This window comes from Triturus cristatus, chromosome 1_1 (genome assembly GCF_964204655.1).
Source record: "Triturus cristatus chromosome 1_1, aTriCri1.1, whole genome shotgun sequence".
In the NCBI taxonomy this organism is placed as follows: Eukaryota; Metazoa; Chordata; class Amphibia; order Caudata; family Salamandridae; genus Triturus; species Triturus cristatus.
Window position 1 is genome coordinate 681,379,730 of NC_140579.1, and position 576,716 is coordinate 681,956,445.

A 576,716-nucleotide genomic window follows, 5' to 3' on the forward strand; every position below is an offset into this window, starting at 1 on the left:
ATTCCCGAAACCGGTCTGGCTGATTCATTTTCATGATTGCTCCCTCCGCTTTTCACTGCATGCAGCTGCCCTGAAATAAATGTCGGAACATTGATACTTACCTTGTGGCTTCTTCCAGTGGGGCAACCTTTTCTTGTGGATGTTGAGCGGCTATGCCCAGCCGCGGAAGAAGCCCGCTGCAGTGCAGACCCTGATGACGCCACGATGGTGTCATCAATCACGGAAGGTAATTTCCGAAAGGCAGCTGACAAAGACATTGGTGTTTAGACAGGAGTGAACATCAAACCCACGAGGGCTTTTATATTCTTTATTTTCTGGGATTTCAGACGGAATCACTTGAGAATGATAACGGAGCACTACAGGAACCATAAGGCTGTGAATACAGCCACGCCCACTGGGGCAGGCTCTACAAAAATGACAGTGCACGTGAAAATACGTTTGCATCCACAGAACGCCATTGAGGAAGGGAAGGATTCCCGAAACCGGTCTGGCTGATTCATTTTCATGATTGCTCCCTCCGCTTTTCACTGCATGCAGCTGCCCTGAAATAAATGTCGGAACATTGATACTTACCTTGTGGCTTCTTCCAGTGGGGCAACCTTTTCTTGTATATATACATACACATACATATATAAATGCATATGCATATATATGCATATATATATGTGCATATGTGTGCATGTACAGAGAGGAAGAGAGGTAGAGGTGTATAGGTAGAGGTGTAGAGGTAGAGAGGTAGAGGTAGAGAGGTAGAGAGTAGTAGAGAGAGAGGTAGAGAGGTAGAGAGTAGAGAGCGAGCAATAGAGAGTAGAGAGTGAGTAGTAGAGAGTAGTAGAGGGTAGTAGAGAAAGTATCAGAGAGTGAGTAGTAGAGAGTAGTAGAGAGAGTAGTAGAGAGTGAGTAGTAGAGAGTGAGTATTAGAGAGTGAGTAGTAGAGAGTAGTAGAGAGTGAGTAGTAGAGTGAGTAGTAGAAAGTAGTAGAGAGTAGTAGAGAGTGAGTAGGAGAGAGTGAGTAGTAGAGAGTAGTAGAGAGTGAGTAGCAGAGTGAGTAGTAGAGAGTAGTAGAGAGAGAGTAGTAGAGAGTGAGTAGTAGAGAGTAGTAGAGAGTGAGTAGTAGAGAGTGGTAGAGAGAGTAGTAGAGAGTGAGTAGTAGAGAGTAGTAGAGAGTGAGTAGTAGAGAGTAGTAGAGAGTGAGTAGTAGAGAGTGAGTAGTAGAGAGAGAGTAGTAGAGTAGTAGAGCGTGAGTAGTAGAGAGTGAGTAGTAGAGAGTAGTGGAGTAGTAGAGAGTGAGTAGTAGAGAGTAGTAGAGAGTGAGTATTAGAGTGAGTACTAGAGAGTAGTAGAGAGCGAGTAGCAGAGAGCAAGTAGTAGAGAGTGTGTAGTAGAGAGTGAGTAGTAGAGAGTGAGTAGTAGAGAGAGTAGTAGAGAGTGAGAAGTAGATAGAGTAGTAGAGTAGTAGAGAATGAGTAGTAGAGTGAGTAGTAGAGAGTAGTTGAGGGTAGTAGAGAAAGTATCAGAGAGTGAGTAGTAGAGAGTAGTAGAGTGAGTAGTAGAGAGTGAGTAGTAGAGAGTGAGTATTAGAGAGTGAGTAGTAGAGAGTAGGAGAGAGTGAGTAGTAGAGTGAGTAGTAGAAAGTAGTAGAGAGTAGTAGACAGTGAGTAGTAGAGAGTAGTAGAGAGTGAGTAGTGGAGAGTGATTAGTAGAGAGTAGTAGAGAGTGAGTAGCAGAGTGAGTAGTAGAGAGTAGTAGAGAGAGTGTAGTAGAGAGTGAGTAGTAGAGAGTAGTAGAGAGTGAGTAGTAGAGAGTGGTAGAGAGAGTAGTAGAGAGTGAGTAGTAGAGAGTAGTAGAGAGTGAGTAGTAGAGAGTAGTAGAGAGTGAGTAGTAGAGAGTTGTAGAGTAGTAGAGCGTGAGTAGTAGAGAGTGAGTAGTAGAGAGTAGTGGAGTAGTAGAGAGTGAGTAGTAGAGAGTAGTAGAGAGTGAGTATTAGAGTGAGTACTAGAGAGTAGTAGAGAGCGAGTAGCAGAGAGCAAGTAGTAGAGAGTGTGTAGTAGAGAGTGAGTAGTAGAGAGTGAGTAGTAGAGAGAGTAGTAGAGAGTGAGAAGTAGAGAGAGTAGTAGAGTAGTAGAGAGTGAGTAGTAGAGTGAGTAGTAGAGAGTAGTTGAGAGCGAGTAGTAGAGAATCAGTAGTGGAGAGTGAGCAGTAGAGAGTAGTAGAGAGTGAGTAGTAGAGAGTGAGTAGTACAGAGTGAGTAGTAGAGAGTAGTACAGAGTGAGTAGTATAGAGTAGTAGAGTGAGTAGTAGAGAGTGAGTAGTAGAGAGAGAGTAGTAGAGAGTGAGTAGTAGAGTAGTAGAGAGTGAGTGGTAGAGAGTAAGAGAGAGTAGTAGAGTGAGTAGTAGAGAATAGTGGAGAGTGAGTAGTAGAGCGAGTAGTAGAGAGTAGTAGAGTAGTAGAGTGAGTAGTAGAGAGTGAGTAGCAGATAGAGTAGTAGAGAGTGAGTAGTAGAGAGTGAGTAGTAGAGAGTAGTAGAGAGCGAGTAGTAGAGAGTGAGTAGTGGAGAGTGAGTAGTAGAGAGCAAGGAGTAGAGAGTGAGTAGTAGAGAGTGAGTAGTAGAGAGTAGTAGAGAGTGAGTAGTAGAGAGTTGTAGAGTAGTAGAGCGTGAGTAGTAGAGAGTGAGTGGTAGAGAGTAGTGGAGTAGTAGAGAGTGAGTAGTAGAGAGTAGTAGAGAGTGAGTATTAGAGTGAGTACTAGAGAGTAGTAGAGAGCGAGTAGCAGAGAGCAAGTAGTAGAGAGTGTGTAGTAGAGAGTGAGTAGTAGAGAGTGAGTAGTAGAGAGAGTAGTAGAGAGTGAGAAGTAGAGAGAGTAGTAGAGTAGTAGAGAGTGAGTAGTAGAGTGAGTAGTAGAGAGTAGTTGAGAGCGAGTAGTAGAGAATCAGTAGTGGAGAGTGAGCAGTAGAGAGTAGTAGAGAGTGAGTAGTAGAGAGTGAGTAGTACAGAGTGAGTAGTAGAGAGTAGTACAGAGTGAGTAGTATAGAGTAGTAGAGTGAGTAGTAGAGAGTGAGTAGTAGAGAGAGAGTAGTAGAGAGTGAGTAGTAGAGTAGTAGAGAGTGAGTGGTAGAGAGTAAGAGAGAGTAGTAGAGTGAGTAGTAGAGAATAGTGGAGAGTGAGTAGTAGAGCGAGTAGTAGAGAGTAGTAGAGTAGTAGAGAGTGAGTAGTAGAGAGTGAGTAGCAGATAGAGTAGTAGAGAGTGAGTAGTAGCGAGTGAGTAGTAGAGAGTAGTAGAGAGCGAGTAGTAGAGAGTGAGTAGTGGAGAGTGAGTAGTAGAGAGCAAGGAGTAGAGAGTGAGTAGTAGAGAGTGAATAGTAGAGAGTGAGTAGTAGAGAGAGAGTAGTAGAGAGTGAGTAGTAGAGAGTAGTAGAGTGAGAAGTAGAGAGTGAGTAGTAGAGAGTAGTAGAGAAAGAGTAGTAGAGAGTGAGTAGTAGAGAGAGAGTAGTAGAGTAGTAGAGAGTGAGTGCTAGAGAGCAGCAGAGAGTAGTAGAGTGAGTAGTAGAGAGTAGTAGAGAGTGAGTAGTAGAGAGTGAATAGTAGAGAGTAGTAGTAGAGAGTAGTAGAGAGAGAGAGAGTAGTAGAGAGTGTAGTAGAGAGTGAGTAGTAGAGAGTAGTAGCGAGTGAGTAGTAGAGAGTGGTAGAGAGTGAGTAGTAGAGTAGTAGAGAGTGAGTGGTAGAGAGTAGTAGAAAGTAGTAGAGTGAGTAGTAGAGAGTGAGTAGTAGAGAGTGAATAGTAGACAGTAGTAGAGAGTGAGTAGTAGAGAGTAGTAGAGCGTGAGTAGTAGAGAGTGAGTAGTAGAGAGTGAGTAGTAGAGAGTAGTAGCGAGTGAGTAGTAGAGAGTGAGTAGTAGAGTAGTAGAGAGTGAGTAGTTGAGAGTGAGTAGTAGAGAGTGAGTAGTAGAGAGTAGTAGAGAGTGAGTAGTAGAGAGTGAGTAGTAGAGAGAGAGTAGTAGAGAGTAGTAGAGAGTCAGTAGTAGAGTAGTAGAGAATAGTCAGTCAGTGTCAGTCAATGTCAGTCAATGTCAGTCAGTCAGTGTCAGTCAGTCTGTCAGTGTCAGTCAATCAGTGTCAGTCAGTGTCAGTCAATCAGTGTCAGTCATTCAGTGTCAGTCAATCAGTGTCATTCAGTCAGTGTCAGTCAATCAGTGTCAGTCAGTGTCAATCAGTGTCAGTCAGTGTCAGTCAGTCAGTGTCAGTCAGTCAGTGTCAGTCAGTCAGTGTCAGCTAGAGCAGCTCTGCTGATCTGGTTCTCTGGCTCTAAAGCAGCTCTGCTGACCTGGTTCTCTTTCTCTAAAGCAGCTCTGCTGACCTGGTTTCTCTGGCTCTACAGCAGGTCTGCTGACCTGGTTCTCTGGCTCTAGAGCAGCTCTGCTGACCTAGTTCTTATGCTACAGAGCAGCTCTGCTGATCTAGTTCTCTGGCTCTACAACAGCTCTTCAGACCTGGTTCTCTGGCTCTAAAGCAGCTCCGTTGACCCAGTTCTATGGCTCTGAAGCAGTTCTGCTGACATGGTTCTCTGGCTCTATAGAAGCTCTGCTGATCTGGTTCTCTCCCTCTAAAGCAGCTCTACTGACCTGGTTTCTCTGGCTCTGCAGCAGCTCTGCTGACCTGGTTATCTGGCTCTAGAGCAGCTCTGTTGACCTGGTTCTTAGGCTCTAGAGCAGCTCTACTGACCTGGTTCTCTGGCTCTAAAGCAGCTCTGCTGACCTGGTTCTATGGCTCTAAAGCAGCTCTGCTGATTTGGTTCTCTGGCTCTAGAGTAGCTCTGCTGACCTGGTTCTCTGGCTCTAAAGCAGCTCTGCTAACCTGGTTCTCTGGCTCTAAAGCAGCTCTGCTGGCCTGGTTCTCTGGCTCTAAAGCAGCTCTGCTGACCTGGTTCTCTCCCTCTAAAGCAGCTCTGCTGACCTGGTTTCTCTGGCTCTACAGCAGCTCTGCTGACCTGGTTCTCTGACTCTACAGCAGCTCTGCTGACCTGGTTTTCTGCACCCACGACGCACGCACCCGACTTCGCGAAAATATATTTAAAAATAATATAAGTTTCTTATAAGTACAAATATATTATTTTGATGAATATCTTACATAATCTCTTGCCTTCATATGTATATTAAAGACACATACATATCATTTTGGAACATAATTTTTTTTGCGGGAGTCGCGCACCCAGCGCGCCCCAGCTCATATATGATGTCACGCGGGACCCGCAAGCACGCTAACATCTCGTACCGTAATGCGCATGTGTCGCGAATGCGCGGGAGCAGGAGTCGCAGACTGGTCGCATACCAATCGCGCATATCACGTGATATTAAATGTATATGATGTAACTGAAAAACACGCAGCCGTCACACACCATACGCGGATCCTTCATGACTTTTCTAAAATGGCGGCTTGAATGCGCGCACCCACCGTGATGTGTACACTTTAAGTGCGCGACTGCGAAAAAAATCGGAATGTTTTTTTTTAAAGAAAATGATATAAATATATTAAAATAAAAAATGAAAACAAGAAAATTAATCAATATTTCAGTTTTAATTAAAAAATGTTTTTTTGCAATTTTCAGAAAAATATATGTTATTTAATGAATAAAATATTAATAAATAAACAGTTAAAAAACTGTAGAAAATCAGTACAAAAAATAAATATAACTACTATCACACTTAAAAGTTAGCATTTAAAAAACCTTTGAAATTCACTGAAAAAAAACATAGGTTTCAGAGACGTTATAGTTAGAAATTAGCATTTAAAAAACCTTAGAAATTCACAGAAAAAACCATAGGTTTCAGGGGTGTTATAGTTAGCTGCCTATTTCACTCGTACAAAACCATAGAAATTCCTCCGTTATAGTTAGTTCTGCTAACTATAACTCACGCGCCCGCAATGCACTGCTGATGATGTCACATATTGCATCATTCATGACATGGTCAGTGACATCACTGATGACATCACTGATGACATCTCAAATGACATCACTGATGACATCATCCACTTGACAATCCGATACACCACATCATACACTAGTATAACCTTTCATCACTCACTGTAAAATACAGAGTACCATATTTGAAACCATTGACACACCAATACCAGTTACTACATACCCACTCACTGATTCCTAAGTCTACACACACAACTACACATTCAACAACAGAATCATCTATACATGCAGTCATTAATTAATAGAACACTATCAAATGCACTTATACACATATATAGAAATTGACACATCAGCAGTCATCTTAGTCGTTTATGCAGTCATCCTACTCCCTCATGAAAAAAAATGTATTGCACTTAAATTTACTCACTTACACAATTATCCAACGACACCTCATTTATTCAAACACATAGTAACTCATTGTTAATATGTTAAAAAAGCACCATTACAATTATACACTCATTCATATATTTACTCTCACAATCACTGACTCTTACACAAACTTATTTATATACACCAACTCTCACATACAATGCCTTTTATTTTTTTACTTTGTTGAAGATGTACAACTAAAACATATATTCGCTCACCAACACACAAATAAATACACTCAGTCACCCAAACAACTGTTTCCACATGCACTCTTAAACCCATACACCTAGTCAATCAACCATTCACACATCTATGCATAGAGTTACACACACACCATCCAACCACACACAAACTCAGTGTCCCATACAAATACTCACCCAACTAATCAATAACTAATATACACACTCATGTAGTTAGTGACCAACTGAGGCAGCATGTTATACAACAACAGAGACAGTGCTGCACACATTCACATAGTTTAGTTACTAATCCATGTATTAAGTGAGACACTTTTAATTACTCACTGAAAAAGACAGTCAGACAGCTACTAAGTCCTCCATCCAGACAGTTATATATCCTCTCAATCTTCAATACAGATTGGTATATATATAATACATATTTAAATTTCAAACTAAACCACATTCAGTGGATGATGTCATCAGTGATGTCATCAGTGATGTCATTTGAGATGTCATCAGTGATGTCACTGACCATGTCATGAATGATGCAATATGTGACATCATCAGCAGTGCATTGCGGGCGCGTGAGTTATAGTTAGCAGAACTAACTATAACGAAGTAATTTCTATGGTTTTGTACGAGTGAAATAGGCAGCTAACTATAACACCCCTGAAACCTATGGTTTTTTCTGTGAATATATATATATATATATATATATATATATATATATATATATATATATATATTTACGCTCCAAGTACACCTGCTTGGTGCACTCACAGACGGGTGCTTCTTGAATGCGGAGGTGCGTCTGCATAACAATTAACACTCCTACTCTCCTCCAAATCCGGGGCGATCCACAAAGAAGACAGAACTCACGGGGGGCAGGTTCCATGAATTTATTTCATGTCACGGTCCACCAGCATATAAACAGACGCGTTTCGGCAATGGCCTTTATCGATGTTTTTCGTTAACATATATATATATATATATATATATTTTCACTGAAAAAACCATAGGTTTCACACATGTTATAGTTAGCTGTACATTTCACTCGTAAAAAACCAATGAAATTCCCCCGTTATAGTTAGTGCAGGCAACTATAACTCACGCGACCGCAATCTTCTGCTGATGACATATGTGTCTTTATAAAAAAAAAATATTTGTAATATATGTATAGCTAAAATTTAATGGAAGAAGACATGGGCAAATAAGTCTCTAAATACAGTATTAGCATCAGCAGAGGATTGCGGTCGCGTGAGTTATAGTTGCCTGCACTAACTATAACGGGGGAATTTCATTGGTTTTTTACGAGTGAAATGTACAGCTAACTATAACATGTGTGAAACCTATGGTTTTTTCAGTGAATTTGCAAGGTTTTTTAAATGCTAATTCCTAACTATAACGTGTGTGAAACCTATGGTTTTTTCAGTGAATTTGTACGGTTTTTTAAATGCTAAGTTACTTTACGCCATTTGTGGCGTGCGCGCCCACTTAACGCAGTTCGTTCCGTGCGCGGACGGTGCACTTCGCGCACCATGCGCGCACAGTGAGCACGCGGTGCGCTTCGCGCACCGCGTGCCCGCGTTACGCTAGATGGGCCATGGACGCACGATGCGCTTCGCGCACCGTGCGCACATGGAGGTCATATGATGAGCATCGTTGTGACAGGTAAAATATATGTTTTGTTTATCTCTGATGAGCCATGCACAAAAGTTGCCCTTCGGGCACCGTTTGCACACGGGGTGGGGAGAATGTGGATATTTTTTTTTTTTATTATTATTTCTTATTTCTAAGCGTAATCGGCGAAATTTTCGAAAAAATTTAAATTGCCTTTTTTCACTTGGGGGATCGTTGGGGACTCCCTCGACATGGCTAGGTGCTTGGGAGCTGTGTAAACAGCCCCTTTACATGATTTGCACTTTGTTTTTCAACCCCCTGTCAGAGTGCGAGAGAGAAAATGGCGGCCGCCGCTTCCTGGTTTCGACCGATTCGAATGTTTACTAAGATCTAAGGGCCAATTAGAATCGCGCTCGCGCACGCCACCGTACGCGTACGGTAAGCGCACCGTAAGCGCAACCTATAAAAGGCACTTCCTTGACCTGAGGACTACCTCTCTGCCAAATTTCAAGTAATTCAGTTCAGCCGTTCGGGCTGTAGCTCGGACTAAAGGTCCTATGGAAAAATGCATGGGAAAAACGCGTTTTGGGACCACCCTTTTATCTCAGCCCCCGCTTGACGAATCCCCCCGAGACTTTCAGGGTAAGAGCGGAGCGTAGCGCCCCATTAGTTTTGAAAATTTCGCAAGGATTCGTCGACCGGCGCCAAAGTTATTCCAAATAGAATGTTACGGTTTTCCTATGGAAAGAGGGTCCTAACTATAACTACCTACTGGCGACCCCCAGTAGGTAATATATACATATATATATATATATATATATATATATATATATATATATATATATATATATATAGATATATATGCAAAAAAGACAGTCAGACAGCTACTAAGTCCTCCATCCAGACAGTTATATATCCTCTCAATCTTCAATACAGATTGGTATATATATAATACATATTTAAATTTCAAACTAAACCACATTCAGTGGATGATGTCATCAGTGATGTCATCAGTGATGTCATTTGAGATGTCATCAGTGATGTCACTGACCATGTCATGAATGATGCAATATGTGACATCATCAGCAGTGCATTGCGGGCGCGTGAGTTATAGTTAGCAGAACTAACTATAACGAAGTAATTTCTATGGTTTTGTACGAGTGAAATAGGCAGCTAACTATAACACCCCTGAAACCTATGGTTTTTTCTGTGAATATATATATATATATATATATATATATATATATATTTACGCTCCAAGTACACCTGCTTGGTGCACTCACAGACGGGTGCTTCTTGAATGCGGAGGTGCGTCTGCATAACAATTAACACTCCTACTCTCCTCCAAATCCGGGGCGATCCACAAAGAAGACAGAACTCACGGGGGGCAGGTTCCATGAATTTATTTCATGTCACGGTCCACCAGCATATAAACAGACGCGTTTCGGCAATGGCCTTTATCGATGTTTTTCGTTAACATATATATATATATATATATATATATATTTTCACTGAAAAAACCATAGGTTTCACACATGTTATAGTTAGCTGTACATTTCACTCGTAAAAAACCAATGAAATTCCCCCGTTATAGTTAGTGCAGGCAACTATAACTCACGCGACCGCAATCTTCTGCTGATGACATATGTGTCTTTATGAAAAAAAAATATTTGTAATATATGTATAGCTAAAATTTAATGGAAGAAGACATGGGCAAATAAGTCTCTAAATACAGTATTAGCATCAGCAGAGGATTGCGGTCGCGTGAGTTATAGTTGCCTGCACTAACTATAACGGGGGAATTTCATTGGTTTTTTACGAGTGAAATGTACAGCTAACTATAACATGTGTGAAACCTATGGTTTTTTCAGTGAATTTGCAAGGTTTTTTAAATGCTAATTCCTAACTATAACGTGTGTGAAACCTATGGTTTTTTCAGTGAATTTGTACGGTTTTTTAAATGCTAAGTTACTTTACGCCATTTGTGGCGTGCGCGCCCACTTAACGCAGTTCGTTCCGTGCGCGCACGGTGCACTTCGCGCACCATGCGCGCACAGCGCCCGCGTTACGCTAGATGGGCCATGGACGCACGATGCGCTTCGCGCACCGTGCGCACATGGAGGTCATATGATGAGCATCGTTGTGACAGGTAAAATATATGTTTTGTTTATCTCTGATGAGCCATGCACAAAAGTTGCCCTTCGGGCACCGTTTGCACACGGGGTGGGGAGAATGTGGATATTTTTTTTTTTTATTATTATTTCTTATTTCTAAGCGTAATCGGCGAAATTTTCGAAAAAATTTAAATTGCCTTTTTTCACTTGGGGGATCGTTGGGGACTCCCTCGACATGGCTAGGTGCTTGGGAGCTGTGTAAACAGCCCCTTTACATGATTTGCACTTTGTTTTTCAACCCCCTGTCAGAGTGCGAGAGAGAAAATGGCGGCCGCCGCTTCCTGGTTTCGACCGATTCGAATGTTTACTAAGATCTAAGGGCCAATTAGAATCGCGCTCGCGCACGCCACCGTACGCGTACGGTAAGCGCACCGTAAGCGCAACCTATAAAAGGCACTTCCTTGACCTGAGGACTACCTCTCTGCCAAATTTCAAGTAATTCAGTTCAGCCGTTCGGGCTGTAGCTCGGACTAAAGGTCCTATGGAAAAATGCATGGGAAAAACGCGTTTTGGGACCACCCTTTTATCTCAGCCCCCGCTTGACGAATCCCCCCGAGACTTTCAGGGTAAGAGCGGAGCGTAGCGCCCCATTAGTTTTGAAAATTTCGCAAGGATTCGTCGACCGGCGCCAAAGTTATTCCAAATAGAATGTTACGGTTTTCCTATGGAAAGAGGGTCCTAACTATAACTACCTACTGGCGACCCCCAGTAGGTAATATATACATATATATATATATATATATATATATATATTCACTGAAAAAACCATAGGTTTCAGGGGTGTTATAGTTAGCTGGACTTTTCACTTGTACAAAACCATTGAAATTCCCCCGTTATAGTTAGTTCAGCTAACTATAACTCGCGCGCCCGCAATGCACTGCTGATGACGTCACATATTACATCACTCATGACATGGTCAGTGACATCACTCATGACATCACTGATGACATCTCAAATGACATCACTGATGACATCACTGATGACATCATCCTTGTGATAGAGTGGCAGACCTCCTCTCACCCTAATATAACCTTTGATACACACATTCAAAAATAGAGACTAAAATTTTCAAAACAATGGACATACCAATACCAGTTACAACAACCTCTTCAGTAATTCTAAGATCCACATACACATCCACTCATTCACCAACAGTCCTATACAGTCACTCATACATGTACTCACTCATCATATGTACTCATACACCTATACATCCTGTTACACAATGCCACTCATCCATAGAGTTACTCACACACATAGTCACTCATGCTAATAAAGAATCAAACATACATTTACTTGCATATACAGTTATACACACACCACCATACTTACTTCTACGGAAACTTACACATACTTAGTCTTTTAAACAATCACTTATAGAAACACATACTTATTCATACAGGAACTCTTTCAATCTCTCACTCTCACATATACTCACATATATACACCAATAGTCACATATACTAGTTTAAAACATATGTAGTTACTCATAAAGACACTATAGAGACAGTCATTCACTCACTAACACACCCATACACACACTCATCCACCCATACAGTCCTGCACACATGCTGTGTTCAACACATACAGTGAGTCACTCATTCATGCACCTATGCACTACGTAATACCCCCCACCGAACCATGCAGACACTCAGACTGATACTCAAAAAACCAACTAATAACCTATATAGACACCCATGTAGCTTCTCACCAACCCATGCAGCCACTTATACACAAAGTGAGAGACTGATACAGATATTTACATATTTAAACATTACTCACTAAGCCATGTATTCACTATGATACACTTAATCAGTCAGTTACACAATCAATTTTTCAAAAACAAATCATCCATTTAGACACTTATATACCCATTTATTCTTCCATCGACCTTGAGATATACATATATAAAACATATTTAATTTTCAGAAAAACACACATTCACTGGATGATGTCATCAGTGATGTCATCAGTGATGTCATTTGAGATGTCATCAGTGATGTCATGAGTGATGTCACTGACCATGTCATGAGTGATGTAATATGTGACGTCATCAGCAGTGCATTGCGGGCGCGCGAGTTATAGTTAGCTGAACTAACTATAACGGGGGAATTTCAATGGTTTTGTACAAGTGAAAAGTCCAGCTAACTATAACACCCCTGAAACCTATGGTTTTTTCAGTGAATTTCTGAGGTTTTTTAAATGCTAATTCCTAACTATAACGTGCCTGAAACCTATGGTTTTTTCTGTGAATTTCAAAGGTTTTTTAAATGCTAATTTCTAACTATGCCTACAGAGATAGGACATGTGAAGAAAGAAGAAAAAATGCACAGAAAGAAACAAAAGAAGTGCAGAAAGAAGCAACAGAAGTCCTCAAATACGAAGATAAGTGCAGGAAGAAGGATAACGTGCAGAAAGAACAAAAAGAAGAGCAGAAAGAAGCCTTGTTGCAAAATCATCCTGTACCCTCAACTTTTTCAGACGGATACTGGTGGTAACTGAGTCTGACTAACCAGTCCTAGAGCCAGTGCTATGTTAAAAGACACTTAGAATACACCTACATACACTAGAGAACATTATGCGTTGGGGGTCCCCCTGTGATTAGCATGACCTCCTCTGTAAGCCCCTAGTATATAATAGGGCATGGGGATTAAAACTACCTCTTAAAACAGGCCACAGGGCGTTTTTGCACACGTTAACTCAGGCCCCGTCCCCTCCCTTTACCACTGTGTAAACAAGCCCTGTGTCCATTTTTAGTTGGGAGATTAAGTTCATTTGAATCCTGAGGGTCCCTAGGGTCCAACTAGCCCACTAGGTACCTCCAGTAAGTGCCACAGAGCTGCGTTGCAGAGAGGTGTAAAAAGTGGCACGGCCTGGACCACCTCTCTGCAATGCAGCTCAGTGGCGCTTACTGGAAGCACTTGGTGGGCTAGTTAGCCCCCAGGGGCCCTCAGTATTGAAGGGAAATTATATCCCCAATTTAAAACGTGCCATAGTGCGTGTTTGCACACGTCACCTCAGGCCCCGTCCCTCCCTTCACCACTGTGTAAACGCGCCCTGTGGCTGTTCTAAGTTGAGAGATTAAGTCCCCTTGAATCCTAAGGGTCCCTAGGGTCAAACTAGACCACTAGGTACCTCCAGTAAGCGCCACAGAGCTGCGTTGCAGAGAGGTGTAAAAAGGGGCTTGGCCTCAGAACACCTGGCTGCAGCGCAGCTCCCTGGCGCATACTGGAGATGCCTGTTGGGGGCGCGTTTGCAGAGTGCTGCACGGAGGGGGCATGGCCTACGGCACGATGCCAGTCTTTTATTTATTTTAGTTTTTTAAGAAGGGGGGCTGTTTGGTTCCCCTTCTTATTCTAATTTATTGGCCCTGATGACCCCATCCCCCAGGGCCAGTCTCCTAATTATATTTTTTTGACCCCAATCCCCAGGGCCGGCCACTGTTTTTTATTATTTTTAAAAAATATATATTTATAGACACACCTAGGACATGCTGGACAAACCGTACGTACCTATCACCATGACGATTTGCGTGATATTCATTAAAAGGCGACTATGCATGCAATGAATCCACGTGGAATGTATTTACACCACTAGTGAAGCTCTGACATGTCTGATGCCCTACCGTGCCTAATCCCGGTAGACACCCTTGTCGTTTATTTATACAAACATGGGTAGCTATTGACGGGCACATTTAATACACATGCACACCAAGCCATTCAAAGGGGATTCGACAAAAATTCGACCAAAACTATGCAAGAAACCCCCCTCACGGTTAATAAAACACACATCCGGATGTGTAATACTTTTTATTTGACTCTCTGGAAAGGGGACGAACATCACTTGAGAGTCACAGGGCGCTCCTGACAGAGCCCAATGCTGTGTTACACCCACCATTGCCTGACGAGTGCCACACACCTCTGTGTTGTATTCCACTAGCTAGTGCATATGCTATGACACTCTCTAGCCCATGTGCACTGTAACACCACCCCGTGAATATGTCATGCCACACTTGTCTTCGCACGGGTTATATTGCCCCATCTAACGTGCCTTCCTCGATGCCTATGTTATAACGCACAGTGCTATGCCATACATATTACAATCTGGGATCCATATCTTTGTCACAGTGCATATGCAACGTTACACTCCCCAGCACATATTTTATATTACAACTTTAAAGACTAGTTAGGTTACACAACACTGCCCTGTGCATATTACACTCCAAGGCGCATATCGCATAGCACGCGCTAGTGCCTGTGCTATCTCGCACTCTCCAATGAATCTGTCATTGCGCACAATGTATTGCATATTATATTTCACGCCCGGTTCATCTTATATCACACTTTTTGGTGCATAGTTTATACCATACACTATATCTAGTTTTCATTTTCAATCGTGCTCTCAGGACTATGTTCTATATAACACTGTGTTCACCTACCCTTTTCACAGGCATTACATTTTGCGATAGGGGGTGGAGGGTCAGGGGGTGTTTCTGCCAAGTGAGCCTGGAGTCACAGTCACAAACGTCCTCTTCTTCCTGAATAAAAGTGAGATTATGCTGCATACTTGTTCATATTTTAAGTAGTTCGCACAGACACAATGTTTTAAAAACAATAAAGTTCCTAATACCCGCCTTCTCAGAACAGTTAGCTTGCTGCCCCATCCCCTTCCTCCCTATCCTCTGTTGTGTGAATCCATGGACTAGCCTCCTCCCTCCTGCCATGCATGGTCTGATGTGCTGCCACTGCCCTCAATTTAGTATGATGTACCAGTCCACTCCTCCTGCCCTCCATTGCCCAATTCTATGCCCCATCATTGACCTCCTGCTTAAATTCTGTGCTTAGCTTGCTGCCCCTATTCTCCTTCCCCCTGCCCTCCGATGTCTTTGTGCATGCCCCTGCTCCATCCTTTTTGCCCACCATGTCCCATGGACCTGCCACTCCTATCTACTCTGAGTGTTCTGTTGAGCTGCCACTCCCCTCCCACCTGCCTAGCATTGTCAGATGACTGTAACCTGTCCCTGCCACCTCCACCCTGCCTGTCCACATGCCATGCCCCTATCCTCTTCCTCCTGTCCTACATGGTCCATTGTACTGCCACACCCTTCTGCCCTCCCTGGTCTGTTGTGCTGCAACTGCTCCTCCTGCCTGCCCCGTGTGGTCTGTTGTGAGGTCCCTTCCCCTGAACTTTCTTGTCTGTGCACAGGTCCTGACCCTCCCTTCTATCCTCCATCGTCCTTTGTGCATGCCCCTCCACCCTCCTTCTTGCCCATCATAGCCATTGTGCTGCCACTAACCCTCCCACTTGCCATGCATGGTCTTCTGTGCTGCCATGGCCCCTCCCACCTTCCCTGTGTGGTCAGTTAGCTGCCCCTGACCCCCTCCCACCTTCCCTCCATGGTCTGTGTGTATGCCATCACAGTCTCACTGTTGCTCTTCATGGTGTGTCTTGCTTCTAGTGCCCATCCTGCCTGACCTCCATGGCTATCTTGCTGCTCCTGCCCTGCCCCCTTGCCCCCAGCCCTACTCCCTCCCTCCTGGCTTGTCTGTTCCATTGTAATGCCCCTGATCCGTCTCTCCTGCCCTTTATGGTCTGTTATGCTGCAGCTTTCTCTCCTGTCTGTCCATTATGGTCAGCTAGCTACCATTGCCTCTTGCCCCTCTGTTCTCTGTTGTCCATGTGCATGGTCCTGTCCCCTCCCTCTTGCTTTCTATGGATTGTTGTGCTGCACTCCCGTCCTGCATGCCCTGTGTGGTGTATTGTGCTGCTGCAAACCCTGATGCCTGCCCTGCAGGGTCAGTTTGGTGCACCTCTCCATGTGCCTCCTGTCCTCTGTTATCCAAGTCCATGTCCCTATCCCATTTCCTTCCATGATCCAATGTACCATACTTGCGAACATTTTGAACTTGGTAAGAGGGAGATTTTGAAAAAAAACTGGGGTATTGATTTTGCCCTTTGAGTTACATTGAAAAAGAGGATATTGTAGACAGGAGACAGATCAAATAAAGCCCATTTGAGCTTAAAAACATTGGACGTTTCCTGGCTGAATCGGGTCTGTTGGCATGTATGGTTGTACTACCATTGCCTCTTCCTTCTGCCCACAATGGTCTATTACATTGCCACAGCCTTGAAGGAGGGTAGATTTTGTATCACAGGGGCCCCCTGGCCCGTTCTGTCCACACCTGAAGTATGAGACCCTTGTCCTTGCCCTGCCAGCTGCATTTGTAGGCCGTATTAAATTGACCAGCGGGTCCTGTGTTGCTATATATTTATCCTGAGACATCCTTACCACTCAGCCAGCATAAAACCCCTGTGTAGGCCCTTCTGTTCAATATGTAGGCCTCTTTGTTAAATTGACCATAGCTCTGCAATTTTAGTGTATAGCAGTCTGAAGGCAGGTCTGCGAGGCCTTCTGCTCCAAACTAGTAGCCCCCACCCTACCCGAGTGCTCCGTGCTCGGTATCAAAGTTCAACATCCCCCTGAAGCTGTCGACATACAGTAGGCTGCATCCTGGACTGGTACTTGCTTCCTGGGCAGGTTTCCCGCTTTTAAGGAAGTGGCAACCGCAGAGCGTCAAGTTAGGAGAACTGATGAAATTTTATACATGAATATATTGAATTCCCGTACAATACCCATTATTTTCTGCTTGCTCTATGGAACTTACGATAAGCGATTGGCCTGAGAGACTGACCTTTTCACCCAGTCCATTGTCAGCATTAAGTGGGTAAATGACGAAATGTCTGGTAAAATCTGCAGACGAAGCTTTTGGGTAGCATACGTAGGTAGATGTAGCGTGCAAAGGAGCCCACAAAATGATATAAAAAGGGAGCACCCACAGATATCGACGGACTACCTCGCCGTCTGTATGTAGGTTAACAGGCAGTGCAGGTTTTCCCCAAGAGCTGGGAGCTCTTGTCTTCCTTTGCTTAAAATGTCTTGCTCTGCTTTGCGTATCTTATTCTATTTTACCTATATGAAATGTCATGTTCTGTTTAACCATTGTTCTCTTTACTTTTGCATTTAAAAGATTTTGTATTGTAATTGCAGGAATGCTTGCTCTAAGAGTAAACGTGAGTGTTCCTAGGTAACATTTTCCTTGGTGTAACTTGTTTCTCATGATGCATTTATAGATGTGTTTTCTCTCTCTCTCTGTCAGTACATTAATTGAGATACAGAGAATATCATGACAGCTGTATGATTATCTGGATTCTGTATTTTGTACTTTGTCTCTATTCTGCGGTTTCTTTGAAGTTGCATCTTCTCATTAAACTGCCATTGTATTCTGCCTCCAATTCCATGTCTCATATGTCTGTTTTCTTCATTTTTGGAGCAAGCGTTCCTAGGCACCCCGGCTCAAATTAAGGTGCCCCTTTTGTCCCTGACTCACTCTCCTGCTCAGTTCTGTGGTGGCTCCCGGGGATCTGGGGACCGCCCCTAGCTTCCTTGACCCGTAATAGATCTTCCCTCCAACAGCCTCTCTTGCAAGTCCTGTATTGTTGGTTTGTTGCCCCTGCCCCCCTTTCCACTGCCCTCCATAGTCTGTTGTGCTTCCACGGCCCTTCCTGCCTGCTCAGTGTGGTTAAATTGTTGCCTTTGCACCCTCCTACCTGCCTTCAATTTTCAGAGTCCGTGCCCCTGGCCTCTGCCTCTCAACAGTATCCTAATGAACAACTAGATTGCTAACATTCTATATTTATTACAAAAGTGTGGAACGCCTGACATCATCTTGATGTAATCAAAACTGTAATACCTAGAGCATTTCCTTTAGAAATTACATATATGAGAGGGTCTTATTGGCATCAAAATTATGGTTAGTGCTCTAAAAGACTAAAATAAGGACATATTTTCTGAGTTTTCAAATAGCGACAAAGCACTTTTAAATTATTTGTTATCTTTATGTTTTTTATCCAGTTGACCACTTGATTAAATTTTGCACTTAGGGGAGAGGATGTGGTGTTACTTCCAGAACTGCAGACTTTGCAACTGGGGAACCAGGTTGAAGTTTCTGCTTCAGCTCGACATTCTGTGATTCTGGTCAAATCACTTAGTCTCCCCATGTCTACAACCAAAATGAATTTGTTCTTGTGTGATGTAACCAATGCTCATGTAAAGCACTCCAATACCTGACAAGTCTGCACTATATAACACTGCAAAAACACAAAATAATAAGTGTTTTGCACACTTCTGTCATTGGGCTATATTTGGGCTACATCTGGGTGATTTTGGGCTACATTTGGGCTCTTTTGTCTCCGGTGGCCATCTTGGGAGATTTATTTGTTATGAAGTTTCCTAATTTCCTCATGTACTGCAGTCTCCTCAGTAGGAAATGCTTTCAGTTTTTTACTTTGATTCCATCATGAAGGTATTCAGATATGTCACACATTTGCCATAAATTCAGAATGTTAGCACTCTAGTTGCTCATTAGATCACTGTAGTAAAACTACTGCACCATGGAAGTCTGCTCCTGGTATTAAAAGTGCATGTTTCAGTCTGCATGTCAGAATTTTTTAATGAAATAGAAGAGGATTTGAGAAGTCACTCAAAATGTGCCCTCATTTTCTTTCTTCAGCATTAATCATAATTTCTATGGCAAAATGAACCTCCTCATTGTGTTCCTTTTTAAATTAAATGTTTTAAGTGTTACCAGTTTATTCCAATCAAGATGGCTTCAGGTGTGCCATACTTTTGTCATAATGAAGACAGTAAGCGCTCTAGTTGTTTTTAAGAACATTCTGGGACATTCTGTCATTGGGCTATACTTGGGCTACATCTGGGTGATATTTGGGCTTCATTTGGGCTCTTTTGTCTCTGGTGGCCATCTTGGGAGACTTATTTGTTATGAAGTTTCCTAATTTCCTCATTTACTGCAGTCTCCTCAGTAGGAAATACTTTCAGTTTTTTACTTTGATTCCATCAAGAAGGCATTCAGATGTGTCACACATTTGCCATAAATTCAGAATGTTAGCACTCTTTTTGCTCATTAGATCACTGTAGTAAAGCTACTGCTCACCAGGGAAAACTGCTGCTGGTATTGAAAGTGCATGTTTCAGTCTGCATGTCAGAATTTTTTAATGAAATAGAAGAGGATTTGAGAAGTCACTCAAAATGTGCCCTAATTTTTCTTTCTGCAGCACTAATCATACTTTTTATGGAAAAATGAACCCCCTCATTTTGTTCCTTTTTAAATTAAATGTTTTAAGAGTTACCACTTTAATCCAAGCAAGATGGCTTCAGGTGTGCCATACGTTTATCATAAGTAGGACTGTTAGCGCTCTAGTAGTTCTTTGGAACACTCTGGGAAGCTGCAGTAGAACACAAAGGAATCAACTGACAGTCTCTGCCCTTGTTGGATGTACATGTTTTACTGAGAATGTCAGACTTCATTCTCACATGACTGAGAAAGATAATGTGAATTTACAGAAAATATGCTCTCAGTTTAGCCTATAGATCACCTTCCAAACCTCTGTGGTAAAAGCATGAGAAAATATTTTTCTCTCAATCATGATATCCCAGCAGAAGGCTTTTTCACATGGTAAAATCACCTTAGAACATACCACAATTCCTAAAATGAGTATGGTACCATCAACAAATGATTTATAATGTAACTAAAGTCTTAAAACCTTCTATTAACTGCAATGCTTTTTAATGAGGTGCTATCATGTATATTGGTCCCAAGATGGCTGCCAACACTTCTTGGATGAAGTGCTGACAGCCAATCAGATCTCAGGATGAGATGTGTGGTTAGGCTCCGCCCACATATATATATGCTTTTAAATGCTATTTTCTCAGGAAATACTGAACAGATTTACACCAAACCTACAAAAGGCACTTCCTTGACCTTATGGCTACCTCTCTGCCAAATTTCAAGTAATTCTGTTCAGCCGTTCGGGCTGTAGCTGTGTCTAAAGGTCCTATGGAAAAATGCATGGGGAAAACGCGTTTTGGGACCCCCCTTTTTTCTCAGCCCCCGCTTGACGAATCCCCCCGAGACTTTCAGGGTAGGAGCGGAGCGTAGCGCCCCACCTATTTTGAAAAATTCGCGAGGATTCGTCGACCGGCGCCAAAGTTATTCAAAATAGAATGTTGCGGATTTCCTATGGAAACAGGGTCCTAACTATAACTACCTACTGGCGACCGCCAGTAGGTAATATATATATATATATATATATATATATATATAGATATATATGCAAAAAAGAAGTAGAGAACTCTGGATAGTTCTCAAGTTTAGGTGGAAAGCAGCTCCTGTATAGAGCACTCTCAACACCAGCGACACTCTAGATCTGCTCACCTCAAATGTCTGCTTTTCTATCAAAGTTTTTAAGCATAGGATTAGCACACTGCTATCCACGCCGAGATAGAAATGGACAAAGTCTTTTGCCATTTCTACAGCAAAGTCTTTAAGCATAGGACTTGCACATATATAAATATATATATGTCTGCAGCTCCTCCTCTGAAGAAGGCCAAGGTGGCTGAAATGCATAAGGAACAAAGAACATCGGAGCTTAATTAACTATTGCAATAAAATCTACTCTTACCGCGATGTGTGCGGCTCACTCTTTCCCTTGGGAGAGGACTTTGGATATATATATATATATATATATATATATATATATATATATTACCTACTGGCGGTCGCCAGTAGGTAGTTATATTTAGGACCACGTTTCCATAGGAAATCCGCAACATTCTATTTTGAATAACTTTGGCGCCGGTCGACGAATCCTCGCGAATTTTTCAAAATAGGTGGGGCGCTACGCTCCGCTCCTACCCTGAAAGTCTCGGGGGGATTCGTCAAGCGGGGGCTGAGATAAAAGGGGGGTCCCAAAACGTGTTTTTCCCATGCATTTTTCCATAGGACCTTTAGACAGGGCTACAGCCCGAACGGCTGAACAGAATTTAATGAAATTTGGCTGAGAGGTAGTCCCCAAGTCAAGGAAGTGCCTTTTGTAGGTTTGGTGTAAATCTGTTCAGTAGATTCTGAGAAAATAGCCTTTAAATCAATATATATATCTGAGCCAGCTTACGGTGCGCTTACGGTACGCTTACCGTACGCGTACGGTGGCGTGCGCGAGCGCGATTCTGATTGGCTCTTAGATCTTAGTAAACATTCGAATCGGCCGAAACCAGGAAGCGGCGGCCGCCATTTTCTCTCTCGCACTGAGAGTGTGGAATAAAACACAAAGCCCAAAAACATGTAAAGGGGCTGTTTTGGATGCTCCAAAACACCTAGCCATGTTGAGGGAGTCCCCAAAGATCCCCCAAGGCCAAAAACGGAATTTTTCATTTTTCGCTAATCTCGCCGATTACGCTTACCGTACGCGTACGGTAAAAAAATTGAAAAAAAAAAATTTATCCACTCTCTCCCCACCCCGTGTGCAAATGGTGCCCGAAGAGCACCATTTGTGCATGGCTTATAACAGATAAGAAAATGTTAAATATTACCTTTCAAAACGAAGTGCATCATATGTCCTCCATGTGCGCACGGTGCGCGAAGCGCATCATGCGTAAATGGCCCATCTAGCGTAACGTGGGCATGCGGTGCGCGTAGCGCACCGCGTGCCCACCGTGCGTGCACGGCACTAACTGCGTAAAGTGGGCGCGCGGTGCGCGAAGCGCACCGCGTGCTCACTGTGCGCGCACGGTGCGCGAAGCGCACCGTGCGCGCACGGAACGAACTGCGTTAAGTGGGCGCGCACGCCACGAATGGCGTAAAGTAACTTAGCATTTAAAAAACCGTACAAATTCACTGAAAAAACCATAGGTTTCACACACGTTATAGTTAGGAATTAGCATTTAAAAAACCTTGCAAATTCACTGAAAAAACCATAGGTTTCACACATGTTATAGTTAGCGGAAATTTTACTGATAAAAAACCAATGAAATTCCCCCGTTATAGTTAGTGCAGGCAACTATAACTCACGCGACCGCAATCTTCTGCTGATGACATATGTGTCTTTATGAAAAAAAAATATTTGTAATATATGTATAGCTAAAAATTTATGGAAGAAGACATGGGCAAATAAGTGTCTAAAAACAGTATTAGCATCAGCAGAGGATTGCGGTCGCGTGAGTTATAGTTGCCTGCACTAACTATAACGGGGGAATTTCATTGGTTTTTTATCAGTAAAATTTCCGCTAACTATAACATGTGTGAAACCTATGGTTTTTTCAGTGAATATATATATATATATATATATATATATATATATATATATATATATATATATATATATATATATATATATATATATATATATATATATATATATGTGAAGACAGGGTTCTGCTTGCACACATTGCTATGTTAGCATAAGCGTATTAGAAGTTTAAACGCAATTTTGCCACTTTGCCGGTCTAGCACACAACACTACATGTAACTGTTGTTGTAAGTTAAACTGCTTGCTTTTCTGCACATGAGAACGGTCTGTTTTTCACATCCCAAGACTTACACCGCGACCTTAGTCTGTACACTGTGTGCAGAAGTCTTCAAGGTCATAATAACTATGAATGCTCTTGATTCAGGTTGATTGGCCCCTGCTCGAGACACAACATGCACACAGCTGCTACTAACTGAAACTCAAGTGCCTTTAATATTACTTTGCATGCATGATTCGGGCACTTGGATAAAACACCTTTCCAGTGACAGAGAGCTTTGCTGATCCTGAGATGTGATTCACCTCTGCTGATCTTGGAGGTATGGGGTTCCCCGTTTAAACCTAGAGACCTTCTATTATCATTATAAAACCTAGCTCCTAGCCAGGGGAGGGTGGTACAAAAGGCACTATAAGACCTGTTTCCACTACCATTGTAACATGATTTCTCCCTTTGGGTTTTATGGCTTTGTAACAATGCTGATTGGTTTCTTTCTAATAATTTTCCTGCTTGTGTTAGCCAAAACACAGCATCTTAGAGCACGTAGGTAAAACTAAACATTTTAAACTTTTGCATCTCTCTGATTACTCATGTTGTGGACTGTCATGAGAATAAAAATGAAAGAGTGTTCTTGATTCCCACCATTCCTGAGAGTACCCTAACTCACTTGTTCTGGGTTGTCTAATCATTGGTAGCTTTGCTGTAGTACGGAGAATGAATGAGACACTGATGCTAGTCGGCTTCACAGAGGTCCTGGTTTCCTGTGCATATTTCTGTGTATGAGCAGAATCCCAGCAAAATTATGTACATTCTTCCTCGCATCCACACTCCATTGATGGGTGAAACGCCGGCACCAAGCACCACAACAATTCACAGCAGGGGCTAACACACATTTATGGCTGTGCGAAAGAGGAATTTCATAAGGCGTCTCCACAACATGCAGTTGTAGGTGCAAAAAACAAACTATTTTGTGGTTATATCTATATATATCCTCAAACTTTGCCGGGTGCAGTCTCCAGCGGTCGTGAACCGCTACACAGTAATCCACAGGGGTGAACAATTCACGTTCAAACAAAACGAGTGCACTCAAGGGTGAATTATAACAAAAATGCTTTTCATGTGCAAGCCTTCAAGCGCTGACATGCTTGAATGCGTGAATTGTTCGCCCCTGTGGATTTATCTATATATATATATATATATATTTACACTTACTTAAAAATCAGACATACGCCACTATGCTGGTGAATCGGTCCTTGTGTTACTAATATTTAGCTGGAAAAAATGTGCGCTGCTTATTCAATTAAACTTGCCAGATGTCAAGTCATGACTGGAGTTTATGATAGGAATATGTAGCATGACCAACTCACACTGTTTCCATATGAGAATCAATGAAATATTGATGTCTTTTCACCGATTGATCTTGAAGAAGCTGTTATGGATTGTGGATTTAGATTTGTTCAAAGAGTTTGAATTAACACATTTTTAGCTTTTCATACATATAAATGATTACTTATTTGCATTATTGCAAAATATTTTTGAAACTCATATGTATTATATGTATATGATGATGTTGTCACTTTTTTTATACATTTAGTGACCGAAATCTATCAGTTGTAAGTACTTATATAATGTCAGAAATTAACATTGATGTTTTTTAAACTCTCCAACCCCAGCTCCAACGACATCTCACCATCGCAAGCCCTGTGCGACTCCCTCGCCACCTTCTTTCACCGAAAAATCACCGACATCCATGACAGCTTCAGACCCCGGACGACCCCTGCCTACTACACCGCACCGAACCCACCGCACCCCACCGCCAAAAACACCCTGACAACCTGGGCCAACGTAAGCATCGAGGACACAATCAAGACCATGTGAAAAATCCACTCCGGTTCCCCATCCGACCCTCTCCCGCACCACATCTTCAACAAAGCCAGCAAGTCCACCGCTCCCCACCTGCACAAAATCATCAACCTGTCCTTCGAGACCGCCACCTTCCCTGAGATCTGGAAGCATGCAGAGATCGACGCCCTACTGAAGAAACAAGGTGGATCCAAGCGACCTCAAGAACTTCCGACCCATCTCCCTGCTTCAGTTCCCAGCAAAGGTCATCGAGAAGATAGTCAACATCCAGCTCACCCGTCACCTCGAAGACAACAACATCCTGGACCCCTCCCAATCAGGATTCCGCAGCAACCACATCACTGAGACCGCCCTCTTCGCCGCCACAGATGACATCAGGACCCTGATGGACAACGGCGAGACGGTTGCCCTCATCCTCCTGGACCTCTCTGCCGCCTTCGACACTGTCTGCCACCTCACACTACGCATGCGCCTCCATGACGCAGGGACCCTGGACTGGACCACCTCCTTCCTATCCGGCAGAACGCAGAGAGTCCGCCTCCCCCGTTCCGTTACGAGGCCTCCAAGATCATCTGTGGCGTCCCTCAAGGATCCTCCCTCAGCCCGACACTGTTCAACGTCTACATGGCACCTCTAGCATGCACCGCCCGCCAGCACGACCTCAACATCATCTCATATGCCGACGACACTCAGCTGATCCTCTCCCTCACAAAGGACCCCCTCACCGGCAAATCCAACCTCCACCAGGGAATGAATGCCGTCGCCAATTGGATGGAGGACAGCCGCCTCAAACTGAACACAGACAAGACGGAAATCCTCATCCTCGGATCCAACCCCTCCGCATGGGATGACTCTTGGTGGCCCACTTCACAGGGGTCCCCCCGGCTCCCACTGACCACGCACGCAACCTGGGCGTTATCCTCGACTCGAAACTCTCCATGACCAAACAAGTCAACGCAGTCTCCTCCACCTGCTTCAACATCCTCCGCATGCCCCGCAAGATCTACAGATGGATTATGGCCAGCACGAGGAAAACAGTCACCCAGGCCCGAGTCAGCAGCAGACTCGACTATGGAAACACCCTCTACGCCGGAGCCCCGTCCAAGCTCATCAGCAGACTACAGAGAATCCAGAATGCCTCCGCACATGCCTGATCCTCGATGTCCCGTGCCGCGACCACATCACCCCCCACCTGAGGAACCTGCACTGGCTCCCCGTCGACCAAAGAATCTCCTTCAAACTCCTGATCCACGCACACAAAGCACTCCACAAATCCGGCCCAGCCTATCTCAACAGTCGACTCTCCTTCTACGTACCCAACAGGAACCTCTGCTCCGCTGACCACGCCCTGGCCACGGTCCCACGCATCCGGAGAACCACTTCCGGAGGCATGTCCTTCTCCCATCGCGCCGCCAAGACCTGGATCTCCCTCCCCCTCGACCTGCGACAAACCGAAGACCTGCTGTCTTTCAGGAGACAACTCAAGACCTGGCTCTTCGACCAGTAACAGCACCCCACCCTCCCCCCTCCCAGCGCCTTGAAACCCTACCGTGTATGTAGTGCGCTTTACAAATTATGTGATTGATTGATTGATTGATTGATTGATTTAAATGGGAATATTAGACACTACTGAAATTGAATAAAGGTATACGAAAAAAAAACATGTAAAGTTATCAATTGTAATTACATTGTTTCCCAAAAGTGCATATTAAAAAACAAAAGCAATTGCATTAGTGTAAAATTTAAAATTAAAAAATGCTGACACTGGCATATGTTATAAATATTTCCAGAAACACACCAACACAGACTGTTATTTAATTATTATATAACTTTATGCCATGGAAATAAAAAACACACAACTCTCCCATCATTCTATGCGAACACAATTGTTTTATAATACTGAGTTTATATCACATAATTGCAACTTAAATATTTTATTTCTATGTCATACCTCCGGTTTTCTGTAGTTTTGTAAACATCTTAGGGTAAATTTCTTTATAGAGGACAAGCTCTTGAAGCCTGTTTATGAGATCTGATTGTGATCCAATTCCAGAAACACCCAAACTTTGGCACGCATTAATCAGTTCATCATTTGTAGCCTATGAAAATACTGTGTGTTAAGACTAATTATAATAATGAAAATCAACTCCAACTACCATAATATAACAGATAATTGTAATTAAAATATTTTAAGGAGTTCATAGACGTGTGGTTGCTTTTTTTATATGTCCCAAAGACATATTACCTATAACACAATGCACTTACATTTATCCTCTTCAGATTGAAATTTATAAATGCACAACATTTTCATTGGTTCAACATAGAACAAAATCAAAAAGAATCGTTCAATTAAAGAAGATGTATTTCTTGAATTGTAAATTGCTTTTAAAGTTTTAAGCCGTCATACATGCAGTTTGGATAAAAGCAAATTTAGCTTAGAAGTGAAGTCATTTAAAGAACTGCCAATGCCCCAAGGTCAGAAGAAGAACAAGGCAGACAAGTATTGTGGCAGCCACATCTGCTTGTGCACCTTTGCAGAGTAGTGCATACATAGATGTACTCTTTCTCATAGCTCCCCTTCATATAACACACACATGTAATATGGTAAAGGCACAATGCAGAGGATCAACAAAATTCTTCCAAATTAATAATCAGAATTAAAATTCAGAGTAGGGTACACTACATGTACATTTAACATGAAATCCCTAATATTTCTTCATTTGTCAATAAAGCTTCCTTTTATAAACCTGAAAGCCTATTAGCAACAAACATCTTAAGAAAAAGGAGTATAACCAGAAAGTATGTAATATCTCTGAGGACAGCCCGTGGATCCATCATGGAGACAGAAATTACTCTGTCCCTATGGTGGAGAGAACACAACCTAATTCCCACATGACTACCAAGCAGTTGGTCATGTATAGAGGCATTAGCAGGATGCATACTCATGGTGGTTACTGCCAATGCATTTTACAGTTTGCTAGAGGGCTATCTGGCAATGACACAGCCCTGTAGCTAACAATAATAATTTTTTTTTCAAAGCTAAAATTTAAAGTGGGATTTGCTTTTTAAAAATAATAAATCGAACACTCCCCTTATAATGTGTGAGTCTTCTCCCATGGCAGAGGTAAGCATTACAATGGTTTTATTTTCCCTTACCGCCTGGTTTTACCTGCCGATGAACATCAGTAAAAAAAGTCACTCCATGTCTGCCCACCTAAATTGTGCTGGCAGACATGTTGCCTGTTCTCAAATGGCCCTCACTGCACAAGTCAGTTGGAGAAGTTTTGCCTATGGTAGAAACAGAGTAGTCTTTGCCCTGGCCAAACATATGGTCTAACAGCAATTAAACTTGGTGGGCGGACCACTATATTAACAGGGAGGGAACTCTGTCTGCATTGAAACGAAATACCCTTGCAACCAATGTATAACTCAGGCCCTAAGTCTTTAATGGATGTAGATGTTCAATTAGATTTACAATTGTAAACGAAACCCGGTGACTATTACTTACAGTGGTCATCAAATAACAGGTAAAATGGAAAATAACTTTTGTATTGTTGAAATAAAGAATTTGTTTTATTAACTAACACTTTAAACCTCATTCTCACCACTGCATCTTGTAATTGCAGTTCATGTTTTTATTTTTTCATAAGGGGATAGTTTTACATTTAACATTTCTGAGCTGTACCTGCTAGACCCTCAATTGCACTAATTAGCTCATAGTTGAACCTGTGATTAAAACCAGCTTAATAAAATAATTTAAATAGCTATGGAAATCATGTAAGAGATACAATTATCCTGCATTCTTTACAAAAACCATAAAGCAATCTAGACTTCGTTGTGCCAGACACATAGATGAACTTTGAAACAATACATTTGTAAGAACCCCTTGAAACAAAGTTGTTACAATATGTATTACCTACTTTGTAAGTAAATCGGAAAAACAAATGAAAACATACACCGTGGAAATTATGATACCATACAGCATGATCAATGATTTTGATAAAACATTTATACCAACATGTCAAGTCTCTGACTTCTGAAAAGTCTATAACACATTTAAATTGATACCTGTGTTGATTCCAGAAGTAGCAGGATTTTATCTTCATTAATTGTTTTGTCTTCTTCTTTATTAACATTTTCATCTCTGCACCTCAATGGCAACCCTTTCTTCACTTCACTTTTTGGCACCTTAGGGCCCACCCTGGTTGCACTACCGACCCAAGGCACAAAGTTTGAGTAGTCCAGTTGTGTACAATAAGGGTTTTTCTGGTCATTTCCTGAAACATTAGTCGGCAATAACAAATATTTAATATAAAACAAACTATTTTCGATTTATAAGAAATCATTCTAATCAAACATATTGCTTCAAGTTTATTATAACTCCAGTAAGTTATCATCTTGGTATAATATAGAAGATAAAGTCAAAATAGCAATAGTTTTATTCAAAATGATATAGTTTTAATAACAGAACTGAAATGCATCCTACAGAAGACCACAGAAGAGCTAAAAATAAGAATTGTTGTAGTGGTGCTTATTAAAAATCAATTTAAAAATGTGCACAAATCAATCAATCAATCAATCAATTAATTAATAAATCAGTATTTTTAGAGCAAGGTTAATCACCATGAGGGCCTCCAGGCACTAGGATCATGCTGCAATCAGTTGAAGAGCTATTTTTGACTTACTTCTGAATTCCACGAGAAAGAGTGCTGTACGGTGATGGAAGTAAAGTCCATTCTAGGATGTGGCAACAACGTGAGAGAAGGAGCATCCTCTGATGCAGCTTCAGCAGATGCCGGGAGTGCGAGCAAGGGTGATGGAGGCAAAGCGCAGGTGTCTTGATGGCTGGTGGTAGTTCAGTGTGGTTGATAATGCAAACCGGTCCCTGGTCGTGGAGGCCTAATATGCATATATCAGCATCTTGAATTGGTATCTCATTTGGATGGCAGTCAATGGAGGTACCTGAGGTGGTGGATGATATGGGTCCATTTGGGAAGCCTGTGGATAAGTCAGGACACTGAGTTCTGGATCATCTAGAGTATCTTTAGGAGCTGGGTGGCGATTTCTGCGTAGAGTGTGTTGCCGTAGTAAAGCCAGCTGGTGAATAGTGATTGGATGGCCTTTTTCCTGGTATGTAAGTCGAGCCATTGGAAGATCTTTCGGTGCATGTGCATGGTGTTGAAGCTGAGGGAGGAGGAGGCTGTGTTGATCTGGCATTTCATTGTGATTTATCTACCCAGGATTATGGCAAGATTATGGAGGTGGTCTTTTGGTGTAGGTGTGGGTACAAGTTCAACAGGCCACTAGGTTTCATTCCTCTGGGAATTGTTATTTCACAATATCACCAATTCTGTCTTGTCCATGATGAGCTTCAGGCAGTTGGTCGTTATACAGTCGGTGATGCTCGTCAAGCATTTGTGGTAGCTGGTGCTGGTGGAGGCAGGGTTTTTCTGAAAGCGTGATGATGAGCTGGGTGTCATCTGTGTAGGAAATGATGTTGATACCATGGCTTCGAACGGTGGAATGTAGCAATAACTATGATATATTCGCCAACATGTAGTACTAAATTTTTGTTGTAATAGTGGAACTGCTTACAAAGACTACTAAAACTAAAAAAAATGGTCAAATAACTTTCAGCATTACAACTGCCCTTTTTAATCACATTGTCGTTAACACAAAACAAAAATATTAAAAAAGAATTATATATTTCTAAAGGACATATAGCTTTGGACATTAAGGACCCTCATATAAATCTAATTGTAGAAATATAAACACATCAGATGAATCAATTTGAAAATAAAAAAATTATAAAAGAGACACTTCTCCAATGTAAAAGTCCTGATAACCCATTCGAATAGTAATCAAAACGCAAGGTGTGCTAAAACCAATACTTGAACATGGATAGACACTGTTTCTGGTTCCATCGCATTATGCATCACAAAGGGAAGACACAGTAGCCCAAGGTGTGCACTCTTCTTATTTGCTCCAAAATTATTTGTGAGGTGTGCATTTTTTTCATAAGAAAATGCATGTTTACCTAGTTTTACCAATTCATAGTTCTACGTAGAGTAGTTGATAACTCTGCCTATTGTCTGTAGAACTACTGTTTGCATGTTAATGTCCAAAATACACCTGTACAGTGAATTGTAGTAAATGTATGATAAATTTAGAGTTATATGTATCACTTGACCCTTATGTTAGAAGGAATACATTCATAGCAGTATAAAAACATCTCTATCTAGAGTTAACAAATTAAATTTATGGTGAAATTTACATATATGTGACATGCATAGGCACCACTGTATGCGTACAGAGAATCTCACATTGAGATTTGCCTTTGTGAATGTTGCCCAATGCATAGGATGCATGTTCTTGTGCTATGACATGTACAGTAACACTTATTGAAAATAACAGCAGAGATCCAACCTTTATCTTGAAAAAATTATATTCTAAGTAGTTGTTTGAAATATGCATCTTATCAGACTAAAACAACAAAATACTTACCTTCACAAATGCCGCTAGCAATAATTCGGTGCTCTGTTTTTTGCCAAGAATTTTCAATGTCTACTTGCAATTCCTCCTCTTTTTGATCCTGCAGTATGGGTCTTTTGAAAAGATGAACTGGGATATAAATTTAGAACATTATATTCAATGTTTCATGTATTAGTAGTTTTAGCACTGTTCATATACTCCAATAGTGTAGAATTCATTATATTTATGTGAGGTCAATTCACAAAGAATGGATCAGATTTTTATGAGGATCAAAGTGTTCCTTAAAAATTGTAATTTCAGCATAGACAAGAAAAGTTCTGGATAAGTGCAATGTCTTGTAACACCAAATCTTTTTTCTTTCTAGCTTTAAAATCACAGTATAAATATTAACAACAAATGAGTGAACATATTTCAAGGTTCAAAAGTCACACTCCATAAACTGACCATGTATATAGTTTTATTGCCAGGGTGAAACGTGCTTGACATGCAACATAAATTGCAGGCTGGATTTTAATAATAATAGAGAAAACTATGTTAAATGAGCAGAATGAAAAGGTAGCATGAAATTGAATGACCAAGCCATTAATTAAACAATTATCTGTAATGCAAATTCCGTTTGATTGTATTTGTTAACAAATTTTATTGCTTTCATTTTTAAATTGATACACAAATAGACAAATTGATACGGGCAGTCAATATGAGTAGTGCCCAGAAGAGAGCAGAAGAGAGATAACTGACAGTGCTTCTTTCACAGAAAATTGTAGAATAGCAGAAATGAGAATAACTGAGAGTTTATACTATTAACAATGTCTTTTGGGAAAATAAATTATTACTTACTAGGAATATCAAATGAAAGCTTCCAGTTTGCATCACCAACTAAAATTGCTGGATGGTGTCCACATCTAATGCAATAGAAGTCCTAAGAATATTTCCTCATTGCTGAGAAATGAAAGAATGCCTTTCTAAGAGTGTCATGATGAAATTTCATCCCCATGAAATCTTCCATTGTAGTTAAGAAACGTCCAATTGCTGTGTGGTTCTATTGAGTATAAAGCATTGTGAATATTACAAACATAATCTGTTAGTATTTTTCATATTTTTTTAAATGTAACCACAGACTATCACACTTTAATATTAAATAAAACAAAAGTAATGAAATGTATTAATTATCACGCACATGCTCACCAACATATTGAAGGATAATGCAAAGGTTTTTGCCTTTGAATTAAAGATAAAACTATTGCCTCCTAGTAAGAACTTTTTGATCTTTAACGGTTGGTGACACACAACAATCAGCGTCTTGATAAGCATGGTTTGAAGTATTTGCCAAACGCCTTTCTAACTTAATGATTTTGCTTTATTAAAGAGAAAATAAAGTTGAGTACCACAATCAATTTCCCCTAATTTTTTTCATAAAAGAGGGCTCTAAATCTATTTGGCTTGTAATAATATTGCTGGGAATGTTTATAACAAACAAATGATTCTGCAACAAGAGAGAAATTGATTTTTAGAACATTAAACTAAATCAAATTTTAAGTAGTTAAATTGTGTCTAATCATTTTATACCTGTTGAATTACTAATTTTACAGAGGCTAAAATTACTATATTCAGTATTATCATAAAACCTATAAGCAGATGAACTAAACATATGTACATATCTGCCAAATCGAAATTTCAATAGAGTACCAATGTTGAGTCAGAGGATGGGAATCCTGTCCACAGTGAATTAAGTGCACATGTAAACATATTGCAATCACTACAATTGTTATAAAGTTAAATCGTCCATTAATTTTGAAAAATAGTATTACTACTCACAATGTAAAAATTAAATAAATGAGCATGTATTTGTTGAAGCCTTCAAATATTATCAACTAGTGAAAAAACACACACATGCACAGTGGCACATATGCACACACAAGGATACATATACACAAACACACACACAGTACCTGAAATGACGAGGTCATAAGAACACATAGAGGAATCGTCAAAAATGTCTTGTCATTAAAATTGTGAAATCCTGACGTATATTCTTGATACCGGACCGGGCTAGCACAAATTGGACAAATCTTTACATAAACATATATACCTGATTCAAAGGGGAAAAATAAGATATAAATTATTATACACACCCCTATCTTAAAAACCAATTATTCTATTGAAAACTGCAATCATAGATACAAAGATGGAATATGAAAAATAATAGGTCCTAAAAGGTTTTGAACAAGGGCATTTAAGAGCTCAATGAACCCTGATTTGTAACAGAGACAAGAGCTAGTAAGGATAATTAGGCCTGTTTTATTATTCAGAATAAGCAGAATGACATGATTAAATACTGCTCTGCCTATTTCACGTTGGGTATTTTAAAAGAGCTACTTTACAGTGCAGTAAGTCCACACAGTAGAATTGTATGAGGATTTGGCTGTAGCAAATACCATAAAACCACATTCTTGCCATTTTTTGCTGTGTTTGCTGTGGAACCCTGACTGGGAAGGGTCAAGGATATAAGAAATAAATACGTTCAAACTGCTTTTAACACTTTTTTTGTGGCTAAGTATACAAACTATAAGTAAATACATATAAAATACAAATAAAAAGGAGTTACATTATTAGCCCACACAAATGACAAATCAGTAGTGAATGAGTTGATTTTATGATTAGACACGTTTGATTTTATAGCACCATCATAACAAGCAGCCGTGTGAATAAATTAACACATTAACATGAGGATTGCATTGCACCATCATCAGCATTGCCCAAATTGCGTATATTCTTATTTAGTGACAGAAATGTCATAAAAACTATCTAAGAAAACAATATTAATACAATGGGAAGATATTAACGACTGAAATTCAAATTAAGTACTGCAGATAATTACCATCTTTTTTGTGTTTCTCCCAAATGTGTACCCAATGTCTTTTGCTGGATTTCAACCTATGTGCACATTATCGCAACTTTAAAAACTAAATATCCTGTGCTTTAATTTTTAACACATGTATATCAGTTTATCCTTAACTTAAATGACTTATTTAACTTCCATAAAAGGCTCTAGTATAGGGTTAGAAAATGAACCCAGGGCCTGGAAGTAAAATTACACATGTGGAATACTCTAAAGATTGTGTGATCCACGGATGGGCCTTAAAAATATGATTTAGGCCTTCCATATATTGCCAGACTGTAGCAGCTTAAAATGTGTTCCGTTACACATGTCACTATAACCCTTTTGACAGGAAGAAAACCTAGTTTTTAAATATTGATAATTCACTTCTAAGTACATCTTGCTGCCCAAATGGTAGGGTACCGGAATTTAAAAGTAGAATGTGTGCAAAATAATATTGGCATAATCCGCCTGTGAGTGATAGGCATTTGAATCCCACATTGTTTAATTTATACATCTCCCCTTTAAATAGGCTGACATAGAGAGTTGGCCTTTTCATTATGAAATACTCAAACAATTCACAAATTGTAGTCACCTTGATAGCTGAATCTACATCTGGGATCATTACTTTTCATGCATGTATGGTTTATGTGAACCAGGGGCTGTGAAAAAATGCATTGAAATTTAATAGGGCTAAAACACAACTTCTGGCTTAGAACCTTTGTCAATAACTTAAAGTAGAAACTGGTGCACTTCCAAATTGCAAGGGGCTCCTACACCGGCACCTTCTGATAGAACACTATGGTGCCGATTCGGATCCTGGAAAAAATTTCCCCATACGAATTGTATCCGGGATTTTTACCGAACGAATCGTACAAGTAGCGTACAAACTGCCAAGTACGATTCGCATTGGGAAAATATCCCCACAAGTCCTCGGGTCGGAAAATGTGTCCGGCACATCCTAGGACGATTTACCCTACGAATCGGAAAAATGAAGTCCGACCGCGCAAGTACGATCCGTCCCGTCCTTCCAATTTTACAACCGTATGGAAAATACACCGTATGGACCGAACTGCAATAGCAACCATGGAGACATGTGCCCGCATACGCGCCGAACCCCTCCCCCAGACCCGGCAGATGTACGTGCCGTACCCCCACCCGTGTATGTACGAGTCGAACCCCCACCCGTGTATGTACACCCGTGTATGTACGAGTCTAACCCCCACCCGTGTATGTACACCCGTGTATGTATGAGTCGAACCCCCACCTGTGTATGTACACCTGTGTATGTACGAGTCGTACCCCCACCCGTGTATGTATGGTGCGTACCCCCAGCGCGTACATACACGGGTGTACATACACGGGTGGGGGTTCGACTCGTAAATACACGGGTGTACATACACGGGTGGGGGTTCGACTCATACGGGTGTACATACACGGGTGGGGGTTCGACTCGTACATACACGGGTGTACATACATGGGTGGGGGTACGGCACGTACATCCGTGGGGTCTGGGGGGGGGTTTGGCGCGTACCGGGCCCCCAATTCCGCTCGCATCGCGCCGTACTTCGCTTTTCCGGCACTTTTTGGGTGCCGTAAAAATATTGCCGTCCGGACTGGTGTTGGTACGATTCGTACTTCCTGGTTCGTGAAATGCAGCCTGCATGCGTCCCGACGTCACGTCGGCGCTGTCCCGGATCACATTGGTATGTGTTTTTACAGTCGGTCGGTGTTTTTTCCGACTCGTACGGAAATGGTGTTTCCGTACGAATCGTACTTGCAAGTTTGTAGGGTTATTTTACCGGGTACGAGTCGGACGGAGAAAACCCTCCGACCGACGGTTCGTACACGGTTTTTCCAGGATCGGAATCGGCATCTTAGTGTCTTCATTAACATTTAGGTCACTTTCTAAAAGCAAGTAAATGCAAATTTAGTGTCTTGTTTTTTGTTTTTGGGGTGTTAACGTAGGTGTGAAACCTAGTACTACCATTCTTTCCCGGGTAGACTACTGCAATTCACTATATTTTTGGCTTCCCTCTTTAAAAATTTGGCTCTGCTTGCAACATGTTCAGAAAAGGGCAGTTAAGATTCTGCTTGCTGTGAATTGAAACAACACGGTCATCCAGACATAGTCCACAGTTTACACTGTCTGTCATTAAATAAGATACATTCCAAACCGATCTTCAATATCTGCTGATGCCCTTCTACTTGATGTTTATCCACTTATGTGTGCGCGTAAGGGGAGGAGATCATTTGCTTTTCTCACCTATAAGGTATATAATACCATTACACCGGCAGGGTGAGCCCAATCACCTACAAATGTTTAAGTTTCTGAAAACTTGTATCTTCAAAGAAGTATTTGTGTCTATAGTCCCAGGCATTCTTTACTGGGTATATGTTGGCCACAAAACATTTTTTCCACTAACAAGGCACCAGCAGAATCCTAGAAAATGTCAAAGTAAAGATGATATACTTTAATTTGTAACTATTGACAGGTAATTAGTACCAAATTCATGCAAAGATGTTCCATGTTTAAAAAAAAAAAATACATTGATAATACCTAATACTTAGCAAATATTTATTTAAAGTAATCTTTAGAAAGTTACCTGTTCCCTGTCTAAAACTGTGGGATGCTAATTTGCATTTGCTCTACAGCAGATGTCAAGCCACTCCTTGGCCTTTATAAACTGTGAAAACTTCTCCCAGTGCAGTAATAATGGCCTTGCTCTGTGGAGGTGTTTTTCTTCCCCTTACCGGAAGGCTAGTAGGGTTGGACCAAAAATGTACCTAACAAGTAAATGAACGGTGGAGCCTGGAGAAGGCTGGCCTTTGTCAACCAGCCACGTTTTCACAAATACAATGTTGGAGGGAATCTCATCCCTGTAATGGTTTAGAGTGATCACAAATAAGAGTCATGCTGAATTCCCTAACTAGCCCCATGTGTTGGTAAATAGGATCTGCACAAAGGAGGATGAATGAGAACAATCTCAAGCTCAATGCAGATAAGACCAAGATCATGCTGTTTGGTAAAGCCTCTCCCATCTGGGCAGCTGATTGTTGGCCTCATCAACTGGGTGCCACTCCTATGCCCAATCAAGCACTAAAGAATCTTGGGATAAAACTAGACCAATCCTTAATTATGAGAGAGCACATTATAGCCACCACTTGCTCATGTCACCACAACCTACGACTACTGTGCAGAATTTTCCCTTTCCTCCCTATTTACTCCCGGAGTACTTCTGTTCAGTCCATCGTAATAAGCAGACTGGATTATGGCAATGCCCTGCTGTCAAACGTTAGTGAAACGCTGATCTCTAAACTTCAGGTTGTTGAAAATACGGCAGCAAGGTTTGTGATTAACTGCCCTTCTATCACTTCCTTGGAGCCGTTGCTGAAAGAACTATACTGGTTGCCCGTGAAGAGACGCTGTAATTTTAAAATATTGTGTCTCACATATAATGCCTTAAAGGGCAAAGGCCCACTTTATCTTCAGAAAAGAATAAAAGCATATGCTCCCTACTGTATTGCAAGATCTGGCTCGAAAGACCTGTTGTGGGTGCCCCCGCATTCGTTTAACACACAGCAGTGGAAAGGCTTTTTCATATCTCACCCCTGTGTAATGGAAAAAGCTTCCTCTTCTTGTTCATTCATGTCCAAATTACTGTAAATTTAGGAAACAACTCAAAGCCCACTTATTTTAAGCACCCTCATCGACTCTTGTTTTTGTTTCGTAACAGCGCCGAGATGCCCTAGGGTATCAAGTCAAATTAACATAACATCTTGAATTTTATTGTTAATGGGAGACAGAGAATGGCCACTGCAAAAATGGGACTTTGAAAACATTTGGACTTCCAGACCTCTGAAGGACTGGGACCTACCACCATAGCAAAACTCGTGAAAATGTGACCTTCCTGGCATGGAAAGTGTGTCCGATTCGGCCGTAAACAAGGGTTTCCGGATCTGATTCGGCAAACACAAATCCGATTCAGAGCCCTTGTGAACGACTTCAGAATTGGGCCCCTAGGCCCCATTTCCTGTTGGAGTTCTTGATGTCTCTGCCAAGGACTATAATATTTACCTTGCTCAGGATGGCCTATAATAATTTATTGTTGTTGTAGATGTAAAGGGAATTCAATGCCCTTTGCAGGCCTATCGGATACAGGATAATTAGATGAACTATATAATGTGATATTTAAATATGTTGATTGTCTAATTTTGGGGTGAATACTCAGCCCTGAAGTAAGGTTATACCAATGCCACCTTTATAGAGAGAGAATAGACAGCAGCATTGTATCCAACATCTGTTAGTAGGTCCCTGTTTAGAAATTCATGTGCCACCACCTACTTCAATTATGACCCAAATGGTGTTGAGTACAGAAAGGATTTCACTGAGTAACTGTGTTTGGAATTCCTCAATCTTTCAAATTAACCATAAAATCCTTCTTTCAACAACAATAAATGCTACAGTATATTCAATAAAACATACATATAAAAAAATGCATTGCTTGTCAATACAGTGATAGACATCAGAATAAGAGCTATAATATTATCTTCATTGCAGCAATTTTGCCCAAACCATTTTTGATAGAAAGAGATATTCTGTTTCTCATCATACCAGTTTTTAAGATCAGTGAGCGGATTGGATTGAAACCATTGAATCCTAGCCTGGAACTCATTTTAATCCAATATTAAAATGGGCAATTGGGTGCTAATTACATGGATTGGCTCTGTGTTCCGTTTGAGAAAAAACGTTTAAGATAGAGCCTTCCCATGTGTCAGGGACAGAGCTCAATTGAAAGCAGACATTAAGTACTGGGTGTGACCAAAAGACCAAGAATTCTGTATCATATTTACAAACTAAGTTGGATGATGGTGCATCATTGGATGTAATTTTCTGATTGCTTAGATGGATAGTAAACAGGTAAAAAGATAATTTAAAGAAATGGAGGATGTAAGACAAGTAAAAAAAATTGACCTTCGTTGTTGTGTTATAAAAAAGCGGGCATCCCTCGACTTGAGTGTGATTGGTATTTTTATGCGGCATGGAATTCATTGTAATAAAAATCAGTGTTTTTTTTCAGTAATTCATGTTCAATTTTTTCTGTCAGGGCTATTGATATCATTTGGTGGAGTTCTAAAATGACAGAATTTGTTGAGAGTGTAAATTGAGACCAATATTTGATTAAAAAGTACCTCTTTGGAGCCTCTATCTTTTTCTTGTAATTTTATCATTTGTACTAAATTATTTACAAGTGCTTCATACCTGTGGCTTATTTACTATTGTTGTTTATCACTATTAACTGCACTCATTCTTTGTCTTAGTGAATCTGAGAACCAAATATTTCCTACTTGGGGTCTAAGTCATCCTATATGCTGGTCTGTGCTAGCTAGATTCTTTTTCAAGGAATGATGACACTCAGCCATATTTAATAAATGTAGATAAACGTATCCTGGCTATCAGGATGGTTCACAATCTAGGGTCAGGCTGGATTCCTACCAATGTTTACATTTATCAGGGACTAAGGAACCTTTTGATCATATTTAATAATAAAAACATTTGGTATTTCCAATATGTGGCTAATAAGCAAAAAATTGAATTTCACATGACATTGTGCAAGAATATGGAAGTTATCAATGTTGTTACTCTGAACCACAGTACATTGAGAACAGAATTAATATAGTGAACATGAACCAAATATATAATCTTGTGTGGGCCAGCTACAGGGGTGAACAATTAAATGAGGGGCTGCCATTTAAAGGAAAGGGATTCAAGGTGTGAAAGAGACCTACAATTTCCATGCCCTCTGTCTTATAATTTTTACTGGGGGATACCCTATTTAATTATAAGTAGTAGCATGAGTGTAATCATTATAACATTTTCCCTTTATTTTTAAATACATTTAAATTAAAATCCACCGCTGTAATCAATGCTGCTCCAAGACATATGGTTTTCAATCTGTCGATATTACTAAAAACAAATATTTAAATAAAATGTTGTGGACGCTTCCATACATAGTTACATTGACAATTATACTAATAAAATGTGGGATATTTTTCCTAATAAACTACATTTATACCAAAAAACTGCTTTGAAATCAATTCAGAATTATTTTAATGTGTAATAGTGATATGGATAGCTGTAGATATGTAAATTGAAAAACTAGGTGGTGAGGGACCATGTTTACATGCCATTGTATCCAGGAAGAAGGTTTTATGGTAGCCATTTATGGCATGAGGTTTTGTGCTAAAAGTCTAATGCAAACATAAAAGATACCAGTTTATTTAGAAGGAAATTGTAATGGGTTGTTGAGAAAATCTCCTTCGAACCGATGCATTGTAGGAGATTAAGGAATATGATAGTTGACTAGGTATATCTAAGAATTGATAAACGTTAGTAGGAATGTTGTTTAAGCTGATCCCCAAAAATGTTTATAAGCCACAGTCAACTTGTTATCAAAGCCTATGGAAATTAATATTGAATGTCTATGGTATGGGAAAAGGTTTGAGTCTCCTATTGTTCCAATCGATGCTGCAGGGGCCTAAATTAAAGATCTTGGTCTGTGTACAGTATTCCTAATTATGTATGGATATTTTTTTACATTATTTTTACAGCACATCTATGCCATAAGTATGACTGTTTGTGATTAATGGAAACTTTTTCTTATTATGTTTGCAATGGCATAATGAAGTTAAATACTGCTTAAATCAGGCTTCCGCAAACTATTGGATAATGGCAGCTTTAAATGCCACATTGTTAGTAATCATGGTATATTTGTGGCCATTTGTCACATCATTCTGGCTATTCTGGGAATAATAATGTCCATGACTAACATGTTGTGAAGGTTCTTAGGATTATGGTGTACATCCATTGAACAGTTGTGTCCCTGGCAAAACAGTGGGCTTCCTTGCATAAAGTAGTCATCTTTAGCATTATGGTAGGCACATCTGGAATGTGATAAACAAAACCTGGTCAGGCTGAGCAGAATATTCCAATGAGATTCATTTGCATTAGGAAAATCACAAGGGGGCATATAGGGTCTATGCTTGAAAAAAAAATTTGAAGTAAAAATTGATTTTCCTTTTGAGACAGTTTTTTTTTTATTTGAGTGTGTTTACCCATTATAAGAAGTTCATATATAAAAAAATAAAAAGACATGCATTTTTCTTAAAAGGGCTAAAAATGTGGGTTGATGTTTAGCCATCTTCTGTGATGAAGTGGCCAGAGTGAAAACGTGGGCATGTGGTGCAGGAAAATGTGGTTATACACTTGCAGAGGGTATTTGGAAAATTTACATAAAAATAAATAGACACAAATGAGTAAGCCCTTCTCTTTACAACACATACCTTATAATTTGGCATTATTCATAAAACTGCCAATAATTCATTACATATCACCAAATTGAAATTTCAACTAAAACATCTATCGTTGATTAAAAAACTCGAAATTAAAATGTGCTACTTAAAAATGTATGCACATAAACCTGAAAGAATGTAGGGTTTAACACATCAGCGAAAAACTGTGAAACATTGAAAAGCGCAAACACAATAGGCAAACGGATATCCTTGTATGTTTAAATTGGGTAAAATCAGACAACTGGTTTCATGGTCACAAATGTAGGTAGCAAGGGTAATGATAATTATAAAAATGAGGTAAGACAACAAAAGATAAGCCATATTTACAATCTTAAATAGTTGTACATTTAACTGTGTGTTTTAGTATAACATGAAATAAAATTGTTTCCATGGAAAGAATAAAAAGTAAGCAGCTTATCGTAAATAAGTGTACACACTTCACACCTGACAATAAATCCATCTGATAAACGTACACTACTAAAAAATCAAATAACAGAGGACTGTAATTCTTTTTTTTTTTTTTGTCCTCATACTGCCAAAAAAAAAAAGTCTTGATGGGATTCCTCCAATCAGTCCACACCATCCTGTTTCCAGCCCTTAGGAGAGGCAGATGGAGAGAAAAAAAGGAGCTTTCCCTCCAAGATAGTACCATTACCTTCTCCCACAACTGTTCACATCTCATGGGGCTCCAGGATGTTACTTAGGAGGCCAGGACCGACGGTACATTGGCTTAATCATGGGACCCACTCTCAATCTCCCTCCAGTCTAATAGAGCTGCCCAATTCTTGCCTTTGCTTTTTTTATCGCAAGCCATATATGATTCCATAACATAGATAATACTCTTCAAGCATTCAGCAAAGGTCGGGGGGGATTTTTGATTTCCATGCCCTGCAGATTTCACTCCTTGCAAGAATTACCACATAGAACACAAATTTGGAAGCAGATGCATTTATGAAGTCATCGTTCGGTAGACCAAAAAAGATCATACTAGGACTTCTATCTGTTGATGCAGCACAGCTTCCACAAAATCACATACCTCCTTCCAATAATGTTTAATTCTTGAACATTCCATGAACATATGAATATCGTCGGCTGCAGGGTACTTACATCTAGGGCAGCTATATTCATTCCCTGTCACTTTAGATAGCTTTTTTGGGGACCAATATACTCTGTAGGCGGTATACAGATGCAGCTGGTTTGACTATAGCAGGGGTCTCCAACCTTTTCTGTATTGAGAGCTACTTCAGCTCAAGGAAAGTCCTGTTGAGCTCCTCGCAAATTTTATCACTGTAAAATATTGACAGCACATGTAAACATTACACTATGACCACCCTAAGCAGGATTATCATAGTGCTACCCAAGTATTCCAGGTGATAGTACCGGAAGAAATGCTAGGGAAACAATTATCAATATTAAATGCCCCCACCTGACTGATAAAGTAATATTCAAATCTTCACATGGCTTGTGGCACAAAGGACATAACCACAGCAAAATGTCTCCTCGATTCAGCTTGACATATCTTTCAAGTATCAACTTTAAATGTGTTTTGGAATTGAAACCTTTTGTCTTCATCAGCATCTCAATTTCTGAAAATATACAGATTTTTCTATCACCACTTTCCATTTTGGGCAAACAAACTACATTTTCCTGAAGAAATCCCTTGTTTTTTTTCATTTTTAGGAAATACATAGTCAGCAAACATCAGCTAGTCATTTTAATTGAGCACTCACCTGTACAAATGCCTCATATGGACAGACTGCTTCAAATGCTCAGGTATTACAGTCATAATCCATGGCACCATAGCACCGAGGACGACTGTATAGTGCCAATAATGCACACCAGTATAAATTGTGCCTAGTTAGGACACCATAAGGACCAGGATGGCCACCATATTATTAGTCATGGTCCTTATTATGCAAGGGGCAGCTACAATTATATCAGGAACACCTAAATATAGTGCAGTCATGCTCTTAATATGTCACTGATGGCTGCCAGTGTACCATAACTAGACCACGAATACCCAAAATAGTAAAGGATGGCCATAATGATGTCATTGGGACTATTATGCCATGAACTGACACAATTGTGCTACAGACAAAACCCATATAATGGTGGCTAGCGTACCCATTTGGTAGTCCGTGACACCAGGTGTAGCTTACAGGAATCAACAATGTTTATAATGGATGCAAACATAGATGAATGCAGATGAGGCTCTTCATTTTCTCTGCTCAGGATCATAGCTTTCCTCAGCCCTTGGCTGCTCATGCACCCAACTAAAACATTTTCACTCTGACTCCTGAAGTCCCACACTTTAGTGGGTCAGCCCTGATTACTGCTCAGGCTACCACTGGCACTCTTCATTTATGGCCCGCTGTTCACACACATGGTGAAATTGATAAGCCAGTTAACTACCACATGGCTAATCACCGTGTGACTTAGTCTGAGACTGGATAAAGGTGACCATGTGGCAGACTCAATAGGCCGACACAGTGTGTGTTTGATTGTTAATATTAGTCCCTGCCATAGGCTGGTTGGCTAAAGATCTTTAGATGAGAAGTGCTGCCTTTTTAAAAATGCTTAGAGTCTCTGCATAGACTCTCTGAATGAGATACTGGGATTGACTTCACCTCTGAGAGCTACTTTGAGGGTACTGGCGAGTTACCAGTAGCTCCCGAGCTACTTGTTGGAGACCCCTGGACTATAGCCAGCAACATAAGAAAAGAGTCAGACCATGTTTTATACACATCATTTACTCTGTCTCCAAATACTTCGCCCCACAGTCTTATGACTTCAGATTCCCCATTCTCGTCGGCTTCCAGGAGGGCCCAGTACCAAAACGAAACTTCCCTTTTCCATATGCCTGTTCTAGAAACTAGATCAAACTTCCAGTTTGCCTCCTCCTTGCACCAGGTCTGCGTCGCCCACCAGGAGGATAACTGATAAAACTTAAACCTTGTCAGTGACCCTCCATTTAATCTGCTAAGCGCCTCCCAACTTATTAACTTCGAGTCTTCTTGCAGGTCACCCTAGCGTCTTATAGCTCCCATTTTTAGCGGCTGACAAAGTTGATCTTGTAAGCATTCCAGAGTGCCGGGGGAGTCCCAAACTGTAGCCTGAGCTGCATAATATGGAATTTTCATTTTTCTTCTAATATACATCCAATTCTTTAAAGCAGCCCCCAAAATCTTTAGTCTAACTTTTTTATAGAACTCCGGGTCTCCGTACTTATATAGAAATAAATCCTGCCCTTGCGGCTCATCCCTTAACATTGCCTCGAACAATATACCTAATGATGAAGAATCGGTTTTGTTAGCCAACATCCTAAACATTTTTAAATGGAAAGCATAACAATAAGTGAGTAGGTTTGGTAGCGCTAACCCACCCACTGTAAGGCCTCTCCTTAGCTTTTTCCAAGCTATCCTGGGATTTTTCGTAGCCCAAATGAAGGTACCAATTTTACTTTGTAACTTAGCTATATCCTCCGCCCTAAATGGCAATGGGATTGAGTTATATAGGAAGGTAATTTTGGGCAAAATTATCATTTTGACAAGGTTAACCCTCCCATAGATGTTTAAAGGGAGGTTTGCCCATCGTGTTAATAAACTGACAACCTCTTTGGAGAACCTCTTCCAATTAACTTTGGGGACATCGTCTAGATGATGGGGTTAACTGAACCCCTAGGTACCTCATTTGACTTTTTACCCCCTGACTAGCAATGACTTGGTTCCATTCCTTTATTTCAGTTTTTTCCTTATTTATTTTATACCCTGAAACTTCACCATATTTTTCTGCCTTCTCAAATAACCTAGGTATTGCCTCTGCTGGATTTGACGTAAACAGAAGCAAGTCATCTGCATAAAGAGCAAGTTTTAGCTCTAACTCTGCGATCTTGAAAGGGTGAATGATAGGGTCTGTCCTAAGCCAACTGACAAACGGCTCAATGTACAGGTTGAATAAAAGTGGTGACAGGGGGCACCCCTGCCTAGTGCCTCTTGAGATATTAAACCAATCTGTCAGGGCCACATTTACCAAAACCTTTTCTTTGGGGTTTAGATATAGGCACTTCACCGCCTGGACAAAGTTGTTAGAAAAACCAAAGCTTTTTAATGTCTCCCATAGATATACCCAGTTGACCTGGTCGAAAGCCTTTGCGGCATCTATTGCTACGATCGTTAGAGGGACCTTTCCTTGCTTCTGCTACATCTATTGCCCCCATTTCCTGAAAGGTAAGCTCATTTAGCTGGCTCCAAGGTATGAACCCTCTTTGATCCGGATGAACTATAGCCTTAATAACTTTTGTCACCCTTGCTGCCAATATTCCTGCAAAAACCTTATGATCTGAGTTTAATAAATATATTGGTCTATAAGACTCAATCTTCTGTGGGTCTTTGTTTTGTTTTAAGATAAGAGTCACTGTTGCTTCTGCCCATGAACCTGGAGTACATTCCCCCTCTATGTATATTTTGTTAAAAGGAATTTTTAACACTGGGACTACCTTATCTAAAATAGCTAAGTATACCTCAATTGGAAGCCCATCTGGGCCTGCATCCTTACCCCTGGCCATTTTTTTAAATTGTGCTCTGACCTCTTCCTCCGTAATACTGGCTTGCAAGGATGTCTTATATTCTTCTGTCAACTGAGGGAGAGTTATTAACTTTAACTATTCCTGGACTCCCTCTAGTCCTGATGTGGTGTCTTCCTTATACAGGTCATTCATAAAAATTATAGCCTCCTCCCGAATTTTATCATCCTCATATATCAACTCTCCAGACCCTCTTTGGATTAGGTTCTTTATCAGGTTCCTTGCCCTATCCATTTTTGTCTTCCAAGCTAATAGAGAGCTACATTTCTCTCCGTATGCAAAATGCTACAGCTTGCTAGCTTTCCAACTATCCATAAGTTTTTTTGTATCTAAATTGGCTTGAAATTCTGCCTGTAAGCCCTACAGCTCTTTTTCCAGAATGGCTACTATACTCTGCCAATGATGCCTTCTGTAACTCTGTCTCTTTTTCCTTTTTCTTAGTCATCTTATCTGTTTCTTCTTTTTTCAAAGCTTTCCTTTTACTTATCATTATCAAACAAAGTAACCGTCTTATATAAGCTTTGAAGGCCTCCCAGACTATCTGATCTTTAACTGTGCCAATGTTGAACTTAAAATACTCATCCGTTTTGTCTCCTAACTCCAATATCGCTCCTTCATCTAGTAACATGGTCCTATCAAGAGTCCACCTTCTATGAATCTCTTTTTGCTTAAACCCCAATGTCATTGCCACTGCTGAATGATCTGATACGATTGCAGGGATATGAGTTATTGACTCAACCTGACTCAACTTCTGAAAACATCGCCTGATCAACAAGAAAATAATGGATTCTCAAATGATGTTTATATTTCTTACTGTAAAAGGTATAATTCCTAGTTAAAACCATTCTTACATCTCCAAATATCGAGCAGTTTAAAATCTTTAATCCAACTTTTCATCGCATCAGACATTTTTGATGGGCTGTTGTATTTTGCTTTTGAGGTACGATCTATCTCTTTATTTAACACCAGGTTAAAGTCTCCCCCAATTATAATTGGTGCGGTCGTGTTCGGCAAACTAGCCTCTATTTGTAAGAGCGCTCCTGGATTGTCTTCATTAGGCCCGTAATAAGCAACAAAGACTAAAGGGATACCCCAGACTGTCAAGGTGGCTGTTAACCATCTCCCTGACTTATCTGTGTCTTGTTTTACTACTTTTATGCCTACATTACCTCTGATAATTAGAGCGACTCCCCTTGTAATACCTTTTTGGTCTGAGCAAAGCACCTCTTGGATCCATCTAACCTTACTGAAACCCTGTTTGGACTCATGGGCCTCTAAGTGGGTTTCTTATAAAAAACCGATGTGAGCCTCACTGTTCTTCAGGAATTCAATAACCCGGGACAACTTCCTCCTACTTCTCAATCCATTTAGGTTCCAAGTTATTAATTTAAACTTTATTTGGCCTGTTCATTTTCACCGCACCCTAAACTCTTCCCTCGCAACTCTAAAGCTTTAAGATTTGTATGAGGACTACATTTTTTAATTTTTCCCTCTTGCTCCCAACACCCTGTGCTCCCTCCCTTCATCCCACCCATAAGGAACCCTTCTACAATACACTTGGAGATGAAAAACTGCCTCTTCGGGAGCCTCCCTTTGCTACTGAGACACCTACTGTAAAATGAAAGGGCTCACCAATTGAATTATAGCTAGCTATATCAATTTTTACCAAATTTTACTAAACTTTTTGTTTACTCCTCTTTTTCCTTCATTTTTTTTCCCTCTTTTTTCCCTCTTCCTCCTTTTTTTTTTCCCCGACTATAATATACGCCCTTCTTCATTTTTTATTATCTAGTTATCTGACTCGTATTTTGCGATTCGATATGAGTAATAATATAAATCTATGTTACTTCTTCATTTGTGCCAGGAAAACATCTACTTCTTCGGGGGAGCTAGAGTTGTAAATCTTATTTTTCCACATTACCTTTAGTAAGTCCGGGAATTTCATTTGAACCTGGGCCCCCTGGATTCTTAAATCAGGCATTCTGGATCCAAGATCCCATTGCCTTTGCGCCGCTCTCTTGGCAAGGTCCGATCTAATTTGATATTTAACCAATTCATATTGAAGTGCCGTTTATTTTAAGGATCTCCCCAAAACAAATTCCTTAACTGCATAAGTATGGAAATTTATAAAGATTTTTCTAGGGGCTTTCCTGTCAGGGTGCAACTTAAACGGGTCTCTGTGGGCTCTCTGTATGTCTTTGTCCAAGTCTATATCCAGTCTGTCCTTCAGAATTCCCTCTTTTAAAACCTTACATATAAACGCCTTAATATCTCCTCCCTCAGCGCCTTCAGGTATTTTGAGAACTCTCAAATGATTTCTCCTTGCCTGCATCTCCAACCTTTCCAACTCTTCTTGTAAAGTTTTATTTTGGACTTTTAATTTCTTTAGGTCTTTAATATTCCCTAGTACAACTTCCGAGAGGGCCTTAACCTCAGATTCCAGAAATCCAGTTGGTAATACTATATTGTCCAGTTTTCCCCCTAAAGTCTCACATTTTTCATGTATCCCTCTCTGATTGGCCTCAGAGATCTCAAATTTTGAGAGTAGATCCCCTCTTAGGCTTAGGAGCATTGATTCTAATCGAGTCCGGCCAGCCTCTGCTCCTATAGGCATATCTGTATTTCTTCCATCCAGGGCAATGTCGCTAACCAGCACCGGCATTGGTGGTATGTTAGAAAGCTGATCTGTCGTGGGGGCGGTGTTTCCATCTCTAGGTATCTCTATGGGTCCAGCCTCACAAACCCCTTTCTCAGTTCCAGCGTCCAACATTAATGATGCATACCTATTTTCCTGCAGAAGCGGGGGAGAGGTTTGCTGAACTCCTAATAGCGGCCCCTTAGAGGTAGCGACCCGCTCCATTATTTTAAAGTAGGATTTCAGTGAGGGGGTAGTCTTAACTAGTAGGCGTACTGCCTTGGCCTCCCTTTGCTTTTTACTTTCCCCAGATTTTATCACTTTTTTTGGTGGGTGATTGGAAGTACTTTCCCAACAGCCTTCCCCTCCACAACTGGGTCCCCCTTATTTTTTGCCTCGAGATGTGAACGTAGCTGATATCTGCTTCTTGGAGGGGAGGCAGACACTCCTTTCCCAGGTATAGTGTTAAGAGATTTTCCAAACCCAGCAGGAGCACTTCGCACAGGCAGCTCCTGTAAAGATGTGGGCTCGATATCCTCTCCTGTCTTCCAGCCTTGTTCCCTAAAGCTGACTCAAAGGGGCTGTGAGACACACCCTGGCGGGAAAAACAAAGCTCCTTTTCCATGGGCTGAACCTTACCCCCGCCAGACGCCCAACTTATCCCATCAACCAAGGTGCCAGAGAAGTCCTGTGTTGCAAGATCCTCTTGCAGCGTGGCTGCCCGCCGGTGTACTGTGCTGCCTCTGCCCTCGACAACCCTGAAGTCAATCCGGGTGACGGCGGCTTGTATTCTCTGCCACAGCTTGGTTCGGCATCCTCCGAACCCATGGTACACCGCCGCTTCCTGCCCCATACGTTAACACAATGGTGCGGCACGTCATGGTGGCAAGAAAGTACGAAAAATAAGAAAAAAAGAGTTTTAAAATCACGGCGTATCTTTAAAAAGAATCATCGTTCTTATGTACCTGACGGTATCTTCACTAAACGTCGCTGTGAGTCATTTCATTGCCAACTTCGATTTTCTGCCTCACTGCTCCGGGAGCTCCCATGACCGGTGTCAGCCCGCCGCCATGTTCCTTCCCGGGGGAGGAGCCAGTTCTGGCTTCTTGAACAATGGAGGACTGTAATTCTTGTAAGGAATGGTATATGGTATGAACACTTTCCATGTAAGCTTTTAAGCTAAACGTATTTAGATTTAAAAGTTCTTTATTTTCTTATTGCAGATGACAATCAAAATTCTCCAAAAACAGGAAGAGTTAAATAGATATGAAGCAGAACTTGTACTGATGAGAGGATACTTCCTAGACTCCGATGAGGACGAAGTAGATGAAGTGCAAACATTGAAAAAAGGGAAAAGGGACGCACTGAATTAACATTTTTGAAAGATTGCCTTGTTCATTACATTGAAAAATTAAATTGTATGGTTATGTCAAATGGTGTATAGCATTACATGTAACTTTACTAAAAGATTTGTTATGAAAAATATTTATTGATTAAAATATAAAATGTATAAATGTTTACTGTGGTTTAATTAAAAATAAAAGCAAAACAAGGAGGTATTTTTAGTAATGAGATAATAATACAAAGAAGATATTCTTTGGCATGCCTATTTTGATTATGCTTAATTTCAACATAGAATATTATTAAACAATTCAAAAAAATATAATCTTTTAATAAACAATCAGAATCATATTGTACATCATTTTTGGTTTGTGGAACATAGAAATCAAAATGACTACCATACAGTTCAATTTTAAAAGTTGAATTCTACATCAACTACAATTTCATGTTATTACTAATTTAAACTGGTATTAATATAGAATGCACTTAATTGCTGTATAGATTATTGAGAAATGGCAGGAAAATAAACGTCATGTCTGTCAAAATTAAAAAGGACAACAAATTTAGTGGACTTTATGGGAAGAAACAGTTCAGGTAAAAGAAAATAACTATCTGTGATTTATCTTCAGGAAAAGAACATCTTTTGCATTATATGTACCCAATGTCTTGCCATATCTGTTACTGCTGGGTGTAGAACTCTCTATACGTTACACCTGACCTGCCTTTCAATATGATGAAATTGGTATATTGTAAATTGGCATATTTAATCTTACTTCTAAGCCCCTAGTCTTGTGCACAAAGTGTACCCAAGACCTGCAAGTTAAATGTCACTGTTGGACTGTAGGTCCGAGTGTACCATCCACTAAACTGATGGTGTTAAACAAGGATTCGGGACTACCTGTAGAAATATTATGGTTGGGAAGCCTTACCTTGTAATATTAGATTTATACCCCAAAGATGGTCCTTGAATTCACAGTAATACTTCATTTTTTTGGTCCTAGTAAGTAGAGTGGCTAAAAGAAATCAGGCTTTACTAGAGGAACATGTAAATAACACAACTTGTAAGAAATCCAGCATCAATCTATATAAAGTATAGGTAATATTATCTTAATGCAGAGACCAAAATTAACAGAATAGCATACTTATAATTTGAGTTATAGATTTTTAAAGCAATAGTAAATCAGTGCAGAAAAATACATAGACAAAATAACATTGAAGTAAATTGCAAAATCCACTAGTGACAATAGGTCACTTGTAGGTCGAGTCAGCGGCGGCTCCTCCGCTAAAGCGGAACAGAGTCACCCCACTGCTCGTTGAGCCGCGCAAAAAACAAAAAAGAAAATAGTAATAACACAATGTTATTATCAGTTATTTTTCAGTGCAAACTAAGAGCCAGGTTAGGGTGGGGCGGGGCTGGGCTGTCAGAGCCAGTGGGAGGAGAAAATATGTCTAACATTAGTGCACATGTCAGTTTGGCCAGCCAGCCAGGTGGAGAACTGTCCTAGTCTTCCAGGCACTGCCTGAGCAGCCAAACAGGAAGCTCAGACTAATCACGACGCTGATGTCTTGTTGGTGACAGCAGAGTTGTGATTGGCTTAGGGGAGTCTGGGAGCCTGTGTGCTTCTGTTCCGTGATGCCAAGAAGACAAGAAGAGAAGAGGATGGAGGAGAGAGAATGGTTGTACACAGTTAAGTGTTTTTTCTTCCCCCCAACACCCCAGTTCCGCAGCAACCGCCACTGGGTCGAGTTACTTGGAACCATGATAAATGTAAGGTCATGCAGGCCCCAGGACTGGGACCAGGCCACAACAGTCAGCTACATTCTACATAGCCCCAGGTGCATAGTTGTCCTGGCGCTTCCTTGGTGCAGAACAGTACCCACTGTGTTACCCCTGATTTTACCGCTTACACGGAGCAGCAAGAAGCAAAATGCAAAAGCACAACAGGCACACACTGCTGATGTCGGATGTTGTTTGCACACTGGTCTCTGTAGATACAGCGTCATCTGTGGGGGTTGGTTTCCAGATTGGTGACTAACATGTCTTGGCTGCAGTAAACACAATGAAAAGCTTCAGGAACCTCATTGGGTCAGTAACATAGTGGTGTGAAACTTCGGGGCAGGTCAGACTACATCTCCCACAATGCACTGGACCACCTTGATTTGGGCAATCACTCAGAGGGCCCAATAGCAAAGAATTATTCGGAGTCAGTGAGTGTTATTAAATGCAGTTTGTAGGGGAGTAGTTTTTCTAGTCCAGGCTAGACTGAGGGTTCGTCTGGCTTCCACAGGGGCCACCGTTTTGAGGGGTGTTGAGTTCTAGCCAAGGACGGGGGTCGTTCAATAAGTTCCAATTCTGTTGCCATTTGCTTTTGGCTGGTGGGCAAAGTTCTGTTATTGGGAACACGGGTCTCCTCTTGGGCCCTTTTAAAAGAAATTTGTTCAAATCTAAGATTCTGATGTCATTGGGGGTCCCTGAAATCCTAGATTTAGGGAATGTAGGGATGTGTGAGCTAGTAGCCAATGCGTAGCTAGCCTCTGCAGCTAGTCTGCCCTTGAAGTGACCTCATCCGGTGGTGGAGGTCACCATTTCTACCCTGAAAGCACTATTTCTGCCCTCCTAAAGATGAAAGAATTTCATTTGAGGTGTACATACCAGCTTGCCCAAATTAGAGGTATGGCCAGCCTTCATCGATGTGATTGCCTCCTGCATAGCTAATTTCCAAGCTTTCCCCCTTGCAAGTGCGCCTGGGGCAAGGGGAGTGTTCTTTCCTCCCAGATCCATATCAGAGGAGGTGCAGCCTTTGAAGCTCACTGCTCTGATGTGCCAATTCACTAGGCTGCTGTCTTAGCTACATCAGGCACGAGAAAGCGCGGGTTGGTCAGCCGAAGCACAGTAGAGCTGGGGGTAAACTCTAAGGTGCCACATGGGTGCTTGCCACATCACCCAGGGCACAAGAATTGTGTCCGCGGAGAGAAGGCACTTTGTTTGATACCAAACATGACTTATTCTAGGGGCACCAAAAATGGAACAGCCAATCTCGATATGTCCGGTTGGCAGCCCATGTTATCCGATTGACCGCTAACATATATACTAATTTATAATGGGGAATGCTACTATAGGGACATATAGGCTTTCCCTTATTTGTTCACACCTTTAATATAATGCAACCTGATGCCTGGGCTGAGGGGTCCTACATTAAGGAGTGTCTTAGATACAGTAAAGGCTGTGTAGGTGACTGTGCCACACATTGTGAGGGCACAGTAGAGTTTGTGTAGTTTAAACTGCTTCTGCAATGACAGGACTGCTGTCTTTAGTTTACATAGGTCACCCAGGGTGGCAAAAAATGTGCTGAAGCCCTGGTGACTCAATTTGGGATTACCAAGTGGAAGATAGCAGTTTTAGGAGAGAGGACAGGCACTGGTGTATAGGCAGCAGACTCATGTTCACTTGTCATATCCATCAGCCTTTAGAGCAATGAGGGGGGTAACTATACAGAAAGCGGCACTTCCCTACACTACCATTATAGCCTCAGTGTGGCAGTTTAAATATTACAGTTCAACCTATCAAAGTAACCCCTTTTTACCGGTCCGAACTTTCGTTCTAAATATTAACACTTCACGCCTATGAAGGCCATTCTGCCCATAAAGCAGGATACATTGTATTTAAAAGTAGGACATTTCAAAGTGTATTGGCAGATTTTCATAAAAATTGCACACAACATAATGCAGCAAAAGAAGTTGCTGTGCTGTGATACAAGAATGGAAAAGAACAGAACAGTGCCACATTGCAAACATATGGCGCATTTCAGCTCTCTACCCACGCTGGTGAACTTGCACCAACTCAGCCAGACTTGCACCAGGATGCAAAGGTGAATATATTATGGGCAGTTATTGTTTTTCTATTGGAAGGCATACCTCCCAGCAGAAAAACAATACTTAGAGGCATATTCCTTGTAATATGTGTGCTGCAGAATAAAACACAAATGCAAAGAGGAAGTAACAAAGCAAAATTAAGCTTTTTCTCCCTGTTACTGCTCTACCTGGCAGGTGCACGATTGTCACATTAAATCAGGTTTACTACCTTCAGTATTTCAGGAATGCATTAAAATACAAGGGTGGGTGTATGGGAATGATCATGGTCCACCCATAGTAAGGTCAACCCTTCACAGTGTAGCCAATGTGATTTATTTTTTGGTTTTTTACAGAGTCACGCAAGGTGACACAAATTGGCCCTTGAGTGGCTTTCAAATCTCAAATTGCATTTTGAAGTCTGAACAAAAACTTCTAAGTGCTGTCCGTGAGGTCATCAGACACTTGGTTGACTTCTGCTGCAATCTCTGAAAAGTTGGGACAGAAAATGGCTTTGAACTTCCAGCCATAGGAGAACTGAGACCAACCATCTGAGCCAATCCCACAAGAGTGCGGCTTCACTGGGCTGAAGAATAAGGTTTCTCGTGCAAGGAGCTTCTCTGCAGCAGCAAATCTGTTTCAGCTGGTCCTCTATGAGAAGGTATCCAGGCCTCAGGTTTCCAGACTCATCATCAGATAGAACCTTTAGCCTTGTCAGATGGATGATTCTGACCTCTGAGAAAAGAGACTTAGGGATTGATTATGAGTTTGGGAGATTTGTGGCCCACCAAACCCACAGTGGCAGTGCAGTAACCGCCACACCAGTGCTCCGACTGCCGTATTACAAGTATAGCATTCAGCTCACCATAGGACTGCCACAACCACCAGGAATATGCACTCCCTAGGGGTTGAGCATTAGTCTGAGGGCCGCAATAAGCTGAAAGTACCACTGCAGCACCGCCAAGCATGTTACTAGTTTCCTCACATCCAACATTTTCATGGTGGTGAGTCCCCCACAAAAATGGTGGCAGTGAAAAAACCTAGAGGGCCTTACAGGGCCCCCTGTTCCCACTGGGTCATGGGATGCAGACATGGGGGCACATGGCGTGCCCCCATTTCTGCATGCACTCCCTTTCCTGCAAAGCATGGACTTTACAGTATATGTCGTGAATGAATGGCCTTTGGCATTGCCATTGCTACGCCTTTTTTATAGGCACCACCGTGGCAATGGCAAAGGACCACCTGCCAAACTACAAGATAACTCTTAATCTTGCGGGTGGCTGGCGATAATGTATGGCAGTGTGGGAGGGGGCGGTGGTGTGGTGTCCTGCTCTCACACCACCAAACTCATAATCAGGCACTAAGTACAAACTTATAAATCTTGAACTGCCTAACAAAATTACTTGCACACAAAATTCTAACATCTCCCACCTAGTCCTTTTCCCTCTAAAACCAACAACTTCAGCAGGAACTCGTCCTAAAAACTATCTGGCTTCCTAAAAACTTCCTCAGGTATGGTCTGCAACCTTAGCACAGGCAAGGATCTCCACTTTCATTTCTAAGTCCTAAGGTAAAACCTTCAATCTGACTGAACCCATTTGATATATATGACTGCATTTTATCTCAGTTAGCCTCAAATTACACCTAGGTCCAGGTCCCCCATGAACAGTGAATTATTCTTAACACACTTTCTTTTGAAAATAGAATATTTCCGGTTCCCCTTATTGGTATTTCATAATTTTGAAGTAAATCTGTTTATTCAATTTTAAATTATTTTTGCAGATTGGAGTTAGATTACTAGTGTGTTGTGTTTTAAACTTTTAAATGTTTTTAATATTTTAAATGCTTTACACATTTTCTGTAATTTAACAGTGTTTGCTCTGTGCTTTATCTAGCAGGGGCTTAGTTTAGGTTTAAATTACTACAATATAAGCTTGGACCAAAAAGGTTTGTGACTTTCTTACTTTGCTGACCTACTAACCACCCAAAAGTAATAATTGATTTTCTTACAGGTACCCTATGGGGTTCTTTTCTACACTACATTCCCTCACCCTGCTATGCAACTGCTGGATTCTCAGAGATGCATACAATCTCAGAGTTTGTAAAAGTTTAAAATAGACTGTTCTAAATAATGACTAAACACACATGAGTGCATAGCAACTTTAAACTCTTCTGTAAAACAACAAAGAAGATAGAAGCTTCAATACTTAAGCAAGAGCACATTACAAGCTCCTCAGAGTTCAGGGCTTACACCTGGAATGAAGTATTAGTATCCAGTGTAAAAAGATTATATTGAACCCATTTGGTGTATATGTCTTTCAGTGCAGAACAAATTATAAATAAAATGTTGCATGATGTTAGAACAAAACTAGAGTAAGATCCCTAAACTTTAAGGGCGCAATTTATAGTTTGATAGGCAGTAGTCTGTCAGTCAGGGTGGTGGAGGAAATTTCATACGCCACTATGATGTACTACAGCACACCAGATCTAGAGTTACCCTCAAGCCCAGCAATGATATTTCTACCTTCAGGGGAAAAGCTGTAACAATGGGTCCCATGAAGGTAAAAAAAGCTTTGTGAACAGCAGACATCATTTTTGACAGCCAGCTACCAAACTCCAAAAAGCTTTTGGGGCTCATGACGATGTTGGACAGAATCACTTCTGCCCTATACTGACTCAGTCATGGGACCTACCGACGCCACGTCGGCCCTGACCGCCCTATTATGATGCGAAGAGACATTGTTCTGTTGCATTCCTATATTTTACTATGGGAGCATACCTTCCGGCCATAAACCGGCCATAGTAAAATGGGAGTTGCAGTTCATCCCTGCAGCCCGTGGTAGGCAAATAAAGGTGTTTTCGCAACCTCAAACGGGAGGCTGTGCACCAAAGGGGGCCCAGCTGGGGCACCCTAACACGCGTTTCAACATGGTTTCCATCTCGGACAGACCAGCATGGAAACCATGTCGGAAACCATGATCGTAATCTCAAGGGCGGAAAGAGCCACACTTTAGTTTACAGGCCGCATTTCGACTGGCAGACAGGCTCTCCAAGCCAGTCGGAATAAACGGGCAGAGTCCATTCCGACCCCCTCCATCAAAATGAGGTGGTCGGAAAGAAATCCAAACGGACCATTACGATGTGGCTCGCCTTCCGAGCCATATCGTAATGGGCCCCTTAGTGTCATGGCTATGGTGTTGTCGACCCGTCAGACCATATGCTAGTGAATAAAGTGACACAGATTACATTGTGGAACTTGACACAGACTTGTGCACCCAGAACCATTGAATAGCAGTGTCCCCTAACTGGTGATGCATGTGATGGAAGGGTGTGGGTGTCAATAAAGCCGCTAAGGAACGGTAGCTAAGTTCTGTGTTCAGCAGAACACTACAATAGCTAAGTTACTAATATGTGATTTATCCTGTTTAAAGGATAACCTATCTTTCAAAGTCTCCCGTAGCTGTTGGGAACCGTGTGGCAGTGTTTCTGACCCAGAGACAGCCATGACCGGAGAGTTTGCAGTGGCTGCGGTGGTGAGCGGCCTCGGAGGCCTAGTGGGCAAGAATCAGGTGGAGCCTTCTGGGCGGCAGCCGGAGCTCAGAACGACGGGCACGGCAGCGCCAGAGTGCTCCTGATGGAGCAGGGTTTTTACTCTAAAACCAAATATCTGTTTCATTTTCGCATGTTATAACTAAAAGTACTACTGACTAAATTATTAATGATTTAAAAGTTTGTCGAATGTTGACTAATCAACCTTATTAACAAGAGAATTACACGCGGGAATGCTATTGCATGGCTAAATAACAAGTGAACTAAGTTGGTGAGCAGACTTACAGAAAACGATGTTGCTTATGTGATGTTATGGTGTTTTGAGCTTATAATTAATATGCATTAATGGCTTCTGATGTCGCAAATGGCTAGATAAATACATACACATAAGTGTATTAGCTGGGAATTAACACTGTATAATCATTTCTATGCAGTAATTATGTTTTGTGTTTCTTTACTCTTAAGTTGACAGTTGTGGCCTACTGAAAGATGGCCACCTCCTGCAGCCTGCAGTCGAGTAGATGACTGTTGCAAGAAGGCTTCGCGTTGCCTGTGACCTAGCCCTCTTGTCGAACTGAAAAGCCATGAACATGACAACAAACCCAGGCTGTCCGCCAAAAACCCCTGGATGAGAAATTTGTTGCAACTGAATAAATCTGACTACATAATCTTTCGGTGGTCTCATAAGATGATACATTTAATCTGTGAAAAACATCCGTAGAAGTATCGGATAAAATTATGGACATTACATTTTTCTATACATCGTTTAAGACAGACAATATCTGAGAACTTTTGCTCATGTTGCAAGACGACATTATTTCCGCCATTCATCCGTTCTGAATAAAGAAATGATACTTTTTAGAATGTAAATTTTAGTATAAAAGAAAGTAGACTAGAGAGGTCTAGCGCCACTTCTTCCCGAGCTGATGATGCGAGGTCCCTATGCTGACGGAGAGGACGATGACTCCACATGACGGCAGAAAACTTTAATTCTTCTCCAGAGGACCGGTTCTGACTTAGGATCTGACATTTAGACAGAATAGGTCAATATGAGAGAAATGAAATTGCATTTAATTGGCTTTTCTTGAAATATTAGATAAATGAACAATCTGTTTGAATTCCTGTCTCGGGTGATTATTTCTGGTCATGTTTATCTGATTTTATTGTGCATTCTTTGAAATGTATTTCTCTAGATCTTCAGCAAATAGCTGGTCGCATTGACCTCAAAGTATAGGCAGATTAGACAGAGCACATGTGGAAGGTGTTTTCTCCTTTACAGGGCACGGATAGTGTGATTTGAAGAGAATGTTGGTGTAATGGGCCCCACCAGCGTATGATGTGTGTATGCGTGTGTGACTGTGAAATCATTCCGTCCGTGGAAGTAGAGGGAATTTGGAAGCTCTGATCTGCACCACTCCGAGGGTGGAAGGGCTGGCCGAGGGCAGAAATGGCTCCTGGTTGCTGGCCTGGCGTGCGTGTTGTGGCAGCAACAGCGTATATGTGACCGGGAGGTCCCCAGTGGTGACCCGGTAAGTGTTTTTGCTCATCTCCCCTCCACCCACCTTCTACATTGATTCTAGAGGTGGATCGGGCCGTGGGGAGGTGGTGTCCCGCTGACTCACCGGGGGCCCAGAGTCGAGTGAATTGCCTCCTGGGGTCCGGACAGCCTGTGGGGGGTCATTGGGACTGTGCAGGGCCCAATTGGAGGTCCGTGAGCCGGCTCACGTGACCCTGCTTCCCGGCGGCTGTAGCATTGGGGCCTGCAGCATGGGGACTGGCACGGGAGCTGTTGGGCTCCACAAGCCATATATATCCACTCAGTGGAGGGACGCTGTGACACTTTTTATGTACAATTGTGTTACGGCTTGAGCCCTGGGATGTATTGCCCCTGACTGCAGGGGAAGAGCAACATTGGAGGCACTGGGGAGCGGAGCCGAGCGCAGGGCCCTTAGCTGATGGTAGCTAAATGGAGCCCTGTGCAGCAGTGAACAGCCCTGCATGGACATTTGTGGTTCTTCTGACGGCGGCAAATAGTGAACCTGCGGCATGAAGGCTGGCTTGTGATTGCTGGACCCCATATATGCTACTGACTTTTACCAAGCAAGGAGCCAGGTCTAGGCTTCATGCGCAATGTGGAACCCAGTGTGGGTGGTGAGATATACTACCCTGGTCGGCTGGAGGCAGCGCTTGAGTGGACAGGGTGACACCGAGTAGGGGGGACACGACTGTCTGCGGAAGCAGGCGGGTTAGCACTCGGTGCAGCTTGTGGGCAGGAGGTCTCCACCCAAGTCCCGATATTCAAAGCAGCGACAGATATCGACAGCCAAGACCGCAAGGGGAAGATCTATGTGCCACAGGCTGTGCAGGTGTGGTTCGTACGGGAGGCCTGTATGGGTGTTTAAAGAACCGCCATCATGAGGGATAAGCATCAAGATTGCACCATGACAAAAGACAAAACGGCAGGCGGAACTGCTGAGCACAGCATGCTGGACCGCTACACCGGAACATGGGCCTCGACAACCCACCAGGGAGGTACACAGGGAGGCATTCCAGACAATGCCGCATTCATGACAGCCATCACACAGTCCAGGGACACATTGGAAGAGAAGACTGGAGTGGTGGGCTCCGATGTCATGCTCCTAAGACAGGATCAGCGGAATGCGGTGGAGCGCATTACTGAGACCAAGACCAGGGTCCAGGGTGTGGAGGATTCCATCACTACCTTGCAGAAAAAAGTTGCGTCACTGGAGACGATCACCAGGGGTCTGCCCTCGTGGGTGGAAGACGTGGGGGGCAGGGCCAGGAGAAAAAACCTACGCTTTGTGGGATTCCACGAAGAATGTGAATGGGGGGACATGGAACAGTTCCTGACTAAGTGGCTTGCGGGCTGGCTTCCTCCATAGTTGTTGTCCTATTACTTTGTTGTTGAAAGGGCGCACAGGGACATGATGCAGAAGTCACCCCCAGAAGCAAGACCAAGGCCTGTCATTGCAAAGATTTTGAATTAACACGACAGGGACCTGATTTTAAAGCAAGCCAGAATTAAAGAACCCCTGATGTTTGAAAACACTCGCATCCTCAAATTTGATGACTACACAAGACTAGTCCAGCAGAAGCGACAGTCATATATGGCAGCCAAGGCCCACCTTCGTGAGCTGAAACTTCCCTATGCATTGCTGTATCAAGCCAGGATGAGGGTGGTGTACAAATCCTGTATGCTATTCTTTGAGTCGCCAAAAGATATCTTTAACTGGACGGATGAAACAGTGACGATCCGGCCCGCACGCCGATAAGGTTTGAATCAGATTCCTCATCCAGTGAAGTCGTCCACAGCCCACTTAATCACAAAATCAAAGGAACTAGGAGGTTGAGATCTAGACGCCAATCCTGCAGAGATCCCAACCGATCCACTTCAGTGCCCCGGTAGGGGTCTTCAGCCTCATAGGTACGTCAGGACTCTCACGGGTGGGAGACTGTTGGTGAAACTTGCTCAGACCGACGAAGCATGAGCGGGGGCTAGTACCTTTGTTCGACTCTCAATAGTTGAGGGGAATGTCCGTTGACAATGGGCAGGTTCTTGGGGAACCAATTGTGGGGGCGGGCACGGGGCTCCGATTGGGATCCGCAAGCCACCTACGCCGCGACAGATACTTCAGCAGTTTTGAGGTATAGGGGGTGTTTGGAGGAAGTTGGGGTACACATGTTATATGTTTGCACTGCCTCACTGCTACACATGGCATCTATTCGCACACTGGCTTATAGTTGTCCCACACATCAAAGTCACAAGAGTTTCAGATGGTAGTCACTATAGATAGGGCGTGACTCCAGGTGGGGGACCTCCGAATAGTGAGTTGGAACGTCAGAGGAGCACTAGATAAAGTCAAAAGAGAGGCTATACTCCAACAGGCCAAACGGTACCGAGCAGACATCCTGATGCTTCAGGAGACGCATTTAATGGGTACTACAGCATTGTGTCTCCTCCGCTATGGCTATGTTTAAGTGTACCACTCTGGCTTCACCAGGGGGTCCCGTGGGGTTGCGATTTTAATTCATGGTAGTGTCTCATACCAGCATATCAAGACATGGACAGACATCCAGGGGAGATACGTATTTATATGGGGGTACCATGTATGAGGAACAAGTGGTATTGGGCTGTATATATGCCCCCCTGCCGCTGCAATGGGCGTTAGTCGAGCGTCTAACGACCCTGTGGGCGGATATACCGGAAGGATTAGCAATAGTAGGGGGGGAAAGGAATGATGTAATGGACTAGGCCATAGATACATGGGGAAATTCCAATGTGCTCTATGGTACCAAAGTGAACTCCCTGGCGACGGGACTGGGATGGGTGGATCTATGGAGGCGGCTGTATGTTGAGGAGCAGGGATACACTTATTTTTCGTCAACACATGATTCTTACTCCCGTCTGGACTATATATTTATACCGATAGGAGCCGTGGAGATTCTCCCAAGGGGTCTGTTCAATCATTCCCCAGTGGTTCAAACAGTGCAGTTGGGTCCTGATAAACAACTCTTTTGGTGGCGTTTCTCCCCCTGGCATCTGCAGGATGAGAAATATCGGGATCACATAGAGCAGGTAATCAAGCACTACCTGGATATAAATGTGGGAACAGTCACAGAGGCTGAAATCCTATGGGAGGCTATGAAGCACACATAACTGTGGTAGACATTTCATTCTTCACGGCAGCACGTCGAACACAGCGGAAATAGCTTCTGCGATCGGAGGCCCATATAATGGAACTAGAGCGGAGCAGTAGGGGCGAGGGAGGGAATCGGATGCTCTGACAGCTGGTGCTGGTGCGACAGTCCCATGCTGACACTCTGATAGATGAGGACCGTCTTGCGTGGCTGGCGTCCCGTAACAGAATTTACCAATGGGGTGACAACAGACCTTCTCCGAACTTGTCCGTGTGGTTTTTCAACTTCCACACATTCTATTGGCCTTTGCGGGGGGCTTTGAAAAATGAAAGCACGCAATTGGCCAAAGGCGGGTGCATGTCCCACATTTTCTCTAAATATTCACTCCCACGGCATCCAGCTGTCAGGAGCGAGCAGCGGCGCGCAGGGTGCCAGCTGCATTCCTCGTCGTGGGTCATTAAACAGAGCACGGTCGAATTCACTTTGGCGGCGCGCCTTGTCTTGCCTTGCCTCAAAAGCAGAACCAAACAAAGCATCGAGCAGCACACACCGCGCATCTTTATTAATTTATTATCAGCGACTGCATGTTTTTTTTACACACAGCATTGAGCACTGCTTGCTGTGCACCTTTATTTATTAACTGCGGTCCTGGATGGGTGCCTGCAACAAATGCCTCCCTGTTCGCTTTGTGTGCTCTCCACTGTACGCTACTATCCTGATGTTTATTCAAAGCAAGGCGGCAGCACGCGCTCCCAGCGCCTGGATGGTGCTCAATCCTCCACAATCACAGGCCAAGCTCTGTCTGAGCTCCAGTATAATTGTTTTTAACTGCTCTTTGCCTCAAAAGCAGACCCCTCCCACCTAATTTACAACATCGAGCAGCGCTATTGTGCACCTTTATTTTATTAATGACGCCTGTATGTTGAATTATTTTCTTGGATTGCCTCCAAAGTACACCTCTCCCACCTCCAACAGAGCATAGGCGCGCACAGCGGCATTTTCACTGCTTGCAGTGTTGTTTGTTGGATTTCCTCTATAGCAGACCCTTCCCACCTCCCGACACAGCATGACTGCGTGCCTTTATTCACTTATGAACAGCCCGCTTTTACTTTACATTTATATGTAAATAGCTCGACTTGTTTTGACAGGGGGGCATGGGGATAAAAATGATTTTCCCAGAATCACAGGATGTTGAGCCAACGAGGAGGCTCGAACCTGGTCACCTCCGCTCCAAAGTTGGCTGCTTTGGCCGTTATGCCACACCTTCTCCTTTGTCATATTGACTTTAAAAAAAGAAGAAAAAAATACTTGTACGGTTATTCAAAGATGTTAAGAGTGTGTGAGCATGCCAGTGGGGCATTGCTAAACACTTATAAGGTCCCAAAGGCTAGACCTATTGGCTATGCCAATGCTTGTTTTAAAATGGTGTCATTGCCGCGCCTACTCTACCAATTGCAGAACCATCTATATCAGATACTCCCTATGTGGTTTCCGCCAGGTCAACGCGGTGTTGGGTCAATTTCTGTGGACAGGAGGGGCCTCCAGAGTGGTGCTGCGGACTTGCTTTCAGTCGACGTATTGCGAGGGGTTGGCCATGTCGGATGTCCAATCGTACTATATGGCATTGCATCTTTTGGTGCTGAATGAATGGTGGTATGGGGACAGGAAGGAGCCTGCTTATCCAGTGGAGCGAAGGTGTATACGAAAGTCCACATTACATACCATACTGTATTTGGCGCCTCTACGCAATTCTTTATCGCCGACCACTCGGGTGGTATTCGAGGTGTGGAAACAGTCCCTCCGTGGGATGGGGTGGTGGAATAAGTTGACTGGGGAAACCCCACTGTGGCACAACGGTCATTTGCCGCAGCTAGCTGCGTTATCCGGATATCAAGGGTGGGATAAAATACGAGTCTTCACATTAGGAGACGTATTGCGAGGCTTGTTTCTGAAATCATTCCAAGATCTTCAACAAGAGTACCAGATGCCAAAAACTACATTTTATAAAAATATTCAATTTTGACACACAATTTATACTAGTATCTCGGGGTTAGAGGCTCTTCCCAAATTCAGTCCGATAGAAGGCCAGTTGCAGGACCATAAAATCTTGAAGAGCTATCATTCACTGGTGATCAATAGTTCCACTACATTGGATAAACTTAGAGAAGCATGGGCTGGTGATCTTGGACAAATAGACGGAGATGATTGGATGGACAGACTGTCCTTCCCTAGGGGAGCAGCAACAGTAATACCGCTGCATCTTATTCAATTTAAATACCTTCACCAGGTTTACTATACCAGGCTCAGGCTGTGGAGGGCGGGCCTAGAGTCATACCCTATATGCCTGAGGTGTGGTCGGGATGAGGGGTCCCTAATACAGACAATTTGGCATTGTACAGTACTCACAAAATTTTGGAGACTGGTTCTGGCCTGTCTTGCAGAAGTGTTGGGGTGAGAGCTCCCCTCCTCAACAAGATTGGCAATTTTACATATCATGGAGGGTATAGGAGGTAAAGTATAGAAGAGACACTTGTTATTGTTGGGGCTGACATTGGCTAAAAGGAATGTAGCAAGGCTGTGGAAGGCAACGGCCCCATTTTTTCTCTCGGCATGGAAAAATGGGCTGGAATTTTGCATGGGGTTAGAGATTCCAATATTCAAGGCCAGGGGTTGCCCGCAAAAGCACCCCAAAATCTGGAAAAGATGGGCAGACAACCAAGGCCTCAATTTGGACCCGGTGCCTCCAATGGATGCATATGTATCAATGTTGTTATGCGGGCCTCTTCGGTAAGGGACCAGCTATATGGTGATGGTGATGTATTTGTTGGGGTGAACGATGTGGTGGCAAATGAAATGCAGTAGTGGTTCAATGCGTTTATATTATATTCAAATTCAATTATATTCAAATAATCTTTTTTTGGATACTTAATATTCATAAAAACACAGGTCACGTTAAAAACTTTTTCAATAAAATATCAATAAATGACAATCAATAAGAAGGACTTGTATATATAGCATAATCGGAATTATAAATATTCATATTGCAACCGAGCGGCAAATATATAAGACGACCACTCCTTTAAGTGGCTCAGTTAATCTTGACAATAGCAGTATAGAGTAATAAGTGGAAATAACAAATTAAATTAATATGCGGGCAATCAGAAACAGACAAATAACAGCACAGCGTAATATGTTAAAATACAGTAAGAAAATAGCAGCATGAATATATTATATTAAAGTGCATACAGGTATTAGCTATATTTGATAAACCATAATATGCAGGGCAAAGATTTCTACAAGATGCACCAAAACATTAGAAATTATGGTTCACAACAAGTAACAGCTAAATGTAATCATGTGAAATCTGATGTTTTTAAGGAGTGCTCATTGAAACGCGTGAGTGAACTGCCGCCTTCAGAAAAGAGATTATTCTAAAGGTTAAGTCTACACTTTTAAGGTTAAGGATTTCCGTGTAGGCTATTCTGAAGTCAGCAATGGCAGTTGCCTTAAAAAAAGGGATCAAAAATTGATTAGTATATAACAAATAAAAATCACAAAAAATTAAGAAGTGTAGCGTTGATTGGTTGCTCCGATTGCCACAGGGGCAAGGCATTTGCCCAAGGTTGGTATTAAAGCCTATAGGGAAGCACAATAGATATTTTAAGGTGCCTGCCCAGAGGCAAGCTTCTCTCCCAGCGACTTAAATTTAGTAGGAGATAACTGGATGGCAAATGAGATGGAGGGCAGTTAGTAGATGCCAGGGACATATACCTTGTGACTGTTGGCTTAACAAGTTCCATATCGTATCTTAAATTACTATATTGATCATATAGGGCCTCTTGTAGAGTATTTTTAGTAATGCCCTCCATATTGTTTGAGTTCAGGAAAATGTGATCAAGGTTCACGCAGATCAGACTATTTGTGACAGCGGCCAGCCACAGTATGTCTCCTTCCTTGCTGCATTTGAGGCAATCCGTTATAATTTGTCTAGTTAGTGACGCTGCCGAATTTTGCCAAACGTTTAACCAAAATATGGCCGGACGGGACCTGATGTAATCCTCATTATAAGGCAGCTGTAATACCTGATGGCAAATAAAATTTGGAGAAGAAATTGGGATCCCCAAAAGTTTTCGACAAAATAGATTTTCTTCTCCCTGGATAGTGCTACTTTTTGCATAGCCAAAAACTTCAGAGCCATAAGTAGCCATAGGTATGCACTGTGCTTTATACATTTTAATTATTGAGGGCACTACCTCAGTCTTTTTTGGTTGCGGGAGGCATAAAATTGAGTTAATCGCCCTTAGAAATGTATTGCTACTATGGGCCAACCAATGTCTGAAAACATTTGTCCTAAGTATGGGAAAGTGCAAGTGCATAGAAGGCGTTCAGGTCCTGAGGTAATTGAGTGAATAAAGTGCTTTTTGGGACTACAACACATTATAAACGATTTCTTAAAATTAGTGCAAAGATCTAGACCAGCCATAAGATCAACAAAGCCTCTAACTAAAGTGTGAAGTGCATTTGGGGAGTTAGTTCGGATAAAACATTGTGCAAATCATTAATATACAGAATGAACAAGAGAGGGGCCAGTACGCACCCCTGCCTGACCCCTCTGCCAATATTAATGTTCCCTGACACCCCCCCACTCCCCCCCCCACCGGGCCAATCCTCACCCGTGCTTTAAAGTCCCTGTGTTAAAAAGCTAAAAAATGCACTAAAACCTCATCCAACACATACTTTAAAAATACTGACCATAGACGCGACCTATTTGCAAAGTCAGAGGCTGAGGAGAGATCCGGGCTATGGTATATTTAACAACAATCAGGTTAGGATTTAAACATTGTTCAACTGTTCCCAGTTTACTTCTGAACCCTAGCTGGCATTTATTTAAAATCTGTCCCTCCTCAGCCCAAGATCTAATTTTAATAAACAGGATCCTCCCAAGTATCTTAAGGGTGTTATCAATTAGGGAGATTGGTCTATAGCAGCCAGGGTTGGATCGGTCCCCTTTTTTAAAAATCGGGACGATAGTACTATCAGACCATGTGCTTGGTATAAAAGTATTTGGTAAGTTGTTAAAAACATTAAGTAAAAGAGAAGCCCAGAACTCAGGTTTGTATTTAATGAGGTCACTGGGAAGGCCATCGGGCCAGGTGCCTTATTACCCAAGCTTTGGTGATTGCATCCTCGACTTCTGTTATTGATATCTGGATGCGTGCTACATTCGAAAAATCCAAGGGCTCCCCACTCTTGGGGGGGGGCTGCATACATTTTAGAGAAATTAGCTTCCCAGGCCTCACTTGTTATATTACAACAGCTGCCCAAAAGTTGTTTCCATTGTTGAGACTAGCAGCGTAGGCAAGCTTGTCCCAGTGTTCTTTTAAGGCCTCCTCTTTCCGCTGCCTTATCACTTGTTTATAAGGCTCTCAGGGATCCAACAAGGGTTGCATCCATGGGTACCGCTGCTAGTGCTAAACAGAGCTCTCTATTAGCTCGAGAACAGGCGTTATTAAACCATCAGGGATTCTAATTAGTGTTAGATACAGGCTTTGAAATTGATCGTTTGATACCAGCACATAGGTGGCAAAAAGCGTTGGCCACCTCTGAGTTTGGATCATTAGACAACAGACAAATATCAATAGAGGGTAAGTATGAGGTTATTATTTTGGAAAACAGTTTGACATTATCAATGCCCTTCCAGACTATCCTCAAGTTTTCCATCGAGTGTGGTAAATTTCTTGCACCAGGCTCTTTAGTGAAAACAGGTCTGGGGGAAAACCTAATTGTTGTTAAAATAGGGTTGTGGTCGCCAAACACAGTCGGTAAAACCTCGGATTGTACTATGACATCTTCTAACGAGGCAGAGATAAAGATGTAATCTATTGTTGAGGCGCAACCACAACCCCTATAAGTCAGAATGGGACTGTCGTTATGATTTATATACATCCATCACATTCAGTAGATTGTGATTTAACAGATGATCCAGCAATTCTTTCACTCTTTTACATGTGTGTGTGTCTGAAATTGGTGCTGTGACTACAACATTTGCCCTCACCATCTTAGCATTAAAATCACCACTCAGGCAAATTCCTGCAAGCTTACCAGACTCAATTTGATTTTGTTAGGCAGAAACAAAATAAAATAAATAAATATAATTCCTATTTGGTACGTTTGTAAAATCATTATTATAAAAATTACTAAAACAAGTTGAGATCCCTTGTGTGTAAATACAGCTTGAAAATTGTCGTCGTTTGTGGCTAGGATTTTGACACCTTCACCTGAAGAGATATTAACCCATATAGAGAGACCGCCAGATGGGCGGGCTTGTTTGGGAGTGGGTACAATAATGTTAAAGCATTCAAACTCCTCCAAGTAAAAGTCCATTGTTGCCCAAGTTTCCTGAAACATGAGAATGTAGTATTTTCTGACTAAATTTTCCCAGTCTTCAGAACTTATTTTGAAAGCTAAGCCGGCGATGTTCCAGCTTAGAACACTCAAATTTGGGTCATGTGGTTCTATTATGTCATGTTCTATAAAGGTGGTCGTTGGATCATGTAGTTCTAAAGTAGCAAGTACTAGACAATTGGGCATAGGTCTCTGGAGGATGTGTTCAGATGGTGTTCGAGTGGGCGGTAATCAATGCAAGCTATCCAAACCAGGCAGAGCAGAGAATCTGTTAAAATCTGTAGGCAAGACAAAAGTTGGTATGTTTGACCCAGGGGTAGGTTTATAAAAGAAACCCAGGGGTAATGACCAAACAAGAGTGGGAATGATGTTGTTGAGTTCTTGTGTCATTAGTATTGATCTAGCTAAAGCTGGACGACGGAAGTTAATAACAACGTAATCTCCCTCTATGTTCTTTACTGAAGAGCCAACCCACCCTACCCTGCGCACCATTATGATATCACTTACATTTGTCACCTTAAAACCTTTATGTTTAATTGGCCAATCAGCACTTTTATTACGCAGTTCTTCCCATGTCTCGATCTGATTTTTCCTTAAGGGTGGGACGCCTGCTAAGACTAAGACATAAGGACAAGCAGCCGGAGGTAGGCTAAGGTTTTCTTTATTGGCCACCACAGACTCACTGGCATTATTCACTGAGGGGAATTTTGCTCTCTGGGTGTTGCAAACTAGAGTAGTGTTGTTTGCACGGTTCGTGTTGGCAACATGGGTGACTGAGTAAACTGCTTGTTGTGCATTATTAATAGCACTAGACGTTACTGGTTCGTTCTGTGCACCGGTGGGTTCATGTGTCAAACATTCCCTTATTTTATAACAGGTGGCACAAGCACTAGGGGTACTAGTATAGGGGGGTTGTGTGAACGTCGACATTTGCTGTTGGTTATTAGAGCTGGTTACGCTGGGTGCATTAGAAACCTGTGAATTGGGAGTCTCCCCCTATTGTGAGGCCTGCTTATGGATGTTGTTATTCAAGCATGGTTTATTCACTAATGACTCTAAACGATCTAGGCGTTTCCAAAGAGCTGCAAAACTCTTATCAACAAGTGTTTTAATGTGGTCATACACAGAGTCTGCTATAATGTCAATTGCAGTATCGCCAAGTTTGAAGCAAGATGAGGGGCCTATCAAGGGCTCAGTCTGGGTATAGGTAGATTGATTTGATGCTACAAATACTGTTAAGTCAACAGTGGCAGTGGCAGTGGCGTTAGTTGAGCTCAGAGCCGCAGGTACCACTGCGCCTTGGATCCATGAACTCAGGGCCGTCCGTTGTTTATTTGAACGAGGTGGTTGTTTTCTTTTGGAGCTCACAGGTTTAGTTAACTTCCTTTTTCTTTTTGCCCCGATGTCTACTGAATTTGGAGAGACATTCATATCAGGTATGATGTCATTATTGCTTATTGCTCCAAGAAGATCAGCAACAGCGACAGCCCCGTTGGCCTCGTTGGCCCCGTTCCTTTCCTCATTGTGAGCAAATTCCAAAGTTTGAGTGTCCCTGATAAGAGTAGATGGCAAGCTTAGTGTCAGGGGCAGGCTGATACCCTCACTGTCCACAATAAAGGGAGCAATCCGAGGAGTTGTGAGTCCCAGTGACAGACGCCTCTCATTTGGATCTATCTCAGTGGCAACCATATTCACAGCTCTTTCCAGCATACTGTCCATAGCAGTAGAGGTACAAGAACTTGGTATAGTGGTGCGTTTCCCCTTAACGTATTGCGCCTTTGCACGTAGTAATAGTAGGAAAATGGATGACTCACCACAATGGATGGATAAGGGATGGTGCTTGTCAGAGGGGAGGCCCTGCCCGGCCTCCTTCGGGTGCAGACAGGCCCACCCTTGGCGCTGCGGAAGGCCCTGGGAGCTTTTCAAAGTGCCTCCTGGTGCACAGGCAACGCTGGCAGCAGCGCAACGGCACCACAGCCAGCAAAGGATGCTGTGAAATGGAGTCCTTGCTCCCGTCCGTTCTGCTCACCACCACCGCTGTCTCCCGGTCTTTTGCCCCCAACAGAGAGTGAAGCAAACTGCTGCAATTGGGCATCCCACCAGCTAGGAGTCACGTGGCGTCAAATGCCTCCGGTGCACAAAGCCGGCAGAGCACAGCACACCTGCCTTCTCTTTCAGGATGCCAGCACAGGAGTAGAGGGCCCCTCTACACCTCCCCCACATCTCCACGGAGTTGGCCGCAGCACTCCTCAGGCCTTCAAACACAGCTCCTTATACTGGGGCACTCCGGTCTGCCAGGGAGGAGGCGGTTGCCCTGATTTTAGTCCAAAAGCTGCACTTCTGGGGCCTGACACAAGCAGACAGGCACCAGGATCCTCTCCACTCCCCTTGGTGCAGCAGCAGTGGGGGCTCTACACGGCTGGCATCAGGGAACTCACGGTGGTTCCTCCGGTGTGCACGATCCACACAGGGTGCCGCTGCAATAAAGTAAGGTTTAAAGTGGGCACACCTCCCGGGGATGGCGTCCCTCTCCTTCCAACACTCCCGATATCCTCGGTGCTTGCAGGATATTACAGCTGCTGCCAGGGATGCCGCACCGATCACAGGGCACGGCCGTACAACGCAAACCACGTCACCTGAGCTATCTCCGCTGTTTTGTCAGGGGTTGTTGTGGGGGACCACCTCACCGTCTCATCTTCATGTCCCGCAAGCTCGGGTATTCACAAATCGCCCACTTTCCACTACTCAAATGCTTCAGAGAGGGTTCAGCGCTCACTGGCCACCATTGGCTCTTCACTGGAGGACTCCGCCTGCGCAAGATTGGAGAACGGTGCCGCGGCACAATCCAGCGTGTACCAAGGCAGGATCTGAATGCAAAATATTCTTCGGTCCTCTCCCGAAAAGACCACAAACAGCAACACCAGAGGGAGAACACACCGCGTCCGAACCACCTCAGTACGTACAATGGACAGAGAGAAAGAACCTCTTAGGTAAGGGACCAGCTATATGGTGATGGAAGCTATTTGTTGGGGTGGATTATGTGGTGGCAAATGAAATGCAGTAGTGGTTCAATGCATTTATGTTATATTGCTTTACATAACTATGATAATGAAAATGTATAAACTCATTTTCAATGACAATAATTTGCAATGTCTATAATGACAGATGTTTCCTGGGTTAAGGGGCTCTGCACTGTATTTGACATTTGACACAATAAAATATGTTTAAAAACAAAAAGACACTAATATGTGATATATTGTGGCCAAGGTTAACCCATTAAGTTGGAGCCTTTGCTTATTTCTCAAAGTCTTGTATTTCCCATGTGAAAGTGATGCCCTTGGAAATCACCAACTGGCACAGTGTGAGAGGTTTGTTACATGATTAGATACAAGAAAGCATGTCAGAAATATATTACATGTACTCGATTAGTGTGAATGAGATTGCTTTATTGGTGGAATGGTTTATAATGCTAAAGTTTGGTAGAAGTAGACATCTGGGGCTAGTGGTAAAAAAATGAGTATTGGTTAGTTCTCTTTGAAACCTTAAAAAAATTGAGCATTTGTGCCATGTAGGACAAAATCAGAATAGTAGCAAAAGTAGAAATCATGAACTATGGTCTTTGTAGTGTCTTCCCAACCCAGTTACTAGGCAATGAATATGCCACACAGGGAGATTTATTAGTACACGTGCAACTGCAACTCATCATACTGAAACAGCGATCAATGCATTACGCTCTAACACATACGTCACATTTCTAGGGAGACCTTCAGGACCCAAAAGCGTTCCATCACTATTAACTTACAAGATACTGTAGTCTGTTCAAGTACATTTGGCTAGAATGTATGCACTATAAACTGCTTGATTTATGTAAAATTTAATTTATAATACAGCTTTTTGCACAATCCGAGGGAGATCTGAGTTTTGTTTTGTGTAAGAAAACAAAATGCATGGGGCAAGTGCCAGAGTGAAAGACAGGAAGGGCTATTTGTATATAAAGCATGGAAATCAAGAGTGGATTTATGGCATGTAAAATCCAAACACCATGAAAATAGAAGAAGGACCAGCATAATTTTCCCATGACAAAAAGGCCTTGGGCAAATACACAATCCAACAAAACAGGTGCTACAGTGGCAGTTTGCAGGGGCAATGACTGCTTTTTGACCAGGGTTCAAACCCCAGCTGGGGGAAATGGTATTTCCAAATCTTTTTATATTTGTTTTTTACATTCCACAAATGAAAGCTGTGCCTTTGTAAATCACCCCCTAGCAGTGTGTGGGATAATAATGGCCTCCTTAGTCATAGTGCATGTCAGGCATTGAAGCCATGCTGTGGCATGTGGAAGTGGGGGACAGGTTTGATATAAAAGAAATCCCTTATTTAGTGGAATGAGAATTTGGGGATGATTGTGTAAGAATAAGAAATGCACGGGACAAGTTGCAGACTGAAACAAGCATTGGCATAGCCAATAGGTCTCGCCTTTGGGACCTTATAAGTGTTTTGCCATGCAACAGTTGTTGTACCAAAGATATTGTGCTGCATAACTAAATACTTATACGGTCCCAAAAGCGAGACCGATTGGCTATGCCAATGCTTGTTTTTAGTTCTCTTCAGACAGATTGTTTGTGGGTTATATCTGAAGGTCCAGGATTCAGAACGAGTGACGTGAAGATGCCAGAAAGGAAGGGCGGAATGACCAGGCTCCGAAGGCGGGGCAGGAGGACAGCAAACCTGCAAGACCCGCCGGAGGCGTGAGCACTCCAGCGGCGCAGAGCATGAAGGCGAGCCAGTTGTGGGGGGGGCTCACACACCTATGCTGGTGTACACAAAGGAGGCTGCTGGCCTTGTGTTCAAGGGGGCGCAAGGTATGGCAGTGGCAGTGGTGGCTGGTGAGATTTTAAATTGGTGGGCGTAAAATTGTGGTGGAGTGCACTGTGGTGAGCGTGCGTAGCGCGCAAGCCAGAATGATTTAAGGGGATTTGGGGGTCCTACACTGCGATTTTTTTGTAAAAAGAGTAGGCAAATGGTGCATTATTAAGCAAATTTGAGAAAGCAAGAAGATGAATAAATCAACTGTGAAAGTGCCAATCCTGTATCAGGGCCTTCGGCTCCGAAACAGATTGAAGAGAGTTTTTGTACCTACTACACATCTGGTTAACCTGAGTGCTTGTAGAACCCTCTCTGCCCCGTCACTATGATCTTCATGGCTAGTCCACCGTACACCTTTTCTTTATGCTCTAATTCCACAATAGAGCAGGCCTACACCAACTGGAAACAATGTACGTCAAATTCCTTTTCTAATCTCCTTTTACATTGTAAAGCACTCTGCAATCTGACTCATCTTGAAAACTTTGCACTTCTGTTTGCACATGGGAGAAGATGTGACCTAGCTAAAGCTGCTGAATATGCAACTGGGGAACCAAGTATGAATCCAACCCCAGTTCAGCATCTTGTTATTGTGGGCACATTATGTAATCTCCCCCATGCCTGAAAACTTGTAACAGCTGGCATGGAGGATGTATGCTTTTCAGAGGTGCGTGCCAGCAGAGCAGGGCCGAGCTTCAGAAACATAACTTTTCTTGTAGATAGAATTCGATTTCTGTCTACAAGAAGTTATGTTTCTGAAGCTAGGCCCTGCTGGAACGCAGCGTGTATGATTTTCAGCGGTGCGCAGCCTGCCAGCAGAGCAGGGCCTAGCTTCAGAAACATTACTTTCCTTGTAGATAGAAATGTTTCTGAAGCTAGGCGGTGCTGGCACTCACCTCTTGGGTGCGTGCCAGCAGGGCCCAGCTTCAGAAACATTTCTGAGTGTCTGCATCAGTTTCCGTTCCAGCTATATAAACACTAACACTCTTTGAAGTGCAGTCACTCTGCACTTCAAAGAGTGCTAATTTTTATATAGCGGGAACGCGACCCGAACATATTAGTGTGGCTGGCTTTACATGCGCTCGCCAGTCAGTACACACGGAGGACACAGTCAGTCAGTGTCCTCCTCACACAAAAAGTCTTGCAAAGTCAAGCAGTGTGGTGTGCAGGCAATGTGAACTTTGCAAAATCCATGAGGGAACAAACTTACTTTTTGGTTAGGCACAGGGAGATTAAAACATGATCATTCAATTAAGTGATTTTTCGATTAAGTAATTTCCCCAGACTCAAAGGATGTTGAGACGACGACGACGATACTCGAACCTGATTGTCTTCAGCTGAACCAGGTCCGTGACTCGGCGTCCATCATAGCTCATCATTTTATTGTGCAACCACCATGATTGGCGAACACCGTCCTGCGTGCGACGTAGAAGTTGGGCAACAGGGTTCATGGCCGTAATGGCCAGAGGCTGAGCACAGCTTCTGACTTTGGCGAGGGTGCCGGTGTGCGACGTGTACTGTGCACTGACCCATGACTATACCCCCGAATCCTATGAACTACCCACTTTGTAGCCAGCCATTCCTTCATGACAAAATAAATAAAATGTTCACTTTCCTTGTATATGTGTTGAACGTAGAAAGCGCAGCACACAAATAAACAAGTTTCTTTTCTAGTCAGGAGCCTCAGCCTGCCGACTGATGCTTCCCTATCAGGTCTCACAATATAGCTGGGTCTCAATCGTTCAATCAGCTTTATGCTGACTTCTTATTGGGCCTGGGGCAATGTTGCTAAAAACGCATCAGCGCCCGAGCACGCTCCTATGTTTAAACATGCTGCACTGCTTTGAGCATGCGCTGCATGTTTATGGAGTTGTGAATGTGTGAGAAGGCTGAACTGAAATGCGCCCCTCACGCATGCCCAATTGTTAAATAGAGCCCTGCAAATTACCCCTCCCCTTTACTGCTGACATGCGCAATTAGCATGTTAGCAGCAGAGGACAAAGATATGAAAAGAATCAAAGCGGCAATTCAGTCAGTAATGTGGGTTGACTTTTCGGACGATCGAAGCTTCAAAGACCAGATTCTCTTTCTGTCGGTAGTACTTGTGGGGCGCCGCTCTTGCGCCCTCTATGCACCAGCCGCCACTGGGCCAGTGGCACATCCCTAAATACTTTGTTTGGTCACAGCCCACCAGTGACTGTCAGGGGGAGTCAGTTGTTCGTTACTGATATGATGTAACATCTTTGAGGGTGAGTGCACCCAGTATGTGAATAAACTACAGGCAGAAGGGCTTTGAGTCACTCGGGTAAAACAGACTTTGAAGCAGGTCCATATCAGACCCTATATCAACCTTAATTTTACGGACACAATCTGATCGATTTCCGCCTATTGACTTTGATAACTCTCAAGGTAATCTAGATCAGAGATGCAGTCTGTGTTTACACTTCACATTTTTACTACATCTTGCACTCTCATATTGTAAGAGCACTTGGAGTGTTTCTATAGCTGTTTTAATGCCACACAGGCCTCATCCTGTAGGGAACACACTGCAAGGTGTCTTGGGCAGGTGCTGAGGAAATAACAAAACTGAGCGCTCTGGAGCGGAGACCGAAGGCAGCAAGAGTTCTCACAGTGCTTGTAACTTTGTGTTAAACATATCCAGCCTACATGCACATTCAGTCCCTGGCCTCTCTGTAGAGCACCCGATGGATGGGTCACATGCCCCAAATGGAATTGTGGAAAAGTGTATGAAATAGGTACACACCTGTCAGAAAATGGACTGCACGAATAGAAAAGAAATGCAGTGCTTACCGGTGAGTGGGTGGGTTGACTGAAAGGGTGGTGAAAAGCAGGAGATTAAATCAAGTACATGAACGAGAGTGAAAGATGGTGCTGAAGAAGAAAGAGGACATGAGGTATGCAGATGGAAGGTTTCAAAAAGATGTGAGGAGAAGGGCCTAAGTGTCAAACAACAACAAAATCATTGTTAGAACTTACAGGGTGAGCAAAATGTGCATAATTTGATCCAGTGTAATTAATCAAAGTTTTGGAAATATGAAGCTAAATTGTATGCAGTTAGCAAAATTGGTGTTTGGTGCTATATTTTAGCACATAATGTGATCCTTGCGTGCATTCTGCATTGAACACATTTTGTACTACAAATATATTACAAACAAGGAAGTTAACCGCGGGGCCAAAATGAAAGTGATCGCGGGGAAAAAATGCTACCGCCGGCCTCAGCTTACAGTGCATGTGGGCGCGCAGCAGTAATCACGCCATATGGCGCCTCTGCTCAAACGCGCGCCCGCGCACATGCACTGCAAGCTGTGGCCGAGGGTAGCATTTTTTTTAAACCCTTAAAGTCTCGCCAGCCCAGCACAAGCGCTGGGTCAGACGAGACCTAAAAAACAAGCATTGGCATAGCTAACAGGTCTCGATTTTGGGACCGTAGAAGTGCTTAGCCATGCAACAGTTGCATAACTAAATACTTATAAGGTCCCAAAAGCGAGACCTATTGGCTATGCAAAGCAAAAGTGAAAGTAATCGCGGTAAAGCACGGCGCGCGCGCCCGCGCACATGCACTGTAGCTCTAGGCTGGCCTGGTAGCACTTTTTGGAGCCCTCTCAATAAGTCTTTGCCAGAGCAGCGCATGCGCTGGGTCAGGCCAAACCTAAAAAAGGAAGGGCTATTTGTATATAAAGCATGGAAATCAAGAGTGGATTTCTGGCATGTAAAATCCAAACACTGTGAAAACAGAAGTAGGACCAGCACAGTTTTTCCATGACACAAAGGCCTCTGGCTGACCAAATTCTAACAAAACCGATGGTACAGTGGCAGTTCACACGGCTCATGAGTGCATTTTGACCAGCGTTCAAACCCCAGATGGGGAAAATCGATTTTTTTTTTTTTTTATATTTGTTTTCTAAATTCCACAAATGAAAGCTGTGCTTTTGTAAATCACCCCCTAGCAGTGTCTGGGAGAATTATGGCCTCCTTAGTCATAGTGCATGTCAGGCATTGATGGCATGCTGTGGCATGTGGAAGGGGGGACAGGTTTGCTATAAAGGAAATCCCTTATTTAGTGGTATGAGGATTTGGGAATGATTATTTAAGAATAAGAAATGCATGGGGCAAGTGTCAGACTCAAAGAAAGGAAGGGCTATTTGTATATAAAGCATGGAAATCAAGAGTGGATTTCTGGCATGTAAAATCCAAACACTAGGAAAATAAAAGTAGGAGCAGCACACTTTTCCCATGGCAAAAAGGCCTCTGGCTGAGGGAAATTTCAGCAAAACAGATGGTACAGTGGCAGTTCGCAGGGCTTAGCAGTGCTTTTGTGACCAGGGTTCAAACCCCAGATGAGGAAAATCGATTTTTTTTTTTTTTTTATATTTGTTTTCTAAATTCCACAAATGAAAGCTGTGCCTTTGTAAATCACCCCCTAGCAGTGTCTGGGAGAATTATGGCCTCCTTAGTCATAGTGCATGTCAGGCATTGATGGCATGCTGTGGCATGTGCAAGGGGGGACAGGTTTGCTATAAAGGAAATCCCTTATTTAGTGGTATGAGGATTTGGGAATGATTATTTCAGAATAAGAAATGCATGGGGCAAGTGTCAGACTCAAAGAAAGGAAGGGCTATTTGTATATAAAGCATGGAAATCAAGAGTGGATTTCTGGCATGTAAAATCCAAACACTATGAAAACAGAAGTAGGACCAGCACAGTTTTTCCATGACAAAAAGGCCCCTGGCTGACCAAATTTCAACAAAACAGATGGTACAGTGGCAGTTCACAGGGCTCATGAGTGCTTTTTGACCAGGGCTCAAACCCCAGATGAGGAAAATCGATTTTTTTATTTTTTTATTTTTGTTTTCTAAATTCCACAAATGAAAGCTGTGCCTTTGTAAATCACCCCCTAGCAGTGTCTGGGAGAATTATGGCCTCCTTAGTCATAGTGCATGTCAGGCATTGATGGCATGCTGTGGCATGTGGAAGGGGGGACAGGTTTGCTATAAAGGAAATCCCTTATTTAGTGGTATGAGGATTTGGGAATGATTATTTAAGAATAATAAATGCATGGGGCAAGTGTCAGACCCAAAGAAAGGAAGGGCTATTTGTATATAAAGCATGGAAATCAAGAGTGGATTTCTGGCATGTAAAATCCAAACACTATGAAAACAGAAGTAGGACCAACACAGTTTTTCCATGACAAAAAGGCCCCTGGCTGACCAAATTTCAACAAAACAGATGGTACAGTGGCAGTTCACAGGGCTCATGAGTGCTTTTTGACCAGGGTTCAAACCCCAGATGAGGAAAATCGATTTTTTTTTTTTTTATATTTGTTTTCTAAATTCCACAAATGAAAGCTGTGCCTTTGTAAATCACCCCCTAGCAGTGTCTGGGAGAATTATGGCCTCCTTAGTCATAGTGCATGTCAGGCATTGATGGCATGCTGTGGCATGTGGAAGGGGGGACAGGTTTGCTATAAAGGAAATCCCTTATTTAGTGATATGAGGATTTGGGAATGATTATTTAAGAATAAGAAATGCATGGGGCAAGTGTCAGACTCAAAGAAAGGAAGGGCTATTTGTATATAAAGCATGGAAATCAAGAGTGGATTTCTGGCATGTAAAATCCAAACACTATGAAAACAGAAGTAGGACCAGCACAGTTTTTCCATGACAAAAAGGCCTTTGGCAGACCAATATTCCAACCAAACAGATGGTACATTGGCAGTTCACGGGGCTCATGAGTGCTTTTTGACCAGGGTTCAAACCCCAGATGAGGAAAATCGATTTTTTTGTTTTTTTTATTTTTGTTTTCTAAATTCCACAAATGAAAGCTGTGCCTTTGTAAATCACCCCCTAGCAGTGTCTGGGAGAATTATGGCCTCCTTAGTCATAGTGCATGTCAGGCATTGATGGCATGCTGTGGCATGTGGAAGGGGGGACAGGTTTGCTATAAAGGAAATCCCTTATTTAGTGGTATGAGGATTTGGGAATGATTATTTAAGAATAATAAATGCATGGGGCAAGTGTCAGACCCAAAGAAAGGAAGGGCTATTTGTATATAAAGCATGGAAATCAAGAGTGGATTTCTGGCATGTAAAATCCAAACACTATGAAAACAGAAGTAGGACCAGCACAGTTTTTCCATGACAAAAAGGCCTCTGGCTGACCAAAATCCAACAAAATAGATGGTACAGTGGCAGTTCACAGGGCTCATGAGTGATTTTTGACCAGGGTTCAATCCCCAGATGGGGAAAATCTTTTTTTTTTTTTTTTTTTTATATTTGTTTTCTAAATTCCACAAATGAAAGCTGTGCCTGTGTAAATCACCCCCTAGCAGTGTCTGGGAGAATTATGGCCTCCTTAGTCATAGTGCATGTCAGGCATTGATGGCATGCTGTGGCATGTGGAAGGGGGGACAGGTTTGCTATAAAGGAAATCCCTTATTTAGTGGTATGAGGATTTGGGAATGATTATTTAAGAATAAGAAATGCATGGGGCAAGTGTCAGACTCAAAGAAAGGAAGGGCTATTTGTATATAAAGCATGGAAATCAAGAGTGGATTTCTGGCATGTAAAATCCAAACACTATGAAAATAGAAGTAGGAGCAGCACAGTTTTCCCATGGCAAAAAGGCCTCTGGCTGAGGGAAATTTCAGCAAAATAGATGGTACAGTGACAGTTTACAGGGCTCATGAGTGCTTTTAGACCAGGGTTCAAACCCCAGATGGGAAAATCGATTTTTTTTTATTTTTTATATTTGTTTTCTAAATTCCACAAATGAAAGCTGTACCTTTATAAATCACCCCCTAGCAATGTCTGGGAGAATTATGGCCCACTTAGTCATAGTGCATGTCAGGCATTGATGGCATGCTGTAGCACGTGGAAGGGGGGGACTGGTTTGCTATGAAAGAAATTCCTTATTTAGTGGAATGAGAATTTGGGGATGATTGTGTAAGACAAGGAAATGTATGTGGCAAGTGGCATACTGAAAGAAAGGAAGGACTATGTGTATATAAAGCATGGAAATCAAGAGTGAATGTGTCTCATGTAAAAGCAAAAGATAATGGAAATAAAAGGAGGACAGCACCCTTTTTGTATGACAAAAACCCTTTTGGGGAACAATTTCAATAGCAGAGCCCATGGTACAGTGGTAGATAACAGGGGCTATGTGTACCATTTCACACGGGTTGAATTCAAACACCAACTGAGAAATTTTTTTTTTTAAATTTTTTTTTTATTATTATTTATTTATTTATCTTAGTAGAGTGAAAGATAGACCTTTGAAAATCATTAACTGACATTATCTCCAGTTAATCATAAAAGAGAATGTAAAAAATCTGTGGCACATGTAACATGAGCTATGGCATATGCCACATGACAGAGTGACACGTGTCACATGCCAGGAATGGGCTCCAACTCTTACTGAGTAGCTGGGGCAGTCGCCCTCGGGTCTGGGAGGTCGGTTGCGAGTCACGGAAACGACGTGTGGCGTCCGGTGTTTCTGGGCAAATCACTTGATCTCTCTATGCCTGGCGGAAGTGAATGTCTCCTGGTGTAACGCTGGTGGTTCTCATGCAGAGCGCTCTGATGCCCGATGCCTTTCGGAGCAATTTCGCCCACTCCCCTCCCATGAGCCATTAGTGTGATGCTTAACAGTGGGAAAATAACGTCAGGTTTCTCATGCATGCACGCATCTGATCTCTGGTTGCAGATCTGCAGTAATCTCGCGGCACATCAGGGTCAAGAAGTACAACACATCCGGGTCAAGAAATACACGTAGTAATAGTTTATAATATGGCAGGATTGAACCAGGTTGTAACACGACCTGACCTTATGCACTGTACCTCACGCACAAGTCTTTAATTCGTTTTCAAATGTGTTCACTTTAGAGCTTTAACCTCATATGCTTTGGCGGGCAGCTACCATTCTTATGCGAATTTTGAGTTTATCTGTGTCATACCTGTTACGTAATCCATGTCCTCTGAAGTCCTTATGTAATGAAACTGGTTATAATGTAAAGCGCTCTGACACCTTAGGGTAAAGTTTGTGCTGTATAAAAATGGATAAATAGATACATTCTTTATTAATCACAGAAAGTAGTAGAAACAGCCCGTAACTCGAGAAACATCAAAGCTGTCCAAGGTCTTCTTGCTTTCTTCCCAGAGGGAAGCCCGGCACCCGCTCACTAGCGCCTACCTGTGGATTCCGGCCTGCGCAGCGCGCTGCTTCCATTTACTCACACGGACAGAAAGTTCATGCAAGTAGCATGGAAATATATAGATTTTAGCGTTGCATTACTCCAGCTGGCGGGGGAAGCCCGGGCCGGTTTGGCATTTTGCTGTTACCTATTTCGATGCATGCAAGCTATTTTTGCATTAAATGTATTAGACTTCTAGGCGCTATACCGAGTGCCTCTTTTCTTTTAAAAAAACAGTCCCCATACTGCCTACCCCCATTGCTTTCACTAGATGTCAACCCTGGACCCCCGGGGTGATCACTGGTGCTGGAGGCCACTCTACGCTAACCTTATTCTGGGGTCTCACTTCCGGCTTGTGGGGAGACGGTCTGTGCAGCCCCCTCATTAACCCCTGTGACACTTCCGGTTCTTGGGAAGGGGGGAGGGTGCGAGCTGTGAAGCCCTCTCATTACCCCACGTGACACCTGCAGCTCTTGGGGTGTGAGGGAACGATTTGTGCAGCCCCCTCATTACCCTTCGTGACACTTACGGCTCTTGGGTAGGGGGAGGGGTAAGAGCTGTGCAGCCCCTTCATTACCCCTCATGACACTTTTGGCATTTGGGGGGGAGTGGGAGGGGTGCAAGCTGTGCAGCCCCCTTCATTACGCCTCACTAGGTGGGGAGGGGACTTCAGTGTATTTAAGATCACGTGTAAGAAGTTTCTTTTCTAGGTTCTCACTCGTAGGGCATATTTCAAGACTAGCGCCTATAATCGTTTTAAGCATTTGTGCGCTGTACACATACCCTTATCTCACGTGATAAGACACGTAGAGGTTGCACGTGTCTGGCTGCAATGGTAACACTACAAGTCAGTGCACAGGTCAGACTCTGCAGATTCCGCACAGGGCTGAGGTGATCCTGGGACCGCCCTCATCTCTTCGTCCACGACTGGGTCACACTGTAGCAAGGCTTGTTATCTTAGTGCCAAAACCACTCAATAAATAAAGATAGATTTTTTAATTTCTCCAGTCCTGTTTAAAACGAGTGCTCCATCCCTGTTTGTTACACACAAACAACATTCTCTTTACGTCGTACCTTTTCTGTATCAAAATGTAAGGTTTTAGTTTTTGGAAACATTTTAACATGAATAATGTATTTTTAGGAGATCCTCGCCCTGCGTCCATACTACATCTAATCTGTGAGACCAGTGTTCAGTTCAGCGCAGCAAAGGGTTGCCCAAGATCGCACAGTGTGGAGTCCAAACCGGACTTAGTAGAGCATTGTGTATTCTGACTTGAGATTATAAATGTGCAGCTGCCAGTGTCCTCGTGTTTTAAAGGTGACGATGCTTAACTGTCAAAATGTCACTTTCCTACATCTGAATGTACAGCCAACTCGTAAACACATTGTCGCAGGAACAATGTAACGTGATTTCAAACAGCTTTATGGTGGCTTAAGACATAGGGGAAATATAAAATAAATACAGACCCAAATGCGTGATATTTCCAAGCAAAGGACACGTTCCTTTTACCTTTTGGGCCCGTGAATGTGCTTCACGTATGTTCAAAGCGCATTGATACACTAACTTTCAGCCAATAAAAGATATGCCCGATTCCATTTCATGTTTGGGTGGGACTGCCTGTCTCTGACACACTGTTCATTCTGTACACCACATGCCCTGGTTAACACGAGACACACTCCATGGTAGCCTTACCGTCCCTCTGTGACAGACTTCTCGTGACACTGAGACCTCTCGATTTCCACTCTCAAAAAATGTTATTAAAGAAAGGTTTTAGGGAGGCAGAAACCACAATAAAATGTGCCCGAGAGAAGAGGCCAAAAGGAACTGATCTGGCAGCTAAACAACTGCATCCTCAGAAATGAAGGGCACAGGGAAGACGGTAAAAGCGGATTAGGGTGGCAGTAAAGGAAGCTGTTAAGTTTTATATGGGCACTGGGCGTGGTGCATGGCTGAGGAGAGGAAGGGGCGCCTTGTGGTGCACGAATCCCCTCGTCGCTATCTGACTGCCTATCTATTTATGCTTATCTGTGTCTCTAGTTATCCATGTGTTTATCGACCTCCCTACCTCCTACGCTCCACCTCTCACACCCCTTGCTGGCTACACTCATTTCTGAACCTCCACTCTCTTCCTTGCTCTGTACCTCGATTCCATCTGTTTCTGTGTGCCACCGACTCATAATATAAGTATATAAGTCTGGATGCTATTGGTGCCTTTCAGTCTTATAAATGTGTGTTTATGTATCCCCACCTTTACCACTCAATTTCTGTGGTACCCATATCTGTCTGTGTGTCTATCTATCGTCATGCCTGCCTCTATTGATCAGTCTCTGTCTATCTAGCCCTCTTCCTTGTTTTACCTCTATCACTTTAACTATTGATCTGCCACAATCTGGCCCTGAGTAGTGCAGGACTCGCCCTCTCTTTGAATACGCCTGCACGCCCTGCTCTTCGTGCCTTCTCTGCCTGCCATGCACATACAGTCTTTGAACACTGGGCTGTGCTCGGCTGAGACAGCGAGTGGGAGGATGGGTGCAGCATTTCCAGCCCCCCCCGCCCCACCACCTTCATCAACAGTGCTGGATTTAGCAACTGTAGTTCTGTGCCAAGGGCATCACCGTTAGTGGTAATTAATGGGCACCCTGCAACTTAGCTGCCATGTACTGGGCAGTCAGCGGGCATCAAATAACGTGCAGCATTAGCACATCTGTGCCATAGAGGCTATGTGACTCGCATTGTAATGGGCATGGCCATATGAAGGCCACCCATGCCATTTATTGCAAAAGCCAAAACTGTAAAAGGGCGTTAATGACTGATAGAAAACTTATATTTTACCTTAAACTGGGTATTCTTGTCAGTTTGGGGTCTTTAATTACTTTAATAAATGGCAGGAGACCAGTGCCATAGACTCCGCATGCCAACACTGTCAAAGGACTTTAATTAATGGCTGAAAGTAATAGGGCCAGGATATCATGAATAATTTACCATAAACTTTGATGTCAGGAGACTGTGCTGCTTGGCTGAACACTTATAAAGTCCCAAGGGCAAGACCTATTAGCCATGGAAATCAGACCATAGTACATCATGTAAATATAATTCATGTAAATTCTGAAGTACAGTGAATTTACTCGGTTCCCGTGTTAGTTACATTGAATTTACATTCTCAACCTCATTCAAAATAAATCCCTTTAAACGCCCCAGCAATCTGCTGCTCCCGCCCCGCTCCGTTATCTATATATACATCCCCTCCTCGTTACGGTACTCTGCTTCCATACAGATGCTCCTGCTGTAATAACATTTTCTCTGGGAACTAAGTTGAGCTACATCAGCTGCCCAAAACAAGCATTGAAAATGCAATAGGTCTCACCTTTGATTAAGTTAAAGCCATTTGCTTTGCTAATGGTATTGTATAGCAAAGCAAATGGCTTTAACTTAATTAAAGGCGAGACCTATTGCATTTTTAATGCTTTTTAGGTCTCGCCTGACCCAGCGCATGCGCTGGTCTGGCGAGACTTTTTGAGAGGGCTCCAAAAAGTGCTACCAGGCCAGACTAGGGCTACAGAGCATGTGCGCGGGCGCGCGCGCCGTGCTTGACCACAATTACTTTCACTTTCGCGGCCGCTTTGATGTTTGATCGCGATCGCGATCACTTTCGCGGCCGCTTGTTTTACCCTTACAACGATGAAACAAAACAGGAAAGCGATGGGTGCACGTACTGTCTGGTCACTGGCCTATTAACCTCTGGTGCCCTCAAAACAAGTACGTTCTTATTTAGATAGCACCAGACAGAGTATTTAATTCGTTGTGAAAAACATTCGGCGGACAATCTTAGAGGAATCATTCTTCAAATGCTTCAAAAAGGAATGCAAACAAAGAGCGGGACTTCCCCAAAAATAACGAGAAGAAAAGAAGCAAGCTTCTGCTTATATATAGCTCTCATAAATCACAGCTTGAAAGAGAAATTTTTTTTTGCCAATTAGATAAAAATGTGTCCGAGATTACATCAATTCAATAGTCACAAAAAAAGATGCAAATATGAAGCTTCTAGCTATTATAATTCAAGACAAACATTCAGTCAAATTGGCCCAAGGTACAAACTGTAAAACAACCAATCCGTTGGATGTTCACCAGACATGGCTGAACCAACTCAGAAACAAGGCACTACATCTCGAATCGTTATTGCAGCACGATGTACCAACACGTTAGCTTCAGTGCATTTATTTACCTAGGTAGGGCAGTGTCGTAAGCACTCCACACCTGGGGTGTTGTCCTCTCTCCCAGCGGGGTGTTGAGTTCCTGGGTTCCGCACTATTGGGGGAGACACACCCATGAGGATGGGCTGGAGGTGGCACACGGGGTGGACAAAGGCGGATTAAACAGACCTGGCACTTTCCAATCTCCCGCTTCCCTTGAAATGGGCCTTTGATGTAATCAGTCTCTTGAGCTCTGCTAAATAGGTTGAATGGTTATTTGCGTTGAGGATCATGTTGGTGGGCTTGGCACTTATGTGAAAACTGAAAATAAAGAATTACTCAAATTCAAAATGCCATTTTCTGCTCTCCACATATGCTATTGGTTGATGAGGTGATAACCAGGTCATTATAAGTATGGGTCTTTTTAACCTTTATACATTTACATCAACATCAAATGAATAAGCACTACTGCAGCAGTATATGAATTTTAAATGTGCTAAGCGTATAATGAATCATTTGGTTGCACCATCCTGCCCTCCGTTCTGACCTCCATTCAAAATCAAACTAGCAAGGGCACCTGACTGGCCTTGACCATGCCCCACCTCATTATTAACTGTGACCATGCCACAATGGACAATTTTATGCTCCATTGTAGTTGTAGTTGACATCACAAATTAATGATTCTCTCACCTGTGCTTGATCAATTGCCCTAATAATTATCACTTCACACTAACTGACCAGGGGCGTAACGAAACTTGAGGGGGCCCCCTACAAAGTACATTGAGCCCCTTCCCCCGCCCAATCAGGCCAGGAGCCTGCAGCCCTGCACAAACCTAATTCCAAATGAGCTATGTCATGTCAGAAACTTAGAAACAACAAAAACACCTTTCTGAAGCAAGCACCCTGCACCTCCTCCAGCAAGCCCTACATTTTTAAGTTTTCCCCCCACATTTTTAACAATACCTTTAAAAGCACCGACAGTAAACAAAAAATATCCAGAGAAAAATGTGACCTTTCTACATTTAGCCAGAATGTCAACTTTCAAGAAATATACTGCCATCCAACTTACCACAATGTCATGAAAGAAAGACAATGAATGATGTTGCAACAGTGCCAGGTAAAAAAAAAAACACGAGTGTAGGGAAATCTGCAAGAGCCAGGTATTGAGTCTAGTAGTAGACTCAGGGAAACATTGGCAGCCGTTACAATTTTTGTTGGCAATACATTTGAGCAGATTGCAGGAGGACGTTATTGGTGGAGAAGTATATTGTCAGTATTGGTGTTTTTGCAAGTGTGTTCATGACAAAGAGACCTCTGATTTAAATAAATGGTACGGGGTTTTCAGTGTTCAGTGGGTGCATGGATCCAAGCTATGAAAAGGACTAGCATTTACATTAAGAATTTATATCCTGGTACAGATTCCTCACTTGAAGGTACCACAATGCATTTAAAATATTTAGGCCTAATGCTCACCAGGGATGCCAATCTATGCTGGGAAATAAATGTTGTTGATTTGGCTGAGCCATATTGCCAGTCACTATAATGGGCTGCAAAGCCCCATTTATAATGATGGGTATTCAGCAATTTTTATGTTTTACAGAGTTATCCCTATCCCATGCGTTTCTTTCAGTACCTGCATATAATTCTCACTTCTGTGTCTGTGGGTGGGAGGTATTCAAGGGGTTTCATTCGCTAAATGTGCTCGCTAAATGTGCACAGTCACTCTTCGATGGTGACTTGGGGATTCCCAATCTTCAATTTTTTTACTCGGCCTCTCAACTGATACCACTACATGAGGGACTCCTCTATGACAAGGGGGACTCAACGGTGTGCTTGGAGTTGCACATCCTCAACTCCTTTCATCTGCTTTCTATTCTGTATGGCGCCTCAGTGCTGTATGCGTTTCCCTTGGTCACCATGATTCCTCATATCTGATGGAAAGTTGCAGGGAAACCTACTGGGTGGCAGGGTAAGGCCATGGCAGAGACACCGCTATTGCATGGGACACTGCTACAACAGATGGTTGGAAGGATGGGATCCACTCCTGGGATCTTACTGAGATCCCCAAGCTTGGGGATGTTTTGGAACGGAGTCACATCAAGTTCTATGAACAACTGACAGATACTTATGACCTCCACAGAAGTCAGTTATTTTGTTATCTGCAATTTAGGCACGCCATAGATAGTCATGGAGATGCTCTGGTGGACGTGCCTAAGTTCCACCGGCTAGAGGCGCAGGTATTATAGCACAAATTGAAAGGAAGTGTATTTCTCGGGTAGGTAATTTCTTTTAGTTAACTTGCAAGACCCCTTTCAGAGCGTGTGGGGAAAAATGGGAGAGGGACCTTGAAAGTTTGAGGAAGAAAACTGGGTCAAGGCCAAAATAGCATTGCAAGTCATAGCCATATCAACTCTGCTCCATTTGATTCAGTTTAAGTTCTTGAACTGGGTATATTTTCATCCTACCAGGTTGCGGAAGATGGATAGAGCTCCACACCTGGCCTTACCTAGATGTGGAGATACTGGGTAACGTTTCTGACTACTGTCTCAGGTTCTCCTATTTTATCCCCACTACTGGGCCCCAATACACAACTATTTAGTGGTCATGATAGGCCACGCCCTTCCAATAAATCCTATGTTTGCATTATTAGGGGATAATGGAAGGATGGATCGGTGGTCAAAGCTTGTGGACTCTTTTGGGACTTGGTTTGATGCTTACAGGCCAAGCAAAACATGTATAAAGCTTGTGACTGCCCCACTAAACATTTGAAAATATGGTTGAAATGGAAGCAATTGGGGGGAGATGAAGGGTGTCTATGAGTCGGTTCATCTGGGTGCTGAAGGTGCTCGCCTAGGTTCTCAGACTGATGTTGGGGTCTAGTGCTATTAATAACATGAATGTTTCTTAAGAAATATGACTAACAAATGTAGGGGCATATCAGCAACAACCGGCGATAGTTATCGCTAAGCGCACTTAGTGCTAGGATAATTATTGCCGGCTAACGTGGATTTTTATCGCTGAGATAGCATGCTATTAGCAACGCTTATCTCAAAAGCGATAAAAATCCTAGCGCTAACTGCCAAACATGAGATTATCGCTGGAAACCCAGCGATAATCTCACAAAGTTTGACGTTAGCTTGATGATAGGGCATCACATACTTAGCCATGATATCCACCTTCCATAGGATATCATGGCTAAGTCAGTCCTGAAGCAGGCGTATGGAAAGTAGTGATAACAGGGGTTTTCGCTACTTTTCTTGCCGCTATGCTTCATAGCGTGGGGCTTGATGATAGGAGAAATGTCGCTTAGCGACATTTCTCCAGTCATGTCAGGTCAGGAACGCCCACTTTGCATCTCATTAGAGATGCAAAGCTGGGCGTTAAGAATCCGGGCGCTAATGCAAGGTTTCACGCGATAGCGTGATCTTGCTAAATAGGCGATAAAATTATCGCGGCTTTTTGCCCGAAAACAGACGCAAAAGCGGCGATAATTTTATATCGCCTCGTTGCTGATATGCCCCGTAGCTTGGCTTGAACTAAATGCACTTTAAAAACTGCAGGGAATGGAAGTAATGACTATCTGCATGGAAACGCTGTATCAGCATATAGAGAAGCTACGTTTAGAAACTAAACGAAATGTTAAAACTATAACACAAACAAAATGTTACTTATGTGATGTGTTTATGTGGCATCAATGATCCTATAATATTAATGTATTTATTCAAAATTTGTTTACTCAGCGAAATTACTATAGCCACTCCAATTACCTTTTAACCAACCATTTTAAAAGAAATTTATGTTTTTATATACTCCTTGATTGTAATGATGTATTAATTGGACAATAAAGATTACTTCACTTTAAAAAAAAAAAATAACGAATGGGGCTGATCTGCATGCACTTATATTCCATTCAATGAGCTATACCTGCTCCGAGTGAAGATCAGAGGTTGTGTTGTTGTTGCAAACGTGTTTCAGAAATGCAATTACAAATATTTATTGCAAAAAAGAAGCAAAAAAATGTGTTTTGCAAAAATACTTTAATTCCCTGCTTCTACCTGGGGTGATCTCTCCTAAAATCCTTGATCAGTGATATTCCAGAATCTGAGAGAAGCTCAAAGTTTCTCGCTTACTCCACTTATAACCCGAGCACTACCCAAGGAAGGGTCACTAGCCATACACCATGGTAGTAGACTCTAGCCAGGAATTCCTCGCAGATACTGCCAGGCCCAATGAAGGACTCAATGTATCATTAATATTTTTACAAAGGAGAGAAAGAAACATTCCTTTCTACAGATGTGTAAAATAATATATCGGAAATGATACCCAATTTTATGAGCAGCGAGTTTAGTTTTGAGGGTGCCCAGGTTTTATGGAACAATTCTCTGAATTGCTTATCCCCTTAAGAGCAGGGGAGCTCCAAAATGACTGCAGATGGTGAGTGTGACACTGCTCTAAGGTCTATGGGGCATTTATGTCCACGAATTGAGGTTCTTTTATTTAAAGGACCTCAATTCCCTAGGCAGGAACGATGGCATAAAAGAAAGCAGATAATCTCTCTTGTCTTAGGACACAGCATGTGTTTTGGTAAAAAAATATCAACGAGGTTCCTTTTGGTCTGCTTCCAAGGCTAGCCGCCATATTGTAATTTGTGAACTATTTGATTGTGGACTCCTACTGGGGCAATGTAATCCAAGATCCCTTTATCCACAGCACAGGAAGAGACCCTTAAATGATATGGGTAAGGGGGCTGCCCCTGTCAACCAACATTATTCCTGGCATCTATTCAGGACACATATTTTGTACCTCCCATAGCATCTGGACAGAAATAGCAAGATTACTCAAATGACCAGGAAAAAAAATGATTCTGCACCATTTGTGTTTCTCGTTCACCTTTTTCAGAGATCTCCTTTGTGACATTGACTGACTCAGTCCTTACAGGATACAGGCTTCTGGGATTCCATGTCCACATTTGAGAAGGGGACAGTTAATAGATCTTTTAAGTACGGTCTACTGTGGAATATACAGCCTCGCCCTAATCAACATTTTCCAGGTTCCAGGTGGCCCAGATGGCATTTCTCCCAATTAGCGCAGAAGTTTAACACTCATAGATAGTAACAGACCTACAAAAGCACTCGCAGATAATCAACCTAACAACGACCCTTCACATTTCCTCAGCCCTACATCACTAGGAGAAACCTCGACTGTCAACCCCCCCTAATATTTGTTCATATATGTTCTGCTTTAAGCAAGTCTTCAAATGACGAGGAGCTAAACAACACTTTGCAGACACACATCAATCATTTTCTTAAGAAACCTGCGCAAAACCGAGGAAAAGAAACAACGAACGATGAGCCAGAACTATCAAAACAAGCATTGGCATAGCCAATAGGTCTCGCTTTTGGAACATTATAAGTGTTTAGCCATGCAACAGGTGATGTTGTTGCACCAAGGATATTGTGCTGCATAACTAAATACTTATAAGGTCCCAAAAGCGAGACCGATTGGCTATGCCAATGCTTGTTCTCTAATGTAATGGATGCCTTGCTGCTCTATCCTACCTAGGTAAGTCCAAGGTAAGGCAAGGATTCTCTCACAGGTATTTGGTTGCCTTTCAGAGGTCTGCGGAAGTGCAGTCAGACGTCACACCAACACGGAAGCCTCTCCATCCAATTGCTTCAAGATGTGTTCCCTTTTTTTTAATGTAATATTGGTTTTCGATAATTATTTGTATTATCTCTGTTAATTAACTGCGTTTTCACAAATGGTATGAGTACAATTGCGAAAATGTTAAGAATGTATCATTGTAATCTATTATTTTGACTCAGCAATATTAGTTAATTGTTTAAGAATATAAATTGATTGGCTTACACATGACTTAAATTCCACCTCTCCCATACAGGCTCATCTACTTAGTAAGGTGATTCTTCCTGGGGGACTCTACTAACTATCCTTGTGTGTTTTCATGGACATTTGTAGTGCAGATGGAGGAAAGCAGTGTCTTCTCTCTGCCCTCAAAAACAAATGTGTTAGTCTCTAAAGTCACTACCAGAACCCATCTTTGTTCCCTGGTTTGGACTAATAACTAGGGGTGGGCGGAATTTGCGTAATCGCGTCACGCAAATCTCCGCGAAACGGTAAAAAATCTCCGCGAACATGCAGAAATTCCGCGAACACGCGGAATTGCTTGTTCGCGATGCTTTTTTCCTGTTCACAGTTGCTGTTTGCGTGCTCGGGGAGAAATATCTCGCGAACACGCATTTTGAGAACGCGAACAAGAAAAAATTTCGCGAAGTCGCGGAAAGCAGAATTTTGGGCAATTTCGCGTTCTCCGCGGAACGCGAAATTACCGAAATTCCGCAAATTCCGCGAGCGGAACGGAATTTACCGCCCAGGCCTACTAATAACTAAGGCGGTACCTTCCGGAGAAACATAAATAGGTTCATATTTTCCATGGCAAAGCCGCAGCAAATGAGATACCTGTGCCAGCAAAAGAGAGTGAAAGTTCAGGGTAGATGTGGGAAATACCCGCCGTGAGAGAAACAACACAAAACACTGCCGCCTCTCTACCTTCACACACTTACTTCATCTTCTGCCTGATTTCTCTCTAGTTTTATTGCCGTGGTTCCAGTTTCTTATGGTATCCCAGGACAGCCTGGTGTCCCCATTACCCCATTTTCAACAATACTCAGGCCCTCTTTATGAAGTCCTCAGGAAAACCAATGCAGTAATACTAAGCCCAAAATTACTAATACTTTGGGGTACAGTAATTACTGAGTGAGGTGTTGCAACAATATTGTAAGGGTTTACCCTTAGAATGAGGAACTTCTGCAGAAATCAGTGTTTGTGCACTGATTTCCACCAGGATTTTCCCACATTCCGGGCATATTCTACAAGGTTTTCACCGGTGAAAACCAGGTGTAGTTTCTACACGTATCCACATTTGGGCAGAAACTGCCTGAATCAGTATTGCAAAAAATCCTGTAATGAGACCTTCGTTGGTTATAAACCATTTCGATCTAGGCCTCTAGTGATCCATCGTGGGATCATCACTCACACTGACGATCCTCTCCGAAGGTGGGGAATGGAACAACCAATCTAAACTACATATTTTCAAGCAAAGCGGCCCGGTTTGGTTGTGTATTCAACCAATAGAGCCTGATATCCACTTGCGTACACTTGGCGCTACTCCCAGAGACATATCTAATGTATTTGTGTCTTCAAAGACTGCATGTTCCACCCTTCCCTCAGGAATGCACACACAATGAGAATAGATAATGAAGTCAGCAGGAAAGTCCTGGATACACTATTTGTGTCTCTTGCTAAAAATAGAACACCTATTAGTCATTTCAGGTACGTAAAGATAGCAACTAGCCAAGTCCTCCTGATGAAACTCTAAGTGCTCATTGAGGGGAAGGTGGAAGGAATTTAAGGCAAAATAACACCTAGGGTGATCTGGTTACTACTGGAATATGAATTGCTGTCACCGGGATAAAGCTAGCAGGCTTCTATCAAAGAATGAACAGGCCTTTCTAACTGAGTCATATGGCCAAGGGGGGAGCAAGGTTTTTGCATTTTTAGTAAAGGTGCAATATTGATTCCCACAGCCTTTGCGGGTGCCCTAAGGAGCGTCGGCCTCCAGTGCCAGCAAGGCACCAGCCCACCCCCCCTCTTCTTGGTGTGGAGCCCCCCCCTACTCTGGCAGCCGGGGTACTGCGGCGCGCGTCATTTCCGGGGCGCGAGGAACGGGGGGGTATATAGGCCTCCCCCACCCACTGGCCTTCTTCTTTTACGCCCTGGACACGCTGTCTCCCACCCTCTTTAATGCTGCCTTGATGCCGTTTGGAGGTGTCCTTTGGTCGGGTCCGGGAGCTGCAAGATAGTGCGGTGAGTGTGCCCCCTCCCATCTCCGCCCCTCTGGGCGAGACACCAGGTTGACCTCACCTGGCGGGGGCAGCCTTACCCGGACCTGTAGACGGCCTAATTGAACTCCCCCCTCCCGCAGCGGGCTCATCCGGTTTAGCGCTGGAGGAGTGGCAGTGAGTTGACCCAAGACAGGTCTTTTCCCCTGGGTCTTACCCCTAAGAAGCAGTTTTCCCTTGGGCTGAGTCAGCCTGCCTAGCTCAATTACTGCCGACCAGTGACTGCCAGTCAGCATAGCCTGAGCGCGTCAGGCACTACCTCTGCCAGAGGGGCGATTGAGTAGGGTGTTAGCTCCTTGATCATGTGCTTGGTGAATCCTGGGTGGCTGTTTTAAGGAGATTTTGAGGCAGTCAGGGAAGAACTGCGGAGGGCGTATTTGTAGTAACTTTTGAGCGGCATGAAAGGCTTCGTTGGCGGTCGGAGCGGTGAACCCGGGAAGCTACCCAGTCCAGTTCCTGCACCGGTGGCTCCCCAGGATCCGGGGGCCCTGGGCAGTGACGTGGCATCGGAGTGTCTCGAAGGGTCTGCTTCTGTCGGGCCGGCCCGGGTCTGCTGCAGCTGGACTCGGGTTTGCGATCCAGCTTGTGTGCTGTGTATTTATCTTACTTATGCAACTAACAATCATTGACAAAGGCAACTGTCCTAACTTCTTGTAGGTATGATGTTCCTTGTTAAATCATACTTTGAGTTGCAATGAAAGAAACAGCCAGATATATTTCGGGCGGCACATTAGCTATGCACAGTGTCTTAGGTACCTACGTGTTAAAGCCACGTCCTCAACTACATTGGCCACGCCCACTTTTTAGGACCCCCGTATTTTCATCCCTCTTGAGCTGCACACGTAATGACCAGAGTGGGCTTTTGCAACTGATGTTGGCATGGGTGTAAGGGTCCGAATATGTCCGTCCTAGACCCCCTCAGGTGTGAATATGTCGAATTTGCGCCGCCTTGGGAGCCCCAGCCAGACACACCAGACAATTAAGTTCATACACCAACGCGTGGGAGTATGCGAGAAATGCTTAGAGTTTGTTAAGGGGGAATTACAGTGCACCTTGCTGATGATGTGGCCTTAATGACCCGAATGCGACAGCACAGGTTTGGTGCTAATGTACTAATTTTGCCAACCCCTTAACGAGCGTGTCACTGCCCCTAGGTGGGAAGGACTGCCCCTGGCCGCCACGGGTCTCCGCCAGGTGCAGGATTTCCTGTGGTTGCATGCATTGTCGTCTCTAGGTAGTGGGTCTTGCGGGGAGAGCATCACCGCATCTTGCATCCGTGGATCCTGGATCCGTGGGCAGGGTTGCTGCCTCCCGGCTGTCTGCTTACAGCCCGCTTCTCTGCGCTACCGTAGCGGGTGCTCCCGTCGAGTCCATGGTTCCGGCTGGGCGTGTTAGAGGTTGCAGAGGGGTGTGTGCCCCCCCACCCCAGGGGGTAACCCAGGGTGACCGGCGGGTGATGCTAGTGGGTCAGGTCGCAGCAACTTAATATTTATTATATATAAGCCTTAGTTACTGCTTATTTAGCTTTTGTACTAACGACCATTGATGTAGCAAATGGTGCAGACTTTTTGTAGGTATGATGTTACGTGTATCATAATATATAAACTATGACAGAAACAGCAATTCAAATCGGCCCGCACACCAAACTATGCATGGATTCGAGCTTTGTACCACAGGAGGCCTGTCATTCCCGCGGAGGCGAGCCTGGGGTCAGGTGGAGTGAGCTTGCAGTGTTCAGGAATGTGCCTTATTCTCCTTTTCTCCCCACAGCAGGGCCTGGGTGAGTGGAGCGTGAATTTCACCCAGGGCCTAGTTCCTTGGGATTGGATTGAGTTCACTTTATACTGGGATACATATATTCAGCTGATTTGGGGAATGTAAACTGCTGTTCTGTTACTGCTCGTTTGATTGGACTAACGGCTAGGGTGGTAGACTTAATGCTGGGGCGCTGGAGAACCAGGTTTGAGTCTGGTGGGAGGTTGGGACTTCTCGTAATCTCCCGGTACCATCTGTAATGCAGCATGCGGTCATGCAAAGCGCTGTGAAAACCGCGATGAGGCTGTTCAATAACTATCTCTACGCCCCTGCGCTGGTCATTGGTTCGTTATGTGTGGTGTTAATCTGCGGGCGCTGGCATGGAGTGCGAGGTTCTTGTTGTCTTTCCGTCGTGTCTGAAGCAGGAGGGTTGTTAATTAGGCACAGCTGTGGGCTGGGTCTTGCCTCGCAGGATTGGGGTTAGCTTGACCGGAAATCTCCTGGTTCCTTACACATGGTTTTAATGCCGGGGGCATTTCATATTAACACTGCATGCACGGTCCTGTGGTCCTACGGTCTGGCTGAGGCATTGGGCAGCCAGTGTCACGAAGGTGTAACCCTCTCCAATGCACGGCCTTCTTCAGGATACGTGAGGGGCTCTGGCATGTTTAACACAGCATTTTGAAGGTTTGAGGTCAGGAGTGCATACTAGTGCACTACAGCAAATGCGGTTGTTCAGCTGCCCTTGGTAAAAACTTATTTGGGGGCACCTGTTTGGAACAGCTTTGAATTAGTCCAGCCCTTTCATGCCCACTTTAAGAAAACTTACTGACAGTGCACGGACACACTCTTCCAATTCCTAAAGGTGTTTGCATGCAGTTTTCAGGGATGGTGATGTGTTTTCATCACGATAACACAGCAGCAGCTCACTAAGATTACGGTAAATAATATGTGACTCTACCACTTAGCATTTGGTGGGTTCTGCTTAGATTACAATAAAGCTGTTAGTGAAGTGGTAAGTGTGGAACACATGGCCCAAGCGGCGCATGGTGAGGTTTTGCAGGGAGGCATACTGGGGTCAGTAAGCGGAGCGCAGTGGGTCGGTAGTGCGACCGTTGGTGTTAGTGTTGCACTCGCAGGTTGAGAAGAATAACAAGAAACTTGTACTTGGTTGGCGCCAAACCACGGGACCACTCTTAAATGTGGGCAATTCCTAAGCTGGTCAAAGCATCCTTATGCATCATAGGTTTAAATCATTCAGGAAGGCTGCTGTAATCGCCATTGCAGGATGCACTGTTTCTGCAGCTTGCGGCGAAGATTCATTGTCACAGCGGGTAGCGCTGCCCGATCCCCGGCGTGGAGCTGGTTGCCCACGCTCCAGCATGTTTCCTTGTTTTGCTGCCTCTTGCCGGTATGGCCTCCAAGGGATTTCTTTACAGTCCTCCATCTTTGTGGAGGCAGTTTTGAGCTTGTGGCCAGGCAGCGGTGGTTTGGGATGCCGCTAGCGTGGCAAGACTGCCTATGCAGTAGCTGCATTTGTTTGGAGACAGTAGGGGGGCACTGGCGCCATACATGCGACTTGGGAATTCAAGCCAGTTTTGGTTTCCCGGCGACGGCTCTGCACTGAGGGGCCCGGGGCGGGTCTCTTGGTACACCATGCCACTGTATGGTTATATCGGGCGCAGTGCAGCCGTGAATTACCAAGGGGCTCCATTCGGTGGTTCCTGAGATGGAGCACGTTGCGCAGCATCTGTTGAGCTGTGGCAGTTGTGTAAGATTAGTAGGAATGTGCACCCCTGCTCAGTGCCAGCATTGGTGTCTGGGAAGGACACGGCTGTTCAGGGCATGGTCAAGCGCAGTGTCTGGTGAACCACAGCCTACTTTATTCTCAGGGGGCACTCAAGCTTCATGCAGGGGGCGTTGTCCATGGGTGGATCCTTCAGCGGTGCCTCGGTGAGTGACTCGCGCAGGGGTTTGGGTTTGTAGTGCCTTTTCTTTGGAGTTGGGATTTTCGGTGAAAACCTCGGTGTCCTGTTTGGCGCCTGGGTGGCGTGTGCCGTGAGAAGTCTGTTTCATATTATGTTAATGTTAATGTTAATGTTAATGTTAAGGGAGATTTATTAAGCGCACTGTCACCATAAGTTTCCTGGCGCTGATAGACCACGGGGATGTGCAGAGAGGCTTAATGGGGATGTGAAAAAAACAGAGTCTTCAAAGATTTCCTAAAAGGCAGAAGAGAGGACTCAGCCTTAAGGAGGGGTGGGAGAGAGTTCCACAGCTTAGGAGCCAAGTGAGTGAAGCTGCGGCCACCTAGTCTAGAAAGTTTGAAGCGAGGAATGACCAGAAGCTGGAGATTAATGGACCTCAGTGTACGGGAGGGGCAGTAAGGGGTGACCAGAGATTTCACGAAGGCTGGGCAGAGACCTGTCCGAGCTTTAAAAACCAAGCAGCAAACCTTAAAGGCTATTCTTTCGCTGATAGGCAGCCAGTGTAGTTGGTGGAGCAGGGGTCTAGCCGACTGCCATCTTGGGATTTTAAAGGCGAGTCTTGCGGCCTGGTTTTGAATAAGCTGTAGCCTAGATAGCAGGGATTTTGGGAGGCCGTGGTACAGGGAGTTGGAGAAGTCCAGACGGGACATCACCAGTGCTATTATAACCTGTAGCAAGGCTTCCGGGGTCAAGAGGTAGGAGACTTTCAGTATCCGGTAAAGCTGGAACATACAGGCGGAAGTTACAGCACTCACCTGGGCCTTAAGTGTGAGCTGAGAATCAATGATGACCCCGAGACTCTTTACACAATCAGCTGGTGAAGGCGGAGGGCCGAGCTCGGGGGGCCAGAACTGGGGGCCCCAATGGGAGACGCTCCTCCCGGGAAGGAGGAGCTCAGTTTTCCCTGGATTGAGCTTCAGTTGGTTTTGATTCATCCAGTGCTGGATGTGTAACATGACCGTTTGGAAATAAATGATGGCGTCAGGGGAGGTGAGTGGAAAAATAATTTGTAAGTCGTCCGCATAATTGAACACGGTGACGTCCCACCTACCCAAGGAATGAATAAGGGGTTGAAGGTACAAATTAAAAAGGAGGGGGGACAAAGATGATCCTTGGGGGACGCCACAGAGCAACGGGGTGCTGGAAGCTGTGAAAGGGCCCAGTTTGACAGCTTGAGATCTTCCCTCGAGGAAAGACCTGACCCAGGTCAGAGCGAGCCCACGGATTCCCGCTGACTCGACACGGTGGAGTAAGATGGCATGGTCCACCGTGTCGAATGCAGCCGACAAGTCCAATAGGACCAGGGCCTGGGAGAGACCTCTGTCGGCGTTAATTCTGAAGTTGTCCAGCACGGCAAGAATGACAGCCTCGGTGGAATGGGCTGGTCTAAAGCCGGCTTGATTTAATTCTAAAAAGTTGGATTCCTCAATGAATTGCGAGAGGCAGGTAGTGACATGTGCCTCTAGGATTTTAGACAGGTAGGGCAGGAGGGAGATGGGCCGATAATTTGCAAGGATAGCAGGGTCCGCACCAGGCTTTTTCAACAGAGGCACCAAGATGGCCTCCTTGAACGACCTGGGGACTGTTCCAGAGCTGAGAGAGGCATTGAGTAGGGGTAGAACACTGTGTGGAAAAGTGTGGCAGATCTCGCGAAGCACTGAAGGAGGGCAGCAATCTTTGGGGGAGCCAGATTTCACACGTGTGGCCAGTTTTACTAGGGATTCGGGGTCGAGGAAGGGGAAACAGGTCAGAATAGAAGCATTAATGGAGGGGGCCACGACAGTGGCCAGAGAGGGAGAGTGAGGAATAGAATTTTTAATTATCAAGATCTTATCAATAAAGAAAGAGTTCAGAGCATCACAAGACTCAGCGGAAGGCGCCTGATTGGGGAGTGTCCTGGCGTCTGATGTTAATTCAGCAAGAACCTTGAATATCTCCTTGGATTTGTTAGGGGCAGTTAGTATTCTCTTGGAAACGAAGGCAGCCTTAGTGGTGATGATAGCTTTTTTATATTCCTTACGTGCAAGCACGTACGCCTCCCTGTCGGTGCTGAGGTAATTACGCCTCCACCTACGCTCCACTTGGCGTAGCTCAAGATGTTGAGATTTCAAAGCTGAGTTGAACCATTTATGGGATTTACTGTGTCGGGAGCGAGGGAACCGGGAAGTGGGGGCGAATTGGTCGCTGGCTGTCGTGAGCCAGTGGATGATATCAACATCCAAGGCGTTGACGCCTGAGCTGTTACTAGGAGGGGGTAGAGTTTCTGCAAGGAAAGAGAGGAAGGCAGGAAGATCAAGGGCATTCCATTTCCTAGCGACCCCACCCTCCAAAGGCGGAAGTCTGACCGGGCCATTCACCGAGATAGAGGTCTCGATCAGTGAGTGGTCTGACCAGACGCATGGAGAAATGATCGGACAAGAGAGCGATACCCCCAGCGACCAAATGTGATCCAAGATGTGGCCCCCGATGTGAGTGGGAGTAGTGACATGCTGGGTCAAATTTAAGCTGAGGAGTGCCTCAAACAGTTCAGTAGCATGAGGGCCGGCGTCAGCCTGATTATACCAGTAATTAAAGTCGCCGAACATGGCGATACGAGCAGAGGCAGTCATCAGGGCGGCAAGCTGTTCGCAGAGAGCAGCAGAGAACAAAGGCATAGGGGTGGGAGGACGGTACAGAACAATGAGAGTCAGGGCTCCAGCCTCGGAAGCTAGGCTGATGACAAGATTCTCAACCTCTGGAAGGCAGAGCGAAGAGGACGCAATGAATTTGAGATATTTGCGTATGATTGCTGCCACGCCTTCACCGCGACGAGCTGAAGGCCGATTGGCATTCAGCATATAGTAGCTAGGTGGCAGAGCAGCCAGGATATCAGGAAGGGAGAGGTCAGATAGCCAGGTCTCGGTGAGCAGCAGGACATCAGGGTTCTCGGCTGTCAGGAGAAGAAATATATCAGAATGGTGTTGAGGGAGGGAACGTGTATTAAGATAAAATATACGGATTCGGGACTCAGGCTGGGTCAGATATGTGAGTGGGGGTGAAGGTGTGTCAGCCGAGATGCCAAGAGACACTAGGCGATCCCAAGCAGTAAAGGAGAGAGCACAGGGAAAGTGCTGTAGTGCTCTGAGTGTAGCAGCTGAATAAGTGAGGGCAGGAGCAGCGTTCCAGGGCCCTGGACGGGCGCAGACGGGCTTAACTCAGGCGAGACTCCGGCGCGCCTACGACGCGCCCGCTGCGCTCGTCCGCTGCGCTTCCGGGGGGGGAAGGAGGCCATTTTGTAGGGCTGAGGGCGGGAGTGGCCGAGCGCAAGTCCGCTCGCTTCGTCTCCGCTCCAAGCTCCTCACCCAAGATGGCGGCCAAGATCGGGTCCCGGGCGGCGCTACAATCGCCAGCCAGGGGACAGATCAGGGCGAATACACAAATGAGGGCAAGGTAAGCACATACGGTTGACCTGCACAACAAAAGGGGGGTTAGCAAGCAAAGTGCAATTATAGTCACAGAAAATACAGTTCAGTTTCAAAATAAACAGTTCGATTTTAAAATATGCAGTTCGCTTTTAAAATAGCTTTGAGGTATCTGAGCTAAATCACAGGGCCCAGGAGAGCCTCTAACAACGTAAGCGTCTATCAATAGACTGAAACACAAGGAAGGTTTTTGTAGGGCTGAGGGCGGGAGGGGCAGAGCGCTAGTCCGCTCGCCTCGTCTTAGCTCCAAGCTCCTCACCCAAGATGGCGGCCAAGATCGGGTCCCGGGCGGCGCTACAATCGCCAGCCAGGGGACAGATCGGGGCGAATACACAAATGAGGGCAGGGTAAGCACATACGGTTGACCTGCACAACAAAAGGGGGGTTAGCAAGCAAAGTGCAATTATAGTCACAGAAAATACAGTTCAGTTTCAAAATAAACAGTTCGATTTTAAAATATGCAGTTCGCTTTTAAAATAGCTTTGAGGTATCTGAGCTAAATCACAGGGCCCAGGAGAGCCTCTAACAACGTAAGCGTCTATCAATAGACTGAAACACAAGGAAGATTTTTGTAGGGCTGAGGGCGGGAGGGGCCGAGCGCTAGTCCACTCGCCTCGTCTCCGCTCCAAGCTCCTCACCCAAGATGGCGGCCAAGATCGGGTCCCGGGCGGCGCTACAATCGCCAGCCAGGGGACAGATCAGGGCGAATACACAAATGAGGGCAAGGTAAGCACATACGGTTGACCTGCACAACAAAAGGGGGGTTAGCAAGCAAAGTGCAATTATAGTCACAGAAAATACAGTTCAGTTTCAAAATAAACAGTTCGATTTTAAAATATGCAGTTCGCTTTTAAAATAGCTTTGAGGTATCTGAGCTAAATCACAGGGCCCAGGAGAGCCTCTAACAACGTAAGCGTGATTTCGCCGCTTGGCCAGCAAGGTCCTTTTGCCACCAGGAGTTATGCATGTGGCCCTTCTCAATGTCCTATTGATGAATGTGCCTGATGACAAATGGGAAAATGGTTGTCGGTTCTGGACGGGGCTCGGCAAGTAGGGTTTCATCTTCCACACCTAACACTTGTGCATTATCGGCCTAGAACCCAAGTATACTTCACGGGGCTCTGGTCACACCAAAGTGGGCCAAGATCACACAAAGCACAGGCTGAGAGTGCGGTGTCAGTCATATATGGCGAATTATGGAAATATGCCAGAGGTAGGAAGAGGACATCACAGACTTGGTCAGTGATAATATCATGGTTCATCTTTTGTCCCTATTATAGGCAAAAGATACGGACAGGCTCTGTTTTGCTAAGAATAGTTATTTTGGCTCCACATGTACCTCTGTTGCAGTACAACAAGGTCAATTTTGTCTCCAACGTGGGGATTGTGCACCGCTATTCCATTTCCAAAGGGCTCCCCTTTCGGTACCTGGCTTACGTGCAGGTGACCTGTCTGGCTGTTGCGGAAGTTGATTAGTGGAATGGTCCTAATTGCGGGGAAGCTTATTACTCATCGTAGGGAGACAATCCATGCAATGGTCAACAAGTTAAGGCGACAGTCCCACCAGTTCTGAATGGAGGCATGTTCAATATGCTACGCAGCGAAGCCGGAATTGTGACTTCAGTTATCTTATGCAACTAACAAGCATTGTTAAAGCCAATGGTACTGGCGTGTTGTAGGTGTACTGTGGTTTTGTAGTAGTTACCCAGCGGCAATGTCAGATGCCACAAATTAACAGTCTGCCTTTGCCACCGGTTTCCTACCCAATTGTGGGAAAGTATAATTTTACACTTACTCAGGAAATTGCAATGCAAAGAGAGGCACTGCAAAATAATTGCTGCATTGTGCAATTGGCTACGAGGGCCTTCATGGGGAACATCTGGGGGCACCTTATAGAATCGGGTACCATGTTCACAGGGTGGGCATTCATCTGCAGCCAAGGGCAGGCATCAGGTCGCTTCAGTTAAGATATTTTCACCCGCGCTTTAACCAGGGCAGCAGGCGGGTGGTGGTAGTTGTCAGCTAACAAGTGTGCTGTGGGGCAGTGATGCTTGGTTAACACTGCGTTAGTGCCAAAGGGCAAACAGGGTATCATAGACCTTTTGGCGTCCCAATATTCAGGAAAGGGCAGGTTTTTGACACAGTATGTCTACCCTGGTTCCCACAGACTTGTCCGCTCCCTGCTTATCCTTCTAGGGGCTAGAACCTGAGACTAGCAAGGGCAACTTCTGCGACCGGTGTCCCAAATATGTTGATATTCATTGCTGGGGTAGATGTACCTTGAAGGGCGTGATTACTTCTTGGCCTGTCCCAAGTTTTGGGGTCAAACTGGGTGGGAGTATTAAGTCCACAGTCCTTAGGAATCATCCAGCTTTCCTTCAGTCCAAATAAGGGCAGTTAGCGATACATCAGCGAGTGGGTAACATACCCAGTTATCAGCGACTTCATGCCCCGGGGGCACGCGCGTTTCACATAAACACAGAGCTGCAACCAGTAGGGTACCAAGTGGCAGAATCCAGTAAATCGGTTGAATATTGTGTCTCTCTGGCCTACAGCTGAGTGGAGCCGGTCTCATTGAGGGGTACGCCCAGGTGGTAATTGTGTGCTTCTTAAGGTTCTTATTACCAATACGGCTTGCGGCAGCACACCACGCGAATTGTTTAAGGGTCATCCTGGGCCGCATTTACTCAGCCCAGTAGGAGCGTTACAGCTGGGTGGAGCCAGTCCCATTTAGTGGTACGCCCGGGGGAAAATGGTGCGCTCCTTAAGGTTCCCATGACCTAGGCAGTGTGTGGCATCTCCCACATCAAGTGTTAGGCACTGGATTACAGACAGTGCGCCCTGTGTAGAATCAGACAGATTCAGACAGAGCTGAGCGTTCGAAATTCCCATAAGGAATAAGGGATGCAGGGCAAGTGCTGGAGGGCAGCTGTGCTCATTGTCTCATACGCCTGTTTTGGACATTCCTGTGCGCATGGATTTAGCAAGTAAAGGGACCGTGCCAGGGTTAAGCATAATCCCCCTCGCCCGTATAGCCTAAGCTGGCAAGCGGGGGTTGGAACGGGCTTCTAACATGTGAGCTGCTGTCCCAGAGATGGGAGACACATGTGTCCAGTCACACACGGTGCTAGATGGTGGCCGCCAGTGTGATCAGCAAATAGGTGGGGCATTGTGTGCCAGGGTGTCTGAAACTGTCCCGCCCAGAGTGAGACGGGGCTGAGTCATGTGACGCAGTGGAACTTTGCGGCGTGAGGTGAATAGTGCTTGACACAACTTCACAGGCATAAAGGGCGTTTTGTTTCATCAGACACTAGTTGATCCAAGCTAACGTCTAGGGCTATTGGGATATAGTTACAGGGCGATCTGGAAGCAAATGGGTACCGAAGGGTACCTCTGCGCAGCACCATAGGGGGTGCCAGTGATGGAGCAGGGTTTTTACTCCAAAACGGAATATCTGTTTCATTTTCGCATGTTATAACTAAAAGTACTACTGATTAATTATTGAAATATTAAAAGTTTGTTGAATATTGACTAATCAACCTTATTAACAAGAGACTTACACGTGGGAATGCTATTGCATGGCTAAATAATAAGTGAACTAATTTGGTGAGCAAACTGATAGAAAACGATGTTGCTTATGTGATGTTATGGTGTTTTGCACTTATAATTAATATGCATTAATGGCTTCTGATGTCGCAAATGGCTAGATAAATACATACACATAAGGGTATTAGCAGGGGAATAACACTGTATAATCATTTCTATGCAGTAATTCTGTTTTTATGTCTACTTTGCTTTAAGTTGTCCATTGTGGCCTGCCACAAAATGGCCGCCACCTGCAGCCTGCATTGGAGTTGCTGGAAATTTACAGAAAGGCTTCGCTCTGCCTGTGACCTTGCACCTCCGGTGAACTGAAAAGCCATAAGAATGATGACAAGTCTGGGACGACAGCCAAAAGCCCCTGAAAGGCAGAAAAGTTGATACGAACTGAGAGTGAACCCATTTTTTGCAACAAATTCAACTAACAGAGACATCCGTGAATGTTGCGAATTAGTCATGAACATTCAATTTGCTATTCATTAGTTGGGACAATCTATGTGAGAACCCTACTTAAAATATCGAAAAAGTACCGAGATGACATTATTTCCGCCATTCATCCGTTCTGAATAAAGAAATAATACTTTTTAGAATGTAAATTTCAGTATAAAAGTAAGTAGACTAGAGAGGTCTAGCGCCACTTCTTCCCGAGCTGATGATGCGAGGTCCCTATGCTGACGGAGAGGTCGACGACACTACATGACGACAGAAGACTCTAAATTTTCTTCAGAGGACCGGTTCTGACTTAGGATCTGACATTTAGACAGAATAGGTAAATATGAGAAAAATGAATTTGCATTTAATTGGCTTTTTCTTGAAATATTGGATAAATGAACAATCTGTTTGAATTCCTGTCTCGGGTGATTATTTCTGGTCATGTTTATTTGATTTATTGTATATTCTTTGAAATGTATTTCACTAGATCTTCAGCAACTAGCTGGTCGCATTGACCTCAAAGTATAGGCAGATTAGACAGAGCATATGTGAAAGGTGTTTTTCTCCTCTACAGGGCACGGATAGGGTGCATTAGGGTGAATGTTGGTGTAATGGGCCCCACCAGCGTGTGATGTGTGTATGCGTGTGTGACTGTGAAATCATTCCGTCCGTGGAAGTAGAGGGGATTTGGAAGCTCTGATCTGCACCAGTTTCTTGGTAGCAGATTGATGGTTAGCTATTGTCTTGATCTAGCGAAATTGCGTGTATATAGGCTTATTGATTATTGATTGATATTTGTACTAACACTATATGTTGAAGTCGTGTTGAGTTCTATGTATTGTGAATGGCTTCTGGGATGTAGGAAGTCAGTGACAGTTCCGTAGTAGAGCAGAAGGAGTGTTGCTCTCGGAAAAAGGTGGGATTGTTGGCCCTGTATGCAGACAGGGGAAAACGTGTGACAATTGAAGTTGCGCGTCGCATTGTCTGGGTTCGACAAGGTAGCATCGCCGTGTGTTGCCATTAGAAACGTTTTCTGTGTGAGAGTAGTGTATATGATAGCAAAGGTTATCTGTGAAACTCTGGTCTTAAGTCCCAGGGATCCGTAAGGTTTTCCGTTAAAGCTTACCGCTGGAGAAGTAATAGGTATTCTCGGAGCTTGTAACAAGGACAGGGCAGAGGTAAGCGCTGCTTTGTTAACGTATGATATAATTCTGTAGTAGGACAGACTGTTCACTGTTCTCGGGAAAGACAGAATTCTGTGTGAATGTACTACATTTTCTGGTGTCTAAGTGTGTGAATGAGAAGGTATTCTGGTTAATTGTGAAACTCTTAGGAGCATTCCGAAGGGAAACAGTTAATTGATGCTTGTTAGAATGGTAAAGTAGAGGGATGTGCTACTTTATCAACGGAAGTAACGATTCTGTAGTAGAGCAGAGGTAAGCGCTGTTCTCGGGAAAGGCAGAATTCTCGTGGGAAAGGTCTTTTGCTGTTCTGTGGCTAGCGAAGCAGACAATGGAGATGTTTGTATGTTGTAACTAACAAACTCGTAGAAGTTGAAACAAAGTCTACCGAGTAGTCTTGTAAAGGAGGGGTAGACGGAAGAGGAAGAGACAGGAGCAGAAGCGACTGCAGCGGCTGCTGATGTCAGGAAGACCGCGCTGTGATTGGACAGTGGGTTAGAACGGAGGAAGCGCAGAGATTGGTGTGCTAGTGTACGCCGCGCTAGGATTGGGAGACATACAGGGTGACGTAGACGCTCCAGGATTGGTACGTTAGTGTGAGTCGCGCTGGGATTCGCGGACTGAGTCAGTGACGTAGACGCTTCAGGATTGGTGTGTTGGTGTGAGTCGCGCTGCCATTGGACAAAAGATCGTACAGCTGTAGTAAGAGTAAACAGCTAGTAGAAGATAAGAAAGATGTATTACCAGGCTGAGGAAAAGAAGAAAAAGTCCTTGTTCAGTAAGGTTAAAACCTGGTTTGACAAGGATAAAGACATAGTGACAAGGGAAGGACAGTTATTGCCCCCGATAAGAACCCCGGCATCCTTCATGGTTGCGAAGTATGGGTATCATACCTGTATTTGGTTAGATAACTGGGTGAAATACACTAAGGATGACGGAGTGTTAGCATTCCCAGAACATGGTTCATTTAATCTGGCCATACTGAGGAACTTACGAGAGCAGATGATGAACCTAGAGCCTCGACCTAGGCCGACGCAGTTTGAGGCATTAACTGAATGGGAAGACGAAATGCATGAATGAGAAAAGCAGAGGGGTGGGGGTAGCTACCGATATATGTTCGGGCGAAAGTATGATCGCGAAACCCATCATGACCGAATGAGAAGGTGGCGAGATGCCAGTATGACGAGGGGTTATATCCTGTAAGAACAGCAGAGGAATCAGGAGGGAGAAAGTGTACGGAAAAAGAACATAATGTAGAGACCAGAAGATATGGGGCAAATGAGTCTGATGATGATATCTTAGAGGACATGCTCTACAAAAGACCACCCCCGTATAGCAGAGAACCAGAGGTAGGGACAGCAGTCACCCCTTTGAGAAACACCCTGCGGATTATAAAGACAGAGGCTACAGCCCCTGAGCTGAAAAGCGGTTGTTCTCTGGCGGAAAGAGAAAAAGAGAGAGAAAGAGAGATAGAGAGAGAAAAAGAAAGAAAAAGAGAGAGAGAGAGAGAGATAGCAGAAGAGAGAGAGAAAGAGAGAGAGAAAGAGAGTTAGAGAGAGAGAGAGAGAGAGAGAGAGAGAGAGAGAAAGAGAGATAGAGAGAGAGAATGAAATTGAAAATGAAAAGACCAGAGAACTAGCAAGAACTACATCTGAACTAACAGAGAAAATTAGGGAGCTGACTAAGAATCTTGAGGCTGTTACAGTGCCTGTGACAATAGGCCCGGTTATGCCGATTTTTGACAAGCAGAGGACGGATGAAAAAGGTTTGACGGTGCCATATGTGGGAAATAGGTTGATTGTACCTCCGGAACAGGTAGAAATGAGAGCGGGAGAAACACAATGGAGAACAGGAGGAAATCAGTGGAGACATACTGTATGTGGAGGGGAAATGAGTGTGCAGACTAACTCAAGTTTGAATTCTGGATGTATGGAAGGGACCAGTGGATCAATTTTGGAACCGCAGAGGGTGGCAGAACCAGGGGGTGCGGAAAAATCTGTGATAACTGCTGAAGATTTGAATGACTGGCTGAAAACATTACAGAAAAAGGAGAAAGAGTCACAGGGAATGGATGTAGCTAGGCTACGTATGGAAATGGAAGAATTGATAGTAGGAACCATACCTACAGATAGACTGAAGAATTACCAGGAAGGGGAGATTCTCTTTTTATGTAAAAGTATCACATGGAGAGCAAAGAACATACACGACAGGTTGAAAGGAATAGCCAGTGAAGTGGGAATTGACATGGATAAGGTGAAAGCTTTACAAAAAACATACCAAGTGGATTTTTCAGACAAAGATATTGAGAATCTGAACAATGCAGGCCGAACAGGACAGATTAAGGAAATGATTGCCTTGTTAAGGAAATGGGGAGTTGTAGAAAGATGGAAAGACAGATGGTATCGAAAGCGAGAGGATGGAGTGGATAGAACCTACTCAGCATTTCCCCTGACAGAAAAAGAGAAGGCAGTGACAGCTTACCCCATGAGAGAGATTCCAGGAGGAGGGTACGTACATGTCCCATGGACCAGACAGGATATTTTATCATTTACGAATGATTTCCCTCGACTAAGGGAAAAGCCTGTGGAGAGGTACAGACAAGTTGACAGATTTGTAAAGCTGTCAAAAGTACTGTGGATTGACCTGAATAGTCTGTTTGATATAATTGTACCAGCAGACCTGTGGGCCGAATGTAAAATAGTCATAGACTGGCCTACTAAGGAATACCCGAGAGATCCAAAAACAGGAGCTCCAGACTCAGAGGTCATGAAGAAGTATGAGCAGGTTATGGCCTTCTTGAAGAATAAAGTACCCCCCAAGGAGACAGACTGGGTTAAAATAGACCGAACACATCAGGAATTGAAAGAATCAGTTCATGCTTACTATGAAAGACTGATACTAGCTTTTAAGCAGTTCAGTGGAGATGAACACCTGGGTGACAAAGATCTGAGTCATTTTGTGTACAGATTTGTGTACGGTTTGCGGCCTGAAATCAGTGAAATGATACGGCAGCATACCGTGGACTGTCAGAGTAAGAAGATTGATGAGATTTTGAGACATGCAAAATACTTCAGTGATGAGATTGAGGCAAAGCAAAGAAAGCTGAAAGAAAAGGCAATGTGGGCACAGGTGAAAGTTGCAGAAAGACAGGAAGCTCAGTGGTTGAACAGGCAAATAACCCAGGAAATAAACCCAAGTATGGTCCAGGAAAAGGGAAAGGGAACATAGAAGAGGCCAAAAAGAAGTTCCTGTGTCACAACTGTGGAAAATTGGGGCACTGGAAATCCGAGTGTAAGAATCCACCATCCACTAACGATGATAATTCATCATTGAATTTGCAGGTGCAGAGTGAGGGGTGTGGTCAGCATCGACAACAGCAGAAGGCTGATAAGCAGCAGAATCAGGTGCCAAAACCACCCTTGCCACAGAGAAAAGGATCCCAGAAGTACAGCCAAGAATCAGGGTTCTACGATGAAGAGCAGGTAATCAAACCAAAACGCGCAAGCGCTGTATCTCAGTACTGGCTGAAAAATGAGGGAAGTGACTCTGAGGGAGACTTCTGACGGTGCCGAAAAGAGGAGGAGGAGTGCGTACTTGGCGCTACTCTGGAAATAGACCAGGCAGGACCTTTTGTAGATGGGAAAATTAATGGTGAAAGCATCACTTTCCTAGTTGATACTGGGGCTACGAGATCAACTGTCAGGTCAGCTGATATAAAGAATCTTCCTCTCTCGGATGAAGCAATCCAAGTGGTTGGTGTGTCCAACATACAGATCAAAACACTGCTTACTGAACCAGTAAAGGTTAGAATAGGGAAATTTTGAGACATGCACCGATTTGTGGTGTGTGACACCAGTCCAGTGAACCTATTAGGCAGGGATCTGCTGTGCAAAATGAATTGCACTATTTTCTGTACTCCAGATGGAATAACCTTTGAAACACCTGATGAGGATGTGCTATACAGAATGACCATGGATAACAGAGGATGTGAGGCTTTGGGAACATATGCAATATTTAATCCTGATGCATTACCCCTAGAGTTGAAACAGACAGTGAAAGCAGCAGTTTGGGATTTTACTGGAGAAGATGTGGGCCTGATGAGAAATGTAGATCCAGTAAAGATTACTGTAAAAGAGGGAGTGGTTTACCCAAACATACCGCAATACAGATTGACACCTGAAATAATTGAAGGAATAACACCCTTACTTGAGAAGATGATCCAGCAAGGGGTGTTAAGAGAAATATTGAGCAGCCCATGTAACTCACCGATAATGGGACTGAAGAAACCTAATGGAAAGTTCAGAATAGTACAAGATTTGAGAAAGATTAACAAGATTGTTGTGCCATGTTGTCCGATTGTGCCAAATCCATCAGTGATTTTGTATCAGATTCCTCATGATGCAGAATGGTACACAGTGATTGATTTGTGTCATGCTTTCTTTTCAATCCCATTGCATCATGACAGCCAGCCAATATTTTCATTTAGATTTGGAGAGCGGATTTTGGCATGGTGCCGTATCCCACAGGAGTATACAGAGAGCCCCTCAATAATTAATCAATTGCTAAAGAAATCTCTGGAAAGTCTGACAATACCTGAAAATTCAGTCTTGGTCCAATATATTGATGACCTACTTGTGGCATCAAAAACACGTGAAGCTTGTGAAGTAGATACCATTGCATTGCTGAATCACTTGGCAGATGGAGGATTAAAAGTATCTCCAGCCAAATTGCAGTTCTGTAAGAAAGAAGTCCAGTATCTAGGACACAATATTGAGAAGGGCCTGAGGAAAGTGACTATTGACAGAATCAAAATCATTAGGGGAATGAGAGCCCCAATGCCACAAAGAGAAGTGAGAATGTTCCTGGGAATGGTGGGTTACGGTCGTCAGTGGATAAGTAATTTTTCCCTGATTGCCAAACCATTGATTAAATTGACCAAAAGTGAGGTAAAAGACCCATTGGAACTAAACCCAGAAGAAATGGCTGCATTCAGAGAGTTAAAAGACAGACTTTGTGAAGCTCCCGCCCTAGGGATGCCTGATTATGAAAAGGAATTTGAATTGTACTGCAGTGAGAGAAATGGATGTGCACTTTCAGTGTTAATCCAGAAACACGGACGTCTGAGAAGGCCAATCGCCTATTTCTCAGCAACCCTTGACCCAGTAGCTGTGGGTTTGCCAGGTTGCCTGAAAGCAGTAGCTGCTACCTGCAAAAGTTTGGAACAAAGTGAGTCAATCATAATGGGATACCCTGTACGGGTATTTGTACCCCATGATGTGGCAATCCTTTTAACAAGGAGCCGGACACAGTTCATGTCTCATAGTCGGCTGACTAAATATGAGAAAGTCATTCTTGGTGCAACCAATGTAAGTCTGGAGAGATGTGTAAATGTGAATCCAGCGACACTGTTACCTGATGCTGAATGTGTGGGAGTGAGAAATTATGTTGATCATGATTGCCTGCATGTACTTGATTACTGCACAAAACCAAGGCCAGACATAAGAGATCTGCCATTGCCTGAAAGTGATCATGTGTTGTTTGTGGATGGATCTTGTCTGAGAACAGAGGAAGGAGTGTTGAGTGCTGCATATGCTGTGTGCAAAGTCTCGGAAGTTGTGGAAGCATCACCCTTGAAAGGAGTTAAATCCGCTCAAGTGGCAGAACTGGTGGCACTGACAAAGGCATGCAAGATTGGGAGGAGTGTGAGAGTGACTGTGATGACTGACAGCCAGTATGGCTTCGGAGTTGTCCATGATTTTGGCCAGCTATGGCTACAAAGAGGTTTCCTGACCTCAAGTGGAACTCCCATAAAGAATGCTGAAGTGGTTGAAAAACTGCTAGAGGCGATACAGCTGCCTAAAGAACTAGCAGTTGTAAAATGTGCTGCTCATGGTCATGGTGACGATGTTGTAACAGTTGGTAACAAGTTTGCCAATGACATAGCACAATATTGTGCAAGGAACAATCACTCAATTAACAGGAGCAAAGAACGGGAAATGTCTTCTTGTTCATTAATGTTTACTAATGAAGTGGGGACATGGGAGGAAGTAAAACAGCTGCAGGATGAGGCAGAAGATGATGAAATGAGAGATTGGGTGAAGGCAGGTTGTGCACCTAGAGAAAAGGATCATGTGTGGGTTTACAGGGATGGAAGACCAGTCATGCCTAACAGCATGCTATCAACAATGGCAAGGATGTATCATGGCCAGGGACACCTGGGGAGGGATGCTATGATAAGAGCCTTTAAGCAAACCTGGTACAGTCCAAAGTTCAGACTGATAACAGAAAGTCTCTGTCAGAGATGTCTGATATGTCAGCAATTCAATCCTGGAAAGAAAACAGTGGTGAACCTAGGAACAATAGGCAGAGAGGGAGGACCCTTCACAAGAATGCAGATAGATTTCATTGAAATGCCCCCAGTCAACAGGTTGAGGTATGTCCTGGTGGTGGTCTGTTTGTTCTCAAGGTGGGTGGAGGCGTACCCGACAAGAAGAAATGATGGGATAACAGTGGCCAAATTACTGTTAAGAGAGTTCATCCCAAGGTACGGGTTCCCAGTAACCATTGAATCAGACAGAGGAGGACATTTTTATAATGAAATCATGGGTCTAATTTGTGAAGCATTGAGTGTACAGCAGAAGTTGCATTGTGCTTACAGACCAGAGGCTTCTGGGGTTGTTGAGCAGATGAATGGCACTATCAAAAACAGAATTGGCAAAATGTGCTTAGCCACAGGAATGAAATGGCCCGATGTATTGCCTCTAGTCCTGATGACCATTAGGTCTACTCCAGACAGAACAACAGGTTTGAGTCCACATGAAATTATCATGGGACGTGCTATGAGGCATGCATATGTACCAGTGAACAAACTGATGACTAGAACTGATGACATGATTTTGGATTACTGCAAAGGCCTGGCTGACGCAGTTCATTCTGTGTTTCACCAGGTTGGAGAAGACGCCACCACACTTGAAAAGAAACCAGCCCATGATATTGACTAATCAACCTTATTAACAAGAGAATTACACGTGGGAATGCTATTGCATGGCTAAATAATAAGTGAACTAAGTTGGTGAGCAAACTGACAGAAAACGATGTTGCTTATGTGATGTTATGGTGTTTTGCGCTTATAATTAATATGCATTAATGGCTTCTGATGTCGCAAATGGCTAGATAAATACATACACATAAGGGTATTAGCAGGGGAATAACACTGTATAATCATTTCTATGCAGTAATTCTGTTTTTATGTCTACTTTGCTTTAAGTTGTCCATTGTGGCCTGCCACAAAATGGCCGCCACCTGCAGCCTGCATTGGAGTTGCTGGAAATTTACAGAAAGGCTTCGCTCTGCCTGTGACCTTGCACCTCCGGTGAACAGAAAAGCCATAAGAATGATGACAAGTCCAAAAAGTACCGAGATGACATTATTTCCACCATTCATCCGTTCTGAATAAAGAAATTATACTTTTTAGAATGTAAATTTCAGTATAAAAGTAAGTAAACTAGAGAGGTCTAGCGCCACTTCTTCCCGAGCTGATGATGCGAGGTCCCTATGCTGACGGAGAGGACGACGACACTACATGACGACAGAAGACTCTAAATTTTCTTCAGAGGACCGGTTCTGACTTAGGATCTGACATTTAGACAGAATAGGTAAATATGAGAAAAATGAATTTGCATTTAATTGGCTTTTTCTTGAAATATTAGATAAATGAACAATCTGTTTGAATTCCTGTCTCGGGTGATTATTTCTGGTCATGTTTATTTGATTTATTGTATATTCTTTGAAATGTATTTCACTAGATCTTCAGCAACTAGCTGGTCGCATTGACCTCAAAGTATAGGCAGATTAGACAGAGCATATGTGAAAGGTGTTTTTCTCCTCTACAGGGCACGGATAGGGTGCATTAGGGTGAATGTTGGTGTAATGGGCCCCACCAGCGTGTGATGTGTGTATGCGTGTGTGACTGTGAAATCATTCCGTCCGTGGAAGTAGAGGGGATTTGGAAGCTCTGATCTGCACCACCAGAGCCCAGGAGCCTCATGGGAGGTTCCTGGAAAACCGTGTCGGTGCCCCGTTTGTCCTTCGGGCGGTTGTGGGCCTGACCAACTGGGGGCTTGCCTTGCTACGCTCTGCCCTGAAAGGGGCGTGAGTAATAAGGGACCGTGATCCGGGAAGAGGATCACCGAAGGGGCAGCACAGATGGGGTTTGCCCCAGTGCTGCTTGGCTCATCAGGCAGGCAGGCGGCCCAGATGGTTGCCTGCCCTTGGATCGCCCGTAAGATAACACCCCATATTACATAACGGTGTATGTAATAAACCTGCAGCAGTTTTTACCCAAACAAAAATTGTGTAGTGTGTTTTATTTATGCATAGAACATGCATGCTATTGTGGTGGGAAGTGCTGCCTACTGCTGGTGCTATGCGGCTGCCAGAGGCGCCCGCAGGGTGCCCTAAGGAGGGCGGGCCTCTAGTGCCAGCAAGGCACCAGCCCACCCCCCTCTTCTTGGTGTGGGGACCCCTCGGGGAGGAGTCCCCCTACTCTGGCAGCCGGGGTGCTGCGGCACGTGGGGCGCCTCATTTCCGGGGCGCGAGGAACGGGGGGTATATAGGCCTCCCCCACCCACTGGCCTTCCTCTTTTGCGCCCTGGACACACCGTCTCCCCCCCTACCGCTTACCCAGCGTGAAAACAGCGGGGGAGGCATAGAATGTTGTAATGTTGTTCTTTTTCGTTGCAGGCGGAGTTACAGGGCGATCTGGAAGCAAATGGGTACCGAAGGGTATCTCTGCGCGGCACCATAGGGGGTGCCAGAGCCAGAGCCCAGGAGCCTCATGGGAGGTTCCTGGAAAACTGTGTCGGCGCCCCATTAGTCCTTCGGGCGGTTGTGGGCCCGAACAACTGGTGGCTTGCCTTGCTACGCTCCGCCCTGAAAGGGGCGTGAGTAATAAGTGACCGTGATTCGGGAAGAGGATCACCGAAGGGGCAGCACAGATGGGGTTTGCCCCAGTGCTGCTTGGCTCATCAGGCAGGCAGGCGGCCCAGATGGTTGCCTGCCCTTGGATCGCCCGTAAGATAACCCACCATATTACATAACGGTGTATGTAATAAACCTGCAGCAGTTTTTACCCAAACAAAAATTGTGTAGTGTGTTTTATTTATGCGTAGAACATGCATGCTATTGTGGTGGGAAGTGCTGCCTACTGCTGGTGTTATGCGGCTGCCAGAGGCGCCCGCAGGTTGCCCTAAGGAGGGCGGGCCTCTAATGCCAGCAAGGCACCAGCCCACCCCCCCTCTTCTTGGTGTGGGGATCCCTCGGGGAGGAGTCCCCCTACTCTGGCAGCCGGGGTGTTGCGGCGCGCGGGGCGCCTCATTTCCGGGGCGTGAGGAACGGGGGGTATATAGGCCTCCCCCACCCACTGGCCTTCCTCTTTTGCGCCCTGGACACGCCGTTTCCCACCCTACCGCTTACCCAGCGTGGAAGCAGCGGGGGAGGCATAGATAGTTGTAATGTTGTTCTTTTTCGGTGCAGGCTGAGTTACAGGGCGATGTGGAAGCAAATTGGTACCGAAGGGTACCTCTGCGCGGCATCATAGGGGGTGCCAGAGCCTAGGAGCCACATGGGAGGTTCCTGGAAAACCGTGTCGGCCCCCCGTTAGTCCTTCGGGCGGTTGTGGGCCTGAACAACCGGGGTCTTGCCTTGCTACGCTCCGCCCTGAAAGGGGCGTGAGTAATAAGGGACCGTGATCCGTGAAGAGGATCACCGAAGGGGCAACACAGATGGGGTTCGCCCCAGTGCTGCTTGGCTCATCAGGCGGGTAGGCGGCACAGATGGTTGCCTGCCCTTGGATCGCCCGTAAGATAACCCACCATAATACATAACGGTGTATGTAATAAACCTGCAGCGGTTTTTACCCAAACAAAAATTGTGTGGTGTGTTTTATTTATGCATAGAACATGCATGCTATTGTGGTGGAGTAGGGAGTGTTGCCTACTGCTGGTGCTATATTTCTTGCAGGTGTAATCTAGCTTCCCTGCTGATGCACCAGACAAAGCTGGCTAGTTTTGTCGTACGTAAGAAATAGTTTCATATTACTTTTACTCCATCGGAAGCACTTTCTATGCTTTAAAAAGCTATAAAGTTGATTTAATTCTTGCTCCTTTACCAAGGCTTTGATTGGAAGAAAAAAAAACTAAAGGGCCCAACTTGATTTTAAGCAGGGCATCGTCCACCACCGCTGTCCACTTCCACCACTAGTGTTGCCGACTACGAGAGTGGGTGCCACTTCATGTTTTGGTTGCTAGGTGGCATACTATTTAATAACCAGCACCTTGCTGCTACAAATTCCTGCACAAATTACGCCCATAGAATCCTGTACGATTACTTCCACAAATTACTAGCACATGTTTCTGCCCTAAATCACAGCCCTAAATTCCTGCCACATATTCCTTCCAGTTTAGGATACCTAAACTGATTTGTGCCACAAATTCCTTCCGATTACTGTCACAGACTACTGAGGCAGATTACCACTGCAGTGTTCTGCCAAACACTACCGCTTCAGATTCCTAAAGCAGTTTACTGCCACACATAACTGGCACAGAATGCTGCCACAAACTGTTCGCACATACGTGTTGTATCACAAATTTGCTGTCATAAAGCATTTGCTCAGAATCCCTAAATAAATTACTGACAAAATGTTGCCCCAGATTAGTGCTACAAATTATTGCTACAGACTACTGACAGAAATTAAAGCCAAAACACCAGTCAAAGAATACTGCCTTAGAACAATGTGGCAAATCATGACCGTACATTTATGTAATAGCATGTTTTTACCAGATTTCTGCCACTAATTGTTGCCGCAAATATCTGCCACCAATTACTGAAGCACCCTCTAATATAAATCTTAACGTCTAGCCTTGATCAATTTCATTTTAATATTGGTGTCCACCTAAAAATTGTCTTTTTCAACATCCAGGACAGCAGAGAAAGATTACACAATCCCTTCACTACAGTGTAATCAATTTATTCCAGCGCTAGCAAGCAGCTGTGGGCGGAATTTGCAAAATTGCCTTTCGCAAAATTTCGCAAAACGGCAAAAAATCTCTGCGAACACTCGAAATTTTGCGTGCTTGCGGAGATTTTGGGCTGATTAATGCTCTACTGAATTTGAGCTTCAAATCGGGCACCTGCTTTATTTATATCTGTAAGTGCTACCTGTTGAGGTTTAATTTTTGTGACAGGAGCATCCTGCCAGAATGAATCCTTCCCTGCATGTTTATCCAAGAAGTTTCCACCGTTTTGTGCTATACCTCTACTCAACTGGAGTACTTTCTACTGGCTAATCAGTAAGTGCTACCTCGTTGGGTAAATGCATAGTCCGTTTCCTACACTACAGCTGCGTAAAGGGCCAGAAGAGTTGTCTCCAGTGACCATGTGTGCCTGTAACTTTGCCACCGTGCCGATGGGCACCGGGGTCCCTTGAGTGAGCTGTCCATCATAGTGGGGAAAGAGTGGGAAGACGTTGCACACCGCTAGTGTGTGTGGGGCCAAACGGGCGGGCTTCGAGGCCAGTTCACATGCCTCTTGTTCATAAAGGATCAGAGCAGGCTCTCTGAGGCAGACAAGGAGAAGGAACCGCTTTGTCACAGGAAGCACACGAGGATTGCGCTTGAGTAAATTAAGGATGCAAACACCACCGGCAAGGATTACAGCTAACATTTCAGGGTGGAAATGGGGAGAACTGACATCTGCTTAACCACGCTCACGAATTCTACACGAAGATTACACTCAAGAAAATGAAGGATGCAAACACCACCGGCAAGTATTACAGCTAACATTTCAGGGTGGAAATGGGGAGAACTGACATCTGCTTAACCACTCTCACGAATTCTACACGAGGATTGCACTCGAGAAAATGAAGGATGCAAACACCACCGGCAAGTATTACAGCTAACATTTCAGCGTGGAAAGGGGAAGAACTGACATCTGCTTAACCACGCTCACGAATTCTACACGAGGATTGGACTTCAGAAAATGAAGGACGCAAACACCACTGGCAAGTATTACAGCTAACATTTCAGGGTGGAAATGGGGAGAACTGACATCTGCATAACCACGCTCATGAATTCTACACGAGCATTGCGCTCGAGAAAATGAAGGAAGCAAACACCACCGTCAAGGATTACAGCTAACATTTCAGAGTAGAAATGGGGAGAACTAACATCTGCTTAGCCACCATCACACTCACGAATGGCAGATTAATGCGTTCCAGAATTTGAGCTTCAACTCGGGCACCTGCTTTATTTATATCTGTAAGTGCTTCCTGTTGAGGTTTAGTGACAGGAGCATGGTGCCAGAATGAATCCTGCCCTGCATATTTCCGTTCCGCCGCAGATCGCGGAACGCGAAAATGCCGAAATTTCGCAAGTTCCGCGAGCGGAACGGAATTTGTCGCCCCCCATTACTAGCAAGGAGGAAATCCTGTTCCTGGCAGCCCCCTCAGTTGAACCACCTTGGGTCTCATGCACAAGATATGGTGATGTTGCTTTGATACATTTCAAGCATAAGAAACATTTGGGAGAACATCAAAAGGCATGACTCTAACACATGTATAAAGCATGTTTGCGGTCGGAAACGGACGATCGGGCCTTTCTGACTGCAAAAATGCTTTTGCAAATGTACAAATCTCAACTTGCAATTTGGTAACACATTACCTAATCGCAATTTGTGTTGCCGATTCGGTATTTGGATGGGGCAGGTTTAGGGCATCCCTTTCCAAATACAAAATCTGAATGAGATGTATGAATGCTTTGCGACCGAATTACGGTTGCAAAACATTTATATTTTACCGACTTCTTGAAGGAGGTGGTAATCGGTTCACAAACGTGAAGGGTTCAGGACCCCTTCACCTTTGAGAATGGAAAACAAGTATTTTTTAAGAGCAGGCTGTGGTCCCACGGACCACTGTGTACTTTGGAAAAAATTAAACTGCAAAGTTTCTTTTTTCTTTTTAAATGCAGCCCATTTTTCTTTAAGGAAAACAGGGTGCATTTAAAAAAACAAAAAGATTGCTTTATTAAAAAGCAATCACAGACATGGTGGTATGCTGACCTCAGCAGGCCACCATCCCTGTGATGGCTGTGATTCCTAATGGGTCGCAAATTGCGACCTACCTCATTAATATGCATGAGGTAGGTTTATTTGCGACCCACTAGGAATCGATATTGAAATTCAAAAGAGTTTCATACATTAGGAATACCAATTTACGGATGGCAATTTGGAGAGAGTCACCATTTGGAAATCGGTATTCCTAATGTTATTACATCAGGCCCTTGGATACAAGTTGTGTGCAAGCAGTAACAATGTAAATGTATTGTAACACTCCTTGCTACTTGCAGTATTTCTAGGCTGCAGGAGTATGGCCTTTAAATGAGAGGTTGTGATCTCTGAAATAAGGTGTGGCCGTTTGCAGAAATACAATAAAGGGGATTAAGGCAAAAGGATAATTCCATTCGGAAGATAAAAAAAGGCGCATTTGAAACAAGGTCAATTCATGGTATTTTTGTGATTGCAAGAAATCTGTATATGCAAAACTGAAGAGATAAACATTATTTACATGTGATATAGTACTATATTAGGTACTTTTTTATAAGCTCTAAAAGCAGACAAATAGTCCTCCGACAAGCTACCGCTAAACTACTACTTTAGTAAGAACACCTGATCAGCTCAAGTACTGGAAGTGATAGCTAGACGCATATGAAGGAAAAAAATCGAGTGGTTTAGGAAGCTACCAAAGGCAGCAGTAACCTCATGATCATAGCAATGTGAGAGAGTATACAGAATAATTGATGTTTATATTAGTTTTTTAAGCGCACGATTACCAAGAGGTGTCTTGGAACTAGAAAGAGAGTAAGTTATAGAGATCAACCCAAATTATTTAAACAGGTATGCTTTTAGAGCCTTTATAAGATTTTAGATAATGCTGCTCAGGCCATAGTTCAATATGGACTTTGGGCCAGATGTACGATCTGCCAAATAGCGACTCGCAATTTGCGAGGTGCTATTTGGCATGTACAACAGTGTGTTTAACACGGTTTGCGATTCCCAATGGGGTCGCAAATTGCGAGGCTCATGAATATTAATGAGCCTCCCGCAATTTGCGAGCCCATTAAGAATGACGGGCCCTCCCAGGGATGGTTGCCTGCTGGGCTCAGCAGACCACCATGTCTGGGACTGCTTTTAAATAAAGCAGCTTTAAAAAAAAAAAATGCAGCCATTTTCCTTAAAGTAAAACAGGATGCATTTTTTTCCTTTAAATTAAATGTTTTCGTTTCATTTTTTTAAGGGCAGGACCACTGCATGCCCTTAAAAAATAATATTGCATGCATTTGCAAAGGGGAAGGTATCCCCAGGGCCATGCTTCTCCATTCTGAAAACGCAGGGATGCGCTGTATTTACAAGAATGCAGCGCACCCCTGCATTTCCCCTAGCGCTGGCGCGGAGTATAGTGCAAGGGTGTCTGCATTGGGGGAAATGATTGTTTATGTGCAGGAAGGTTCACCTTCCTGGACATAAACAATCATAGGCAATTCGCTGTTTCTATGTGTGCTGCACAAGCCAGCATACATGGAAACAGCAAAAACAAGGAGAAATAAAGCATTTCTTCTCATTTTGCCTGTTTAAGACCAGGTTTTCCCTGTTCTTAATTTTGGCGCTGCCTCCCATTTACGCCACCCTTGGGGGGCAGGGTCAAAATCAATGGGTGTTGCGGTTTAACGCCGACTGCAACACCCATTGCCCTCCCCTTTGACACTAAATACAGTGTGAAAGGGTGCCTTATTTACAAGGCAGCATTAAGCCATGTTAAGTGGCTTAACGCTGCCTTGTAAATAAATTGAAGCCCCTATCGCCCACACAACATCACTTTTAGTGACGTTGTATTGGCGATAGGGGCTTGTAAATATGGTCCTAGACTCAAGTCAGTTTGAGAAGATTTTATAAACTGACTGTTCATATATTGGCTATAATTAGAAAAAGCCTCCGTATTACCGACGGAGGATGCCGAAGTCACACTAAGGCTAATGGTAGGTAGAACACATTCAGGGATTTCTGGGTTTAAAAGTACCGGAGGGAGGACAGTACTGGGGGGATGAAGATCTTACTGATAACAACTTTTCCCTGCTCAAAATAATGTGGCGCTGCTGAGGTGAAAAACGTGCAGCATGCAGGGCCTTGAGCATAAACTTGCTTTCAATGTGACTTTGGTGCGCCACCACACGCAGCCCACTGCACGAACGCGAGGCATCAATCTTTAAATAACCGAAAGTCGGTCTGCACATTCCATTGCCTAAAACACTAGAGCACACACTTAGCAAAATGGCCGCTCAAGGGTGGGAATGCCAAAACAAGGTAAAATTTAGCGCATTCCGTAAAGTTTGTTTCGTACCAAAAATTAGTGCACTTCACAAGACAAAACTCATAAAATTATTTAAAAGCACTATCAATCTATAGCACAGAGAACCCTTAAAAGACTCTTAGAGAAGCCACAATGTTTTTTCACCGTCAAGCCCAACCGGCTTAAGGTATTAAGACTAATAAAGTGCAAAAGTGCAAAATCTATAAGGAAATTGCGATAATGTACAGAAAAATAGAGGAAGTACAATTTTCTTACTGTCTGCACAAATGCATGACAGTCATCTTAAAATAACCGAAAGAGGGTCTGCATATCGCGATGCCAACATTAGAGCACACACTTAGCAACATGGCAACTCTTGTGTGGGAGCTCCAAAAGAAGTAAAAATGGCGGATTCCCTAAACCTCAGTTTGTGCCAAAAATCACCACACTTCTCAAGTAAAAAGCTTGTAAAATGATAAAAATCACCTTCAATCTATAGCACAGAGAACACATGAAAGACCACAAGTTTTCGTGAACATAAGTGCTCTCCCGTTTACAGAATAAACAATGCAAAAACTGAAAAGGAGATTTCTGCACATGATGAAGCCAATGTCTTTTGATCTCCACCTTTTAAGTTTAGCTCATGGTAGTAATTACAAAAGGAAAGGGGGCTCCATTTTGGATGCTTCTGGTTTAGCATGGCACATGAAGGGGGTCAGCAGGGGCGTAACTTAAGGGGGGGGTGGTTGAGGTGTTACAGCCCCCTAATAAATGTGTAGGAGCCGGCTTCCACGTTCTAGACTTACTCTGGGAACCTTAGGCCGATGTCTCTTTTCCTCTGCATTAAAGTGAGGAGGGGCGGAAAATTGTTAGCCAATCAATCATTACTATTCCAATTAACTAAGACTCCGAAGAATCACAGACTCCCGAATAGATTTTGTTAATTTATTACAAAGCCAAGAATAGTTGGACATACAAGCACCTCAAGATGAGGGTGTAATAATGTGGAACTAATACAAAGCCAAACCTATGGGTGAAATTAAGATGGTGCAACATTCACGGAATAATCAGTTCCAGAATCAGAATACAGAAAATGATTACTCCCTCGTCTAGATTCCCCTTCATTGGAGGTTCATAGGTGAAAAGCATCTAGTCTGTCCCTATATTACTCCTAACATGTCATACCTAGTTAGAATTTCCCAAAGGCAAGATCGCTAAAAGGTTTCAGCGCGTGAAGGCTTCCTATAAAATCCACTCACGTTGAATGTGTCAAGTAGCATAAAGCTACAGTGCTCGTTCCAAGATGCTCTTTCTCTCTCAAAGCAAGGCAGAAGTCCCCCGGGGCACTGTCCCTAACTTCAATACATGACTTGCAGGTTGTATCCCAAGATGCATTGCAGCATCACAACATCCAAGCAAGCCACCTCCTCATAGGTAACTTTCCATGTGTCAGCGATGCTCCCAGGCCTTGGCTAGATGACCTTGATTCCCAGGCTCACTCCGATGAGAAAGTACAACAGTTCCTTATTATCATTATTGCCGTTCAATGTATCCTCTCCTCCCTAAGCCTAGCTCCTAAAACAAAGACATTATTCTACTAACAAGGATGAGTTTCTCCACCTGCAACAGAAACGTGAGAAAGAACAAATTCAACATGTACTTGAAATTAACTAGCAAGTCTAATGCAAGAGCTTCCATGGGAAAAATACAATGCAGGCCTACAGAATTTAATCAACATAAGAAATGGCACACAGCCTCATGATATCACCCCGTATAAAATTAACATTATTACTGAGCACATCTAAGTTAACACGTTACATAAGCACATCAATTGTGTGAATACTCATTAGCTGCATGTACAAATTATACATGTTAATGTTTTCATCTAACCACATGTAGTTGCCATGTTAATCTCTTCACATTTACATTGAAATATCCCTAACACTTCACTTTTCACGTTATTAGAGTGCACGTACTAATGACCTAATGTTAACACAGTAAAGGATTATATGTGGGCGCACACTACTCGTGATTATAATGCACCCCTACGAATGAAAGAGCAAAATCTGCGCTCCATGAAGTGTATTCTCTAATAGTTGGGTACCAGACCTTTCAGTCAGGTATGGAGAGATGTCTGTCGGATTTCTTCAGGAATTTTTACATACACATGCAGACAAAAGTACACACACTCTGGTCTCTGTTTTGCAGATCTTAAAACATGCTAGTTGTTTTACAAAATAAAGAGTTTTAAGATCCTTAACAATTCCCACTACTCCTCCTCTCCACTGCCCCCTAAGCCCCCCTCATGCCATGCTTCTCATATAATTTATTTGAACATGATATACCAGCATGATTGTTGTAAAATCTGAAGCTTCCTCACTTGCCCCCATTGCACCGGCCAAGCTACACCCCTGGGGGTCAGGATAGCCTCCCCAAAAAGTAGAAGTACACAACCGGCGCCCTGCAGCTGGAGGATAGAGACTTTTACATTGAAGTAATGAAAATGTAGACAGGGCTAACTTTAGCAACTCCACAAGCTTTGTGCCACTGACTACGTCTTCTCAATAGGGCTGAACTGGGGACCCAAAAGCAGCCATGGGAAAAATGCTAAAACCAGACCCACCCCTTTCGTCTTCTCGTGCTATTGCTCTCTTTCCAGGCATCTGTTCTCTCTCCTCTCCTCTCACCTCTCTCTATCTATGATCACCTTCTCACTACCTTTCCCTTCAACCCTCTCTTTCTCTTCAAGCCTCCCTGTGCCTGCTGCAATTAACAGCTCCACCTCACTAGGGAAATGCTCAGTGAAACACAAAACTTGTCCAGCTCTGCTTTCTGAGCACTGCTACCTGGTAGATGGTAGGGGTGAAAGGCAGGATCACAGTCCCTGCTGTTCAAGGTGAGGAGATTTCCAGACCAGGCCTACCCTTTGTTTGCCCCTAATTGCTGCTTCAGAAAAGTTAATTACAGCCAGGTGCGGAGATACCAAACCCATTTTTTCCCAAATTCACCTTTCCAGTGATAGTTTCTGTTCTCATATTCGAACACATGACTCCTCCAAAAGTGCAGCGAAGAGATACAAATATATACAAAACCTTAACTAGATCTTTGTCTCACCCTTGAATAAAGTCAAAGGACTCAACAGCATAAATAGAACCAGTAATGTCAGCCATTTGCTGAGCCTGCCCATCTGAATGTATCAATCAATGGGAGGCTGTTATGGCGGTGTGGGCGGCCAATACAACACAGCTTATTGAGGACTGAAGGCACACTCTTTCCCTACAGCTGAATGTCCATGATTATACACCAAAGAGTGATGAGCTAGCCTCCAGCTGGCCTTGTGAGTAGTTAAAATCTAAATCAATGATGACCTCAATATTCATTTTTACTTACTAGTGATCCTCACTTACCACTGATACAGAATGTATCATGGCCTTGATAAATGAATCAGTGGTGGCTACTGTGAAGGAAAACTGGGGGGCTGACTGGGGAGCAGTGCAGGGGGCAGCATGGGTAGACAGATAAGGAAAAAAATATTACTTACCTGCTGGATGTTGCCTTGGTGGTCTTCTTCTCCTCTGTTCCTGTCGACTCCCATCAGCCAATGCACAGGCTCCCAGACACCCTATGGCCAATCGAGATGCTGCTTTCATTCTGTTAATGCTATTACCAGCATGAGAGCAGAGCCAAGATTGGTTTGAGTGTCTTGGTTTGGTTCTCAGACAGGTCCCGTTGGAGAAAGGCTAAGTGCGCATGTCGATTTGCCCATCCTAAGATGGCCGGCCAAACTGACATGCGCACTTAAGGGGTGATTATGATGGTGTTGAACCCACCACCGGCAGCCTGCTGATGGCGTGTTCACCGCCATCGTGCAGCCAATTACCGCCCGGCAGATCAGGATGGCAGGCAGTATGCCTGGTGTGTGGAAAGCCCGTCCACCACGAGTCCTACACAAGCAATCGTTACGATTGTGGATGGGCGTTACCACCAATTGGTGTGCTTCAGTGTTTGTGTTGGACATTGTTCTAGGCTGTTCACAGCCCTAGTGGCTTTTTACCCTGGTGGGTGGGTATTGTGACACTATGAGAGCACCCACATACAGTGTGGCTTGAAGTATATTGGTGAGACACATTGAACATTTGTGCTAATAGATGTGCAGATGATCAAACACACCCACAATTTTTGGGAAACTACAAGTAATCGTTACGATTGCCTGTCAGACCCACCCTGCATCCACAAAATGGTGGTGGAGCCTAGCAGGCACCACCCGCCATATTTGGATGCTGCATCCCTGCCAGCCTGTCTATGGCGGTTCAACAGCCATTGAAAGGCTGGCGGGGATATCCTTTGGGGGCCTGTTGCGGGCCCCCCTTGTGCTGAGGCATGTTAATTTTGCACTTAACTTACAGTTCCCTGCACCAGGTGGCATGCACCGCGTGGTGCCTGCCAAGTAGTGCAGGGAAATGCACAACATGCATTTTTACCATTGCGTCCGGTGCTGCAGCCAGTAGCACCCGCCACAATGGTAAACATGCACAATGCAAACCCCACTGTGGTGGTCGCATTGTAATTTCATGTGCAGGACCGCTGCCATATAGACGGATGGTCCCAATTCCTGGGGCGATGGAGGACGAACTGACGTAAGTCCGCCATCATAACCACCCCCTTCGTGCCCACCACTCCTCCTCCCTGCTACCAACTCTCCATCACGATGGCCCCACCCCAAGACACAGCTCAGTGACAGCGAAGAAAAATAAAATGATAATAACATTGTTTTATTATAATTTTCTTTTTCTGTGTGCACTGCTGAGAGAGCAGTGGGGCGACAGTCCTCCGCCTTAACGGAGGAGCCACGCCTGGATTAAATGCCTATGGACACCCCTGAAACCATCATAACAAATTCAACACGTCTCTTAGTCGCCTCCCCCCTCTTCCCACCCCTACACGAGCTGAATTAGTGAAGTGACCAACAGGCATCTTTTATCGAGCTGATAATTTGCACAGATGCATAAATACTTTTGGAAAGGTGAAATCTTTTGAAAAAGAGTGGGTATAAGTCTAGGGGTGTACTACAACTACGATAGGGCTCAATTTATTAGTTCTAAGTAGGCGAATCTATTAAGTGGATTGACCCCTACCAGCCACAATGTAAAAAAGAGAAGATAATTAAGTAGGTTGCACCCTCTTGTAATGATTATAAATTAAAAAAATAGAAATTTTTATTGAACATAAAACATCCATAAATGATCCTGTTTCAGTATGATATTTTATTTCATTATCCATGTTTATCCGGTTTAGTGCACCAAATTCCATATGGTTAACAGCCAACACGTGTTTCGCCCCTTATGGCGGGCACACCTGGGGCATTTTTAAGGTGCACAACTTGTTTCTTGTGCAAAATCTTCAGTGCCAAAAGATTGATAGAGAAAGGTATCCTGCTCCAGTCTCTGCGGTCATCACAATCTTAACAGGATCATTCATGGACGTTTTATGTTAAATTTCAATTTCTATTTTTGAAATGTATAATCATTACATGAAGGCACAACTTATTTCTTAATTATCTTTTTGAAAGATGCCTACTTTTGGCATATCAATGTTATAGTCATACTTTAGCTTGCAAGTCATTATTTGTATGTAAGACTGCAATTCTTTTTAATCAATTAAAATCACTGCAACATTTTGGGTGTTGATTTGTAAAAAGAGTCACAGTTTTGCTTTGAAAAAACCAGTGGCAGCTCCTCTGCAAATGCGGAGGAGCGTTGCCCCACTGCTTTACAGCAGTGAAATGAAGGAAAAATACAATTATAATAACCCAATGCTATTATCCTTATTATTTGTTTCTGCTGTGGCAGCTTTTTGGTGGGAGCAGGACTGCTCTGATGACAGAAGAGCTGGGGGAGGAATGGTGCAGACTGTAAGTGCACATGACTGTTTGGCCACCTGTCTTGGGCCTGCCAAACAGTCATGCGCACTTTGCATGTTCTAAAATCAAAAATAGAAATTGAAATTTAACATAAAACGTCCAGGAATAATCCTGTTAAGATTGAGATGACCGCAGAGACTGGAGCAGGATACCTTTGTCTATCAATCTTTTGGCACTGATGCCCTTATATTCAGGAAGATTACAGACTGGAGAATATGCCGAGGCTCCCACTGCCTGTCTGAGTGCCAAACTATGGCACTTAGACCAATCACAACGCTGCCTTGCAGCATTGTGATTAACTTAGTGGAGCCTGGGTGATTCCTGTACCGGCCTAATGCGGAGGAGAGACTGAAAAGAGAAGTGGCAATGAGGTACGTTTTTTTCTTCTTATTTTACACCCTCTGCTCACCACTCCCGATCTATGTCGGCCGCCACTGGGAATAACACATTTTATTTTCAGCTTGAGACTTGTCGCATTCCTGGTTTCTTTTTACTTTTTCGTGCAGTGGTGCATTCCAGACTTCTGGAAGGTGATATAGAGTGGATTTTGGTTATGAATGCAGCACATATACCACCATCAAAAAATACATTAGGCCGCTCTGGCTATGGGTGCAAAGATCGAGCACTAATGTGCAGATTAACATGCCTTCCTGTGAATGGTTGTATTGTATTGGTAATCTAAGAGCCAGTTTGAAGGGCTTCATTTCCCTAAATAATGTATTATCAACTGTTTATTTACAAGTAAACCAAACTGTTTTAAACGAAAAATATCATCATGTATGTTTATTCATTTTTGTTATACTTTGAGGTTCATTGGAATCCTTGGATTACGTATGGTAATCTTCATTACTCTGATTCTCTTTTCCTCATTTCAGTACTTACGTAGTAAGGTTTAACTCTGCATTCTCAATTCTTCACAAACTCCCAAGCTGTTTTCCTTTTGAATTAAAGTAAACCCAAGCTTCTCCCTTAAATCCCTCACCATTCCCAAGCACTTCCTGAGTCATACTCAAGCAACGTTATGAATGCCTAGATAAGAAGGCAAGGAATATATAGGGAGGGTCATAAGTACTGGAAAAAGGAAGAGAGAATTGGAGTAATGAAGATTACCGGTAAGTAATTCCAGCATTACCTCCACATCCTTTTCCTCATCTCAGTTCCTAAATAGTGAGGATGTACCCAAGCAAGGGCATTCTTATCATAAATCAACTACAAGAATAAAGGCACACAAGCATACAAGAGTGAAACCAAATGTATTGTAAATGAATTACACTCAAATCAATGCCCAAATTCAAGCCTCTAGGACTGTCCTGTTTATAGTGGTATATGGGAAGCAGCCTTAGAAAGGACAGCAGAACCAAAATGAGACTCAGAGCTCTGGGCTACATTAATTCTATAATGGGAAATGAAAGTGGATGTGGATGCACAAATTGCTGCTGCACAAATGTGTGCCACAGAAACCCTAGCCCATACATCCCATGAAGCAGCCATACCTCTTGTTGAATGAGCCTGAACATTCTTAGGAAATTCAGAACCTGTTTGTTTGTAAGGTATAGAACTCACTGTCTTGATCCATCTAGCCAGAGTGGAATTTGAAGGCTTACCTGCTCTGTTAGTATGATGAAAATTAATGAACAATGAATCTGACTTCGGAAGAACAGAAGACATTTTCAGACAAATAGTAAGGGTTCTTACTACATCCAAAGAGGCCACAGAGGGGTAAGAGGAAATCACATTGCTATGAAATGCTGAGTTAACCTTGGGAAGAAAATCAAAGCCCAAAGCCAAAATTACCCTATCCTCAAAATTCTTTCAATAAGGATAGTGTCATTGAAAACCCAATTCTTCTAGTCTTCTGGCTGAAGTTATAGCCACTAGAAAAAACACTTTAAGAGACAAAAATGTCTCTGATGCTTAACGGTTCAAAAGTCAAACCCTGAAGAAAGCAGAAGGCCAAATGTAAATCCCATGGTGGAAAAAATGTTTTTACTTTAGGTCTAATCAGAGAAAAGCCTCTAAAAATCGACCTACCAGGGAATCAATAAATTCCAGTTTACCCCAGGGAGATATAAACGCCCTGATAGCTGACCACTGAAGTCTTAGTGTAGAAACTGATATATCTTTGTTGAAACCATCCCGAAGAAAATCTAGCATCACCTTTGAAGGAAATTTCAGGGATGCAAGTCCTTTCGACATACAGCAGTTATTATATGAAGCCCAATGGATATTGTAAGACTTTCTTGTTGATTCCCTCTTGGTGGCCTGAATAGACAAAGAAACTGACAAGGAAAGACTCTCCTTTAATAGACCCCTCTTTCAACCTGCACGCCAATAGCCGAAGATGGCCCAGAAAAGACAGTATCAGGGCTGGATAAATGATTGGAATGGGAGGCAAGGGGAGAATCCATTCCTTTTCCATTGCCATAGAGCAAAGAAGGGGAAACCACAACCTCCTTGGCCAAAAAGGAACCAGTAGAATGGTAAACGATTTTTTTTTTCCGAACTCTGTGCAGGACATTCCAAATCAGGAGAAAAAAGAGAAAATGCGTACAGGAGACCCCTTGGCATAGTGCTTAATTTGAACCAATGGTTTCCAGTGCTCAGCACCGGCACCAGTGGCAGTTCACCACAAGTTTTCCTGTCTGATTAATTTTGAAAGGAGCACAACCACCATGTTTATTAAGTCAATTTTCATTGAAAATAAATAATACCAGCCTCTCACGCCATTATAATAGCTTTGTGTGGCCTGGAATAGTTTGAATTGACACACTTGTAGGATTGTGATGGTCAGGTATTATGCTGGTAATGTCATTGGAAGCACTTGCAGGGGCAATGGGTGATGCAGGCTGCAGTGGCCTTCCGAGAAGGTCTCTGACATTATTTTTTTTCTAATTAAGCACTGCCTTGGCCAGGGCTGAAGAAGGACATCTATTCCCCGAGACTGATTGTCGTCCTCCCTGGAAAAGAACAGAGGAACCTGAGCATTTGAGAACTCTGCAAACAGAGCTATGAGAGGAAATCTCCATCTGTTGCACAGATCCCAATAAACTAGGGGACTGAGAATAAACTCTTGTGAACTGGGAAATACCCAACTGAGTGTTCAAACTTCCTTGAATTTTAACCTCTCTCATTAACAGAAGATTCATCTTTGCCCAATACATTACTTTTAAAGTCAACTGATGCAGGGACGGACTCTCTGTACCAAACCAACAGTTGATATATGCTTTGGTAATTGAATTGTCTGTCCTGATCACCAAGACTGAATCTTTCAATTGAGGAAGAAAAACAAGCAGCACTTACTGCACTACCTTCAACTCTCTTCAATTTGACGAGTGGTCTGCTTCCTTGGCAGTACAAAAGTCCTGAGCAGACAACTTCCCCAGACTGCTTTCCACCCCCTTTTTCTGGAATTCGTAGTGAGAATCAAAGTGTCTGGGAGGGTAAAAGGAGTTCCCTGATCCAATGCCAGAGATGCTATCCACTAGCCAAGATGCGCTCTGACCCGTGAACTGACTGGAATGAGTCTCTGAATGACTTCCAAGGCTGGGGACGAATGAGGAAGGATATGGACCACCTGCCTCAGATGAAACCAGGTCCAGGGTATGATGAATACAGTTGCAGCCTGGAAAAAAGAAGGAAATAAATCAACCAGATAATCAAACTATGGAGGAATAAAGTTTGAAACAAGAGAACAAAACAACAATATATTTACCATGGCCCCCTGGACTCTATGCCTTTCCCTCACTCGTTCCCATTGCAGTTGTAGAATGAGATCCACATGTGTATGTAACTTCCTTCTCTATGTTACTGGAAGAAATACCTTTCCCACATTTTCCTGAAATTTGACCCAATGTTCTCAAAATCTTGAGAAGGAAACAAGACTGACTTGCTTCTTTTGAGTAGAAAAGCAAAGTTCTCCAGTTCTACGCAGACTTCTGTTGTGTGCTGCATTGTCATAGGAAAACAATGGGACTGAATCAGAAGATCGTCAAGGTAGGGATATATTTATATCCCTTTTGAAAAAACCCAACACTGGAGCTAAGACCTTTGTAAATAGCCAGGGAGCTGTTTTTATCCCAAAGGAAAGGACCTCAGCCTGCCAATATTCCTGGCCTATACAAAACCTGAGGAATTGTTAACTGGGATATGTAAATAATCATCATGTAAATCGCATTTGGTCAGAAGGGATCACATTTTGGAATGAATCTGTTCAAGTCTTTTAAATCTATGATAATTCTGTATTCTCCTGAAAGTTTCCCCAGCTCCTGTTGATTTATCGGAACCTGAATGATTGCCTTCTTTCTAAATGATGTCAATACACTGTTCAGCAAGGCGTCCCTCTTTGAGCTCAGGAGTAGTCAGGAAACGAAGAAGCTGCACGCCACAACAAAAAGGAATCCCACTGACATTCCTTGCAGTACCCATTTGTCAGATATTCTGGGGACCCAATAGTTCTGAAAAAAGAAAACACGCCCTTCAACCGGGCTCCCGGCATAGCCAGGAATGCTGAGAAGGATTGCCTTTGGAACCAGGAGGTTGAAAACAGGATGAAGAATTCTGAGATTTAGGTTGAAATCTTGTCCTATTAAAATAAATGGTAGGCCTCTTATCCTTGTATTTGCCCAGGCCCCTCTTTTTCCTGTCTCTGTCTGAACTTGAAAGCTTGTGATTGCTTCTGGTTTTGGAAGGATTTCTGCAGAATTTCTTCAAGTTCTTCCCCAAATAATTTCCTTCCTGAAAAGGGTATATGAAGGAGGCAAGTCTTTTGAGAAAGATCCATCTTCCATCCCCTCAGATGCAAATGCCGTCTAGTTGCCACAACCCCCACTGCAGCCATAGCAGAGGCCCTAAGACTATCCAAAACAATATTAGATAGACATTTTGCCTGCACTACCATACGAGCAAGCAACTGAGAGCAATCTTCACCCTCATGGATAGCAGAAGATAGGGACTGAGGATCCTTGACCAATGATTAGAAAGTGTATACTGAATTCATTTCCAATCTCATAGATAGACTCAGTCAGCATGTGCCCTTTTAAAAGTACCCTCGTTTTTTTGTACACAGCATGTGAAACCACAACATCTTCGCTTAGAAGGGCATGTTGACTCACCAAATTACCCAGCAGGGTCAATAAAAAGATTCTGGGGAAGTTCCATATCTCCGGACGCCAATGGATACAGCCTTACGAGGACCCTAGGACAATAATCCTATCACAACCTCTCCATTCTCTTTGTAATAAATCCTGAACAGCAGTAAGAACTGGGAGCTAAGGTACCACAGGTTTTTTTAAATTGACGAAACCAATCTTCACTTGTGCAAGCTGTTCAGAATCCGTAGGAAGCTGCACGTTGAAGATAAATAAGCAAGGATGGATTTTATTTCCTCCTTATGAATATACTTTCCCCTTGGAGCCGAAGAATTATCCGGGAAATCCTGATCTTCCTCATCATAATCCGGTGAGGCCCAGGATGAAACCCAGGAGGGAGAAGACACTGAAAATCCAGAAGAACCTGAAACAGGAGAAGAACGATGAGGGGACTGCATTCTACCCCTGTAATGATCATATGCTTCAAAGAGAGATTTTACCATTTCCTGTAATTTCCAGTCTGTCACTAGGGAAGAGCAAGACTTCTTGTGAGAGCTCCTTCTCCCATTATGCAGAATCTCTGCCTCCGAAGAATGAGAGGGAGACATATGTCTTTTCTTATGTGCATGCTTGCCCATCTTGACAGCATAGCAGTCAAGTACACAATGGACCAAAAGGAAAAAGGTCCCTTAATGTATATAGAAAAACAGGACTCCCAACATAGTAGAAACAGAAATGTCTGCAAAAAAAGCAGAGGCATGGAAGGAAACTACATGCTCAAAAACCGTTTTAAGATGCATATCTTATGCAATACCATAGAAGGAAAAATATACAAACATTAAACTGTACCAAGCAGAGCAACAGGCAGACAGAAAGACACCCTACCAAACATATAAGAGGCCATTATCGCTGTCTGTGAACCCTTTTCATGTATGCAGGGCTGGAGGACCACTGGATAAATCATTCCGTAAGTACATGCATGCAGGGCTTACCTTTCACCATTTCATATTTGTGAAAATGCCTAACATCGCGAGCCACCCCACAGCAACAAAACGCTCCACAAGCAGCAATCATAGCTCTGACGCGGCCTCTGTTGCATGCATAATGTCATATGGTTTATACTTTCTTGGTAAAACTGTATGTTTATTGGACAACATAAACTTCAAAACTCTGCAAGACTGATTCCCCGCACACCATCAGGATATGTTGGTCTAAGTCCTGCTAGCTCACAGTGCACCATCTGTACCCCTAACCTGGCAAGGTAAAAGGTGGTAACTCATGCATCCCAAAAGAAATCACAAGAAAAACACAATATGGTATTTCAATATTTATTGAAGCAATATGATTCTTGTATAAAATATGTGTGCTGCAATAGTCAATAGAAGGAAACAAAGCAAATTATTCAGCATCACGATAACGGTAAAGAAAATGAACAATTCAACCATTGCGCTGTTATGTAGATATATGCTTGCATATGAGTGCTGTTATATTTTGAGCACCTTCCACTCCCACATTATCTGTGGATAAGTGTCACCAGAAAGCCTGCCTTGGGGGAGAGCTGGACATCATCCCCTGCAGGAGGTAAACAGGAAGCAACTGGGCTGGAGATCTGGCATGGGGCGACCTCTGCATTGTCAGCGAAATGCTCCTCTGTCTTACAAAGGAGTCATGTTAGGCCCTCAACACATCCATTCATACGGATGGCCTTCACTATCTCTTAAGGATAACTTGTCGCACGTGAGCAGGTAAAACCACTAATAAGTTCCGTGACCTGGCACTAGTCTTGGCCAAGCATAGAATAGCAATGGGCTGGAAATCAGCAGTATCCCCTTCTATTTGATTGTGCTTCTCTGATCTGCGCGCTGGCATTATGGCAGAACAAGAAGCACTACACACTGTAGGGACAGGCCGATCGACCTCTACCACCCCTGACTGGCAAAGATATTTGGAGGTAGTAGAGTCTAGGTACTAAGACAAGCCATCCTGAGAGCGCTTGGGAAACCGACCTCCTCCGGGAAGCAGCTACTTTGTCATATTGGGCCTCCCACTCCTCCATGTCAAGTACACCTCCCTTACAGACAATGTTAAATGATGACAACCAAAGAACATAAGAAATAAACCTCCTTACCCCCTTCATATCCTATCTCACACACTATCGCTCTGTTACCACCGAGCAGAAGATAAGTTATCCACATTTTGAATTGTTCTTATAATGTTTTGTGATGCACTTTTTATCTTGCAACTGTTGTTATTTGTTTCTTGGATCTGAGCAACTACATACTGTAGCATGTGTGTGATTCATGTACAAGTCAAATGTTGAAACACCTTATACAGATAAAGGGATATTCTCTCAGTAATAATGCTTAAATACATGTGTGTATTCCTGAATATTATACAACAAACTTTTGAAATAGGGTCTCAGGGAAAATTGAAAGACCAATACGGAATGTTATCCCCACTCTAAACTAATACAAACACAAGAAAAACCATAGGTCTGACAAAACGAGCACTAACAGAAATAGTAAAGAGGTGGCCCTTACTTGTTAGGGGAGTCCTATTAAAGAGGACGGAATCCCATCACCCACCGAGGTGGCATGCTTCATCATCTGGGATCTCTTCCTGGTTGCAACCCCTAGTGCAACCAAGGGCTACAACCTTCTCTGAGGGTGAAGGGAGCTCACGGATGTTTTAGATAGTCTAAGATGGAATCGACTATGATCCCTTAGAAGTGGAGCATGAGATGTTTAATGGTGATGGCTGCAGTGCATGTGAGTAAACAAAAAATAAACGTGATTTAAAATTGGCTACCAGGACACAAACAAGTTTAATAAGCGCTGTCCTAGTGTCAACTGTAAAAACCAGTGCGTATGCAGTTTTAACCAAATAACTGCATTAGTCCAGAAGGAAAAAGGTCTACATGTTTAAGCCTACTAATCTAATCAGGACCTAGGTGTAGTATCGCTACTGCAAATAGCGTGTAAAAGTGCAGACAATACAAGTGCAGTCTCAATTAAGTGGTTGGTACGACACAACCTACATTCACCCGTGGTTCCAAAATTTGGTCAACTTTCAAAGGAATATTGGACGCAATCTTGTAAAAAAGAAAGATTTCTTAAAAGTGCTCCTAACAAACAAGCGGTCCATACAGTACTGAACTAATGCTGTTATAAGTGCTCTGTATGTGATATCATTATTATATCACCATATACTTTCATATGTATCATATACCAATAGGTGTATATTTAATTATGTTGTAAAAATCTTGAATTTCTTACCCGTCGTTATGCGGGTGCACTACTCACCTCACCTGGCATCAGCTCAGATGTGAGGCACCGCTCTGTATGTAAGGCAAAAGAATAAAAAACACATTCAAAGACCAGCTTACTTTGAAGATGGCTACCTTTGTAAAGTATTATCAACATCAATGCGTGTCCGTGGCTACATTAAAAATCAATCATTTGGGAGAATATATGTATATTTACCTAAACAGATAAAAGCCACCCAATATACAAATGTGCGTGTGTTTTAGCATTGATTCTGGCAAACTGATAGTGGAGAGGCGAGTAGTCATAACATATTTATAAAAGTATTCCACCAAACACCAGTGATGCCATCAAAACGAATCTTGCTAGCATATCGTATGTAGGTAGTCTTGTAAATGCAAGTCAAAACTATTTCATTTGGTCTGATGGTAAACGGATGTTAAACAATTACGCCAACTTATAAGTCTATAGATAGCATCTAGCGTAAAGTAACCTTATGAAGGTTGAATCCGATAGATTAAAAGTTGCGCGGCGAAAACGGGAGAAAAAAGACTCTTCCGTTGCAAAGTCAAATGCACGCAACCCTCTCTGCTTAAACATCACCTCAGTCATGAAAGTAGGGACAGGACCATACCTGTCCGTCGGTACCCCGGGCCGGACACGAGCTGGAACGGGAGGTAACCGGCGGACAGAGCATCTCAGGTTTAAATAAGGCAGGAGAGAGATCCGCTGCCGGTGCCGTCGGTTACCCCTGGCGCTTGAAGATTATATCTTGGAAATTACATCAGACCGCGGACTATAAAAGTGCGCATGACTTCTGGGAAATGTGGTTTTAGAAAGGCCATTAATAATTTTTCATTATCTACTGTGTAAAACTACAGGAACACGAATGGATCATGGGAAATGTAGTTTAAACGATTGCATCGCCCTTTGTATTGTCAGCTCCTCACTTGAACATCGATATTGTAAAGATTCTGAATTGTGGATTTCTGTAGTGTTATAATATATTGCACAGGGGTCATATTGATCACATAATCCTGGCTTCATTCGGGAATTCAACCATTGCGCGTAAATGGCGATCTCATATTTTGTATTCCGTCTTCTTTAATAGGACTCCCCTAACAAGTAAGGGCCACCTCTTTACTATTTCTGTTAGTGCTCGTTTTGTCAGACCTACGGTTTTTCTTGTGTTTGTAATATTCCTGAATGTTAACTATGCTGTTGCTCATATTTTCCAAAAAGAAATATCCTAATAAAAAATGATGTTGTTATATAATAAACTCCACTCATGAGATCATGCCGAAGCCCTAGTCAAGCCCCTATTTTGATTATTTCGTGATAGCTCTGTCGCTGAGCGGACAATAACAAACAACAGCATTTTATGCAGTGAACTTAGCACTTGTACAGAATGTTCAAGGCATTCGATAATTTGCCTACCAAGAAGTGTAAATATAAGTATAGCCATTTCAGAGAATAATATCCTGCACAGGCATGCAAGCAAATGTGTGTCAAATGTCAACGTTTAAGAAACGATGGCAACTTTAACAAGCATTGGCATAGGCAATAGGTCTCGCCTTTGGGACCTTATAAGTGTTTAACCATGCAACAGTTGCATAACTAAATACTTATAAGGTCCCAAAAGCAAGACCTATTGGCTATGCAAAGCGGCTGTGGGGCCGCGAAAGTGAAAGTGATCGCGATCACACATCAAAGCGGCCGTGCGGGCGCGAAAGTGAAAGTAATCGCGGTAAAGCGCGGCGCGCGCGCCCGCGCACATGCACTGTAGCTCTAGGCTGGCCTGGTAGCACTTTTTGGGGGCCTCTCAATAAGTCTCGCCAGACCAGCGCAGGCGCTGGGTCAGGCGATTCCTAAAAAGTGAGCATGTAAAACTGTGGTATACCTACTCGGGCCTAATGTGACCACATGACAGTAATAGCGAGCAATTGGGGATGGGCTAGCATGATCTTGTGTTGGAAATACGCATTTGGCAGACTCGCTGCCCCGCAAGGACACTCCACAACATAGCAACGTTAGTGCTTGCATCCACTAGAGCAAGTGCTCAAAAATAGGACTCTCCCACTGTGCAGGGAAAGGTTGCATCCTGTATTGTGGAATGAACGTACTCTACCGCTCGACGAGGAGAAACTGACTAGACCGAATCGCCGCTCCCCTGCGCTGATCTAGCCCATCCTGCACTCAAATCTGACCTCTGGAGATCCCAGGACTTCTTGGATTAGGCAGGAGAAACATATTAAAGAAATAAATCAATAAAAAGGAAAATAGGAAAAATAAGGAGTGCACAGCAATACCTTAAAAGTTTAAAGATTAGAAGGGGCTAAATACAAGAAAAAACAGTAAGTGCTCTAGAATGGGAAAGGATTTATGGTAGAGGCTTTAATTTACTTTAATGGAAATGGCAAACAGCTTGGGAGTTTGTGAAGAATGGGGAAAGCAGAGGAAAACTTCACTACATAAGGACTGCGACAACAAAGAGGATGAGGAGGTAAGCTCAGTTTAATTGGAATACATTCTGGTACAGAATGTGATTGTTATTAACAAATATAAAAGTATTAGAAGATGATTAGTCAGACTCAACTAAAGACTTTTGAACAACATCTTCTGGGAGAATGCAACATTCATACAAGAGGAAAGGAAAACTTAGCTTAAAAATAAAATGAAGGACAGTATTGGTGCCCCTTTGCAACAGCTTTGCCAAGCGGTTATTCGGGGCAAGAGGGGAACTGGGTTCACTCGGCAGGTAATGGGATTCACCTGACTGCTCTCAACCACTGCACAATGATTTCAAGTTGTCCCACACACACCCCTTTGGCCAAAGGCTGTGTGCCACCCCCACGCAGTTTTTACCATCATTGAGAACTACAGTTGATTGCATGAAGGTGCAGTCTGCACAGACACCTTTTACTTTTTAAGGATGTCCTGCCCACGTTTTGAGTTTCTTGCTTTCAGTTGCATCTTTTGTTCCTCAGATGGTTTTATTCATCCCTGTGTGCCATGCATGTCAGCACGACATGAGGTATAGGTAAGCCACCCCTATGCCAGGCCTTACAGCCCTATGGCAGGGGGCACTATGCCTATGAGTGGGCCTATCTGCAGGAGTGGATATGCCCTAGTGATATCTAAGTTCACTCTTATATATTACTAGTGCACAGGGAAGGCATAAGGAGTACATGAGCTGGACACTCGTCATTACAAGTGCACCAACTACACAATGGCTTCACTGTACCCCAAGGTGTGTGGTGCCAAACATCGCATCTTAACAAGACCACAAAGATGCCAGTGCTGGATTTATTAATAAATGCACCCAGAGGGCACCTTAGAGGTACTGATGAAAACCTACTGACTACTAGGAGGTGCCCACCTGTCCTGACCCTGCATTTTGGTGGCAAGCCAGGAGAGAAAATTAGTAATATTTGGAGGTGGGCCCACATTCAGCCAGCACCACCACTAGGGCGGGTCAGCTGATGTGAACCCCACTTTTCAGATTCCTCCATATTGTTTTGGATGGAATTAGCATTATAGGGACAGGGTTATGCCCACTTCTCACAGGAACTGGTCATATAGTGGGTGTGGACTACCTTTCACTCCCCGTAAACGCCCTGTAAAGAAGTACACCACTCATGAAGGCTTGAAGTAGATTTATTCCACAGAAAGATCTCATCCACATTAGCAGGTCTTGAAGGGATGAAAGCTAGGCTCCAACTGTCTTGCTAGTGATTACATCATAAGAGTACATACAGATGAAAACATTCTTCAATGCCTAGCAACAGGAGTAGCATCTCAGGATGCCACACATCCCCATCCTTTATAAAAGAAACAAGTAAGTTTATACCTAAACAATAATTATCATACATGAAATTGACATAACATCTATTTAACAAAGTCTCTCAAAAATTTAGGTGGAGAGGAAACTCTCGAAGACTTGCGAATGACAACTGGGCTAGAGTTTGAATTATGAGAACTAGAATCACAATGACCAGCCACAAAGTCTTTCCTAACCACCACCACCCTGTTTAAATTCCAAATGCGGTGATCTGCAGTCTTTATAGCATTGTTAAAAATTTTGATTACTTGAATTGGTTTCAAAAACCCTGAACTGGATTTTCTTTTGGACGGATTCTTTATGAGAACCCAATCCCCAATCTTCGCCGTTGTCTTCCTTAACAGACTTTCTTAAATCATGAATTCTTTTCCTGGATTCTACTCTTTTAAAATCATGTAGTTTCCAATTAGTTTTTTCATTTTCAGTAAGTAATCCAGGTTGCATATTGTTCACCCAGGGAGGTGCAATTAAAGTGTTGGGGCATCTAGACCTAAACAATTCAAAGGGGGTCCTATTCGTCACAGAGTGGGGCGACAACCTGTAAGCCTCCACCTTTTTCCAAATTTGTGTACGCCAATCCAGACCATTCGAGCGTGCCATGTTGATGGTTTCTTTTAGTACACGGTTAAATCTCTCGACCATTCCATTTGTTTCTGGGTGGTACAAAGAAGATCTTTTGTGCTTGACACCATGTGCAGACAAGAACAATTGCATTTCCCTAGATACGAGCTGTACACCATTGTCAGTAAGGATACTATCAGGTATCCCTTCTCTAGCAAATATTTTTTCCAAAAAATGTATCACTTGTCTAGCTTCAATCCCTCGGGAGATTCCTATCTCAGGCCATCTCGAGAAGAAGTCCATCAACACAAAAACATACCATTCTGTTCCAGAAGACTGTATTGGGCCAAGAATGTCTAGCCCCACTTCTTTCCAGGGAGCGTCTGGTCTTTCTCTTATAATCATGGGTTGTGTTTTAGGTTTGGCTACCTTCTCACTGAGAGCACATTCTACACAATCTCTTATTATCCGTTCGACCTGTAAATCCATGCCTGGCCACCAATAATTTAATCTTAGTCTTTCCTTAGTCGTAGAAACGTCCTGATGCGTCATATGTGCCAGCGATATAAGCTCTAATCTAACTGAGTTGGGAGGAATAAGCCTTAAACCCCTGAAAAGCAGACCATTGCGTTCAGATAACTGATCTCGCACATGCCAAAATTTCTCCAAGTTTACATCGCTCTTGTGTTTTACCTCCCAACCCTTGTTAACAGCTTCTGAGATCTTGTAGCAAAGCTTCCTCCCATCTATCCTTGTCAATGATTTTCTCCTCAATGACGCAAACCATATCGTCATCCTGTTCAATCTCATCAGAATTAAGGTAATTCTCGACAACAAGTCTAGACAATGCATCAGCCACCTTGTTTTCCACCCCAGGCAAGTATTTCACCTCAAAATTATAATCTTGTAGACCAACAATCCATTTTGTAATTCTGCTTGAAACTGCGTCAATACCTTTATTCTTAAAAATCTCGCACAAAGGTTTATGGTCAGTCCTGACTTCAAACTCACCACCCCATAAGAAGTTCTTTAATTTTCTTATTGACCAATAAACAGCAAGTGCTTCTCTCTCAATCACGGAGTAGCGCAACTCAGCGCCCCTCAAACTCCTTGACAGGAAAAGAATAACTTGTTCCTGAGAACGATCCTTTTGTAATAGAACAACTCCCAACTCCTTTAAACTTGCGTCGGTGACTAAAATAGATTTTTTTTTAGGGTCAAAACTGTATAGTCTGGGAGCAGTTTTTAACTTCTCTTTGATGGCATAAAATTCTTGTTCACAGCTATTATTCCAAACGAATTCACAACCTTTGATGAGCAACGCTCTCATGTGAACACATAATGATGCAAACCCACTTATAAATTTGCTATAATATTCGGCCATACCCAGGAAGCTCATAAGTTCTTCCTTATTCGTTGGGAGAGCTAAATTATGTATAGTAGTAATTAAACTATCCTTTGGTAAGATCCCCCCTTCAGAGATAGTGTGTCCTAAATATTCAATGGAGTTTCTCCTGAATTAATTTTTCAATCTTTACAGTCAGATTCAACTCTTGCAACCTGTTCAAAACCATGTACAGTCTATCATCATGTTCCTTAGTATCCCCTCCAAAGATTAATATATCATCTTGATAAACCCTAACGCCTATAAGACCTTTTAAAACCCTTTCCAGCGCTCTTTGAAAAACTGAGGCTGCTGATACAAGGCCAAAAGGAAGTCTTGCAAAGCGAAATGTGCTGAAGGGAGTGACAAATGCTGTTAAGTCTTTTGAGTCATCATCCAATCTAATTTGGTGGTAAGCTGACCTTTGATCAATGGTGCTGAAGACCGTTGCACCTTTTAGCAACATTAACATATCATTTATCTTAGGCAGCGGATAACGGTCCACAACAACACTCCTGTTTAATTCGCGAAGGTACACACACAAACGGAGAGACCCATCCCCCTTCTTGGCGGCGACTACCGGAGCAACCCACTGTGTAGCTTCTACATCCTCAATTACTCCTTCAGACTTTAGACGTTCTAATTCTAGTTTGACCATTTCTCTAACTGTAACAGGGACATTCCTAACTTTGCAGCATACAGGTTTTGCATTATCAATCATACGAATGTGATGAAGATACCCTTTGAGGCACCCTAACTTATCTGAGAAAACATTTGGAAATTTTATTTTTAAGAGGTCGGAAAATCCTTTGTCTGCGGTGTCATGACTAACAGAGATTGAATTTAAATCATAATCTTTTCTTAAAATAATAGGGGGCGAAGAATTTGGATCCAACATAACACCTAGATCCCTCTGGTGGAACCAGCTCAATATGCTGTCCCCTTTTTGTGATGTATATATTTTTGCGCTTGTTAATCTGTTTTTATAGTCAATCAAACCCCAGAAGTAACCAAACAACTTAATGGGTTCCCCTCCGTATGCAAACGGTTTTATGTCAGGGCGAAAAACTTTTACTTTTCCACAAACTTCTTTGGTAAAGAAGTCTTTTGAGATAATGCTGATCTTTGCACCCGAGTCGAAAAGAACTCTAGTAGGTTTCCCTTCCACTAGAATTTCATCTATTGGGCAACTTTTTCCTTCCCCATTCTGTATGGCTTGTACTTGTATTTGACCACAGTCTACCTCATCTTGACATTCATAACTGTCATCGACATCATAATAAACTTCACTTATTTTCCCTCTGTAGTTCTTCCCCTTGCACATGACAGAGAAATGGCCCTTCTTTTTGCATTTACTGGACGTCACCTTCCATCCTGGACACTGTCTGTCATTGCAAAGTGTTCCATTTTCCCACAACGGAAACACTTCACATTGGAGAAGTCAAATTTCTTGGGTGTTTCTTTTGAATTCTCATTTTTTACATTTTCCTTTTGACTTGTGGTCACTCTAGGAATAGTCTTAACAGCTTGAATAGAGTTTTTTTCTTTGTTTTCACCATTTTTCTTTATGACATCAACACATTTTAGAGAGTGTTCTATTCTTTTTGTGATTACAATTACATCATCCAAAGTCGGCTCATCTTTTTGCCACAACTCTTCTCTGACGCGTTCAATGCTGCAGCCCAGCATGAACTGATCTCTTATTCTTTCATCAAGAGTTGCCGCAGATTTACATGACGAAGCCAACTTCCTAAGGGACGTAACATAATCCTCAATACTCTCATCCTCTAATTGATTCCTCCTTCCAAAATGGTACCTTTCTAGAATGGTACTGACCTTGGGTAGGTAGTGTTTGTCAAGCTTAGCAATGCAAATTTCGTATTCATTAAGGTTACGATCATCAAGTTCAGGAAGGTGATCAAAAACTTCCTGACCCTCTGATCCTAAACAATGAAGAGTAACGCAGTTTTCCTCTCTGTACTTAGAGAGGAACCGCACACTCTTGCATACCTCTCGAAGACTTTTCGCCATTTTTTCCATTTAATAGGGGGATCGCCTGGTGATGACAAAAAGAACGGAGGTGCAGTGACGTTCTGCATTTTGTCGTCAGTAATACAATAATATTATAGATTTATTTAATACTTCTAAATTTACCTACAACATTTAGTACTTAATTAAAACGATTATCAGTTAAAACAACAAAAAAAACATTTTTATTTTCTTTTTTGCATAGGTTATGACACACTAAAGTGTGTGTGTCCCTGTTGTAGAGTTAATGTTTGAAGAAAGTGTGTGTGTTACTGTTATGACACACCTTGAATTTACCTTTGTCTGTCTAAGTGTGTGTATCACTGAACAGATACACAAAATTTCCCCTTTGAAGTCTTGAAGCTAGATGCAGGATGCGCTGTGTCTTTTTCCATCTCTTTACTCTTTTAAAACCATAAAAATTTGTTTAGGGTAAACTCGGTGCATGTTTATTAGCGCGTTTGAAGCCGGAAGAAAGATGTGTTGACGCGCGTTGCTAAGCAACCTTGACAATGGCTGCGTCTCTGAGGAAGTACGTCATGTGCGTGAGACGTCGGCACGTCTATTCACAGGAATGCTGTTCCAGAGGACGGCGTAAGCAGTGTTCCGAAGAAGGAGCAGGGCTCGCGAGGAGATGAATGCTGCTAACCTTCGAAGCTCGATCGCGAGGTGAGTGCGCGCAGACAAATTGAATGATGCCTCTGCACACTGAGACCTCGCAGTCGATCGTGAGGGCATCAAACCGCCAACAAATTAAGTGATGCCTCTGCACCTCAAACACAGTCGGTCGTGGAGGCACCACACTGCCGCAATCACCAGTCTCCCTCGCCACTCCAACACCAGGGGAAATCACGAGTCTTCAATTAAAACTCAACACGCGTCCCCCACCAATACAATTGACGCGCAGTCTAGATGAAGTCTTGACAGGGAAATGTTTTCCTTTCTTTTTTTTTTCCTTTAAGAGATGATAATAGCGGGTAAAAAAAATCCGTAGTCCAGTGAAAAATATCCTTGCATCCAGATCAGTGTTGAACATGGGCAGTAGACAAAGGTGTAGAATAAATATTGGACATCACAATCCAAGGTGAAACAGTCAAGAGGAGCACCCGTGAAGTAGATAACTCAACAGCAGTTGAGCAGCCTTGATGATTTTGGCAATGTTGAGATCTTTCCATTATATTGAAATTAATCCTTTATGGTGTATCCCATCCTCGGTCGCCAAATGTAAAGAAGTACACCACTCATGAAGGCTTGAAGTAGATTTATTCCACAGAAAGATCCCATCCACATTAGCAGGTCTTGTAGGGATGAAAGCTAGGCTCCAACTGTCTTGCTAGTGATTACATCATAAGAGTACATACAGATGAAAACATTCTTCAATGCCTAGCAACAGGAGTAGCATCTCAGGATGCCACACGCCCCTTAATTGAGTATTTAATCCAAGAACTCAGATTCGATGGATCAACAGAAGAAGGATGAAGAAGAGTAACTACCTGACGAGAACTGAAGCAGAACTTTGGAGTGAAAACCTGCCGTCCTCTTTCAACAATCACGACAGAGTGACTTGTCCTGCGAGCTGGAGTACTACCAAAGCCTTGAGTAGCCTGCCAGCACTTCATAAACCACAGACAGTCTCTCTTGGAGTAGAGAAGCTACTCCCTGCAGTCCGCAGGCACAAGCAGAGTCTGGTCCACTGCCTTGCAGCGCCCCGCTTCTACTGATGCAGCAGATGACCAGGCAAAGGTACTTGTGCTCTGGAAGATCATCTCTGTCTCCCCACCGAGTGTGAAGACACCAGGGACAATCACAGCCAAGCATCACCAACTCCTGGGGTACCGGGCACATTGCACTAAACACTAATGAGTGGCCATTCGGTATCCTCACTGCAACAGGACCAAGCAGCCGTTGAGGGACATCAGCATCACCACTTTGAGAGTGGCCCAGCTGCTTCAATTTTGCCCCTGCCACCTGTTTGTCCCTGACCGCGAGGTGAATCTTTGCGCGCCCAGCCCAGTCAACCTAACCACTCTGCACCCGAACCGCCCAGCCTAGGTCCCCACAAACAGGCTGTGCTCCCTTACTTCAAGACCCCTTGTTACCTAAACCCCCATTTGGAAGCCCCCTGACTTGTCCGTAAGTCCCCCTGTGCAAACTATTTTTGGGTGGCCCCCCCTTTACCTCAGCACGCCAACTACATGCTTCACCAGAACCCTGATCCTTGTAGAACCCGGGCAGTTCCTGAAGAACTGCTGGTTGTACTTTGGACCCACTACAACTCCGAACCCTAAAGGTAAACCCCTGAAACCGACTGTACCTACCTTCATGCAGCTTATCTTTGGCTTTTCCTCTTAAGGATTGCATTGTGCATAAAAGGCACAGGTTTGAATGTTGTACTTACCTGCGAATATTGCGATTGAAAATAATACTTACCTTTCAACTAAGTTCTTTGTTCTAAAACATATATAAAAGAAGTGTTATGTTTCTAATTTGGTCTTGGATTTATTCTTCAAGTGTGTGTCTCCTTATTGCCTATGTGAGTACAACAAATGCTTACCACTACCCTCTGATAAGCCTAACTACTCGTCCACACTATCGTAAAAGAATGTGTTAGTATTCTCTACTTTTGCCTCAGTGAACCAATTGGGGACCCACTGTACTCTTTGAATAGTTTACTTTGTTTTAGTACATAGAGAGTCAGCTTCCTACAGTAAGGGAGTGTGCACCATGTGCAGGTAGTGACAAATCAGTTAAAGCATGTGTTATTTTGAATGAGCCTATTGAGTTACCTGAAGGTCCATTGAGGAAGTTAGGGATTGATATAATTGGAACTTTTTGCTGCTCTGCCCAAGAAAAAAGCTTTTGCCCTTTGTTAATAGATTACTTTTCAAAATGCCTGGAGGTAAGAATTGTGGAAAAAGTGGACTCTAGTTGTGTGATTACATTTTTGGATCCAATTTCTAATTGAGAGAGACTACCTGAAGAACTGGTGTCAGACAATGGTCCCCAGTTTATAAGTAGGGAATTTGAATCCGTTGTGTCTAGAAGTGTGATAGTCTACAAAAGAGCATCTAATTATCATCCGCAGGTCAATGGTGAAGCGGAACATTTAATAAAGTGATTAAGGATTTTATTCAATTGGCAGTTAAGAGTAGGATGTCATGGAGCAAGGCATTACAGGCTATGCTTTTAACATATAGGACAGTGTCCAACTCTTTCACAGGAATATTTCCTTTTGAACTATTGCATGGAAGGCAGCTCAGGTGCAAATTGATTCCTTGGTGGCTTGGAGAGAAAAAAAGAAGTGAGGTTGTGGTTGATACCTTTCAGGACGCTGGGGAAGAGTGGATAAAAAGAAAGCCAAAATTGGGAGGATGAGAACACATTTTTGGTGTAGTTCAAGGTCCAAATTTAGAGTAAAAATTCCTAATTTGACAGATGAAGGGATGTCAAAGTGGTCAGAACCTGTGAGAGTGGTGGAGGCATTCATTAAGGTGGTGCATGTGGAAGGTGGTAAGGTTTGGAATTTAAGAAGAATCTCAGTGTACAAAGGCAAATTAGAGAAAGATGGATTACGAGTGGATAATGAAAGTGAGAGTGATGGGTTTGTTGACTTTGGAAGCAATGTTTTTGGGGGCAATACTTCTAGCAACTTTTCGGTTACAGTCCAAGGTTCTATTGTGAATAAAATTGATGATGGAGTAAGTGCACCTCGGAGTTCTGAAAACATGATTGTGGTTTTAAGATTTCGTAAGAAGATCTGATCAAGGTCTTTGAAGAAGCCAAAGAAGCACAAAATACCTTGAAAAGTTTAAGGACAATGTAAGTACTTAGGCATTCATTGGGTTACCTTAGGTATTATTATTACGTGTTGATTCTGCATTATTTTTTTGTGTTACTTTAGTATGGGAGAAAAAAACTTAGAAAGGGAGGGAAGATATGTGGTAGGCATGGAATGTGGAATGTTGGGGCAGGTCTGTATTGTAGAATGCTAGGGTGTCAGTTTATGGCTTTCCAGTTGTCGGTGGTTGTGAAGCTGCCCCGCTTCCTGAATAAATGTCTTACTTGAGACCGACTTGGGGCCATTTTAGCAAGGACTTGCGATAATCATCGCAAAGCGCGCTTAGCTCTATATTTTTTATTGCCGGCTATCGCTGGTTTAGAGCGCGGATATAACGCGTTATTATCAACGTTTATCTCCAAGGCGATAATAAACCAGCGATAGCGGCGATTCTCCATCAATAACGCGTAAATACTAGCGATGAATTCCCATCGCTAAGGAAAAGGTCGCTAATAGGCAGGTGAGGATTCAGCCGTAGAATCCACCTCCCATAGAAAACAATGGCTAAGTCAGGAGTTTAGCAGGTGTTAAAATCCAGCGATAATTGTGGTTAGCGCAAGTTTTTTTATCGCTTCGCGGGCATTGCTAATAGGGAGAAGTTGTGTTAGCGACTTCTTCCTATTACTTTTAGTGAGGAACGCCCACTTTGCATGTCATTAGCGCTAAATATCGCTGACATGCAAAGCGGTAAAAAAACGGCTGCTATCGCCATTAAGCTGTTGCTAACACTTGTTAGCGACAGCTTGCTAATAGGGCGATAAAAATATTGCTGCTTTAGCGGCAAAAAGTGCCGCTGAAGCGGCGATAAAGGCCTTGCTAATATGCCCCTTGGTTTTCTCATTACTCGACTTTCACACTTCTGCTCAAGAAAGTAAAGGATAAAACTAGCTCTCTCCCCAGTGTTCCAGACTACAGCAGTGTGGGGCACCCATATTTGTCCTGGACAGTGGCCTGGAGCCCAGTACTCTGGGCATGCCAAGAATGATATCTGGAAGGCCAGCCAGAGGTGCAAGAAGATGCAGTGGGGTGGTAAACCTCATGCTTTCTGCTTTGTTCACACCTGTGATTACTGGGTAAAAGGGAACGACCATGGCTGCCTCTGTCTCACAGGCACCAGAAAGTGGGGTTGATTTTGTTTAGCTTGAAGAGCTTCCTTGGGTATTAATCTGAGCTAACAGTCATTTCACAGTACAACACAACTTTATATAAATACTCCTTCATGCCCTAAATCCCTAACTGAAAATGTCCATCTGTTGCTCACAGGCTGAACTTTTACTTGCTAAATTATTCTTTCAAACAGCAGTGCTTAATTTGTGTTGGTGGTTTCACTTGTCAGCACCGGCTCTAGTGACAGTTCACCACATGGCGGGGCTGTCTTTTTTTTATTTTGAGATGAGCACAACAACCCTGTTTATTAAGTCAATAAATTGGAAATAAATAATACTGCCCTCTTATGCGATTATTATAGCTGTGTGTGACCTGAAATTGTCTGCATTGTCACACTTGTGGGAGTGCGATGGGTAGGTGTTTTGTTGGTACTGTCATTGGCAGCACTGGCTGGGTATAGCGGGTGCATGCTGCAGTGGCCTGGCACTTCATTTTTTTACAAATTAATGACTGCCAAACAGGCATGCATTTATGATGGTACTGTGTCCAGTAGAAAGTGATCTTGTCACAAGCAGGGGCGTCACATCTGTCTGTTGTGTCCCCACCTCCACAATTGGCCACAATTGGATTTAAACTACAGAAACAAAAAAATCACCTGCAGTTTAAAAAGCTTCCATTTGAATTACACTGAACAATCAAGCCGTTAAAATGAACTTGTTTTTTATAAATTCTAGCTGCAATTGGTGAATGTTGATATACTTTGTCCTGTAGGTCCTGAACTCTCAAGACTGAGGTTTGCTGGCTGGCTATCACATTGCTCATTCGAAGTCCTAATTGTGTTCCATTTGTTATGCAGGGCTTTGGAGGGACAGTCTCGATCCTCTAGTGGGGTACAGGCTCTGCTGGAAGTTAAGGACAGTGTGGTTTTGTGGGAACTGCCATTTGCTACTGTTATTTGTTCTTGGTTCTGCTCCCAATGTCGGCACACAGCCCTTTCTTCTTTTGAATTGACCCGTGAGTGCATCCCAGGTGACAGGGGGAGTGACTTGGGATTGTCTGTTCATTCCCCGCAGTCCTTCTTTCTGTGGTCCGATTCTGTCAAAGGCTGTTTCAAGGATCCCTAAAATATTCGAAATGTCAATTGTTTTAAAATGATTCCGTTAGTTGTGTATGCGTTGTGTCACTCTAAGCTCCTTCAGTTGATCTTGTTCACACAGGCACTTTTATGAGATGTATGGGAGTCATAGCCTAAAAGCTGTGGTTGCTGGCTGTTGTGGGAAGGTTAAAGGTTTGAGTCCCACCACTGTCACTCTGGCCCTACGTCTGCATAATGGTCTGTTTCATTCCATATTGTTTTGATGCTATCTATCTAATGTGGCTGGTTGCCTTTTTGAAACTATCTTCTGCTTCATTTGGATAAATTTTCTTTTCGGACGCAGGCATGTCATTATGGGCACCTTACCATTTATGATCCATTATCCAGTGCAAACCACCCATATTCCAGACCCAACCAGACACTGCACCAACCTCATCTCCCTGATCAACGCCCAACCATCACACCAAGGAAACCCCCCAAAACACAAAAGACCTCAGATTCTTCGACAACGTCTGCATCAACAACTTGAAGCTCACGTATCCATCACCCCACCAACTTCATGGCTGGCATCATCACATTACTTTTTTTTTGGTTAGAATATTTGTATTCATTTTATTTTTATAATAACATGCAACACAACAGTAATGTCAGCGCTCATATCAGAGAGGGCCAATGCAGATTATCAACCAGCAGTGATCTCCACCGTACCCAGATTACAGGCAACATGAATTCACATCCCACATATTAGCAGCTCAGTCAGAAGAGCGCCCTGAAAGGTATACATCACTCAGGGATAGCACCAGAGGCTAGTCAGATTCCTTCTCGAAAGCATGCCTGCCATCATAAACCAATTATGTATGCCCTTAGAGGCTCTTTTAACTGTGTGTACTTTTTTTTTGTTTTTTTAGAGGTATTTCTTATGCCAACATCCATTCCCAGGCATCTTGCACCACAACTTTATCTGAGGGCCTCCAGGGTGGGTCCAATAAATTATTATTTTACGTTTCGCTACCAGCAACACCAGGGATAGAAACTGAAAATTGATTTTTTCTTTTTTGGATTTGGGGTGTAAGCCTTATATACAGTGCTTCAAATAGCAGTCAACCTTCAGTGATGGTATTGCAGACAATGTCTCAGCCATCACCCTTCAGTATTCCCATTGCTTCACCATATCATATGATGGAGGTTCACTGCAGCCTGTCTACATGTGGGACACCACCCGTTTGGGTCAGGTACATTTTACTAACGATGTGTGGTATTAAACAGGATCGATGGCGAAGGTAAAAGTGCACCAAGCAGAACCTGGCATCACTGGACACCCCTTTGTGGTACCCCAAAATCCGTCCCCACTCTGCGCCAATGAGCGGGTCCCGAATGTCATGTTCTCATTTAGAACGTATTGGCAAAGGGATGTGTGTCCTGTCTGTTCTCTTGCCTGATAAATCAAGGAGACACATCTGCCTCCATCCTGGAGCCCCACAATGACATTACGACTGAGGGATTCTGGAGGCAGTCAACTGAGCAAAGATTAAAATTTGTAAATGTTTGATTTGAAATTCAGCAATTTACAGTAGGAGCTAATGTTCCTATAACCTAAACTCACTATTTATGCCCAGCGTTCAAATGCTGATGCAGTTGTTGAAGCGCAGTACTGGTGCCAACATTAGGAGATCAGCTGCTTAGAGCCCTACTCTATCTACCTTAGACAGATGTTCAAAATAATACCATGATAATGTGCAGGTGTAATCTAAGTTAATCATAATTCCATTTAATTTATTATATAATGTAAGTCCATTTATGAATATATATTCAGTCGAGGTGTCACACCAGTTTTAAAAATTATGCTTTAGTCTTTATCTGTTCTAAAAATCTTCAAACTCCATAATGTCATTATTCATTACATAATTGCTTAAACAGCCGTCGAGTTTCATCACAAATGGGGTGTTTAAATCTGGCCTCTTCAATCCTAGGAAGCACCACCTTCTGGTACAGATCTCCCATATCCTGGCAGCCTCCCTCTAGTCAACTCTCCCACTGGTTCATCGGGTTAGGATCTCGAAAGCATGGGTCGGTACATATCGCCACACTGGAAACAAATGGAGTAACTCTCGCCACCTGCTTATAGAAAAGGTTCCAGGCCTGAGACATTAGTTTCACAAGGTATGTCACAGCTTGATATTCAGTCAGGTGTGCCACACTCAGATCCCTCAAGGGATAGCATCCTGCCAAAAGCGACTACTCTCCTTTCCTTCAATGAAAAAATACAGAAAATCGGGCACTGAGGCAAGATGGAGGCTGTGTGAATGCTCTATAGGAGCTGCTCTCCCTGCCGCTGGCAAAATGCTTAGAAAACGGACATTTATATGAAATAACCCCTGGGAAAACGTGCCAAATGCACAAACTCACTGCTGAAAAACTCCTGGGGAGTGGACAAGGTTCGGATGAGGTCGGAGCGTGGGGCCGGAGCTTTAATTGCTTTAACCACTCACGTGGCGAAGGGAGTTCTCCTCGCTGCAGCCAGAGCGAGGTTGAGGATATACCGGTGGGCCTGGAAGACTCTACGGGCTCTGGTATTTACCCGGGGCAATCTGGATACTCCTAAGTGCAGCAGCAGCATGCCGCCGGGGATTGAAATTCCACCTAAAGACTCCAGTGCAGTTGGTGGCGGCAATAAGAGAGCACCGTCAGCCCGACGAGGGACTGACAACGCGAAAGCTCCGAACACTGCTCTCTCTGCCGGCCAGGGTGAGGAGGGGTCAAACGAAAGGACGCCTACGAAGGAGCAGCGTCTTGTTGATATGACAACCAGGCCGAAGCAACAGATGCCTCCTGGAATGTTTGCAGGACGCGCAATTGTGGATTCTTTGGGGATAAAGATAACAAACAAAGGTAAAGGCAAAAATAATTTATCTAAAACGGTAAATAGCCCTGAGACAGTGGAACATACAACTGGCAAAGTTCTCGCCACAAGAGAAACACCCTCTGAGGCAGTGACAGTGTCTAAAGTATCTGTAAATGCAGAAATGGAAGATTTAAGCCTGGATGATTTGAATATTAAGATGCTGAGTGCAAGCACAGAAGCAGAGGAAAGAAGGGATGTCAGTAATGGAATACAAGGAGACACCCCTAAACAAATAGTGCTTGACACGTGCAACTCTCAGGAGTTAAATTCGAAGAATAGGGCTTCTTCCCAGATGGATGGCAAGTACACAGGGACTCCAGAGAGGGACACATTTATTTCGCTGACAGACGAGTCTGAACTTACCAATAATAGTGAGAACGAAGGCACTGATGTTGAGTTCACTGGGGAGGATAGTGGTAGCCCTCCCTTAAAGCTCAAAACTCAAAGGCGACTACCGGTTCGCACTAAAAGGAGAAGTACCAGAGGCAAAGAAAAGGTTCAGAGTCAGATAATAGTCAACTAAAGTGGGATTATTCCACTACTCACTTTGGGATAGAAACTGATAACGAGAATGGATTTCAGTCGGGTCTCCCTAAAATACCCACGGAACTTAAAAACAATCTGGAGCTGCCCCCATCGATGGAATTAATTTATTCAACATTAAAACAAATGCAGACAGAAGCACGTCTGGAACATAAGAGAGCCCATCTGGCCACCCCGAAACTCCAAGGGGCTATACGTAAGGTTAACAAAGCATGCTCTGAAATCAATGAACGGACCACAGCACTAGAGGATCGTATCGTTCAACTTGAGGCAGGGGCTGACAATACAGGACAGCAAAGAGCGTCAAATGAGAGCAGGATGTCCGATGTAATCTGGAAACTGGAGGATTTTGAAAATCGGCAGCGGCGAAATAATCTCCACCTACTGGGGATTGCTGAAAAGGCAGAAGGGGATGACATCCGTGGATTTGTCCTTAGACTACTCAAGGGCGCTTTTCCCGAACTGACTCAGCGGAACTGGGAAGCAGAGGTTCAAAGAGTGCATCGATTCTCTCTGATGCTGAAGAGGAGAGCTGGGCAGGATGAGAAACCCAGAGCCATACTTATATTCTTTGGAAATTTTCTGCTGCATCAGTCCATATTTGAGAAAGCCAGACCGGATGCGAGACGAACAGCTGAGGGGTACTCCTTCTTTGTACGGCCTGACTTCTGTCATACCACGGTAGAAAGGAGATGGAGACTCCGGCAGCTAATAACCGCTTTCCAGAAGTTGGGCTGTGAGGTCTTTTTAATGAATCCCGCTAGACTTAAGGTTATCTTCAAAGACACAAGTAGGGTATTCAGGTCAGAGATACTGACCCAGGAGTATCTGCAAGAACTTTCTCGGAAATAGTGCTTTCTTTACCCCCTTTTTTCCGTTTTTTTATTTATTCTGCTGTATCGTTTTGATTCTTCATTATGTTCTCCTTGGCAGGGAGCAGCAATGGGCACAGCATGACACAGGAGGCATCACAAGGGTTTATGGACCTTTTTTGCCTTTTTGAAGGGGTTGGGGAGGGGCTAGGGGAGGAGGGGTCCGAAAGGGGGAAGGGAGGGTCTTTATCTTTTACACGCACACAAGTCCAGGGTGGGCACTTTTTAGGGTGCTTAAACATAATTTTCAATGAAGAAGCTCAGAATAGCCACAATTAAGATTTGTGGACTGAATAATTCCCAAAAGAGGCAGAGAATCGGTCTGGATATTCAATATCTGCAGGCAGATATTCTCTGCCTGCAGGAAACACACATAGAAGCCAGTAGGAGTGGGAATTTGGAGCTGGCAGGTTATCAGCTGATTTCTAGTACTACACAGGATACAAGGACTAGAGGGGTGGCCGTAATGGCAAGGAAAGGCTTAGCCAGATTCCCACGATCTTATGCTTATAAAATGGGTAGGTGGATAATCATACAATGCTGCTTGGAAAATAGTGCTTTTACATTATGCTCGGTCTACGGATCGGTGCTCGATGACCCAGCATTGTCTGAGTGGCTTAAGATAGAATTTGTGCGCTGGCCTCTTCCACTCATAGTTTGTGGGGATCTTAATATTAATATGAATTGCCAGATTTCCAATCAACCAGGTGCAGTGTATAATGGTCGTAAACCTAAAGTTTATAGAGCTATTTTACAATTGAAACTCCTGCATGGGCTAGTAGATGTTTGGGCTAAACAAGAAGCCAATGATCCAGGCTTTATGTATTTCTCTGCACCACATCAAACACACGCTCGGCTGGATTATTTTTTTGTGTCACAGGAGCTCCTACAAGGAAGTAAAATAAGCAAATATCCCAGAGTTATGTCTGACCATAACGCTTTGGTGTTAGAAGTAAATATTCAGATAAAATCTCCACTGTCACGATGGACATTTAATAGGGCTTTATTAAGCCTGGAAGACTATATACAACATATGGAGAAGTGGATCCCCAGGTTTATTAAAGAAAATTTGGGAAGTGCTAGTATTTGTGTAGTATTGGATACTCTAAAGGCTGGTGTTAGAGGAGAATCCTCTAAGTTTGGGTGGGAATCGCAACGGAAGGAAAAAAAGTTGTTACAGACATTATATGATGATTTGGGAAGAGCTGAAGCTGACCTGATTGAGATTCTTTCTGACGGGAGTGACCCGGTGATAGCTCAGTCAAGGATTATACTCATCAGGTCAACAGTTACAGAGATCTCGATTCAAAAATCGGCTGGCAGGTATATGGCCTGGCGTAGCAGGGTGTATGAAAGCAACGAAAGGGTTTGTACTCGCGAAAAAGTGGTCCAAACCCGGATCAGTGAAATTAGAGATCCTAGTGTTGGCATGGTTTCTGACCCCGAAGATATTCTTTCTGCTTTCCAAAAATGTTATCAGAATTTATACTCAGATGATACCCAGATAGGGGACCAAGAGATCAGGGAATATCTAAATGGACTGAGTCTGTACAAGATTTCCCCAGAGGAGAGAGGAAAACTAGAAGCACCAATAACAATTGACAAGATATTTAAGGCCATTGAATCTATACCGTCCGGCAAAGCAGTCGGTACGGATCTGATACCCGGGGAATTCTACAAAAAGTTTAAAACACAGATTATAGATATTATGTTTGAGCTTTTTTTTAATGCACAAGTAAGTGAGATGGCCCTCGAATCGTGGAAATCCGCCAATATTGCAGTATTTCCAAAGAAAGGCAAACCTTTAAATGAACTGGGGTCATACCGCCCAATCACGCTGGTCAACAGCGATACAAAAACCTATTCAAAAATTTTAGGCAACAGATTTGCCTCAGTCATTCAGAAATTAGTTTCTCCGTGTCAACATGGCTTTGTCCCAGGAAGAGGAACGATAGATCACATTTGGCGTACAATTGCCTTATTTGATTCCACCAAGGTTACGGGAGACCCTATGGCTCTTATACTTTTAGATGCAGAAAACGCCTTTGATAGGGTCTCCTGGCCTTTTTTATGGGCAATTATGGAAAGAAAGGGCTTGGGGAAAGGATTTATTGGGGCTATCAGCTGTATGTACCGGGAACCTGTTGCTAGAATTGCCATGATGGGCTCTACTTCTGAAGTAATCAAAATTAGCCGAGGTACGCAACAAGGGTGCCCTTGTTCTCCTCTATTGTTCATGGTTTACATCGATCCCTTAATAAAGAAAATAGAGGAGAACCAAAAGATTCAGGCTTTACACACTATTGGAGGGGACACCAAGATTTTAGCATATGCGGATGACTTGGCAATAACAACACCAAATCCGCGAGAGGCCCTTCTAGAAATAGAAAGGGAAGCAAACCAATTTGGCAAGATTTCAGGGTATCATCTTGATCAAAGCAAAACACTAATAGTCAAGAATGAGAAAACAGTCATGGACTATGCTAGAGTAGTGGGGAACGCCAGGTATCTAGGGGTCAAAATTGGTGTTAATACAGATGAAATTGTCAATATCAATCTGGAACCTCTGATACAGAAACCTAAGGTAGAGTTTAACAGGATGAATAATCTTCACCTCACACTATTAGGTAGGTGTAATGTAATCAAAATGCTGTTTTTACCTAGAGTCCTATTCGTTTTTAGAGCTATTCCTGTGGAGATAAACAAATCATGGTTTTTGACGATGAATCAAATGAGTACTAGATTTTTGTGGGCTGGGCAACGTCCTCGAAGAGCTTTAAAATATATGACTTTGTCTAGAGATCGCAGGGGCTGGTCAGTTCCAAATGGCCAAATATACTACTGGGCTGTGGCATTACAGCATATCTCTGATTTATTGGGAAGAGACAGTGGGACAATGAGAGAAACAGCCAATGTCTCCATATATGAGTTAATACTTGGGACAGAGGCCCACTGCTGTCTCATGCGACCTATTGATTTTGCCTACTTCAAGAGAGTCAAATTTAAGATACTGATTGGAGCATTTAGGGTGTGGACTGCAGTCCGAAAAAAAATGAACATTAGTTGAATTCATAGATATTCCCCTTTAGATAATAATGATTTGCTCCCAGTAATATTTCACGATGGTTATATGAAAATGTGGGTGGATAGGGGTGTCAGGCACATCGGGGATCTAATGGAAGATAAGGACTATTGAGGACAAATTTGGGATAGAGAACAATAATTTTTTTAAATACCTATAATTAAGGGATTTTTTAACCTAGAAGGTGGTTAACTATAGTAAAATTCCCCTACTGGAAATGTTGCTGGTAGCTTTCCCAACCTTTATCTGCAATATGTAAATTACTTAATAAAGAAATGGGTGACGATCTAAATAAACATATAACCCGTTGGCAGGAGATGCTTCAAGCAGATATCGAGGAATGTGAGGATTCCCTTTTGTTTATCTCGGCCAATCTTCAAGTGCAGTGTTTCAAAACATGGCTTAACTTATATATTACACCAGCACGGCTTTCTAGATGGGGCGGGACAACGGGTATACACTGCTCCCGCTGTGGATTATTAGCTGCCGATAGCGTGCACATGTTTGCCACCTGTCCTAAACTCGATCCCTTGGTAATTGAGATGGGTAATTATCTGAGAAATATGCTGGGATTCGGGGTAGATATTACACCACAAGTGATAGTCTTGGGGGTAAGCAAGCAGGAAATGGCAGAACCAAATCGGACTTTGCTATTTACAGCTACGGCGGTGTACAGGCTATGTTTGGCTAGTGCCTGACTTAACAAAGATCCCCCTTCAATACATGTTTGGCTGGGGAAGTTATTAGCCATATACCGGTGGGAGAGTGCAGTATATAAGCTAAGGGGATACAGAGCGAAAAAGTAAGGGACTGCAATATGGGCGCCAGTAATCAGATGGCTTAACGAGGACTTGGTCCCTTCGACGTTAAAATAGTTTAATTGTTTCAAAATCCTTCAAGGGTATAGGATACAGGATGTATTCTCATTTATCTTTTTTCTCTCTTTGTCGTTTTTTTCTTTTTAATTAAATTAAATGTCTTTCTCTTTTTTTTTTTCTCTTTTTGGTGATTTTAGTGTATAATATCTGTATTATATTAAGTATGTGCATAAGTGTACCTCCTTAGGACCTGAGGGAGGGGGGTGGGATGTGTAGGGTGGGGGTAGGAATCTTGGGAAAACATAAGACATCGAGAGTTTATGCATTGTTTAGCATATGCTTTGTTTGTTGTTCCTCTGTTTGATGTCGAAATAAATATATAAAAAAAAATGAAAAAATACAGAAAATCACCAAGCTTGCTTCTACTCTTAAACTCCTCAGTTCATGTATCATACCGCAATAGCCATTCTTCAATGGCCTATTTCTTGCAGATCTTGTCAACACTCTACACTCCCTCATTGCCACCTCCTTTGATCATAATGTTTTACCCTCACCGTTCATCAAAGTTTTATCTCTCTCAAGAAATTGTTTAACCCTTCTAACCATCACAGGCTCCTTCCTCACTCAAGGCATCTTTTTAGAAGCTTTTAAGACAAAGCTAGATCCTACTACTCCAGAAGAAGCCCACAATAGCCCCTGATGACCACACCAAGTACCGACCCATCAGTAACTACCCTTCATCTTCAAGATCATAAAAAAACAGTCTATCCAAGATCACAACAATGACAACCATCACCTGCATGACTACCAATCTGGCTTTGGATCAAGCTGCTGCATATAGACAGGCACCTTAGACATCTTAGATAATGTATCGCTGATCACAGATGTAGATGACAACTGTCTCCTGATATTGCTGGATCTCTCAGATGACATTCGTACCATTGACTATCCCTCTCTCATTCTCTCACTGTAACATTGAAACATCCTTCATTTGTTCTCCTCCCACACAAACAACAAAAACTGGTATATTCACATGGGCACTTCCAGTTCCCATAAGATCCATACCTCCTGAGAAGTCCCCAGAGGTTCCATCTTGTCCGCAGTCATCTTCAGGCTCAAAATGAAACCTTCTAGGACCTCCCTCACAATATTAATACCAACTTTCACCAATATTCCAATGATGCATAACTTTACTTGACAGTCTTCTCTTCTCTGCTCTAAATATCTAACACCTCAAATAATAAATTCACTGAGATCAGACCTGGGTGTCTAGAACCTACCTGGAGCTTAACTTCATCAATACAGAGATCCTACTATTTGCTAAGAACAACAAGCAACAGCTAGTCAAATCTGGTTCCATGACTTGAACATTGTTGGCTTTGAACTCAAACTTTCATCTAATGTAAAGTGATATGGGTTCACAGTGGACACAAACCTCATAATCAAGGAACTTAATACATAAAAACAAGGATAACATGGTTCCAGCTCTTTTTATTCAAAAAAGTGAAATCATTGTTCCCAGAAAAAAATGTCAGAACTGCTACTCAAGCCCTCATAGTTTTTTCATCTAAACGGTGGCAAGCTCTGCTCCATGGAATACCAGGCTGCACATTGGATTCCTGTAAGGGCATCCTACCCACAGAAAGTCAAATTCATGACCTGAAAAAAAAGATCACATCAAGGCCATCACGCTGAAACTCCACTGGCTCTCCTTGCTGGCCCACAATTTCTTGAAACCAAGCTGCATCCCTTAGAAATTTGTCACGACCAGCACACTTGCTAAGCTGGCTCACAAGCTTACCATCTCTGGGAGCTCTTGACATACCCAAAGTCATTACAGAATCAGACTAGATGTAAAAAAAGCCCCAAAATGAAAAAAATAAATCAGCCTTCGTGTTCTTTATACACAAGATGTGCAACAGCATCCCAGTGTCCATCAGGATTCGCCTTAGCACAGCTCCATATTAGAAAATAGCTGAAGATGCACCTCTGTAAAAAACATCAAATTATGGTGCAAATCTAAAATAATACTAAATTATGCGCAATACTTTATGTGTGTACACAGACTTAACACTGAAACAATGTATAGGAAGCATATGAGTGTTGGAAATGTAATTCAGATACAATAGGGGCATACCATCCACAGGAGCACCAGGGAATTGCACCCCTGCATGCCAGCTGTTGCATACAAAACATATATATTTTTTTGCAGTTTTAAGTAAATTAATTATGGCCCAGCCATGACTTCTATCAGCGTCCGATGACGTACAATGGTGGGCTAGTCCAAGCATAATGATTGGTAGCCACCCTACCCATCGCAGTAAAATGAAGTGTGCAAGTCAGTCTGGCCATTTTGTTTCCCAAGGCAAATCCGACATGCGTACTTCATCTCTTCCCAATCTGTGATGTGCTATGAACCAGGAGAAAACAGATGCAGCCTCGTTGTCTCTACATAAGCGCCATGTCTGCCTGCCCCATCCAATCCGGTTGCTGCTGGTCAAGCCCTTTACATATACAATCAACATGAAAGCAGCATCAGGACTGGTTTAGCTGGCAGGCGGTCGCCGGATGAGATGCAATCTTTACATTGTGTTCCACTTCCGGGACGAGGGGGGGTGAAGGTTGCATGGTGATTGAACATCTCTGGAAGGGGTCATCCTGGTCACCTCAGGGTTGTGTGCTTGGCTCTCTTCCTCACCTTCCCGTTGGCTTCACCGAGGCCAGCAGCGGATGGAGTGGACGAAGAGGATTACCCGTACCAGCAGTTGGAATCGGCGCAAGAGACCAATGTCCGGTCCAAACTACAGTCCGGGGGTCCAAAACCAGCAGCATTCCAGGGGGTTACAGCCGGCAAATTTCAAATAAAACCAGCAGCCTTCCAGGGGGTTACAGCCGGCAAATTTCAAATGGTCGTGGTAAGTGTGGAACTCCAGCCATTTGCAGGATTAAATCTCTAAACATTGTTAATGTGGAAAAGTGTTGCATATGAGTTTAGAAATTTCACAAGCACATGTTTCTGTGCGTAATAAATTCTCAAGGCAAAGCATACCTTGATCCTCACGCTCCCCGCCCCTTGAGATGGTGTTTGTACTGTGTAACTCAAATGCAGTTGTGCTGTACAAGTGCACAGCACTAAAACCATTTTCTCCTGACTTGTTTCCTTTTGAGAGGAGATGACAAGCTTAGCTGGAGCCACTTCTACCCGTACGGTTAGGCTTCCGCATGTAAACGGCTTTGTGAATGGGCCCCATGGTGTGTGGAGCCTGATATACAGGTCGTCCTGCATGGCTATAAAACATTGCCAGCACCTATTACAGCATTTATTAGTAATATCCTGCTCCAAAGACATTATTTATTGCAAAACCCTCTCTAGTGCTTTGAAGCTGGCTCTTTTGAGTGCAATTTGGTTATTCCAGAAAAAGATTTTCAGAAAAAGCTTAAAGCAGTTTGACTGCACATGGCAAGATCATCCTTCAAGATCAAACACGGTTTCAATTCAAGTTTATCTGTTACATTTAAAGACAATAAGTTGTGTCCCAGAGAAATTTGAATTCCATTATTGTAGAAAATAGAAAGCCTGAGGAATCCATGTGGTTGCCACACAGCTCCGTGTCCTGGGGACAAACAAAATATATTTTAGGAGATCACATAAGAAAATGTACAAAAAAACTCCTGATTGGTAGTGGTGGTTTGAACAGCCGCACATCCAAGTCTTATAGTAAGTAGTATGCACTATTAGATCAATTTGTGGTGCCTCTCAGGGTAGATAGACATCCCACTACCAGAGATAAAAAAATAGGCAGAAATTCTCCTAAGAGAGAATCTGTTCTAACATGTTTTAGCGAATATTCGCTAAAACATAAGAAAATGTGTAACACTGGGAGGCCCTAAACTTCCAATCCAATATCTAATGCAATCTCTCGATATTGGCACCTATTGTGGCACTTCAGTTAGCTTGGTGGGTTAATGAATCTGCTGCAGAGAGCTACTTGCCACCTGCTGGCCACACTCTGAATTCCATTGAGCTGACTGAGCCTCTCACAGAGTTAGGTGACAACAATAACTGTGATTTATAGCGACACGAATCCCGCGAGCTGCAATACTGTAGCAGCCATCACCATCTAAACATCAGCCAGGTTCCTCAAAGAATAAAAAATTACTGAAGGCCCCCCGAACCTCCATTAAGTCAGTTGGGCTTACTCGATACGTCAAACTCGCCCTTAACTTTTACGCCTCACCACTTTAGAAAGTCACAAGCAGCCGCTGAGATACCTATTATGAAATTAACACTTTACAATTAAAGGAACCTTTTTTGTGGTCGTGTGTTGATTTGAGCATTATTTCCTCAAAATGTGAAACAGAATGCAGCACTTGTGTGAATATACTTCATGTATTGTATTTTTACTCATCCTCTGCTATGCAAGGAGCATCCTCAGCCAATTTTGTTTGGGAAACTCGTTGTAAATCCACTGCATAATATAAATTACTTCCATGTGCTACATTCCCATCCCAGACAATACATATGAAGTGGATTCCACCTCATTAAAGGACAAAAAACAGGAAATAGGAGTGATATGCAATAGACCCACTCACCCAAAGGGTGGTATGAGGCACATCCTACCCACAATCCTTCCTGTTGTTTCCTGTATCATGACTGAGATTAGGAGGTAGGAGTAAGGGTCCCTCCTTGGATCTTCATAAACCTGGGACCTCTCTGTGCTCCACTTGAAGGGTGGGAGGGGGTAGAGGAGTAGGCTTGAGCAATGTGATAAAAAGACCAGGAATTATGTGCAGATCCCTGAGCATATCTTCGAGTCACAGAAAGCTTTTTTGATTGAAAGTGATTTCGGGAGCAGTAATGCGAGCTCTCATCTGTGAGAGTTCAATGTAATGGCATGGAGGTAACACTTTGCAGGGTGCGCGTTAGTCTGAAGTGCAAGCAATAGTCTATAAATAGTGTCTCAGTGCATGGGTGAGAATGCAGCGCCCTCACTTGGAGCACGCACATGGTTTTTCTGAATGACACGTGTACTTTCATTTGCAGCGTTTTATTTTGCGATCATATTTAGAGAACACACTGACAGCTAAGTTCATCATTTTGTGAGCAGGGTGACTGTCTCTGTTGTCAACTGGGCGAACACTCATGGATATCAAGGGAGTGGAGGAGTCCTCATCCTTCTATTCTGACTCCCATTCAAGGTAATTTTCTCCCCTAGGAAGAGATCCAGAAGATCTAGGGGGCATGGTGATAAAGACTATTTTGAGGAGAAAGCCAGAAAAGTTATTTTTGATAATTTGGTTGGTATGCAGCATAAGGACTTTAAGAAGCCTGACTCTATGAAATCGCAGGAATTTTCTTCTGACAGTGAGGAGGAAGAGAAGGTTGTTCCCTTAACAGGGATGAATGGAAAATACATTGACATTTGATTGCTTCCTGAGATTCTGGCCAGTATATGTCTAAATATGTTATGGAGGTTATGAGCAGGTGTGAGTCTAGCCAAACCTATGAACTAGTGGTGAGAAGTGATGAGTAGCATTCGGTCGTTCCACGCATTAGAAGTGATATAGGGGAAGGCTCAACCACTAGATCTGGTTTTCTGAAAGTGTGGGATGTGTGCTGCTGCCATGTGGAAGATATCATATCTCTCAACTATGAGCCTCTTCTCAAATCAGTGCCAGCTCAATTACGGCAATCTCATCAGCTCCCCTTAGCACAATGGGATGTTGCAATATTTTTAAAATGAAAATACTGCCTAAATTTCTTTATTTATTTTGCTCTATTCCGCTTCGTGTTCCGGATTTTCTTTTTAAACATCTAGAAAGTTTGATTGGCAGCTTCATTTGGGGTTATAGGAAAGCTAGGCATGCTATACGCTTTATTAAACTTACATACAAGAAAGGGGGATTTAAGCTGCTGGACGTTAAATTATACATCGTTTGCTGGACGGATCCAGAGCTTATTGACTGAGCGTTAAGCCGGGCTGCTTTCATTAGTATATATTCTTGCATGTGGCACTGATATTGGATATGTACTTTACAATTCAACAGACACTAAATACTTCAAGAGGATTAGATTTAAGATAGTCAGGGATATAGCACGGATATGGCAGGACATTTGTAATAAGTATACTTTACCTACATTCCACATTTACACTTCTTTATGGTGCAATCCAATTTTTCCGGACATATTTCATGACAATGTGGAGAAAATATGGGGACGTCTGGGTGTTAATAATCTTGGTCACCTATATGACTACCAGGAGTTTGGTACTTTTGTCTCATTACAAGAGGAATATGGACTCCCGCAAACCCTTTTATTAAAGTACCTACATGTAATGGATTACCTATTGTCTGACTGCAAATTAAATAACGACCAAGAAAAATCTGAAATCTTGACTCCCTCAAGAAGTCTGAAAGGATCTGGTTCAGCCTTCACTGGAATTCGCTTTGGGACTTGCAAAATATATAATTTCATCTAATACGGGTCTTTCTTATTCATTACCTTTCAAAATCTTTCTCTCTAGCTTTATGTTTTATTTTCTCCCGTCTTCCGCATTAGTATTTATGGCACTTAAAATATAATGACAGATTTTTTATGCTTTGTATTTACTGTATTGTTTCATTGAATACTGGCTCCAGTAAAAATAAAAAATATATATAAAACAAGCATTAAAAATGCAATAGGTCTCTCCTTTGATTAAGTTAAAGCCATTTGCTTTGCTACACAATACCATTAGCAAAGCAAATAGCTTCAACTTAATCAAAGGCGAGACCTATTGCATTTTCAATGCTTGTATTATTTTGTCCCGAGCTACAAAAATCTTGGTCTTTGTACTCTTTGGGCCGCATACCATAATATATGATTATTATGAATTAGACGTTCATTCTGATGAACAACTCGCCTCTCTGTCATTCCTTTGCTATTTCTGTGTCTGTCCATGTAACTGTCCATTCATCTTTCTGTCTGTCTGTCTTAAACTCTGTCTGCCGGTCCGTCCGCCCGACCATCCATGCTTCTTCTGCTCGCCTGTCTGTCTATTCATCCACCCATTTATTTACCTACAGTTGTTTTGCTAATGATGAAGTCATTCACCAGCAAACTCCCCTCACACCAGCCCCATTCAAACACACTCTACACATACAACATCTTATTAGGTACACAAACATGCACTTGACTCAACATATGAACAGACCCCACCTACATATTCTCTCATACTGCATTAATTGAAGCCATGCTTAAACACACTTCCATGCACCCACGTGCGTGATCACACACAAACACTCCAGTTACAAACACACTACTGTGACACAGCCTTGGCACATACAGAATATGAGGCGTACCCTTGGCTTGTGTACGTAGTGCACTCACACGGTCAGATCACATATGCCTTCAAGCAAGACTTGATTTACTCTCATCTTATTCACAGATGCCCAAGCATTGATTCTGCTTACACACAACCAACTCACACCCACAAACCTTTCTCTAACATTCACACTCACACCACCTAGTCTTCACAAATAGACACTAGAATTATCAACATACACAAACTTAACTCAGAAACAATCCACTTTCTTTCACAGAGTCCACCTACCGTGAAACCTTTTCTAGTCACAAACCCTTGCATTCTACTTCCACAGCAGTAATGCAAAACTCAGACCCAAGCAGCATATCAACTTTCACATAGTGGACGCTCTCAACAATTTCAATTACTAAAGTATTCCACTGGTATGTAGTTCATTAAATAAATTCTGCTTCACACACTCAATGTGGACAGGCTTTAATTTCCACCGGTGGATGAAAACACACAATCCATTCACAAATGCATACACAAGCTCACACACGTACACATACATAAACACACACACACACACACTATACACACACTTTACAAGAGGTCATAGGGGATCACATGAGAAGCTAAACATTAACACAGACATACTTACATACTGAGGTACACACCAATACAGAAAGTCAGTGGTATGGTGATCTTTCAGCCCATTTTAGACTCTGACATGATGTGAATGACTGGCCTTAAGCCCCTAAATGCTTTTCACTTTTGCGGGGTGTGGGAGTTATGCTGGTAAAAGTGGTGAACACAATATTTTTTTCCTGAAGACAGGAAGCTGTCATTCATGGCCCGCACCCATTCAATTTGCTTGCACTTCATCTCTAGACTGTTTTCTGGCGCTCTACTAGCAGTGCTTGTAATGGAAATATACAAGCATTTGCAATGCAATAGGTCTCGCATTACTGAACGTTTGAGCTATTGACGTTGGTAATAGTAATGCAATGCCAATAGCTCAAATATTCAGTAATGCAAGACCTAGTGCCCTGCAAATTGTTGCTTTTCTATTTATTCACTTTTGTTGAAATCGCGACACCCACGCCTTAGCTTAAGATGTTTAAAGCTAAATCAGGGTGTGCTGCATTGTAACAAAAGTAAAAAAAATAGAAAATAAAAGGCGTTTAAATAGAACTTTGTTGAAAATTTTGCACTTGTATTTTGTTCATTTTTTATATTATACCTCAAGAAAGAATGTTAATAAAAGCAATGGAAGATTACATGCTCTTAGAATCTAGTGATTGGTTGCAATGTGCTGTGACATCTTTGCTGCCGATGGCCCATGACGCTGAAGATACAGATCTTCAATCAAGCAAGGGTTTTTTAAAGCGCACTACTCACCCGCGAGGGTCTCAAGGCGCTAGGGGAGGGGCAATTCCGGATCAGTCTCTGCCTCGGATCACTCGAAGAATCAATCAATCAAGGGTTTGTAAACTTGGTCTTGGGTAAGGCCCCAGCCAGGTCAGATATACCCAGAGATGCTTTAAAACAACTAAAAAGTCATCATTGAGCGTATATTTCGCACTACATATCTGCTGTACACTTTCTGTGGGCTGAGAACCAAAGGATATTGAACTAAGGGAAGATAAAGAGGTCCTTATCTTTTTGACGTTTCTGCACCTTTCTGGAGGTTGGCGCCCTGGGCGTGGGCTCCGCTGGCACATGCTAAAGCTGGCCCTGCTTTGGTGTTTTAAGGAAGAGAGACGGATGTGACTCTATGGAGTCTAAACTGCACAAACCTCACATCTATATAGTACCTAAAACATCTTGTTTCACATTTAGCAATATTATTGCTTACGTAGAAAGAGGACATGACAGGTTGGCATTTTGCGTAACTTGCGCCAATGTCACCCGGGCATGGGGGTAATCTTGAATGTTTCAAGTTTAAAAAAGAATTACTTTAAATAAATGTCACTCAAATCAGCGAGACGATTGTATGCACTTTATGGAAACACCAAGACAGGTTGAAAAATATATATTTTATATTTGTGATTCTTTATCGTATTTTTTATGACATTTGTTTTCTGATTTACATCTTTGGTTGGTTCGGCTTGTGCTTTCTAACTTCTCAAGGCTGTCCGTGCCCCCCCCCCAACCCAGAAACGTAGTGCCCCCTCCGCTCACTGACATGCGCCATTCATGCCTACTAGGGGCAGCACAGTCAACACCTCTACAGCCAAATGTGTGAGTGAAACACAGAGTAATGCTGCTTGTAACATTGCCTGCCTGGCACCCCGACACTTACCTGCGTCCTACAGACCCCAGCAGTCAGTGCCCCCCTGTGCCGAGGGCCCCTCTCTTCACCACTGTGTCAGTGCTCAAACACATGCACAAAGGTGATACACACACGCACACGTGCATGCTTACCAGCCTGGTCAAAGCCTTGACAACAGCATATTTATTTATTGAAGAGTTTTATATTTGCCTTTCCCACCTCGAAAACACTCTGAATTCTGGCCTCAGCCTCCTGTCTTGATCAGTTGGACACTGGCTGGAAACACCCACTGCCCCCCAGGAGGAACAGGCCAAGGCTTAGTCAGGGGCAGGCTATCGGGGAGAGTCGTAGATGAATTAACTTCCTGCAGGGTACCTCACCAGAGAAGATGGGGTAAGGTTTATTGGGAAGGATTCGGAGAAGTAAAGCACGTTTTCGATATATTTAATGCACACAGAGGCATGTGACAGTGTGCGCCCACGAGGCGAGAGTTTTCATCTGGTGGCACTGGCTGACTCTGAGATAAATGCCAAGGGAGACCAAGCTGGGTGTACCCTCACGCTGCCACGCACTTGAAGCAGTACCCAGACACATGTCCCACAGTTCTGCATTTTCATGAATATACCATGAGATGAGTCAAGGCATTTCTACCCTCCCACCAAATCACAGCCTAGTCGATATGGGAGCGAGGTTGTGGTCTTACGACCAGAGCTGCCGACCTTGACGCTGGCGAACCAGGTTCGAGCCTCAACGTAGGCTCGGCTTCCTGTGTTCTTGTGTAAGGTAACTGGTGCTCATGTATGGCTCTCCAATACCTTCGGGTCGACTTCGCGCTATATAAACCGGCAGAAAAAAAAATCCTCCTTTATTTACTTATCAACGGAAGGGTCCAGTCATTATTGTATATCACAAACAAATCACTTTACTGAGTTACAGTGTCCAAACAGATGCATTTCCGGGTTCGTTGAACACATTGAAGTTTCCCATCTGGTCCTTCTTCAAGGGGCCCAATCAGAATCGTCTGTGAAATATTTTTTGAGTCCATTAAAAACTGCTACGCACGATCGGGTACAAAACCGATCTAAACTACATTACTACCATACCATAGTTCTATAAGATTGTAAGAAAAAATGAATCAATCAAGACAGTTCCTGTGTCAGAGTGTGCAAATGAGGGCATTTCTGGTTTCAGTGAAGACATCGAAGTTCCAATTTGGTCCATCTAGAAGGGGACCAATCAGAATGGTTCAACATGATCGGTCAACGACATTTAACAATAATTATCGCTCGAAAAACCGCAATAAACTTTATGGCAGCTTGTACTGCTGAGGAGGTATAAGTCAAACTTCGCGTTATGACTAACTTCTTAAGTACAGAAAACTACGGTAATCATTCATTTTTAACCCCTTCAGCGCAGCGCGGATTTCCGCGCCACGCTGAAGGTTCTGAGCGCGGGCGGGGCCATGACGGAACGGTTCCGTCATAAGCACAGCCCAACCGACGTGCATGACGGAACCGTTCCGTCATGCGCGTCGAAGGGGTTAAGTATAGAAAAACAACCATAATCGTTTATTTTTAAGTATAGAAAAACGACCGAAAGCCTGGGTGCTTCCGGTTCCTGCTTCCTACGTCTGTCGACTGAAGGAAAAAAAGGACGGAGTCGCGCGCACGGCACGTCATGGGACGGACAGAAGATGTGCACGCGGGGACTGCCTTTACTGGCGGCGAGAAAAAAAAGTCCCCAGTGAATCACGCCGCAGTAAAGGATCCAATCCCCGTGTGCACATCTTTTGTCCAGCTTGTCTCCCGGCGTGCACGCTGGAATCGTATCGATTCCAAAAGTCCTCTGCATGGCAGAGCAGCGCATGCGCTGCTTTTCGCCAGGCCGCGACCTAAAAAGGGATGTCTGCGAGTGGGAGTTCAGACAAGCTGAGGTGTCCGGTGTTCAGCTTCAGACAGTTGGTCTTCATGCAGTGGTTGATCTCAGTCATGCAGGCATTAAACTTTATTTGGGTACTAGGAGTCTTGTCTGTGAGGGAGATAATGAGCTGTGTTGTCTGCTTAGCAAAGGATGTTGATGTTGTGAGAGCAGATGATACTGGCTAGAGGGATCATATTTGCATAGAAGAGGGCCGGACCCAGGGAGGGTCCTTACATAACTCAGCAGATGAGGTCACAGGCGTCTGAGGTATATGGTATCAGGCTAATTGAGTGGGTCTTACCAGTAGAAAATGACAGATCCCTGGGACTGTGCTTCCTTGGATTCCAATGTTGTGTAGGTGTTGAATGAGGATGGGGTGGGAGACCGTATCAAAAGCTGATGAGAGGTCCTGGAGGATGAGGGCAGCACTGTCTCCTCCATCTGGAGTCATGCAGATGTCATCCATGGCAGTGATGAGTGCAGATCTTGTGCTGTGGTTGGGTCTAAAACTAGACTGAGTGGTGTCGAGGAGTTGGTGGTCATTGAGGTGTTCGGTGAAGGGACTGTTGATGATTTTGCTCTTGGCCAGCAATGGTAGCAGGGAGAACGGTCTGTAATTAGGGAGCGTTGATGTGCCTGTGGAGGGTTTCTTCAGCAATGGGAGAGCAGTTCCATGTTTCCAAGTGTCTAGGAAAGTCGCGGAAGAGGTGAAGACATTCAGAATGCTTATAAGCATGGTGCCTATTGGTTGCATTCCTCTGAAATAGGAGTGGTGGGGGCAGGGATCCAATGGAGGCCCTGACTAGGTGGACTTCATGGTTTTTTCTGGGGTGTTGACGAACCATGTGGTTAGCATTGGTTATTTGGATAAGTGTGGGAGACATTTGGCAAGGTCTGTCAGGTCAGGTTGAAGTTGCTGTAAATGGTGGTGTTTCTGTTGCTGAATAATTGAGAGAGATTGTTGCAGAGGTGTTCCGAAGGGGAGGTCAGTTGGAGACTGCCACTGGGTAGGTGAAAGCCTACACAATGATGAAGATTTCTCTGCTTGTGTTCGTGCTGGCATTTTTGTGGTCCGCCAGAGTGGTGCGTTTGGTGGTCTGGAACATTTGGTGGTAGCATCTCAAGGCGGATTTGAAAGTGCTCCTGTCTGCATTGTCCTGGCTCGTTCTTAATTTGAGCTACAGCTGTTTGCAGTGGCATTTCATCAATTTGAGTTCCTTCGTATACCAACTGGAATGAGGTCTATATCTTGTTGTATTGCTGTGCTTGAGGTGGAGCAGGGAATTAGTGCAAGAGGTGATTCATTTCTTGAAATTTTTATGGCTTTGAGAAGGCTGTTATGTATCGGTCGGTGCATGTTGAGATCAGTGCTCCAGTCCTTGTTAGTCTGGCTGCTCCTGCTTTGGCAGGCTCGTCTGGTGCTGGTACATGCGTACTGGACCAGGACGGGGATGCTGAACATGATGAGGGTGTGGTCTGTTCAGGAGAGTGGTGTGGGCTTTTTGACCCGGATGTTGCAGAAAGTAGGTGTTGGGTGAGGCCCAGGCTTCCAAGGTCTTCAATTAGTGCTTTTGAGTTGGAAGTTCAGGTCTCCAAGTAGGATGTAATTGCTAGTGTCATGGGCAAGTGGTGTGACAAAGTCTATGATGGTGTAGGTAAAACTGGTGCTTGGTCCATGTGGTCTGTAGGTGAGAGTGCCACTTAGGGTGAAGTTGACTGTGATATTGTGCTTGAATGCCAGGTGTTCGATGTTGGAGGATGACATATCCATGGAGGTGGTGCAACTGATGGTGTTCTTGTGGATGATGACAATACCGCCTACAGACTTGTGAAGTTTGTCCTGCCAGTCAATCTTGTAGAAAGTGGGGATTGCTGTGGAGATGCCAGGTGCCGATACAGGTTGAATTCTTGTCAGGCATTTCATTTGACTTTGTGAGAGCAGCCACTACTATTACAGCATAAAGAAATGTCTTTTTGAAGGATTGGCATACAGATTATGCTCAAAACAACACCGACCTTCAAATGTCTTTCGAGGCACAGCGCTCTTTGGCACTAAGTTAGATGAGAAACTTCATAAGAACTTTTAAAGAAAAATAAATACTCTTCTTCATTCAGACATGCCAACGCTTCTTCTTCAGCAATTCTGCATAAAGCAAATAAATATTTATTCAGAGACTCATTTCGAGACATCCCCACCAAGGAGTACACAGAGGGCTTGACTATGACAAAGATGGACAAGAATAGCCAGTTGGAGAAGGGATGGCACATTTTCTGGAAGCATGGGTGCAATCTACTTCTAATTCCTTGGTCTTGAGGATATCTAAGATCCAGAAAACAAGGAGAAGAGGAATGCATTGAAGTCATCAATTCAAGCTGTACTGGAGAAGAGAGCAATAAACGTGGTGACGGAATGGAACACGGCATTGTCACCTACTACAGCATTTTCCTAGTCCTGAAACTGACAGGAGGATTTTGTCTAGTAATAGACTTAAGGAATGTCAACAAGTGGATAAGGAAAATTCGTTTCAAAAGGGAAACATTGCAGAATATTATTGCTCTCACTGTTGGAGCATATATGGTAACTGTTGGAAATGGGATTTCTGGTTGGCTAGGGCATGCGCCTAAGCCAGGCAGAAACCACCACTCTAGTCAGGGCAAGGGAGTTACAAACCGAAGATAGCCCCTCCTAACCGAATTGGTAGCTTGGCACGAGCAGTCAGGCTTATCCCAGAGGCAATGTGTAAAGAGTTTGCGCAACACACATGCACAGCAGCGACACACTAGGCACACCACAAAAGAAACTCCACACAAGGTTATATCAAAATAACCTTTCTATTACTCATAAAATACATTAGAGCATAATCACAAATGTACACTGTGCCACCTCGCACTAGGTATTACTTTACAGGGGATTATATACATTACAGGGCCAATCAGGCCACTGTCATCACCATTAGAATAAAACAACCGGTAAATACTGGTAATTGGCACCTAGCATAAACACATTATGCATACATCATGGCATTACTGAGAGAAGCATATTATGTAAAATATTACAATCCGCCGTAGCGCAGTGCAAATTTTAGAACCATAGCAGACCCCTCTTAGGATCAAACTGCACCTTAGGGATCCTTGCACCATATCCCCTCAGGCCCTCACCTAAACGTAGGGGGCTACCATCAGGCTGACTGGCATGCTCCTCGGGGGCCCATCTTGGGCTTCCCCGTAATGCCTTTTACCCACAAAGTCAGGGCTTTTCTGGCACCGATGCAGCACACAATTTTGGGTACAATCCTCTCTAAGGGAGGAGGGGTGCAACTCACCTTTGTCCTACCCAACCATGTGTGCCCCACATTGCAGCTGCCCCAATCTGGTGGTGCAGCTGTGTAAACACAAATCAGCACCAACAGTGTCCTCTCCCAGCCCCACTCACCGGGGCTTCTCTTGTTGCACTGTGAGTAGAATGCCGCTGCCCACGATCGTGCGGCACAGCGGCGATAAGGCCAGAAATGTGGAGGAACTTCCCCCGGGCCTCCGTCGAGGTTTCCCCTTGGTTCCTCCCTCTGGGGTCTCCCGCAACCATGCTGTGCAGCCGCCCGGTAGCCAACTAGAAAACTAGGGCAGTCGAGCGCAGATTAAGGCCTCTGTTGGCCTCACCCACAACCAGGCATTCGTCACCTGACTTCCTCCCTCTGGTGGTTTCCAGGCAACCCGTGCGGCTCCCCCTTTCCTATCGGAAGCCCCACCCACGGACAGGTGCAGACTTGCATGACTTCTAGTTATCAGGCCGTCTGTATACGGAGCAAAGTCTCCATCGACTTGGCTCCTTCCCCCTTCCTCGAGCAAAGCTCCGCCCACGACCAGGCAGTTCGCCTGACTTTCGGGAGACGCCGGGGTTCCACGGAGCGAAGTCTCCGTTGGGCCCCTCTCTAGCACCACCAACAACTGGGGCAACAGCGCTCACCACGCGCTCCAACTAGGGCCACACTTCGAAGGAAATTGAAGCGCTCAGCATGTACTGAGGCCGATGAGCCCATGTCTAGGGCAAGGGACAGAGCTTGCAATTTTCGGTCAGTCTCACCCCGGCAGACACCACCAGGAAACAGGCAGCACTTCTTTCCCAGGAGAGCACAGGCATGCCAGCACACCGGGTCTCCTGGGAAGACAGCAAATCCTCCAGCTGCCAAGCAGGGCAGCAGGTCAGTCCCCTGGTGGCAGTTCTTCCTGGCAGACCGGCAGCCTGCTGGCCCCAAGTAAGCACCAAGCAGCACACTTTCATGGGGTCACAGCCCCAGTACTTATACTATGTCCATCTTTGTTCTCCCCCTGGCACAGGGCTCTGTGCCCGGTCCAAACCAGTCCTGGGGGGCACTTAATATTTTATTTACAGTGCACAAAACACATCCTTTGTCAGTGTAAGCTCTGGCCCCAGACACACATGGGGGGGAACCAGCATTGTGTAGTGCAGCCACAGTCCTATTCAGGCCCAGGCGCAACTCCTCCCACTACTCCAAATGCAGATCAGGCCCATTCAGCCTAGCGCTGACGCACCCACCCCTCTGGAACCACTGCACCTCCCCTGTCTCTGTCACTCCAGAGCCAGACATGCAATACACAACAGGCAGGCACAAAGACACATAGCACACAGAAATGCCAACTTCTAAAAGTGGCATTTCTAAAATAGTGACAATAAATCTGTGCACACCATTATGCAGCATTAATTACCACTATTCCAAACATACCAAACTTGATCACGTTACTCCTCTCAGATCAGGAATTACCACTGAAACACATATCAGGGAATCCCGAATGCATTCCTATGAGAGGGCAGCCTCACAATAGTGAGCAACCAAAATGGCTGTTTGTCACTATTAGGACATGCCACACAATTAAGGCACATGTCCTACCTTTTACCTACATTTCAACCTGCCCATAGGGCTAGCTAGGGCCTACCTTAGGGGTGACTGATATATAGTAAAAGGGGAGTAACAGACATGGCACCCACTTTATGTGCCACGTCACAGCGGCACTAAACTGCACACCCAGGCCCTGCAATGGCAGAGGCCTGAGAAGGGTTTGAAAGGCTACTTTGGTAGGTGGCGCAAGCAGCGCTGCAAGCCCACCAGTAGCATTTAATTTACTGGCCCCGGGTACATAAGATACCGCATTACTGGGGACTGATAGGTAAATTAAATTAGCCAAACAAGTGTAGACCAATCTTACCACGTTTCACCATAGAGAGCACATGCACTTTACACTGGACAGCAGTGATAAAGTGCCCAGAGTCCTACAACCACCAACCGCAGGTCAGAATAAATACCAGGCGGAAGGTAAAAAGTTCAGGGATGACCCTGCAAAAAGGGCCAAGTCCAACAGTAACACTATACCCAATGGATGCATATTCCCATACTTCAAGTGCGGAGAAGCATCACAAATGTCTGAGCTTTTGCATTTTTGGTATCCATTATTAGTTCCAGGTGTTGTTACAAAGACACTGCCTTTCCTGGTGTTCTGTGACGCTGCATCCTGTTTCAGAGGCTAAAGGAAGTTCATCAAATCTATGTCAACCGCTAAAAGAAAAAACTTTGGCAAACATCATAGTTCTCCCCCTTAACCCAGAGGTGTGGATCCATTGACTTTGCCAATGTTCTGTTTCTTTCCCAGATGGCCACTGTGTGTTCACATGCACATCTGCAATTTTGGAATGTTTTTCTTTCAAAAAGCATGCCTTGATGACTGTCGTGGGTGCGCACGCACATATTTGGTCTGCGATCACATTTAGATGCTTTTTCTTTTGCTTTAAAAACCTTCCAATATGGCAACTTTGCTTGTATGTGGGTCATTTTAGAATGTTTACTTAGGAGCCAAAGATAAAGCATTCATGATGATCGTGGTGCATCCGCCAAAGACCACCCTCTGGTGGTCATCTTGAAATAGATGAAAACAATTCAAAGAAGGCTGCTGCAGCAATGAGTGTTGATCCAAGCTTGAAGCAGGTATGAGGGAGGGGAGTAGTCTTGAAAGAAAGGGATTGGGTGGGAAAGGAGGGAGAGCAGGGACTGGAAGATGAGACAGCAGACAAACACAAGAATAGGGAGAAAATCCATTGTAAAAGGTGAAGGGACTTAAGATAGACAAGCAAGCTATCCAGTTATGAGCAGGATGCCTATTTAAAGCGCATTCTGTGCATACTGTATTGTAGATAAAAGGTCATTGACACCCGACAGCTTAAAAGAGAGACCTAAAATGCTCACAAAACAGAATGAAAATAATAATAGAGAGGGAAAACGACTTAGATGGGGAATTTGGTGGAATGTAAAACAATGACATTAATTAACAAAATGTTTTCATTAGCAAAAATATGCATGTTATCTTTGAATAATGATGTTTGTTCTTGATGTCTGCCAAATAACATTATACACGAGTAGTTAAAATCAAAACCTCAGCCTAAGCAGATCTTATTTAGTCTTGTGTGTGTTTGAAATACTTGCACTGCCATATCTGCATTTTAAGGCGTAATGGACTTGTTGGCATAAATGCACTGCCAACAGAATTTACCGTGGTATTATGAACATATGTAACATACCACTTTATATATTTGCTCTTCAATAAATAGCATTTATATTTCAATATTTCTTGTGCTTGCACAGTCTTTTGATTCTGTGTTTATGCTGCTGCTGTTCATAGAAAGAATTCCGAGCTGTGTTGCTTCTGCGGCTGAATTGCTGTTCTCAGGTTGGAGTTGCGTTGGATTGCCTCGCTCAGTTTTTTGGCCCATGGGGAATGGAGGGATTTACTTGAGCAACAATTACAATTACATCACACAAGGTCAGATTATTTAAAAAATTTTGAGGCGGAGGAGAATACTTTATTTGCCCATAATCAGGGGATGTCGAACCGCCACCTGGATATATTTGAAATGAAAGAAATTGTATGTTCTTCCCTTCATAGAATACTTAGTCATCGCATACACTGTAAATTTGCAGACAACAACTCAATTCATAATTTGCTATTGTCCAAATAAAAAACGCAACTACCAGGTAAGTCGTTTGTAATCATTAAAATCACACACTTACATAAACATATGACATACACAAAGAAACCAGTTTCAATGACGTTGATGTCATGCTGGAGGCCTCGGAATAAACCATTCTCTATTTCACTGCACAGAAGAATCCCTGCAGCCCAACCCAAAGCCCACTCCCACTCCCACGTCCTCAACCTGTTTCCTTACATAAATCTGTTGTGTGACTCTTTGAAGCCTCCCCCCACCCAGCCCAACCTCAACCCACAACCAACAAACACCATCCCTCACGCTTCAATTAAAATATTATTGTTCCTAGAAAACATGACAGTACAAGCTATAGCTGAACAAACGTGCAGTGCCCCAGAAACTGTGAAATGAAACATATTTACCGTATGCTGAAAGTATTTTAGTGTGGGACTTTCCAAACCTCGACACAATTATCTTCCAGTGACCATCGCGTGTTTTTTGAGAAAATATTGCATTCCCTTTTTTCGGATATAAAATATGATGTCACCTACTATTAATGTTTTTCCTCTGCCAGACTTCACCATTTTTCTCTGAAAGGCTGCCTTCCGTTTGTGAACTGCCTTCGATAGCTGAAAGAGGAAATGACATCATAGGCGGACAGGCCGTACAGTCTACACTGCAGAAGAATAAGTGCAAAGCAAAATGTTACATTGTGGGTCATGTGTGTGGGGTGGGGGGGGTGAAAAAACACACAATCTTTTGTATTGCTCTTTTGCTGCTGTAGTAGATCTGTTTACCGTACTTCCTCTACACTTGTAAATAATATTCCTGTTTCACAGGTACTTCACCTACGCATTCTGAGGGAAAATATGCTTCCAAAAAAGTTTAACATAAAAGCGATAGAACCAGGTTTTGACTGGTACATTTTACATAGGGCAAGGCATTAACAGTGTCACTTTAAGTACTGAGGGCTTGGAATCTTTAGTCTGGAGCTATCAGATCAAAGCCCATGAAGCTTGCTCTTGCTGTGAAGGTTCCCAGAATGCTTTCATATATGGCATCACTGCTATCAAACTCAGCTGGCACAGCATTTTTTGCTGAGAAACCCATGATCTTCTACAGGATTCACAGTAAAGAGTAACCTAAAATGGCCACCTCTATGATTCAGAAATTAAGATGTCAATCAATGATGTAACTGAAACTCTTTACATTGTAGATTGTTACAAAATTGTTCCTACGTACTTTAGTAACGTTAGATAGTTAATACGATTTTTTATGAACTTCGTTCCATTATTTCCCCCCTGTTATATTTCTGTGTTAGTTAAACCTTCAGAACGGGGATAAATGTGTAATAACTGGGATGGGCAGATCTCATGGAATTTGACTCAGTGGAGTTACATACAACTCAGTTAGATTCCGCAGAGTTCCACCAATGGGCGGAAATAGGCATGTCCCACTGCTCGCCCTGTGATTTTGCACTGGGAGTGGGTTCCACGCTGAAAAACCAGCGCAAATGGCACTACGTGGTACGCCAGAGTGCAGCTACTCGAGTTGATTTTGCTGGCTATTGAGTAGATTTTCGTCTTCCCTGACAGCCTTCTGACTCTGAACACTTGCAACTGCCCGTGACTGCTAGCATTAGAAACATTTTGCCTGATGTCCTCGTAGACACTGGAGATCGCGATAGGGGCTGCCAAATCTCACTCGTGTTTGCCAACTAACTAGCCTGCAGCCGTACACTGGAAAAAATTCCACCACACAACGATTGGTGGAATTTCACCAAAATTACAACAATTCCGCGGGCAGAACGAAATATTTTGCCCAATCATAGTAATCACCAGTTCACTGCTGTCTATATTAGATACTTATGTGCCTCTTGTATGTACATATACACACATGTATACATATTCTTATATTTTGCACAGTTGGTGATAGCTACTGTGTAGTTAATACTTAGGTCTTCGTGGTCCTTGACAAAGCAATTTTTGTTTTGCTTACAACTTTGTTACTGTTTGGAGAATCAGCAAAAAACTTTAAAAACAAGTAAAAATGGAGCTTACTTTTGGTGTGTCAAGTTTCGTGGAGAGCAGTTGGAGTGGAGAGGTGTGGTGCAGTGGCCAGGACAGCTCACTTTGGAGCAGAGGGTTCACAGTTCGATCCGCGGCTCCGGCGGCAGCTCAGCTCAGCACTGTGTGACTCTGGGCAATAGCTCGCTTAATTTCCTCTACGGTCCCCAGCGCCTTGAGACCCGTAAGGGTGAGTAGCTGCGCTATATAAAAATGGACTTACATTTACATTTTACATATCAGTTCAGGGTGCGAAAAAGGAGAGGGTCAAAAAAGAGCTTTTCACAATTTAACTCCCATAAAAGCTTTGCTTTCCAATACAAAAGAAACTGAATTCAGTAAACCTAGCGTGAAGTTAGAACTTTACTCAGAGGAGTTCTTCTGCTTGTGTTGGTGTGAATTGGTTTAGTAGTTTGAAAAATTAGCATCAGAAAATCACGTGCAGGGGGCTTTGAAAGGTTAAATTATAGAGACATCTTCACTGTCAGTCCAACATAGTTTGGGGCCCAAACGTAAACAAGCATTTACAATGCAATGGTCTCGGCATTCTTAAAGTTAGAGCTATTGGCATTGCTCATGACATTCTTTTTGTTTTTAAAATATTTAACCCCTTCCCCGCTCATGACAGAACCACTCCGTCATGAGCCACGGTTGCGCTGTGCTCATGACGGAGTGGTTCCGTCATGCTACGGCCGTTGGCGGCCGCTCTGCCCACGCGGCGCTAATTCCCCACCTGTGCGGGCGATTAGCACAGTGGGCGGAGTCGTGACGGAACCACTCCGTCATGAGCACAGCTCAACCGTGGCTCGTGACGGAGCGGTTCCGTCACGAGCACAGCGCCACCGCGCTGCCCCCAAACCCCCCCCCCCCCCAGCGCCGCGGCGGAATTCCTGCCGCGGCGAAGGGGTTAAAGAAACGGCATTGTTATTTACAATGTCAATAGCTCAATCACTCTCAAATGCGAGACCTATTGCATTTGCACCCACACACAGAGCCACACACCCAGAGCCACCCACACAGAGCCACTCACATAGAGCAACCCACACACAAATAGAGCCACCCACAGAGCCACCTACACACACACAGAGTTACCCACACACAGACAGACCCACCACACATAGAGCCACCTACAAAAAAAGTCACCCACACACAAAGCCACACACACAGAGCCACCCACACACACACAGACCCTCCCCCACACACACAGAGTCAACCACACACACACACACATAGCCACCCCCCCCCCCCCACACACAGAGCCACCCCCACACACACAGAGCCACCCCCACACAGAGCCACCCCCACACACACAGAGCCACCCCCACACAGAGCCACCCCCACACACACAGAGCCACACAGTAACCTCAAAATTTAACACATATTTACTTTTTGCTGGATCAACTGATAAACCCCTCAACAGGCTCTATGAAGATTAAGATTTCATGAGTAATTATTTTTTTTGCAACAGGAAGTGAAGTATAATTTGAAGGGAGCCAGATCCTAAATCTGAGAGCCAAATATATCCTGTTTTTTATTTGAATAACTGGCAGACGCTGCTCTTAACATGGTTTGGTAAATAGAGGAGACATCCTTGTTTTGTTTCCATGGCAGCTTCTTATGCAGAGGCAAGGCTCACACACGTGACGGAGGGCGGGGTGCAAAGCCGTGTCCATATGAGCCACTTCCAGGCTGCTCCCTCCCATGCTGTCAGTGGAATGTAGAGCAGACCAGCTGTCGGGAATGTGTTGGGCCCATGCGGATTAGTGGAAACCCCGTACCACAGGAGACATCAAGTGTATTTTATATGAAAATGTCGATAAGTGCAAGGCAACGGAAGCCACATTCATCAAATGCTATGCATAGAAATAACCTATGGGTGTTTAAAAATACTTAAGCTCACAGCTGTCTTTTACATAGATGTAGTTGTCAAGGTCCAGGGAAGGGGCGATCACTGCCTGTGAGGTGAAGGTCAGCCCTTCACTCCCCGGTCCATCCTGCCCTTCACTTCCCTGTCCATCCTACCCTCCACATCCAAACGCCGCCTAGGACTCCATTGCACCATTTAATAGTTTGTCTGAACATGCTTTTGAGCCAGCTATTGCATTATGTGGCTGAGCTACTCCCAACCGAATGTGGTACCAACCGCCATAGTGCACTGAGGAGTCAAGGACTTCATTCCTTGGGCACATTCTGGGTGACAACGGCTAACACAACTTCAGTAGTTACGGAGATTTACAATATGCAGTCAAGCTGTGAGTGCCCCCTTCACAACAAGCCTAGCGATGCACAACAGCAGCATTGCGGTAACAGGTATGACCTCACTGAAATAACAGAACAGTAAAGTGGAAAAGCAACAACCAGTAAGAGGGGGCAGACAAAGCAAAACGGAATGAGGTATCCATGTGCATCCCAGTACACGGAGAGTTAAACTGTAAGCCAGCATCCTGAGGCATTATGTTTCCAGACTTTTCTATCCATGGCCATACATTCTTGCGCTACAGCCAACTACATTCAGGAAGTGTAGACACAGGAGGTACACCTTTCAAACATACACAAGGGCTAGGGTGACCAACTGGCATTGGTGCAAATTCAGGACGGTGAGTGTAAAAATTCAGGACAAAGGGTCAAAATTCAAGACACAAATTCAGGACAGGAGGTCAAAATTCAGGACAAAACTTCAGGACAATAGGTAAGTTTTACAGACACATCAGAGGAGGTCACGCAATAGTATATAAGTAAGCCCAGCCATATCCAAACATATTCGACCATTTGCAAACCTATCATGTATCCTTCCATCTATCATTTCACTCATCCATCCCTTCAACCATTCTTTCACTCACTGATCCATTATCCATCCATCCACCCTTTCACCCTATCCATCTCTACACTCATCCATCCACTCTTCTACCCATCCATCCATCCATTCATCCATCCAGCCATTTACCCTTTCACCCATCCAGCCATCCTTTCACTTACTCATCCATCCACCCAGTTACTCATCCTTCCACCCATCCACCCTTTTAGTCATCCATCCATCCTCCCTTTCTCTCTCCATCGACCCTTTCACTTAGCCACCCTTCCTTCCATCCATCCACCCACCCATCCATCTACTCATCCACTCATGAATCCATCCATTGATCCTATCACTCATCCATCCTTTCTCTCATCCATCTATCCTTTCCCTCCTTCACTCATCTATTCATCCTTTTGTCCATCTACCCTTCCTTTCACTCACTCATCCATCCTTACATCCACCCTTTCACACATACCTCCATCCACCCTTGCACTTATCAATTCATCAATCCATCCATCATTTCACTCATCCATCCTTTCACTCATCCATCCACCCTTTTACCCATCCAGCTACCCTTCCACCCATACATTCAGCTATTTACCCTTTCTCACATCCATCCTTCCACTCACTCATCAATCCATCCATCCCCTCTCATTATCCATCTATTCAATCTTTCATTCATCCATTCACCCTTTCAATAATTCATCCAGCCATCCACCCATCCCTTCACTTACTCACTCGCCCAATTTTTCATATTAATTTTGAGCTGAGCCTTTTTGAGAAGAGGCCCATCAAGAACTTCACCCTTGCTGCAGGAGCCACTCCAGGACTGGGACAGAAGCCACCCAGGGCGGAGACAGGATGCACCACAGGGGAGAGAGGAGCCATCACTGGGGGGGCAGGAGCCATCACAGCTGGGGGGGGGGGGGGACAGGAGCCACCACATGAGGGGACAGGATCCATCACTGGGGGGGGGGGGGCAGGAGCCATCACAGGAGGGGAAACAGGATCCACCAGTGTGGGCACTGGGGTGGGCATGCAGTATTCTAGTATCATCTTGGTCTCTTCCAGGGTGGGGTAGGGCTTCTCACCCCCTCCTGGACAGGACAACGAGAAGACAGGCTCTCTTTCCAAAATGTCACCACTGTGATGTACAGTACTTAAAGGAGATACTTCAAGAGAACTGATTTAACTGATTGTTCTCCATACTTTGTTAATCAGTGTGGGGGCGATTGTGCCATTTCTTTATTTTATTACATTATAGACCGCATGTTTGAAGAACCGAGATTTGCTTACAATTTAGTAACCGTAATTAAGCTCTGTGAAGAGAACCACGTGCTTCCCGGTGTAATCAGGGCCGCATCTATGATGTTTGTGGCCCTGGGCAGAAAGGAAATGTGTAAGGCCCCTCTAAATTGCCGAGACATGACACCTTTCAGGGCTGTTTGCATCTGAATAGATGCCCCTGTTCCTGAAGCGTCAGCCCTCCCTCTCAGTAACCTTAAAGCACCTCTTAACAACTCATCAAGGGCAGAAGGTGTAAGGGTTGCCATCCCGCTGTGCCTCTCCAATGCTGCTGGGATCTGAGCTTTGGTGCTACATCGGAGTCTGTTACACCCGACCTCAACAGCATCGGAGTCAAGCAGGGAGGTGGGTGGAAGCTGTGCCGGCTTTAGGGTGGTGCCACGGGTGCCCGGTTAAAATTACAGACAAATGGCGTCCGTTAAAGAATCCTTCACGGACAACGGACAGACGGCCGAAATTACGGACTGTCCGTGAAATTTACGGACGGTTGGTCACCCTAACAAGTGTTACAATTAGCGCTCTAGCGTTTAACGCTAGAGCGCGCTATGTGATTACGCAACGCGTACGCCACGTTCGTGGCGTATGCCTGGTTATAAATAATAAAGGGGCGCGGCCTGAGGGTCAGTCACGCGCCGACACGAGAACCCAGTGTGGTGTCCGTTCCTGCAGCGGCGGCGCGAGCATCAGGGGGTCCACACCAGCGCAAGCGGCCCCCACAACACTGGCGACGAGGGTGGGATAGTACACCACGTGTGCCCCAGCTGATCGACGCGCTCCGCGGCAGTCCCGCGCGCGCGCACGTGCTCCTGACGGGCCGACCAGAAGGATCAAGCTCGATCTCATGCAGGCAGTGCAGCTGGGCCTATTTAATCACCGGTGAGTGCACGTATGCACCAAACACAGCCCATCCTGGCAGATGAACATCCCTGCCATTGAACTGTAGACCTCTGTGTCCCTGCTGCGTCCTGGCTGGGCTTTGAAGCCCTCTGCCCCAGCTGCCTGCTGCACCCGGCCTGAACCCTGACGCCCTCTATCACCACCAAGAGTGGGCATCTCCTGCCACTGCAGCCTCCTCTGCCTGCTGCCGTCCCGCCTGCTGTGCTGTGCCCCAGGGAGCCATGGGGGATGATGAGCGCCCCGCCCAGGCAGTGCCACTGCACCCCGCGTCCGGCGTTCTGCCGCCGTTTAGTGAAGCTGCTGACCCTGCCACAGCCGCCCCACGCTGGCAGACGTGGATTGGCCGGCTCGACAACTACTTTGCGGGCACCAGGGAGACGGATGGCACCGTGAAAAGATCCCTACTACTTCACTACGCAGGGGAAGAAGTCTATCTCCTATTCAAGCACCTCCTCAACACAGGGAACGCGGACGACTACGATGTGGCAGTGAGAGCCCTCAATGCGCATTTCGACCCCCAGCTGAACCCAGACTTTGAACACTTCAAATTGCGCCAAGCGAGACAAAAGGAAGGGGAGTCGGTGGACGCATTCCACGCTCGACTGAGGGTGCTGGCAGACACACACCTCGTGGGTGATAGAGCCAAGGAGGAGATCAGGGCCCAGATAATATGCGGCATACGCAGCAAAAAGCTGCGGACACTCATCCTCCGCCAACCGAACATCCCGATAGCGGACATTCTGGTGCTGGCACGGTCCCATGACCTATCCGACGCCCGCGCGGAGGAGATGGAGATGGCGCTCACAAGAAGCGCCGGATCAGGAGTAACAGTCAAGACAGAGCGGGCCGACGCAATACAGTCGCGTGGAGCTTCCCGCCGGCCGGCGGCAAAGAAGCCTGCAGCCCCGTGCGGGTACTGCGGGTATGATGAGCACGGAGGCAGACCGTGCCCCGCGAAAGGAAAGGTGTGTGACAACTGCGGCGTGATGAACCACTTTGCGTCTGTTTGTCGCAAACGCGCCACGCAACGACACCGGAGAGGAAAGAGGCCGGAGAAGGCCATGGTGAGACAACTATCCCAGCTGTCGCTGTCCTCTCCCACCAACCCAAGGGGCAAGCAAGCACAGGCCCTGCAGGAAAACGCAACGGAGTCCGATGATGACGAAGGGGAGACATACCTGATCTCATTCACCAGAGCCCTCAAGAGTTCGAGGAGACCACAACCGAGGTGCGACATCCTAGTCGCCGGGTCCCGGATAAACGCAGTGATCGACACAGGGGCGTCAGTCACCGTAATGGGAGTGCAACAATACAATCGCCTCCGACCCAAGCCGGAACTCCGACGGTCAAAAGCTCAAATTTATGCCTACGGGAGCGACACACCCCTGCCGTTGGCAGGAAAGATGACGGTGCCGGTGAAGTCAGATGACGCAGAGATAACGATTGACATACACGTGATCAACCAAGAGGCCGACACCCTCCTCAGCGGGCACGCAGCCGAAGACCTAGGGTTGATCGCATTCCTCCGGAAGGTACAAGAATCCCAGACGACTACCCTGCTGGACCAGTTTCCAGAGCTGTTCACTGGTCTGGGGAACATCCGACGACCACCAGTCAAGCTCCACATTGACCGGTCGGTCACCCCCACAGCGCTGAAACACAGGAGGATTCCCTTCCACCTACGCCCGTTGGTAGAGGAGGAGCTGAAGAGGTTGGAAGAGCAAGGGGTCATAGAGACAGTAACCGGACCCACCCCCTGGGTATCACCCATGGTGATAGCGGAAAAGCCCCGGCAACCAGGCAAGATTCGAGTGTGCATCGACATGAGGCTGCCCAACAAGGCCATCAAAAGGGAGAGGCACATCACACCCACGATGGATGACATAATCGCAGACCTTAACGGAGCACGGTGGTTCTCCAAACTAGACCTCAACGCGGGGTACCACCAACTAACGCTGGCCGAAGAGAGCAGGTATATTACCACATTCAGCACGCACCTGGGGCTACGCAGATACCGACGCCTCAACTTTGGCATTTCTTCAGCGGCCGAAATATTTCAGAACACTATTAGAGACATCTTGCAGGGGCTACCGGGAGTGCTAAACGTCAGTGATGACATACTGATACAAGCCACAACCGTGGATGAACACTACCGACGAGTCCGGTCCACATTGATGAGGCTGAGAGAGTTTGGAGTCACGTTGCACAAGGAGAAGTGCCAGTTCTTTCAACAAAGCATCGAGTTCTTCGGATACACGTTTACCAACCATGGCATTCAAGTAGATCCAAGAAAATCCCAGGCCATCAAGAACGCCCCACCACCAACTTCGGCGTCGGAAGTCCGCAGTTTTCTCGGGATGGCCACGTACTGTGGGCGGTTCATCCCGAACTTGGCCACCACGGCGGAACCTCTCCGACGCCTCACGAAAGCAGAGGCCCTATGGCGCTGGGGGCAAGAGGAAGAAGACGCCTTCAATGCGATCAAGACCACGCTCCTGGACCAGGCCACCCTGGTATACTTTGATCCGACCAGGAAAACAGAACTGCTTGTCGACGCCAGCCCGGTGGGACTGGGTGCGGTCCTTACGCAAGAGCAAGAGCCAGGAACGTGGGCCACCCTGGCATACGCCAGCAAGGCGCTCACCCCGACTGAACAGCGGTATTCTCAGATTGAACGCGAGGCACTAGCCATCCGATGGGGTTGCCGGCATTTCCACCTATATGTCTGCGGACACCCGTTTACTGTGGTGACAGACCACCAGCCTTTGGTGCCCCTGTTCAAAGGGACAGCACCCCACCCCCCCCCGAGGATCGAGAGGTGGGCCATTGGCCTACAGCAATACCAGATGGAGGTGACATACCGGCCAGGTGCGAAGAACCCGGCAGACTTTCTGTCACGACACCCGGAAAAGGGGGTGACATCTTCGGGCGGGAAGGAAGAAGAAGAAGAAGAGACCGAGGCACACATCGACCTCTTAGCTGCTCTAACGTGCCCGCGGATACTGACAATCCAAGAAATCATAAGTGCTGGGGAGCACGACGCCGTGCTGGCAAGGACACGGGGAGCTCTTCAAAAAGGGTCCTGGGTTGATTTCCTGCACACCGCCAACTCGTGGGCAGATGAGGACAAGAGAGACCTGCAGCAGATGTGGCGAGTGCGGAATGAACTAAGCATGACCCGTGATGGTGTCGTCCTGCGAGGGTCTAGGATCGTCATGCCCACCGCACTACGCCGTCAGGCCACGGCAATTGCTCACGAGGGCCACCAAGGGACGGAGAAGATGAAGACACGGATGAGGGCGAAGATATGGTTCCCGGGGCTAGACGGCATGGTGGATGAAGTGGTAAGAAGCTGTGCCGCGTGTCAGGTGACGAGCGGCCCGGAACCTCCGGCCCCCATCGTGACAGAGGAACCAGGAAAATACCCGTGGGACAAGATTAGTATAGACTTTGGGAGCCTCCCAAACGGAAAGGTGTCGCTGGTGATCATGGACAACTTCTCGAAGTATCCCCTAGTGGAAGTTCTGCCGTCTACAGCCTTCATGTTCGTGGGACCAGCGCTGGAGAAAATATTTGCCATGTTCGGGCGGCCCTCGGAGGTGAAGAGTGACAATGGGCCACCTTTCCAGGGTCAGGAGTTCCGGGAGTTCCTTCAGCGTCAAGGAGTACAACATCGGCGAATCACTCCCCAGTGGCCACAGGCCAACGGAGAAGTAGAGCGTTTTATGAGGACCCTGAATAAAGTAATCCGAATAGCCGGAGTAGAGCAACTAGACCCCGAGAGGGAAATCCAGCGATTCCTGGGAGAATATCGGAGCACGCCCCACTGCTCCACCAAACAAGCCCCGTGGTCTCTCATGCTCAATGGGCCCCGCCGCGATGGGCTACCCAAAGCCCCAGGGTGGGCGCCCCCACCGTTCGAGACGGAGGAGGTTTTCCAAAGACGAGCACACCGCAACCGACAAGTAAGCCGAGCCAGAGGCAGTCAAGACCGCGACATCAGACCAGGGGACAACGTCCTCGTGAAGGACAGAAGGCCAGGAGGAAAATTCAGACCCCGGTATGAACCAGGCAGTTGGACTGTGGCACAGAGGCGGGGTACAATGGTCACAGCAGAAAGAGGGGCGGAGTCGACCACCAGGAACATCTCGTGGTTCAAACGCATTCCGGAGGCCACCGACCGCGACCCGAGGGGACTGGACGGAGCGGAGGAAGAGATCTCAACCCCAGAGTTGGGACCAGGACTGACGTCCAGTGGGGCCTGCAGCGCCCCAGAGCAGAACCATCATACCCCCACGGAAGGTGAAGCCCCGAACAACCACCCACCCAACTCCGGCACTCGTGCCACTGCCAGGTATGGTCTGAGAGCGAATCCTACACCCAGCAGCCGCCTTAAAGACTTTGCCTGCCACGCAAGTGAGTGACTATTATGGACTTTAGTTTATTTTGTTGTCCAAGTTGGGGAGGGATGTTACAATTAGCGCTCTAGCGTTTAACGCTAGAGCGCGCTATGTGATTACGCAACGCGTACGCCACGTTCGTGGCGTACGCCTGGTTATAAATAATAAAGGGGCACGGCCTGAGGGTCAGTCACGCGCCGACACGAGAACCCAGTGTGGTGTCCGTTCCTGCAGCGGCGGCGCGAGCATCAGGGGGTCCACACCAGCACAAGCGGCCCCCACAACAACAAGGGCGCACCTGCATGTGTGTGGAGTAGAAGAGGGTACTTGAGGGCATATACACAGTGAACGTAATCTAAACAGAACCAAACGATGGTAGTAACATTTGTATTGCAAAGCACCCTTTTATTTGGGGGCAAAGGTATCGATATTCACTTCGTCTCTGCCCCGTAACATGCTTCAGTTTCATTATTATTGCAAGCGGAAATCAAAAGATGTTTAACGGCAGCCCGCGGTGTTTCCTCATACAAGCAGACGCCTACGCAGCAGAGCTCACAGGCACCGTCTAGCGACCCAGCAACCCGAGAGGCTGCCTGCTCCCTGCAGAGACGGAGCAGGCAGCGCTGGGGCCCGATGCGCAGCGAGGCGGGTACCGACCCAGAGCACACCTAGAGGAAGGGAACCAGGAGCGCTGCCAACATGCAAAGCCGACTCCGAAAGGAAGTGCTCTCTCATCCGGGCTGGGGCTGGGCAGCCACTAAAGGACAAGCGGGCAGAATGCCGTTTTATTGACCGAAGATGTTTTAAGCAGCTTGTTGGCTAGCGCTGCGGACCAGATGACATGTGGAGGGGCGGATACTACGAAATTCCACCTCCTCCCCTCCCCAATCCCTATACTTCAAATTACAGAAAAAAGGGCGCAGGGAAAAGATACCTGCAACAGCAAGACCAGCATAATAATAAAGGGGGTTGTTTCAACGTCGGAGGTGTTTTTTTTCCCTCGCACGTATGAAAATGCTGCCAATCCCCGATAAGCCTAACACCACAGGGGTATGTATGTCTGTACTGCATGCAGAGTACACTGCACGTAGGTGCATTGAGATGCGTATTTCCCTCCTGCCTGGTTTCAGATTCGGGGGCGTGTTTTTCTTTTCTCTCCTCTTGCCATTGGCTGGAGGAGAGAAAAACACGCCTAAAAAAGGGTGTGGCAAAAAAGTGGAAAGAAGAGCACGGAACACGCCCCCGAATCTGAAAAAGACGGAGCCTATTTGGAGGGACGGCTCTCTCCTCCAATGGCTGGCCTCCGTTTAGGAAGCCAGCCAATGGAGGAGAAGCAAAAAGAGAGGCGGGCTAAATAGCCACTCTAAGAATCATTAAATCTCCCGACTTCCGGTTCTGCCTTCGGCAGACCGGATGGTCCCTCGACCTAAAAATAAAAGCATCCTGTGCCATGAGGGAGCTTTTTCTGCGGTCATCCATTCAGATCCACAAACTCAAAACTGATACCATGAACCCAGAATCTCTAAGGGTCATATCAGCAACAACCGGCGATAATTATCGCTAAGCGCACTTAGCGCTAGGATAATTATCGCCGGCTATTGCTGGTTGATATCGCCGAGATTGCGTGCTATCAGCAACGCTTATCTCGATTGGCATAAATAAAACAGCGATTAGTTGCAAAAAGGTGCGATTATCTCTGGAAGTACAGCGATAAATGCACAGGGACAGGGGTTACCTTGTTGATAGGGCTGGGTGGTCTCAGCCCTATAATCCACCACCCATTGGCTAACATTGTTTAGTCAAAGGAAAAGCAGGCGTAAAGAAACCTGCGATGAGCGCGGTTAGCGCTCCTTTTATCATCGCTGCACAGGTTAGCGTGCAGGTTGATAATAGGAGTAATGTCGCTTAGCGACATTTTCCTAGAAATATCTCTCTGTTACGCCCACTTTGCATCTCATTAGCGATACAAAGCTGGGTGTTTTTGTAACGGGCGCTAAGTCAGCAAAACACGCGATAGCGTGTCTTTGCTGATAAGGCTATCAAATTATCGCCGCTTTTCGCCCGAAAACGGATGCAAAAGCGGCGATAATTTCATAGCGCCGCCTTGATGATATGCCGCTAATTTCACTTGCCGCAAGAGATACATTTTTGTTGTGGCTGCTTTACAGAAAGCAGATACAGTCCCTAAAAGGTAAAGAGACCTGACAGTGAACTGTTGCAAATCCAAGCTTATGGCAGTAGTTGCAAGTCTACCGCACAGAAAATAAGAAGTAGCAAGAGATAAGCTTGAGCTGGGGAGCAATGTCAAGTACAGCGGTTTTGTTTTTTCCTTAAAATGGAAGCTGTAATGTTTGCACAATTGTAAAGGTCGAAGTGAATACCCAGAATATCAGATCAGCAGCAATCTACTTACTAAAGATGAGGTTGGGGAGGATCCCCCATTATCTGGTGCCCATCATCTCTTGCCTTTAAAAGCATAAACTCAAAAGCATTTCTAATGTACTCAAGATCAAAGAAAGTGGATGGACTCCCATTCTCAGTTTGATCTGTGACGTGGAAGAGGTAAAAAATGTGCACCATATTCTGACGGACTGCTCGACTTGTAAGGTGTTTAAGGCAAGGTGATTGACACCAGCAATCTGTGGAAGATATCTGTGGTACAAGTCCACCCAATCTTGATAAGTATTACAGGGACAGTGCAGCCATTTACAGTGGTGGCTGGTATGGTACAGGGGCGGCATGGGGGGTGGTGGAGGGTGGGGGGAGTTGAAAAAAAAATAACTTGCCTTATCTTGCTGCGCCTCTCCTACGTATCTCCCCTGTCGGGTCACTCCATGAAGCACTCAGGCTCCCCACAGCCAATCACAATGCTGCAATGCAGTGTTGTGATTGGTCTGAGTGCCTTGATTCAGTGCTCAGACAGGGGCTGGGGGCCTGGGCATTTTCTCCACCCAGGCTGTAATGCAGCTTGGGTGAGGAACATGCAAAGTGCGCATGACGCTTTGGCCAGCCCTCGACGGTCGGCCAAATCCCATGCGCACTTCAGAGTGCAACAACCACTCCTCCCCGACGTAAGGGGAGCCAAGCCCCGCCCCACCCATGATGATACTAAAAATAAAATGATAATAACTTCAGTTATTATCATTTTCTTTTTTCTTTTACAGTGCTCCCTGAGCAGTGGGGTGACACTCCTCCACCTTAGCGGAGGAGCTATCACTAGTCATTTATGGAGCAGGTGGTAACATCAGTAGGTGCAGCAGAAAAGGCTTGGAAATGGAATGTGCACCAAACCCTGGAAACGTCTATCTCCTACTAATAATAATGTGAGTTATGTGATTACATTGTAAGCATTCTCTATTTTTGAATGAGGCTTGCAAATATGAGACTCTGTATTTTTATATTGCCAGAATACTTTCTTTTATAACATTCATATAAATACTCTATGTTGTTCAAAACAGTATGCTGGCTATTAGAGACTGAGCATCATGTGCTCTGGAATGATTATATTCCGAGATAAAAGGCTGTAATTCTTTGAATGCATAGTTTTAGATTTTATTTATATCCCTTTTTAGGTAAGCTTTTAAACATTTTTATTTGCAAACCAGTAAAGAAAACTTTCTGCAACATTCTGCTGTAAAATTCATACGAGTACAGAAATACCGCTGTCGTATGTATGAATAATAGCATCCAGATGTGCATAGGTATAAATAGCTTATTTAGTTTTTCTTAGTCGCAGTAGCGGCCCGTGGAGGGAGTGCCGTGGGGCGGGAGTAGTAAACTCCGGCTCACGGCCGACCAGAGTAATGTAAAGAAATAAATAAATAAAACAAATTTCATTGTGCGCGATGAAACGCCGAATGTGTTTCAGCGGGCGCAATGAAATTCGTTGGATGAGAGACCAATCTTAACACTCCTCCTGCCGGTCCGGGTTCGTTTCCCCCATCTCCTCTTCCCCTCTACATTAACTGACCATATAAAAACCCCATGATTCCCCTCTCCACTTGACTTAACGAGAGGGAATAAATCAGCACTCAACCTGCCAGTCCTGGTTTGTCTGCCAAAACAGTATTTGCGGCTGGCTTATGCCGGGATTTCTTTCCCTAAGTCCCACCTCCTGTTCTCCCCTCAATATCCCCCCTTAATATCTGGTTTGATTTTTACCTTTACCCTTCCTCCCTATGGAGACTCTGCACCTTTGAAATTCTGTGGGCCTCCAGATTCCAGGTGTGCATTGGCATTTATCATTTTGCAGACTATAGAGCCTTTCTCCTCAATTGGGAAGATAAGTGGAAATGCCATAGTCCCTTCAGAGGAACCTGGTCAGCACCAAGCCGAATTCATTGCCACCACTGTCCGACCTCATGGAGACGACAATGGCGGAGAATCCTGCGAGGCATTGTGTTCTGTCCTCACTCACATTGTTGGTTTTCTGTGCTTCCCCTGAGCCGGTTTGCACCTAGGACCTGCAACAGCTCCGTGCTCCCTTGTTTTCATTCCTGTAGAGTGTTCCATTATCAAACTGGTCATGTGCTAATAAAAAAAACTTTCCATGTTTCTTTGGAATACTGACATAGACAAAAGTGTAAATACAGAGAAATCCAGAAACATAAAGTCTATATCAATGAAACGTGCGCTAGATCATGTAGTTACTATCACCAATCAGATGCCAAAGAATGGCTTCCTCACGGATCTATTAGATATGGACATTTTACATGTGTCTAGGAGTTAATCTATGAGAAGGAGTGTGGATGCCATAGGTAGAGAAGTGAGTGAGGATGATGATGCCAAATATATATTCAGTATAGTAAGCCAGCAAGATGGGAATGCAATCAAAGACCTCAATCAATAGCAAGGAAATGTGCGTGTTAACAGATTCAGGTGTGAAATAGATGATAGCATCAGAAGAAGAATTTAAAAAAACATGGGCCCAAGAAGTTCTGAAGCTGACTTGTTTCAAAGTTAAGTTTAAAGCTTATGATGGAGTGACTGTTTAGATGATAGATTATTTTATAGTAAATGTAGAATTTTAAAATAGAAAAACCATGGTCACTGTTTCAATCCCAAGAAGCAGGTGCTCATTCTTCACACCAGGTGGGCTTGGAGCTTAGACTTGGATCCAAAGACCACATTTAATTAGTGGAACTGTGTGAAGAATATTATTGTTGAGTGAAGACATTTTCCACACTATTTAGTTAGATGCTGTGTAAGACAGCAGGCTTTTCCCATGAAATTAGTATTAATTGATTAACATTTTTTTTTATGATTTAGAAGCCAATTGATAAAATGGATATGGATGAAAAATGGCAATGGCCCAACTATCCTAGATGAAATTTTAAAGTAGCCATAGAGCCAAGACATTGGGGAGAGAGCTAGATTGAAGTATATTCAAACTATTAAGAACAAGATCAATAACTGGATAAAAGGACTATTTTGATCTGATAAACCTCTCCCACTCCACCGCAGAGCACTCCCACTCCACCACCTGCAGAACAAATGGGAGTGGCACCCTCAATTTAGGCCAGGCCACAGGGCTCCAACGAGGCCTGCCCCACTCATCCTCTGAAGCCGTACTCCATCGGCCATGATGGTGGCGTCACCGGACATTCCAACCGCACACCGGGGCCTGTGATTGAACCTCTCCTTCACTGTCAGCATTAAGCAATACCAGGTCCTACGCGACTGCCTCACGGCGGCCTGTGGGACCGCAGCACAGCCTCAGTACTGGGATGGAAATGTCCTCGGGCCCTTCCTTGCCACTTCCTGTGGCTGAACAGCAGGCACCCTGAGGCGAGTGTGAAGGGTCACCTGCTACCACCCTTCCTCCTTGTCTCCTCTGTTGCCCCTCTTCCTCCCAGGCCCAAGAGAGCATGGAGTTCTTGTGTCCCTTTGGCACCCTGCGAGGAGTAGCTGGTAGTGGTTTGTATGCCCAGGAGCCTGGCCTGGACCTGGCCAGGATGCTGGTAGGGGCCTTTTTCAGATGACGGGTCAAATACACTACCCCCACCACCTTGGAGAGGGCCCCCTTCTCCTACTATGAATTGTGACCCAGTGAGATTGAGTCCTTTCCTGACATGCCCTTGCTCCCTTCCTGGACCACTTGGCCATTGAGCCCACCATTGGCCTCCTGTACTTTTCTGACATACTGGGCCTGTCTGTGCCCATGTCCCTTTACAGCTGCGCTCGATTAGTCCCTGAGCTGCCCTGCAGTTTAAAAGTGCATTGGTAGCCTTCCTGGAGCAGGCTTGGATTAGCCTTCGGTGTGCCATTTAGCATGGACTGCTTGTGCGGCACTTGGTGGTGATGCCCAGCGACAACAGGCTGACCAGTTTGGGGACTGTCCCCCCAAAGCTGGGACCCTCCCATGGCACATCTACCTCCAGGGGCTCCCCCTGGCAGTGGAAGGAGACTGCATACCACCCATCTATGACCCTCACCACCCAGGTGGCTACCTGATGACTTGGTGATGCCCTCCCGCCAGCTGCTCTACATGGAGATCGTCTCCCACCCTCGTTCTGCTGCTGTGCCCTGAAGCAGGTTTCCAGGGCAGAGTGGAGGGGGTGGAGCAACACCTCTTAACAGTGGAAGAGGGCCTCATCTGCCTCCTGCAATGAGAAACAGTGCTTTGGTACCTGCAAAATAAACTCACAGACCTGGAGTATAGCAGCTGCAGGGACAATGTCTGCTTTTTTGGCTTCCCAGAACATGCAGAAGGGTCGGACATTCATAACTTTCTCAAGAGCCTTCTCTCTACACTCACGGGGCTGACCTTCTCTCCCTACTTGGAGAACCAGAGAGTCACCGTTTAGGTCAGCTCTGTCTGATGACATCAGAGAGGGCGTTCCCTCTCATTGCCTGCTTCCTCTGCCATGAACAGGTACAGCAGCTCCTGACTGCGGCCTGCTCTCATTGCCCATATGACTTTGAAGGTCATAAGATCTGCATTGCCGTTGACTGTTCCCGAAAGACTAACGATAAGAGCAAGGGCTTCCTTGCTCTGCGGAATCAAATTCAGACGGTTTGAACCAGCACATATGTGGATAACAAAGGACAGTAGGGACAAGGCCTCTCCGAGCATGGGATGGATATTGTACCATTGTCCTCCCTGGATGTGCTCCACCCATCGGACAACCCCCCCAGCTGGTGGAAACCAGGGATCTGTTTCGGCCCGCTACAGAGATAGGACGAAGGATCACTTAGCTCGATCACAGGATGGTAAGGCTGTGGCTGCCGTTATCAGGTGCGGGGAAATGTCAAATCCCGTTCCCCACTGAAATTCGGCCTGTCTGAGGACTGAGGCACACGTTTCCTTTCCCTGCCTGCTGCTCTCCTCTTCTGGCTGCTACCCTGCAGGACATTCGGCTGAGTATGTCTTTATTACCTGAATGCTTGTCTGCTGCTTTGTATTGATGCTATGTTTCATTCTGCTTTCCCATATTTTATTGTGTATTGCTATGATCTGCTCTGTCTAACTTTGTTGGGCAGCTTGCTATTTTGATTCCCGCCACCACTGCGCCTTCTCCCCTGCCACACGGGTCCTGGTGACTTGAAAGGTGGGGACTCCTGATGCTCTCCCTCCTCTTGTATACCCCAGGCCCTTTGCTCATGCTGAGACATGCCCTCCCACTGCTGACCCCAGCATGCTGCACACCTATGCTACTGCCATTTACCCTCCCTGGACACTTGGATACCTCCACCTGCGGCTCTGTCTCTCTTTTCGGCCCTAAGGCTCTGCTACCGGCCCGGCACGTTATCTCCTGCTCTCTGTGTCCCTCCCCTTGGTACCACCGCAGCACCCAGACTCCCAGGTTTAGACCCACGGTATACAATTTCTGGCTCCCATGGAGGCTTCCGCTTTCTGCTCTGCACCAGTTTATGTTCCTTTTTCCCTTTCTCCTGCCCATCCTCACTCCCTCCGGTCCTATCCCTACCCGTGAGCCTTCGCATGCCTTCCTCACTAATCATGTTTTCATGCCCCACTCTTACCTCCCCCTACTGCCCCTACACATCTCTCTCCCTCCCCCTCCTCCGGGGGTTTTGCTCTTCCTTCCTGTCTTTCTTTCTTTGTCTTCTCCCTCTCTCGCCCTCCCTCTATCTTCTAACCCTCTATTCCTTTGCCTTCCTCCCCGCTTCCCCCATATCTCCCCACCGTTGCGCTATAATGGCTACCAGTGCCCCCAGATCCATTCACCCTGGCAAACCATCTCCTGGAATGTCAATGGTCTCACAAACTTCATTAAATGCAAGAAAGTGCTGTCGTACCTACAATCTAAGCGAGTCAACATAGCCTTACTACAGGAAACCCACCTCCCCAAGGAGGAATTGGAGAAATTGAGTTGTGACTGGTTGGGGAAGGTGGTCCACTGCAGTTGTCTGGCAGCGCCGGCAGATGGGCCTGGGCAACCTCGGACATGTGGAGTGGCGATTCTTTTACACAGGTCCCTGCCATTCATTATCCTTAGGACCTGAACAGACCCTGACAGCCACTATTCTTTTGTCAAATTCCAACTCAGTGAACGGGTGCTTTGTGTTGGGCTGGTGTACGCACCTTCGGGACCCAAGCGCCAGTTTTTCCTCCTGCTCAATCACCTCCTCATGGTAATCAGGGCCACTCACTGGCTCATAGGGGGGACTGGAACCTGGCCCGGGACACGGTCCCTGAATGCACCATCCCCCTGGACATGGGCAATAATGCGGATCGGTGTCTCCTATGGGACATCACATCAGATCACGGCCTCTTAGATCTCTGGTACCTCTTGCACCCTGGGAACCGAGAATACACTTTTTTATTGCCAGTGCATGGCTCCCAGTCTCATTTGGACTACTTTCTGGTCTCCCAGCTGGTGGTCGCCCTCTCCTGAGACTCCCGGATCCTGGAGGGTGTGCTCTTGGACCACTCCCCAACACTCCTGTCCCTGGACTTGAGGCTTTCCTCCACTGGCCGCAAACCATGATGTCTCAACATCTCGCATTATCGCACCCCCAAGACAAGTCCCAGCTGCAGTCTCACATCTCCACTTATTTAGAGGACAGCATGGGGTATGTCACTTCTCCCCGAATCCTGTGGGTGGCCGTCAAAGCACTAATCTGTGGCCAGCTCATCAGAGATGCTGCCCTTGCCAATGCCTAGAGGGGGACGCAACAGAATGCCCTTGAGGGCGATATTGTGTTACTCACCTGCCTCCGCACTGATAGCCCCTTGTCTCCCCTCCATCTCTGCCCGGCAAAGGCCTGCTTGGCCCTTAATGCTTTGTTCAGTTCTAAGGCCGAGTATGCTCTTCAGCCTTTGAAAGGCCGTCATTATGAACACGGCGAGAAGGCAGGGAGGCTATTGGCTGTCAGCAGGAGTTGCCCTGGCCACCCCGGCCATCAAATCCACAGATGGCACTATTCTCAATCACCCACAGGATACTGTAAATTAGTTTGTTACCTTCCTACAGGCCCTCTATATCCCGGAGGTAGCAGACAAACCTTCCCTCCTGGAGGCCTTCTTTGACAGCGGGCGTCTCCCTAGTCTCAACAAGTCAGGTAGAAATCTCCTCAAAAGGCCATAGAAGCCAGACATCACACCCCCAAAAGTGATCCCGCGCCCTGAGGTAGGAAACTACGGGGAGGACTGGAGGGACCAGGGTCTCGCAACCAGGCATTGGTCGAAGCAATGCCCCAGCTGTAGATAATTGCCAGAACTGATGGGGTTTGTGTAGATCTGATTCCTTCTCTTAAATAATAGTCCATGAAAGCTACTTATGCGAGCCACATTCAGTGCTTCTAGTTTTAGCACTGAGAGAAAGGAATTGCGTATAGCTAATATAATCCTTCTGTGTTGGGTTGAACTCAAGGCGAATATGTGCCTGCGTCGTACAGTGCGGTAAAAGGGACAACCATCTATAAAAACAACATTGTGCACGATCCAGCCAGGATAATAATCGATCTTTGAAGACAAATCATCCATATGTCAAAGGGAGGCACCAGTTTGCTTTCAATGACTTTGCAAATGATAGAAAGGGATGGGCAAGAAACGAAGCTGGTAAGGTGCTGGGATGCAAAAGAAAGAGAGTTCTCCACTGATGTCAATAAATCGATAAATGAGGCTAGATGGCCACGGCTTTCCAGCCAAACCCCTAAGTATTTTAAAGAGCTAACTCTTTCGATTTTTTGATCATTTAAAAATCAAGCACCATACTTGATTTTCCTCTTGCCAAAGACCAGAGATCGTTGTAGCCCTATTGCAGTTTGGTCCATAAGAATGGTGTTGTTGGAATACAGTGAGAGATATACACTGCTGCTGTCAAATTTTGGTGGTAATCCCTTAGCTGAGCTGAAGTGATCACTCAAATGTACCAGGTAAACATGTAAAACTAAGTGGGCCAGAATACAGCCTTGCTTTAGGCCTCGGTTTGTGTGGATCTACGCCAATGTCGCCCAGTTTCTGCATACTGGAACCTTTGCCCATGTGTTTGAGTAAAGGCTTATAAAAGCCATCAAAAGGAGTGTGGGGATGTCCACCTTATCAAATGCTGTTAGGCTAACGTTCTCTGGTTTACCATAAGAATCATTATTGTGTGTTGGTACTAAAAGACAGCCCCTCCAAACCTCTGGGACTTAATTCCTGGTTATGCATTTACTGAAGAGCAGAGATAGGATGACCACTCTTTCTTGCTGCCTTAAAAAAACTAGCTAGAAAGCCATTTAGACCTGGTACACCTGCTGGTCACATCTCTAAGGAGCTGTGCTCCCCCATCAGTATGTGCTCCCCCTACATCATAGGGGAGCTGACAAATACAGCATAAATCTAACGAGCTGTGCTCCCCCATCGGTATGTGCTCCCCCTACGTCTTAGGGGAGCTTACAAATACAGCATAAACCTAACTATATGTGCTCCCCCTACGGGGCTTACAAATAGAGCTAATACCTTGCTTGTTGGTGCCTGGCCGTATGTCTATGCCTCCCCTAAAGATCTGCAGCTATTTTACCTACCTGACCGAAAACTGTTATGGCATGAGTAAAGTTGTCAAACAATTACTTTTTTAAGCAATACTTTTGAATATATTTTCATATGTAGCATATGCATAAGGCATTGGAAAAATGTTCTTTTCTCAAAATCTTTGGTATTTAAAGTATTTTTAGATTTTGAAAAAAGGAGTTTATTTTTGTTTGAATAATGCCATAATTTTTTACAAATATGTATATATTTATACCTAAATATAATAGGGCCTTTCCCCACCCTCCTGTGCTCATCCTTCTTTTTTTTATTTTTGTGTTATTTCGCACTTAGGCCCTTGTAACTTTTTGTCCACATAAGGTATCAATGTTAAATTTGTCCCCTTTTTCCCAACAACCTAAGTATTTGAAAGGTACCCAGGGTTTTTTAATTGCCCTGGAAGGGACCCATACATTTTCTAAATATTTTAATGTTTTGCCTTTTTAAATAAAAAACTTCTACATTCGAAAGCGTCTGGTGTGTTTCCTGTAAATGGCATCAACAATGTGTTTGTGGTGATAAAATCACCATCATCTCTGATTTCAGGGGCAAGTAAACTTTTGACAGTAATCAAAATTTTCTTTGAAGGTTTTAAATTTTACTGTATTAGGAATGGGTTTCAAAACAAAAATGGAGCCCCAAAAACTAGACATTTCTGAAAACTTGACAAAATTATGAATTAAGTAATGGGGACATTTGTCTAAATCCTTTAATGATTTCCTATACAAATTTACAATTGATAATAGAAAATATTGCACTAATGTTGAAAACAAAATAGCCAATTGTGTCAACCTTTTCACCTGTAATGTAAAGTATGCCAAATAATACAACATTTTAATCTGCATAACCCTTCTTTTTTTGGGATATGTAGGACTTATAGGTTCACCAAGAACCCGCGGAACACAGATCCAAAAACTGAGCTGCATCTTGTACTTGTTTTTCATTGTGTACTGCGTTTATCGCAATTCATTTGGTAAATATAAACAGATAAATATGGGTACAAAAGAAAGCCAAATATTTCTTAAACAAAATATAGATTTTAGAAGCAGTGTGTTTTGCACATCTCCTGTAAGCTGCACCCGGCGCAAAGCCAAAGTGGCATGTCTTGCATTGCCATACACAACGTGGCAGGCACCTCTTGGTGCCTGCCACCTTGTAGATGACAATGAGGAAGGTACCATAGGTAGCCCCCAAGTGCAGCCCCCCACCCCTCAAACCCCCAGACCCCCAAAGCAATTCCCGCCAGCCTTTCCATGGCGGTGAAGCCGCCATGGAAAGGTCTTCTAATTACACCATCCTAATATGGATGGTGGTGCCTGCTAGGCAACTCCACCCTATTAGGGGCCAATTCTGCCCAGTTGGCATTTGGAATGGTTGCCGGATGGCAGAAAAGCGGCAGACGCACTTTGCATCCGCTGGGAACCCCCCGCCATTGTAATATGACGGGTGGTTTAAGTTGTTACGATGTGGTGGTGGTCGCCACTGCAGGCTCGGCGGTGTCGAACGTTACGACATACTAATAAGCCCCCAAGTGAAATCCAGTATGGGGTCACTTCTGTGGCTCTCTTCAGGTTCTGTGTCCCAGAATCCCTTGCAAACCTCAAACCTCTAAAAAATGTAACACATTTTCCTCTTATTTCTGGGATGGAAAGTTCTTGAATCTGCCTTAACCCACAAAATTCTACCCACCCTGTATTCCACAAGTCTCCTGACAAAAATGGTAGCTGACTTGTGTGTGTCGGCCTAGTGCCTGCAGCAGGAAATGTCCCAAAATGCAATGTAGACACACCACATTTTTAAAGTGAAAACTGACCCTTATTTTTCCAAGTGCCAAGCTTTGGATTTTGAATCCTAGCTCTGCCTGCACCTCGCGAAACCTAGCAAATTTATACATTTTTTAAAACTAAACGTTTCTCCAAACTAGACAGCTGGGCGAGTACAGGGAGGTATGGCTTGCGTGTATCCCCCCAAAAATATTCCTGACCTGAATTCCGTGCAAACCTCAATTTCAGTTTAAAAAATCACATTTTCCACATGTTTTGTGTGTGATCACCATGCTGGCACAAATATCTTACCACACAGCGTCCTCCTCAGTCTTCCGAGTAAAATGATACCTCACTTGGTCGGGTGTCCAATACAGAATTGGCATAATTTTTTTTTTACGCCTCTAAGTTAGCCTGAATGACCGTTTGAATTCCATTACGACCGATATCATGAAAATGAGGCACTCGTAAAGTAATCTTACAGGCATATTACGATGCAGCTTTAAAGGCTCTGATGAAGGGTAGGAGGCTTTTACAGCTGCATGCTAATCATCCCTTAAATAATCTTATATTTTTAAATATTATTTTTTAATTTATATCTTGAACCGAAAATACAGTTTTATACATAATAATCTTTTTTTTCATACATTATATTTTTTTCTATTTACACATTTTTTAATTACTTTTGCAACATTTCTGTATATTTTTTGTTACAAATAATCAACAACAAATTAACCAAACCATTTTGTATATATTTTTAAAAATGTATGTATATTATAATAATAATAATTACTATATATTTCTTCATTTTGTCAAACATTTGTATAACATTTTTTTGAAGTGATATCATTTTTTACATAGATTTTTTCATCTATCCCTGTTTTTGTTTGGACGCATTTGGGGAGAGAAGCTTGCATTTGGTAGCTACGGTTATCGGTTAAGGTTAGTTTTAATTTTAGTTAATTTATTATTAGAGGGGAGGTAGTTAGGTTTTCTATATTGTTTGTATTGTCTTTTTGTGCATTTTAATAGGCCTGGGCGGTAAATTCCGTTCCGTTCGCGGAATTTGCGGAATTTGGGTAATTTCGCGTTCCGCGGAGAACGCGAAATTGCTGAGAAATATGCGTTCCGCGACTTCGCGAAATTTTTTGCTTGTTCGCGTTCTCAATATGCGTGTTCGCGAGATATTTCACCCCGAGCACGCAAACAGCGATCGCGAACAGGAAAAAAGTATCGCGAACAAGCAATTCCGCGTGTTCGCGGAATTTCTGCGTGTTCGCGGAGATTTTTTACCGTTTCGCGGAGATTTGCGTAACGCGATTACGCAAATTCCGCCCACCCCTACATTTTAATATGTTCTGTAATACATATTTACAGTTATATGTCTACTACCATGATAACCTTTAAGGCTTTGCGATATGTAGTATATTATGAGCTCATTATGATAGCCATCACATTAAGATTTACCCACCATAATATTAGGATGGCGGTGGGTATCGTTGCGGACGCAAAGGGCCCCATTAGCAATGGCGGGTGGATAAAGTCCACCCGCCATACCCGCGGGAAACGGTACTGCCCGCTGAGGGTGCGGCAGTCCCGCAATCCCGATTAGCATGCGCCCGCCACACTGGCCGCCTGCCGCAATGCCACAAATGCAGCCTGTGCCTTTCAATGCACAACGTGACAGGCACCTCGCGGTGCCTGCCACGTGGTACCCCCCATGTGCACCCCCCACCCCCGCTACGGGCCCCCAATGTCAAACACCACCTGCCTTTCCGTGGCGGCGTTGCCGCCACAGAAAAGCAGGTCCCCGCCTGCATAGTAATATGGATGGCAGTGTCTACCAGACACTGCCACCATATAAACTGCTTTTCCGCCCGGTAGGCGATCGAACGGATTGCCCACTGGCAGAAAACCGGCAGACGGTCTTCCCGTCCGCCGGGCTCCCCCCTCCATTGTAATGTGGCGAGGGAAATTTGCAGCGGGTGGATGTTTTTAGCGGGCGGATCACCACCACCATACAGGCGGTGGCGATCCACCCGCTATACTAATGACCCCCAAAGTCTGTCATCCGCTTTTCCACCGATGGCAATCGCACCGATTTCCTGGTGTATGGAAAAGGGCCACTAATATGGTGGCGGTGTCTAGCAGGCACCGCCACCATATTTGGTTGAATCCTGTAAGCTGTCTTTCCACATTATGGACGGTGCTGTAGCCCCCAGCACCGCCTGCAATGTTAAAGACCCAGGATTCGCCTGCCATTTTCGTGGGCGCATCCTGATCACACTAGTGGGCCCGCTGCATGTCTGACGGGTGGCCCAATCACTGCTACAGTGGCGGGCAGACAAAGTCCGACCACCATTGTAATCAGACCCTGAGTTATGTTTTGATTAGTATGTATAGAGTTATTTTAGTAGTTTTAAGTGTAATATATATGCCTTCATTATGATCTTACTTTGAAAGTCTTCGATCTTAGGTTGGAGGCTTTCTGACAGAAGCAGTCGGTTGCACTTTTGACCTGCTGATATAATACTGCCGGTCTGAAGTGAAACCGGCCGGTTATTCATGCTGGCCTTTGACGGGCTCCATGAACCTGTTGCCCAATCGGAACTTGCATGTAATTTATATGTACGGCGTTTTACGCCATTTGGGTTACAGTTGCACTGTTTCTGTCAGGGTTTTTTAATATCCGGCTTTCACATATGGGAAGCCTGTTGGAAACTAACTTCACCTTGCGAGCTACGTTTTGTGTTTAAGGGGATACCTAGGATGCCCACTGGCACACGGTGCAGGGATGAACTCCACCTCCTATTTCCCTGTGGGAGCTTGTCCTACGGCCAATGTACGGCCATAGCACATGCACCTATATTGGAATGTGATAATGCAAATGCACCGCACCATGTCTGGTTTTATCTTGTTTGTTCATGTTTCGCGATGGTGTTGTACACCATAATAAGTCCTTTAATTTTATTAATATATTTATGTGGCGGAGGTTTTTTTTCTTTAACTGGTGGAATTGTTCCTGATCTTCTGTTCCAGGGATGATGAGGTTACCATTTTTTAAAGGAAATGCTGATTTTTTTTTTTATAAATTTAGAAATATTTTACATTTTATTTTTTTATTTTTGCTTTCCTTAAAGATTTCTTTCTTTTGATCTATTTTTCATGTATTTTTTCCTTTAGATGCTATCTATGATTATATCTTTAGCTTTAATTTTTTCTCATTTGTATTTCCCATTTTATTTTAATTTTTTCCAAAAAAAAAAAAAAAAGAAGAGCGGAAAGAGTGTCCACACCTGCCTTGTGCTACAAAGGAGGGCAAAAAAGGTGGATGAGAAGCATCCACAGGTCACTCAGGCCATGAAGCACTTTAGATTCACGTTATCAAAGTACAACTCCCTTAGGCCCATGACCTCCATAATCCATAACGGTAAGTCCGCTTTATAAATTTCAACGCCTTCTTGCTTTCAAGAGAGACAACCACCTTCTCATCCTCATTGTTCTGCGTCTCCAACAGTCAATGGGAGTTTGTGCTAATATGATTCACTTAAGTGTGATCATGCATTAACATTACCTGTGGTGGTGAAATATTAATGGAATATAGACCTTGAGTCTATTGGGCAAAACCTTCAACATAATCTTCATATCTGCATTTATGAGTGATATCTGTTTGTATTTTCCTAATTCAAGTGGATCACAACCATGATCTGTAAATTAAGGCGGGTTCAGATCGAACTTAGAGGTCCATTCGGATGTAGGGCGGAAAAACACCCCGACCGCCATGGAAGCGGAAAACAACCGCCCGCCAGCCCCGTGGGAAAACCAGCCGACAAATTAGCATTAACCGCCCAAAAAAAGACCACGGCGGTACTTGTCCCAGAATAACCGCCCGTAGCGGGGGTAGATGGGCAAAATCCATCCGCGGCGGTCGGAATCGCGGCGGAAAAACAACAACCCGCCGCAAGTATAGTGGAGACACCGTTCCGGAAATTAGTATATCCCCGACGGTCCCGCGGTATGTACCGTAGTCACCGACTACCGCGGTCACACAATGGAATGAATGGGAGAGCCAGCAGAAGAGCTGAAGCACAGCCACCGCGGCGGATGAACCGTCAAAAATATGGCAGACGAAGCCAAAACCCCACAAGAAGGCCAAAAAGTGCACACAGAAAACTAGACATGCCTCCCAAATACACAAAACACACCCCAATGACACAACCACATGCCAAAACTAAAAATACAAATCCCAGGACAACACACCTGTCAGCAACACCCCAATTGGACACACCCACATAGCTGTGTATAAAACCAGCTCCTTCACTGACCACAATCCCTTGCAAAACTCCAGGAGAGAAGTGACACATACCCCAGCTGATAGGAAAGGCAAAGGATACAACATCCCCAGCCACACCACACACAGCACCACCACCACCTCCAAATCAGCACAACTAACCCCCTGCACAGCACACACCATACACAGCACAACCACAACCACCACTCACACCCTTGCATCCACAATCAAATCAAACCTAGGACACACACCATCCATCTGCACCCCACATTCACAAAAACATGGCTCACAGATCCAACATACACCCACTCCTATTCACCACAAACATAGCTAACAACATAACCATGGGAGCATGTATACAGGTAGACAGCACTACAACAACCACCACCAGTCCCCCTGGCCCACACCTGAGCAGGATGGATCCCTTCCCCACCCCACCCAGGAGCAGTTGGAAGCCATTGCAGTACAACAAACAAACTTACAGGTAGGTAGACATTTTTACATTGAGGGTGTCTGGGGGTGGAGGGCCTGTACCACTACTCCCACCATGCCCCCTGTCCCACAGCCTAGCAAGATGGATCCCTCCCCCAACCCACCCAGGAGCAGTTGGAAGCCATTGCAGTACAACAAACAAACTCACAGGTAGGTAGCCAGAACGTGCACCCACACATTTTCCCCAAATTAAATGGTGCCATATGACAACACCAGCCCTCACATTGCACAAAGAGCCATACCTACCCATTGCCAAGCACAGTGTGCACACAGGTAAGCCAAGGAAACTGTCACAACCACCAAAGTGTGACACACCAATGCACAAGTAGAAGAAAGCCTGGGCACATTCATGCACACTAACTAGTTACATGTGCATCACTATGGGGCAAGTGCAACAAGGACCATTCTCAAAATATGAATGCATGTGTGGTGGCACAAATCAAGATATGCACATGAAAAGACAAAGGCATGCAGGAGATGACAATGGCCAGTCTATGGCCAGATGTGACGTCTGCTAGGTCAGACAACTAAACCATGTGTCCACAATTAAACACATGTTGTGCCAGGCCCTAGATGGCAACAAGTCCCAGTAAACCTCAATTGGACACGGTTCGCATGGTATGCCCTGACACCTCGCACCATGGACAAGTAATGCTTGTACCACTGTATCATGTCAGGGAGCACAGTACTGCACACAGTCAAAAGTGTGATGATATGTCAATTGTGCAGTGTATAAAATGTGAATGACACACAGCTAACCCAAAGCTTGACGGGTTTACTGCAATGACCATTTACCATCTGACCCACAGGTGACCAAGAACTCACTGCAGAGGACAGCACCAGCAACCTGCAGAGCCGGCCTCCACCCCCGGTACAAGGACTCTCGGATTTTTTACTCCCAGGATTTTGTGGACAATGATCTTGAGGCCGGCCCATCTGGTTTGCCAGGGAGCAAGAGGTCCCAGGACCCCAGCGTCCCCCCACCACATCTGCGGCAACAACAACTCCACAGCAGACCCCTGCTGTCACGGCCTGTGCAGCCACAGCCACCACCACCACCACCAGTGCTGCTGGCAACACCCTCCCTGTCCCAGAGGATGCCCTGCACACACCCACCACCCATGGAGGAGGGCAGGGAGAGGATGCGGGTGCTCACAGTGGTGAGGCAACAGGTCCGTGGCAGCAGGGCAGGTGGGAGTGGCAGGGTCACCCAGTCTCACCAGGAGGCTGGGACCCACTCCCTGGAACACATCTCCAGAGTCCGGGGTGCATACGAACAGGCCCAGGGACGAACGGGCCGGTCGGACGATCTGTTGCACTAGCTCATCCTGCTGATATGGTCCATCGACAGACGCATGGGACAAATCGTGGACCTCTTGGGCCAGCAAGTGGTGGTACTGAGGGACAGGATGTGTCCCAGACAAAACCTCTGCCTCCCTCTGGTGTGCTGCACACTGACAGTTCACCATCCTCCCCTGCGCCCACAGAGAGGGGTGAGTCCTCAGACCCCACTGGCCCTGCAGCAGGACACACCCTGCCAAACAACAAAGGGGCCGTCCCAAGAAGACCCTGTGAGTATCTGGAGGCAAAGCACCTGCCAGACTCAAGTCACGGAGCCAGCCATGATGGCAACCCTCTCCACCACTGCATTGACTCTTTAGACTGTCCTACCCTACACTGCCTTGTGAATGGCATCTGCCTGTTGGACTGGGTCACCACAGCAATGTGGTGACTACTTGACCATCTCATCTACCACGACTGTCAACTCACCCCCCAATGTAAATGTACACCCCCCCTTGCATCTCACCATAGTAAATAAAATATCCTCACAAACATGTTATGTCTGCTCCATCTTTACTGCAGGGTGTACTGTCTTCAACATGATCACAATGTACCCGGACCATGGGCTGTATGTAGGCAAGGAGAAGTTGAAGGCACCTAGGGAAACACAACAGAATAACTGTCACTGGTCTGGGTGTGGCATCACAGACATCACACAAGCTCTAACACCAGGATAACCCAACATGCATATCTCACAATGGCCCCCAAGTGTCAACATACACGTCCCGTTGATGTTCCCAAATGACATGTCCTAGAAACATTTCCAACCACCACTGAGTCTACAACTGGCTGATACTACAATTCTCACATGCCCCTTCACTACAACAGCAATCACATCAGACAATGGGTATTTTGCATATTGCCACCCACCATCAAGTTAAGTTGCGGGTTATGAGCTGTTCACGCAGGTCAACACCTTCCTCCTCTCCACTGTCCTCATCACTGGACACAGCTTGGTTTGCAGGCTGGAGCCTTGGGTCCTCACCATCATCCAGGAGCAGGGGAATCTCCCTGCGAATGGCTAGGTTGTGGAGCATGCAGCATGCAACAACAATCTGACGCACCTTCATGGGCGAGTATGCCCGTGCACCTCCGGTCTTGTCCAGGCACCGGAAACGTGACTTGAGCATGCCAAAAGTGTGCTCCACCACACAACGTGTCCTCCCATGGGCCTCATTGTAGCGGACTTCAGCCGGGGACCTGGGATTCCGCAGTGGGCTCAGCAACCAGGGACGGTTGAGATATTCAGAGTCACCTAGGTATGACAAACACAAATAGACATTGCAATGTTGCAAAGTCTCTGGGGAGCAGGTCACACACACAGCACGCCAAACGACTAGGCATAATCACCCACAATCCATGCACGCTTTGGAAGAAGATTATCCATCAGCTGGTGCACTATGCTGTTCCTCAGGATGTATGAGTCGTGGACCGAGCCTGGGAATTTGGCACACACCTGTGAGATGGTCATATCCGCCAGGCACACCACCTGCACATTGATTGGTGGTAATGCTTGTGATTGCTGTAAATGTGCTCCCTTGCCTGTGGTGGCACAAGAGCGACATGGGTGCAATCAATGGCCACAGCAACATTGGGGATGTGTCCAAGGGGATAGAAGTCTCTTTTCAGAGCTGGCAATTAAGCACCCCTGGGGAAATGGATGTATCTGTCCTTGTATAGCATCATGGCGGACAGTACATCATGCAGCACCATGCTGAACATCGGTTGTAACATCCCACCAGCGCTGGCCACAGTCTCCTGGAAAGATCCAGTTGCAAAAAAATGCAGGGCTGCCATCACCTTATAAGTAGGGGTGAAAGCTGTTGGATAAGTCCTGCGTGAATGCAGGTGGGGATCCAACAGATCACAGAGGGTTTTCAGGGTGGCTCTGTCCAGGAGGCATTTCCGTATGATCGCAACATCCTCCATGTCCTCCAGCACCGTCAAGTGACGAATCAAATTTGGCCTCCTCCTATTGGAGTTGATAGTCGACACGTCAATACAATACACCAAGAGATGTGCACAGCATATCATGTTCAGGATGACACAACGACAACAATGACTGACGTTCTAGAGTGACTAACAGACCAGCTTACATGGAGGGACACCTTCCGCTACACAAAGGGCACACGTTTCAACTTACACAAGACAAGTACCTCAAACACCACCTTTGTTGATGTGAATGCACATGGGGATATGGCCACAGTACACATGTGCACGTCTGGGAGTCTAGCATCCAGCATATGTGTAACTAATCAAAACCACTGTCTCCTACCTAGCTGCTGTACCAGTCACACTTTGATGCGTCATTTCAACCTGGCACACATCCACCACACAATGACCACAGTCGGTGCTGGAATGATGAATGTGTTCATGAGCAGACATGAGAGGCAATGCTAATTAGATCAACATTCATCGAAACGAGCATTGCTGTGATTGTCACTGGATCTCAACACATTGACATGTGTACACATTGTACAGTCCAGGACTACACTGTCCTGCCTACACCAACATCAAATCCTCAAGTGACATGTGAGTGGGTACAGACAAATGTACGTTACACACACACAAACATGGCATGTGTAGCCATCAGTGGAGTAAATTGAAAATTGGCATCGCATGCACAATGATGTGCCATTGAACATGTTGGCACCATGCACTGTTGATGTGTGACAGATGGACATCACCATTGCATGGTACCCATATCACGGTAGCTACCGTCTGGCACCGGCGGTGTGTCCCCAGCATCCCCATTCTCACAAGTGCGGTACTCATCGGCATGTAGACATGCCCATATGGTGGGTGGCATACTCCGCCGCCTGAATGGCGGTGCCTCGTGTCAATGCATGGCACCCATATTGTGGTAGCTACCGCCTGGCACCAGCTGTGTGTCACCAGCACCCCCATTCACACCAGTGCAGTACTCATAGGCATGGAGACATGTGGAAATGGCGGATGGCATGCTCTGCCACCTGAATGGTGGTGCCTTGTGGCAATGCATGGCACCCATATCGCGGTAGCTACCGCCTGGCACTGGCGTTGTGTTACCAGCACCCCCATTCACACCAGTGCAGTACTCATAGGCATGGAGACATATGGAGATGGCGGTTGGCATGCTCCGCCGCCTGAATGGCGGTGCCTCGTGTCAATGCATGGCACCCATGTCGCGGTAGCTACCGCCTGGCACTGACAGTGTGTCACCAGCACCCCCATTCATACCAGTGCGGTACTCATAGTCATGTATACATGCCCATATGGCGGTTGGCATGCTCCGCCACCTGAATGGTGGTGTCTCATGTCAATGCATGGCACCCATATCGATTTAGCTACCGCCAGGCACCAGTGGTGTGTCACCAGCACCCCCATTCACACCAGTGCAGTACTCATAGGCATGGAGAAATGTGGAAATGGCGGTTGGCATGCTCCGCCACTAAAATCGTGGTAGCGCACCCTGGGCCCCAGCAGTGTTACACTGCCCTGGAGCTCGCCCTAGAGCCAATGGGAAGCTCGATAGCGGTGGCATGATGTAATTTTGAAGATCGCAGTAGGTGTGCTCCGCCACCGCGGAGGCGGTCATTGGCTGCATTTGAAAGATGCACCATCGCGGTAGTGCACCCCGGGCCCCAGCGGTGTTACACCGCCATGGAGTTCGCCATAGAGCCAATGGGAAGCTCGATAGCGGTGTCATGATGCAATTTTGAAGATCGCGGTAGGTGTGCTCCGCCACCCCAGAGCCAGTCATTGGCTGCATTTGAGGTAGAGACAGACATGGACCACCAATTGCTGCAGCTTGGCACCTTTTAAACGACCACAGGGGGCTATATATGTGGGAGTGAGCCTCACATTGCCACTGCTCACAGAGCCTGCTGCCTGAGACCCCTCACCTGCTGCTACCTCCAGGGACTGCTGCCTGAGACCCCTCACCTGCTGCTGCCTACAGGGACTTCTGCCTGAGACCCCTCTCCTGCTGCTGTCTCCACGGACTGCTGCCTGCCACAGCTTTCCCTCCCTGCACATGTAAGTATGAGTGACCTGTGTTGTGTTTTGTCAGCCATAAAGTGACACAGAAGGTTTTTCATGCTGTAGTCAGGACAGTGATTGCTTGGCTGGATGGCTGTGTGTGCCCCTGTAGTCCATCTCAGTGTGAACCCAGCTGACCTGCACAGTCCCCGTCTACTAAGACAGGGACACATCACTTCACTACAGAGTATGACATCAGTCTTTTCACATTGCACTCCAGCTGTGGCCCATCTCAGCACTGTAGATTGCACACAACCGCCCTTTTGAAGGGGATTTTGTATTCATGAGATCATGTCCCTCAATGTGACATCCATGACACAGTTATCTATTCACAGGGCAGGGACATTGAGGGCTGCGCAGTCTTGGACACAGCGGGTCACCCCCCCAACACAGGTTGATAAGTGATGTATGTGTTGCTCAACCCAACAATTGACAGGAGATGTGAGCAGGCAGGTTTCAGTGCTGGCATCATGCATGTGTGTGAGATGTGCAGGGACTGTCTTCCCCCTCACACCTGCATGCTTTAACATCAGTTTTTCCCATGCAGGGGTCACATGTGGGCTGTACTATAGTCTCTGATTGATCTATCGTTGGATATGTGATTTGGTTGTATCTTGCTGCTATACTGATAGATGTCGTTACATGGCACTGTATACCAGATAATTTCTCCCTCTTGTCTCCCATGCCTGCAGCTCAAGGTACACCAGCGTAAGGCCGTGTGGAGGGCCATTGCAGCAAAGGTGCGAGCCCTGGGGGGCTCAAACTGATGGCGCACCCACGGCCACAAGAGCTGGGATGACATTAGCCGGCTGGCAACGAATGTGGCAGAGATGACCCTGGGGCTGCTTCCTCACTCTGGGCGTTTGGCACGGCGCAGCATGACACCACTAATGGGGCGCACTTGGCGGTGACACAGCCTGAGCTGGATGCACGTTTGAAGGAGCATCAGCAGCAAGCCAGGGGTGAGCATTTGGGGAGTCTGAATTTGGATGGGAGTGGCTGCATGTATACAGAGCCAGTGCCAGTGCTGGCCTCTGTGATGTTGGTAGTGTGATGCTGTGGCATGTACGTGGCTGCTGGCCTGGGTGCCTGTGACATGCATTTGCCCTACCTGTACTTACAAAGTTGATTTGGAAGCTGTGCCTTCACATTACATTCTGAATTGTGCTCTTCAGGTTTCTTCTGCATTGGTGTAGTCCTGGGAATCCCATGGGAGGGAACGGCAGTGTGCCCCTTCTGACTCTGCGTACATCAGTGCATCCATTGCATGCACCCATATTGGGGAGGGCTAGATATCTTACAGCAATGTGCAGCATTCTATTGTCCCCAAGGTACGACATGGTGGGTGGCATGGGCTAATGTCCATTCTGGACTGTCATGTTGTAGTCTGGGTCTGTGTTGTCCCCTCCTGTTACATCCAGTTCTGTCATTGGCACCAAGTTGTGTGCCCCCATCATGTCCCTACGTGTGTTCAGAACGAGTTGTGTGTCTGTTTGAACAGAGCCACAAGCAGGGTGTTGTGCTGTGTGGTCATCACATGGCTCACTCATGCCTGAGTTTCCAGTTTCCATGCACTGCTTGAGTCTATGTAGTGAGTTGGCACAATGTGATTGCACAGGGTGGTGTGCAACATGTAGATTTGCTCAACTTTTGTCATGCATTGCTTGCATATGTTTGTTCTGTTTTTGCCACTGACCTGACCCTACATCTCTCGCTCCCATGCAGCATCACCTGTGGTTACGGATGGACAGGAGATAGACACCAGTGGGGGGAAATTAGCACCACAGCTGCCCAGGAGCCCAGTGACACAGATGTCACCAGCGCATCAGAGGGGGACAGGAGTTTGCTGGAGGAGTCCCAGCCTGAGACGCAAAGCATCCGATGCCAGCGGGGATGCATCCATGTTGGAGGGTACAGGGAACGGGGACTCTGCATCGACTTCCACCACACAGCGACCATTGCCCACCCTCCCAGCCACTTTCTCTGGTGCTGCCCGTGTCTGCCTCAGTAAGAGGGGAAGAGTGTCCTTCACCCCTGGCACTGCTGCCCCTGCCCCTGTCCCCCCTGCTGCCATCAGTGCTGAGTCAGTGGACCTTTTGCACCAGCTGTGTGTAGGCCAGACAGCTCTCCTAAATGCCTTCATTGACCACGACAAGATATTGGCCCAGGTGGTTGCCTTCATGGAGGGCATACATTCCGACGTGGGTGGGCTGCACCGGACGTCCAGGCTTTCTCATCAACAGTTACGTCTGCCCTGCAACAGGCACATTCTCACAGTCCAGCTCCGGTCCCTTTGTCCACCCCCCTGGCAGTGGCCACGTCTGACGATAGTGATCATGGTCCACATACATCAAAGTCACGATACAGCACACGGAGCACACAGCATCAACAACCCAAGCAGTCCCGTGCGCAGACACCATCCCCACAGAAGACCAAAGGCACCCCAGAGTGCAGGGAGAAAAGCCCCTCAGGTTACACCAGGGGACAATTAGCAAAGCAGCAGACCTCAGGCACACATGCCTCAGTGGCATCCCCATCCAAGGACTCTCCTGCCCCTAAGGCATAGCGCAAAGATAATCGTACAGTGTCTGTGCCCACCAAGGAGGCGGTGCATGCCAAAGGGTACACCTGGGAAGGGCTCAAAGGCAGTATCACCAACCACCTTGACTCCCATTCGAAACATAGTGAAGCAGGGGCCGGAGGGGACTGTAGGGGTGACACCTAGTAAACAGGGGAAGGGGGGGGGCAGAGGCGAAGCAAGGCAAAGCATTCCTCTGGGTCCAGCACATGTCCAAAGGGGCTGCCAGCACCTGCACCTGCTGCAGCAGTGGTGGTGAGTGTGCCTCTTGTGCCCACACCACTTCCCATTGATCCACAGTCAGTCAAGCCATATAGGATCCCTAAGAAGTGGAAGGGCACCCCTCCACAATCTCCCAACCACACCGTGACTCCCATCTGCATGACTCCACCTCCACGTGTCACTACACCACCTGGTCCAAGCAGCCCTCAAGCATGCCAAGACACTGATCGCTCTATCTAGCTGTCCCGCTCTCTCCCCCTTTAAGTGCCCCGACAGTCCCCGAGCCACAGCCAGCTCCCAGTCTGCCTGACAGCCAAGTCTGAGTGGTAGTCACCCTCACACAGCTGTGTCTCACACAGGAGGGCCTGTACTGCACATTGTTGCCCCCTGACTGTGTTGCTGGCCATGGAAAGGTACAGTCGCACACATTCCCTGTGCAGCTTCTCATGGACATACTCTGCACCCTGGACTGGCCACTGGCCTTGCTGTGTGCCCCTTGCCTGTGCAGCTTCTCATGGACATAGTCTGCACTTAGCCCTGGCCACCGGCCTTGTTGTTCACTGCTGTTTTGCCCTCGCCTGTGCAGCTTCTCATGGACATGCTCTGCACCCTGCCCGTGCCACTGGTCTTGTTTTTCACTGCTGTTTTGCCCTTGCCTGTGCAGCTTCTCATGGACATACTCTGCACCCTGCCCTGGCCACTGGCCTTGTTGTTCACTGCTGTTTTGCCCTTGCCTGTGCAGCTTCTCATGGATATGCTCTGCAACCTTCCCTGACCACTGGCCTTGTTGTTCACTGCTGTTTTGCCCTTGCCTGTGCAGCTTCTCACGGGCATGCTCTGCACCCTGCCCTGGCCACTGGCCTTGTTGTTCACTGCTGTTTTGCCCTTGCCTGTGCAGCTTCACACGGGCATGCTCTGCACCCTGCCCTGGCCACTGGCCTTGTTGTTCACTGCTGTTTTGCCCTTGACTGTGCAGCTTCTCATGGACATGCTCTGCATTTTGTGCCTTACTCTTCTCTTCTCATGGTGCCTATCTGTGCAATTTGTGAATAAAAACAGTTGCTCCAGTTGTCTATTTTGTCAGTGTCCTTACTGAATAAAGTTATTTTGCTGTGTGTAAATGGTTTACTGTGCCACATGGTCTGTGTGGCACTTCAACATGGTCAATGTTTGGGCTCACTTGCTCTCTTTTTTTCAGGGGTGACAGGGGCTTCAGTTCTTTTTGATCCAGATACTTGTGGTGGCAATGGTGTCAATTTCTAATGTTTATTAGTAGTCATTTACTTGATTAGTTCATGTTGGCTCTATTGTACACATGTTAGGTTGGGGGGCACTGCCAGCACAGGGTGGGTTTCTGCACACAGTATTTCAGGCAGGCTGTCCAGGGTCATCATGTGTGTGTTCTTCCTATATGTGTGCCCAGTGGTGTATGTGTGTGGTCATCTTGTGATGGCCAGTCATCCTAGTACCATGGCTTACTTTCCATGTGTGCTCTTGGATGACCAGGTATTGTGCAGTGTGAAGGGGGTGAGTTTGTGGGGAGTGTTGATGTGTGCATGCCTCTGCAATGTCAACTACACACATGTGTCACCCAGGAGTTGTGTGCCTGTTGTTTTGATTGTTCATCCCTGTGGATTTGGTTGTATGCCCATGTGTGAGTTGTATGTTGTGCACTGTGCAGTGTGTTGGTGTGTCCTGTGTCCTTGCAGTTGTGTCTGACTACTACTTGTTGTTTTTGTCACTTGTGAGTATGCAGATGGTGTTACTGGCATGTCAGTGTTGTGTTTTGTTGCACATCCCTATGTCTTGTTGCTGTTTGTGGGGACTGTGCAGACCTGCTGCTCCACACTGCCATTGTGGTTGTGTTTTCTCATGCCTTGCTGTCCCATGGTGCCTTCTTGCCTCCAGTGTGGCATGTTGTGTGTGTTGTCATCCCATCCCCTATCTGTGCTTCAGCTGCCTACCCATTGTGGGTCTGCACTCCCTCTCTTTGTGTATGGTACACTCCTGCCATGTCCCCTACTGACATGCAGTATACTTCACTTTGGTGTGAGCTGTCCCCTTGGTTTGTATGTGTGTGTGCCTCCCCATGCCTTCATTTGTGCTACTGTGCTTTGTGGTGCAGTTATTTGTCCAGGGTCAATGTGTCACTCAGTGCATTTCCCCAATGGGTCATGTGTGATGGTCTGGTGCTGTTTGTCAGACATGGTTGATGCTATGCAGTTCAGCTGTGTGTGCTGCCCAGTCCTGTGGTCAAGTTATTTCCACCTTTGTGTCCCAGACTTGTGCATCTATTGGGTGTTGTGTTGGATGTATGTGTGTTGTTTGTGTTAGTGCTTCACTTCCTGGGTGTGCTGTTGTCTTTGTGCTGTGCTGTATTGGGTTGTGTGTGTTGCTGTTCTGTCACTGATTTCTGATTGTGTCTGGTATGCTTGATGTGCACACTCAGCTTGTTGTGCTTGCTGTGCTGTGTGTATGTTGCCTTGTGATTGCCTGTTGTGCATCCCCTGATGTCATGCTATGTTTGCTATGTGATTGTTCTGCCTGTGCATCTGTTGTTTGTTTGCTGTGGCTGTGTTGTTCTGTGATGGTGCACTTCTTGTGTGTGTTGTGGAATGTTGTCTGTGCATTGTTCCTGGGTGATGAGGTTGTGCACTCCTATTGTGTCTGTGCTCCCATTGCCATGCCCCAGTTTAGCTGCACAGGTCATGTTTGTTGTTGTCGTTGTGGCTCTGTGTGTGTTTCAGTTCGGTGATGTGTTTGTCTGTTGTATTTGTTTCCACATTTGTGGTGGCATCCCTGTGTGTCTGTTTGTGATTTTTGTGGCTGAGCCCAGGGTGTGTGGTTGTTTGTGTGTGTATTGCCTGTCAAGTATTGGCAGGCTTCAGTGTGTTTGGCACTGGTGTTGTGTGCTGCTGGTGTGAGGGGGGTATGTGTGTAGATTCTTACTGGTGTTTGTCAGTCCTGAGGTGTGTAAATGTACCCTGCGTGTAGTGATGCTTGTGTACTCCTGTGAAGTAGTTGTATGTATATGTGGCTGTTCCCAGTTTGAGTTCAGGGCCTTCCTTTCATTCTTGTGCCTGTACATGGTTTGCTTTGCTGTCTCCCTGTGGTTTGATTTCACTGACTGTGCCAGCCATATGTGCTTTTATGGTGTGTGGGTGTTGTGCTCTGTTCCTTGTGTTGATGTGATGTACACATGCTTGTTGTGTGTCTCCAAGGCCTTCCATTTGTGTGCATCCCACTTTGGTTTCCCTATTTGTTGTGCTACATTGCTGTTGGCATGTGGGGTGTGTATGTGTGTGTGTGTGTGTGTCAGTCTGTGACATGTATGTGTGACTGTGCAGGCTGTGTGTCCATTTGGATGTTGCTTCCTTGCGTGTGTTCATTTGTTGCTGGTCCTCATTGCTTTTTCCCTGAGTGTGGTGTAGTGTGTGTTTCCCTAGCCCTGTGCTACTGTGTTGTGTGTTGTGTGTTCCTTTGCAGCCACTCCTGCATTGCGTGTCTCCATGATTGTTGGTTGAGTGGTGCATGGTATGGATTACCCTGGCTTGTTGTTGTGAATGGGGTGCACAGGGGGGGCACATGGCATGTGCCTTCATGGGGTGTGCTAGTGTGTGGGTGTTGCCCTGTGGTCTTTGTACCCTGCCCATGCCTGGCACTGGCCCTGCCTTCTGCATTGCGCAGGTATTTGCTTGTGTTCGCTGCTGCGGTGACGTGACCGGGACATTGCTGCATGGTGGCGGTAACTGTGTGTCCAGGATGCTACGTGGTGAATTTGTGGCAGGTGGGTGATGTGTGGGTGCCCTTGCGGATGTGTCCCTATCCCCCCTAGGTTGTCTGATTTGGATTTGGACACTGTGTCAGGCCGTGGGTTGTGTGTTGTGTGTTGTGTTATTGCGTACCTGCGGCGGCGTCCGCGACGGTCCATGAGTTCCTGGTGATGTAGCAGGTACAGCACCGGAAAGACGTGTAGAGCTGGGTCCATTGCGGCCGTGTCCGGGTGGTGTGGACAGGGACTCTGGTTTCGTGCTACGCTGTCGAGTTTCCGCCGTCTCTGGTTGGGCAGTGTCTCCGCTGCGGTGCATCTGCTTGCTTGAGGCATGAAAATTTGTGGACCGGGACGGACGTCATTTCACACGGCGGCGGGTCTCCATTGGCTCCCACCGCCGCGGTGGCGGGCGCACTTTCATTTGTGGTGCGCGTCGCACCACGGCATTCGGGAATTGGCCTATGTTTGACCATAATAATATGGCAGACGTGATGTCCGCTGCTAGCGGGCGGAAAAAGGCCTTATTCCGCACCGCCAGCGCGGCGGTGGTCCCACCGCCCTACATCCTAATGGACCCCCTAGTGTTTAGTAAATGTAGCCCTACAAAAAATCTATTCTTAAATATCATGATTCTGAAATATCTAAAGCAAGAATATTGTGTTTAAGAATATTGGTTATAACTCAAATATCATTTTAAATAATACATTAAATTGTATTAATTTTGTAAAAATCTACTTGTTTAAAAACATTTTTTTTACATTATTCTCATGTATTGTAGTATATATTTTAAAAGTATGTGACTTTATGTATTTCATTAATAATTGTTTATGTAGTTTAATATATGTGTTAGGTTATTAGAAGTTACCAATTTTATTGTAATAAAATTGAAAGTTTTTTACTTCCCTAGCGGTTAGTGGGTTTATCACTTTTGTTGCTAATATAAGTGTGTTAAGAGTCATTTTCTTGCCTGAAATCTGTCAAAATAGAAGCTTCCGAGTAGTTGGCAAAGTCTATAAAAATTGCAATTTTAATCTCTGTCATGGTTTAAAATGAAATAGGTTGTGAATTAATTTAATTTTAACCCCTTCGATGCTCATGACGGAGCGGTTCAGTCATGTGCATCGGTTGGGCTGTGCTTATGACGGAACCGCTCCGTCATGAGCACAGCCCCTGGGGGAAGTGCTGGCGCTCCCCCCCTGGGGCATCGATCCTGCCCCCACAGAGGGGGATGGCAGCGGAAGAATTTCCGCTGCCACCCCCGAGCCCCCCACGCTTCCCCATGAAGTCAGCGCGCACAGCGCACGCCGACGTCATCAGGAAGCGCTGGGACGCATGGAAGCCATTTGCTTCCAGGCGTCCCAGGGAGGAGAAGGTGAGTTTCGCTGGCTGGTGGGGCCGCGGCGGTGATATTCTTTGTGATTGAGCTATCGGGGAGAGGAAAGAGTATTTCCTCTCCCCTGATGTCTCAATACAGTGCATTCCTGCAGCACGATCGCGCACAGCGTCGCGATCGTTCTGCAGGAATGCCACCACTAGGCACCAGGGATGCTTTGTTTTTGAAAAGGAAGCGACCCCTTGGGCAAGGGTCGCTTCCTCGGCCCCCATTTTTTTGGTTAGACTTTTCTGCCCCCTCTTGGGGCAGATCGGTTTCATTTTGATGCCGTATCCGCTCCCAGGGGGGGCAGAAAAGCCCAGTAGACACCAGGGATGTGTGTGTTGTTGTAAGAAGCGACCCCTTGGGCAAGGGTCGCTTCCTGGGCCCCCATTTTTTTGGTGAGATTTTTCTGCCCCGGCAGATCGGTTTCATTTTGATGCCGTATCCGCTCCCAGGGGGGGCAGAAAAGCCCACTAGACACCAGGGATGTGTGTGTTGTTGTAGGAAGCGACCCCTTGGGCAAGGGTCGCTTCCTGGGCCCCCATTTTTTTGGTGAGACTTTTCTGCCCCCTCTGGGGGCAGATCGGTTTCATTTTGATGCCGTATCCGCTCCCAGGGGGGGCAGAAAAGCCCACTAGACACCAGGGATATGTGTGTTGTTGTAGGAAGCGACCCCTTGGGCAAGGGTCGCTTCCTGGGCCCCCATTTTTTTGGTAAGTCTTTTCTGCCCTCTGTGGGGGCAGATCGGTCATTTATGTAGCCGTTTCTGCTCCCAGGGTGGGCAGAAAAGCCCACTAGACACCAGGGATGTTTTTTTTTTAATAAAGAAAGCGGCCCCTTGGGCAAGGGTCGCTTCATGGGGGCCCAAATATTTTTCAAGACTTTTCTGACCCCCCTGGGGGCAGATCGGTCTTTTGTGTACCCGTTTCTGGTCCCAGGGGGGGCAGAAAAGCCCACTAGACACCAGGGAATTAGTGTAAATAAAAATGGAAGTGACCCCTTGGGCAAGGGTCGCTTCCATGGTGCAATTTTTATAATATGTATTTGGCCCACCCGCCCCGGGACAGAGTAGCCTTTTTTTTCCTGCTGTTTTCTGCCCCTCCTGGCACACAACCCGATTGACCATTTGGGTAGTAACATAGCATGTTATAATGTTTATTGTTATATTTTTTGTGAATTGCAATTGCAATGTTTTTTTTTTTACTTTTTTGTTCTAGGTGAAGGCTTTTGCTCTTTCCAGTTTGCCGTTTCGTTACTGGTGGTTCTGCTGTTTGTGTAGTTTGGTAAGAGACTTTTTTTGTGCAATGTAAGTGTGTTTCATTTCTCTGCATGTTTTTTTTGCAAATGGTGTAATAATAGCAGTATGTTTGGTTTTTGAGTGTCAAAAACTGTTTGCATTTGTGCTCGATGTGTATTTCGTTGTCTTGTGAGTACTTTTTTTTTTTTTCTTCTTTCTAGTCGGATATCGTTGGTTTTTGCTGTGTCACTGCAGAGTAGGTTCTGGTGAGTGTAGCTGTCTCTTGTAATTGAATTCTATAGCTTTTGAGTACATTGATCTTTGTGATAAAGGTACACATTTCTTTACTTACTTGGTTTGCACATTGTTGGTTGTTGTTGACTTGTTTGTGCATTCTTCTATCTTAGTAAGTATAATGGCTAGCCGCAGGATTACTGCTCAGCAGGTTGTTGGTTTGCTGTTTGAGTCTTCCTCTGACCATGGTTCAGAGACTGACTCTGCATCTGAGGGAGAGGAGGCAGGGGACGATTCTGGCAGTGAGTTTTCTCTCCATATGGAGTCATCGGATGATGAAGATACTCTTAGTGCAGATGAAGTGCCTGTGTTAGAGGAGGAGACTGATGTGCCGATAGTGCGGCAAGAGGCATCTGGGCTGCAGCCTGGGGCTGCAAGGCTTCCCGTTGGTGTAGTGCGGCAAGAGGCTTCTGGGCTGCAGCCTGCGGCTGCAAGGCTTCCCGTTGGTGTAGTTCGGCAAGAGGCATCTGGGCTGCAGGCTGGGGCTGCAAGGCTTCCCTTTGAAAGTGATGACCTCTGGGTTGCCCCTGGCATGGTGCAGCCGGCATTGCCAGAGTTTACTGGTGTTCCAGGGTGTAGAGTGAATACTGAAAACTTTTTGCCGATACATTTTTTTCAGTTGTTTATGGACGATGTGATTTTGGCAGAGATTGTTGAGCAGACTAATTTATATGCCGAACAGTTTTTGAGGGACAACAGTGCCAGTCTTAAGCCACACTCTAGAGCTACCCGGTGGACTCCCACAAATCTTGAAGAGATGAAGAAGTTCTTGGGTTTAACTTTTTTGATGGGCTTGCTAAGGAAGCCATCAATGTCTTCATATTGGTCTAGCAGTCCCTTGATGGCAACGTCTATTTTTCCGGCAGTCATGAGGCGTGACAGGTATTTGCTTCTGCTTCGGATGATGCATTTTGTTGATAATGGTTTAGCGTTGCCATGAGATCACCCTGAGTGTGACCATCTTTTTAAGATTAGGCCTGTCCTTGATCACTTTGTTGATCGATTTTCTGAGATTTATGCTCCTGTGAAACAAATTGCAGTGGATGAGTCTTTGGTGTTGTTCAAGGGCCGCTTGGTTTTTAGGCAATACATTCCTAGTAAGAGGGCACGCTATGGAATAAAGCTGTATATGGTGTGTGACAGTAGGACTGGATATGTCTCTAATTTCAGGGTGTACACCGGTAAGGAATCCTGGATTAACACCCGTGGTTGTCCGTCCACTTTTGGAGTGACTGAGAAAATTGTTTGGGAACTTGGTAGAGGATTTTTTAACAAAGGCCACCATTTATATGTAGATAACTTCTACACTGGTGTGCGGTTGTTCAGGGAATTGGCCAAAGTGGACACTGTTGCTTGTGGCACAATCCGCTCTAACCGTAAAGGTTTCCCAAAAGAACTTGTTTGTCAAAAGCTTGTGCGGGGACAGTGCAGTGCGTTGCGTTGCGAGGAGCTTCTTGCTGTAAAGTTTTCAGACAGGAGAGATGTCTACATGCTGACTACCATCCATGATGAAAGCACTGCACCTGTGACTGTTTGGGGTCAGGTCGCTGAAGCGCGCAAACCTGTGTGCATTTTAGACTATAAAAGGCACATGGGTGGTGTTGACGGAGTAGATCAGAGGTTGGAACCTTACACTACTCTTCGAAAGGCTTACATTTGGTACCAGAAGTTGGCTATCCATCTTTTCCACTTGGCAATGTTTAATGCTTTTGTTGTGTTCCAGGATTCTTGCCCTGAGTCAAAGATGACTTTTGCTATGTTTCAGGAGTCTGTAATAGGCAGCCTTGTTGTAGTGGAACAGGCAAGTGTTCCTAGCGTTGGAGTGGTGGAGGATGTTGCTAGATTGAAAGATCGCCACTTTCCTGATCACATTCCTCCCACACCCTCAAAAGATTTTCCCAGTAGGAGATGTAGAGTCTGTTGGCGAAGAGGTACGCGGAAGGAGAGTCGTATGTACTGCCCCGACTGTCCTTCTCAACCTGGACTGTGTGTCCCTGCTTGTTTTAGAGCGCACCACACGCAAAATAATTTTTGGGAGCATTCATGAGTGGTAAAGTGAACTGCCTGGTCTGTATTCTTTGGAAAATGTGATTCTGTTTCAAGATTGGTGTTAGTGCAATGTATTTAGTTGCTGATTTTGTGTTTGAAGATTTGTATCTATTTGCGATTTGTTTGTGTTTTAATTTTTTTCTAAAAAAATCCTAAATGTGATGGCGGTGTGTGTATGCTGGCGCTTGGCTGTTGGTGTGTGTGGACTGGCACTTGGTTGGTGGTGTGCGTGGAATGGTGCTTGGCTGGTGGTGTGCGTGGACTGGCGGTGTGCATGGACTGGCGGTGTGCGTGGACTGGTGCTTGGCTGGTGGTGTGCTTGGACTGGAGCTTGGCTGGTGGTGTGCGTGGAATGGTGTTTGGCTGGCGGTGTGCATGGACTGGTACTTGGCTGGCGGTGTGCGTGGACTGGCGGTGTGCGTGGACTGGTGCTTGGCTGGTGGTGTGCGTGGACTGGAGCTTGGCTGGCGGTGTGCGTGGAATGGTGCTTGGCTGGCGGTGTGCGTGGACTGGTACTTGGCTGGCGGTGTGCGTGGACTGGCGGTGTGCGTGGACTGGTGCTTGGCTGGTGGTGTGCGTGGACTGGAGCTTGGCTGGCGGTGTGCATGGATTGGCGATTGGCTGCCGGTGTGCCTGGACTGGCGATTGGCTGGCGGTGTGCCTGGACTGGCGCTTGGCTAGCGGTGTGCGTGGACTGGTGTTTGGCTAGCGGTGTGCGTGGACTGGCGCTCTGCTAGCGGTGTGTGTGGACTGGCGCTCGGCTGGCTGTGTGTGAGTAGTGACTTGCTGCTGGTCAATATACACACTGCTAGCTGAGTGCCACTCCACACAATCCATCAGCTTGTGTAGTTGCTGTGTCAGGAATGTGGGCGTGTGAAAGTGATGGGCCCTTGAATGGCGCTGTGTGCTGGTGTGAGTTTTGTTATGTGATGGGCCCGCGGCTGGCGGTGTGAATGGTTTTATATGTCTCACACGTATGAAAGGTGTATGAATGGCCTGTAAAGAGGTTGGTGCCTTGTCGTGGCTTTACAGCTCACGAGCTGTGAGTCAATGGTTCAGTTTCTCGCACTTTCAATTATTAACAGTGCTTTTCATTTTTGTGAAATCACTTGCTAATACAATTGTATCTACTGAACCATCACTCACCCTCGTGCCAAATCCAACCAGTATGTGTGTGTGCTTGAGGATTAGATGGCTGTGCAGTAATATTTGTCTTTCTGAAGCAGGGTGATCCTTGTCCCTTTTTGTGAATTTTGTAATGTGTTTTGCTTTTGTGCGTGGTGGTGTGAATGGTCTTGTTTGTATCATGTATGAAAGGTGTGTGAATGGCCTGTAAAGTGGTTGGTGCCTTGACGTGGCTTTACAGCTCACGAGCTGCGAGTCATTGGTTTGTTTTTTTGTGAATTTAATTATTGACAGTGCATTTCATTTTTGTGAAATCTCTTGTTAATAACATTTAATACACTGAACCATGACTCGCCCTCGTGCCAAATCCAACCAGTATGTGTGTGTTTGAGGAATAGATGGTTGTGCAGGAATCTTTGTCTTTAGTTTCTCTGCCAATGTGTACTTTCCATGTAAGAATAACCCACCAATATTAGATATGTAGATATTGTTGAAAACCCTTGGGAGTTCATGGTGATGTCTCTTGTGAATTCAAAAAGTTTTTTAATCCCCAATGTCCTGCAAACCTCAAAATGTCTGTCATATTTTCATTGCAATATTGTTCCAAAATTCTCGCGCTGTAGAAACAAACCAATAATTATGTCTAAACTATCTGGTTTTGGAAAGGGGGTCATTTGGGTTTTTGGCCAGGTGCTTGGCGGCCATCTACGGAAACCTACCAAACCCATGCATTTCTGAAAACTAGACACCCGGCGGCTTCCAGGGAGGTATGGCTTGCGTGGATCCCCCACGGTGTGGGAAAGTTGTGGCATCACCGGGCTCACACTAATTTACCACCACCCAGCGTTCCCCCAGGTCTCCCGGTAAAAATGGTGCCTCACTTGTGTGGGAGGCCCAAGTACCCGTGGCAGGCAAGGGCCCAAAACGTAGTGAGGCGACATCAAAGTGGCCTATCGCAAATCCACCTGGTTTTGCAAGGAGGGTCACTTGTGTTTTTGGCCCGGTGCTCGGCGGCCATCTAGGGAAACCTACCAAACCCAAGCATTTCTGAAAACTAGACGCCCAGCGGCTTCCAGGGAGGTATGGCTTGCGTGGATCCCCCAACGTTTCCTTACCCAGAATCCCCTGCAAACCTCAATTTTAGCTGAAAAAATCACTTTTTCACATATTTTGGTGTGGGAAAGTTGTGGCATCACCGGGCTCACACTAATTTACCACCACCCAGCGTTCCCCCAGGTCTCCCGATAAAAATGGTGCCTCACTTGTGTGGGAGGCCCAAGTACCCGCGGCAGGCAAGGGCCCAAAACGTAGTGAGGCGACATCAAAGTGGCCTATCGCAAAACCACCTGGTTTTGCAAGGGGGGTCACTTGTGTTTTTGGCCCGGTGCTCGGCGGCCATCTAGGGAAACCTACCAAACCCACGCATTTCTGAAAACTAGACACCCGGCGGCTTCCAGGGAGGTATGGCTTGCGTGGATCCCCCACCGTTTCCTTACCCAGAATCCCCTGCAAACCTCAATTTTAGCTGAAAAAATCACTTTTTTTCACACATTTTGGTGTGGGAAAGTTGTGGCATCACAGGTCTCACACAAATTTACCACCACCCAGCGTTCCCCCAGGTCTCCCGGTAAAAATGGTGCCTCACTTGTGTGGGTGGCCCAAGTACGCCGGGTGTCTAGTTTTCAGAAATGTGTGGGTTTGGTGGGTTTCCCTATGTGCCGGCAGAACTAGGGTTCAAAAACTACAGCTAGGCACTTTGGCAAAAAAGGGTCATTTTTCACTGAAAAATTGAGGTGTGACCACGTTGCGTTTTGCGCCGTTTCCTGTCGCGGGCACTTGGCCGACCCGCACAAGTGAGGTACCATTTTTCTCGTAGGACTTTGGGGAACGGGGGGTGGGTGGAAATTTGGGGATCTACCCAGATTCCAGAACTTTCCATCACAGAAATGTGGGGAAAATGTGTTTTTTTTGTCAATTTTTTAGGTTTGCAAGGGATTCTGGGTAACAGACCATGGTGTGAGGCACTCAAGTCACCCCATCCTGGATTCCCCTGGGTGTCTAGTTTTCGAAAATATATAGGTTTGCTAGGTTTCCCTAGGTGCCGGCAGGGCTAGGGTTCAAAAACTACAGCTTGTCACTTTGACAAAAAAGGGTCATTTTTCAATGCAAAATTGAGGTGTGACCACGTTGCGTTTTGCGCCGTTTCCTGTCGCGGGCACTTGGCCGACCCGCACAAGTGAGGTACCATTTTTCTCGTAGGACTTTGGGGAACGGGGGGTGGGTGGAAATTTGGGGATCCACCCAGATTCCAGAACTTTCCATCACAGAAATGTGGGGAAAATGTGTTTTTTTGTCAAGTTTTTAGGTTTGCAAGGGATTCTGGGTAACAGACCATGGTGGGAGGCACTCAAGTCACCCCATCCTGGATTCCCCTGGGTGTCTAGTTTTCGAAAATATATAGGTCTGCTAGGTTTCCCCAGGTGCCGGCAGGGCTAGGGTTAAAAAACTACAGCTAGTCACTTTGACAAAAAAGGGTCATTTTTCAATGCAAAATTGAGGTGTGACCACGTTGCGTTTTGCGCCGTTTCCTCTCGCGGGCACTTGTCCGAACTGCACAAGTGATGTACCATTTTTCTCGTAGGACTTTGGGGAACGCGGGGTGGGTGGAAATTTGGGGATCCACCCAGATTTCAGAACTTTCCATCACAGAAATGTGGGGAAAATGTGTTTTTTTTGTCAATTTTTTAGGTTTGCAAGGGATTCTGGGTAACAGACCATGGTGGGAGGCACTCAAGTCACCCCATCCTGGATTCCCCTGGGTGTCTAGTATTCAAAACTATATAGGTTTGCCAGGTTTCTCTAGGTGCCGGCAGGGCTAGGGTTAAAAAACTACAGCTAGTCACTTTGGCAAAAAAGGGTCATTTTTCCCTGCAAAATTGAGGTGTGACCACGTTGCGTTTTGTGCCGTTTCCTGTCGCGGGCACTAGGCCGACCCGCACAAGTGAGGTACCATTTTTCTCGTAGGACTTTGGGGAATGTGGGGTGGGTGGAAATTTGTGGATCCACGCAGATTCCAGAACTTTCCATCACAGAAATGGGGAGAAAATGTGTTTTGTTTGTCAATTTTTTAGGTTTGCAAGGGATTCTGGGTAACAGACCATGGTGGGAGGCACTCAAGTCACCCTATCCTGGATTCCCCTGGGTGTCTAGTTTTCGAAAATATATAGTTTTGCTAGGTTTCCCTAGGTGCCGGCAGGGCTAGGGTTCAAAAACTACAGCTAGTCACTTTGGCAAAAAAGGGTCATTTTTCACTGCAAAATTGAGGTGTGACCACATTGCGTTTTGTGCCGTTTCCTGTCGCGGGCAGTAGGCCGACTTGCACAATTGAGGTACCATTTTTCTCGTAGGACTTCGGGGAACGCGGGGTAGGTGGAAATTTGTGGATCCACGCAGATTCCAGAACTTTCCATCACAGAAATGTGGGGAAAATGTTTTTTTTTTGTCAATTTTTTAGGTTTGCAAGGGATTCTGGGTAACAGACCATGGTGGGAGGCACTCAAGTCACCCCATCCTGGATTCCCCTGGGTGTATAGTTTTCAAAAATATATAGGTTTGCTAGGTTTCCCTAGGTGCCGGCAGGGCTAGGGGTTAAAAACTACAGCTAGTCACTTTGACAAAAAAGGGTCATTTTTCAATGCAAAATTGAGGTGTGACCACGTTGCGTTTTGCACCGTTTCCTGTCGCGGGCACTTGGCCGAACCGCACAAGTGAGGTACCATTTTTCTCGTAGGACTTTGGGGAATGGGGGGTGGGTGGAAATTTGGGGATCCACCCAAATTCCAGAACTTTCCATCACAGAAATGTGGGGAAAATGTGTTTTTTTTGTCAATTTTTTAGGTTTGCAAGGGATTCTGGGTAACAGACCATGGTGGGAGGCACTCAAGTCACCCCATACTGGATTCCCCTGGGTGTCTAGTTTTCGAAAATATATAGGTTTGCTAGGTTTCCCTAGGTGCCGGCAGGGCTAGGGTTAAAAAACTACAGCTAGTCACTTTGACAAAAAAGGGTCATTTTTCCCTGCAAAATTGAGGTGTGACCACGTTGCGTTTTGTGCCGTTTCCTGTCGCGGGCACTAGGCCGACCCGCACAAGTGAGGTACCATTTTTCTCGTAGGACTTTGGGGAACGCGGGGTCGGTGGAAATTTGTGGATCCACGCAGATTCCGGAACTTTCCATCACAGAAATGGGGGGAAAATGTGTTTTGTTTGTCAATTTTTTAGGTTTGCAAGGGATTCTGGGTAACAGACCATGGTGGGAGGCACTCAAGTCACCCTATCCTGGATTCCCCTGGGTGTCTAGTTTTCGAAAATATATAGGTTTGCTAGGTTTCCCTAGGTGCCGGCAGGGCTAGGGTTCAAAAACTACAGCTAGTCACTTTGGCAAAAAAGGGTCATTTTTCACTGCAAAATGGAGGTGTGACCACGTTGCGTTTTGTGCCGTTTCCTGTCGCGGGCACTAGGCCGACCCGCACAAGTGAGGTACCATTTTTCTCGTAGGACTTCGGGGAACGCGGGGTAGGTGGAAATTTGTGGATCCACGCAGATTCCAGAACTTTCCATCACAGAAATGTGGGGAAAATGTTTTTTTTTTGTCAATTTTTTAGGTTTGCAAGGGATTCTGGGTAACAGACCATGGTGGGAGGCACTCAAGTCACCCCATCCTGGATTCCCCTGGGTGTCTAGTTTTCGAAAATATATAGGTTTGCTAGGTTTCCCTAAGTGCTGGCAGGGCTAGGGTTCAAAAACTACAGCTATTCACTTTGGCAAAAAAGGGTCATTTTTCACTGCAAAATTGAGGTGTGACCATGTTGCGTTTTGCACCGTGTCCTGTCGCGGGCACTAGGCTGACCCGCACAAGTGAGGTACCATTTTTTTCGCAGGACTTTGGAGAATGCGGGGTGGGTGGAAATTCGTGGATCCACGCAGATTCCAGAACTTTCCATCACAGAAATGTGGGAAAAATGTGTTTTTTGTGTCAATTTTTTAGGTTTGCAAGGGATTCTGGGTAACAGACCATGGTGGGAGGCACTCAAGTCACCCCATCCTGGATTCCCCTGGGTGTCTAGTTTTCAAAAATATATAGGTTTGCTAGGTTTCCCTAGGTGCCGGCAGGGCTAGGGTTCAAAAACTACAGCTAGTCACTTTGGCAAACAAGGGTCATTTTTCGCTGCAAAATTGAGGTGTGACAACGTTGCGTTTTGCGCCTTTTCCTGTCGCAGGCACTAGGCCAACCCACACAAGTGAGGTACCATTTTTCTCGTAGGACTTTGGGGAATGCGGGGTGGGTGAAAATTTGTGGATCCTCACAGATTCCAGAACTTTCCATCCCAGAAATGTGGGGAAATTGTGTTTTTTTGGTCAATTTTTTAGGTTTGCAAGGGATTCTGGGTAACAGACCTTGGTGGGAGGCACTCAAGTCACCCCATCCTGGATTCCCCTGGTTGTCTAGTTTTCGAAAATATATAGGTTTGCTAGGTTTCCCTAGGTGCCGGCAGGGCTAGGGTTAAAAAACTACAGCTAGTCACTTTGGCAAAAAAGGGTCATTTTTCACTGCAAAATTGAGGTGTGACCACGTTGCGTTTTGCGCCGTTTCCTGTCGCAGGCACTAGGCAGACCCGCACAAGTGAGGTACCATTTTTCTCGTAGGACTTTGGGGAACGCGGGGTGGGTGGAAATTTATGGATCCACGCAGATTCCAGAACTTTCCACCACAGAAATGTGGGGAAAAAGTGTTTTTTTTGTCAATTTTTAGGTTTGCAAGGGATTCTGGGTAACAGATCATGGTGGGAGGCAGTCAAGTCACCCCATCCTGGATTCCCCTGGGTGTCTAGTTTTCACAAATGTATAGGTTTGCTAGGTTTCCTAGATGCCAGCAGAGCTAGGGTTCAAAAACTACAGCTAGACTCTTCGCAAAAAATGTGTAAATTTTCAGTGTGAAAATGTGGTGTGTTCACCTTAGGTTTTGAGCCACTTCCTGTCGTGGGCACTATGCCTACCCACACAAGTGAGGTACCATTTTTATCGGGAAACTTAGGGTAGTTCAGATTTGTAAAGCAACTGTTATTACCTATTGATTTTTGATGCATTTCTCCCTTCCAAATGAAAGACATTGTGTAAAAAAAAAGTCATTTTGAAAAATGACCAATAATTGTCATGCAAGTATGAGTATTCCCAATTTTGAAAATGTGCAAATATGCACTGTTTCTAAACTCTGTAATTTGTTCCCATTTCAGAAATACATAGGTGTCTTTCATACCAATTTTTCCATGTATACATTTTCACACTATAATTGCTATATACCCGGAACAAAACAAAAAAATTACAAAATGCTGCTCAGTTTTTTACTCTGGGTTCGTTGGGCTCTCGGTGAACCTACAAGTCCCACAACCAGGAAGGTCCAGCGGATGTAACGGTACATTTCTTTCTAAGAGATGTCATAATTAGAAGAAGTTACAGGTGAAATCGTTGACACAAAAGGCTGCTTTTTTCAACGAATTTTTAATTTTTCCTATATTTAACTGTTAGTTTCTATAAAGAAACCTTGATGGATCTACACAAATGACCCCTGGCTGAATTCTGAATTTTGGCTACTTTTCAAAAATGTATAGCTTTCCAAGATCCATTATTGCTTTCCTACCCATTTCTACCATTATCTGGAAGGAGGTTGAAAGCACAAAAAATTGCAAAAATAGGGTATGTCCCAGAAAAATGTCAAAACTGTGTAAAAAAAGTTGGATTTCTGACAAAAATCTGTCATTCCCTAAAAGCTGGAGAAATGGTGATTTCAGCCCTACAAACGCTTTTTTGATATCATTTGCAGAAAAAAACCCAGACGCTTTCATTTGCAGCCACTTTTCCCCATTTGTCACAAAAAAAACAAAATTTTGCTGTATTTTGACTAATTTCTGGGAACCCTCTAGGAGAATCCACAAACCCTGGGTACCTTTAGAATCCTCATGATGTTGGAAGAAAAGGACGCAAATTTGGCGTGGATTCCTACTGTGGTCAAAAAGTTACAGGGCCCTAAGCGCGCACTACCCCAAATAGCCCAAAAAAGGCTTAGCACAGCCTAGCAGCGAAGGGGTTAACACAATAATGATTATGTTTTGTTTTTTAATATTTATTTATTTTTGGTTTTATTTTGATAATTGGCGGTAGTAATTTCAAAATTATTATGAATTGTTTGTTTTCAAATAATAATTATTTTCTAACTAATTATTGTAATTTTCTAATTGTTTTCGATGCAGCTTGTGGGGCTTTTATGGGTAAAGTGTTGTGAAGTAATTTTTTTTTACAAAATGTATTAATAATAAGTCCTTAATTAATATTAACTATTTATTAGCAAATTTAAATATCTAAACTGGGAAAGTTATTTTAGGCGTGGCTTTTGGGGTTTATAGGGGCTTAAGGGTTGGGTGGTAAGTAATTTTTTTAATTTTTAACTATTTGATCTATAATATTAATTTCATTAATTTATATTTATTTATGGTTATCGTTTATCATTTTGTTGTGTGCATTTTACTTTTATAGGCGTAAAGGGTGTGAAGTATATTCATTTTAGTAAGTTTATAATTACAAGTTGAACAAAATTATCTTTATAGCTTAAAATATGTTTTAATTGTCTAATTTCTGTTTTTACATTTTAATTTTACCTGTGATGTTTCACAAGTGTATAAATTGTGGGTATTTTCTTAAGTTTTAATATTTTTTTTTAGTTTTTTAATTCTTAATATTCTTCAATTGGTAATTACTAAGTGTATTAGGTAAGTACATATTTTTTTTAATTTAGAGGTGGCTTTTGAATTTTGTGGTGTTATAGGGGAGGTAATAAAAATAAGTACATTTAAGGAAAAATTAATGTTTTTCTATCTTTTTTAATTCAATATAATCTTTAAAGGTATCTTATATGCATTTATCCTTACTATATGTTTTCTTCAATATGTAATATTAAATATATTTTCAATTGGATTTGTATTTATATATATATATATATATATTTTAAATCAGTTTGCTGTTTTTAATATTTGTATTCTTTTTAATTTGGTACTGACTGTAGTGAGAATATGAATTCTATTTATTGATTGCAGTGTGAATATTAAAATTTAGCTTGCTACTATCCAACACTATCCTTACTGTTGCACTCACTGGAGTATGAATAATAATTTTTGCTCCTCTGCTATCCAACACTTTCTCAACTCTTGCACTCATTGCAGTTGGAATATTGTTTTTTACCTGTCCACTATCCAACACTTTCCCTACTGTTGCACTCATTGCATTTCTAGTTGTAAAGTTGGACCCCTCCACTATCCAACACTTTCACTAATGTTACACATTTTAGTGTGAAGTTAATTTTTACCCCTCTGCTATCCAACACTTTCACTACTGTTACAATTATTGGAGTGGGAATACTAAATGTTATCCCTCGCCTATCCAACATTTTCCCTACTGTTGCACTCATTTTGTTGGCAATAGTACATTTTACCCCGTCACTATCCAACACTTTCACCACTGTTGCACCCACTTGGAGTGGGAATAGTACTTTGTACCCCTCCGATACCCAGCACTTTGCCAACTGTTGCACTCATTGGTTTGTGAATATTTTTTTTTGACCCGTACTCTATCCAGGGCTTTCCCTATTGTTACACTAAGGGCCTGATTCTGATGCGGTTAGGAAAGCATTCCCACCTAGGGCCTGATTCTGATGCGGTTAGGAAGGCCTCCTAACAGCATTTGCTCCTTCCAAATCGGATCGGGAACGTGTTTTCCCGACCGAGGGCCCAATTATGATGCGGTTAGGAACATATGCTCCCATTGAAGTCAATGGGAGTCCAACCAAATCGTATCTGGAAGCATCCAGATGCATCGTACTCCGCCGGTTGGACTCTCCCGATCCGAGTGGGTTGGAAACTATTTCCCAAACGATTTGGGGGCCGATTCCGATGGCCGGTCGGACAGCTGTCCGAAGCCTTACCGTGCGACCGACACGTACCCGGAGCCGGTCCGTCCTGTCGAGTAAGTGCGATGTGCATAACTGCCAAAAACACGACCGACACGTAGGCTGTGAATCAAGCCCCATTCTCCGTCTGAGCCGTAACTCATAAAGAGGAACCGACTCGCCCGGAAGCAGTATCCATAGCAGTTTCCGGCATGACAAGTATGATGCGTACTTCCTACGCACCAGACGGGTCGTCACGTACGGCACGTCATAGCATCCGGAAAACAAGCATATCAGCCACGATTCACGCCACAAATCAATACATGGCTACGAGACGGACCAGCTTGCAGCGGGTATGAGACGGAGCAACAAGCAGCGTGTACGACACGAACACATCATGAATCCCATCACGCAGGTCATACCAGTACTCTACATCTATGACCGGATCAGGAACCGACGCCGACGGCGCAGCCGGTAAGTCAGACACCTACAACACAAACAAACGACACGTACCCGCAAAATGGCACTCACACACAGGCGATCCACTTCCTGGCCACAAACAACAGCCCACCATAGAGGTTGCATGGCCAGCACCACTAACACCCCCACCCATAGGGGGCCTGTTGCCCATCACTGCTGCCACCCACACCCATAGGGGACCTGTTGCCCATCACCCCTGCCACCCCCACTCACAGGGCTTATGTTGCCCATCACCCCTGCCACCCCCACTCACAGGGCTTATGTTGCCCATCACCCATGCCACCCCCAGCCATAGGGCTTATGTTGCCCATCACCCCTGCCACCGCCAGCCATAGGATGGGTGATGCGCAACACATCCAGCATACTCAAACATCAGGTATACCCGCAAAATACATCCCCCATGACATCATGGCAACAGTGTGTAGTCTGTGACAAATGCCCACAACAGTGATTATGGCTACGAGCATACAATGTAAGTAACAGCACATGTGTGACCAACACATGAGTGTGACATACACAAGGCAAGCATCACCATAGCACTGTGGCAATGTAAAAAGAACACCCCCTCACTGTGTAGAACAGACGTTAAGTGGGGGCTCACAAAATGCAGCAGATGTGGAGCATTGTGGTGATGGGGACCAAACCCCCCTCATCACAGTGACCAAAAGGTAAGTGTCATCATGGTCAAAGCTGCAAACAACAAACAGCTTGTATGGTCCCTGCTCCCAATACATCAAACACTTCTGGGGCAAACTAGTGGTTGTGTCCCATACACGCAGAGATGTGGTGAGGATTACAGTGCTGTGAAAACATAACACTCTCGGCCATGTGCAGACAAGCACCACACATGGGGGCTGGCAATGCACACAGCATACAATGACACAACAGCAGAAGTGAGCATCATCAAGCATGCACACATCTCGAAAATAGACACACCAATCAAAACAACATGTGTAGACTGTAGGTGTCAGCTCACAAACTCACATTCCATGCCAGCAATGGCACCCAACAACCAGGATGAATGTGCACAATGATGTGAAATGACTCACAGAGTCAGCATGCAAAATCACAGGAACAGCATCCAGACCAAGGCCCACAACGCAATACCAATGCACTGATGCAGATGCACAAACAGTCAAACTCACACTGCACATCGGACACATTTGGGTGCCGATTCCGATCCTGTAAAACCCGGGTACGAACCGTCGGACGGAGCTTTTTCTCCGTCCAACTCGTACCCGGGAAAAACACCTTACAAACCCGCAAGTACGATTCGTACAGAAACACCATTTCCGTACGAATCGTAAAAAACACCGACCGGCTAAAACATACCCACAATTCCGATCCGGGACACCGCGTACGCGACATTCGCACGGAGTCAGGCAGCGTTTTACGGACCAGCAAGTACGATTCGTACCCACAGCACTTCGCACGGCAATATTTTTACGGGACCCAAAAAGTGCCGGAACAGCTAAGTACGCCACAATGCACGGCGAAAAGGGGACCCGGTATGCACCGTACCCCCATCCCTACACGTCCGCGCCATACCCCAGCACCCCCCATGTCCGCACCGTACCCCAGCACCACCCCCATGTCCGCGCCGTACCCCCACCCCATCCCCGTAGGTACGGAGCGTACCCCCACCCTTGTCGGTACGGAGCGTACCACCACCCCCGTAGATACGGAGCGTACCCCCACCCCCGTAGGTACTGAGCGTACCCCCACCCCCATAGGTACAGTGCGTACCACCACCCCATAGGTACGGAGCATACCACCACCCCCATAGGTACGGTGCGGACCCCCAGCGCTATGCGCTGGGGGTCTGCACCGTACCTACGGGGGTGGTGGTACGCTCTGTACCTACGAGGGTGGTGGTACGCTCCGTACCTACGGGGGTGGGGGTGGGGGTACGCTCCGTACCTACAGGGGTGGGGTGGGGGTACGGTGCGTACATGGGGGGGCTGGGGGTACGGCGCATACTTGGGGGTGGGGCTGGGGTATGGCGCGTACATGTGGGGGTGGGCTAGGGGGGTGTTCGGCGCATATGCGGGCACATGTTTGGACGTCTCCATGGTTGCTATGGGAGTTCGCTCCATACGGTGTTTTTTCTATACGGTTGTGCATTCGGACGGACGGGACGGATCGTACTTGCGCGCTCGGACTTCAGTTTACCGATTCGTACGTAAAACTGTCCGGGGACGTGTCGGACACTGTTTCTGACCCGAGGACGTGTCGGGGAATTTTCCCAGTGCGATTCGTATGGATTTTTTAACATACGAATCGTACTTGCCAGTTTGTATGCGACTTGTACGATTCGTACGGAAAAAAATCCGGATACGATTCGTATGGGGAATATTTTTAACGGATCGGAATCGGCCCCTATGTGTGTGTGTGTGTCACAGTATCCCCACGCAACTACACAACACATGAGGGGGGCTGAACCACAGTGGCACAGATGTGTACACAGTGCCATACAAAAGTAAACCATCATTGGGACACCCTCAGTTGGCAATCAGGCGTTGGGAGATGAAAGGAAGCACAACAGACACATGTGACACAAGCTGGAATGAACACCAGCTAACACAGCAAGAGACTGACACACAACACAACTAACCCATTGACCAGACAGTGGGGTGACACAAGCATGCATGACACCTCCACTGTGATGACAAAGGCAGATGTCGTACAAACTGGGAAACCCAGACATGTGTCCTGTGCCACAAACGTACATCACACATACACAAACACAAATCACTCAGCATGGCCCCTCATCCATGGACAAACGGGAGCTAGGGCCCCATCCATGCACATCAGTCCACCCTCTACACCACACACCTGAACTGCAACAATGTGTATCTGTGAAGTCCACATGGACAGGTGACATTGCACATGCACCAATGACAAACACAGGAATGTTGGCAGGAACTAAGGTGCACACACACATCACACAAGGACTGTTTACAACCCTGGGGAATGACAGACACACTGCACAGTATGCGGTACATTGCCATGACCTCAAAGGTCATGTAACCTTCAGAATCCCTGCCACAGTCCCAGGACTATGCAGATGCCAAGGAGAAACACAAGGCACCCATGCTGACACCTGCCAGCATCGCAGCCGCGAACCCGACAAGTGGGAGCAGTCACACACACATACAAATGTATCAATCACTGAAAACTACCACCTAGGGACAACTACATGATATTGTGAAAAAACAAGTGCCTAGAGGAACCCTGACTGTGTCCCATCTGTGTCTGACAACATCATCACCACTCAGAACTGACAAATCCCAATGATGAAACACCAATCAACAGTAGTGTGTCATGCACCCACACATCTGGTAGCCCATTGGAAAAGTAGTGGGATGAACCCAGTACCACTCAGCAAGCATCAACAACAGGAACATATCAAGGGAACACTGTCTGTGTATGTACAGGGATGTGGACACACACACATGCACATACAACACACACCATGGGCCCAGGCCATGTCACTGGACAACACACTAACTTGAGGGGACACAACTCCTGTGGGAGCCCAGCTGTGCCAAACATATTCACCGCAAGTCCCACTCATGTCTGCGGAACGCTTGGTCAGTCAGCCATCAGTTACCACACAATGAAGGCTCTGGTCACAACAGCCTGGGTACGTGAGTCTCCCCTAAGTCATCTGCACATACCCAAAACATATGTCTAGCAAGTTGCACAGAGGCCCCAGTTGCTCCTATTACAATGATGCCCACACCTGTAGGTCCAGTATTGATGAGCACGAAGTATGTGGAAGTGACAATTTGGACAATGGGAAGCACATCATATGTGCAGGGGTGCAAGCCACAGATGTGGCCATGCCAATGAAATGCTCACAGAGAGATGTACACAAATAGTTGATCCTGACACACCCAGGTAGCTGCAAAGGATGACATGGATACCCACCAGAATAGGATACATATCTCATGGACCACAGGGAGTACCTCACATCAACACATCAGTATGCAATATTGTAAACCAAGCATTACAGGTGCAAGGGCATGTAAAACAACATCAACATGATGTACAGCTAAATCAAGTTCACAGGGACAAAAAAAAAAAGCTTTATTCAGCATATTAAAAGTGAAACGTCTGTTCCAACAAAAGGCCAATGGCCAGTCCATGTCCAAATGCCAAGGAGTGAACTAGAGTGACAAATTCAGTATATGAAATTCTAAATGTCTGTGCAACCAAAAGGCCAATGGCCAGTCCATGTCAAAATGCCATGGAGTGAACTAGAGTGACAACTGTCACACCTTGCTTGCCTGCACTGCTAAGGACCGGGGTCATCCCCTCGGAGGGGCATACATGGGGGCAGGCCAGGCACCGCAGGAACAGGATCATGGCGCAGCAGAAGTAGACAGGGAAGAGGTGGGGGATGCAGGCGAGACTCTTGCAACTGCAGTGGAGATGACTGAAGTGGTGGTTGCTGTCACAACTGTGGGGCACAAGTCAGATGGGGTGGGTGCCGGCACAACTCCAGTGGGCAGGTCAGATGGAGGGGATTGGCTCACCATTGCAGTGCCCAAGTCAGACGGGGTGGTCGTGGACTCCAAAGCAGTGCCTACATCCATGGGAGTGGAATGGGGGACAGGTGAGGTCGGCAGGGCAGGGAGGGGAACACGGTCCCCACATAAGTGGCACCAACTGTGTGACCAGGTGTGGAGGAGCAAGTGCTAGGGGGGATGGCCTTAGCATTTTGGGGATGGTGTATCTGTGTGTGGGGGAACCCGAGGCAGGGAGTGGCGGGGGAGCCTCTGGAGTGGTGGCCTGGGGGATGGAGGACGGAGACTTTGCCTTGGAGCTGCGTGGTGGCGGGGGGTCTTGCTCTTCTTGCGCCAGGGGGACTTGCGGTTGGGCGTCTCGGTGTGACTGCGCCTGGGGGAGGGTGTCCGGGTGTGAGGGGCACTCCCTTCTGTGTGTGGGGTCTTCCTCTTCCCCTTGTAATCAGGATCTGCTGGGTCGGTGGGGAAGAGGCCAAGGTCACAGAGGAAGAGCTTCTGGGGGGATGGGGTTGCAGGTGAGGCAAGGGAAGGGGGCTTGGAGGGAGAGGTCTCGGAGGACTGTGGAGTGGTTGTGGATGACTGTGTGTGTGTCAGCAAACCAGCCCCTGTGAGTGTGGAATCAGTCCCCTGCGCTTCTAGCCATTGGTTTGGGGGTTTCTGTGTTTGGGACAGGTAGGGTGCTAGGAATCGTGGGTGGTGCAGGGGTAGGAGGGGTGCGGGACTGTTGGAGGAGGGACACTGCTGCCGTCAGGGAGGAGGCCATGGACTGGTTGGTCCTCTGTAGGGAAGACACCCCTGAGGAAATGCCCTCCATGAATGACACCAGTTGTGTCAACAGACCTGTATGTGCATGGAGGACCTTCAGCATCGACGTCTGCCCTACATGGATCTGTTGACAGACTCCTCACTCAGGGCAGCAGGGGACACAGGGGCAGGGGGTGCGGTGCCTGGCACGAAGGAGACATGCTCACGAACACGGGAGCCCAAGGGACCTCTGGGATGGGAGCCGATGGGAGGAGGGCGGTGGTGGTGGCGGTGGCGGAGACAGCCTCACTAGCTGGGGTTTGGTGGCTGCTGACACCCGCCTCCACAAGGAAGTCATCCTCAGAGCTGCTGTGGCCTTCAGCTGGGGGGGATGGTGCTGACTACTCCTCTGTGTGGCTCAACTCGCCCTCCGTGCCACTGGGTCCACCTGACTCCTCTCCTTCTATCCCTGTAAGGCTCTGTGGCTCCTCCTGGTCCGCGGAGCTGTCCCCTCCTGTGTCCGTGGATGTATCTGGATAGGAATAGGAAGTAACAGAACTACATCAGTCACCTGCACCGACTGCACACGCCACAGTGAGTACATCACATCACAGGGCAAGCCCTGGCATCATCAGCTGAATACAGCTCAAAGTGCCAACACTGTTTAGGATAAGACAATTGTCATTCTCAACATCAACCATTGCACACATATCCCTCCTTGACTTTCACATATATGTCCGTTGCATGTTGGATGCTAACACAACAATGTGCCAACATGCACCACCCACACATTAGTTGTACATGCAAGTGAACATGTAGGAGTATGTCACTATACACACAGCACATCTCTTGCGACTGACTCAGTACAGGTGTACGGATGAAGGGATGGGCAGAGACTCATTTCACATGCTTGGGATGCATGCCAGCAACACACCCTATGATGTACTCATGTCCTGATGGGCAAGGCCACAATGGGGTGCATGGTGCACACTTGAACACAACACAGGCTCACTCATAGCAAGTTAAATGCCATGGCACTGGGATGCCCTGAAAGTCAGTCAACACTGTCTCCTGTCACAGGGGCAGAGCATCCAGACAACAACAATATGCACTGATTCACAATCCTAGCTCAGGGGTAAAGCAGAATCTGCAGATGACCGGCACACTTGACCATCCCATGCAAACAACATATCCAGGACCCAGAAGACTGCACATCATGCAAATCATTCATATGAGTCTCAGCAAACACAAATCCCTGTACATTAACACATCACAGTCTGCCATGCATGTAACGCAGCTGCATGAGGGACACAGTTGCATACACCATTGTGCGCTGTCAGATGATCACACACCTATATGTCACACAGGTCTTGTCTCCCACAGTCACATTGCAGATGTCATGCTGACCCTCTGAATCATGGACACCCCAGTTGTATGTAGCAACAAGCCGCACCCTAATGACACAGAGGCAGACACCTGAGGGCACATGTCACTAAGCACAACCTGCAATTTCATACACAGGATTGGGATTACAGAGTGTTTCTGAATGCCCTTGAGGGGGCATGACTGGGCAGGACTAAGTGAAACAGTGTTTTGCCCCGGACAGTAGTCAGGTAGCTAAGCAAGTGTGACATACTTGATATACATACTCCTGATGCCCAAAAATTGGAGTCTCCTGCTGCATGGTTTTGTTTGGAATACCCCAGACACATGTTGCGAGTCAGACCAGCAATTGGTACACATCTCAAGGGCACACACAGTTCACATGTCAAATCTCAGGCATTGTGTAAACAATTGACCCACCCATGAAACACACAACAGAGTCACGGGAACTGATGCTGACCGGTACCAGAAGCATAGCTGACTGCAGGGACAGAGTGCCCTAGTGACACAAGCAACAGACTGTAGGGGCCACACCTGTGGAACTGATGAGGAGGGTGCATCACACAAATGAGGGACCTGAGTTTGGGACTACAAGACCTACGTAATGTGGAAGTGTGACCAGGACAAAAGACTGCTATTTGCATGTCAGACATAGTACACAGATCAGGCATGGACTTACCCCCTTCCTGCTGCTGTCTGGCCTCCAGCTGCCTATCCAGGTCCGGGAAGACCACCGCCAGTATCCGGAGCATGTGGGGAGTCAGGGCCCGGTGTCTGCCCCTCCTGCGTGTAGGTGACAGCTTCAGCTGGACTCTAGCTATCCTCCTGGTCCAGCCCCGAAGGTCCTGCTACCTCTTCTGGCAGTTGCGGATGCGGAGCTTGTAGACCCCCACAGAACGAACAGCCCGGGCGATGGTCAGCCAGATCTCCTGCTTCTGGTAGGCATCAACATGTGAGGAGGACAAAGTGAAAAGTACATAAACACACATGCCCCATATTTGTGGAGCACACATTTGGATATACATGTCATCATCACAAAGGGAAATAAATTACACAGGTAGTGCAACCATGGGGAATGAAAACTCACATGCATGTCTAACATGTCAACAGTGCCTGGATAGTTTAAGCTTGCAATAATGCACTTTAGCAGCAGGAAAATTATTCATTACATGTACCTACACACTTTGGTGGATGAAAGTAGTCAGTGAGAATGATTGCCACTGCTGTACACACTGCTAGTACTGCTAGTCAGACAACGTGCATAATTAGGAAGGCAGTGGACAGCACACTCACCTGCTCCCCTAGTGTCCCATAGAGCTTTCTGTACTCTGGAAGGAGCCCGTCCAGCAGGGCCTGGTTCTCCTCCTCAGTGAAGGCTGGGGCCCTCTCCAGAGTAGCAGGAGCCAGAGGATGCAGAGACAGCAGCTGTGGTAGCAGGGATGTGGTCCAGTAGCATGTAGTGCAGGCAAGTGAGCTCCCTGGGGGACAGCCAGCCTTATATCTGTTCTGCAGAGGCAGACTCTGTGCCATGTGTCCCAAGTGATAGGTCCAACACGGTTGCATTCTATGAATCTGGCCAATCCATTCAAAAGTACCACTCGTACACGCCTTCCGCATCGTTCAATTCTTCACCTTCATGGAACACTTGAAATTGCAACATTGTTGTAGGAATCCGACTGAATTTGCTGTGCACAACTCGTACTAGTTTTGAATCCGCATCCGTCTCCATGACAGTCCTGAACTAATGAGTGCGCCCGGCTCGTTCAACTGACTGTACAATGTGTATTTTGAATATACACATGCACCCGTCTCCTTACGATTCAATGGGCAAGGCGTACGCCTGTCTCAGACCATGCCTGTCCGACGCGTATGCATGATAGTCACCCGCGTCGGACCTCATTGGATTCAATGACAAGGCGTACGCACGGCTCGGTCATGAACCGTGCAATGCGTACGCATTGTCACCTGCGTCGGGCCTCATTGGATTCAATGACAAGGCGTACGCACGGCTCGGTCATAAACCGTGCAATGCGTACGCATTGTCACCCGCGTCGGACCTCATTGGATTCAATGACAAGGCGTACGCACGGCTCGGTCATGAACCGTGCAATGCGTACGCATTGTCACCCGCGTCGGACCTCATTGGATTCAATGACAAGGCGTACGCACGGCTCGGTCATGAACCGTGCAATGCGTACGCATTGTCACCCGCGTCGGACCTCATTAGTGTGACTATTATACGGATGCAACACACATATACTGGCCATGGACACCTGCACACACCTGCCACACTATAGCATTGGCCGCACAGTGTCCCATGGCATGTAAGGCTGCATTCCCTGGGTGTTTGAGGTGGCCACAGCTGTTTTTTTCTCTTGCTCTTTGTGCAGCCACTCCCAGGCTGTTGTCTTGTACATCGGGGCAGAATCCTTTGTGTGTTGGGCACATTACCACTGTGATGTGCAATTGGACAGTAATGGATATGAGTGAAGGCCACAGTGTCAGGTTGGATATGTTTCAGACATGCCACATACATCCTGAGTCCTGGGGGTGATGGCATGTGCGTCACATTGAGACCTGTAGCCCCAATACTGATGTGCACCCACAGTCTGTGTGCATGTTGTGTCTCAGATGTGTCTGATCACATGTTACCAATGGGTGACTGTCTCCACATCCATGTGGTATATGCATCAACCTTGATGGGGTGTGTGTCTACGTACATGTAGGGCCGGGGGTGTGTACGTGCTACGCCATGTCCATTGCTGTGTTGATGTGGCAATACAGGGAGCCTGGGTTTCTGCATGGCAAAGATCTGTGATGCCTGGGAGACATGAGTCCTCAATTGTCACTGGGGTGGGTTTTTTGAACGTTGCAGCAGCACATAGGTTGGGTGACACAGCCAGATGATTGGCCCATTGCACTACATGGCACTCATGTGGACATGTGGAATTGAGATGTGAGGTGGTGGTCTTGTATGTGACATATGTGTCCATGACCAACAGCACACACCTCAGTACATTGTGTAATGTCATGAACTAGCATGTGATAGTGATCGTGGTCATGGCCACATGGGTCGATTTAATGACAATCTTCCTCTGTGCATCTCTGTACTGCAGGGCACCATCTGTCCATCGTCCGTTCCCAGACCTTGCAACCACGCAGGAACGCGACAGGATCAGACGGTACCGCTTCACCAGGCCACTGATTGAGGAGTTGGCGAAGCAGTTGGCGCCACATCTGCTACCTGGCCGGACATACCCTACAGTACGGACTCCAGAGGTGAAGGTGATGGCAGCCCTGCACTTCTTTGCTACCGGTACCTTCCAGTACACTGTGGCTACTGCTGGTGGTATGTCGCAAACGATGTTTAGTCGGGTGCTACGCGACGTCTTGGAGGGGATGTTGCAATTCCTCGACCTGTATATCAAGTTCCCGAGCCAAGTTGAACTCCCTGAAATTAGGGATGCCTTTTATAAACTGGGGAGGATGCCAAACGTCATTGGATCCATTGATGGGACACATGTTGCCCTGATACCACCACAGGCACATGAGCAGGCATACCGGAACAGGAAGCACTACCATTCGATCAATGCTCTGGTAGTCTGTCTTGCTGACATGTTGATCACACATGTGTGTGCACGGTTCCCTGGTTCTGCACCAGATGCCTACATTATGAGGAGTAGTCGCATTGCAACGCTGATGTCACAGATGCCAGCTCAGCGTGCCTGGCTTGTCGGTGTGTACTGACTGTTTCTCATTGTGTGTGTTTGCCAGTGTTGTATTCCGCACTCCTACGAAACTCAGCTACTTGTTCATTTTTGTGTGTGTAGGTGACTCTGGATACCCCAACATGCCGTGGTTGCTGACACCCCTCAGGAACTCAGTGACACCAGCCGAGGTGCGCTACAATGAGGCACATGGTCGGAGCAGGAGGGTGATTGAGCAGACATTCGGCCTCCTGAAAAGCCGCTTTCGCTGCCTGGACAAGACCGGAGGGGCCCTCCAAAGGTGTGCAAAATAATACTGGTCTGCTGCATGCTACACAACATGGCGGTGCGTTAGGAGGTGCCTCTCATCCAGGATGACGATGACCAACGTCCGGCACCTGTGGAGGATCCCGGCCTGGGCCAAGATGCCAGTGATGATGAAGATGATGGTGACGTCTGCTCCCAGCTCATCAACAACTTCTTCACCTGAATGTGAGTTTCCAGAGTTGTTATGTGAATGTATAGAGGTAGCCTGGAATGTGTTGAGCCAGCTCTGTTGCTGTCTGAGTGTGTCTGTGTGCCACTTGACTGGATGCGTGCTGTGATGTGTCCATTCAGGTGGTGTGTACTCCACAATAGGGTAGTACTGCTAACTAGTGTTTGTGTAGGTGTTTTGCAACATGTTTTGGGCATGTGTATTGCATTTCTCTCCTCTTCTTCTGTGCTTTTGACTGTATCTTGTCTGTCTTTCCCAGGGTCCTTTGCCTGTTGTGTGGTCAACAATGATCCCCAACACCCAGAAGCCAACACCAGTGTGGAAGTTGACAATTGCCATCAACTGATGTACCACACATCCCTGGACTTCCATTCTCCAACCCATTGTGAGCGTGTATCCACTGTTACGTAGAATTACCGTGCAACTAGTGTGGAATAAACGTGTTGCTGATGTGTAATGAACCTGTGCTATGCTTTGTTATGTGCATTGTCTGTCTTCCCACATCTTAGTGACATCTGCTTACCTCACCTGTCGACTTGTTACCACTGACTGTGCTTGGTGTTGTGTCTGTGCATGCCAATGTCTTTCAGGTCAACATCATTGTGTGTGATGAGTAACATGGCCATGGTGAGTATGTTTTGTGTTGCAATAGTGGTGTGTCTTCCTCACATGTGTCACATTCCCACGACTCACCTTACATTGGTCACATTGTTGCAGTATTTGGCATGCACTGTGTTGTGTAGCAGATCGACATCTCCCTGAACATGACAAGTTGGAATCACAACAGAGGCAAGTATGGTGTACTGGTGAGTTTATTTACAAACATGTGTGAGTGAAGTGCACAGGATGGTGGGTGCTGTACAGTGGTTTGGGAATCCAAAGTTCACATTGGAGTTTTGAAGTGCTGATAGATGAAATGTCCAGAGTAAAGTCCACAGTTGTCTGCTACATTGGCCCAACATGAACCCTCCATGTAATGTGGGCGAGTTGTGTGCGATTGGACAAGGTGAACGGGTTGCTCACAAAGAACATTGTCCAGAACAGGTTTGGAGGCCCTGGGGGATGTGCTGGGACATCTGCCTCTCACATGTCCTTCGGATGACCCCTCTTCTTCCGGGGGGGATCCTCATGTGCAGGCCTCTGCGGTGCAGGGGACTCTCCGCCAGAGTCCTCCTCCCTCCCTGTGGTGCTGGCAGATGGTGTTGCGACAGATGTTGTGGGCACACAGGGGGGTGTGGACAGGTTGGTGTTGACCTGGCGGAGGCACTGTAGTATGTCCCGATGCACCACAGTGATGTCATCCCACTTGGCCTCTACGGGCATGGTGGGCGACCTGCTCGTGTTGCATGTCCTTGAAGATCCCCACTACCTGGCCAAATCCTCCGGTGCTATCCTGGTACGCATCTAAGATGCGTGCCAGTTGGGGGTCATCATGCAGTTCAGACCCCTCTGCAAGGCATGCCCTGTGCCTCCCACCCCTCCCAGCACTCCTCTCCAAACGGGCAGGACCAGCGGCGGTATGCACAGGTGACACTGGGACCCCTTGGGTGGTGTTGCTGGTGGTGTTGGCTGTAGCTTCCGGGGGGTCCTGTGTCCCTGTGCTGTGGGTGTTGATTGTCCTTGGTCTGTCCGTGTTGGCAGGGGTGCCCTGTCAGTGTCCAGATGCTGGAGGCATGGGTACAGGGGGGCAGATGTTGCTGCTGCTGGTGCTGCATGTTGGCTCACACCGGAGGGGCCAGGTTGGTCGTCGTCATCCGAAGAGGACAGTGAGAGAGTCAGACCAGAGAGCTCAGTGTCCACCAGAGTCTGGGACTGGGTATCCTCGTCATTTGGTGCTGGGTGCCCAGCACGACCTGTGTTTGGAAGAGACACACAATGTGATTTATGTTTCTACATGCATCGTTGGTTCACAAACATGACATTTTCTACTTTTCAAACAGATGCCTGCCTGTACAGTGCTTTTTCCCAGATTGTCACAGACAGAGTGTGTTGTTGTTGGCCATTTGCCAGCATGGCCTTGTGCTCCCTACAACAGAGCCCAGTGTCAGCCATCTTGTCAGTCCCTTCCCACTCCCTTTGAGGCGAGTATGGTTCAGTTTGATCTTGTTGTGTCATGTGGGTGGGTGTAGGTTGTCTGTGACTGCGAGTCCCATCATACTCTTGGCTACACCCCCCTTCCCAGCATGTCCATGCTTCCTCCCTCTTGACTCTGCTTCCCTGTGAGGGGGTGTGACAGCAATGGCAAGATGGCTGACTGTGAAATCCTGGTGTTTGTTTGGCTACAAGTCCCAAGTGAGCCCCTGTGCTTCACACAGCAGCACCCAGTCCGGGGTATCTTGTGCTGATATTTCAATGAGGTGTGTGTCAATGCATTGTACCCGGTGAGTTGTGTGGAGTTTGTGTTGGGGGGGTGTCTCCCCATGCAGAGTAGTATGGTCAGAGCTGTCAGTCCTCCTTCCCATCAAGAAACGTGCTTCCATTGTAGGGCGTGCAAGTTGTCCATCAGGATGTCAGTCAGTGGTGTCCTGCTTCTGATTTGCACACAAGCCCTAGCAGGGCCTTGTGCTCCCCACAGCAGGACCCAGTGTCAGCCATCTTGTCAGTCATTTTCCACTCCCTGTGATGTGGGCATGTTTGTGAGAGGTCTTGATGGGCCAATCAGGAGGGGGTGCATTATCTGTGATTACAGGCCCCATCATGCTTTTGGCTACACTCACTTCACCTGCATCCCCACTATTCCTTCCTGATAGTCAGCTGCACTGTGAGGTGGTATGTTTGTGGTGTCAAACTGTCTGGCAGGGTGTATTTGGCTTAGTGCCACTGGCTTGCTCTATTTGTTTGTAGGTTGGTGCATGTCATGACACAGTCCCCAGTCACTATGAGGTGGCAGGTATTGTGTTTGTGTGACTGGCATACACATCTTGTGTTGATTATCTATTGGTTAGTGAAGCTTTGCTTGCGGTGCATGGTTTCACTGTCCCCTTGCCACACAATCTTGGGTATGTTGTTTGTGTACTCACCAGGCTCTGGGATGTCTGTTAGGCCATGGACGCTCTCTGGTAGTAGGATGTCCCGCACCTTCTCCTCCCAGGTCCTGAAGTAGACTGGTTTGGCAGGAGGGCCACCGCCAGTGCGCTGACTTAGGCGTGATCTTTCTCGGTGAGTTTCTTGACCCTCCTACGCACGTCATACCACCGGTTCTGGATATCGTCCTTTGTGCGCAACGTTGGTGCTTGTGCGTTCACCTTGTCCACAATCCTCGCCCACATCTTGGTTTTCTGTGAGATGGGGGTCCTTTGAACCAATGTACCAAACAAACGTGGCTCTACTCTGATGATCTCGTCTACTAGCACTTCTAACTCACTATCTGTGAACTTTGGATTCTTCTTTGGAGGCATGGTGATGGGTGGTGGTGGTGGGGGATGTGTGTGAGGGTGCAAGTGATGTTGGGTTGGTGTTGGTTTTGCTGTGTGTATGTGTGTGTGCTTTTGTATGAGGTGCTGATGGTGTGTGAGTTGTGTGATGGGTGAGTTGTGATTGTGTCTGTGGTTGCTGTGTACTGGTGTTTGCTGCTGGTTGTATCTCCTGTTTGCAAGGGATGATGGGTTTGATAGTGATTGTAGTCCTTTATATAGTTGGAGTTGTGGGTGTGTCTTTGTCCCATTTTTCTTTTTATTGGTATTTATTGGCTTAGTCATTGCTTGTTTGGTCCTTTTTTTGTCTTTTTTCCTTTGTTTTGTAGGCATGAAGGAGACGTTCGTGTGTCGGAAACGGACGCTGCTTTTGTATTGTGCGGGCTTGTCTGCCTCGTTCACGCTGCCTGTCTTCTGAGTTTGGTACGCGTCGTTCGCGGCGGTCTCTATTGCTTGTGTGCCGGGTTGTCTGCGCTAATCGTACATCGCGGGTACGGGTCGGTCGGGTTCATTCCGGGTTCGTGACGGTCGGTGAAAATCGTGTCGGTTTTCCGGCTGGATCACTATTTTCCCTCCGGCTTGGTCGTACAGCATGTATTCCGTACGTGTCAGTTGTAATTCACTCGCGTTGCATTGTACTGCACGGGTCGTACAGCGCTGGTCCGTGTCGGTCGGTATGCAGTCCGGGTCCATGTCGGTCAGTTCGTTTTTCGGCCGGAATTGGAATCGACCCCTTGATCGGGAAGCTTTTCCAGCCCGCATCAGAATCGGGCCCTTTCTGGAGTGTGAACAGTAATTTTTACCCCTCCCCTATGTAACACTTTCACCTTCTGATGCACTTACTCGAGTGTGAAAAGTATTTTTAACACCTCCGCTATCCAACACTTTTACTATTGTTGCAGTCACTGGAGCGGGAATAGTAATTTTAACTCCATCGTTATTCAACATTTTCCCTACTATTCCACTGACTGTATTACTATATTAAAGTTAAAAGACTTTTATATAGTGTAATGTTTTGATTTATTATTACATTGAATTTTTTTTTATTTTTTTATTTTATTGATTATATATATATATAGATATATTATCTACTGGCGGTCGCCAGTAGATAGTTATAGTTAGGACCGTGTTTCCATAGGAAATCAGCACCATTCTATTAGGAATAACTTTGGCGCCGGTTGACGAATCCTTGCGAAATTTTCAAAATAGGTGGAGCGCTCCGCTCCGCTCCTATTCTGAAAGTCTCGGGGGGATTCGTCAAGCGGGGGCTGAGAAAAAAGGGGGGTCCCAAAACGCATTTTCCCCATGCAATTTTCCATAGGGACCTTTAGTCCAAGGTACAGCCCGAACGGCTGAACAGAATTACTTGAAATTTGGCAGAGAGGTAGTCCTCAGGTCAGGGAAGTGCCTTTTGCAGGTCTGGTGTCAATCTGTTCAGTAGTTCCTGAGAAAATCAAAAGTAAAATCATATATATATGTGGGCGGAGCCTAACCACACATCTCATCCTGAGATCTGATTGGCTGTCAGCACTTCATTCAAGAAGTGTTGGCAGCCATCTTGGGACCAATATACATGATAGCACCTCATTAAAAAGCATTGCAGTTAATAGAAGGTTTTAAGACTTTAGTTACATTATAAATCATTTGTTGATGGTACCATACTCATTTTAGGAATTGTGGTATGTTCTAAGGTGATTTCACCATGTGAAAAAGCCTTCTGCTGGGATATCATGATTGAGAGAAGAATATTTTCTCATGCTTTTCCCACAGAGGTTTGGAAGGTGATCTATAAGCTAAACTGAGAGCTTATTTTCTGTAAATTCACATTATCTTTCTCAGTCATGTTAGAATGAAGTCTGACATTCTCAGTAAAACATGTACATCCAACAAGGGCAGAGACTGTCAGTTGATTCCTTTGTGTTCTACTGCAGCTTCCCAGTGTGTTCCAAAGAACAACTAGAGCGCTAACAGTCCTACTTATGATAAACATATGGCACACCTGAAGCCATCTTGCTTGGATTAAAGTGGTAACTCTTAAAACATTTAATTTAAAAAGGAACAAAATGAGGGGGTCATATTTCCATAAAAAGTATGATTAGTGCTGCAGAAAGAAAAATTAGGGCACATTTTGAGTGACTTCTCAAATCCTCTTCTATTTCATGAAAACATTCTGACATGCAGACTGAAACATGCACTTTCAATACCAGCAGCAGTTTTCCCTGGTGAGCAGTAGCTTTACTACAGTGATCTAATGAGCAAAAAGAGTGCTAACATTCTGAATTTATGGCAAATGTGTGACACATCTGAATGCCTTCTTGATGGAATCAAAGTAAAAAACTGAAAGTATTTCCTACTGAGGAGACTGCAGTAAATGAGGAAATTAGGAAACTTCATAACAAATAAGTCTCCCAAGATGGCCACCAGAGACAAAAGAGCCCAAATGTAGCCCAAATATCACCCAGATGTAGCCCAAGTATAGCCCAATGACAGAATGTCCCAGAGTGTTCTTAAAAACAACTAGAGGGCTTACTTTCTTCATTATGACAAAAGTATGGCACACCTGAAGCCATCTTGATTGGAATCAACTGGTAACACTTAAAACATTTAATTTAAAAAGGAACATAATGAGGAGGTTCATTTTGCCATGGAAATTATGATTAATGCTGAAGAAAGAAAATGAGGGCACATTTTGAGTGACTTCTCAAATACTCTTCTATTTCATTAAAAAATTCTGACATGCAGACTGAAACATGCACTTTTAATACCAGGAGCAGACTTCCATGGTGAACAGTAGTTTTACTACAGTGATCTAATGAGTAACTAGAGTGCTAACATTCAGAATTTATGGCAAATGTGTGACATATCTGAATACCTTCATGATGGAATCAAAGTAAAAAACTGAAAGCATTTCCTACTGAGGAGACTGCAGTACATGAGGAAATTAGGAAACTTCATAACAAATAAATCTCCCAAGATGACCACCGGAGACAAAAGAGCCCAAATGTAGCCCAAAATCACCCAGATGTAGCCCACATATAGCCCAATGACAGAAGTGTGCAAAACACTTATTATTTCGTGTTTTTGCAGTGTTATATAGTGCAGACTTGTCAGGTATTGGAGTGCTTTACATGAGCATTGGTTACATCACACAAGAACAAATTCATTTTGGTTGTAGACATGGGGAGACTAAGTTATTTGACCAGAATCACAGAATGTCGAGCTGAAGCAGAAACTCCAACCTGGTTCCCCAGTTGCAAAGTCTGCAGTTCTGGAAGTAACACCACATCCTCTCCCCTAAGTGCAACATTTAATCAAGTGGTCAACTGGATAAAAAAACATAAAGATAACAAATAATTTAAAAGTGCTTTGTCGCTATTTGAAAACTCAGAAAATATGTCCTTATTTTAGTCTTTTAGAGCACTAACCATAATTTTGATGCCAATAAGACCCTCTCATATATGTAATTTCTAAAGGAAATGCTCTAGGTATTACAGTTTTGATTACATCAAGATGACGTCAGGCGTTCCACACTTTTGTAATAAATATAGAATGTTAGCAATCTAGTTGTTCATTAGGATACTGTTGAGAGGCAGAGGCCAGGGGCACGGACTCTGAAAATTGAAGGCAGGTAGGAGGGTGCAAAGGCAACAATTTAACCACACTGAGCAGGCAGGAAGGGTCATGGCAGCACAACAGACTATGGAGGGCAGTGGAAAGGGGGGCAGGGGCAACAAACCAACAATACAGGACTTGCAAGAGAGGCTTTGGCAATGTAATAGACCATTGTGGGCAATGGTAGTACAACCATACATGCCAACAGACCCGATTCAGCCAGGAAACGTCCAATGTTTTTAAGCTCAAATGGGCTTTATTTGATCTGTCTCCTGTCTACAATCTCCTCTTTTTCAATGTAACTCAAAGTGGAAAATCAATACCCCAGTTTTTTTTCAAAATCTCCCTCTTACCAAGTTCAAAATGTTCGCAAGTATGGTACATTGGATCATGGATGGAAATGGGGTAGGGACATGGACTTGGATAACAGAGGACAGGAGGGACATGGAGAGGTGCACCAAACTGACCCTGCAGGGCAGGCATCAGTGTTTGCAGCAGCACAATACACCACACAGGGCATGCGGGTCGGGAGTGCAGCACAACAATCCATAGAAAGCAAGAGGGAGGGGACATGCACATGGACAACAGAGAACAGAGGGACAAGAGGCAATGGTAGCTAGCTGACCATAATGGACAGACAGGAGAGAAAGCTGCAGCATAACAGACCATAAAGGGCAGGAGGTGCGGATCAGGGGCATTACAATGGAACAGACAAGCCAGGAGGGAGGGAGTAGGGGTCTGCACATGTAAACAGAGGGCTGGGGGCAGGGGGGCAGGGCAGGAGCAGCATGATAGCCATGGAGGTCAGGCAGGATGGGCACTAGAAGCAAGATACACCATGAAGAGCAACACTGAGACTGTGATGGCATACACACAGACCATGGAGGGAAGGTGGGAGGGGGTCAGGGGCAGCTAACTGACCACAAAGGGAAGGTGGGAGGGGCCATGGCAGCACAGAAGACCATGCATGGCAAGTGGGAGGGTTAGTGGCAGCACAATGGCTATGATGGGCAAGAAGGAGGGTGCAGGGTCATGCACAAAGGACGATGGAGGACCTGTGCACAGACAAGAAAGTTCAGGGGAAGGGGCCTCACAACAGACCGCACGGGGCAGGCAGGAGGAGCAGTTGCAGCACAACAGACCAGGGAGGGCAGAAGGGTGTGGCAGTACAATGGACCTTGTAGGACAGAAGGAAGAGGATAGGGGCATGGCATGTGGACAGGCAGGGTGGAGGTGGCAGGGACAGGTTACAGTCATCTGACAATGCTAGGCATGTGGGAGGGGAGTGACAGCTCAACAGAACACTCAGAGTAGATAGGAGTGGCAGGTCCATGGAACATGGTGCACAAAAAGGATGGAGCAGGGGCATGCACAAAGACCTCGGAGGGCAGGGGGAAGGAGGATAGGGGCAGCAAGCTAAGCACAGAGTTTAAGCAGGAGGTCAATGATGGGGCATAGAATTGGGCAATGGAGTGCAGGAGGAGTGGACTGGTACATCATACCAAATTGAGGGCAGTGGCAGCACATCAGACCATGCATGGCAGGAGGGAGGAGGCTAGTCCATGGATTCACACAACAGAGGATAGGGAGGAGGGGGATGGGGCAGCAAGCTAACTGTTCAGAGAAGGCGGGTATTAGGAACTTTATTGTTTTTAAAACGTGTGTCTTTGCGAACTACTTAAAATATGAACAAGTATGCAGCATAATCTCACTTTTATTCAGGAAGAAGAGGACGTTTGTGACTGTGACTCCGGGCTCACTTGGCAGAAACACCCCCTGACCCTCCACCCCCTATCGCAAAATGTAATGCCCGTGAAAAGGGTAGGTGAACACAGTGTTATATAGAACATAGTCCTGAGAGCACGATTGAAAATGAAAACTAGATATAGTGTATGGTATAAACTATGCACCAAAAAGTGTGATATAAGATGAACCGGGATTGAAATATAATATGCAATACATTGTGCGCAATTACAGATTCATTGGAGAGCGCGAGATAGCACAGGCACTAGCGCGTGCTATGCGATATGTGCCTTGGAGTGTAATATGCACAGGTCAGTGTTGTGTAACCTAACTAGTCTCTAAAGTTGTAATATAAAATATGTGCTGGGGAGTGTAACTTTTCATATGCACTGTGACAAAGATATGGATCCCAGATTGTAGTATGTATGGCATAGCACTGTGCGTTATAACATAGGCATCGAGGAAGGCACGTTAGATGGGGCAATATAACCCGTGCGAAGACAAGTGTGGCATGACATATTCACGGGGTGGTGTTACAGTGCACATGGGCTAGAGAGTGTCATAGCATATGCACTAGCTAGTGGAATACAACACAGAGGTGTGTGGCACTCAGCAGGCAATGGTGGGTGTAACACAGCATTGAGCTCTGCCAGGAGCGCGCTGTGACTCTCAAGTGATGTTCGTCCCCTTTCCAGAGAGTAAAATAAAAAGTATTACACATCCGGCAGTGGATGTGTGTTTTATTAACCGTGAGGGGGGTTTCTTGCATAGTTTGTCGAATTTTTGTCGAATCCCCTTTGAATGGCTTGGTGTGCATGTGTATTAAATGTGCCCGTCAATAGCTACCCATGTTTGTATAAATAAACGACAAGGGTGTCTACCGGGATTATGCACGGTAGGGCATCAGACATGTCAAAGCTTCACTAGTGGTGTAAATACATTCCACGTGGATTCATTGTATGCATAGTCGCCTTTTAATGAATATCACGCAAATCGTCATGGTGATAGGTACGTACGGTTTGTCCAGCATGTCCTAGGTGTGTCTATAAATATATATTTTTTAAAAATAATAAATAATAAAAAACAGTGGCCGGCCCTGGGGATTGGGGTCCAAAAAATATAATTAGGAGACAGGCCCTGGGGGATGGGGTCATCAGGGCCAATACATTAGAATAAGAAGGGGAAACACACAGCCCCCCTTCTTAAAAAATTAAAATAAATAAAAGACTGGCATCGTGCCGGAGGCCACGCCCCCTCCTTGCAGCACTCTGCAAACGCGTCCCCTGGCGAATTGTAAGTTGGGGAATTAATTCCTCTTCAATACTGAGGGTCCCTGAGGGCCAGCTAGCCCAACAGGCATCTCCAGTATGCGCCAGGGAGCTGCGCTGCAGACAGGTGTTCTGAGGCCAAGCCCCTTTTTACACCTCTCTGCAACGCAGCTCTGTGGCGCTTACTGGAGGTACCGAGTGGTCTAGTTTGACCCTAGGGACCCTTAGGATTCAAGGGGACTTAATCTCTCAACTTAGAACAGCCACAGGGCGCGTTTACACAGTGGTGAAGGGAGGGGACGGGGCCTGAGGTGACGTGTGCAAACACGCACTATGGCACGTTTTAAATTGGGGATATAATTTCCCTTCAATACTGAGGGCCCCTGGGGGCTAACTAGCCCACCAAGTGCTTCCAGTAAGCGCCACTGAGCAGCATTGCAGAGATGTGGTCCAGGCCGTGCCACTTTTTACACCTCTCTGCAATGCAGCTCTGTGGCACTTACTGGAGGTACCTAGTGGGCTAGTTGGACCCTAGGAACCCTCAGGATTCAAATGAACTTAATCTCCCAACTAAAAACGGACACAGGGCGTGTTTACACAGTGGTGAAGGGAGGGGACGGGGCCTGAGTTAACGTGTGCAAAAACGCCCTTAGGCCTGTTTTAAGAGGTAGTTTTAATCCCCCTGCCCTATTATATACTAGGGGCTTACAGAGGAGGTCATGCTAATCACAGGGGGACCCCAACGCATAATGTTCCCTAGTGTATGTAGGTGTTTTCACTGTATTCTAAGTGTCTTTTAACATAGCACTGGCTCTAGGACAGGTTAGTCAGACTCAGTTACCACCAGTATCCGTCTGTAAAAGTTGAGGGTACAGGATGATTTTGCAACAAGGCTTCTTTCTGCTCTTCTTTTTGTTCTTTCTGCACGTTATCCTTCTTCCTGCACTTTTCTTCGTCTTTGAGGACTTCTGTTGCTTCTTTCTGCACTTCTTTTTTTTCTTTCTGGGCATTTTTTCTTCTTTCTTCACATGTCCTATCTCTGTAGGCATAGTTAGAAATTAGCATTTAAAAAACCTTTGAAATTCACAGAAAAAACTATAGGTTTCAGGCACTTTATAGTTAGGAATTAGCATTTAAAAAACCTCAGAAATTCACTGAAAAAACCATAGGTTTCAGGGGTGTTATAGTTAGCTGGACTTTTCACTTGTACAAAACCATTGAAATTCCCCCGTTACAGTTAGTTCAGCTAACTATAACTCGCGCGCCCGCAATGCACTGCTGATGACGTCACATATTACATCACTCATGACATGGTCAGTGACATCACTCATGACATCACTGATGACATCTCAAATGACATCACTGATGACATCACTGATGACATCATCCCTTGAGTATGTGTTTCTGAACAATTTTAATATGTTTAATATATATAGGGAAAGGCCTGTTGAAGAATGAGTGGGTGTACAAGTGTGTAAATGGATGATTTTCTGTGGTGCGTAACTGACTCTATAAGTGAGTCATTAAATGTATCTTACTGCAGACTAGTGACTAAACTGTGTAAATGTTTGTATGTGTCTGTATGTTGATGTATAAGTGGCTGCATGGTTTTGTAAATACCTAAATAAGTGTGTATATGAGTTATTGATTGCTTGTCTCAGTATCTGTATGGGTTCCTGAGTGTTTGTGTGGGTAGGGTGTGTGTGACTCTATGCATAAATGTGTGAGTGGGTGATTCTATGGGTGCATGGTTTTAAGAGTTCATCTGTGATGGACTGTATGGTTGAGTGAGTGTATGTATGGGTGTGTTAGGGATTGAATGTATATCTCAGTGGTACATTTGTGACTAACTAGATATGTGAAAGGCAGTATATATGGGTGTAAGAGTATATAAGTGGGTAGATGTGAGAGTGTGTGATTGTGAAAGTGACTGTATGGATGAGTGTGTGCTTGTATGAATGATTCTATAAGAGGGTAAGAATGTGGTACTATTTTTATGACTAAGTGAACTTGAGTGTGTATAACCGCATAGCTGAGTAAATGGGAGTGTGATTATTTGCATGACTGACTAGGTGTGAGAGTACCTCTATGGATGATTGGTGGTGTGTGAGTGTCTATATAGGTGTATAAATGCATAAGATAGTTTTGTATGGAGTGACTGTAAGTATGAGTGACTGTACAGCTGAATGATTGGAGGTGTATGTAGACCTAAGAGTTAATAAGTGGGTATGTAGTTATTGGTATTGCAGTATGTATAGTTTTGACAATTGAACTCTTACATTTTTAGTTGGTTTATCAAAAGTTATATTAGGGTGTGAGAAGATGTGCTAATTTTTCACATGGATGACATCATCAGTGATGTCATCAGTGATGTCATTTGAGATGTCATCAGTGATGTCATGAGTGATGTCACTGACCATGTCATGAGTGATGTAATATGTGACGTCATCAGCAGTGGATTGCGGGCGTGCGAGTTATAGTTAGCTGAACTAACTATAACGGGGGAATTTCATTGGTTTTTTACGAGTAAAATGTCCAGCTAACTATAACATGTGTGAAACCTATGGTTTTTTCAGTGATATATATATATATATATATATATATATATATACACATATATATAATTTGCATAACTATATTTTTAAATTCAATTAGTTTTTTTCTAAAATTTATCGAACTTACCTGTTTAGGTATAGGTAATTAATTTTTTGGCATTTTTTTTTCAACGTTTGTTTTAACAATCTATATTTTGGAATCAATTTTTTGAAGGTCATCCAAATAAGGAAATAAGTCCCCTACTGAATAATGCAAGAGGATTGGGATGCTGGATATACACAGTATCAGTTTGATCTAAAAAATGCATTATAATGTGTTAAGTGATTTTGTTGAATTCAATTGGAAAAATTATTTTTTCCCATGGCCTTCACGGTTGCGTTCTTGTAAATTTAACTGTGCAATTTATTGAAACACTAGTTTTGTTGAAGAATGTTACTGCCTAGTTAAGGAGGCAAGTGCCTTGCTAAGAATTGCATATTTACGGAATTTGTCTTGCTTGCCAGTTACTGGCATATCCCATGTGGATTTAATTGTTTTTATCGTTGCATACGACTGAGCCTGGTAAAACTGCCCAGCAAATCACCATCCAGCCTTTATCCTCTATTTAAATGTCACAGCTTGAAGAAAAAAGGAATTTTCTCTTTTAACTCCTTGCAATAAGTGATTATATTGATCTTGGTGATTAGAAGTTCTAGATGCACTGAGGGGGTTGGTAAAGTGTTATGTGCCATACTCAGGCAAATGATCATGCCAGTCAACCACTTGCATTGTTTCAACCAACGTGGCTTTAAGGCTGTTGAGTTTCTCAACAAATTTCCTCTCACGGATTAATTTCTGTCCTGTGCAGAGCAAATTAATACAGCATTCTAATACCAAATAGAATCTCAGTTAGTGGCACAACCAATGCTTGTCCTCAGAGGCCTTGTACTGTATATTGGTCCTAATCCCGGGCTCCTGGTGGGGTTGCAGGAGACAGAGTTCAAGTTACAGCAACACACAGTCTTTCTCAGATGTATGCTTCACTACAATGGAGGCATTCAATATATTTTGTTTTTGGGATAAAATATGTTACATAAAATACTGCAATGCATAAACATCGAGTATGAAATATTGTCACATAGAAATAATTTGTGCAAGAATATCAGAATCAAAAATATTGATTTTGATGGAATTAATACAGTTGTTAGTTTTATGAAATCATTACTATACTTTACATAAATTTCAAATGTAAGAATATTAAAGATAATTCTTTTTTAATATGTTTTCTTACTTTATCTGTTATAAAATGTTTTTTTTAATTTTTATCTCTATTAGTGTTTTTAAAATGTAATTAATTTTTTTAATTACATTTTTTTATTTTTGTAAAGTTAAATACACAGTGGTTGTGTGGTTCATAACCATTTAGGGTGGTTATTAAATAAATTATAATTCATCAGCAAACAATTATTATCTATTATTTTTAAATATAAAATTTAATTAATTTAAAAATTAATTGTTGCTTCTATAATTACATGTTATTTCTGATTAAAGATTATGTAGCAGCATGTGTTTTTTAGGTGTAGAGATAGTGAAGGAATTCAATGAATTAGAATTAATTATTAGGTTTTGGTTAGTATTAGTATTACTTATTTATTTGAGAAATATGTATGTCAATTGTATAATACAATTTCGCACAATGGGGGTCATTAGGATGAAGGTCGGAAAATCACCCCGACTGCCATGGTAGCGGAAAAAAAAGACCACCCATAAGGACCGCGGCATAACCGACGGTCCAATTAGTATGCTCCGCAGTCCAAATCTGACCTCGGCGGTACAATCCTGGACTTTAACATTGCTGCGGTTGCTGCTGCCAGCAGCACCACTGCAATGTCAAAAGCAGCATGTCCTGATTTCCCTGCACTGTGTGGCAGGCACTGCACAGTACAGGGACATAGTAGCCCCCCAGTGCACCCACAGCCCCCCAACACATTGAGGGCCCGCAATAGGCCCCTGGAAACTGTCTCCGCCATCCTTTCAATGGAGGTTCCAATGCTGGGGAAAGGCTGGCTTCCACTGGCATCATAATAGTGCGGGCAGAGCCAGCCCCTGCACATGCACATGCACCATTTTAGCGGTCCAGCTCTGCCCACCAGGCAAGCTTGAGGACTGATAACGGTGGAAAAGTGGCCTGTGGAATTTATCACCGCCACGGTCAGCACCGCAATGCTAATGAGACCATCCGTTTTCCGGGTTTCGCTCGCAGACGGATGGCCACCGCTGGCTTGGCGGTTGCTACCGCGGGCCCTGAGGCGACCATCTTTCCGCCTTCCTAATAGACCCCTATCTTTTAGCTTAGTGTTTTGTGTTGTGCAGTGGCATATGATGTTTATTAAAATATTTTGAATGTAATTATTATTATTAGTTGATTTTTAATGTTAGCTTGAAAATTTATTGATTTTATTCTGTAATACGTACCCCAAGTGTTCCCCAAGGATCGTCCCTTAGCTCGACACTCTTCAACATCTACATGGCACCTCTCACCAACTTCACCCGATCGCACCACCTCAACATCGTCTCATACGCTGATGACACCTAGCTGATCATCTCCCTCACCAAGGCCACCTCACGAATGAATGAAGGCCACCGCCAAATGGATGATGAACAGACGCCTTAGACTGAACTCGGACAGGACGGAGTTCCTCATCATCGGATCTATCCCCTCTGCCTGGGACGACTCATAGTGGCCATCCGCACTGGGAGCTGCACTGACGCCCTTTAACCACGCACACATCCTGGGAGTCATGCTGTAATTCGCATTGTCAATTACCCAGCAAGTGTATGCCGTCTCCTCCTCTGGCTTTAACACCAGCCGCATGCTCCGCAAGATCTACAGATGGATCCGCACCGGTACCATAAGGACAGTCACCCATGACTTCGTCAGCAGCAGACTGGACTACGGCAATGCTCTCTACGCAGGAACCTCAGCCAAACTCCAGAAATGACTACAACGCATACAGAACGCCTCTGTATGCCTCATCCTCAACATCACCTGCAACAGCCACGTCACAGCTCACCTGAAAGACCTGCACTTGCTGCCTGTCAACAAGAGGATCACCTTCAGTCTCCTCACCCCCCCTTACAAAGCTCTCCACAACACTGGACCAGTGTACCTCAATGAACAACTCACCTTCTACACCCCGAATCGCCAGCTTCGCTATGCTGACCTCGCCCTCGCCACAGTCCCTCGCATCTGTCGAGCGACCGTCGGCGGCAGATCAGTCTCCCACCTCGCCGCAAGAACCTGGAAGACCTTCCACACATGCCTACGACATACCCAGGACCTGCTGACCTTCAGGAGACTCCTTAACACCTGGCTGTTTGTGCAGTAGCAGCAACCCCGCCCCCCCAGCATCTTGAGACCTTCACGGGTAAGTTTTGCACTCTACAAATGTACTGATTGATTGATAGTAATCCAATATGTTATTCCTGTTGTGTAACGCATTTTTATGTTTAAACCCTGTGAATTAATGTAATTTTAATCATTAAATACAATATTAATCCCTAATAATTAATGAAATGTTAAATATTTATGCTTATTCTGTACTTGTGATAATGTTTATTTGATATAATTGGTGGGACTTTTGACATTTGTAGGAACATTTTTGAAATTAAGTTAATTTTATATAACTCATGTTCTATAGTTAATAAATAATAATTTAACTGGCAATCATCAAAAGAGCACAGAATATTATCTTAATTTATATATTGGGGTTTGGCTGAATTTTTATTCTATCCTTTAATGGTATGTATGTTCATAATTATAAATAGTGTGTTATATTATTACTTGTTATTAACATATTCACATATTACAATTTTAATAACGTGGATATTATATTATTTGAATACTTTGTTTAAGATTTTTTTGTGTACTTTGTATAAGTAAAGTGTATACATTTTTTAAACTAATAATAAATGTCTTTATAGTTATTTGATTTATTTTAATTTTTGGTTATTGTATATTTTTATTGTGGTCTTCTTTTTCATGTAAATAACATTAGTTCTGATTATGATTGCATTTGGAAGACTGTCCTACCGCCATTGTTGCAAGAATGTGACGGACCAAAAGGTAGTCATTAGTCCCACCCTACCAAATTTATGATCAGACTGCCTTTCAGTCATTCCTAAACATGTCTATTTTATAAAGGCTTGTGCTGAAGCATGGAAAAGTACTGCATCACAAGGTTCAATCCAAGGAGGCGTGTTTTTAAACATCCCTGTACCACATGGCAGGCACGGCATGCAAGTATGTTTAGGTGGTGCGCCATGGAAGATTTTCACCATTGCGGCGGTCCATAGGTGGCACAGCCCCCGATACGTACACCCAAAAAAATGTTCCACCAGCCTTTTTAAGTCAGCATAAGCTACGCAAAGTGGTTGGCAGAATGTTGCATCATAATCCATTGTGGTGGAATGCAATCGTACCGACCACTGTGGTACTTGAGGAAAATTGGAAGATGTTGCTCGATTGGTCCCTCTGCAATTCTTTCGGACCTACTGCATCCTAATGTTTATCTCTGCCCGTGTGTAGAGATCTCAGTACTACAGATCCTGATGGTCCTACAGATATTATAATCATGCTCAATTTTTTTAGAGTTATAACAAATATATATAATATAGTTCTTGAAATATTTAAAAAGGAATTTTATTAGTTTTTGAGATAAATGCTTATGTTTTTTTTTGTTATTCTAAAACTTTTGTTTGATATTATATCTTTTAAAATTTATTTTTTGTGTGTATTTAGTATTATTTTAAAACTGTTATATTTTGTTTAAGTAAGTTAATCTGTTTCTAATATTCTACTTACTGGAGTAGTAATTAATAATAGTTACCCCTATGCAATACAACTCTTTCCCTATTGTTGCGCTTACTAGAGTATCAATAGTAAATGTTACCCCTTTATCAAATAACACTTTCTCTACTTGTCTGCTTATTGAAATGGAAATACTTAATTTTACCCCTCCACAAATCCAACTTTGTCACTAATGTAGGATTTTCTTTTGTGCGTAGTGTACATTTTACACGTTTAAATTTTAACATTTTGCCTACTTTTTAATACATTTTACTGGGAATATTTTAACTTTCAATTGACAGTTTTTATATTATAATCTACATTTTTAAAATCTTTATTACGTTTATGGTTACATAGAATTTGCAAATCTTAAATTCTTCATTTATTTAATATGTAATATTTTTTTCTTAAAGTGTTTTTGCATATTTAATATACATTTTAATACCAAACATAATTCTCAAAACATGTTACTGTATAATAGTTCTAACATTGAATTTACACCCTGAATTAAATTATTAGTTTATTTGTTTTATGGGGAATAAAAAAAAAAAATATGTATATATATATATATATATATTCACTGAAAAAACCATAGGTTTCACACACGTTATAGTTAGGAATTAGCATTTAAAAAACCTTGCAAATTCACTTAAAAAACCATAGGTTTCACACACGTTATAGTTAGCTGGACATTTCTCTCGTAAAAAACCATTGAAATTCCCCCGTTATAGTTAGTACAGCTAACTATAACTTGCGCGACCGCAATCCACTGCTGATGACGTCACATATTACATCACTCATGACATGGTCAGTGACATCACTGATGACATCACTGATAACTGATAACGTGTGTGAAACCTATGGTTTTTTCAGTGAATTTGTATGGTTTTTTAAATGCTAATTTTGGAATTATTAAATTATATCTATTTAAAAAAAAAAAAAAAATCCTATGTATTCATTTATATATTATCTGTATCCTTTTTTTTTTTTTTTTTTTTTTAACTTTCAATTAGGATAAAGTTGAACAGTATATTTAATTTTTTCTATTAATTTTTCTCCACTTTTTTTTTTTTATATAAATTCTTGGGGTGTGCGCTCAGAGCGCGCACCTAGTACGTGTTCGTAAGTTTTTTATGAATACCGTCGTACGTTATTTACATACGCATACATACGTTTTAGTGCGCGCTGGGAGCGCGCACCCAGTACGCATGCGTACGTACGTATGCGTACGTACGCATGCGTGCGTGTGTCGTACGCGCTCCACGCGGTTCACTTCCGCATATGCTTAAATTACGCGCGTTTACGTTCGCGTATACGCGTGTGCTACGTATGCGCGTTACGAACGCGCATATGACGTATGCGCATGCGCTCCTACGCGTTCGCGCATGCGTAATCACAAGGTGCGCGCTCGGAGCTTGCACAGTGCGCGCACCTCGGGTTATGTGCTTAATAAAACAACACTTCTAATTGGTTTTCATTACTTTCAGTTTCTGATTGTTTCAACACCACACCCAATCCCCTCAATCCAAGTCATGTGATCAAGCATCATCACTTTTGATTGGTTTGAAGTACTTTCAGTTCCAGATTCTTCCCAAACCACACCTACTCCTCTCATTATTAGTTCTGATTCTCTTGGAGAAGGAGCTATTCTGTTGTTGAAAGACAATGGCTGAACAGCAACCATCTTCAGACAGTGACCAGGACACTCTTGAGAGACAGAGGAACAGGAAGCAGAAAGACAGCTTTATATGGCAGATTTTTACTTTCCCAGAGGGACAAAAAAAGGTAAATGCACCGAAAGTTACTTGTACATTGTGTCAAAAAGTCTTATCACGTGGGAATGCTAACAAGAAGTATTCTTTTAGTATTCATACTATGATGAGGCATGTTGAGGCAATGCATCGAGTGACTTTTCGTCGAGCTTCTGGAGCAAACCCTCCACCTGCTCAGCCGACGACATCTGCAGCAGCTCAGCCGAGCACATCTTCGGCAGCTCAGGCGAGCACTTCTTCTGCGATGGTGCCTTCGCCTTCTTCCACACCTCTTGTTGGACCACCTTGTTTGGCGAGGTTGTCCACACGCTGCACTGATTGCGGTCGACCTATTTCTGTGGGTGAGACCAGTCTTGATCTCATTCAGAGAAAATTTGATGCGCATGAGTGCAGTAGGCCATAGATGTTTTTTCTTTTTTTTCGTTTTTCTCTTCCTGTTTCCCTACATTAACTCAAGGGCTCTTTTAAGAGCCACTTAAAAACTAAACCCCCAAAAATTGTTGGGGGATTTATTATTATTTTTTTTTTGGGGTGCGCGCACCCTGTGCGCACCCTAGGATGTTTTTTAAAAATATATATATATTTTTTTTTAATTTAATGTACAAAGAGAGGTGAAGAAATGGAAGCATGAAAAGGGAAGATTGAGAAATACAAATATTTTTCACTTATTTTTTATTTTGAAAAAAAATATTTTTAGTAATTTGCAAGTGAACAGATTTTCTTTTTTTTCTTTTTCTTTCTAGTTCTGCAAAAAAAGAAAAAAACGTATTAATATTCAATCATACATTTTAAAAAGCAGTACATGTTTTTACATATTTAACAAAGCAATTTTTTGCCCTTTTTTTGCTGTTTTCAGAATTTTTTAATTTTCACTTAAAATAGTGAAAACAATTGTATTCATCATTTAACAGCGGGCAAAAAAAAAGATTGTTTAAAAAAAGCCCCAAAACTATCGTCACTAAAATATACCTTGTTAGAAATATTACATATATATTACAAATACTTTTCTAGATGAATAACATTTTTCTAGATAAACCGTCTTTAAACCTTGTTGCAAAAGCAAACATGCCAAAATAATTTCTGTCAAATGAGTCCACAATTGTTTTTATTACTTTTCCTTTAGGCCAAATAGTAATTTCAAAATCCTTTTTAAGTGATATCTTCAATTATAATCCTTTAAAATTACAAAAAATGCTTTCTTCAGATGCAGTTTTTAGTTTTCAAAATTTAGGTTTCAGAAAAATTAAGTAAGAATTGGGTAAATCATAAGGCAAACGTTGCTTGAAAATCAATTGGGAATCATTACACAGTGTCCAGCCTTTTTCACATTTAAGATAAACTGTGTAATGTCCAGAAGTTACAGTAGGTCCTTCATGAAAAATTATTGCAACTGTAACAAAAGTTTTTCCAGAAATTGATAATTGTTGTCCTATAAACTTCTTTATTAAGTATCCAATTTTGAACCATCAGCTCTACAACGTTGCATCATTAAAATTACATACTGACCATATTTCTGTAAAAATAATGTGGAAAACATGTCAGATTTACATTCAGAACATTCCATGTTGTGATTGGCATCTTTAACTAATTTACTAAAAGTCACTGATTTACTTTGTGGTAATGGTAAAAATATGAACCTTTCTGAATCTACATTATTACTGCATGTGTTCATACAGTTTTCACAGCAATGTTCCCATTTGTAAGAGACACCAAATAAGTTTTCTACTTCTACTCCTTCATCTTCAAGTACACTCAGTATATATATTAGGAATTCCTGTGCATTTTGCTGGACATTTTCTTTAAACTGTGTAGATCCAGAACATACATCTAAAAGATTTCTTACATCAGAAGCACTTTCTATTTTAGTTTTATCATTACTTAGCTTCTCATAAAGGAGACTCAGCAGAGAACACAATCTTTTTCCATGATTTACTATTATCTGTTCTTGCAACTTTTCAAGATAAAATACAACATTCAGCACTACATTTGCATAGCAGTTGACACCAGAGCTATTTTCAAAATGGCAACCAACAACCTCTTCAACACTGTCCTTTTTCTTTTTCCTTGCAATCACATCACTGTCCTTTTTTTTTTGTTCTGTTCATCCACATTACAGATATTTTCAATTCTCCTTTTCCGAGAAACAACATGTTTTTCAATCACAGGATACTGACCTAAATGAGGAGCATAGGTTCTTCTTAATCTATTATACTCCTTTACACAGTTTGTATCAGCACTAACTTTTGAGTCATCAAAGTCTATCATAAATAAACCAGATAATGTTTTTACTCATGACAGAGCAACATATGCCATACCTTCTTTGAACACAGTAGAACCAATGTTTACAAAAGCAATATCTACAGTCAATCCTTGAGACTTGTGAATAGTTACAGCATATGCTAGAGAAAATGGAAACTGCTTTCTTCGCACATATAAGTCTTTCACAAGCATGAAACGAACTGACAACGACAAATGTCTTTAACTTCTTCTATCTGATCAAATTTTATTTTTAAACATTCAATTCCATCTTTTTTCTGGTAATTAATAAAACCCACAACTCTTCCCATAGCTCCATTCACTAAACCTTTTTCTACATCCAAATTTCTCCTTAAAATCACTCGACAATTCATGCAAACATATAGATTTTTTTCTAATCCAGCTGTTTTGGAAATGTTCTTCTCTAGTGAATCCAATTTATTTTTCAGTTTGCCTGTTAATGTAATAGTAATTCTTTCATGCTGAATTTTGTCCTCTGCTTCCATTTTCTTAATCTCTTCCTTTTCCAATTTCAAAAGTTCCTCATTGAATATTGAGCACTCACGTAGTGTTGGCATTAAGCAGATTACAGTATTTTTTTCAGCAATGTTCTTGTATATTTTCTCTGCAACTATTTCTTCATTTGGAAATAAATTATGTAGCATCCTACTATGTAATGCTTTTTTGCCAACTTCTGTGAGTAATCCAATTCTGATATCTTTCAGAATACTTGCATAATCTTCATCGTTTGCTTGCCTCATATTGGTAGTGAGTTCTTTGTACTCAAAGAACGACCAAATATTCGCATTACCAATGCTTCCTAATGACTTCTTCGTGTCTTCATGTGTGACAGTATTAAACACGGGTTGTCCTTTAACTGGAGTGAGCTGTAAAAGATCCCCAAAAACTATGACGTGTCTTCCTCCAAATAACACGTCATAGTCTCTCTTAAGAATTTGTTGCATTCTTAAATGCACAAAGGCAAGCATTAAGTTTGATACCATGCTCACCTCATCAATAATGAGAACTTGCATCTTCTTCAACACTCTTGAAACTTCGAAGCATGCTTCTCCAGTTAGCTTGTGGTATTCTATTTTGTTCTCATGCTCCACTGGTAACATTAGCAAGCGATGTAAGGTAATTCCTTTTATGTTATAGGCTGCTAACCCAGTTGGAGCAGTTACCACACAAGACAAATTTGAAGCTGTTTTTTGCTGTAGGTAGCTTCTGATGACTTTTATTAAGAAACTTTTACCAGTTCCAGCTTGTCCACTCACATACATCCTGATTGGTTCAAATGATGTGCATGAGCACTGTTTTATTTCATGTAGTAATCCATGATCAATTTTTTTGGTGACTTCTTCATAAATTTGTTTTTGTTCTTCATTCAGTTGTTGTTCCAGATTTAGTAAGTCTATTGAATCTTCCTGTGCTTGATTCATAGCCGTTTCTACTTCAGTCATGGCTACTGCAGCTTCATTTTCTACGATTGGTTGTCCTAGGGAATCTTGACTGAGTGTTCCAGAACTTTGGCTGTCTTGAGAACTGTCTCTAGCTACTTCAGCTGCAATTTTTGCTTCCTGTTCATTTTCTTCATTTAACATTTGGACATAAGTTGTGAAAGTACTCCATTCTATGCTGTCTTTGCTAGCATTAAAAGAATCTTCATAGCTTTGAAATTCTCCCAGTAGTTCGTCCTCTGAACGCCATGGTTTAAGCAGCTGTAAAAGTGCCTAGTAGTAAAATTCCTTTTTGTCAGTAGTGTCGCAACTCAGCTTCCTGTGATTTATCAAACTTCCTTTTGTTTGCTTCACCAAACATCCTTCCTCACCAATGACTTTATATTTTCCATTGTTGATGTCTTCTGTGTCTTTCCGTGAAAAAATGTAGTTCTGCAGCACTTCATAGAGACACATGTTCTCAAGATGATGACTTCTTTTTGGGTAATATGTGTCCAACATGTTTGTTTTAAAAATATCTGTACTTTCTGGGTCATTCTCGGCCAAATATTCAATTTCTCCAACAGATTTCAGTAACCGATTTCGCATTCCTGCAAGGCCTAAACTGACCCAAATTATTCTTCTTGATTTCGAGTACAGACTTGCAGATGATAACCTATCTGAACATTCGTAGGATCCAATTTCACGATGCGATAACATCTTTAAACTGAAACTGTACAGCTTCTTACTGACAGTCTTCTCGTGAGAAATCTCTTCCCACATTTCCTTCAATTCTGTTTTCTCAGATTTAGTGATGTAAGATGTGACATATCGAGCAACTGCAATAGAATTGTCTGCCACATACTGAATATCCATGTTAGCATTCCACATGGTTAAAATGACTGGGTTGTAGTCATTTATAAATTTTGACTCTTCTTTTCTTCTTAGGTTGTATGTATTTTTGGGAGATTTTCTTGTTATAGCATGTCGCACAGCTGACATAAAACTGTTGACTCTTCCTTTTGAAAGAACAGGTCTAGGAAATCCAAATCGACACTTTGTGTAGAATTTATCTTTGGTCTTGTACTTCCGTCGACAGTATTTTCCACACCGATGACTTTGGAAACGTAAAACTTGCTCTTTTAACTTTTTCTCTTCTGTGCTTTTAGGTATAGCACATGTTGCATATTCTTCAATGAAAGATAAAACTGCATCATCAGCATCTGTTCCAAATTTTGGAGCATCCTTGATCCACAACAGCATATGAATATGAGGAGCACCTCTTGCCTGGTACTCTTTTCTCCAAAAGAAATCCACAACTTCTCCAAGAGGTGGATTTTTTTTATTGCAGATGAAGGACATCATAGCCTCAAATCTATGATTGAAATATCTGCAAACATTAACCGGATCCAATGAGCACAGTTCTCCTGCTGTCTTGTATTCAATGTATTTAATGTTTGAATTTGCCTCTCGTAGAAAATCCAATAAATCATCCTAAGCGTACTCGGCACAGCTTAGGGTTACGAACCATGTAGGAGTTCCTAAATTTCGTAACATACATTTCAATTCTCCATGGCGTCGGTACCAATATTCATTCGTCCCACGCTGACAAGCCATGAGATTGATCAATTGAGATTCCAAATGATCATCTCGCTGTTGCACTTTGTCCATAAAATCCTTAGCAGACACATTATGTAGATGTACTCCACTTTTTAAAATGTGATTTACTGCATAAGATAGTGCTGACAAGTCGCTTTCAAATAAAAGATGGAACAAATAAGGAATACTTTGACGAAATCTCGGATCTTCTGCATATAGTCTTGTAGTCCGATACTCAGAAGCTGGAATCTGTTCTGGACGATCATTGTATCGTCCTCCTTTTCCTGTAGGAAACAGCTGGGGAAAACATCGAGCTTCCAAGCTCTCCTCCCCTACACTCACTGGAGTTCCTTTTGCTTTCTTAATCTGAAACAGATCAATAGCGTTTCCCATAACTTCTTTTGAATGAAGAGGATGTATGCTAAAATGTTCATAAATTTCTTCTTCTTTTGACTTGTCCACTTTTTCAATTTGCCCAGTTGGTGTTTCTGTGTCTTCTTGTAAATCTTCTTCTTCTTCATCTATATAAATTGATTCATACCATTTATTATTCCTTTTCAAATATAAATTTGCTCTTTGTACTTTCCGTACATCTACCAGCTCCTGCCAAATCTTCTTATTCTTTATAGGTACACCATTAACCAGAATAACTAATGGTTCAGTTTCCAAAGTATCTGCATCAATAGTTTCCATATTTTTTTTCAAATCCAATGGCAAATACACCACTCTTCCTTTTAAACCTCTCAGTAAATCTGAAGGAGCTAATTTACCAGTTTTGGGCTCCATACGTACTATGGTCTGGAACGGATGAACACATTGAATGAGTATAGACTCATATGTATTTAAATCAGAAAGTTCGGCAGGAATAGCATCCAATTCTAAATTATTATGTACAGCTCTGGTCGGCATTCTATTTTCTTCTAACTTATTATAACAGTATTTACAAATACGCTGATCTTCACCCAATTCATAACAATTTTCCAGAAATATATATGTTGCAAAATCCTTCCACTTATAATTATCTTCATTTTCACTTTTTTTATACAGATCAACATTCCTTGTTTGAATTTTGTAATGGCTTCTCCGGCAACAAATACAAGTAATATTTGGTCTTTCATTGGAGATGATTGTACATTTTGTCATTTCATCTTCAACATTTTTAGTAACAGTGAGTTCTACATTCTCTTCCACATTTTCCTCATTAACTGTGTCCTTTTCTGCACTTTCTTGTTCTGGACCGAAGTAACAAAACTGAATCTCATCAGTAACCTTCACTACATCTGATACAGATCCACGGAACAGAGCATTATTTAACTCATTTAACTTTACTGCTGGACTTTTAGCAAAATACAATGTTCTCACAAACTTTCTCATTTCAGTATGATGAACAGCCAGCATCCTAAAATGGTGAAAAACACTTTGACACACTTTCCTAGATAGACACGCCAGAGAATGTCCTTGCAAACCAGTATTCTCTCTCACTCTGCATGGATCTAGTCTTTGAAGCACCTTAATCTTCTGTTTTACACTCTTTTTACTAAATTCTCTTAGAAACTCACGTAATTTATCAATAGATTCCTGACGCACAGTACAAATACTACTACAATTCCAGGTGTACACTGGGGCTTTTGGACGTCTCCCCATAGCCTCAGCAGCCATCACTTCTTCCTCATTTCTTGGAACCATTTTCTCCTTTTCCATCACACAACCATCTCTAACTTCATATGCTCTACCATTGGTGTCAACTGCATGCAACAAGCTATTACTTTGAAGATAACTCTCTTCATTAAAAAATGGTTTAGTACTTGATCTGTGCTTCCATTCTCCCAAGAACACTTTACAAAAGTTACTTTTTTCACTTCTCTTTTCCTTTTGCTTTGTGACTTCATTGCATCGACTAATTTATCTAATCTACGCATCCTATTCAAAATTAAAATAAAAAGTTTTCTTTTTATTTCCAAAGCCTTACTTACAATATTTTCTATAAAGTTTTTTTTCTTAATAAATTTTGTTTTTTTCTTATATTTTTTCACATCCTTTAGCAAATTTAACATCACTCTTCTCTGAAACATTTTTCGACGAATGTTTTTAAAATCTAATTTTCGTGTTAAATCACTTTTACTTACTTCTGATTGTACATTAGCTTTTGTTTTTTGCTGTTGACTCTGTTGTTGCTTAGTACCTAAAACATTGTTTGTTTTACATTTATTTTTTCCATTTTTTTGTTTTTTGAAGAGCTTTTTTAAGAAATCTCTACTCTGCTTAGCAGTAGACTTTTTCTTTTTGCGATCACCAGCTTTTCCTCCTATTTTTTTTTCCAGTTTTGTCCAGATATAGTTGTTGTTGCTTTTCTTTCCTCTTTCTTGTCCTTAAAGGCATTTTTTTTATTTTTTCACTGTTGCTCAGCAATACCTACAAGAAACTGTAAGAAAAATACCTTTTTGTAATTATAATTCATTTAAAATTTTTTTTAGCTTTTCAATAATTTAACATTTTTTAGCTTTTGCCTCTCATTTGCGTTTTAGTGTTTTCTGCTGAGTGCTAACCACCACATTTGAAGAAAACAAGCTGTCCCTTTCCTGCAAGTGCATGTTTTACAGAACAACTGCAACACAAATTACATCTCTGGCCACAATTCCTGTGCGCACACAGCCTTATGGTGTGATTCTAAGCAGAAAACAGAATTTGATTGGCAATTTCAAAGCACATTTACTACTGTGGTAGAGCAAGTGACAATTACTGTTACAGCCTGACACATTTTCCTTGTAGATTACAGAGGCAGAAAAAAGCACATGTCCTTACTGCTTTTTCATACCATGAGCATGTGCAACCTGGGTGAGTGACTACACTAGAGCAAAGGAAATGAGCTTTGGTGACGTTGAATGTGTTTGCGTTACACAGTGCTATCTGAAACAGCACACAGAGCTGAGTACTACGCATGGGAGTGTTGGAGAAGCTGCTGCGTGTGTGCCAAGAGTGTGTTTGTGTTGACTGTGTATTGTCTGGTGCAAGACAGATGAGCAAAAAGACTTCCAAAACTGCATGAAGACTGCTGGGATGTATGTAACAGTGCATGTGTGCTAAGGGTTATTTTCACTTTTGAACATATGGCAACTACCTGTGCCTTTGCTATTTTGAAAGGGAAATCTACCCTGTTGGTTTCAAATGTTTTAGCTTTTGCCTCTCATTTGCGTTTTAGTGTTTTCTGCTGAGTGCTAACCACCACATATGAAGAAAACAAGCTTTTCCTTTCCTGCAAGTGCATGTTTTACAGAACAACTGCAACACAAACTACATCTCTGGCCACAATTCCTGTGCGCACACAGCCTTATGGTGTGATTCTAAGCAGAAAACAGAATTTGATTGGCAATTTCAAAGCACATTTCCTACTGTGGTAGAGCAAGTGATAATTACTGTTACAGCCTGACACATTTTCCTTGTAGATTACAGAGGCAGAAAAGAGCACATGTCCTTACTGCTTTTTCATACCATGAGCATGTGCAACCTGGGTGAGTGACTACACTAGAGCAAAGGAAATGAGCCTTGGTGACGTTGAATGTGTTTGCGTTACACAGTGCTATCTGAAATAGCACACAGAGCTGAGCACTACGCATGGGAGTGTTGGAGAAGCTGCTGCGTGTGTGCCAAGAGTGTGTTTGTGTTGACTGTGTATAGTCTGGTGCAAGACAGATGAGCAAAGAGACTTCCAAAAATGCATGAAGACTGCTGGGATGTATGTAACAGTGATTGTGTGCTAAGGGTTATTTTCACGTTTGAACATATGGCAACTACCTGTGCCTTTGCTATTTTGAAAGGGAAATCTACCCTGTTGGTTTCAAATGTTTTAGCTTTTGCCTCTCATTTGAGTTTTAGTGTTTTCTGCTGAGTGCTAACCACCACATTTGAAGAAAACAAGCTGTCCCTTTCCTGCAAGTGCATGTTTTACAGAACAACTGCAACACAAACTACATCTCTGGCCACAATTCCTGTGCGCACACAGCCTTATGGTGTGATTCTAAGCAGAAAACAGAATTTGATTGGCAATTTCAAAGCACATTTTCTACTGTGGTAGAGCAAGTGATAATTACTGTTACAGCCTGACACATTTTCCTTGTAGATTACAGAGGCAGAAAAAAGCACATGTCCTTACTGCTTTTTCATACCATGAGCATGTGCAACCTGGGTGAGTGACTACACTAGAGCAAAGGAAATGAGCCTTGGTGACGTTGAATGTGTTTGCGTTACACAGTGCTATCTGAAACAGCACACAGAGCTGAGTACTTCGCATGGGAGTGTTGGAGAAGCTGCTGCGTGTGTGCCAAGAGTGTGTTTGTGGAGACTGTGTATTGTCTGGTGCAAGACAGATGAGCAAAGAGACTTCCAAAACTGCATGAAGACTGCTGGGATGTATGTAACAGTGCATGTGTGCTAAGGGTTATTTTCACTTTTGAACATATGGCAACTACCTGTGCCTTTGCTATTTTGAAAGGGAAATCTACCCTGTTGGTTTCAAATGTTTTAGCTTTTGCCTCTCATTTGCGTTTTAGTGTTTTCTGCTGAGTGCTAACCACCACATTTGAAGAAAACAAGCTGTCCCTTTCCTGCAAGTGCATGTTTTACAGAACAACTGCAACACAAACTACATCTCTGGCCACAATTCCTGTGCGCACACAGCCTTATGGTGTGATTCTAAGCAGAAAACAGAATTTGATTGGCAATTTCAAAGCACATTTACTACTGTGGTAGAGCAAGTGATAATTACTGTTACAGCCTGACACATTTTCCTTGTAGATTACAAGGCAGAAAAGAGCACATGTCCTTACTGCTTTTTCATACCATGAGCATGTGCAACCTGGGTGAGTGACTACACTAGAGCAAAGGAAATGAGCCTTGGTGACGTTGAATGTGTTTGCGTTACACAGTGCTATCTGAAACAGCACACAGAGATGAGTACTACGCATGGGAGTGTTGGAGAAGCTGCTGCGTGTGTGCCAAGAGTGTGTTTGTATTGACTGTGTATTGTCTGGTGCAAGACAGATGAGCAAAAAGACTTCCAAAACTGCATGAAGACTGCTGGGATGTATGTAACAGTGCATGTGTGCTAAGGGTATTTTCACTTTTGAACATATGGCAACTACCTGTGCCTTTGCTATTTTGAAAGGGAAATCTACCCTGTTGGTTTCAAATGTTTTAGCTTTTACCTCTCATTTGCGTTTTAGTGTTTTCTGCTGAGTGCTAACCACCACATTTGAAGAAAACAAGCTGTCCCTTTCCTGCAAGTGCATGTTTTACAGAACAACTGCAACACAAATTACATCTCAGACAACAATTCCTATATGCACACAGACTCATGCTGTGTTGGTAGGCACAAAACACAGGCTGCCCCTTTCCTGGGTCTGCAATTCTTACAGAACAACAACTTCACAAATTAAATCTCAGACAACAATTCCTATATGCACACAGACTCATGCTGTGTTGGTAGGCACAAAACACAGGCTTCCCCTTTCCTGGGACTGCAATTCTTACAGAACTAATGCTAATTTCAAATGTGTTTCCATTTTCCTCTCTTTTCTTTCAAAGTGATTTCTGCTAAATCCTAACCATCACAATTAAAAAGAAGCTGTCCTTTTCTTTCAACTGCAAGTCTTACTTTTCAACAGCAACACAAATTAAATCTCTGTCATTAACTTATGGTGAAAACATACTCCATAATATCTTACAAGTTCAAAACAGTTAAATATCTCCCAAACCTCAAAATGTAAAACATAACTTTTGAAGAAGATTCACAATTCTAATATTTATCTCAAAACTTTCCCTCTCAAACTCATAACTCACCTTTAAAATTAGTTAGTTGTTTAAGAAATGTGGCACTCAAACAGCAGACTATCAGAGTCAGAATATCAGAGCTCTACACCGCTCTCCTCTCTCCAGAACCAGTAAATGGCAATGTTTCCCTCTCTTTTTTCACACATATACATGTTAATTTCAAATCTCAGTGCTTCCCACTTTTTTTCAAATGAAATCACACATTTCTATTGGTTGAAAACTTCAACCCCTTTCCAAATGTACCCTTCCCCCAACTTGACTTCTGCCTGCTTCCATAGCAACAGCTCATGGAACACTGCTGTGAGGAGAGAGGTCAGAAGTTCAGCACACAATGTTTCTAATCCAAAGAGCAAGAGTGCTTGACTTTTCAAACCTAACAGCAAATCCATAGTAATGTTCTGTGGTAACACATTCTTCTGAACCAATACAAAACATCCTTTTAAAAATTTAAACATACAGCCTAGTTTTAACTGTAAAATGGTTTGAATCTGCCAATGAGTTCTTTTTATAAAAAAAAGTATGTGTGCCTCCATATTTCAACTGTCTTACATTTCATATTGCCTTTCTACTGAAAGACACCTCCTGAGTGCATCCAGATCTCCTTGGAAGATGTTCACAGTGTGGATTGTAGGTCACAGCTATGTCTTCTGGAGTGAAAAGTTTGCAGAAAAAAGAGGTATGGTGAGAGACCTTGCTTTGCCAAATGTAGACATTAAATGGATTGGTCAGAGAGGGTTAAAGTGGCACCAATTAATGCCTTTGGTGAAAACCTTTCTACATCTCCCACAGCCTAACCTTTTTATTGTGCACTGTGGTGGTAATGACCTAGGCACTCTAACTGGGGTAGGTCTGGAAATGCTTATTAAGGACACCTTTGTGCAATTGATGTCGCTTTTTCCACAAACTGCCTTTGTATATTCTAATATATGCCAAAGGCAAAAGTGGAACTGGTCCAACCAATTTTGTCCACAGATTGACAAAGCAAGGAAGCACGTCAACAAATCTATTTCTGCTTTCCTCAGAGACTATGGTATGGGTTCTATATACCACAACAACTTGCGTTACAACATGCAAGACATTTATAGAGGAGATGGTGTACACTTCACTGATGAAGGCAACAGAGTCTTCCTCTTGAACTTTAGACTCTGCATCGGTACTTACTTGTAGGTACCAAAAAACACACAATAAACACAAGGGCTCTTTTTAGAGCCACCTTATATTTAAACACTTAAATGCGATTTTTTATTCTTTTTTTTGAAAAAGTTTTTTTTCGGGTGCGCGCTGGGTGCGCGCACTCGGTGATATTTTTTGTTCAAAATATAAATCTTTTTTTTTGCCCTACAAGGTCCTACTGTGACCCCCTTACAATGCCTAGTGGGCAATATCTCCCCACTTTGCCCCCTTTTCACGTTCTCCCCCTTTGTTTCTCACCCCCTCTTTATGCGAGAGACAAAATGGCGGCCGCCGCTTCCTGATTTCCACCGATTCGAATGTTTACTGACATCTAACAACCAATCAGAAGTGCGCTCGCGCACGGCAGGGTGCGCGCACAGGACTTGCTCAGTGCGCGCACACTGCGCGCGTAAAGATATATATATTGATTTAAATGCTATTTTCTCTGGAAATACTGAACAGATTTACACCAAACCTGCAAAAGTCACTTCATGGACCTTATGGCTACCTCTCTGCCAAATTTCACATAATTCTGTTCAGCCGTTCGGGCTGTAGCTGCGACTAAAGTCCCTATGGAAAAATCCATGGGGAAAACGTGTTTTGGGACCCCCCCCTTTTTCTCAGCCCCCGCTTGACGAATCACCCCGAGACTTTCAGGGTAGGAGCGGAGCGTAGCGCCCCATTAGTTTTGAAAATTTTGTGAGGATTCGTCAACCGGCGCCAAAGTTATTATAAATAGAATTTTAAGATTTCCTATGGACACACGGTCCTAACTATAACTACCTACTTGCGACCGCCAGTAGGTAATATATGCAAAAAAGAAGCAGAGAACTCTGGGTAGTTCTCAAGTTTAGGTGGAAAGCAGCTCCTGTATGGAGCACTCTCAACACCAGCGACACTCTAGATCTGCTCACCTCAAATGTCTGTTTTTCTATCAAAATCTTTAAGCATAGGATTAGCACAGTGCCATCCACGCCGAGATAGAAAAGGACAAAGTCTTTTGCCATTTGTACAGCAAAGTCTTTGAGCATAGGACTAGCACAGTGCTGTCCTTGCCGAGCTGTAAAATGACAAAAGCCAATTACCACTCCAGGCACAGTATTACAGCTTTGAGTTGGTAAAATACCAATCAAGCCAACCTGAAATGAGTAAAAGCAACCCCTGACACAGTGTTTCGCTCTAATTAGAGCTCTTCAGAGAGGTATAGCTTTGTCCAGACACAAGGGAGCACCCAGTATAAGTCAAAGAAATACCCTTTCAGGCATAGAGTGACGAATAAATTATGCAAAAAAGAAGCAGAGAACTTTGGGTAGTTCTCAAGTTTAGGTGGAAAGCAGCTCCTGTATGGAGCACTCTCAACACCAGCGACACTCTAGATCTGCTCACCTCAAATGTCTGTTTTTCTATCAAAATCTTTAAGCATAGGATTAGCACAGTGCCATCCACGCCGAGATAGAAAAGGACAAAGTCTTTTGCCATTTGTACAGCAAAGTCTTTAAGCATAGGACTAGCACAGTGCTGTCCTTGCCGAGCTGTAAAATGACAAAAGCCAATTACCACTCCAGGCACAGTATTACAGCTTTGAGTTGGTAAAATACCAATCAAGCCAACCTGAAATGAGTAAAAGCAACCCCTGACACAGTGTTTCGCTCTAATTAGAGCTCTTCAGAGAGGTATAGCTTTGTCCAGACACAAGGGAGCACCCAGTACAAGTCAAAGAAATACCCTTTCAGGCATAGAGTGACGAATAAATTATGCAAAAAAGAAGCAGAGAACTCTGGGTAGTTCTCAAGTTTAGGTGGAAAGCAGCTCCTGTATGGAGCACTCTCAACACCAGCGACACTCTAGATCTGCTCACCTCAAATGTCTGTTTTTCTATCAAAATCTTTAAGCATAGGATTAGCACAGTGCCATCCACGCCGAGATAGAAAAGGACAAAGTCTTTTGCCATTTGTACAGCAAAGTCTTTGAGCATAGGACTAGCACAGTGCTGTCCTTGCCGAGCTGTAAAATGACAAAAGCCAATTACCACTCCAGGCACAGTATTACAGCTTTGAGTTGGTAAAATACCAATCAAGCCAACCTGAAATGAGTAAAAGCAACCCCTGACACAGTGTTTCGCTCTAATTAGAGCTCTTCAGAGAGGTATAGCTTTGTCCAGACACAAGGGAGCACCCAGTATAAGTCAAAGAAATACCCTTTCAGGCATAGAGTGACGAATAAATTATGCAAAAAAGAAGCAGAGAACTCTGGGTAGTTCTCAAGTTTAGGTGGAAAGCAGCTCCTGTATGGAGCACTCTCAACACCAGCGACACTCTAGATCTGCTCACCTCAAATGTCTGTTTTTCTATCAAAATCTTTAAGCATAGGATTAGCACAGTGCCATCCACGCCGAGATAGAAAAGGACAAAGTCTTTTGCCATTTGTACAGCAAAGTCTTTAAGCATAGGACTAGCACAGTGCTGTCCTTGCCGAGCTATAAAATGACAAAAGCCAATTACCACTCCAGGCACAGTATTACAGCTTTGAGTTGGTAAAATACCAATCAAGCCAACCTGAAATGAGTAAAAGCAACCCCTGACACAGTGTTTCGCTCTAATTAGAGCTCTTCAGAGAGGTATAGCTTTGTCCAGACACAAGGGAGCACCCAGTACAAGTCAAAGAAATACCCTTTCAGGCATAGAGTGACGAATAAATTATGCAAAAAAGAAGCAGAGAACTCTGGGTAGTTCTCAAGTTTAGGTGGAAAGCAGCTCCTGTATGGAGCACTCTCAACACCAGCGACACTCTAGATCTGCTCACCTCAAATGTCTGTTTTTCTATCAAAATCTTTAAGCATAGGATTAGCACAGTGCTATCCACGCCGAGATAGAAAAGGACAAAGTCTTTTGCCATTTGTACAGCAAAGTCTTTAAGCATAGGACTAGCACAGTGCTGTCCTTGCCGAGCTGTAAAATGACAAAAGCCAATTACCACTCCAGGCACAGTATTACAGCTTTGAGTTGGTAAAATACCAATCAAGCCAACCTGAAATGAGTAAAAGCAACCCCTGACACAGTGTTTCGCTCTAATTAGAGCTCTTCAGAGAGGTATAGCTTTGTCCAGACATAAGGGAGCACCCAGTATAAGTCAAAGAAATACCCTTTCAGGCATAGAGTGACGAATAAATTATGCAAAAAAGAAGCAGAGAACTCTGGGTAGTTCTCAAGTTTAGGTGGAAAGCAGCTCCTGTATGGAGCACTCTCAACACCAGCGACACTCTAGATCTGCTCACCTCAAATGTCTGTTTTTCTATCAAAATCTTTAAGCATAGGATTAGCACAGTGCCATCCACGCCGAGATAGAAAAGGACAAAGTCTTTTGCCATTTGTACAGCAAAGTCTTTGAGCATAGGACTAGCACAGTGCTGTCCTTGCCGAGCTGTAAAATGACAAAAGCCAATTACCACTCCAGGCACAGTATTACAGCTTTGAGTTGGTAAAATACCAATCAAGCCAACCTGAAATGAGTAAAAGCAACCCCTGACACAGTGTTTCGCTCTAATTAGAGCTCTTCAGAGAGGTATAGCTTTGTCCAGACACAAGGGAGCACCCAGTATAAGTCAAAGAAATACCCTTTCAGGCATAGAGTGACAAATAAATTATGCAAAAAAGAAGCAGAGAACTCTGGGTAGTTCTCAAGTTTAGGTGGAAAGCAGCTCCTGTATGGAGCACTCTCAACACCAGCGACACTCTAGATCTGCTCACCTCAAATGTCTGTTTTTCTATCAAAATCTTTAAGCATAGGATTAGCACAGTGCCATCCACGCCGAGATAGAAAAGGACAAAGTCTTTTGCCATTTGTACAGCAAAGTCTTTAAGCATAGGACTAGCACAGTGCTGTTCTTGCCGAGCTGTAAAATGACAAAAGCCAATTACCACTCCAGGCACAGTATTACAGCTTTGAGTTGGTAAAATACCAATCAAGCCAACCTGAAATGAGTAAAAGCAACCCCTGACACAGTGTTTCGCTCTAATTAGAGCTCTTCAGAGAGGTATAGCTTTGTCCAGACACAAGGGAGCACCCAGTACAAGTCAAAGAAATACCCTTTCAGGCATAGAGTGACAAATAAATTATGCAAAAAAGAAGCAGAGAACTCTGGGTAGTTCTCAAGTTTAGGTGGAAAGCAGCTCCTGTATGGAGCACTCTCAACACCAGCGACACTCTAGATCTGCTCACCTCAAATGTCTGTTTTTCTATCAAAATCTTTAAGCATAGGATTAGCACAGTGCCATCCACGCCGAGATAGAAAAGGACAAAGTCTTTTGCCATTTGTACAGCAAAGTCTTTAAGCATAGGACTAGCACAGTGCTGTCCTTGCCGAGCTGTAAAATGACAAAAGCCAATTACCACTCCAGGCACAGTATTACAGCTTTGAGTTGGTAAAATACCAATCAAGCCAACTTGAAATGAGTAAAAGCAACCCCTGACACAGTGTTTCGCTCTAATTAGAGCTCTTCAGAGAGGTATAGCTTTGTCCAGACATAAGGGAGCACCCAGTATAAGTCAAAGAAATACCCTTTCAGGCATAGAGTGACGAATAAATTATGCAAAAAAGAAGCAGAGAACTCTGGGTAGTTCTCAAGTTTAGGTGGAAAGCAGCTCCTGTATGGAGCACTCTCAACACCAGCGACACTCTAGATCTGCTCACCTCAAATGTCTGTTTTTCTATCAAAATCTTTAAGCATAGGATTAGCACAGTGCCATCCACGCCGAGATAGAAAAGGACAAAGTCTTTTGCCATTTGTACACAGCGCGTGCACGGTGCGCGAAGCGCACCGTGCGCGCACGGTGAAAAATCAGAAAAAAAATTAAAAAATAAATACATAACTTAGCATTTAAAAAACCGTACAAATTCACTGAAAAAACCATAGGTTTCACACACGTTATAGTTAGGAATTAGCATTTAAAAAACCTTGCAAATTCACTTAAAAAACCATAGGTTTCACACATGTTATAGTTAGCTGTACATTTCACTCGTAAAAAAACAATGAAATTCCACGTTATAGTTAGATCAGGTAACTATAACTTGCGCGACCGCAATCCACAATGTGTCATTTCAGATGTCATCATTGATGTGATGAGTGATGTCACTGACCATGTCATGAGTGATGTAATATGTGACGTCATCAGCAGTTTATTGTGGGCGCGCAAGTTATAGTTACCTGATCTAACTATAACGTGGAATATATATATATATATATATTATCTACTGGCGGTCGCCAGTAGATAGTTATAGTTAGGACCGTGTTTCCATAGGAAATCCGCAACATTCTATTTGGAATAACTTTGGCGCCTGTTGACGAATCCTCGCGAAATTTTCAAAATAGGTGGGGCGCTCCGCTCTGCTTCTACCCTGAATGTCTCGGGGGGATTCGTCAAGCGGGGGCTGAGAAAAAAGGGGGGTCCCAAAACGCATTTTCCCCATGCAATTTTCCATAGGGACCTTTAGTCCAAGGTACAGCCCGAATGGCTGAACAGAATTACTTGAAATTTGGCAGAGAGGTAGTCCTCAGCTCAGGGATGTGCCTTTCGCATATATGGAGTCAATCTGTTCAGTAGTTCCTGAGAAAATCAAAAGTAAAATCATATATATATGTGGGCGGAGCCTAACCACACATCTCATCCTGAGATCTGATTGGCTGTCAGCACTTCATCCAAGAAGTGTTGGCAGCCATCTTGGGACCAATATACATGATAGCACCTCATTAAAAAGCATTGCAGTTAATAGAAGGTTTTAAGACTTTAGTTACATTATAAATCATTTGTTGATGGTACCATACTCATTTTAGGAATTGTGGTATGTTCTAAGGTGATTTCACCATGTGAAAAAGCCTTCTGCTGGTATATCATGATTGAGAGAAAAATATTTTCTCATGCTTTTCCCACAGAGGTTTGGAAGGTGATCTATAAGCTAAACTGAGAGCTTATTTTCTGTAAATTCACATTATCTTTCTCAGTCATGTGAGAATGAAGTCTGACATTCTCAGTAAAACATGTACATCGAACAAGGGCAGAGACTGTCAGTTGATTCCTTTGTGTTCTACTGCAGCTTCCCAGAGTGTTCCAAAGAACAACTAGAGCGCTAACAGTCCTACTTATGATAAACGTATGGCACACCTGAAGCCATCTTGCTTGGATTAAAGTGGTAACTCTTAAAATATTTAATTTAAAAAGGAACAAAATGAGGGGGTTCATTTTTCCATAAAAATTATGATTAGTGCTGCAGAAAGAAAAATTAGGGCACATTTTGAGTGACTTCTCAAATCCTCTTCTATTTCATTAAAAAATTCTGACATGCAGACTGAAACATGCACTTTCAATACCAGCAGCAGTTTTCCCTGGTGAACAATAGCTTTACTACAGTGAGCTAATGAGCAAAAAGAGTGCTAACATTCTGAATTTATGGCAAATGTGTGACACATCTGAATGCCTTCTTGATGGAATCATGGTTGGTTTTTTGAGTATCAGTCTGAGTGTCTGCATGGTTCGGTGGGGGATATTACGTAGTGCATAGGTGCATGAATGAGTGACTCACTGTTTTTATGTGTTGAAGACAGCATGTGTGCAGGACTGTATGGGTGGATGAGTGTGTGCATGGGTGTGTTAGTGAGCGATAGACTGTCTCAATAGTGTCTTCATGAGTAACTGCATATGTTTTAAACTAGTATATGTGACTATTGGTGTATATAAGTGAGTATATGTGAGAGTGAGAGATTGAAAGAGTTCCTGTATGAATAAGTATGTGTTTCTATAAGTGATTGTTTAAAATACTAAGTATGTGTAAGTTTCGGTAGAAGTAAGTGTGGTGGTGTGTGTATAACTGTATATGCAAGTAAATGGATGTTTGATTCTTTATTAGCATGAGTGACTATGTGTGTGAGTAACTCTATGGATGAGTGGCGTTGTGTAACAGGATGTATAGGTGTGTGAGTACATATGATGCATGAGTACATGTATGAGTGACTGTATAGGACTGTTGTTTAATGAGTGGATGTGTATGTGGATCTTAGAATTACTGAATAGGTTGTTGTAACTGGTATTGGTATGTCCATTGTTTTGAACATTGTAGTTTCTATTTTTGAATGTGTGTATCAAAGGTTATATTAGGGGAAGAGGTCTGCCACTCTATCACAAGGATGATGTCATCAGTGATGTCATTAGTGATGTCATTTGAGATGTCATCAGTGATGTCATGAGTGAAGTCACTGACCATGTCATGAGTGATGTAATATGTGATGTCATCAGCAGTGCATTGCAGGCGCGCGAGCTATAGTTAGCTGAACTAACTATAACGGGGGAATTTCAATGGTTTTGTGCAAGTGAAAAGTCCAGCTAACTATAACGCCCCTGAAACCTATGGTTTTTTCAGTGAATTTCTAAGGTTTTTTAAATGCTAATTCCTAACTATAACGTGCCTGAAACCTATGGTTTTTTCAGTGAATTTCAAAGGTTTTTTAAATGCTAATTTCTAACTATGCCTACAGAGATAGGACATGTGAAGAAAGAAATAAAAACGCACAGAAAGAAAAAAAAGAAATGCAGAAAGAAGCAACAGAAGTCCTCAAAGACGAAGAAAAGTGCAGGAAGAAGGATAATATGCAGAAAGAACAAACAGAAGAGCAGAAAGAAGCCTTGTTGCAAAATCATCCTGTACCCTCAACTTTTTCAGACGGATATTGGTGGTAACTGAGTCTGACTAACCAGTCCTAGAGCCAGTGCTATGTTAAAAGACACTCAGAATACAGTGAAAACACCTACATACACTAGGGAACACTATGCGTCGGGGTCCCCCTGTGATCAGCATGACCTCCTCTGTAAGCCCCTAGTATATAATAGGGCAGGGGATTAAAACTACCTCTTAAAACGCGCCACAGGGCGTGTTTGCACACGTCACCTCAGGCCCCGTCCCCTCACTTCCCCACTGTGTAAACACGCCCTGTGGCCGTTTTAAGTTGGGAGATTAAGTCCCCTTGAATCCTGAGGGTCCCTAGAGTCCAACTAGACCACTAGGTACCTCCAGTAAGCGCCACAGACCTGCATTGCAGAAAGATGTAAAAAGGGGCACGGCCTAGACCACCTCTCTGCAACACAGCGGAGTGGTGCTTACTGGAAGCACCTGGTGGGCTAGTTGGCCCCCAGGGTCCCTCAGGATTGAAGGGGAATTATTTCCCCAACTTAAAACGCGCCACAGGGCTTGTTTGCACACGTTAACTCAGGCCCCGTCCCTTCCCTTCACCACTGTGTAAACACGCCCTGTGGCCGTTTTTAGTTGGGAGATTAAGTTCATTTGAATCCTGAGGGTCCCTAGGGTCCAACTAGCCCACTAGGTACCTCCAGTATGCGCCACAGAGCTGCGTTGCAGAGAGGTGTAAAAAGTGGCACGGCCTGGACCACCTCTCTGCAACGCAGCTCAGTGGCGCTTACTGGAAGCACCTGGTGGGCTAGTTAGCCCCCAGGGGCCCTCAGGATTGAAGGGGAATTATTTCCCCAACTTAAAACGCGCCACAGGGCTTGTTTGCACACGTTAACTCAGGCCCCGTCCCCTCCCTTCACCACTGTGTAAACAAGCCCTGTGGCCGTTTTTAGTTGGGAGATTAAGTTAATTTGAATCCTGAGGGTCCCTAGGGTCCAACTAGCCCACTAGGTACCTCCAGTATGCGCCACAGAGCTGCGTTGCAGAGAGGTGTAAAAAGTGGCTCGGCCTGGACCACCTCTCTGCAACGTAGCTCAGTGGCGCTTACTGGAAGCACCTGGTGGGCTAGTTAGCCCCAAGGGGCCCTCAGGATTGAAGGGGAATTATTTCCCCAACTTTTAAAACGCGCCATAGGGTGTGTTTGCACACGTCACCTCAGGTCCTGTCCCCTTCCTTCCCCACTGTGTAAACATGCCCTGTGGCCGTTTATTAAGTTGGGAGATTAAGTCCTCTTGAATCCTGAGGATCCCTAGGGGCAAAATAGCCCACTAGGTACGTCCGGTAAGCGCCATTGCAGAGAGGTGTAAAAAGAGGCACGGCCTGCACCACCTCTCTGCAACGCAGAGCAGTGGCACTTACTGGAAGCACCTGGTGGGCTAGTTGGCCCCCAGGGTCCCTCAGGATTGAAAGGGAATTATTTCCCCAACTTAAAACGCGCCACAGGGTGTGTTTGCACACGTCACCTCAGGCCCTGTCCCCTCCCTTCACCACTGTGTAAACGCGCCCTGTGGGCGTTCTAAGTTGAGAGATTAAGTCCCCGTGAATCCTAAGGGTCCCTAGGGTCAAACTAGCCCACTAGGTACCTCCAGTAAGCGCCACAGAGCTGCGTTGCATAGAGGTGTAAATAGGGGCGTGGCCTCAGAACACCTGTCTGGAACGCAGCTCCCTGGCACACACTGGAGATTCCTGTTGGGCTAGATGGCCCTCAGGGACCCTCAGTATTGAAGGGGAATTAATTCCCCAACTTACAACTGGCCAGGGGGCGCGTTTGCAGAGTGCTGCAAGGAGGGGGCGTGGCCTCCAGCGTGATGCCGGTCTTTTATTATTTTTTTTTTTTAAGAAGGAGGGCTGTGTGGCCCCCCTTCTTTTTCTAATTTACTGGCCCTGGGGACCCCATCCCCCAGGGCCTGCACCCTAATTTTTTTTGTTGAAAAAAATTAATTTGGCCCTCCCAAGGCCTTAATCAGCCCTGGGGACCCCAACCCCCGGGTCATGGCCTTTTTTAAATTTAAATTCTTTAGGAGGGGGCTGCGTTGCCCCCCTCCTCAGGCCACTTATGGCTCCGGGGACCCCATCCCCCGGGGCCGGCCTTTGTTTTTTATTATTTTAAAAATATATATATTTATAGAAACACCTAGGATATGCTGGACAAACCGTATGTACCTATCAACATGACGATTTGCGTGATATTCATTAAAAGGCGACTATGCATAGAATGAATCCCCATGGAATGTATTTACACCGCTAGTGAAGCTCTGACGTGTCTGACGCCCTACCGTACCTAATCCCGGCGCCCCCGCCGGTGGGTACTCTCCAAGTAGACACCCTTGTTGTTTATTTATACAAACATGGGTAGCTATTGACAGGCACATTTAATATACACGCACACCAAGCCATTCAAAGGGGATTTGACAAAAATTTGACCAAACTATGCAAGAAACCCCCCTCATGGTTAATAAAAAACACATCCACCGCCGGATGTGTAATACTTTTTATTTTACTCTCTGGAAAGGAGACGAACCTCACTTGAGAGTCACAGCGTGCTCCTGGCTGAGCCCAATGCTGTGTTACACCCACCAGTGCCCGCTGATTGCCTCACACCTCTGTGTTGTATTCCACCAGCTAGTGCGTATGCTATGACACTCTCTAGCCCATGTGCACTGTAACACCACCCCGTGAATATGTCATGCCACACTTGCCTTCACACGGGTTATATTGCCCCATCTAACGTGCCTTCCTTGATGTGTATGTTATAACGCACAGCGCTATGCCATACATATTACAATCTGGGATCCATATCTTTGTCACAGTGCATATGCAACGTTACACTCCCCAGCACATATTTTATATTACAACTTTAGAGACTAGTTATGTTACACAACACTGCCCTGTGCATATTACACTCCAAGGCGCATATCGCATAGCACGCGCTAGTGCCTGTGCTATCTCGCGCTCTCCAATGAATCTGTCATTGCGCACAATGTATTGCATATTATATTTCACGCCCCGGTTCATCTTATATCACACTTTTTGGTGCATAGTTTATACCATATACTACATCTAGTTTTCATTTTCAATCGTGCTCTCAGGACTATGTTCTATATAACAGTGCGTCCACCTACCCTTTTCACGGGCATTACATTTTGCGATGGGGGTGGAGGGTCAGGGGGTGTTTCTGCCAAGTGAGCCCGGAGTCACAGTCACAAACGTCCTCTTCTTCCTGAATAAAAGTGAGATTATGCTGAATACTTGTTCATATTTTAAGTAGTTCGCACAGACACACATTTTAAAAACAATAAAGTTCCTAATACCCACCTTCTCTGAACAGTTAGCTTGCTGCCCCATCCACCTCCTCCCTATCCTCTGTTGTCTGAATCCATGGACTAGCCTCCTCCCTCCTTCCATGCATGGTCTGATGTGCTGCCACTGCCCTCCATTTAGCATGATGTACCAGTCCACTCCTCCTGCCCTCCATTGCCCAATTCTATGGCCCATCATTGACCTCCTGCTTAGCCTCTGTGCTTAGCTTGCTGCCCCTATTCTCCTTCCCCCTGCCCTCCGATGTCTTTGTGCATGCCCCTGCTCCATCCTTTTTGCCCTCTATATTCCATGGACCCACCACTCCTATCTACTCTGAGTGTTCTGTTGAGCTGCCACTCCCCTCCCACCTGCCTAGCATTGTCAGATGACTGTAACCTGTCCCTGCCACCTCCACCCTGCCTGTCCACATGCCATGCCCCTATCCCCTTCCTCCTGTCCTCCATGGTCCATTTTACTGCCACACCCTTCTGCCCTTCCTGATCTGTTGTGCTGCAGCTGCTCCTCCTGCCTGCCCCGCGCGGTCTGTTGTGAGGCCCCTTCCCCTGAACTCTCTTGTCTGTGCCCAGGTCATGACCCTCCCTTCTATCCTCCATGGTCCTTTGTGCATGCCCCTGCCCCCTCCTTCTTGCCCATCATAGCCATTGTGCTGCCACTAACCCTCCCGCTTGCCATGCATGGTCTTCAGTGCTGCCATGGCCCCTCCTACCTTCCCTGTGTGGTCAGCTAGCTGCCCCTGACCCCCTCCCACCTTCCCTCCATGGTCTTTGTGTATGCCACCATAGTCTCATTGTTGCTCTCCATGGTGTGCCTTGTTTCTAGTGCTCATCCTGCCTGACCTCCATGGTCATCTTGCTGCTCCTGCCCTGCCCCCAGCCCTCTGCTTTCATGTGAAGACCCCTATTCCCTCCCTCCTGGCTTGTCTGTTCCATTGTAATGCCCCTGATCCTTCCCTCCTGCCCTTTATGGTCTGTTATGCTGCAGCTTTCTCTCCTGACTGTCCATTATGGTCAGCTAGCTACCATTGCCTCTTTCCCATCTGTTCTCTGTTGTCCATGTGCATGGTCCTGTCCCCTCCCTATTGCTTTCTATGGATTGTTGTGCTGCACTCCTGTCCCGCATGCGCTGTGTGGTGTATTGTGCTGCTGCAAACCCTGATGCCTGCCCTGTAGGGTCAGTTTGGTGCACCTCTCTATGTCCCTCCTGTCCTCTGTTATCCAAGTCCATGTCCCTACCCCAATTCCTCCTGCCTACCATGATTCAATGTACCATACTTGCGAACATTTTACACTTGGTAAGAGGGAGATTTTGAAAAAAAACTGGGGTATTGATTTTCCCCTTTGAGTTACATTGAAAAAGAGGAGATTGCAGACAGGAGACAGATCAAATAAAGCCCATTTGAGCTTAAAAACATTGGACGTTTCCTGGCTGAAACGGGTCTGTTGGCATGTATGGTTGTACAACCACTGCCTCTTCCTTCTGCCCACAATGGTCTATTATATTGCCACAGCCTCTCTCGCCAGTACTGTATTGTTGGTTTGTTGCCCCTGCCCCCTTTCCACTGCCCTCCATGGTCTGTTGTGCAGCCACTGCCCTTCCTGCCTGCCCAGTGTGGTCAAATTGTTACCTCTGCACTCTCCTACCTGCCTTCAATTTTCAAAGTCCGTGCCCCTGGCCTCTGCCTCTCAACAGTATCTCAATGAACAACTAGATTGCTAACATTCTATATTTATTACAAAAGTGTGGAACGCCTGACGTCATCTTGATGTAATCAAAACTGTAATACCTAGAGTATTTCCTTTAGAAATTACATATATGAGAGGGTCTTATTTGCATCAAAATTATGGTTAGTGCTCTAAAAAACTAAAATGAGGACATATTTTCTGAGTTTTCAAATAGCGACAAAGAACTTTAAAATTATTTGTAATCATTATGTTTTTTTATCCAGTTGACCACTTGATTAAATGTTGCACCTTGGCGAGAGGATGTGGTGTTACTTCCAGAGCTGCAGACTTTGCAACTGGGGAACCAGGTTGGAGTTTCTGCTTCAGCTCAACATTCTGTGATTGTGGTCAAATCACTTAATCTCCCCATGTCTACAACCAAAATGAATTTGATCTTGTGTGATGCAACCAGTGCTTATGTAAAGCATTCCAATACCTGACAAGTCTGCACTATATAAAACTGCAAATACACAAAAAATAAGTGTTTTGCACACTTCTGTCATTGGGCTACATGTGGGCTACATCTGGGTGATATTTGTGCAGCATTTGGGCTCTTTTGTGTCTGGTGGCCATCTTGGGAGATTTATTTGTTATGAAGTTTCCTAATTTCCTCATTTACTGCAGTCTCCTCAGTAGGGAATGCTTTCAGTTTTTTACTTTGATTCCATCAAGAAGGTATTCAGATATGTCACACATTTGCCATAAATTCTGAATGTTAGCACTCTAGTTGCTCATTAGATCACTGTAGTAAAGCTACTGCTCACCACGGAAGTCTGCTGCTGGTATTAAAAGTGCATGTTTCAGTCTGCATATCAGAATTTTTTAATGAAATAGAAGAGGATTTGAGAAGTCACTCAAAATGTGCCCTAATTTTTCTTTCTTCAGCACTAATCATAATTTCTATGGCAAAATGAACCCCCTCATTGTGTTCCTTTTTAAATTAAATGTTTTAAGTGTTACCAGTTTATTCCAATCAAGATGGCTTCAGGTGTGCCATTCTTTTGTCATAAGTAAGACAGTAAGCGCTCTAGTTGTTCTTAAGAACACTCTGGGACATTATGTCATTAGGCTATACTTGGGCTACATCTGGGTGATATTTGGGCTACATATGGGCTCTTTTGTCTCTGGTGGCCATCTTGGGAGACTTATTTGTTATGAAGTTTCCTAATTTCCTCATTTACTGCAGTCTCCTCAGTGGGAATACTTTCAGTTTTTTATTTTGGTTCCATCAAGAAGGCATTAAGATGTGTCACACATTTGCCATAAATTCTGAATGTTAGCACTCTAGTTGCTCATTAGATCACTGTAGTAAAGCTACTGCTCACCAGGGAAGTCTGCTGCTGGTATTCAAAGTGCATGTTTCAGTCTGCATGTCAGAATTTTTTTATGACATAGAAGAGGATTTGAGAAGTCAAAATGTGCCCTAATTTTTCTTTCTGCAGCACTAATCATAATTTCTATGGCAAAATGAACCCCCTCATATTGCTCCTTTGCAAATTAAATATTTTAAGTGTTACCACTTTATTCCATTCAAGATGGCTTCAGGTGTGCCATACTTTTGTCATAAGTAAGACTGTTAGCGCTCTAGTTGTTCGTTAGAACACTCTGGGACATTCTGTCATTGGGCTATACTTGGGCTACATCTGGGTGATATTTGGGCTACATTTTGGCTCTTTTGTCTCTGGTGGCCATCTTGGGAGACTTATTTGTTATGATGTTTCCTAATTTCCTCATTTACTACAGTCTCCTCAGTAGGAAATACTTTCACTTTTTTACTTTGATTCCATCAAGAAGGCATTCAGATGTGTCACAAATTTGCTATAAATTCAGAATGTTAGCACTCTAGTTGCTTATTAGATCACTGTAGTAAAGCTACTGCTCACCAGGGAAGTCTGCTGCTGGTATTGAAAGTGCATGTTTCAGTCTACATGTCAGAAGATTTTTAATAAAATAGAAGAGGATTTGAGAAGTCACTCAAAATGTGCCCTCATTTTTCTTTCTGCAGCACTAATCATACTTTCTATGGCAAAATGAACCCCCTCATTGTGTTCCTTTTTAAATTAAATGTTTTAAGAATTACCACTTTATTCCAACCAAGATGGCTTCAGGTGTGCCATACGTTTGTCATAAGTAGGACTGTTAGCGCTCTAGTTGTTCTTTAGAACACTCTGGGAAGCTGCAGTAGAACACACAGGAATCAACTGACAGTCTCTGCCCTTGTTGGATGTACATGTTTTACTGAGAATGTCAGACTTCATTCTCAATTGACTGAGAAAGATAATGTGAATTTACAGAAAATATGCTCTCAGTTAGCTTATAGATCACCTTCCAATCCTCTGTGGGAAAAGCATGAGAAAATAGTTTTCTCTCAAACATGATTCATGATATCACAGCAGAAGGCTTTTTCACATGGTAATATCACCTTAGAACACACCACAATTCCTAAAATGAGTATGGTACCATCAACAAAGTGACCGCTGAGCCTTCCCCAAGGCGAGGTCGCCCCCACTCCTCTGCTCTTACCTGCTGCCTGCCAGCCTTGCTCCTGCCTGCTGCCTGGAAGCCCCGTTCCTGCCCGCTGCCTGCCTTGTCTTGCTCCGCTGCCTCGTTGCTGCCCTTGGGTCCCCTGCCGTCCACCGGACGACCCAGCCGCCGCAGAGCCGCCCTCAGAGCCCCTTCCCGCCACAGTCCACTGCCGACTCCGCCCCCCCCTGCCCATTGGCCGCCCCGCTCCCGCCACCGAGCTGACCCGCCCTCCCGGCTCCTTTCTTATGACGCCCCCTGAGCGACCGCGCAGCGGACGCGCGCAGCGGGAGCACCGATTGAGCGCCAAAGGTGCGCCAAAGGTAAGCCCGTCTGCGCCCGTCCGCGCTTGGACCGCGCCCAGCGCCAGGACCCCTGGCCCCCGCAGACCCCAGCCCACCCGCCGGACGTACGACGCCGCCACCCTCAACGCTCTCAACGCCGGCCGAATCCCAGGATGCTACCGAGCCACCCCGAGACGCACCCACGGACCCTTCTGCTGCAACGCCTGCAAGTTCACCTGCATCCGGACCAGCACAACTCCAGCACCGACCAAGACGTGCAACAGCAGCAGCCACCTGAAATGCATCCTGCTCAACACCCGCTCCGTCCACAGACACGCCGTCGAGCTCTGGAACCTGCTCGACACCACAGCCCCAGACGTCGCCTTCCTCACGGAAACCTGGATGAACGCCTCCTCAACACCCGACATTGCCATCACCATCCCAGACGGCTACAAGATCATCCGAAGGGACCGCATCAACCACACCGGAGGAGGCATCGCCATCATCCACAGGAACACCATCCGCATCACGACCAACACCGACGACACCCTCGCACCCGCCGAACACCTGCACTTCCAGGTCCACATCAACCCCAAGACCACCCTCAGAGGCACCCTCATCTACAGACCCCCGGGACCTCGCACACAATTCAGCGAAGACATCGCCGACTTCATCAGCCCGCATGCCCTCCCCTCCGCTGACTACATCCTCCTCGGGGACCTCAACTTCCACCTGGAGAACAACAATGACCGCAACACCACCACCCTGCTGGACAACCTCACCAACCTCGGACTCAAGCAGCTGGTCACCACCCCCACCCATTACGCCGGACACACACTCGACCCCGTCTTCTCATCCAGCAAGGACATTGCCTTCAGCCACGCCACCGGACTCCACTGGACGGACCACAGCTGCGTCCACTTCAGCTTCAGAAGGACCACGATCCACCACCACCAGCAACAGGTTGCACGCAGAAGCTGGAACAAGATCACAGCCGACCAGCTCGCGACCGCCCTGAGCAAGAACCCACCCACCAGCGCAACGAACCCCAGCCAAGCGGCCACCAACCTCACGAAGTGGATCAGCGACTGCGCTGACGACCTCGCCCCTCTAAAGACCCCGACTAGCAGACCCGGTAGCAAGAAAGCCCCATGGTTCACCGACGAACTCAAGAGCTCCAAGAAGAACTGCCGAGCCCTCGAGAGAACCTGGCGCAGAGACCCAACACCGGACAACATGACTGCCCTCAAGCTCGCCACCCGAAAACACCACCAACTCATCCACGCCACCAAGAAAACCGCATTCAAGGAACGACTGGACAACAACGCACACAACAGCAAGGAACTCTTCAACATCGTCAAAGAGCTCTCCAACCCCAACGCCGGTAACAACGACATCACCCCTTCACAAGACCTCTGCAACTCCCTCGCCTCCTACTTCCACAACAAGATCGCGGACATACACAACAGCTTCAGCACTCAACCGACGCACGCCACGACCGAACCACCGCCCCCCACCACCACCCTCCGCACCTGGACCCCGATCAGCACCGAAGACACCGTCCGCACGATGAACTCCATCCACTCCGGATCTCCTACCAACCCCTGCCCTCACCACGTCTTCAACAAGGCCGACGCTGTCATCGCACCCCACCTGCGGGACATCATCAACACCTCCTTTGACACCGCTACCTTCCCGGAGAGCTGGAAGCACGCCAAACTCAGCGCTCTACTAAAGAAGCCATCAGCCGACCCCACCGACCTCAAGAACTACCGCCCCATCTCGCTGCTCCCGTTTCCTGCAAAACTCATCGAGAAGACCGTCAACAAGCAGCTGGCCGCCTTCCTCGAGACAAACGGATCCCTCGACCTCTCGCAGTCTGGCTTCCGGGCCAACCACAGCACCGAGACTGCCCTGATCGCAGCCACCGATGACATCCGAGCTCGGCTTCACAACGGAGAAACAGCAGCCCTCATCCTCCTAGACCTCTCCGCGGCCTTCGACACTGTCTGCCACCGTACACTAGTGCAGCGACTCAGCAACGTCGGAATCCAGGAGAAGGCACTGGAGTGGATCATCTCCTTCCTCGCCGGAAGGACACAGAGAGTCCGCCTCCCCCGTTCAGATCTGAAGCCACCGAAGTCATCTGCGGCGTTCCTCAAGGCTCCTCACTCAGTCCAACCCTCTTCAACGTGTACATGAGCCCCCTCGCAGACATCGCACGCCAGCACAACCTCAACATCATCTCCTATGCAGATGACACCCAGCTGATTCTCTCCCTCACCAACGACCCCGCCACCGCCAGAGCCAACCTCCACGAAGGGATGAAAGAGGTAGCCGAATGGATGAAGAACAGCCACCTGAAACTGAACTCGGACAAGACGGAAGTCCTCATCCTGGGTTCCTCACCCTCCGCCTGGGACGACTCCTGGTGGCCCCCCGCCCTAGGCAGCGCACACAAACCAACAGACCACGCACACAACCTGGGCTTCATCCTGGACTCCACCCTCTCCATGACCAGACAAGTCAACGCCGTCTCCTCGTCGTGCTTCAACATCCTGCGCATGCTACGAAAGATCTTCCGGTGGATCCCCACCGAGACCAGGAAGACGGTCACCCAGGCCCTCGTCACCAGCCGTCTGGACTACGGCAACTCCCTCTACGCCGGAACCACCGCCAAACTCCAGAAAAGACTTCAGCGGATCCAGAACGCCTCAGCACGCCTCATCCTGGACATCCCCCGTCGCAGCCACATCTCCGGACACCTGAGAGACCTGCACTGGCTCCCGGTCACCAAGAGAATCACCTTCCGCCTCCTCACCCACGCACACAAAGCCCTACACAACCAAGGCCCAGGATACCTCAACAGCCGCCCCAACTTCTACGCTCCCAAACGCCAGCTCCGATCGACCGGCCACGCCCTCGCCACCGTCTCCCGCATCCGAAGAGCCACCACAGGGGGACGGTCCTTCTCCTTCCTTGCCGCCAGGACGTGGAACTCCCTCCCGACCCACCTCCGCCTGACCCAGGACCACCTCGCCTTCAGGAAGCAACTCAACACCTGGCTGTTCGATCAGTAGCGGACCCCCCTCCCCTAGCGCCTTGAGACCCTCTGGGTGAGTAGTGCACTATACAAATGCTTGATTGATTGATTGAACAAATGATTTATAATGTAACTAAAGTCTTAAAACCTTCTATTAACTGCAATGCTTTTTAATGAGGTGCTATCATGTATATTGGTCCCAAGATGGCTGCCAACACTTCTTGGATGAAGTGCTGACAGCCAATCAGATCTCACGATGAGATGTGTGGTTAGGCTCCGCCCAGATATATATGTGATTTTACTTTTGATTTTCTCAGGAACTACTGAACGGATTTACACCATTTAAGCAAAAGGCACATGCCTGACCTGAGGACTACCTCTTTGCCAAATTTCAAGTAATTCTGTTCAGCCGTTCGGGCTGTAGCTTCCACTAAAGGACCTATGGGAAAATGCATGGGGAAAACGCGTTTTGGGACCCCCCTTTTTTCTCAGCCCCCGCTTGACGAATCACCCCAAGACTTTCAGGGTAGGAGCTGAGCGGAGTGCCCCATTAGTTTTGAAAATTTCACGAAGATAAGTCAACCGGCGCCAAATTAATTCAAAATAGAATTTTCAGATTTCCTATGGGAACTCGGTCCTAACTATAACTATCTACTGGCGACCGCCAGTAGATAATATATACATTATTTATACATTTATATATATATACATAAATATATATATATATATGCTTATATATATATATTTATAGATATGTGTGTGTGTGTTTGACTTTCATAAAATAATGATATTTAATAGATATTTATATAAACCATTATATATTTTGCAGGGTTGTTACATTTGTGTTCTTATTTGACTTATTTAATGCTTACTATTGAGATTTTTATATAATTAAAAATATATATTTGCTCAAATGCTATTAGTAACAACGAAAATATTTCTTCACTGATTCTGTGATTTTCAGCGCTATTATATATATCATGAAAGGTTTCTACCTATCTACATTTCTCTGTCGAAATTTTAAGGGGAGAATATATTGGTTGGTGGTATTTTTTCTGTAAAATCTAGCTTACCAAGCAGCCCGCTAGGGAGCAAAAAGTAGTCGATTTGGGAACCTGGAGGCATACGGTCAAAGGGTAGTCTTGCCTCTCTGATGTGTATTTTTAAAGGGATCTGTCATTTCATTAACAACTGTAATGTCAGATATCAGGAATCTGTTTCTCTGGTTACTGCAGGCCTTCTGAATGGCTGACGGGCTATCGATGCCCGTGGTAAGACATTCTGAAAACCAATTTGGACTCACTTCCAAACTAATTTATTGAAATGGGTCTGTCTGTACAGAATCCAACCGTTCAATATGATGCGGGCTGTAGGTCTTCGCTCGATGTTCGCAGCCCTGACAGGCCGCATCGTAATTGGGCCCTGGGTTAGTCATGGTCTGTGTGGGACAGGTAACCTCTACCAATGCCACATCAAGGAGGTGCACCTGCAGAACAGAGAGTAGTATCCCCAAAGGGCAGGTTAGACCATGTTTTGAGGAGAACGTCTGTAAGGATTCTGTGGGAGGGAAGGGAAAGTTTGCTATTACAAGGGAAGAAGGTACCTGAATTCAGTTACCTGTGGAGAACAACTGACTATTCAAAATTCCTTCTTTAAGTCCCCTGGCAGGGTGTATTATAACTAAACTAGAACACAGTGAAGTGTATCCCTACCACCGTCTCAAACTCTAGTGGTATCAAGAAAGCTATAGACTAGAGACAAAGTAAAGCTGCTGATCTGCGGTTTTTATTCCCTGGTTCATAAATTGACAGTTAACATACGAAAGTGGTTCAACACCAGCATAGTTGCTGTATAGCTAAAGGGGAAAAATAAGTCTAAAACACATGCCACTGTCCACCTCATCCAAAACAAAAGAACTAATGTACATAACTCAGCTTGGAAGCATAGCAAAATAATTTACACTTATGTCACAGTTGAACACATGGATGATTTGATATCATAGTGCTTACGAAGCTGGTTTTCTACAATCAAAGATGAAAACATGGTGGTGCCAGCACCATGTCTTCTGCTTTTGAGTCAGTGGGCATAGTCACACTGGAGACAGCTTCACATAATCAGAGTTGGTGCATGTACTTCGACCTGAGCTTGGACATGTACGACAGTCAAGTCACATCTAGGGGTAACAAGTAGCTCACCTGGTGAATCAGATGTTCATAAATGGAATCTCCACTTCCAAAACAACAGAATTAGGTTTCTGGCCGCACTCCAGGCATGGAACACCAGTGCGCGACTCCAGGGGCAGCAAAGCACTGTGTGAGCAGGGTACAGAAACCACTGTGCTTGCCCACAATCCAAGGAACGAGAGCTTGTATGACAATCCCGTTTCAAGTGAAGAGTGGTTGACATTGACATTTGACTCAGTTTTGATTCTAGCATGGCAGAAGACTATAATATATAAGCTGTTGTTCACCGTCTGTGGACTTTAAACAGTTTCTTCTTGAATTCCCCTGGCATTGTGGCTGCACTGCTCTCGTTATGTGTCAATGACCATCCGCAGCAGCGTACCTGGGGCGATCCTTCCTGTGACAGGCACACTGAAATCCATGCCTAACTGCTAATCAAATCTGCAAGACCTTTATAGTAATGCAACGTGTTGAGGCAGAAGAGAGGAAAACACTATTCCTAAAGTCCACTTACATGTTGTGTGTGAGGGTAATGGGCATCTAACTAGCAGAGCGGCTCCAGCTGCGGTCTGCAACTGTCCTCAGAGGCCCTAGGCGCTCCACATGCTGTTTGGACACAATAGCTGGTGCCCCTAAGCAAAGGCCAATATTTTTTTATGTGCCCCCAAATGCTTTAAAGAATTAGCCACATTGTTAAGTGTGGCATGTCTTAATGTTTAATAAGGCTGCATTATAAAAAACTTTCAAAAACAGATGTTGTGATTTCGATGCTGGGTTGTGTCCACACCGCTCTCATGCATCTAGCACTTATTGTGCTTCTGGCTTTGCTCTTGGCTTACAATCCGTACGCTTTGCCCCTTCCTTTAGGAAGCAGGCTCTTTATATAGTATATCATAAATCGATATTCTGTACAAAGAGTCCTAGTATTCAAAAAGAAATGGGCATGGCTTGCTCTATCAATCCAAAGGTTTCTTTTACATGGTAGTGTCCTAGAGTATTCTTATGCTCATAAGCGAGGAGTGTTAGACAACTGCAAACACACACAATATTCAATAATTGATTCACACGACTCAAGGAGATCTATAAGAATGTATAAAAAACATGTACCTTTATATATATTTTGGCCAAAAAAGAAATAAGATCAGTTAAGTACGGTTAGCAAGATAAACATTTTTACAATGTCGCCAATACAGTTTTCAGAGGCTGCAACGTTGTCCTATGGGAGGAGAAACAGATATGCCATATAATGTCTTTGATGCAACTTACAACAGAACCCACTTTCTGTTAAGTTTAATTTGTGCAAGTTCAATGGCAGCAACATCATTTTACTTCCAGTGGCTGTAGGCCGCAACGAAGAAATTCATCAAATTAAAATTTGATTCTCATTGTAAGTCAATGGGGATTGCTCTTGTCAAATGAGGGTGAAAGTTTTCACTGGTAGGCAAAGCAAGGATTTACAATGATCAGGGATTTTGGCACACCTTTGGTCCTCTTCTCCACAGTCCAGAGGTGACAAGTGCAGAGTTGTCCTAAGGCGTGGGTTTTTTTGTCACTGTGAATTCCCACGGTAGAGGGGGCTGGCATACAGAGGCTAAAGGCTGCGTCGGGAACCCCACAGCGTGGAAACACAATTGGGCCTGAAGTTGATATGTTAACAAACTTCTTTTTTTCCCATCACCTGAGTCATAACCCATCTGCCCGAGTCGGCCTGAATCAAATCCGCCTAACTGATTAAAATGCTCACCGTCGGAAGGGGAACTGTTTGGTCATTCTGAATCAGTCACGGATGGCAATCGAAGATACTGACTTGGTCTGAGGCGATCCGTACAGTTCTGCATATACAGTTTACGACTGACCCATTACGATTTGTTGTTCTGACAGCCATTCTTACTTGGTATGTCCAACACGTAAAAAGGCTGTTTGAAACTGACTTTTGTGGCTCCTATAAGTCCACTTTTCATAGTGGAAGGTTTTCCGCAGATAGTTATTTCCCCCATAGGAGTTTGTGTTATTGGTGCGAACACAGGCTCCCATAGAAGTGAACGGGAGTCCTTCCAAAAAAGTTTTTAAGCATTGTATTCTGTCATGTTCAACCGCCGACCAGTAGTCGGTCAAATCCTTAATATGAGGCGGTGTTGGGCGCAAAATTTCAAACTGACATTGTAATGAGCTCAGTGCTGTTATGTGAAATATGTCTGTTAAAAATAAAGTACAATTAGATTGAGATTTTAAATTTTAAAAATAGTCTTAATTTTGTTATGCTTTCTTATTTATTGGAACTTTATCCAAATATATCTTTTATTTGGTTGCAAATTTATATGTTTCTTACAATTTGAATTGTATATATTTAGGGGCCGATTCCAATCCTGGAAAAAGGCTGTACGAATCCTTGTACGGATCGTTTTCTCCGTACGACTCGTACCCGGTAAACTTTCCTTACAACCTAGGAAGTCCGATTCGTACAGAAAGCCTCTTTCTGTACGATTCGTACAAAAGACCGTACGGGTAAAAAAAAACAACGAATCGGATCCGGAACAGCCTGTACACGACGTCCGGACATATTTAAGCAGCGGTTTCCAGCCCAGCAAGTACGATTCGTCCCTACGGCACTCCGTACGGCTCTTTTCTTACGGGAGCCAAAAACAGCCGTAAAAGCAGAGTCCTACAAACGGAGCCCCGGTACGTGACGTACACGCCATGAACCCCATCATACGTGCCATCCCAGTCCTCTTAGCCTACGACCTGGTGCACCGAACCCGACGCACACGCCACAGAAGGTGAGAACAACACCCATGGGCGAGGGTGGGGGTGAGGGGCAGGAAACATACCCCATACCCAAAGCCAAACCTATAATATGGAGCCCATACATTACCACCAGGGTCTGGTCACTGGGGGGGCGTGTCCAGCAACCCCTGCGTACCGCAACAAAGGAAGTGGACGTGTACGGTGCGTTGCACACATACCCGTACGGCACCAGTACAATAGTGATACAAGCCGTACACATGCGATGAATGCGGGGGTACAGTGCGTTTCACACATACAGGTACGGCACCAGTACAATAGTGATACAGGGCGTACACACGCAATGAATGCGGGGGTACGGTGCGTTTCACACGTACAGGTATGGCATCAGTACAATAGTGATACGGGGCGTACACACGCAATGAATGTGGGGGTACGGTGTGTTTCACACGCTTACAATGGTGATACGAGGCATACACACGCCAGGAATGGAGGGCTGCGAGTCGCACAAGGATGTCCATCAAGTACTTGTCATTGCATACTTTCATGTGCAGGCCCTAGGTGTGGCAGCCAGTGATATTGCACAGGTCATCTCATCTAGTTGCACAATTGATGTGTGATGACCTGTGGACACATGTCATGTGTGATGGGGCACTATGGGGCACACATCACCTTGACACTTGCCACATGTGTGTCTGTAGTCCAACTGTGTCATGCACAGCAGCAGTGGGATGGCACAGTCATCAACACCTGCACCTGTCTCCTGATGCCAGGGACAGGGACACTCTATCAACTGACATGTCACAATCAGCATGCCCCTATGTGACTATGTCAGGTCTGTGTCATGTGTTCCCATGAGCTTGCTGTTAGTGTTCCGTCAACTGCATCTGCTGTTGGTGCATCCAACATGGGTCTGTGTGGAGATGGGCATGGCACACATCTACGCACACCATGCCACATGTGGATTCCCATGGCTGTAGGGTCTGTGTGCATCGGACATCATATTTTCCCAGGCATACATGTCTGCGTCGTCTCAATGGCTGTGTTTTTTTGTTGTCACGTGTACCCCTTCATCGCAATGTGTTTGATATGTACATTTGACATTCCATGTGAACTGTGCGTGTGCCTTGCAGTCAGCTGTCTGGATGAGATGATATCCTTCCAATGCAGCTATATGGATGTGTGTCACTCCGGTGATATCTCTGGCTGTTCACTCAGACTGGCCCCAGCTCATTTCAGGGCATGTCATGTAGACTTGACAATCAAAAGGTGTATCTGGTTTTTCGTAGGAGTGCCAGCAAGCTGGCATATGTGTCCTGGATGTATTGCACACACCAGACTCCATAGTTACCTGATGTTTAGTAGCTGTTTAGCATGTGCTATGTTCATTGACATTGATGTTGGCAGACTGTCAATCTTCATTATTCCAAACAATGTCCTGCAGGGCACCGCCTATCCCAAGACCAATGCCAGACTTGGCTGCCATGAGGGAACGTGCCTGCATCCGACGTTACAGATTCACTCAACAGTTGATTGAGGACGTGACTAACAAGCTGGCACCACACCTCCAACCGCGACACAGGTATCCTACTGCGCTGACCCCCAACGATGAAGGTGATGGCAGCCCTACATTTTTTTGCCACAGGTACGTTTCAATGACCATAGCTGATGTTGGTGGGATGTCACAGACAATGTTCAGCCGTGTCCTGCGTGATGTTTTGGCAGCCATGTTGGAGCACCTTCATGAATTCATCAAATTTCCTACTCCTGAGGAGTTGACAGATGTCAAGGGTGATTTCTATGCCCTGGGAAGGATGCCCCATGTCATTTGGTCCATTGATGGGACACATGTGGCTTTGGTACCACCACAGGCACAGGAGCAAGCCTATCGCAACCGAAAACATTACCATTCAATAAATGCCCTTGTGGTGTGTCTTGCTAACATGCTGATTTCCCATGTCTGTGCACGTTTTCCAGGATCAGCACACGATGCCTACATCATGAGGTGTAGCAGGGTGCCACAAATGATGCTGCGGCTGCACAACTAACAAGCATGTTTTGTTGGTGGGTATACTCTGTTTGTCCTGTGTGTTGCGGTATGTTTGGCTCTTATGGCATCTCCTGACCCACTTATTTACATGAAGTTTCCATGTTGGGGACTCTGGATATCCCAACATGCCATGGCTACTGACACCTCTCCGCAACCCAAGAACAGCTGCAGATCACCGGTACAACAATGCACACGGGCAGACCAGGTGAGTGATTGAGAGGACGTTTGGCCTCCTGAAGAGCGAATTCCGGTGCCTTGACAAGACAGGCGGGTCCCTCCCATATGCACCGGAGAAGGTCTGCAAAATCTTCATCGTGTGCTGCATGCTGCACAACATGGCAGTTGAGAAGGCAGTGCCACTTATCCTGGATCCGGATGAGCAGGAACATCCACCCGTGGAGGATCAAGGGCTTGGTCACGAGGCAAGTGATGAGGAGGATGATATCTGGAGTCAGCTCATACGCAACTTCTTCTCATAATGGTGAGTCACTGGGTATGAGTGTGCAAGCTTGTAGCATTGAGTGGCATGTGTTGCAATGTGTGTGTCTAGCTGACTGAATGCAAAGTGACTTTGATGTGTGTTCTGATGTGTCACTCGAGTGATGATGTCATGCCACACAGTTTTGCGGAGAGACTTTCTTTGAAATTTGCATGTGTCCAACATTGTTCATGTTTCGTAACTGACCATGTTTGCGGCGAGAATTGTTTTAGGTGACTTCTTGTGTGTCTGTCATTCCCAGATTTTTGCGCCTGTTGTCTGCTTGTGTCATCTTTGTCCTCCTGCTATTCCTCATGAGGATTGCAACGTGTGCTGAATCAGCGTTCCATGCACGTACATGTGGAAATGTCAGTTTGGGTAAGGATTGCAGCAAGGCTTTTGGGTGGTGGTATGGGTTGGGAATGTGTGGGGACTGCTTCTGTGCATGTTGTGGTACCATGCATACATGTCTTCTCAACATGGAGCATATAACATGTAGCAGCACTCCCATGAAATGATAGTCACCTTTCTTGACAGTCATCTGTAGTGGAGTGTGGAGTCTGATGAAGGCATCAATGTGTGTAAACCTTGCCTCTGAAACATTGTGGATGCTACGGGTGGACATAGTGTGGGACATCACAACAACAGGCTCTATGGGGAATTGCAGCCTCTCCGTGTGCAGCAGGATGTGTTTGGCTCATCCCCTTAATTTGTGTGCCAGTTCATTGGGATTTACAACATCCGTGTTGTGAAGGGGGGGTACAGCGTATGTCCCACATGTTATGTCAACTGACCTGTGAGTCTGTTCATATGCATGCATTTCCCTTTGTGTGAGTTTGTGTAATAAAGGTGTTCACCACAATCCAAAGTGCCTCATCTCTGTCACTGCAGATCTCTTGCCAGTTTGCATGCGTCATCTATGGCTTAATTGTCAAAGATTGAGCATATGAGTGTATGTGTACTTCGGCAACATGCATGCAGTTCTTCATGGCTAATAATCTCTATTGTGCATGAAGTACCTGGTTGTGTATGTATTTGTGCAGGTTGCTCCCCACAACGGGACGTCAACAACTGCTGACGGTGTGTCTCCTGTGCACAGCTCTGCATTTTGTTGCCTGATCCTGTGGCCGTCATTTTTAGTGATTGTTCATACATTTTCTCGGAGTGACCCATGAGTAACATGACACTCCTTCCTTTACATACACCTGTTGCACTGTGCCTTTCTGACCTCCTTGTCTTTGTGTGCTACTTTTTGCCTAGTTTCTCACCCCTTCCGCCTGCTGCTGGCTCACCTGCGCCACCGCCCCACCGAGTGCCCTGATTCTGCAACCCACACGCCTCCAAAATGCTGCTCCTCCCTTCCACCCTCCACCCATTCTTAATGCAGCCAGCAGCTTGTCTGTGCCACTGTTGCGCCAATGCGTGCCAAATGCAGGACCGTCTGCACCTGCAACGTGCACAGTTCACGACCCTTTGGTCCTTGCATGACCCATGTCACACAACAGGCTCATGCTGCAGCCACCCTCCAAGCAATGTCCACCAGACAATCAACCGCCTGCTATCAGGCAACCCCGAAGCGCACACACGACACCTTCGCATGCTGAGTGTGCAATTCCAACTGCCTACACAGTGCTGCCCCGCCAACCAGACACTGTCAGAACAACCAGGCCATGTGCCTCCTACTCCACACCCGCTCCGTCCACCAGCACGCCATTGGACTCTGTTACTTCCTCAACACAACAGCCCCACACATCACCTTCATGACAGTAACCTGGATAAAAGCATCCTCAGCACACAACTTCTTCATTGCCATCTCTGACGGATACAAGATCACCCGCAGGGACGGCACCAACAATCCCGGAGGATGAAATGCAATTTATTCACAAGTACACCCTCAGAGTCACAAATCCGGTTTCGAACCAACCCCCTGGCAACCCTCAGAGTAACACTCATCTACAGATCTCCAGGCCTACATCCACAATTCCACAAAGCGATCAACATGTACATCTGCACGCACGCCCTCACCTCCACAGGCTACATGTGGCTGGGGGCTAGTAACTTCTTGCTGGAGGAGAACCACACTACCATCCATCATTGGTCCATCAACATTTGCATCCACGTCTCCAACAAGCAACACACTGCCCCACACCCCGCTACCGATCCCCCAAAGATGCTTGATGTAAGTCACCACAGACAAGCTGTGTGGGACACTCGAACCAACACCACTGCCACACCCTGCAACCTCACACACTGGATCAGCAACTGATCCAACAATCTTGCCACATTGACGGACTTTCCTGTGAAGCACAACAACAGTTAAGCCACCTGGGACAAGGCAGACCTACTGGACTTATACAGATCTAGCCGGACTCTTGTGCAAACCTTGCAACACAAAGAACCATCAGTTACCTTACAGCCCTGGAAAACGCCACACACAGCCATCACCGTATCATCAGCAAGGACAAGTGGAGATCCTTCAGATAGGGCCGAGGCACCAAAACACACGACATCAAGGAGCTCATCAGCATTGTGAGTGAACTGACAGCAGCTCTCCATCCAAAAGACACCCCACCCCTGCATGGCAGATCAAGTCCCTTGCAACTTTCTACCACTGCAAGCTCATGGACATACATGACAGCCTTGGCACACAGAGGCAGACAGCACTATTATCCGCGGGACAAACACCCATCAGGTTCTGGACTCCCGTCAGCAGCAAATACACCACCTGGCTCATGTGCACCATCCACTCTGGCTCTCCATCAGGCCCCTTCTCACACAACATCTCAACCACATCACTCCCCATCCTTGAAGCCCACGTCCAGCATGTCATGAATGTCTATGTTGAGTTTACCACGTTCCATGGGAGCTGGAGGCATACAGAGACCCAGGCCCTTCTTAAACAACGGACGGCAGTACCGCAGGATCTCCTGGAACATCACCCTGCTTCCCTACCCAGCAAATGTCACCAGGAAGACACTTAACGAGCAACTGACAAACTTCCTCCACGCAAACAGCTCCAGGCAACCGGCACCAGACCATCTTCCACAGTAATCACACCACTGCAACAGTCATAATTGCCACCACCAACGACAACTTTGCCCTGCTCAACAATGGTGAGACCACCCCCCTTGACCTCTCAACGGCATTCTACACCATGTGCTACCACACTGTCAGCTCACACATCTCCAACACTGTTTTCCAGAGGATGGCCCAGGATTAAACCAACAAGTAGCTCACCAGCAAGGCCCAGGGAGTCGGCCTCCACCCTTCAGCATGTAGTACACTGGGGTCGACTGGCCCATGCCCCAGGGCTCATCTCTCAGCATGAGGATCTTCAATGTCTCCATGACCCCCCTCTCCACCATCACATGCACACACAACCTCATCATCATCTCGTATGCCATTGACACCCAGCTGCTCCTCACCCTCACCAAAGACCCAGCCATTGCCAGATCCAACCTTCAAGAAGGCATGAGATCCGTTGACGAATGGCTGAACATCAGCCACCTGAGGCTGGACTTGGACAGGACTGAGGTCATCATCTGAGGATTGTCCCCTTACGGCTGGGTCAACTCCTTGTGTCCCACCGGCCTGGGCACCGCACCAGCACCCAGTGGCCACACATGCAAGCTGGTGTTCATCATGGACTCCTCGCTCACAATTACCATGCAACTCAACACCATCTGTACCTCATGCTGCAACACCCTCCGCATGCTGCAAATCATCCACAGATATATCCACTCCAAGGCAAGACAGACCGTCCCCCAGGTCCACAACACCAGCCGGGTCAACCACAGCACCGCCCTCTACGGAGGAACAACAGCAAAACTGCAGGAGAACTTGTCCACATCCAGGGTGCATCCGCAAACCTCATCTTCAACATCCCCCGCCCCAGCCACATCACCGTCCACCTGAGGTAGCTACAATGGCTCACTGTCTGATGCAGGATCACCTTCAGACTCCTCAACCACACTCAGGAGGCAGTCCACAACCCCAGACCCAAAACCGACCTTGGACGTCTGTAATCCAACACCCCGTTGGCCCAACTCCGTGCAGCCAACCTTGCCGCGGCCACCATTCATCACATCCACAGAACAACTGCATGCAGGAGATAGTTCTCCCACCTCGCCAAACAGAGCTGGGACTCCCTCCCCGGGCACCTCCACATGACTCATGACCTCTACGCCTTCATGATACTCTTCCAAATTGGTCTATCCGAGCAGTATTGCAAGCGCCCCCTCAGCAGCTTGAGGCCATCACGGGTGAGTATCGGGCTGCATGTCAGTATTTGATGATACATTGTGACCCATGTGTGTCCTCGACCAGACTCAGATCCCAGTGTATGGATGGCTGGAGTTGGTTTCACACTCAGGCATACTTTGACATATCCCCACACGTATGTTGTGGACTCATGCTAAATGACTGCAACATATCATTTCAATTATTCTTTTTTGTATTATAGGTCTGGGGCGTGATTTGTGCAAAGAAAAAGGTGCAATACAGGGACCATAGAATCCAAAGTTCACAGGGGGAGATGGGATCCTTGGCATTTGAAGTCAGCAGAGTCCAGACCACAGTGTTTGGCATCATTGGTCAGACTGTGACCAGCAAGTCCATGTGGCAGATAATGTCAGTTAATGAGGTGATGCTGTCACACATGAAGGCCAGGTGCCAGGCCAGGTGACCTGGGAGATGTGGATGGGCTGCTGCCTCTCACGGTCTTTTCCGTGGACGACCCACCTTCCTCGGGGACCCTCAGATGCAGGCCTTGACGATGCTTGGGACGCTCCGTCGCACGAATCCTCCTCCTCCTCCTTCCCTGTGGCTGGTGGTGGTCTTCGCCTGGTGGCACAGGGAGGGTTGCCCATGTTGTCGGCGATCCGACGGAGTGAATGGCTTATGTCCCTTTGCACCACCAGGAGCTCAACCAGTCTTGCCTCCATCCATCCTTGGTGTTCTTGTTGACTGGCGTGTTGCTCGGCCTGCTGGTTCTTCATCTCTGTGATGGTCCCCTTTATCTCTGTGAGGGTCCCCACTACCTGACTGAACTCCCCGGTGTCACGCCGGTATGCCTCCATGATGTTGTGGATGTGTGACATACCGGTCCCTTCAGCTGGCTGGTCAGGTTCTCGCCTCCGCCGTCCTCCACTCCCACCACCCCTCCCCACACGAGCCTGGCCTGCCGTTGTGGGCACATCGGGTCTAGGGGACCCCTGAGGGATGGCAGTCTCGGTGTTGTCTGCCTCCTCCTGGGTGCCCGGCGCACCTTCTCCCTCCTGGTCAGACTGGCTCAGTTGTTCACTGCGGGCATGGCTCCTCGGTGTCTCCTGGGATGTGGCAGGAATGTGGGTGGTGTTTGGCACAGATTTTCCTGAACCAGGTGCTGCAGGGGCTTGGACACCAGAGGGTCCAGGTCGGTCGGGGTCATCCGCGGAGTGTTGAGAGGCGTCGCTGACGGTGGGATCAGGTTCCTCCCGAGCCTGGGACTGTGATTCTTCACCCCCATTGTTGGGGGGAGATTCATCACGTTGCCCTGTGTGTGAGAGACAGACAATGTTAATGCTGTTTCATGCAACATCCATGTTTCATATGCATTCAAGTTGGCACTGTTCCTCCAGGTAGTTGTATGTGCCTAGCATTCTCCTCAATGTTCACTTGTGGATGGGTATGTTGCGGGGGACAGATTGATATGTTCGCCTGAGTCTTTGACATGTAGATTTTTGGCTTGGCTGCTTCTTCGGCTATGTATTGGTCTTGTTGTGTTACATGTCCATTGTGACAGTGGGTAAATCCATTGCTTGTCCCGGGGGTGTCTGCTTGTGTAAGGGGTGTGTGTGACAGGGCCTGCTGGTGGGTGTAGTGTGGTTTGGCACTGGGGCTCCCAGGTGATGTAGCTGTGCCCCCATGGAGCATGCTGCCATGACAGTGAGTGTGAGTTCCTGTCCTAGATATCTGACCTTGTTGTCTTGGTGTTTGTGTTTGCACTGGTCACAGGAGGGCCTTGTGCTGCCTACACCAGGGCCAAGTGTTAGCTATCTTGTCAGTACTTTCCCAGTCCCTGTGCATTGAACATGGTGCATGGGTATGTACCTGGGCCATATGGGATGAGGGCAATTGTGTCTGATTTGGAGTTCAACAATGCGTTTTGTGACACCCACCCTCCCAGCATACCGGACATCCATTCTTGGGTTAGTGCTTCGTGTAGCATGGAACATAGCATGGCCTTGCTTTCTCAACGGGGCATGCACGTTAGTTGCATTAGCGTTGTTTTTCACTGTGGTTCTGGCCGGTGAGGGCTTGGGGGTAGTTGCGTGCATTTTGTGTAGTTGGGGTGTGGATGCCATTACCCCCATGTTACATAAGTTGTTTGTGTACTCACCAGGCTCTGGGAGTCCTTGAGGTCCATGTACTCCCACCGGCGGAAGCAGGGCCATCACCTTCTCCTCCAAGGGATGGAAATGTACTGGTCTGCGGGGCCCACCACCTCCAGTGATGTTGCTCTGGGCGTAGTCGTCATTCATTTTTCGCTTGACTGACCTCCGCAGATCGTACCACCTGGCTTGGCATTCAGTCCTGGTCCTTCTGATGGGTGCAACAGCATTCACCCTATTGACGATCCTCTGCCACAGGCGTGATTTTACACCTATGCTGGTCTGTCTGACCAATGTTCCAAACAGCTGTGGCTCGACTCTGATGACTTCATTGACAAGGATCTCCAGCTCCTCCCTTGTGAACTTTGGATTCTTGTCTGTGGGCATGGTGTGGGGTGAGGGTGTGGATGGTTGTGGGTGTGTGGGTCTGAATGTGAAGGTGTGGGTCGGAATGTGAAGAGGGGGTATGTGTGAAGGAGGTTGTGTGAAGGTGTATATGTTAAGGTGGATGGGTGCAGTTGTTGGTGTGTGCTCTCTAGCTGCAGTGAGTCTGTTGCAAAGGCTCATGGTTTGTGTGTGTGGGACCTTTTTATTGGTCCAATTATGGGTGGGCCTCAGTTTGAATTTTTGGTGGGTATGTTTTAAGGGATGGTTGTGAGTTTGCCCCTCTGTTTGCCTGTTTGGATGTGGCCAGGTCAGTCATTTCCATGTTTTGTGCACTGTAGACGTGTTTTGTGGTGTTGTGCGAGTCGAATAGACCCTCCTTGTGCTGTTTTACAGTGTCCGTGGTTCATTACGACTCGTTTTGTGGTATTTGCTTCTGTTTTTTTGTGTCTCCGACTCGGTCATACGCGATGTTCTCCGCGGTACGAGTTGTACTCCGACACGTTCCCAGGGGTACGAGTCGTACACCCCCATGCGTTGTGTATGTACGGTGCGTAGCCCAACATTGCGTATGTACGGTGCGTACATACGCGATGTTGTTGTAAGGTGCGTACATACGCGATGTTGGGGTACGTACCGTACATACGTGATGTTGTTGTAAGGTGCGTACATACGCGATGTTGGGGTACGCACTGTACATACGCAATGTTGTTGTAAGGTGCGTACATACGCAATGTTGTTGTAAGGTGTGTACATATGCATGGGGGGGCCTGTACGACTCGTAGCCCTGTACGACTCGCACCCCGGGAACAACTTTTCCCGGTATACGAGTTGTACAAAGTTCGCTTCGTTGCGGGTAAAGTCATTCCCCGTGTACAGGACGTTTTCCGTACGATTCGTAAATTGGAAAGCCGGTCCGGATCGTACTTGTACGGTCGGACTGTATTTTTACGATTCGTACGGAAAAGAGTCCGGGTCCGTCTCGTACAACTTTTCCCGATCCGATTTGTACGGATGTTTTTTTCCCGTACGAATCGTACTTCACGGGTTGGATGGGACTTGTACGATTCGTAAGGAAAGAATTACGGATACGAGTCATACGGAAAAATAAAATACAGGATCGGAATCGACCCCTTAATGATTTTTTTCCCCAACATTGCTGCCGATTCCGATCCGTTAAAAAATACTTTTGTACGACTCGTATCCGTATTTTTTTCCGTACGAATAGTACAAGTCACGTCCAACCCGTGAAGTACGATTCGTACGGGAAAAAGTACGTACGGATCGGCCCGCTCCGTACGAATCGTAGCGGGAAAAGCTGTACGAGACGTACCCGGACACTTTTCCCTACGATTCGTAAAATGACAGTCCGAGCGAACAAGTACGATCTGGACCGGCTATCCGATTTACGAATCGTATGGAAAACGGCCCGTACACGGGGAATGACTCTACCCGCTACAAAGCGAAGTTTGTACGACTCGTCGCCCGGGAAAAGTTGTTCCCGGGGTACGAGTCATACAGGCCCCCCCACCACCCCCCATATGTACGCACCGTACCCCCACCCCGTAGGTACACACCGTACCCCCAGCACGTACGCGCTGGGGGTACGGTGCGTACATACGGGGGTGGGGGTACGGTGCATACATACGGGGTGGGGATCCGGTGCGTACATACGGGGGGTGGGGGTACGGTGCGTACATACGGGGGTGGTGGGGGGGCTTGTACGACTTGTAAACCTGGGGGATCAGCTTTTACAGCTGTTTTTGGCTCCCGTAAAAAAAAGAGCCGTACAAAGTGCCGTGGGAATGGATCGTACTTGATGGGCCGTAAGACGCTTCTTACATACGTACGGACGGCGCGTACAGGCTGTTCCGGATCTGATTCGTACGTTTTTTTTACCCATACGGTCTTTTGTACGATTCGTACGGAAATAGGCTTTCTGTACGAATCGTACTTCCTAGGTTGTACGGACAGTTTACCGGGTACGAGTCGTACAGGGAAAACGCTCCGTACGACGATTCGTAGGGCCTTTTTACCGGATCGGAATCGGCACCATTGTGTTCGGTTATAATGTTATTAATTTTGGAAAATAAAATTCAATACTATAAAAAAAGTGATATATATTTTTTTAAGATTATGAATAGATTTTGAGAACTTTTGAAGGATTTTTTTATTTATGGTGGATAAGCAAGGGAAGTAATTGAATACATTTAAAAAAAAATTGTAATGATGAAAACACATTTCATGTGACATTTTTACATTTATCTACATTTCGTTTATATATCAGAGTGGAATGTTTTTTGTGTGATGTTAATTAAGTTGTTATTTATGTTTTTTTAAATTAACATTTTGAGGTTAATTACATTAAATATTTTTGATTTTATTTTTGTTTTTACAAAAGTTTTTAATTATTTTGCTTAAGATTATTTAGCCTTGAAAACTTCTTTCAAATTATTTATATTCTTTCGAGAATAATTTGAAAATGGTAATTTACTTATTTAATCTATTTTAATTGTAAAAAAATGTAAAAACTTCTTTTTTGTTTGCAGGTGTTATTTTACTAAGTCAGATTAGGTGACATTTTGTTTTTGACAGGTTTTTTACATTTTATATTAAAAAATCTTTGTTTTTACAAATATAAAGCCAAGGTAAATTAATTTTTGATTAGTTTTGCCGAAATATAACTTAAAGATATTTTTTTTTCTATACAAATGACATACTTTTGAAGAGTGATTTTTCTTTTATTTCTTTGTCAACAATATTTTCCATAGAATTATATGGAAATTTTTAGTATACCATCTTAGATTTACTATTTAAATTGTTTTTATGTTTGAATAATTATATGTTACCTATATATTGCCAATAGATGATTACTAGGAATCTTGTTTTGAGACTTAGGGGCTTATTACAATGTCGGGAGGACCATACCCGAAGCTGGGCAGAGCTCTAGTCGGTGGTCCCAACACTGTCATACGGATGCGAGTGCACAGGGTGTAGTCGCAAACTACCATTTCCCTATGGAAACTTGTGCTGCATTTGGAAACAGACCGCAGCACTACCTCCTATATAGAAATAGGAGTTTGTCTAAATCCCTGCACAGCGTTGCATGCACCTCACACATGCATAGGGATATGGGAGAAGACTGTCTTGATAGGTGCCCCCAAAGACGCTCTTCAACACGAAATCCATGCCTGAAAGTCCTACATGCATTTCATGTTGGAAAACGACATCTTAATTACAAAAGTGGAAACGCCTTCTCTAAGGAATCATTAGGTCTTTCCAACTGGACAACATTCTACTTGACACCGTTGGATTCCATTCTGATCTCCATGCCTCTTTAAACTTCCACTGCTAACTTTGTAATGCGGCGGTTGAACTTTAAAACATGCGATGTCCTTCGAAAAGCCTCCCCACCGCCGGGCGGAGACTTTAAGACTGGCATTGTAATCAGTCCCGAAATTTCGAAAATTTGTAATCTAGTCTTGATTTTATTATATTTTTTTATATGTTTACACTTTTAAATTTATAAAATGTCCATGTAATATATATACTAAATTAATCAATATATATTTTAAATAATCATGTTTTTGGAATTCATATACCAATTTTCAATATTCATGAATAGTAACATGGTGTTACATTACTGATTTTGTTTTTCTACAAGTTAAAGTTTCTTTTTAGGGACTACTACTTTATCATACTTTATGTTAATTGAGGGGGAAATACATATTTTGGTTTGCCTCTGTACATTTCCGTGAATTATGTCAGATTTTGGTTGGGAAGATTGAATTATTTTTAAGTTTACTGTTAAACACTTTTTGTAAATATTTTGTCTTTTATATGACTATATTCTTTTTACAAATTACTGCCTGCCCTTTCTGTGGATTTAATATTATTTTTCGTGCGAGTAGTATTTCTTTATGGATGGTACAGCTGCTTCCCACAGTAAGGTTATGCTGGAGAGAGAATAAAAAAAATTGTATTTTGACTGTCCATCACGTTTGTTATATTAATTTATGTATCTATTGCTGATAGTTAATTGTTTATAATTATTTATCCGCAGCCCTCACTAATTATGTTTGTTTAGTAACGGGAATAGTATTTTTTTTTCGACACTTTATCTGTATTAAATTGAGTTTCCATTGAAATTTGGATATTTAGTTTTTATTCTCAAACTCCTTCCATGACTTAACTAAAATATATGATTTGGAATATTGAAATATTTATGCAGACTTACAACTAATTAACCTTATTTAGTTTAGTTGTGCAATGGGGTTAGTTAATTTTTTGGTTTTAAGTGTCCAGTAGCTTAACAGAATTAAGTTACATTGGAATGGAAAGACTATATTCTACATGTTTATTCTGAAGAGTTTTATATATATTAATTTATTTTTGGAATGCAAAAAAATAATTTTAAATGTTTACGGTCACACACCTTCCACGATTTAATTAATATTGTGTTGTAAATAATACATTTTGTATGTTTATTGATCAGCACTTTTAAAGATCTTTTTTTTTCCTAGGGAGGGGAAATATTACGTTACTTAACTATGGGCCTCATTACAATGTGACTTTGTAAGCGTCAGATCGCAGGTCTGAGGCTTTCCGAGTTACATCGTAGGTTTCACTGCCCCATTACAATGCAGGTCATCGAAAGTGAAACTGTCAGGTTATTCACGCAGGATTCCGACCGGGTTAAGTAGACCTTGTGCCAGTCAGAGGCCTTACCGTATTCGCTAAGCTCCATGTTTCTGCTGTTGTTTTTACAATGTTGTTTTCCGTTATGCTTTTTATGGTGGGCTTTACAACGTGTAAAGCCTTTTGGAAAGTAACTCTGGGTGCCACTACCTGGTCCCTCCCTTCTCCATGCGGCCTATGGTGGGGGGTCTGATAATTCCTGCACTGTGTGGCAGGCACCCTGATGTGCCAGGCACAGAATCCACAGGTTTACATAAATTTGCAGTTCACAATGGGGGCTTGCGCTACAGTCTGTTTAATCAAAAATAAAGGGGATGATGGACTTAGTGTTGAACATTGATAACACTCACCTCGAGTCAACTGTTTTGGGTTTAATACTTCACCATTCTTTAGCTCGCTCCACCACCCCAATTCAGACATGGCCATATGCAAATCAGTCTGACCATGTGCCTCATGGGAACAGTCCAGCCTGAACTGACAAAGCATTTCTTCTGTTTACGGCTGCAGCACAAGCTCCCATAGAGAAATGGGACTATTTCAACACACCATTTGTGGTCGCATTGTAATAACAGTGTTGGGACCGCTGAACGGAGGACGGATGGTCATGAGACAGCAACGTTCATCCAACATCGTAATAAGGTCAAAATTTGTACAGCCCCTTCAATTCATTATGTTACATTGGAGTGTTAATGAAAAAAAAATTACGGTCCAACATATACTGTAAATTATTTATTTCAAATTTTCAATGACATTCGTTAATTGTTTCTTTTTATTGTCCAGCACCTTTAATGATTTAAATTATATTCAAATGTGAATAGTAACATTATGACCACAGTACTATGTTGGTCGGTGATGCCTTCAACCAACAAGTTTTGATTGTTTGCCAGTTCAGCACATATTAATACTATCCAAACAAAAACTAAGGTGCCGATTACGATCCGGCAAAAACCGGGTACGAACCGTCGGACGGAGGCTTTTTTCCGTCCGACTCGTACCCGGTCGTAAAACTTTACAAACATGCAAGTACGATTCGCACGGAAACACCATTTCCGTACGAGTCGTACAAAACACCGACCGACGAAAAGATACATACAAATGGGATCCGGGGAATGCGCCGACGTGACGTCGGGACGCTCTCAGGCCGCGTTTCACGACCCAGGAATTACGATTCGAACCGACAGCAGTCCGGACGGCAATATTTTCACGGCACCCAAAAAGTGCCCGAAAAGCGAAGTACGGCGCGAAACGACCAGAGTAGGTGGCCCGGTAAGCGCCGTACCCCCCCCAGCCCCCGCATGTACGCGCCGTACCCCCCCAGCCCCCGCATGTACGCGCCGTACCCCCCCCCAGCCCCCGCATGTACGCGCCGTACCCCCCAGCCCCCGCATGTACGCGCCGTACCCCCCCCAGCCCCCGCATGTACGCGCCGTACCCCCCCAGCCCCTGCATGTACGCGCCGTACCCCCCCAGCCCCTGCATGTACGCGCCGTACCCCCCCCAGCCCCCGCATGGGGGGGCTGGGGGGGGTACGGCGCGTACCGGGCACCTGTTTGGACGTCTCCATGGTTGCTATTGGAGTTCGGTGCGGACGGTCTTTTAACCATACGGTTGTACATTCGGACGCCCGGGACGGATCGTGATACCCCGGTCGGACTTCGCTTTTCACGTTTGTACGGTAAATCGTCCGAGGACGTGTCGGACACATTTTCGACGTGTGGGGAATAATTCCCAAGGCGGTTCGTATGGACTTTTTACCATGCGAATCGTGATTGCCAGTTTGTACGGCACTTGTACGATTCGTACGGTAAAAAGACCGGATACGAGTCGTACGGGAATTTTTTTTACCGGATCGTAATTGGCACCCATGTGTCTGATTATGATGTCTGGCACAAATCATTCTTCATTGACCGTGTTAGAACACTTTAGATGGACTCGTTTGTTTACATTCTGACTGACCAATTATTATGTTTGCGCTCACATTGTAAATTGCACGGTTATTTGGAATCTGTTCCAACAAGCTCTTGGAGTATCCATGTTGGTACGAACTGCAATGCCAACCACTATGGACAGCGATTCTGTCCTCCGTTTTACGATGTTGCTTTACAACATCCTTTTGGTGCAAACTTTCAGACAGATAAATAATGACGGCAAGTGACTTTGGTGTGCACTAGCAGACTCCATTCATGATGGTCCCTACATTTGTGGGGCCTGGGGGGACATAGCGGACACACTAGAAAAGCCCCCTCTGTTCGGTAGGCACATTGTGGCACCCGCAACAGGGTGCATTGTTTTCCAAAAACACATCAAATTTCCACATACCAGGCTGTGTTAAGTCCTGTTGTTGACCACAAACTAAAATAGGAAGCTGGAAATCCAGCAGAGCAGTGTTCGGTTGCATCAATAATATGGTTTTTCAGAACTGCTGACTGCTAGTCCGTTGGTTTGGATTCAGAAAATGTGTTTGGCGTGAGTCATTACAATAAAAAATTGTAATGAACTCTATAGTGTGGTCGGAAACTCACATTTCTCAATTGGGAGTTGTGCGCCAAGTGTTCCTGTAGTCATCCTAGTTCGTATTGTTCATATTCAGTATTTGCAATTTTTGATGTAGTTGGTTCATATTTCTTTGTTTTTGCTTTATATTGTATATTTAAACAGTTGAACATTTTAGATGGGTTGTATTGTTTGACTTATTTATAAAAAATTGGCTGTTATAGTCTATTGAAAAATGTATCAGCTTCATTATATAAAAATGTTTAATTTAAAAAAATGTACAAGTAGCTTTATATGTTTATTTATTACATATTAATTATTTAATAAAAGTGGGGAAAAAACACTAGTTACTTACGTTCGGTCACAATATATCAGTCAGAAACATTAGTTAGTGATAGATTCCTTTGCTTAGAATTACACCAAGGTGTCAGTATGTATACGCAAAGTTTTTGTCAGCAGTACCCCTGGGCGTCAAAAGGTGGTGCTGTGCGGGTCCGTGGTCGTCTTTGGAGTTGTGGTCGTTGTGGTTGTTGAGATGTCGTTGGCACAGCTACCTAGACGCCACACTTGCGCGCTGACGTCAGTTCCGTACCCGACTTTCGGTGCCAGGAATGAAGAACCATGCAAGATACTGACCAGTGTAGCATATAAACTAGGGCCCTTAAAGGGATGACTTTAACCCTAGAAATCAATTCCCAGAACTGGTAGGATGGGTTGGGCGTTAATGAATATATCATTAACTAATGTTTCTTACAGATATATCTTTACCCAAGGTTAGTAACTTGTGCATCTGAAAGAACCGGTTAGTGACAGATTCTTTACTTTTATAAACATACACCAGCAATACCTAGCCCGGTGCTGGGTCTCTGAAACCAAGATCAGACCAGGAAGTCCCGGAGAACTGAATGGCCAAAGAAACTTGTGTGTACACGCAATAATGCTTATTAAAAGTGGGCATCTTGGCCCAAGTAGCTGCCTGACAAATGTCTTGCAGTGGCACACTACGTAACAATGGTGGAATTGTTTCAGTCGCACTGTTTAAATGGGTGCACTGCAATACAGGAGGCTACTTTTTAGGCAAACAATGACAGGCTTTAATAGACAAGACGACCCATCTGGAGATAGTCCGCTTGTGTAAGTTTCAAACTTATTTTGCCTCCACGTAGCCAACCATCAGCTGGTCATCCACCCAGATCTGTTGTGTGTGATTTAGGCTAAATGCGAGCGCACGTTTTGGGTCCAGACGGTAGAGACTTTATTCCACTCTGGAAGGATGCGGAGGTGGAAAGAAGGTGGCCAAAGTGATGGTCTTCCCAATTTAAAAGTCCGTGAAAACCTTTGGCAAAAAGGATACACGTGTCCTGAGCACAACCTAGTCAAGATGGAACAAAAAGAAAGTAAGGTTTGCAAGAAAGAGCCTGGAGCTCAATCTCTCTACTGCCGAGGTGATGGTAACCAGGAAAGCATTCTTCAATGTTAACAGACTAAGAGGATAGTTGTGAAGAGGCTCAAAGGGAGCGCACATCAAATATGTGAGAATCAGGTTCAAAGCCCACTGTGGCATTACGAAGGGAACAAGAGTGAAAACACGATTAATGCCTTTGAGGAATCTATTAACAACAGGGAACCTGAAATTAGAGGGCTGTTCAGGAAGACAGAGAAATGCAGAAATACCAGAAAGGTCGTCCTTGATAGTGCCCATAGCAGAGCCCTGCTGAACCAAAGAAAGAAGGGAAAGTAGTACTTTGAAAAGAGGTGCAGAAAGGAGATCCACAGCATTTGCAGTGCACCATGTCAAAAAATGGTTCCTACCTGCAGGCATATATCAACTTAGAGTTGGGACACCTGGCTGCCAAATTAACATCACAGAAGTTCAGCGAAAAGTCGAATGGAATCAACTGTCGCTGTTCAAGGTCCTCGCGAAGAGGTGGATACTATACATGTACGGCTGGAGAATCGTCCCCTGATGCTGTGACAGAAGATCCTTCAGAAGAGGCAATCTGATCTGGTGATCGATAGTCATACTGAGTAGCTTTGGATACCATACTCTTCAAGCACAGTCAGGAAACACAGAAATGACTTTTGCCCGGTCGCGCCTGATGTTATTCAGCACTCTGGCCAGAAGTGGTATAGGCAGAAAGGCGTTCAACAGACCGCAACTCCACTTTCAACAAAAAGCATCACCTACCTATGGCCGGCTTGGAAATTACAACGTGCAAAACTGCTGACATTGCACGTTGTCTTTAGTGGAGTTTGTCCTCCCTGGCGTTCAGTCAATTTGCCAAGTTTTGAACCACCAGGGAAATGCCCTGGTGTTCCAGCCATGTCCAGAGGCGCAGAGCCTCCTGACTAAGATGCCACGACCCCACCACACCTTGTATTTTTCAGTACCACATGGCGCTGATGTTGTCTGTGAATACCTGCACTACTCTCCCCTTGACAGAGGGAAGGAATGCCTTCAGTGCAAGTCAGCTCTCCCCTGAGCTCCAGAATGTTGATATCCATATCTGCCGGAGACCAGAGGCCTCTGATCTCTGCCTCTCCCCTGTGGACGACCCATCCCAGGAGGGACCCAGCCGTCACCACTGTGTGATCCGTTTGGGGAAGGGAGAGGGATCTTCCATTGACCCAATGCCGGTACATGAGACACCACTGCAATTGTTGTGCAGTGCCCTCCGAGATTTGGACGTAATCTGACAGGTTGCCCTGATGCTGCGCCCACTGGAACTTCAGGTCCCACTGCAGAGCCTGCATATGCCATCTGTCATGATCGACCAGCAGGATGCATGAGGCCACGAGGCCCAGCAGTTTGTCTTAAGTCAAACTTAAGACAAAATCCTAAGTTTAATACTAATAAATGCCTTCTAAGAATACCGAAAGTAGTAGGACAGACTTAAGACAGACTTAAGACAGACTTAAGACAAACTTAGGACAGATTTAAGACAGACTTAACACAGACTTAAGACAAAATCCTAACTTTAGTACTACTAAATGCCTTCTGTGAATACAAAAAGGAGTAACTTTAGGATTTTGTCTTAAGTTAGTTCTGTGAATCGGGCCACCTGTGCCCCGCCAGCTCTGCCAGGGAAAAGCCTGACGTAGGATCAGCAGTCAGATCACGCAATATGCCTTGGCTAAACTGCAAAGGTTACTCCAAGCATATTAAGAGTTTCCTCTCAGTCAGGGTTTACATGGCAGTTGAAGCGCCATGAAAAACATGTTGGAGAGGAAATAAATGGGGCAGTGCAGAGCCCCCCTGTGCCTTCAATGCATGTGCATGCACACAGAGGGGCATAACATGTGCCAAACTGTGTGCATGCACATAGGTTCATTTACGTCATGGACTTTCGAGTTCATGACGTTTATGAACCTTGTAGGGAAGTCCCATTGCAATGACTCTAACAGTGGGGCAGCCTTACAATGAGGCATCGCCATGGTAATGTCACGCCGCCCATGTCTCCGAATACCATAAATTCATAATCTGGTGATAATCAGGCGTTACCTTTAGCAAAGCAGTGGTAATGCTTTTTTCAAAGCATCCACATTGATTTAGTAAAAGCTTTTCATAGGCCCTTATTGGGTATTTAAAACTAGGGCATAGGATGTGGCATTGCATGCCCCACAGCATCGGCGTTTTACAAATGTGTTGATCCAAACAGCAAAGGACAACTGCAACCTATTTGGATCAGCGAACCATCGGACTTGCTGCAACAGTATTGTACGTCAATATGAAGGCAGTCCCAATACAGCAGCGACAAGCATATTATGAGTTTCCAGAATGACCTACTTTTATTGTCAGGAGGCCTCCATGAGAAATGTAGCAGTTAATAAGGTAAGAGCGTCTTACAAGTGACCCTGTTTTGCAAATCTTCTTTGTGGTGCATACAGAGCGGGAATCTGCACAGCCAGTACCAGCAGAGGAAGAAATGCAGTTTGTGTTTGCGTCTCTTCCCAGGCTGGAACGTGGTTTGTTGGTGCAGAAGTACTTCATTAGTAAGGATCTCATTGTAGCCTTATAAGGGAGGACAGTGGGAACACAAACTAAACAAACACGAGAACATGTTTTAATTAATATTAGTGTAGGAGGTGTGACTGCGCTAACGTTGATTGCCACTACAAGAGTGCAAAACCCCTAATCAAGACATAAGTTAAAAGAGTAGAATGGTCATGCCTGCATATTTTTTTATTTTTATTTAAATCAGTTGTAACCACTGCTTGCAGGAGGGCTTAGCACATCTCTGGAAGATGATAGATCAGATTAAGTAGTAAATAACGGAGGGCAACAATGTTGTAGAGAACCTTTTTTAAAAAAAAATATATTGCTGATGATAACATAAACTTTGACAGTTCTCAAGGATATTAAATAAGAAGCATGGGCTTCATTATTAACTGAAACTTTACATTACAATAATCATATTCAATTGATAATTCTAATTAGGCGCACACATATCAGAAACATAACATACATAGAGTGTTAATCGAATTTTGTGTATGTGAAAATTAAAACGTAGAGGGAATTGATGATTATTACTTTATTAAATGTGCCCCTGAACTTCAAAGTAGACCTAAAAAACACTATTTCATCAAATGACTATGTTGGGTAATAACATAAGTTTGTCCAGTCTCCCAATCTTGTAAAGGAAACATAACCGTAAAAATGAAATAAAATATCTCACCTGTAACACAAACTTCTGGCTAAGCGAAAACCAGTGTACTCTGTGAGGTCCATAAGTTACACCATACCAAAAGTAAAGTGTAGAAGAAGTCAGTTTGTGAAAAAATTGGAAGAATACTTTTTGATTATAATAAATCAAAACTACTGCATTGTTATGAGTACCTTCTGAAGCCCTGTCTGCATACAATAGACAAGACACCTGTTTTGAAAAAAGGGTACACTAGAACATAAGTGACTACACATAAGTAGACATTCTCCAGAGGAAAGGTGAGCTGCTTTATGCAGTGCTGTAATGCGAAGCAGGACACATAGTAAATAGAGCAAAACAACAAGAGCAAAGGAGGAGTGAACAAGGGAGAATTGTAGGATGATGCCCTGTTGCAGCAAAATGGACCAAAACATTGTAACATACAAGACAATACATAGAATATTAAATGGTTCACTGACACAAAATCTACCAATAAATATCATCAATAAAAAATAAGATGACATAAATATTGATTTCACGAATCAGTTAATTGTAAAGTTTACAACACTTCATCAAAGTTTTGAAATTACATTTTTGAGATTGTTTTTGCTCTTGCAATTATTTGTTAAAATATATAAGCAAGGAAAATGAATGAACATGAAAAAATTGTAATGGTACCACCAACATATATTTTAAAAATAATATAGTCAATGTATTGATCACTTGCTATATTATATAAATAAAAAAATGTATAAATGGTATATAACACATATATGTAAATCTGTAAATATTTTTAAAATTTCTAAAAATATTAACAGATTTCAAACATATTATTAATTTGTTTTTATTATAAAATTTTATTCAAAATGAAATAATATTGCAAGCAAAAATATATACTCTTAAATACAAAGGTGCCGATTCCGATCCGGTAAAACCCGGGTACGAATGGTCATACGGAGCATTTTTGCTGTCCGACTCGTACCCGGGAAAAACACCTTACTAACTCGCAAGTCCGATTCGCACAGAAATACCATTTCCGTACGAGTCGTAAAAAACACCGACCGGCCAAAAAATACATACAAATCTGATTCTGGACGGCGCATACGTGACGTCCGGACGTCAGGCAGCGTTTTACGGACCAGCAAGTCACTCCGCATGTAGCATTTTTTACGGGAGCCAAAAACTGCCGGGAAATTGAGAACGACGTGAACAAGGAGCACCGGTACGCGACGGACAGCGATGGACCCCAACCTACGTGTCAACCTGGCCCTCATAGCCTATGACCTCGTGTTCAGAAACCGACGCAGACGCCGCAGAAGGTCAGAACAACCCCCAGGGGCCAAGGGGGGGTGCAAGGGGCAGGAAACATCACCCACACCCCATAAAATACTAATACATCCTGCACATTAATTACCTCCATGGTCTGGTCACTTCGGGGGGCATGTCCACCAATCCCACGTCCCGCCACAACGGAAGTGGACGTGGACGCGTACCCGTCACCACCACAATGGTGGTACGGGATGTACCCACGCCCCTCAGAGCGTGGGTACGGACAGTACCCATGCCCCCAGAGCGTGGGTACGGCCCGTACCACCATTGTAGTGGTGATGTAGGGGTACGCGAGGATGCGGACGTACCCACGCCCCCAGAGCGTGGGTACGGGCCGTACCACGTGTACCCCTACGTCACCGCCACTATGGTGGTACGGCCCGTACCCACGCCCCCAGAGCGTGGGTACGGGCCATACCACGCGTACCCCTATGGCACCGCCACAATGGTGGTACGGCCCGTACCCACGCCCCCAGAGCATGGGTATGGGCCGTACCACGCGTACCCCTCCGTCACCGCCACAATGGTGGTACGGCCCGTACCCACGCCCCCAGAGCATGGGTACGGGCCGTACCACCATTGCAGTGGTGATGTAGTGGTACGCGTGTAAGGACCATACCCACGCCCTCAGAGCGTGGGTATGGGCCGTACCACGCGTACCCCTACGTCACCGCCACAATGGTGGTACGGACCGTACCCACGCCCCCAGAGCGTGGGTACTGGCCGTACCACCATTGCAGTGGTGATGTAGGGGTATGCGTGTACGGACCGTACCCACGCCCCCAGAGCGTGGGTACGGGCCGTACCACGCGTACCGCTACATCACCACCAAAATGGTGGTACGGCCCGTACCCACGCCCCCAGAGCGTGGGTACGGGCCGTACCACCATTGCAGTGGTGATGTAGGGGTACGCGTGTACGGACCGTGCTCGCACCCCCAGAGTGTGGGAACGGGCCGTACCACGCGTACCCCTATGTCACCGCCACAATGGTGGTACGGCCCATACCCACGCCCCCAGAGCGTGGGTACGGGCCGTACCACGCATACCCCTACGTCACCGCCACAATGGTGGTATGGCCCGTACCCACGCCCCCAGAGTGTGGGTACAGGCCGTACCACGCATACCCCTCGTCACCGCCACAATGGTGGTACGGCCCGTACCACCATTGCAGTGGTGATGTAGGGGTACGCGTGTACAGACCGTACCCACGCCCCCAGAGCATGTCCATCAATCCCACGTCCCGTCACAACGGAAGTGGACGTGGACGCGTACCCGTCACCACCACAATGGTGGTACGGGACGTACCCACGCCCCTCAGAGCGTGGGTACAGACCGTACCCATGCCCCCCAGAGCGTGGGTACGGCCCGTACCACCATTGTAGTGGTGATGTAGGGGTACGCGAGGATGCGGACCGTTCCCACGCCCCCTGAGCGTGGGTACGGGCCGTACCACGCGTACCCCTACGTCACCGCCACTATGGTGGTACGGCCCGTACCCACGCCCCCAGAGCGTGGGTACGGGCCATACCACGCGTACCCCTACGTTACCGCCATAATGGTGGTACGGCCAGTACCCACGACCCCAGAGCATGGGTATGGGCCATACCACGCGTACCACTATGTCACTGCCACAATGGTGGTACGGCCCGTACCCATGCCCCCAGAGCATGGGTACGGGCCGTACCACCATTGCAGTGGTGATGTAGTGGTACGTGTGTAAGGACCGTACGCACGCCCTCAGAGCGTGGGTATGGGCCGTACCACGCGTACCCCTATTTCACCGCCACAATGGTGGTACGGCCCGTACCCACGCCCCCAGAGTGTGGGTACGGGCCGTACCACCATTGCAGTGGTGATGTAGGGGTATGCGTGTATGGACCGTGCCCACGCCCCCAGAGCGTGGGTACGGGCCGTACCACGCGTACCCCTACATCACCGCCACAATGGTGGTATGGCCCGTACCCATGCCGCCAGAGCGTGGGTACAGGCCATACCACGCATACCCCTCGTCACCGCCACAATGGTGGTACGGCCCGTACCCACGCTCTCCAGAGCGTGGGTATGGCCCGTACCACCATTGCAGTGGTGATGTAGGGGTACGCGTGTACGGACCGTACCCACGCCCCCAGAGCATGGGTACGGTCCGTACACGCGTACCCCTACAGCCCCAATACATGATGGATACAAGGCGTACCCACGCCACGGATGTAGGTGTACGGCTTGGTGCAGCACATCAGCAGTACATTGGTGGTGGTGTATGCCCAGGACAGCAGTGTACCACAGCAAGGGCGCAATTGGGTGGGTGGGTGGTTGCAGAGGATCCCCAGCAGTGCCCAGACATATGAGGGGTGGGTGCCTATCACTCCCAGCAGTGCCCAGACATATGAGGGGTGGGTGCAGAGGACTCCCAGCAGTGCCCAGACATATGAGGGGTGGGTGCCTATCACTCCCAGCAGTGCCCAGACATATGAGGGGTGGGTGCAGAGGACTCCCAGCAGTGCCCAGACATATGAGGGGTGGGTGCAGAGGACTCCCAGCAGTGGACAGACATATGAGGGGTGGGTGCCTATCACTCCCAGCAGTGCCCAGACATATGAGGGGTGGTTGCAGAGGACCCCCAGCAGTGCCCAGACATATGAGGGGTGGGTGCCTATCACTCCCAGCAGTGCCCAGACATATGAGGGGTGGGTGCCTATCACTCCCAGCAGTGGACAGGCATAGGAGGGGTGGGTGCCTATCACTCCCAGCAGTGCCCAGACATATGAGGGGTGGGTAAAGAGGACCCCCAGCAGTGCCCAGACATATGAGCGGTGGGTGCCTATCACTCCCAGCAGTGCCCAGACATATGAGGGGTGGGTGCAGAGGACTCCCAGCAGTGCCCAGACATATGAGGGGTGGGTGCCTATCACTCACAGCAGTGCCCAGACATATTATGGGTGGGTGCCTATCACTCCCAGCAGTGCCCAGACATATGAGGGGTGGGTGCAGAGGACCCCCAGCAGTGCCCAGACATATGAGGGTTGGGAGCCTATCACTCCCAGCAGTGCCCAGACATATGAGGGGTGGGTGCCTATTACTCCCAGCAGTGCCCAGACATATGAGGGGTGGGTGCAGAGGACTCCCAGCAGTGCCCATACATATGAGGGGTGGGTGCCTATCACTCCCATCAGTGCCCAGACATATGAGGGGTGGGTGCCTATCACTCCCAGCAGTGGACAGAGACATGGGGGTGGGTGCAGAGGAATACCAGCCGTGGACAGAGACATATGAGGGGTGGGTGCATATCATTCCCAGCAGTGGACACACATATGAGGGGTGGGTGCCTATCACTCCCAGCAGTGCCCAGACATATGAGGGGTGGGTGCAGAGGACTCCCAGCAGTGCCCAGACATATGAGGGGTGGGTGCAGAGGACCCCCAGCAGTGCCCAGACATATGAGGGGTGGGTGCCTATCCCTCCCAGAAGTGCCCAGACATATGAGGGGTGGGTGCCTATCACTCCCAGCAGTGCCCAGACATATGAGGGGTGGGTGCAGAGGACTCCCAGCAGTGCCCAGACATATGAGGGGTGGGTGCCTATCACTCCCAGCAGTGGACAGACATATGAGGGGTGAGTGCAGAGGACTCCCAGCAGTGGCCAGAGACATGGGGGTGGGTGAAGAGGACTCCCAGCAGTGGACAGAGACATGGGGGGGTGTACATCATTATCAGATGACCACAGCTCCATGGGTGAATGTACGTATCCCTAACTTAGGACAATGATGATAGTGCCATAACAACACATCACTGACAGCAGTGTCCCACTCCCAGGAGGAAGGAGGTCTTACCCCCACTGCATGACACACCACATGTGGGTGTGAGGACAAATAACACATGCATACCCACCCCTGGCAGATGCAGCACAATACACACACTGAGATCATGCCACAAGACTGTATAGTCATGTCACTGCCTAACAAACTAAGAGAGCCAAAGAGAACACACACTGTCACGCACATCCCAGGACTGATAGGAATGTTCAGGTGCTGGGCTAGCCACCAAGATGTTGTCGGTAATGGAAGGAATAGGGTGGAGTTCCCACAGATACAATGGCCACAATTGTGAGTCAGGTGTTCAAATACCCAGCAGAACAAGTACCATATGTGTACTAGGCTGGGATTACACCCATGCATTGTGCGGAAAAGGGACCATTAATCCATGAACGCATGGCAAAATACTCTATACACAAGTACAGTGAGACCCAAGGATGGCACAGACGATGCAGCCGGACACATTGCTGAGCAGGCATGGCCAGAGTTGAAGGGATCCATCACCAACTAAGGACATGTAGACACAGGGCAACACAACAATTGTGCAACTCTCTGCAGGGTAGATGTCAGGTGCCACAGAGGAAGGAACACCCCTTCGGACAATGTCTCCAAACACAAAGAGCATACACGACAAAGAATCTTTGCAGAGACCTTGTGATGGCACGCAGATACCAGGTTCCACCCCATGAGCAGCAGAGTACAACATTTCCCTGAAACATAACACATGCCCACAACCCCAACTCCTGTAGCATCAGCATCAACATCAATACCTGAAATGCAAGACTTTTCTAACGAAAAAGAAAATGCTTTATTCAGCATGAAAATAATAATGTGTAAACGAGACTATTCACAAAGGCCAATGGCCAGTTCATATCATCAGTCCTTGGGGGGGACACATGGCCATGCGTCTCCCCTAGCTTGCCTGCACATCACAAGACTGTGTCGTCGACTGGGGGGGGGGCATCATGTGGGGAAGGACCAGGCACCGCAGGGACAGGAGGGGAAAGGGTAGGTGTTGTGGGTGCAGGGACGGACGACTCCACCACAGGGGGTGGGGCAGCGCCAAAGGTGGAGGCGAGCTCAGCGCTGCACACTTCTGCCAATTCTTCAAGCGTCTCCCCTGCACCCGGAGAAACAACAGGCCCCAGGAGGGGGGGGGGGTCGGAGGGATGGGTTGCAGCGCTACTGGGGGAGGTGGTGGATGGGTTGGGGGACTTAACTCCCCTACCGGTGGAGTGCCGTGACCGTTTGCGTCCAGGTGAACTAGTGGGGCTGAGGCCCAGCCCAGCAAAGTTGGCCTCCTTCTCCGAATCTGGGGCAGGGGAGCCAAGGGGAGTGACATTGGAGGGACTGGGGAGTGAGTCATGTGGATGAGGACTGTGGCTGCGTGCCTGCCTGTGTGCCCCAGACCCAGTGGGTGTGCCTGCTACCCCCTGAGTGTGCCTGTCAGGAGGTGTGCGCTTGCCCTTACGTGGTGGTGTGCTGCTTGTGTCTGGTGGGGTGCGTGTGTGTGGATGTCTGGGTGTGCTTGGGACAGGCATGGGTGTTGGACTTGTGGATGGGCCAGTGGTAGGGGGGGAGGCAGCGCTGCAGGTGACTCGCTACTGCTGTCAGTGACGAGTCCAGGGACCTCAGCAACATCCGTTGGTCAGACATCGCTGATGACATGCCCTCCATGTACGACACCATCTGGGTCAGCAGTCTGGTGTGGCCATGGAGGACAGTCAGGATCGATGTCTGCCCAACTTGCAACTGCCGCTGAATGTCCACAGACTCGGCAGTGAGGGCAGCAGGGGGGACAGGGGCAGGGGGTGTGGTGCCTGGCACGAAAGAGACACAGTGTGGCCCAGCACGGACAGAAGGGACCCGAGCAAGTGGAAGGGCAGTGATGGGAATGGAGGGGACGGCGAGAGATGTACTGCTGCTTTCAGCTGTGGGAGCAGCCTCCGCCCCCTCTGGGAGCTCAGCCTCGGACCCGTCTGCCTCGTAGTCTGTGTTGGTACTGGGCAGGTCCTCCGCCTCACTCCCCTCGCCCTCCGTGCCACTAGATTCCACCAACTCCACAGCAGTGGTGACACCACTGCTCGATCCCTCCTCCACGTCCGTGCCGGTGTCTCCCTCGGTGTCCTCCGATGATGCTGTGGGCAAGGTGAAGAGACAGGAAAAAATCAGTCACCTGTATACATCTGACACATGAGTCCAAACAAAATAGGCAACAGTGCATATCAGGAAAGGCATCAGGAGTAACATATAGGATACTCCCCACATATGTAAGCCCTGTACTCCCCAGTTGGTTGACGCACCATGCCACTTGCAAACAATGAAAATTAGAACACAACAGCAAACAACTTGAAATCACAAGATCATGAGAAGCTAGTGTCTGGGATCAGTTGAGCTCAGCAAGACTATGAAGGCATGCCACCTCTTGTTCACTGTGAAACAAACAGTATTGTCGCACCCAAGGCCAAATACCACATGCCAATGCAGAAGGTGTCCCCACACACAGAGACCTGTGAGTACTTTTGACATCCCAAATAAATATATTGTGACTCCTGGAGAATCACAACCCTTTACAAAATGGACATGTCTAGCATGTGTGAATGTGGCACTCTGTGAACACAACACACATGTGTATGTATAGCAGAAGTCACACAAGGAGGTGCACACCAAACTACATGTACACAGTCATTGTCTAAGCTGCCAGACTCATTCAAATCAACCACTGTTAGGCAGAAATGGCGTAGCAGTAAGTACATATACATGGCACCAGGGTGGCTGGATGACTTGACACTCGTAAGTTGGTATCAGCAACAACCAAGGACTAACCCAAATGCTAGCACACTGTGGGAACATGTATATGTATGAACTCCAAACAAGTGTTGTTCAAACTGTGCCTTACTTTAAAATGTGCCAGCGTGTCCCTGGAAAGTGTAAAGGTGGTGTCTTGTTCACTTCGTTGGGAGACATCTGTCATGCAGGCACATCATTGTCCTTCACAACCAAACAACAAGGTCAAGCATATGAAACATTGAGACATGTTGACAGGTGTAGTGAGTGCCAACGGACATTTTCCCAGAGTAACAACTTGAATAATGTCATTTGTCACATGGCTATCCGTCACCTGATCACACGGTTGGCTACACATATGACCTACTGACTGTCACCTGGAGTGGCACACATGTCCACACCCAGGACAATGCATAAGCTAATGGGCCTGCAATTGTTTAGCAAAAAAGCCTAGCTGTACTGTGGGTTCCCCCTCATGGCAAGGCAGAATGTACCCACAGATGTCAGCACAGAAAGTCACAATTGTGCAGCATCTGAACCACACACAGGTGCCGAGAATGTCCAAGCAGGATACATGATTGTCAAGAACTGACACAGGCAATGAAGCACCAACAGCAAGCACTGGCCAACATCACAGGGGCACTGCATGATGACTTTCTGTAATGCGAATCATCACACACAAGTCAGAACTGGCAATGAAACATCAGGGTTGAACATGTACGACCCTCCCGTGCACACCCACCCATACCTGAGTCAATGTGACTGATACCAATCAAGAAGTGAAAGCTCTTCTTCAGGGTTACAATAACTGTGCTTGAAAACTATCTTCATTAACCCTACATCACCTTTTAGGGCTGGCAAAACATATTGGTCACAAACAAACATCAACAGATTGTTGTGAATAGCCACACAGGCACTGCCCAGTGTGAGTATGCACAAGAAAACTGCTGTATTCCTGTCCAGTGGGCAAATGTATCACACATGTGAAAAATACTACCTAGGCCAGGGAACAATGCCACAGAGGCAGAGCCATTATGAACCCACAGTGAATGTGCACAGTGTTGGATGACACACATGAGTAGGAGGGCAGGCTGTGACAGGGGACTGTAGTGTTCACACTGCTCCATGGTCCTGGAATGAGCTGACTGTTACAGGAGCAACCATCCCGGCACTATGTATATATCCCACTCATGCACATCATGTCTGAGGCCACAACATTGGTAATGCATGCAGCAAGTCTGTTCATTTGAAACCTCACACTCCTATGTTGGGACTCAGCATCAGTGGCAACAAATATGCACCCCCTAATGACTGTACAGGACAGGGCACAGGCAGACCACCCCCACACATGATGCTGAAAGTAGTGTGCACCTTGATAAACTGGCAGCCTAGATGACCATGTGCAATAGTGATAACACACAGACCAGGTAACACATGTCAAGGAGGGGAAGGGAGGAAGAACAGCACAGGTTGACTGTGGGGAACAGGATATGCACTGCACATATATACCCTGGCAGTGTCTCCAGGCGACTGAGCAGCAACAAAAGCTGGCGACACACAACATACACACATGTACCTACCCCCTTCCTGCTGCTGTAACTCCTGTATCTGCCTATCCAGGTCAGGGAAGACCACCGCCAGGACACGCCGCATCTGGTGGGTCAGGCGCCGGCGCCCGCCATGCTTGCAAGGAGCCTCCTCCTTCAGCATGACCCGGGCGATCCTCCGGGTCCAGCACCGGATGTCCTGCCATCTCTTCCTCACTTGTGGCAGGCGCCGACTGCGACCCTCCGCCGATTGCACGGCCTTGACGGCATCCTTCCAGATCTTCCCCTTGTGGTAGGGGGATACCTGTGTGGATGACAAAGTGGGACAACATCACTACACCTGCACCATGTCACAGAGATGCACATTTGAACATCTTAGATTTGTAGAACAGGGCATAGTATGCTGGCAAGTAATAGCACCTTAGTCATAGGGACTTTTTCCACGGGGGACGCACCAATGCACTACATGGCATAGTAAGTACACAGGTGGCATGAGGGGTGCAAACCAACCCCTGATCTTGGCACACACTGTGCATCCCAAGCAACACAAGGCTGATGGACAGCACCGCAAAGCAGTCACATGCCCCAGGCCACTGACGAAACCTCAGCAGAGTACACAGACACACACAGGCACACATCAATCACCTGCCATTGGCAACAGCGGATGCAAACCTCACTCTGCACATGTGCCACTTGCCAGGGGGGGGGTCACAGGTGTGGGGCTAGCTCAGCAAGTCAGACACACAGCACGGCTTACTTCACACATCAGATGGATTGAGCAGTTGCCTCCTCCATGCAGCTGTGGTGCAACACTCCACATAGGCACTCATCCACATGACAAGAAACATTCACACACATCAATGTCCAGGGGGCGTACACATCATTTGGACACTCTCACCACTCTCACCACAGCCCCACTCAACTCTCACACACATCTGTGGGTGCAGTCACCTGTCACACCGGGGTGACCACTGAATCACCGCAGGACAATAGAACAAGAATGCCCAAGAGGATTTGACTGGCGGAATGTGCAATGCACTATGCAGTGAATGTCACAGTAAGCACAATGCAAGTGAGGAGTGCACACATGAACTACATCAAGCCCTGCATGAGAGACATAAGCCATCCCCCCCCCCCGGGACCCACTCCACCCAACATTGCATGTCTGTCACACTTGGCCACAATGCCAGAAGTGACAGACACAATAAAGGTGCACAGGCAAAGGTACTGGTGTCAGCACTCACCTGCTCCCCTGGTCGACCATACAGCATGGGGTACTGTGGGAGGATCACATCCAGCAGGGCCTCGTTCTCCTCCTGGGTGAAAGGCTGGGCCCTCTCCACAGTCCTTGACATGGTGCCAGAGGGAGACAATACAGCAGCAGTGGTATCGACTGACATGTTGTGCAGGCAAGTGCCCTCTCATGGGTTCTGCCTGCCTTATATCTGCCTTTCTGGCCTATTTCATTTACAGGAGTACAGAGTGATTGGTCAGACTCATTTGCATCCTACGTTTCCTCCAATCCCTTTAAACATACACCAGTGACAGCCTTTGCATCTTTCGATTTTGCAGCATCATGTCAAGTCAACAACCACTTTGCAACAATGTATAATGTGGCCAACTGATTTTTCCAGATCACATGATGTAAAATTTTGAACTTGAAACTCGGCATCCATGACAACCACCATGCATTTAGGCCCTAATACTTGTCCCTCATGTGTCCCCATTGTAATTCTTAAATCCCCACACAGGTACAGCACTTTTCACACGTACCCCTAGGGCACCATCACTACAGTGATACGGGCTGTACTCACGCGTGTACGGGCCGTACACGCGTGAGTACGTGCTGTATCAGTAGGCCCTACGGTACCCCCAATGATAGTGATAGGCACATACTCACGCGTGTACGGCCCATACACGCGTGAGTACGTGCCTATTACTATAGACAAAGACACAGACATTGGCAGTTCCATCATTCAAGTATGCAAGAGATCTATTGATGAATGGCTGCACAGGAGCCACCTGAGGCTGGACTTGTACAGGACTGAGGTGAACATCTGAGGATTGTCCCCTTCCAGCTGGGTCAAGTGCCTGTGTCCCACCCGCAAGAGCCCTACACAAGCACCCAGTGACCACACACACAAGATGGTGTGCATCATGTTTGGCTCGCTCACATATGCCATGCTAGTCCACAGCATCTGTACCTCATGCTGCAACGCCCTCTGCATTATGCACATGATCCACAGATAGATCCACTCCAAGAAAGGACAGACCATCCCCCAGGTCCATGACAACATCCGTGTCAAATACTGCCCTGCCCTCTATGGAGCAAGTACATGCAAACTCCCAGGAAACTGGTCCACTTCCAGGGGGCATCTGCACACCTCAGATTCAACACCCTGCGCCCCAGCCACCTCACCGTCCACCATGGATAGCTGCAATGGATCACTGTCTGCTGCAGGGTGACCTCCACACTCCCCACACAAACTCAGGAGGCAGTCCACAACCCCGACCCCAACCAACCTTGTACGTCTGTACCTTGTACGGGCCATCTCCGTGCATCCAACCTTGCCCTGGCCACCGTTCTTCACATCCACCGTACTCCAGCATACAGGACATTGTTCTCCCACCTGGCCACACATACCTGGGACTCCCTCCCCGGGAACCTCCACATGAGCCATGACCTCTACGCCTTGATGATGATCTCCCAAATAGGTCTCTTCGCACAGTTTAGCAAGCCCACCCTCAGCAGCCAGAGGCCATCACAGGTGAGTGTTGTGCTCCATGCCTACATTGAATGATAACTTGTGACCCATGTGTGTCCTGTACCAGACTCTGATCCCAGGGTATGGATGGCTGAAGTTGGTTCAACACTCAGGCATAGTTTGACATTTCCACACACATATGTCGTTGAATAATGCAAAATGACAGGAACGTCTAATGTCCAAAGTGAAATATTTATTTACGGTGGGGTAAGTGGTTTGGTAGATGCAATTAGGTGCTGTACCGGGGGAATAGAATCCAAAGTTCACAGGGGGAGATGGTATCCTTGGCATTGGAAGTCATTAGAGTCCAGACCACAGTGTTGGTCATCATTGGTCAGACTGTGACCAGCAAGTCCATGTGGCAGAGAATGTCATTGGATGAGGTGCTGCTGTTGCACCAGAGGGCCAGGTGCCAGGCCAGGTGACCTGGGAGATGGGGATGGTCCGCTGACTCTCACGGTCTTTTCCGTGGACGACCCACCTTCCTCCGGGGACCCTCAGATGCAGGCCTTGACGATGCTGGGGATGCTCCGTCAGATGAATCCTCCTCCTCCTCCCTCCCTGTGTCTGGTGCTGGTCTACGCCTGGTGGCACAGGGAGGGTTGCCCATGTTGTCGGCGATCCGATGGAATAATGGCTTATGTCCCTTTGCACCGCCAGGAGCTCAACCAGTCTTGCCTCTATCCGTCCTTGGTGTTGTTGTTGACTGGCATGTTGCTCGGCCTGCTGGTTTTTGACCTCTGTGAGGGTCCCCACTACCTGGCTGATCTCCCTGGTGTCATGCCGGTATGCCTCCATGAGGTTGCGGATGTGTGACATACCGGTCCCTTCAGCTGGCTGGTCAGGTTCTCGCCTCAGCCTGCCTCCACTTCTGCCACCCCTGCCCACACGAGCCGGGCCTGCCGTTGTGGGCACATCGGGTCGATAGGAACCCTGAGGGATGGCAGTGGCGGTGTTGTCTGCCTCCTCCTGGGTGCCCGCCGCACCTTGTCCCTCCTGGTCAGACTGGCTCTGTTCAATGCGGGCAGGGCTCCTGGGTGTCTCCTGTGATGTGGCAGGAATGGGGGTGGTGGTTGGCACAGATGTTCCTGAACCAGGTGCTGCAGGGGCTTGGACACCAGAGGGTCCAGGTCGGTCGGGGTCATCCGCGGAGTGTTGAGAGTCATCACTGCTGGTGGGATCCGGTCCCTTCCGAGCCTCTGACTGTGATTCTTCCCCCCATTGTTGGGGGGATGTTCATCACGTTGCCCTGTGTGTGACAGAGAGACAATGTTAAAGCTGTTTAATGCAACATGCATGTTTCATACACATTCAAGTTGGCACAGTTCCTCCAGGTAGTTGTATGTGCCTAGCATTCTCCTCAATGTTCACTTGTGTATGTGTATGTTGCGGGGGACAGATTGATATGTTCGCCTGAGTCTTTGACATGTCCATTTGTGGCTTTGATGCTTCTACGGCTATGTATTGGTGTTGTTGTGTTACATGTCCAGTGTGGCAGTGGGTAAATCCATTGCCTGTCCTGTTGGTGTGTGCTTTTGTAAGGGGTGTGTGTGGCAGCGGGCCATCCACATCTCCCAGGTCACCTGGCAAGGCACCTGGCCTTCATGTGCGACAGCATCACCCCATTGACTGACATCATCTGCCACATGGACTTGCTTGTCACAGTCTGACCAATGATGCCAAACAATGTGGGCTGGACTCTGATGACTTCAAATGTCAAGGATCCCATCTCCCCCTGTGAACTTTGGATTATATGGTCCCTGCATTTCCCCATTTTCTGTGCACAAATCACGCCCCAGAGCTCGAAATAAAAAAATTAATAATTGAAATTTCATGTTGCAGTCATTTAGCATGAGTCCACAACCTAAGTGTGGGAATATGTTAAAGTATGCCTGAGTGTGGAACTAACTCCAGCCATCCATACACTTGGATCTGAGTCCGGTCGAGGACACACATGGCTCACAATGTATCACAAAATACAGACATGGAGCCTAACACTCACCCGTAATGGCCTCAAGCTGCTGAGGGGGGGGCTTGCTATATTGCTCTGACAGACCAATTTGGTAGAGTTACATGAAGGTGTAGAGGTCATGGGTCATGTTGATGTGCCCGGGGAGGGAGTACCAGGTCTGTTTTGCGAGGTGGGAGAACTATCTCCTGCATGCAGAGGTTATGTGGATGTGATGAATGGTGGCCAGGGCAAGGTGGGCTGCATGGAGTAGGGCCAACGGGTGTTGGATGACACATGTCCAAGGTCGGTTTGGGTCTGAGGTTGTGGACTGCCTCCTGAGTGAGGTTGAGGAGTCTGAAGGTGATCCTGCAGCACACAGTGAGCCATTGTACCTCTCTCAGGTGGGCGGTGATGTGGATGGGGCGAGGGATGTTGCAGATGAGGTGTGCGGAGGCACCCTGGATGTGGATAAGTTCTCCTGCATGTTTGCTGTTGTCCTCTGTAGAGGCCGGTGCTGTATTTGAGCCGGCTGGCATCCTGGACCAGGGGGACGGTCTGTCTTGCCTTGGAGTTGATCTATCTGGGGGCCATCAGCAGCATGTGGAGGGGGTTGAAGCATGAGGTACAGATGTTGGTGAGTTGCATGTTAATTGTGAGCGATGGGTCCATGATGAACACCAGCTTGCCTGCGTGGCCACTGGGTGCTGGTGCGGTGCACAGACCAGTGGGATGCAAGGAGTTGACTCAGCCGTAAGGGGACAATCCTCAGATGATGACCTCTGTCCCGTCCACGTCCTGCCTCAGATGGCTGTTGTTCAGCCATTCATCAACGGATCTCATGCCTTCTTGGAGTTTGGATCTGGCAATGGCTGGCTCTTTGGTGAGTTTGAGGAGCAGCTGGGTGTCAATGGCATACCAGACGATGATGAGGTTGTGTGTGCATGAGATGGTGGAGAGGGGGGTCATGGAGACATTGAAGATCGTCACGCTGAGAGAAGAGCCCTGTGGCATGGGCCAGATGACCCCAGTGTACTACATGTTGCAGGGTGGAGGCAGACTCCCTGGGCCTTGCTGGTGAGCTACTTCCTGAGTGAATCCTGGGCCCTCCTCTGGATACCACTGTTGGAGATGTGTGAGCTGACAGTGTGGTAGCACATGGTGTAGAATGGCGTTGAGAGGACAAGGGTGGTGGCCTCACCATTGGTGAGCAGGGTAAAGTAGTCGTTGGTGTTGGCAGTGATGACGGTTGCAGTGGTGTGATTACTGTGTAAAGTGGTCGGGTGCCAGTTGGCTGGAGCTGGTTGTATGTAGGAAATTGGACAGTTGCTAGTTGAGTGTCTTCCTGGTGACATTTGCTGGGTAGGGAATTAGGCTGATATACCAGGAGATCCTGCGGTACTGCCGTCCGTTGTTTAAGAAGGGCCTGGGGCTCTGCATGCCTCCTGCAGCCATGGAATGTGGCTAGCTCAAAGGAGACATTCATGACGCGCAGGACTTAGGCTTCAAGGATGGCGAATGATGTGGTTTAGATTTTGTGTGGGAAGGGGCCTGATGGAGAGCCAGAGTGGATGGTGCACATGATCCCGGTTGTGTTCTTGCTGCTGACGGGAGTCCATGACCTGAGGGGGGTTTGTCCAGCGGAAAATAGTGATGTCTGCCTCTGTGTGCCAAGGCTGTTGTCCATGGCCATGAGCTTGCAGTTGTACAAAGTAGCAAGGGATGGCATCTGCCTGATAGCGTGGGGTGTCTTGGATGGAGATCTGCTGTCAGTTCACTCACAATGCTGAAGAGCTCCTTGATGTCGTGTGTTTGGGTGTCTCGGCACTACCTGAAGGATCTCCACTTGTCCTTGCTGATGATATGGTGATGGCTGTGTGTGGGGTTTTCCAGGGCTGTAAGGAAAATGATGGCTCTTTGTGTTGCAAGGTTTGCACAAGAGTCCGGCTAGGTCTGTAGGAGTCCAGTTGGTCTGCCTTGTCCCAGGTGCCTTAACTGTTGTTGTGCTTCACAGGAAAGTCCGTCAATGTGGCAAGATTGATGGATCAGTTGCTGATCCAGTGTGTGAGTTTGCAGGGTGTGGCGGTGGTGTTGTTTTGAGTGTCCCACACAGCTTGTCTGTGGCGACTTACATCAGGCATCTTTGAGGGATCGGTAGCGGGGTGAGTGGCACTGTGTTGCTTGTTGGAGACATGGATTCAAATGTTGATGGACCAATGAGGGATGGTGGTGTGTGTCCCCTCCAGCAAGAAGTTACTGGCCCCCAGCCACATGTAGCCTGTGGAGGTGAGGGCCTGTGTTCAGATGTACGTGTTGATGGCTTAGCGGAATTGTGGATGTAGGCCTGCAGATCTGTAGATGAGTGTTACTCCGAGGGTTGCTAGGGAGTTGCTGCGAACCCGGACTTGTGATTCTGAGTGTGTACTCGTCAATAATTACCTATTCAGCCCCCGGGAGTGGTGTTGGCGTCCCTGCGGGTGATCTTGGATCCATCTGAGATGGCAATGAAGACTTCATATGCTGAGGATGCTTTTGTCCAGGTTACTGTCATAAAGGTGACGTGTGGGGCTGTAGTGTTGAGGAGGTAACAGAGTCCAATGGAGTGCTGGTGGATGGAGCGGGTGTGGAGTAGGAGGCACATAACCTGGTTGGAATGACAGGGTCTGGGAGGCTGGGCGGCGATGTGTAGGCAGTTGGAGTAGCACACTCAGCATGCGAAGGTGTCGTGTCTGTGCTTAGGGGTTGCCTGATGGCAGGAGGATGATTGTCACGAGGACATTGCTTGGAGAGTGGCTGCAGCATGAGCCTGTTGTGTGATGTGGGTCATGCAAAGACTAGAGGGTCGTGCACTGTGCATGTTGCAGGCGCAGACGGTCCGGCCTTTTGCACGGCGCTGGGGCTCCAGTGGCACAGAAAAGCTGCTGGCTGCTTTAAAAATGGGTGGAGGGGGAAGGGCTGAGTATTTCTGAGGCGTGGGGGTTGCAGAATCAGGGCACTCGGAGTGGCGGGTCCGCAGGCGAGGCAGCAGCAGGCAGGAGGGGTTATAAATCATGCAAAAATCAACACACAAAGACAAGGAGGTCTGAAAGGCACAGTGCAACAGGTGTATGTCAAGGAAGGAGTGTCAGCTCACTCATGGGTCACTCCCAGAAAGTGTATGATCAATCACCATAAATGACAGCCACTGTGTCAGGCAACAAAATGCGGAGATGCGCAAAGGAGACACACCATCAGCAGACATTCACGTCCCGTTGTGGGCAGCAACCTGCACAAATACATACACAACCAGGCACATCATGCACAATAGAGATCATTAGCCGTGAAGCACTGCATGCATGTTGCCAAGGTACACATACACTCATATGCTCAATCTTTGTCAATTCTGCCATAGATGACGCATGCAAACTGGTAAGAGATCTGCAGTGACCGAGATGAGGCACTTTGGATTGTGCTGAACACCTTTATTCCACATACACACACAAAGGGATATGCCTCCATATTAACAGACTCACAGGTCAGTTGACAGAACATGTGGGACATACGCTGGACCCCTCCTTCACAACACGGATGATGTCAATCCCAATGAACTGGCACACAAGGTAAGGGGATGAGCAGAACACATCCTGCTGCACACTGAGAGGCTGCAATTCCCCATTAAGCATGTTGTTGTGATGTCCCCCACTATGTCCACCTGTAGCCTCTGCAATGTTTCAGAGCCAAGGTACACACACATTGAAGCCTTCATCAGACGCCATATTCCACTACAGATGACTGTCAAGAAGGCTGACTATCATGTCATGGGAGTGATGCTACATGTCATATGCTCCATGGTGAGAAGACATGTATGCATGGTACCACAACATGCACAGAAGCAGTCACCACATATTCACAACCTGTACCACCACAAAAAAGCCTTGCTGCAATACTTACCCAAACTGACATTTCCACATGTCCGTGCATGGAACGCTTATTCAGCACACGTTGCAATCCACACGAGGAATAGCAGGAGGACAACGATGACACAACCAGACAACATGTGCCAAATACCTGGGAATGACAGACACACGAGAAGTCACCACAAAAAGATTCTCAACGCACACATGGAAGTGTACAAAACAGCAACAATGTTGGACACATGTAAATTGCCAATCAAGTCTCTCTGCAATACTGTGGTGCATTACATAATCACTCGAGTGACACATCAGAACACACATCCAAGTCACTGTGCATTCAGTCAGCTGGACACACACATTGCAACACATGCCACTCAACGCTACAAGCTTGCACACTCATAGCCAGTGACTTACCATTATGAGAAGAAGTTGCGTATGAGCTGACTCCGGATATCATCCCCCTCCTCCTCATCATCACTAGCCTGTGACCAGGTGGATATTCCTGCTCGTCTGGATCCAGGATGAGTGGCACTGCCTTCTCAACTGCCATGTTGTGCAGCATGCAGCACACAATGAAGATTTTGCAGACCTTCTCCGGGGCATAAGGGATGGACCCGCCTGTCTTGTCCAGGCACCGGAATCGGCTCTTCAGGAGTCCAAACGTCCTCTCAATCACTCGCCTGCTCTGGCCGTGTGCATTGTTGTACCGGTGATCTGCAGCTGTTCTTGGGTTGCGGAGAGGTGTCAGCAGCCATGCATGTTGGGATAGCCAGAGTTCCCTACATGGAAACACCATGTAAATAAGTTGGTCACGAGATGCCGTAAGAGACCAAGATACCACAACACATAGGACAAAAAGACTATACCCACCAACAAGACATGCTCGTTCGTTGTGCAGCCGCAGCATCATTTGTGGCACCCTGCTATGCCTCATGATGTAGGCATCGTGTGCTGATCCTGGAAAACATGCACAGACATGTGAAATCAGCATGTTAGCAAGACACACCACAAGGGCATTTATCGAGTGGTAATGTTTGCGGTTGCGATAGGCTTGTTCCTGTGCCTGTGGTGGTACAAAAGCCACATGTGCACCATCATTGGACCCAATTACATGGGGCATCCCACCCAGGGCATAGAAATCCCCCTTGACATCCCTCAACCCCTCTGGAGTTGGAAATTTGATGAATTCATCAAGGTGCTCCAACATGGCTGCTAAAACATCACGCAGGACACGGCTGGGACATTCCACCCACATCAGCTATGGTCAATTGAAACGTACCTGTTGCAAAAAAATGTAAGGCTGCGATCACCTTCATCTTGGGGGTGAGCGCAGTAGGATACCTGTGTTGCGGTTGGAGGTGTGGTGCCAGCCTGTTTGTCAGGTTCTCAATCAACTGTTGAGAGAATCTGTAATGGCGGATGCAGGCACGTTCCATCATGGCACCCGAGTCTGGCATTATTCTTGGGACAGGGGGTGCCCTGCAAAACATAGTTTAGAGGAATGAAGATTGAGAGTCGGCAAACATCAATGTCAATGAACATAGCACATGCTACACTGCTAATACACATCAGGTAACTATGGAGTCGGGTGTGTGCAAAACATCCAGGACACAGATGGCAGCTTGCTGGCACTCCTACAAAATGCATGACTCACCTGTTGATTGTCAAGTCAACATGACATGCCCTGAAAAGATTTGGGGGCCAGTCTGAGTGAAGAGTCACAGATATCACCGGAGTGACACACAACCACATAGCTACATTTGAAGGATGTCATCTCATCCAGACAGCTGACTACAAGGCACACGCACAGGTCACATGGAATGTCAAATGTACATGTCAAACACAGTGCGATGAAGGGGTACACGTGACAGCACAAAGACACAGCCATTGAGACGACAAACACATGTATGACTGAAAATATATGATGTCCCATGCATACAGACCCTACAGCCTTGGGAATCCACATGTGGCATGGTGTGCGTAGATGTGTTACATGCCCATCTCCACACAGACCCCTGTTGGATGCACCAACAGCAGATGCCGTTGACGGGACACTTACATATAGCTCATGTGAACACAATACACACAGCCGACATAGTCCCAAAGGGGCACGCTGATCATGACAGGTCAGTTCATAAGGTTCCCTGTCCCTGGCATCAGGAGACAGGTGCGGGTGTTGATGACTGTGCCACCCACTGCTGCTATGCATGACACAGTTGGACTACAGACACACATGTGGCACGTGTCAAGGTGATGTGTGCCACATCATGCCCCATCACACATGACATGTGTCCACAGGTCAGAACACATCAATTGTGCAACGAGATGGAAGGACATGTGCAAGATCACTGGCTAACACACCTAGGGCCTGCACCGGAAAGTATGCAATGATAAGTACTTGATGGACATTCATGTGCGACTCGTAGCCCTCCATTCCTGGAATGTGTATGGCTGTATCACCATTGTAAGCATGTGAAATGTGTACACGTACATGTAGGCACTGTTAGTACACGTACACGTACAACTTGTAAATACACATACGTGTACACACCAGTTGTACTCGTACGTGTACGCACCAGTTGTACACGTACGTGTACGCACCCGTTGTACACGTACGTGTACTGACAGTGCCTACAAGTACGTGTACTACCAGTTGTACATGTACGTGTACTACGATGGCGTACACGTACGTGTACAAGTACGTGTACGCCATGGTAGTACACGTACGTGTACAACTGGTGCGTACACGTACGTGTACAGGTACGTGTAGGCACTGGTAGTACACGTACGTGTACAACTGGTGCGTACACGTATGTGTACAAGTACGTGTACGCCATGGTAGTACAGGTACGTGTACTACCATGGCCTACACATACCTGTACACGTACGTGTACGCACCAGTTGTACACGTATGTGTACTACCATGGCATACACATACGTGTGCAAGTATGTGTACGCCATGGTAGTACATGTACGTGTACTAGCATGGCCTACACATACCTGTACACATACGTGTACGCACCAGTTGTACACGTACGTGTACTACCAGTGCCAACACCAGTGGGGATCGCCACAGGAGGGTGATCCCCAAGCAGGGATCCACCCACTAGACCCCAGGGAGGGGGGAGCGGCCCCTTGGGCAAGGGCCTTTGCTCCCCCCAAATAATTTTGGCCAAATTTAGTCTTTTTGCCCCCCCGGGCGGGCAAAAAGCCCACTAGACAACAGGGAATTTAAAACAAAATAAAAATAGGGATGGGGCTGCCCAAAACGGGCATGCCAATGCCCCCACCCACCCGCCACCATTACAGCCTTTCTGCCCCCCCTGGGGGGCAGATGGGGCATCGGCCCCCAATCTGCCCCCCGGGGGGGCAAAAAGCCCACTAGACACCAGGGAATAAAAAAAATAAAAAATAGAGGTGGGGGCTGCCCAAAACGGGCAGGCCCATGCCCGCACCCCACCCCCCAATTACTACAGTCTTTCTGCCCCCCGTGGGGCAGATGGGGCATTGGCCCCTAATCTGCCCCTTCGGTGGGGCAGAAAGCCCTCTAAACACTAGGGATTTATTTTCAGATTTTTTTTAGGGTGGGGCTGCCCGAAACGGGCACCCCAATGCCCCCACCCACCTGCCATCATTACAGCCTTTCTACCCCCCTGGGGGGAAGATGGGGCATTGGCCCCTAATCTGCCCCTTCGGGGGGGGGGGCGGAAAGCCCACTTGACGCCAGGGATTTTTTTCGCCCAATTTTCTTTAGGGTGATGGATTTTATTTAGGGTGGAGGCTGCCCGAAACGGGCACGCCAATGCCCCCATCCCCCACCACCATTACAGCCTTTCTGCCCCCCCATGGGGGGCAGATGGGGCAGTGTCCCCCAATCTGCCCCCCCGAGGGGCAGAAAGCCCACTATCCACCAGGGATTTTTTTTGCGCAATTGTTTTTAGGGTGTGGGCTGCCCAAAACAGGCACGCCAATGCCCCCACCCTCCCCCCCACAAAAATGACAGTCTTTCTGCCCCCCAAGAGGCAGATGGGAGCTGTAGCACCCAATCTGGCCCCCCCTGGGGGGCACAGAAAGCCCACTAGAAACCATGGAATTTTTGTTTTATAGTGTTGGGGTAGGGGCTCCCCAAAATGGGCATGACAATACCACCATCCCACCCCCAGAGTAACTCTAGTCTTTCCGCCCCCCCGGGAGGGTAGTTGGCGGCAGCGGCCCCTGATCTGCCCCCGGGGGGGCAGAAAGCCCACTAGGCACCAAAGAGTACGCAGGCTTTTTTTATGCGTGGGGGTGGGGGCTGCCCAAAATGGTCATACCAATGCCCCCACCCCCACAAAAAATAGCCACAGTCTTTCTGCCCCTTTAGGGGCATATCGGGATGAAACCCCCTTCCCCGATTCCCCCCCAGGGCGGCAGAAAGCCCACTGGGCTCCGGCTTTTTTTTAGCAATGTGCATACCTGTGGATTTTGGGCCCTAGCGCAGTTGGCACGTAGGCAAACCTAGCAAACCTGTACATTTTTAAAAACTAGACACCGAGGGGAAATGGATGGGGTGACTTGACTGACTCTCACCAGGTTCTGTTACCCAGAATCCATTGCAAACCTAAAAATGTGTCCAAAATAACAAATTTTCCTCACATTTCTGTGGTGGAAAGTTCTGGAGTCTGCGCGGGGCCACAAAATTCCACCCACCCCGCGTTCCCCAAAGTCTTCTGAGAAAAATGGTACCTCACTTGCGTGGGTAGGCCTAGTGCCCGCGTCAGGCAAGGGCCCAAAACCAATTGAGGAGACATCAAAATTACCTATCACAAAACAACCTGGTTTTGCAAAGGGGGTCCCATGAGTTTTTGGCCCCGGGCTTGGCGGCTATCTAGGGAAACCTACCAAACCCACACATTTCTGAAAACTAGACACCTGGGGGATTCCAGGGAGGTATGGCTTGCGTGGATCCCCCAACGTTTCCTTACCCAGAATGCCCTGCAAACATCACATTTAGCTGAAAAAATCACCTTTTTCACACATTTTTGTGTGGGAAAGTTGTGGCATCACCGGGCTGACACAAATTTCCTACCATACAGTGTTCCCCTGGGTCTCCCTATAAAAACGGTGCCTCACTCGTGTGGGAGGCCCAAGTACCCGCGACAGGCAAGGGCCCACAACGCAGTGAGACGACATGAAAATTGCCAGGGCTGCCTCCCCAGCAGCAAGGCTGCCTCCCGTACTTGGTGAGTGGACGTAGGAGGGGGTGTGCTGGACTCGACTGCCTGGGCCTGGCAGTGGCGGGCAGCGGACGGTGTGCCTTCGGTGGCGTCTGGGGCCTTTCTCGGCCATCGGATCGGGCAGCGGCGCCCTGCGGGGGGTAGACCAGGCCACTACCAAGCTGGGGCTGCGGGCGGCGTGACCCCACCTAGCGGGTGCGGGCCTGTAGGAGCGCGGTCTCTATCTCCTGCGTGGCCTTGTGGGCTCCTGGCTCCTCCCAACTAACCCGTGCATCCGTGTCTGGGCCCTTGATCAGCTGTCAGGTCGGGCAGCGGTGCTCTGCCTTGGGCAGCCCAGGATTTGGCATTACCGGCGCTGTTGGCGGTGTGAGTCCGCTCTGCAGGTGGGGGCCTGTGGGAGTGTGAGCCCTAGCGTCGTGTGCAGTCTTTTAGGTCCCTGGCTTCTCCCGCCTACATCTGAGGCTGCGGCGGGCCCTCCCCGATTGAGACTGCGGCACTGGGGTGGCCTAGTGCCGGGGGCATTCCACGTGACTGTGGCTTCTTAAGTGCAAAGGGGCCTGGGGCACTGGCTCTCTGCTCCTGCTCAGCCACTAAGTCGGGAGGCGGCGTGCTGCGGGGGTCGGGCCCTGGGCAGGACTTGGGGCTCGGTGCCGGGGCTACCTGCGGCAGGACTTTGAGGGGGCCAATCTGGGGGGGCACTTTCTCCCCTTGCATCAGATCACGGTGGGGGCCCTCCCCCTGGCGGTATAGTGCCTACTAGAGACCTCTCTTGGTGGAGACAGCCATGGTGGGATGGTGCGGCACTGTCATCCTGCTGTGACCGTGCTTTCACCTGTGGCTAGGGTCCAGCCAGGGGTGGGGGCCCACTGGCGGTCGATGGGGACGGTGCCCTCCCTCCTTTCTCCTTTGTGACGGTGGTGGGGGGAACCGGCCATCATGCCGGGTGGCTAGGCACGGTGGTAGCTGGTTGCCCTTGACCCCCCTCCCCCGCTGGCACTGTGGTGTCTTTTGCTGTCATTGGCCCGAGGCTGCCCGGTTGGCTGTGGCTTTTGGTGGTGTATCGGCTGGTTTCCGGACTGGTGGAGCCCCCTCATGAGGCCTGTCCCAGTTGCCGTTGATTGAAGTTGCCTGGCTCCTGCTGGTTGGCCCTGCCTTCGGGTGGCAGCCGGACCTGACATCGCCAGCAGGATGGGATCGGCCATCATTTGGGGCGGCGGTGCTGGTGGTTGGCACCTCTGCTTCTGTTCCCCCTCTGCCTCTCGGTGTACGGGCCACGCTGGAGGGCTCCTACTGTGCTGGGCGCCTTCGCCGCTTCCCCCGCCTAGCTTGGCCCTATCCGTGCGGGCCCGAGTGGCACCGGCCGGGTTGTCGGGGGTTCCCCCTCCCTCTTGCTTCCCCTGCAGTCCCACAGCTACAAATTTACTCCTATTTGAGGCGTTAAGACCCACGCCCCTTCGGCCTCCGTCCCCCTGACTCAAACTAAAATGGATCAGTTCACCACAGTGGAGCGGGATTCAGGCGGGGTGGCTCCTGCTGTGCCGGGGGTTTCAGGCGATGACCTCTCCGCCATTCTCCAGGCGATCAGCACGTCCCAGGCCTCTGTTGAAGGTAAGATCGGTGAGGTGCGGGTGGGCGTGTCCCTCCTCCGCCAGGATCTACACAACGCCACGGCACGCATCTCGGAGGCGGAATCCCGTATTTCTACTGCGGAAGACGATATCAGCCAGCTTAAGTCTCAGGTGGCCCGCCTCCAAACCCAAGCCTCCGAGCTCCACCGGCGGGCGGAGGATGCTGAAAATAGATCACGGAGGAACAATCTGCGCCTTATTGGCTTTCCAGAGGGCGTAGAACAGGGTCCCGTCGACACGTTTGTAGAGACCTGGGTGCGCTTATGGATGCCTAAGGCGGACCTTTTGACCTGGTTCGCCGTAGAGCGGGCCCACCGCTCCCTGGCTCCTAAACCCCCACCCAGAGCCCCTGCCCGCCCCATAATTTTGAGGGTACTGTACTTTCGTGACCGGGATGCCATCCTCAAGGTGGCCAGGGCACACGGTCCCCTCCAGTTCCAAAATCATTTTATCATGGTGTTCCCCGACTATTCCAAAGAGGTGCAGTCCCAACGCCGTTCCTATGAAGATGTCAAACTGAAGCTCCGATCCATGGGAATACGGTATGGCCTCCTCTTCCCCACCCGACTGAAGGTTATCTTTCAAGACAAGACCCTTTTCTTTGACACTCCCCAGGCGGCTTGGAGCTGGCTCACGGAGGAGCGGCCTCTCCGGCAGGGGCTGGGACCCTTCCCGGTGGGGTTCCTCACGGCCCTGCTTTGACAGCCGGGGCCCCGTATGCGCCGGACCAGGTCCCGTAAGAAGACTGATCATTGGGGCGTCGTCCCGATCGCCGGGCGGGGTCTCGCCGCGCCTCCTGTCCCAGGTTCTGCGGGGGGGTCTCCCTCCCCTGGCCCGGCTGATCCTCCGATCAACCTGAGCGGCCTCCCCAGGCCGTCGGACGCGGTGCGGCACCCTTTGTCAGACTCTGACTTGTCCCGGAACCCCGAGATCCACCGATCTGGTACCGATGAGAATGATTGAGGGGGCCACACATGAGGATCCTTGTTCATGCCTTCTGACTGCTTCTATAGTGTCACTGGCCTTAACACCTTGTAGCGAGGAGGTTCTGCTTCATGGTGGGGGGGCCGGGTGGTATATGCCCTAATTGCTGGGTCCTATTGGTGTTTTTCCGGGTTGCAGAAATGCTCTCCTGATATTAGCAGCTGATGACGAATATCCATCCGATTCTATGGGGGGGGGTCCATCTCCGCTTTATCCATGTTCAGCTAACCGTTTTAGCTTAGCATTTAGACTCATTGGTGGGTTGTGTTATATGCTGTTCCTTTTTCAGAACGACAGATGCTTCATCTTTGGAAGTGTAGGGAGGGGGGTGTTGGGGGGCGAGGGAGGGGGGTAGCCTGTTGTCTCCCATTTGTTTGTTGTTTTCCGACGCCTACGGGCCGCTGTTTTTAGTTTTTATGGGCAGAGATCTATGCATGTCCGCTCCTGGCGATGCCCAAGGACTCAATATGTTGCACCGCTTTCACCCATCCACTGACCACTGCCCGCCACCGCCCCTGGGACTCAGGTCCACCCGTGCTCGCGGCCCATTCACCGCATATTTTCCACTCGAATGGCGCCCACACTACATAGAACCCTCCATGTCCTGTCCTGGATCGTCAATGGCCTCCTGGATCGCATAAAACGTACTGCCTTGGTTACGGCTAGATCAATGAGCCCGTTCCACAGTCAGCAGGGCCTCAGAATACTTAACAGACAGTCTTAACGACGTTGGAATTGTGATGGCAATTACACATAGCAGTTCATGTCGGATTTCCGACAGAGAACTGCTCTTAGAAAGTGTATTTGGGGGCCATGGCAGGGCCACCATCTTCTCAAGGTATCCTGATGTGGCTTTTTGGGGTACCTATGGTACAACAGTAAATATGAATGCACTGTGTGGCAGCACCAATAAGGTACCTGGCACACAGTGCAGGGATTTACACAAAATTTTAACTCGATGTGGGAGATTGTGCTGCGGGCGGTTCGGCAACCATAACACAAGCATAAATAGAAAAAATTTAGTTTGCTAGCGCACCATGGGCCCACTTATGATGTAGGGTGAACTTAGGTCTTCACAAACACTGTCGTGGAATCAGTCCCACACATATAGGAGTTTAAGGTACCGCTGCCACATTATATTTCATCTGCTTTCACGACAATCGCAATGTGTATTCTTTATATTGCTGCATGTGCTGTGGCCTGCAGCACACTCTGCAAATTTAGAACGAAATACATCTGACATATACATGTACTATGTGGCAGGCACCACAGTGCAGGAATATGTAGGGGGGCACCATAGATGCACCACATGTCCAATCTTAGAGTGCAAAGGGGAAAGGGGTCGACTACAGGGCCCAAAGACCATATTTGAGTGCATTTTTATGACGGGTTAACTGCCATAAACAGCAAGCAGAAAAGGATATAGTAATTTCTACGGTAATCGCTACGGTGGTGCCTGATCAGGCACTGCCACTGGTGTAGGTATTACAGTCCCTATGACGACCAAATTGATCATGTCAGATACATGGCTGTCAGTGTATCTGCCCTCCCTCTCTCTGCCCACCATGATAATGCGGTGGGCGGTCCAGAAGGGTCAGATGGCGGTGGGCAAGGAACCGACGGGCTTATGTTGGCGGACAAACCGCAATCCTATTGAGTGTCAATTTGCGGTTGCATACTATTCCAGTACGCATAACCAGTGAAGGTGTAATAATGAGGAAACAATAACGTATATCATAATGATGCCCTATGTGAAGTGTTGGATTGCAGAGGGGTAACATTAACTCACACACATACTTTCAGTGAAACAATAGAGAAAGTGTTTGATTTGGAGGGGTAACCCAAAAAATTAATGTAATGCAAGAATATGATAAAGTATTGGGCTGTAAAGGAGTTTAAACTTTGTATTCTCACAAAAGTGCTGCAAAAAGTATAGAATTGTTCTGGCTGCGGTATGTTAATATTTAGTATTCTACACCAAATAAATTGAAATGTACTAAATAAGTAATGCACTACTAATTAATATATGATTTTAAAGTACATAGTAAAAAAAAATATATATAAAAGTGTTAATGACCCTGATATTGACATAAAATGAAAAACGAATTAAAGATGGCTTTCAATGGTTCAGTGACATGATATTGATGTTAAAAATATAGATGTAAAAAAATTAGATTAAAAAATGTTGAATGCAAAAATAATGACTACCTATACTTAAACAGGTAAGTATAAAATGTCGTTGTTATAAGTATATACAAAATCCAAAATGATAATAAATAATCAAAGTATTACATTATTAAAATATATTATTTTTATGTAAATATTGAGTTAATATACATTTTAACAAATATATAAAATAAAATATTTAATAGATACAAACTGATACCTAATTTATCAAGTTATATATATTTAATATAAAACAATAATTAAACTATTTATAAAAAAATGTTTTTAATTAAAAATATATATATATATAAAGATTGACTAATATATATATAGATTAATATATACATACACACACGCGGTCGCCAGTAGATAGTTATAGTTAGGATCGTGTTTCCATAGGAAATCCGCAACATTCTATTTGGAATAACTTTGGCGCCGATTGACGAATCCTGGCAAAATTTTCAAAATACGTGGGGCGCTCTGCTCCGCTCCTTCCCTGAAAGTCTCGGGGGATTCGTCAAGCGGGGGCTGAGAAAAAGGGGGGGTCCCAAAACGCGTTTTCCCCATGCATTTTTCCATAGGACCTTTAGTCCAAGCTACAGCCCGAACGGCTGAACAGAATTACTTGAAATTTGGCAGAGATGTAGTCCTCAGGTCAGGGATGTGTCTTTTGTAGGTCTGGTGTAAATATGTTCAGTATTTGCTGAGAAAATAGCATTTAAATCAATATATATATCTATAAGCGCGCTCCGAGCACGTACGCTAAGCGTACCCTATGCGTACGGTGCCGTGCGCGAGCTTAATTCTGATTGGTGATTACATGACTGTAAACGTTCGAATCGGTCGAAATCAGGAAGTGTTGGCCGTCATTTTGTGTGTCTCACACTGATAAACAAAGGTAGAGAACATGAAAAAGGGGCAACGAAGAGAGTTGCAGACCCCCTAGCGTTTGTCAGGGGGTCCAACAAGGTCACAAAAGTATGAAAAATACATTACATTTTTTTTTTTTTTTAAATCGCGGGGTGCGCGTACGGTAAGCTTACCGTAAGCGTACGGAAAAAAAACCGAAAAAAAATAGAAGAAAAAATGAAATGTAAGTGTTTAGATATTAGGGTGCTCTAAAACGAGCCGTTGTGTTTATGAAGTGTTTTTTTGTGGTACTTAAGAGTAAGTACCGATGCAGAGTCTAAAGTTCAAGAGGAAGACTTTGTTGCCTTCATCAGTGAAGTGTATACCGTCTCCTCTATAAATGCCTTGCATGTTGTAACGCAAGTTGTTGTGGTATATAGAACCCATACCATAGTCTCTGAGGAAAGCAGAAATAGATTTGTTGACGTGCTTTCTTGCTTTGTCAATCTGCGGACAAAATTGGTTGGACCAGTTCCACTTTTGCCTTTGGCATATGTTAGAATATACAAAGGCAGATTGAGGAAAAAGCAACATCAATTGCACAAAGGTGTCCTTAATAAGCATTTCCAGACCTACCCCAGTTAAAGTGCCTAGGTCATTTCCACCACAGTGCACAATAATAAGGGTAGGCTGTGGGAGATGTCGAAAGGTTTTCACCAAAGGCATTAATTGGTGCCACTTTAACCCTCTCTGACCAATCCATTTAAATTCTACATTTGGCAAAGCAAGGTCTCTCACCATTCCTCTTTTTTCTGCATACTTTTCACTCCGGAAGACATAGCTGTGAACTACAATCCACACTGTGAACATCTTTCAAGGAGATGTGGATGCACTCAGAAGGTGTCTTTCAGTAGAATGGCAATATGAAATGAAAGACAGTTGAAAAATGGAGGCATACATACTTTTGTTTAATAAAAAGAACTAATTGGCTGATTCAAAACATTTTACAGTTAAAACTAGGGTGTATGTTTACATTTTTAAAAGCATTTTTAGTATTTGTTCAGAAAAATGTGTACCCACAGAACATTACTTTGGATTTGCTGTTAGGTTTGAAAAGTCAAGCAATCTTGCTCTTTGGATTTGAAACATTGTGTGCTGAACTTCTGACCTCTCTGCTCAGAGCAGTGTTCCATGAGCTGTTGCTATGGTAGCAGGCAGAAGTCAAGTTGGGGGAAGGGTTCATTTAGAAAAGGGTTGAAGTTTTCAACCAATAGAAATGTGTGATTTCATTTGAAAAAATGTGGGAAGCACTGAGATTTGTAATTAACATGTATATGTGTGAAAAAAGAGAGGAAAACATTGCCATTTACTGGTTCTGCAGAGAGGAGAGAGGTGTAGAGCTCTGATGTTCTGACTCTGATAGTCTGCTGTTTGAGTGCCACATTTCTTTCTCAACTAACTAATTTTAAAGGTGAGATATGAGTTTTAGAGAGGATGTATGTGGTGATTTTTGATATAAATATTAGAATTGAGATTCTTCTTTAAAAGTTATGTTTTACATTTTGAGGTTTGGGAGATATTTAACTGTCTTGAACTAGTAAAATATTATGGAGTGTGTTTTCACCATAAGTTAAGGTGTACTGGTATCACTGAGAAATACTGTTTTGTGCCTAGAATCAAACCATGAGTGTGTGTGCAGACAGGAATTGTTGTCAGAGATTTTAATAGTGTTGGTCCGGTTCTGTAAGAATGGCATTTGTAGGAAAGGGGCAGCTTTTTGTAAATATGATGGTTCCCATTCAGCATAAATCAGTAACACACAAATGGGAGGCAAATGCTAACACATTTGAAATAGATATAGTAGACTTTGCTACTAAACATGGAATGGGTGAGGTTGGTCCTACATATACAAAACTCCAGTTAAACCTTGCCACACATGTACTTTTACATACATTACTACAATGTTTATGCTGTTATGGATGCATGCATGCATATGTCTCTTGCAACTGAAAATACACAGTCTGCAGAAGCAGACTCTTCGCACACACCCAGCTGTTTATCCTGTAGAATCATGCTTAGTATTCACAAGTTAGTGGTGTTTCAGGTAGCAGTGAGTAACGCTAATACATTCAACATCACTAAGGCTGATTTCTTTTGCTGGCGTGTAGTCAGTCACCAAGGTTACATTTGTTCATGGTCTCAAAAAGCTGTTTGCACATGTGCTGTTTTCTGTTTCTGAAAACTGTAATGAACATGTATCAGACTGTTAGAGTACTTATCACTTGCAGAAAAAAACAGTAGTAAGTGTGCTTTGAAATTGGCAAGCAAATTTTGTTTTCTGCGTAGAATCACAATATGAGTCTGTAAGCACACAGGAATTGTTGTCAGAGATGTATTTGTGTCCCTCTGATTCTTTTAGAATTGCATTGGTAGGAAAGGGGAGGTTTTGGATGTTGTCAGAGATTTTATTTCTGTTGGCCTGGTTCTGTAAGAATGGCATTTGTAGGAAAGGGGCAGCTTTTTGTAAATATGATGGTTTCCATTCAGCATAAATCAGTAACACACAAATGGGAGGCAAATGCTAACAGATTTGAAATAGATATAGTAGACTTTGCTACTAAACATGGAATGGGTGAGGTTGGTCCTACATATACAAAACTCCAGTTAAACCTTGCCACACATGTACTTTTACATACATTACTACAATGTTTATGCTGTTATGGATGCATACATGCATATGTCTCTTGCAAATGAAAATACACAGTCTGCAGAAGCAGACTCTTAGCACACACCCAGCTGTTTATCCTGTAGAATCATGCTTAGTATTCACAAGTGAGTGGTGTTTCACGTAGCAGTGACTAATGCTAAAACATTCAACATCACTAAGGCTGATTTCTTTTGGTGGAGTGTAGTCAGTCACTAAGGTTACACATGTTCATGGTCTCAAAAAGCTGTTTGCACATGTGCTGTTTTCTGTATCTGAAAACTGTAATGAAAATGTATCAGACTGTTAGAGTACTTAACACTTGCAGAAAAAAAACAGTAGTAAGTGTGCTTTCAAATTGGCAAGCAAATTTCGTTTTCTGCCTAGATTCACACCATGAGTCTGTGAGCACACAGGAATTGTTGTCAGAGATGTATTTTGTGTCACTCTGGTTCTTTTAGAATTGCATTCGTAGGAAAGGGGAAGCTTGTTTTCTGGAAATGTGATGGTTAGCATTCAGCCCGAAACAGTATCTCAAATGAGAGGCAAATGCTAACATATTTGAAATCAACATGGTAGATTTTTCTTCCACTCGTGCAATGGGTCATGTAGTTGCTACATGCTAAAAACTCATATCATCCCATACCACACATGTAGTCTTACATACATGTTTACAGTGTTTATGCAGTTATGTAAGGGTCCATTCAAGTCTCTCTTGCACCTGACAGTAGACAGTCTCCAGAACCACACTCTTAGCAGAGAGCTAGCGTTTTTTCTGTACACTCATGCTTACTAATCAGCACTGTGTGCTGTTTTAGGTAGGAGTGAGTAACGCTAATGCATTGAACATCACCAAGGCTCATTACGTTTGCTGGAGTGTAGTCAGTCAGCCAGGTTACACATGTACATGGTCTGAAAAAGCTGTTTGGACTTGTGCTCTTTTCTGCCTCTCTAAACTATAAGGAAAATGTGTCAGACTAATTATCAGTTGGAAAAAAAACATTAGTAAGTGTTCTTTTGAATTGCAAATCAAATATCGTGTTCTGCCTACAATCACAGCAAGAGTCTGTGTGGACACAGGAATTGTTCTTAGAGATGTAATTCGTGTTGGTTTTATTGTGTTTTTCTCTTGTAGGAAAGGGGTAGATAGTATTATAAGATTTGAAAAGTTCATAAAAAATGTAGTAATATATTTAAATTAAAAAGAGGTATTTATTTTTTTAGTTTCTTTCAGGTATTGCTGCAGAGCAGTGAAGGAAATATAAGATGCCTATAAAATCAAGAAAATGAAAAGAACAGAAAAACATGTATATTTGAAGACAAGTGTAGGACCCAAGTTAGTTGAAGATGCTCATGTTGGAAAAAAGAAAAAGTCTTCTGGTAAGCAGACAAAGGAATTCTTTAAAAATATATTCAAAAAAAGGAACATTCTTAATAATGTCCCCATTGGAAAAACTCTTTCAAGTAGAAAACAGCAGGACAAAAGTGAGAATTTACTAAATGCTAATGTACAAGCAGAAACAATAAAGATTGATTTGAAAACAAAAACAGCATTTAAAGAGATCCGTAGGAAAATGTTTCAGAGAAGAGTGATGTCCAATTTGCTAAAGGATGTGAAAAAATATAAGAAAAAAGCGAAATTTTACAAGAGAAAAAAAGATATTGAAGCCATTGTAGCTAAGGCTTTAGAATTAAAAAGAAAACTATTCATTTTAATTTTGAACAGGATGCGTACATTAGAAAAAATAGTCAATGTAATGAAGTCACAAAGCAAAACGAAAAGAGTAATGAAAAGAAATAACTTTTGTAAAGTGTTTATGGGAGAATGGATGCATAGTTCAAGTACTGAACCATTTTTTAATGAAGAGAGTTATCTTCAAAGTAATAGTTTGCTGCATGCAGTTGACACCACTGGACGAGCTTATGAAGTGAAAGATGGTTGTATAATGGAAAAGGAAAAAATGGTTCCAAGAAATGAGGAAGAAGTGATTGCGGATGAGGTTATGGGGAGACGTCCTAAAGCCCCAGTGTATACTTGGAATTGTAGTAGTATTTGTACTTTGCGACAGGAATCTATTGATAAATTACGTGAGTTTTTAAGAGAATATAGTAAAAAGAGTGTTAAACAGAAGATTAAGGTGCTTCAAGGACTAGATCCATGCAGAGTGAGAGAGAATATTGGTTTGCAAGGACACTCTCTGGCTTGTCTATCTAGGAAAGTTTGTCAAAGTGTTTTTCACCATTTTAGGATGCTGGCAGTTCATCATACTGAAATTAGAAAATTTGTGAGAAGATTGTATTTTGCTAAAAGTCCAGCACTAAAGTTAAATGAGTTGAATAGGGCTCTGTTCCGTGGAACTGTATCAGATGTTGAGAAGGTTACTGATGAAATTCAGTTAAGTTACTTTGGTCCGGAACAAGAAAGTGCAGGGAATGACACAGTTATTGAGGAAAATGTTGAAGAGAATGTAGAACACTCCGTAAATAAGAAATTTGAAGAACAAATATCAAAATTTGCTATCATCTCTAATGAAAGACCAAATATTACTTGTATTTGTTGCCGGAGAAGCCATTATAAAATCAAACAAGGAATGTTGATCTGTATAAAAAAAGTGAAGAAGAAGAATATTATAAGTGGAAGGATTTTGCAACATATATATTTCTTGAAAATTGTTTTGATTTGGGTGAAGATCATCGTATTTGTAAATACTGTTACAACAAGTTAGAAGAAAATAAAATGCCAGCTCGAGCTGTACATAATAATTTAGAATTGGTTGAAATTCCTGCACAACTTTCTGATTTAAATACGTATGAGTCTATACTCATTCAATGTGTTCATCCGTTCCAGACTATAGTACGTATGGAGCCCAAAACTGGTAAATTACCTCCTTCAGATTTACAGAGAGGTTTAAAAGGAAGAGTTGTCTATTTGCCGTTGGATTTGAAAAAAAATATGGAAACTATTGCTACAGATACTTTGGAAACTGAACCATTAGTTATTCTGGTTAATGGTGTACCTACAAAGAGTAAGAAAATTTGGCAGGAGCTGGTAGATGTACGGAAAGTACAAAGAGCAAATTTATATTTGAAAAGGAATAATAAATGGTATGAATCAATTTATATAGATGAAGATGATGAAGATTTACTAGGAGACATAGACACACCAACTGGGCAAATTGAAAAAGTGGACAAGTCAAAAGAAGAAGAAATTTATGAACATTTCAGCATACATCCTCTTCATTCAAAAGAAGTTATGGCAAACACTATTGATCTATTTCAGATGAAAAAAGCCAAAGGAACTCCCGTAAGTGTATGGGAGGAGAGTTTGGAAGCTCGTTGTTTTCCCCAGCTGTTTCCTACAGGAGAAGGTGGACGATATGATGAATGTCCAGTCCAGATTCCTGCTTCTGAGTATCGGACTACAAGATTATATGCAGCAGATCCCAGATTTCGTCAAATTATTCCTTATTTGTTCCATCTGTTATTTGAAAGTGACTTGTCAGCACTATCTTATGCAGTAAATCCCATTTTAAAAAGTGGAGTACATCTACATAATGTGTCTGCTAAGGATTTTATGAACAAGGTGCAGCAGCGTGATGATCATTTGGAATCACAATTGATCAATCTGATGGCTTGTCAGCGTGGGACAAATGAATATTGGTACCGACGCCATGGAGAATTGAAATGCATGTTACGGAATTTAGGAACTCCCACATGGTTCCTTACACTAAGCTGTGCAGAGTACGCTTGGTATGATCTTCTGGATTTTCTTCGAGGGGCAAATTCAAACATTAAAAACATCGAATACAAGACAGCAGGAGAACTGTGCTCATTGGATCCGGTTAATGTTTGCAGATATTTCAATCATAGATTTGAGGCTATGATGTCCTTCATCTGCAATAAAAAAAATCCACCTCTTGGAGAAGTTGTGGATTTCTTTTGGAAAAAAGAGTACCAAGCAAGAGGTGCTCCTCATATTCATATGCTGTTGTGGCTCAAGGATGCTCCAAAATTTGGAACAGATGCTGATGAAGCAGTTTTATCTTTCATTGAAGAATATGCAACATGTGCTATACCTAAAAGCACAGAAGAAAAAAACTTAAAAGAGCAAGTTTTACGTTTCCAAAGTCATCGGTGTGGAAAATACTGTCGACGGAAGTACAAGAGCAAAGATAAATTCTACACAAAATGTCGATTTGGATTTCCCAGACCTGTTCTTTCAAAAGGAAGAGTAAACAGTTTTATGTCAGCTGTGCGACATACTATTACAAGAAAATCTCCAAAAAATACCTACAACCTAAGAAGAAAAGAAGAGTCAAAATATATAAATGACCACAACCCAGTCATTTTATCCATGTGGAATGCTAACATGGAAATTCAGTATGTGGCAGACAATTCTATTGCTGTTGCTCGGTATGTCACATCGTACATTACTAAATCTGAGAAAACAGAATTGAAGGAAATGTGGGAAGAGATTTCTCACGAGAAAACTGTCAGTAAAAAGCTATACAGTTTCAGTTTAAAGATGTTATCGCATCGAGAAATTGGATCCTACGAATGCTCAGATAGGGTATCATCTGCAAGTCTGTACTCGAAATCCAGACGAATAATTTGGGTAAGTTTAGGCCTTGCAGCAATGCGAAATCGGGTACTGAAATCTGTTGCAGAAATTGAATATTTGGCCGAGAACGACCCAGAAAGTACAGATATTTTGAAAACAAACATGTTGGACACGTATTACCCAAAAAGAAGTTGTCATCTTGAGAACATGTGTCTCTATGAAGTGCTGCAAAACTACATTTTTTCACGGAAAGCCACAGAAGACATCAAAAATGGAAAATATAAAGTCATTGGTGAGGAAGGATGTTTGGTGAAGCAAACAAAAGGAAGTTTGATTAATCACAGGAAGCTGAGTTGCGACACTACTGACAAAAAAGAATTTTACTACTTGGCACTTTTACAGCTGTTTAAACCATGGCGTACAGAGGACGAACTACTTGGAGAATTTCAAAGCTATGAGGATTCATTCAATGCATGTAAAGATACGATTGAATGCAGTACTTTCATAAATTATGTGCAAATGTTAAATGAAGAAATTGAACAGGAAGCAACAATTGCAGCTGAAGTCGCTAGAGACAGTTCTCAAGACAGCCAAAGTTCTGAAACGCTCAATCAAGATCCCCTAGGACAACCAATCGTAGATAATGAAGCTGCAATAGCCATGAATGAAGTTGAAACAGCTATGAATCAAACTCAAGAAGATTTAATAGACTTACCAAATTTGGAACAACAACTGAATGAAGAACAACAACAAATTTATGAAGAAGTTAGAAAAAAAATTGATCACGGATTACTACATGAAAATAAAGAGTGCACATGCACATCATTTGAACCAATCAGGATGTATGTGAGTGGACAAGCTGGAACTGGAAAAAGTTTCTTAATTAAAGTCATCAGAAGCTACCTACAGCAAAAAACAGATTCAACTTTGTCTTGTGTTGTTACTGCTCCAACTGGGTTAGCAGCATATAATATAAAAGGAATTACCTTACATCGCTTGCTAATGTTACCAGTGGAACATGAGAACAAAATAGAATATCACAAGCTTACAGGAGAAGCATGCTTCGAAGTTTCAAGAGTGTTGAAAAAGATGCAAGTTCTCATTATTGATGAGGTAAGCATGGTATCAAACTTAATGCTTGCCTTTGTGCATTTAAGAATGCAGCAAATTCTAAAGAGAGACTATGACGTGTTATTTGGAGGAAAACATGTTATAGTTTTTGGGGATCTTCTACAGCTTACTCCAGTTAAAGGACAACCAGTGTTTAATACTGTGACACATGAAGACACGAAGAAGTCATTAGGAAGCATTGGTAATACGAATATTTGGTCGTTCTTTGAGTACAAAGAACTTACTACCAATATGAGGCAAGCAAACGATGAAGATTATGCTAGTATTCTGAAAGATGTTAGAAATGGACTACTCACAGAAGTTGGCAGAAAAGCATTACAGAGTCGGTTGCTACATAATTTATTTCCAAAGGAAGAAATAGTTGCAGAGAAAATATACAAGAACATTGCAGAAAATAATACTGTAATCTGCTTAATGCCAACACTACGTGAATGTTCGATATTCAATGAGGAACTTTTGAAATTGGAAAAGGAAGAGATTAGGAAAATGGAAGCAGTTGATAAAATTCAGCATGAAGGAATTACTATTACATTAACAGGCAAACTGACAAATAAATTGGATTCTCTAGAGAAGAACATTTCGAAAACAGCTGGATTAGAAAAAAATCTCTATCTTTGCATGAACTGTCGAGTATTTTTAAGGAGAAATTTGGATGTTGAAAAAGGTTTAGTGAATGGAGCTATGGGTAAAGTTGTGGGTTTTGTGAAATACCAGAAAAAAGATGGAATTGAATTTTTAAAAATAAAATTTGATCAGATTGCAGAGGTTAAAGAGATTAGTCGTTGTTCAGTCCGTTTTTTGTTTGTAAAAGGCTTATATGTACGTAGGAAGCAGTTTCCATTTTCTCTAGCATATGCTGTAACTATTCACAAGTCTCAAGGATTAACTGTAGATAGTGCTTTTGTAAACATTGGGTCTACTGTGTTCAAAGAAGGTATGGCATATGTTTCTTTGTCACGAGTGAAAACATTATCTGGTTTATTCATGATAGAGTTTGATGACTCAAAAGTTAGTGCAGATGCAAATTGTGTAAAGGAGTATAATAGATTAAGAAGAACCTATGCTCCTCATTTAGGTCAGTATCCTGTGTTGGAAAAACGTGTTGTTTCTCGGAAAAGGAGATTTGAGAATATATGTAATGAGGATGTACAGAAGAGAAAACAAAAAGAGACTCATGTGATTGCAAGCAGAAAGAAAAAGGATAATGTTGAAGAGGTTGTTGGTTGTCATTTTGAAAATAGCTCTGGTGTCAACTGCTATGCTAATGTAGTGCTAAATGTTGTATTTTATCTTGAACGTTTGCAAGAGCAAATAATAGTAAATCATGATAAAAGATTCTGTTCTGTGCTAAGTCTCCTTTATGAGAAGCTGAGTATCGATAAAAAGTGCTACTGAAATTAGAAATCTTTTAGATGTATGTTCAGGACGTATACGATTTACTCAAAGTGTCCAGCAAGATGCACAGGAATTCTTGATGTATGTCCTTATGGTACTGGAAGATGAAGGCATAGATATTGAGAATATGTTCGGTCTCTCTTATAAATGGGAACATAGTTGTGAAAACTGTTTCTACACATGCAGCTCTAATGTTGATTCAGAAAGGTTTATCTATTTAACATTGCCAGAAAGTAAAACAGTGAGTTTTAGTAAATTAGTTAACGTTATTTTTAAAGAAATATGGACAGTATGTAATTTTAATGATGCAACGTTGTAGAGCTGATGGTTGAAAATTGGACACTTTAATAAAGAAGTTTATAGGACAGCAAATATCAATTTCAGGAAAAACTTTTGTTACAGTTGCAATAATTTTCCATGATGGACCTACTGTAACTTCTGGTCATTACACAGTTTATCTTAAATGTGAAAAAGGCTGGACACTGTGTAATGATTCTCAATTGGTTTTTAAGCAACGTTTGCCTTTTGATTTAGCAAATTCCTATTTAATTTTTCTGAAACCAAAATTTTAGAAAAAATTTGCAACATCTGTACAAATCATTTTGGCAATTTTATTGGATTACCATTGGAAATTTCATCAAAAAAGATTTTAAAAATTACCATTTGGCCTAAAGGAATGGTAACAATTTGTATTGTGGACTTCTTTGACAGATATTATTTTGGTGATTATGCTTATGCAACAAAAATTGTAAGACGATATTTAGTGGAAATAGTTATTGTTCTTAGATGATATTTTTAAAAAATATGTTACATTTCTATAAAGGTATGTTTTAGTGAGAAGAGATTCTGGGCTTTTTTTAAACAATCTTTCAGATTGTTATTTTTTTTTGCCCGCTGTTAAGTGATGAATGCAATTGCTTTCACGATTTACAGTGAAATGCAATATATTCTGAAAACAGCAAAAAAAGGGCAAAAAATTGTTTTTAAGTATGAAAATATGTGTACTGTATTCTAAAATGTATTATTAAATATTAATACTTTTTTCTTTTTTTTCAGATTGAGAAAATAAATTTACGAAAAAATAAACCTTTTTTCTAGCAATTTAAATGAAGCATTTATTAATAAACACTTTATTTTGTTGGTCAGGTAAGTGTGAAATTTCTGTATTTATCACACATTTACATTTACATTTACATTTTTTTTCACTTCTCCTCTCTCTGCTTTTCCGTTGTACTCCCTCAAGGACCTTGTAGGGTAAAAAAAAAAAAAAAAAAAAAATTTGTAAAAAGTTGTGAGGTAAGGTTGGCTCTTAAAAGAGCCGTTGTGTTAATACAGGGACAGAGGAAAGAAAGAATGGGAATATTAACAAGGACCACAGATGTGCTGGTCTATCTTATTGTTTATTAGGGAAACACTGGTCTCCCCATGAATAATTAGACCATAACATCTGGTGCACCTCCTTTGTACCCTCCCAAATCGAGGGTTCGTTTCCACAGAATCAGAAGAGGGGGATGCTCCCACCGCAGAGGAAGTGCTCGGCTGAGCTGCCGAAGATGTACTCGGCTGAGCATCTGCGGGTGTGCTAGGATGACTTTCTGAAGGGTTTGCTTCAGAATGTCGATCATAAGTCCTTGGATGAACATCCCTAAGGTGTCTCAACATAGTGTGATTACCAAAGGAATACTTCTTCCTAGGGTTACCTCTAGATAACACACGCTCACAAAGTGAGCAGGTAACTAAAGGAGCATTTACCTTTTTCTGCCCCTCAGGAAATGTAAAATATTCCCAAATAAAAGAACTCTTTTGTTTCCTCCTTCTCTGTCTGATGATGGTGCTGTCCTGATCACTCTCAGAAGAGGTCTGCTGCTCTGCCATTGTATCCCAAAGACAATTCAGCTCCTTCTCCTAAGAAATCACAAGCAGTAATGAGGGGAATGGGTGTGGTGTAGGAAGATTCTAGAACTGAAAGTAGTTTAAACCACTCAAAAGTGTTGTTTTCTAAGTTTTTTTTTTTTTTACCCTACAAGGTCCTTGAGGGAGTACAACGGAAATGAGAAAAGCAGAGAGAGGAGAAGTGAAAAAAAAGGAGCATGAAACTAAATGTGTGATAAATACAGAAATTTCACACTTACCTGACCAACAAAATAAAGTATTTATTAATAAATGCTTCATTTAAATTGCTAGAAAAAAGGTTTATTTTTTCGTAAATTTATTTTCTCAATCTGAAAAAAAAGAAAAAAGTATTAATATTTAATAATACATTTTAGAATACAGTACACATATTTTCATACTTAAAAACAATTTTTTGCCCTTTTTTTGCTGTTTTCAGAATATATTGCATTTCACTGTAAATCGTGAAAGCAATTGCATTCATCACTTAACAGCGGGCAAAAAAAAATAACAATCTGAAAGATTGTTTAAAAAAAGCCCAGAATCTCTTCTCACTAAAACATACCTTTATAGAAATGTAACATATTTTTTAAAAATATCATCTAAGAACAATAACTATTTCCACTAAATATCATCTTAAAATTTTTGTTGCATAAGCATAATCACCAAAATAATATCTGTCAAAGAAGTCCACAATACAAATTTTTACCTTTCCTTTAGGCCAAATGGTAATTTTTAAAATCTTTTTTGATGAAATTTCCAATGGTAATCCAATAAAATTGCCAAAATGATTTGTACAGATGTTGCAAATTTTTTCTAAAATTTTGGTTTCAGAAAAATTAAATAGGAATTTGCTAAATCAAAAGACAAACGTTGCTTAAAAACCAATTGAGAATCATTACACAGTGTCCAGCCTTTTTCACATTTAAGATAAACTGTGTAATGACCAGAAGTTACAGTAGGTCCATCATGGAAAATTATTGCAACTGTAAAAAAAGTTTTTCCTGAAATTGATAATTGCTGTCCTATAAACTTCTTTATTAAAGTGTCCAATTTTCAACCATCAGCTCTACAACGTTGCATCATTAAAATTACATACTGTCCATATTTCTTTAAAAATAACGTTGAAAACATGTCAGCTTTACATTCACAGCATTCCATGCTATGATTGGCATCTTTAACTAATTTACTAAAACTCACTGTTTTACTTTCTGGCAATGTTAAATAGATAAACCTTTCTGAATCAACATTAGAGCTGCATGTGTAGAAACAGTTTTCACAACTATGTTCCCATTTATAAGAGAGACCGAACATATTCTCAATATCTATGCCTTCATCTTCCAGTACCATAAGGACATACATCAAGAATTCCTGTGCATCTTGCTGGACATTTTGAGTAAACCGTATACGTCCTGAACATACATCTAAAAGATTTCTAATTTCAGTAGCACTTTCTATTTTTGTTTTATCGATACTCAGCTTCTCATAAAGGAGACTTAGCACAGAACAGAATCTTTTATCATGATTTACTATCATTTGCTCTTGCAAACGTTCAAGATGAAATACAACATTTAGCCCTACATTAGCATAGCAGTTGACACCAGAGCTATTTTCAAAATGACAACCAACAACCTCTTCAACATTATCCTTTTTCTTTTTGCTTGCAATCACATGAGTCTCTTTTTGTTTTCTCTTCTGTACATCCTCATTACAGATATTCTGAAATCTCCTTTTCCGAGAAACAACATGTTTTTCCAACACAGGATACTGACCTAAATGAGGAGCATAGGTTCTTCTTAATCTATTATACTCCTTTACACAATTTGCATCTGCACTAACTTTTGAGTCATCAAACTCTATCATGAATAAACCAGATAATGTTTTCACTCGTGACAAAGCAACATATGCCATACCTTCCTTGAACACAGTAGACCCAGGTGCCGATTACGATCCGGTAAAAACCGGGTACGAACCGTCGGTCGGAGCGTTTTCTCCGTCCGACTCGTACCCGGGAAAAAAACTTTACAAACATGAAATTACGATTTGCACGGAAACACCATTCCCGTACGAATCGTAAAAAACACCGACCGACGAAAATATACATACGAATGTGATCCGGTAATGCTCCGACGTGACGTCGGGACGCTGTCAGGCAGCGTTTCACGACCCATGAAGTACGATTCGAACCGACAGCAGTCCGGACGGCAATATTTTCACGGCACCCAAAAAGTGCCGGAAAAGCGAAGTACGGCGCGAAACGACCAGAGTAGGTGGCCCGGTACGCGCCATACACCCCCCAGCCCCCGTACGTTCGAGTCAACCCACCCCAGCCCCCGTACGTTCGAGTCGACCCCCCCAGCCCCGTACGTTCGAGTCGACCCCCTCCAGCCCCCGTACGTTCGAGTCGACCCCCCCAGCCCCTGTACGTTCGAGTCAACCCCCCCCAGCCCTGTACGTTCAAGTCGTCCCCCGTGTATGTACACCCGTGTACGTGTCGAACCCCCACCCGTGTATGTACACCTGTGTACGTGTCGTACCCCCGTGTATGTACACCCGTGTACGTGTCGTACCCCCCGTGTATGTACACCCGTGTACGTGTCGAACCCCCCCGTGTATGTACACCCGTGGACGTTCGAGTCGTACCCCCACCCGTGTATGTACGGTGCGTACCCCCAGCGCGGGGTACGCACCGTACATACACGGGTGGGGGTACGACTCGAGCGTACACGGGTGTACATACACGGGGGTACGACACGTACACGGGTGTACATACACGGGTGGGGGTACAACTCGAACGTACGGGGGCTGAGGGGGGTCGACTCGAACATACGGGGGCCGGGAGGGGGGGATTCGACTCGTACATAGGAGGTCTGGGGGAGTGTTGGGCGCGTATGCGGGCACATGTCTCCATGGTTGCTAGGGGAGTTCGGTGCGGACGGTGTTTTTTCCATACGGTTGTAACATCGGACGCACGGGATGGATCGTAATTCCGCGGTCGGACTTCACTTTTCACACTTGTACGGTAAATCATCCGAGGACGTGTCGGACACATTTTCCGACCCGAGGACGTGTGGGGAATAATTCCCAATGCGATTCGTATGGACTTTTTCCCATGCGAATCGTAATTGGCTGTTTGTACGGCACTTGTACGATTCGTACGGTAAAAAGACCGGATACGAGTCGTACGGGAAATTTTTTTACCGGATCGTAATCGGCACCCCAATGTTTACAAAAGCACTATCTACAGTTAATCCTTGAGACTTGTGAATAGTTACAGCATATGCTAGAGAAAATGGAAACTGCTTCCTACGTACATATAAGTCTTTTACAAACAAAAAACGGACTGAACAAAGACTAATCTCTTTAACCTCTGCAATCTGATCAAATTTTATTTTTAAAAATTCAATTCCATCTTTTTTCTGGTATTTCACAAAACCCACAACTTTACCCATAGCTCCATTCACTAAACCTTTTTCAACATCCAAATTTCTCCTTAAAAATACTCGACAGTTCATGCAAAGATAGAGATTTTTTTCTAAGCCAGCTGTTTTCGAAATGTTCTTCTCTAGAGAATCCAATTTATTTTTCAGTTTGCCTGTTAATGTAATAGTAATTCCTTCATGCTGAATTTTATCAACTGCTTCCATTTTCTTAATCTCTTCCTTTTCCAATTTCAAAAGTTCCTCATTGAATATCAAGCATTCACGTAGTGTTGGCATTAAGCAGACTACAGTATTATTTTCTGCAATGTTGGTAGTAAGTTCTTTGTACTCAAAGAACGACCAAATATTCGTATTACCAATGCGTCCTAATGACTTCTTCGTGTCTTCATGTGTCACAGTATTAAACACTGGTTGTCCTTTAACTGAAGTAAGCTGTAAAAGATCCCCAAAAACTATAACATGTTTTCCTCCAAATAACACGTCATAGTCTCTCTTTAGAATTTGCTGCATTCTTAAATGCACAAAGGCAAGAATTAAGTTTGATACCATGCTTACCTCATCAATAATGAGAACTTGCATCTTCTTCAACACTCTTGAAACTTCGAAGCATGCTTCTCCTGTAAGCTTGTGATATTCTATTTTGTTCTCATGTTCCACTGGTAACATTAGCAAGCGATGTAAGGTAATTCCTTTTATATTATATGCTGCTAACCCAGTTGGAGCAGTAACAACACAAGACAAAGTTGAATCTGTTTTTTGCTGTAGGTAGCTCCTGATGACTTTAATTAAGAAACTTTTTCCAGTTCCAGCTTGTCCACTCACATACATCCTGATTGGTTCAAATGATGTGCATGTGCACTCTTTATTTTCATGTAGTAATCCGTAATCAATTTTTTTTCTAACTTCTTCATAAATTTGTTGTTGTTCTTCATTCAGTTGTTGTTCCAAATTTGGTAAGTCTATTAAATCTTCTTGAGCTTGATTCATAGCTGTTTCAACTTCATTCATGGCTATTGCAGCTTCATTTTCTACAATTGGTTGTCCTAGGGGATCTTGACTGAGCGTTTCAGAACTTTGGCTGTCTTGAGAACTGTCTCTAGTGACTTCATCTGCAATTGTTGCTTCCTGTTCAATTTCTTCATTTAACATTTGCACATACTTTATGAAAGTACTGCATTCAATCGTATCTTTACATGCATTGAATGAATCCTCATAGCTTTGAAATACTCCAAGTAGTTCGTCCTCTGTACGACATGGTTTAAACAGCTGTAAAAGTGTCAAGTAGTAAAATTCCTTTTTGTCAGTAGTGTCGCAATTTAGCTTCCTGTGATTAATCAAACTTCCTTTTGTTTGCTTCACCAAACATCCTTCCTCACCAATGACTTTATATTTTCCATTTTTGATGTCTTCTGTGGCTTTCCGTGAAAAAATTTAGTTTTGCAGCACTTCATAGAGACACATGTTCTCAAGATGACAACTTCTTTTTGGGTAATACGTGTCCACATGTTTGTTTTCAAAATATCTGTACTTTCTGGGTCGTTCTCGGCCAAATATTCAATTTCTGCAACAGATTTCAGTACCCGATTTCGCATTGCTGCAAGGCCTAAACTTACCCAAATTATTCGTCTGGATTTCGAGTACAGGCTTGCAGATGATAACCTATCTGAGCATTCGTAGGATCCAATTTCTTGATGCGATAACATCTTTAAACTGAAACTGTATAGCTTTTTACTGACAGTTTTCTCGTGAGAAATCTCTTCCCACATTTCCTTCAATTCTGTTTTCTCAGATTTAGTAATGTACGATGTGACATACAGAGCAACAGCAATAGAATTGTCTGCCACATACTGAATATCCATGTTAGCATTCCACATGGATAAAATGACTGGGTTGTAGTCATTTATATATTTTGACTCTTCTTTTCTTCTTAGGTTGTAGGTATTTTTTGGAGATTTTCTTGTAATAGTATGTCGCACAGCTGACATAAAACTGTTTACTCTTCCTTTTGAAAGAACAGGTCTGGGAAATCCAAATCGACATTTTGTGTAGAATTTATCTTTGCTCTTGTACTTCCGTCAACAGTATTTTGCACACCGATGACTTTGGAAACGTAAAACTTGCTCTTTTAAGTTTTTTTCTTCTGTGCTTTTAGGTATAGCCCATGTTGCATATTCTTCAATGAAAGATAAAACTGCTTCATCAGCATCTGTTCCAAATTTTGGAGCATCCTTGATCCACAACAGCATATGAATATGAGGATCACCTCTTGCTTGGTACTCTTTTCTCCAAAAGAAATCCACAACTTCTCCAAGAGGTGGATTTTTTTTATTGCAGATGAAGGACATCATAGCCTCAAATCTATGATTGAAATATCTGCAAACATTAACCGGATCCAATGAGCACAGTTCTCCTGCTGTCTTGTATTCGATGTTTTTAATGTTTGAATTTGCCTCTCGAAGAAAATCCAGAAGATCATCCCAAGCGTACTCTGCACAGCTTAGGGTAAGGAACCATGTAGGAGTTCCTAATTTCCGTAACATGCATTTAAATTCTCCATGGCGTCGGTACCAATATTCATTTGTCCCACGCTGACAAGCCATCAGATTGATCAATTGTGATTCCAAATGATCATCTCGCTGCTGCACTTTGTTCATAAAATCCTTAGCAGACACATTATGTAGATGTACTCCACTTTTTAAAATGTGATTTACTGCATAAAATAGTGCTGACAAGTCACTTTCAAATAACAGATGGAACAAATAAGGAATACTTTGACGAAATCTGGGACTCGCTGCATATAATCTTGTAGTCCGATACTCAGAAGCAGGAATCTGGACTGGACGTTCATCATATCGTCCACCTTCTCCTGTAGGAAACAGCTGGGGAAAACAACGAGCTTCCAAACTCTCCTCCCATACACTTACGGGAGTTCCTTTGGCTTTTTTCATCTGAAATAGATCAATAGTGTTTGCCATAACTTCTTTTGAATGAAGAGGATGTATGCTGAAATGTTCATAAATTTCTTCTTCTTTTGACTTGTCCACTTTTTCAATTTGCCCAGTTGGTGTGTCTGTGTCTCCTAGTAAATCTTCATCATCTTCATCTATATAAATTGAGTCATACCATTTATTATTCCTTTTCAAATATAAATTTGCTCTTTGTACTTTCCATACATCTACCAGCTCCTGCCAAATTTTCTTACTCTTTGTAGGTACACCATTAACCAGAATAACTAATGGTTCAGTTTCCAAAGTATCTGTATCAATAGTTTCCATATTTTTTTTCAAATCCAACGGCAAATAGACAACTCTTCCTTTCAAACCTCTCTGTAAATCTGAAGGAGGTAATTTACCAGTTTTGGGCTCCATACGTACTATAGTCTGGATCGGATGAACACATTGAATGAGTATAGACTAATACGTATATAAATCAGAAAGTTCTGCAGGAATTTCAACCAATTCTAAATTATTATGTACAGCTCGAGCTGGCATTTTATTTTCTTCTAACTTGTTGTAACAGTATTTAGAAATACGATGATCTTCACCCAAATCAAAACAATTTTCAAGAAATATATATGTTGCAAAATCCTTCCACTTATAATTATCTTCTTCACTTTTTTTGTAGAGATCAACATTCCCAGTTTGGATTTTATAATGGCTTCTCCGGCAACAAATACAAGTAATATTTGGTCTTTCATTAGAGATGATAGCAAATTTTGATATTTGTTCTTCAAATTTCTTATTTACGGAGTGTTCTACATTCTCTTCAACATTTTCCTCAATAACTGTGTCATTCCCTGCACTTTCTTGTTCCGGACCAAAGTAACTTAACTGAATTTCATCAGTAACCTTCTCAACATCTGATACAGTTCCACGGAACAGAGCCCTATTCAACTCATTTAACTTTAGTGCTGGACTTTTAGCAAAATACAATCTTCTCACAAATTTTCTAATTTCAGTATGATGAACTGCCAGCATCCTAAAATGGTGAAAAACACTTTGACAAACTTTCCTAGATAGACAAGCCAGAGAGTGTCCTTGCAAACCAGTATTCTCTCTCACTCTGCATGGATCTAGTCCTTGAAGCACCTTAATCTTCTGTTTAACACTCTTTTTACTATATTCTCTTAAAAACTCACGTAGTTTATCAATAGATTCCTGTCGCAAAGTACAAATACTACTACAATTCCAAGTATACACTGGGGCTTTAGGACGTCTCCCCATAACCTCATCTACAATCACTTCTTCCTCATTTCTTGGAACCATTTTTTCTTTTCCATTATACAACCATCTTTCACTTCATAAGCTCGTCCAGTGGTGTCAACTGCATGCAGCAAACTATTACTTTGAAGATAACTCTCTTCATTAAAAAATGGTTCAGTACTTGAACTATGCATCCATTCTCCCAAAAACACTTTACAAAAGTTATTTCTTTTCACTATTCTTTTCGTTTTGGTTTGTGACTTCATTACATTGACTATTTTTTCTAATGAACGCATCCTGTTCAAAATTAAAATGAATAGTTTTCTTTTTAATTCTACAGCCTTAGCTACAATGGCTTCAATATCTTTTTTTCTCTTGTAAAATTTCGCTTTTTTCTTTTATTTTTTCACATCCTTTAGCAAATTGGACATCACTCTTCTCTGAAACATTTTCCTACGGATCTCTTTAAATGCTGTTTTTCTTTTCAAATCAATCTTTATTGTTTCTACTTGTACATTAGCATTTAGTAAATTCTCACTTTTGTCCTGTTGTTTTCTACTTGAAACAGTTTTTCCAATGGGGACATTCTTAAATTTTTTCCTTTTTTTGAATATATTTTTAAAGAATTCCTTTGTCTGCTTACCAGAAGACTTTTTCTTTTTTCCAACATGAGCATCTTCAACTAACTTAGGTCCTCCACTTGTCTTCAAATATACATGTTTTTTCTGTTCTTTTCGTTTTCTTGATTTTATAGCCATCTTATATTTCCTTCACTGCTCTGCAGCAATACCTGAAAGAAATTTAAAAAAAAATACCTTTTTGTAATTTAAATATATTACTATATTTTTTATGAGCTTTTCAAATCTTATAATACTATCTACCCCTTTCCTACAAGAGAAAAACACAATAAAACCAACACGAATTACATCTCTAAGAACAATTCCTGTGTCCACACAGACTCTCGCTGTGATTTTAGGCAGAACACGATATTTGATTTGCAATTCAAAAGCACACTTACTAATGTTTTTTTTCCAACTGATAATTACTCTAACAGTCTGACACATTTTCCTTATAGTTTAGAGAGGCAAAAAAGAGCACAAGTCCAAACAGCTTATTCAGACCATGTACATGTGTAACCTGGCTGACTGACTACACTCCAGCAAACGTAATGAGCCTTGGTGATGTTCAATGCATTAGCGTTACTCACTCCTACCTAAAACAGCACACAGTGCTGATTAGTAAGCATGAGTGTATAGGAAAAACAGCTAGCTCTCTGCAAAGAGTGTGGTTCTGGAGACTGTCTACTGTCAGGTGCAAGAGAGACTTGAATGGACCCTTACATAATTGCATAAACACTGTAAACATGTATGTAAGACTACATGTGTGGTAAGGGATAATATGAGTTTTTAGCATGTAGCAACTATATGACCCATTGCACGAGTGGAAGAAAAATCTACCATGTTGATTTCAAATATGTTAGCATTTGCCTCTCATTTGAGATACTGTTTTGGGCTGAATGCTAACCATCACATTTCCAGAAAACAAGCTTCCCCTTTCCTACGAATGCAATTCTAAAAGAACCAGAGTGACACGAAATACATCTCTGACAACAATTCCTGTGTGCTCACAGACTCATGGTGTGAATCTAGGCAGAAAACAAAATTTGCTTGCCAATTTGAAAGCACACTTACTACTGTTTTTTTCTGCAAGTGTTAAGTACTCTAACAGTCTGATACATTTTCATTACAGTTTTCAGATACAGAAAACAGCACATGTGCAAACAGCTTTTTGAGACCATGAACATGTGTAACCTTAGTGACTGACTACACTCCACCAAAAGAAATCAGCCTTAGTGATGTTGAATGTTTTAGCATTAGTCACTGCTACGTGAAACACCACTCACTTGTGAATACTAAGCATGATTCTACAGGATAAACAGCTGGGTGTGTGCTAAGAGTTTGCTTCTGCAGACTGTGTATTTTCAGTTGCAAGAGACATATGCATGGATACATCCAAAAAGAACCAGAGTGACACTAAATACATCCCTGACAAAAATTCCTGTGTGCAAACAGACTCATAGTGTGATTCTATGCAGAAAACGAAATTTGCTTGCCAATTTCAAAGCACACTTACTACTGTTTTTTTCTGCAAATGGTAAGTACTCTAACAGTCTGAGACATTTTCATTACAGTTTTCAGAAACAGAAAACAGCACATGTGCAAACAGCTTTTTGAGACCATGAACATGTGTAACCTTGGTGACTGACTACACTCCAGCAAAAGAAATCAGCCTTAGTGATGTTGAATGTATTAGCGTTACTCACTGCTACCTGAAACACCACTCACTTGTGAATACTAAGCATGATTCTACAGGATAAACAGCTGGGTGTGTGCGAAGAGTCTGCTTCTGCAGACTGTGTATTTTCAGTTGCAAGAGACATATGCATGCATGCATCCATAACAGCATAAACATTGTAGTAATGTATGTAAAAGTACATGTGTGGCAAGGTTTAATTGGAGTTTTGTATATGTAGGACCAACCTCACCCATTCCATGTTTAGTAGCAAAGTCTACTATATCTATTTCAAATGTGTTAGCATTTGCCTCCCATTTGTGTGTTACTGATTTATGCTGAATGGAAACCATCATATTTACAAAAAGCTGCCCCTTTCCTACAAATGCATTCTTACAGAACGAGGCCAACAGAAATAAAATCTCTGACAACATCCAAAACCTCCCCTTTCCTACCAATGCAATTCTAAAAGAATCAGAGTGACACGAAATACATCTCTGACAACAATTCCTGTGTGCTTACAGACTCATATTGTGATTCTACGCTGAAAACGAAAGTTGCTTGCCAATTTCAAAGCACACTTACTACTGTTTTTTTCTGCAAGTGATAAGTACTCTAACAGTCTGATACATTTTCATTACAGTTTTCAGAAACAGAAAACAGCACATGTGCAAACAGCTTTTTGAGACCATGAACATGTGTAACCTTGGTGACTGACTACACTCCAGCAAAAGAAATCAGCCTTAGTGATGTTGAATGTATTGGCATTACTCACTGCTACCTGAAACACCACTCACTTGTGAATACTAAGCATGATTCTACAGGACAAACAGCTGGGTGTGTGCGAAGAGTCCGCTTCTGCAGACTGTGTATTTTCAGTTGCAAGAGACATATGCATGCATGCATCCATAACAGCATAAACATTGTAGTAATGTATGTAAAAGTACATGTGTGGCAAGGTTTAACTGGAGTTTTGTATATGTAGGACCAACCTCACCCATTCCATGTTTAGTAGCAAAGTCTACTATATCTATTTCAAATGTGTTAGCATTTGCCTCCCATTTGTGTGTTACTGATTTATGCTGAATGGAAACCATCATATTTACAAAAAGCTGCCCCTTTCCTACAAATGCCATTCTTACAGAACCAGGCCAACAGAAATAATATCTCTGACAACATCCAAAACCTCCCCTTTCCTACCAATGCAATTGTAAAAGAACCAGAGTGACATGAAATACATCTCTGACAACAATTTCTGTGTGCTCACAGACTCATATTGTGATTCTACGCAGAAAACGAAATTTGCTTGCCAATTTCAAAGCACACTTACTACTGTTTTTTTCTGCAAGTAATAAGTACTCTAACAGTCTGATACATTTTCATTACAGTTTTCAGAAACAGAAAACAGCACATGTGCAAACAGCTTTTTGAGACCATGAACATGTGTAACCTTGGTGACTGACTACACTCCAGCAAAAGAAATCAGCCTTAGTGATGTTGAATGTTTTAGCATTAGTCACTGCTACGTGAAACACCACTCACTTGTGAATACTAAGCATGATTCTACAGGATAAACAGCTGGGTGTGTGCTAAGAGTCTGCTTCTGCAGACTGTGTATTTTCATTTGCAAGAGACATATGCATGTATGCATCCATAACAGCATAAACATTGTAGTAATGTATGTAAAAGTACATGTGTGGCAAGGTTTAATTGGAGTTTTGTATATGTATGACCAACCTCACCCATTCCATGTTTAGTAGCAAGGTCTACTATATCTATTTCAAATGTGTTAGCATTTGCCTCCCATTTGTGTGTTACTGATTTATGCTGAATGGAAACCATCATATTTACAAAAAGCTGCCGCTTTCCTACAAATGCCATTCTTACAGAACCAGGCCAACAGAAATAAAATCTCTGACAACATCCAAAACCTCCCCTTTCCTACCAATGCAATTCTAAAAGAATCAGAGTGACACCAAATACATCTCTGACAGCAATTCCTGTGTGCTTACAGACTCATATTGTGATTCTACGCTGAAAACGAAAGTTGCTTGCCAATTTCAAAGCACACTTACTACTGTTTTTTTCTGCAAGTGATAAGTACTCTAACAGTCTGATACATTTTCATTACAGTTTTCAGAAACAGAAAACAGCACATGTGCAAACAGCTTTTTGAGACCATGAACATGTGTAACCTTGGTGACTGACTACACTCCAGCAAAAGAAATCAGCCTTAGTGATGTTGAATGTATTAGCGTTACTCACTGCTACCTGAAACACCACTCACTTGTGAATACTAAGCATGATTCTACAGGATAAACAGCTGGGTGTGTGCGAAGAGTCTGCTTCTGCAGACTGTGTATTTTCAGTTGCAAGAGACATATGCATGCATGCATCCATAACAGCATAAACATTGTAGTAATGTATGTAAAAGTACATGTGTGGCAAGGTTTAACTGGAGTTTTGTATATGTATGACCAACCTCACCCATTCCATGTTTAGTAGCAAAGTCTACTATATCTATTTCAAATGTGTTAGCATTTTCCTCCCATTTGTGTGTTACTGATTTATGCTGAATGGAAACCATCATATTTACAAAAAGCTAACCCTTTCCTACAAATGCCATTCTTACAGAACCAGGCCAACAGAAATAAAATCTCTGACAACATCCAAAACCTCCCCTTTCCTACCAATGCAATTCTAAAAGAACCAGAGTGACACGAAATACATCTCTGACAACAATTCCTGTGTGCTCACAGACTCATATTGTGATTCTACGCTGAAAACGAAATTTGCTTGCCAATTTCAAAGCACGCTTACTACAGTTTTTTTCTGCAAGTGATAAGTACTCTAACAGTCTGATACATTTTCATTACAGTTTTCAGAAACAGAAAACAGCACATGTGCAAACAGCTTTTTGAGACCATGAACATGTGTAACCTTGGTGACTGACTACACTCCAGCAAAAGAAATCAGCCTTAGTGATGTTGAATGTATTAGCGTTACTCACTGCTACCTGAAACACCACTCACTTGTGAATACTAAGCATGATTCTACAGGATAAACAGCTGGGTGTGTGCGAAGAGTCTGCTTCTGCAGACTGTGTATTTTCAGATGCAAGAGACATATGCATGCATGCATCCATAACAGCATAAACGTTGTAGTAATGTATGTAAAAGTACATGTGTGGCAAGGTTTAATTGGAGTTTTGTATATGTAGGTCCAACCTCACCCATTCCATGATTAGTAGCAAAGTCTACTATATCTATTTCAAATGTGTTAGCATTTGCCTCCCATTTGTGTGTTACTGATTTATGCTGAATGGAAACCATCATATTTACAAAAAGCTGCCCCTTTCCTACAAATGCCATTCTTACAGAACCAGGCCAACAGAAATAATATCTCTGACAACATCCAAAACCTCCCCTTTCCTACCAATGCAATTCTAAAAGAACCAGAGTGACACGAAATACATCTCTGACAACAATTCCTGTGTGCTCACAGACTCATATTGTGATTCTACGCAGAAAACGAAATTTGCTTGCCAATTTCAAAGCACACTTACTACTGTTTTTTTCTGCAAGTGATAAGTACTCTAACAGTCTGATACATTTTCATTACAGTTTTCAGAAACAGAAAACAGCACATGTGCAAACAGCTTTTTGAGACCATGAACATGTGTAACCTTGGTGACTGACTACACTCCAGCAAAAGAAATCAGCCTTAGTGATGTTGAATGTTTTAGCATTAGTCACTGCTACGTGAAACACCACTCACTTGTGAATACTAAGCATGATTCTACAGGATAAACAGCTGGGTGTGTGCTAAGAGTCTGCTTTTGCAGACTGTGTATTTTCATTTGCAAGAGACATATGCATGTATGCATCCATAACAGCATAAACATTGTAGTAATGTATGTAAAAGTACATGTGTGGCAAGGTTTAATTGGAGTTTTGTATATGTATGACCAACCTCACCCATTCCATGTTTAGTAGCAAAGTCTACTATATCTATTTCAAACGTGTTAGCATTTTCCTCCCATTTGTGTGTTACTGATTTATGCTGAATGGAAACCATCATATTTACAAAAAGCTGCCCCTTTCCTACAAATGCCATTCTTACAGAACCGGACCAACACTATTAAAATCTCTGACAACAATTCCTGTCTGCACACACACTCCTGGTTTGATTCTAGGCACAAAACAGTATTTCTCAGTGATACCAGTACACCTTAACTTATGGTGAAAACACACTCCATAATATTTTACTAGTTCAAGACAGTTAAATATCTCCCAAACCTCAAAATGTAAAACATAAGTTTTAAAGAAGAATCTCAATTCTAATATTTATATCAAAAATCACCACATACATCCTCTCTCAAACTCATATCTCACCTTTAAAATTAGTTAGTTGAGAAAGAAATGTGGCACTCAAACAGCAGACTATCAGAGTCAGAATATCAGAGCTCTACACCTCTCTCCTCTCTGCAGAACCAGTAAATGGCAATGTTTCCCTCTCTTTTTTCACACATATACATGTTAATTACAAATCTCAGTGCTTCCCACATTTTTTCAAATGAAATCACACATTTCTATTGATTGAAAACTTCAACCCTTTTCCAAATGAACCCTTCCCCCAACTTGACTTCTGCCTGCTACCATAGCAACAGCTCATGGAACACTGCTCTGAGCAGAGAGGTCAGAAGTTCAGCACACAATGTTTCAAATCCAAAGAGCAAGATTGCTTGACTTTTCAAACCCAACAGCAAATCCAAAGTAATGTTCTGTGGGTACACATTTTTCTGAACCAATACTAAAAATGCTTTTAAAAATGAAAACATACACCCTAGTTTTAACTGTAAAATGTTTTGAATCAGCCAATGAGTTCTTTTTATTAAACAAAAGTATGTATGCCTCCATTTTTCAACTGTCTTTCATTTCATATTGCCATTCTACTGAAAGACACCTTCTGAGTGCATCCACATCTCCTTGAAAGATGTTCACAGTGTGGATTGTAGGTCACAGCTATGTCTTCTGGAGTGAAAAGTATGCAGAAAAAAGAGGTATGGTGAGAGACCTTGCTTTGACAAATGTAGACATTAAATGGATTGGTCAGAGAGGGTTAAAGTGGCACCAATTAATGCCTTTGGTGAAAATCTTTTGACATCTCCCACAGCCTAACCTTATTATTGTGCACTGTGGTGGAAATGACCTAGGCACTTTAACTGGGGTAGGTCTGGAAATGCTTATTAAGGACACCTTTGTGCAATTGATGTCGCTTTTTCCTCAATCTGTCTTTGTATATTCTAACATATGCCAAAGGCAAAAGTGGAACTGGTCCAACCAATTTTGTCCGCAGATTGACAAAGCAAGAAAGCATGTCAACAAATCTATTTCTGCTTTCCTCAGAGACTATGGTATGGGTTCTATATACCACAACAACTTGCGTTACAACATGCAAGGCATTTATAGAGGAGACGGTGTACACTTCACTGATGAAGGCAACAGAGTATTCCTCTTGAACTTTAGACTCTGCATCGGTACTTACTTGTAAGTACCACAAAAAAACACTTCATAAACACTACGGCTCTTTTTAGAGCCCCCTAATATCTAAACACTTAAATTTCATTTTTTCTTCTATTTTTTTTTCTTTTTTTTGCCGTACGCGTACGGTAAGCTTACCGTACGCGCACTCCGCGATTTGTAAAAAAAAATTTTTAATGTATTTTTCATACTTTTGTGACCTTGTTGGACCCCCTGACAAACGCTAGGGGGTCTGCAACTCTCTTCGTTGCCCCCTTTTCATGTTCTCCACCTTTGTTTATCAGTGTGAGACACACAAAATGGCAGCCGACACTTCCTGATTTCGACCGATTCGAACGTTTACAGTCATGTAACCACCAATCAGAGTTAAGCTCGCTCACGGCACCGTACGCGTACGGTAAGCTTACCGTACGCGCTCGGAGCGCGCTTATAGATATATACATATTGATTTAAATGCTATTTTCTCAGCAAATACTGAACACATTTACACCAGACCTACAAAAGGCACATCCCTGACCTGAGGACTACCTCTCTGCCAAATTTCAAGTAATTCTGTTCAGCAGTTCGGGCTGTAGCTTGGACTAAAGGTCCTATGGAAAAATGCATGGGGAAAACATGTTTTGGGACCCCCCCTTTTTCTCAGCCCCCGCTTGACGAATCCCCCCGAGACTTTCAGGGAAGGAGCGGAGCGGAGCGCCCCACCGATTTTGAAAATTTCGCCAGGATTCGTCAATCGGCGCCAAAGTTATTTCAAACAGAATGTTGCAGATTTCCTATGGAAACACGATCCTAACTATAACTATCTACTGGCGACCGGCAGTAGATAATATATATATATATATTCACTGAAAAAACCAGAGGTTTCACACACGTTATAGTTAGCTGGACATTTTACTTGCAAAAAACCAATGAAATTCCCCCGTTATAGTTAGTTCAGCTAACTATAACTCGCGCGCCCGCAATCCACTGCTGATGACGTCACATATTACATCACTCATGACATGGTCAGTGACATCACTGATGACATCACCGATGACATCTCAAATGATATCACTGATGACATCACTGATGACATCATCTAGTGAGTATGTGTTTTAAAAAATTTTGAATATGTTTAATATATATAGGGAAAGGCCTGTTTAAGAATGAGTGGGTGTACAAGTGTGTAAATGGATGATTTTCTGTGGTGCATAACATGATTCTTTAAGTTAGTCATTAAATGTATCTTACTGCAGACTAGTGAGTAAACTGTGTAAATGTATGTATGTGTCTGTATGTTGGTGTATAAGTGGCTGCATGGTTTTGAGCTATATGAGTGTCTATATGAGTTATTGATTGCTTGTGTGAGTATCTGTATGGGTTCATAAGTGTTTGTGTGGGTAGGGTGTGTGTGACTTTGGATATAGATGTGTGAGTGGGTGATTCTATGGGTGCATGGTTTTAAGAGTGCATCTGTGTTGAACTGTATGGTTGGGTGAGTGTATGTATGGGTGTGTTAGGGATTGCATGTATATCTCAGTGGTACATGTGTGACTAACTACATATGTGAAAGGCAGTATATATGCGTGTAGGAGTATATGAGTGGGTATAAGTGAGAGTGTGTGATTGTGAGAGTGGCTGTATGGATGAGTGTGTGCTTGCATCAATGATTGTATAAGAGCGTAAGAATGTGATACTATTTTTATGAGCAAGTGAACTTGAGTGTGTTTCACTGCCTAGGAGAGTAAATGGGAGTGTGATTATTTGCATGATTGAGTAAGTGTGAGAGCATCTCTATGGATGATTTGTAGTGTGTGAGTGTCTATTTATGTGTGTGTATAAATTCATATGACACTTTTGTATGAAGTGACTGTAAGTATGAGTGACTGTACAGGTGAGTGTGTGGAGGTGTATGTTGACCTAAGAGTTAATAATTGGGTATGTAGTTATTGGTACTGCAGTATGTATGGTTTTGAGAATGGAACTCTTAAATTTTTTGTCGGTGTTTCAAAGGTTATATTATTGTGTGAGAAGATGTGCTACTCTATCACACGGATGATGTCATCAGTGATGTCATCAGTGATGTCATTTGAGATGTCATCAGTGATGTCATCAGTGATGTCACTGACCATGTCATGAGTGATGTAATATGTGACGTCATCAGCAGTGGATTGCGGGCGCGCGAGTTATAGTTAGCTGAACTAACTATAACGGGGGAATTTCATTGGTTTTTGCGAGTAAAATGTCCAGCTAACTATAACGTGTGTGAAACCTCTGGTTTTTTCAGTGAATTTGCAAGGCTTTTTAAATGCTAATTCCTAACTATAACGTGTGTGAAACCTATGTTTTTTTCAGTGAATTTCAAAAGTTTTTTAAATGCAAATTTTTTTTTTTTTTTTTTAATATTTTTGAAATATTTCTTTTTAAAAAACTTCCCTATGTACACATTTATATATTATCTGTATCCTTTAATTTGGTGTGGCTTTTTTTAAAAGTTTTTTTTAATTTAAAGTTGAACAGCATAGTTAATATCTTCTATTAAGTTATGTCCTCTTTTTTTTTTTATCTAAATTCTTGGGGTGCGCGCTCAGAGCGCGCACCTAGTACGTTTGCGTACATTTTTCACAAATTCCGGCGTCCGTTAATTACGTACGCATACATACGTATTACTGCGCGCTCGGAGCGCGCACCTAGTACGCATGCGTACGTACGCACGCTTACGTACGTCGTACGTACTCCACGCGGTATACTTCCGTATATTCGTAGAGTACGCGCGCTGACGTTTACGCATACGTGCGTGCTGCGTATGCGCGTTACGTACGCGCATAGTACGTAAGCGCATGCGCGCATACGCGTTCGCGCATGCATAATTGTACCGTGCGCGCAGGGAGCTTGCTCGGTGCGCACACCTCGGGGTATGTGATGAATAAAACAACACTTCTAATTGGTCTTCATTACTTTCAGTTTCAGATTGTTTCAACACCACACCCAATCCCCTCATGGCAAGTCATGTGATCCAGAAACATCACTTTTCATTGGTTCAAAGTACTTTCAATTCCAGATTCTTCCAAAATCACACCCACCCCTCTCATTGTTAGTTCTGATTCCCTAGGAGAAGGAGCTAATCTGTGTGTTGAGATACAATGGCAGAGCAGCAGCCTCCTTCTGAGAGTGAGCAGGACACTCTTGAGAGACAGAGGCAGAGGAAGCAGAAAGACTCCTTTATATGGCAGTTTTTCACTTTTCCTGAGGGACAAAAGAAGGTGAATGCACCAAAGGTCACCTGCAAACTTTGTCAGTGCGTCTTGTCACGTGGGAATCCTAACAAGAAGTATTCTTTTAGTATTCATACTATGTCGAGACACGTTGAGAAAATGCATCCAGTGACTTTTCGTCGAGCTTCTGGAGCAAACCCTCCACCTGCTCAGCCGACGACATCTGCAGCAGCTCAGCCGAGCACATCTTCGGCAGCTCAGGCAAGCACTTCTTCTGCAGTGGTGCCTTCACCTTCTACCACACCTCTGGATATTCGTCCTTGTTTTGGGAGGATGAGTACACGGTGCATGGATTGTGGTACTCCTATTACTATGGGTGAGAGCAGTATTGATCTCATTCAGAGGAAATTTGAGGAGCACCCTTGCACTAGGCCACAGTTTTCTTTTTTTTTTTTCGTTTTTCTCTTCCTCTGTCCCTACATTAACTCAAGGGCTCTTTTTAGAGCCACATAAAATCCAAACACAAAAACTTGTTTTTTAGGATCTATTTCTCTTTTTTTTTAGAGTGCGCGCACCCAGCGCGCACCCAATGGGTTTTTAAAACAAAAAAAAAAACATTTTTTTTCACCTTTACTAAACCTTCAGGAACTCCTTGAGAAAGAGAGGGCAGTGGCAAAGTAATTAAAAAAGAGATGGTGTACATTTCACAGATGAACGTAAGACAGTTTTCCTATTAAACTTTAAACTCTGCATCAGTATTTATGTATAGGTACCCAAAAAACATAATAGCTCATTTTAGTGCTGCATTTGAATTTGCTGTATTTACAAGGAGAGGAAAAGACACACAGAGAGGCTTATCCTCTCCTTGTAAATATGGAGGAGCACCCTGCGCCACTAGTACGTCAAGAAAATTGACGTAGTGGTAGCGCAGGTGGCTTGTAAATGTGCCCCAGAGATGTAAAGGAAATTAAGGGTGAAACAGACAAATCAAGAGTGACAGATACAGACACAGAGAGCAAACAACTGACAAGGAGTAAGGCAGTTAAAAAGACTAAGACATATGGATACAGAAAAAGAAACATGGATGAAAAATTAGTTTTAGAGGTAGTAAAGGTAGGGGAGTAGTATAGAAGGAGTGAGGAAGTTACAAAAGAGTAGTAAAGCAGGAAGAGAAAGTGAGAAGAGAAATGAGAAAAGTAGAGTAAGGACAGGTGAAGAAAAGGAAGCTTGAAACAAAACCAGTGACACATACAGATATGTTAAACTCAATCAATCAATCAATCAAGCTTTATTTCGACATGTAATGTCATAAAAGCACAATACTGTAAACACACAATTACATAAAAACGATACATTTAAAAACATGTCGTAAAAAGGATCTAAATACATAATACACAATAAATAATTAAAAAAGAATTAAACTTGGCAGCTTTGATGAAAAAAAAAAAAAAAAGATTAACTGGAGCAAATCAACCTCTGTCTGATCAGCCATGCCCATCCTAAAAATTTGGCCACTCCGCAGATTATGGTAGTGTTTGTTGTTGAATTAAGGATTCTCAGGGCGGTAAAACTGTCCCTTGTCCCAAGCTGCAGGCAAGCAGGCCTGAGCCATTTCATTCTTGGGGACGCATAGGCTGGGCAGAAAAAAAGAAAATGGGAAATATTTTCAGCAACGCCTAAACAGGAAGGGCAATCAGGGAGGGTCTTATGCGGGGGTTCCACTTACTGGTGCTATCGCGGAGGGGAAGAGTCCCGAACCTGAACTGGATGAAAAGCGTTCTGTCTCTGGGCTTAGAAATAAAGTCCAGATATGGTTCTAAGAAAGGGACAAGCTTGTGTTGGTGAAATGCCTCTGTGAGCTTGCCATGGTTGGGATCACTATGGGTCCGGGCATCAACCCATGCCCAATATGCTCTTTTAATTGCATCCTTAGACAACGGTGTCCCCAGAACCCGGTCAAATGCGAGACCTGTTGCGACCAAGAGCTTTTTAATTTTTGTCAACCACTCAATCTTGTGAGCTCCAGGTAAATTCATGACCTCCCTGAGGCCATCAGCATAATTGGAGAGCTCAGGGGTACGCCACAGCCGCGCTCAGTGTAACAAAGGACGAAGAGTGACTAGGTCTCTAATAGAGCGCCTACCAAGGTCGCTCAATAGAGGACTAGTCGGTGTGCCCCTCGGGAGTGATAGAAGGTCTCTAAAAAACTTGTTCTCGTTGGTTACTAGGGTATCTACGCAGCGGAAGCCCCATAATTCTGCGCCATATAGGGCGCTGCCTACCGCCTTTGCAGCATAGATATCCAAAGCTGGGGCGATAGGTTTAGTAATGGAGGCGCAAAATTCCTTTCCCAGGCTACCTATAGCCCGCCTATAGTTAAGTGTCATTTTGTCAATATGGGGCTGCCACTTGAGCCTATCAGTGACTCTAATCCCCAAATAGTCAAACTCCTTAACACGCTCAAGTGGTTTTCCATCTAGGGTCACGGTGGACCGGAAGGATCTAGTAGGGTTGAAGTAAAGGAGTTTAGTTTTGGAGGTGTTGATGACAAGGCCTCTCAGCTCACAGAACAAAAAGAAGCGATCTAGAATCTTCTGTAGTCCTGCTGGAGTTTTTGAAATTAGAAGAGTGTCGTCCGCAAAAAGAAGGGCAGGGACTTTGTCACCCGCCAATGTGGGGACGTCAGCTTCAATTTCGAGCAAGTAAGATACTACACCATTCACAAAAAGGGTGAAGAGCGTAGGTGCCAACACACAGCCTTGGCGAACCCCTCTATTGACCGGGATTTTATCGGTTTTTTGATCCTGAGTTCCCCATCTGATGCAGGCAAAGTTGTTAGTATGCATCCGGATGAGAAGATTCAGGATGTAAGGGGGGATCCCCAGCTCCTCCAAAATCAACCACAGGCGATCACGAGGAACCAGGTCAAAGGCGGTCTTAAGATCGATGAACGCCAAATATAAGGCGCCCTTGCCAATAATGACCACCTTCCAATAGAGTAGCACCAGCCTAAATGCTTGATCGATTGTGCTAGTGCAGGCCCTAAAGCCTGCCTGGAACTTTGTCATGATGCCTTTTTCATCTACCCAGGAGTGGATTCTCTCCAGGAGGACCCTGCCGACCAATTTCTGACGAGCGTCTATTAGACTAATTGGGCGATAGTTCGCTGGGTCACCCCTTGAACCCTTTTTAAAGATGGGAATTACTTCTGCTCCCCTCCAAGAATCAGGCACCGGGGAGCCATCCAGGAGATTATTAATGAAAATTGCAAAATACGTTGCCCATCCATCAACATTTGCTTTATAAAGGTCACCCGGGATGCCATCTGGCCCCGGGGCCTTTCCAGAAACAATTTTATTGATGGCAGTCTCTACCTCTTTCTTCTCGATCTTGTCAAATAAGGATTGTTCGGTGGGAGTGACTATGGACCTCAAATAGGTACCATGATCCTCCTCGGGCCCCACCCCTACATAAAGGTTCCTAAAGTGGTCAAACCATTCCCTGTCCGTGATGTGGTTGGGGATTTTGTCCTGGTCATACATAGAAGATTTTCTCAAGATAGACCAGAAGAGCTCGCCATTTTTAGAGTGGCTTGCGGATTTTAAAGCGTCCCAACGCTGCTCATCCCAGTCTTTCCTTGCAGTAGCAAGTGCCTGTCTATAAGACTGCCTCGCTTCCCTGACCGCACCTGGAATATTAGATTTAATTGCAAGGATCAGGGTATTTTTTTTTAGTCTAAAATCCTTGTTAAACCATTTGTTTTCTGACTTGAATTTTGGTGTTGTCTTTTCCCTATGGTCAAGAAACAGGGTACCAATCGAGGCCATGGTCTCCTCGAAGGTTTTGGTGTAGCCAGGCATATCATTCGGTGCCATGGAGAGCCTGGCGGTATATTCAACAAGGATTCTTCCCAGGGCAGCAAGTTTTGTGTTAGACAGGACAAATTTAGACCATCTGAGGAATCTGTTGCAGTTAGAGGGGTGGAGTATCTTGGTGAGCATCTGCAATCCATGTGAAGAAATTTGATCATGGCTAAGGCAGAGCTCTCTCATGCTAAGTGATAACGGGTTATGGTCGCTGCTGGTTGAGGGGGTTATTATCATATCAGCAACAAATTTCCAGCCTCTCCTGTCAATCAGAATGTAATCGATTCTGCTTTGACAGGCGACCCTATTGAAGGTGTTAGCACCCCCCAGGTCGGAGGCTGTACGCCCGTTCGCAGCTCTTAGACCAAATTCTAAGGCTAGTGCGTTTAATTGGATCGCGACCGGAGACCATCTCTTCACAGGGTTAAGCGATAATAAGGGAATGCCCCATCTAGTATCCTCGTCGTGAGTTCCCAGGATATCATCTATAGCGAGTGGTTCAAAGGAGCAGTTGAGATCGCCAGCCACTAATAGGAGAGAATCAGGAGGGCAGGTAGAAAGCATACCTAAAAGAGATGTAATAGTGGGAGACTTAACACCCCCAGGTGTTCCACGAGCATAGACATTGAAAACTTCCCAAGAATGGCCATTCTTTGGGCCCTTAATGGAGAGTCTCATTATGTCTGGCGTGGAACAACTGCTATGTATGATCCTGAGATTGAGGTGTGCCCTGACCCAAACCGTGAGTCCGCCGGAGGGACGGCCACGCCCAGTTGTAATTGCTGGTTCAAAAAAGCAACAGTACCCTGTCTTGTACAGTGGCTCTACACTCCAGGTTTCCTGAAACATGCATATGTCATGTTCCTCAATTAATTCACTCCAATCTGGAAGAGTGAGCTTGTTGCGTAAACCTGCCATGTTCCAGGAAAGAAACTTGATATGTCCAAGGGGTTTTTCCTGAAGGATAGGGGTACTTGGCAGGTGGTCTTCGTGACTGGGGATGGGCCTCCTCGGTGAATCCATTGGAGTAGATGGGTCCATACCTAGGAGTACTGATGGGATGGTGGGGCCTAGTGTAGAGGAACCTGGGCAAGTCAGGAGAGTAGATGAGATGTCTCCATTACCCTGTAGTCAGTCAACAGCCTCTAAACAGCCATACCGATTTTCCGTGGGGATAGGATCTAACATCGGTGGGCATAAAGGCCTACTCATCTGTGAGATGCCTCTCCTGTTCCGATGGACATGTGTCCAGACGTCCATGAAGTGACCAGGGGGATAAAAATAAGCCAGAGGTAAAGCTTTAATGAGTGATCCTGTACTTGAGTATCTCCAGTTACAAATATGGTCAACAATATGTTAAACTTACCTGACCATCAAAATAAATAATTTAGAATTAAATGTTTTTATTTAATTGCAAAGATAACTGAATAACATCTTCTAAATTTTCTTTCTAGTTCTGTAAAAAAGAAAAAAAGTATTAATATTCAACAATACACTTTATTAAACAGTACATGTTTTTTCATATTTAGCAAAGCAATTTTTTGCCCTTTTTTGCTGTTTTCAGAATGTTTTGATTTTCACTGAAAATAGTGAAATCAATTGTATTCATCATTTAACAGCGGGCAAAAAAAAAACCAATCTGAAAGATTGTTTAAAAAAGCCCCAAATGTATCCTCACTAAAACATACCTTAACAGAAATGTTTAAAATACCTTTTAAGAAGAATAACAATTTTTAAAAAATAACATCTGTAAACCTTGTTGCAAAAGAACATTTTCCAAAATAATATCTGTCAAAGAAGTCCACAATTGTTTGTTTTACCTTTCCTTACGGCCAAATGATAAGTTTAAAATCCCTTTTGAGAGAAATATTTTAATCCTTTTAAATTTTAATAATGCTTTCTTCCAATGATGATGTTAGTATTTAAAATTTGGGTTTCAGAAAAATTAGGTAACAATTGGGTAAATCATAAGGCAAACGTTGCTTGAAAATCAATTGAGAATCATTACACAGTGTCCATCCTTTTTCACATTTAAGATAAACTGTGTAATGACCAGAAGTTATAGAAGGTCCATCATGAAAAATTATTACAACTGCAACAAAAGTTTTTCCAGATATTGATAATTGTTGTCCTGTAAACTTCTTTATTAAAGTGTCCAGTTTTGTTCCATCAGCTCTACAACGTTGCATCATTAAAATTACATACTGTCCATATTTCTTTAAAAATAACGTTGATAACATGTCTGATTTACATTGAGAACATTCCATGTTGTGATTAGCATCTTTAACTAATTTACTAAAAGTCACTGTTTTACTCTCTGGTAATGGTAAATATATGAACCTTTCAGAATCAACATTACTACTGCTTGTGTTCATACAGTTATCACAACAATGTTCCCATTTATAAGAGACACCAAATACATTTTCTACTTCTACCCCTTCATCTTCCAGTACCATCAGGATATACATCAAGAATTCCTGTGCATCTTGCTGGACATTTTGTGTAAACTGTGTACGTCCAGAACATACATCTAAAAGATTTCTAACATCAGAAACACTTTCTATTTTAGTTTTATCATTACTCAGCTTCTCATAGAGGAGACTCAGCAAAGAACAGAATCTTTTTTCTTGATTTAGTATTATCTGCTCTTGCAAACTTTCAAGATAAAATACAACATTCAGCACTACATTTGCGTAGCAGTTGACACCAGAGCTATTTTCAAAATGACAACCAACAACCTCTTCAGCATTGTCCTTTTTCTTTTTGCTTGCAGTCACATCACTATCTTTTTGTTTTCTCTTCTCTACACCCTCATTACAGATATCCTCAAATCTCCTTTACCAACAAACAACACGTTTTTCAAACACAGGATACTGACCTAAATGAGGAGCATAGCTTCTTCTTAATCTATTATACTCCTTTACACAGTTTGCATCAGCACTTACTTTTGAGTCATCAAAGTCTATCATGAATAAACCAGATAATTTTTTCACGCGTGATAAAGCAACATATGCCATACCTTCTTTAAACACACTAGATCCAATGTTTACAAAAGCACTCTCAACAGTTAATCCTTGAGACTTGTGAATAGTGACAGCATATGCTAGAGAAAACAGAAACTGCTTCCTACGCACATATAAGTCTTTCACAAGCAAGAAACTAACTGAACAACGACAAATGTCTTTAACCTCTTGTATCTGATCAAATTTTATTTTTAAACATTCAATTCCAACTTTGTTCTGGTAATTAATAAAACCCACAACTCTTCCCATAGCTCCATTCACTAAACCTTTCTCTACATCCAAATTCCGTCTTAAAATTACTCTACAGTTCATACACACATAAAGATTCTTTTCCAAACCTGCTGTTTTTGAAATGTTTTTCTCCAGAGAATCCAATTTAGTACCCAATTTGCCTGTCAATATAACAGTTATTCATTTATGTTCTATTTTATCCACAGCTTCCAGTTTTATAATCTCTTCATTTTCCAATTTCAAAAGTTCTTGATTGAATACAGAACATTCATGTAGTGTTGGCATTAAGCAGATTACAGTATTTTTTTCTGCAATTTTCTTGTATATTTTCTATGGAACTATTTGTTCTGTTGGAAACAAATTACTCAGCAATCGACTCTGTAATGCTTTTCTGCCATGTTCTGTGAGTAGTCCAATTCTTATATCTTTCAGAATACTTGCATAGTCCTCATCATTGGCTTGCCTCATATTGGTAATGAGTTCCTTATACTCAAAATATGTCCAAATATTTACATTGCCTATACTTCCTAATGACTTTTTTGTGTCTTCATGTGTAAGTGTATGGAATACCGGTTGTCCTTTAACTGGAGTAAGTTGCAAAAGATCTCCAAAAACTATGACATGTTTTCCTCCAAATAGGACGTCAAAGTCTGTCTTCAGAATTTGCTGCATTCTTAAATGCACAAAGGCAAGCATTAAGTTTGATACCATGCTTACCTCATCAATAATGAGTACTTTCATTTTCTTCAATACTCTTGAAACTTCCAAGCATGCTTCTCCTGCTAGTTTGTGGTACTGTATTTTGTTTTCATGCTCTACTGGTAACATTAGCAAACGATGTAAGGTAACTCCTTTGATGTTATACGCTGCTAACCCAGTTGGAGCAGTAACAACACAAGACAAAATGGAATCCATTTTCTTCTGTAGGTAGCTTCTAATTACATTAATTAAGAAATTTTTCCAGTTCCTGCTTGTCCACTTACATACATTCTCATTGGTTCAAAAGATGTGCATGAGCACTCTTTATTTTCATGTAGTAATCCGTGATCAATTTTTTGTCTGACTTCTTCATAAATTTGTTTTTGTTCTTCATTCAGTTGCTCCTCCAAATATGTTAAGTCTACAAAATCTTCCTGAGCTTGATTCATAGCTGTTTCCACTTAGTTCATGGCTATTGCTGCTTCATTTTCGATGATCGGTTGTCCTAGAGGATCTTGACTGAATGTCCCAGAACTTTGACTGTCTTGAGAACTGTCTCTAGCTACTTCAGCTGCAATTGTTGCTTCTTGTTCAATTTCTTCATTTAACATTTGAACATAAGTTGTGAAAGTACTGCATTCAACGTTGTCTTTGTTAGCATTGAAGGAATCTTCATAGCTCTGAAATTCTCCAAGTAGTTCCTCCTCTGTACGCCATGGTTTAAACAGCTGCAAATGTGCCAAGTGGTAAAATTCCTTTTTATCAGGAGTGTCGCAACTCAGCTTCCGGTGATTTATCAAACTTCCTTTTGTTTGCTTCACCAAACATCCTTCCTCACCAATGACTTTATATTTTCCATTGTTGATATCTTCTGTGACATTCCGTTTAAAAATAAAGTTCTGCAGCACTTCATAGAGACACATGTTCTCAAGGTGATGACTTCTTTGTGGGTAATATGTGTCCAACATGTTTGTTCTTAAAATGTCTGTACTTTCTGGTTCGAATTCTGCTAAATATTCAATTTCTCGAATAGATTTCAGAACCCAATTTCGCATTCCTACAAGGCCTAAACTTGCCCAAATTATTCTTCTGGATTTCGAGTACAGACTTGCAGATGATAACCTATCTGAGCATTGGTAGGATCCAATTTCTCGATGTGATAACATCTTTAAACTGAAACTGTATAGCTTCTTACTGACAGTCTTCTCGTGAGAAACCTCTTCCCACATTTCCTTCAATTCCGTTTTCTCAGATTTAGTGATGTAAGATGTGACATAGCGAGCAACAGCAATAGAATTGTCAGCCACATACTGTATATCCATGTTAGCATTCCACATGGATAAAATGACTGGGTTGTAGTCATTTATATATTTTGACTCTTCTTTTCTTCTTAGGTTGTAGGTATTCTTAGGCGATTTTCTTGTAATAGTATGTCGCACAGCTGACATAAAACTGTTTACTCTTCCTTTTGAAAGAACAGGTCGTGGAAATCCAAATCGACATTTTGTGTAGAATTTATCTTTACTCTTGTACTTCCGTCGACAGTATTTTTCACACCGATGACTTTGGAATCGTAAAACTTGCTCTTTTAAATTTTTCTCTTCTGTGCTTTTAGGTATAGCACATGTTGCATATCCTTCGATGAAACTTAAAACTGCATCATCAGAATCTGTTCCAAATTTTGGAGCATCCTTGATCCACAACAGCATATGAATATGAGGAGCACCTCTGGCTTGGTACTCTTTTCTCCAAAAGAAATCCACAACTTCTCCAAGAGGTGGATTTTTTTTATTGCAGATGAAGGACATCATAGCCTCAAATCTATGATTTAAATATCTGCAAACATTAACCGGATCCAATGAGCACAATTCTCCTGCTGTCTTGTATTGGATGTTTTCAATATTTGAATTTGCCTCTCGAAGAAAATCCAGAAGATCATCCCAAGCGTACTCAGCACAGCTTAGGGTAAGGAACCATGTAGGAGTTCCTAAATTCCGTAACATACATTTCAATTCTCCATGGCGTCGGTACCAATATTCATTCGTCCCACGCTGACAAGCCATCAAATTGATCAATTGAGATTCCAAATGATCATCTCGCTGTTGCACTTTGTTCATAAAATCCTTTGCAGTCACATTACATAGATGTACTCCAGTTTTCAAAATGTGATTTACTGCATAAGATAGTGCTGACAAGTCACTTTCAAATAAAAGATGGAACAAATAAGGAATACTTTGACGAAATCTCGGATCTTCAGCATATAGTCTTGTAGTCCGATACTCAGAAGCAGGAATCTGTCCTGGACGTTCATCATATCGTCCTCCTTCTCCTGTAGGAAACATCTGGGGAAAACAACAAGCTTCCAAGCTCTCTTCCCATACACTCATGGGAGTTCCTTGTGCTTTCTTCATCTGAAACAGATCAATAGCGTTTCCCATAACTTCTTTAGAATGTAGAGGATGTATGCTGAAATGTTCATAAATTTCTTCTTCTTTTGACTTATCCACTTTTTCAAGTTGCCCAGTTGGTATTCCTGTGTCTTCTAGTATTTCTTCTTCATCCATATAAATGGCTTCATACCATTTATTATTTTTTTTCAAATACAAATTTGCTCTTTGTACTTTTCGTACATCCACCAGCTCCTGCCAAATTTTCTTATTCTTTGTAGGTACACCATTAACCAGAATAACTAATGGTTCAGTTTCCAAAGTATTTGCATCAATTGTTTCCATATTTTTTTTCAAATCTAATGGCAAATAGACAGCTCTTCCTTTTAAACCTCTCTGTAAATCCGAAGGAGGTAATTTACCAGTTTTTGGCTCCATACGCACTATGGTCTGAAACGGATGGACACATTGAATGAGTACAGACTCTTACGTATTTAAAACAGAAAGTTCTGGAGGAATATCAACCAATTCTAAATTATTATGTACAGCTCTAGCTGGCATTCTATTTTCTTCTAACTTGTTATAACAGTATTTACAAATACGCTGATCTTCACCCAAATCAAAACACTTTTCCAGAAATATATATGTTGCAAAATCTTTCCACTTATAATTATCTTCATTTTCACTTTTTTTATACAGATCAACATTCCTTGTTTGATTTTTGTAATGGCTTCTCCGGCAACATATACAAGTAATATTTGGTCTTTCATTAGAGATGATAGCAAATTTTGTCATTTCATCATCAAAACTTTTACTAACAGTGAGTTCTACATTCTCTTCCGCATTTTCATCAATAACTGTATCATTTTCTGCACTTTCTTGTTCTGGACCAAAGTAACAAAACTGAATTTCATCAGTAACCTTCACTACATCTGATACAGATCCACGGAACAGAGCATTATTCAACTCATTTAACTTTAGTGCTGGACTTTTAGCAAAATACAATGTTCTCACAAACTTTCTCATTTCAGTATGATGAACTGCCAGCATCCTAAAATGGTGAAAAACACTTTGACACACTTTCCGAGATAGACAAGCCAGAGAATGTCCTTGCAAACCAGTATTCTCTCTCACTCTGCATGGATCTAGTCTTTGAAGCACCTTAATCTTCTGTTTAACACTCTTTTTACTATATTCTCTCAGAAAGTCACGTAATTTATCAATAGATTCCTGACGCACAGTACAAATACTACTACAATTCCAAGTGTACACTGGGGCTTTAGGACGTCTTCCCATAACCTCATCAGCCATCACTTGTTCCTCATTTCTTGGAACCATTTTCTCCTTTTCCATTACACACCCATCCTTAACTTCATATGCTCTACCATTGGTGTCAACTGCATGCAACAAACTATTACTTTGAAGATAACTCTCTTCATTAAAAAATGGTTCAGTACTTGAACTATGCTTCCATTCTCCTAAGAACACTTTACAAAAGTTTTTTTTTTTACTTCTCTTTTCCTTTTGCTTTGTGACTTCATTGCATTCACTAATTTATCTAATCTACGCATCCTGTTAAAAATTAAAATGAATAGTTTTTTTTTTAATTTCTAATGCCTTGGTAACAATACTTTCAATTAATTTCTTTTTCTTATAAAACTTGGTTTTTTTCTTATATTTTTTCATATCCTTCAGCAAATTTAACATCACTCTTCTCTGAAACATTTTTCGACAAATGTTTTTAAAATCTATTTTCCGTGTTAAGTCACTCTTCCTAACTTCTGAGTCTATATTAGCATTTTGTTTTTGCTGTCAACTCTGTTGTTGTTTTGTACTTGAAACACTGTTTGAATGTATCTTCCGATCATTTTTTTTTTTTTAAGATATTTTAAAAAAAATCTTTAGTTTGCTTACCAGAAGACTTTTTCTGTTTTCCAACACGTGCTTCGCCTCCTATTTTTTTTTTATCAGTCGTCTTCAAATATAGTTGTTGTTTCTTTTCTTTTGTTTTTCTTGACTTTATAGGCATCTTTATATTTTTTCACTGTTGCTCACCAATACCTGCAAAAAACTAAAAAAAAATACCTTTATGTAATTTAAATTCATTACATTTTTTGTAAAAAAACTTTTCAAATCCTATCACATGAGCTGATCCTTTGCTACGAGTCAAACTCTTACAAAATAGAAGAAACATGAATTAAATCTCTGACAACAATTCCTGTGTCCACACAGACTCATGGTCTGATTCTAGGCAGAAAGCGATATTTCCTTCGGCAATTTGAAAGCACATTTACTTCTGGGGTAGAGCAAGTGATAATTACTGTAACAGACTGACACATGTTCCTTCTAGTTTAGACAGGCAGAAAGGAGCACATGTCCTAACAGCTCCTTGAGACCATGACCATGTGTTACAGGGTGACTGATTAGACTAGAGCAAAGGAAATGAGCCTTGGTGATTTAGAATCTGTTTACGTTACACACTGCTATCTGAAACAGCACACAGAGCTGACTAATACACATGGGAGTGTAGCAGAAGCTGCTGCGTGTGTGCAAAGAGTGTGTTTCTGGAGACTGTGTATTGTCAGCTGCAACAGACATCTGCATATAGACTCCCACAACTGCATGAAGAGTACAGACATGTGTGTAAGAGTACATGTGTGGTAAGGGTTAATTGGAGTTTTCAACATGTAGGAACCACCTCAGCCACTGCAAGAATTGATGAATAATCTACCATGCTATTTTCAAACGTGTTTGCATTTGCATCACATTTTTGAGATACTGCTTTCTGCTGATTGCTAACCAACACATTGGAAGAAAACAAGCTGAGCCTTTCCTGAATGTGCAAGTTTTTCTGATCAACAGCAATACAAATTAAAACGCTAACAACAATTCCTGTATGCACAAAGACTCATGGTCTCATTCTAGGCAGAAAGCGATATTTCCTTTGGCAATTTGAAAGCACATTTACTACTGGGGTAGAGCAAGTGATAATTACTGTAACAGACTGACACATGTTCCTTCTAGTTTAGACAGGCAGAAAGGAGCACATGTCCTAACAGCTCCTTGAGACCATGACCATGTGTTAAAGGGTGACTGATTAGACTAGAGCAAAGGAAATGAGCCTTGGTGATTTAGAATCTGTTTGCGTTACACACTGCTATCTGAAACAGCACACAGAGCTGACTAATACACATGGGAGTGTAGCAGAAGCTGCAACGTGTGTGCAAAGAGTGTGTTTCTGGAGACTTTGTATTGTCAGCTGCAAGAGAGATCTGTATGGAGACTCCCACAACTGCATGAAGAGTACAGACATGTGTGTAAGAGTACATGTGTGGTAAGGGTTAGATGGAGTTTTCAACATGTAGGAACCACCTCAGCCATTGCAAGAATTGATGAATAATCTACCATGCTATTTTCAAACGTGTTTGCATTTGCATCACATTTTTGAGATACTGCTTTCTGCTGATTGCTAACCAACACATTGGAAGAAAACAAGCTGAGCCTTTCCTGAATGTGCAAGTTTTTCTGATCAACAGCAACACAAATTAAAACGCTAACAACAATTCCTGTATGCACACAGACTCATGCTCTCATTCTAGGCAGAAAGCGATATTTCCTTTGGCAATTTGAAAGCACATTTACTACTGGGGTAGAGCAAGTGATAATTACTGTAACAGACTGACACATGTTCCTTCTAGTTTAGACAGGCAGAAAGGAGCACATGTCCTAACAGCTCCTTGAGACCATGACCATGTGTTACAGGGTGACTGATTAGACTAGAGCAAAGGAAATGAGCCTTGGTGATTTACAATCTGTTTACGTTACACACTGCTATCTGAAACAGCACACAGAGCTGACTAATACACATGGGAGTGTAGCAGAAGCTGCTGCGTGTGTGCAAAGAGTGTGTTTCTGGAGACTGTGTATTGTCAGCTGCAACAGACATCTGCATAGAGTGTCCCACAACTGCATGAAGAGTACAGACATGTGTGTAAGAGTACATGTGTGGTAAGGGTTAATTGGAGTTTTCAACATGTAGGAACCACCTCAGCCATTGCAAGAATTGATGAATAATCTACCATGCTATTTTCAAAAGTGTTTGCATTTGCATCACATTTTTGAGATACTGCTTTCTGCTGATTGCTAACCAACACATTGGAAGAAAACAAGCTGAGCCTTTCCTGAATGTACAAGTTTTTCTGATCAACAGCAACACAAATTAAAACGCTAACAACAATTCCTGTATGCACACAGACTCATGCTCTCATTCTAGACCGAAAGCGATATTTCCTTTGGCAATTTGAAAGCACATTTACTACTGGGGTAGAGCAAGTGATAATTACTGTAACAGACTGACACATGTTCCTTCTAGTTTAGACAGGCAGAAAGGAGCACATGTCCTAACAGCTCCTTGAGACCATGACCATGTGTTACAGGGTGACTGATTAGACTAGAGCAAAGGAAATGAGCCTTGGTGATTTTGAATCTGTTTGCGTTACACACTGCTATCTGAAACAGCACACAGAGCTGACGAATACACATGGGAGTGTAGCAGAATCTGTTGCGTGTGTGCAAAGAGTGTGTTTCTGGAGACTGTGTATTGTCAGCTGCAAGAGACATCTGCATGGAGACTCCCACAACTGCATGAAGAGTACAGACATATGTGTAAGAGTACATGTGTGGTAAGGGTTAATTGGAGTTTTCAACATGTAGGAACCACCTCAGCCATTGCAAGAATTGATGAATAATCTACCATGCTATTTTCAAAAGTGTTTGCATTTGCATCACATTTTTGAGATACTGCTTTCTGCTGATTGCTAACCAACACATTGGAAGAAAACAAGCTGAGCCTTTCCTGAATGTGCAAGTTTTTCTGATCAACAGCAACACAAATTAAAACGCTAACAACAATTCCTGTATGCACACAGACTCATGCTCTCATTCTAGGCAGAAAGTGATATTTCCTTTGGCAATTTGAAAGCACATTTACTACTGGGGTAGAGCAAGTGATAATTACTGTACCAGACTGACACATGTTCCTTCTAGTTTAGACAGGCAGAAAGGAGCACATGTCCTAACAGCTCCTTGAGACCATGACCATGTGTTACAGGGTGTTACAACAAACAAATGATGGACGGAATGCTGACAATGCAGACATTCTCCCCAAGTCAAGAGATCTGGGTTAAATCCATCGTTCTTTTGCCCACTACACCACCCCAGGTTAGACATGGCCATATGCAAATCAGTCTTGACCCTGTGCCTCATGGGAACAGTCCAGCCCGAACTGCCAAGCCATGTCTTCCCTGGACCGGAATCAAGCATCCTAGGACCGGTTTCTGGCTATCAGCCGTCATCAGCCAGGATAGCTGGACTCCAGTGGCGTAGTGAGCACGGGTCCCACGTCTGGGAATACCCATCCCACTTAGGGCGAAAAGCGTTACAACAAACAAATGATGGACGGAATGATGACAATGCAGACATTCTCCCCCAGTCAAGAGATCTGGGTTAAATCCATCGTTTTTTTGCCCACTACACCACCCCAGTTTAGACATGGCCATACGCAAATCAGTCTTGACCCTGTGCCTCATGGGAACAGTCCAGCCCGAACTGCCAAGCCATGTCTTCCCTGGACCGGAATCAAGCATCCTAGGACCAGTTTCTGGCTATCAGCCGTCATCAGCCAGGATAGCTGGACTCCAGTGGTGTAGTGAGCACGGGTCCCACGTCTGGGAATACCCATCCCACTTAGGGCGAAAAGCGTTACAACAAACAAATGATGGACGGAATGCTGACAATGCAGACATTCTCCCCCAGTCAAGAGATCTGGGTTAAATCCATCGTTCTTTTGCCCACTATGCCACCCCAGTTTAGACATGGCCATATGCAAATCAGTCTTGACCCTGTGCCTCATGGGAACAGTCCAGCCCGAACTGCCAAGCCATGTCTTCCCTGGACCGGAATCAAGCATCCTAGGACCGGTTTCTGGCTATCAGCCGTCATCAGCCAGGATAGCTGGACTGCAGTGGCGTAGTGAGCACGGGTCCCACGTCTGGGAATACCCATCCCACTTAGGGCGAAAAGCGTTACAACAAACAAATGATGGACGGAATGCTGACAATGCAGACATTCTCCCCCAGTCAAGAGATCTGGGTTAAATCCATCGTTCTTTTGCCCACTACACCACCCCAGTTTAGACATGGCCATATGCAAATCAGTCTTGACCCTGTGCCTCATGGGAACAGTCCAGCCCGAACTGCCAAGCCATGTCTTCCCTAGACCGGAATCAAGCATCCTAGGACCGGTTTCTGGCTATCAGCCGTCATCAGCCAGGATAGCTGGACTCCAGTGGCGTAGTGAGCACGGGTCCCACGTCTGGGAATACCCATCCCACTTAGGGCGAAAAGCGTTACAACAAACAAATGATGGACGTTATGCTGACAATGCAGACATTCTCCCCCAGTCAAGAGATCTGGGTTAAATCCATTGTTCTTTTGCCCACTACACCACCCCAGTTTAGACATGGCCATATGCAAATCAGTCTTGACCCTGTGCCTCATGGGAACAGTCCAGCCCGAACTGCCAAGCCATGTCTTCCCTGGACCGGAATCAAGCATCCTAGGACCGGTTTCTGGCTATCAGCCGTCATCAGCCTCTCTTGACTGGGGGAGAATGTCTGCATTGTCAGCATTCCGTCCATCATTTGTTTGTTGGAACGCTTTTCGCCCTAAGTGGGATGGGTATTCCCAGACGTGGGACCCGTGCTCACTACGCCACTGGAGTCAAGCTATCCTGGCTGATGACGGCTGATAGCCAGAAACCGGTCCTAGGATGCTTGATTCCGGTCCAGGAAAGACATGGCTTGGCAGTTCGGGCTGGACTGTTCCCATGAGGCACAGGGTCAAGACTGATTTGCATATGGCCATGTCTGAACTGGGGTGGCGTAGTGGGCAAAAGAACGATGGATTTAACCCAGATCTCTTGACTGGGGGAGAATGTCTGCATTGTCAGCATTCCGTCCATCATTTGTTTGTTGGAACGCTTTTTGCCCTAAGTGGGATGGGTATTCCCAGACGTGGGACCCGTGCTCACTACGCCACTGGAGTCAAGCTATCCTGGCTGATGACGGCTGATAGCCAGAAACCGGTCCTAGGATGCTTGATTCCGGTCCAGGAAAGACATGGCTTGGCAGTTCGGGCTGGACTGTTCCCATGAGGCACAGGGTCAAGACTGATTTGCATATGGCCATGTCTGAACTGGGGTGGCGTAGTGGGCAAAAGAACGATGGATTTAACCCAGATCTCTTGACTGGGGGAGAATGTCTGCATTGTCAGCATTCCGTCCATCATTTGTTTGTTGGAACGCATGTGTTACAGGGTGACTGATTAGACTAGAGCAAAGGAAATGAGCCTTGGTGATTTACAATCTGTTTACGTTACACACTGCTATCTGAAACAGCACACAGAGCTGACTAATACACATGGGAGTGTAGCAGAAGCTGCTGCGTGTGTGCAAAGAGTGTGTTTCTGGAGACTGTGTATTGTCAGCTGCAACAGACATCTGCATATAGTGTCCCACAACTGCATGAAGAGTACAGACATGTGTGTAAGAGTACATGTGTGGTAAGGGTTAATTGGAGTTTCAACATGTAGGAACCACCTCAGCCATTGCAAGAATTGATGAATAATCTACCATGCTATTTTCAAACGTGTTTGCATTTGCATCACATTTTTGAGATACTGCTTTCTGCTGATTGCTAACCAACACATTGGAAGAAAACAAGCTGAGCCTTTCCTGAATGTGCAAGTTTTTCTGATCAACAGCAACACAAATTAAAACGCTAACAACAATTCCTGTATGCACACAGACTCATGCTCTCATTCTAGACAGAAAGCGATATTTCCTTTGGCAATTTGAAAGCACATTTCCTACTGGGGTAGAGCAAGTGATAATTACTGTAACAGACTGACACATGATCCTTCTAGTTTAGACAGGCAGAAAGGAGCACATATCCTAACAGCTCCTTGAGACCATGACCATGTGTTACAGGGTGACTGATTAGACTAGAGCAAAGGAAATGAGCCTTGGGTGCCGATTACGATCCGGTAAAAAAATAGCCCGTACGACTCGTATTCGGTCTTTTTACCGTACGAATCGTACAAGTGCCGTACAAACTGGCAATCACGATTCGCATGGTAAAAAGTCCATACGAACCGCATTCGGAATATTTCCCCACACGTCCTCGGGTCGGAAAATGTGTCCGACACGTCCTCGGACGATTTACCGTACAAATGTGAAAAGTCAAGTCCGACCGAGGAATCACGATCCTACCCGTGCGTCCGATCTCACAACCGTATGGTAAAAACACCGTCCGCACCGAACTCCCATTGCAACCATGGAGACACGTCCTCGCATACGCGCCCAACACTCCCCCCAGCACCCATACGTTCGAGTCGCACTCCCCGTTAATGTACACACCCCCCCCTGTATGTACACCCGTGTACGTGTCGAACCCCCACCCGTGCATGTACACCCCAGTACGTTCGCGTCGTACCCCCACCCCTGTACGTGTCCTACCCCCGTGCATGTACACCCCAGTACGTTCGCGTCGTACCCCCACCCCTGTACGTGTCCTACCCCCGTGTATGTACACCCCAGTACGTCCGAGTCGTACCCCCACCCCTGTACGTGTTGTACCACCGTGTATGTACACCCCTGTACGTTCGCGTCGTACCCACACCCCTGTACGTGTCGTACCACCGTGTATGTACACCCCAGTACGTCCGAGTCGTACCCCCACCCCTGTACGTGTCGTACCACCATGTATGTACACCCCAGTACGTCTGAGTCGTACCCACACCCCTATACGTGTCGTACCACCGTGCATGTACACCCCAGTACGTCCGAGTGGTACCCCAACCCCTGTACGTGTCGCACCACCGTGTATGTACACCCCAGTATGTCCGAGTCGTACCCCCACCCCTGTACGTGTCGTACCCCCATGTACCTACACCCGTGTACGTTCGAGTCGTACCCCCACCCCTGTACGTGTCGAACCCCCACCCGTGCATGTACACCCCAGTACGTTCGCGTCGTACCCACACCCCTGTACGTGTCCTACCCCCGTGCATATACATCCCAGTACGTTCGCGTCGTACCCCCACCCCTGTACGTGTCCTACCCCCGTGCATGTACACCCCAGTACGTTTGCGTCGTATCCCCACCCCTGTACGTGTCGTACCACCGTGTATGTACACCCCAGTACGCCCGAGTCGTATCCCCACCCCTGTACGTGTCGTACCACCGTGTATGTACACCCCAGTATGCCCGAGTCATACCCCCACCCCTGTACGTGTCGTACCACCGTGTATGTACACCCCTGTACGTTCGCGTCGTACCCACACCCCTGTACGTGTCGTACCACCGTGTATGTACACCCCAGTACGTCCGAGTCGTACCCCCACCCCTGTACGTGTCGTACCCCCGTGTACCTACACCCGTGTACGTTCGAGTCGTACCCCCACCCCTGTACGTGTCGAACCCCCACCCGTGCATGTACACCCCAGTACGTTCGCTTCGTACCCACACCCCTGTACGTGTCCTACCCCTGTGCATCTACACCCCAGTACGTTCGCGTCGTACCCCCACCCCTGTACGTGTCCTACCCCCGTGCATGTACACCCCAGTACGTTCGCGTCGTATCCCCACCCCTGTACGTGTCGTACCACCGTGTATGTACACCCCAGTACGCCCGAGTCGTACCCCCACCCCTGTACGTGTCGTACCACCCTGTATGTACACCCCAGTACGTCAGAGTCGCACCCACACCACAACCTCCTAAGTACGGAGCGCACCCCAGGCCCCAACATCACAACCGCATGTACGAGTCGTACCAAGCCACACACAAGGACAGCACCGTACAACCAAATGGCCCATGTACACACCGTACACACGCTAAAAACGCACGTACACAACCAGGACAAACCAAAACAACACAAGAATACACCATTCGAATGGCACAAAGCCACTAAACATTTCCAACAACCACTAAAATAACACATTCACTGACCTGCAACTGCCAAAAACAAACAGAGGCCCAATACACCACCACTCCTTATAACACACCCACCCAAACTTCAAACACAGCCACACCCACCAATGGACCAATAAAAAGGGCCCACACACACAAACCATGAGCCTTTGCAACAGACTCACTGCTGCCAGACCCCACAGACAACCTACAGCACCAAACTAGAAGCTTCACCACACCTTACACTTGCACACCTTCACACAACCACCTTCTCAAACACACCCTTATCACATTCACACACACACCTGCACAACCACACCCACACACCCACAACCATCCACACACCCCCCCCAACATCCACACCCACACCCCTCACCATGCCCACTACCAAGAATCCAAAGTTCAGTAACCGAGAGTTGGAGGTCCTTGTCGATGAAATCCTCAGAGTCGAGCCACAGCTCTTTGGAACATTGGTCAGACAGACCAGCATTGCAGCAAAAACAGCCATGTGGCAGACCATCATCGATGCTGTGAATGCTGTTGGGGACACCAGAAGGACCAGGCAGGAATGCCAAGCCAGGTGGTACGATCTGCGGAGGAGGGTCCGAGCCAAGATGCTGGAGGAACACAACCAGGCCAACGCCACTGGAGGAGGGCCCTCCCGCAGACCCGTACACTACCAGCCCTGGGAGGAGAGGGTGATGGCCATACTGCCGGTGGAGGCAGTGGACGGATTAGAAGGACTCCGAGACCCGGGTGAGTACACAAACAACGCACCTCACATGGGGGGAACGTCATCCACAACCAAAATCACAAACAGGCACGCAACCACCCCAAGATATCGCATGACTCAACCACACTCCATGAACACGCACATGCCACTGCCGCCACCATGCCCCATGCACCCAGCTGGACAATGTCAAGTCACAAGCCACAGAAGACACCAACACATGACACGGTAACCCGGATGGCGGGAGGGTGGGCCCCAAAATTCACATAGTGCAACTCAGAAGCAGACAACTATGCCCTCTGCCCATATGGCCTAGGTCACAGCCAGACAAACAGTGTGTCCCCACACAGGAAAGACTCGCCAGCAAATGGCGGACGCCTTGCATCAACACATGGGGGTGAAGGCACTGTTTTGCACATGACAGCAGCTAATGAACAGCCAACATTGTGAAAGAGTGGCAGCACACACCACCACAGCAGCAGCGCAGAGACACACACTAAACCCAATGGGTGCCTGGAGATCAGAAACAGACTCACATCAACAAGCCAAGGGCCATTCAAAGGACTGGAAAAAGTGTGTGTCCAGGAAGCTGGGCTGAGGTGACAGAGGGTGACACACAGAGGGAGGGAGAGGGGGACAGAGAGGGAGGGAGAGGTGGACAGAGAGGGAGGGAGAGGGGGACAGAGAGGGAGGGAGACACAGGGAGACGGACAGAGGGAGGAGGCTGACACACGGAGGGAGGGAGAGGGGGACAGAGAGGGAGGGAGACACAGGAAGACGGACAGAGGGAGGAGGCTGACACACAGAGGGAGGGAGAGGGGGACAGAGAGGGAGGGAGACACAGGAAGACGGACAGAGGGAGGAGGCTGACACACAGAGGGAGGGAGAGGGGGACAGAGAGGGAGGGAGACACCGGAAGACGGACAGAGGGAGGAGGCTGACACACAGAGGGAGGGAGAGGGGGACAGAGAGGGAGGGAGACACAGGGAGAGCAAATCAGCCATGTGGTGTATGGGAATGTCTGCTCGTCAGCAGGTAGACTGCGTGCATGTAGACAAGGGTGGCCAGTGCCAGAACCCCCCCTCTTCTCCATGGCAAGATACAGGGCCATGTCACAACCTGTTCACGAGCACAACGACAGCTACCTGCATTATATAAGTGTGTGGATCCACTCAATGTGCACATGTACAGTGCTACACGGAAGGCGCCAATGCATGGCTCGCCACACCTGCCCACTCCACTGCTGACTGCAGTCACACTTGACGCAGCAAGTAAGACTGTGCCACACATAGTTGAAGGGGCCAAAGTGGTGCCCAAGGGACACACCCATGCACAAGTGCACTGTGAGTGGAATGCAAGACAGATCCTAATTCCAAGAGGAAAAGTGCCAACTTTGAAACTGATGAAACATGGATGTTGCATGGACCAAAATTAACATTGTCTCTCTCACACACAGGTCAACGTCGTGGTTCACCCCCCAACACTGGTGGGGAAGACTCACAGGACCCGGATCTGCGGGAGCCCGATCCCACCGGCAGCGACGACTCTCACCACTCTGTGGACGACCCCAACCGACCTGGCCCCTCTGGTGTCCAACCACCTGCAGCGCCTGCGTCAGGTACAACTGTGCCAACCACCACCCCCACTCCTGCCACATCCCAGGAGACACCCAGGATCCCTGCCCCACCACCACAATGCAGCCAGGCTGGCCAGGAGGAACACGGTGTCCCGGGCACCCAGGAGGAGGCAGGCGACAACGCCAATGCCACCCCTCAGGGGTCCCGGAGACCCGATGTACCCACAAGGGCAGGCCAGGTGCAAGTGGGCAGGGGTGGTGGGAGTGGAGGACGGCGGAGGCGCGAGCCTGACCAGTTGGCTGGGGAACCGGTATTTTCCCATGTCCGTAACATCCTGGACACATACCGGCAGGACACCACGGGCCTGGCCCAGGTTGTGTCCGTCCTCGAGGGGATCAAGACCCAGCAGGCCCAGCAACATGCGGAGCTACATGCCTGTCTACTGCAACACCAACGGAGGATGGAGGACGGACAGGCTGAGCTTGTGACGGCGTACACGGGAATTCACGATACACTCCGTCGGATGGCCGACAACATGGCCGACCCTCCCTGTGCCAGAAGGCGGAGAACATCACCACCCACAGGGAGGGATCAGGAGGAGGAGGAGGAAACATCCGATGGAGCATCCCAGACGTCGTCACGGCCTGCTTCTGAGGGTCCCCGCAGGAAGGCGGGTCGTCCACGGAAAAGACCGTGAGGGTCGGCGCAACATCACCATCTCCCAGGACACCTGGCCTGGCACCTGGCCCACTGGAGCAACAGCATCACAGCATCAAGAGACATTCTCTGCCACATGGCCTTGCTGGTCACTGTCTGACCAATGTAGACAAAGACTGTGGCATGGACTCTGAGGACTTCCAATGGCAAGGACACCAACTCCCCTACTGAACTTTGGATTCCAAACTCCCGGAAAGCCCCTTACGTTATACCCCCCCCCCCCAAATAAAAATTCACACCATGAAGAGAAGATGCCTGCTGGTTGCATTATTACCTTACATGTGTCTTGTAAAGTCTAAACATGCCAGAGTTCTCTTTTGACTTCAACCATCCACACCCTGGGGCCTGAGTCTGGCACAGGACACACGGGCCACAGTGTATTAGGCAAGACAGACATGGAGCACCACACACACCTGTGATGGGCCCAACCAGCTGAGGGGGTGGCCGAACAACCGTGCTGACAGACACATTGAGTACAGCAACAGTCATGCGCAGAGGTCAGGGATCCAGTCCAGTGTCCTGGGGGGGGCACCCAGGTATGTGTAGACAGGTGGCAGAACCATGTCCTGCAAGCTTGAGTCCGGTGGATGCAGAGAATGGGGGCCTGGCCAACGTTGGATGCATGGGGATGGCACATGTCACAATACCCACACAGTCATGGACATCATGCATAATACACAGTCTCAGCCCACACACACAGCTTGCATCTTGCTACTCAACACATAGACACATAGCCTCTATCAGGGGAAACCATGCCAAACATGCTGGATGCACCGTGGCAACACACCAGCATTGACTGAGAAGAGGCACCTTGGAGGCATAGGGACACCTTTATTAGTCATGTTTTCGGGATTGCAGAGGCAACTTGAAGTACACATGAACACTTCATGTGGAGTAACATGTGGGTCCAACACTGGCACCCCCCTTCTGCAGCACAAATGCGTGATAGCCATGGAACTGGCACACAATTGTCGGCCAACAGCTAAACACCCACAGCTGCTCACGGAGATCCTGCCATACACCATAGATCCGCTGATGTAGAAGTCCCACACCATGTCAAGCCAATGCTAACCGTATGTGACCGAGGGCAGTGTTACACACATTGATGCCATCATCACAATCCACTATCCCATCACTGATGACTGTCAACAAGTGTGACCATCTATTCAGGTGTACCCAGCTGCATGTTATGTGTACCATGGTGATGCTACATGTCTGCAGAGGAACCAAACATCAACAGGGGCAGTGTGCATACATCGTGAACAACTGCCACACCCAATACACCCCTGATGCATCCCTTACCCTATGGAGACTCCCAAACGTGTCCGTGCATGTAACGCTGAGTCAGCCCACGATGACGTGTTCATGAGGAATAGCAGTGCCACAACAATGCAACCAGCAGACGGCATGCGCAAGTACCTGGGGAAGAGAGACACACAAGAAGTCAGCCACAAAAAGCACAGCCACTTGCATGTGCATTTACTCGACACATGTATGGATGACAACATGCTAGGTCACAATTATGACTGGGGAAATACAACCATCACTGGCACCATCACTCCAGTGACACACCCACACACACCTCTGACTCACGTGCCATACATGCAGGTGGAGACACACATCACAACACATGCCACACGGGGACCAATGCGTGCACACTCAGACACTGGTACTCACCACTAAGCAAAGAAGTCGCGTATGAGCCGAGTCCGGATGTCCTCTTGCGGCTCCACATCCTCCACATCACTAGCCCCATTGCCAAGACCTTCGTCCTCCACGGGTGGATGGTCCTCGTCAACTTGATCCAGGATGAGTGGCACAGCTTTCTCAACTGCCATGTTGTGCAGCATGCAGCAGACCATGAAGATTTTGCAGACCTTTGCAGGGGCATATGGGAGCGCGCCGCCGGTCTTGTGAAGGCACCGAAATCGGCTCTTCAGCAGGCCAAACGTCCTCTCTATCACTCGCCTTGTCTGGCCATGGGCGGTGTTGTAGCGGAGCTGGGCCGGCGTGATGGAGTTGCGGAGAGGTGTGAGCAGCCACGGCATGTTGGGATAGCCAGCGTCCCCTACATGGGAAGCACATGGACATTGTTAGAAGTGGTGAAGCGGTCGTGCTGGTAGGCTATGCAAAATACAGGACAGACAGACTGTACCCACCAACAACACATGCTCGTTCGTTGCGCAGCTGCATCATCATTTCAGGCATCCTGCTACGCCTCATGATGTAGGCATCGTGTGCTGATCCTGGAAAATGAGCACAGACATGTGAAATCACCATGTTGGACAGACACACCACAAGGGCATTGATGGAGTGGTAGTGCTTCCGATTGCGTTACGCTACCTCCCATGCGTGTGGTGGTACCAAAGCTACATGTGTCCCATCTATGGACCCAATGACATGGGGCATCCCTCCCAGGGCATAGAATCCACGCTTGACCACAGTCATCTGTTCAGGGGTTGGGAACTTGATGAAGTCATCCAGGTGAATCAACATGGCCTCTAAGAAATCATGCAGCACACGGCAGAACATGCTCTGGGACATGCCACCAACATGAGCTATGGTATTTTGAAAGGTACCCGTGGCTAGAAAATGTAGGGCTGCCATTACCTTAAGCTTGGGTGTCAGTGCCGTAGGATACCTGTGCAGCGGTTGCAGGTGTGGTGCCAGTCTCGCCGTCAACTCCAGAATCAACCGTTGTGGGAAGCGGTAGCACCGAATCCGATCATTCTCCCGCATGGCAGCCAAGTCCGGCATTGCTCGGGGAAGAGGCGGCGCCCTGCAGTAATTTGGAAGTGACAAGGAAGAGTGAGTGCACCACAACAACAAATCATTTGTACTGCGCACATGTTATTCTGTCTATACACATATGCTACATACAGAGTGGGGTATGTGCCACATGCCCTGGACACGTATGCCTGCCAGGTGACACTCCTACCAAGAGCCAGCTACACACGGAGATTGAGAACCTCCCCATGCCATGCCATGGGATTAGCTGTGTCCCAGTGCAAGTGAACAGCCAAACGCAAGACGGGAGTGACATACACCCACACATCAGCAGAAGTAGGAGGCCGATTGCAGAGACTGGTAGCGGAACACTAGAGCCACAGGTCACATGACATTACACTAGGACAGCCCACACACCTTGCCATGAAGGTGCACATGTCATGACTCACCACACATTCATTGAGAGGATGCAGACATGTCCTTGTCACGCTACTCCGTGTCCCATGCATACATGCGCACCTCACATCCGAAACCACATGTGGCATGGTGTGCGGAACAGTGTGCGATGTCAATCTACACACAGACACATGTTGGTTGCTGCAACAGCTGCAGCTTTTGAGGGTGCTCCAACATCAACCAAATGGGAAGCCCCCACACATACATGACATAGTCACATCGTGCACCGTGGGTAGTGACAAGTCAGGTGTGGTAACCCCTGTAACGGGCATCAGGGGACACTTCCGTGTGTTGGTGTCCGTGCCATGCCAGTGTCGGTCATCCCAAGTGTGCAGTACGACATGCACACATGTCAAAGGAGTCAAGGGCATGTCTGGCACACATTGCACCGTCACACATTACATCTGTACACATCTCATCATACATCTGGTGCCTTCTCCACTCAGGAGTAATGTGCCACATCACAGCCTGTCACACCTGTGCCCCACACATGTAGTAATGCACAGACAATGCCTTGATGTCCATTCATGGACAAGTATGTCCATCCATGGACAAGTATGTCCGCCCTATTCCTTCCTGTGTGCTGCCTGTCACCACTGTGATGTGTGAAAACCATTACTGCTGGTAAGAGGGCCTGTGTACGTTCCCATATCACTATGGGAGTGCTGCCGTATGTGTACCCATCGTGATGGCGAGCGTACAGGCATGTGTACGGTCCGTACCACTACGAGTACGCATACGCAAGAACCCCCATAGTGGTACGGGCCGTACACACGCCTGTACTCTCCGTATCACTATGGGTGTCCTCGCGTATGCGTACACGTAGTTGTACGGGCCGTACACACGCCTGTACTCTCCCTATCACTATGGGTGTCCTCGCGTATGCGTACACGTAGTTGTACGGGCCGTACACACGCCTGTACTCTCCCTATCACTATGGGTGTCCTCGCGTATGCGTACACGTAGTTGTACGGGCCGTACACACGCCTGTACTCTACCTATCACTATGGGTGTCCTCGCGTATGCGTACACGTAGTTGTACGGGCCGTACACACGCCTGTACTCTCCCTATCACTATGGGTGTCCTCGCGTATGGGTACACGTAGTGATAGTGAGCGTACAGGCGTGTGTACGGCCCGTACCACTACGAGTACGCATACGCGAGATCACCCATAGTGATAGTGAGCGTACAGGCGTGTGTACGGCCCGTACCACTACGAGTACGCATACGCGAGATCACCCATAGTGATAGTGAGCGTACAGGCGTGTGTACGGCCCGTACCACTACGAGTACGCATACGCGAGGACACCCATAGTGACAGTGAACATAGGCACGCATGTACGGGCCGTTGCTATGCATTTGGGGTGCCCTAGGGTCCCGGAACGCACCGTACCTATGTGTGAAGCTCCAAATTACATAGGGGACACATGAGGGACAAAAATTAAGGTGTACATGCATGCTGGTTGTCATGGAGACCAAGTTCAAATTTTGATTTTGTTCAGGAAGGTGCACAGCAGAAGTCAGTTGGAATGAATCTACATTGTTGCAATGTGTTTGTGGGGCTGACATCATGCAGGAGAAAAAAACTGATTGAGAACCCACAGACTGCTAGGTTTGAAGGGATTGGAGGAAACATAGGATGCATATGTGAGTGACCAATCACTCTGTACTCCTGTGCATGAGATCGGCCAGCAAGGCAGATATAAGGCAGCCAGGTCCCATGAGGGAGCACTTGCTTGCACATCTCTGTATTCCACGACCCAGCTGCTGCTACTGATTCCCTGGAACCATGTCAAGGGCTGTGGAGAGGTCACAGCCATTCACCCTGGAGGAGAACATGGCTTTGGTGGATGTGATCCTCCCACGGTACCCCATGCTGTATGGGCGACCAGGTTATCAGGTGAGTTCAGTGTCCACTGGCACAGACTGTGTCCCTTTTTTGTGACTGTGACTTCTGCCATTGTGTCCAGGTGTGACACACATGCTATGTACTGTAGGGGGGGTCCCGGGGGGAATGCCTGATGTCTCCCAGCAGTGCCCTGAGACAGGAGGGGTGTGTGCAGAGTCCTCCCAGCAGTCCCCTGAGACAGGAGGGGTGGGGGCCTATCACTCCCAGCAGTGCCCTGAGACAAGAGGGGTGTGTGCAGAGTCCTCCCAGCAGTGCCCTGAGACAGGAGGGGTGTGTGCAGAGTCCTCCCAGCAGTGCCCTGAGACAGGAGGGGTGTGTGCAGAGTCCTCCCAGCAGTGCCCTGAGACAGGAGGGGTGGGGGCCTATCACTCCCAGCAGTGCCCTGAGACAGGAGGGGTGGGGGCCTATCACTCCCAGCAGTGCCCTGAGACCGGAGGGGTGGGGGCCTATCACTCCCAGCAGTGCCCTGAGACAGGAGGGGTGGGGGCCTATCACTCCCAGCAGTGCCCTGAGACCGGAGGGGTGGGGGCCTATCACTCCCAGCAGTGCCCTGAGACAGGAGGGGTGGGAGCCTATCACTCCCAGCAGTGCCCTGAGACCGGAGGGGTAGGTGTGATGCACAGTGTGAGCCTGGAGCATTGCTTGTGTTTTTGCCCTCATTCCACCTGTGTCCTTTAAATGGCACGTACTGCTTTTGGCCTTCCCCCAGAGGATCATGTCCCAATGACAAAGGTGCAATGCGTTGGATGCATACTATGCCTTGTTGGAAACAGCAAATGTTTTATGATCTGTGTCCCTGTGACATGTGCCAGGTATATTGAGGTAGTGTCACTTGTCCATCCTCACAGGTAGACGCCTCTGCCAAGGAGAAGATATGGCTGGACGCCGTCAGCGCCATGAGGAGTGCGGATGGTCGGAAGCGGCGCCTGCCCCAGGTGAGGAAACGCTGGCAGGATATCCGGTGCTGGACGCGGAGGATCGCACGGGTCCTGCTGGGGGACTCACCTGAGAGCCATAAGAACCGCGGGCGCCGCCGTCTCTCCCACATCCAGAAACGTGTGCTGGCGGTGGTCTTTCCTGACTTGGACAGGCGCCTACAGGAGATGCAGCAGCCGGAAGGGGGTAGGTACATGTGTGTGTTTGTTGTGTTTCACCAGAATTTGTACGTGCACTGTTCCATGGATACACTTCCAGGGTTTATGGTGCTGTGCAGATCCTGTTACCCACAGTGTTGCAGGCCTCTCCTGCCTCCCTTCCCCACCTTGCAATGTGTTCACTGGTCTCTGTGTAGTCACTCCATCACAAAGTTATGTAGCCTGACACATTCTCCAAGTGTCCAATGCCTGCAGCATCATGTGTGGGGGTGGTGTGTAACAGGTTTAGTGACCTTGCCTGTGCCCTGTCCAGTTCTGGACTTGTGGGTTCCATGTCAGTTGGCACTAATGCTGATTCCAGACATGGGAATGAATCTCTCGAGTGCGAGGCCTTCCAGCAGGCATGTCACATGTGGTGGCCTGTGACATGATGTGCATGAGTGTGCGTTACGCATAGTGCAGGGATGTTAGCGTGTGTTGCAGTCATTTCCATTCAGGAGCATGGAGTTGTGTGGCCACTACTGTCCCCAGGGGCATCTTTTCCTAGGTATCATGTGTGTAATCCGAGAATGTCGACAATCTCTGTGTCTACAGCATAGGTTGTGCTCTGTGCCATTGTCCCCTGGCACCATGTTTATTGACGTGAGATGTATTACAAGTGTCCACTGTCCAGCCTGACCTGATTTTCCAAGTACATACTCACGGTGGCCATTGCCTGTGTGTCTTGTAGCAATCATCTGATGATGCCCATTTGTACATGATTCTTTGGACAGGCGCACCTTTGGTATTTGGTGTGCAATCTTGAATTATTGCATCCCATGTGTATTTCACCCAGACTGAGAGATGTAAGTGCTTCCTGTGTCTCCACAGATTTGTCTCATGTAGGGGGTGGGTGGGGCGGCCATGGCCTACATGTCAAGACCTGTCATCTCATTGCTCGGACTGGCCAGTGTGTGATGTTTGTCTGGACATACACTCAAGGTGCAGCGTGCCACTCAGGGTGGGCATGTTATCAGTATTACCTATGCTGCATGTGCCTCTAGTTCCTGGATTTGGTCCCTGCTCATCCCAATTTCCTGCCACGCTGTGTGGTGCAGATGCAGTGCTGTATTGTCCCCAGGGCCTTGCTCCTCAGTCAGAATACCATGTCATCTCATTTGCTATTGTGTCATGCTCTCCATAGTTTTTCCATGGCATGGTGGGTCACACAACTGTGTCTTGCAGGGCCTACATATGTACCTTGTTTTGTAGTTGTAACTCATCCTTTGTTTCAGGCTATGCACTGTAACCTACGTAGATTTCACTCATGTGACATATGTATACAGGTGTATGATTGATTTCTGTCTCTTCACCCTGCCCACAGCATCATCGGGGGACACGGAGGGAGACATGGACACAGACGGCGCGGAGGGACCGAGCACCAGTGCCAGCGGTGACATCGGGGCTGGCACTTCGAGTGGGACAGAGGCGGAGGAGAGTGAACCCGGGGACCTGTCGACTGGCACAACAGAGTATGAAGCTGACGGGTCCGAGGATGATCTCTCCGAGTGGGCGGTGGCTGCACCACCATCTGACAGCAGCCCTACATCTGGCACCGCCCCCTCCATCGGCATCAGCCGCCTCCCACATGCTCGTGTCCCATCCCAACGTGCCCGGTCACCACATGTCTCCTTCCTGCCAGGCACCGCACCCCCTGCCCCTGTCTCCACTGCTGCCGCCAATGCTGAGTCTGTGGACATCCAGCGGCAGTTGCAGATTGGTCAGACTGCGATCCTTAATGTCCTCCATGGCCACAGCCAGGTCCTCAACAACATGGAGGCATACTTGGAGGGCATTCATTCATCGCAGGCTGACCAACGCAACTTGCTGAGGTCCATAGACTCCACACTGACTGCAGCAGTGGGTCTCCTGCAGTGCTACGTCCCACCCCCTACCCCTGCTCCTTCCACAATTCCCACTCCCATGCCTGTCCCACATACACCCAGACGTAAGCATGCACCCACCACAACAGACACAGGCACCACACCAGCAGGGAAGGTCCGCCGCACACCTCCTGACACGCACACACAGGGTGCAGTAGGCACACCCACTGGGTCGGGGGGCAAACGTGTGACACGCAGCCAGAGTGGGAGTCCGCATTCCACCCAATCCACTCCCTCCAAATCCCCTCCCCTCAGCTCTCCTGGCCACATCTCCCCCAAAGACTCGTTCATGGCCGCTCTGTCCCTGAGCCCCACATTGACACCACCCCGCAAGCGGTCAAGGAGGTCCCCGGTCAGGGTGCTTGAGTCCCCCCCCTGTCCACATCCTCCCCCAGTGGCGCTGCGACCCATCCCTCTGACCCCCCCCTCCTTGGGGCCTGTGGTTCCTTCGGGTGCAGGGGAGTCCCTGGAGGACCTTGCTAAGGTGTGCAGCGAGATCCTGGCCTCCGCCTTTGGCCCTGCCCCACCCCCTGTGGTGGAGTCCTCCATCCCTGCACCCACGACGCCTACCCTTCACCCACCTGTCCCTGCGGTGCCTGTTTCTTCCCCCCCACATGATGCCCTCACCCCTGTGGAAGACAACGGATTGTAACTGTGCAGGCAAGCTAGGGGACACGCATCCCACTGTGTCCCCCATCCAGCTGGGACTCCTGGACTGCCCTATGGCCTTTGTTAATATTGGACTTACGTCATACTAGTTTTTTGCTCATGCTGAATAAAGCTATTTATTTTTTGCCCTTGGAACACTCCTGCATTGCTGGCATTGCTGTTGTTGGGGCTGCTACATGGTTGTGGGTATTGGTCATGTGTTGGGTGTGTGGGAAATATAGTAGTGTGCTGCTCATAGGGGGGACCCTGGGATCTGTGTGCCATCACACGGTGTTAGCTACCTTTCTCCATTCATGTAAGCAGTTGCTGCATGTTGCAATTGTCCCAAGGTGTTTTCCTTCCTCTGTGTACCCTGACTTCTTCCCTGCAGGGTGTCCCCTGACTTTAGCGCAGAGCTGTGTGTCCATTAGCTGGGTGTGTGACGTAGTCCTTCACCTTTGCACATGCATGCTGAGCGATGTCTCCACCTGCATCATTCGTGGCATCCTTGGTAGTCATTGTACTTGTGTATGTGGCCTATTGACATGACTTCATGTGTACATGTTTTCTTTTCTGCGCTATGCATGCGTATACTCCCAGCCTCGCACACATGTGGTAGATGTACTGCAGGGTCTTTGTGCACCTGACTGACATTAGTGGGCATGGTATCTGTGGCTACTCCACCCTTTGCGTTCCATGGGCACTGCTGGGAGTGATGGGCACCCACCCCTCCTGTCTCAGTGCCCTGCTGGGAGGACTCTGCACACACCCCTCCTGTCTCAGGGCACTGCTGGGAGGACTCTGCACACACCCCTCCTGTCTCAGGGCACTGCTGGGAGGACTCTGCACACACCCCTCCTGTCTCAGGGCACTGCTGGGAGTGATAGGCCCCCACCCCTCCTGTCTCAGGGCACTGCTGGGAGGACTCTGCACACACCCCTCCTGTCTCAGGGCACTGCTGGGAGGACTCTGCACACACCCCTCCTGTCTCAGGGCACTGCTGGGAGTGATGGGCACCCACCCATCCTGTCTCAGGGCACTGCTGGGAGGACTCTGCACACACCCCTCCTGTCTCAGGGCACTGCCGGGAGGACTCTGCACACACCCCTCCTGTCTCAGGGCACTGCTGGGAGTGATAGGCCCCCACCCCTCCTGTCTCAGGGCACTGCTGGGAGGACTCTGCACACACCCCTCCTGTCTCAGGGCACTGCTGGGAGTGATAGGCACACACCCCTCCTGTCTCAGGGCACTGCTGGGAGGACTCTGCACACACCCCTCCTGTCTCAGGGCACTGCAGGGAGTGATAGGCCCCCACCCCTCCTGTCTCAGGGCACTGCTGGGAGGACTCTGCACACACCCCTCCTTTCTCAGGGCACTGCTGGGAGGACTCTGCACACACCCCTCCTGTCTCAGGGCACTGCTGGGAGTGATAGGCCCGCACCCATCCTGTCTCAGGGCACTGCTGGGAGAACTCTGCACACACCCCTCCTGTCTCAGGGCACTGCTGGGAGGACTCTGCACACACCCCTCCTGTCTCAGGGCACTGCTGGGAGTGATGGGCACCCACCCCTCCTGTCTCAGGGCACTGCTGGGAGGACTCTGCACACACCCCTCCTGTCTCAGGGCACTGCTGGGAGGACTCTGCACACACCCCTCCTGTCTCAGGGCACTGTTGGGAGTGATAGGCCCCCACCCCTCCTGTCTCAGGGCACTGCTGGGAGGACTCTGCACACACCCCTCCTGTCTCAGGGCACTGCTGGGAGTGATGGGCACCCACCCCTCCTGTCTCAGGGCACTGCTGGGAGGACTCTGCACACACCCCTCCTGTCTCAGGGCACTGCTGGGAGGATTCTGCACACACCCCTCCTGTCTCAGGGCACTGCTGGGAGTGATAGGCCCGCACCCCTCCTGTCTCAGGGCACTGCTGGGAGGACTCTGCACACACCCCTCCTGTCTCAGGGCACTGCTGGGAGTGATGGGCACCCACCCCTCCTGTCTCAGGGCACTGCTGGGAGGACTCTGCACACAGCCCTCCTGTCTCAGGGCACTGCTGGGAGGACTCTGCACACACCCCTCCTGTCTCAGGGCACTGCTGGGAGTGATAGGCCCCCACCCCTCCTGTCCCAGGGCACTGCTGGGAGGACTCTGCACACACCCCTCCTGTCTCAGGGCACTGCTGGGAGTGATAGGCACACACCCCTCCTGTCTCAGGGCACTGCTGGGAGGACTCTGCACACACCCCTCCTGTCTCAGGGCACTGCTGGGAGTGATAGGCCCCCACCCCTCCTGTCTCAGGGCACTGCTGGGAGGACTCTGCACACACCCCTCCTGTCTCAGGGCACTGCTGGGAGGACTCTGCACACACCCCTCCTGTCTCAGGGCACTGCTGGGAGTGATAGGCCCCCACCCCTCCTGTCTCAGGGCACTGCTGGGAGGACTCTGCACACACCCCTCCTGTCTCAGGGCACTGCTGGGAGTGATAGGCACACACCCCTCCTGTCTCAGGGCACTGCTGGGAGGACTCTGCACACACCCCTCCTGTCTCAGGGCACTGCTGGGAGGACTCTGCACACACCCCTCCTGTCTCAGGGCACTGCTGGGAGTGATAGGCCCCCACCCCTCCTGTCTCAGGGCACTGCTGGGAGGACTCTGCACACACCCCTCCTGTCTCAGGGCACTGCTGGGAGTGATGGGCACCCACCCCTCCTGTCTCAGGGCACTGCTGGGAGGACTCTGCACACACCCCTCCTGTCTCAGGGCACTGCTGGGAGGACTCTGCACACACCCCTCCTGTCTCAGGGCACTGCTGGGAGTGATAGGCCCCCACCCCTCCTGTCTCAGGGCACTGCTGGGAGGACTCTGCACCCATCCCTCCTGTCTCAGGGCACTGCTGGGAGGACTCTGCACACACCCCTCCTGTCTCAGGGCACTGCTGGGAGGACTCTGCACACACCCCTCCTATTTCACAATATGTACGCTCATGGCATACACGGATGTGGGTACGCTCCATGCATTCGAGGTGGGGGTACGGGTCGTACTTACACTGTTGGGGTGGGGGTACGCTCCATACGTACGCGGGTAGGGGTACGTGTCGTACTTACACTGTTGGGGTGGGGGTACGCTCCATACATACGCGGGTGGGGGTACGGGTCGTACTTACACTGTTGGGGTGGGGGTACGCTCCATACGTACGCGGGTGGGGGTACGGGTCGTAATTACACTGTTGGGGTGGTGGTACGCTCCATTCATACGCGGGTGGGGGTACGGGTCGTACTTACACTGTTGGGGTGGGGGTACGCTCCATACGTACGCGGGTGGGGGTGCGGTCCGTACATACCCGTCCCCACGCTATGTGATGCTTGTGCGGCCCGTACCCAGGCCTTTGCCACGTGGGTACGAGCCGTCCTGCCATTGTTGGGGTGACGTAGGTGTGGGCGTGGTTCGACTCGTACCCACGCTCTTCAGGCGTGGGTACGGGACGTACCTGTCTGGTTGTGTTGCCGGTTCGCGTCGTGACGGACTTCCGTTGTGGCGGTCGCTGGCTTAGCTGGACACGCCCCCACCCCCTCGTAGTGACCAGGGCCTGGGAGTCAGGTATGTCCAGGGCATGTGTGCTGTGTGACTTTGGTGGGGGGTTTGTGGCCTGCCCTGGTCCTGCCACCCCCCCCCCACTTTCCCCCTCCCTTAGTTGTTCTGACCTTTTGCGGCGTCTGCGGCGGAACCTGTAGAGGAGGTCGACTGATATGAGGGCCGGGATGACACGTAGGTTCGGGTCCATGTCTGTCCGTCGCGTACGGGTCCTCCTTTTCGCGTCGTCCTGTATGTCCGTCGCGTACTGGTCCTCCTTGTTCGCGTCGTCCTGTCTGTCCGTTGCGTACTGGTCCTCCTTGTTCGCGTCGTCCTGTCTGTCCGTCTCGTTCTGGTCCTCCTTGTTCGCGTCGTCCTGTCTGTCCGTCGCGTACTGGTAGTCCTTGTTCGCGTCGTCCTGACTTCCCGGCAGTTTTTGGCTGCCGGAAAATATTCACCGTGCGGGATGACGTTGGTGCGAATCGTAATTCCTGGTTCGTGAATGGCAGGCTGCGAGCGTCCCGACGTCAGGTCGGCGCTTTCCCGGATCGCATTTGTAGGTTTATTTTGTTCGGTCGGGGTTTTTTACGATTCGTACTGAAATGGTGTTTCCGTGCGAATCGTAATTCCATGTTTGTATATTTTGACGACCGGGTACGCGTCGGACGGAGAATATGCTCCGTCCGACGGTTCGTACCCGGTTTTTACAGGATCGTGATCGGCGCCTTGGTGATTTTGAATCTGTTTGCGTTACACACTGCTATCTGAAACAGCACACAGAGCTGACTAATACACATGGGAGTGTAGCAGAAGCTGCTGCGTGTGTGCAAAGAGTGTGTTTCTGGAGACTGTGTATTGTCAGCTGCAAGAGACATCTGCATGGAGACTCCCACAACTGCATGAAGAGTACAGACATGTGTGTAAGAGTACATGTGTGGTAAGGGTTAATTGGAATTTACAACATGTAGGAACCACCTCAGCCATTGCAAGAATTTATGAATAATCTACCATGCTATTTTCAAACGTGTTTGCATTTGCATCACATTTTTGAGATACTGCTTTCTGCTGATTGCTAACCAACACATTGGAAGAAAACAAGCTGAGCCTGTCCTGAATGTACAAGTTTTTCAGATCAACAGCAACACAAATTAAAACGCTAACAACAATTCCTGTATGCACACAGACTCATGCTCTCATTCTAGTCAGAAAGCAATATTTCCTTTGGCAATTTGAAAGCACATTTACTACAGGGGTAGAGCAAGTGATAATTACTGTAACAGACTGACACATGTTCCTTCTAGTTTAGACAGGCAGAAAGGAGCACATGTCCTAACAGCTCCTTGAGACCATGACCATGTGTTACAGGGTGACTGATTAGACTAGACCAAAGGAAATGAGCCTTGGTGATTTAGAATCTGTTTGCGTTACACACTGCTATCTGAAACAGCACAAAGAGCTGACTAATACACATGGGAGTGTAGCAGAAGCTGGTGCGTGTGTGCAAAGAGTGTGTTTCTGGAGACTGTGTATTGTCAGCTGCAACAGACATCTGCATAGAGACTCCCACAACTGCATGAAGAGTACAGACATGTGTGTAAGAGTACATGTGTGGTAAGGGTTAATTGGAGTTTTCAACATGTAGGAACCACGTCAGCCATTGCAAGAATTTATGAATAATCTACCATGCTATTTTCAAACGTGTTTGCATTTGCATCACATTTTTGAGATACTGCTTTCTGCTGATTGCTAACCAACACATTGGAAGAAAACAAGCTGAGCCTTTCCTGAATGTGCAAGTTTTACAGAACAACAGCAACACAAATTAAAACGCTAACAACAATTCCTGTATGCACACAGACTCATGCTCTCATTCTAGGCAGAAAGCAAAATTTCCTTTGGCAATTTAAAAGCACATTTACTACTGGGGTAGAGCAAGTGATAATTACTGTAACAGACTAACACATGCTCCTTCTAGTTTAGACAGGCAGAAAGGAGCACATGTCCTAACAGCTCCTTGAGACCATGACCATGTGTTACAGGGTGACTGATTAGACTAGAGTGTTACAAAAAAACAAGCTGCCCCTTTCCTGCGAGTGCAAGGGTAATAGAACAAGAACAACCGGAATGAAAACTCTCTTTACATTTCCTATGTGCTCACTGTCTCATGGTATGATTCTAGGTAGAAAACAGTATTCCTGAGTGATACCAGTACACATTAACTTATAATGAAGTCATACTCCATAACATATAACATGTTCAAGCCACTTAAATATCTTCCTTTACATAAAATGTTTAACACAACTTTTAAAGTGGTCGGAAAATGTACCATACTACTTTCAAATGTGTTTGCATTTGCCTCTCACTGATCAGTAAATGATTTCTGCTGAATGCTAACCATCACACTTTAACATAACAAACTACCCCTTTTCTGCGAGTGCAAGGCTAACAGAACAAAAGCAACACAAATTAAATCTCTGTAAAAAAATCCTGTGTGCAGACAGACTCATGATGTAATTCTAGTCACAAAACAATATTCCTCACTAATACCACTACACCTTAACTTACAGTGAAGACATACTCCATAATATCTTACTAGTTCTAGACAGTTAAATTTCTCCTAAATCACAAAATGTAAAACACAACTTAAAAACAAGAATGAGAAATCTATTATTTATATCAAAATACACCACATACTTCCCCTCTCAAACTCATAGCTCACCTTTAAAAGTAATTAGCTGAGAAAGAAATGTGGGACTCAAACAGCAGATTATCAGAGCCAGAATCTCAGAGCTCTACACCTCTCTCCTCTCTGCAGAACCAGTAAATGGCAATTTTTCCCTCTCTTTTTCCCCACATATACATGTTAATGTAAAATCACAGTCCTTCCCACATTTTTTCAAATGGAATCACACATTTCTATTGGTTGCAACTTTCAACCCCTTTGCAAATCATCCCTTCCCCCAACATGACTTCTGCCTGCTACCATAGCAACAGCTCATGGAACACTGGTGTGAGCACAGAGGTCAGAAGTTCAGCAGACATTGTTTCAAATCAAAACAGCAAGAGTGCTTGACTTTTCAAACCTAACAGCAAATCCAAAGTAATGTTCAGTGGGAACACATTTTTCTGTACCAATCCAAAACATGCTTTTAAAAATTTAAACATACAGCCTAGTTTTAACTGAAAAATGGTTTAAATCAGCCAATGAGTTCTTTTTATCAAAATAAAGTATGTATGCCTCAATTTTCCAACTGTGTTTCTTTTCATATTGCCATTCTACTGAAAGACACCTTCTGAGTGCATCCAGATCTCCTTGAAACATGTTCACAGTGTGGATTGTAGGTCATAGCTATGTCTTCTGGAGTGAAAAATTTGCAGAAAAAAGAGGCATGGTGAGAGACCTTGCTTTGCCAAATGTAGACATTAAATGGATTGGTCAGAGAGGGTTAAAGTGGCACCAATTAATGCCTTTGGTGAAAACCTTTCTACATCTCCCACAGCCTAACCTTATTATTGTGCACTGTGGTGGAAATGACCAAGGCACTTTAACTGGGGTAGGTCTGGAAATGCTTATTAAGGACACCTTTGTGCAATTGATGTCGCTTTTTCCTCAATCTGACTTTGTATATTCTAACATATGCCAAAGGCAAAAGTGGAACTGGTCCAACCAATTTTGTCCACAGATTGACAAAGCAAGAAAGCACGTCAATAAGTCTGTTTCTGCTTTCCTCAGAGACTATGGTATGGGTTCTATATACCACAACAACTTGCGTTACAACATGCAAGACATTTATAGAGGAGATGGTGTACATTTCAATGATGAAGGGAACAGAGTCTTCCTCTTGAACTTTAGACTCTGCATCGGTACTTACTTGTAGGTACCGAAAAACACTCAATGAACACAAGGGCTCTTTTTAGAGCCACCTAATATCGAAACACTTAAAAGTGATTTTTATTACTTTTTTTTTATAATGTTTTTTTTCGGGTGCGCGCTGGGTGCGCGCACCTCGTGATTTTTTTTAGGTTTTTTCGGGTACGCGTAGAGTGCGCGCACCTCGCGATGTTTTTTAAAAAAATGTTATCTTTTTTTTGCCCTTCGTGGTCCTACTGTGGCCCCCTGACAATGACTAGGGGGTCTACAACTCCCTACCCTGCCCCCTCTTCACGGTCTCCACCTTTCCTTTTTAGTGGGAAAGACAAAATGGCGGCCGACACTTCCTGATTTCAACCCATTCGAATGCTTACTGACATCTAACAACCAATCAGAATGACGCTCGCGCACGGCAGGGTGCGCGCACAGGGCTTGCTCAGTGCGCGCACGGTACGCGCGTATAGATATTGATATGCTTTTAAATGCTATTTTCTCAAGAAATACTGAACAGATTTACACCAGACCTGCAAAAGGCACTTCCTTGACCTTATGGCTACCTCTCGGCCAAATTTCAAGTAATTCTGTTCAGCCGTTCGGGCTGTAGCTGTGTCTATAGGTCCTATGGGAAAATGCATGGGGAAAACGCGTTTTGGGACCCCCCTTTTTTCTTGGCCCCCGCTTGACGATTCACCCCGAGACTTTCAGGGTAGGAGCTGAACGGAGCGCCCCATTAGTTTTGAAATTTCCGCGAGGATTCGTCAACCGGCGCCAAAGTTATTCAAAATAGAATTTTCAGAATTCCTATGGAAACATGGTCCTAACTATAACTATCTACTGGCGACCGCCAGTAGATAATATTTATATATATATATATATATATATATATATATATATATATATATATCTATATATATATTACCTACTGGCGGTCACCAGTAGGTAGTTATAGTTAGGACCTATTTTTCATTGGAAATCCGCAACATTCTATTCCCAATAAGTTTGGTGCCGGTTGACGAATCTTCGTGAAATTTTCCAAACTTTTGGACAGCTCCGGTCCGCTCCTATCCTGAAAGTTTCGTGGTGATTCGTCAAGCGGGGGCTGAGAAAAAAGGGGGGTCCCAAAACGCATTTTCGCCATGCAATTTCCCATAGGACCTGTTGACGCAGCTACAGCCCGAACTGCAGAACGGAATTACACCAAATTTGGCAGAAAGGTAGACCTTAGTTCAGAGTCACGCCTTTTGCTTAAATGCTGTAAATCCGTTCAGTAGTTCCTGAGAAAATAAAAAGTAAAATCACATGTATATCTGGGCGGAGCCTAACCACACATCTCATCGTGAGATCTGATTGGCTGTCAGCACTTCATCCAAGAAGTGTTGGCAGCCATCTTGGGACCAATATACATGATAGCACCTCATTAAAAAGCATTGCAGTTAATAGAAGGTTCTAAGACTTTCGTTACATTATAAATCATTTGTTGATGGTACCATACTAATTTTAGGAATTGTGGTATGTTCTAAGGTGATTTTACCATGTGAAAAAGCATTCTGCGGGGATATCATGAATCATGTTTGAGAGAAAACTATTTTCACATGCTTTTCCCACAGAGGTTTGGAAGATGATCTATAAGCTAAACTGAGAGCATATTTTCTGTAAATTCACATTATCTTTCTTAGTCATGTGAGAATGAAATCTGACATTCTCAGTAAAACATGTACATCCAACAAGGGCAGAGACTGTCAGTTGATTCCTATGTGTTCTACTGCAGCTTCCCAGAGTGTTCCAAAGAACAACTAGAGCGCTAACACTCCTACTTATGATAAACGTATGGCACACCTGAAGCCATCTTGATTGGAATAAAGTGGTAACTCTTAAAACATTTAATTTAAAAAGGAACAAAATGAGGGGGTTCATTTTGCCATAGAATGTATGATTAGTGCTGCAGAAAGAAAAATTAGGGCACCTTTTGAGTGACTTCTCAAATCCTCTTCTATTTCATTAAAGAATCCTGACATGCAGACTGAAACATGCACTTTCAATACCAGCAGCAGACTTCCCTGGTGAGCAGTAGCTTTACTACAGTCATCTAATAAGCAACTCGAGTGCTCACATTCTGAATTGATGGCAAATGTGTGACACATCTGAATGCCTTCTTCATTAAATCAAAGTAAAAAACTGAAAGTATGCCTACTGAGGAGACTGTAGTAAATGAGGAAATTAGGAAACTTCATAACAAGTCTCCCAAGATGGCCACCAGAGACAAAAGAGCCCAAATGTAGCACAAATATCACCGAGATGTAGCCCAAGTATAGCCCAATGACAGAAATCCCAGAGTGTTTTAAAGAACAACGAGAGCGCTAACAGTCTTACTTATGACAAAAGTATGGCACACCTGAAGCCATCTTGATTGGAATAAAGTGGTAACACTTAAAACATTTAATTTGCAAAGAAACAACATGAGGGGGCTCATTTTGCCATAGAAAGTATGATTAGTGCTGCAGAAAGAAAAATTAGGGCACATTTTGACTTCTCAAATCCTCTTCTATTTCAGTAAAAAGTTCTGACATGCAGACTGAAACATGCACTTTTATGGCTGGTTAACTGCCATAAACAGCAAGCAGAAAAGGATATAGTAATTTCTACGGTAATCGCTACGGTGGTGCCTGATCAGGCACTGCCACTGGTGTAGGTATTACAGTCCCTATGACGACCAAATTGATCACGTCAGATACATGGCTGTCAGTGTATCTGCCCTCCCTCTCTTCGCCCACCATGATAATGTGGTGGGCGGTCCAGAAGGGTCAGATGGCGGTGGGCAAGGAACCGACGGGCTGATGTTGGCGGACAAACCGCAATCCTATTGAGTGCCAATTTGCGGTTGCATACTATTCCAATACGCATAACCAGTGAAGGTGTAATTATGAGGCAACAATAACGTATATAATAATGATGCCCTATGTGAAGTGTTGGATTGCAGAGGGGTAACATTATCTCACACACATACTTTCAGTGAAACAATAGAGAAAGTGTTTGATTTGGAGGGGTAACCCAAAAAATTAATGTAATGCAAGAATATGATAAAGTATTGGGCTGTAAAGGAGTTTAAACTTTGTATTCTCACAAAAGTGCTGCAAAAAGTATAGAATTGTTCTGGCTGCGGAATGTTAATATTTAGGTGCCAATTCCGATCCGTTAAAAATTTCCCCCGTACGAATCGTATCCGTTTTTTTTACCGTACAAATCGTACAAGTCCCGTACAAACTGGCAAGTACGATTCTTATGTGAAAAATTCCATACGAATCGCATTGGGAAAATTCCCCGACACGTCCTCGGGTCGGAAAAAGTGTCCGACACGTCCCGGACAGTTTTACCTACGAATTGGGAAACTGAAGTCCGAGCGCTCAAGTACGATCCATCCCGTCCGTCTGAATGCACAACCGTATTGAAAAAACACCGTACGGTGCAAACTCCCATAGCAACTATGGAAACGTCCAAATAGTTGCCCGCATAGGCGCCGAACGCCCCCCCAGTACACCCCCCCACATACGCGCCGTACCCCAGCACCCTGCCATTTCCGCGCCATACCCCCACCCTGTAGGTACGAAGTGTACCCCCACCCCCAATGTACGGTGCATTACGCGCTGGGGGTACCACAGCGTACCTACGGGGTGGTGGTATGCTTCGTACCTACGGGGTGGTGGGGGTACGCTCCATCCATAGGGGGCTGGGGGTACGGTGCGTACATACGGGGGGGCGGGTGTACGGCGTGTTCATACAGGGGCTGGGGGGACGGTTCTTACATACGGAGGCTGGGGGTACGCACCGTCCATACGGAGGTGGGGGTATGCACCGTCCATATGGGGGTGGGGGCACACACCGTACCCCCAGCATCCCGTATGTACGTGCCATACCCCCAGCCCCCCCATGTACGCGCCATACCCACGGTTCACGTATGTACGGCATGTACCCCCAGGCCCCCACACCCTGCCCCTGCCTGTACGCACCCTACCCGAGGCCCCTACACCAGCACCATCACCCAGCCGTGCGCATGTACGAGTCATACCAAGCCATAGCAAATGTGAGCACTGTACAACAACATGGCCGATGTACGCACCGCATAGACGCAAAAAACACACGTACTGAACCAGGACACTGCAAAACACCACAAGGAGAGTCAATTCGAATCGCACAACACCACAAAACATGTCCAGCAAGCCCAAAATACATCCAATACGCTGACCTGCAACAGCCAAACAGGTAAACAGAGGCCCAAAACACAACCACCCTTTATAACACAGCCACACCCACAAATGGACCAATAAAAAGGGCCCACACACACAAACCATGAGCCTTTGCAACAGACCCACTGCTGCCAGACCCCACAGACAACCCACAGCACCAGACTTGAACCTTTACTACACCTTACACTTGCACACCTTCACACAACCACCTTCACAAACACCCCCTCATCACATTCACACACACACCTTCACAACCACACACACCCACCCACAACCATCCACACCCACACCCCACACCATGCCCACAGACAGGAATCCAAAGTTCACAACAGCGGAGCTGGAGATCCTTGTCAACGAAATCATCAGAGTCGAGCCACAGCTCTTTGGAACATTGGTCAGACAGACCAGCGTATCAGCAAAATCAGCCATGTGGCAGAGGATCATCGAGAGGGTGAATGCTGTTGCGCCCATCAGAAGGACCAGGCATGAATGCCAAGCCAGGTGGTACGATCTGCGGAGGATGGTCCGCCGCAAAATGACCGATGAATACAACCAGGGGAACATCATTGGAGGTGGGCCGCCCCGCAGACCGGTACACTACCACACCTGGGAGGAGAAGGTGATGCGCACGCTGCCGCCAGTGGGAGTACACGGAGTAGAAGGAGTCGCCAAGCCTGGTGAGTACACAAACAACTCACCCCACATGGGGGAACCGCATCCACAACCCAACTCCCGATAATGCACGCAACTACCCCAAAGCCATCACCGGACGCAACCACATTCCAACAACACGCACATGCCACTATCGGCTCCATGCCCCATGCACCAAGCAAGGCCATGCCAAGTCACAGGCCACACAAAACACCAACACAAGACAGGATGTCCGTGATGCCGGGAGGGGGGGCCTCCAAGATCCCATTGTGCAACTCAGAAGCAGACACCAATGCCCTCAGCCCATGTGGCCTAGGGCAGAGCTATACAAACAGTGTGTCCCGACACTGTACTGTGTCGCCTGCAAATGGCGGCCGCGTCGCAGGATGACATGGGTATGAAGGCCCAATTCGCACATAACAGCAGCTAATGAAGAGGCAACACTGTGAAAGAGTGTCAGCACACACCGCCGCTGCAGCGCAGACTCAGAGACACTCTGCCCAATGGGGTCCGGGAGATTCTAAACAAAGCCACATGAACAAGCCAATGGCCTTTGAAAGACCTGCAAAGTGTGTGTGCCCAGGAAGCTGGGCTGAGGTGACAGAGGGTGACAGACAGACGGAGGGAGAGGGAGAGGGAAGGAGACAGAGGGTGACAGAGGGCGACAGAGGGAGACAGACAGACAGAGGGAGAGGGAGAGAGAGAGGGAGGGAGACAGAGGGCGACAGAGGGCGACAGAGGGTGACAGACAGACGGAGGGAGAGGGAGAGAGAGGGAGGGAGACAGAGGGTGACAGAGGGAGGGAGACAGAGGGAGGGAGAGGGAGAGAGAGGGAGGGAGACAGAGGGCGACAGAGGGTGACAGACAGACGGAGGGAGAGGGAGAGAGAGGGAGGGAGACAGAGGGCGACAGAGGGAGACAGACAGACGGAGGGAGAGGGAGAGAGAGGGAGGGAGACAGAGGGTGACAGAGGGCGACAGAGGGTGATAGACAGACGGAGGGAGAGGGAGAGAGAGGGAGACAGACAGAGGGCGACGGAGGGAGACAGACAGAGGGAGGGAGTGGGAGATAGAGGGAGGGAGACAGAGGGCGACAGAGAGTGACGGTGACAGACAGACGGAGGGAGGGAGAGGGAGAGAGAGGGAGGGAGACAGAGGGCGACAGAGGGAGACAGACAGACGGAGGGAGAGAGAGGGAGGGAGACAGAGGGCGACAGAGGGCGACAGAGAGACGGAGGGAGAGGGAGAGAGAGGGAGGGAGACAGAGGGCGACAGACGGAGACAGACAGAGGGAGGGAGAGGGAGAGAGAGGGAGGGAGACAGAGGGCGACAGAGGGCGACAGAGTGTGACAGACAGATGGAGGGAGAGGGAGAGAGAGGGAGGGAGACAGAGGGCGACAGAGGGAGACAGACAGAGGGAGGGAGAGGGAGAGAGAGGGAGGGAGACAGAGGGCGACAGACGGAGACAGACAGAGGGAGGGAGAGGGAGAGAGAGGGAGGGAGACAGAGGGTGACAGAGGGAGACAGACAGAGGGAGGGAGGAGGGTGACAGAGGGAGGGAGAGAGAGAGACAGAGGGAGACAAAATCACCCTTGGGTGGTGTGGGCATGTCCGCTCATCAGCAGGTGGACTGTGTGCATGTTGACAAGGTCTGGCAGTGCGTGAAACACCCCTCATTCGTTTGGAAAGCACTGGGCCATTAGGCCGGGGCCAAAATTCCATTCCGTTCGCGGAAAATGCAATATTTTGGCAAATTCGCGTTCCACGGAAAGCGCGAAAATGTCAAAATTTCCGCATTCCGCAGCTTAGCGATAATTTGTTTCTTGCTCGCGCTGTAAAATAATACATACTAGCGTGCGCGCGATCGCCTTACCTGAATCCCCGCGTTCGCCGACAAGTTTTCCCGACCCGGTCGCGTTCTCCACGAGATGTTGGATTGTTGGAAGCCATTTTGCGCTGTCTCGCGACAGTTCGCGGCCGCATTAACGTCATTTGTCGCGCGATCACGTCATTTGTCACGCGATCACGTCTTTCTTCTCGCGATCATGCACCGCGCGAGTATGAGAAGATTGAGATCTCAAACACGTCATTCTACATCGCGAGCGAGAGGGTGAGGACGCGGGCACGTCTAATTGAACGCGAACAGGAGAAAGAGACCCCGAACACGTCATATCCAACGCGACAGGGACAAAGAGAACGTGATCATGTCATTTTCGACACGCCGGCGGAAGTAATGTGAAGCTCGAGAACTCGAATATGTAAAATTTTCAATTTGTAGAAGAATATCAGCTCTAGCAGCATGAAACCTTCTGCAAATGCTGGTTTTGTATGAAAACAACTCCTTACATTGACATTTGGCTGTCCTTTTTTGTGCAAGGAGTCCTTTTTTTAAAGGGTGGAGATAGGGAGGAAGTGACACAGAATCTCCAACTTCCTGTTCCTGTCCAGCAGGCTCCTCCCAGTGCTTTGTCCATCTCCTGCTCATTCTGCCTTTGGATTTGGAGCTGGAAAGATCACTCTTTTTGTCTGCTGCATCATTGCAATTGGATTTGAGGATTTTTGGAATAGGATATTGTACAAGTAAGTGGTTGTTGTGTCTGTTTGATTGTGGGCATTGCAGTTGTTGTAACTACAATTTATTTTTGATAATTAATTATCATCATTCCTTTTTTATTTTTTTTATTTTGTGGGTAGTAGTAGTAGGCCCGAGCTAGCCATGGGCATGGCCTCATGGGTGTGTGCATGATGAAGCAACTGTTCCTTTTGTTGTTTTTTGAATGTATTTTATTTTCAAGCACATTTAGGGCATGGATGGCATTGGATTGAGTTGGGGAAGTGTGTTTTTTGGGGGTGGCCTTTGTGATGTTGTTGGGCCTGGCCATGTGGCTGGTGGCCATTTTGAAGCCTAGGCCTGCAAGCTTGCCTGGCCTTGTCTGCCAACAGGCCTGCTTTTTCATCCACCAGGATCAGAGCAGGTAGCCACAGCTTTATTAATCAAGTGTTTTCTGTGTGGTCTGTTGAATTTAGACATCATTTAGGGCATGGATGGCATTGATTGAGTTGGGGAAGTGTGTTTTTTGGGGTAGCCTTTGTGATGTTGTTGGGCCTGGCCATGTGGCTGGTGGCCATTTTGAAGCCTAGGCCTGAAAGCTTGCCTGGCCTTGTCTGCCAACAGGCCTGCTTTTTCATCCACCAGGATCAGAGCAGGTAGCCACAGCTTTATTAATCAAGTGTTTTCTGTGTGGTCTGTTGAATTTAGACATCATTTAGGACATGGATGGCATTGGATTGAGTTGGGGAAGTGTGTTTTTTGGGGGTGGCCTTTGTGATGTTGTTGGGCCTGGCCATGTGGCTGGTGGCCATTTTGAAGCCTAGGCCTGCAAGCTTGCCTGGCCTTGTCTGCCAACAGGCCTGCTTTTTCATCCACCAGGATCAGAGCAGGTAGCCACAGCTTTATTAATCAAGTGTTTTCTGTGTGGTCTGTTGAATTTAGACATCATTTAGGGCATGGATGGCATTGATTGAGTTGGGGAAGTGTGTTTTTTGGGGTAGCCTTTGTGATGTTGTTGGGCCTGGCCATGTGGCTGGTGGCCATTTTGAAGCCTAGGCCTGCAAGCTTGCCTGGCCTTGTCTGCCAACAGGCCTGCTTTTTCATCCACCAGGATCAGAGCAGGTAGCCACAGCTTTATTAATCAAGTGTTTTCTGTGTGGTCTGTTGAATTTAGACATCATTTAGGGCATGGATGGCATTGGATTGAGTTGGGGAAGTGTGTTTTTTGGGGTGGCCTTTCTGATGTTGGTTGTCTTAAAGACATGCTTTTGTTGTATGTGTCTGGTGTGTTGGTGTGCAATGCATGCACCCTGCAGACCTTTTTGGGGCCTGTGAATGTTCGTATTTCTATTTTGTTGCATTAAAAAGGCAGAGCAGTGTGCTTTAGCATGCATCCTTTACCTGGCTTTTATAGGCCTTTTGTCAGCTTTTGTCAGCTCCTGGTGTTTCCCAAGCCCCCGGCTTGTTTGTGATTTGTGAGTGTCCATGTGGGTGGTGGCCTTTTTTGGTGTTTGGACTGTGAGTTATTAGTGTCCTGCTTTTGCCATAGGCCTGCATGGTTTTCCTATTGGCTATTTGGCTTACTGCTTCCATCCGTCCACCCCCTTTGCCAGCAGTATCTCCATGGATGCTGAGATGCTCAAATAATTTAATGGTCCACCCCACTTTCATTACATTTTTATTTTGGTGGTTATTCTTAACTTTCCTATCCTTCCTGAGAGTGTAGTGTGTGGCTGTACACAGTAGTATAACATAGCTCTAGTTAAAAAAAAAAGTCATAAATGGCTAGACTATCTTTTGCACTAGTACAGTACTAAGTAACTGAACCACAACAACAAATGCAACATTTTACTGCTGTTCTTCTCCTGTCTTATTTGCTTTTAGGTTCACAAAAGACCGAGTAGGAGGTGTCATCAGCATCACCCGGCTACCCGTTGTACTGCCAGCGAGACAGAAGTCCTGCTGCGCATCACGTCCACGTGAGACCAGAACTTTTTGTGCATCTGCATCCTGCCTGACATCTGAAGAAGATGGCCCCAAAGAAAGGTACCAGGTCCAGTACCAAGAAAGTTGCCGGTGAGAAGAAGGAACAGAAAAAGGAAGTGCCATTAACCACGACTGGTGGTGTGCCGGCCAATGTTTTTTTTTGGCACCAAAGCGTTGTCCGGGAACCAAGCTGGGAGCAGCACAGCGGTCCAACCCCACCAACCTAGGCCCAAGGGCTTTAGTGTCGCAGAGGTAGGCAGTCTACTAACGAGCAGCGATGTTGAAGAGATGTCATTACCGCAAAGTAGTAGACAATCAAGTTCAATGCAGGCGCAAACTCAGCAGATCAGTGTCAAGCCGCCGCAACAAGAACAGCAGCAGCCTCCGCAACAAGAACAGCAGCAGCCGCCGCAACGAGAACAGCAGCAGCCGCCGCAACAGCCCACCATAGTAGTTGTTGCTCCTGACGTAGGGGCATTTCAGGAAATCGAGCTTCCTGCAGACAAAGTGGAGCAAAGTCAAACAACTGTTTCAGAAGATCTATTGTCTTCCAGACCACCAGCAAGGAAAAGGAGGCTTAGTCCATCATCTTCTTCTTCAAGCCCCGCTTCTGATGATCGTGATGACACTTGGGTCCCACCAGCTCGGTCTGAGAGTGATATACGCAACAAGACAATGCTTCTGAAAAGGAAGGTCCCAGAAAAACTTAGAGTTATGGAGGTAGATGTAGAAGAGGGGGGTGATGATGTTGATGAAGACGAGCCAGTCATCACGCACATTACTCCCGCCCCAAAGGGATTGGAGACCAACATTCTCACCCTATCCAGAAAGGCTGCTACTGAGCGGGATGTAGCACGGATCTCACCAACACAGGTTACACCACCACTACCTCCAGCTGCCATATTTTCCAAGGCCCGGCAGGGACCTACATCCAGCTCAACCATCTCAGTAGGTAGTGGTAGTAAAAGTCACAGTGTAGGTGCACAGGGTCACACATTTTCAAACACCCCCTCAAGTTCATCTGGTATTGAAAGTGGCACATCCAGCAGTGCCAGAAAGTTCTCCTCCCCAGTTTGGGACTTCTTTTCTGTTAGCGCCAAGGAGGAGAACGTTGCTATATGCTCAATTTGTCGGCAAGGTGTTCGGCGTGGTAAGCTTGGTACAAACTATGGTACCGGAGGACAAGCAAGTCATCTCAGAATACACAACACTATCGTGTGGGAGGATCACCTACTTAAATTAAAAGAAAGTAGAAAAAGTCAACCCATTGAAGTTGGTCAGGATTCAGAATCAGGGAGCGATATTATTGTGGTGGCAGGTGAAGAACAGGGAGGCATTTCTAGCCCTGTCTCCAGTAGTGCAGTCACTGCAGTGGTAACGCCCACATCCTCCTCAGTAACATCAGAGTGGCACCGCAGTAAGAGCCATACTCAGAGTGTGGGTGAGACGCCAAGGCGACCGGCGAGTACCTCAATGAGACAATCTGTGTCGTTGAGCCTTAGTGGGTTAATGAAAACAGCACCACTAAGGAAAGTAAGCCAGCCTACCATTGAGAGCATGTTTAGGTTGGAGGGGCAGTTCCAATGCAACAACCCAACGGCACGATTGTACAATGCGAAGCTGGCTAAAATGTTAGCGCTGGACCTTCTTCCTTTTTCATTTGTGGAAGGGGTGGGTTTCCTTGAATTTGTGTCTGCCATCTGCCCGAAATGGAAAGTTCCCAGCCGGTCCTATTTCGCAAGAATTGCTATTCCGGCACTACATCATGATGTGCTGGAATTGGTTGGTCATGGTTTGCAGCAGAGTGCTGTGCACAATATCCACCTGACAACAGACATGTGGAGCAGTTGCCAAGCCACAGATTACATGTGCATCACTGCACACTGGATCTCTTTTGTGGGGGTTAGAGATAAACTATCTGCACGAGGTGTTGTTGACACAGCTGCGATTTTTGAAGGTACTCAGAAACATGCAACTGTAGCCATGTTCGCCATGGAGAAATCTCATACGGCTGAAACCTTTATAGAAGAGTTTCGCACCAAGGTTTTGGAATGGCTGCGGCCCAGAGGGCTTGGTATTGGTTTTGTTGCCACAGACAATGGCAGTAATGTACTTAAGGCCATGGAACTTGGTTCCTATTTCAGGGTTCCGTGTTTAGCACACTGCATAAACATTATAGTGCAAGACTTTCTGAAAAAAGAACCCATAGTCAGCAATTTACTGGCCATCTGCCGAAGAATATTCACTCATTTCAGCCATTCTTTTAAAGCTCGGAAGCAGCTGAGGATCATCCAATGTGAATTTAGGATGCCAGTCAAGGCACTCATCCAGGAGGTGGCAACACGTTGGAACTCAACGTATTACATGCTTGATCGTCTGTACGAACAGCACAGGTCACTCCATGAATATGTCTGGTACAGAAGCAGTGATGCTAGTGTTAAAGGCATGACCCTTCAGAGGGAGCAATGGACCCTAATTAAATGCCTGACTGAGATGCTGTCTCCTTTTGAGGTCTTCACACGTGAAGTCAGCAAGGAGGACTGTACAATGGGCCAAGCTATCCCATTGTTGCAAATGCTAGAACATGAGCTGAATAATGTGTCTGAATCCTACAAAGGTGTAGAGGACAGAAGGCAAGCCCATAACTTGGTGGAGAGCTTATCCAGGCGCTTACCTGAAAATGTAAGGATACAAAATAAAATTTTGTCACAAGAACATTACATTTGTGCCACAATTCTGGATCCACGTGCAAAATTAGGACTAGTGAAGACATTCCTTGCTTTTTCCGACAATGATGTTGCCCGCTACAAAAGTTGTATAGCTGAAGCAGCCATTAAGTTTGAAAACGAAGGGCTGCTAATTAAAAGCCCGCCACATCAACCCACAACAAGTACTGATACTGAAGCAGGCCATGCAAAATCAAGTGCAACTTCGTCGGCTGTGGGCAGTGCGGTTGTCTCACAATCACAACACTCACCATCACTATCGACTACAGAAACAATAACTGGATCATTAGGCCGAGTACAATCATTATCATTACAGGATTGGTATGTAAAGATGGGCTATTGTAAGCACAGTGCTGATGCACAGAAAAAACAGCACAAAAGCTTACCAGCAGCAACCCTGAACATTGAGCGGATGGTCCAGGCCTATCTGGACGACCCAACAGAGGTGTACGTTGATCAAAACCCATTGCAGTATAGGTATAGGAAAAGGTCTGAATGGCCACAGCTCAGCAGGCTGGCGATAAGCTATCTGGCTTGCCCTGTCGCAAGTGTCTCTTCCGAATGTGTTTTCAGTGCTGCTGGTTCCATTGTAACATTGAGAAGGACCAGTCTATCTCCAAAAAACGTGGAGAGGTTAACAATGATCAAAATGAATCAGCACTTCATACCACCGAATTACACTATACATGAATAAACAGAGGAAGATGAGGACAGCAGCTCAGGTGACGGAAGTATTGTGTCAGATGATTACCTACTACTGGAAGAACCCCCAGAGTTTGAGGACGAGCTATACTTCCCTGACAATTAGGCTCGCACTTACTGTCTTCCTCCCTTTTTTCCCCCTTTGTTTATGTGTCTGTATTTCCGGTTATAAACTTGTGAAACGCAACAAATCCATTATGACCATCTTCTACTCTTCTAATTTAATATACAAGTTTCAGGTGTCTGCCATTTGACAGTACAGTCCTCCGAATCCAGCTCCTCCGCTCGATCATACTGAATCTCCTGCTCAATTCCATTTCCCTCATGAATGATGATTCGATGATGGTAACAACAAATTCAAACTTTCCTCGTCCTTCCAAAACAAGTGGACCATGAATCAGATGACTACTATGGCTATCCTCTTTTCAGAGCCGAGAGAGACTGGCCATTAACTGAAAATAGGATGGAACAGGTAATGATTGATGCCATGCATTGGACGCAGAGTCGCAGACTGAATGATTTAGATTTTGTTGTGTTTGTTGTGCATGAATTTATGTAATTGTGCACTGCCACTAATCAACTTCCTACAGAACACACTATTTTTCCCCTTCTTGCAAACAAGAAATTTGTACTTCTCCTGCATCTTGGTGATACATTGCTTTTAATTCAATACAGGAAGGGGACTCCCTCAATCTGCGCAATGCGTATGACTGTGACACAACAGCACCGTCCATGATGATGATGGCGAAATAGACGGCCCGTTAACAAGATGAGATGGAACAGGTAATGATTGATGCCATGCATTGGCCGCAGAGTCGCAGACTGAATGATGTAGATTTTGTTGTGTTTGTTGCGCATGAATTTATGTAATTGTGCACTGCCACAGAACACACTAAACTTAACTCAATTTGAATTCAATTTTCCCCTTCTTGCAAATAAGAAATGTGTACTTCTCCTGCATCTTGGTGATACATTGCTTTTAATTCAATACAGGAAGGGGACTCACTCAATCTGCGCAATGCAAATGACTGTGACACAACAGCACCATCCATCATGATGATGGCGAAAGAGATAGCCCGTTAACTTAAGATGAGAAGGAACAGGTAATGAATGATGACAATTAATGGCATGCATTGGACACCTGACTCTGAGCTATTGGTCTTTGTGTTTGCGTTGTTTGTTTGTTGTGCACAAAGTGATGTCAAAGTGTACTAGTAGTAATCTATCTTTCTGTACACAATAAAGAATGACTCAAGTCAGTAATATTTATATTTCTACTCTTGTTGTGTCATAAAAATTCTACTTATACTGCAGGCCGATCTTCACAGTCAGTCAGTAAAAGTATCAGAGATGATGATGAAGTCAGGAGGATGTTTCAGGAGTGGCATAAAACGGAAAAGCCTAAAGGTAAACACGTCAACAACAACCACAGCAGACCCAAATGTCTGTGTAGAAGTTGAATAGAGTGTAGCGGTGGGATGACTGCAGTGCATTGATTTTACTAACTTAAACTGTAAAATGCTATGTTTGGAATGGATAATGTGCTTTGCGTTTGTCCAACTCTTTGAGAGAAAAAAAAGGACTCTAAAGTGTTAACGTAGGATGTGCTAATGCTAAGCACTGTGGGCCTGCTCTCTCCTGTTACTGTTGAAGGTCAATGCTGGAAACAGTCTAGAGTAGAGATGATGCATACATGCCACCTCGGAAAGTGTTCTTGTTGCACTACACCATCACTTGTGCATTTGTTTTAACTTTCTTCCTCAATATCCCCTTTGGTTTTCCATCTACAATTACAGGCCGGGCCTTGCCCTAAACTTTGTAAAACATTACAATGCATATTAATTACCTTACCAATCCATCACCTTTTTTTTTCCAGCCGGGCAAGATTGATGGACGAGAGGAGCAAGAGGAATGCCGAGATGCAAATCCAGTCCACATTTTTGACCGGGATAAGACAGTAACAGTATCTACTTTTATCTTCTTTTAAATAATTTGATTAATATCTTGTATACAATCTTTACAACAGTGTGTTCTTGGAGTTGTTATCATCATTAGGTTTGCTCTGGGTTTACGTTTCTTCCCTACCAATATTTAAAATTTCTATTTGCTATGTGTTAAAGTATTAAGGCCGGAACAACAGAACAAGAACTAGAAGTGTATGTAATCCGGGTCTCTCATCATCATGCATGCATTGCCTTTTTCTCCCTTAACATATGGATATGGTAGTCTTCAATGACTGTCGTTTGTTTGTCTATGTATGCATACTGTTTTTCTATGTCAAACCTTTCCCAAAAACCCCCTTCCCATCCATTCAACAAACCCTAACTCTCTTCCCCCGGGCTGTGTGACTTATTGTCGAGGTGTAACTAAATTAAATGTACACCAATACTTAATCACACACTTGCTGGGGCGGATGTGGTGAAAGCAACACTACTTCAATTTCAAGGCAGAGCGATGATCTTCTTCTGCTTGGCCACCCATGAGTAGGATATTTCAGAGGTTATTTTATTTAACAAAGGAACATATACCTCAGCATGAATTGCCGGCATTGATTGGATTTGTTTGTTGTCATTCCTCATATACAGCACTAACTGTTAGACTGTAGGCATAGTCAAGTGACTCGACACAACTATAGTTTGTAACTCTGTCTAGTAGGCTATCCTCCTAACCACCATTAAGTTTTTTTGTCAAATATTTGAGCATATTATTGTTGCTCGGTAAGTTCTGTACTGTACTTCATTCAACTACTCCTCTAACAGTCTCTCAAAGGCGATTGACTGTCTCCTTTTCTTTTTTTGGAAATGCTGCCACCCTGCCAGTGTCTACTACTACTACTATACTACCACCACCACCACCCCAATCATGGCATGTATGAAAAAGGAAACCATCTTCACCATCCAGCCAGTGCTGTGACACAGTTGGACATAAACATCAAGCACCGGTAAGAGACAAGTTTGGGGGAGGCAGAATTAATAATGGACATGTCAATGATTTCGTTTTCACATCCCAGTACAAAGAATGCATAGACTAGAGGACAGACTGAAAGTACTAGAAGGACCAGTCAATGAGTGAGGTGTGTCTCTCATCTATCTGTTTGTGTCTTATACAGTCAGCCAATTATTGAAATCAAACACAGGCTATGGGCGGCCATGCACCGGCAAGGAAACAGTGTGATGTTAAACAGTTACCCCACCTACAAAACATTAACAACATTGCATGTAACATAGAAAAATATATTTAATTTACCCTAACAAAAATAAACTAAACCCACAAAAGCTGACCCACCCCCCTCCCTAACCCCAACCACTGTCCATAGTAGAAAAAAGTCTGTAACGCCCAAACGAGTTAAGAACAAGAATTAAAAAAGGGGCAGAACAGGATGACAGGGACTAACTGGTGGGGCGGGACTCGAGGAGGACACGCATCTGGCGCATCTCGCCCTCTAAACGGGCGACGCAGCGTCTAAGGGTGCGGCAGTTGCAGCCACAGTGGGGGGGGCACTGGAGATGGCACGGTGGCGTCGGGCAGCCGCCAGACGGTGGCGCCGTACCGCTGGAGGGTGTTTGCTGGGGCCCGGGCCACGGGAGGAGGCTTCCACAATTGCAGCCGCAGTCTCCTCCTCGGCTAAGACCACCAGCCGCCGGTATTCTTGCTGGATTGCCTCCAGCTTCCGGCGCCGTGCCTTGGCGGCCAACTCCCTTCGATTTAGTTTAGGAGTAGCTGTGTATCAAAAAGAAAAAAACAAGACAATTGTAAAATATACTCTTAGAAAAACAGTAAGACAAGTTAAATATTTATACACATAGTGGCATGGTAGAGTAGCACTATAAAGCACAGTAGTACATAACATTTTAAATCGTGCCCGACCTTCTTCCTTCCACCCGTCTTTCACTTTTTAGTTGAACAGTGCACCAGGTGCTCTTCTGAGGCCATTGGTTACTCAATACTCCCGCTCCTATGCCAATTAAAGGGATTCTAGTCTTATAGTTCACACTTCAAACGTTCACAACAACTCATACTTACTACTTACGACATCGTATGGCGGGCGGCCATCCTCACGCTAAAAAGGGTGGGGGTCCCGCCGTGGGGACAATTAATTAGGATGATGCGCCCGGCACAGTGGCTGGCGCATCCTGTTTTTTTTACATTCTGGTTGGCGGTGCCGAAAGCAATGCTAAAAATACATGTTGTGCTGATTTTCCAAGCACAACATGACGGGCCCCGCCCGGAGCCTGTCACGTTTTGCTTGGAAAGGCGGGGGGGGTACCATAGCATAGGTAGGTACCCTCCATGGGGCACCCAAGCATACTCTGCAATGTCTGCATGCCTTTCCGTGGCGGACGGCAAGGCCGCCACGCAAAGGCATTCCAAAATGCAGATTATATGGCTGGCGGTGTGTTCAGAGAGACACCACCGGCATATTGAACCCTTTTCCGCCTGGTCGACATGTGGGGGGTCTGAATAATTTCTACAGGGATGGCAGAGGTTTGCACCTGCTGTGTCGGCAGTGAATTCCAGCCAGCCCGGCGGGGGCAATACCCCACCATCCTAATGGGGCCCTAAGTCACAACTGTACAGTATACATATACATACAGTACACCCTTGCAGTGAGTGTGCTGTCAAGTTCAACAATAGTTAAGGATTATGAATCTAACTTACCACCGCCTGCCACTGGTGCTGCCACTCCCCCTAACGCTCCATCATCGGTATCGGCAGCAACTGCCGCATCCTCTCCCTCCGCGTCGCCTTGTTCGCTGGCCCCGGCACTGGTGGTCGGTAGTGCGCCTAGAAAACATTACACATTTATTAGGCGTCATATACACCTCCCCCCTATTGATCAGTTGCAAGGTTGAAAAATGAGTTAATACTAACATACATCACTAGTACAAATCAGGTAGTAGTAGAGTAGACACTAATAGTTATATATGATCATTGTAGCCTTTGCTTAATTAGCCCTAGCCATGCTACCATTTTACCTTTGTGGCTTTTATTTTTGCACATGTGACATTACCTTTACCTTGCAGCTTCTTAAGACACCTTTGAGCCCACATGACCTGCCTCACACTGCTACTGTCTAGTCTACGCGCTGCGTACAAGCGGTCCACAAACATTAACAAGCCACTTTTTTAGGAAGTACTGGTGTACTACTGTTACTGTTAGTCCATATTGCTTATCCATAGATGCTACACTTTTTGGCACGGCTGAAAAATGCTTGCAAGTTGCAATATACTAACGCACACCATTTCTTTTTTCGCATTTCAGACGCAAGATTCCCTTCTACGAACCAGAGCTTCTGAATGATGCAACAACTACCAGTACTAGGTTCTTCTAAGGTGAGGGGTCCCTTCACTCACATCTTCTTTTATAAATGTATATAAACTAAATTGCTATGGGATGGTGGTCCTGCCTTCCACCACTGTTCAGTTATCATGATTTAATTCCCAACTGTATAAGTGTAACAATGTATATTGTTTTAATGTTATTGATTTTCCGGTTGGTGCTGCTAAGAAAACAGTGTACAGACCTTCTCAAATTGAAATAAACATTTTGAACTTACATAGACTTGGTGGTATTTGGTGTGGACTAACTTACACGAGTGAGCAAATTAAAGTAAGGGTGTGCATGTGAATTGCTTCCACGACTGAGAGGTTGGGTGTGTTATGTTCTGGGTTGTCTACTTGTTGGGTATCTTGGGGGGAGGGTTCCGAGACCTAATAGTTATGACAAGACAGTACTATAGTCAAGCAGTGGAATTGTGGTGGGTGCGGAATTTCTGATTGAGGTGTGCAAGGAAGGTCCAACCTACCATCACCAACATCCTATTTTCTGGTGCAAATGTATGTGCAAGATCCCTACAACAGTAGTATGTCCTATAGGGTATCATATCAAAATAGTAATAAATCTGGTAGGGCTGTTGTTGCTGTGAATTTTCAAAGCCTCAAGATCAATAAGAGTAAAAGTAGTACAAGACGACGACCCAACGGATTGGACTCAATGGCTCGAGCTACTGGTGAATATGAGTTTTATATTACAACCTTTCACAAAGAGTGGCACTGGCCAACTGGGCAAGACTAGCTACTACAGTACAGACAGACTGATAGTATGTAGTAGTAGTAGTACTCAGTGTCATCATAGCGGAGGCAGGGATAAGATTTTTGAAACCGTACAGATCGAAGGATAATTGGTGGTAAAAAAATAGCATTTGGAAACAAACAATAGTTCAGGAAAAATATGGGGCAGTAAAAGTTATGGAATAAGAAATATTATTAAAAACAAGAAGACTTACTGGGGCCAGCAGAGGAGCCCTCAGCGGTGTCCTCCTGGTGGTGTTGTTCCTGTCCCGCCGACTGCTCAGTCCCTGTCGGTCTGCCCCTGGGTGCTGATGAACAGGAAAGATATAAGAAAGAGACAAACATTGATGGATGGTGTCAAACAAATACAATATTTTTCAACAACGGTCAAAAAACACTTATGTGAACAACAATTGCAATAACTACATTGACCGATCTCATCTGGTCAACATGTAATATTGGGGGATTCGCAGTTCGACTACTTAAGTTACTATTTATCAACAGTAATCCAGTCTTCCATTCTGATTCCAGAAAACTAAGTTACAACTAAGCCTAAGTACAACGTACCACCCAACCTAGCCCACCTATTCCAGGCATGCCAATTGTACATTAAGTATGCATTTCCACTGTATTCCTCAACAATGCGTATGGTCAAATCATGGAGGACACATGAACATGACTACATTTTTTGTATACACCAAATTTTGGTTTGATTGATGCTGATCTGCTACTGCTAAGTAACTGCTAAGCCTACCACCACTCATTGAACAAACTAGAAAAGGTTCTAAAGACTGCCGTACTAGCAGCACGTCACGTAACTGAGTGAGGGGGCATCACGCATACCACTAACAAATTAGAAGCTCATACAAAGTAGTGTACCTAAACATCAATCCGCCCCTATCTATTAGTGACGGGACAAAGTAAGGAGTGGACTAGAGTCACTGTAGCATTACGTAACTTAATTTCTCTAAAATAAACTCGTAAAGAATCACGCTAAGCAAGCGCAAACACAAAGCTGCAAACAAGTAAGATTAGTAGTAGCGCAGAAGAGCACCATAATCACAGAAGACTTTTAAACGTTATTAACCTGGAATGTATTGTAAGCAGCAACATTCTAGCTGGTTGGAAGGAAAAAAAATATTCGCAATATATAACACAGAGCAGAAGAACAGACACAAAGTTGTAGTAATTAAATATGTACTCACCAAGCCCCGGGACCTTCACCCCTAGCAGGTCCAGCAGGTCCTGCTCACGGTCCAGGATGTCGGACCACCGGTGCGTCAGCTGTGCCTGGGTGCGCCGGACCCCAGAGATGCGCGACACTGCCCGGCGCACCTTCCCCCACCGCTGCCGACGCTCCCGGAGGCCATACCCGGACCCAGGCCTGCCACCTGCTGCCAGGGTTGAGGGGAGGTGGCGCTGCACAAAGAAAATTAGTGCAGCCAACTCCTCCCCCCCAAATAAGGCCCGTGCCTGCACCCCTTGTGGGCGCCGCCTTCCGCAAGGAAGGCGGTCGCAGCTCTGGCTGCGCCGGAGAACAGCCCTACCCTTGGACATGGTTCTGGGGACGGGGCGGGAAAGAAAAGGTAAAACAAATAAAGGAGTAAAGGAAATAAATAGCAGGCAATAGAAAGACAAAAAGTAGCTAAAAAACAAAAAAAAAGTAGACAAAAACCAAAAATATAGAAGCAGGAAAATAGTTAGAGAAATAATAAGTAATACAGATCCAAAAAAAAGTGGCTATAAACAAAGGATTGAAAAGATTTTGGGAGGATTGAAAATCAGGCCCCAGAACCATGCAATAGAGTGAAAAACAAGATGGCCGCGCCCATTGCGACCACGTGCGCAAGTTCGCGCGATATTTTCTCCCCGCGCAAGCAAAAGCAACGCGATCAAGTAAAAGCGGTCGCGAACAGGAAAGATCGACCGCGAACGGGCGCGAACATGCATTGCGCGACCCGGAACAGGAAGTAAGCATCGAGAGAGGGCGGGACAAGTGAAAACAAGATAGCCGCACCCTTGAGCAACCGCATGGGTAAGTTGGCGACCCGCGATCACGCAAAAAATACCGCGAACAGACGGGAAAAAAACTTCTGCGTCTTCGCAATATTTCCGGCGTGTTTGCGGAGATTTTTAGCATTTTCGCGATAATTTGCAAAAGTTAATTTCGCAAATTCCGCCCACCCCTATGGGCCATGTGTCAAACTGTGCACGAGTCGATCCTCGCTGCAGGCACAAACCTAACCTCACACCCAGTATACCCACTCACTGTGTTTGTTAGAACCCAGTCACAAATGCATGTTTCCTACCTGCATTCTCCAATAGACATGACAAAGCTTCATTTGGCCGCGTACAGTGCAACAGGTAAGTCGGTTCTGCAGCGCTCGCTACGCACGCTTGCTACACTGCTCACTGCGTTCAAAACTGATGCAACAACAAAGAGTGTGTCACACATAGGAAAAGTGTTGACAGCCGTGGCCAAGGGACATACCCATGCACCATGCACAATGCACAGGGACTTGCCAAGTACAGACAAGGTAGATGACACTTGGCCCTGCTGTAGACAGCACAAGGCAAACCTGTGACCACTGTACACTTAAACACCAAGTCCACATGCCACCTACCTACCACAGGAACTCACATTCACTGTCATGCCAGCAGGCACCATGAGGGGATAGACACATCACCTGGTAGACCCAATGACAAATCACACCACACCCAACAGCATGCCCGGTCACACACCCCCCCTTACACAAGCACACACCTCCGGGGCAGCCAACGCAAATTGGCACTTAAACAATGGATATGTGACACAATAAGACCAATCCATAGCCAAATAAGCATCCCAACACTCATTAGACAGGCCAAATAACCAGGAGTACATATCAATCTGACCCCCGCAACATACCCATCCACAAGTGCACTGTGAGAGGAATGCTAGATATATCCAACTACCCAGAGGAACTGTGCCAACTTGAATATGTATGAAACATGGATGACGCATGTAACACCATTAACATTGTCTCTCTCTCTCACACACAGGGCAACGTCGTCGATCTCCCCCCAACACTGGGGGGGAGACACAGAGGACCAGGCTCGGCGTGACGATGATCCCACCGGCAGCGACGACTCTCACCACACCGTGGATGACCCCGACCAACCTTGCCCCTCTGGTGCCCAAGCACCTGCAGCACCTGCGTCAGGTACAACTGTGCCAACCACCACCCCCATTCCTGCCACATCCCAGGATACACACAGGAGCCCTGCTTGCACACAACGCAGCCAGTCTGACCAGGAGGGACGAGGTACCCCGGGCACCCAGGAGGAGGCAGGCAACCCCGCAAATGCCATCCCTCAGGGGTCCCGGAGACCCGACGTGCCCACAACGGCAGGCCAGGCTCAAGTGGGCAGGGGTGGTGGGAGTGGAGGACGGCGGAGGCGCAAACCTGACCAGACAGCTGAGGAACCGATTATGTCACACGTCCGCAACATCCTGGACACATACCGGCGTGACACCAGGGGCATCAGCCAGGCCGTGGAGGCCCTCAACCAGATAAAGAACGTGCAGGCCGAGCAATATGCCAGTCAACAGCAACACCAAGGACGGATGGAGGCAAGACTGGCTGAGCTTGTGGCGGTGCAAACGGACATGACCCGTGTACTCTGTCGGATTGCCGAAAACATGGGCAACCCTCCCTGTGCCACCAGGCGTAGATCACCACCAGCCACAGGGAGGGATCAGGAGGAGGAGGATTCGTCCGACGGAGCATCCCAGACATCATCACGGCCTGCTTCTGAGGGTCCCCGGAGGAAGGTGGGTCGTCTACGCAAAAGACCGTGGGAGTCAGCGGACCATCACCATCTCCCAGGTCACCTGGCCTGGCACCTGGCCCTCTGGCGCAACAGCAGCACCTCATCCAATGACATTCTCTGCCACATGGACTTGCTGGTCACTGTCTGACCAATGTTGACAAAGACTGTGGCATGGACTCTGATGACTTCGAAAGGCAAGGATCCCAACTCCCCCTGTGAACTTTGGATTACAGACACCCGGCGAGCACCACTATGCATCCCCCCAAACATGTACCCCACCATCAATAAAAATATTAGAAATCATGAGATGATGCCGTCATTTAGCATTATTCCATTACATGTGTGTGTTGGCAAGTCAAACCATGCCTGAGTTTTGAAGTAACTCCAACCATGCATATCCTGGGGTCTGAGTCTGGCACAGGACACACATGGGTCACAATGTATCATCCAATACAGACATGGAGCACCATACTCACCCGTGATGGGCCCAACCAGCTGAGGGGTGCCTGCACAACTGTGCGGACAGACCTATTTCGAAGAGCAACAGTCATGCGCAGAGGTCAGGGATCATGTGGAGTGTCCTGGGGTGGGAGTCCCAGGTATGTGTAGCCAGGTGGGAGAACTATGTCCTGCAAGCAGGAGTCAGGTGGATGTGGAGAATGGTGGCCAGGCCAAGGTTGGATGCATGGAGATGGCACAATGGGGTCTTGGATGACAATGCCACAAGGTTGTTATGGGGGCGTGGTCGTGGGCTGCCTCCTGAGTGTGGCCATGGATTGTGAAGGTCATCCTGCAGATGACAGTGATCCATTGCCGCTATCCCTGTTGGACTGTGATGTAGATGGGTTGCCGGATGTTGAAGCAGAGCTGTGCAGATGCACCCTGGATGTGGACAAGTGTCATGGGAGTTGTAAGGTACTTCTCCCTAGAGTGCAGGGTAGGATTGGACACGGATGTCGAAATTGACCTGGGGGATGGTCTGTCTTGCCTTGAGGTGGATCGAACTGTGGACCTTGTGCATAATGCAGAGTGTGCTGAGGCCTGAGGTACAGATGCTGGTGATCAGCATAGCACATGTGAGCAAGCATTCCATGATGCACACCAGCTTGTGTGCGTGGACACTGTGTGCCTGTGCAGGGCCCTTGCGGGTGGGACACAAGCAGTTGACCCAGCTGTAAGGGGACAATCCGCAGATGAACACCTCAGTCGTGTACAAGTCCAGCATTAGGTGGCCAACGTGCAGCCATCTGCCAATGGATACCATGCATTGTTCAATATGAGAACTGGCAAGGACTGCGTCTTTGGGGAGGGTGAGGAGCACCTGCCTGTCAATGGGACACCAGATGATGATGAGATGCAGTGCGCATGTCATGGTGTTGAGGGGTATCCTGGACACATTGTAGACTGACACGCTGAGACATGATACCTGTGCCATGTGTCCCACAACGACACCATACTACATGCAGAGCCCTGGAGTACCACTCACATGGCCATGTTGGGGTACAGAGCTGGTGGGGAGTAGGAGGGACATGACCTGGTTGGTGTGACAGGGCCTGGAAGGCGTGCCAGTGCTGTGTAGGCAGTTGGAGTTGCACACTCATTATGCAAAGGTGTTGTGTGGGCGATGAGTGCATGCCTGAGTGCATGCAACAGATGTATTGAATGGACATTGCTTGGTGGGTGGCCTCAACATCATGGTGTAGCGTGATGTGGCACATGCAAGGACATGAGGCACGTGCAATGTGCACGTAGCATGTGCAGACGGTCCAGCCTTTGCCACCGCAACTGTGTCACACACAAGCAGATTACACCAAAATGAATGGGTGGAGGGAGGAAGGGGGGTGCATCCTAGAGGCGTGTGTGTGAGGGCAAATCTAGAAACTGTGTGCCCTTGCTGCAGTGCCTGCAGCAGCAGGCGCCATGTCCTGAAAACCATGCCACAAGTTGCACACTAACACAAGCATGTCAGAAAGGACTACTGCAAAAGGTGTATGAGAAGGGAGGAGTGTCTGGTTCAACATGGCACACACACAGACAATGGATGCACATGCAGCAAAGTGGCCGTTGTGGGGACTGAGATGGCAAAATACCTACACAGCCATGTACATCGTGCACAATACATTACATAATCCCTGACAAACAGCTTGCATCTTGCTACTCTACACATAGACTCATATGCACAATCTGTGACAACTATGCCAGACATGCCGCATGCACAGTGGCAAGAGACCTGCATTGACAGAGATGAGGCACCTTGGAGGCTGAGGGACACCTTTATTAGTCATGTTTGCCGGAAGGCAAATGCATCTATATTAACAGATGCACAGGTCATGTGGATGAACATGTGGAACCTTCACCGGCACCCCCCTTTGCACCACAGATGCAGGAAACCCATAGAACTGGCACACAAGTGACATGTTTGAGGCAAACACCCCGTGCTGCTCACGGAGAGGCTGCAATTCACCACTGAGCCACTAATGGGGATGTCCCACACTATGTCAACCCGGTGCATCCCGTATGTTTCCAAGGGCAGTGTTACACACATTGATGCCTTCATCACAATCCACAATCACATTACAGATGACTGTCACCAAGTGTGACTATCAATTCAGGTGAATCCAGCTCCATGTCATGTGACCCATGGTGATTCTACATGTATGCTAAGTAACCAAACATGAACGGGAGCAGTGCACACACATTCCAAACAAATAGCACACCCAAAAAGCCGTGGTGCATCCCTTACCCTAAGGTGATTTTTCGACATGTCCATGCATGTTACGCTGATTCAGCACACGTTGCTGTATTCATGAGGAATAGCAGGAGCACAACAATGCCACCAGCAGACAGCATGCGCAAATACCTGGGGATGAGAGACACACAAGAAGTGAGCCAAAAGAAGCACATCCGCATGCATGGGCATGTACTCGACACGTATAAGGTTGTCAACATGCTAGGTCAAAATAGTGTCTCAGGTAAGACATACTGTTATTACACCATCACTCGAGTGACACATCCAAACACACCTCTGACTCACTTGCCAGACATGCAGATGGACCCACACATTGCAACACATGCCACACAAGGCTCAATGCGTGCACACTCAGACACTGCAACTCACCACTAAGCAAAGAAGTTGCGTATGAGCCGACTCCGGATGTCCTCTTCCTCCTCCTTCTCAACATCACTTGCCTCGTCACCAAGCCCCTCGTCCTCCACAGGTGGATGTTCCTGCTCATATGGATCCAGGATGAGTGGCACAGCTTTCTCCACTGCCATGTTGTGCAGCATGCAGCACACAAGGAAGATTTTGCAGACCTTCACCGGTGCATATGGGAGTGTGCCGCCGGTCTTGTGGAGGCACCGGAATCGGCTCTTCAGGAGGCCAAAGGTCCTCTCTATCACTTGCCTGGTCTGCCCATGGGCGTTGTTGTACCGGTGATCGGCAGCCGTTCTGGGGTTGCGGAGACGTGTGATCAGCCATGGCATGTTGGAATAGCCAGAGTCCCCTACATGGAAACATCATGGACAGAAGTGGGTCAGGAGAAGCAGTAAGACAGAAAGATGACGCTAAATACAGGAGTAACAGAGTATACCCACCAACTAGACATGCTCGTTCGTTGCGCAGCTGCAGCATCATTTCAGGCACTCTGCTACGCCTCATGATGCAGGCATCGTGTGCTGATCCTGGAAAACGAGCACAGACATGGGAAATCACCATGTTAGCAAGACACACCACAAGGGCATTAATGGAGTGGTAATGTTTCCTGTTCCAATAGGCTACCTCCTGTGCCTGTGGTGGTACCAAAGCCACATGTGTCCCATCAATAGACCCAATGACATGGGGCATCCCTCCCAGGGCATAGAAGTCACCCTTGACACCTGTCAACTGCTCAGGAGTTGGGAAATGAATAAACTCTTCCAGGTGAACCAACATGGCCTCTAAAAAATCATGCAGGACACGGCTGAACATGGTCTGGGACATGCCACCAACATGAGCAATGGTATGTTGGAACGTACCCGTGGCAAAGAAATGTAGGGCTGCCATCACCTTCATCTTGGTTGTCAGTGCAGTAGGATACCTTTGTATCGGTTGGAGGTGTGGTGCCAGCCTTGCTGTCAAGTTCAGAATCAACCGTTGGGTGAAGCGGTAGTGGCGTATACAGTCACGTTCCCTCAGGGCAGCCAAGTCTGGGATTGGTCGGGGGAGAGGCGGAGCCCTGCAGTAATTTGGAAGGGACAACGAAGAGTGAGTACAGTACAACAACACTGTCAATGTACTGAGCACATGTTGAACAGCCAATACACATATGCTACATGCAGAGTCAGGTCTGTGCAATATATCCTGGACACGTATGCCAGGCAGGTGACACTCCTACCAAGAGCCATCTACAAATGTGGATTCACAAGCTCAACATGACATGGCATGAAACTAGCTGTGGGCCAGTGTAAGTGAACAGGCAGACACATTACAGGAGTGACAGACATCCACATGTGTGCAGAAGAAGGATGTTTATCATACAGACAGGTTGCGGAACACTAGAGGCACAGGTCACATGTCCCTGAAAAAAGGACAGACCACACACCTTGCCATGAAGGGGTACTTGTCAAAACTGATCACACATACATTGATACTAGGCAGATATGTCCTTGTCTCTCAAGTCCATGTTTGATGCATACATACACACGTTACGTCTGATTCCACATGTGTCCTGGTGTGCATAATAGTGTGCCATGCCCATCCACACACATGCACATGTTGGATGCAGCAACTGCAGATGCATTTGACGGAACACCAACAGCAAGCTTATGGGAACACATGACACACACATGACATACTCACATCGTGCAACGCCGGTAGTCATATGTCAGGTGTCATTATCCGTGTACCTGGCATCAGGGGACAGTTGCGGGTGTTGGCCACTGTGCCATGCCAGCGACGCAGTGCTCAACAAGTCTGTACTACATGCACACATGTCAAAGGTGTGAAGGGGATGTGTGGCACATAGTGCAGCTTGACACATGACATGTGTACACAGCTCATCACACATCTACTGGGTTCAAACATGAGGAGATTTGTGCCACATCACAGCCTGACACACCTAGGCCCGAGACATGTAGGACTGCACTGACAATGACTTGATGTCCAGCCTCGGCCGAGTTTGACAGCTCAATTCCTTTCTGTGTGCCGCCTGTCACCAGTGTAAGGTGTGAAACGAACCGTACACACGCTCTAAGGGCGTGTGTAGGGTCCTTATCACTATGGTAGTGCAGCCGTAGGCGTACGCCATGGTGATACGGTCCGTACACGCGTGTGTAGGGTCCGTACCACTATGGTTGTGTCGCCGTAGGCGTACGCCATAGGGATATGGTCCGTACACGCGTGTGTAAGGTCCGTATCACCATGGCGTTCGCGTGCGGCAACACTACCATAGTGATACGGACCCTACACACGCGTGTACAGACCGTATCACCATGGCGTGCACGTACGGCAACACTACCATAGTGATACAGACCCTACACATGCGTGTACGGACCGTATCACCATGGCGTGCGCGTACGGCGACACAACCATAGTGGTACGGACCCTACACACGCGTGTGCGGACCGTATCCCTATGGCATACGCCTACGGCGACACAAGCATGGTGATACAGACCCTACAGACGCCTGTACGGACCGTATCACTGGAGTAGTGGTGCCCTAGGGGCATGGAACGCTCCGTACCTGTGTGTGTATAGTGAAATTACATAGGGGACACATGAGGGACAATTATAAGGGCCTAAATGCATGCTGGTTGCCATGGAGACCCAGTTTCAAGTTAAAAAAATGTCATCAGGTGGCCAGCAGAAGTCGGTTGGAGACAATATACAAAGTTGCAAAGTGGTTGTTGACTTGACATCATGCTCATTTTTTATAACATGCAAAGGCACCCACTGGGGTAGGTTTAAAGGGATTGGAGGAAACGTAGGATGCAAATGAGATTGACCAGTCACTCTGTACTCCTGTAAATGAAACAGGCCAGCAAGGCAAATATAAGGCAGCCAGGCCCCATTAGAGAGCACTTGCCTGCACAACCTTTCATTCCACACCACTGCTGCTGCTCGTGATTCCTCTGGCACCATGTCCAGGTCTGTGGAGAGGGCCCAGCCATTCACCCAGGAGGAGAACCAGGCCCTGATGGACGTGATCCTCCCACAGTACCCTTGCTTGTATGGGAGACCAGGGGAGCAGGTGAGTGCTGACTCCATTAGCTCAGACTGTGCCCCTTTTTTGTGACTGTCACTTCTGGCATTGTGTCCAGGTGTGACAGACATGCAATGTTCTTTAGAGTGGGTCCCAGGGAGGGGGATGCCTCATGTCTCCCATGCAGAGCATGCTGTAGTGCATGTCTGCACTCTTCACTTGCATGGTGCTTACTGTGACAATCACTGCATGATGCATGCCACATTCAGCCTGGCTAATCCTCTTGGGAATGTTGTTTCTACAGTCCTGATGTGATTCTGTGGTCCCCCAGTGTGACAGGTGACTGTACCCACAGATGTGTGTGAGTTGAGTGTACCTGTGGTGAGAGTGTCCAAATGATGTGTTCGTCCCCTGGACATTGGTGTGTGTAAGTCCCCTGTCATGTGGGTGAGTGTCTATGTGGAGTGTTGCACCCCAGCTACATGAGGGATGCATATACCCTACCCATCTGATGTGAGCAGGGAGCAGTGCTGTGTGTCTGACATGCTGAGCCTGCCCCACACCTGTGACACCCCCAGTCTAGTGGCACATGTGCAGAGTGATGTTTGTACCCGCTGTTGCCAATGGCAGGTGATTGTCCTGTGCCTGTGTGTGTCTGTGTACCCTGCTAAGGTTGCGTCAGTGGCCTGGGGCATGTGACTGCTTTGAGGTGCTGTACATAATCGTGGTGTAGCTTGTGATGCACAGTGTGAGCCAGGATCAGTGATTGTGTTGCACCCCTCATTCCACCTGTGTACTTCCAATGCCACGTAGTGCATTTGGCCTTCCCCAGAGGATGATGTCCCTATGACAAAGGTGCAATGAGTTTGCTGCATACTATGCCCTGTTCAAACCAGCCAAATTGTTCAAATGTGTGTCTCTGTGACATGGAGCAGGTGTATTGATGTTGGCTCACTTTGTCATCCTCACAGGTAGGCGTCTATGCCAAGGGGGAGATCTGGAAGCAAGCCGTCAGTGCCGTGAGGTCAGTGGAGGGTCGTAGGCGGCGCCTGGCCTAGGTGAGGAAACGCTGGCAGGATATCCGGTGCTGGACCAGGAGGATCACCCGGGTCCTGCTGGGGGACTCACCAGAGAGCCATAAGAACCGTGGGTGCCGGCGTCTGACCCACCAGATGAAGCGTGTCCTGGCGGTGGTCTTCCCTGACTTGGATAGGCGCTTAGCGGAGAAGCAGCTGCAGGAAGAGGGTAGGTACATGTGTGTTTGTTGTGTGTCACCAGCTATTGGAAGTGCGCAGTTGCATGGATACACTGCCAGGGTTCATATGTGCAGTACATATCCTGTTCCACCAAGTCAACCGGTGCTGTTCTTCTTCCCTTCCCCTCCTTGACATGTGTTCCCTGGTCTGTGTGTAGTCACTCTTGCACAAGGTTATCTAGGCTGCCAGTTAATCCAAGTGCCCAATGCTTGCAGCATCATGTGTGGGGGTGGTGTGTAACATGTGTTGGGTCCTTGCCTGTGCCCTGGCCAGTTCAGTCAATGTGGGGTCCATGTTAGTTGGCACTGATGCTGAGTCCCGACATGGGAGTGTGTCTGAAAAGTGTACTGCCTTACAGCATGCATGACCAATGTTGTGCACTCAGACATGATGTGCATGAGTGGGAGATATACATAGTGCAGGGACGTTTGCTTCTGTTGCATTCATATCCATCCAGGACCATGGAGGAGTGTGGCCACTACAGTCCCCTGGGGCACCTTTTCCTAGGTATCATGTGTGTCATCCAACAATGTGGACATTCTCTGTGTCTTCAGCATAGGTCGGGCTCTGTGGCATTGTACCCTGGCCTCATTTGTATTTACATTAAGTGTGCTACATGTGTCCACTGTACAGGGTGACCCAATTTGGCTTGTGCATACTCACAGTGGCCAGTGCCTGTGTGTCTTGGTACAACTATCTGAAGATGGTTGTTTGTCAATAATATGTGTAGACAGGCGCACAAGGGTTAGATCGTGTACATTCAGGATTTATTGAAGGTCATTTTAGTAATCCCCGAGTAAGAGGTGTCAGTACTTCCTCTGTGTCACTCACATTGTCTCAGGTGGGGGGGGTTTGTGCGGGCAAGGCCTACATGTCCAAACCGTATGTGTCCTTGCCAGGTCTGGCCTGTGTGTGAAGATCGTCTGAACATACACTCAACATGCAGTGACCCAGTCATGTTGGGCAGGGTTTAATGTATTTGCTAAGCAGCATGTGCCAAAAGTAGAAAGACATGGTTCCTGCTCATCCCTTTTTTGGCTACGGTGTGTGGTCCAGATGCAGTACTCGACTGTCCCCAGAGGCTAGCTCCTCTGTCTAATTTGATTTCAAGTTCTTTGCTGTTGTGTCATGCTCTCCATTGTTTCTCAGTGGCATGGCGGGTCAACCAACTGTGTGGTGCAGGGCCTACATATGTGCGTAGTATTGTAGATGTTACTCATGTTGCCTTTCATGCTATGCACTGTGACCTATGTAGTTTTGAATCATGTGTCATATGTATACAGGTGTCTGATTCTTTCCAGTCTCTTCACCTTGCCCACAGCATCGTCGGGGGAAACCGAGGGAGACACTGGCACGGACCATGAGGAGGGATCCAGCAGCGGTGCCACCAGTGCTGGCGGGTCTGGCTCAGCGAGTGGCACGGAGGCGGAGGGGAGTGCGGCGGAGGACCTGTCCAGTCCCACCACCGACTATGGCACTGACGGGTCCGAGGCTGAGCTCCCAGAGGGGACGGACGCTGCTCCCAGAGCTGAAAGCAGCACTCCATCTGTTGCCGCCCCCTCCATTCCCATCACCCGCCTCCCAGTTGCTCGGGTCCCTTCCCTCCGTGCTCGGCGCCAACAGGTCTCCTTCGGGCCAGGCACCGCACCCCCTGCCCCTGTCTCCCCTGCTGCCGTCAATGCCGAGTCTGTGGACATTCAGCGGCAGTTGCAGGTTGGTCAGGCATCGATGCTTACTGTCCTCCATGGCCACACCACACTGCTGACACAGATGGTGTCGTACTTGGAGGGCATGTCAGCAGCGATGTCTGATCAATGGATGTTCCTGAGGTCCATAGACTCGTCACTGACTGCAGCATTGGATCTCCAGCAGCGCTCCGTCCCCCCCTACCCCTGCACCATCCACACTTCCCACTCCCATGCCTGTCCCACGCACACCCAGACGTCCCCATGCACGCACCCCACCAGACATAGGCAGCACACCACCAGGGAAGGCCAAGCACACTCCTCCAGTCATGCACACACAGGGGGAAGTAGGCACACCCACTGCGTCTGGGGGCAAATGGCAGGCACGCAGCCACAGTGGGAGTCCGCAGTCCTCAAGACCCACTTCCTCAAAAACCACTCCCCTTAGCTCTCCCGGCCAACTGTCAGAGAAGGAGTCCCTCGTGGCCAGTGTGTCCCTCAGCCCCAGTGTGGCACCACCCCGCAAGCGGTGGAGGCAGTGCCCGGCCAGGGTAGTTGAGTCCCCCCCCGTCCACACCCTCCCCCAGGAGCGCTGCAACCCATCCCTCCGACCACCCCCCTCCTTGGGGCCTGTGGTTCATTCGGGTGCAGGGGAGACGCTGGGAGACCTTGCCACCGTATGCAGCGCCATCCTCACCACCACCTTTGGTGCTGCCCCACCCCCTGTGGTGGAGTCATCCGTCCCTGCACCCACAACACCTACCCTTGCCCCTCCTGTCCCTGCGGTGCCTGGTCCTTCCCCCCCACATGATGCCCCCCGTTCTGTGGATGATGTGGTACAGTGAACTGTGCAGGCAAGCTAGGGGAGACACGTCCCTAAGTGTCCCCCACCAGGACTTTGCATATGGCCTGGCCTATGGGCCCTCTAGTTTGTGGACAATCATTTTGACATTTTTGATTTCTGCTGAATAAAGCATTTTGATTTTCTTTTGCACACTAATGCTTTCCTGGACTTGCTGTTGGGGGTGCTGCTCCATGATTTGGGGTGGTGATAATGTGTTAGGGGTCTGGGAAATGTTGTAGTGTGCTGCTCATGGGGTGGACCCTGGTATCTGTGTGCCATCACAAAGGGCTCTGCAAATAATCTTTGGTCATGTGTGCTCTTACTGTATGGTGATATTGTCCCCAGGTGTGTTCCTTCCTCTGTGGACCCTGACATCTTCCCTGCAGGCTGTTTCCCAATTGTTGTGCTGAGCTGTGTCTATATATCCTGGGTGTGTGATGGATCCCTTCAACTGTGGCCATGCATGCTCAGCAATGTCTCCACCTGCATCATTTGTGGCATCCTTGGCTGTCACTGTACTAGTGTATGGAGTATATTGACATGACTTCATGTGGACCAGTTCCCTTTTACGCCCTATGCATGTGTGTACTCCCAGCCTCGCACACATGTGTTACGTGTTCTGCAGGGTCTTTGGTCACCTGACTGACAATTGTGGGCATTGTCTCTGTGGGTACTCCACCCTTTTTCTTCCATGGGAGGCACCAACTTGTTGGCTGCCCCAGCACCTCTACATTCCTATCAGTCCTGGAATGTGCGTGACAGTGTTTGTTCCCTTTGGGTCTCTTAGTTTAGTAGGGTGGCACATGAGTATACAGTCTTGTTGCATGCTCTCATCGTGTGTATTGTGCTGGCAGCACCAGGGGTGGGTATGCATGTGTCATTTGTCATCACACCCACATGTGATGTGTTATGCAGTGGGGGATGGACATCCACCCTCATGGGAGTGGGACACTGCTGTCAGTGATGTGTTGCCATGCCACTCTCAACATTGTCGCACTTTGTGTATGCCTTCATGCACCCATGGTGTTTTGCTAATTGTAGGATGGTGTACACACCACCATGTCTCTGTCCACTGCTGGGTGGACTCTGCACCCACCCCTCCTATGTCTGGGCACTGCTGGCGGCACTCTGCACCCACCCCTCCTATGTCTGGGCACTGCTGGGGGGAATCTGCACCCACCCCTCCTATGTCTGGGCACTGCTGGGGGGACTCTGCACCCACCCCTCCTATGTCTGGGCACTGCTGGGAGTGTTAGGCACCCACCCCTCCTATGTATGGGCACTGTTGGGAGTGATAGGCACCCACCCCTCCTATTTCTGGGCACTGCTGGGAGTGATTGGCACCTACCCCTCCTATGTCTGGGCACTGCTGGGGGGACTCTGCACCCACCCCTCTTATCTCTGGGCACTGCTGGGAGTGTTAGGCACCCACCCCTCCTATGTCTGGGCACTGCTGGGGGGACTCTGCACCCACCCCTCCTATGTCTGGGCACTGCTGGGAGTGATAGGCACCCACCCCTCCTATGTCTGGCCACTGCTGGGAGTGACAGGCACCCACCCCTCCTATGTCTGGGCACTGCTGGGAGTGATAGGCACCCACCCCTCCTGTGTCTGGGCACTGCTGGGAGTGATAGGCACCCACCGCTCCTATGTCTGGGCACTGCTGGGAGTGATAGGCACCCACCGCTCCTATGTCTGGGAGGACTCTGCACCCACCCCTCCTATGGCTGGGCACTGCTGGGAGGACTCTGCACCCACCCCTCCTATGTCTGGGCACTGCTGGGAGTGATAGGCACCCACCCCTCCTATGTCTGGGCACTGCGGGGAGTGATTGGCACCCACACCTCCTATGTCTGGGCACTGCTGGGGAGACTCTGCACCCACCCCTCCTATGTCTGGGCACTGCTGGGAGTGTCAGGCACCCACCCCACCTATGTCTGGGAACTGCTGGGAGTGATTAGCACCCACCCCTCCTATGTCTGGGCACTGCTGGGGGGACTCTGCACCCACCCCTCCTATGTCTGGGCACTGCTGGGGAACTCTGCACCCACCCCTCATATGTCTGCGCACTGCTGGGAGTGATAGGCACCCACCCCTCCTATGTCCGGGCACTGCTGGGAGTGTTAGGCACCCACCCCTCCTATGTCTGGGCACTGCTGGGGGGACTCTGCACCCACCCCTCCTATGTCTGGGCACTGCTGGGGCTGATGGCCACACACCCCTATGTGTCTGGCTACTGGCGTGGTACGACCCATACCCACGTCCTACGGCCTGGGAATGGGCCCTAGCCCTACGTCACCCCAACAATGGCGGGATAGCCCGTACCCATGCCTTTTGGACGTGGGTACGTGTCGTACCCCCATTGTTAGGGTGCCGTAGGGGTACGTACCATACCCATGCCTTTAGGGCGTGGGTACAGCTCGTACCAAGCGTACCCCTACATCACCACTGCAATGGTGGTACGGGCCGTACCCATGCCTGTGGGACGTGGGTACGGGCCGTACCACCATTGCAGTGGTGATGTCGGGGTACGCGTGGTACGGCCCGTAGCTACGCTCTGGGGGCGTGGGTACGGCCCGTACCTCCATTGTTGGGGTGACGTAAGGGCACGCACCGTACCCACGCCTTGGGAGCGTGGGTACGGGTCGTACCACGCCCACCCCTACGTCACCCCACAATGGCGGTACGGGCCGTACCCACGTCCCACAGGCATGGGTACGGGCCGTACCACCATTGCAGTGGTGATGTCGGGGTACGCGTGGTACGGTCTGTAGCCACGCTCTGGGGGTGTGGGTACGGCCCATACCTCCATTGTTGGGGTGACGTAAGGGCACGCACCATACCCATGCCTTGGGAGCGTGGGTACGGGTCGTACCACGTCCACCCCTACGTTACCCCACAATGGCGGTACGGGCCGTACCCACGTCCCACAGGCATGGGTACGGGCCGTACCACTATTGCAGTGGTGATGTAGGGGTACGCGTGGTACGGCCCGTAGCCACGCTCTGGGGGCGTGGGTACAGCCCGTACCTCCATTGTTGGGGTGACATAAGGGCATGCACCGTACCCACGCCTTGGGAGCGTGGATACGGGTCGTACCACACCCACCCCTAAGTCACCCCACAATGGCAGTACGGGCCGTACCCACGTCCCACAGGCATGGGTACGGGCCGTACCACCATTGCAGTGGTGATGTCGGGGTATGCGTGGTACGGTCTGTAGCCACGCTCTGGGGGCGTGGGTACGGCCCGTACCTCCATTGTTGGGGTGACGTAAGGGCACGCACCATACCCACGCCTTGGGAGCGTGGGTACGGGTCGTACCACGCCCACCCCTACGTTACCCCACAATGGCGGTACGGGCCGTACCCACGTCCCACAGGCATGGGTACGGGCCGTACCACTATTGCAGTGGTGATGTAGGGGTACGCGTGGTACGGCCCGTAGCCACGCTCTGGGGGCGTGGGTACGGCCCGTACCTCCATTGTTGGGGTGACGTAAGGGCACGCACCGTACCCACGCCTTGGGAGCGTGGGTACGGGTCGTACCACGCCCACCCCTACGTCACCCCACAATGGCGGTACGGGCCGTACCCACGTCCCACAGGCATGGGTACGGGCCGTACCACCATTGCAGTGGTGATGTCGGGGTACGCGTGGTACGGTCTGTAGCCACGCTCTGGGGGTGTGGGTACGGCCCATACCTCCATTGTTGGGGTGACGTAAGGGCACGCACCATACCCATGCCTTGGGAGCGTGGGTACGGGTCGTACCACGTCCACCCCTACGTTACCCCACAATGGCGGTACGGGCCGTACCCACGTCCCACAGGCATGGGTACGGGCCGTACCACTATTGCAGTGGTGATGTAGGGGTACGCGTGGTACGGCCCGTAGCCACGCTCTGGGGGCGTGGGTACAGCCCGTACCTCCATTGTTGGGGTGACATAAGGGCATGCACCGTACCCACGCCTTGGGAGCGTGGATACGGGTCGTACCACACCCACCCCTAAGTCACCCCACAATGGCAGTACGGGCCGTACCCACGTCCCACAGGCATGGGTACGGGCCGTACCACCATTGCAGTGGTGATGTCGGGGTATGCGTGGTATGGTCTGTAGCCACGCTCTGGGGGCGTGGGTACGGCCCGTACCTCCATTGTTGGGGTGACGTAAGGGCACGCACCATACCCACGCCTTGGGAGCGTGGGTACGGGTCGTACCACGCCCACCCCTACGTTACCCCACAATGGCGGTACGGGCCGTACCCACGTCCCACAGGCATGGGTACGGGCCGTACCACTATTGCAGTGGTGATGTAGGGGTACGCGTGGTACGGCCCGTAGCCACGCTCTGGGGGCGTGGGTACGGCCCGTACCTCCATTGTTGGGGTGACGTAAGGGCACGCACCGTACCCACGCCTTGGGAGCGTGGATACGGGTCGTACCACACCCACCCCTACGTCACCCCACAATGGCAGTACGGGCCGTACCCACGTCCCACAGGCATGGGTACGGGCTGTACCACCATTGCAGTGGTGATGTCGGGGTACGTGTGGTATGGCCCGTAGCCACGCTCTGGGGGCGTGGGTACGGCCCGTACCTCCATTGTTGGGGTGACGTAAGGGCACGCACCATACCCACGCCTTGGGAGCGTGGGTACGGGTCGTACCATGCCCACCCCTACGTCACCCCACAATGGCGGTACGGGCCGTACCCACGTCCCACAGGCATGGGTACGGGCCGTACCACCATTGCAGTGGTGATGTAGGGGTACGCGTGGTATGGGCCGTACCCACGCTCTTGGGGCATGGGTACGGCCCGTACCTCCATTTTTGGGGTAACGTGGGGGCATGCACCGTACCAACGCCTTAGGAGCGTGGGTCCGGGTCGTACCACGCCCACCCCTACGTCACCCCACAATGGCGGTACGGGCCGTACCCACGTCCCATAGGCATGGGTAGGGGCCGTACCGCCATTGTTGGGGTGACGTTGGGGTGGGCGTGGTACGACCCGTACCCATGCTCTTGAGGCGTGGGTACGGTGCGTACCACAATTGTTGTGTTGCCGGTTCGCGTCCGTGTTGACTTCCGTTGTGAGGCCTTGGTGGAGACGCCCAAACCCCCGAAGTGACCAGACCCTGGGGGTCAGGTATGTGCAGGGCATGTATGATTTTGGACTTGGGTGGGGGTGATGTTTACTGCCCCTGCCCCCCCCTTTGCCCCTGGGTGTTGCTCTGACCTTCTGCGGCATCTGCGTCAGTTCCTGTACACCAGGTGGACTGCTATGAGGGCCGGGATGACACGTTGGTTGGGGTCCATGGCTGTCCGTCGCGTACAGGTGCTCCTTCTGCGCGTCGTCCTGATTTCCCGGCAGTTTTTGGCTGCCATAAAATATTGTCCGTGCAGAGTAACGCGGGCACGAATCGTACTTGCTGGTTCGTGAAACGCTGCCTGACTCCGTCCGGACGTCACGTCAGCGGCGTCCCAGATCAGAATTGTGGGTATATTTTGGTCGGTCTGTGATTTTTACGATTCGTACGGCAATGGTGTTTGCGTACGAATCGTACTTGCATGTTTGTATGGTATTTTTCGCGGGTACGAGTCGGACGGAGAAAACGCTCCATCCGACGGTTCGTACCCGGGTTTTACAGGATCGGAATCGACACCTTAGTATTCTACACCAATAAATTGAAATGTACTAAATGAGTAATGCACTACTAATTAATATATGATTTTAAAGTATATAGTAAAAAAAAAATATATATATATAAAAGTGTTAATGACCCTGATATTGACATAAAATGAAAAACGAATTAAAGATGGCTTTCAATGGTTCAGTGACATGATATTGATGTTAAAAATATAGATGTAAAAAAAGTAGATTAAAAAATGTTGAATGCAAAAATAATGACTACCTATACTTAAACAGGTAAGTACAAAATGTCGTTGTTATAAGTATATACACAATCCAAAATGATAATAAATAATCAAAGTATTAAATTATTAAAATATATTATTTTAATGTAAATATTGAGTTAATATACATTTTAACAAATATACAAAATAAAATATTTAATAGATAAAAGCTTATACCTAATTTATCAAGTTATATATATTTATTTTAAAACAATAATTAAACTATTTATAAAAAAATGTTTTTTAATTAAAAATATATATATATAAATATATATATTCACTGAAAAAACCATAGGTTTCACACACGTTATAGTTAGGAATTAGCATTTAAAAAACCTTGCAAATTCACTGAAAAAACCATAGGTTTCACACATGTTATAGTTAGCTGGACATTTCACTCGTAAAAAACCAATGAAATTTCCCCGTTATAGTTAGTTCAGCTAACTTTAACTCGCGCGCCCGCAATCCACTGCTGATGACGTCACATATTACATCACTCATGAAATGGTCAGTGACATCACTGATGACATCACTGATGACATCTCAAATGACATCACTGATAACATCATCCATTTACTATGTGTTTAAAATATATAGGGAAAGGCATGTTGAAGAATGAGTGGATGTACAAGTTTGTGAATGAATGATTTTCTAGTTGCGTAACTGATTCTATATGTGAGTCATTAAATGTATATTACTGCATACTAGAGACTAAACTGTGTGAATCTCTGTATGTGTCTGTGTGTTTGTGTATAAGTGGCTGCATGGTTTTGTGAATAGCTGTATGAGTATCTATATGGGTTATTTATTGGTTGTCTAAGTATCTGTATGGGTGCCTGAGTGTATTAGTGGGTGAGGTGTGTGTGACTCTGTGCATAGATGTATGAGTGGGTGATTCTATGGGTGCATGGTCTTTAGAGTGCATCTGTGATGAACTGTACGGTTGAGTGAGTGTATGTATGGGTGTTAGGGATCGAATGTATATCTCAGTTGTAGATGTGACAGTAATTACATATATGAAACACATTGAATATGTGTGTAAGAGTATATAACTATCTATATCTGAGAGTGTGTGATTGCAGGACTGGCTGTATGGATGAGTGTGTGCTTGTACTAGAAATTGAATAAGAGTGTCAAAATGTTTTAGTATTTTTATGAGTAAGTGAACTTAAGTGTGTTTAACTGTATAGGTGAGTCAATTGGTCTGTGTTTAATTATTTGCACAACTGACTAGGTGTGTCAGTACCTCAAAGGATGATTGGAAGTGTGTGAGTGTCTATATATGTGTATAAATGCACATGATAGTCTTGTACGGAGTGACTGTAAAAATGAGTGACTGTACAGGTGAGTGAGTGGAGGTGCATGTAGATGTAAGAGTCAATGAGTGGGTATGTAGTTATTAGTATTGGAGTTTCTATGGATTTCAAATTGGTCATCTGAAAGTTTGAGTTGGTGTTTCTAAATTTATATTAGGATGGAAGAAGATGTACTATTTTTTCACATATATGACGTCATCATTGATGTCATCAGTGATGTCATTTGAGATGTCATCAGTGATGTCATCAGTGATGTCACTGACCATGTCATGAGTGATGTAATATGTGACGTCATCAGCAGTGGATTGCGGGCGCGCGAGTTATAGTTAGCTGAACTAACTATAACGGGGGAATTTCATTGGTTTTTTACGAGTGAAATGTCCAGCTAACTATAACATGTGTGAAACCTATGTTTTTTTCAGTGAATTTGCAAGGTTTTTTAAATGCTAATTCCTAAATATAACGTGTGTGAAACCTATGGTTTTTTCATTGAATTTCAAAGGTTTTTTAAATGCTAATTTTTGAATATTTATTATATTTTTTATATGTTTCTTTTACAACAAGTTACCTATGTATATATTTATAGATTATCTTTATCCTTTAATTTGGAATGGCTCAGCTTTTTTTTTTTTAATTTGGATAAAGTTGAACAGCATAGTTAATATCTTCTATTAACTTATATACATTTTAATTCATTCATTTTTTTTTTAAGGTTTTTTTTTACCGTGCGCGCTCGGTGCGCGCACCCAGTACGCATGCGTACGTTTTTCGTGTACGCATGCGTACGTTATCTACGTATGAATGCGTACGTTATAGTGCGCCCTCGGTGCGTGCATTAAGTACGCATGCGTACGTAGATAACTTACGCATGTGAACATTCTCCGCGTACGCATGCGTACGGCGTGCGTGCTCTGCGCTGTACGTTTGCGCATGCGCGCGTACTACGCGCGCTGAGTTCGAGCATGCGCGCGTAGTACGTTCACGCATGCGCACGTGCTTCTTACGCGCGCAACGTAAGCGCGTAATTTGTACGCGCATGCCCGTGTAGTACGTTCGCACATGCGCGCGTGCTTTGTATGCGCGCTACGTACGCGCGTAATACATACGCGCGTGCGCGCGTGCTTTGTATGCGCGCTACGTATGCGCATAATACTACGTGCATGCGCGCGTACTCGTTCGCGCATGCGTACTTGCTCCGCCGGGCGCGCACCGAGTGCGCACCTCAAGTCATGTCATTAAAAAACAACACCTTTCATTTGTTCATACTAGTGTCAGTTTTATATTCTTCCAACACCACACCCACTCCCCTCATGGCAAGTCATGTGATCAAGAAACAACACTTTTCATTGACTCAAAGTAGTTTCAGTTCCAGATTCTTCCAACACCACACCAACTCCCCTCATTATTACTTCTGATTCACTAGGAGAAGGAGCTAATCTGTTTTTGAGATACAATGACAGAGCAGCAGCCATCTTCTGAGAGTGAACAGGATACTCTTGTGAGACAGAGTCAGAGGAAGCAGAAAGACTCCTTCATATGGCAGTTTTTCACTTTTCCAGAAGGCCAAAAGAAGGTGAATGCACCAAAAGTCACCTGCATTCTTTGTCACCAGACCTTATCACGTGGAAATGCTAATAAGAAATACTCTTTTAGTATTCACACAATGTTAAGGCACGTTGAAAAAGTGCATCCTGCGACTTTTGCTCGAGCTGTTAGTGAAAACCCACCAGCAGCTCATCCGAGCACATCCTCAACAGCTCAGCCGAGCACACCATTGGCAGCTCAGCCGAGCACTTCTTTTGCGGTGGTGCCTTCTCCTACTTCTACACCTCTGGATATACGCCCTTCTTTTGGGAGGCTGTATACACGGTGCATGGACTGTCATACTCTCATTTCTCTGGGTGAGACCAGTATTGATCTAATTGAGAGGAAATTAGAGCAGCACTTATGCACCAGGCCATAGTTTTTTTCATTTTTTCATTTTTCTCTTCCTCTGTCCCTACATTAACACAAGGGCTCTTTTTAGAGCCACCTAAAATCTAAACTCAAAAACGTGTTTTTTAAATCTATTTGTCGATTTTTTTTTTAGGGTGCGCGCACGGTGCGCGCACACTATGATTTTTTTTTAAAAAAGAATCTTTTTTTTATCCTTTGTGATCCTTCAGGGACTCCCTGATAAAGACTAGGGGGTCAGGAAGTCTCTACCATGCCCCCTTTCCATGCTCTCCACCTTTGTTTTAAATTTAAACACATTTTTAAATGTTTTTTTTTAATTGCAAGTAAAATGGATTACATTTCCTAATTTTTCTTTCAAGATCTGAAAAAAAGAAAAAAAGTATTAATATTCAACAATACATTTTCTTAAGCAGTACATATTTTTTCATATTTATCAAAGCAATTATTTGCCCTTTTTTTGCTGCTTTCAGAATGTATTGAATTTCACTGATAATAGTGATATCAATTGTTTTCATCATTTAACAGCAGGCAAAAAAAAAACAATCTGAAAGATTGTTTAAAAAAAGCCCTGAATCTCTTCTCACTAAAACAGACCTTGATAGAAATGTCACAAATATATTAAAAATACCTTCTAAGAACAATAACTATTTGCAATAAATAACGTCTGTAAATCTTGCTGCTTAAGCACGTACACCAAAATAATATCTGTCAAACAAGTCCACAATTGTTACCTTTACCTTTCCTTGAGGCCAAATGGTAATTTTAAAATCCTTCTTAAATGAAATATCCAATGTTAATCCTATAAAATTGAAATAATGGTTTCTTCAGATGCTGGAATTTCTATCTAAAATTTTGGTTTCAGAAAAATTAAGTAACAATTTGGTAAATCATAAGGCAAACGTGGCTTGAAAATCAATTGAGAATCATTACACAGTGTCCATCCTTTTTCACATTTAAGATAAACTGTGTAATGACCAGAAGTTATAGAAGGTCCATCATGAAAAATAATTGCAACTGCAACAAAAGTTTTACCTGATATTGATAATTGATTTCCTACAAACTTCTTTAGTAAAGTTTCCATTTTTGTTCTATCTGCTCTACAACGTTGCATCATTAAAATTACATACTGTCCATATTTATGTAAAAATAACGTTGATAACATGTCTGATTTACATTGAGAACATTCCATGTTGTGATTTGCATCTTTAACTAATTTACTAAAAGTCACTGTTTTACTCTCTGGTAATGTTAAATATATGAACCTTTCAGAATCAACATTACTGCTGCATGTGTTCATACAGTTTTCACAACAATTTTCCCATTTATATGAGACACCTAATATATTTTCTTTTTCTACCCCTTCATCTTCCAGTACCATAAGCATATACATCAAGAATTCCTGTGCATCTTGCTGGACATCTTGTGTAAACTGTGTACATCCAGAACATTCATCTAAAAGATTTCTAACATCAGAAGCACTTTCTATTTTAGTTTTATCATTTCTCATAAAGGAGACTCAGCAGAGAACAAAATCTTTTTTCATGATTTAGTATTATCTGCTCTTGCAAACTTTCAAGATAAAATACAACATTCAGCACTACATTTGCGTAGCAGTTGACACCAGAGCTATTTTCAAAATGACAACCAACAACCTCTTCAACACTGTCCTTTTTCTTTTTGCTTGCAGTCACATCACTCTCTTTTTGTTTTCTCTTCTGTACATCCTCATTACAGATATTCTCAAATCTCTTTTTCCGACAAACAACACGTTTTTCAAACACAGGATACTGACCTAAATGAGGAGCATAGCTTCTTCTTAATCTATTATATTCCTTTACACAGTTTGCATCAGCACTAACTTTTGAGTAATCAAAGTCTATCATGAATAAACCAGATAATTTTTTCACTCGTGACAAAGCAACACATGCCATACCTTCTTTAAACACAGTAGATCCAATGTTTACAAAAGCACTATCTACAGTTAATCCTTGAGATTTGTGAATAGTTACAGCATATGCTAGAGAAAATGGAAACTGCTTCCTACGTACATATAAGTCTTTCACAAGCAAGAAACAAACTGAACAACGACAAATGTCTTTAACCTCTTCAATCTGATCAAATGTTATTTTTAAAAATTCAATTCCAACTTTTTTCTGGTAATTAACAAAACCCACAACTTTACCCATAGCTCCGTTCACTAAACCTTTCTCTACATCCAAATTACGTCTTAAAATTACTCAACAGTTCATACATACATAAAGATTCTTTTCTAAACCGGCTGTTTTCGAGATGTTTTTCTCTAGAGAATTCAATTTACTTGTCAATTTGTTTGTCAATATAATAGTTATTCCTTCATGTTGTATTTTATCCACAGCTTCCAGTTTGACAATCTCTTTATTTTCCAATTTCAAAAGTTCTTGATTGAATATAGAGCATTCACGTAGTGTTGGCATTAAGCAGATTACAGTATTTTTTCCAGCAATGTTCTTGTATATTTTCTCTGGAACTATTTGTTCTGTTGGAAACACATTACATAGCAATCGACTCTGTAAAGCTTTTCTGCCATGTTCTGTGAGTAGTCCAATTCTGATATCTTTCAGAATACTTGCATAATCCTCATCATTGGCTTGCCGCATATTGGTAATGAGTTCTTTATACTCAAAGTATGTCCAAATAATCACATTACCTATACTTCCTAATGACTTTTTCGTGTCTTCATGTGTAAGGGTTTGAAATACTGGTTGTCCTTTAACTGGAGTAAGCTGCAGAAGATCCCCAAAAACTATAACATGTTTTCCTCCAAATAGCACGTCATAGTTTGTCTCTAGAATTTGCTGCATTCTTAAATGCACAAAGGCAAGCATTAAGTTTGATACCATGCTTACCTCATCAATGATGAGAACTTTCATTTTTTTCAATACTCTTGCAACTTCAAAACATGCTTCTCCTGTTAGCTTGTGGTATTGTATTTTGTTCTCGTGCTCTACTGGTAACATTAGCAAACGATGGAGGGTAATTCCTTTTATGTTATATGCTTCTAACCCAGATGGAGCAGTAACAACACAAGACAAAGTTGAATCTGTTTTTTGCTGTAGGTAACTTCTAATTACTTTAATCAAAAAACCTTTTCCAGTTCCGGCTTGTCCACTCACATACATTCTGATTGGTTGAAACGATGTGCATGAGCACTCTTTATTTTCATGTAGTAATCCGTGATCAATTTTTTTTCTGACTTCCTCATAAATTTGTTGTTGTTCATCATTCAGTTGTTGTTCCATATTTGGTAAGTTTATTAAATCTTCCTGAGCTTGATTCATAGCTGTTTCGACTTCAGTCATGGCTATTGCAGCTTCATTTTCTAAGATTGGTTGTCCTAGAGGATCTTGACTGAACATCCCAGAACTTTGACTGTCTTGAGAACTGTCTCTAGCTACTTCAGCTGCAATTGTTGCTTCTTGTTCAATTTCTTCATTTAACATTTGAACATAAGTTGAGAAAGTACAGCATTCTATGCTATCTTTGCAATCATTAAAGGAATCTTCATAGCTCTAAAAATCTCCAAGTAGTTCGTTTTCTGAACGCCATGGTTTAAACAGCTGTAAAAGTGCCAAGTAGTAAAATTCCTTTTTGTCAGTAGTGTCACAACTCAGCTTCCGGTGATTAATCAAACTTCCTTTTGTTTGTTTTACCAAACATCCTTCCTCACCAGTGACTTTATATTTTCCATTGTTGATGTCTTCTGTGGTATTCCGTTTATAAATGTAGTTCTGCAGCACTTCATATAGACACATGTTCTCAAGATGATGACTTCTTTGTGGGTAATATGTGTCCAACATGTTTGTTCTTAAAATGTCTGTACTTTCAGGTTCGTACTCTGCTAAATATTCAATTTCTCGAACAGATTTCAGTACCCGATTTCTCATTCCTGCAAGGACTAAACTTACCCAAATTATTCTTCTGGATTTGGAGTACAGACTTGCAGATGATAACCTATCTGAGCATTCGTAGGATCCAATTTCTCGATGCGATAACATCTTTAAACTGAAACTGTATAGCTTTTTACTGACAGTCTTCTCGTGAGAAATCTCTTCCCACATTTCTTTCAATTCTGTTTTCTCAGATTTAGTGATGTAAGATGTAACATACCGAGCAACAGCAATGGAATTGTCAGCTACATACTGTATATCCATGTTAGCATTCCACATGGATAAAATGACTGGGTTGTAGTCATTTATATATTTTGACTCTTCTTTTCTTCTTAGGTTGTAGGTATTCTTGGGCGATTTTCTTGTAATAGTATGTCGCACAGCTGACATAAAACTGTTTACTCTTCCTTTTGAAAGAACAGGTCGTGGAAATCCAAATCGACATTTTGTGTAGAATTTATCTTTACTCTTGTACTTTCGTCGACAGTATATTCCACTCCGATGTCTTTGGAAACGTAAAACTTGCTCTTTTAAGTTTTTTTCTTCTGTGCTTTTAGATATAGCACATGTTGCATATTCTTCAATGAATGATAAAACTGCATCATCAGAATCTGTTCCAAATTTGGGGGCATCCTTGATCCACAACAGCATATGAATATGAGGAGCACCTCTTGCTTGGTACTCTTTTCTCCAAAAGAAATCCACAACTTCTCCAAGAGGTGCATTTTTTTTTATTGCAGATGAAGGACATCATAGCCTCAAATCTATGATTGAAATATCTGCAAACATTAACCGGATCCAATGAGCACAATTCTCCTGCTGTCTTGTATTGGATGTTTTCAATATTTGAATTTGCCTCTCGAAGAAAATCCAGTAAATCATCCCAAGCGTACTCAGCACAGCTTAGGGTAAGGAACCATGTGGGAGTTCCTAAATTCTGTAACATACATTTCACTTCTCCATGGCGTCGGTACCAATATTCATTAGTTCCTCGCTGACAAGTCATCAAATTTATCTATTGAGATTCCAAATGATCATCTCGCTGTTGCACTTTGTTCATAAAATCCTTTGCAGACAGATTATGTAGATGTACTCCAATTTTTAAAATGTGATTTACTGCATAGGATAGTGCAGACAAGTCACTTTCAAATAAAAGATGGAACAAATATGGAATACTTTGACGAAATCTTGGATCTTCTGCATATAACCTTGTAGTCCGATACTCAGAAGCAGGAATCTGTACTGGACGTTCATCATATCGTCCACCTTTTCCTGTAGGAAACAGCTGGGCAAAACAATGAGCTTCCATGCTCTCCTCCCATACACTCACGGGAGTTCCTTGTGCTTTTTTCATCTGAAACAGATCAATAGTGTTTCCCATAACTTCTTTAGAATGAAGAGGATGTATGCTGAAATGTTCATAAATTTCTTCTTCTTTTGACTTATCCACTTTTTCAATTTGCCCAGCTGGTATTCCTGAGTCTGCTAGTAAAACTTCTTCATCTTCATCCATATAAATTGTTTCATACCATTTATTATTTCTTTTCAAATATAAATTTGCTCTTTGTACTTTTCGTACATCTACCAGCTCCTGCCAAATTTTCTTATTCTTTGTTGGTACTCCATTAACCTGAATAACTAATGGTTCAGTTTGCAATCTATCTGCATCAATTGTTTCCATATTTTTTTTCAAATCCAATGGCAAATAGACAACTCTTCCTTTTAAACCTCTTTGTAAATCCGAAGGAGGTAATTTACCAGTTTTTGGCTCCATACGCACTATGGTCTGAAACGGATGGACACATTGAATGAGTAGAGTCATACGTATTTAAATCAGAAAGTTCTGCAGGAATATCAACCAATTCTAAATTATTATGTGCAGCTCTGGCAGGCATTCTATTTTCTTCTAACTTGTTATAACAGTATTTACAAATACGCTGATCTTCACCCAAATCAAAACTATTTTCCAGAAATATATATGTTGCAAAATCCCTCCACTTATAATTAACTTCCTTTTCACTTTTTTTAAACAGATCAACATTTCTTGTTTTGATTTTATAATGGTTTCTCCGGCAACAAATACAAGTAATATTTGGTCTTTCATTAGAGTTGATAGCAAATTTTGTCATTTCATCTTCAAAATTTTTACTGACAGTGAGTTCTACATTCTCTTCCACATTTTCCTCAATAACTGTGTAATTTCCTGCACTTTCTTGCTCTGGACCAAAGTAACAAAACTGAATATCATCAGTAACCTTCACTACATCTGATACAGATCCACGGAACAGAGCACTATTCAACTCCTTTATCTTTAGTGCTGGACTTTTAGCAAAATACAATGTTCTCACAAACTTTCTCATTTCAGTATGATGAACATCCAGCATCCTAAAATGGTGAAAAACACTTTGGCAAACTTTCCTAGATAGACAAGCAAGAGAATGTCCTTGCAAACCAGTATTCTCTCTCACTCTGGATGGGTCTAGTCTTTGAAGCACCTTAATCTTCTGTTTAACACTTTTTTTTACTATATTCTCTTAGGAAGTCACGTAATTTATCAATGGATTCCTGTCGCACAGTGCAAATACTACTACAATTCCAAATTACACTGGGGCTTTAGGACGTCTCCCCATAACCTCATCAGCTAACACTTCTTCCTCATTTCTTGGAACCATTTTCTCCTTTTCCATTACACAACCATCTTTAACTTCATAAGCTCGACCATTGGTATCAACTGCATGCAACAAACTATTACTTTGAAGATAACTCTCTTCATTAAAAAATGGCTCAGTACTTGAACTATGCTTCCATTCTCCTAAGAACACTTTCCAAAAGTCATTTTTTTTACTACTCTTTTCCTTTTGCTTTGTGACTTCATTGCTTTGACAAATGTTTCTAATCTATGCATCCTGTTCAAAATTAAAATGAATAGTTTTTGTTTCATTTCCAAACCCTTAGCAACAATTGTTTCAATATATTTCTTTTTTTAATAAAATTTGGTTTTCTTCTTATATTTTTTCACATCCTTTAGCAAATTTAACATCACTCTTCTCTGAAACATTTTTCTACGAATGTTTTTAAAATCTATTTTTCATGTTAAGGCACTCTTTCTTACTTCTGATTCAACATTGGCTTTTCGTATTTTCTGTCGACTCTGTTGTTGTTTTGTACTTGAAACACTATTTGCAGTGGATATATTCTTAACATTTTTTCTTTGTTTGAAGATATTTAAAAAAAAATCCTTAGTCTGCTTACCAGAAGACTTTTTCTTTTTTCCAACATGAGGTTCTTCAATTTTTTTTTTCCCAGTTTTCTTCAAATATAGATGTCGTTGCTGTTCTTTTCTCTTTCTTGACTTTATAGGCATCTTTAATTAATTTCACTCTTGTTCAGCAATACCTGAAAGAAACAAAAAAAAAATACCTTTATGTAATTTTAACACATTACGATTTATTTTCAGAGCTTTTCAAATCCTATCATATGACCTGTCCCTTTCCTACAACTGCAAGTCTGACAGAACAAGAGCAACACATATTAAATCTCTAACATCAATTCCTGTGTGCACACAGACTCATGGTGAGATTCTAGGCAAAAAACTATTTTGGTTTGGCAATTTCAAAGCACATTTACTACTGTGGAAGAGTAAGTGATAATTACTATGGCAGCCTGACACATTTTCCTTATATTTTAGAGAGGCAGAAAAGAGTACATGTCCTAACAGCTACTTGAGACCATCAGCATGTGTTACAGGGTGAGTGATTAGAGTAGAGCTAAGGAAATGAGCCTTGGTGACGTTGAATGTGTTAGCATTACACACTGCTATCTGAAATACCACACAGAGCTGAATAGTAAGCATGAGAGTGCAGGAGAAGCACCTGTCTGTGTGCTAAGAGCTTGCTTCTGGAGACTGTGTATTGTCAGGTGCAACACAGATCTGCATGTCCGCTTGCACAACTGCATGAAGACTGCAGACATATATGTAAGACTACATGTGTGGTAAAGGTAAATTGGACTTTTGAACATGTAAAAACTACCTCACCCATTGCGGGAGTGGAAGGAAAATGTACCATGCTAATTTCAAATGTGTTAGCATTTGCCTCTCATTTGTGAGAAAGTGATTTCTGGTAAATGCTAACCATCACAGTTCTTGAAAACAAGCTCCCCCTTTCCTGCGAGTGCAAGTCTAACAGAGCAAGAGCAACACGGATTAAATCTCTGAGAAGAATTCCTGTGTGCACACAGACTCATGGTGTGATTCTAGGCACAAAACAGTATTTCTGGGTGATACCACTACACCTTAACTTATGGTGAAGACATACTCCATAATATATTTCAAGTTCACAGGCACTTAAATATCTTCCTTAACATAAAATGTAAAACACAACTTTTAAAGTGGTAGGAAAATGTACCATGCTAATTTCAAATCTGTTAGCATTTGCCTCTCATTTGTGAGAAAGTGATTTCTGCTGAATGCTAACCATCACAGTTCTTGAAAACAAGCTGCCCCTTTCCTGCGAGTGCAAGTCTAACAGAGCAAGAGCAACACAAATTAAATCTCTGAGAAGAATTCCTGTGTGCACACAGACTCATGGTGTGATTCTAGGCACAAAACACTATTTCTGGGTGATACCAGTACACCTTAACTTCTGTTGAATACATACTCCATAATATCTGACATGTTCAAGGCACTTAAATATCTTCCTTAACATAAAATGTAAAACACAACTTTTAAAGTGGTAGGAAAATGTACCATGCTATTTTCAAATGTGTTTGCATTTGCCTCTCATTTGTGACAAAGTCATTTCTGCTCAATGCTAACCATCACAGTCCTTGAAAACAAGCTGCCCCTTTCCTGCGAGTGCAAGTCTAACAGAGCAAGAGCAACACGAATTAAATCTCTGTGAAAAATTCCTGTGTACAGACAGACTCATGGTGTGATTCTAGGCACAAAACAGTATTTCTGGGTGATACCAGTACACCTTAACTTATGGTGAAGACATACTCCATAATATCTTTCAAGTTCAAGGCACTTAAATATCTTCCTTAACATAAAATGTAATACACAACTTTTAAAGTGGTAGGAAAATGTACCATGCTAATTTCAAATCTGTTAGCATTTGCCTCTCATTTGTGAGAAAGTGATTTCTGCTGAATGCTAACCATCACAGTTCTTGAAAACAAGCTGCCCCTTTCCTGCGAGTGCAAGTCTAACAGAGCAAGAGCAACACAAATTAAATCTCTGAGAAGAATTCCTGTGTGCACACAGACTCATGGTGTGATTCTAGGCACAAAACACTATTTCTGGGTGATACCAGTACACCTTAACTTCTGTTGAATACATACTCTATAATATCTGACATGTTCAAGGCACTTAAATATCTTCCTTAACATAAAATGTAAAACACAACTTTTAAAGTGGTAGGAAAATGTACCATGCTATTTTCAAATGTGTTTGCATTTGCCTCTCATTTGTGACAAAGTCATTTCTGCTCAATGCTAACCATCACAGTCCTTGAAAACAAGCTGCCCCTTTCCTGCGAGTGCAAGTCTAACAGAGCAAGAGCAACACGAATTAAATCTCTGTGAAAAATTCCTGTGTACAGACAGACTCATGGTGTGATTCTAGGCACAAAACAGTATTTCTGGGTGATACCATTACACCTTAACTTATGGTGAAGACATACTCCATAATATCTTTCAAGTTCAAGGCACTTAAATATCTTCCTTAACATAAAATGTAAAACACAACTTTTAAAGTGGTAGGAAAATGTACCATGCTAATTTCAAATGTGTTAGCATTTGCCTCTCATTTGTGAGAAAGTGATTTCTGCTGAATGCTTACTATCATAGTTCTTGAAAACAAGCTGCCCCTTTCCTGTGAGTGCAAGTCTAACAGAGCAAGAGCAACACAAATTAAATCTCTGAGAAGAATTCCTGTGTGCACACAGACTCATGATGTGATTCTAGGCACAAAACAGTATTCCTGGGTGATACCAGTACACCTTAACGTATGGTGAAGACATACTCCATAATATCTGACATGTTCAAGGCAGTTAAATATCTTCCTTAACATAAAATGTAAAACACAACTTTTAAAGTGGTAGGAAAATGTACCATGCTATTTTCAAATGTGTTTGCATTTGCCTCTCATTTGTGAGAAACTGATTTCTGCTGAATGCTAACCATCACAGTTCTTGAAAACAAACTGCCCCTTTCCTGCTAGTGCAAGTCTAACAGAGCAAGAGCAACACAAATTAAATCTCTGTGAAAAATTGCTGTGTACAGACAGACTCATGGTGTGATTCTAGGCACAAAACAGTATTTCTGGGTGATACCAGTACACCTTAACTTATGGTGAAGACATACTCCATAATATCTTTCAAGTTTAAGGCACTTAAATATCTTCCTTAACATAAAATGTAATACACAACTTTTAAAGCGGTAGGAAAATGTACCATGCTAATTTCAAATGTGTTAACATTTGCCTCTCATTTGTGAGAATGTGATTTCTGCTGAATGCTAACCATCACAGTTCTTGAAAACAAGCTGCCCCTTTCCTGCGAGTGCAAGTCTAGCAGAGCAAGAGCAACACAAATTAAATCTCTGTGAAAAATTCCTGTGTACAGACAGACTCATGGTGTGATTCTAGGCAGAAAACAGTATTTCTGGGTGATACCAGTACACCTTAACTTATGGTGAAGACATACTCCATAATATATGACATGTTCAAGGCACTTAAATATCTTCCTTAACATAAAATGTAAAACACAACTTTATAAGAAGAATCACATTTCTATTATTTATATCCAACTACACCACATACATCCCCTCTCAAATTCATAACTCACCTTTAAAAGTAGTTAGTTGAGAAATAAATGTGCCACTCACACAGCAGATTATCAGAGCCAGAATCTCTGAACTGTACACCTCTCAGCAGAACCAGTAAATGACAATCTTTCCCTCTCTTTTTTCACACATATACATGTTAACTTCAAATCACAGTGTTTCCCACATTTTTTCAAATGGAATCACACATTTCTATTGGTTGCAAATTTCACCCCTTTTCCAAATGATCCCTTCCCCCAACATGACTTCTGCCTGCTACCATAGCAACAGGTCATGGAACACTGGTGTGAGCAGAGAGGTCAGAAGTTCAGCACACAATGTTTCAAATCCAAAGAGCAAGAGTGCTTGACTTTTCAAACCTAACAGCAAATCCAAACTAATGTTCTGTGGTAACACATTTTTCTGAACCAATACAAAACATGTTTTTAAAAATGTAAACATACAGCCTAGTTTTTAGTGTTGAATGGTCTGAAACTGCCAATGATTTCTTTTTATTTTGAAAAAAGTATGTAAGCCTCCATTTTACATCTATCTTTCTTTTCATATTGCCATTCTACTGAAAGACACCTTCTGAGTGCATCCAGATCTCCTTGGAAGATGTTCACAGTGTGGATTATAGGCCATAGCTATGTCTTCTGGAGTGAAAAGTTTGCAGAAAAAAGAGGTATTGTGAAAGATCTTGCTTTGCCAAATGTAGACATTAAATGGATTGGTCAGAGAGGGTTAAAGTGGCACCAATTAATGACTTTGGTGAAAACCTTTCTACATCTCCCACAGCCTAACCTTATTATTGTGCACTGTGGTGGAAATGACCTAGGCACTTTAACTGGGGTAGGTCTGGAAATGCTTATTAAGGACACCTTTGTGCAATTGATGTCACTTTTTCCACAAACTGCCTTTGTATATTCTAATATATGCCAAAGACAAAAGTGGAACTGGTCCAACCATCATTGTCCGCAGATTGACAAAGCAAGAAAGCACGTCAATAAGTCTGTTTCTGCTTTCCTCAGAGACTATGGTATGGGTTCTATATACCACAACAACTTGCGTTACAACATGCAAGGCATTTATAGAGGTGACGGTGTACATTTCAATGATGAAGGGAACAGAGTCTTCCTCTTGAACTTTAGACTCTGCATCGGTACTTACTTGTAGGTACCAAAAACACTCAATAAACACAACGGCTCTTTTTAGAGCCACCTAATATCTAAACACTTAATCTTCTTTTTTAAATCTTGTTTTTTTTACAAATTTTGCCATGCGCGCTTGGTGTGCGCACCTCGCGAATTTAAAAAAAAAATTTAAATCTTTTTTTTGCCCTTCGGGGTCCCACTTTGACCCCCTGACAAACGCTAGGGGGTAAGGAACTCCCTACCCTGCCCCTTTTCACGTTCTCCACCTTTCCTTTTCAGTGTGACAGACAAAATGGCGGCCGACACTTCCTGATTTCGACCGATTCGAATGTTTACAGACATATAACAACCAATCAGAATTTCGCTTGCGCACGTTAGGGTGCGCGCACCGTACGCTTACGGTGCGCGCACGGTACGCGCGTATAGATATTTATATGCTTTTAAATGCTATTTTCTCAGGAACTACTGAACAGATTGACACCAGACCTGCAAAAGGCACTTCCCTGACCTGAGGACTACTTCTCTGCCAAATTTCAAGTAATTCTGTTCAGCCGTTCGGGCTGTACCTTCGACTAAAGGTCCTATGGAAAAATGCATGGGGAAAACGCGTTTTGGGACCCCCCTTTTTTCTCAGTCCCCACTTGACGAATCACCCTGAGACTTTCAGGGTAGGAGCTGAGCGGAGCGCCCCATTCGTTTTGAAATTTTCGCGAGGATTCGTCAACCGGCGCCAAAGTTATTCAAAATAGAATTTTGAGATTTCCTATGGAAACACGGTCCTAACTATCTACTGGCGACCGCCAGTAGATAATATAAAGATTGACTAATATATATATAAATTAATATAACAAATCCAGTTGGCCGCACACTGCTCGTCACACCAGCAAGTTGCCCCAAGGAATTCTGGTAGATGTAGTGGCGACGGCGAGTACGCCTATGCCACAGTGTTTGAAAAAAAGTATGTGTCGCATTAGCCATCCCTGGACACGTGTTTCGAGGTAGTTACCTCTCGTCAGCAGGGAGTAGGTAAGTGTAAAGGGGTGCCGCGTGGACTGCCAATAACGTAAAAACAGGTAAAGTACCTCTCATGGCGCGCAGGTGCTGGTCCAGAGCTAGTCAGCCCAAATGGCTCAAGGGAGCCTTTATATAACAAATCCAGTTGGCCGCACACTGCTCGTCACACCAGCAAGTTGCCCCAAGGAATTCTGGTAGATGTAGTGGCGACGGCGAGTACGCCTATGCCACAGTGTTTGAAAAAAAGTATGTGTCGCATTAGCCATCCCTGGACACGTGTTTCGAGGTAGTTGCCTCTCGTCAGCAGGGAGTAGGTAAGTGTAAAGGGGTGCCGCGTGGACTGCCAATAACGTGAAAACAGGTAAAGTACCTCTCATGGCGCGCAGGTGCTGGTCCTGAGCTCGTCAGCCCAAATGGCTCAAGGGAGCCTTTATATAACAACTTGGGGCAACTTGCTGGTGTGACGAGCAGTGTGGGGCCAATTGAACTTGATATATAAATTAATATATACATACACACACATTGAGATATATATATATATATATATATTACCTACTGGCGGTCGCCAGTAGGTAGTTATAGTTAGGACCACGTTTCCATAGGAAATCCGCAACATTCTATTTTGAATAACTTTGGCGCCGGTCGACGAATCCTCGCGAATTTCTCAAAATAGGTGGGGCAACACTACGCTCCGCTCCTACCCTGAAAGTCTCGGGGGGATCCGTCAAGCGGGGGCTGAGATAAAAGGGGGGTCCCAAAACGCGTTTTTCCCATGCATTTTTCCATAGGACCTTTAGAACGAGCTACAGCCCGAACGGCTGAACAGAATTACTCAAAATTTGGCAGAGAGGTAGTCCCTAGGTCAAGGAAGTGCCTTTTGTAGGTTTGGTGTAAATCTGTTCAGTAGATTCTGAGAAAATAGCCTTTAAATCAATATATATATCTGAGCCCGCTTACGGTACGCTTACCGTACGCTTACGGTAAGCGTACGGTGGCGTGCGCGAGCGCGATTCTGATTGGCTCTTAGATCTTAGTAAACATTCGAATCGGCCGAAACCAGGAAGCGGCGGCCGCCATTTTGTGTATTTCACTCTGAAAAAAAAGAGTGAAAACAAGGAAAGGGGGCAATGAGGAGAGTTACAGACCCCCTAACAATTGTAAGGGGGTCAAAGAAGGACAGAAAAGTACAAAAAAAACATTTATTGATTTTAAAAAAAATCACGGGGTACGCGTACGGTAAGCTTACGGTAAGCGTACGGTAAAAAAAATAAAAATAAATAAATGAAAAGCAGATTTAAGAGTTTAGAAATTAGGGAGCTCTAAAAAGAGCTGTTGTGTTTATGGAGTCATTTTTTTAGTGGTACCTACAAGTAAGTACCGATGCAGAGTCTAAGGTTCAAGAGGAAGACTCTGTTCCCTTCATCATTGAAGTGCACACCATCTCCTCTATAAATGTCTTGCATGTCGTAACGCAAGTTGTTGTGGTAAATGGCACCCATACCATAGTCACGGAGGAAAGCAGAAACAGATTTGTTGACGTGCTTTCTTGCTTTGTCAATCTGTGGACAGAAATGATTGGACCAGTTCCATTTTTGCCTTTGGCATATGTTGGAAAACACAAAGGCAGTTTTAGGGAAAAGTGTAAACAGTTGTGCAAAGGTGTCCTTCATAAGCATTTCCAGACCTACCCCAGTCAAAGTGCCTAGGTCATTGCCACCACAGTGCACTATTATGAGGTCAGGGTGTTGGATTTGAATGAAGGATTTCACCAATGGCATCAATTGGTGCCACTTTAACCCTCTCTGACCAATCCATTTAATGTCTACATTTGGCAAAGCAAGGTCTCTCACCATATCTGTTTTCTCTGCAAACTTTTCACTCCAGAAGACATAGCTGTGCCCTACAATCCACACTGTGAACATCTTCAAAGGAGAACTGGATGCACTCAGGAGGTGTCTTTCAGTAGAATGGCAATATGAAAAGAAAGACAGTTTGGAAATGGAGGCATACATATTTTTTACAAAACAAAAAGAACTGATTGGCTGTTTCATACCATTCTAGAAAAAAAACTAGGCTGTATGTGAAAATTAATAGAAGCATGTTTTGTATTGGTACAAAAAAATGTGTAACCAAAGAACAGTACTATGGATTTGCTGTTAGGTTTGAAAAGTCAAGCACTCTTGCTCTGTGGAATTGAAACATTGTGTGTCGAACTTCTGACCTAACTGCACACAGCAGTGTTCCATGAGCTGTTGCTATGGTAGCAGGCAGAAGTCAAGTTGGGGGAAGGGTACTAGGCAGAAGTCAAGTTGGGGGCAGGGTACTTTTGGAAAAGGGTTGGTTTTCAACCAATAGAAATGTGTCATTACATTTGAAAAAAAGGGGGAAGCACTGAGATTTGAAACTTACATGTATATGTGTGGAAAAATAGAGGGAAAGTTTGCCATTATCTGGTTCTGCTGAGAGGAGAGAGGTGAACACAACAGAGATCCTGGCTCTGATAATCTGCTGTTTGAGTGTCACATTTCTTTCACAACTAACTAATTTTAAAGGTGAGTTTACAGTTTGAGAGGGGATGTATGTGGTAACTTAAGAAATGAATAATAGAAATGGGAATTGTTTTTGTTGTAGTTACACATGGTGGTTTCATAATGTGTCAGTCTGTAAAAGTGATTTTCACTTGGCCCGAAAAAAAAAGAGCAGTAAGTGTGCTTTCAAATTGGCAAAGAAATTTCGTTTTGGCACTAATGTGAAAACATGACTCTGTGTGCATAGAAGAATTATAGGCAGAGATTTATTGCGTCTTGCTCTGGTGATTTCACAGTTGCAGTAGATGGAAAAGAGGAGCGAATTTTGGGGGGAAGAAGCAGAGGCTTAGCACACACCCATGTGCTTGCCATGTATAGTCATGCACAGTAATTAGAAGCGAGTGGGGTTTTCAGGTTTAAGTCTGTAATGCAAATACATTCAGCATCACTAAGGCTGGTTGCCCCTGCTGGAGTGTAGGCAGTCACAGAGAATACACACGGTGGTGGTCTGAAAAAAAAACAGCTTGGACATGTGCATTTAAATAAATTTAAAAAAAAGGTTTCAGAATGTGTCAGTCTGTAAAAGTGATTTCAAATTGTAAAAAGAGATTTTCACTTGGCCCGAAAAAAAAAGAGCAGTAAGTGTGCTTTCAAATTGGCAAAGAAATTTCGTTTTGGCACTAATGTGAAAACATGACTCTGTGTGCATAGAAGAATTATAGGCAGAGATTTATTGCGTCTTGCTCTGGTGATTTCACAGTTGCAGTAGATGGAAAGGGGGAGCGAATTTTTGGGGGAAGAAGCAGAGGCTTAGCACACACCCATGTGCTTGCCATGTATAGTCATGCACAGTAATTAGAAGCGAGTGGGGTTTTCAGGTTTAAGTCTGTAATGCAAATACATTCAGCATCACTAAGGCTGGTTGCCCCTGCTGGAGTGTAGGCAGTCACAGAGAATACACACGGTGGTGGTCTGAAAAAAAAACAGCTTGGACATGTGCATTTAAATAAAATTAAAAAAAAGGTTTCAGAATGTGTCAGTCTGTAAAAGTGATTTCAAATTGTAAAAAGAGATTTTCACTTGGCCCGAAAAAAAAAGAGCAGTAAGTGTGCTTTCAAATTGGCAAAGAAATTTCGTTTTGGCACTAATGTGAAAACATGACTCTGTGTGCATGGAAGAATTATAGGCAGAGATTTATTGCGTCTTGCTCTGGTGATTTCACAGTTGCAGTAGATGGAAAGGGGGAGCGAATTTTTGGGGGAAGAAGCAGAGGCTTAGCACACACCCATGTGCTTGCCATGTATAGTCATGCACAGTAATTAGAAGCGAGTGGGGTTTTCAGGTTTAAGTCTGTAATGCAAATACATTCAGCATCACTAAGGCTGGTTGCCCCTGCTGGAGTGTAGGCAGTCACAGAGAATACACACGGTGGTGGTCTGAAAAAAAAACAGCTTGGACATGTGCATTTAAATAAATTTAAAAAAAAGGTTTCAGAATGTGTCAGTCTGTAAAAGTGATTTCAAATTGTAAAAAGAGATTTTCACTTGGCCCGAAAAAAAAAGAGCAGTAAGTGTGCTTTCAAATTGGCAAAGAAATTTCGTTTTGGCACTAATGTGAAAACATGACTCTGTGTGCATAGAAGAATTATAGGCAGAGATTTATTGCGTCTTGCTCTGGTGACTTTTAAAGTTGCAGTAGATGGAAAAGAGGAGCGAATTTTTGAGGGAAGAAGCAGAGGCTTAGCACACACCCATGTGCTTGCCATGTATAGTCATGCACAGTAATTAGAAGCGAGTGGGGTTTTCAGGTTTAAGTCTGTAATGCAAATACATTCAGCATCACTAAGGCTGGTTGCCCCTGCTGGAGTGTAGGCAGTCACAGAGAATACACACGGTGGTGGTCTGAAAAAAAAACAGCTTGGACATGTGCATTTAAATAAATTTAAAAAAAAGGTTTCAGAATGTGTCAGTCTGTAAAAGTGATTTCAAATTGTAAAAAGAGATTTTCACTTGGCCCGAAAAAAAAAGAGCAGTAAGTGTGCTTTCAAATTGGCAAAGAAATTTCGTTTTGGCACTAATGTGAAAACATGACTCTGTGTGCATAGAAGAATTATAGGCAGAGATTTATTGCGTCTTGCTCTGGTGACTTTTAAAGTTGCAGTAGATGGAAAAGAGGAGCGAATTTTTGAGGGAAGAAGCAGAGGCTTAGCACACACCCATGTGCTTGCCATGTATAGTCATGCACAGTAATTAGAAGCGAGTGGGGTTTTCAGGTTTAAGTCTGTAATGCAAATACATTCAGCATCACTAAGGCTGGTTGCCCCTGCTGGAGTGTAGGCAGTCACAGAGAATACACACGGTGGTGGTCTGAAAAAAAAACAGCTTGGACATGTGCATTTAAATAAATTTAAAAAAAAGGTTTCAGAATGTGTCAGTCTGTAAAAGTGATTTCAAATTGTAAAAAGAGATTTTCACTTGGCCCGAAAAAAAAGAGCAGTAAGTGTGCTTTCAAATTGGCAAAGAAATTTCGTTTTGGCACTAATGTGAAAACATGACTCTGTGTGCATAGAAGAATTATAGGCAGAGATTTATTGCGTCTTGCTCTGGTGATTTCACAGTTGCAGTAGATGGAAAAGAGGAGCGAATTTTTGGGGGAAGAAGCAGAGGCTTAGCACACACCCATGTGCTTGCCATGTATAGTCATGCACAGTAATTAGAAGCGAGTGGGGTTTTCAGGTTTAAGTCTGTAATGCAAATACATTCAGCATCACTAAGGCTGGTTGCCCCTGCTGGAGTGTAGGCAGTCACAGAGAATACACACGGTGGTGGTCTGAAAAAAAAACAGCTTGGACATGTGCATTTAAATAAATTTAAAAAAAAGGTTTCAGAATGTGTCAGTCTGTAAAAGTGATTTCAAATTGTAAAAAGAGATTTTCATTTTAAAAACTATTTTTAAAAAAAACAAATGAATAAATATTTTTTTGAGTGAGTATGGTAAGTCAATAATAATAATTGTAGTCTCTCAAGGACCTTCTAATGTGATAAATGATTTTTAGTGTTTTTTTTAAAAAATAAAAAAAAAGGTACGCTTACCGTACGCGTACGGTAAAAAAAAATAAAAAAAAGTTTTTAAAAACATATGTAAAAAAAAGATGAAAGATAAGGTTGGCTCTTAAAAGAACCGTTGTGTTCATGCAGGGACAGAGGAAAGAAAGATTGGGAATATTAGACGGTACGACAAGTGTGCTGATCTATTTTACTGTTCACCAGGGAAACACTGGTCTCCCTATAAGTAATTAGATCGTGACAAGTGGCGCACCGTACTTCAACCCTCGCAAACCGAGGGTTAATTTCCAGAGGGCCAGCAAAAGGAGATTCTCCCCCCACAGATGAAGGGCTCACCTGACCTGCAGAAGAAGGAGTCTGCCCTGCAGGTGATGGTCCAGGCTGAGCTGCTGTGGATGTACTGGCTCGTCTTTCTGAAGAGTTACCTCCAAAAAGATGACCATGTGTCCTTCTGTGTACATCCTGGAGGTGTCTCTTCATGGTGTGATTCCCAAAGGAATACTTCCTGTTAGGATTACCTCTAGAAAGTACACGCTTACACAGCTTGCAAGTAACTAAGGGTGCATTCACCTTTTGCTGGCCTTCTGGAAAAGTAAAATAATCCCAAACATAAGAAGGCTTTACTTTCCTCGCTCTCTGCCTCAAGACAGTGCTGCTGGTGCTAGCCTCACTCTCAGAAGAGCTCTGCTGTTCTGCCATCGTATCCCAAAGACAAACCAGCTCCTTCTCCCAAGGGATCACAAGCAGAAATGAGGGGAATGGGTGTGGTGTAGGAGAGTTCTAGAACTGAAAGTAGTTTCAACCAATCAAAAGTTGTGTTTCATGATCACATGACCAACCGTACGCTTACGGTACGCTTACGGTACGCTTACGGTACGCTTACGGCAAAAAGTACGCGTGCGCGTAAAAAAGACACGCGCTTGCGCGCATGCGCATAACAGTCACTCCCCGGCACTTCCGCGTAACGTGCGCGTGTTGCGTAAGCGCGCACGCGTCCCACGCGCAGTACGCGCGGCTACGCAAAGTACGTAACTATACGCAAGCAGCGTAGATAGATTACGGACGTTGCGTAAACCGTACGCTTACCGTGAGCTTACGGTACGCGTACTATAAAAAAAAAAAAAAAAAAAAAAAAAAAATCTGGAAATAAATTTTACATGTTTATTTTAAAAAATATATATAAAAAAATATTTAAGGATTTTAAAAATTTAAGCATAGTCTTTATAAAAGATAAGAAAATTAAATTAAAAATATGTTTGAAAAAAATGAAGAATAAAAAAAAAATAGCATTTAAAAAACCTTGCAAATTCACTGAAAAAACCATGGGTTTCACACACGTTATAGTTAGGAATTAGCATTTAAAAAACCTTGCAAATTCACTGAAAAAACCATGGGTTTCACACACGTTATAGTTAGGAATTAGCATTTAAAAAACCTTAGAAATTCACTGAAAAAACCATAGGTTTCACACACGTTATAGTTAGGAATTAGCATTTAAAAAACCTTAGAAATTCAGTGAAAAAACCATAGGTTTCACACATGTTATAGTTAGCTGGACATTTTACTCGTAAAAAACCAATGAAATTGCCCCGTTATAGTTAGTTCAGCTAACTATAACTCGCGCGCCCGCAATGCACTGCTGATGACGTCACATATTACATCACTCATGACATGGTCAGTGACATCACTCATGACATCACTGATGACATCTCAAATGACATCACTGATGACATCACTGATGACATCATCCTTGTGATAGAGTGGCAGACCTCCTCTCACCTTAATATAAGCTTTGATACACACATTCAAAAATAGAGACTAAAAATTTCAAAACAATGGACATACCAATACCAGTTACAACAACCTCTTCAGTAATTCTAAGATCCACATACACATCCACTCATTCACCAACAGTCCTATACAGTCACTCATACATGTACTCACTCATCATATGTACTCATACATCTATACATCCTGTTACACAATGCCACTCATCCATAGAGTTACTCACACACATAGTCACTCATGCTAATAAAGAATAAAACATACATTTACTTGCATATACAGTAATACACACACCACCATACTTACTTCTACGGAAACTTACACATACTTAGTCTTTTAAACAATCACTTATAGAAACACATACTTATTCATACAGGAACTCTTTCAATCTCTCCCTCTCACATATACTCACATATATACACCAATAGTCACATATACTAGTTTAAAACATATGTAGTTACTCCTGAAGACACTATTGAGACAGTCATTCACTCACTAACACACCCATACACACACTCATCCACCCATACAGTCCTGCACACATGCTGTCTTCAACACATACAAACAGTGAGTCACTCATTCATGCATCTATGCACTACGTAATACCCCCCACCGTACCATACAGACACTCAGACTGATACTCAAAAAAACAACTAATAACCTATATAGACACCCATGTAGCTACTCACCAACCCATGCAGCCACTTATACACAAAGTGAGAGATACACTTAATCAGTCAGTTACACAATCAATTTTTCAAAAACAAATCATCCATTTAGACACTTATATACCCATTTATTCTTCCATCGACCTTGAGATATACATATATAAAACATATTTAATTTTCAGAAAAACACACATTCACTGGATGATGTCATCAGTGATGTCATCAGTGATGTCATTTGAGATGTCATCAGTGATGTCATGAGTGATGTCACTGACCATGTCATGAGTGATGTAATATGTGACGTCATCAGCAGTGCATTGCGGGCGCGCGAGTTATAGTTAGCTGAACTAACTATAACGGGGCAATTTCATTGGTTTTTTACGAGTAAAATGTCCAGCTAACTATAACATGTGTGAAACCTATGGTTTTTTCACTGAATTTCTAAGGTTTTTTAAATGCTAATTCCTAACTATAACGTGTGTGAAACCTATGGTTTTTTTAGTGAATTTCTAAGGTTTTTTAAATGCTAATTCCTAACTATAACGTGTGTGAAACCCATGGTTTTTTCAGTGAATATATATATATATATATACATATATATATATTATCTACTGGTGGTCGCCAGTAGATAGTTATAGTTACAACCTAGTTTCCATAGGAAATCTCATAATTCTATTTTGAATAACTTTGGCGCCGGTTGACGAATCCTCGCGAAATTTTCAAAACTAATGGGGCGCTCCGTTCAGCTCCTACCCTGAAAGTCTCGGGGTAATTCGTCAAGCAGGGGCCGAGAAAAAAGAGGGGTCCCAAAATGCATTTTCCCCATGCATTTTTCCATAGGACCTTTAGACACAGCTACAGCCCGAACTGCTGAACAGAATTACTTGAAATTTGGCAGAGAGGTAGCCATAAGGTCAAGGAAGTGCCTTTTGCAGGTCTGGTGTAAATCTGTTCAGTATTTCCTGAGAAAATAGCATTTAAAAGCATATATATATGTGGGCGGAGCCTAACCACACATCTCATCCTGAGATCTGATTGGCTGTCAGCACTTCATCCAAGAAGTGTTGGCAGCCATCTTGGGACCAATATACATGATAGCACCTCATTAAAAAGCATTGCAGTTAATAGAAGGTTTTAAGACTTTAGTTACATTATAAATCATTTGTTGATGGTACCATACTCATTTTAGGAATTGTGGTATGTTCTAAGGTGATTTCACCATGTGAAAAAGCCTTCTGCTGGGATATCATGATTGAGAGAACAATATTTTCTCATGCTTTTACCACAGAGGTTTGGAAGGTGATCTATAAGCTAAACTGAGAGCTTATTTTCTGTAAATTCACCATATCTTTCTCAGTCATGTGAGAATGAAGTCTGACATTCTCAGTAAAACATCTACATCCAACAAGGGCAGAGACTGTCAGTTGATTCCTTTGTGTTCTACTGCAGCTTTCCAGAGTGTTCCAAAGAACTACTAGAGCGCTAACAGTCCTACTTATGATAAACGTATGGCACACCTGAAGCCATCTTGCTTGGATTAAAGTGGTAACTCTTAAAACATTTAATTTAAAAAGGAACAAAATGAGGGGGTTCATTTTTCCATAAAAAGTATGATTAGTGCTGCATAAAGAAAAATTAGGGCACATTTTGAGTGACTTCTCAAATCCTCTTCTATTTCATTAAAAAATTCTGACATGCAGACTGAAACATGCACTTTCAATACCAGCAGCAGTTTTCCCTGGTGAGCAGTAGCTTTACTACAGTGATCTAATGAGCAAAAAGAGTGCTAACATTCTGAATTTATGGCAAATGTGTGACACATCTGAATGCCTTCTTGATGGAATCAAAGTAAAAAAACTGAAAGTATTTCCTACTGAGGAGACTGCAGTAAATGAGGAAATTAGGAAACTTCATAACAAATAAGTCTCCGAAGATGGCCACCAGAGACAAAAGAGCCCAAATGTAGCCCAAATATCACCCAGATGTAGCCCAAGTATAGCCCAATGACAAAATGTCCCAGAATGTTCTTAAAAACAACTAGAGCGCTTACTGTCTTCATTATGACAAAAGTATGGCACACCTGAAGCCATCTTGATTGGAATAAACTGGTAACACTTAAAACATTTAATTTAAAAAGGAACACATAGAAATTATGATTAATGCTGAAGAAAGAAAATGAGGGCACATTTTGAGTGACTTCTCAAATCCTCTTCTATTTCATGAAAAAATTCTGACATGCAGACTGAAACATGCACTTTTAATACCAGGAGCAGACTTCCATGGTGAACAGTAGTTTTACTACAGTGATCTAATGAGCAACTAGAGTGCTAACTTTCAGAATTTATGGCAAATGTGTGACATATCCGAATACCTTCTTGATGGAATCAAAGTAAAAAACTGAAAGCATTTCCTACTGAGGAGACTGCAGTACATGAGGAAATTAGGAAACTTCATAACAAATAAATCTCCCAAGATGGCCGCCGGAGACAAAAGAGCCCAAATGTAGCCCAAAATCACCCAGATGTAGCCCAAATATAGCTCAATGACAGAAGTGTGCAAAACACTTATTATTTTGTGTTTTTGCAGTGTTATATAGTGCAGACTTGTCAGGTATTGGAGTGCTTTACATGAGCATTGGTTACATCACACAAGAACAAATTCATTTTGGTTGTAGACATGGGGAGACTAAGTGATTTGACCAGAATCACAGAATGTCGAGCTGAAGCAGAAACTTCAACCTGGTTCCCCAGTTGCAAAGTCTGCAGTTCTGGAAGTAACACCACATCCTCTCCCCTAAGTGCAACATTTAATCAAGTGGTCAACTGGATAAAAAAACATAAAGATAACAAATAATTTAAAAGTGCTTTGTCGCTATTTGAAAACTCAGAAAATATGTCCTTATTTTAGTCTTTTAGAGCACTAACCATAATTTTGATGCCAATAAGACCCTCTCATATATGTAATTTCTAAAGGAAATGCTCTAGGTATTACAGTTTTGATTACATCAAGATGATGTCAGGCGTTCCACACTTTTGTAATAAATATAGAATGTTAGCAATCTAGTTGTTCATTAGGATACTGTTGAGAGGCAGAGGCCAGGGGCACGGACTCTAAAAATTGAAGGCAGGTAGGAGGGTGCAAAGGCAACAATTTAACCACACTGAGCAGGCAGGAAGGGCCGTGGAAGCACAACAGACTATGGAGGGCAGTGGAAAGGGGGGCGGGGGCAACAAACCAACAATACAGGACTTGCAAGAGAGGCTGTTGGAGGGAAGATCTATTATGGGTCAAGAAAGCTAGGGGCGGTCCCCAGAGCCCCGGGAGCCACCACAGAACTGAGTAGGAGAGTGAGTCAGGGACAAAAGGGGCACCTTAATTTGAGCCGGGGTGCCTAGGAACGCTTGCTCCAAAAATGAAGAAAACAGACATATGAGACATGGAATTGGAGGCAGAATACAATGGCAGTTTAATGAGAAGATGCAACTTCAAAGAAACCGCAGAATAGAGACATAAAGTACAAAATACAGAATCCAGATAATCATACAGCTGTCATGATATTCTCTGTATCTCAATTAATGTACTGACAGAGAGAGAGAGAAAACACATCTATAAATGCATCATGAGAAACAAGTTACACCAAGGAAAATGTTACCTAGGAACACTCACGTTTACTCTTAGAGCAAGCATTCCTGCAATTACAATACAAAATCTTTTAAATGCAAAAGTAAAGAGAACAATGGTTAAATATAACATGACATTTCATATAGGTAAAATAGAATAAGATATTTCAAGCAAAGCAGAGCAAGACATTTTAAGCAAAGGAAGACAAGAGCTCCCAGCTCTTGGGGAAAACCTGCACAGCCTGTTAACCTACATACAGACGGCGAGGTAGTCCGTCGATATCTGTGGGTGCTCCCTTTTTATACCATTTTGTGGGCTCCTTTGCACGCTACATCTACCTACGTATGCTACCCAAAAGCTTCTTCTGCAGATTTTACCAGACATTTTGTCATTTACCCACTTAATGCTGACAATGGACTGGGTGAAAAGGTCAGTCTCTCAGGCCAATCGCTTATCGTAAGTTCCATAGAGCAAGCAGAAAATAATGGGTATTGTACGGGAATTCAATATATTCATGTATAAAATCTCCTCAGTTCTCCTAACTTGACGCTCTGCGGTTGCCACTTCCTTAAAAGCGGGAAACCTGCCCAGGAAGCAAGTACCAGTCCAGGATGCAGCCTACTGTATGTCGACAGCTTCAGGGGGATGTTGAACTTTGATACCGAGCACGGAGCACTCGGGTAGGGTGGGGGCTACTAGTTTGGAGCAGAAGGCCTCGCAGACCTGCCTTCAGACTGCTATACACTAAAATTGCAGAGGTATGGTCAATTTAACAAAGAGGCCTACATATTGAACAGAAGGGCCTACACAGGGGTTTTATGCTGGCTGAGTGGTAAGGATGTCTCAGGATAATTATATAGCAACACAGGACCCGCTGGTAAATTTAATACGGCCTACAAATGCGGCTGGCAGGGCAAGGACAAGGGTCTCATACTTCAGGTGTGGACAGAACGGGTCAGGGGCCCCCTGTGATACAAAATCTACCCTCCTTCAAGGCTGTGGCAATGTAATAGACCATTGTGGGCAGAAGGAAGAGGCAATGGTAGTACAGCCATACATGCCAACAGACCCGATTCAGCCAGGAAACGTCCAATGTTTTTAAGCTCAAATGGGCTTTATTTGACTGTCTCCTGTCTACAATATCCTCTTTTTCAATGTAACTCAAAGGGGAAAATCAATACCTCAGTTTTTTTATCAAAATCTCCCTCTTACCAAGTTCAAAATGTTCGCAAGTATGGTACATTGGATCATGGAAGGAAATGGGATAGGGACATGGACTTGGATAACAGAGGACAGGAGGGACATGGAGAGGTGCACCAAACTGACCCTGCAGGGCAGGCATCAGGGTTTGCAGCAGCACAATACACCACACAGGGCATGCAGGACGGGAGTGCAGCACAACAATCCATAGAAAGCAAGAGGGAGGGGACAGGACCATGCACATGGACAACAGAGAACAGAGGGGCAAGAGGCAATGGTAGCTAGCTGACCATAATGGACAGACAGGAGAGAAAGCTGCAGCATAACAGACCATAAAGGGCAGGAGGGACGGATCAGTGGAATTACAATGGAACAGACAAGTCAGGAGGGAGGGAGTAGGGGTCTGCACATGTAAACAGAGGGCTGGGGGCAAGGGGGCAGGGCAGGAGCAGCAAGATAGCCATGGAGGTCAGGCAGGATGGGCACTAGAAGCAAGACACACCATGAAGAGCAACAGTGACACTGTGATGGCATACACACAGACCATGGAGGGAAGGTGGGAGGGGGTCAGGGGCAGCTAACTGACCACACAGGGAAGGTGGGAGGGGCCATGGCAGCACAGAAGACCATGCATGGCAAGTGGGAGGGTTAGTGGCAGCACAATGGCTATGATGGGCAAGAAGGAGGGTGCAGGGGCATGCACAAAGGACGATGGAGGATAGAAGGGAGGGTCAGGACCTGTGCACAGACAAGAAAGTTCAGGGCAGGGACCTCACAACAGAAAACACGGGGCAGGCAGGAGGAGCAGTTGCAGCACAACAGACCAGGGAGGGCAGAAGGGTGTGGCAGTACAATGGACCATGTAGGACAGGAGGAAGAGGATAGGGGCATGGCATGTGGACAGGCAGGGTAGAGGTGGCAGGGACAGGTTACAGTCATCTGACAATGCTAGGCAGGTGGGAGGGGAGTGGCAGCTCAACAGAACACTTAGAGTAGATAGGAGTGGCAGGTCCATGGGACATGGTGGGCAAAAAGGATGGAGCAGGGGCATGCACAAAGACATCGGAGGGCAGGGGGAAGGAGAATAGGGGCAGCAAGCTAAGCACAGAGTTTAAGCAGGAGGTCAATGATGGGACATAGAATTGGGCAATGGAGGGCAGGAGGAGTGGACTGGTACATCATACTAAATTGAGGGCAGTGGCAGCACATCAGACCATGCATGGCAGGAGGGAGGAGGCTAGTCCATGGATTCACACAACAGAGGATAGGGAGGAGGGGGATGGGGCAGCAAGCTAACTGTTCAGAGAAGGCGGGTATTAGGAACTTTATTGTTTTTAAAACATTGTGTCTGTGCAAACTACTTAAAATATGAACAAGTATGCAGCATAATCTCACTTTTATTCAGGAAGAAGAGGACGTTTGTGACTGTGACTCCGGGCTCACTTGGCAGAAACACCCCCTGACCCTCCACCCCCTATCGCAAAATGTAATGCCCATGAAAAGGGTAGGTGAACACAGTGTTATATAGAACATAGTCCTGAGAGCACGATTGAAAATGAAAACTAGATATAGTGTATGGTATAAACTATGCACCAAAAAGTGTGATATAAGATGAACCGGGCGTGAAATATAATATGCAATACATTTTGCGCAATGACAGATTCATTGGAGAGCGCGAGATAGCACAGGCACTAGCGCGTGCTATGCGATATGCGCCTTGGAGTGTAATATGCACAGGGCAGTGTTGTGTAACCTAACTAGTCTCTAAAGTTGTAATATAAAATATGTGCTGGGGAGTGTAACGTTGCATATGCACTGTGACAAAGATATGGATCCCAGATTGTAATATGTATGGCATAGCACTGTGCGTTATAACATAGGCATCGAGGAAGGCACGTTAGATGGGGCAATAGAACCCGTGCGAAGACAAGTGTGGCATGACATATTCACGGGGTGGTGTTACAGTGCACATGGGCTAGAGAGTGTCATAGCATATGCACTAGCTAGTGGAATACAACACAGAGGTGTGTGGCACTCGGCAGGCAATGGTGGGTGTAACACAGCATTGGGCTCTGTCAGGAGTGCGCTGTGACTCTCAAGTGATGTTCGTCCCCTTTCCAGAGAGTAAAATAAAAAGTATTACACATCCGGCAGTGGATGTGTGTTTTATTAACCGTGAGGGGGGTTTCTTGCATAGTTTTGGTCGAATTTTTGTCGAATCCCCTTTGAATGGCTTGGTGTGCATGTGTATTAAATGTGCCCGTCAATAGCTACCCATGTTTGTATAAATAAACGACAAGGGTGTCTACCGGGATTAGGCACGGTAGGGCATCAGACATGTCAGAGCTTCACTAGTGGTGTAAATACATTCCACGTGGATTCATTGCATGCATAGTCGCCTTTTAATGAATATCACGCAAATCGTCATGGTGATAGGTACGTACGGTTTGTCCAGCATGTCCTAGGTGTGTCTATAAATATATATTTTTTATAAATAATAAAAAACAGTGGCCGGCCCTGAGGATTGGGGTAAAAAAATATAATTAGGAGACAGGCCCTGGGGGATGGGGTCATCAGGGCCAATAAATTAGAATAAGAAGGGGAACCACACAGCCCCCGTTCTTAAAAAATTAAAATAAATAAAAGACTGGCATCGTGCCGGAGGCCATGCCCCCTCCGTGCAACACTCTGCAAACGCGCCCCCAACAGGCATCTCCAGTATGCGCCAGGGAGCCGCGCTGCAGACAGGTGTTCTGAGGCCAAGCCCCTTTTTACACCTCTCTGCAACGCAGCTCTGTGGCGCTTACTGGAGGTACCTAGTGGTCTAGTTTGACCCTAGGGACCCTTAGGATTCAAGGGGACTTAATCTCTCAACTTAGAACAGCCACAGGGCGCGTTTACACAGTGGTGAAGGGAGGGGACGGGGCCTGAGGTGACGTGTGCAAACACGCACTATGGCACATTTTCAATTGGGGATATAATTTCCCTTCAATACTGAGGGCCCCTGGGGGCTAACTAGCCCACCAAGTGCTTCCAGTAAGCGCCACTGAGCTGCATTGCAGAGAGGTGGTCCAGGCCGTGCCACTTTTTACACCTCTCTGCAATGCAGCTCTGTGGCACTTACAGGGAGGTACCTAGTGGGCTAGTTGGAACCTAGGGACGGGGCCTGAGTTAACGTGTGCAAAAACGCCCTGTGGCCTGTTTTAAGAGGTAGTTTTAATCCCCATGCCCTATTATATACTAGGGGCTTACAGAGGAGGTCATGCTAATCACAGGGGGACCCCAACGCATAATGTTCCCTAGTGTATGTAGGTGTTTTCACTGTATTCTAAGTGTCTTTTAACATAGCACTGGCTCTAGGACTGGTTAGTCAGACTCAGTTACCACCAGTATCCGTCTGAAAAAGTTGAGGGTACAGGATGATTTTGCAACAAGGCTTCTTTCTGCTCTTCTTTTTAATCTTTCTGCACGTTATCCTTCTTCCTGCACTTATCTTCGTATTTGAGGACTTCTGTTGCTTCTTTCTGCACTTCTTTTTTTTCTTTCTGTGCATTTTTTCTTCTTTCTTGACATGTCCTATCTCTGTAGGCATAGTTAGAAATTAGCATTTAAAAAACCTTTGAAATTCACAGAAAAAAACATAGGTTTCAGGCACGTTATAGTTAGGAATTAGCATTTACAAAACCTCAGAAATTCACTGAAAAACCCAAACCATAGGTTTCAGGGGTGTTATAGTTAGCTGGACTTTTCACTTGTACAAAACCATTGAAATTCCCCCATTATAGTTAGTTCAGCTAACTATAACTCGCGCGCCCGCAATGCACTGCTGATGATGTCACATATTACATCACTCATGACATGGTCAGTGACATCACTCATGACATCACTGATGACATTTCAAATGACATCACTGATGACACACCGCGCGCCCACTTTACGCAGTTAGTGCCGTGCACGCACGGTGGTCACGCGGTGCGCTGCGCGCACCGCGTGCCCACGTTACGCGGGATGGGCCATGTACGCACGATGCGCTACGCGCACCGTGCACACATGGGGGACATATTATGCGCTTTGTTGTGAAAGGGATTCTTAAGTAATTTCTGTAATTTATATGTCATGCGCAAATGGTGCCCTTCGGGCACCATTTGCACACGGGGTGGGGATAGTGTGGATAATTTTTTTTTTTTGAAATTTTTTTTCGAAAAAAAATAAAATTGTTTTTTTGGCCTTGGGGGTTGTTTGGGGACACCTATATCGATGCTGGGTGGTTGCGAACTGAATATACTGCCCCTTTATATGTTTTTTGTCTTTGTTTTTGCTGACCCACTCAGAGTGCGAGAGAGAAAATGGCGGCCGCCGCTTCCTGGTTTCGACCGATTCGAATGTTTAATTAGATCGAACAGCCAATCAGAATCGCGCTCGCGCACGTCACCGTACGCGTACGGTAAGCGCACTGTAAGCGCACCGTAAGCTGGCTCAGATATATATATTGATTTAAAGGCTATTTTCTCAGAATCTACTGAACAGATTTACACCAAACCTACAAAAGGCACTTCCTTGACCTGTAGACTACCTCTCTGCCAAATTTCAAGGAACTCTGTTCAGCCGTTCGGGCTGTAGCTGTGTCTAAAGGTCCTATGGAAAAATGCATGGGAAAAACGCGTTTTGGGACCCCCCTTTTATCTCAGCCCCCGCTTGACGAATCCCCCCGAGACTTTCAGGGTAGGAGCGGAGCATAGCGCCCCATTAGTTTTGAAAATTTCGCGAGGATTCGTCGACCGGCGCCAAAGTTATTCAAAATAGAATGTTGCGGTTTTCCTATGGAAACAGGGTCCTAACTATAACTACCTACTGGCGACCGCCAGTAGGTAATATATATATATATATATATATATATATATATATATATATATATATATATATATATATATATATATATATATATATATATATATTACCTACTGGCGGTCGCCAGTAGGTAGTTATAGTTAGGACCCCTTTTCCATAGGAAAACCTCAACATTCTATTTTGAATAACTTTGGCGCCGGTCGACGAATCCTCGCGAATTTCTCACAATAGGTGGGGCGCTACGCTCCGCTCCTACCCTGAAAGTCTCGGGGGGATTCGTCAAGCGGGGGCTGAGATAAAAGGGGGGTCCCAAAACGCGTTTTTCCCATGCATTTTTCCATAGGACCTTTAGAACGAGCTACAGCCCGAACGGCTGAACAGAATTACTAGAAATTTGGCAGAGAGGTAGTCCTCAGGTCAAGGAAGTGCCTTTTGTAGGTTTGGTGTAAATCTGTTCAGTAGATCCTGAGAAAATAGCCTTTAAATCAATATATATATCTGTGGAAGCTTACGGTGCGCTTACCGTGCGCTTACCGTAAGCTAACCGTACGCGTACGGTGGCGTGCGTGAGCGCGATTCTGATTGGCTGTTAGATCTTAGTAAACATTCGAATCGGTCGAAACCAGGAAGTGGCGGCCGCCATTTTCTCTCTCAAACTGTCAGGGGGGTGAATAAAAAAGGTGGATAATGTGAAAAGGGGGCAGGCTCGACAGTTCCTGACCCCCTAGCCTTGGTCAGGGGGTCCCAGAAGGACCCTCAAGGGCAAAAATAAAAAAAAAATATTTTTCGAAAAATCGCCGTATGCGCGTAGCGTACGCGCACGGCGACCTGCGGAATTACGCGTACCGTGCGCGCACGGGAAAAAAAAATTTGCGAAAAGGGAAGCTTAAAAAAAAATAAAAAAAATTGTGAGGTAAGGTTGGCTCTTATAAGAGCCGTTGGGTTCATACAGGGATGGAGGAAAGAAAGAATGGGAGTATTATGAGCGTCTACAAACATGCTGGTCTATCTTATTGTTAATAAGGGGAAGACTGACCTCCCCAAAAACAATAAGACCACCACATTTTGTACACCTCATTTCAACACTCGCAAATCGAGGGTTGATGTCCAAAGGAAAAGAAGAAGGTGATGCTCCAACAACAGAGGAAGGGCTCAGCTGAGCTGCCGATGATGTACTCGGCTGAGCATCTGAGGCTGGGCTCTGGTGACTTACTGAAGAGTTTTCTCCAGTATGTCGAGCAAAGGTCCTTGGGTGTTTGTCCTGAAGGTGTCTCATCACAGAGTGATTTCCAAAGGAATATTTCCTACTTGGATTTCCTCTTGATAAAACACGATCACAAAGTATGCAAGTGACCTTTGGAGCATTGATCTTTTTCTCCCCCTCTGGAAAAGTGAAATACTCCCATACAAAAGAAGTCTTTTGTTTCCTCCTTCTCTGGATCATGGTGGTGCTGCTGGCCTCACTCTCAGAAGAGCTCTGCTGTTCTGCCATTGTATCCCAATGTCAATCCAGCTCCTGCTCCTAGAGAATCACAAGCAGAAATGAGGGGAATGGGTGTGGTGTGGGAAGAATCTGGAACTGAAAGTAGTATCAACCAATGAAAAGTGTTCTTTCAAGCAGTAAAGAGGGGAATGGGTGTGGTGTGGGAAGTTTCTGGAAGTGAAAGTAATTTCAACCAATAAAAAGTGTTCTTTGTAAGTCACATGGCCTACCGTGCGCGCACGTGACGCTTACGGTGCGCTTACGCAGCGCTTACGTCACTTTCGCGCATGCGCATTACATGCCCCTGCGTAACCGCGACGTTGCTTCCGGGTGTACGCGTACGGCACGCACGTATCACGTATCGCGCATGCGCATTACACGCCCATGCGTAACCGCGACGTTGCTTCCGGGTATACGCGTACGGCACGCACGTATCACGTAGGCGCGCTGCACTAATTACGTCCAGAGCGCGTAGCGTCAGCTTACCGTACGCGTATTTTACAAGCGCGTAGCGTCAGCTTACCGTACGCGCACGGAAAAAAATGCATTAAAAAAAAACGTTCGATAATGCAGGATATAGTACATAAATTATTAAAAAAAGGCTTACAAAAAATGAAATAAAAAAAAATTGCATTAAATTATAATAAAAATATAAAATCGAAATAAAAAACCACTATCCACATTGACCCCACCCCCTGTGCTTTTGGTGGCGTTAAGTGGGCGCGCACGCCACGAATGGCGTAAAGTAACTTAGCATTTAAAAAACCGTACAAATTCACTGAAAAAACCATAGGTTTCACACACGTTATAGTTAGGAATTAGCATTTAAAAAACCTTGCAAATTCACTGAAAAAACCATAGGTTTCACACATGTTATAGTTAGCGGAAATTTTACTGATAAAAAACCAGTGAAATTCCCCCGTTATAGTTAGTGCAGGCAACTATAACTCACGCGACCGCAATCTTCTGCTGATGACATATGTGTCTTTATGAAAGAAAAATATTTGTAATATATGTATAGCTAAAAATGTATGGAAGAAGACATGGGCAAATAAGTGTCTAAATACAGTATTAGCATCAGCAGAGGATTGCGGTCGCGTGAGTTATAGTTGCCTGCACTAACTATAACGGGGGAATTTCACTGGTTTTTTATCAGTAAAATTTCCGCTAACTATAACATGTGTGAAACCTATGGTTTTTTCAGTGAATATATATATATATATATATATATATATTACCTACTGGCGGTCGCCAGTAGGTAGTTATAGTTAGGACCTATTTTCCATAGGAAATCCGCAACATTCTATTCCCAATAAGTCTGGTGCCGGTTGACGAATCTTCGCGAAATTTTCCAAACTTTTGGACAGCTCCGTTCCGCTCCTATCCTGAATGTTTCGTGGTGATTCGTCAAGCGGGGGCTGAGAAAAAAGGGGGGTCCCAAAACGCCATGCAATTTCCCATAGGACCTGTTGACGCAGCTACAGCCCGAACTGCAGAACGGAATTACACCAAATTTGGCAGAAAGGTAGACCTTGGTTCAGAGTCGTGCCTTTTGCTTAAAAATGGTGTAAATCCGTTCAGTAGTTCCTGAGAAAATCATAAGTAAAATCACATATATATCTGGGCGGAGCCTAACCACACATCTCATCGTGAGATCTGATTGGCTGTCAGCACTTCATCCAAGAAGTGTTGGCAGCCATCTTGGGACCAATATACATGATAGCACCTCATTAAAAAGCATTGCAGTTAATAGAAGGTTCTAAGACTTTAGTTACATTATAAATCATTTGTTGATGGTACCATACTCATTTTAGGAATTGTGGTATGTTCTAAGGTGATTTTACCATGTGAAAAAGCCTTTTGCGGGGATATCATGAATCATGTTTGAGAGAAAACTATTTTCACATGCTTTTCCACAAAGGTTTGGAAGGTTATCTATAAGCTAAACTGAGAGCATATTTTCTGTAAATTCACATTATCTTTCTTAGTCATGTGAGAATGAAATCTGACATTCTCAGTAAAACATGTACATCCAACAAGGGCAGAGACTGTCAGTTGATTCCTTTGTGTTCTACTGCAGCTTCCCAGAGTGTTCCAAAGAACAACTAGAGCGCTAACACTCCTACTTATGATAAACGTATGGCACACCTGAAGCCATCTTGATTGGAATAAAGTGGTAACTCTTAAAACATTTAATTTAAAAAGGAACTAAATGAGGGGGTTCATTTTGCCATAGAATGTATGATTAGTGCTGCAGAAAGAAAAATTAGGGCACATTTTGAGTGACTTCTCAAATCCTCTTCTATTTCATTAAAGAAATCTGACATGCAGACTGAAACATGCACTTTCAATACCAGCAGCAGACTTCCCTGGTGAGCAGTAGCTTTACTACAGTGATCTAATGAGCAACTAGAGTGCTAACATTCTGAATTGATGGAAAAAGTGTGACACATCTGAATGCCTTCTTCATTGAATCAAAGTAAAAAACTGACAGTATGCCTACTGAGGAGACTGTAGTAAATGAGGAAATTAGGAAACTTCATAACAAGTCTCCCAAGATGGCCACCAGAGACAAAAGAGCCCAAATGTAGCACAAATATCACCGAGATGTAGCCCAAGTATAGCCCAATGACAGAAATCCCAGAGTGTTTTAAAGAACAACGAGAGTGCTAACAGTCTTACTTATGACAAAAGTATGGCACACCTGAAGCCATCTTGATTGGAATAAATTGGTAACACTTAAAACATTTAATTTGCAAAGAAACAACATGAGGGGGTTCATTTTGCCATAGAAATTATGATTAGTGCTGCAGAAAGAAAAATTAGGGCACATTTTGACTTCTCAAATTCTCTTCTATTTCAGTAAAAAGTTCTGACATGCAGACTGAAACATGCACTTTGAATACCAGAAGCAGACTTCCCTGGTGAGCAGTAGCTTTACTACAGTGATCTAATGAGGAACTAGAGTGCTACCATTCAGAATTTATGGCAAATGTGTCACATCTGAATGCCTTCTTGATGGAACCAAAGTATACACGCATTGAAAATGCAATAGGTCTCACCCTCGTTTAAGTTAAAGCAATTCTGTTTGTAATTCGGTGGCTTTTTAGCTTTGCTTTTATTAGTGTTTTTCAAAATTTCATGTACATAACATGCATATATGTGTATGTATGTATGCATTTATATTTGTATTTATATAGATATGCAGATTATATATATGTTTATCTATTTATGTATATATATATACACATACATATATATTAATGCATATGCATATATGAGCATATGTGTGCATGTAGAGAGAGATAGAGAGAGGTAGAGAGGTAGAGGTGTAGAGGTAGAGACGTAGAGGTCGAGAGGTAGAGGTAGAGAGTAGTAGAGAGAGAGGTAGAGAGAGGTAGAGAGGTAGAGAGTAGAGGATGAGTAATAGAGAGTAGAGATTAGAGAGAGAGTAGTAGAGAGTAGTAAAGAGAGTAGCAGAGAGTGAGTAGGAGAGAGTAGTAGAGTGAGTAGTAGAGAGTGAGTAGTAGAGAGTAGTAGAGAGTGAGAAGTAGAGAGTAGAAGAGAGTAGTAAAGAGTGAGTAGTAGAGTGAGTAGTAGAGAGTAGTAGAGAGTGAGTAGTAGAGAGTGAGTATTAGAGCGTGAGTAGTAGAGAGTAGTAGAGAGTGAGTAGTGGAGACTGAGTAGCAGAGAGAGAGTAGTAGAGAATGAGTAGTAGAGTGAGTAGTAGAGAGTAGTAGAGAGAGAGTAGTAGAGAGTGAGTAGTAGAGAGTAGTAGTAGAGAGTAGTAGAGAGTGAGTAGTAGAGAGTAGTAGAGAGAGAGTAGTATAGAGTGAGTAGTAGAGAGTAGTAGAGAGTGAGTAGTAGAGAGGGAGTAGTAGAGAGTAGTACAGAGTGAGTAGTAGAGAGTGATTAGTAGAGAGTAGTGGAGTAGTAGAGAGTGAGTAGTAGAGAGTAGTAGAGAGTGGGTAGTAGAGTGAGTAGTGGAGTGAGTAGTAGAGAGCAAGTAGTAGAGAGTGTGTAGTAGAGAGAGAGTAGTAGAGAGTAGTAGAGAGTGAGTAGTAGAGACTGAGTAGTAGAGAGTGAGTAGCAGAGAGAGTAGTAGAGAGTAGTAGAGTAGTAGAGAGTGAGTAATAGAGTGAGTAGTAGAGAGTAGTAGAGAGTGAGTAGTAGAGAGTGCGTAGTGGAGAGTGAGTAGTAGATTAGTAGAGAGTGAGTAGTAGAGAGTGAGTAGTAGAGAGAGAATAGTAGAGAGTAGTAGAGTAGTAGAGAGTGAGTAATAGAGTGAGTAGTAGAGAATAGTAGAGAGTGAGTAGTAGAGAGTGCGTAGTGGAGAGTGAGTAGTAGATTAGTAGAGAGTGAGTAGTAGAGAGTGAGTAGTAGAGAGAGAATAGTAGAGAGTAGTAGAGTGAGTAGTAGAGAGTGAGTAGTAGAGAGAGAGTAGTAGAGAGTAGTAGAGAGTGAGTAGTAGAGTATTAGAGAGTGAATGGTAGAGAGTAGTAGAGAGTAGTAGAGTGAGCAGTAGAGAGTAGTAGAGAGTGAGTAGTAGAGAGAGTAGTAGAGAGTGAGTAGTTGAGAGTGAGTAGTAGAGAGTGAGTAGTAGAGAGTAGTAGAGTTGTAGAGAGTGAGTAGTAGAGAGTGAGTAGTAGAGAGTAGTAGAGTGAGTAGTAGAGAGGGAGTAGTAGAGAGAGAGTAGTAGAGAGTAGTACAGAGTGAGTAGTAGAGTAGCCGAGAGTGAGTGGTAGAGAGTAGTAGAGAGCAGTAGAGTGAGTAATAGAGAGTAGTAGAGAGTGAGTAGTAGAGAGTGAGTAGTAGAGAGTAGTAGTAAAGAGTAGTAGAGAGTAGTAGAGAGTGAGTAGTAGAGAGTGAGTAGTAGAAAGTAGTAGTGAGTGAGTAGTAGAGAGTGGGTAGTTTAATTTAAAAGGAACACAATGAGGAGGTTAATTTTGCCTTAGAAATTATGATTAGTGCGGAAAAAAGAAAAATTAGGGCACACTTTGAGTGACTTCTCAAATCCTCTTCTATTTCATTAAAAAATTCTGACATGCAGACTGAAACATGCACTTTCAATACCAGCAGCAGACTTCCCTGGTGAGCAGTAGCTTTACTACAGTTATCTAATAAGCAACTAGAGTGCTAACATTCCGAATTTATGGCAAATGTGTGACACATCTGAATGCCTTCTTGATAGAATGAAAGTAAAAAACCTGAAAGTATTTCCTACTGAGGAGACTGTTGTAAAATAGGAAATTATGAAACTTCAAAACAAATAGGTCTCCCAAGATGGCCACCAGAGACAAAAGAGCCCAAATGTAGCACAAATATCACGAGATGTAGCCCAAGTATAGCCCAATGACAGAATGTCCCAGAGTGTTTTAAAGAACAACTAGAGCGCTAACAGTCTTACTTGTGACAAAAGTATGTCACACCTGATGCCATCTTGATTGAAATAAAGTGGTAACACTTAAAATATTTAATTTGCAAAGGAACAAAATGAGGGGGTTCATTTTGCCATAGAAATTATGATTAGTGCTGCAGAAAGATTAGGGCACATTTTGACTTCTCAAATCCTCTTCCATTTCATTAAAATTCTGACATGCAGACTGAAACATGCACTTTGAATACCAGCAGCAGACTTCCCTGGTGAGCAGTAGCTTTACTACAGTGATCTAATGAGCAACTAGAGTGCTACCATTCAGAATTTATGGAAAATGTGTGACACATCTGAATGCCTTCTTGATGGAATCAAAGTAAACAAGCATTGGAAATGCAATAGGTCTCGCCCTCGTTTAAGTTAAAGCAATTCTGTTTGTAATTAGGTGGCTTTTTAGCTTTGCTTGTATTAGAGTTTTTCAAACTTTCATATACATACCATGCATATGTATGCATATATGTATATGTATATGTTTGCATGGATTTATATTTATATAGATATGCAGATTATATTCATATGTTCATATATGTATACATATATACACACATACATATATATAAATGCATATGCATATATATCCATATATATATGTGCATATGTGTGCATTTTCAGAGAGGTAGAGAGGTAGAGGTGTATAGGTAGAGGTGTAGAGGTAGAGAGGTAGAGGTAAAGAGGTAGAGAGTAGTAGAGAGAGAGGTAGAGAGAGGTAGAGAGGTAGAGAGTAGAGAGCGAGTAATAGAGAGTAGAGAGTGAGTAGTAGAGAAAGTATCAGAGAGTGAGTAGTAGAGAGTAGTAGAGTGAGTAGTAGAGTGTGAGTAGTAGAGAGTGAGTAGTAGAGAGTAGAAAAGAGTGAGTAGTAGAATGAGTAGTAGAGAGTAGTAGAGAGTAGTAGAGAGTGAGTAGTAGAGAGTAGTAGAGAGTGAGTAGTAGAGAGTGAGTAGTAGAGAGTAGTAGAGAGTGAGTAGCAGATAGAGAGTATTAGAGAGTAGTAGAGAGTGAGTAGCAGAGTGAGTAGTAGAGAGTAGTAGAGAGAGAGTAGTAGAGAGTGAGTAGTAGAGAGTAGTAGAGAGTGAGTAGTATTGAGTAGTAGAGAGTGAGTAGTAGAGAGTAGTAGAGAGTAGTAGAGTGAGTAGTAGAGAGAGAGGAGTAGAGAGTAGTAGAGAGTGAGTAGTAGAGAGTGAGTAGTAGAGAGTAGTGGAGTAGTAGAGAGTGAGTAGTAGAGTAGTAGAGAGTGAGTAGTAGAGTGATTATTAGAGAGTAGTAGAGAGCGAGTAGCAGAGAGCAAGTAGTAGAGAGTATGTAGTAGAGAGTGAGTAGTTGAGAGTTGTAGAGAGTGAGTAGTAGAGAGAGAGTAGTAGAGAGTGAGTAGTAGAGGGAGTAGTAGAGAGTAGTTGAGAGCGAGTAGTAGAGAATGAGTAGTGGAGAGTGAGCAGTAGAGAGTAGTAGAGAGGGAGTAGTAGAGAGTGAGTAGTACAGAGTGAGTAGTAGAGAGTAGTAGAGAGTGAGTAGTAGAGAGTAGTAGAGTGAGTAGTAGAGAGTGAGTAGTAGAGAGAGAGTAGTAGAGAGTGAGTAGTAGAGTAGTAGAGAGTGAGTGGTAGAGAGTAGGAGAGAGTAGTAGAGTGAGTAGTAGAGAATAGTAGAGAGTGAGTAGTAGAGCGAGTAGTATAGAGTGAGTAGAGTAGTAGAGAGTGAGTAGGAGAGAGTGAGTAGCAGAGAGAGTAGTAGAGAGTAGTGGAGAGTGAGTAGAAGAGAGTGAGTAGTAGAGAGTAGTAGAGAGCGAGTAGTAGAGAGTGAGTAGTGGAGAGTGAGTAGTAGAGAGCGAGTAGTAGAGAGTGAGTAGTAGAGAGTGAATAGTAGAGAGTGAGTAGTAGAGAGAGAGTAGTAGAGAGTGAGTAGTAGAGTAGTACAGTGAGTAGTAGAGAGTGAGTAGTAGAGAGTAGTAGAGAGAGATTAGTAGAGAGTGAGTAGTAGAGAGAGAGTAGTAGAGTAGTAGAGAGTGAGTGGTAGAGAGCAGCAGAGAGTAGTAGAGTGAGTAGTAGAGAGTAGTAGAGAGTGAGTAGTAGAGAGTGAATAGTAGAGAGTAGTAGTAGAGAGTAGTAGAGAGAGAGAGTAGTAGAGAGTGTAGTAGAGAGTGAGTAGTATAGAGTAGTAGCGAGTGAGTAGTAGAGAGTAGTAGAGAGTGAGTAGTAGAGTAGTAGAGAGTGAGTGGTAGAGAGTAGTAGAAAGTAGTACAGTGAGTAGTAGAGAGTGAGTAGTAGAGTGTGAATAGTAGAGAGTAGTAGAGAGTGAGTAGTAGAGAGAGTAGTAGTAGACAGTGAGTAGTAGAGAGTAGTAGAGCGTGAGTAGTAGAGAGTGAGTAGTAGAGCGTGAGTAGTAGAGAGTAGTAGCGAGTGAGTAGTAGAGAGTAGTAGAGAGAGAGTAGTATAGAGTGAGTAGTAGAGAGTAGTAGAGAGTGAGTAGTAGAGAGGGAGTAGTAGAGAGTAGTACAGAGTGAGTAGTAGAGAGTGATTAGTAGAGAGTAGTGGAGTAGTAGAGAGTGAGTAGTAGAGAGTAGTAGAGAGTGGGTAGTAGAGTGAGTAGTGGAGTGAGTAGTAGAGAGCAAGTAGTAGAGAGTGTGTAGTAGAGAGAGAGTAGTAGAGAGTAGTAGAGAGTGAGTAGTAGAGACTGAGTAGTAGAGAGTGAGTAGCAGAGAGAGTAGTAGAGAGTAGTAGAGTAGTAGAGAGTGAGTAATAGAGTGAGTAGTAGAGAGTAGTAGAGAGTGAGTAGTAGAGAGTGCGTAGTGGAGAGTGAGTAGTAGATTAGTAGAGAGTGAGTAGTAGAGAGTGAGTAGTAGAGAGAGAATAGTAGAGAGTAGTAGAGTAGTAGAGAGTGAGTAATAGAGTGAGTAGTAGAGAGTAGTAGAGAGTGAGTAGTAGAGAGTGCGTAGTGGAGAGTGAGTAGTAGATTAGTAGAGAGTGAGTAGTAGAGAGTGAGTAGTAGAGAGAGAATAGTAGAGAGTAGTAGAGTGAGTAGTAGAGAGTGAGTAGTAGAGAGAGAGTAGTAGAGAGTAGTAGAGAGTGAGTAGTAGAGTATTAGAGAGTGAATGGTAGAGAGTAGTAGAGAGTAGTAGAGTGAGCAGTAGAGAGTAGTAGAGAGTGAGTAGTAGAGAGAGTAGTAGAGAGTGAGTAGTTGAGAGTGAGTAGTAGAGAGTGAGTAGTAGAGAGTAGTAGAGTTGTAGAGAGTGAGTAGTAGAGAGTGAGTAGTAGAGAGTAGTAGAGTGAGTAGTAGAGAGGGAGTAGTAGAGAGAGAGTAGTAGAGAGTAGTACAGAGTGAGTAGTAGAGTAGCCGAGAGTGAGTGGTAGAGAGTAGTAGAGAGCAGTAGAGTGAGTAATAGAGAGTAGTAGAGAGTGAGTAGTAGAGAGTGAGTAGTAGAGAGTAGTAGTAAAGAGTAGTAGAGAGTAGTAGAGAGTGAGTAGTAGAGAGTGAGTAGTAGAAAGTAGTAGTGAGTGAGTAGTAGAGAGTGGGTAGTTTAATTTAAAAGGAACACAATGAGGAGGTTAATTTTGCCATAGAAATTATGATTAGTGCGGAAAAAAGAAAAATTAGGGCACACTTTGAGTGACTTCTCAAATCCTCTTCTATTTCATTAAAAAATTCTGACATGCAGACTGAAACATGCACTTTCAATACCAGCAGCAGACTTCCCTGGTGAGCAGTAGCTTTACTACAGTTATCTAATAAGCAACTAGAGTGCTAACATTCCGAATTTATGGCAAATGTGTGACACATCTGAATGCCTTCTTGATAGAATGAAAGTAAAAAACCTGAAAGTATTTCCTACTGAGGAGACTGTTGTAAAATAGGAAATTATGAAACTTCAAAACAAATAGGTCTCCCAAGATGGCCACCAGAGACAAAAGAGCCCAAATGTAGCACAAATATCACGAGATGTAGCCCAAGTATAGCCCAATGACAGAATGTCCCAGAGTGTTTTAAAGAACAACTAGAGCGCTAACAGTCTTACTTGTGACAAAAGTATGTCACACCTGATGCCATCTTGATTGAAATAAAGTGGTAACACTTAAAATATTTAATTTGCAAAGGAACAAAATGAGGGGGTTCATTTTGCCATAGAAATTATGATTAGTGCTGCAGAAAGATTAGGGCACATTTTGACTTCTCAAATCCTCTTCCATTTCATTAAAAATTCTGACATGCAGACTGAAACATGCACTTTGAATACCAGCAGCAGACTTCCCTGGTGAGCAGTAGCTTTACTACAGTGATCTAATGAGCAACTAGAGTGCTACCATTCAGAATTTATGGAAAATGTGTGACACATCTGAATGCCTTCTTGATGGAATCAAAGTAAACAAGCATTGGAAATGCAATAGGTCTCGCCCTCGTTTAAGTTAAAGCAATTCTGTTTGTAATTAGTTGGCTTTTTAGCTTTGCTTGTATTAGAGTTTTTCAAACTTTCATATACATACCATGCATATGTATGCATATATGTATATGTATATGTTTGCATGGATTTATATTTATATAGATATGCAGATTATATTCATATGTTCATATATGTATACCTATATACACACATACATATATATAAATGCATATGCATATATATCCATATATATATGTGCATATGTGTGCATTTTCAGAGAGGTAGAGAGGTAGAGGTGTATAGGTAGAGGTGTAGAGGTAGAGAGGTAGAGGTAAAGAGGTAGAGAGTAGTAGAGAGAGAGGTAGAGAGAGGTAGAGAGGTAGAGAGTAGAGAGCGAGTAATAGAGAGTAGAGAGTGAGTAGTAGAGAAAGTATCAGAGAGTGAGTAGTAGAGAGTAGTAGAGTGAGTAGTAGAGTGTGAGTAGTAGAGAGTGAGTAGTAGAGAGTAGAAAAGAGTGAGTAGTAGAATGAGTAGTAGAGAGTAGTAGAGAGTAGTAGAGAGTGAGTAGTAGAGAGTAGTAGAGAGTGAGTAGTAGAGAGTGAGTAGTAGAGAGTAGTAGAGAGTGAGTAGCAGATAGAGAGTATTAGAGAGTAGTAGAGAGTGAGTAGCAGAGTGAGTAGTAGAGAGTAGTAGAGAGAGTAGTAGACAGTGAGTAGTAGAGAGTAGTAGAGAGTGAGTAGTAGAGAGTAGTAGAGAGAGAGTAGTAGAGAGTGAGTAGTAGAGAGTAGTAGAGAGTAGTAGAGTGAGTAGTAGAGAGAGAGGAGTAGAGAGTAGTAGAGAGTGAGTAGTAGAGAGTGAGTACTAGAGAGTAGTGGAGTAGTAGAGAGTGAGTAGTAGAGTAGTAGAGAGTGAGTAGTAGAGTGATTACTAGAGAGTAGTAGAGAGCGAGTAGCAGAGAGCAAGTAGTAGAGAGTATGTAGTAGAGAGTGAGTAGTAGAGAGTTGTAGAGAGTGAGTAGTAGAGAGAGAGTAGTAGAGAGTGAGTAGTAGAGGGAGTAGTAGAGAGTAGTTGAGAGCGAGTAGTAGAGAATGAGTAGTGGAGAGTGAGCAGTAGAGAGTAGTAGAGAGGGAGTAGTAGAGAGTGAGTAGTACAGAGTGAGTAGTAGAGAGTAGTAGAGAGTGAGTAGTAGAGAGTAGTAGAGTGAGTAGTAGAGAGTGAGTAGTAGAGAGAGAGTAGTAGAGAGTGAGTAGTAGAGTAGTAGAGAGTGAGTGGTAGAGAGTAGGAGAGAGTAGTAGAGTGAGTAGTAGAGAATAGTAGAGAGTGAGTAGTAGAGCGAGTAGTATAGAGTGAGTAGAGTAGTAGAGAGTGAGTAGGAGAGAGTGAGTAGCAGAGAGAGTAGTAGAGAGTAGTGGAGAGTGAGTAGAAGAGAGTGAGTAGTAGAGAGTAGTAGAGAGCGAGTAGTAGAGAGTGAGTAGTGGAGAGTGAGTAGTAGAGAGCGAGTAGTAGAGAGTGAGTAGTAGAGAGTGAATAGTAGAGAGTGAGTAGTAGAGAGAGAGTAGTAGAGAGTGAGTAGTAGAGTAGTACAGTGAGTAGTAGAGAGTGAGTAGTAGAGAGTAGTAGAGAGAGATTAGTAGAGAGTGAGTAGTAGAGAGAGAGTAGTAGAGTAGTAGAGAGTGAGTGGTAGAGAGCAGCAGAGAGTAGTAGAGTGAGTAGTAGAGAGTAGTAGAGAGTGAGTAGTAGAGAGTGAATAGTAGAGAGTAGTAGTAGAGAGTAGTAGAGAGAGAGAGTAGTAGAGAGTGTAGTAGAGAGTGAGTAGTAGAGAGTAGTAGCGAGTGAGTAGTAGAGAGTAGTAGAGAGTGAGTAGTAGAGTAGTAGAGAGTGAGTGGTAGAGAGTAGTAGAAAGTAGTACAGTGAGTAGTAGAGAGTGAGTAGTAGAGAGAGTAGTAGTAGACAGTGAGTAGTAGAGAGTAGTAGAGCGTGAGTAGTAGAGAGTGAGTAGTAGAGCGTGAGTAGTAGAGAGTAGTAGCGAGTGAGTAGTAGAGAGTGAGTAGTAGAGTAGTAGAGAGTGAGTAGTAGAGAGAGTAGTAGTAGACAGTGAGTAGTAGAGAGTAGTAGAGTGTGAGTAGTAGAGAGTGAGTAGTAGAGAGTGAGTAGTAGAGAGTAGTAGCAAGTGAGTAGTAGAGAGTGAGTAGTAGAGAGTGAGTAGTTGAGAGTGAGTAGTAGAGAGTAATAGAGTAGTAGAGAGTGAGTGGTAGAGAGTAGTAGAGAGTGAGTAGTAGAGAGTGAGTAGTAGAGAGAGAGTAGTAGAGAGTAGTAGAGAGTCAGTAGTAGAGTAGTAGAAAGTAGTCAGTCAGTGTCAGTCAGTGTCAGTCAGTCAGTCAGTGTCAGTCAATCAGTGTCAGTCAGTCAGTGTCAATCAGTGTCAGTCAGTCAGTGTCAGTCAATCAGTGTCAGTCAGTGTCAGTGTCAGTCAATCTGTGTCAGTCAGTGTCAGTCAGTCAGTGTCAGTCAGTCAGTGTCAGTCAGTCAGTGTCAGCTAGAGCAGCTCTTCTGACCTGGTTCTCTGTCTCTAAAGCAGCTCTGCTGACCTGGTTCTCTCTCTCTAAAGCAGCTCTGCTGACCTAGTTCTTATGCTACAGAGCAGCTCTGCTGATCTAGTTCTCTGGCTCTACAACAGCTCTGCTGACCTGATTCCTTGGCTCTAAAGCAGCTCTGCTGACCAGGTTCTATGGCTCTGAAGCAGTTCTGCTGACATGGTTCTCTGGCTCTAGAGCAGCTCTGCTGACCTGGTTCTCTCCCTCTTAAGCAGCTCTACTGACCTGGTTTCTCTGGCTCTGAAGCAGCTCTGCAGACCTGGTTCTCTGGCTCTAGAGCAGCTCTGTTGACCTGGTTCTTAGGCTCTAGAGCAGCTCTACTGACCTGGTTCTCTGGCTCTAAAGCAGCTCTGCTGACCTGGTTCTATGGCTCTAAAGCAGCTCTGCTGATTTGGTTCTCTGGCTCTAGAGTAGCTCTGCTGACCTTGTTCTCTGGCTCTAAAGCAGCTCTGCTGGCCTGGTTCTCTGGCTCTAAAGCAGCTCTGCTGACCTGGTTCTCTCCCTCTAAAGCAGCTCTGCTGACCTGGTTTCTCTGGCTCTACAGCAGCTCTGCTGACCTGGTTCGCTGGCTCTAGAGCAGCTCTGCTGACCTAGTTCTTAGGCTCTAGAGCAGCTCTGCTGACCTGGTTTTCTGGCTCTACAGCAGCTCTGCTAACCTGGTTCTCTGGCTCTAGAGCAGCTCTGCTGACCTAGTTCTTAGGCTCTAGAGTAGCTCTGCTGACCTGGTTTTCTGCACTCACGAAGCACGCACCCGACTTCACGAAAATATATTTAAAAATAATATAAGTTTATTATAAGTACAAATATATTATTTTGATGAATATCTTACATAATCTATTGCCTTAGTATGTATATTAAATACACATACATATCATTTTGGAACATACGGTGCGCCCCAGCACGTATATGATGTCACGCGGGACCCGCAACCGCGCAAACATCTCGTACCGTAATGCACATGTGTCGCGAATGCGCGGGAGCAGGAGTCGCAGACTGATCGCATACCAATCGCGCATATCCCGTGATATTAAATGTATATGATGTAACTGAAAAACACACAGCCGTCGCACACCATACGCGGATCCTTCATGACTTTTCTAAAATGGCGGCTAGAATGCACGTACCCACCGTGATGTGTACACTTTGAGTGCGCGACTCCGAAAAAAATTGGATTTTTTTTAAAAGAAAATAATATAAATATATTAAAATAAAAAATGAAAACAAGAAAATTAATCAATATTTCAGTTTTAATTAAAAAAAATGTTTTTTTGCAATTTTCAGAAAAAAATATAATGTTATTAATGAATAAAATATTTATAAATAAACAGTTAAAAAACTGTAGAAAATCAGTACAAAAAAATTGATATAACTACTATCACACTTAAAAGTTAGCATTTAAAAAACCTTTGAAATTCACTGAAAAAAAATATAGGTTTCAGAGACGTTATAGTTAGAAATTAGCATTTAAAAAACCTTAGAAATTCACAGAAAAAAACATAGGTTTCAGGGGTGTTATAGTTATCTGCCCATTTCACTCATACAAAACCATAGAAATTCCTCCGTTATAGTTAGTTCTGCTAACTATAAATCACGCGCCCGCAATGCACTGCTGATGATGTCACATATTGCATCATTCATGACATGGTCAGTGACATCACTGATGACATCACTGATGACATCTCAAATGACATCACTGATGACATCACTGATGACATCTCAAAGGACATCACTGATGACATCATCCACTTGACAATCTGATACACTTTATCATACACTAGTATAACTTTTCCTCACTCACCGTAAAATACAGAGTACCATATTTGAAACCATTGACACACCAATACCAGTTACTACATACCCACTCACTGATTCCTAAGTCTACACACACAACTACCCATTCAACAACAGAATCATCTATACATGCAGTCATTAATTAATAGAACGCTATCAAATGCACTTATACACATATGTAGACATTGACACATCAGCAGTCATCTTAGTCGGTTATGCACTCATCATACTCACTCATGAAAAAAATGTATCGCACTTAAATTTACTCACTTACACAATTATCCAACAACACCTCATTTATTCAAACACATAGTAACTCATCGTTAATATGTTAAAAAAGCACCATTACAATTATACACTCATTCATATAGTTACTCTTACAATCACTGACTCTTACACATACTTATTTATATACACCAACCCTCACATACAATCCCTTTTATTTTTTGACTTTGTTGAAGATGTACAACTAAAACATATATTCGCTCACCAACACACAAATAAATACACTCAGTCACCCAAACAACTGTTTCCACAAGCACTCTTAAACCCATACACCTAGTCAATCAACCATTCACACAGCTATGCATAGAGTTACACACACCCCATCCAACCACACACAAACTCAGTATCCCATACAAATACTCACCCAACTAATCAATAACTAATATACACACTCATGTAGTTAGTGACCAACTGATGCAGCATTTTATACAACAACAGAGACAGTGCTGCACACATTCACATAGTTTAGTTACTAATCCATGTATTAAGTGAGACACTTTTAATTACTCACTTAAAAAGACAGTCAGACAGCTACTAAATCCTCCATCCAGACAGTTATATATCCACTCAATCTTCAATACAGATTGGTATATATATAATACATATTTAAATTTCAAACTAAACCACATTCAGTGGATGATGTCATCAGTGATGTCATTTGAGATATCATCAGTGATGTCATCAGTGATGTCATGAATGATGCAATATGTGACATCATCAGCAGTGCATTGCGGGCGCGTGATTTATAGTTAGCAGAACTAACTATAACGGAGGAATTTCTATGGTTTTGTATGAGTGAAATGGGCAGCTAACTATAACACCCATGAAACCTATGTTGTTTTCTGTGAATTTCTAAGGTTTTTTAAATGCTAATTTCTAACTATAACGTCTCTGAAACCTATGTTTTTTTCAGTGAATAGATAGATAGATAGATAGATAGATAGATAGATAGATAGATAGATAGATAGATAGATAGATAGATAGATAGATAGATAGATAGATAGATAGATAGATAGATAGATAGATAGATAGAAATATATATATTTGGTTATATATAGCTATATTATCTACTGGCGGTCGCCAGTAGATAGTTATAGTTAGGACCGTGTTTCCATAGGAAATCTCAAAATTCTATTTTGAATAACTTTGGCGCCGGTTAACGAATCTTCGCAAACATTTCAAAACTAATGGGGCGCTCTGCTCAGCTCCTACCCTGAAAGTCTCGGGGTGATTCGTCAAGCGGGGGCTGAGAAAAAAGGGGGATCCATAGGACCTTTAGTCGAAGGTACAGCCCGAACGGCTGAACAGAATTACTTGAAATTTGGCAGAGAAGTAGTCCTCAGGTCAGGGAAGTGCCTTTTGCAGGTCTGGTGTCAATCTGTTCAGTAGTTCCTGAGAAAATAGCATTTAAAAGCATATAAATATCTATACGCGCATACCGTGCTTGCACCGTAAGCGTACGGTGCGCGCACCCTAACGTGCGCGAGCGAAATTCTGATTGGTTGTTATATGTCTGTAAACATTCGAATCGGTCGAAATCAGGAAGTGTCGGCCGCCATTTTGTCTGTCACACTGAAAAGGAAAGGTGGAGAACGTGAAAAGGGGGCAGGGTAGGGAGTTCCTGACCCCCTAGCGTTTGTCAGGGGGTCACAGTGGGACCCTGAAGGGCAAAAAAAAGATTGTCATTTTTTAAAAAAATTCGTGAGGTGCGCGCATTGAGCGCGCATGGCAAAAATTTGAAAAAAAAAAGATTTAAAAAAGAAGAATAAGTGTTTAGATATTAGGTGGCTCTAAAAAAAGCTGTTGTGTTTATTGAGTGTTTTTTGGTACCTACAAGTAAGTACCGATGTGGTATATAGAACCCATACCATAGTCTCTGAGGAAAGCAGAATTTGAAACATTGTGTGCTGAACTTCTGACCTCTCTGCTCACACCAGTGTTCCATGACCTGTTGCCATGGTAGCAGGCAGAAGTCATGTTGGGGGAAGGGATCATTTGGAAAAGGGTTGAAATTTGCAGCCAATAGAAATGCGTGATTCCATTTGAAAAAATGTGAGAAACACTGTGATTTGAAGTTAACATGTATATGTGTGAAAAAAGAGAGGGAAAGATTGCCATTAACTGGTTCTGCTGAGAGGTGTACAGTTCAGAGATTCTGGCTCTGATAATCTGCTGTGTGAGTTGCACATTTCTTTCTCAACTAACTACTTTTAAAGGTGAGTTATGAATTTGAGAGGGGATGTATGTGGTGTAGTTGGATATAAATAATAGAAATGTGATTCTTCTTATAAAGTTGTGTTTTACATTTTATGTTAAGGAAGATATTTAAGTGCCTTGAACATGTCAGATATTATGGAGTATGTCTTCACCATAAGTTAAGGTGTACTGGTATCACCCAGAAATACTGTTTTGTGCCTAGAATCACACCATGAGTCTGTCTGTACACAGGAATTTTTCACAGAGATTTAATGTGTGTTGCTCTTGCTCTGTTAGACTTGCACTCGCAGGAAAGGGGCAGCTTGTTTTCAAGAACTGTGATGTTTAGCATTCAGCAGAAATCACTTTTTCACAAATGAGAGGCAAATGCAAACACATTTGAAAATAGCATGGTACATTTTCCTACCACTTTAAAAGTTGTGTTTTACATTTCATGTTAAGGAAGATATTTAACTGCCTTGAACATGTCAGATATTATGGAGTATGTCTTCACCATACATTAAGGTGTACTGGTATCACCCAGGAATACTGTTTTTGCCTAGAATCACACCATGAGTCTGTGTGCACACAGGAATTCTTCTCAGAGATTTAATTTGTGTTGCTCTTGCTCTGTTAGACTTGCACTAGCAGGAAAGGGGCAGTTTGTTTTCAAGAACTGTGATGGATAGCATTCAGCAGAAATCACTTTCTCACAAATGAGAGGCAAATGCAAACACATTTGAAAATAGCATGGTACATTTTCCTACCACTTTAAAAGTTGTGTTTTACATTTTATGTTAAGGAAGATATTTAACTGCCTTGAACATGTCAGATATTATGGAGTATGTCTTCACCATAAGTTAAGGTGTACTGGTATCACCCAGGAATACTGTTTTGTGCCTAGAATCACACCATGAGTCTGTGTGCACACAGGAATTCTTCTCAGAGATTTAATTTGTGTTGCTCTTGCTCTGTTAGACTTGCACTCGCAGGAAAGGGGCAGCTTGTTTTCAAGAACTGTGATGGTTAGCATTCAGCAGAAATCACTTTCTCAGAAATAAGAGGCAAATGCAAACACATTTGAAAATAGCATGGTACATGTTCCTACCACTTTAAAAGTTGTGTTTTACATTTTATTTTAAGGAAGATATTTAAGTGCCTTGAACATGTCAGATATTATGGAGTATGTCTTCACTATAAGTTAAGGTGTACTGGTATCACCCAGAAATAATGTTTTGTGCCTAGAATCACACAATGAGTCTGTTTGCACACAGGAATTCTTCTCAGAGATTTAATTTGTGTTGCTCTTGCTCTGTTAGACTTGCACTCGCAGGAAAGGGGCAGCTTGCTTTCAAGAACTGTGATGGTTAGCATTCAGCAGAAATCACTTTCTCACAAATGAGAGGCAAATGCTAACACATTGGAAATTAGCATGGTACATTTTCCTACCACTTTAAAAGTTGTGTTTTACATTTTATGTTAAGGAAGATATTTAACTGCCTTGAACATGTCAGATATTATGGAGTATGTCTTCACCATAAGTTATGGTGTACTGGTATCACCCAGGAATACTGTTTTGTGCCTAGAATCACACCATGAGTCTGTGTACACACAGGAATTCTTCTCAGAGATTTAATTCGTGTTGCTCTTGCTCTATTAGACTTGCACTCGCAGGAAAGGGGCAGCTTGTTTTCAAGAACTGTGATGGTTAGCATTCAGCAGAAATCACTTTCTCAGAAATAAGAGGCAAATGCAAACACATTTGAAAATAGCATGGTACATGTTCCTACCACTTTAAAAGTTGTGTTTTACATTTTATGTTAAGGAAGATATTTAAGTGCCTTGAACATGTCGGATATTATGGAGTATGTCTTCACTATAAGTTAAGGTGTACTGGTATCACCCAGAAATACTGTTTTGTGCCTATAATCACACCATGAGTCTGTGTGCACACAGTTTTTCTTCTCACAGATTTAATCTGTGTTGCTCTTGCTCTGTTAGACTTGCACTCGCAGGAAAGGAGGAGCTTGTTTTCAAGAACTGTGATGGTTAGCATTTACCAGAAATCACTTTCTCACAAATGAGAGGCAAATGCTAACACATTTGAAATTAGCATGGTACATTTTCCTTCCACTCCCGCAATGGGTGAGGTAGTTTTTACATGTTCAAAAGTCCAATTAACCTTTACCACTCATGTAGTCTTACATATATGTCTGCAGTGTTCATGCAGTTGTGCAAGCGGACATGCAGATTTGTGTTGCACCTGACAATACACGGTCTCCAGAAGCACGCTCTTAGCACATAGACAGGTGCTTCTCCTGCACTCTCATGCTTACTATTCAGCTCTGTGTGGTATTTCAGATAGCAGTGTGTAATGCTAACACATTCAACGTCACCAAGGCTCATTTCCTTTGCTCTACTCTAATCACTCACCCTGTAACACATGCTGATGGTCTCAAGTAGCTGTTAGGACATGTACTCTTTTCTGCCTCTCTAAAATATAAGGAAAATGTGTCAGGCTGCCATAGTAATTATCACTTACTCTTCCACAGTAGTAAATGTGCTTTGAAATTGCCAAACCAAAATCGGTTTTTGCCTAGAATCACACCATGAGTCTGTGTGCACACAGGAATTGATGTTAGAGATTTAATACGTGTTGCTCTTGTTCTGTCAGACTTGCAGTTGTAGGAAAGGGACAGGTCATATGATAGGATTTGAAAAGCTCAGAAAAAAAATCGTAATGTATTAAAATTACATAAAGGTATTTTTTTTTTAGTTTCTTTCAGGTATTGCTGAACAACAGTGAAATTAATTAAAGATGCCTATAAAGTCAAGAAAGAGAAAAGAACAGCAACAACATCTATATTTGAAGAAAATTGGACCAAAAAAAATAGTTGAAGAACCTCATGTTGGAAAAAAGAAAAAGTCTTCTGGTAAGCAGACTAAGGATTTTTTTTAAAATATCTTCAAACAAAGAAAACATTTTAAGAATATATCCACTGCAAATAGTGTTTCAAGTACAAAACAACAACAGAGTCGACAGAAAATACGAAAAGCCAATGTTGAATCAGAAGTAAGAAAGAGTGCCTTAACATGAAAAATAGATTTTAAAAACATTCGTAGAAAAATGTTTCAGAGAAGAGTGATGTTAAATTTGCTAAAGGATGTGAAAAAATTATAAGAAGAAAACCAAATTTTATAAAAAAAAGAAATATATTGAAACAATTGTTGCTAAGGCTTTGGAAATACAACGAAAACTATTCATTTTAATTTTGAACAGGATGCGTAGATTAGAAAAATTAGTCAAAGCAATGAAGTCACAAAGCAGAAGGAAAAGAGTAGTGAAAAAAATTACTTTTGTAAAGTGTTCTTAGGAGAATGGAAGCATAGTTCAAGTACTGAGCCATTTTTTAATGAAGAGAGTTATCTTCAAAGTAATAGTTCATTGCATGCAGTTGACAGCAATGGTCGAGCTTATGAAGTTAAAGATGGTTGTGTAATGGAAAAGGAGAAAATGGTTCCAAGAAATGAGGAAGAAGTGTTAGCTGATGAGGTTATGGGGAGACGTCCTAAAGCCCCAGTGTACACTTGGAATTGTAGTAGTATTTGCACTGTGCGACAGGAATCTATTGATAAATTACGTGACTTCCTAAGAGAATATAGTAAAAAGAGTGTTAAACAGAATATTAAGGTGCTTCAAAGACTAGACCCATGCAGAGTGAGAGAGAATACTGGTTTGCAAGGACATTCTCTTGCTTGTCTATATAGGAAAGTTTGCCAAAGTGTTTTTCACCATTTTAGGATGCTGGCTGTTCATCATACTGAAATGAGAAAGTTTGTGAGAACATTGTATTTTGCTAAAAGTCCAGCACTAAAGTTAAATGAGTTGAATAGTGCTCTGTTCCATGGATCTGTATCAGATGTAGTGAAGGTTGCTGATGATATTCAGTTTTGTTACTTTGGTCCAGAGCAAGAAAGTGCAGGAAATGACACAGTTATTGAGGAAAATGTGGAAGAGAATGTAGAACTCACTGTTAGTAAAAATGTTGAAGATGAAATGACAAAATTTGCTATCATCTCTAATGAAAGACCAAATATTACTTGTATTTGTTGCCGGAGAAGCCATTATAAAATTCAAACAAGAAATGATGATCTGTATAAAAAAAGTGAAAAGGAAGATAATTATAAGTGGAAGGATTTTTCAACATATTATTTCTGGAAAATAGTTTTGATTTGGGTGAAGATCAGCGTATTTGTAAATACTGTTATAACAAGTTAGAAGAAAATAGATTGCCAGCCAGAGCTGTACATAATAATTTTGAATTGGTTGATATTCCTGTAGAACATTCTGATTTAAATACGTATTAGTCTATACTCATTCAATGTGTCCATCCGTTTCAGACCATAGTGCGTATGGAGCCACAAACAGGTAAATTACCTCCTTCGGATTTACAAAGAGGTTTAAAAGGAAGAGTTGTCTATTTGCCATTGGATTTGAAAAACAATATGGAAACAATTGATGCGGATAGATTGGAAACTGAACCATTAGTTATTCTGGTTAATGGAGTACCAACAAAGAATAAGAAAATTTGGCAGGAGCTGTTAGATGTACGAAAAGTACAAAGAGCAAATTTATATTTGAAAAGAAATAATAAATGGTATGAAACAATTTATATGGATGAAGATGAAGAAGTTTTACTAGCAGACTCAGGAATACCAGCTGGGCAAATTGAAAAAGTGGATAAGTCAAAAGAAGAAGAAATTTATGAACATTTCAGCATACATCCTCTTCATTCTAAAGAAGTTATGGGAAACACTATTGATCTGTTTCAGATGAAAAAAGCACAAGGAACTCCCGTGAGTGTATGGGAGGAGAGCTTGGAATCTCGTTGTTTTCCCCAGCTGTTTCCTACAGGAAAAGGTGGACGATATGATGAACGTCCAGTACAGATTCCTGCTTCTGAGTATCGGACTACAAGGTTATATGCAGAAGATCCAAGATTTCGTCAAAGTATTCCATATTTGTTCCATCTTTTATTTGAAAGTGACTTGTCTGCACTATCTTATGCAGTAAATCACATTTTAAAAACTGGAGTACATCTACATAATGTGTCTGCAAAGGATTTTATGAACAAAGTGCAACAGCGAGATGATCATTTGGAATCTCAATTGATAAATTTGATGGCTTGTCAGCGAGGAACTAATGAATATTGGTAACGACGCCATGGAGAATTGAAATGTATGTTATGGAATTTAGGAACTCCTACATGGTTCCTTACCCTAAGCTGTGCTAAGTACGCTTGGGATGATTTACTGGATTTTCTTCGAGAGGCAAATTCAAATATTGAAAACATCCAATACAAGACAGCAAGAGAATTGTGCTCATTGGATCCGGTTAATGTTTGCAGATATTTCAATCATAGATTTGAGGCTATGATGTCCTTCATCTGCAATAAAAAAAATCCACCTCTTGGAGAAGTTGTGGATTTCTTTTGGAGAAAAGAGTACCAAGCAGGAGGTGCTCCTCATATTCATATGCTGTTGTGGATCAAGGATGCCCCAAAATTTGGAACAGATTCTGATGATGCAGTTTTATCATTCATTGAAGAATATGCAACATGTGCTATACCTAAAAGCACAGAAGAAAAAAACTTAAAAGAGCAAGTTTTACGTTTCCAAAGACATCGGTGTGGAAAATACTGTCGACGAAAGTACAAGAGTAAAGATAAATTCTGCACAAAGGTGTCGATTCCGATCCGGTAAAAACACATTCCCGTACGACTCGCATCCGTATTTTTTTACGTACGAGTCGCACAAGTACCGTACAAACTGGCAAGTACGATTGGGACGTGAAAAATAACTACGAATAGTGTTGGGAAAAGTCTACGAGCGTGCGTCGGAAAGTGACCACGTCCGAATATCGTCTGGAAAAGTGTACGAAAGTGATCCGGACAGTTCCACTTACAAATCGGAAAACACAAGTCCGAGCGCGCAAGTACGATCCCGACCGCCCGTCCGAAAACCCAATCACATCGAAAAAGGCCCGTACGGAGCCAACGCTGAAGCACACAAGTACACGGGTAAACTCATGCCCGTGTACGAGCCGCACAGCCCCCCAATACGTCTGCACCGTACACCACCCTGTCCGCACTGTACCCCCAGCCCCCCCACCGCATTAACTTGCCGTACACCAACACCGAACCCCAGCACCCTCACACACCATCGCAAATGTACGGCTCCTACCAACACGAAAATTACACATACAGAACCAGGACAGTGGAAAACAGCACAAGGAGGTCCAAAGCGCATCGCACAAACACACAATACACGTTCACACTAAAAAACACAACTCAATGACTGACCTGCCACATCCAAACTGGCCAACAGAGGCCCCAAACACAACCACCTCTTATAACACACCCACCAATATTCAAACACAGCCACGCCCAACAATGGACCAATAAAAAGGGCCCACACACACAAACCATGAGCCCTTGCAAAAGACCTTCTGCGGACAGAGCTCACACACAAACCACCCCCCAGAACTCATACCTTTGCTACCCCACCACTCACACACCTTCACACAACCTCAACCGCAAACATCCCCCTCTTCACAGTCACACACACTCACATTCACACCCACACACCCACAACCGCCCACACCCCACACCATGCCCACAGACAAGAAACCATAGTTCACTACGGCGGAGCTGGAGCTCCTCGTCGACGAAGTCATCAGAGTCGAGCCACAGCTGTTTGGAACAATGGCCAGACAGACCAGCATAGCTGAAAAATCTGCCATGTGGCAGAGGATCGTCAACAAGGTGAATGCTGTTGCGCCCGTTTGAAGGACCAGGCATGAATGCCAAGCCAGGTGGTACGATCTGCGCAGGGCGGTCAAGAGGAGGATGAATGAAGAACATGCCCAGACCAACATCACTGGAGGTGGGCCGCCCCGCAGACCCGTACACTACCATCCCTGGGAGGAGAAGGTGATGGCCATGCTACCGACGGTGAGAGTACACGGAGTGGACGGAGTCGCAGAGCCTGGTGAGTACACAAACAACTCATGTAACTTAGGGGAATGGCATCCACACCCCAACCACCAGAGGCGCAACTATAGCAAAATTTCGGGGGAGGCTAAGAAAAATTGCCGTGGAGGGATGAATCTTGTAAGCCATAGGCAGAGTGGAGTTGCAGGGGCTGTCAAAGGGGTGAAACAACCGCGAGGCCTCATTAACACGCAAATGGCCTCTGAAAGACCTGTGAAGTGTTCGGGTGCGGCTGTGAGTGCACCGGGAAGCTGTCTCATCCCGAGCTGCCACACACGACGGGGGTGGGGCTGAAGCCCTGTGAGTCCAATGGGTGTTGCGCGCCTGCCAACCACAACAAATGCACGCACCCACCCCCAAGCACTCACCGCACACAACCACACTCAATAACCATGGCCATGCCACGAACGTCACCATTCACCCTTCACAAATCAAGGCAAGGCCATGTCCAAGGCCACAACAACCACAAACACAAGACAGGATGTCCGAGAGGCTGGGAGGGTGGGCCCCACACAACACATCATGAAAATGAGACGCAGACACCAATGTCCCAGCCCATATGGCATAGGGACATACCCATGCACAATGCACAGGGACTGGCAAACTACTAACAAGGTCGCTGACACTGGGCCCTGCTGTATGCAGCACAAGGCCCTCCTGGGACCACTGTACACTCAAACACCAAATCCACAAGCACAGGCATCCAGCACAGGAACCCACACACAATGTTATGCCAGCACACACCATGAGGGGACACACACATCACCTGGGAGACCCAATGATGACTCACACAACACACCACAGCACGCCTGGTCACCCCCCCCCCCACAAGCACACACCCCCGGGGCAGGCAACGGATACACCCACTCCCACAATGGACATGTGACACAACAAGACCAATCCGGAGCCAAATAAGCATCAGAGCCAGGCGGGCAACTACAGCCAACTTCCGGGGGGGGCAGTAAAAGATTGGGGGGAGGCTAATCAACCGGCCCTAGGCAGAGTGGCTGTAAGAATGGGTGAAAACACAACAAAAGCCGATTTTTCGAGTAAATGGTCTACCATACACCTGTGAAGTTCTCGGGTCCGGATGCAATTAGACGGACGCCAGCCCGCGAGGCTGTCTCAGCTGGGCTGACACACATGACGGGGGGGGGGGCACAAGCCCGGTTAGCCCAATGGGTGTTGCGCGCCTGATCAGAGCCAACTATCTACAGGCCACACACTCAGGAGGACATCCCAATCTGTCCCCCGCAACATACCCATCCCCAAGTGGACACTGAGAGGAATGCCAGGGACATCCAAATAACTGAGGGAACTGTGTAAACTTGAATATGTATGAAACATGGATGTGGCATGAAACAGCATTAACATTGTCCCTCTCTCACACACAGGGCGACGTCGACGATCTCCCCCCAACACTGGGGGGGAAGATTCACAGTCCCAGGCACCGCGTGACGACGACCCCACCGGCAGCGACGACTCTCACCACTCCGTGGATGACCCCGACCAACCTGGCCCCTCTGGTGTACAAGCACCTGCAGCACCTGCGTCAGGTACATCTGTGCCAACCCCCACCCCCATTCCCACCACATCCCAGGACACACCCAGGATCCCTGCTCGCACTGAACAACACAGCCAGTGTGACCGGGAGGAACAACGTTCTGCGGGCACCTAGGAGGAGGCAGGCAACCCTGCCGATGCCATCCCTCAGGGGTCCCGTAGACCCGATGTGCCCACAACGGCAGGCCAGGCTCGTGTGGGCAGGGGTGGTGGGAGTGGAGGCAGGCGGAGGCGCGAACCTGACCAGCCAGCTCAGGACCCCGGTATGGCCCACCTACGCAATATCCTGGACTCATACCGGCGTGACACCAGAGGCATCGACCAGGTCGTGGTCATACTTTCCGGGATGCAGGGGACCCTCGATGAGATCAAGAACCTGCAGGTCGAGCATCATGCCAGTCACCAACAACAACAAGGACGGATGGAGGCAAGACTGGCTGAGCTCCTGGCGGTGAACAGGGACGTGAGCCAATCATTCCATCAGATCGCCCAAAGTCTGGCAAACCCTCCCTGTGCCACCAGGCGTAGACCAGCACCAGACACAGGGAGGGAGGAGGAGGAGGGTTCATCTAACGGAGCGTCCCTAGCATCGTCAAGGCCTGCATCTGAGGGTCCCCGGAGGAAAGTGGGTCGTCCACGTAAAAGACCGTGAGAGTCAGCGGACCATCCCCATCTCCCAGGTCACCTGGCCTGGCACCTGGCCCTCGGGTGCAACAGCAGCACCTCACCCAATGACATTCTCTGCCACATGGACTTGCTGGTCCCAGTATGACCAATGATGACCAACACTGTGGTCTGGACTCTGATGACTTCCAATGCCAAGGATGCCATCTCCCCCAGTGAACTTTGGATTCTATTCCCCCGGTAGTGCACCTTAGCACATCTACCAAAAGACGCACCCCACCAAAAATAAAGTCACATTGTTCTGCACATGAGATGTTGCTGTCATTTTGCATTATTCTACGACATATGTGTGTGGAAATGTCTAACTATGCGTGAGTGTTGAACCAACTCCAGCCATCCATCCCCTGGGAACAGAGTCTGGTACAGGACACACATGAGTCACAAGTATCAGTCAATGTAGGCATGGAGCACAACACTCACCGGTGATGGCCTCTGGCTGCTGAGGGGGGGCTTGCTAAACTGTGCGGACAGACCTATTTGGGAGATCATCATCAAGGCGTAGAGGTCATGGCCCATGTGGAGGTACCCGGGGAGGGAGTCCCAGGGATTTGTGGCCAGGTGGGAGAACTATGTCCTGTATGCTGGAGTACGGTGGATGAGAAGAACGGGGGCCAGGGAAAGGTTGGATGCACGGAGATGGACCAACGGGATCTAGGATGACAGACGTACAAGGTTGGTGTGGGGTCGGGTTTGTGGACTGCCTCCTGAGTGTGGGTGGGGTGTGCGGAGGACATCCTGCAGCAGACAGTGATCCATTGCAGCCAGCTATGGTGGACAGTGAGGTGGCTAGGGCGCAGGGTGTAGAAGCTGAGGTGTGCAGATGCCCCCTGGAAGTGGACCAGTGTCCTTGGAGTGTGGATGTACTTTCTCCGTAGAAGGCAGGGCAGTATATGTGATGGATGTCGTCATGGACCTGGGGGATGGTCTGTCGTAACTTGGAGTGGATCTATCTGTGGATCATGTGCATGATGCAGAGTGCGTTGCAGCATGGGGTACAGATGCTGTGGACTAGCATGGCAAATGTGAGTGAGCAAAACATGATGCACAACATCTTGTGAGTGTGGCCACTGTGTGCCTGTGCAGGAACTGCAGCAGCAGGCGCCATCCCCGTGCCAAATGGCCCATCTTGCACACAAACACTAAGATGTCAGAAGGGCAACTGCAACAGGCGCGTGTGTAAAGTGAGGAGTGTCCAGTGTCACATGGCACACCCAGAGACATTGCATGCCCAATCCCGAAAGAACCATTACACAGGATCAGGAAACTGAAGGTCGACCTGCGCACTGGAGACACACTCTCAGCAACTGGTGATGGCCCATTGTGTGGTTGACCTCGCTAAAAAACATACACGACCATGTACTACATGCCCAATAGGGAGCCAAATCCAGGAGCAACTGCATGCATGTCGCTAAACTACACAAGGACTCCTATGCATTATCTACAGCAAGTATGCCAGAGATGCCGCATGCCAAGTGGCAAGAGACCAGCATTGACAGAGACGAGGCACCTTGGAGTATGACGAACACCTTTATTACTCAGCCTCACACTAATGGAGTTGCATCCATTGGAACAGAATCACAGGTCATTCGGCTGAACATGTGTGACCCACACTGGACACCCCCTGCAACACACAGATGTGGTAAATCCTACTGAGCTGGCACACAAGTGAAGGGGTTGACCTCACACCCCTTGCTGCACACGGCGAGTCTACAATTCCACATTGAGCCTCATATGGGGATGTCCCACACCATGTCCAGCATGACCATCCCGTATGTTCCTGAGGGATGTTAGACACACATTGATGCCTTCATCAGAATCCACAATCCATGACAGATGACTGTCAGGAAGGTTGACTATCAATTAATGGGGGCCATGCAACACGTCACGTGGCCCATGGTGAGTCGACATGTATGCATGGTAACACAACATGCACAGGAGCAGTACCCACATATCACAAACTCGTACCACCCACAAAAGGCCTTGCTGCACTCCTTACCAAAAAAGACTTCTCACCATCTCTGTGCATGTAACTCTGATCCAGCACACGTTGTAAAAATCATGAGGAATAGCAGGAGTGCAATGATGACATGAGCAGACGACAGCCGCAGGAACCTGGGGAGGACAGACACACAACAAGTCAGCGAGGAGCTAGTAATCCGCACACATGTACATGCACCCTACAGGATTGATGTTGGCACCATGGGAATAATGATTTTTGTATACCTGCACAAATATGGGGAATGACATTTGCACTTGTATGACACATCAGAACACACCTCCAAGTAACTTGGCACACAGTCAGCTCGACACACACATTGCAACACATGCCACACAAGGCACTAGGCGTGCACACTCAGACACCGGAACTCACCATTATGAGAAGAAGTTGCGGATCAGCTGACTCCGGATATCCTCATCCTCATCCTCATCCTCACTTGCTCCGTGCCCAAGCCCTTCATTCTCCACGGGTGGATGATCTTGCTCATCAGGATCCAGGATGAGTGGCACGGCCTTCTCCACTGCCATGTTGTGCAGCATGCAGCACACAAGGAAGATTTTGCAGACCTTCACCGGGGCATATGGGAGGGCGCCGCCGGTCTTGTGGAGGCACTTGAATCTGCTCTTCAGGAGTCCAAACGTCCTCTCAATCACACGCCTCGTCTGCCCATGGGTGTCGTTGTACCAGTGTTCTGCGGCTGTTCTGGGGTTGCGGAGAGGCGTCATCAGCCATGGCATGTTGGGATAGCCAGCGTCCCCTACATGGAAACATCATGGACAGAAGTGGGTCAGGAGAAGCGGTAAGACATGAAGAAACGGCTAAATACAGGACTAACAGATCATACCCACCAACAAGACATGCACGTTCGTTGCGCAGCTGCAGCATCATTTCAGGCACCCTGCTACGCCTCATGATGTAGGCATCGTGTGCTGAACCTGGAAAACGTGAACAGACATGGGATATCATCATGTTGGCAAGACATACCACAAGGGAATTGATGGAGTGGTAATGCTTGCAGTTACGGAAGGCTACCTCCTGTGCGTGTGGTGGCACCAAAGCCACATGTGTTCCATCAATGGCCCCAATGACATGGGGCATCCCTCCCAGGGCATAGAACTCACCCTTGACACCTGTCAACTGCTCACGAGTTGGAAAGGCAATGAATTCATCAAGGTGTACCAACATGGCCTCTAACAAATCATGCAGGACACGGCTGAACATGGTCTGGGACATGCCACCTACATCAGTTACAGTCAATTGAAACGTACCGGTGGCAAAGAAATGTAGGGCTGCCATCACCTTCATCTTGGGTGTCAGTGCAGTAGGATACCTGTGTAGCGGTTGGAGGTGTGGCTCGAGCCTTGTGGTCAAGTCGTCAATCAACGGTTGGGTGAAGCGGTAGCGGCGTATACAGTCAAGTTCCCTCATGGCAGCCAAGTCTGGCATTGGTCGGGGGAGAGGCGGTGCCCTGCAGAAATTTGGAAGGAATAACGAAGATTGAGTACAGCAATACACCACTGTCAAGGAACTGAGCACATGTTCAACAGTGTGGCGACTGGTCAGGGATAGACAGGACTCGAATGGTAGGTACGGTAGGTTTTATTGAAAGAGAGCTTTTCTTTCTACTAGTCTTTCTTTCCTTGGGGTCCGTGATGAAGGGTTTCGTGTTTTCGTCTCCCCCTCTCTCCCATCTGCTTCAGGCTTTCGTGGGCATCAGTTTGGATCGTCACTGGTTCTCCCCCACTCGGACAGGATGGGTCCCAGAAATAAAAGAAAGAAAAAGGATCGTTCAGGAGAATAGTCTCTCTCGAGGAGGTACACCCTAAAACCAGGGCCGGGGGTGAGGGACTACCATAATAGTGTGTCAACGTGCCACTCAATACGTGCTACGCCTCCGTGGGCGGGTTCGTAGTGTAGGTAGTGCGGGTTTATGGTCAGGTGGGGTGATTGAGGGGAACACGGGTCTCCCAGGGGGATTGGTTGGTTTCTCCCCTCTGCCCATCCACCCCGCCATACGCCCTCGTACCTGTTCGAGCCACACCCCTCCCCTGGGAGTGTGGCGGGGCGCTTCACGGTATCCTGAGCCTCCTGGCGTTTTCCGTCCGTCTTCGCTCCTCTCCCTTTCGCCGTCCTCCGGACTGGATCTCTCCTCCTTTCCTCGGGGCGTCTCCTCCAAGTCGCTTCGCTCTTCCCATCCACCGCTTTCCTCCTCGCCTTCGTTCTCCTCACTCCTTTCCTCGCCTCGTCGCAAATCGTCTCCTAAACTCCTCCGGGGATCGCCGTCCGTCCTGTGCTGACTCTCGCGTCATGACGTCACTCAGGGGCGTGTACCAGCTGTCATCGGGATTCCACTTAAAGGGCCCGGCGTCGTCCGTCTCTAGAGGGCTTCCCCTGTCCGGTGACGGAAGCCATTCTCGCTGCTGGGTGGGGATAAGAGGGTGTAAGTTCGTATTGTGCACCCACCAGTCCACTACCCCCCCATGATCCTCGGTCCCTGCTCCGTCACACACCTCCCCCCCTGGATTCTCCTGATCTGGGAGAGGAGGGTATCGTGATAGAAAGTCAGCATTGTTATTGTCCCTCCCCTTACGGTGTTTAACCACAAAAGAAAAAGGTTGTAATGACAGAAACCAACGAAGAATCCTCTGGTTCTGGCTTTTGTTTCTGTACATCCATTTTAAGGGGGTGTGGTCTGTGTACAGGACAAAAGGTTTACCTTCCAGGTAGTAACTCAGTTTTTCAATAGCCCATTTAATGGCCAGGCATTCGCGTTCAATCGTGGGATACTTGATTTCCCGGGGAAACAACTTTCGACTTACGTATAGCAAGGGGTGTTCCATCCCATCCACCCCAATCTGTGAGAGGACCGCCCCGATCCCTGTATTGGAGGCATCGGTGGCTACAATAAAGGGTTTGTTGAAGTCAGGGGAAATTAGGACAGGGGTTGTGGTTATGGCCGCTTTTAAGCCCTGGAAGGCCCGTAAAGCACTCTCACTCGGGTGTGTTAGCCTACTGATAGGGCTGTTTTTCTGGAGCAGATCGGTCAGTGGTGAGGCTAATTCGGCAAACTGTGGTATGAACCGCCGGTAGTAACCTATAAGACCAAGGAACCCTCTAAGCTGTTTTTTTGTGGCCAGAAAGGGAGTTTTGGTAATCTCTTTCACTTTTTCGGCTTGGGGAGCTATAACGCCATCCCCAAGGACATACCCCAGGTATTTGACCTTATGAAAGGCGGCTTTTGATTTCTTGGCGTTGATGTGTAGGCCCGCTTGTCTAAGGGCACTCAATATGGTCGTTAGATGGTGTTGATGTTGTTCCCAGGTGGTGCTATACACCACAATATCGTCCAGGTAGGCTGAACTAAAGGATATATATGGTTGGAGTACCGCATTCATTAACCGTTAAAAGGTGGCCGGGGCCCCGTGGAGGCCGAACGGTAACACTGTAAATTCAAACAAACCTTGATCTGTGGCGAATGCGGTTTTCTTTCGATCCGCTTCCTTCAGGGGCACTTGCCAGTAGCCTTTGGTGAGATCGAAGGTCGTGATGTAGCTGGCATCCCCTATCCTCTCTATGAGTTCGTCCACCCTTGGGATTGGGTATGCATCGAACGTGGATATCTCATTTAACGCTCGGAAATCCATACAGAACCGAGTGGATCCGTCCGGCTTCGGGATCATCACAATGGGTGACGTCCACTCGCTGGTGGATGGTCTAATAACTCCGAGTTGTAACATGTCGTTGACTTCTTTCCTTATGGCTTCTCTCCTGGCCGCCGGGATTCTGTAGGGTTTTTGCCTGATTATCTTTCCGGGGAGGGTATGGATTTGATGTTCTATCAGCTGGGTCCTCCCTGGTTTATTGGAGAACAACTCTTCAAAAGGTTTCAATGTTTCTGCCAGGTCCTGTTGCTGGGATCTCGAAAGGTCAGGATTTACTACAATTTCATGAACCGTCGATTCCTTAAGGGAGGGGGTCGGCACTAAAAAATGGGCAGGTCTGGGTGGGGGTCCAATCCATTTTTTAAGCAGGTTTATGTGATAGGTCTGTATTTTGGAGTTCGTCATCCGTATCCCATATGTAGTGTTGCCTATCACCTTCTCCACTTGAAAGGGGCCCTGCCATTCTTTTGTGAATTTGCTACTGGTGGAGGGAAGCAAGATCAACACCCAGTCTCCCTTCTGTAGTCTTCTCAACTTGGTTCCTTGATCATAGTACCTTTTTTGTTTTTCTTGGCTCCTTTCCAACGTGGCGTGTGCCATCCGTCTTAATTTTCCTATCTTGGACTTCAGTTGGGTCGTATAATCGAGTAGAGTACAATGGTCCTGTCTCTCCTCAGTTTCCCATGCGTCCTTTGTCATTTCCAATAATGATCGTGGCTGCCGTCCGTATAGGAGTTCAAACGCCGAACAAACTAGGCTGCTCTGTACCTGGGATCGTAGGACGTATAATGCCAAAGGAAGTAGTTTGTCCCATTCTCGGCCTTCCACTGCCAACATTTTTTTCAGGGTACTCTTCAGGGTGCGGTTGTATCTCTCGACTAGTCCGTCGGTTTGTGGGTGGTACACGGAGGTCCTCAACTGGTGGATGTCCAAGGTTTGGCATACCTCCTTCATTAGGCGGGAAGTGAACGGAGTGCCCTGGTCTGTGATAACTTCCTTGGGAAACCCTACTCGTGAAAAAAGCTCTATGAGCTTGTCAGCCACGTTTTTGGTGTTAGGCTTCGAAAGGGGGTAGGCCTCCACAAAATGGGTGGCATAATCCACTATCACGAGAGCGTGTAGATGTCCTTTCCGAGTCCGGGGAAGTGGTCCAATTAAATCCATTCCCACCCTTTCAAAGGGGACTCCTATGATTGGTAGCGGGCGGAGAGGAGCCGGGGGAGGCCGATAGGAGTTCTTCTTCTGGCAGGTTTCGCAGGACTGACAGTGCCGTTCAATATCCCTCTAGATTCCTGGCCAGTAAAAGTGTCGTAAGATACTTGAGGTAGTCTTCTCTTTGCCCGCGTGCCCTGCCGTTAAATGGGTGTGTGAAAAAAACAGGACCTGTTCTCTAAACGGCTGAGGTACCAACAATTGTAGGGGCTCGTTCTTCTTGCCCTCCCTATATAACAGGTCGTTCTTGATAAGAAACCTGGGGAATACTTCTTCAGTTCTGGTTGTATTCTGATGGGCTTGTTCCCATGCATTAAAAAGGGTTCGGTCGTTGGCCTGGGAAAACCTAAAACTGCGGTCGATAATCCAGGGGTCTGTAGCTAACAGGTTCGGAGCGGGTCTTTTCCTTTCTTCCTTCTGTTCCCTCAATTCCTCCCTGAACAGTGACATGAACCCGGGATTGTCCACCCCAAGAATGACGTCCTCGGGTAATGTGTCTACCACCCCTACTCTCACTACCTGAGTGGGATGGTTGTGTGGGGTAATCGGGACTCGGGCCAAGGGGTAGGGCTTGACATCCCCATGTATGCATCTGATGAGGACAGTGTTGTTTTGCAGATATTGGTCGTACTAGGGCCCTCTTTACCACGGACTGTCTGCAGCCGGAGTCTAACAAGGCTTTTACCATCTTTTGATTTATAGTTACCCTTACGTAATATGAAGGTCCAAACTCTGCAGAATACAACACGGCCTTTGGCAGATATCCGACCTCCATGGGCTCTTCATGCCTCTTTTTAGGACAAAGGCGGGCGATATGCCCCCATTCTCCGCAATCATAACACTGGGGCCCCCGTATGGATCCCAAGTCCACTTTTCCCGTTCTGGGGCCTACTATCTCAGGGAAACTTTTGACTTTCTTCTCTGTCCTTGTCGACGGTCCTGGTTTGTGGGTTTTCTCATACTCCAGGGCGGGGTGTCGGGGTTGGGCCCTACTGAACTGGGTAGCCATTACGATGGTTTGGGCTACCGTTAAGTTGGGATGCTGTCTCAGCCACCGCTGAGTCCCATATGGTAAGGCCTCTAGAAATTGTTCCAAACAAATTCGGGACATTATCTCTTCTTTAGAACTGGAGTCCGGTCGCAACCATTTTTACGAGGCCATTTTGAGGCGAAAGTATAAAGTCTTTGGGTTCTCCCCAACCATACCTCTCTCCTTGCGGAACCGCACTCTATACGGCTCTGCGTCTAATCCGAGGTGTTCCAGGATAACCTCTTTTATCACGGAATAGGGAGTGGTCCCTGTTGGGTTTGCGGCTTGGTAGGCTGCCTGGGCTTCTGCGGACAGAAGGGGGGCCAAGAAGAAGGGACACTTGTCCTCTGCCCATCCACAGGCTCTGGCCGCCCTTTCAAAGTTAGTTAAAAATGCGTCCGGGTCTTCTCCCGGGACATACTTTTGCAGGGCGATTCCTGAGGGATGAGGACTGTGCTGTCTCATGAGTGGTGTCCCGGTGGTGACGGGGCCTTTTTGTAGGGCTTCCAATTGCGCCGCCATGGTGTTGTGAAAGGCCTCCCGGTCAGCCTGGGCGGAGGTCATCTGACTTTCCACTGCCCATCCGAGTTTTTCCTGACATTGCACCAAATGCTGAATGAGGGCCTCCATCTGGTAGCAGGTGGAGTAAGATGGAATAGATCCCACTTCTGACACCAGTTGTGGCGACTGGTCAGGGATAGACAGGACTCGAATGGTAGGTACGGTAGGTTTTATTGAAAGAGAGCTTTTCTTTCTACTAGTCTTTCTTTCCTTGGGGTCCGTGATGAAGGGTTTCGTGTTTTCGTCTCCCCCTCTCTCCCGTCTGCTTCAGGCTTTCGTGGGCGTCAGTTTGGATCGTCACTAGTTCTCCCCCACTCGGACAGGATGGGTCCCAGAAAAAAAAGAAAGAAAAAGGATCGTTCAGGAGAATAGTCTCTCTCGAGGAGGTACACCCTAAAACCAGGGCCGGGGGTGAGGGACTACCATAATAGTGTGTCAACGTGCCACTCAATACGTGCTACGCCTCCGTGGGCGGGTTCGTAGTGTAGGTAGTGCGGGTTTATGGTCAGGTGGGGGTGATTGAGGGGAACACGGGTCTCCCAGGGGGATTGGTTGGTTTCTCCCCTCTGCCCATCCACCCCGCCATACGCCCTCGTACCTGTTCGAGCCACACCCCTCCCCTGGGAGTGTGGCGGGGCGCTTCGCGGTGTCCTGAGCCTCCTGGCGTTTTCCGTCCGTCTTCGCTCCTCTCCCTTTCGTCGTCCCCCGGACCGGATCTCTCCTCCTTTCCTCGGGGCGCCTCCTCCAAGTCGCTTCGCTCTTCCCGTCCACCGCTTTCCTCCTCGCCTTCGTTCTCCTCACTCCTTTCCTCGCCTCGTCGCAAATCGTCTCCTAAACTCCTCCGGGGATCGCCGTCCGTCCTGTGCTGACTCTCCTTCCTTTTTGACGTCTCTCGCGTCATGACGTCACTCAGAGGCGTGTACCAGCTGTCATCGGGATTCCACTTAAAGGGCCCGGCGTCGTCCGTCTCTAGAGGGCTTCCCCTGTCCGGTGACGGAAGCCATTCTCGCTGCTGGGGGGGGGGATAAGAGGGTGTAAGTTCGTATTGTGCACCCACCAGTCCACTACCCCCCCTGATCCTCGGTCCCTGCTCCGTCACAAACAGCTAATACACATATGCTACATACAGAGTCTGTACTGTGCAATGCATCCAGGACACGTATGCCAGCCAGTTAACACCCCTAACAACAGTCAGCTACACACGTGGGTGCGCAAGGTCAACATGACATGACATGGAACTAGCTGTGGGCCAGTGTAAGTGAAGAGGCTGACGCATAACAGGAGTGACAGACATCCACATATGTGCATAAGAAGGATGTATTTTCACACAGACCGGTTGCGGGACACTAGAGGCACAGGTCGCATGTCCTTGAAACAGGACAGTCCACACACCTTGGCAGGAAGGGGGACATGTCAGGTATGATGACACATACATTGAGACTACGCAGAATAGTCCTTGTCTCGCAAGTGCATGTGCGATGCACACATACACCCGTTACGTCTGATTCCACATGTGGCCTGGTGTGCGTAATAGTGTGCCATGCCCATCGACACGCACACACATGTTGGATGCAGCAAATGCAGATGCATGTCACGGAACTCATACAGCTAGCTCATGGGAACACATGACACTCACATGACATAGTCACAACGTGCCACACCGGTAGTAACATTTGAGGTGTCATTAACCGTGTCCCTGGCATCGGTGGACAGTTGCGGGTGTAGGTGACCGTGCCATGCCAGTGATGCAGTGCTCGACTGTCCCCAGTGAGTAGCTCCTCTGTATCGATTTAGGACAAGTTATTTTCTGTTGTGTCATGCTCCCCATTGTTTCCCAGTGGCATGGTGGGTAAACCAACTGTGTGGTGCAAGGCCTACTTATGTTTGTAGTTTTGTAGATGTCACCCATGTTGGCGTTAATGCTATGCGCTGTGTCCTATGTAGATTGGACTCATGTGTCATGTGTATACAGGTGTCTGGTCATTTCCTGTCTCTTCACCTTGGCCACAGCATCGTCGGGTGAAACAGAGGGAGACACTGGCACGGACGTGGGGGAGGTAGCCAGCACCGGGGCCACCAGTGCTGGGGAGTCTGGCGCAGCATGTGGCACGGAGGCCGAGGGGAGTCAGGCGGAGGACCTGTCCAGTCCCAACACCGACTATGACGCTGACCGGTCAGAGGCTGAGCCCCCAGAGGGGGCGGAGGCTACCCCCAGTGCTGAAGGCAGCACTCCATCCCTCGCCGCACCCTCCATTCTCATCACCGCCCCCCCAGTTGCTCGGGTCCCTTGTGTCCATGCTAGGCGACAACAGGTGCGTGAGAGACGGCAAGGAGGTGTTTTTAAGGGGTGAAGGGTGCACTTCCACTCCGGATCATTCTGTGGTGTGTAGGCACATTCAAGTGCCTGGTGCTTGTTACATGCACGCTCATGATGTAGCTTGTATACTGAAGTGGATTTGTGTGCCAGTCATGACCCGATCTTGTGCGCTGCTTGCTAACGACAATTATGTGCTATTCAATGCAGAAGCTTGCTGTGGGATGCTTCCGGCAATTCCTGAGATCGTGACTGTATCACTACGAGTGGTTTTCTGTCATTTCGGCTTTTCCCCCCCCCGCATGTCCGGCTGGATGTATCCATCTGGCCTCCCTTTGCAACCTTGAAAGCGGAGTTCAACAAGATGAGCAGTATAAGGGCTCTATTGTCTCAAACACAAGTCGTGTTGACTTCTTCCCGAGAAACATTTGGCCTTCACAAAGATCACACGCCCACAGAGGTGCAAGAGGCTTTTTAACACTGATCTCCCACTACATATTTGGGACTCGGATTCAGACTATATTTCATGCCTCGTCAACAGGTGGCCTGGCTGTTTTTTTTTACATTGTGGTCTCCGGCCTCGTGACCTCCTTTCAAACTCTGTTTGGTGTGCTCCCCGCATTTCATCATTCGATTTTGTCTACCGTCTTCTGAGGTGTCCCTTTGCTTCTCGCCCTCGTAGCTGGGGTGCCATAATAGATCAGCGTACTACGCTGTGGCTTCACCTCTTGCGTTACAAGACAGCATGCACCGGCTGCTCCATCTTCGGAACATGATGCTTGAATTATACGGCACTCTGCCGCTGGCGACCTTAAGCAGTGCCTATGGAATGTCCTTCCGGTTTCCCTTCTTTCCCTGCGTGCAACCTGTCTTTCATTGCCTAGACTGTCCATTTGAATGGGCTCTGGATGTGTGCCTGTGTAACTCGGTGCCTCCTGACCCGGATTTGGATGGACTGATGTGCCCCTTAGTGGCTCATGAGTTGGACTGTTCTGGCGTCAGTGTCATGGCCTGTGCTGCTGCACATGGAGTCCTGGGGAATTGGGACATCCGAACAGCAGCAAATGAGTTCTTAACCAGGAGTTATCTTGATGTCCCCACCTGTTGTCCACAAGTTGTGCTGGATGGCCCAATTGTTGAGGAACACGTGTGTTCTTTCCCCCTGCTGAACTGGATGGCAGACAATTTTTCCTCTTGGAAGCTGTTGCAACTTATAGTGCCTATGCCTTGATGGATTAACTTTAGTCCTGCTCATTTCATGGTGCATCCGTCGATGTGATATTTTCCTCCCCTTTTACATGGTTGATTTCCCTGCAACATCGTTCAGGTTTGACATTTCTTTTCTGACTTTTTCGCTTCCCTTCTATGGACTTCCGGTTCATGCCCTTGGTTCCGTTCTATTAAACTTGAACTCTGCGTTCTCGAATTAGCGCCCCTAATGGATGGAGGACTTTTGCAGGAGATGGGACTAGATGATCCTGTGATGTGATACCACTGAGCTGATCTGTGCGGTGGGGGGTCCCCCCTTCTAGCTTAGGGACCTGCTATTAGTCGAATGATACTACTATTAGTTTACTGCCGACAAGAAGGTTGCTGTTTCCACTGTCAGTTTCTTATGATTGCTCCTTTCAATGTCTATGATATTGCAACAATTCTGATGTTTCTGGCCTTGACCATTTGTCTGCTTATGTTGGCCACAGTCCTGCATCTTAGGACACGAGGTTCATTGAATGTACTCATTAAACTTTACCTTGTCTGTGTCTATTCTATTGTGGACTGATCTGTGAATCATGACGCACAGCTATGTCTGATTCACACCATTCATGGGGATGTTGTAAGTCGCTTGTTCTGGCTTGTCTATACATTGGGACTGCCGGGCCCAACCTCGGATATCGAGTGGGACACTTAGCTAGTCGGATGTGGGGTTCGGGGTTCTGAGGGGAGTTTGTGGTATGCCAAACATGTCTCCGTGCCAGGCACCACACCCCCTGTGGTGGGGTCATCCGTCCCTGCAGCCACGACACCTACCCGTGCCCCTCCTGTCCCTGCGGTGCCTGGTTCTTCCCCCCACATGATGCCCCCACTTCTGTGGATAAAATGGTACAGTGTACTGTGCAGGCGAGCCTGGGGAGACATCAGGTGTGGCCTATGGGCTTGTGGAATGGTGTACTGTGGCTACTTTCCTTCGAGATGCTAAATGTGGTTGTTATTTTCTCGTTTGCACACTATTTCTATTCTGCTGTTGCTGCTGGTGCTGCTGCTCCCTGAGTTGGGGTGGTAATGATGTGTTGGGTGCCTGGTAAATGTTGTTGTGTCCTGCTCATGGGGTGGACCCTGGTATCTGCATGCCGTCACATGGTGTCTGCATATATTCGTAGGTCATGTTGGCTCTTACTGCATGGTGACATTGTCCCAAGGTGTGTTCCTTCCTCTGTGGCACCTGTCATCTTCCCTGCATGGTGTTTCCCAATTGTTGTGCTGAGCTGTGTCAACATTGCCTCGGTGTGTGACACATCCCTTCGACTTTGGCCATGCATGCTCTGCAATGTCTCCACCTGCATCGTTTGTGGCATCCTTGCTGGTCACTGTACTTGTGTATGGCGTATATTGACATGACTTCATGTGGACATTTTCCGTTTTCCGCACTTTGCATGTGTGTACTCCCTGCCTCACACACATGTGTTGCGTGTTCTGCAGAGTATTTGGGCACCTGCCTGACAATTGTGGGCATTGTATCTGTGTGTACTCCACCCTTTCACTTCCATGGGGGGCAACTACTTGTTGGCTGCCCCGGCACCTGTGCATTCCTCTCATTCGTGGACTGTGCGTGACAGTGTGTGTTCCCTTTGGCTCGCTTTGTTTAGTGGTGTTTGACATGAGGGTGCAGTCTTGTGGCAAAATCTCAGTTTGTGTATTGTGCTGCCTCCGCCAGGGGTGGGTATGTATGTGTAATTTGTCCTCACACCCACATGTGGTGTGTCATGCAGTGGGGGTAGGCCGACCATCCTCCTGGGAGTGGGACACTGCTGTCAGTAATGTGTTGTTATGTCACTATCGTCATTGTCCTGAGTTAGGGATAAGTACATTCACCCATGGAGGTATGGTCATCTGATAATGATGTTGGCCCCCCCATGTCTCTGTCCACTGCTGGGGGTCCTCGGCACCCACCCCTCATATGTCTGGGCACTGCTGGGAGTGATGGGCACACACCCCTATGTATCTGTCCACTGTCGTGGTATGTGCCGTAACCACGCGCTGATGGCCTGGGTGGGGCCCGTGCCCCTAGGGTGCCCCAACTGTGGGGGTGCGGCCCGTACACATGCCTTTGGGACGTGGGTGCGGCCATACCGGCATAGTTCGTGTGACGTAGGGGTGGGCGTGGTATGTGCCGTAACCACGCGCTGATGGCCTGGGTGAGGCCCGTGCCCCTAGGGCGCTCCAACTGTGGGGGTGCGCCCCGTACACATGCCTTTGGGACGTGGGTACGGCCGTACCGGCGTAGTTCGTGTGACATAGGGGTGGGCGTGGTATGTGCCGTAACCACGCGCTGATGGCCTGTGTGGGGCCCGTGCCCATAGGGTGCCCCAACTGTGGGGGTGCGGCCCGTTCACATGCCTTTGGGACGTGGGTGCGGCCGTAACGGCATAGTTCGTGTGACGTAGGGGTGGGCGTGGTATGTGCCATAACCACACGCTGATGGCCTGTGTGGGGCCCGTGCCCCTAGGGCGCCCCAACTTTGGGGGTGCGGCCCGTTCACATGCCTTTGGGACGTGGGTGCGGCCGTACCAGCGTAGTTTGTGTGACGTAGGGGTGGGCGTGGTATGTGCCATACCACCATTGTGGTGGTGACGGGTACGCGTCCACGTCCACTTCTGTTGTGGCGGGACGTGGGATTGGTGGACACGCCCCCCGAAGTGACCAGTCCATGGTGGCAATTGCTGTGCATGCTGGTGTAATTATTTGTGGGGTGTGGGTTATGATTCCTGGCCCTTGCACACACACACACACACCCCTTTGCCCCTGGGGGTTGTTCTGACCTTCTGCGGCGTCTGCGGCAGTTTCTGTATACGAGGTGGTAGGCTATGAGGGCCGGGACGACGCGTAGGTTGGGGTCCATTGCTGTCCCTGGCGTGCCGGGGCTCCTTGTTCGCGGTGTCCTCACTTTCCCGGCAGTTTTTGGCTCCCGTAAAACGTGCAGCGTGCAGAGTGACGTCGGCACGAATCGTACTTGCTGGTCCGTGAAACGCTGCCTGACTCTGTCCGGACGTCGCATGTGCGCCGTCCCGACAGTGATTCGTATGTACAAATTTTGCCGGTCGGTGTTTTTTACGACTCGGGCGGTAATGGTATTTCTGTGCAAATCGTACTTGCGAGTTTGTAAGATGTTTTTCCCGGGTACCATTCGGACGGCAAAAACACTCCGTCCGACCATTCGTACCCGGGTTTTACAGGATCGGAATCGACACCTAAATGTCGATTTGGATTTCCACGACCTGTTCTTTCAAAAGGAAGAGTAAACAGTTTTATGTCAGCTGTGCGACATACTATTATAAGAAAATCGCCTAAGAATACCTACAACCTAAGAAGAAAAGAAGGGTCAAAATATATAAATGACTACAACCCAGTCATTTTATCCATGTGGAATGCTAACATGGATATACAGTATGTAGCTGACAATTCTATTGCTGTTGCTCGGTATGTTACATCTTACATCACTAGATCTGAGAAAACAGAATTGAAAGAAATGCGGGAAGAGACTTCTCACGAGAAGACTGTCAGTAAAAAGCTATACAGTTTCAGTTTAAAGATGTTATCGCATCGAGAAATTGGATACTACGAATGCTCAGATAGGTTATCATCTGCAAGTCTGTACTCCAAATCCAGAAGAATAATTTGGGTAAGTTTAGGCCTTGCAGGAATGAGAAATCGGGCACTGAAATCTGTTCGAGAAATTGAATATTTAGCAGAGTACGAACCTGAAAGTACAGACATTTTAAGAACAAACATGTTGGACACATATTACCCACAAAGAAGTCATCATCTTGAGAACATGTGTCTATATGAAGTGCTGCAGAACTACATTTATAAACGGAATACCACAGAAGACATCAACAATGGAAAATATAAAGTCACTGGTGAGGAAGGATGTTTGGTAAAACAAACAAAAGGAAGTTTGATTAATCACCGGAAGCTGAGTTGTGACACTACTGACAAAAAGGAATTTTACTACTTGGCACTTTTACAGCTGTTTAAACCATGGCGTTCAGAGGACGAACTACTTGGAGATTTTCAGAGCTATGAAGATTCCTTTAATGCTTGCAAAGATAGCATAGAATGCAGTACTTTCTCAACTTATGTTCAAATGTTAAATGAAGAAATTGAACAAGAAGCAACAATTGCAGCTGAAGTAGCTAGAGACAGTTCTCAAGACAGTCAAAGTTCTGGGACGTTCATTCAAGATCCTCTAGGACAACCAATCGTAGAAAATGAAGCTGCAATAGCCATGACTGAAGTCGAAACAGCTATGAATCAAGCTCAGGAAGATTTAATAAACTTACCAAATATGGAACAACAACTGAATGATGAACAACAACAAATTTATGAAGAAGTCAGAAAAAAAATTGATCACGGATTACTACATGAAAATTAAGAGTGCTCATGCACATCGTTTCAACCAATCAGAATGTATGTGAGTGGACAAGCCGGAACTGGAAAAAGTTTCTTGATTAAAGTAATTAGAAGCTACCTACAGCAAAAAACAGATTCAACTTTGTCTTGTGTTGTTACTGCTCCAACTGGGTTAGCAGCATATAACATAAAAGGAATTACCCTCCATCGTTTGCTAAGAGAGAGCACGAGAACAAAATACAATACCACAAGCTAACAGGAGAAGCATGTTTTGAAGTTGCAAGAGTATTGAAAAAACTGAAAGTTCTCATCATTGATGAGGTAAGCATGGTATCAAACTTAATGCTTGCCTTTGTGCATTGAAGAATGCAGCAAATTCTAAAGACAAACTATGACGTGCTATTTGGAGGAAAACATGTTATAGTTTTTGGGGATCTTCTGCAGCTTACTCCAGTTAAAGGACAACCAGTATTTCAAACCCTTACACATGAAGACACGAAAAAGTCATTAGGAAGTATAGGTAATGTGAATATTTGGACATACTTTGAGTATAAAGAACTCATTACCAATATGCGGCAAGCCAATGATGAGGATTATGCAAGTATTCTGAAAGATATCAGAATTGGACTACTCACAGAACATGGCAGAAAAGCTTTACAGAGTCGATTGCTATGTAATGTGTTTCCAACAGAACAAATAGTTCCAGAGAAAATATACAAGAACATTGCTGGAAAAAATACTGTAATCTGCTTAATGCCAACACTACATGAATGCTCTATATTCAATCAAGAACTTTTGAAATTGGAAAATGAAGAGATTGTCAAACTGGAAGCTCTGGATAAAATACAACTTGAAGGAATAACTATTATATTGACAAACAAATTGACAAGTAAATTGGATTCTCTAGAGAACAACATCTCGAAAACAGCCGGTTTAGAAAAGAATCTTTATGTATGTATGAACTGTCGAGTAATTTTAAGACGTAATTTGGATGTAGAGAAAGGTTTAGTGAACGGAGCTATGGGCAAAGTTGTGGGTTTTGTTAATTACCTGAAAAAAGTTGGAATTGAATTTTTAAAAATTAATTTTGATCAGATTGAAGAGGTTAAAGACATTTGTCGTTGTTCAGTTCGTTTCTTGCTTGTGAAAGACTGATATGTACGTAGGAAGCAGTTTCCATTTTCTCTAGCATATGCTGTAACTATTCACAAATCTCAAGGATTAACTGTAGATAGTGCTTTTGTAAACATTGGATCTACTGTGTTTAAAGAAGGTATGGCATATGTTGCTTTGTCACGAGTGAAAAAATTATCTGGTTTATTCATGATAGACTTTGATGACTCAAAAGTTAGTGCTGATGCAAACTGTGTAAAGGAATATAATAGATTAAGAAGAAGCTATGCTCCTCATTTAGGTCAGTATCCTGTGTTTGAAAAAGGTGTTGTTTGTCGGAAAAGGAGATTTGAGAATATCTGTAATGAGGATGTACAGAAGAGAAAACAAAAAGAGAGTGATGTGACTGCAAGCAAAAAAAAAAGGACAGTGTTGAAGAGGTTGTTGGTTGTCATTTTGAAAATAGCTCTGGTGTCAACTGCTACGCAAATGTAGTGCTCAATGTTGTATTTTATCTTCAAATTTTGCAACAGCAGATAATTCTAAATCATGAAAAAAGATTCTGTTTTCTGCTGAGTCTCCTTTATGAGAAGCTGAGTAATGATAAAACTAAAATAGAAAGTGCTTCTGATGTTAGAAATCTTTTAGATGAATGTTCTGGATGTACACAGTTTACACAAGATGTCCAGCAAGATGCACAGGAATTCTTGATGTATATGCTTATGGTACTGGAAGATGAAGGGGTAGAAATAGAAAATATATTAGGTGTCTCATATAAATGGGAACATTGTTGTGAAAACTGTATGAACACATGCAGCAGTAATGTTGATTCTGAAAGGTTCATATATTTAACATTACCAGAGAGTAAAACAGTGACTTTTAGTAAATTAGTTAAAGATGCAAATCACAACATGGAATGTTCTCAATGTAAATCAGACATGTTATCAACGTTATTTTTACATAAATATGGACAGTATGTAATTTTAATGATGCAACGTTGTAGAGCAGATGGAACTAAAATGGAAACTTTACTAAAGAAGTTTGTAGGAAATCAATTATCAATATCAGGTACAACTTTTGTTGCAGTTGCAATTATTTTTCATGATGGACCTTCTATAACTTCTGGTCATTACACAGTTTATCTTAAATGTGAAAAAGGATGGACACTGTGTAATGATTCTCAATTGATTTTCAAGCAACGTTTGCCTTATGATTTACCAAATTGTTACTTAATTTTTCTGAAACCAAAATTTTAGATACCAATTCCAGCATCTGAAGAAACCATTATTTCAATTTTATAGGATTAACATTGGATATTTCACTTAAAAAGGATTTTAAAATTACCATTTGGCCTCAAGGAAAGGTAAAGGTAACAATTGTGGACTTGTTTGACAGATATTATTTTGGTGTACCTGCTTAAGCAGCAAGATTTACAGACGTTATTTATTGCAAATAGTTATTGTTCTTAGAAGGTATTTTTAATATATTTGTGACATTTCTATCAAGGTCTGTTTTAGTGAGAAGAGATTTAGGGCTTTTTTTAAACAATCTTTCAGATTGTTTTTTTTTTTGCTCGCTGTTAAATGATGAAAACAATTGATATCACTATTTTCAGTGAAATTCAATACATTCTGAAAACAGCAAAAAAAGGGCAAAAAATTGCTTTGATAAATATGAAAAAATATGCACTGCTTAAGAAAATACATTGTTGAATATTAATACTTTTTTTCAGATCTTGAAAGAAAATTTAGGAAATGTAATCCATTTTACTTGCAATTAAAAAAAACATTTAAAAATGTGTTTAAATTTAAAACAAAGGTGGAGAACATGGAAAGGGGGCATGGTAGAGACTTCCTGATCCCCTAGTCTTTGTCAGGGAGTCCCTGAAGGATCACAAAGGGTGAAAAAAACGATTATTTTTTAAAAAAAATCATAGGGTGCGCTCACCGTGCGCGCACCCTAAAAAAAAATCGACAAATAGATTTAAAAAACAAGTTTTTGTGTTTAGATTTTAGGTGGCTCTAAAAAGAGCCCTTGTGTTAATGTAGGGACAGAGGAAGAGAAAAACAAAAAATGAAAAAAACTATGGCCTGGGGCATAAGTTCTGCTCTAATTTCCTCTCAATGTGATCAATACTGGTCTCACCCAGAGAAATGAGAATATGACAGTCCGAGCGTGCACGGTAAAAAATAAAACCTTAAAAACCCTTAAAAAAAAATGAATGAATTAAAATGTATATAAGATAATAGAAGATATTAACTATGCTGTTCAACTTTATTCAAATTCAAAAAAAAAAAGCTGAGCCATTCCAAATTAAAGGATACAGTTAATCTATAAATATATACATAGGTAACTTGTTGTAAAAGAAATATATAAAAAATATAATAAAAAATTCAAAAATTAGCATTTAAAAAACCTTTGAAATTCACTGAAAAAACCATAGGTTTCACAAACGTTATAGTTAGGAATTAGCATTTAAAAAACCTTGCAAATTCACTGAAAAAACCATAGGTTTCACAAATGTTATAGTTAGCTGGACATTTCACTCGTAAAAAACCAATGAAATTCCCCCGTTATAGTTAGTTCAGCTAACTATAACTCGCGCGCCCGCAATCCACTGCTGATGACGTCACATATTACATCACTCATGACATGGTCAGTGACATCACTGATGACATCACTGATGACATCTCAAATGACATCACTGATGACATCAATGATGACGTCATATATGTGAAAAAGTAGTACATCTTCTCCCATGCTAATATAAATTTAGAAACACCAACTCAAACTTTCAGATGACCAATTTGAAAACCATAGAAACTCCAATACTAATAACTACATACCCACTCATTGACTCTTGCATCTACATGCACCTCCACTCACTCACCTGTACAGTCACTCATTTTTACAGTCACTCCGTACAAGACTATCATGTGCATTTATACACATATATAGACACTCACACACTTCCAATCATCCATTGAGGTACTGACACACCTAGTCAGTTGTGCAAATAATTAAACACAGACCAATTGACTCACCTATACAGTTAAACACACTTAAGTTCACTTACTCATAAAAATACTAAAACATTTTGACACTCTTATTCAATTTCTAGTACAAGCACACACTCATCCATACAGCCAGTCCTGCAATCACACACTCTCAGATATAGATAGTTATATGCTCTTACACACATATTCAATGTGTTTCATATATGTAGTTACTGTCACATCTACAACTGAGATATACATTCGATCCCTAACACACCCATACATACACTCACTCAACCGTACAGTTCATCACAGATGCACTCTAAAGACCATGCAACCATAGAATCACCCACTCATACATCTAAGCACAGAGTGACACACACCTCACCCACTAATACACTCAGGCACCCATACAGATACTTAGAAAACCAATAAATAACCCATATAGATACTCATACAGCTATTCACAAAACCATGCAGCCACTTATACACAAACACACAGACACATACAGAGATTCACACAGTTTAGTCTCTAGTATGCAGTAATATACATTTAATGACTCACATATAGAATCAGTTACGCAACTAGAAAATCATCCATTCACAAACCGTTACATCCACTCATTCTTCAACATGCCTTTCCCTATATATTTTAAACATATTAAAACTGTTCAGAAACACATAGTAAATGGATGATGTCATCAGTGATGGCATTTGAGATGTCATCAGTGATGTCATGAGTGATGTCACTGACCATGTCATGAGTGATGTAATATGTGACGTCATCAGCAGTGGATTGCGGGCGTGCGAGTTATAGTTAGCTGAACTAACTATAATGGGGAAATTTCATTGGTTTTTTTATGAGTGAAATGTCCAGCTAACTATAACATGTGTGAAACCTATGGTTTTTTCAGTGAATTTGCAAGGTTTTTTAAATGCTAATTCCTAACTATACCGTTTGTGAAACCTATGGTTTTTTCAGTGAATATATATAAATGTGTATACATACAGACGTGAGATAGTCTTTTTTTAAAACCATTAGTTTTTTAATTAAATACTTAAGGTATTTATACATCTTTCAAATTAAATTGAACACTAAAATCAGTGCAACAGTAGGAAAACTGTTGGATATTATAGGGATACCCAAAAACTAGTTACACACGAAATAAGTGTATCAATTGGGAAAGTGTTGAATAGTGGAGGTCTACAAATTACTATTCCCACTCAAGTCAGTGCAATAATGGTGAAAGTGTTGTATAGCGGAGGTGTAAAACTTACTATTCCTACTACAGTGAGTGTAACAGTAGGAAACGTTTTGGATAGCGGACGTGTACAAATTATTATACAAACTCTAAGGACTGCAACTGTAGGGAAATTTTGTAGAGAAAAGGGGTAAAACTTACTGTTCACACTCCAGTGAGTGCATGAGTAGGGAAAGTGTCGGATAGCGTAGGGGTAAAAATTATTTTGCCCACTCCATTGAGTGCAACAGTAGGGAAAATGTTGTATAGAAAGTGTACCAGTAGGTAAAGTTTTGAATAGCGGAGGAATACAATTTATTTTTCCCACTTCAGTGAGTGCAACAGTAGTAAAAGAGTTTGAAAGAGGAGGGGTAGAAATAAGTATTCACCCTTCAGTGAGTGCAACAATAGTGAAAGTGTTGGATAGCGGTGGTGTAAAATGTACTATTCTCACTCTGGTGAGTGTACCAGTAGGGAAAGTGTTGGATATTGGACCTGTAAAAATGAGTATTCCCACTGCAATAGATAGCGGAGGGGTAAAACTTACTGTTCCCACTACAATGAGTGAAACAATTGGGAAATAGTTGAATATCCAGGGAGTGCAACAGTAGGGAAAGTGTTGGATAGTGGAGGTATGAAATGTAGTATTCAAACTCCAGTCAGTGCAACAATATGGATAGTGTTAAATAGCAGAGGGTAAAATTTACTATTCACCATCCAGCAAGTGCAACAATATGGAAAGTGTTGGATAGCTAGGGGTAGAAATTAATATTGCCACTCAAATAAGGGGCCGATTCTGATCTCGGTCGGAAGGACAACAAATCGGGTTCGGCAGTAGCAGATCCGATTCCGATGCTTCTTTTCCGACCGATCCATAAACGGGTCCGGGCGACAAAGTACAATGCGAAGATGCGCGAATTCTCCGACCGACTCGTTCCCCGCTCCGACCCGGTCCGTCCAACTAACTCGCACGCAAACCGACACGCGCAATGGAGACAATTCTCGACCAAACGAGTACGATCCTCGAATCAGACAGCTCGAGCCGGAGCATTGGGATCGCAAAAGCTCACAGAGTCGGACTTCGGGGGTCCGCGTCGGACCCCCCGACACCCGCAGCCGTACGACACACACACAGAGGGAGACACATGGGTCTCCCCCACACAGGCATGTACGGTGCTGATGGCACTGGCGAATACCCACTGTAGGGGCGCACTTGTTCGAGACGTACCCATTCAGTCAATGGGAGCGCATGTACGCATCGTACAACTGGCTCCCATTGACTTCTATAGGAGTACGACCAAACCAAGCCCGACAGCATACGTGCGCATCGTACTCACTCGGTCGGACTGTAGGGGTCCGGCTTGGTCAGAAAACACTCCGGATCCGAATAGGTCGGAGGGCTTTCCAACCTGGACCAGAATCGGCAACTAAGGTGCCGATTACGATCCGGTAAAAAAATAGCCCGTACGACTCGTATCCGTTCTTTTTACCGTACGAATCGTACAAGTGCCGTACAAACTGCCAATTACGATTCGCATGGTAAAAAGTCCATACGAATCGCATTGGGAAGTATTCCCCACACGTCCTTGGGTCGGAAAATGTGTCCGACACGTCCACGGACGATTTACCGTACAAATGTGAAAAGTAAAGTCCGACCGCGGAATCACGATCCATCCCGTGCGTCCGATGTTACAACCGTATGGAAAAAACACCGTCCGCACCGAACTCCCATAGCAACCATGGAGACATGTGCTCGCATACGTGCCCAACACTCCCCCCAGCCCCGTACGTTCGAGTCGTACCCCCCGTGTATGTACACCCCCACCCGTGTATGTACACCCATGTATGTGTCGTACCCCCCCGTGTACGTTCGTGTCGTACCCCCCCGTATTTACACCCGTGTACGTTCGTGTCGTACCCCCGGGTATGGACACCCGTGTACGTGTCATACCCCCGTGTATGTACACCCGTGTACGTGTCGTACCCCCGTGTATGTACACCCCTGTACGTGTCGTACCCCCGTCTATGTACACCCGTGTACGTGTCGTACCCCCGTGTATGTACACCCGTGTACGTGTCGTACCCCCGTGTATGTACACCCGTGTACGTGTCGTACCCCCCCTCTACGTTCGTGTCGTACCCCCGTGTATCTACACCCATGTACGTTAGAGTCGTACCCCCATCCGTGTATGCATGGAGCGTACCCCCACCACAACATTCTAAGTACGGAGCACACCCCAGGCCCCAACATCATAACCGCATGTACGAGTCGTACCAAGCCACACACAAGGACAGCACTGTACAACAAAATGGCCCATGTACACACCGAACACACGCAAAAAACGCACGTACACAACCAGGACAAACCAAAACGACACAAGAATACACCATTCGAATGGCACAAAGCCACAAAACATGGCCAACAACCACTAAAACAACACATTCACTGACCTGCAACTGCCAAAAACAAACAGAGGCCCAAAACACCACCACTCCTTATAACACCCACCCAAAGTTCAAACACAGCCACACCCACCAATGGACCAATAAAAAGGGCCCACACACACAAACCATGAGCCTTTGCAACAGACTCACTGCTGCCAGACCCCACAGACAACCTACAGCACCATACTAGAAGCTTTACCACACCTTGCACTTGCACACCTTCACACACACACCTTCACAAACACCCCCTCATCACATTCACACACACATCTGCACAACCACACCCACACACCCACAACCATCCACACACACCCCCCCTCACCATCCACACCCACACCCCTCACCATGCCCACTAACAAGAATCCAAAGTTCACTAGCCGAGAGTTGGAGGTCCTTGTCGATGAAATCCTCAGAGTCGAGCCACACCTCTTTGGAACATTGGTCAGACAGACCAGCCCTTCAGCAAAAACAGCCATGTGGCAGACTATCGTTGATGCTGTGAATGCTGTTGCGGACACCAGAAGGAACAAGCAGGAATGCCAAGCTAGGTGGTACGATCTGCGGAGGAGGGTCCGAGCCAAGATGACGGATGAACACAACCAGGCCAACGTCACTGGAGGAGGGCAGTCCCGCAGACCCGTACACTACCATCCCTGGGAGGAGAGGGTGATGGCCATACTGCCGGTGGAGGCAGTGGACGGATTAGAAGGACTCCGAGACCCGGGTGAGTACACAAACAACTCACCTCACATGGGGGGAACGTCATCCACAACCAAACTCACAAACAGGCACGCAACCACCCCAAGCTATCGCATGACTCAACCACACTCCATGAACACGCACATGCCACTGGAGCCACCATGCCCCATGCACCCAGCTGGACAATGTCAAGTCACAGGCCACAGAAGACACCAACACATGACACGGTAAGCCGGATGGCGGGAGGGTGGGTCCCAAAAATCACATAGTGCAACTCAGAAGCAGACAACAATGCCCCCTGCCCATATGGCCTAGGTCACAGCCAGACAAACAGTGTGTCCCAACACAGGAATGACTTGCCAGCAAATGGCGGACGCCTTGCATCAACACATGGGGGTGACGGCACGTTCTTGCACATGACAGCAGCTAATGAACAGCCAACACTGTGAAAGAGTGGCAGCACACACCACCACAGCAGCAGTGCAGACACACACACTACACCCAATGGGTGCCTGGAGATCAGAAACAAACTCACATCAACAATCCAAGGGCCATTCAAAGATCTGCTAACAGTCTGTGCACAGTAAGCTGGGCTGAGGTGACAGAGGGTGACACACAGAGGGAGGGAGAGGGGGACAGAGAGGGAGGGAGACACAGGGAGACGGACAGAGGGAGGAGGCTGACACACAGAGGGAGGGAGAGGGGGACAGAGAGGGAGGGAGACACAGGAAGACGGACAGAGGGAGGAGGCCGACACACAGAGGGAGGGAGAGGGGGACAGAGAGGGAGGGAGACACAGGGAGACGGACAGAGGGAGGAGGCCGACACACAGAGGGAGGGAGAGGGGGACAGAGAGGGAGGGAGACACAGGGAGAGCAAATCAGCCTTGTGGTGTGTGGGAATGTCTGCTCGTCAGCAGGTGGACTGCGTGCATGTAGACAAGGGTGGCCAGTGCCAGCACCCCCCCTCTCCTCCATGGCAAAACACAGGGCCATGTCACAACCTGTGCACGAGCACAACGACAGCTACCTGCATCATATAAGTGTGTGGAACAACTTCATGTGACCACGTACAGTGCTACACGGAAGGCGCCAATGCACGGCTCGCCACACCTGCCCACTCCACTGCTGACTGCAGTCACACTTGACGCAGCAAGTAAGACTGTGCCACACATAGGTAAAGTCACCAAAGCTGTGCACAAGGGACATACTCATGCACAAGTGCACTGTGATTGGAATGCAAGACATATCCAAATTCCCAGAGGAAATGTTCCAACTTTGAAACTAATGAAACATGGATGTTGCATGGAACAAAATTAACATTGTCTCTCTCACACACAGGTCAACGTCGTGGATCACCCCCCAACACTGGGTTGGAAGACTCACAGGACCCGGCTCGGCGGGATGAAGGAGCCACCGGCAGCGACGACTCTCACCACTCTGTGGACCAACCCGACCCCGACCAACCTGGCCCCTCTGGTGTCCAACGACCTGCAGCACCTGCGTCAGGTACAACGGGGCCAACCACCACCCCCACTCCTGCCACATCCCAGGAGACACCCAGGATCCCTGCCCCACCACCACAAAGCAGCCAGGCTGGCCAGGAGGGACACAGTGTCCCGGGTACCCAGGAGGAGGCAGGCGACAACGCCAATGCCACCCCTCAGGGGTCCCGGAGACCCGATGTGCCCAAAAGGGCATGCCAGGTGCAAGTGGGCAGGGGTGGTGGGAGTGGAGGACGGCGGAGGCGCCAGCCTGACCAGTTGGCTGGGGAACCGGTATATTCCCATGTCCGAAACATCCTGGACACATACCGGCAGGACACCACGGGCATGGCCCAGGTTGTGTCCATCCTCGAGGGGATCAAGACCCAGCAGGCCCAGCAACATGCGGAGCAATATGCATGTCTACTGCAACACCAACGGAGGATGGAGGACAGACAGGCTGAGCTCGTGACGGTGTTCACGGGAATTCACACTACACTCCGTCGGATGGCCGACAACATGGGCAACCCTCCCTGTGCCAGAAGGCGTAGAACATCACCACCCACAGGGAGGGATCAGGAGGAGGAGGAGGAAACATCCGATTGAGCATCCCAAACATCATCACGGCCTGCGTCTGAGGGTCCCCGCAGGAGGGCGGGTCGTCCACGTAAAAGACCGTGAGGGTCGGCGCAACAGCACCATCTCCCAGGACACTTGGCCTGGCACCTGGCACCTGGCCCACTGGAGCAACAGCAGCACAGCATCAAAAGACATTCTCTGCCACATGGCCTTGCTGGTCACTGTCTGACCAATGTTGACAAAGACTGTGGCATGGACTCTGAGGATTTCTAATGGCAAGGACACCAACTCCCCTAGTGAACTTTGGATTCCACACACCCGGAAAGCCCCTCATGTCAAACCCCCCCCCACGAAAATAAAAAGTCACACCATGAAGAGAAGATGCCTGCTGGTTGCATTATTACCTTACATGTGTCTTGTAAAGTCTAACCATGCCTGAGTTCTCATTTGACTTCAACCATCCACACCCTGGGGCCTGAGTCTGGCACAGGACACACGGGTCACAGTGTATTAGGCAAGACAGACATGGAGCACCATACACACCCGTGATGGGCCCAACCAGCTGAGGGGGTGGCCGCACAACCGTGCCGACAGACATATTGAGTACAGCAACAGTCATGCGCAGAGGTCAGGGATCATGTCGAGTGTCCTGGGGGGCACCCAGGTATGTGTAGACAGGTGGCAGAACCATGTCCTGCAAGCTTGAGTCAGGTGGATGCAGAGAATGGTGGCCTGGCCAACGTTGGATGCATGGGGATGGCACATGTCACAATACCCACACAGTCATGGACATCATGCACAATACACGGTCTAATCCCAAACAAACAGCTTGCATCTTGCTACTCTACACATAGACACATAGCCACTATCACGGAAAACCATGCCAGACATGCCGGATGCACCGTGGCAACACACCAGCATTGACAGAGAAGAGGCACCTTGGAGGCATAGGGACACCTTTATTAGTCATGTATTTGGGATTGCAGAGGCAAGTCGGACTACACATGAACGGGTCATGTGGAGTAACATGTGGCTCCAACACTGGCACCCCCCTTCTGCAGCACAAATGCGTGATATCCATGGAACTGGCACACAAGTGTCGGCTAACAGCTAAACACCCCCTGCTGCTCATGGAGAGACTGCCATACACCATTGATCCGCTGATGTGGAAGTCCCACACCATGTCAAGCCAATGCAAACCGTATGTGTCCGAGGGCAGTGTTACACACATTGATGCCATCATCACATTCCACAATCCCATCACTGATGACTGTCAACAAGTCTGCCCATCTATTCAGGTTTACCCATCTGCATGTCATGTGTACCATGGTGATGCAACATGTCTGCAGAGGAAACAAACATCGACAGGGGCAGTGTGCATACATCGTGAACTACTGCCACACCCAACACACCCCTGATGCATCCCTTACCCTAAGGATACTTCCAAACTTGTCCGTGCGTGTAACGCTGAGTCAGCACACGATGACGTGTCCATGAGGAATAGCAGTGCCACAACAATGCAAGCAGCAGACGGCATGCGCAAGTACCTGGGGAAGAGAGACACACAAGAAGTCAGCCACAAAAAGCACAGCCACTTGCATGTGCATGTACTCGACACATGTATGGATGACAACATGCTAGGTCACAATTATGACTGGGGAAATACACTCATCACTGGCACCATCACTCCAGTGACACATCCACACACACCTCTGACTTACGTGCCATACATGCAGATGGAGACACACATCGCAACACATGCCACACGGGGACCAATGCGTGCACACTCAGACACTGGTACTCACCACTAAGCAAAGAAGTCGCGTATGAGCCGAGTCCGGATGTCCTCTTGCGGCTCCACATCCTCCACATCACTAGCCCCATTGCCAAGCCCTTCGTCCTCCACGGGTGGATGGTCCTGGTCATCTTGATCCAGGATGAGTGGCACAGCTTTCTCAACTGCCATGTTGTGCAGCATGCTGCAGACCATGAAGATTTTGCAGACCTTCGCCGGGGCATATGGGAGGGCGCCGCCGGTCTTGTGGAGGCATCGGAGTCGGCTCTTCAGGAGGCCAAACGTCCTCTCTATCACTCGCCTTGTCCGGCCATGGGCGGTGTTGTAGCGGAGCTGGGCCGGCGTGATGGGGTTGCGGAGAGGTGTGAACAGCCATGGCATGTTGGGATAGCCAGCGTCCCCTACATGGAAAGCACATGGACATAAGTAGGACAGGAGAAGCGGTCGTGCTGGAAGTCTACGCAAAATACAGGACAGACAGAGTGTACCCACCAACAACAAATGCTCGTTCGTTGCGCAGCTGCGTCATCATTTCAGGCACCCTGCTACGCCTCATGATGTAGGCATCGTGTGCTGATCCTGGAAAACGAGCACAGACATGTGAAATCACCATGTTGGACAGACACACCACAAGGGCATTTATGGAGTGGTAGTGTTTGCGATTCCTGTACGCTACCTCCTGTGCCTATGGTGGTACCAAAGCCACATGTGTCCCATCTATGGACCCAATGACATGGGGCATCCCTCCCAGGGCATAGAATCCACGCTTGACCCCAGTCAACATTTCAGGGGTTGGGAAATGGATGAAGTCATCCAGGTGAATCAACATGGCCTCTAAGAAATCATGCAGCACACGGCAGAACATGCTCTGGGACATGCCACCAACATGAGCTATGGTATTTTGAAAGGTACCCGTGGCAAGAAAATGTAGGGCTGCCATTACCTTCAGCTTGGGTGTCAGTGCCGTAGGATACCTGTGCAGCGGTTGCAGGTGTGGTGCCAGTCTCGCCGTCAACTCCAGAATCAACCGTTGGGGGAAGCGGTAGCACCGGATACAGTCATTCTCCCGCATGGCAGCCAAGTCCGGAATTGGTCGGGGAAGTGGGGGCGCTCTGCAGTAATTTGGAAGTGACAAGGAAGAGTGAGTGCACCACAACAACAATTTATTTGTACTGACCACATGTTAATCTGTCTATACACATATGCTACATACGGAGTCAGGTATGTGCCACATGCCCTGGATACGTATGGCTGCCAGGTGACACTCCTACCAAGACCCAGCTACACACAGAGATTGTGAACCTCCATATGCCATGGCATGGGATTAGCTGTGTCCCAGTGTAAGTGAACAGCCAGACGCAAGACAGGAGTGACATACATCCACACATCAGCAGAAGTAGGATGCCGATTTCAGAGACTGGTAGCGGAACACTAGAGCCACAGGTCACATGACATTACACTAGGACAGCCCACACACCTTGCCATTAAGGTGTACATGTGATGACTCACCACACATTCATAGAGAGGACGCAGACATGTCCTTGTTACGCTACTCCGTGTCCCATGCATACATACGCACCTCACATCCGATACCACATGTGGCATGGTGTGCGGAACAGTGTGCAATGTCAATCTACACACAGACACATGTTGGTTGCTGCAACAGCTGCAGCTTTTGAGGGAGCTCCAACATCAAGCTAATGCGAATCCCCCACACATACATGACATAGTCACATCGTGCACCGTGGGTAGTGACATGTCAGGTGTGGTAACCCCTGTACCGGGCCTCAGGGGACACTTCCATGTGTTGGTGTCCGTGCCATGCCAGTGACGCTCATCCCAAGTGTGCAGTACGACATGCACACATGTCAAAGGAGTCAAGGGCATGCCTGGCACACATTGCACAGTCACACATTACATGTGTACACATCTCATCATACATCTGGTGCCTTCTCCACTCAGGAGTAATGTGCCACATCACAGCCTTTCACACCTGTGCCCCACACATGTAGTACTGCCCAGACAATGCCTTGATGTCCATCCATGGACAAGTATGTCAGCCCTATTCCTTCCTGTGTGCTGCCTGTCACCACTGTGAGGTGTGAAAACCACCGTACTTTTGCTAAGAGGGCCTGTGTATGTTCCCGTATCACTATGGGAGTGCTGCCGTATGTGTACCCATAGTGATGGTGAGCGTACAGGCGTGTGTACGGTCCGTACCACCATGAGTACGCATACGCGAGAACACCCATAGTGGTACGGCCCGTACACGCGTGCGTACGTTCACTATCACTATGGGTGTCCTCGCGTATGCGTACTTGTAGTGGTACAGCCCGTACACGCGTGCGTACGTTCACTATCACTATGGGTGTCCTTGCGTATGCGTACTCGTAGTGGTACGGCCCGTACACACGCCTGTACGTTCACTATCACTATGGGTCTCCTCGCGTATGCGTACTCGTAGTGGTACGGCCCGTACACACGCCTGTACGTTCACTATTACTATGGGTGTCCTCGCGTATGCATACTCGTAGTGGTACGGCCCATACACACGCCTGTATGTTCACTATCACTATGGGTGTCCTCGCATATGCGTACTTGTGACGAGTACGCATACGCGAGGACACCCATAGTGATAGTGAATGTACAGGCATGTGTACGGGCCGTACCACTATGAGTACGCATACGCGAGGACACCCATAGTGATAGTGAACGTACAGGCGTGTGTACGGGCCGTACCACTACGAGTACGCATACGCGAGGACACCCATAGTGATAGTGAACGTACAGGCGTGTGTACGGGCTGTACCACTACGAGTACGCATACGCGAGGACACCCATTGTGATAGTGAACGTACAGGCGTGTGTACGGGCCATACTACTACGAGTACGCATACGCGAGGACACCCATAGTGATAGTGAACGTACGCACGCGTGTACGGTCCGTACCACTATGGGTGTTCTTGCGTATGCGTACTCATAGTGGTACGGCCCATACACACGCCTGTACGCTCACTATCACTATGGGTACGCATACGCGAGCACACCCATAGTGATACGGACCGTACACACGCCTGTACGGGCCGTTGCTATGCATTTGGGGTGCCCTAGGGCCCCGGAACGCACCGTACCTGTGTGTGAAGCTCAAAATTACATAGGGGACACATGAGGGACAAGTATTAAGGCCTACATGCATGCTGGTTGTCATGGAGACCAAGTTTATAGTTTGAATTTGTTCTGGAAGGTGCACAGCAGAAGTCAGTTGGAATGAATCTACTTTGTTGCAATGTGTGTGTGGGGTTGACATCATGCTGAAGAAAAAAACACAATAAGAACCCACTGACTGTGCTAGGTTTGAAGGGATTGGAGGAAACATAGGATGCAAATGTGAGTGACCAATCACTCTGTACCCCTGTGCATGAAACAGGCCAGCAAGGCAGATATAAGGCAGCCAGGTCCCATGAGGGAGCACTTGCCTGCACATCTCTGGATTCCACGACCCAGCTGCTGCTACTGATTCCCTGGAACCATGTCAAGGTCTGTGGAGAGGTCACAGCCCTTCACCCTGGAGGAGAACATGGCTTTGCTGGATGTGATCCTCCCACAGTACCCCATGCTGTTTGGGCGATCAGGGTATCAGGTGAGTGCAGAGTCCACTAGCACAGACTGTGTCCCTTTTTTGTGACTGTGACTTCTGGCATTGTGTCCAGGTGTCTCACACATGCTATGTACTGTAGGGGGGTCCCAGGGGGGGGAATGCCTGATGTCTCCCAGCCAGAGCATGCAGTGGTGCATGTCTGCCATCCTCACTTGCATCGTGTTTACTGTGACAATCACTGCATGGTGCATGCCACATTCTGCCTGTCTTATCCTCCTGGGAATGTTGCCTCTACAGTCCTCATGTGATTATGTGGTCAGCCCAGTGTGACAGGTGACTGTACCCACAGATGTGTGTTAGTTCTGTGTACCTGTGCTGAGAGTGTCCACATGATGTGTTCGTACCCTGGACATGGGTGTGTGTGTAAGTCCCCTGTCATGTGGGTGGGTGCATATGTGGAGTGTAGCACCCCAGCTGCATGAGGGATGGATATACCCTGGCCATGTGATGTGAGCAGGGAGCAGTGCTGCGTGTCTGACGTGCAGAGCCAGCCCCACACCTGTGAGCCCCCCCAGTCTAGTGGCACATGTGCAGAGTGAGGTTTGTCGCTGCATTTGGCAATGGCAGGTGAATGTCCTGTGCCTGTGTGTGTCTGTGTACTCTGCTGCGGTAGCGTCAGTGGCCTGTGGCATGTGACTGCTTAGAGGTGCTGCACATTATCCTGGTGTGGCTTGTGATGCACAGTGTGAGCCTGGATCATTGATTGTGTAGTTGCCCTCATTCCACCTGTGTCCTTTAAATGGCACGTACTGCTTTTGCCCTTCCCCAGAGGATCATGTCCCTATGACAAAGGTGCAATGCGTTGGATGCATACTATGCCTTGTTGTAAACAGCAAATGTGTTATAATATGTGTCTCTGTGACATGTGCCAGGTGTATTGATGTAGTGTCACTTGTTCATCCTCACAGGTAGGCGCCTCTGCCAAGGAGCACATATGGCTGACCGCCGTCAGCGCCGTGAGGAGTGCGGATGGTCGGAAGCGGCGCCTGTCCCAGGTGAGGAAAGGCTGGCAGGATATCCAGTGCTGGACGCGGAGGATCACACAGGTCCTGCTGGGGACTCACCTGAGAGCCATAAGAACTGCGGGCGCCGCCGACTGAGCCACATCCACAAGCGTGTGCTGCTGGTGGTCTTTCCAGACTTGGAGAGGCGCTTACAGGAGATGCAGCAGCAGGAAGGGGGTAGGTACATGTGTGTTTGTTGTGTTTCACTAGCATTTGTAAGTGCACAGTTGCATGGATACACTGCCAGGGTTTAAAGGTGCTGTGCAGATCCAGTTACCCACTGTATAGCTGTGCTCTCCTGCCTCCCTTCCCCTCCTTGCAATGTGTTCCCTGGTCTGTGTGTAGTCACTCCTTCACAAGGTTATCTAGGCTGGCACTTTCTCCACGTGAACTATGCCTGTAGCATCATGTGTGGGGGTGGTGTGTAACAGGTTTTGGGACCTTGCCTGTGCCCTGTCCAGTTCAGTACATGTGGGTTCCACATCAGTTGGCACTGATGCAGAGTCCAGACATGGGAGTTAGTCTCACAAGTGTCATGCCTTACAGTGCGCATGTCCTATGTTGTGGCCTGTGACATGATGTGCATGAGTGTGCGATACGCATAGTGCAGGGATGGTGGCGTGTGTTGCAGTCATTCTCATTCAGGACCATGGAGCTGTGTTGCCACTACTGTCCCCTGGGTTATATTTTCCTAGGTGTCATGTGTGTCATCACAAAACGTGGACACTCTCAATGTCTACAGCAGAGGTTGTGCTCTGTGCCATTGTCCCCTGGCACCATGTATATTGACGTGAAATGTAGTACAAGTGTCCACTGTACAGCCTGACCTGATTTTCCTTGTTCATAGTCACAGTGGCCAGTGCCTGTGTGTCTTGTTACAATCATCTGATGCTGGCCATTTGTATATGATTATTTGGACAGGCGCACCTCGGGTATTTGGCGTCCAATCTTGCATTTATGCATCCCCTGTGTATTTCACCCAGACTAAGAGGTGTACGTGCCACCTGTGTCTCAACAAATTGTCTCATGTATGGGGTGGTTGGTGCGGGGCAAGCCTACATGTCAAAACCTGAAATCTCCTTGCTAGTTCTGGCCAGTGTGTGATGTTTGGCTGGAAATACACTCAAGGTGCAGTGAGCCAGTCATGTTGGGCATGTTTTCAGTATTACCTATGCAGCATGTGCCTCAAGCTCATGGATTTTGTCCCTCCTCATCCCTATTGTCGGCAACGCTGTGTGGTGCAGATGCAGTGCTGGATTGTCCCCAGGGCCTAGCTCCTATGTCAAACTCCATTTCATGTCATTTGCTATTGTGTCATGCTCTCCATGGATTTTCATTGGCATGGTGGGTCAACCAACTGTGTGTTGCATGCCCTACATCTGTACCTTGTTTTGTAGATGTTACTGAGCTTTCTTTTCAGGCTATGCACTGTAACCTACGTAGATTGGACTCATGTGACATATGTATACAGGTGTGTGATTAATTGCTGTCTCTTCACCTTGCCCACAACATCGTTGGGGGACACGGAGGGAGACATGAGCACAGACGGAGCGGAGGGACCGAGCACCAGTGCCAGCGTTGACATCGTGGCTGGCACATTGAGTGGTACAGAGGCGGAGGAGAGTGAGGCCGAGGACCTGTCCACTGGCACCACCGAATATGAAGCCGACGGGTCCGAGGATGATCTCTCCGAGTGGGCGGAGGCTGCACCACCAGCTGACAGCGGCACAACATCGCACCCCGCCCCCTCCATTGCCATCAGCCGCCTCCCACTTGCTCGTGTCCCTTCCCAACGTGCCCGGTCACCACATGTCTCCTTCCTTCCAGGCACCGCACCCCCTGCCCCTGTCTCCACTGCTGCCGCCAATGCCGAGTCTGTGGACATCCAGCGGCAGTTGCAGATTGGTCAGGCTGCGATCCTTAATGTCCTCCATGGCCACAGCCAGGTCCTCAACAACATGGAGGCATACTTGGAGGGCATTCACTCATCGCAGGCTGACCAACGCAGCTTGCTGAGGTCGATAGACTCGACACTGACTGCAGCAGTGGGTCTCCTGCAGCGCTACGTCCAACCCGCTACCCCTGCCCCATCCACACCTCCCACTCCCATGCCTGCCCCACGTACACCCAGACGTCAGCATGCACCCACCACGACGGAGGCAGGCACCACACTAGCAGGGAAGGTCACCCGCACACCTCCTGGCACGCACACACAGGGTGAAATAGGCACACCCACTGGGTCGGGGGGCAAACGTAAGACACGCAGCCAGAGTGGGAGTCCGCATTCCACCAAATCCACTCCCTCCAAATCCCCTCCCCTCAGCTCTCCTTGCCACATATCACACAAAGACTCCTTCATGGCCGCTCTGTCCCTGAGCCCCACAGTGACACCACCCCGCAAGCGGTCAAGGGAGTCCCCGGTCAGGGTGGTTGATTCCCCTCCCTGTCTACACCCTCCCCCAGTGGCGCTGCGACCCATCCCTCTGACCCCCCCCTCCTTGGGGCCTGTGGTTCCTTCGGGTGCAGGGGATTCCCAGGAGGACCTTGCTAAGGTGTGCAGCGAGATCCTGGCCTCCGCCTTTAGCCCTGCCCCACCCCCTGTGGTGGAGTCCTCCATCCCTGCACCCACGACGCCTACCCTTCACCCTCCTGTCCCTGCGGTGCCTGGTTCTTCCCCCCACATGATGCCCTCACCCCTGTGGAAGACGACGGAATCTAACTGTGCAGGCAAGCTAGGGCACACGCATCCCACTGTGTCCCCCATCCAGCTGTGACTTCTGGACTGCCCTATGGGCTTTGTAAATATTGAACTTCCTACAAACAAGACTTTTTTGGTTCATGCTGAATAAAGCAATTTATTTTTTTCCCCTTGGAACACTACTGCTTTGCTGGTATTGCTGTTGGTGGGGCTGCTACATGGTTTTGGGTGGTGTTCATGTGTTGGGTGTGTGGGAAATGTTGTAGTGTGCTGGTCATAGGGGGGACCCTGGGATCTATGTTCCATCACACGGTGTTAGCTAGGTTTCTCTGTTCATGTTGTGGTAAATAATTTAATTACCGGGACTTAATTTGATACAGAAACATAATAAATATAGCTCAGTAAATAAGAGGCAGAATCCGTGGTATTAGAGGTTCGGAATGGGCTTTATTCCAATGGACGATTCGAATCGTTGACTCCAGGTTCCATCACCACGGAGGTTCAGGAAGTGAAGTACATACTTTATTGATAAGTAATCACTTTTATACAATAGGCATTACATTGAAGCAAATGCAAGAGGCGTAACAATTGGTAGTGTAGATAAAACATACATGCGTAGCAAAAGTGGGCGTAACTGGGTGTGACTAAAGAACGTCATCAGGTGTGATGTCATAATAGGGTGGTTCCATGAAGGAATTTCGCAATGTCAGCAGAAATACTTGGCAGAAATGCGCGCGCAGCAGCATGACGTGTGATTGACGTGCAACTAGGGGGTGAAGGGGACTTGACATTTAGCTCTACATGTGGCGACAGATGTCTGGAGGGTCAAGTCAACCTTATCCCAAATCATATCTAACATCCTATGTTTAAAGAACTATGTTATCCAGAAGAGAGGTCTCTTAGAGTAGAATCTTATTCTATACTGACTATACTGACTGTTAGTGCGTGTACAAGCGTCTAAGTGTCTACACTAGATGCGAGGGCGAAAGTCTTCCATAATAATAGGGCTATGAATTACTTGCATAAAGACAGAGAAGCCGGGCCTTTGCTCGGTAGCTGGAAGAATGTTTACTTAAACTACTAGACAGGAATGCATTGGGCAGGGAGCGGAGCAGATAATTTCGAAGGTGAAATACAGTTTTTGGCAGGCAACAGGCTGATGTCAGGCATCGTGAGCCGCGCAGAGAATGAGGACAAAGTTCATGGATACAGATGCAGGCTCAGAGGCAGAAGGCAGGGAAAGCTTGATGGCAGAATCAGGGCCTACTCGCCTGAACTGTAAAATGGCATAAGTGAACCATATAAAGCCGGTGGCCTTTCGTACTTAGGAATGGAATATCCGGCCCATTCATGGCGGATCTGAAAGAGGACATGTTAACGGTGGACGCACATGTATTTGCGTCTTCATAACTGGAACTGGAGGGAACATACATGTACTTGTGATTTATACATGGAACCGTTGGGGTCCAAGATAGGGGACATAACTGATCAGAAAAATCCATATTTCCACATTCCCTCCTTGTCCCCTACTTGCCCGTCAAGAGATATCAATCTTCATCAATCCATTGATCTGTTCATATAGCATCATTTGTTCTTCTTTTTTCTTCTGGGACGAACGAAATCTTGGTGGTGGAATACACGATGTGGCACACAGACCACAGATCGCAGGTCCACATTGTAGACATAGACAGCAACTGAATAGTATGAGAAAGCCAATACCTAGGAAGGATAGGACCTTCCATCCAAAGGTAGATAATACACTCCAAAACCAACCGGACCAAGTCCAGGTGCCTGGATTCTGGTGTATCTGGCTTACAATCTTATGAAGGCGAGTTATGGCTATATATACAGATGGCGAATTTTCTGGTATGAAAATGCAACAACTTGATCCGATGACCCTACAAGCTCCGCCCCTATCGGCCAGGATGACGTCAAGGACAAGACGATTTTGAAGCACAACAATCCGCATAGCAGACTGCTCTTCTGTTAAATTGCCTAAGGCGGAAATAGTTTCATTCACTACTGCTTCAAGGGTTCTAGTTAATCTACGTATCAGCTTACTATTAGTAACGGTACCTATATAGGGAAAGAGACCTTTATTGAAATCTGTGTATTTTTCCCATGCTGTTTCAGTGTAATCGACTATTGGGAGATCTCTCCTTTCTCTATTGTGTACTAACTGAGTATTTCTGTGATAATCAGGAGGAGCTAGGAAAACAGGTGGCAAAAGGAATGCTATATAACAGGTACCGTCCCAATCTAGAGGTAGGCGTATATATGCGGTCTGACCACATATAAAATAGGAATGGCGGTAAGCTCTAAATGTCGACTTGCCTTGATCACTAAATTCTATTACAGTGGTGCATCTACTATGGCCCATATGTATGGAACCATTCTTTCTTACACATAATTCACCTTTTACTCGAAATACTGACATGGCGGATAAAATTGGAGTAGCTTCGGATTCGACATTTAGGATCATAAGATTAAGCGTAAAATTACCTAATCCATATACTTCATTTTCTAGATCAGTTCCTGTTCTTTTGGGAAGTCCCTCCTTGTTGGGGTGACAGACTTTAAGTAAAACTAAGTTCAAATTTCCCCATACCCAGTTGTCTTGATAAACTGCAGAATTTGAATCTTGGGAATTAATTAAACTAAACCATGCTCCACAGGAGCCGTTGTGTGTGAACCGGTATGGAAAGAGAGGTAGAATTCCTTTATAATTCTGATAGGGAGGGAGTCGGCCACATATCCAACAATTTGTAGCATTGCTAACCTGATGGGAATGATGTAACATACTAATAAAAGTGTTATTGCGCAGCGCAAATCTATAAGACAACTCATGCGGAGGTAATTCACTAAAAGAATGTTCAGCAGTAACATTATAAACATGTCTAGAAATAGGATAATATATGTGCAACAATATACTTGCAGTAATTATTAAAAGACTTAAGAAAAACAAAATTAATAACGTCACTGTGCAATGACTACGCAGTGATTTACAGTATGCATGTCGTTTCAACATTTTTCGGGTTTTTTCTCTATTCAGGTCTAAGGGATACATGTCAGAGAAAAATTCAACCGCTTCACCTTGGAGAGGACTTAAACAATCAAATTGCCTGACTGGTTAGACCTGAGTTTCAGTTTATATTGTTCGTGATTACTTGATTCAACCAAAGGAAGTTTTGAGTCAATGGGTGAAGACACACAAGGTGTGGTATTTACATCCGATGGTAGTCCATGAAATTTCTTGATATGACTTGAATGTATCCAGCCTTTTCGACCCTCGATCTTCACGGCTGTCCTCGTCGTTAATAACACGAGCTGAGGCGACCTCCACCTAGGGTCCAGCTGAGACTTCCGATCAAAGTTCCTCACTAAGACCAGGTCTCCTGGAATTACGTCATGGGGTTTCACCTCAGTGTTGTCGGGAAAAGCTGCAGCTACCTGTGAACGACAAGATTGTAGTGCAGACATCAAGGAAGCCAAGTAATCTGTCAGCATATTACAGTCAATATCAGTTATTTTGCGTGGTATAGGCGTCCCCCACATATTTGGTGGTCTACCGAAGATCACTTCATAAGGGGATAGCCCTGTTCGAGAGTGTGCTACCATTCTCATGTAAAAGAGTGCAACGGGTAACGCTACTACCCAGTCGACACCTTTCTCCCTGCATATTTTGGACAATCTAATTTTCAGAGTTTGATTAGGTCTTTCCACGAGACCTGCTGCCTCGGGGTGTCGGACACAGTGGAACTTCCACTGATAACCTAACAAAAGTGAAACGTGTTTCATTAGTTCGGATGAGAACGGCTGGCCGTTATCTGAGTAGACAACACGTGGTAAACCGTATCGTGGGAAGAATTCTCGAACTAACTGTTTGGCAGTAGTCGGGGCAGTGTAATCTGAAACCGGGTATGCCTCTGTCCAACGGGAAAGAGCACAGACAACTACGAGAACATATTTGAATCCTCGACATCGTTCCATCTGGATATAATCCATCTGGAGGACTTCAAAAGGGTGATCAGGAGGCTGAAATCCACCCTGTTCTACGGGAATGCTTTTTCCTGGGTTAAACTGACAACAGATCATACAGGTACGAACTTTTTGTTTAGCTGCTGCTCGTAAATGTTTGTTGAACCAAATGTGTTGAATGCTGTCTAGCATAGCTTTTTCTCCTAGATGCGCTGGACTATGTACAGTGTTAATAATGACTTGGACCATTGAATCAGGAAGGAACCACACAGATTTTTCCTTCGTCATCCATCCTTGATCCGTTTGGATCCCTCCTAATTCAGTCCATTTCTTTATTTCGTCTGGAGTAGCATGTGTCTGTATGTCAATTACATCAAGAGTGGGATCCTTAACCATCATGCAATGTGTTGGCGTCGGGACTATTGTCTTTGTCATGTCGGATGTTTGAGTTTGAGCAGTCTGTTTAGCTGTTCTGTCAGCTAGATCATTGCCTTGAGAAATGATATCAGTAACTTTCGTATGAGCTTTACATTTCATAATTGATATTGCAGTGGGTAGATGTATTGCATCTAATAAGGCATGAATGAGGGGTCCGTGCTGAATGTGGGCACCGTGAGAAGTTAAATAACCTCTCTCTCGCCACAGCACGCCGAAGTCATGTACAACTCCGAATGCATAACGTGAATCAGTGTATATGTTGACTTTTTTATTTGTGGCTTGAATACAGGCTTGTGTCAGAGCGACGAGCTCTGCTGCTTGAGCGGACAAGGTATTTATGCAATTTGTTTCAATGACTTCAGTGTCTGTTGTGACTGCGTAAGCGGCCACTAACTCTCCTGTACTTGTTCTCATACATGAACCATCTACATACAACGTTAGGTCTGGGTCTGACAATGGGACATCTGTCAAGTCTTGTCTGGGTTTCGTCGTGATTGTAATAACATCAATACAATCATGAGCTAGTGGGTCTGTTCCGATTACAGGTAAAAGTGTGGCAGGATTCAATGTGTTACAACGTCTGATTTCTATATGTGGCTGAAACAATGTTAATTCATACCCTGTAAGTCGCGCTATAGTCAAATGTTGTGTTTGCGTTCGATTCACAAGAACCTCTACTGCATGTGGTACTTGTACTGTCAATGGATGTCCTAACACTATGGCATCGCTTTGTCTGATTGCTAAAGCTGTTGCTGCCACTGATTTCAGGCATGCAGGCAAAGCCTGAGCTACGGGATCTAATGTACTAGAAAAATAAGCACATGGTTTGTGTGATCCTGTTTGTTCCTGTGTGAGTACTGACAAGGCAGTACCTTCGCGTTCTGTAACAAAGAGTGTAAACTGTTTATTGTAACATGGTGTTGCTAAAACCGGTGCTTGGCATAAGGCTTTCTTTAAACTTTCAAAAACGTGTGTATGTTCCTGAGTCCAAGGGAGGACAGTCAATGTGGCTGCCTCCTGTGTTGTCAATTGAATGAGTGGTTTTGCTAGAAATGCATACTGAGGGATCCACTGCCTACAATATGAAGTGAGGCCTATAAAAGCCCGTACCTCCTTTTGTGTCTTGGGTATCGGCATATTTGCAATTAGCTGGATGCGATCTGGTGTAAGCTGCCTTCCCTCCTTGGACAGCGAGTGACCAAGGTAAACAACTCGCTGGACACAGAATTGCAGCTTAGAAGGGGACACCTTGTGCCCCTTTTCGGCTAGAAATTGTAAAACTGTCAGTGATGCTTTCTCACATTCAGGTTCGCTTCTAGCGGTGATCAGCAGATCATCGACATATTGAAGCAGGGCAGTGTTGACTGGCATGTGAATACTGTCAAGCTCTCGTTTCAGTGCTTGGCTATAGATGCTGGGGCTTTCTGTAAATCCTTGAGGTGCGCGTGTGAATTTAAAGCTACGTCCATTTAAACTAAATCCGAACAAGTATTGGCTTTCCGGATCTATTGGGACGCTGAAAAAGGCATTCTTGAGGTCAATTACAGTGAAGAATGTTGCTTCGGAATCAATAGCTGTCAGTAATGACGAGATATCTGGGACCACAGGGAATTGTGGCACAATGCATTTGTTCAATTCGCGCAGATCAATAACCAATCGATATACTGGCGGAGCCTTTGGATCTGTTCGTTTAAGAATCGGAATTATCGGGGAATTACATACATTGGAGTCTGTTTCCACAACTACTCCTTGGACAATGAGCTCGTCAATAATTTGCAGTAAAGCCACTACAGCATCTGGTGGTAACTTGTATTGTCGCATTCGTGGTAGTACCACTCCTGCCTTTAATGTAACCCGATATGGTGTAATATTCATGCAACCAACATCAGTAGGGCCTTGTGCCCATAAATGTGTAGGTAAAGTCTGTAGTCGGGGATCCATGTCTCGAGACACATAGTGACCTTTGAAATCACGTAAAAACAATCTTACTCCTTCCGGAGAACAACATATTATAGCTCCTAGAGCTTTCAGTGTTTTTATACCTAACAGGTTTTCTGGACATGATTTAGTAAGCAATAAATCTGTAGTTCGGGTTAAGGGTCCTATCGTAAGTGGAAGAGGCTGTGATACTTCATTAACAATAGGTTTTCCTGAAAAACCAAGGGAAATATTCTGTGAGCCTGAGAGGGGTGCCCCTGGAACTTCACTACGTTTTATAGTTGTTCGACTTGCCCCTGTATCAAGTAAAAATTTTCTATCTTGGCCTAATAATTCACTATGTACATAAGGTCCTTCTTGGTCTACAGGGACCTCGATAAGGGGTAAGTCAACTTCCCTCTCTAGGCTGGTTCATGCGTATCGTTGATAATCAGGATAATCATACTGTGCGGTCTGGTACAGCTGTCGTGTCGTGGTTTGTGTGGCAGCAACCGGCAGCGCTGGTGCAGCTGGCACAAACTGTATAGACTGTTGTGGAGCTGGCATGGACTGTGCATGCTGCGGTGCTCCTTGTTCATTCTGATCCTGTCTAGGTGGCCGTGGTCTTTCTTGTGTTTTACCTGTGGCGATATTACGCTTCAAGACTGGGCAATCGTGTATGTAATGTCCTGGCTGTTTACAATAGTTGCATGTCCCTTTTACAGGTCCTGCTGAATCACCGGAATGTGTCGTACCCTTTTTATGTCCTTCAGCTGGAACTGTCTGAGAGACTAGCATTTTCATTTTCGTGTCTTTCATGCGTTTCTGTTCATGTTCTTGTTCCTCTCTAATTCTATTGTAATGGTACTGTAACATTTGTAACATTTGTGATGGGGTATTACCTTGCCAGGTACTCTCGAATTTTAATACTCTATTCTTCACCTGGGGCAAGGAATTTTCAACTAATTTTGTCACAAACAGATGTGGGTATGACTCGCTACTTGCTTTTATACCACTATTTATACCAAAACATTTTTCGAATCGGGCATAGAAATCACTAGTGTCTTCATCTTGCTTTTGTTTACAGGCTGAGATTGCACCCCAGTCTTCCTTTTTCGTAGTTAATAAACGCGGCAGTACCTGTACTAGTAAACCTGGTAGTGCTTTAGTTTTATCCCCAAGCCCCGAACCTGGACCTCGGGCCCTTTCTTCATTTTCTAATGCTGTCCAGTCTATCTTTTGGTCTCCCACCTCCCACTCTTTTTCCTTGAGTTTTTCATAAATGCCAGCAGGCATTAATACCTTTAATATTGTCATAATGTCGGGATAGGTATACTCTCCCATGAGTAACATGTCTTTAATTTCTCGGTGAAAACCCGCTGGGTCTTTGTCATGACTGGGTACCACTTTCTTCATTTCTAACAATTCTATTTTTGATATGGGCGTATATACAAATACACGTTTAAACTGATTGTCCTCGCCCTTTATTGGGTGTACTTCTCGTAAGGGATTCTGTCTGTCCATGTAATACGTCGTTCTTTCTTTGATGGGCAGTGAGACATGTTCTGGGCATACAAAAAGAATGTACTGCTTTCTTGATTCTAGTATTTCCTTAATTAACTTAGTACCTGAACCTCTCCATCTATTCGTGAGTAATTCAGTCAATATATCAGGTAACGGACCAGGGTCGGAATGTTGACTTTGATAAAGTATAAGAAGTTGTTGAATCATATAAATCCCAGCTAAACGCTGTTCATCTGGGGTGAGGTTCAAAAATGTGTGTGCTACTGTATCATCACCATATTTTCCGGGACTGTCAACCCAATGAACGGCTGACCTGGCTAATTCTTGTTCATCCATAGAATCGAGTAAATGATAACCCCTTCGTTCTCGGAGTAATTTGTCAGCGGCTTGGAACGAATGCTTGGGGGACCTTATATTTATTATAGGTGTTTGGAAATTCCTGTTATTTTCTGGACATATCGGACGTATCGGGTCAGTAAAACATCTAGTACTATTACAAGATCTTCCTCTACCTACATAGGCTATGGTTTCTGACTGTCCTGTGGGCAGTCCTGATCCTTCCTCCTCGCTTTGTTCGAACTGATCTACCGTTAATCTCTCTTCGTGTAGGCATTCTATTTCTTTACGGATCTTTCGACACATGGCTATTATACATTTTTGCTTATCATGTCTCCCTTCTGATATATTCTGGCTCCATCTGGTAAGAATTTGCATTATTTCCGGATCTACCCCCGGTCGGTCTTGATTTCTGATTACACAATTTATGAGGAAACGTAACAGTTCCCCCTGTATCTCCACTTTCTGGTATTCCATAGCTCTGTTAATACATTCAGAATCTCGCCCTGTTTGGACAAAATGATATATATTATCTAGATGCATAGTCATTCCTGGTAGCTTTCCTAAATACACCGCGGCTCGTCTGATACGTAATGATGCCATGATCATTTCGTCCTCTTTGCCGGGCACAGGGTCATATCTACAATCTACAAGAAGTTCCTTAAGCGTGCGGGCATTTATGAGTTTGGGGGTACGTGGATGTGCTGTTTCTTGAAAAGTAAGTTTATTTATTCTGGGTGGCGTAGAAAAAATGTTGGTAGCACCTCCGGTAGCCCCGTCTGGGGTATCGGGCGTGAAAGGATTCGTTGAACGCGATACAGCAACTATAGGTGTGGGCACAGCTGTAGAAGCAGCTGTAGGAACAGACGTGGAAACAGATGTGCTTGCCGGAACTGGTGTCAGGATTTGATGCTGTAGGGATACAGATACAGGGTCTTGGCGTTGAACCTCCCCGGCAGACGGTCTATGTGGGGCGGGGTTAGCATACTCGGGAGCTGCTTCATCTAAATATGAGGAAAGAAAAACATCTTCTGCTGTTCTAGGATGCCCTTTAGGATGCATTTTTATTGGGAACAATGGGGGTGGCAAGTCTTTTGGTATCTCTGGAGTAGCCTTAGGTAATCCCTCGGCCAGAAGGGGATACATACCATTCATAAGGGCATTTCTTTGTCTGTCTACTTGTTCTGATGTCACTCGTGTACCTTCTTTAATTAATAGATTTTCTCGGACTTTATTTGAATTTTCCTTACTCTTCTCTTCCTGTCTACGTGCTTTTTCTGTACGTCTATACAATTCTTTACGCCATAATTCAATGGCGTCTTTCTGTGATTGTCTAGCTTTCTTTTTCCATAATTCTTCCTCTACTTTCACGATGCAATCTGCATCCCAGGTCCCAGCTGCGGGCCACCTCTGACTTTCTGGTAATTCCTTAGTGTAGTCTACCCATAGATCAAGAAATAATATGGCGTCTAGGCCATGTTTATGATACATGAAGTACCCTGGAGTGTCCCTAGGAGGAATGGGAACAGCTTCTTCGAGTACCCCTTTTCTAGTTGTGATCTGTCTTAGTTTCGAAAAGAGCGGCATACTGAGAACTGGTCTGATACTTGATCTTGAACAAACTTAATACAATAAACACAATGATGAACAGTCATTCACACCACAATATGCAGAACGTATTAAAAACATTTAACATTTAACATTTAACTGAGCAACGATGATGATGACGATCTAAGGAAAACTTAATCACTAAACATAATACTCGGCATTAACTGAATTATTCTGAATTTATATACTTGATATACTAGATATACTGCTAAACAGTACAGATACACTGCTAAAACAGTGCAGACCGGATTTGTGTACCCAAACCCGTCTTGACCGGCACAACCTATGTGCACGTCAGAACGCCTCCCCAGTAATGGTACTCACCGGGTAGCTCGGAACGGAAGGCCTCGGAACGGAACTGAACTGAACTGGACCGGACTCGAAAACTTCGGACACTTCGGGACATCGGAAACTTGGTGGGCCTCTGTATACCTCGGATCTTGCTCTCTCAGCTAGGCTCTGGTCGGGATACTTCGCACTTCTCACCGCCTCGTCTGGGTGTTGATTGCAGCCTCAGTCGCCCCCGCTTGACCGGAGGGAGATACAGGAAATCCTGCTGGTACGCGTTGTTGTCCGTCCAGCTGTGGCAGGAGACCGGGCCTGCAACGCACCGCCGGCGCGTGAGATGAGAAAGTGTCCCTATTCGGGCGCCATTCATGTGGTAAATAATTTAATTACCGGGACTTAATTTGATACAGAAACATAATAAATATAGCTCAGTAAATAAGAGGCAGAATCCGTGGTATTAGAGGTTCGGAATGGGCTTTATTCCAATGGACGATTCGAATCGTTGACTCCAGGTTCCATCACCACGGAGGTTCAGGAAGTGAAGTACATACTTTATTGATAAGTAATCACTTTTATACAATAGGCATTACATTGAAGCAAATGCAAGAGGCGTAACAATTGGTAGTGTAGATAAAACATACATGCGTAGCAAAAGTGGGCGTAACTGGGTGTGACTAAAGAACGTCATCAGGTGTGATGTCATAATAGGGTGGTTCCATGAAGGAATTTCGCAATGTCAGCAGAAATACTTGGCAGAAATGCGCGTGCAGCAGCATGACGTGTGATTGACGTGCAACTAGGGGGTGAAGGGGACTTGACATTTAGCTCTACATGTGGCGACAGATGTCTGGAGGGTCAAGTCAACCTTATCCCAAATCATATCTAACATCCTATGTTTAAAGAACTATGTTATCCAGAAGAGAGGTCTCTTAGAGTAGAATCTTATTCTATACTGACTATACTGACTGTTAGTGCGTGTACAAGCGTCTAAGTGTCTACACTAGATGCGAGGGCGAAAGTCTTCCATAATAATAGGGCTATGAATTACTTGCATAAAGACAGAGAAGCCGGGCCTTTGCTCGGTAGCTGGAAGAATGTTTACTTAAACTACTAGACAGGAATGCATTGGGCAGGGAGCGGAGCAGATAATTTCGAAGGTGAAATACAGTTTTTGGCAGGCAACAGGCTGATGTCAGGCATCGTGAGCCGCGCAGAGAATGAGGACAAAGTTCATGGATACAGATGCAGGCTCAGAGGCAGAAGGCAGGGAAAGCTTGATGGCAGAATCAGGGCCTACTCGCCTGAACTGTAAAATGGCATAAGTGAACCATATAAAGCCGGTGGCCTTTCGTACTTAGGAATGGAATATCCGGCCCATTCATGGCGGATCTGAAAGAGGACATGTTAACGGTGGACGCACATGTATTTGCGTCTTCATAACTGGAACTGGAGGGAACATACATGTACTTGTGATTTATACATGGAACCGTTGGGGTCCAAGATAGGGGACATAACTGATCAGAAAAATCCATATTTCCACAATGTAAGCAGTTGCTGCATGGTGAAATTGTCCAAAGGTGTATTCCTTGCTCTGTGTACCCTGACATCTTTCCTGCAGGGTGTTCCCAATATTTAGCGCTGAGCTGTGTGTACATTAGCTGGGTGTGTGACGGACTCCTTCAACTTTGCACATGCATGCTGAGCAATGTCTCCACCTGCATTATTCGTGGCATCCTTGGTAGTCATTGTACTTGTGTATGTGGACTATTGACATGACTTCATGTGGACATGTTTTCTTTTCTGCGCTATGCATGCGTATACTCCCAGCCTCGCACACATGTGGTACATGTACTGCAGGGTCTTTATGCACCTGACTGAAATTTGTGGGCATGGTATCTGTGGCTACTCCACCCTTTGCGTTCCATGGGCACTGCTGTGAGTGTTAGGCACACACCCCTCCTGTCTCTGGGCACTGCTGGGAGGACTCTGCACCCACCCCTCCTCTGTCTGGGCACTGCTGGGAGTGATAGGCACACACCCCTCCTGTGTCTGGGCACTGCTGGGAGGACTCTGCACACACCCCTCCTGTCTCTGGGCACTGCTGGGAGTGTTAGGCACACACCCCTCCTGCGTCTGGGCACTGCTGGGAGGACTCTGCACCCACCCCTCCTGTGTCTGGGCACTGCTGGGAGGAATCTGCACCCACCCCTCCTGTGTCTGGGCACTGCTGGGAGGAATCTGCACCCACCCCTCCTGTGTCTGGGCACTGCTGGGAGTGATAGGCAGACACCCCTCCTGTGTCTGGGCACTGCTGGGAGGACTCTGCACCCACCCCTCCTGTGTCTGGGCACTGCTGGGAGGAATATGCACCCACCCCTCCTGTGTCTGGGCACTGCTGGGAGTGATAGGCACACACCCCTCCTGTGTCTGGGCACTGCTGGGAGGACTCTGCACCCACCCCTCCTGTCTCTGGGCACTGCTGGAAGGACTCTGCACCCACCCCTCCTGTCTCTGGGCACTGCTGGGAGGACTCTGCACCCACCCCTCCTCTGTCTGGGCACTGCTGGGAGTGATAGGCACACACCCCTCCTGTGTCTGGGCACTGCTGGGAGGACTCTGCACACACCCCTCCTGTCTCTGGGCACTGCTGGGAGTTTTAGGCACACACCCCTCCTGTGTCTGGGCACTGCTGGGAGGACTCTGCACCCACCCCTCCTGTGTCTGGGCACTGCTGGGAGGAATCTGCACCCACCCCTCCTGTGTCTGGGCACTGCTGGGAGTGATAGGCACACACCCCTCCTGTGTCTGGGCACTGCTGGGAGGACTCTGCACCCACCCCTCCTGTCTCTGGGCACTGCTGGGAGGACTCTGCACCCACCCCTCCTGTCTCTGGGCACTGCTGGGAGGACTCTGCACCCACCCCTCCTCTGTCTGGGCACTGCTGGGAGTGATAGGCACACACCCCTCCTGTGTCTGGGCACTGCTGGGAGGACTCTGCACCCACCCCTCCTGTCTCTGGGCACTGCTGGGAGGACTCTGCACCCACCCCTCCTCTGTCTGGGCACTGCTGGGAGTGATAGGCACACACCCCTCCTGTGTCTGGGCACTGCTGGGAGGACTCTGCACCCACCCCTCCTGTCTCTGGGCACTGCTGGGAGGACTCTGCACCCACCCCTCCTGTCTCTGGGCACTGCTGGGAGGACTCTGCACCCACCCCTCCTCTGTCTGGGCACTGCTGGGAGTGATAGGCACACACCCCTCCTGTCTCTGGGCACTGCTGGGAGGACTCTGCACCCACCCCTCCTCTGTCTGGGCACTGCTGGGAGTGATAGGCGAACACCCCTCCTGTGTCTGGGCACTGCTGGGAGGACTCTGCACACACCCCTCCTGTCTCTGGGCACTGCTGGGAGTGTTAGGCACACACCCCTCCTGCATCTGGGCACTGCTGGGAGGACTCTGCACCCACCCCTCCTATGTCTGGGCACTGCTGGGAGGAATCTGCACCCACCCCTCCTGTGTCTGGGCACTGCTGGGAGTGATAGGCACACACCCCTCCTGTGTCTGGGCACTGCTGGGAGGACTCTGCACCCACCCCTCCTGTCTCTGGGCACTGCTGGGAGGACTCTGCACTCACCCCTCCTGTCTCTGGGCACTGCTGGGAGGACTCTGCACCCACCCCTCCTCTGTCTGGGCACTGCTGGGAGTGATAGGCACACACCCCTCCTGTGTCTGGGCACTGCTGGGAGAACTCTGCACCCACCCCTCCTGTCTCTGGGCACTGCTGGGAGGACTCTGCACCCACCCCTCCTCTGTCTGGGCACTGCTGGGAGTGATAGGCACACACCCCTCCTGTGTCTGGGCACTGCTGGGAGGACTCTGCACCCACCCCTCCTGTCTCTGGGCACTGCTGGGAGGACTCTGCACCCACCCCTCCTGTCTCTGGGCACTGCTGGGAGGACTCTGCACCCACCCCTCCTCTGTCTGGGCACTGCTGGGAGTGATAGGCACACACCCCTCCTGTCTCTGGGCACTGCTGGGAGGACTCTGCACCCACCCCTCCTCTGTCTGGGCACTGCTGGGAGTGATAGGCACACACCCCTCCTGTGTCTGGGCACTGCTGGGAGGACTCTGCACACACCCCTCCTGTCTCTGGGCAGTGCTGGGAGTGTTAGGCACACACCCCTCCTGCATCTGGGCACTGCTGGGAGGACTCTGCACCCACCCCTCCTGTGTCTGGGCACTGCTGGGAGGAATCTGCACCCACCCCTCCTGTGTCTGGGCACTGCTGGGAGTGATAGGCACACACCCCTCCTGTGTCTGGGCACTGCTGGGAGGACTCTGCACCCACCCCTCTTGTCTCTGGGCACTGCTGGGAGGACTCTGCACCCACCCCTCCTGTCTCTGGGCACTGCAGGGAGGACTCTGCACCCACCCCTCCTCTGTCTGGGCACTGCTGGGAGTGATAGGCACACACCCCTCCTGTGTCTGGGCACTGCTGGGAGGACTCTGCACCCACCCCTCCTGTCTCTGGGCACTGCTGGGAGGACTCTGCACCCACCCCTCCTCTGTCTGGGCACTGCTGGGAGTGATAGGCACACACCCCTCCTGTGTCTGGGCACTGCTGGGAGGACTCTGCACCCACCCCTCCTGTCTCTGGGCACTGCTGGGAGGACTCTGCACCCACCCCTCCTGTCTCTGGGCACTGCTGGGAGGACTCTGCACCCACCCCTCCTCTGTCTGGGCACTGCTGGGAGTGATAGGCACACACCCCTCCTGTGTCTGGGCACTGCTGGGAGGACTCTGCACCCACCCCTCCTCTGTCTGGGCACTGCTGGGAGTGATAGGCACACACCCCTCCTGTCTCTGGGCACTGCTGGGAGGACTCTGCACCCACCCCTCCTGTCTCTGGGCACTGCTGGGAGGACTCTGCACCCACCCCTCCTGTCTCTGGGCACTGCTGGGAGGACTCTGCACCCACCCCTCCTGTCTCTGGGCACTGCTGGGAGGACTCTGCACACACCCCTCCTATTTAACAATATGTACGCTTAGAACATACACATGTGTGGGTTCGCTCCATGGGGGTACGGGTCGTACTTACACTGTTGGGGTGAGAGTACGCTCCATACGTACGCGGGTGGGGTACGGGTCGTACTTACACTGTTGGGGTGGGAGTACGCTCCATACGTACGCGGGTGGGGTACGGGTCGTACTTACACTGTTGGGGTGGGAGTACGCTCCATACGTACGCGGGTGGGGTACGGGTCGTACTTACACTGTTGGGGTTGGGGTACGCTCCATGCATACGAGGTGGGGGTACGGGTCATACTTACACGGTTGAGGTTGGTGTACGCTCCATGCATATGAGGTAGGGGTATGTGTCGTACATACACGGTTGGGGTGGGGGTACGCTCCATGCATACGCGGGTGGGGGTACGGGTCGTACTTACACTGTTGGGGTGGGGGGTACGCTCCATATGTCTGCGGGTGAGGGTACGGGTTGTACTTACACTGTTGGGGTGGGGGTACGCTCCATACGTCCGCGGGTGAGGGCACGGGTCGTACATACACTGTTGGGGTGGGGGTACGCTCCATGCATACGCGGGTGAGGGTATGGGTCGTACATATACTGTTGGGGTGGGGGTACGCTCCATGCATATGGGGGGTGGGGGTACGGGTCGTACATACACGGTTGGGGTGGGGGGTACGCTCCATGCATACGCGGGTGGGGGTACGGGTCGTACTTACACTGTTGGGGTGGGAGTACGCTCCATACGTACGCGGGTGGGGTACGGGTCCTACTTACACTGTTGGGGTGGGGGTACGGTACGTACATACACGGTTGGGGTGGGATGGTACGCTCCATGCATACGCGGGTGGGGGTACGGTCCGTACATATCCGTACCCACGCTGTGGAATGCTTGTGCGGGCCGTACCCAGGCCTTTGGGTACAGCCGTCCCGCCATTGTTGGGGTGATGTAGGTGTGGGCGTGGTACAACTCGTACCCACGCTCTTAAGGCGTGGGTACGGGACGTACCTGTATTGTTGTGTTGCCGGTTCGCGTCGTCAGGCACTTCCGTTGTGGCGGACGCTGGCTTTGCTGGACACGCCCCCACCCCCTCGTAGTGACCAGGGCCTGGGGGTCAGGTATGTCCAGGGTATGTGTGCTGTGTGACTTTGGTGGGGGTTTTGTGGCCTGCCCCTGGTCCTGCCCCCCCTTTCCACCCTCCCTTAGTTGTTCTGACCTTCTGCGGCGTCTGCGTCCGAACCTGTAGAGGAGGTCGACTGCTATGAGGGCCGGGATGACACGTAGGTTCGGGTCCATGTCTGTCCGTCGCGTACAGGTACTCCTTGTTCGCGTCATCCTGATTTCCCGGCAGTTTTTGGCAGCCGGAAAATATTGTCCATGCGGGATGACGTCAGTGCGAATCGTAATTCCTGGTTCGTGAATGGCAGGCTGCGTGCGTCCCGACGTCACGTCGGCGCTTTCCCGGATCGCATTTGTATGTTTATTTTCGTCGGTCGGGGTTTTGTACGATTCGTACGGAAATGGTGTTTCCGTGCGAATTGTAATTCCATGTTTGTATATTGTTACGACCGGGTACGCGTCGGACGGAGAATATGCTCCGTCCGACGGTTCGTACCCGGTTTTTACAGGATCGTAATCGGCACCTTAGTGTAACAGATGTGAAAGTGTTGGCTACCGTAGTAATACAATTAACTGTTAACACTCCAGGTTGCTCCACAGTAGGGAAAGTGTAAAATACAGAGGAGTAAAAATTACTATTCACACTAAAGTGAGCACAAATCTAGGGAAAGTGTTGGATAGTGGAGGTGTAAAGGTTACTAATTGTACTCCAAACAGTGCAACAGTCATGCTACTATTGGATTGCTGAGGGGTTAAAATTTATATTCTCAATACAGTGAGTTCTAAAATAAAAATAAAAAATAATTAATCAAGAACTTTTTGAAAAGAAAAAAGTTACAGAAATATATAAAGAATTTATAAATTAAAAAACAAATATATTTAAGATTCCAAATGTAAATTAAACATATTATAATGGCAAATGCAAATGACACATACCTAGAGATATTAAAGAAAATTAAATCCAAAAGTATATATATTTAATTTGAAATGAATTATATATAAAAATCTCATTTCATTACCTCATTTAATTTTTATATTTCATACCCTTTAACACGACACGATTCACATGACAGATATAAATTTAAAAGCTAAGAAATTACTAAATAAACTATATAATAAACATTGTAAGAAATATCAATCATGAAAAATAATTAAAATAGACAATGGTAACAAAGTTTAAACCTATACCAACCACAAACCACATCTAAAATTATACTTTTGTAAAAATAAATTTACATATTTAAAATAATGTTTCATTTAAAAAATAAAAAAAAGATTTTAATAAGTAATTCAAAGGAGGTTAAAATTAAATGACTCCACACCCTCTACTCTATATAAATAAAAAAGCAACCCCAAACAATATAAGTAATTGTGCTAATTAAATAGCCATAAATATTTAATATCAACGATCAACAAAACTTTATAAAAATAAACATACATTAATTACCAACCTTAACGCCTATCAACCACACAAGCCACACATACAGAAAAATTTGAATATTTCAGTATTTTTTGTTCAATTAATTATTATTAATTATTAACTATTAATGTGAAAAAATTAGTTACCGGCATTTATACCTTTCAAACCCTGAACCCACAGATAAAATTAATCACACAATGTACGTAATACATTTCCAATCAATTAATTATTATCATTTTGTAACAAATTAATAATTAATCAAAAAAACATAACTTCCCAAACTTTACCCCTGTAAACCACAGAATAAGTATAAAAAAAGTTACACAATTAGCATTATTAATTAGCAAGTAATTAATATTGACTAACTATAAATTTATAAATAATGAACAATAAATAAAGTCCCAAAATTAACAGTATGAAATATAAAGTAAAAAAATAAAATAAATTAATAAATAAACCTTGAAATTACTATAATGAAAATACTTCCCACCCTATTCCACCATTAAAATAAGAACCCGCAACGAAAGTAAATTAAAATAAATTGAAATTACTAAAACTATAACACATTTAGAAAAAAAACAGTTCTTACACCAAAAAAAGAAGGCACTTAAATTTTAAATCTATAATAAAATACATAACACTAATTATGACTTATACATTTTATACATGCATTTTTTAGGAAACACTATTGAATATATTTATATATTTAAAAACTATATTAATTAAATTAAAAATGATGTTCATGAAGACGATATTCTTGATGTTGAGATTTCTGATTCACGACATTTAGTACTCAATATTTCTAGAGTTGGACATTTGGAACTTGCTATTCTGTCTGCACACCAAAAACCTAAAAAGGTATTCCAATTTATATTTTATAAAATATATCAATCAGAAATTTGAAACTAGAAACCCAAAATAAGTACCATCTTTGTGAAATTTGTAAAAAAGAAAATTACAATTTCCTTGTTAAATAGCTTAAATACAATAAATAAAATAATCATTTATAAAATAGTTACTACTTAATTCACATTCTACCCTACATTTCTGCAAACCACATAAGACATTTCACAATAAAAAAATGAAAATAAATTCTTATGAACACATAACAGAATGAAATATTAATAAACATAATAATAAATATTTATTTTAAATATAATACATAAATACAATTTTCAAAATTTTCAAAAAGAATTTTTAATGATAAAAAAACACACAACAAATGTAAATGAAAAAACGTCTTATCACCATGATTTGAATAAAATATTAGCAATTAATTTTAAATAATAACAAAAATAAATCTAATGTATTTCACTAATTTTGAAAAATTTCATATACAAAGGTGCCGATTCCGATCCGGTAAAAAAAAATACCGTACGACTCGTATCCGTATATTTTTACGTACGAGTCGTACAAGTACCGTACAAACGGCCAAGTACGATCCGTACGTGAAAAATATCTACGAATAGCGTCGGGAAAAGTCTACGAGAGTGCGCCGGAAATTTTTTACGTCCGAATATCGTCGGGAAAAGTGTACGAGAGTGAGCTGGACATTTGTACGTGCAAATCGTAAAACACAAGTCCGAACGCGCAAGTACGATCCCGACCGTCTGTCCGAATACACAATCGCACGGAAAAAGGCCCGTACGGAGCTAATGCAGTAGCACACATGTACACGGGAAAACCTATGCCTGTGTATGAGCCGTACAGCCCCCTCACCCCCAATTCTGTCAGCACCGTACACCACCCTGTCTGCACTGTACCCCAGCCCCGCCACTGTACGCGCCGTCCCCCTCTGTACACGCATCACCCCCGCATGTACGCTCCGTACCTCCGCATGTACGCACCGTACCCCCTGCCCCCCCACCGCATGTACGCACCGTACCCCAGCACCGCATGTACGCACCGAACCCCCTGCCCCCCCACCGCATGTACGCACCGTACCCCCTGCCCCTCACCGCATGTACGCACCGTACCCCAGCACCGCATGTACGCACCGAACTCCAGCACCGCATGTACGTACCGTACACCAGCACCGCATGTACGCACCGAACGCCCGCCCTCCCACCACATGTATGCACCGTACCCCCTGCCCCCCCACCGCATGTACGCACCGTACCCCCTGCCCCTCACCGCATGTACGCACCGTACCCCAGCACCGCATGTACGCACCGTACCCCAGTACCGCATGTACGCACCGAACCCCCACCCTCCCACCGCATGTATGCACCATCCCCCCTGCCCCCCACCGCATGTACGTACCAGACCCGAGCACCGCCTGTACGCACCTTACCCCCGCCTCCCCCACCGCATGTATGCACCGTACCCCCTGCCCCCCCACCGCATGTACATACCGCACCCCCCATGTACGCGCCATCCCCCCTGTACACGCAGTACCTCCACATGCACGTGCCGTACCCCAGGTCCGCCCTTGTACGCACCGTACCCCCATCGCATGTACAAGCCGCACTCCAACACCGTACCCAAGCACCCACACCCAGCATCGCGTATGTACGGATTGCACCTACGCGAAAAAGACTCATACAGAACCAGGACACTATAAAACAGCACAAGGAGGATCAATTCGACTTGCACAACGCCACCAAACACATCCACACGACAAAATACATCTCAATGACTGACCTGGCACATCCAAACAGCCAAACAGAGGCCCCAAATCACAACCACCTCTTATAACACACCCACCAAAATTCAAACACAGCCACATCCAAAAATGGACCAATAAAAAGGGCCCACACACACAACCCATGAGCCTTTGCAACAGACCCACTGCTGCCAGACCCTACACATAAACAACTCCACATCACTCATACCTTCACTACACCTTCACTCACACACCTTCACACAACCTCCACCACAAACATCCCCTCTTCACATTCACACACACACACACTCACATACACACCCACACACCCACAACCATCCACACCCACACCCACACCCCACACCATGCCCACAGACAAGAATCCAAAGTTCACTACGGCGGAGCTGGAGCTCCTTGTCAACGAAGTCATCAGAGTCGAGCCACAGCTGTTTGGAACATTGGTCAGACAGACCAGCATATCTGCAAAATCTGCCCTGTGGCAGAGGATTGTCGACAAGGTGAATGCTGTTGCGCCCGTCCGAAGGACCAGGCATGAATGCCAAGCCAGGTGGTACGATCTGCGCCGGGCGGTCAAGAGAAAAATGAATTATGAATATGCCCAGACTAACATCACTGGAGGTGGGCCGCCCCGCAGACCCGTACACTACCATCCCTGGGAGGAGAAGGTGATAGCCCTGCTACCGCCGGTGGGAGTACACGGAGTGGAAGGAGTCGCAGAGCCTGGTGAGTACACAAACAACTTACGTAACATGGGGGCAATGGGGTCCACACAACATATACACCAAATGCACGCAACTTCCCCCAAGCACTCACCGCACACAACCACACTCACAAACCACGCTCATGCCACTAACGTCTCCATGCACCCTTCAAAAATCAAGGCAAGGCCATGTCCAAGGCTACAACAACCACAAACACAAGACTGGATGTCTGGGAGGCTGGGAGGGTGGGCCCCACACAACACATTGTGGAAATGAGACGCAGACAACAATGCCCTCAGCCCCTATGGCATATGTACATACCCATGCACAATGCACAGGGACTGGCAAACTACTGACAAGGTAGCTGACACTGGGCCCTGCTGTATGCAGCACAAGGCCCTCCTGTGACCACTGTACACTCAAACTCCAACTCCACAAGCACAGGTATCTAGCACAGGAACTCACACTCACTGTCATGCCAGCATGCACCATGAGGGGACAGACACATCACCTGGGAGACCCAATGACAACTCACACTACACACGACAGCACACCTGGTCACACCCCCCCCGCCCCTAACACAAGCACACACCCCCGGGGCAGGCAACAGATTTACATACTCCCACAATGGACATGTGACAGAACTACACCAATCCAGAGCCAAATAAGCATCAGAGCCACCAATCTACAGGTCAAACACTCAGGAGAACATCCCAATATGTCCCCCGCAACATACCCATACCCAAGTGGACATTGAGAGGAATGCTAGGGACAACCAACTACCTGGAAGAACTGTGTCAACTTGAATATGTATGAAACATAGATGTGGCAGGAAACACCATTGACATTGTCTCTCTCTCACACACAGGGCAACGTCGTCGATCTCCCCCCAACACTGGGGGGGAAGAATCACTGTCCCAAGCTCCGCGTGAAGACGATCCCACTGGCAGCGACGACTCTCACCACTCCGTGGATGACCCCGACCAACCTGGCCCCTCTGGTGCCCAAGCACCTGCAGCACCTGCATCAGGTACATCTGTGCCAACCACCACCCCCATTCCTGCCACATCCCAGGACACACCCAGGAGCCCTGCTCGCACTGAACAACAGAGCCAGTCTGACCAGGAGGGACAAGGTTCTGCGGGCACCCAGGAGGAGGCAGGCAACCCTGCAAATGCCATCCCTCAGGGGTCCCGTAGACCCGATGTGCCCACAAGGGCAGGCCAGGCTCAAGTGGGCAGGGGTGGTGGGAGTGGAGGCAGGCGGAGGCGCGAACCTGACCAGCCAGCTCATGACCCCAGTATGTCACACATACGCAA